Genomic DNA, 576,716 nt, shown 5'->3' with positions numbered 1-576,716 from the left:
AACCACTAGTGCATTGGCCGACACAAGAGGCCCATATCCGGCCTGCTTTTTGACACAAAGCATCCATTGCTTCAGTGGAACCGTTGAAAAGGAGCAGAATGGGGGGAAAACCGTCGACTTTAGCGCCGCTACGTGCGCTCGCTGTCCCATTCATGCTGAGAGCATCTCATCTATGAAATCACCTGTTATAAGAGGGCATTGGGTCGTGAAGGTGTGTTTCATCAAAACTGCAAGGTTTGAGCCGTGGTGTTCGCACTTCACACACTGCTGTTGGGTCTTCAGAGGAGAATCCCAGGATAACCAGACCTGCACGGATGTTTTTATGTCCTGGTTGGCAAGGCCTCATTGACATTACTAGCCTTTCTATGATACCAGAATTTTACTAGAGTCTCATTTATTGCCCTTTTTGAAACTTGTGACGAAATACGTAAGATTTTCTGAAATTTGGCCCTCTCTAGCGCCACCACATTCATATTCATATTTTCATTCTGTTTCCCGTCGACCAACTCTTTAATGTGTTTTATTCCAAGATCTAATACCGAAAGTGTCCAGCTATTTAAAATGCTATTTTTCATGATATAAATTAGAGCTCAAGGATCAGTATGCATAAAACGTACAAATTTGAAACACAGTGGGAGGAAGTTATTAAATCCCACTTGATCAGTTATTGAAAAATTGTGATGCTTACTTTGGTCTTCAGATAAGAAACAGCAAATTCTGTGAACTGACTGTTTCATTCATGCAATTTGTGGGGTGTTTGATCCAATCCCAACTGACTGAACTGGATAACAGGGTATAGATGCTGGATGGATGTTTATCACTTGATCTTGATACGATTTGAAGAGTTTTGATGAGCTGCTTGGATGAGTGAAACCAAACTCTTATTTGCAAGTTATTTCATTGGAGCTCTTTTTTTGTTGTTGTTTTTTTTTTTTTTAATTCTGTCGGCCCTGAAAGGAGCCGTTTCTCTTTAGGTCTTCTCATCCCATATACACACACACTTGCACACACACACACACGGTTAGAAAGAGACCATTTAACCATCTTGTGTGTCACATACAGATTGTTTTGTCTGAACGTGTCATCCAGTTCAGAGGGCGCATTCTTACAGGAAGACACAGTGGGGCTTCACACGGCCGCCTCCTCCTCCTCCTCCTCCTCCTCCTCCTCTTCACACATCAGTCCTTTCTTTCTTGTCATTGGTCTATGATTCTTCTTCTATCGCATTTTTTTTTTTTTTTTTTTTTTTGGTTCAAGTTTCTCAAATCTGGACCTTGATTCACACTTGGCAGCTGTTTCGGTGAGCTTACACCAACATGAACTGTCGTCAGTATCTTATTTGGATGCCAGTTGAACAACTACAAGAAAAAATAGATAAAACTAAGAGTGCATGTTTCACTGCTCAAAGGCAGGGAAAAACTGGGCAAAAGAAGCCAGAGTGTAATTGAGTTTTTCATCTTTCCCTGGATTCGAGGGCTCAGAAGCAATCATTTACCCCATCCTGCCTCTGGATGCCCAGACTTCACCCACAAGAGGTCAGCAATTAATTTTGGCTTTTAAAGTCTGTTGTAAAATTTTAGAATCAGTGCCTAGCAGGGAGCCGGGGCAAGGTGGTTGATGCTGACAGGTTTATGTTCACGTCTTTGATCTCGGTAATAATTAGTCCAGCAGAGCCTTGCACCAGTCAGAGACGCTGCAGTAGCTCTGATTAATTCCTCAGGGATGGATTCTAGTGGTTAATATACTCAAATCCACATGTAAGCACACATTTCTCATTGGTAAGTGCACCAATCACGATAAAGAAAAGTCACATTTAGTGCTTTCTCATAACCATATTGTGTGTTTTTGTGAGTATGTGCCACAAGAAAAAGCCTTGGAATAGGAAAAGAAAGGGAATACTGTGTGGATATCTGGGAGAACAGAGTTTGACCAAGTGGTTGCTTGAAATCCTCCATATCTTTTCTTTTTTGAGGGTCAGACACCAATAGTATTGATTCCCGCCTTGAAAGGGTTATTTGATTTCTGAAGCTGTGAATAAATCACTGACAGGGCTTTGACGGGAATTTTTTGAGGGCGAAAAGATTCTGAAAACATCATCAACAGTGGAAATGCATGATAAATGAAATTCTACCTGTACAGCACATTTTAACTGTCTTAAAGTGCTTCACACTGCTACTACACGAAAGGTGGTCGACCTCCAATAGAAGTTTCAGCCCTGATTTACGGAGATCCTCCATAAAATGTGATGAATTGCATGCTCCTGTGAATAGATTGCACTTTCACTTTTTTGCACTTTGCAGGTGATTTACTGGAATTTTTGCATGAACTGTGTGAAATGAGTGATATTCCATATTCATGATGGGAAACACGCGAAACCATTAGTGTGTGTAAATTTGTGCACTTGTCAGATGCAGACCTATGTGTGTAGTTGTTGGGCTTCCTCAGCGTCCGCCCTAATATCACATTCCTGCACCCGTTTGTAGCGCGCAAAGTGGTGAAGGGAGAGCCAAGCTCTGTCCGTTTCGTGGTCAGTATACATCCGAACTCTCACCTATGAACTTTCAGTCATGAACTTGATTCATCTTGAACACGGTTCAGCTGAATGTCGAGCTGCTACTCCTCCACACTGACAGGAGCCAGTTGAGGTGGATCATCTGATTGGGATGACCCCTGGTTGCCTCCTTTTTAAGGTTTAGCAGACACGTCCAGCTGGGAGAAGGCCCCGAGGATGACCCAGCAGTCACTGGAGGTGTTACAGCTCTGGCTTGGTCTGTGAGTGGTTTCAGGGTCCAGCTGGAAGAGCTGGAAGAAGTTGTGGGGGACGGAGACAGAGATGAGCTTCTCTACTCTCAATATGGACTAAAAGGGCACAAAGATGGAAGAATGTACTAAAGATGACCAAATTTTTCTCTTTTTTGCAATTTTTTTTTTTCACCAGCATCACTCCATCGGCTCTCTTATATCAATAATTATTTAGAAACTATATCTCTTAGCTTTTTGATCTCATTATTAAGTCATTATTTCAGATTAAGTTTCTTTTTCTAACCCTGCATTGCTCATCCAGCGTCCATGACGGTCGCCTGTTGTTCATGTTGTATAACACAGGATCATCTAATAAGCCTCCTGTGTATGAGCAGCAGCATCTCCAATTTTACTTGCAGCGTGTCAGAAGTGATGATTTCGTATCTAATTTAACCACGAAGTCTGTCATCGTCTGAAATACACCAGCACAGACATTTAAATGACTTCCATTTTCTATCTTGGAACATATCTGACACATGACACAAGCATTTCATTCACGCCTCATCGCTCCCATCCACATTGCATCCCTTTGTCGGTAGAAGCAGTCAGACTGTGGGACTATTGTATCCCCCCCTATTTTCCCTAAAAGGGCCTGTACAATTTCAGGCAGTGCCTGCAGAAGAATGCCCCCACCGTCCTAAATGAAATCATTCTTTCTCCTCCAGTCTGTGATCCAGTTAACAACTCAGCTCTGCCAGGAAAAGAGATAAGAGAGACAGAAAGGACGGGAGAGGGGAATAAAAGCATGAGATGCCCTTCACCCCTCCTCGAGCTGTCACAGGTCCTCCCCCCTTTAAAGATCTGCAACCATGTTGTGAATCAGTAACAATCAGAACATTCACAAACGTGCTGCCATTTCTTTCCACTAAGATCTATGATTTGCCAAGCGCTCCCTCTGAGAGCCACCAGTAGCCAAGCAAAAAAAAAAAAAAAAAAAATCCCCCCCGCCACTTCTTCCCCAAGCAGTGAGAACACCCCTGGAGTGCTGAGAAATTGCTGCTGCCATGTCCCCTTCAACTGCGTGTGAATTCCAAATAATGTTCCACAGCCAAATGGGAGCTGGCAATGAGCCGCGGTGAAGGGCTCAAGAAGGCCCTCGCTCCCACGGAGAGCGGGGGGGGGGAGGGAGGACATAGTTAGGAGGGCGACGTGGAGAGTTCAGTGAGAAAAGCTGAACTTTCAAGAGAGGGGAGAGAAAAAAGTCTGCTGAAGCTTTGCTGGATAGTTTTCTGCACTAGAATGTTCTGAATTCCCCCTTTAAAAGTGGTGCAACGTTCAGTTCACTCACCCTTAGTGGAAGAAAGGAGGTTTAACCGAAAATAAATGTGGTTTCGTTCTTGTTGATTGCCGTGAAAGTGATAACAACGAACTGGAGAGAAGGAAAGCCACCCACAATATCTTCGTGGGAACAGAGACTCGGGTCGGTATAGATCATGAAACTGGCGACAACTGAAAATCGAGCTCTTTAAACAAAGATGCACCTTTGGCGGACAAGACATGGAGGTCGTGTGATCACTGTACTGGGTCCAGAGTTTGAAACAGAACTATTTACCTTCTTCTAATCTCTAATCTATCTGTGCATTGCTCTTTCATTTGATTTGATTTCGTTTTGTTTTCATGACATATTGCACACCGATCATGCCAAAACACATTCTGCCAAAAAAACAAAAAACAGAAGTGCTTTACACTCTGAGGTGAGCGTGCATCATTTGACTTTGTTTCCTGGAAGCTTCCACAAGCTGAGAAGTTTTCAGGGCAACAAAGAGTTCAGAGAAGAAATCCCTCGAGGAGAAATGTGAAAGTCGTGTTAGATACAGAGTTAGAGTGGGTTACTCCTGTTAAGAGGAAGCATTGTAACTGAATGTCAAAATCCAGTCTCCAAAAACAGCAGTGAGCAAACTATCTGCCAAGGGTAAGCCGCTTTCTCTCTGCTTTTTTTCTCCTTTTTTTTTTTTTTGTCCATCCATGCTTGTTTGGTTTTCCGCTGCTCCAAAGCGGCACGAAGCAGCAGGACCGGTAAACATGAGCCTGTTGTGTGCAGTTTGCTGATGTAATGTAACAGGATTTCAGTGACCTCTCTGCCTGGCAGCAGGAGCTGTCAGCGCGTGAACACGCAGAGTGCTGCTTTCAGGGATGGTGGAGACGTTTGCTGGAAGACAAGGAAGCGCAGCGAGCGGATCTCCAGACTCAGAGCCGAGATGATTGATCTATTGATCGCCTGTCATGTGTCATCCACTGTCTATGTCAATTAAATATGTTGATTGACCATTGATTGGACACCACCGACTCAAAACAGTCTGGATTGATAAAAATATTGGAGTATATATTAATATTTTTCAAAATTTACCAAATACAGAGATGGGAAAGTGATTAGAACTGTCACCTCACAGTGAGAATATCCCTGGTTAAAGTCCAGGCTTTGAGACGAAGGACTCAAGATGCTCGACGAGCAAGAAAAACCAAAAATCCAAAAACACCAAATCCTCGGGATCACAGGAGACTAACACTGAGACACTCCTGAACCCATGCAGAACAAAGACGAATCGGCCTCCAGATCACATAGAAGATGAGTGTTTTACACTGCAGCCACCAGGCGAAGATGATCACACACTGAGGCTCAGGTGAAACACATCAGGGCAGCGATCAGACATGAGGAGGTGGAGTCAGAGACCGTGGCCAAATAACACAAGAAACAAAATGTGGACCATGACAAGGTCTGGCCTCTAGAGGCTCTTACAAATAAGATTTATATGTTTATAATTTATGACAACGTAAGCTGTGGTTTTCATGAACTTAGGCATGACGGTAACTGGACAATATTGCTTCCTTTTGCTTTAGTGGTGAAAACCGTATGCTAGATTAAGAATAACAACATTTGCCTGTATGTCATCTATGTAAGCCACCAGAGCCTTAAAATAAACCTGGCAGACCAATGGAATGAGAGAATTTATGGCTAAGGCTACAGACTATGGGTTAGATTTATTAAGATCCTGTATGAAAGATGTCGAAAGTTAAACGTGTTTCCATGTGACTTACATATGTGTTGCGGGTGATTCACTAAGACGAAAAACACAGTGCAAATACAAGTGTTTAAATGACAGTTTGACTGCATTTTACCCTGTTTACATGTGGTGATTCACCTGCATTCTCAGTGAAGTCAATGGATGGAGCCCCCGCCTGCACATTCACGTGTACTGTGCCAGTGGAGGAAGTTAATTAAGATATCAGAGCAATTTAGAAGTAAATAGAAATTTAGGGGGGGGGGGGGTGTACAATTCAATTATAGGAAAAGATCCATCACCAAATCGCAGTTTGAGGAATAAGATAGAAATAAATATTATGTTAAGGTCTGCAAAAAAAAGTCGAAATGAGCCAGCTGAGGAAATACCTCCATCCACCAAAACAGCAACGTTTCTGCTCAAAGCAGAATTTTCATCACCTTTTCAAAAGTATAAAGGACACAAATTAAATAAATGTAGCATTTTTTGAAAATTGTGTATCATATTGTGCACCTTTGTGCCCATTTTTAACTTGCGAAACTTCAGTGTATCAGACGCTGAGAATGGACCAGAGTTCCAGTGTTGTTCCTTTGTGGGATTCTACAAACTATTGTTTGGGTGCTGGTGTCACTTCGATTGTCGCCTCACTTCCTGCTGGGTCTCCTGCTGGCTTATGTAGTCTGCAGCAAGCCATCCCACTGTGCGGGATATTGGGGGGGCGGTCATAACACTGACGCTGTCAGAAGGATATCTAAAGCTGTTTGTGTCCACAAGATCTTGACCGTTCTCGAACCTTTCTCACCTTACTTCATGAGACCATGGATTAGAATCCCATGATCAAAAATATTGATTCGATTGAACATTTTTTGTTTGAAATGATCAAAATTGCAGTGTCAAAATAAAAATGGACGTGGATCAATAGTGGATGATAGGATCTTATTTAAACAGAGTTTAAAAGGCATAATTTTTTTTTATTATGTTGATACAAATGTCACCATCTGTCAGTGCCTAAATATTTTCTAATCCATCTGTGAGTCAAAACCACTGAGTACGAGTCTTAAACTATCTGAATACACAACAAAAGCTTTGTAAATCATCATTCAAGGTCTCACTGTTCATCAAAATATGACCACAATTGCAGGTTTTGCAAAATGTAAACCTTTTGTTTGACTTTGGCTCAGCTTTGGTCTTACATTTCAGTGGCTTTAATTTGACTCGGAGGATTTAGTTGTGTTTGAATGCTCTCCCTCCTGAAGGCAGTGTGCATGAAACAAGATACAACTGTTTTGGGAATTCAATAAACATGGCATAATAAATGACTCATTGTATCCTTTCGTCTTCTTCGGGGTACTGTGAACTCTGCCACAAAAGTTCCACTGTGCAAAAAACAGCCCATGTGATATTTAGGAAAGAATCCTGCCAGAAGCACTTCGACTGGCACTAAAAAAGTTAACTCAAGTGCAAAAAGCAACCAAGCTTTTAATATGACTGAACAGTCAATCTTGAAAGGAAGTGGGCATGTGTGTGATGTTTGAGGTTTAAAAGGAAAACAAGTGGATCAGTCCAGTGTAACTTGTACTTGCCAGACTTATCATTTAAAGCAGAACTATGCAACTTTTTTTACCTCAATAAATGTTTTTCAGAACTCCTGTAGGGGTGACTTGTCACGATGTTTCGCCGGTCCCTCCACTCCCCCCGGGGTCTGTGTCCTGAAAACAGCACTTGCAACTTTCAGAGGAGCTGACCCGACTACATCCCGCCAGAACAAACCTGCTTTACGGCACTCATACGGGAGCACAAGAATTAAAGCTTGTAAAACAAACATGAAACCCTCACTAGCGTAAGCAAAGCCACTTTTAGGTGCTCACAGATGGCAGAATCAAAAAGACAAAGACAAGAAAAAAACTTCGTCTGACGAGCGGAAAAAAAAGGAAACGGGAGTGGGACGCTCTCTTCACGCGAGGGCGGGGGTGGGGAAGGGGGGGTGATGCGGAGAATGTTTACGACAGTGAGCTTTCACAGGAGACCAGTAGGGGGAGCGCTAAAGCAAATCTTGCATAGTTCTCCTTTAAAGCAGTGGAGTCAGACTCATTTTGGTTCAGGAGCAACATAAAGCTCAGTGCCATCCTGAGTGGAAGTGTGAAATTGTGCCACACTGAAACTTTAAAGTTTTTCTTCGTTGTGGTGCAGAGTAGACTTGTTGAAAATGTCAACTTTTTTTTTTGCAAAACCAATCTCAACATAAAGCCCATTTTAATGATACCTTCTGGTGTAAAATACAGCAAAACATCCAAAAAGCTTCAAGTTTTTATTTGTTACATTATGCATGTTTTTACAAACTCACCCTGACAGCATGGCTTTGAGGCTGATGCTAGTTTGCATTTTTGCAGTGAGGTTGTGCGCTTTCATAGCAGAAACACTGACATCTCAGATCAGTGATGTGTTGTGCACGTTACGCTTAAGTTTTTTTTTTTCTTTCATTTTTGAAATTCTTCCAATTTCCTTATCAGATTACTGGGCAATTTTGGCCAAGTGGCCTTATGCTGGACATGTAGTCCCATGATCTTCTAATAGAGCAGCTCAAAATGACCACACAAACTCCACTCATGACAGAAAAGACTCAAACATTCACTGTGATCTTATGCAGTGCTAAGTTAAAAGAAATGATCATAGATATTCTTTAATAAGCTCAGCAGGGGAGACAAATTTCTCTCAGATCTTTAGGGCCGTTAGATTGAGTTGTTATTAAGCCTTAGTACTTTTTTTTTTTCCATCGGTAGAAAAAAAACATTTTTCTAGACCTAAAAAAAAAGTAAAAAAAAAAAAACTCTTTTTCCCATTGGAGCTTTGCCATCATTAAGCACTTTGGAAAATTTGTTTTTCTGATTTTTGTTGGCATGTATTGCATAAGAAACCGACATCTACGTTCATACATAGCGTGAGCTGTAGAAATCATTTTGATCACAGCAGATCTTTATCAAGAGAGACTAAGAGCAAAGCTCACATCCCGGTTGTGTTTAGATCTTTAATTTCTCAGTTGGTCGTGTCATTTATCATGTTCGAATCTTCCGAATGAGATCTGCATTTATTAGTGTCGCAGGGATGACCTAATTCTGTTAGCTAAAATGAAAGTTAGCTGGTTCATTCGCTGAGATGAAGGCAGGATTTCTACGTTGGTGTTTGGGTTGCAGCAGATAAGCTAGGAGAAACACTCCTGATAACCACACCTATTCGTATGATAACCACGGTACGATAAACAGCACAATTGTTTTACTATTTTTTCCATTTTCTGGTTTATTTGCTATAATGCTGTGATATAGTCAATAACTTCCTCCAGCAACATGTCCAACTCAACTTTTTTGTGCTTGTGGAAACCCAGCACTCCTTCCCATCGCTCCGATTAGGCAAGCAAACATGGAAATGATTGTATGTCATGTAAACAATGTTTAATGCGCCTAAAATCCTCATTTAAATTCACTGATTGCATTATTCTTAGTTAATCACTTGGATCACTGTGTCCTGATGTGACTTTAGATTTATTTTAAAGAAGCAAAAAAAAAAAAAAAAAAAAGACCCAATATGCAGTCTAGGCCTGGAGTTAGGATGTTCGGGGTAAATCTACTTAAACAATTGAATGGGGGATAAAATTGAGACCAGCTGCATAACTACCACCGTTAAAGCTCAAAATTTAGGTGGTTTCCTAATTGACAATTTATCCGTGCACCTCCCAGTCATGTTGGTATTGTACAGCGCTAAGCGGTTGCTAATGACTTTCGATGGTCTGGTTCTTTGAACAGGCAGGATGGATCCAAATCCTTGTGTGATGACAAAGCTTCTCCTGGCTACCCACACATTCTGCCTTTTGTCAGACGAGTATGTTTCCTCAAATTGATAAAGCGACTGGTGCACACTGTTACGCAACCATAACAACCATGAAATCCTCAGACCAGACCGTAGCTAACTGGCTTTAGTTGCCTGATCATTGCCATTCCTTTTTATATGGACATATTACTGTGTTTGAGTAGTATCATTGCCTTTTGTAATCTGTTTTTCAAAGCTTAAAGTAATTTTTTTTTCTCATCTGGTGAAAAAAATCTGCCATAAGATTGTATTGATATTACAGAGCAATAACCATTCTCAGCTAGAATTCACTTTGTAGGTTTGTTGCTGCATAATTAGCTCACAATCAGATCTACAGCATTACAGCATGTTGCTTTTTGCATCACGTTACAGTATCCTAAAGCGAGCCAAGTTGGCCAGTGGACCGTAACAAAGATGGATGGGAAAAAACAACTAGGAGGGGATATAAGTGGGTCAAGTTGAGCCTGCTGGGAGGGCGTTCAGCAGGATTCCAGATGCGAATGGGGGGCAGCGGGAGGTTCTGCTTACGGGCAGGGGTCGACCCTGCAGCATGTCGCCCCAATGAAAACCACGTGTGGCCTGGGGAGGGGGTTCACTCCCGAAAACCAGATGTGAACCAACCGCTTCAGGTGTCACTGAGTTTGTGATCCATTTGCCCATCGTAGTGAGTCACAGCCAAGTGTTCATTCAGTTTCATCCTATGTCGTGGAAGCTGTGAGAGAACTTTGAGTGAAAATTCTTGACTTTACAAATTCAATAATTAATGAACATGTAATATTTTCACATACTTTTGTGGTAAAATACATCTTGGTACCACTCCACTTATATTATCTTATTGTATCAAAACATGCATTTTGACTGATTTTATTCATTTAAATGAGTCTGATTGCCATTCAGTGAATTTATTTCTTTAATTTTTCATCATAAAGTGTAACCTCCATACACAAGCACGAGTGCAGTTACCCCTTTGAACACATTTCGGTATCAATTACACATGGCAGAAAGTAGAAATCAGAGATAGAGTTCGGTGCTGTACATGAGGAAATTAGATTCACTATGAAAGGCGGTCAGTTCTTATAAAAGTCAAAGCCAAAAATGATACTACAGATCTGTGAAGACCTAAACCTGACCGGTAACTGATCTTCAAAAGGAATATCTAGCAGCAAAGCATGAGGGACTATTACTGCGTGGGCCCGGGTCATTAGTCCTGTAATTTGACTATGTGATGGATATGGAGCGTGTTTATTACCAGAGCTGCTGCAAGCCTGGAAATCTTATGTAACTTTGAGTCAAATGACTCTCTCTTCTCCCCTATCTTTTGGGTTTATTTAACAGCCATTGAAGATGTTTCAAGTCATTACCTCTGGAGTCCCATAACCCTTTAAATCAGACTCGTAAACCCCACAGTCATCAGCGTAAGAGGTTAAGAGGAGTGGTTGAGGTAGAGCGAACTTGAAAAACAATCACAAACAATCCCTTTTTTGCATCATTTATAAGCTGTGCCCGAGTTTTAATAGCACAATAAAAACAAAGTGATGTCACAGCAGATGTTTTCTATTCTCTATCAAATCATAACCCGTCCACACACAAAGACTTGGGTGTGGCTAAAACTAAACCGTATCTGAAAGTATAAACCAATAGAAAACAGATTTTATGATGGGAGAAAAACAAAATAATATTCCCACGTGCTTGGGATGTGCCAAAGTGTTATTGGCAAATGTTTCTCATGTCAAAATGCAAAAAGTAAGGTGACGCATATGGAAAATATCACATATTAGATTACATCAATTATGAAGAATATATGAAACAAATGGTAAACCTGAAGCTCAGTTTTCTTTTAATGATAAACACCAAAGCACAATAGAAGTGGCTTTGCATTATCCTCTTAAACATATGGAAAATGAAAAGTTTGTTCATTTCACTGTATTTTGCACCAGAAGGTATCATTATTATTATTATTATTATTTTTATTTATTTATTTATTTATTTTGGTATAACATGTATTGGCTTCAAATCAGATTGTTAACACTTGTTATATGTGGAGAACCAAAACAGAACATTCAAGAAATGTCCTTGTTCATTCAATAGATTTACTGCGTAATGATAAGACATGTTTTAATAAAAACATGCTGACGGCCTTTTAAATGAGTTTTGGGCAGTGGAGTTCTTGAGGCTGCAGTGTGGCTCTTTGCCATATATTGTTTGCCAGCCAGGTTATTTCAACATCACAACAGATAACATAATCTGATCTGCTTCGAGAGGCCACAACCAGGCAATTACAGAGCCCTCACGTCTCTTTTACCTTCCCTTAGGTTTCACCTTCTCTGTTTTTCCTTTTTTTTTTTCCTTCCTCTGCCCAATTGCACAGGCAGATTGTTTCCCTCTCTAAGCTCTCCCCCCGAAGACCCAAGTCATAAATTGAGTGGAAATTTTCTTTCAGACAGCCGGGTGATGTGGGTCAGGTAAACAGCTACGTGTGTGTGTGTGTGTGTGTGTATCCCTCCGAGTGTATATGCTGTGTTACATAATCCACCTCTAGCAGGTTAGAACAGATCAGGGATGTGACACCTTTTGGCCGAGCTCCAATTGAACACATATGTAGACACACGAGTGATTCTCTCTCTTTTTTCTTTTTTTTTTAAACCCTGTCTTCTTTGTTGCCACAAACGCTCAGAAGCGGTTGTCATGGGGGTAAAAACACAGACAAAAATACCAACAAGCTACAGAAAGCTCAAAATCGGCTCAGCTATGGTTCTTTCATGTTGTTTCCATCAATATTCACAACACTTTAAGCATGCTTTAATTGCTGTTTTGTATTCATTAAAGCGGTTTGCCTTGGATAACTGCAACACTGTGTGACCCGAGCTTCGCTCATGCATCGGGTATGTTTTTTTGGACTGGGGCTGTTTTTATATTTTGCTTTAGGCATCTTAAGTACAAAATTAGTTTGGGAACTTTTTTTTAATGTGACCACACACATTTAGAACATCGGAGTGCAAACTTTATGCCAGCTGTAAGTAAAGAACTTGACAATTAACATGAGTGTTGACCTTGATGCAATCCAACATCTCTGACATGAGACGGCGGAGCGAAAGTGAGCCGGCCCTCGTCGACCATCACAAGTGTCAGAACTCATTAACTCTCCTGAACGTGTCAGTGAATAACAAATAATATAAATGAAAAGTTGAGAGTTGGAGCAGGAAGTGTGTTGTGATCTGAAATGAACAGACTGGGAAGAGGTTGGAGTGCTGCATGAGGCAAGAGTCATTTGCAAAGCTTTGGATTGCAGGGGACATCTTATTAATTTAGCACTTTTGCCAGCCTGAATCCAAGCTTTTCTTCTTTGCATGTTCTCCCTCTGTCTGTAGGGGTTCCTCTGGTGTTCTCCACAGTCCAAAAATATGCACTTGTGGTTCATTTGTGTGTCTAACCTGACCTAATGAGTCCGCGTGACTAAAGACAACTGATCTGTCGACTCAAGAGAGCATGAACCAACACACGTCTGGAGGAGCTCTGGTGCGTAAAGCAAAAGATTACAGAATGTTTAAATTAATCAGAAAATGAACTTTAAACCAGTGAAGTGGTGTGAAAAATGGGGTAATGTGGTTAATTTAGTTTTTTTTTTTTTCTCGTCGGTTAAAAGTTGGACGGCAGCAGTTGAACCAGCGCGTTGCACCAGCGTGAGTGAGTCGTAATAAAAGCGGCAATAGACAGTTTACTGCGTGAGAATGAAATGTGCATCAAATCAAAGAACTTCGGAATGAAAAACTGGAAAAAAGGGTGGATAAGTGAGATTGTTTTAGTCGCATTGATTCAAACGGCAGTATTTCTGTACCAGTGCTTTGAGATCAGGTGCTACACACTGGTATGAAAGTGTGTTTGAATGCACACATCAATGAAACGAAACAGCTTTATGAGGGCACATTTACATTAAAGAGCACATTTACATTATGGCAAGATGAAAAAATCTCTTCATAACAGCGATACAATAAAAATGTATGTTTTTGTTTTTCTTCTCCCTGATGAGAATGTATTCCACGCCAGTATTCAATGCAGGAATCCTTGAGGGACCATCTAACTTTCACCCAGTTATTGCATAAGTGATGCCGAGTCTTCTTACAGTATGTGGAATGTCAGACATGTGAAAGCCGGTTGTATTTTTCTAAGACGTGAGTGGAGGCCGCGGTTGGTTCGTAGCCCATTTTTCATCAGCAGTAGCACATTCTTTTTATCCTCAGCGTGCGGCGCTTGTTGCATAATGCGGCTGCCTCAAACGAAAACACAATTCGCCTCGCGGTGTTGACTTTAAGCACGAACGCGGAAAACATATGGCGCCATTGAAATTCAGCGTACCGTCAGTCTTGTTTATTTGGTCGCATCTTCAGTGAAGGATGCGCAGATGGGACTCGCCGTTCGCGGCGAACCGGCTCCTCCAGCTGCCGGTGCGGGCAATTTACATGCAGGGCGGAGAGGAGAAAAGTAGGGAAGGCTTGGCTTCAGAAGTGGGCCGCAGCTGAGGAACCGGTGGAGACAAATGCCACTGTCAGGCTGTCTGCTAACAAGGCACAGAAATTTATGTCAGAGGTGTTTAGCTGACAGTGTTATCCGACGAGACGCTCCGGGAGGAGCGCACTGTCTCGCTTGGAGACACTTCATGGCTGTTAATGGACAGATTGGCTGTTGTAGGAGTTTGAACTCGTGACCTCAGACATGCAGGGAAAGCCTCTCTTAACCTCTAAACCGTCCTGTCTGCTCGGTTTGCACCGAGGCCTCCGCTGACCTAAGTATTTCTGAGCGATTGCCAGTTTGAGGAAAACATCTTAGAAAAGATGTGAGCGACGTGGAAAGAGATTAGATGGTGCTAGTTCAGCCCAAAAGCGGTGACTGCAACTAAGAAAGTATGAGCTCATTGTTTTTCCCCAACATTTCGCAGTTCATTCATTCATGTCGGTTGAGGGCCATGAAAAGTTCATGAACTTGGATTTAAGATTCAAGAATGCTGTTTCTGTCTCACCTCATTGCTAAGGAAAATATAAATAATGTACAGGTGAAAAATATGTACTCTCCATCAAAGAGGTTTAGAAGAGCAGCTTCGCAGCAGCTCCTCGGTGTTCAAGATAAAAATGACTTTCGTCACGTTTTACCACCAACATGACGGATGCCATGCAGTGTGTTTACTCAACTCACTGGGACTGAGTGTTTTGCTCAGGGACACTGTGGCTGAGACGGGGATTGAACCGGCTAACCTGGTACTGGGAGACCATGGGCAGGTACTGTGACTGTATGGGGTGTCGGATACGGTAGGTGATGGAAACCACCCCCGATGAAGACGCCATCAGTCTTGTGGAACTGGTCCAGAGGCTCCGATAAGGTTTCCTTAATTCTGATTGAGCATTTTTTTTTCTCACTGGTCTTACTTCTTAAAGATATAAGTAGTATAAAAATTCCATTACTTTTTCCTTTTCAACTTTTTCCCTTTGTCTTTTGCCTCAGACTTTGTGTTTTTTTTTTTTTTTGTTCTTTCTCTCGAAAATATTGAAAGCTCTGAGAAGCGCAGGTATGGGAAAAAAAAAAAGAGCAAAATAAATAAATAAATAAAACCAGGTTTTCCCCATGTGTGCATTACATCTCAAAGCATTGGCGTAATATTTGAACAAGTTCTGACCCTCCCGGCTGACCAGCAGCGCTGGCTCTTTGAAATGCCAGCTTCAAAGCCGATCTCTGTCTGCTGAGGTGTGAATTATGTGGCCCAACACCACCACCACCCACCAGCCTCGCCTCCCCTCCCCAAACAGGCCGCAGCGGCGGAGGGATGCCTCCAACCAGATGTTGGCTCGCCCGAACGCTGCATGTCAAAGGTCGCGCGGCGATATTGGGTGGGGGAGGGGGGGGATTTTGGTTGGCGAGGAACACGGCAGCCGCTGAACCAGACCATGTAGCACTTCATCAGATGGAGATAAACAGACGGCGTCCCCCTACGACCTTGTGTGGTTTGAATTAGAGCTGCCATGATGGAGGTCCGGTAATTGAATTCTGCCACCGCTAATAAACAACAGGTGATTGATATTTTTAGGAGGTAATTTGTTGACTGGTAATGTTTCATGAATTGTGATTACATTACCCGTTTCTTTGCTTTGATGGCATTATCTTTTTATATTTTCAAAGATGTTAGCTCAGTCAGTTAAGGTCACACTTCAATATGTAGTATCGCTGAAGAAATGCATGAAGCTATGAAAACATAATAAGCACAAAGTTGCAGTTATAAATCACCGAAATTACCCCAAACAGAATGACGGGTTGTTTTATTTATTTTTCTTTTCCTCTTAATTTTGTTATATTAACAAAACAAATGTGAATCCAGGATGTGAGAATGCAGCTCTATTTATTGACATTTTTTAACAGCCATCTTCAAAGAATCACTGAATACATTCTTATAAAGCAGTGAAATAACTGTATATGATACGTTTTCACTTTATTTTCATTTACGTTTATTTCAATCAAAGCAGATTAGCAAAAACAGAGTCACTACATAAAAGAAGCTAAACTAATCTCATGTGGAAAAACCTGTCCTCATGTTGCTTCAGTTCTGTTTTTCTCTTTATTATGTTGAATTCTGATTTAATATATTAATCCAACTTGGTTTGTTTAGCAGTTTTAAGGTTTTCATAAATAAACAAAATAGTATTCAGGCAATCTATTATAGCCTCGAAATGAATGTTAAAAAAATAAAGGAATTTAATTAGATACCTAAAATCATCAATTATTTCTAATCGGATATCAAATATTTGATTTAAATTGTGCACTTTGAAAAGTGCAATATGTTTCTATTAACAAGATGCCATAATCAAGTGAACTAAATCACACGTTTCTCTGAGGCTGCAGTGTTCAGAAGTTGTTTTATAGGATAGTTCGGCATTAACACACATACAGGCTTTTATTAGATGTTTGTGTAAAAAATGACCTTAAAACTAGATGACACAACCGATTTCTTTATGAACTAAAGCGGAGTCTTTTACCCAAAATCCAACTCAGTGTTTTGATTGCCAAAATCAGAAACAGCTTCAAAGTTATCAAATACATTCGATGCTCCCTGACTGAGTTCAACACGTTTAAATCTTTATTCAAATTGTACAGGTGCATGAAAATTACAGAGGAAAGTTACTGAAGCCTTGATGTGTCACAGCAGGAAGAGTGTGGGCCAAACAAAAATCTGGAAGGTTTTCACTCCACGGGAAATCTTTTTGATCTCATTTTCTTCGTGTACGACTCACAGCTTTTCTCTGAATCTGTTATTGCTCAGTGCTTGCAGATGTGTGGAGGATATATGAGCGATATAATCCCGTCTGCTCGACACACCCCTCCTCTGCTTAATCATTTTTTACTCCGGGGTGGAGGTAATTGATCTCCGCAGCGATAAAATAGATTTCATCAGCAGAATGAGCTAAAACAATCAAATGATTGTCTTTTAAGTCTGAAAGTAAAGCGGAGCTGTCACCTCTCATGCTACACTCACAAATCAAATCAAGTCGGAAATGTTGGTCAAATCCAAGATTTTCACCGTTTCTAAAAGAAAACATGTCAACAGCAGCAATTATGTTGGGAAAGTGCAACTTTCTGAAAATGCTCACGCTATGGAGAAAATTCTGCGACTGCGCACCACGACTGTACTAAATAGTTCTGCACTTGTGTGAGTAGATAGACAACAACAACAACGTGAAAACTACATTGTTTTCAGCGTTTTTGCCATAAACGGACATCATTTTCAAAATACTGCCCTGTGAACATGAAACTCAAAAAGTTTTCTCTAGAAATGTTGTCATGTAAACGAGGTTTAAAGCGTTAGTTTTGGTAGAAACATGAAGTTATAAAGCTCTGTGATAACATCAGAGTTAGGGATAGCAGATAGATTAAAACATGAACCGTTATGTATACAGTATGAACCACATACAGGAGCTCATGCACACGGTGTGTGTAGGTTCGCCTTTCCACGTCGGCCCCTGGATTTGCTGGAATGTGAGTGAGCTTTACCCATTTTGCTTGACGATCCATGTCAGCGTCAGTGTTTACATTTTTCCACATTGTGAGTGACGTGTAAAACGGCACATATCTCAGCCACAGACATCCATTCGCCATTTATTTTGCCATTCACGCCAGATAAGACCTCATAAGCTCTCACAAGGATGGCGAAGCCATCTGCAGTCATCATAATCAAAAGCCAGTGCTCACTCCATCCATCTTCGCACTCCATTCAGGCTAACAACATTACTATTCATCATCAGTATTCACACCTGTCCAAATCCATAACCTCATTGCCTGGAGGGAGGACGGGAGAAAGAGGGGTGGGGGGGGAGTCATCGCCATCTCGCTGAGAAAGGAAGAATCCAATTCCCCTCTGCCTGCATCTCCTACATGCATTTGTCATACATCAACCAGACAAGTGAACTCCCTCTTCTGCTTGCACGCAGCTCCTCTCTGACCGGCTGGCTTTGTCCTGACTCATAAAGAGGGCTAAATGAAAACCATCCCGGCTCGCAGCTCCCCCACCTCTGTCGTTCCTATTTCTCTGCAACCAAAACTCATTTCCTCTGCACAGAGCATCAGTGGAGGAAAAAAAAAAAAAAAAAGAAAGAAAAGAAAAAACATACACACAATATTGAATACAAAGTCTGCCTGACCGCCTCAACCCCCCCCCCACCACCACCACCATCGCCGCCGCCTTCGATCAGCCCAGACAAATAGTGTGTATTTCTCAAGGAATTCCCTGAATGTGGGAGTGGGCCCGCAGACGCTGGAGAGCCGTCACCCCTTCCAAACCTTCATCCCATTCCCAAACGCCCCCCCCTCCGCCCCATCCGTGGTTCCAATTTGTCTTTCAGTGTTGTGTTGTGAGTGCTCAAACAGATGCACAAAGGCACTCAGGCAGCTGGGTATGTACACTTCTGTGAGGAAATACACAGGCGGTGTGTCTGCACACGTGTACCTATGAAAACACACACGGTTAGAGACACCGACCACTGATTAGCCATTGATTCTCTCTCTGTTTGTCTGTCTGAACACACACGCACACACACACACACACACACACACACACCCAAATACCACTGCAACAATTCTCCACAGTGTGTGCATACGCCCCCACACATGCTGACACATGCACACAAACCCCTCCCTTCTTGTACTTGCTGACACACATGATGATATGTTCATACACACACACACACACACACACACACACACACACACACACACACACACACTTGGAGATCCCAGGGCCTGGACCCTCTGTTTTTCCATTACGGAGTTTGGCAGCAGAATATTTCAGCGCAGGCAGAAACATTTGCAGCAGTGTGAGACAGAACTGATGGCTGAGCTCATGAAAGCCCAATCCATAAACTCTCCAAAACACTCACAGGTTACAAACTAAAACTTGATGTGATTCCACCAAAAAAATGGAGCCCATATTTTAAGGAACTTTCGTAAAAATTTTGGCTTGTTGAACGTCCGGTACTTTCTGTGAAGCAAATGTGTCGATAATTCGAAACATGACGACTTTCCTTTGTTACCTAATGTTTGATAAACACATTTATATCTTCTGATTCACACCGGGGATCACTCATTCTTTCATATAGAGAATGACTGAACACAGTTTAAACAAGCGACTACTCACATATTCTACAAATCAAATTAAAAATCTCGAACTACGATCATTCGTGCTCTCTGTTTGCTTCCAGGGAATCTCCAGCTGCAATGGCAGGTCTAATGGCTGTGAGGCTGCCAGGGGATGGACTGGTGATCTGTTCATGATAGTATTTTACCTGGTGTTGGCCGGGATGAACTGTCCTCCTATTTGGTATTCTCCTCTTCTGAAAGTGGATGAACAGATGGACGCATTTTGATGAGCCTCGTCCTCAAGGCCAGTGGTCACTAACCTTGGGATTAGGCCTCCCTTGGGGAGAATTGGGGAATCCAGAGATCAAATGGGGGCCATAAGGTTGACAAAATTAAATTTGCACATCAAATATAATCCATGATGAGTCCAACATGAAGACATTAAATACAACCCTGCATAAATCAGAGACTGAAGAATGAGAGCCTCTCTTCGTGGCAATCTGCTGAGTTCTTTGAAAATGATTCCGAACTCCCTTCTACCAAAACTGTATTTGATCTTCTTTACAATTAACCCATCCTATTCATTGCCTGCCTTAACTATAAATACAAGTAGCAGTGGGCTGCTGTAGTGCAACACCTTGAGAAGCTGCCAGGAGTCACAGGCCTGGCTCAAGGACTCAGCGGTGGTAGCTGAACCTGTGAACCCAACCCAGCTTCCCTGAGCTCAAGGACACCAGTGCTTCTTTAAGGGATTTCAAGCCAACCAGGAGTCGAACCTAACTGTGTTGTTATCCATTGTGCAACGGGAACAGTTTCCTTTTAACACATCCTGTTATTTTGAAAACCTATTGCATACGTGCTGTCTATAGAGTAACACGATGTGCCAATGGGCAAAGCTAAATTTAAAGGGTCTCACCTAGACATTCACTCAAGATGTGATCCCTCACCACCTCCAAAATCACTGAAAAATGACTGATTAGATGAAAATAAACCCAACCCAAGTGACTTTGCAGCAGCTGCGCACATCATTGAGTTCATTCAGTCTCAAATATCTTTGAACCACGAGCGTGTAACGAAAAATCTTTAGATGCATTAGACTGTTCAGAGTTTTTGTCTTTTGTTCCAGATTAATTTAGATTTCACATTACTATTTCTGTGCTGAATTCTTGTGTTGTGCTCATCAGTCACTGGGAAAAATTTCAATGGCACAATAGTAAGACTGAGCTTCGGCGCTTCGCTTTTTTTCTTTCTTGCAGAGCAGTTGAAGTGTTACCCAAGTGCATCCAATTACCAGGCATTTCACTGCAGGTAATTCGAGTGTTTCAACTAAGTACTGAGGGGGATTTAATTGTTTTGTGTCTCCATAATGAATGAGGATATCAAGTTTGCGTTAACAAAGCTTTCCGCGTAAGAGGTTTTAACAACCAGGTTTATGAATATGATTTACGCACGTGAACTTAGGAGTTAAAGTATTGTGCATAAATAACGTCAGAACACAATATCTTCCTGAAAGCATCTTTAAATTAGAGACACATTAGCATGCAAAATGCCGAGACGCTCACAGCCACCGGAGATGTATGCATTAACACGAAAGAAAATAATTAACTTCTGATGTTTTCTTTGTGTTCAGCTCAAGTTCAGCCGAAGTGGGATTTCAACACCACATGTAAGTGTTTTCTTAACCGGCTGCTTTGAATCCAGAGCACATTTATATTAGACAAAACAACAAAACAAAGGCAATCTCAGAAGTGATTTATTTTGTTATTACATAACCAGTCGTTGATTATCCTCCTAAAAGCGTGATTTATAGGAGCGGGGCCCGGCTCCAGCAGGCCAGCTGTCTGTCTAATCCCCTCTCCCAGTTTGGCTTTCGAGCCGACCAGAAACTTTTAAGTACTCCTGCAGAGAGTAAAAAATACAGAACAGCGTCAGACTGCATTCGTGCACTGCAGGCAACAAAAGTCAATAAGCCTATTTCTGCACACATTTTCAAGGCAGTCATTAGCTGAGATGTGGAGTCAGTTACACCGCTTGGTGAATCGTTAAATCTAATTTTTTCATATGTTGCTGCTTATTATTACACAAGTCTGCTATGGGCTTTAGACAATAACCAATTACATGAAATGGGATTCCCAGTCTCTGTGGCTTATTTTTCTTGCTCCAGTGTTCCCTGTCACACACCAATACACGGATCATTCATCAACATCCCAACAATGTAGATATGTTTATTGTTGTCGTTGCTCCTGTCACCTCTGCTTGTGCTTTAATTTTTAATAGTGTCGGCTCGATGCATGAATCCACTGAAAAATTCAACATGGTTACTTTTTTTTAGTTTTCTGATCTCATATCAATTAAAATCAAAGCTGAGGAAGAACCTCTTTAATCAGGGAGACTCTGAGCAGTAGCTACTCCTCCACACTGCTGGAATACGTCAGGTTCTGCGTTGGAAAGCAGTGCCTGGTTCACTAGAAGTGCTCACACTCCGCTGAAATAAAGGAATGTAGTCCGGTGGTGCGGGAATGAAGAAGCCTACAGGAGATCCAGACCAGACCTCATGAAGGAGTCCACTTGCAGCCAAAATGGTTTTAAAATTCAAATGGAACAGCACAATAGCAACCTTTGCATACCGAGAATGAGAACAACTATGAATAATCCCCTGCCCATCCTCTGCAGTTGACCCCTCTCTCTCTCTCTGATCAACTGAACACTTTCTTCTTTTGTAAAAGAAATCCAAGTCAGTGCACCACACGTATACCATCAAATCCACCAAAACAGACAACCAATGGCTCTGCACCAGTGTCAAGTAAAATGCACCCTGCATCAAAATCAACTGCAGAAGAGGCATCTGGTCTAAACACGGTCTTAAAAAGACACACACCAAGTTGAATTACAGCTGTCCTCACTGGCACCTTCAATAGTACACTTAAGGTTTCCAACGTCTGAATGTACATAGTTGGTAAAAAAAGGAGTCAGAATTCAGCTCTGACAATTTTTCCCCCCACTGCATCCCGATAGGTTAAAGGTCATATAAACACGGTCAAAAAGACTGAAAAACAGATTCTTCCCCACGGGCGATCGAAGCTCTCTTTGAAGCTGCAGTTGGAACAGGAAACATCTCAGACGACGCACATTTCCATGTGTATTCTGTCTTTTTATGTATAAACCGAAATGTATATCGTCCATTCTTCATGCTGCTTTCTTTCTTTTTTTTTTCTTCTTGTACTTAAATGTTATTTCTATTGCTCACTCATTCATCAGAGTTTCAAAATGGGAATTCATTGAGTAGAAATGTACAATGACAACAAAAAGGATATTCTGATATTAAACTGATACTTCCAAAAGCTTGATGCGTGTGCAATTATATAGATTTAAAAGACACAAACACACAGGGGATTCTTTATTTCTATTATTTCACGATGCTGCTTGAAGGATGGAAAAGCTCCACACATTACTGATTTTACGGCCTGCCACCATCAACATGCAGTGTTGTACTCGATCATCTTAGTGCAGCTCTATGGCACATTAATTCAACTACATTTCACATTATTGTTAAAAAGTAGCTCCTACCAGCCCTTTAAGAAAATGTCTTGTTGTAATTTTTCTTCAGTAAGGAAAAAGACATGTTTATTGGAACTTTATGTATCGAGTGTAACTATTGATCTTTTAACAGTAAAATCCATTTTAAAACAGGCCAATTTGGTATTGGAAAAATCAATCTGATCTATATATTTTGCAGTAAATATACTTAGTGGCAGCTTTAATGTTGAGTATGAACACATTTAAAACACAAATGTTTTCCTTCAAATAATGTTTAAATCATCTTGTTCCAGTTATCTCTGCATATTAGACATGTTTGGAGAAACTCACACCTTTATGCTACTAAATTAACTGCGATATCCTTTGAGCAGAGCGTCTAGTCCAAATCGCCATCTTCAGTCTGTTCCTGCGTCTTACTGTTGTTTCCTCATTAGCCGATAGCTATTTCAAATATACTGTCTCTGCGTCAGTCCCCGGAATATATGCTGCTCCATATGCGCGTACCATGGCATCCGGCGCTGCCTCCGCGGACGGGGTCTCCATGGTGACCCGAGGTAATGAGTAAGCGTGCCACGGCACAATCAGCCGCTAGCTCATTAGCGCATTTTTATAAACCCGACCCGGTGGCAGAACAGTGCGAGAAACCACCCGGGCTGGCAGAACCTCGGCGGTGGCAGGAGCTGAAAGAAAGGGTGGCCGAGAGAGGGAGGTATGAAAGAGTTACAGACCCGGTCCAAACCAGCATCCAATAACCAACAACAGATTGCTATGGGAACAAGGTCATTCCTGTTATTACCTCGCTGGACAAACAGCAAGCAAGTGGTGGGATGAAGAAAAAAAAAAAAAAAAAGCATGGCAGAACATATGTGATTTTTTTTTGTTTTCTGTTTTTTTAACCCTGGCCTTCATCCACTTTCTCTAGTTTTATTCTCAAACTTTAATAACAGGTTTTTTATTATCGTTGTACATTATACAAAGAGATATAAGTTTGTGCGAAATACAAAGAGCTGATATAGGCTATATTTGTGCTTCGGTCTCTTGAGAGCAAACCCTCTTTCTCTCCTGCACAAAATGTACCTGGAAACAACAAAAGATGAGATTTGAGCCGCCTGTGTTGAGATACACTGAAGAGGGCGACGCTGTAGATTAGATTGTTTGTGGGAATTTTGCAGCGGTGGAAAGTAACTGAGTACATTCAGATACTGATCTTTTTTTTTTCTTAGATTTTCTGCAGGTTGGGCTTGGTTTATCATTAAATGCATTGCATGTACCGTATTTTCATGATTATCAGAAAAGCATCATGAACAGGGAAAAGCGTGCACGGGACACTGGTGTATAAGATGCGTTTATTTTTCCATGCCCAGATAAAACACCCTCATTGATAATCCCTGGCCCCACTGTTCAAAAACCATCTGTGAATTTGTTTCTCCAGCTTCTTTTAGTCATCACAATGACAGTTTCTCTGCTTTTCTCGGCTCCTCACAAGTTTCCTCGATGCTCAGCACTCTCTGCTCCTGTTTCCAGCAAATAACCACCGTAAACAAAAAATCTCGACTTAAAAAAATTCTGAAAAATATGGTCATCTCAAATATTCTCCAGGTTAATTCTTGATCTTGAATTTTAGGGACACAGGTTAAAGTCTTTGTACAACATGACGAAATATAAGGCACCTTTTTGCATTTAAGGTCTTTGTTTTAAACAATGGTGCTCGGAGCCACTGAAGATGCAACAGCTTGAAAGCGTTTATTAGCCAAATAGTCTAATATAACCTGCAATACTAAAAAAAAAGTGGTAGAAAACAATTACCTCAATCTCAATGACAGTTTTGTGATGTGTCCCTATTAAACCTAAAAAAGATAAGTTTTCCCAACTTTCTCAACTCCGTCCATTTAGTCCAGCAATACAACTTTTGGTGTATCGAGTCACTCAAAGAGGCAACTGAAGCAAAATTTATCCCAACAATGATCAAATCTTTATTGATGATGGTGAGCGGGTTCACAACAGTTACCCACTGCACCAAATCACCAACCAACAGGAAGAACCAAAGAGGTCCAAAGACAAGGAGTCATGGTTCCCCAATAAATCCAGGAATCAAACATGGCGTGTAAATTACATAACCCAGGGTGGGCAGGTATTGCTGGTGAAATAAAATCTCTCACCTCCTGTGCTATAACTTTATGATAATGGAAATTGTCACAGGTTTGTAAATGGGGACGACAAAGCAATCTGATACCATGTGTCCCTCCATTCCCAACTAAACCCCCACCACCACCACCACCACCACCACCACCTCTAAACAATCAGCCGGGGTAATGAAAGTGATAATGGTAATCTTTACGGCCCACCATGCCAGCCCAAGACACCAGCGACCCCCCGACACTGATTTAATTAGCTTTCTTCTCCTCCTTCTCCTCCTGCCTGTCTTTCATCAGCCTCGGCCCTATAAACTATTAATGGCCTCTTAGGCAATTTAGCTTGATCACTCAAACCAGTCTGCATTCAGCTCGCCTGAAATGTTTGAAGAGATTAGCAGGAGGGGAAATGCTTGCCTGCAAAAATATTGGAATGAACCACGCTGGGGAAAAGGGCGGGGGGTGAGGGAGGGGGGGGGGGGGGGGCGGTGATTAATCTCAATCAAAACAGCTTGATCATGGTCTGGGCACCCACTATGAGGAGAGGATCATATGTGACAGTTCAACTAGTGTTTGGCAGTAAGACTGGCCTCCTGAACCGTGTAAGTGAAACTTTTGTTTAGTAATGAGGTTTCACTCAAACCTATAACCACAGAATAGTCGGGGGAAATTTATGATTTATGAAATATTATCAGTACATTGGAAAGACAAGCACATTTACAAATTTGGTGACCTAACATTTACTTTAAATCTTCACAGCTAATGAATATTACAGTTCCACTGATTATTCAATATGAAGTTTGAGGAACTCTGCGACCCTTGATTTGAAGCCGCAGTTACTCTCACGAATTGTTTCAACTTGTTTTCTTTCCTGTCGAGGGAAAGTGGCACAAGTTGGAAAGACGGAAAACACTGGATAATTAGTTTTGCGGAACAGAATCTTTTTCTTCAAGCAACATGATAAATGGACCTTTTCCCACACATTTCCATCACTTCAGTGATGTGAAATAACTTCACACGGTTAGTTAGAATTATCCACACACTTACACACCAATGGCTCCCAAGCAAGGAGCTCAACCACAATTGGTTCAGTGTACTACTGTGGCAAGAACAGGGGCAAGAGGAGGGTTCAAGCCTGCAAAATCAGGTTTGTATACTAATAAGTGTGACACTATTGTTAGGTCATCACAGTCAGCACCACCACCATCATTAAGCGACGTCCATTAGCCAGGCTGAGTTCTACCCAACATTTGCAATGGAAGTTTCCACTTCTGACAGCTTTCACAAGTATTTCTCCCGACTTTACAGTCAGATAATTCCCTCTTCCTCCATCTCACAGTCACACCATTTATTGCCTCTGGTTTAATCTGATTCTCTTGTCTGAAATGTTGTTTAAAAATATATCATGCAGGCCATTCATAAATGATGTATGGGAGAACAGTCCCTTCAAAAACAAGAAATGTTCTCATCCTATTCATTACTACCCAAAAGTGTGTTTCAGCACATCTTTTCTTTTCCCTTTGAAACACAAGCAAAAGTTCCCACTATTGTGCCTTAATCAGCAAATAATGAATGGTTGTGGTTTCTGTGACTTGTTCAAGGAAACATCAACAGTCAATCGGCCGTGAACCGAAGGGAATATTTCTTTCTACAAGACGTTCCAGGAAACTTAGCAGACAGTCTTCCAGTCACAAACCAACCCTACTGCCCCTTAGAAAAAAAAGGATTTGACACCATATATCCTCCATGTCATGCCAATGCCTTGGGGATACTTCCAAAGAATGAATGAATGAGTGAGTCAGTCAATCCCGTCTTCGGGTCATAAACGCAGCGTATTGGCGTCATCGCCTTTGCCCAGACATGCAAGGCCCCCATACTCCCTGCTCGTCATTGCACAACATAAACACTGTGAAGTAATTCTGGGTTATCTGAACTTATCGTAAGCCTTTTGTTTTTCTTTTCCAAGTCTGGCGACTCATGAACTAAATCTTTCACCAGTGACGGGAAAAGTCCAAATAAATGTCAGTGCAGGGCGCTGTCTGAAACGCTTGAAATGTGACTGAATACAATGCAGCTAAAGCTGGTTGATAAAACAGATCAATGAAAAGTGAGAGCTTTAGAATTAAATTCAAGATACTGAGGTTCAACTTAATTAAGATCCTATGTGAGGAATTTTAAATTGCATGCTCGTGCAAAAAGATTGCGATTTTAGTTTGCATTTTGTTTTTTCATGTACAAACAGGAGCATTAAACGGAGAGTTTTTTATGCATTAGATCCTGTTTATATGACAACAATCTGCTGGAAACAGTGTCGTTTCCATGAGTGTTTGTGCTCATAATGAAGCAATCATGTGAAGTGGTATGTCCCTACACGCATAAAATTTAGTGTGTTGCCATAAAGTTGTAACCTTGACGGCAAGCTGAATTCTCGCGGTATTTGTTCTCACACACCACGAGAATCCATCTTGTACCGCTCGAGCCTATGTGCTCGGGATCGGACTTTTTTCGGTCGGACCAATCACGCTCGGATTTTTTTCGGTCGGACCAATCACGCGTCGTTTAGGGCGGGACATGAAGCTTTGACGGAAGCAGGAAGCGACGGACTGCTAATAATATTAGCATGGCTAGCGAAAACAATGGATATCCCGACAGCGATTCAATCTGTTTTGGATGAATCCTCTATTGCGTCTTTGAAAAACGATCAGCAAGAGGTTTTTTCTTTGCAGTGATTGGCTGAAACCAAACATGGTTAGGCGGGTGCACTGTGTCCTTTCGTCCAATGAACGCAAAGAGTTCTACAGCAAGTCCCTCCTTCCCCGAACGGATTTGCCGAGTGAAATCCCAGATTGACATGTGAAGCAATTTGTTGCTGCACATGTCAATATGGCTTTTGCCAGGTTAATAAAGTTTAGTGCCGTCAGTTTTAATCGCATTTATCACAATTAATCGTGATTAATTCATGGACAGCTGTCAACAATTAACTTTTTAAAGTTGAGACTAATCGCAATGAAGAATCTAATCCTCATAAATCAGTCCCATTATCAGGAAAAAGACTATTATCCTCTAGTTCTTTTCTTTGACCCAATTGGCAGACCTCAATGGATTAATCGCGATTAAAACTGACAGCACTAATAAAGTTGAAAGGATTGAAAAACTACAGCAAATAAATCTGAATTTGGCAAAAAGAAGAAAACTTGGGAGACAATCAGTTACAAAGTTGAATCTGTGGGAAAATGAAACAGAAATACTCCAAGTATGGCTTCATGTAAACAGGTTAAAATACAACTTTTGAGAAATGCCGCCAATGCATACATAACGGTCCTTCTGCACATGCCTGAGCTTTATGCAGGTAAGAGTCGTCGTGATAACAATCCAAGCTTGTCGTCTGTCCATATGAATGTCTGTTGTTAATGTTTATAGTGTTTTGTTTCCTGAATGCAGGTGTGTCTGGTGTCATTACAACGGCGCCAAGTCAGAGCTTGTCTTGAAACTGTATCGTTTTCAGCGTTTCCACTGTAAACAGGCAAATGATCTTTTCCATATGCGCAAGCCCAAAATTGGCTTTTTTTTTTTTTTTTTTTTTTAGAAAGTGCACTGACAGGAAGATATCTTGGCAAAAAATCCAAATACTACGCAACCACAGTTTGAAAATCCAATCCTGGCCTTTGAGGACCTTGAGCCTGCATATTTTTTGATGTCTCATTCTTTCTTCATTGCTTGATTATTACACAACATCTGGCGTTGGGGCTGTTAGGGCAAAGGGACGCTTAAAAGACAATCGCCTGTTAAAACTGACTGTAGCACAGGACAGAGGAGTTAACTTAAAAAAATGAAATACCTGCAGCCATGGTACTACAACGCTGTGACAATATCTTCCCCTGCAGAGGTTTTTTTTTTTTTTTTTTCCTTTTCCAGTATACGATCAATGTGATGAAATCAACTCGTATTCGTCATATACGGGGCTGATAAACTGTTCCATTGAAAACTGATTTTTTTTTTTTTTTTTTTTTTTTTTTTTTTTCCAGTAACATGCCGTTTGAGCCAGAGGGCATGCATATACATGCACACCCAGTAATGGATGACCAGTTTTTCCAATAATGGAGTGTGCCCGACTTCCTGTTGCAAAATCAACCATTAAATACACGCATGATGGAAAGCAAGTCATCTGTATGTCAACACGGTTGAAGCAGCTACCTCCTCTGAGCGCCCGTCTCCCAAATGGAAAAAAGGGTTTGCAGTAAGCAAAAGTGCGCTTCATGCTTATTCAGCAATTACTGTTGTAAAAATGAGTGATTCCCTCATGAAAATTTTAATAGTTTTGTTATTTTTTTAGTAACGGACTTCTGTCTGTGTCGGCCTCAGCCTCAACAGAAAATGTATCCCGACTGTTTCTCTTTATCACCTGGGGCAGATTCCAGTAATTCAATCAATACCATCAATTTCATTGTTTACCCTCCTGCGCTTAGCTCTGGTTTCAATCCAATATGTTCAAAATTAGGCCAATATGTCCATTTGTTACTGAGGTAACATTTATGGATGCCACAGTCTTTTTTTTTTTTTTTTTTTTGCCCTTAACCTAAAGGTGTCCTTGAAATTTGTGCAAAAAGGGAACAGACTGCGAACATGCATCGGTGGTGAAACGTCTCAGGTTTTACCTTCGTATTCAGGAAACAAGTGGCTATTTTCCTCCAAACATCTCCTCATCCATGAGCGCCAGAAGGAAGTCTGTTCCCTTTAAATGACCAAATTACCTCGCATGAGATGCTTCAAAGATTATTTAGTGGACAGTTATATTCTTGCAGCAATGGATGCATAACTAGTTACATAAAATAAATTATTTCCTCAAGTATTTACAATCAAATCTGCTCTGATACTAAAAAAAAAAAAAAAAAAAAAAACCCTCCTTCACTACGTTTGAAAGCTCTCACTCACACAGCATGCACGCAAAATGCTAATGGACAAATTTTACATCCATTAACATGGTGACCTCCACGGAGCAATGTGCCCGGGGATATTAACAGCGGGCCATTTGACAATAATGGGACCTTTAATCTGAGCCTGAGCCAAACACATGAATGACATTTCCCAGCCAGCGTTCCCATTCACAAACAGCGGGGAACCAATCACAGCCAGGCAAAGTTCAATTAGATGGAAACGAAGCACATCTGTCGTGGGTGAGGGGTTTTTACATTAACTCCATAGCTTGAGCAAGACCCCCTCTTTTCCTTAACAGTTGTGTTGAGCTGACAGGTTACACATGGCCTCAGGCGGATGAGACAATTATAACGCAAGTAAACACCAATATATTGAATTTTAAAGTAGTTGTAATGGCAGAATTTAGTCATGCTTTAACACTGTTTTTTTTTTTTTTTTCCCCCACAGTTGCATTTAACATGATTTAATCTAGAGGGAAAAGCAGACCGTCTGAGTAGACAGACATCCACTTTTCTTGTATGTGGAGTTTATTTTACTTTAAAACAATATCCAAACAGCCAGCAGTTCAAAACAAGCTGAAGATTAGTTCCGTCAGTTCTGCTCGCGCAACATGTCGATCCGAGTCATTCAAAAGCCTGATGTGGTTATTCACCACAGCAACATTGTTTTTACCCAGAAGATCTAAACCTCCTGACCAGATAAGTGATGAACCAGCTCAAATCCGTCAGGGTTGGGACAGTTTTTCCGTATCTCCTGCTGCTCTGACCCAAAGATGTTCTTGGAAGTGTGGATGGAAGTTTTTTTTTTTTCCCCCAGCTTTGGTTTTGAACTCCAGCCGCTCCGCTAAAGCCACGTCTGAAAAGGTAGAAGCATGCTAAGCTGTCTTCTCCTGGAAGGTCAAGACATTTAACCTCCTGGAAAACAGAGATTCTCAATGGTTTTTTGCCGATATTTTACATGAATACAACTTAAGCAAAAATACCAAAACTTTGAGACAATCCATGCAGTAGATTACTTTCTGTCAGAAACACGATTTATTTTAATGCACTTTGATAATAACTGACAACCTCAAACAAACCATAATAATGTAAGTGAACATATGACTTCTAATTATGTGATTTAACTTAATCTAAAGTGCAGAGTCCTCACAGCTCATAGCAGAACTGCAACACAGCAGAATATTTGTAATTCCAAAAGACAATTCAGAAACTGCTGTTTATCTCTCCTCAGATTAAACACCAGGACTCATTTACAAAGTGAGTAGATCCATGATTCTCCAGTCAGTAGGATTTATGTTTATGAGAAAAAGAAATCTAAATCACAACTTCCAATACTTTTTGGACAGTTTAGGTTGATTTGCAACCGACTCATCACCAAGGACTTTTCATCTAAAGTTGCAGACGGAAACGAATGAGTATCTAAATTTCCCAAATGTCCCAAACGAGCCAAATCAAGCTGAAGATTTTCAAACAGGGGTAGATTTCTTTAAGAAATTGCTCAACACATAAACAAGAACAAATACAAACCAATAGAAGTGGCACCAACCAACCTGAAACCGAAAATACATATTGGCTGTGTTATTTCTCTTTATGATGGTATTTGCTTCACATGCTGCCTCTTGGCTAAAATATTATGATAAACGAGGACTGGTTCTCAACAGGCCAGTCTCTTTAAATAAAGGTATTATTAAGGTAACCTATAGGAGGAGTAGTGAAGCAGGTAATAAAGGTAATTCATAGTTTACCTGAGGGAAATTTATGAGCGAACCACCAACGGCCTGAAAGGTTTTGGAAGTAAGCCAAAGATTTCATGCAAAAAAGGTTTGGAAAAAAAAAAAAAAAAAATTGGCAGAGACAAAGATCACCAGCTGAGCAGAAATATGTGTCATGTGGGTTCAAGCACGGAACGAAAACATCAGCAAGATGCTTCCAGAGCTCGGTATCATTTGATAATGAGCTGTAACTACAATCATGGGATCTTATCATAACAAACAGCCCGATCTCATGATGCCCTCCTCGCTCGGCTTGTGAGGGAAAATAAACGGCTGCGTGTCAGCGCTGCGCGCGATCGCCTCATTTATATGACAGAGCTCTGCTCCCTGACTGACACGCTGCTCAATTTCCAAATGTCACCCTCAAACATATTACACACAGCGGAAAATAACTTCTGTTTTTTATTCTGTCAGTAAATTGTGGACCGCAGAAATACAAATGCCACAATGTGTTTGGCTTTTATGTGTCAAACTAAATGGTTGGAATACATTTGCGTGGGTTGAGAAGACCTTCATGGGCACAGACGAATCAAAGATAACTCCGAACTATATACTGGGGGGGTGTTTGTTGTGAAAAGAGTCCATCTTAAAAGTCGAACGGTATATTTTATGTCCTGTTTAAGGCTCTGGGGCGCCGGAGTCGATCCCAGCTGACATTCAGGTCCCAGCATGTACAGGTCGCCTGTCCATCACAGTGCAAACACACAGTCACACACACTCTCATTCACACCTCAGGGAAACTTTCAGAATAACAGTATCTGACATATGAAGTTTATTTATTTGTCATTTTCTGTTTTGGCCATGATTCAGATACATTTATTGATGATGATTTCCTCCATCAACACTCAGCTCCTTAATGTCACATCTTGTGGTGACAGTCATTTCTTAATGCCATCAAACCAAAAACACAATTTTGTGCAATGTTGCACGCTTCATCTTCATAAATTGAGATCTCTGTTTCTCAGGTTTAAACTTTTTTTTTTTTGAGAACCGTTTCCCACTTTGTTTGGATTTAAAACCGCTGACCTGGAGTCATGCCTGATGTGTTCTCGGGGGCGAGACCCGACATCCCTCCCTCCGTCCAAACAGGCCGTTCGGCCATTTATTTAAAACACATTCGATACTGCGGCCATCGAGTCACCACGCACCCCAGTCTGAAAAATACACGGCGGTCGGCATGTAGAGGCTGTTGCTTATTGCAAAATCCATGAGGAAGAACATTTCTCTCGCCTGTGTCTGAACACGTATTGATCGAACTGGAGACTATTTGTATGAAATGATCGAGATGATTACATCCCGCCAATCATGCGGCGGTATTGCATATGGTGCGACGTATGGATAATCCATCAGTCCTGCATGCTCTCCTGCAAGACGGCACTAGATTTGGGAAGCCCCCTTTAATTCCCCGCGGTGGGGGTGGGGCCGCGAGAGGCGGAGGCCGAGGGAGAGCGGGTTTACAGTGGAAATTTATGTGTTGTACAATGATTGCATTTTCAAACAGCGGTTTCATTCGGCCATTGATGATGGCGACAAATACCCCAGTTGATTTCTCATAACCGCCGGACTCTTGTATGCATTATGTTGACCATAAATAAAGTAAATGCCCCATAGTGTGCTTTGCTAAATGAGGTGAATTACCATTAGGAAATAGCCTTCTGGATAGTATTGAGTGGTATCATAGAGTGAATGTGGTAATAGATCGTGAAAGCATAAAAAGACACCTTCTTTTCGCGCAGATAGTTCTCACACTTTCTTTCTTTTTGCTGTTAGATTACAATGTAAATTCTGAATTACCTTGAAGCTGCGCTGGGGTCGAAGCTCTAATTCAAAATATGAATTAAGAACTTGAAGTATAAAAACACATATGTTCTGCAAATATGTTTTTCTCTCTGCACGGGATTTCTGAGTCTGAGAACACCCAGTTGCACACAAATACCTTCCAAATACCAAAAATAAAGACATATTCATGTATATATTTCTAAAAATATGCCGTGTAAGAAGATTTGCAGACATATCTGGGGAATTACTTTAATGAGGCAGCAGAAAGCCGTGTCGGTCCGCCACTGGAAACCAGTTGTTCTGCTAATGCTTTTTAAAACTGAAAAAGACAGAACCACTTCCGCTGGTAAACTCCTGAGTGGCGATGATGACGGACCAATTAGCCTGACTCATTAGCTTTCGAAGAGCATTAGAAAATAAAGCTGTGGCAGGATGGACTGCGCTCTGAGTGTTTTTGCATTATTGATTGAGAATTAATGGCGGAAGCAGCTGTCATTAAAAGGGTAAGGGATGGCTCCAGAAAACCTTAGTAATGGCAATCTGGGCCATTTAAGAGTCAGCTAGATGGCTGTTAACCACTTAAGGGTCAGAGCTAGCTTTTGGGAGAAGGTGGAGGGTGGGGGTGGGGGGTGGGGGGTCTTTGGAAAGAGCTGCGGATGACAGATTGCAAGTTGGATTAGCTGTTAGCGCAGACATTTCATTAATGCTCATGTTCAATCACTTCCAGTTTACAATTGCATCAAACACTTTCTCATGCGTTGTATATGTGTGTGGAAGCAATATTAGGCAAGGATTTTTATGGTTAGATTAACTCTGGATTTGGATGTGGTGGATCCACAGACACCTGAAACATATGCTGCCGACCACTTGGCCTTGTCCTCAGGGTCAAAGCAGCCATTATTCACCAGTTCAAGGCCAGATTGTGTGTTTTGTCATGTTTTTTTTTTGTCTCCTCAGACTCAGATGATATTTATTTTATGTGAATAAGTGCAGGATTGTTCCCAACTTTTTTCGCTCAGGGTGCGATTTGCTCGGGGTACGCGGCTGATAAATCTCCGGTCCTCATATCTGCTCTTCCGCTGAATTATTTCTCACAGTAGGGCGGTGAGACGTATCGCCCATGCATAGAGATGAAAGACAGCCCAGGATGCTGCAAATAAATTTATTCTAAAATTCGAGCAAGGCGTAGACGTCTTTTCTTACACGTTGAGAGAAACTTGAATGTAATGTGTTTGATTAACTCCAAGCTCTCACTTGGTCCACACTGCTTTATGCAGCAGTCTAGAAAGTTTTTTTTTTAATCTTTAACGTTTTATATTTAAAACCACAGAATATTTGGATAATCACTGAAAAAAACAGTTGCCCAATAGTTACATTATTCCTCCTGTGCAGCTCTTCCACATGAACCAACCATCGACCGAATTTGTTTGAAACACAATTCAGTCACCTTTAAACCCCGAAACACTCCGTTTTTGACTCCCACCAGAAGATCAAAGCTGAAAACACAACAAGACGATGTGCGCCGAGTGTAACTTATTAACCAGCTACACTCCAAATAGGTTTAAGTAGCCTTTCTCCAGTTTCATTGGGCTTTAAGGGTATTAAACCCAGACGTGTTTTTGTCTCGGCGAATGCCTCGGTTTGCCACCGTACCACCCACGCATTGCTGTAACATAAAAATTGCTCAACAAGTTCAAAGGCGGGACTGTGGGCGGGCAATTTGCATTACAGGTGTGTGTGTGTGTGTGTGTGCGTGTGTGTGTGTGTGTGTGTGTGTGTGTGTGTGTGTGTGTGTTGCTTCAAACTGCATGTCAGCATGGTGCAGCGGGGTATAAAGGTGGCATTGAGTAAGCCACTGAGTAACACGCAGAAGACAGAGCAGGCAGATACTTGCAGGGGGAGAAGAGATCTGCAGGAGGAGCTTTGTTTTTCAGAGGCGGCCGCCTGTACAGGCATGCTGTGCGCACACACACACGTAAGCGCACATCAACACTATATACCCCCTGGCTCACCCCTTTTGCACATGACACACACGCACACACACACACACACAACATCTCGGATAAACAAACGTCTGGCTTTTAGAACACCTGCATTGCTGAGATGTTCTTGCGCATACCAGCGGCACGGCTATCATTTACTTCTCCATAATTACACAGCTGGCTGCAGATGCAAAGCTGTCATCTTCATTTTTTTTTTTTTTAAGAATACTATGAGGCACCTGAGTGGGACAAAAACAAACTGCGGAATTAAGAGCGATCGCAGTGCGTATTTTAACAAAGTATCTGCCACTTGAGCCATTTGTTTACCAATTAACTCATTTGTCAGGGCTTTAAAAACAAAGCCATTAGTAAGTAATAATGCACGACACTTTGCTGTAAACAAAGGTTTTATTGAAGCCCGTCCCAAAAAAAAAAAACTAATGCGAAAGCAGACATGTCAGGAGTTATGGTTCATTTTCTCCTTTTTCTTTGCCACTTTATCAGTTTAATTCTCCTGTTTTTCAAAGTCAACAATAAAGCACAATGATAAGATAGGATTTTAATGTGCTGTTAAGATTTTGGGACTTATTTGTGGACTGCTGGAGTGAATAATTGAAGCACAGACATTACACTAAATAAGGCATCAAACATCGAGACAAAACAGTGAGGGGGGGAAAAAAAAAGAAACAAAGGCCCTGCAGATTAACATTTTAATTTACACAGGCAGGAGAAACATAAATAACCATCATTAGTATTCTCTCTGTCCGATGCTCTTTAGTGCTCTGTCGAATGTTTGATTGGCCTTGATTTACTTGGACCTGCTCCCACCTGCACACACACACACACACACACACACACACACACACACACACATATACATACACACACACATTAATCCTCAGATATTCTAAGTACTCCGGGTTCTGTCATTGACATTAGACTACAAACAGTGACGTGCATCATTCAGAGCACACATCCATCGATGACTCACGGCGAATTCCTTGTTGGTGCGCCGACGCCCAGTCAACAGCGTGAGGACTAATGCGGCGGTACGCCATGGCTTCCCGACTTGAGTAATGGCCGATGAGTAACGGCCTCACTCCTCACTCCCACATGACAAACACACACGTCTCTTATGTGCTTCTCCCCTACTCTTTCACCTCTTCTTCTATTATTTACCCCAACCCCCACCCTCCATCCATCCCATGTCCCTCTCTGTCCAAAAAAAAACACAAGTGTAGGTGCACCTTCAAATCTATTAGTTTGGATGCTGTAATGACAGCAGCAGTGGCCTGGTGAGGTGTTTTAATGCTCACACACACACACACACACACCCAAGGAGGGGGAGGTGGAAGCATTCATATGTCCTTACATGTCTGTGCTTATATTTTCACAGCATTCGCTCTGAGGCAGCGCTGACTGGTCACACGAGCCAAATGAAAGAGGAGAGGATGAATGGGAGATGGTCATGTTTACTTTCACCGCTTGCACACACTCCGAGTGCTTTGCATTGTTAATCAAATTCACCCATTTGAACACACACAGGGCTAGATGCTGGACCTCCACTGGATATGGCGCAGCGTAGCCTACATATTACGCTATAGGGGATTAAAAAATGCACCGTGCAGTGTGGAGACAACCAGGGAATTGGAAGTTTTGTGTCTTCGTTTTACCTTGCAAAGTTACACGAAACATCACTGCTTCAGAGAAGTGGGAGCTGATCTCAGCTGACATCCAGGGACGATCAGGATACAGTCTGTTCAGAGCTCCAGTCCATCACAAGCCGGGCAAAGAAAAACAGATAAGACTCCGCTTTCCATTTTACACTTCAGGGCCTAAACTGCATGTTCTCACGATGCAGTTATGGTTTTTCAAATGCATGTGAGAACAAAAAGAAGATGTACAGTCTGCATGTTCTGCCACACCATCTAAACCCACGAAAACAACACAAAATCTAAAAGACAAGTGACATTTTTTCTCTCTCTGTTAGGTTCAAAAGCATCTTAGTCTGCAGCAGATAAGGAAGAGTTCAGGTCATCCATCACATTTTGGGGCTCAGAAGACTTTTTGATTTGCCTTTCATCACTAATGCGTCATTTTCTGAGTCCTGAACACCAACGGCCTTCAAGCTTTCCTTGTTAAATGACACACACCCTCAAACTTTGAAGTAATCTGGCACTTCATGATTTAAATGGTGACATTTTCTTTTTCAATTCGTCACTTTCGAAATGGACTTTCCATGATTTGCTGAACCAAATTCAACATTTTCTGTCCTTACCATACATTCTATATGAAATGTTTAGTCCCCCCCCCCCCCAACCTTACACACACCTGTCAGAGGGAAGTGTGGCTATCCATCTGAGTTGTCCTCTCAGAGTGTTTATTTTTGTGTCTGCTCTCCTATTTCAGGACCAGAGGAACTCTGGTCACAGCAGCAGAACATTCCCCCATTTTCACCGTCTTCAGCTCCTCTCTGTCATCCTGCCTGTGTGTGGAGAGGTTGCTCCATCATGCACGCTCATGCACACGCACACACACACGCACACACACACACACACACACACACACACACACACACACACACACACACACACACACACACACACACACACACACACACACACACACACACACCGCCATGCATGCACTCTACTCGGACATACACACACAGACGCAGTCAGACTCGCCCACAAGAATGTCATTCCAGGGATAGCTTGATCCATCACAGATGCGCCTCCACATACGGACAGGCACGCTCACACATGGCGCTCCGGCGGAGCACGCACACGCCAACGTATACACACACACATACTTCCACACATGTATGTCATTCCTGCAGCTTTATCCATCACTCACGGCCTCACTCTACGACTCTCCCTCTCTCTCTCTCTCACACACACACACACACACACACACACACACACACACACTCAGGTACCGTGGATATTACCGGGTAATTGGACATTGTGTCTGCGGGAGGTTATGAGTCCTGAATGATTGTCGGGTTTGTCACAGTGCCGAAAGATTTGTCTTGAAGACGGAATCTGCCCATCAGCTGTCGAGAGGACTCACTTAAGTGTGATCAACTCTCTGGAATAATGGGACTCCAGCACTGAGGGGGGAAAAGCTGCGCTCCAGCATTCACATGCATTTTTTTTTAGCCCATTAGTGCCCAATTTCATGAATTGTTTGCTCTGATAGTTTTATATAGGTTATTATAATCAGCTGTATTGTTCTGTAGAACCACACAGAATAAATATTACGTCTCTGCAAACAGTGCACCTGTGTAACAGTTATCATGGGTGTTATTTCAAACATTTTTGTGACTTTTTTCTACTTTAACAAAGTCAAAAATAACTTTAAAAAAACACATTTTCCATAAACTCTCCCTTTTTTATTTGACTATGACAAAAAACAGAGACATGAAAGGAAAAAGGGAATTAAAATACATGAAGCAAACGGATTTTCACGTTCTCAATATGCTGATATCTTGACATAATATTGTTCAACATCACATATAATTGCAAAAAAAAGCCTTTCCTTTTGAAAACAGCAGGCGATCCATTTAACAGACAGATGGATGATAGATGTTATATCAAAAACTGAATCGTTCTAATGAAAAAAAAAACCTTTCATCTGGATGCAACGATAAATCAGACTGAAAAATACTGAATATTTAATGACAATTGACAGACTGCTTGACTGAAGAGCAGAAACAACAGTTTTAATTCATCACAATCTGATACGCAAAGCTGAAGATTGGGACATCACACAAATCTACTGAGATTAAGGGTGCGATCAAGTTTATTCTAATTTTCTGGTGTGATCCAGTTGCAGAGATGAGCGGTACATTCCAAACCCCGGTAAAGCAAGAGGGCTGAGCCCATTCGGAGAGTTCTTCACTTCATTTGAGGTTTGATTGAAACCTGAGCGGAGCAGAGAAGAGCCTCTCTCAGCTCAGTCTCTGGACGTGACGGCCTTTATGGGTCGCTTCATCTTGCTGCAGGTCTTCCTCATTAATGTGCAGCAGAAGGATTTCTGCTTTTTCCTCCTGGATTCATTTAATCTGTTGTGTTGGTATTTCTCACTTCGAATGGTCCATGCATCCTGCACTCTGCTGATTATTTCCATCTTCACTGAGTTGTCGTTCTTCATCGGAGGATGATGCAAAGCGCATAAAACAGGTGAAGTGAACACTTTGTCCACAACAACGGGTAAGGCAGCGGTGTCAAACATCAGGCTTGTGGGCCGAAGCAAGCCTGCCGAACCACCAAGCCGGCTTTAAAGTTTAAATTTGACGGTTATTCTGGCACTATTGTACCAGTCCGGCCCACTCAGGAGGAAATTGAGCTGTATGTGGCCCCTGAAGTGAAATGTGTTTGACAGCATGAGGATCTGAACAAGTTGGACAAGAGGCCGGATTGTGATGGACGACTGAATCAGACTCAAGTACTTTCACACTTTCACCGTCAGATCATCTCCAGAGGACAGGAGAGGCTCGCTGATGGCCGGCAGATGAGGAGCTGCACCTCAGGTTAGGCGTCGGGAACGTCTTGCTCTGGGTTGACATTCAAACAGATCGTCACATGTGAGGGCTGTGGAACGAAGAAAGAACATCTAATCCAATCTACTCTAGTGTAATATCTTTCTTTTATCATGGGTAGCAAGATGGTCATTATTCAATTGATGTCTTGAACAAACTGTGCAAAGCGGTAATACCAGAAGGTTACAGTGTATTCACTGGAAATGACTCAGTGTGACTTCAATACAGATTCCAGTTACAAAGAAAGACCCTGCAGCTTAAATACATCTTAGAAGCCTTGTCATCAGAATAATTACGGCCCAAAGTCCAAAGGGAGCGTCAGGACTGTTTGTATTTAATCTTCTTTTTTTTTCCCCTCTACATCTGGGCGTGCGGAGGTATTTTCTCAAGGAGAAGCAGGCGGCCGGCACACAGGACGGGGAAGCTGCACGGGCTGCTGCTTCCTGAAGGCTCGATCCACCCCACCTTCCCCGTTCCCACGGCACTGCTCACCCACTCTTTAAACGCTCCCCACACACATACAAAAACCCACCTATTTCATTTTTCATTTTCAGCAATTTTCTGTGGCTTTGCAGCAATATTGATATAAAAAGACTGCGGGCTCCCGAGCTCAGGCTGGGATGGAAGGCACCCATCCGTAGTCCACTGGGGAGCTCAACCTCAAAAAAAAAAAGAGGGAAAGAAAAAGATATTACAAGGTCCTTTTACCATGCCAGTATAGCGGGGAAGGGACACAGTGGCAGACGTGCTGTTTAAATGTCTGTTCAAGCGTTACAACCGTGTGTGAAAAAAAATAAGAAATTCAGTCTGGCGGGTTTGACTTCATGCGGAGTTGTTTTGACTGGCTGTCTAAACTGACGCCCCCGCCATGGTCAATCACAATTTGTTTATGTAATTTCAAGAATATAGCATTTTGAGGGAGGACACCCACCGAGCATATTGATGTGGAGCCGCTGGTTTATCCAGCACTTCAGTGCAGCGTGAGGTCTGTGTGATAGGCAGATTTTTATGGCCCTGGAAATTATTATGACACTAAAACCTATAGTATCTGTTGGGTTTGATAGGGTACTTTAATGCCATCGGGGCTTCATTAGGTTGCACACAGTGAGCAGGGAGGAAGGAGTGAGAGGCAGATCGAGGGAGGGGTGAGCCAAGAAAGTTGTGAGGAGAGAGCAGGCTTCCTCATCAAACAAAAAGAAGCACATGGATACAAATGAAGAGAATTAGTATTTTTTGATTCTTTATTCGAGTTCATCAGCACAGGTTTGTGCTGGTCAATGGTCAATACACTGTTTGCATGGTTGAAGCATGTGTAAAACACATTTTTGTTTAAAATATTAATTTAAATTTAAATTTGAACCTCAAACTTTTCTTTGTCATAGTGCAGAGTACATGTGAAGGAAATGTCTATATTTTTGCAAAAACCAGCAATTGCAACCAAAAATTTACTGCAATCTGAACACAAAATGATCTCAGTGATACCTTCTGCAGCATAACTTTGGCAGACGTTTCAGAATTTATAAAAATGATAATGGGTTCCAGTCTAAACCTCACACAACTTCTTTTGCATTTTGTCCCTTTGGTTTGAAGAATTGCTTTGAAAAAGAAAACATGTGCATTACCATCACAAAACATTTGATTTCATGCATTGTTATGCTAGCCAGATATATTAAAAAAAAAAAAAAAAAACTTCACTTTTTAACCAGCAAAGCACAAATAGAAAATCCTAATGATTGCAACGGTATTAAGTAGCATTATGGCAATCTTCAAAAAATTTCAAGAGTGAAATAAAACCTATTTATAACTCCATGAAACTCAAGGTTTTTGAATAAGTTCCCAGTAAAGGGTTAATACCCCAAACTAAATCAAACTACTCTATAAGCATGAAAACCAAGGTCAAAAATGTAATATAAGAACAGAGTTCCACAAGAATGTGGTCTATTGTTTTTATTCTCCCCTGACCAAGCAATTATATTCTCACCTACTGGTTGTAAAGTTTTATTCTAACCAGTGTGAAACTAGACGGTGTGGAAACCAGCCTACTTTTCATCCAACAAGAGGCTGCAGAAACTCTCACTGTGGATTTAGGACAGCATTCAAATGGTCCTCATACATAAACAAACTGGATTTTTTTTTTAGGGGGAAACTTCCAATAATTTGGAGGAAATTATGAATATACTTTCAAGGATAACACACTCTGTAGCCTCAAGGCCAAGAAAATCCAGAAGCATTAAAAACCTGAGAGGCTAACACCTAAGACTGTCTGTCTGCCATTAAAACTCCAGCAGTAAAACACTGTGAGGAATGTGATACTGTTTTTTTTTCTCCTTGGGAAATTTTTTTTTACCTAAAAACAGTTAAACACCTTGTTTGTGGGCTGTAAAATTTAATTCCGGCGTGGCCCGATGCCAGCTCCTCACATTTGTGGGTTTCTGCAGTCTCGTCTCCGTGCCAGAATCCCACCGCTGAAAGTCAGCGGCGCTTTGATCAAAACAGATTAACCTTCAATATGGGGACATATAGACATACTGTGCAACGTATCGGATTCCAAAAATAATGGGCACATTAGTATTGCAGGAACAGATCAGCGCAAGTGGATTACAGCAGTTTGCATGGCTAATCAGATGAAACAGATGCACCGCAGAAAGCCTCCTCTCGCGCACGGACAAAGCAACGCAATTTACTTCTACAAAGAGTCAGATTTTAGTTTCCACTTTGAAGTTAGTGCACTGCCAAGTAATTCTTGTGTCTTTATAGTTTTGTCTAACTTCATTACATCAGACCGCTTTGCTGATAAGATTAGACAAATTAGTTCTGTAGATTTCCCGATGAGATTTTTTTTTTTTTTTTCCGAACGGAGATAATTGTCTGCATCAGATGTGAAGTTGCTCTATTTGCAACGAATAAGAATATGTAAGTTTGATGGGAGGGTGTTTAAACAATTACAGATCTGTGTGAACTTCTCGCGCAGAAAGCAAACACGCAGTTCAGTGGGGACTTTGACTTTGTAGCATGGCATTAAAGAAAAAAAATAAAAGTTAATTCAGCCCTTCATCCTCGCTCTCTTCCAGTGAAAGCTGCTGCTATGATGACCCTTTCATGCTGTTTCTATAGCATTTTGTTCTATTTCCTCAGTGGCTGGAGTCAGCAGAAAGAATGTCCTATTTCCCCCGCGCTGAAGGGGCGGCGGAAGGTGGAAGGGCTCCGGGTCAATTGTTCCAGCTTCAAACGAAATGAGCCGTGGGGTCGCGGATGTGAAATGAAATCCCCGCGTGTCACAAACGCTTAACCAGATCAGGTGAACACATCGGGAAATAAGAGGGTAAGGCACTGAAATGAGTGCTCATGTCCACAGCAGTCACTTTGACAGCATGTGGAGGCGCTGCTGTATTCAGCATGTGAGCACAGAAGTGCTGAAGTGAATGACAATGGGAGGTTTGCGTTGCATTGAAATTAAACACACAATTCGTGCATTATTGTTTTCTTAAATGTGTCCTCGAGTCCAGGCAGGGCAGGTTTGCATGTTCTCCGTGTGTGCATGGCTGTTGGCAAGTATGGACGCATGGTTTGTGCATTTTGTGATCATCATTTGGAAGTTTCATGAGAAATTACATTATATCAGAATTTTAAAAGGGATAAAGGAGAAAAAAAAGACTTTTCTAAACCCATTTTCTTGCCTTCCTGGGCTTCTGTGGCTCAGTTAACAGAATAGATCATCGTCCAATTGTAAGAATAGTGATTTGATTTGATCCAACCAACAGTGCCAACAGGTGGCCCAGCATGTTAACTGCATCGTTTTAAGAATTTCAGTCATTTTCTGTAGAAACGGACATCTTTTTCAAAACTTTGCAGTGTAAGGAAGAACCGAGCCTGAAATGGAAACTCGATATGTTTTGATTTGTAATCGGGGCCTAAATGTCATGTAGCTCTCAAATAAAGTCAACACAGCTTGGTTGGGTGAATCTAGCTGCAGTGAAATAGCGCCATTCCTGCAGATTCCATTTATTATTTCTCACCTTCCCTCCCAGTGCAGATGCCAGCATTCAAGAAAAGCAATTATATATGAATGGGTTAAATTGTAGCTGTACTACACACGGAAAAAGAAGAAGAAAAAAAAACATAGCGATGTATAAGCACCTGAAAAAAAGGTTCAGAAGGTTAGTAAAAGACTAAGAGATGTGTTTAAATGAAATGCTTTTCTTTCTTTTCTTTATTCTTTTTTTTGCCCAGTTTGTGCAGAGAATGCGAAGCCATGGGGGGGCGTGGGTGAAAACCGTGCATACATTCTGCAGACTCTGTCACTCGGGGCCCGGATCGTCTCATCACAGCTGTTCCACGCCCACATGCGGACGCAGAGCAAGGAATATAAAGTATTCAAGCCAGCTACAGCAAGACTTTGGCAAACTTTTTAACCATGTGTTGCTGAAACGAGGGAGGAGCATTTTCAGACACTCTCAGTTCAGATAATGTTGAAGTGTGGAGGTTCGAGGGAGCGTTTCAAATACTACACGTTCACAAAGTTCTTGTTATCTAATGATTCAGCTGATCCAGCTGGGTGAGGGCAGGTTACACCCTGGACACATCGCAAGTCCATCACAGGGTCAGCAAAAAAGTCATACAGATTATAATTCACGTTAGGAGTGGTGGGCCAATGTCGACATTGGTGTGTATCCAAGCAAAACAAGCTCGATACAACACATGGAGTTCATGAAGAAAGGGGAGAGTTCTGATTCCCACCCGAATGCAATCAATCTCTTTCACTGTGATACATTCACACTTTAATGACAGAAATTGTATTTTTTTTAATTCTGAACATTTGTTTTAACTGCAATGAAGTTTAATTTAAACTTTATTTGCCTCTTCCAAATCTCGTCAAACAATATGTACAAAGAATATCAAGCTCAACCGACAGGTTTCACCCTCATGTATTCCTCATTTCGTTTTCTTGTCATTCATCCATCTTTTATACTGTTTTATTCATGCTGGAGTCCCGTGTGCTTGGAGCCATTCCTCACTGCCTGTAGGCAAAGTCAGATTACACCCGGAACAGGTTGCGAGTTCGTCTCAGGACAGGCGGCAGAGACTCACACTCAGTTCGACGCGGAAGCGAAAAAGAGATGAGACGGACAGATTCACATATGGAGTCGCTTCCCACTAACACGCCCATCAATTCACATGCACAGCTACAGCTTCAGCTCCACTAAGCTGCAACTGTTATCTTTCAATCGATCTATTCTTGAAATCCTTCTGCCTGAGTGAAAAATATTCGGAGATAGGCACTTTTCCATTTCCAGCAGGTCTACAACATCACTGACCGCAACAACAACAGTCGCTGAGCTAATAACTGAATGGAAAACTGAGAGACAGGATGAAATATGTCTCTTTGTCCATCCATTAACAAAGTTGTCATCAGTCTTTATCGTGTCGCCAGTCTGTCCTGTTCCAGTCCAACTGCTCTGTGTACATAGAAGTAGATCAACCATCAATAGCATTATGCTGATTACGCTGAAGCGTATATGCTTGCATGCACAAGTTTAAGTTGGAGTCAGGCAGTAGTTTGTTGTTTTATATGTAGTGAATGAATGACATTTACATTAGCAGCCAACAAACTTTCCGTGTCTGGTTTTTGACTGTAAGAGAAAACCAATGGAAAACGCATAAATAACGGCCCGAAGACGAGAATCAAACCAGAGGTTTTTCCACCGTGAGGCGGGAGCGCCAAGCAATACTGCACCGTGCCACATCGTCTATTCTTCATGTCATGCAAACCCAGAAATCTAACTTTCTAACCAGAAACCTTCAGATTTCCAGGCTGCATGAATGCATCATGAACACAACTCTTCAGTATAAACACTATAGGTCCCACAGTCCTGTCACGCCAGTGTGTGTGTGTGTGTGTGTGTGTGTGTGTATGTGTCTGTGCATGTGTGTGTGTGTAGATGTCACAATAACTGTCCAAACCACAATACCTGCGGGTGATTTGTGCCTTCGTCAAACTGTACAGCTGGCTAAGTGGCCAACTAATTCTCATTTTATCATCGTAGCCACTTTGCACAGACTCTCCATATTCATCTCAAAGTACTGAGTCAGTAAGTACAACTAATCTGCTGGCATTGTGTTCCCCGTGCACCCGACGGCCCACTGAGCACACTCATTTGTGGGAGAGAGTGGGGTCAGTGCTAGTTCAGAATTAGTCCCCGTTCTGTTGCCAGTGGACCAGCATGTCTCTCCAAAGACAGCAGCCTCCTTAAATACACTTCGAGAAAATATCTGAAACCGCTTCTTTTTTTCCCCTCTTACAAAAATAAAAAATTCCTCTCTCAGATATTAAGGTTGCATATTTTATTTTTTTACTCCGCAGTATTTTAGAGGGATTACCACGAGGGCTGACGTCTAGTTTGTTGTGGCCTAGAGTTGCCAACCGTTCCTTGAAAAACGGAATCGTTCCGTATTTGGATGTAAAAGTGTGCGTTCTGTATTGAGCTGAAAAGGAACGCACTTTGTTCCGTATTTTTGTGAGAGTCAAAACGTGAGCAATGGAACTTGCGCTTTTTTTTTGAAAACTTACGGTAAATTGTTCACCGGCTCTCTGACGTTCTGTGACCAATGAGCTGACAGAGATGGCTTGACAACACAGAATCACTCTTATCTCATTGGTCAAAAAAGGCCGTTCCGAGCAGGCTATGGCAGCTCATTGGCCAGTAGTCAGTTTGGTCACAGAGCGCGTGGGAAGAAGTAAATCAAAACATTACAGCAGCGCGCAGCATGGCTTCCAGAGACATGTAAGTTTGTGCCGTTTCCATATCAGATATATCATGTTTAGTTCATTGATTTGTGTCTGCTGCTGCAGACTGTGGAGTGTTTTCAGTTTAGAAACGGAACCTTGTTGGTTTTTCTGTTCAGAAGGTTTTTCAGTTTTGATTTTGCACTTTTTTAGTTGAAAATTTAAAAAAAAAAACATGTTAAAATCCAGAAGAGACAGCAGCTGTTTGTTATTTTGCACATTTAGCAATAAATATAGAATAGAATAGGAATAGAAGACTTTATTAATCTCACAGTGGAGAAATTTACAGGTGTATAGTTTTATAGAACACACAGCAGGGTGCAAAAGTAATGCATGGTGCAATAATTAACAAGTTATAGTGCAAATCATACGAGGATGGACAATAGAAGCTAAAGACAATGAAGATTTAACTGTATGTACAACCTGAATCTTAAAAATGTAACAGGATATATATATATATATATATATATATATATATATATATATATATATATATATATATATATATATATATATATAATATACAATATATACAATACAATATGCAATATATGATGCAGTATGATATAATACGTACAATATGTTTTAGCAGAGTGAATGGATGATAAAGCGTCGCTGAATTTCTGAAAGGGTGGGTGCAGGATATTATAATGTCCAGGATTAGGTTATATTCTGCACAGTAGAACTGTACAGTCTGACAGCGGCGGGGATGAGAGACCTGTGGTAGCTCCTTCCTGCTCTGAGGGTCTCAGTCTCCTCTGAAGGAGCTGCTGAGCTGCTCTACCGTCCGCTGCAGTGGCTGAGAGCTGCTGTCCATGATGATGATACTTGAATGATAACTGTCTCACTGTAGGCCTCAAATACAAACAGATCAAGCTGATCATGAGTTATTGTAGGTGTGATGCAGTAGCCTAATGTGTTTTTATAGTCTGTAATAGGTATAACTGTGGTAAAATGCTGTTATATATGCGTTTTTCACCCCCCAAAAACCTTGTTTTTTTCAGCTGCCCGCGAGAGGCGTTCCTTATTTCAATCTCTGGGAGTTGGCAACCCTATTGTGGCCTGAGGAAGGAATCGAAACACTTGAGACAGCAACTAGAGGAGGCAGACCAAGTCACTGTCAGCCAAATATAACATCAACATCCAGATTAAAATGCTCACACACTGAAGCAATGCATTCACTGTGAATTCTCTCCAACTTGAGTCCTTAAATGTAAATGCTTGGAATCATGTGTGGTGTTTCCCACAAAAAATAAACTTGAAGGCTGTGGCTGCATTAAAAGACAATATACTCAGTTATGCTGAAAAGCAAACTGAATGCCTCACAAGTGTCTTCTGTTGTCTTCTGTAGTCATGTATCAAATGAAGCTGTGGATATTGTGTATCCTAATGTAGCTCAGGCTAAGAAAACAGTGGGATATAAATGCAGAATTATTGATATATGTAAAAATCCATACTGCTCATTTGCTTGAGTGGAACATATTTGAACTATTTGGATTTCTTGTATGTGTGAAAGTTACTTATTGCGACCAATCAGAAATCTGTGTGTCTTCTTTTCAGCGTGTTTCTCCTACAATACGGTTCATCATGTTTGAAATCACCAAAGTTCTCAGAGACTTAAACATCCTACGAAGATCAGAAGCTTCAGCTCACTGGATGGAGAGCCACTTCAGAGTGTCAGTAGACTTCTACATCTCCAGTTTGGATTTCATTCTTTACTCCGCAGAGCATTAAACACACACTAACACACACTTCAAACGATCTGCTCACAAACAACAAAGACTTGGCAAACACCACTTTTGTTTAGTGTGTGCACTTTATTATTGTAGAGGGATGGAATTTTGTTTTCAGATTTCATTCCCCACTGTAGAGAGAGACGTATGTGTTTCACATCAATTAGCACCTCAAGCTTGTTTTTCGTACAGTGGGAAGAAATCAAATTACCCAGAGAAAACCTTTTTATACACAGGGAAAACATGCAAACCCGTATAAAGAAAGGCCCTCGGAGCCTGGACTCAAACCAAGAGTGTTTGTACTGCAAGAGAAAATCAAACAATCATCCTTACTGAAACTTGTTTTGTTTGTTGTTTTGACCCAACAAGGGCGACAAGTCCCCATAATATCAGTTTATGAAACACACACACACATAAACACACCCCTATTCCAGACTCCCTGGTGTCAGCGCCGCCTCGATGAGTCTCCCAGACTTTCAGTCACACCATGGAGGTTAAGTGGAGCTCAGGGAGAGAGCCCAGCTGTGATGAGGGACCGCAAATCCCATAAGCCACCAGTCTCAGGGCAGGGTGGCACCGCAGGAAGCTTTGATGGGAGATGTGGCGAGAGTGGCTCTGCGCACCGACCGCCAGGGAATATTGGATGTGCGAGAGAGAGAGATTGGAGCGAGAGAGAGAGAGAGAGGAATGTCTCAGTTGTCCTTGTTGACGTGAGAAGAATGCTGCATTGTCTTGTTTGGAACAATCTGAGCAGTGTGTACGCTCGCGAGTGCACGCAGTGACATTTTCCTCTGAATCATGAAAATGTCTCACATTTTACAGTGCTGAGCTAATTCTGAGCAATATTCTCCACCTTGGGAATTCATATGGACTGCTTCTTTCCAGCATGGAAGATACAGTATAATCAAACACAACAGTACAAATCTTCACGTAGCTCTTTTTCAATGCCAAATCAGAGCGATTCCAACAGCGAAATGTTGCATTTTCTCACATTTCTGTTTCCAATTCACCGACTGATAACATAGAAATATAGTTAATATATTGAGAAACATAAAATTGTTGTCTGGTGTTATGATCAGCTCCTTCTAACCTGGTTGTAGATCTGATTTGCAGCACAGTTTTTTTTTATTTTTTTCTGCAGTGAGGAATTAATATAGCAACTGATAAGAAACATATGGTGTGTAGGAGTCAGTTTCATTATGGTCCACTTGAGAAAATCTGCTCTTTTCTTCAGGTCATGCCCACTGCACATCAATCAACATTAAACATTGTGTTTCTGAAACTATTGATAATGCTGATAGGCTCCAACTCTTGGCAATAAAATGCATTTAAAGTGCCAATTTCATCTAAATAATGCTTCCATTGAGTTTATTCTTTCTTTCCACTTCGTTACGATGTTTCTAATGCCGTGGGTCCGTCAGCCATCGCTCTCATTGTGAAACAGCTTGCGACATTCAGGCAGCGTTACGGCTGAATAGATGGCAGAAACCAACCTTTCCTCTGTCAACCGCTCCCGACTAAGTCTGTCTCTCTGTATACAAATGCGGCATTATCCAGTTAATTCATGCTGCTCTGGATCAAGATTCATCTCCCTGCAAACTGATAGAGCAAAGAATGAGTTCAGAGCGGAGCTGAGAGGCATGACTGTCTGCGCTTTGTATTCGAACAGCAAACAGCACAGCAGGGGACCCAATTTCCAGCCTGCAGGCAAAGAGGCTAATCTCCCAATTACCTATTAAATGTGCTCATTAAAAACAGCAAAGGCAAATGTCCTGGAATAATATGCAAAAACAAAAACAAAAGATGTCATTCTCGTAGGTTCTTTGAAGCGAGCGGCATGAATCGAGCGACATTACTTCTGTATATGCAATCAGAGAGCCTTTGAAGTCGTTGTTTGCCGGCGAAGCGAGCGCTCCATCACAGTTGCGTGTTGTTTTACAGGCCTCGCTTGGTTCCTGTGGTGCAGCACATTATACTTGAGTGGGTAGTTTGAGTCTGGAGATTTAAGCAAAATGACTCCTGCTCACCTCAGCATGCTGAACCCATCCATTAAAAGGAAAAAAAAAAAAAAAGAAAAAGAAAGAAACTGAGTGCTGCGATTAGAGCTCTCTCAAGAATGTAGAGAAAGCAGACTTTATTTCTCTAATTGGTAAATTTATTGTTACTCAGGGGAACCTCGAATGGGTAATGATGTAGCTCAGGAAACCCTCAGTCTCGTATGTTAATCCTTGTAGTAATCACCGAAAACACACAATATTCTCCGTCGCTGTTCATTTACTTGAACTGAATCAGTGTATTTTATGGTCGTGGTGTTTTAGTTTGGCAATTTGCTTCGGTTTTGTTCAGTCTGTAACCTCTCGCGTTTCCCAATGTTGGTTCTGGTTTTACACGATCGTTCATGTCTGGTTGAACTCCCAAAACACAACAAAAGTTTTCTATTTTCATCTAAAAATGTTGTCATGCAAACATTGACCACAAACTTCTGCTGTGCAGTTTGGGATTTTTTGACAAAAACAGCACACCAACCTGGGTTTACTTTTATTTTCAATGCGACTTTATACCTTTTCCATGACAATGTTGTCTCCATACTGACTGTATTGTTTTTACATCCCGTGTGGATGAGCAGACAGTCTCTATGGCAATGAAAGGAAATAAGGTCACAGGCACTGACCCGTGCTTCATCATGTCTGTGAGACGTATTCTGCATTTACCCAAAGAATCATTCATATTTATTTGTTTTATGTTGAAGATTATCGGTAAAGTAAGATCCCATTAGGCCAAACATTGCAAAATGTGATATTATCTGTCGTTCCCGATTTGATCTCTGTAATATATTGCACAAGTCTAAGCCTGCATCTACATTCTGTGCCATCAGATTATCAGAGGAGCCAGTCCTACTCATTATTTTGACAAGCCTGCCATAAAGCACGCTGTAAAGTGGGGAGAAAGTCGGAAGAAACTGGATCCATCACGAATCACGGGGCAGCTGAGGGCATTTAAAAAAAAAAAAAAAAAAAAAAAACAGGCGGAAACCAACATCAAGATATGAGGCAGGACGCTCGTAAATCTTGCACCAGATTTGATTATTAGGAAGAAGACAAATGCAATTCTGCTCAACTTTTGTGTCTGTTTTGAATGCTACTTGTCCTTGTTTGTTCAAATCGTGTTTCTGTTTTATGTATAAGTAATTCGCTTAAATCGAAAGGGCAAGTCGCTCTGTATTGCTGAATCAAGGTGGAATGCATTTGCAGCTTGTATTTACATAAAGGTTAAAATGTTAGGATGACATGAATAAAAGTGAATACATTAATGTGCAGCAAAAGCCTACAGAATCCATCCATCTTTTGTACCATCTGATACATTTGCGGGTCAGCTGGGGCTGGAGATGAGATGGAGAATGGCTGAAGGTGGCTAACTCCAGACAGCTCACCAGAGAGTCAGGAATTAACCTCAGGTTTGTTGTTGGACGGTGGCACTGGACTCAAACCAAGGACATTATGAAGCGAGAGCGCTGACATGGACAGGCAGCGTCCTGCCTCGCTCCCAGGCTGCTGTTTGCTGTTGACTGACACGTCCCCTCCTGCTTAAATAGTTTCATTGACGGGAGAATAAAAATCTGTTACCCTCTATAATCTCTCTATTCCAACAGCTGACAGGAAAACTCATCAAACATCTGTGGATTAAATTGCAAGTAAAGCAGGGCTGCCAACTCCAATGCGTAATGAGTCAAAGTGAGACTCCGAACCCTGCAGGTACAGTCACACTGAGCGGCAAGTTCTGGCTGACGTCGGTTCCCAGGCAATTTTAAAATAGGATTGTGTTGCAAGCAACTGTCGTTTCCTCCATTGGTGAAAAATGTCCCCTATAATGGCGTCTAACAGGGTTTGTCCGCCGTTAGCCGGGACCGGCTCCAGCACTCTCAGCCTGATTAAGTGACAGAAAGAGGCGTTCGATGCTGCTCCTGGTCTGACAGCCACTGTTCTGGATGTTTTAGATGCTGTTTAAGACCTGAATGAAATGTTTATATCATCACTAAAAGGTCTGATAAGGAGCTTCCCGTTGCAGCCAGATGTGACCTGAAACGTGGGCCGTCCCGGACACATCGGATTTGGATCGCTTGCAGGAGATGGATGGATGCAAGTCAAAGGCTGATGTGAAGTCTGCCTGACAAAAAGCGAGGCAGGCGTTTTCAGCATGGCGCTCTGCAGCACCAACAAATCAGACCAAGTTTGGAATCTTAGGATTGAATGTGAAATGCAGAGCTCTCAGCGCGTTTCAGAAACCTGGAAGCCGACCAAGGGATTGAAGCAGAAGTTGCAGGTGTTAATTAGCAAGAGCCCGAGGAGCGTCCTGCAGATTTACTGGCTGAGAAGAGTCTGTGATGAGGAGCTCTGGAGACAGGGCAGCTGTCGATAGAAGAGGAGATAAAACAACAGACATGGGCTTGGACTGGCCACAGAGAGGCCTGATGTGGCGCGAGGAAAAAGATGCAGCACAACAGCGTGTCAGATGGCGAGCGCTACGTTCCATCAGGAACCAAGAGGAACGATTGATGAGTTTATTAAAGAACAGGAAAGTGTTGTCGACGCGCACGCTCCAGCACCACTCCTGCTCTAGCTGTGCCTTTGCTGGCAATCGCCACGCCATGTTTATTTCTTTTTTTTAGGAACAGTTTGTAGCACAATACTACTGTTTAACTTCTTGAGGTTGAGCATTTGCAAAACACGAGCAGCAGTTACCGAAACGAGCAGAGTGACAAATAAACATGCTGATTGGTGTCTGTGGCTCGGAGCAGAAACAGCGCGATGATCGCGGCTGAACGGTGGTCACATCTGTAAATGCTCACTGTCTGATTCTTTATGGGACAAATGAGGCTAAAGTTGATTACTTCACAGCTGTTGGGTTTCATAAAACTGCCTTCCAGATGTCATAAATCTCCGATAGAACTCACATGCGTATCGCCGTGGGTCGCCTTTCTGTAACTGAGTGTTCACACAACGAAGAAAATGAGAGTACTTTTCCTTTTTCCTGAAGCATTATAAGTTTATATTACATTGGACACCCTGTTAGCTTGTGAGTGAATCAGTGAACTGGACAAGTCTTTTGGCAAAAGAAAGAAATTTGGAATTTTAGGTCACATGATACCGTGGGACCCAGCTCTTTTTTTTTTTTCTGTCCGGGATCCTCTCCTGCTGGCCGCAGACAGGAAAGAAATGCCTCGATTTATCCGAAAGGCTTCCTCCGGTCTATCCTCCAGGAATCTGCAGCATCTCCAGCTGCCCTTCGCTCAGCTCTGATACGGACGGGACCAGGAGGTCCTCACGACAGGATGCAGCTGCAGAGCCGCGTGTCGGCCGTTTTTCTGAATTCTCACCTTTCTGCTCTCCGCAGCTTCATAAAGACATTACTGCTCTGAATGGCAGACACCTTTTGGGCACATTTGCTCCACAATACACATGAATCCATCAAATGTGTTGATTGAATGTTACTCAGGTTGGAAATGGCGAGATATTAACCCACTATGGTTCAGTACGGTTCACCGCCAGACTGGACAAAACACTTCAAATAAATATGAATGTTAATTGATATTTTCATAGCTAAAGATTGAGTGAACTGACTCTAAATACCACACACCAAGGAGAATTTTAAATCCTGGACTTCCTGTAGTGTCAAAATAAAAGTTTTAATAAAAGCCATTTTCAGTGGCTCTGAGCACCATTGGCGAGTAAATAGTACTGATTTTGGCAGCCTGTTTTGATTCAAGTTTTAGTCTAGTGTTTGTGTCAAACTGTCATTTTAGTTTCTAGTATTTTTAGTCACGTTCATATTCTTTTTCGTCTAGTCAAGTCGACTACTTTTAGTCGACTAAAAGTCTGAGCATTTTAGTCTAATTTTAGTCAGAATAACCCAGGTCTATTTTTGTTTTTTTAGTCGATGAAAAATGATGATATTTTAGTCTAGCTTTAGTCAATGAAAATGGTATTTTCCTCTCTTTTTAGCAATGTTCGTCTGTTTAACCAGTATATAGTATCATTTCCTAGCATAGTATAGAAAAAGTCCAATTTTTCTTTTAGTCAAACCCATTTCACAAATCAAACATTTTTATCTTGTTGCTACTAAAAAACTCGAGTTGTCATTGTCATTGTTGTTTATTTGTTGGAACATTCAAATACAAAGTTCCTTTTTTTTCCTTTTTCAGGTTTTGCATTAAAAAAAATATTTAAAAAAAAATCTCATATACTTGTATTTTTTAATGGAAGAAAAACATTTAGTAATGAGGTTGTTGATCATCATGCTGTCATTTTACTGGTCTATGCAGCTCCTGAACTGACATATTTTGAGCTGATCTCCTCCAGCTTTTGTCCAAACCGCACTGTGATTACACTGCTGATTGTTGAATGCAAACAAAACACGCACTTCAAAAATAGAAGAAGAAAACCTTTCATTCAAAAACAACAAACTACTCAGTATTGTCATTTTTCTATGCCAGCGTCGACCTTCCCAATCAGCTCAAATTACATTCGACAATTGAATTATTAGCTGGATGATACGAGTCCTTTTGTGAGAGTCAGTGGAGATGCGAGCTGTAAATGTAGGTTAATCAACCCAAGAGGTGACGTGACACGGCGAACAACGCAAGACAGGAGAGGAAGAAAGGAGCGAGGGTGTCATGGAGGAGGAAAGAAAAAAAAAAAAACACACCCTGAAAATAAAAGCTGTCCTGACTCTTTAATTTAAGGGCGTTCGCCCGTGCGTCGTGACCCTGCCTCAGGCAGTCCGGGTTCAACCCCCAGTCAGGGTCAGGGAGGTTGCCGCTGGCCCGCGGGCCTGTGGGATGAGGTGACCCTGCAGGCGACGCTAACCAGGTGAAAGAAAAGGAAGGAAAAAAAAAAAAAAAACGAGAGACAGAGGAAGAGAAACACACTGAAAATGACAAGGTGATTCAGTCCCTCCTTTTGTTGCCGTCACCTCGCGCAGCTTTCAAAGCCGGATTGACAGCAGTTTACCTTCCTGTGCCTGACATGTCTATCATTCTGCGCTGAATTCCGAGAAGCTAATTGTGCCACGAGTCGCCTTCCACCCGTCTCCCGTCTCCGTGCGGTCGGTGACGGCGAGCCCCACACCTCGCCTCTGCATCCGCCCTGTAATAAGTGCTCCTGACAGACACTTTGTGCTGCTGAATGGCCCTTCTGACTAATTCTACAGCACTCGCTGCGTAAAAGCAGCTGTCGGCACCCTGTTTTTTCTCAAATTACATATCTGTGAGGTAACTGATAAGAGCACTGTAATGTTGTGGTTTGTGTTTGCTCAGGTGTGTGTGAGTGTGTGTGTGTGTGTGTGTGTGTGTGTGTGTGTGTGTGTGTGTGAGGAGGTCATTATTAACATTTCTAAGCTTGCACAACAATGCACCTCTGTGTGCGTTCGTGGAAGAAATCACAAGCGCCACTTCAGTGGTGGAAAAGTTTGAACCATGTTCATTTCTCACTGAATTTGCAAAATTAATGCGACAATGCGATATTCTTCAAATAGACATTTCCATTTTGAGGTGACAGAAAAACAAAGAATACATCAGCGGTGGCTTTTCAGTATCATTAGGATACAGTGTTTTGGCATTAATTTGAAATTCAGCATGCAAATGAAGTAGCATTAGCATTTGTTTGAAACTGTTTGCTTGCCTGCCACAGAGTGTGATATCTCCGGACAAGGATTTTTATTTTTTTTTTTTTTAAACAGGATGCCCCAGGTGATGAGTATAAATAAGATTTAGATATGATCTGCTTTAACCAACAAATCCAGCAAAAAAGATGAGCAGTTATTACACTTTAATTAAGCCTTTAAGCTCCTGTCTCACAACAAAGGGCACAAGCTTTCTACAAAGGAGTTGTCAAACTATGTTCATCAAGTTTGAAATTTTCTTGTGTGAGGTATGTCCAAGTGAATTTTGACCCAAAATTGCTGTAATTATTTGTAAGAAATTTAAACAAAAATAGCTTTGTCAATAATGAGGTATTAAAGGTCTCTTCCCTTGGAAATTTTACCTCAGCTAACACCAATGAATTACTGTCCAGAAGACGTATTTGTTCAGGCTTTTTTTGCTGGAAGGGATATCCTGGCGGTCAATATATTTCTTCTTAAAACACCTTTTTGCTTCAGGTGAAGAGCTTTGCAATCTTACTTTTTCCCTAAATTATTTCCAGGAATAGAGCAGTTCCGTTGACACTTGGATGAAAAAAGGCACAGCGGAGTATAAAAACTACCAATAAATGTGTCTATAAAAGCAGAAAATGTTCACATAATCTTTGTTTTGGCGATTATTGCTGTACTTGCAATCCAGGGAAGCTATGACCGGCCATTGCTGGACGGAAATATTGATACTGAAAACTGTCCCTGTGGAATCTAAACTGAAAAACAGTCAAAGATAACTGAAAGTTCGTGCATTTGTACCTGACGTAAGTTTTACTTTCTTCAATCAGCAAAGAATTGCACCCAGGGTACAACTTGCCAGTAGGAAAATGAGAAGATTTCCAGCTTATGGTGATTGAAATTTACAAGACTCAGAAGAATATGAACCTGTAGCGATGCCACTCTGCAGACCTCAATTGTTATCCATGTGCAGAAGAACTGTTTACTATGACTGTGGTGTGCATGTGTGCTGGAAAAGTTTTGCTTTGTCTCAGTAGAATGGAGACATTTTCAACAGTTACGATTGCGTTTTTAAAATGCAGACCCAAAATGCTATAATAGAAAATGGGGCCTAAAGTTGTTTTACCAGCAATCCACTCAAAATACTTCAAACAATCGTATTTTTAAAATCAAGTGAAGCATCTCTTTACCCAACTCCAACATCACACATATAATCTTAGTTTGAGTAACAAATTCTCATTGATGTCAACCATAAAGAAGTTCAGAGCAGAAGATTTTGTTGGTAGTAGCTAATATTTGGATCCATTGAAAAAAAAGTCGTGCTTTTACTTTGAAAGTCAGATAGGTTGGTCTTTTTATGTAGACTTGCAACCATGGTGGCAGTTACACTGATTTCGTTTCACTATGACTTGAATTCATTATTCAAACCAAATTCAGTCCCTAAAAATACACAAAAAATACACAAATAAGTTTTGAACTCATTATTCATGAAATTTATATGACAAACTTCTCCTCAACCCGACCAAACTTCACACTGATCATCAGAAAAATTCTATTTGAACAAAACCGCTGTATGAAAAACTGTTGGCAGTTCCATAACAGATGAATCAAGTCGAAGAATTTCGCCCTCCGCCTGAGTTCACACTGCACTGGGAATGTCACAAAGAAGATAATCTCTCTCTTTCAGTTATCAGCTGAACAATTGACAAAAAAGTCCCGCGAGCCAAACCGCAGGCTGGACGTTCAGTATGTACCCACATAGTTTCCACTTCCAGACGTTGTCACTAAGCCTATCATCAACACGCTGCAAAGGTCACACGTTCAAGAACTGAATCGACGAGTGAAATGGATGTGGTCGCTTGTTCAAATTCCACAACAGTGTCGAATATGAAAAAAAAAAAAAAAAAAAAAGCGAGACTGAGGAATTTTCGCTCTTGGGATTATGTGCTTTTATAAATTCTTTGCGGTACTTTTAATCTGATTTCCACCAACTTGAACTTGTGGCGCCTGCATGTGTTCATTCACTCATACCGACGAGCCGCACTGTACGCCGCACGCATCTGTGCGAAGTATTTACGGCTGTGCTTATGCATACTGTGTGTCACAGTGTGCATAGCGATGCACACACACACCCACACACACACACACACGCCTGAGGACTCTTCAGCGACACTCGTCTAAACTGTTGAGGAGTTGGACGTGACCGTTGACCCCCGTCTGACAGCCGGTTCAGCTGGCTGCGAATCGCTGACCCCGTCAGGTAAAAACCTGCGACTGAGACCTGTCAGCAGCTGCGATCCGAGAGCGTCAGGCAGAAAAAACACAGACAAGAGCCAGAAACCAGCCGAGCACTTGTTGTTTTAAACTTTATGACCATTACAATAAATTGTTGCAACAAATTCCTGTATTTATGATCGATACATAGAATATCTGCCAAATACAGGACGGTTTCTGCATGTTTTTCTTACTTATCTCTGAAATAAACAGATGTATCTTTAATACTACAAAGTCACTCACAATGTCTGCACTTGTTTATGGAGATATTCAGTGCTTTTATTTTGCCTCTATCCACAATGTCACTGCCTTGAGAGAAAAAGCAGCTGACCTACGACCTGAAACCTGGAGCCTCCGACAAATACCAGCGCTGGGCTGTCAAGTATCTTCAAATGATCTGCTAGAAGAGGTCACTACTGACCTAAATACAATACCTACTGCCTACCTACCATTACTGAAACCAACACCCAGTGTGGCAACAGTACAATATCCTCCATGGAAAGGTTAGAAGGGAGGATAAAGGCCAGATAAACACCAGCTACTGGTTGACACACACCACTTGCCAGAAACTGCAAGAACAGACAGACCAACCTGTCTATTGCCTGGATCGATTACAAGAATGTCTACCACCCAGTGCCACACACACGAAATGGAATGTCTGGAAGTGTATTCGATCAACAGGACTCTAAAAATCTTCATGGGATCGCAGAAGACGACCCTCGAAGTCAACTCAACAAATTCCAAGGCGTCAACATGTAGACACTGCCAGGCATCAGATACCCAGCTGGGATCAAGAGGAGGAGGAGACAGAAACCACAGACATCAAAACGAGAGAGCTTCTCAACATACATGCGCCTCCTCTGCTCTGATCGCAGTTTCCATGGCTGTGGAGGACGCTGTGAAACCGACCACATTGGACGAACAACTCACAACATCACCTGCTGCACGTCTGGGACAGTGACTGCAGAACGACACGTGCTTTTTACGTCAGAGTCTCCAGAGAGACAGTATATTCTCCCAACAGCACCGGGAAAAGTCACTAAGAGGATTAGGAAAGTTGAAGACTTAGCAAGAAGGTTGCCAAGTTGGCACCGCCGCGCCCTGGACGAGCCAGCGGCCCGCCACAGTGTTGACACAGAGACACATGATCACACCTACTGTCGACTTCAGAGTCACATATTCATGTAACCCAGCGTGTAAGGATTATGGGAGGAAGTCAGACCACATGAAGAAAACCCATTCAAATGGAGGAAGAACATGCAAACTCCGTAAGGAGCTTTTTCTGATAGAAATGCCAATATTTCCACTCATTTTTACAATCTCACACCCGGAACTCCCTGCCCCCTCTTTGGGACTCACTGATAGAGAACAATCTGGAATTGAACCAGGATCTGCTTGCTGTGAGGTGAAAGTGCCAACTCACCCATTCTGCATTTTAAATAATCAAAAACCCTCTGACAATGGTGAACCCTCCTTCTACTTCTTCCTTTTTGAGGCATTTTCACTTTGGACTAACATTTTTTTTTTCTGGTGCAGGCTACAACTGCAATATCTCATCAGAAAATATTACACTTTTAACTCAAACTCTAAAACTTAAACGAACGTATAATTCTTCCTCCCCTCCTAAAGCAGCTGCGATAATAAATCTGCTGTGTAAAATTATATAATCCTTCTGTGGGCCCATTTTTTTCCCTTAGCTATCTTGGCTTTTGTCATTTAAACAGTATATTGTTGAGGATACCTATGAACTTGTCCTGTGCCTCTCGTACATCTATACTCTTGTCTCGGTTTTAGTGTCTGGATTGAAGTGTGGCATTACTTACAATATACAGGATCTTGGTTTTCCACCACTGAGCACTGCTGTTTTCTTTAAAGTTTTCCATAAATCTGCCTCTTCATGCCTGTAAAAAAAAAAAAAAAAAAATTGTTCCTCCTCCTAGTCTCAAGTGTTTACTTTGTTTCTGGATTTATTGGAGAGAATAAAGATCGCATATCTTTCTCATTCCTCCCAGCGTCGCCACAAATCGTGAAAAGTTTGGCTGTAATTTGCTGATGAGAATCAAAGCCATCTATATCATTATGTTGAACATCGGCACACTGTGGGAATCCAAGTGCTGAGAGTCAAGTTCAATCTACATGAATTTATTTAGAGACCTTATTTCGCATAAAGCGAAATTTGATTGCTTTTCGTGACAAACTGACAATGCTAATTTGAATGAAATACTGCAGCAGAGAAAAAGATACATGCTGTGTGTACATTTTGTATATGAAATGTCTTTTTTTTCCCCCATGCATCCATCTGGATCACATCTGGACAAAAAGCCTTTATTGTTTGTGAAAAGTCTGTTTGCGTGTTTGGTTTCACTACAAAGGCAAACAACAGCACCCACTAGTGGACACATATGCTAAGTACATTATTTTCAACATCTCACTGGGGCCTCTGGGTAATTTGACATAATTTTTCCCAGAGACACGAATCCAGCCTGTCTGATGAAGCTAAAAGGAGCTTGAATGTTTACCTCACTCTGGTCTCTGCACATGATTTTATTATAAAACAACACAGCGCCAACCGGTGGCCTGGCAGGACAACTACAGTGTTTTCAGCGTTAATTTGCACAATCACAATGTTGTCGTTTCAGCCTGAAGCTTTTCTGAAATGAAAATCAAAAGATGAAGTCATTAACAGGACCTTAACTCTATCAAAATGCACTGATTTTTTGGGGGGACTGTAGGAGAAAACCTGTGACCACCCACGTACACACAGGGAGAACATGCAAACTAATTATAGGAAAAAGTTCAGATTCAAAGATTTTTGAGACTGGAGTGGTTAGAGTAGCAGAAGCATCGGTATTCAGCCCAGCAGAGATTCTCCATTTCTCATTTAATGCACGTACATGTACACAGAAAGCTACTCGAAGTGACCATATCCATTTAAAAGCATATCCCGTAAACTTCTTTTTGTAAATAAAACTGGTATTCTGAAATTAAAATCATATATATGTCATTAAAGATCCATTTTGAGATTCTTTAGTGTGAAAATGTATGAACTTTTTCCTGTTTAAGCTACTTTGCAAGAGATCTGATCGTCTAATCGGCACATGATGGTGTATCTGAGCTTTTGGCGAAAATGTTCCAAACATGGCGTGTGAAGGGTTAAGTCACAAGAGCAAAATGAAGACGCAAGTCAGTTGCAAAGCATATTTTATGATTCAGCCATTTTTTTTTTTTTTTTTTTTTTTTAAAGATCAAAAATACCCTTACACAACACTCTGGTGTCTGCGTCTCTTTCTGGTTGTAGCTATTGATTGGTTGAATATGTGCGGGCAGGAGAACAGCTGGTTCATGTTGTGCTCTGGCGGCGGGCCTACTCTCTCAGGATTGCGTATGTGGGTGTAAATCTTGGAGGAGATGTACTTTCCAAGCCGTGTATGACCCTGTCACGGTGGTGGTGGGCCGGGCCCGGAGCTTTCCGTCCAACAGTTGGGAGACTGAAAACAGATGGAAGGAAGAGCCAGGATTCAGTCTGGAGGGAAGGGGCTTTTATTTTATTTTTCTCTTTTCTACGATCAGCTCTCCTCTTCGTCCTCTCCTCGTTTTGCACCGTAACATATCATCTCTTAACATCCCTCCTGGTTCTCTCAGCACCTTTCTTCCTGATAGCTTCTCTCTCTCTCTTCCATCTCTTCTGCCATTCTTTCATCAGCTGTCCTCTCATCACGGCTGTTCTTCATCTCCCCTCTCTCTCCTCCCTTCCTCACCCACTCCATCCTCTCATAACATAACAACTCATGGAATGACAGGATAACATATGAAGCCAATCATCCCTGGGAGCGGCTCTCAAATCTTCTCTATTTTTCTGGCCCCACCAGGATTCTTTGTCAGCATCTGAAATGCAGCTTTTCCTGAAGCAATTTTGTTTGTCTTGAGTATTTAATGCATTAGAATACCGGTTATTAAATCCAAGCGATATATATATATATATTAAAAAAAAAAAAAAAAAAAAAAAAAAAAAAAAGCAGGAAAGCTTTGATGTTCAATAATTGCATTCAGTAAAACAGGATCTCATCAGACAGGAAGAAAGCAGGTTTTTTTTACTTCTTCCTTCACAAACATGGAATCTTAAGAAGGCACGTAGTTTCATTCATGATGTGCAGTCAGTGTCGGCTTTCCTTTGTGCTCCCGGCCATTTGTTTGTGCCGCCATTGTTGACACTGACATCACTGACAAGCTGCTGCTTTTAATTACTTGGACCGTGCTGCGTTTAAGGCCTGCTGTGCAATAATTTGTTCAGTTTTGTTATTACGTGAACTCGGCGAATATCCTGCAGGCTACTGTTCTCAAAAGATAGAAGAAAAGTGCTGAAATCCTTTAAAAAAAAATGGGGTTTTCAAAACAGCCCAAGGTAAAGAACTAGTTTCTATCTTTACATCTGAATTTATCAGCATTCAAACAAACAGCTCTCACAAATAAAATAGATGATCCTATTTTCTTTTCGCCACACAAGCTTCGAAAACCACAGCTTCGCCCTTGTGCGACATGTTCCTCCGTTATTGTGAATGCGGACCTTATAGTTTACTCACCTCGGCTTCCTGCTGCTTTAAGTAGTCACTAACAGACCCTGTGCGCTCTTTAATTTTGCTACGACGCAGCTCAGCTGTGCAGGGAAATATTAACTGCTCGGCAGACGGTCCAGCTTTAAACATATTGCTGATTTCGGTGGTTTTTGTGGAAAGCGTTGATAAAAAAAAAAAAAAAAAAAAAAAAAAAGGTGCGAGCTTTTACCCAGTCAGTCAGTTTCAGGAAGTCAATCAAAATGTCAAAATTTATCACAGGGAGTTTAATGGTGCACGCAAATCATTCAGGTCCAAGGAATTAACAATTGTAATTTTTTGCAATTAAATACTCAAGGCAAGCTCAGCTTATTATTTTTTAATACAGATTCATTAGATTTAACTAACCTCTAGTGGCAGATAAAGGCACATGTTTACGGTGGTAGTTTGTGTTATCTGGACCAGAGGGGTGTGGGTGTATATGCGTGTGTGTGTGTGTGTGTGTGTGTTGTAGTACCTCTTTAATGAGAGACTTGGGTTGTTGCACATTCAGCTTCCATATGCAGCCCCGTCCACCCCCCCGCCCTCCGCCCCCGCCCCCGCCCGCTCTCGCTCTTCCTCTCCTGACATGTGTCTGGATAGCAGGTCTTAACAGGGGTCCCTGTTGCCCGGCGATGCAGGCGCTTCATATCGGCACTGTCTTTTCAAATTCATATCTCCCTCGGGTCCCGTGGGTGGCAGCTTTGGATGCAGCCTAATCAGAATTCACCTCCTTGTGAGTCCATGTTGTGCATAAGTAGCCGTGTGTGTGTGGGTGCGTGTGTGTGTGTGTGTGTGTGTATGCACGCGTGCTTGTAAAGGATAAGTGTAAGAGGATAGAGCTATCTTAAAGGTCTCACATGTGGGAGCCGAGACTCCGTTCGGAGATAATTCTTGCTGTGTCGTGCAAGATTTGGTTTTGACAGAAAAGGCTGGGATCATACGTCTGAGAGTGTGTGTGTGATAAGCAGGGGTGTGGCGGAGCAGTTTGGAAGGGGCGCTGGCCAAAGCCGAGCCTCGTGGAACATGTTTCGAATCGTTTATTATAACCTCAAGTGTTTCCCTTTCAAAACTCACCAATCAATATCGATGCAATTACTGGAAGTTAAAGTCCGCGTCTTCTTTCACATGAACTGGAAGAAGTGAGGATGTAATCCAACCCTTTACACAGTGGATGACCCTGGAGATGACGTCTTTCAGCCGGTCGTGCAGCTGTTTCTTCAGCTGATACCGATCAGACACAGAGGTGACGAAGAGTGCAATCAGTTCAGACATTGACTACGTTCGTGTAGAGAAGTATTAAACATGAGCATAAGATACATCATGTTACATGTAAATCATGAGCATTGCAGACACCCTTGTTTGAGTTCATGAAATTGAAGATAGGGCCATTGGATTTATGGAATTTACAACTTACATTGCATTTATCACATTTTTTAACCTGAGCAACCTCTATATGCAATCAAAAGAATTTCATAATAACCAAACATCTTAGAACATCTCATTTTATCCACAATAACGCCAAAAAAAACCTGAATTTTTATGTGTGTCAACTGGAAAGTTATGTGTGAAATCTTTTCCGAACTGGATATTGTGATATATTTGCAGTTCAAATCAAATTTCATCCATCTTCTCCAGTGTGTGAAGCCACAAAGGCGCTGCGATGGTCACAGTGAGACAGTCAAACCTCGATCTTTATTGCACGAGCCTTCAGATTTAATCTGTCTTCTGAATATAACTTGTGCGAACTTGATTGCTGCAATTGTGTTTCAGCACACTGCTGCAAAATCAATACATTTACAATTCTTAATGACACCTTCCAAAGCAATCGAGGGCCATCATCACACTTTCTGCAGCAATTTGGAAACCAACCTGGAGTCGCATCTGAAATTACAGCAGAGAGAAAGTGCCTGAATTGAGCAGCCGCGTCCCGCTCTCCCTCCTCGGCGGCTAATCGATGGGCGAGCAGCATTAAAGGAGATGTGTAAATGAGTGCAAACGACTGGGCATTCACAGGCCTCATTTCCTCAGTAATTAGATCAGGATCTCCTCCCATACAATGATGTTTTCATTATCCTTCACTTCTCTCCCCGTCCTCCTCCCAGTTTCCTCTCCTTCTGCCCGTTCGGCGAGGCAGCGGGAGCCCGGCGGCGTGAGACGATAATCTGTGAAACGATAAAGCGCCGCTCCAGACTGAAAGATGTTGGCCAACTGATCATGTGATGAATGCAAAGAAGATGTTAGGCATCAAACATAAGGCCCATGGACCAAAGCTGGGCTGCCAGATGGGTCGATCCGATCCGTGACATGAAAATACGAATGATGAAAAAAGACAATTCCCCAGTAGGATGAATCACATTAGTTCACTGCGGTTGTACCGTTTCAGTCAGCCAGCACATATTACACAGAAACATTTTAGATTTTAAGAAAAAAAGTGTAATAAACGCCTTTAATGTGTACACTTTGCGCTGAAGCATCAGTAAAAATTGGAGTTTTCATTATTTAAAAGGTCTTTTTATTCACTGCATGCGGCTCCTGAAGTATAAACAGTTTGACATCTCGCTCTTGAGGCTGGTCACCATATTCAATATCAACAAAACAGTGCTTTAGTGAGAGCTGTTATTTAGCTCTTAATAATGTGACATCTTAAAAAAAAAAAAAAAAAAAAAAAAAAACTCCAGCCCTGATATACTTCATTCCGAGCCAGAAATTCTGTTCATTTTGATTTGAGTTCACACACTTAACATTCTGTCAAGCCTATTTTAATTCAGGACCCCCCACACAGACTCACTCTGACCTGTCACTGGATCAGTCACTCTGAATGCATCACTTTTTTTAAATGACAATGAAGATATTTGACTACATTAGGAAAAACGTTTCACTTGATTCAAAACATTTACATAAAATCTCGCAGGTGGCGAGACACGAGCTCTTCTACTGAGAAACCAGGACAACACAGCAGAGATCAGGAACTGAAAACCAGGAACAGAACACAAACAAAGCGACAGGCAAACTGGAAACACAACATCGAACTGGACCCTGGCATGTAGTGCAGCGACCAGGTGAAGACAATCACACACTCAGGCAAGTGAAACACACCAGACAGCAATCAGACAGCAGGACGGGACGTCAAGGAGGCTGAAACCAGAGACAGCACAAACAGGAAGCAGACGGGGCAGAAAGCATGACAGTTTTCATTCAGCTCGTCATTATCAGACACACAAATGTGGATCCACTTCACAAGTTATTGTTCCGGGATGAATCACAAGAAGGAAGAATTGCGTGGCTTCGAAATGAACTGCACTTGGCAAAGTCAGACAAATTTATTTATTTCACAATATTCAGACACAAGACAGTTCACAGGGCTTCACAGGGAAATAATGCAAATCCATAAAAACAAAGCGATCAGGAAAGATTCAAAAAGGAGAATAAATTTTATCAAGGGAAACGTAATAAAATAAGTTAAAAAATTGGGTTTAACGGAAAGACGTGAGTTAATAGTATTTCATAGCATGATTTAGAATAAGTGAGCATGAATGAGAGGCGAGGAGTGTAACTAAAATCTGCTTCACCTTGTTTTCTGATTCTGAAACAGTAAAGGTCTTCGTCAGGACTTCAGGGATCTGAATGTTTCATATTCTACGACTAAATCTCAGATGTGTTCATAGGTGCCAGGCAATAAGCAGAAGTTTGATTCTTTGACGCAGTCGGTGCAGAGAATGAGGCTCAGGTGTGACGGTCTCCACCCTCCTTGTGTCGGAGAGGACTCTGGATGAGCTGCAGCTGTCCCACTGAGTCTTGTTCAGTCAGATTCTTCAATTTTTGCAATATTTCTCAGATGGTATGAAGCTGATTTTGTAAATATGTTCAATTTGTTGATGCATTTCAGATCTGAGTCCATGATTAGTTCCAGATTTCTGGCTTGATTTGCCCTGAGTGACTTTTAACCTTTTCTGGTTGGAGCCAAAAACCAGAAACTCTGTTTTGTTTTGTTTTGTTTTTTTTTTGCCTTTTTTTTTCTTCTTTTTCAGGGTTTCAAAGTTCTGCCACGACCTCTCACTAGCAAAATAAGTTGCGATCATAACTTATGCTGCGCTGAGCAGGAGCCAGTCGTATGAATGGTTTGCACTCCTCCAACTCTTCTGCATGTTTTATCTCATGCCAAATTGTAAGTTTTGGCTAAATGCCATATTTCATATTCTTTCTCACATTATAACAAAAAGCATAACTTTTCTGGGAGGTTTTTATCTACAGACCGCAACAGCTGTTATGGTCATTGCTTTGAAGTAATATAAATGTTTGCTTTAATAAAATATGTAATACCCTTTGCCTATTTCATTTTAGCTTTGTTTTTTTTTCACAGAAATCATAATAACAAACCAGACTGACAGGGCATTCTCCCGAGCCCCTGATTCTGCCTGTTGCTAAACGCTTCCCCTCTGAAGTTATGTGGCGCCGCCCAGTGAGGTCTGTCCATCTAATTTGTGCTTTTCTTTGGATTACCTGCTTGACTCAGAGCTCAGCCCATATTTCACACCGTCGCTTTCTGTCACCCACAACAGACTGAATTCTCAGTAACAATGTCGAACCATTTATCCGCAGCCGCAAGACAGATTCGTGCAAATTGAAAGGAAATGAAAGGAAGTGTCACAGGTGTAATCTACAGCCGCGGTTCAGCTCATTGTGTGAGACTCTTTATTACAAATGTCTTTTACTTCCATCTCCATCTTTGACTTTTGCCCATGTTTGACTCAATCGCCTACAACAAAACCTCCTACACACAATATAATATCCTTTATTCTCATGGATGTTGATGTATAAACGGTCGTTCTGATCGTTCCCAAACAGAATCAGTTCACGATACTGACTTTTGACACTAATCGATGACTTTGACGATTCAATTTTATGTCTTCGTCTGCAATCCCAGTGGAAGTCAATGAAAAAGGTATTTTTTGCATAAATTAATAAATGAATAAAACTCATTTGCATATTGTGGAGTAATGTTTGTCAAACAAAGTAGTTTTACCACATGGAGGTGTTTTTACATACACACAACACATACTTTTGGGGATAATAGAACCAAAAAAGGTCATTCTTAAAGTGTCTCAATGAAAAAAAAATCAGAAGCAAAACCCCTGCTGTTATCAGTCTTTCAGTTTTTCATGTAACAGGGAAAATAAAGAAAATAAAGGAAAAAAAACATAATTTTCACATTTGGGATTAATAAAGTAACTCTCTACTTTTATTTACCCCTCTTTCATTGTATCACCTCTTCAAACTTAGTCCGAAGGTTTCAAGTGAAAACATCATTTTTGCATTTTTGTTTCAGAAAAGTTTCTCTTTCACACAGCAACGTTTTGAAAACGATGTCCATTTACCAGGAAACAGCAGAGATGTTGAAAATGATGTAGCTTGCATGCCAGACCTCTAGTGGACAGTGTTTGTTGCTTTTGCCAATATGGAATAAGCATTAACGACGGGGAGTAAACGGACATTCGCATGGAGAGACGACAAAGCCGGACGCCTATTCCAGATGATTCTCAAAAAGTTCCACTTTGACCGCCGTTTTCAAAAAGTTGCATTTTTAGTGAGTCCAAACAGTTGTTCTGCAAACGGACACCCGAAACACAATACAAGTTTCATGTTTTCACTTGAAATCGTTGTCATTCAAAAGGCAATTTAAAGAAAACCCAGACACAAAAACAACATCTTGAGGCCGATCCAGACTCAAGCCAGACGCCATCTTGAGGCAAAACCAACACAATCCAACACGGCCCCGTTTACTTTCCTGCTTGACATCCATACTTCTCCTGTATCTTCAGTGGCTTGTTATAATGCTCCCTATTGCACTGATCTGAAACTATATTTAGAAGCCAGCTGTGTACAAAACATTTATCAGGATCTGCAGGCAGCTTTGTCTCGAAATAATCCCAAGTCTCACTGTTGGTTTTTACCAGACATTGCCTTTTTTTTTTTCAACCTCTCTTTATATAATTTATCCCCAAGTTACATGGTTGATTTTGTGTTTACTGGCTGCCTGTTGTTCCAGGATTGAACCCAGTGGCTGTGGGAAAATGGACAAACTCCAATTAGCTGGTCAGTGCCTGAGAGTGGAAGGGGGGGCTTTGGAAGCTGTTAAAGAGACGGACGGAGGCTGAGAGACCGTTATCAAGAATCAGCCATCGTGGCTGATCTAATGATTTTTTTATGTATTTGATTTCTGCTTTTTGGCCACAGTGGCCAGTGTGGACATTCTGCTGCTCGGTGAGGAAAAATAACTGTTTTTCTGTGGGGCTCACATGATACGAGGTTCTCTTTGTTTACTTCATCATGAAAGTAACAAGTCTTAGGGAAAATGCTCCAGAACTTGAACACACACACGAACACACAGCTGCTGGCACTGAAATGCACGGCGAAGCTGGACAGACATCCCCATTCACATGCAGATAGATGCTGATCTTACACAGAAGATTAAGACGGTGATTCTCGTCAGTGAGCTTTACATTTAGCATCAGTAAGTTAATCTCATTCTCACCGCAGCGGACTCGTTTGGACGAGGACGTCGGTTCACATCTGAAACCGCGAGCGTCTGCGTTGCTGCCTGGATCTGTGTCAGAGCTCCATTTCCACATCTTTATTTTCAACCGCCCTCAGCTTCAGTCATTAAAAATAAATGAATGGAGAAAACAAACCATGTACTGCTGCTGGTGAGACGTGTTAGGATTTCCAGATTAATCAGAAAAATCTAGTTTAGAAACAATGAGAGTCGTCTGTCAGGGATCAGCGTCTGTCCTGATTCTGGAGCGTGTTTCTAGTTCATGTTGATCATCTTGGTTTATTTTGAACTGGTCATGTTCTGTGTGACTTTCTGTTCTGGTTCTTTGCTCCTGTCCAGTGATTTGCTTCCTAATCCATGATTGTTATCAAGTGTGTCTTGCCAATTCCTCCCTCCTCATTGTGTGTAGATGTTGAGGAGGTGACAACCATGAAAATTAGACATGGCAATCCAGAGAAAGATCAGAATTTCATGTTAAAGGTGCTGTAGGCAGGATTCGGCATCTCCGCCATTTGACCGATCTAAGATGGCGATTTGAAACCCAGCACAGCCAATCCTGTTCTGTTTTCTCTGACATCACGCCCTTACGCAAGTTAAGCCCCTCCCACAAGAACGTGCAACAAACGCCCCTTGACCAATCACAGTTAGAGCCTCAGGGGCTCTTCTGATTGGTCAAAGATACCTGGAGCTGTCGAGATTCCTTTTCAGCTCAGAACACAGACAGATGGAAACGCTGCGCCCTCGCGGTAGTGCAATTATGCTCCACCCCTAAAGGATTATCAATGGATACTCTAACATTTAATCCAAAGAAAACACAGAAAAATTAGCACTGACTAGCAAAATCCTGCCTACAGCACCTTTAAAAAGACAAACAGAGGACAAGACCAAGTTTTAGCATTGAGAAAAATAAGACAGGATCAATTTTGAGAACATGGGATATGATGTTCCCAAGTGGAGGTAGTTTTATCAGAACTGCCAGAAAAGAGGAAAAGGAAACAAAGAAACACATAAAATGAGTGAACATTGCAAAATTCGCAGAAAACCTAGAGAGCAGAAGGACAGAGGATATCCAGGAGTAAATCAAAATAAATTTGAAGCATACCATAGTAACTGTCAGTTGGTATCTTCTGTTACAGAAATGACCTGCTGTTCTTAGAATTAAAACACATTTTAATGAAACCTGGTGCAAAATACAGAGAAATGTCAACACTTCAAAAAAAAAAAAAAAAAAAAAACGGTTTGAAGCCTCGAACAATACCTGTTTTGGCCCACGGGCCTTATGTTTAACAACCCTGTTTTAGAGGTGTGTGAAGCTGTTTGAGTGCTTTCATTTAATACATAATAAAGATAAAAGCAAGTCATTTTTTGAAAAGGACAGGTTGGCAAATCCAGCTTGAATATGTTGAAAGGTTTGAAAAGACCTTCATATGAATGCAGCGTCTCTCTCTCTCACACACACACACACACACACACACACACACACACCGATATGACTTGTACAATGTCTTTTAGATGAGTTCCATTGACAATGCATTATTTTCATGACTCTTCACTATATAAAATGCATATCTGTGTAAATCCAGCTCGATACTTCATTTTCCAAGATATTTCCCCATTACAAGCGCACGGCTTCAGAAATTCGACCTTGCACTCATCACCACATTCACGGCATTTGCACACGCTCGCTGAGGCACAGAACGCTCGCGCAGGCAAGGTGAGTGAAATTTTTCAGATTTTCTCCTTGTATGAAACAAGAGGCGGCGCGCCGCCCTTGGGGAGCGGAGAGGAGTTGAGTTACACGCAGTTTAAGAGTCTCCCTGCTGCATGGTGTGTTCCATAATGTTACTCCTGCCAACAATAAAGAGCACAGAGACCTGGTATGCTGAGCTAGCACTTCTTGTTCCCCATTTTCCCTGTCTTAAGGAAGAAAGTTCAAACCCAGACAGGCACTCAAATGCCAGCGAACATCATAGAGGGGGGGGAAAAAAAAATGGAGCAGCAGAAAAGGAGTTGTGTCTCAACACACAGCACGAAATGTTAATTCAAACCATTTTTTTTTTTTAACTGGTTGATTGCAGAGCTTTTAGGACTCAATAAAAATACACATTGACGGGATGTACTTGCAACCAGACGATAAAATAAGATCTAGCAATAAGTACCTTGTTAATTTTGCACATGGACTCCCACGGCCGCTGTGCTGTTTATGACATTTGCAGGGATTAACAGAGAGCAGATATAAAGAAGTATATTCAATAGACACCGGAACCAACCATCTCATGTTATTTCCTATAAACGCAGTCACGATGCATGCTTTTCAAAACGAGTCGACTAGAGGGTGCTACTCCAAAAGAACAATTGCAACAGAGCAATAAATATTAACAATGGCGTTTGTTATTGCTCTTCAGAGTGGCTGTCAATGACAAAACTGCTGCAACTGCGTGACCTTTACTCCTCGGTGTCCTCTGCTTGGCGATTGGTGAAAACGCTCCGCCATCATCGCTGCGTCACTTTCAGCTCCTTGAAAACTGTTGTTGACAAATTAAGTTAAAATGTAAAATGTCCCCCAAGCGAGCGGCTAAATTACTTTTGTAAACTGCATGATTTATGACCCGTCCATCAGCGGGTCCGCCGAACGCTCGGCTCATTCAATTAGTCAGTCTGTGCTGCCGTTAAACTGCTGCAAGCTCAGAAGTGTTAAAAGTAAGAAATGTGAAACACGCAAGTTGATTTGACGAAAAAAAAAGGATTGCAGTTTTTTTTTTTTTTTTTTTTCCAGTTCTCAGCTTGTTCCACACTGAGACAACACCGACAACGTCAGTCCTTGAGCAAGATGAATGCAGATACCTTGGATACTCTGCAGTGAAATATCGGAGCGACACGCCGTTGCTATGGAAACCGGCAAATGTTTCTGCCCCGCACACACAGCATTGTAGTTAATGAACCTGACTCGACAGAATAGATCTGCCCATTATTAAACACTGATGCCAGCTGCTGAGGAGACTTTAATAATGTCATGGAAATTAGTGCGGGGCTGCGACTCTGGACTTTGCACCTTTTTAATGTCGGACGCCGGCGATACAATACGACGTAGCGATGTGACATACTTCACAGTCCCCCTGCGTTACGCTCCCTGCACTGCTGATTTTGCTGTAATTACACAGCACCATGAATACTGCTGGGATAAAACAAGAAAAATTCAATCTGAACAGTCTGTCCGTGAAAACATACATTTTTGAGACACATAATTCGGAAAATTCTCATCTCTGATGTAAATATTAAGGTTAGCCAAAGACATAAAGGATATTTCTTCAGTGATGAAGATTTGAATAAATCAAATCACTAAAGCTGATGTTTGTTACAGCTGCTAAAAGGCTTCTCAAGATGAAGTATCTTGAGAATCCATTACCCGCTGCACCGTGCATGGTGAATTTCTCAAACTTGGGGACGACACTAAAGTTGAGTAAACAATGTCGACAAGAATAACACTTTCCCGTGCGTCATCTGCGTGTGCTGCCAGTTCCAGGTGATAATTAAATGAAATGATGCAAATGAGAAGCAAGCCATTTTCTTGTAGCGTAAGGGAAAAAGTTAAGTTTAGCAGAACAATGTGAACATCCTTGGCAATCTGAAAACTATTGTTTGGTTCCTGCAGCAGCCATCACGCTTTGTTCTGTTGCCAGAGTCCAGCAGCAAATGTTCTGAAGCTCTTATAAGATTATCACTGTCTTTGGTTGCACAACCATTCAAGCTAACTATTGACTCACAACCATTAGCAGCGCAGGGTCCCTAAATGACCTTGCCCGGACTCTAACCCACAACCTTGTCGCTATGAAGCCAGAATGCTAACATGCAGCCCAAAGTAATTATCCAATCCAGAAGAACCCCAGGGACGGCTGTCTTGTTTTGGATTTTCTTCAGTGGAATTGGATGCACTTCTAATTAATTTAAGCTCAGCAGGAAGTCGATGACGAGCCAGTCGTTGATACAAACACAAAATACTTTAAAACTGTGATTTCGAGGGCAGGTTCACCCAATAACCAACCCCAGGCAACACCTGGAAGTTTGATGTGATGGTTCAACATATTGAAGATGAAATCGAGTTGTACTCGTACATGGCCCCAGAACTAAAATGTGTTTTGACACCCCTGATAGCAAACATGCCTCCTTGAGAGATATCATGCTACAGATATTATACGTCCATGGTTAGATTTATCCAGATTCCAGCACAGCTTTAAGGATTTATTGTGTTTTAACTGTCAAACATGCCTTATGATCTCTATAAAATCAATGTACAAGATCTTAAAACACTCATGAAGACCAGAGTTTATCCTCTCAGACATTATAAGATTTATATGCGGTTGACCTGACTCAATGTGTCTTGAAGATCGGTGACTTGCCAAGCTCATAAGTCCAAATTTTCCAGCTGAACACATCAAAGAAGTTTCAGAGCAGAAAGACACAAACCTCATGCTTCTGTCTTTCATTGCTTCAAAAAAAAAAAAAAAAAGAAGAACCTGAAGCCTTTATTCAACCACGAAGCGTCCTTTTAATTTACAGTGCAGGAAAAATTGTGATCTCGCTGCTTCAGCGCTTTCAGACACACAGCAGCAGGATGCGTGAGTCTCCTCAGGACTGGAGAACGGTGCCCCCCAGTGTGCAAACGCTCCGACTGGAAGCACATGGCCACGCAGCCCGGCCGCAGATTATGCAACGCGCACAGACAGGGTGACATTTGAATGGGAACTCGGCGTGTTGAAGTGAAACCCTTGTTTCAGGGAGAACATGGGGAGCTGCGGGGCTTCCTGTTGGACTCTGGCAGGTCCATGTACGCTACATCCATTACTGTGAGTTTACATGCAGAGGGCCTGTGAGAAGGGGATTAAAACATCCATCCAGTCCTCGTCTCATGACCTCGGTCTTACTCCGTGTACCAGGTCTCTTTTTAGTGGTTTTCAGTAACAGATCATACAAGTTGATATTTACTCTAAACTTTAAATGAGTCTTTACGGACCGCAATAAATCTCTTTTGCAGTTCACCTCAGCTTCTGAAAGCTGAACTAGAACTTTGGTCCTCGCAGCGATAGAAACGCCACAGCCCCGACACACTCTTTCTCGTTCTTTCCATCTCTTGCCAACTCCAACCAACGCTGGCGTGCGCGGCGCTCGGCTCATTCACGCTTAGTCAGCGAAAAGTGCGGATGCGTCGTCTGAACCGAGAAAGCCTCTCTGCATGCCTGTGGCAGCATCTAAAGGAACATTTCAGTAAAAAAAAAAAAAAATCAGCAGTGCCGTCCTAATGAGATCAAGATGGATTATAAGCTGCACTCTGCAGCGAGCTGCCAGCTCCTGACACGGCCCGCCATGTGCTGGGCTGCTGTTCCCTAAGATGTAAAAGGGCAACTTTTAATCCCATTTCCCCCCTCATAGAAAGGCATAATGAGTAATCGTGTTACCTATCAGCCCAGACTCTGTGCTCGAGTTATGTGCATTACTGACAGTGAGAAATGGTCTGCCTGAAATTTAACCCAGCACTTACTCTTAAAATGTACTCTGTGTGTGTGAACGTGTGTGTGTGTGTGTGTGTGTGTGTGTGTGTGTGTGTGTGTGTGTGTGTGTGTGTGTGTGTGTGAAAGAGGAAAGTGGGAGGATATTCCACTGAGACCAAAAAAAAGTGAAGTTTAAAGGGCATCCATCTGAGGTGTCAAGACGCATCTCCTCCAAACTGTGGAGTGGAACAACATTTACCCAAACACGTATTGATCTGCTGCTGCAAAAAAAAAAATCCAAACTGCATGCAAATCAGATCTGTTTGTACTGTCAGCTCACTTCTGAAACTTTCCAACACTTCTGATTTGCAGAACAGGGCCTTTAAAAAGCTACGCTTCATTACATTTTTTTGACGGAGGGCTTAAACCTACTCTGTGAACTTTTACATGCCCTGGAAAATCAAAACGGGACGCCCAGCTCGGATTAATTAAACCAGGAAGTGGTTCTGTAGAAATGTATTCATGGAATTCAAACCGGAATAACAAGTCATCAAGCATTCCAGGGACTTTTATGGCTTTTTCCATTCTCGGAAGTAACTGATGTTATGTCAGCATCTTCCTCCCTCTAACTGACGTTACTGCAGTGAACATCCAGATTATAGAGCATCTTCCTCCCACTAACTGAGTCAGAAAGCTTCTCGAGCCACACAACAAATAATCCAGCAGTTTTTCAAGGTGGTATTTCTCACATCAAGTGAAATGTCACTACACTGAATAGTGATAGTTCAGCTCTTAAAATAGCAAAAGGAAAAAATATATAGGGAAAAGTGGTAGCACTGAAAATAGTCAGAGAACTCTGGTTACTATGGAAATTTCACACATCTCATTGCATGAATTTGTGTCTCACGTTTTTTTAAAGGATTTTTCTCAGGATCCAGTTTCATTCACATTAGTTTTGTCAATTTATAAAACCGAAAGAGATGTTTGATAATAGTTTTTGAACCAATCATCAAGTTAAAAAGACAATATTTTATTTTTTATAGTGTAACTTGTGTAAAACTATATTTCAACCTTCCAGTTCAAACCTACTAATTATTTTTTTTTCTAACATTTTATAACTTAATTTGAGGAGCGATTTCAGAAAGAAAGAAAGAAAGAAATATTCTAGAATTAATTAGCAACTGTAATTAACTTGTATGGAGACATCTGTTCCTCTTGATTTCTCTAATTGACTCTGACTCTATTATCGGACTTGGATCTTAGTTTTTTTGACGGAAAGCTTTTTTTCTTTTTTTGTTTCACTACGACAGACACAAAGTGATGCTGAACAATTCGGAAATATGTGTTTTTCAGTTTCAGTTTTGAATGAAATCATCCCATTCTGACCGATGGAGTTAAAATCAAGCGCACCTCGGGCCTGCGAAGGCCATCAGATGAGTCAGGAACAGATCATCAGCGGCGCTGGTTTTCCATCCCTCCCTCTTCCTGCAGTCCAGTCATCCCTTCCACATGCAGCACAACTTCCCTGGCACACTCATAAAGCACAATTAACTTCTTTCCCTTTGTCTTATAAATATTCATTAGCTTAAGCATGTTGTCACTTCGCTGAAAATGATTGCAATCGAATTAGCATAATTAAACATTATCTATGGTAATGCTGGTGGACGAGCCGTCCCGGCGAGACTCTCTCAGCCGTGTTTCGATGTGTGTCAGAGCCACAGAGACGCATGATGGATAATATAATTATGCTTGGGAGACAATGGAAGCCCTGCGGTATTGTTATTAATGTGCTCTGTTAATAATGACGCCCCCTACATGAATAGGCACGTCTGCGAGAGGGTTCCTGTGTGTGACAGAGGGGATGAAAAAGAGAAGGAGAGGGAGCAGGACTGTCCATTTGTGCGATAGATCTCATGTACTTGTGTTATTTAAACATTTATGTGCGTGCAGGCTTTAGCACAGTGTGTGTTGGGAAATGCGATCCGCGGAGAAGAGGAAGCGAAAGCCGTGCATGCGCAAGTTTTTGGGGGTTTCAACTTGAGTCGATATTCTTCTTTTACTCGTTTCTACAGCAGGATCCATTCATGCCACATGCAGCTCAATTTCACCAGCAGTGGGCCGGACCGGTAAAAACATCGCCATGATAGAATCATCAACTAGAGAAAATAAAGAACATTTTAAGCCACTCATTCATGTTGAAAAAGCAGAGAAAAAGAAGTAGAAACCCATAAAATCTCAGCCCAGGCTGTTTTTGGTCATACTGCACATCTGTTGGAGAGGAGGTGTACAAATCCATGTCTATTTATAGTTACAACTTTGTTTCACTCTTATTCAATTCCTGGGTTTTAGTTTCATCCTTCTTACGAAACACGAGCTGGTTTGCTTTTTTTTTTTTTTTCCTTTCTTTCTGGTTTGCAACAGGTGGGGATTTTAAGATTATTTAGTAAGATTTCTGTTGTGTGAAGATGTGGTTTGCAATTGTACTCAAGTACAACATGATTTGACTTTTAAGCATTACAAGCAAGTTTGTGTAATTTATTTTTTCTAATAGTTTGAAAGCCCCATTGTGTTTGGTTTGGAACCCTTTGAGATTTAATATGCTTGTCTTTTGGATGAAGACAGTTTTCCCACTCGAAACATGAAGTGGCTGATCTTAAAAAGGAGATTAACAAATGTTTTGATGTCTCAAAATGTTGGTGAAGACAGAGTCTTGGGAGGATTTTCCTTATTCCCGGGAGGATTGCCAATTTGTGTTTTATTTTGTCCATCCAACTATTCTTCTTTGGAAAACAAAGAAGCCCAGACTGAAACACTGAAACAAAGTGCTGGAATAAAACACAATAAAAATAATAAGATAACAGAATAATTGTCATACTAGGTCAACACAGAGGTAAAGAGTAGGAGCAAAGAGGTAAATCAGCTCAGAGAAAAAAACGTAAGGGCCCTGAGACAGAGCCCTGTGGAACACCGGAGGATGATCACACATAAAGATCTCTGTGCCAGGAGCTAAAACAGGCCAGACAAACACCACAAAGATAGATACGAAAGCCTCATTTGCATTTTTTAAAGTGAAAATCCAAACCATTTGTTGCATTTTCGATGTCTGTTTGTATGACTACATTGAACAGCGCCACTGAAAAATAAACTTTTTGAAATGGCTCCCAGGGAGGGACTTTTTGAAATTCCTCCGACTCCGTCTCCATATGGATGACAGAAATGCTGCTGCTGCACACGTGCGCCATGGCCATAGGGAATAGTTCTTCTGCACATGCTCAGTAGATGGATAATAACAATAATGTTTGCCTCCAGAGTGCCGTGCCATATGAATGAACTTGCTACAGTAATGTGCAGAGCGTAGTGTTCTATGCCTGCATGTTTGTATGGTTTTATCACAAATGCAAACAACGGCACCCACTAGTGGCCCTGCATGGAAACCCGATTTTCAGGATTCCTGCCATTTCTTTTTAAACAGACTTTGATTTCAAGAGGTTGCTGTGTAAATGTGAAACTTTCAATGAAACAACACAAAAAATTGAGAATTTCCATTCATTTTTCATGTTCTAAAAATGTCATGATCCACTTTTTTCAACTTGTTAATTAAGTGACTTTCTGTAGTTTTACACAAATGCTAACCACTCCTTCAAACAGTGTGTGTGTGTGTGTGTGTGTGTGTGTGTGTGTGTGTGTGTATGGGTATTTCTATGCTTGTGGGGACATTTGGTCCCCGCAAGGATAGGAAAACCTGGCACAATGTGCCTCGTGGGGACATTTTTTGGGTCCCCATGAGGGGAGACAGTGTTTTCTTGGCCATGTTGTTGTTACTGAAAAAAGTAAAAGTGCAAAAACATTTCTTTAGGGCTACGCTTTGTTTTGGTGTGGGTTAGGGTTAGGGTAAGGGTCAGGGTTAGGAGTTAGACATGAATGGGAGTCAATGGAAGGTCCCCACGAGGATATAAATACAAACGTGTGTGTGTGTTTGTGTGTGTGTGTGTGTGTGTGTGTGTGTGTGTGTGTGATAATTTTGCAGGTGGCACAGCTTTCTTTGGCCCTCCTGCTGTGGATAATGCTACAATCGAAGCCATTTTCTCAGTGTTTAGTTCTGTCTTTTCTTATATGATTTTCTCAGTTTTGCAGTTTGCTGATCTGTCCAGGATATAAACACACATCGGTGTTTATGCCATTATTGTGCGTTCTAAATATTTTATTGTGACTAAATTCATTCATGTGCCCTCATTAAAATTGATTGACTGGATTGTTCTTGAATTTTTGTCTGTATCATTACCATAAAATGTGCAGTGAGCGAGGGCTTCTGAACTTTTTTCCAAGATAACTCCAAGCTCATGTTATGTGCACAGCTCCAATGAAAAATGTGGTCATACTCAGGAATTTAAGCCCCTTTAATGTATCCTGCTGCAAAGCTGTATTTCCTTTCTTTCAAGGTATCATAAACGGTCAAGAAGTTATGTTTATGAGAAATATGAAGCGCTAAACTCAACCGGGACAGGATGTGAGAAAAAGTTAAATACCAGCTATTAAAGTGCATTAAAAACATGTGGTGTAGAAAATGCCTTACGGCTGGCAAAACGTAACGCTTTGTCCTTAAAATCCCTCCAAACTCTTTTTTTGTGAACTGTTGCTTCACATGTGTTTGTACTTGCCCCCAAATGTGCCATCCGCAGCTAAAATTATGCCTCCTGTTGCAACTGGGTGAGTCCTCAGATGAACCCGCGCAAGAATCCTCGTGCTCGGCCACGTGAGTTTGGGCGTGTCTCTCAGACGAGAACACTCCCTGTACGACTGGAAGCCAAAAAAACCCCAAACGGGGACACTGGATGAGTCATGAGGGCGTGTGTGTTTGAGCGTGTTCCCATCCATTCACCACAATAACACGGCGCTCGCAGGCCTGCGTGGCACCGTGCCCGAACCCGTCCGTCCCGACCAGACCCGGTGTTTACATAGCGACGGCCGCTTGCAGACAGACACGCTCACTGTGAAGTTTGATCTGTGTTCTGTACCGAGCAGCAGCGAGAGCTGCCGCCGTCCACAGCGGCGAGGCTGGTGACCCGGCGGCCAGAGCTAATCTCTTGATCTACTGTTGAGTCTTGTTTCTTTCATCACTCTTATTGCGAGCTGGGGAAGGAAGAAAAAAAAAAAAATCTGCCAGCGGAATGAGAAGATTTGTCACTGAACAGTTTTAAGAGTTGTCATAAAGTCGTAAAATAAGTGAGAGGATTTACCTTTGACCTGCAAGAGCCGCTTAAAGCTTCAACACTTGCAGAGTGATGCCAAATGCAGTACAGAATTATACTATTGTGCATGATTTAAGAGCTGTTTCTGCAAAAGTCTACCTGGAATTACAATAAAGGCAGCACTGGAACTGTTAACGTCGAAATTTGTTTATTTACATTTAAATCTATTTGCGTTTTATTCAAGTGTGAGGTCAGTTAATGAGTGCTAGCAAACTAGTGTTACTACCAACTATGTTGGGAGGGTGAGTCTGTGAAAACATGCATCATGCAGCAGCTATAGGAGGATTTTTATTTTGAGAATTTCACTGTTTTTTGCACCAGGAGGTATCATTAAAATTGACTTTATGTTGAGATTGTGGTGATTTTCTGCAGTAATTGTTTGGTTTTATAAAAAAAAATATAGATTTTCTTATCACATACACTTTACAAAAAAAAAAAAAAACTTGAAAGTTTCAATTTAAAGGATATAATAGCAATACTTTACTGTAGTAACTGCACTTCCACCCCCCCACTGATTTTTTATTTTTTTTTAATAGGCATTACTGTGAGCTACTGCTAGCGGTACCAGCTAAGCACAGTTAGATATAATTTACCCAAAGACTAATCCCACTCACTGTGAAAATATCACTATCTTTTATGACTTCATCACAACAATGACTTTGCAAGATATTTGTCCATTTCTCCCTTTTTAAATGTTCCTCACGCTGAACGAAATGTACACACAGAGAAATTAGTCACCCATACTATTCACTGAGGATCGGTTACGAAATGAATGGTCTTGACAGTCATTGGGCAACAGTACAGCTACAACTACCAATTTGACTGTCACACGGCGTGCGGGATACGGTGTACATACCTCCCTAAACACAGAAACCCGGTGACACAACAATAGCAGCTATTTAGTTACAGGACATGTTTGTTTGTCACCAGGTGTCACCGAAACTACATTCACAGACATGCTTTAACCTAAATAACCGTATCTTCTTTCTTCCTGAGGAACCTGGATCTCTGTGCACTAATCAGAATACAGATTCCTGTTCATCAACACTGAAATGACTTTTACCTCTCTCTGCCTTTGCTCCACTCAGATGTCTTCATTTCCTCCGCTGATGGAAGAACGCACCAAGGCCGCATGTCAGCCGCTGCAGCGGAAGGTCTGCCGAGAATGCAAGCTCCTTTGTGCTGCTTGCATGTTATCAGACTGTTTCAAAGGTGGGAATACAATGTCGCTGTTGAAAAGGAACAATCAGGCATACTGTTGTAAAACAAATGCATTGAACTCTGTGCACTGGAGGAAGAGTGGAAGTGTGGGAGGACTTGGAATATCTGGTTTATCTGTGTGTTACAGTTTCACTCCGCTTGTTTTATCACTTGAATTCATCTGCATCGCGCTGACAATAAATCCACCCCTAAATATGTATTTTATTAAGATAATAAACAATTTTACCCTACTCTCATTTATTTCTTTTCTTCATGAATCCTCAAAAATGACAGTAAAACACGCTGGTAAAAGGCATATGATTCTGATGGATGGATGAATTAATGATAACATACTTAACTTTATTATTTCATTTTCAACTTTCTAATGTCAAATGTATAATGGACACAAACTTTATTTTTAACCTTGCTTCTGTGAGGCAGTTTATTTTACAAAGAAAATTTACATTCAGTACACTCGCATCTGTTTTGTTATCGCGTCCATTAGCATGAAACTGTTCATCGCCACTTTCGGAACAGGGACTTATTGTCTGATGCATCTGGTTTATCATTAATACTGTCGCTCCTGTCAGGGCATGCCGGAGAGAAAGACAATGCAAGACTTGCAAACTGCCACTTCACTCAGATTAACGGTTTTTGTAACAGAACAACATCGGAACAAAACAGTAAGAATGGCGAGCTGCTAAATCCCAGCAGGCTCTGCCTCTCTGCCAGAGTCCGGCTCCACCCAACCCACTTCCTCTATGCTCCGCCCTCTTGGCCCAGAACAGCCAATGAAAACAATTTCATTCAAATTTGAATTTTAATTCATAACAGGATATGATACAATGCATGACAGTGTTTAGTAGGTTGAAAACTGCATCTGCTGCAATTCTTTCACACGAGCCAAATTTAAGAGAAATAAATGTCTTTCAGATTCAGGCCACGACAAGTGAAAATAAAGACCTTTGATTGTGTTTTTTGTCGTCTGTTTACACCAAACGGTGCCCAGAGTCACTGAAGACTCAACTTTTTGAAAGCGGCTCCCAAGGTTTTGGAGGAAAACGAAGCTTATAAAGACTCTGTCTCCATGCAAACGGAGGGAAACACAATTTTTCTGAAATGCTGCTACTGCACATGTGCACCACAGCCGTAGTAAATAGTTCTCCTGCACAGGCACAAGTCGATAGACAACAACAGCCTCGGCCTCCAGAGTGTCATGACTCCCAGTCCAGATTCTTCCAGGACGAAATAACAATCCAACTTTGTCGTCCGTCCGTATGAATGTCGGTGTCGTTATGAAACCAACCAGCGGTGCCAGCTCTTGGCCTTGGCAGTCTCACTGCATCAAGTTAATAGTTTTCTGAAACAAAAATGGCAAAACATCGTGTTTTCACTTGAAACATTGTGTAAACGGAGCCCAGCATTTGACGTCAATTCAAGCTCGTCAGCGACAAACACACAAGAACATTTTTATCTTTTTAAAAGTATCTCAGCCTTGAATTATTGCTGGAATCCACTGCAGCGCTTTCAGGGATAGTTTTAGCTTTGTTCCAGTTCAACTTCAAACTTATTTGAGGAACATTTGGGGAAAGAAAATCCAAATTTCTAATTATATTGCTGTGGAGGTAGATATTTTCATTTGTGTGTACAAAAGGAAGTGCTTGCCTTTTTCCCCCCCTTCACTGTGCAGGAACATCAGGTACAGAACATATTGATTTGATATTATTACTTCTCATCAGAGAGCTTATCGTACTCGGCAAGCTGTGACAGACTGGCAGCGAGATATAAGGAAGAGAATAGATAGAACCATGCTGTCATTTCTAATCATGTAATTGTCACAGTTAAACGGTCCTGGCAGCCGTGACACTTCCAAATCACAGGTCAGGACTTTAAAACTCGGCAGTGAGACGTAGGAGACAGCCCCGGCTTGTGGCTCGCGGCGCCCGCCTCAGAGTTCATGGAGGGCGTAATAAAGGAAATTATACCAATAAGTGGTGGTGGTGGGGGGGGGTATGCATAGCAGGTTATGTAATTGTACTCTATATCAATCAATAAAGTCTTGACCTGGGAAATGAGGCCGGCATTAAGCTGGGAGTCGGTTCTCTGGCACCTGCTGTGTGCGCCGAAATGAAAATCAGCGTGTAGCGAAGGAGGTGGGGGTGGGAAAGGGGAGAACGACGGCAGTGCAGACGGTCTATATATACTTGACTGACAGGACCGCGGAGTGTGCAATGCATGTTGGGGGAGGGCACGAATCACGCGAACATAATAAAAGCACCTGTTTTATGATCAGATGCGTGCACTAATTTTGCTCTCCGGCAGCCCCGAGTGACACCAGATTATTATACATCAGCAGCAGCTGGATACTTCATTACTACACTAATTCTATTTGCACCTCCAAGGAACGTTACACACTGGAGGACGGATCAGTTGCCAAATTGAAATACAGAAAATCCGTTCAGAAAATAGGAAACACTGAGAATGGCTGCACGGCGGTGAGTTCCCTGCTTCCCGAGCTCTCTCTGTGGTCTGCATGTTCTCCCTGTGCAGGCGTGGATTTTCATCCGTCCAGTTTTGGGCCCTCGGCCCTATGTTTGACGCATTTGGTCGATAAGATTTCCTGTTGTACGCCAACTTCATGATGTCTACAATTAAAACTACGCAGCAGTTTGAGACAAATGTGTTGAAATGAAATAAACAGCACTAAAACAAAGTGAAAGAGCCATATTTTCACGTCAGTAACTGTTTGTTTGGCTTCTCTCTCAAGTTCATGGAGATTTTTTACATTTATTGTTTGCTCTTTAAAATGTTTTTATGGTCCTCTTTAGATTTTATTGTTGTACTTGTACATATTTTTGCACCTTCATTAGCGCCCTGCTGTTTTACTGCTCAAAGTTGTGCAGTCTCTGTTTGTCATTCAACTAAACTAACGCTGCGGAGGCTTTGTTTCTGTGCAGGTTTTGACCAGGAGACGTACTGCGGGACTAAGATTTTGGGAGGAAAGAGCTCCTAGGATCAACGCAGATTGATAGAAAAAGTTTGATTTGTTCCAAAAATGATAAACACTTGCTACGAAGTTATGAATGTATCGTAAATGCAAATTAAAATCACAATTTAAACTACAATATATCTATATTAAGTCAAATTCAGAGAGCATCATAAAAGAAAAAAATACACCCTCAGTTTATTAAAACAGTTATTACTATTAACTTTTAAAATGGAAACACTGACATTGAATTAGCTGTAAAGCAGTGCCCAATTAATATTACTTTGAATCATAATACCAAATAAGACCTTTTGTATATCAATATTTTGATTATTTATTGTATATCATTAGTAGAGTAGTTTTTGTGTTTAAATTTTTAACGTTGGTTCTTATATTTATGATTTATTGCTGTTGTTATCACTTGATTTTTTTCCCGTGCGGATGTTATGACCAGTTCTGCGCCGCTGGTTATTACAAGCTACTTTTCCAGCTCAAAGCAGAAATATGACAGAGACGGCAGCAGGTATAAAAACCGAAACCCGGGGCTTCAAAACAAACTTAATGTCAGCAGTGTCGGCGGCTACTCCCCAAATTTCCCCGGGCCACAGCTTCCAGTTGGACTGACAGTTCACGGGAGCGGGATCCGTAACCTTTAGGGTCCGGCGCAGCCGCTCTCTTTAACCGCAAGGCCGACTGGTTTTCAGCTAACAATCAGAAACTCAGCCAGAAAGGTTGAAAAAGGTCAAAGCTGAAAGGGCCGGCCCAAAATGATTGTCATGGGTTCGCGGAGAAGGAATCTTTTGCTTCTTTATAGGTCAGCCAAGTGTTTCTTTAAAAGGTCAGAAATATACGTCTTTTCTCCACTTCTCCCCTTTTCCGAGGCCGAGCTCTCATTTCTTGATCTCCGTGACACACGGGGCGGCGCTCGGCCTTCCAGCGTCATGACCCCGCGAGACAGTTTGAACTGGAGCCTCAAAAAAGCCACCGAACTATTTCAATCGCTTCATCAAATTGAAAAGGGGGGGGGGGGGAATCTAATAAGCATATTAACATGAGAGAAGAGTGAATTTTAATCACAGATAAGGATTTTATCAGCCGTCTGTGGGCATGAATCTCTTCCACACTTTAGCCTGTCTGAAAGATATTACAAACTGGATTGTGTTGGAATGAGACGGCGACGGGAAGAGAAAAAGCGCGTGTTCATTATGGAAACATTAACTCCAAATCCATTTGTTTTCCACGCTAAAATGAGTCCGGAGCAGAATATTAATCCAGTGCGCTCTGCATAATGAAACCATTAATATAAATTTAATAAAACAAGTGTTTCTGGGCCTTTTTCTTCCTGTATCGGGACACTTTTTTTCTCCCCCGCCACACAGGGAAGGCCCTGCGAGTCAATTCTGTAATTAAGACACATTAACACATAACACCTAACAGACTTGCTCAATTACCACAATGGCTATTAAATTATATTGGAGCTCGAGGCGGTGGAAAACGGTAACGGCTCTCCATATATTTCCATCGTTGTGTGGACTTATGAACTTAGAGGGAAAAAAAAAAAGCTGCCAGGAAAGAAAAACTTGATTTTCACGCGAGAACGTGTTTGAGAGTAATAGATCGATTGATCGATTGAAGGACCAGAGGCGTCACAATGGATCAGGCAAGGCAGGCGGCTGCTCATTACCCCGAGCTGGAAAGACCCCAGAGAGGGCTGACGTCGGTCCATTTTAATGACGATATGCTGAAACTCCTTTCACTGTTTGAAATGACCAAAAGATGTTGGGAATTTAAGGAGGGTGAGACCAAAAACAACCAGACTTCTCAGACTGCAGCAGCAGGTTGATGCAGTGCTGTCAAACACATTTTACATCACTTGGTTCATCTTGAGTGGGCCAGTCAGGTACAACGATGGCATAATAATCTTTAAATTAAATCATTAATGTTTGTTCTTTGTTATATGTGAGGAAAATGTCGATATTTTTTCCAAAAAAACAAACAATTGCTCCTGAAAATGACCATAGTCTCAACATAAAGCCAAATTTAATGATGCGAAACGCGGAAATACGGTCCCAAAAGCAGATGTAACTTTTGCATTTAACAATCTTTTGTATGCACCGTATTTTTTCAGGCTTCTTCGCTTGCATTGAAGCAGCATCACTGAAATGTCCGTTCGGGTCTCAGTGTTGTGATGTGTCTGTTAAAGGGACACAAAGAAAAAAAAGTTGTCAAATAGCTTGATGGTTTGACCGGCTGGATTGGAGCCTCTTGTTGGCTGCTTTTGGCCCACGGTCCTTATGTTTGACACACCTGGTCTATAATCTTCCCTGCCCTTGACAGGCCAGACCAGTCCCCTCTCAACAAATTTGAGTCACTTCAACACACGCACAGGAAGAACATTTAAACAACCAAAAAAAAAAAGAAAAAAAAAACTCAAAACGGGTGTATTTTGACTGACTTCAGTTTTCTGTGTTCAATTCCACCTCTTTTCAACACGGTAGACTCCAATAGTGTTCATGTGAAGAGATTTTCCTCAGTGAGTAAACTTCACTGACAGTTTATAAAACCACCACAGAGACGACTGAAGCTCTCATTGAGGGAACGACTGTCGAAATCTCCTCATAAACAATCCGAACAGGCAGCCTCCTCCTTCAGTCTGGACCCAGACTGCACACACAGTTTGAGGCTGTGTGAGGAGGACAGTGCACGGTCCAGCAGAACTTCGCAGCTGTGCATTTAAAATCTAATGTGTGTGACTTGAATTTTCCCTGAAACACTCACACTGCTGCAGTTTGTTCACGTTTAAAAGCTTCAGACTGTGGATATGTTCAGCTCATTACTGCATGAGTGTCGAAAAAAGATTTAAAAAACAGTCTCACGTTCAGAGAGAGTAAAATATTTAATGTTGCACCGCCCCCTGGTGGACAGTGTACAGACTAGGAGGAGCTCTTTGCACCCTGAAATTGTTGTCTTGAGGTAGATGCTTCTGTTAACTGTCTGTACATTAAAAGGCAGTAGACACTTAAATATAAATTGTTTGGCACCATTGATTTAAACTATAGTCTGTTTTAACCACAAGCATCAGGATTCGAACCCTGATCCCACTGCTGTGAAGAGATAACCACTGCACCACCGTACTGCAGCTAATTCAACCCATATCACTGGAAAACATCACATTTGTTGACACAATTACCATGAAGAATAAATACCCAAACATTCCGATGTGAAATGTTTCATTATTGTGCGGATATTAAGCTTTTATGATACAAGGAATAAGACCGACAGTACGTATTGCAGAATCACAAAAACAGAAAATACAACTAGACAAAAAACAATAGCACTGCATTAAAATAAAGTTGTTATTGTTTTAATGTGACTTACTTCCTGTGACAAAAACAAAGCTATCACGCCCTTGTTGACAGTGTTCTTCTTTTTCTTCATCCCATGGGGACATTTGTTCTGAAACTCAATTCCACTGCAGCTCAGGTTGCATACAAATTTTCAGTTTGCCTTTCTGTAGTTATCATATATGCTTTTATATTTTTGTTTTATTTATGTCTCGCTCTGCAGCAATCTTTAAACATGCTGCACTTGTATTTTTCCAAGCACTTCTGTCACCCAAAGACCCACATGATTTCTGAAGTAGGAAATATTTTACACTAATGATGAGTTTTAAACCCCTGGGAGCCTCAACACATAGATCAACTGAGCATGGCTCTACAGCAGAGTAAATCAACTGCTGTCTTCAAATCCTTACAGGTATTTTATGCTGGATTTTGTCCCTAAGTACATATTTCAGATCAAGAGTGTCAAACACTTTTCAGTTCAGGGGCCACATTTCATCTTGACTGGGTCGGACAGGTAAAGCAGTGCCTTGATAACTTTTAAATTAAAAATTACAATATGTTTGCTGTCTGTCATAGCAGCGTCCAAAATACCTCAGCTCGGTGCTCAGTGTTGCATGGTGTCCACAACTCTTCATAAATGTCTCTGTTTTGTTGAGCTGGATGGGAGCCTGTTGCAAGATGTTTTGGGGTTTTTTTCCATGAAACATATGCTTGACTCCACTGCTTTAAGCCTCCCAAACACATTCAGATTAAATCTAAGAACATGCGAGGTGATCTAAAAAGTCAAAGTTGTAGTGTATTATAAAATGAATTCGTCATTATTATCATTTGCATGATTGAATATCTTCAGTTTATGTGTAATTAATACAAATACAAACAAAGAAAACCTTCTGGGATTGTTGCTGTGAAAGGAATCTTCAAAATGTTTCAAGTTTTGTGACAATTGAAAAATAAAGGAAACAAAATCATCTGATGTGATGAAATAGTGTCACATTTTTGAGGTACTTTATTTTTAATTTTAGAATAAATAAATGCATATATATATATATATATTTTTTTTTTTTTTTTTTTTTTTTAATTGATATTTGTAAGTTTTACTATGAATTGAAGTACAGGTCAAAAATGTCCCATCTTATTAGTAGTAGGAGTAGTGGGGCTTTAAGCTCATTATTCACATTACCACCATAAGAGGGCAGCACTGAACCATGTTAAGAACTTTCTCTGAGTAAATAAGATGCTGCATCTATTACTTTGTGTTCGAACAGTTCTTTGGGATGTTCTATTAATTTTGACCACAGTGGATAAAATATATCACAGGCAATAACTACATGGTCTGACTTAAAGAAAACTGAATTAATGTGTGAAATATTATTGTGGAAATTTACCGGGATGGAAGCGCATACTTCATAGGATTAAGACAAAAAACAAAACACTTTTATCCAAACCACTGTGTTCTCTCCACTTTGTAATGTGTCTTTTTCTTTTTGCTGTCATTCTGAGAGACGTTGAAGGCAAGAGATGAGACTCCATTTCCAAGTTCAAGTAAATCAAGATTTTTCCCCCCCTTTGGATTAATATAATATGAAGAGATTTCACCAGGGTTGCATCACAATATGAGGGGCTGCTTCTGGGAGTGTGACGGCTCATCATCCCACCTTGCTGGGTGAGAGGGAGGGAGAAAAAAGAGACGTGGAGATCAGTTCCAGAATAAATCACCTGCTGTGACAGAGAGAGAGAGAGAGAGAGAGAGAGAGAGAGAGAGAGAGAGAGAGAGAGAGAGAGAGAGAGAGAGAGAGAGAGAGAGAGAGCTGCTGGTCAGATGATGGACTCCTAAAATTCCCAGTCAAACTGCAAAATCACTCACAGACCATAAAGTCTGCACACAAAACACTAAAGTTTAAATGCTAAAAAAAAAAAAAAAAAAAAGCACCAGCTCTCAGGTTTCTCATACCTACTTGCACTAAACACTACACGCAATGTGATCGCCACTATTGTTGAAGCAGATGTGCATTATTTCATTCCCTTTTGGCATAACGTACAAAGAAATACCGGTGCTCTTAAAGAAGTCCTGCAGTGGAGTTAGCATTGCTGTATGTTAAATCTATGCATTTCATAAAGAAAACTTTGCTGCTTTGAGCAAATAATTATGGCAGAATGGCCGGTAATTAAATCATTTCAAAAAATGTTATGACAATAACGACTCAAATCTTTTCTTACACTACACTATGACGCTATTAGCTTCTTTTGTATTTAAGATAAGTAAAACTATAACATTACTGTACATTATTGTGTTGTTAGTTATTTATTGGTTGTTCAAATAATAATAATCTCTAATTTGCACATTGATGTATAAGAGAAATTAAGATCTGATGTCTAAAGCTAGTATCTCCCTCCAGTTGATCACCTGATTTAAATATGTTGAATTCAAACCATTTGGCTCAAAATCGAGTTCAAACATATGCAACAGCAACTCCAGATAGAAACTTCAGAGTGCAGAAAAACAACCAAACACCTCATAAAAGCAAGACCCATTAATGCTGAGAGAACGATATTGATTGTGATGAGAGGAAATTTGAGAGCATTAAGAACCAGTGAGGCGCTATAAGATGCAAAGTAACTCAATTTGACACCTGTGTTGATACATTTGTAATTCTAATGAAGGAAGAAAACTGGAAAATGTATGAGAAAGTGTGTTGAGTTAATATGGAACTACCTTAAAAAAAAAAAATAAAAAGGAAGAAAACCATGATAAAGAAAGATAAAAGTGAAAAATCATAAATGAAATGGAACAAAAGACAGAAACTGGCAGATAAAAAAAAAGTATGGAAAGAAAAGAGACAAAGAAAGAGAAAGTAGACGGAGAAAAACAGAAAAACAGACAGAAACAAAACAGAACGTGACAAAATGAAGAGAAAAAGGAACGAAGGGGCAGACAGCCAGCCTTGTGCTGTGTCTATCAGCTCCTGTTTGAAAGGTGGATCGACGCGGCGGCTAAATGGCTCTAATTTACGAGCCCGGGGTCTCAGGTGGGTCGTATGTTAACAACAGGCCGGGAGAGCGTGGCGAGCGCACAGCGGCTGTCCGGCCTGGGCGCCCGCCAAACGCCATTCATCACTCGCTCCCACCGAGAAGCACGCGCTCTCACTCCATCCGACCTCCGGCTCAACCTCCCAGACGCCCAAGACATCCGCAGGCTGTGTGGGCGTTCAAACCCGCTTTTATTTATGTTCCTTTGACCAGTGATGCGTTTGATGTGTTTGTTACAACCTGTAGGATTTAAAGGCTCAGTGTAAAAGACACAAAATAAATCGTCCAGAGTTACCGGATGTTGCTGTGTTCAATTAGCAGTCGTCCTCAGCCCTCCTCTTTGATGCCCGCTCAGGACAGCAGGGTGTTTGGAAAACTGGGCAAACGCACAAACCAAAAACTATGAGCAGTTTAGCAGACATAAACTGAAGTTACAATTTACTCACTCATTTTGAGCATTCCACAGAATTAGCTCAGATTTGAAAATAGAAATCAATTCATTTGTACTCAAAAAGAAGCGGGACGAAGAAAAACTGATTTCTTGCCACCTCATTGATAACTTGACATGATTAAATTTTAAGATGCTCACTCCTGACTGATAGATCTCAGAACCAGGACAACGAGAAATGTGGCCCATAACCAGATAATCTTCTATAGATAAGATGTTTGTCTACAGAATATTCAGCTGCTCTGAGCAGCGAGAAAATGGACACCGATAACACAATTTTCCTTTTACATTAGAAAATGTCATATAAACAGGGCTTCGGTGATTAAATCTAGTGCTTTCACTCCCATTTTAATATTCCTCTAGTGTTAGATTTGGCACTGACCCCTTTTAGAGTTTCTGCTTTTGTCAGGAACTTCAATATATTCAGAATTCTATTTATATAATTTGTATTACAAGTTATATTTATATGTTAAAAACATTTTTTTAAAGGACAATTTTCCTAAATGCTAAAATGATGAAATGATGAAGTGAAAATGATGGCCTTTGTGTTGTTAGGGTCATTTCCAACCCTGTTTTAATAAAAGTTCATAAACTATTAATAAGAGCTAAACTGAAATCATAAACACACGATGAGCCAGCAGCCCAGAAACAGCTCTTCCTCAGAGTCCACGTCTCCAGTTTACAGCATGCACCAATAGCCAAGCTAACAATAACCTTACCCTAATAACTCTCATACTAAAATAAACATAATCAAAACAAAGGGTATGTTGTCAAAAGAAAGGCCCAGAGGGGCATCAAATAATATTAAAACCAATATTTTCATGAGTTAGGAAACCTGCCAAAAGGAAAGAAACTAAGTGGAAGGTAAATAATTGCTTTCAGTCTTTTTGATGTGATTTTTTTAATGCTGTAATGATAACAAGCCTATTGAGAAAGAAAAACAGTATAAATATCTGTTTTCCTCAAAAACTTCTTCTTGTATCACAGTTTTTAGGCGCAACAAATTACCTTGGTTTCCTCAAGAATGTTGCTCCTTTGAGCACAGGGCCGTAGTTGGCAATAGAACCTGCAGTTGTGGTATCAGCAAGCATGCAGAGAGCCGTTACCAGATTAAAGGGCGCCGCTGAGGGGTTTTTAATTGGTGCAAATAGAAGGAAGCCCCGGAGGTGCTGTTGTGCCTGGCGCTGAGCTGGCGAGGTTCCCCCTGACTACTCTGTATTTCTGGTTTCAGTCCATTTTCCTCCAGAGTCTTTTTGTTAATTGCTGCATTTCTCAGATGGCAAAAGGTCAAAGCAGATCGGTTTTCTGGAAGTCTGGTTGAGCGGTGGAGATGCTCTGAGCAGCCACAAGGTCAGAAGAGCTGCTGATAAAACACTATTGGATCGATGACTTGAAGACGTCTGAAAAGTGTACACTAAGAAGAGAAACAGCGATGTGATGCTGGAAATGAGAGAGAGTGATCTCCAGCAGGGAAAAATTGGAATTGTTTCATTCATTTACAATAAGATGAGGATATCGAGGGCCAAGAGAACACGCAGAGAACAATACGCTTTATAAATTGGCAGTGGAAGTATATGGACAGTCGTATCGACAGACAGCAAAGGCGCCTTATTGCCGATCTACTTGTGCATGTGTAGAAAAGCTACTTGCCATGGCCGTGGAAGTCATGTATGGCCTGCATGTTCTCCCTGTGCAGCACTGATTTTCATTATGTACACCAGAAATGATTGCGGTCCCTGTGATGATGCGTCCGCCCATCCCTGTATAGAGCATCTGTCCACAGCATTTTCAACAAAAAACTAAAATTGGCTACAAGTAAGTCCTTTATGAGTCAAGTGAGACCCTGTTTACACAACCTTTCAACTGAAAACATGTTTTTTCATTTTATGTTTCAGACTTCTGAAAGCCATGTTTTTTTGGTTTTTTTTGTACATGAGAACCTCGGAAATACTTTGAGTACTCCAGCTTTATTGCAATGTGAGATGATAAAATTAACAGAAGGTCTGAGTATGTTAGAAAAGCAGGTATGAAAGCTGGATGGATGGATATCAGTTGAGATGGTGAACCTTCAGTTCATGTTGTCAGTCCATCTTTCTTGGAGCCGTGTCAGACTTCAGATCTGTCCTTGGTCAGCCGGGATTGGATCTAGCCTTGTATAACCCCGGCCTGAATGGATGGATGGTGTGTCGGAGGTTAAACCTCTCAGCAGGTTATTTTCATCGTGGTACTTGAATAAAACGCTCTCTGACCAAATGACCCAAGTTTAAACCCTGCAAACATCTGTTCCTCTGAAGGCACGTCACACAGTCCTCAGAAAGCGACTTCAAGTTGCCTGAAAACCTCGATATTTTCACGCTTTTGCCAGTTTTTGGTTTGTAAGTTCAACAGGTTTAATTAAAATGAGTACTTGTGGTATAAACAAACATTTAACTGGAATTTCTGGTCACACAATGGCCAAGAAAGAAGAAAAAAAAAATTGTTTTCCAAAGTGGGATTCAACTTGGAACCCACCGGCCACAATTAGGAAGTTATAATTACGTTGACAGTTGCATCCTCTAATTGCTAAAAAAAACAACACGGCTTCAAACTCGAGCCAAACACGAGGAAAATTTGTACTTTCCTTGATTTTGTTTAGAAGCTCGCTGCACGTATGCCCTGCCCACTTCACACAGTGTTTACTCGTCTAACCAGGCCTGACTGAAAAGCCATCCAGAGCACAGCAGCTCCTGCCAGCCTGCAATCTCCTGCATCTCATGTGGTTTCGAGCGTGCAGCGAGCCGCCGGCTAGCGGGGCATGCTAGGCTACAAACGGCGCAAGCGGCGAGTGTGTGTGCCTGCGAGCGCTTATAATTAGACAATGTTCCACTCTCTTGCAATTACAAGGCCCTCCGCAGAGTGTTATTAAAGACTCATTTTGTTTGGTTTTGCCCCCGAAATGGCTCCCATGTGGTGTTTGTTTGTCTTTTGCAACATGGCGGCGTCTGCTGCTGCTAGCGGGAGGAAGACTCTGACAAAACGTTAGCCTGAGGAGAAGGGTCACTGAGGGTCCAGAGGTTGTCATGGAAAATTAAATATGCATACAGTTTGCTTACACATGCTCGTGAAGGCAAGTTCTGCTTCACTGATTTTGTTTAGTCTTTTCGTCTCCTGCTTGCGAAGCGTGAACGCAAACCGACCCAGGTGGATTAATTACTCGCTTTACATCTTCGAACCTTCACAAACAGTCTTCCTGAAACAAATCAGTTCGAGATGTTTGTCCTTGGTCTGGTTGGGGATGCGATCGCATTGCACCGTTTAAGACCTTTGTCTCACGGCCATGTAAAAATAATCTGAGTGCAGTAATTATGCAGAGAATAATTACAGGAGGTTGGGATGACCTTGTCCTAAAGAAGGAGGCCCGTCCAGTCAGTGGCCTTGCAGGAAAAATAAAAAATGTAGTCTTCCTGTCTGTATACTGCCGTCAAGAGTTTATGGTGAAGACTGAAATGAAAATACAAGCGTCTCACTTCGATTTTTATAAATTTTTGCAAGAGAGTGGATTGATCTTCTCGAACTTGACCACAGTGAGCAGAATTTATTTTTCTTTGGTACAAGGTGTAATTGCTTTCACAAGGTAATTAGCAGGTGGACTACAGATTAGGGAACTTTGTTGGGCAGATGTTCGACCCAGAAGGAGAATCAGTTTTTGATTGCTTTATCCTGTACAGTTGTACAGCACTGTTGTGGACGTTAATAAAATAGTTTGGGACTTACAATTGGGTCCGTGGCAGGACACAGCAGGGGAAGGCCACTTTTGTGCTGAGGGCTGTCCAGCTCCTCAATGCAAACCTGAGGACTTGAACACTTTTAAATACTTTGCAAAAGAACCACTTTAAGTATGCTGTGCTCCTGATGTTCTGTTTTTTTCATTTTTATTGATTTGTTGTTGTGTTGTTATACTCTAAGTCACTGTAAGCACCTTTAAATTGCTTGCCTTCTGGGGACAAAGTGTTTTTACATACTTACTTTACTGGACACTGCCATTCATAGAGTTAATTGACAACGTTTATAGTTTATAGAGTAAAATGTGCGAAGAAACATTTACCAGGATTTTTTTTTTAAAGCAACTGATGTTTGGAATTAATTTGATGTAACATAAATAAGATATCAAAGCCAAACAGTGAGGCTGAATATGTAAGAGCTGATGAATTACTTTTTCATGTGACAGGATTTCACCAAAAACAGAAATTTGACCACTTTATTCTTTATTTGCACAGGATGTAGCGCGATGTCATTGCTGGCTGTGATCCTGGTGTGAGTTACTGTGAGGTTGAGTTCAGAGATCCTCCGGGACAATTACCTGGATTAAAAATCTCTGTTTCACATAACTCCCTAAATGATGGCTGTCAGCAGAAATTACATGCTATCCAAATATTCCACATGGAAGATGACGGTTTCACAGTCGAAGCCGAAGGTGTCGTGTAAATCTCACGGTGCAAGCAGAAGGAGTTACACAATAAAAATACCCACTCATTTCAGCGATGGCCGCCACCGATTGCCGCGCGGCAACGTGAGCTGCAATTTGTGTTCCTCTTTCGAGGCGCCTGCTCATAAATCTGTCGCTCCTTTCTTGGCATTTTGCGACGTCTGCCCCTCGGAGCAGCCAGGCACGCTGACATTTATTCACCCCGTGTGCCTGTCAGCAGCCACAGCTTAATCCAGGGAGGTGATAATGGAGCCTCCAGCTCTCGGCCTGCGAAAGGCATCACCGGCGAGCGTTTCCCCTCTGGGGGCCGAGGAAATTCATGGGTACAGATCCTATCATTTCCCCTCCTGTTTAATGTGTTCAGCAGAGCAATCTGTCTTTCATTAACTCGTGCACAGTTGTTTATGGTGGAATAAATCCAGAGTTTAGACACCAGCCTGGATACAGCATTACCTTGAAGACGGGATCTCTTACCGTTTACGTGGGAGTAAAATGAACTTATAAACTAATTCATGATATGTATCACGGCTAATCAGGCATGGAATCATTCTCTGATTTCAGCTCTGGATAAAGGGTGGTCTGTGAGTAGGACCCTCAGCCCTGAGCTTCATACATTCACTATGCGACCACCAGAGGACGCTGTATGACAGCACCGTGCACAATATGGCTTTTTAATTCCACCTCTGGTCCTGTGCTTGTTTCTCCATCAGTGTGCAGTCGGTTGTTGATGCTTTCCTTGGCAGGATGCTGCCTTTCGGTTGTAGACGTCCCACTTACTGTTGACCGCCGTGACCCTCCTCCTTAAGGGACCAATCATTTTGGATAATAGTAATCTAACATCGCTGTCCTCAGAGTTCGCCGCGCCGCCTCCCGGAGCAGCAGCAGCTGTTTTTCTTCCTCCTCACTGTCCACTGAGGGTCACAGTCTGTGCACTGTGAGGTTGTTGTCTCCAACTGTGGACTGGAGTCAGTTTAGTGGACACGGAGGAAACAGCTGGAGCCCCCCGACTTTCTATTTGTTATAAAGTCTTCCCATATGTCACCCCGGTCTGGTTCTTTTCCTGATTTAACCTCTAATGTCAGTTGTTTTATCATCAAAATGTCTCACGAAGGGATATTTTTTTCATCATACTTTGGAGTAACTCGCAGAATTGTGTCAAAGTATTCAAACATGACCAGCTATGAACGCCTGTATAGACAATGTTAAAGGGCAGTATGATCAAATAAATAGAGAAAGATGAAAGAAGTCAGAGGTGTGTGATCCTAATGGCTAAAACAGCTATTTCTATTTTCTTCTTCCATGAAACTAAATTCTTCTGCAGCTATAAAAAGGATTTATTGTTGAAAGTGTAAATGTGTTACCAACTTAGTGTTTGTAATTCTCAATTTTGCTGAATTGAGACTTCTTTATTAATGTTTTAGTTGTTCTGAAAAGCTTTAAAAAATTATATTTGTAGTTTTTGTTTGCTATGTTCTCTGAACCAGAATCACCAATAGTGAGGGTAAATAATCTTTTTCACATTTATGTATTAATGGTTTTCCAAGAAGTGGATTTGGAGAAACAGGTCACACGTCAAAACAGGACTGCTGAGTCTCAGGCACTGATAGAATTACTCATTCGACAAACATTAGTCTCTTTATTTTTAGCCACTTTTGGGATTCAGAAGAAAGGAATGAACTGGAAGTCAACAGAAAGATGGCAATGTATTTATAAGGAGACCTGCAACTGTTGGAGCTCCATAAAACTATAGTTTTGTGGTGGACCTTATTTTATAATCTGATACATTTATTTAATATTAATTGACATGATTATGGAATACATTTTTAAACTCTATGTTTTTCCACATGATTTCTTCACAAATTGTAAGTTACACTCGGTATGTTCACTTGTTTTCGACTTCATTTGTCATAATTAGTCTTCTATTAGTCTGCAGTGGATTGTCTTGCTGTGTGAATTACTCTCTTTCTCCTGTAACCTCAACCATTGGAAGCAGAAAGTCTCCACCTCTGAGTTTGCTTCTGCAGGCTTCTTCCTGCACCGTGCCCTGTGCCTCCTCATGTAGAAGTGTTGGGTATTAGTGCCATGTGATGGCGAAATTCTAATTGGTTCTATATAAACACAACTGAAATTATGACGTCTCCTCTCTTCAATTCTAATCTCTCAGCACGGGAGCCAAATTAGCCCATTGAAACCTCCATAATACCCGGAAGAAAAACCCCTCAATTTGGTTTCTTCAGCCCACTGCAGGATTTGTCTCGGTCATGCTCCTCACGAAGCGCCCAGGAGAAGCAAATCAATCAGCCTGGAGCTGCAGGACCTGTTACAGTCAGAAACCAACCAGGTCGGCAAGGAAACTTTGGTTTCGTGCTACAGGGGGGGGAAGCACAGGGAGCTGTAAGGTGGGATGGAAGCTGCTTTCACTTGGATTTGTTCCTGCTGGGCACCTCAGGTCTCATGTTGGGTCTAAATAAGACACGCTGTGAAATATACCATCAAGAAAATGTAAGTTCAAAGGGGGAAAAAAAAAATACAAAATGTGATTTTGGAGGAATGCACCAAAAGCAGATTTGCAGTATCTAGAATCTTGCTATATCCCAGAGGGATGCAGCTTAATTTAAATTTATCCACAAACACCATGAATCAGTGTGAAGGTTGGTAGCATGACAAACCGGTTTGATAAAATGAGAGCTTGGAATGATACGCCTTCAAAGCCGTTTGGAGTAATTACAAATCAAATTATAGACAAACCTGGAATCTGTAAGCTGAATAAATAATACAGTCCAACAGATCAAATGCAATGCCCCTGCTCTTTTTGAAATTACATCCTACAGGAGAGTTTATTACCCACAGAGTGCGGTTTACAATTGATGCTTAGAGAAGCCTTTATATCCATTTATTCGTCGTTATTCACAGCTTGCTTTAAACCCGTTGGAGCGGCAGGAAGTTGACTGTGGATGAAAAGCAGACCACATCCTGGACAGGCCACAGTCCATCACACAGCTAATACAGACAGATGTATATAAACACAGTCACACCTCTGTGCCATGCTTTTGCACTGTGGGAGGAAGTCTGGTGTCTTGGAGAAAACACATGAATACAGAGAGAACATGCAAGCTCAACACAAAATATGTGAGACTAGCGAGAGTGAGAGTCAATAAACTTCACTTTTACAGCACAAGTCTTTTGAATTACTGTTATATAGTAATAAAGTGTCTTGTATATACAATCGATTCCACCATTCGAGCCACAACTACTTATAAATATAATAAAGAAAGTGGCAGGTGTAGCAGAACAAACACCTGTCTGTGTTTTCGGTCGTCCTCGACTTCATGGCAGGTCCTCCTTCAGTGACAGCTGGAGATCAAGTGAACTGTTCGTTAATCACCTTGTTCCGAGGAGATCAATTATCCATTTGGCCCCGTGACCAGATTACTCCCTGCAGTGTCGCTTAAAACCTGTAATTAGCGGCCTCGCCTGTCCAGTACAATACAGGTTTCACTCTGCGGGGATTTACACTTCTGGCAGGCATAAATAAAAGAAGGAGAAAGGCTTTTCCTTATGTAAACCGTGCAGTTTAGTGTTTCACAATTGGAATCATCTGGTTTTATGATTAATAAATTCAATTCCAACACGGTCTTGGACTGTTGAAGGAAATCAAAGTGTCTTGAGAAAACAGACACAAGTACAAAATTAAACTTCACAGAGAGTTTTGCAATAGCCCAGAATCAAACCAGGGACTTTGTAGCAGTGAGGTGTGAATGCTAACCACTGTAGTATGATGACTCAGGCTCAGTATCATACAGTATGTGGTTTTAGAGAAATATCTGATTTGATTTCATACAAAAAAAAAACATCTTGAAAGACCACTGATTTATTAAAATATGTCAAAATGTAATATAACAATCAAGATACATTTTTCTATATTCTCATTTTTTTTAATTTAATTTCAATATCACTGATTAGAGATTTTAGATTTTAGAATTATTTCTACTTATTTTCTAGATAGCTGGATTTACTGATATTTAATGTGAGTCTGATAATCAAAAAAAGAAAAAAAAAAACCCAAAGCATTATTGGTGTTTCTTATATGAGAAATGAAGTCATAGTAATATGACAAAGGTGGTGTCATCCGCAAACAAGTACATGCTGATTGATTTGTGGACAACACTCACTGGGTTTTGCAACGTGGAAAAATGTTTGCTCTGTAACATGTTTTCAATTTCATTTGATGATTCTTAAGCCGATAAAGGAAAACAATTTCCAGCAGGTCGCTCTAATGTAAACAGGATCTAAACCTAATTTTAATACAGGATCCCCTAAAAAATGCATGCAAACTGAGAGTGTGATCGATTTGCATGGGCTTGAAAGTCAATAGATTTTATGGAGAACTTCCATTGCATTTGAAGCTGCTAAGTCTGTTATTCTGATTCATATCTGGACTTGTCCAAAGATCCCTTGTGAGAAAATTCAGTTTTTGCTGCCTCTACCAACCGTGACATTTAATTTCCGCCCTTGATGAGAGACTTCAGTAATCACGGTCGGTAGCCGTTTGGGAATCCGCCACGTTCGCACCTCACAGATTCAGACACAGCCCGTGACATGTGCTACAGTGTCGGGCCCGGGCATGCCGTGCGCTAAGTGACCAGCTGACAGACGCGCGCGACACGTAGACACGGACGCCAGACGGACCGGGCCCCGTAGAGTCGGTCCCTGGCGCCGTCGCGCTCGCAGAGATGGATCCTGGAGTCACGCGCCATTTGTTCAAAGAGGGCTATGATTTGGCAGCCTGCGCGGACAGCGAGAGGACCACTGGCACCACAGGCCGGGCTCGCTCACCGCAGCGCTGCCAGCACCAGGCCAACACTGTCATTCAGTTAGTTATTATCCTGCTCCTGCTGTTGCAGTGCCAACAGGACAGGAGACATATTAGGTCTCCTAAAAGTGTTTATGTAGATGGTAGGCAGTGATTAAAAAAAAAAAAAAAAAAACACTGTACTTTTCTTGTTACGTTCCTTATTTTTGGCACGCAGATGCAACATGGCAATAATAAAAGCTCTTTGGTGCTTTAAAAAAAAGAGCAAAGATATCTTGGCAGTCAGTGCATAGAACATACAGTAGCGGATGGTTTTTGAAGTCTGCACGGCACAGCGGCACTTTCATTTTTGGTTCAGGCGTCTTCAGGAGTAGATCTGTGTTTACGAGAATCAGAGGCTCACGACTGAATGTCAGAGAGGAGCAACAACATCATCTTCAATATGGATCATTCAAAATAACCTGATGGAAAAAGACGAATGCAGAGAGCTCGTCTTATGGATTCACCCCCTAATTACGCTGTGTTGGATGTTCTGTCATGATAGACAGCTATCAAGAATCCATCAAGACAGGAGTATAATGAACATCAGAGTGTGTGTGTGTGTGTGTGTGTGTAAATCTGTTGATGTGGATATGCACCCTGAATATTAAAAAAAAGCAGGCATACATTTGAACACTACTGTATTACTACTGTATTGAACTATTGCACTGTGTAATATCATAGTCATGTTTGCTTTTACATTTAATTAATTTTAACTTTGTGTTGTTTGTTTCTTCCTCTTTTTCCTTGAAATTGTGAATTGTAATTGAGCAGCGAGCTCACGACTGGAACTGTTGGATTAAATTGCAGTTCCACCGAATCACACACCTCAGGAAACGCATCCAGTATAAATCCAGCTTTCATCAATCAGTTAGAAGCCCAATCTGTTCTATGTGACGTCTTCAATGGTCACTTTCGTTTGTTATGTATCCGCATACTTTGGTGAGGAGGACTAGTGACCTGCTAGTTGGTAATAACCAAGTGCTGCACTGCAGTAGCCCACTGCTCTCAGTGTGTGTGCATAAGGTGAACTAATAGAGAGGAATAAGACATCAATCAAATGTGTTAAGTAATCTGAGTCACCAGCATAGTGGTGAAGTGGTTAATACTCACCTCACAGAGAGAATATTCCTGGTTTTTATCTGTTTTTATCACCTTCTCCCTGTGTTTGGGACAAAGTGGGACGTCGAGAACTTTCTATATTGGATACCATACTGTGGTGTTGTTTCTATAACGAGCTACACAATAAAGAGCGACTCTCAGCTATTGAATTACGAAGTCCCGGGAGAATACAGACTATGAGTCAGGCATCTCTGGAGGCTGCCATTATTATTACTGTCCATCTATTCGTTCATATGCAGAAGAGCTGTTTACTGTTGCAGTGATGCGCAGTAGCGGCGCTTCAGAAAAGTCGCATGCATTTCTATGGAGGTGTAGTCGGTGTCCTGGTTTACGTCTCTGGTTTCAGGCTCTGTGGCTCCCCCTCCTCATGTTTGATCGCTGCTCCCTTCCCTGATGTCTTTCACCTGTGCCTGTGTGTGTGATTGCAGTCACCTGGTGCCTCGGGTTTGTAAGGGTTGTCCTGCGCTCTGATTGTTGGTTTGTGTGTTCCCTGCTGTGTTCAGTCTGCTGAACCCAGGAACCCAGGTTCATGGAAGTATTAAAGTGAGAATCCTGTAAACTCTCTTTGCCTCCAGAAGTTGGCATAGAGGCAAGAGAAACCTTGTATTTTCAAAGTCCTCGTTTCCATCACGCTCCTCTGCTTCTGCCACGGCTGTTTGTTTTAGACTAAGAAGCGGAAAACGTCGCTGTTCCACCGCTCGACACTTGATGGTTGGCTGAGTTCACGAATGTGTCTTCGGATGGCAGGAGACACTTGAGATAAACCCGGCCCGAGCGAGGTTCCTGTGCCATCAGAGGTTACTTGAGGTGCACAGGAAGTAGCCTGCTTTATGTCCCTCTCAATGAGCGCGGAGTTTAGCAATGGCATCACGGAGGAAACGCTTGGTTGTGTTTACATACCCAGGTGACTAATGGCCAAGAGGAGGCAAACAAAACAAGGTTAGACTGAAGAGAGAGAAGCGATGTGTCTTCCTGTGCCAGCGAGTGTGTGCCAGGTTGAGCTTCAGTAAGTCAAAGAGCAAATGATGGCTGGAATGAGACTTCTGCAGGAAACCATGAAGAATCCTCAAGTGAACTATCTTTGAGTTTTCAGGATTTAAAATGCTGCAGAACTTCTTGGTAACTCAGTTTTTGGTTTTTGATTGACTCAAGATGTTGTAGTTTTGTTCTGGTTCACTTCTTGTGTAAAGATACACCAAAAACACAATTTTCTATTTTCACAATATTTTTCTAGACGATTTTGTCATTCTGAATTTTTTCATCGTGTGTGATTAAAAAAAAGTTCTGCTCCAAAAAATGTAGTTGGAGATGAAACCCATGCATTAAGAAACAGCCATGAAAACTACTTCCACTCATCATGTAAATATACACTCACCATTTACTGAGCGGGTTATTGTTTTCTTGGAGTGAAACAGTGGGTGGCGGATCGAGAAACCTTCCATGAAGCCATAAGGCGAAGAAGCTGCTGAAACACTCCATTATCTGTGTGTAATCCATCACACAGTGCCATCCAACTGCAGCTGAACGCTCGGCGCTGACAGTCATGAATTCACTGGTAATCAAATCACCCCGAGCGAATAGGGAAAAAAAAAAAAAAAAAAAAGTGACAATGAGGTCAAAGGGGGAATTCTCACTACATGGCTGGCCCACACAGGGAGCATCGCTGAGAACCACAGACCACATGCCCTCATGTGCAGGAGGCTGCCATACTGTCATACGTCTTGATAGAAGCATGTCCGTGCACACAAACAGGGGGCACGCTCGGCAGTAAATATCTCCACGCGCTGGTTTCTTGAGCAGCAGTGGCAGCTGCTGGAGGGATGGGGCGTGTATATGTGTGTGTGTGTGTGTCCACAGTGTTCTCCGCATTTCTCCCATTTCCCAATATTAGAGCGGAGCGGGAAGTCCATCTGTTAATAATGCACTCAGCAAATGAGCAATAGCCGCCGCTCGACATCCAATACGCAGGAAATGCGAACAGCTGCCGTACGCTGAAGAGCTGCTTTCACCACTCGGACGTGTTCGGGGGGCTCCTCCTTCCTCTCAGCCTGTTCTTGTAATATAAGTCCGTCTGTTGCTGTGCGCGCGCACCGGACAGCAAATGCAGGAATCCAAGCATACGGCGACATATGGAACATGCAGAAACAGGCATGTACTGATAAGATCACATTTCTCAAATCTGCGGTCAGTTTCACATGCATCACTTGGAATTAAGCTCCTCCGAGGAAAGATTTGTGGGAATGCTGAAGGACTTTTGTCTGATCGAGAAGTTGAAGACATCACTGAATCTACCACAGTGAAAATCAATCCAGCAAACTTCTACGCTGCTGAATGAGTTGAAACCAGTGAATCCAGAGAAAAAGCATGAAAACACTCCAGTAAAGCCCCCACATGGTCACTCCCAAGCCTGAGATACAACCACTGCATCACGTCGCTGTCCGTAGACCGTAAACATCTGAGCTTTCACCATCATGACCTCCAATCACAGAGGTGCTAAACTGAAAAAAAACAAAACAAAATTCAGGCCCCGTTTACATGACTTCAAGTGAAAACACATTTTGTTTTTGTTTCATAAAAGTTTGACTTTGACACAACTTTTTCAGAATGATGTCTGTTTACACGGAAACTGCAAAAACCACACACACAAGCAGGCAAAGAACAATATGCTATCAACATTAACAATAATGAGTCCACAGATGACCAAGCTGGATTGTTATTACAGGTGGCTCTCAACTATTAAACTGTGCAAAAAAAAGAAACAATGTTGTATAATTGGGGCCTTATTTACCCACTTTGTTCAGAGTATGTCAGAATAATTGTAGCTGTCATTGGGCAAAACCAAACTAAAATGTATGTCTTAATAAGCTTGCACTACCTGCAATATCAGGTATTCTTTCGTGGAGGAGATATGGGGAATGTTTTTAGTTGGAGTTATGATAAAAATTGAAAGATTTCAACTCTCTCTCCCCATGACTTCAGCTTTTTTTGAGCTACTGGCTTTCAAATATTTATATGTGGACATTGCCTAAATATAACACGTTTTGCTGCTTCACCAGTGTCAGTTCCTTTTGCATGATAATCCTCATCCACCAACTCACTCAATGATGACTGTTAAAAAAAAAACTGCTATTGCTAGCTCTGATTTGCTTTTCTACTATTTGTTATTATTGGATTTTCTTTAAATACGTTGCATGTTTGATATGATTCTGTTATAAAAGGCTGAAGAATTTAACAACATGGAGTAAAACGAGTAATAAAATTCTTCTCATTTCTCAAATTGTAACTTTAAGCCGTCAGGCTGACTGATCTTCTTGTTGTGATGTCCATGTGTCAATCCTTTTCTCACTGTGCACTCTGCTGACGACTCTGCTGCCACTCTGCTGCCAGTTAAATGCATAAAACAATCATGCAGTAGGAGTTTCATGAATAGGACTGAACTGAACATGCACAATTTATACACGTTGTGCAGAGAGTTTTGTCTGCAGCTCAAATGAAAACAGCTCCCAGACCTTAAAGCCACATTATCTCCTGAAAACTCTTGATTGTGATCTGCGATTGATTCACATGCACAGAGCCGCTGCACACACACACACACACACACACACACACACACACGAGCACAGCAGTTTGTAGCCGGGAAAGCTTCTCCACATTTTGATTGACTGGCCAGGTTGGTAAACACCAGTGGGTTGTGTTGAGTTTACTGACGCTGCATGACAGGATTTCCTCAGCCGTCGTATACACACACACACACACACACACACACACACACACAAACACACACCCACTCCGTCGTGAAAAGTGCAGCATAAATTCTGCATCTGATGTCATGCGCCCCCCACTCCTACAACACACACACACACACACACATACACACATTCCACAGTTGAAGAGAATTTCCTCTTATGCTGTCAACTCGGGCGAATCCACAGCTGCTCCTTCTCTGATGAATAACCCCCTCTTAGGCCTTTCCAGAGCCGAGTGGCTTCTCACTCCAGCTCAGGCTAAATACTCCTGAGTGTTTGGGCCCGTCGCATGCAGATCTCCTCACCGTCCCCTCCCGCCGCGGCCCGGAGATCGATGGCTGTTTGGTTGGTGGTCACACATCAGCGGGATCTGTCATCGCCGTGGATGATAAACTAATCCCTTCATCCTGCTCCCCCGGGGGTTCCCCTCCAGCCGTGCGTGTGAATGCGCGGACATGCATGAGCTGAATCCCTGCATGTTTCGGGCTCCGATGACCGCGTGTTGTGTCTTTGCGTGTCCCGTCTCTCTGCATGAGCTGCAAGTTATGGTAATCATTACATTAGCGTGTGTGTGTGCGCGAGTCTCTATGTGTTCCGCGTTACCTCCCACCAACCTGGCAACCCTCTTTGCAAACCTGCCCCGTGGCGAATGAACCGGCAAGCCTGTAATATTCAGGAAGGAAACGATACTGGAGCCAAACGTGTTGATGGAGCACTTGTCTCGATCAGGTCTCATAAGCTGTAAGTGTGTGTGAGTGTGTATCTAGTCATTTGGGCTTAAGTGTTTCCAGTTTGCGTGAATGCTTCTCTTGTCCTCAGCGTTTTCCTCCACATGTTTGTGCATGTGTGTAAATATATATATCAGTCGTTGTGTAGGTATTTGTGGTCTAGTGTTTCCTGTACGTGTGAATATGCGCGTTGTGCGTCAAGTGTTAGTCCCGTGTGTATACACAGCTCGGTGTGTGTGCCTGAGCGTGGTGTGAGTGTGTGTGTGTGTGTGTATATGGGTGTATTTTATCCCCCTAATTCCCCTGCTGATATCCTTAGCTTCCTGAATCAAACAGCCCACTGGATTCCTCACATAAATCTGCCGGGTGCGTTTAAGCGAGCCCAAATAAAACAGTCATTTTTTTTTTTTTTTTTTGGGTGGAAGAGGAGATCGGCTGGCGTTAAGAGATGGAGACGTCGCACACAGGAAGACGAACACAGACAGGAAAGGGAGGGGTGGACATATAGGGATGTATTCATTCACTCCCTGACTCAGGATTTTTTTTTTTTTTTTCTGGGCAGGGAAATTTAGTAAAATGAAGAGAGAGCATGTTCCTTGTGCGAGTGCATAGTTTCAGATGTGCAATTATCCTGGAAGTACTGGCTGAATGCAAAGACACTGTGTCTCCTGAAGAAAGCTTTGGAAGGGAAACATTACAGAAACTATAGTTCTGAGAACATACATTAGAAGAGTTTTTGTTTTCTATTATCACTGAGAGTTTGAAAAACGCTGAAAAAAGCTTCTATTTGCCTTAATAAATAGTTCTTCTCGATGCACAATAACAGCAGTGGCGGCCTAAACAGTAGTTTCATTACAAAAAGACCCAACAGCATGAACTCGTGGCACGGCATGCAAACTAGTTTTCAGAGTTTCTGACGTTTCCATGCAAACAGACATTGTTTTGAAAATCTTGAAATACTCTCACGTAAACAGGGCCTTGTTATGGTCATCTCTTTCACCTTGAAATCACAAAATATGTGTATTAAAAACTTGAAGTTGTCAGATTTGTCTTGCAATAAAGCCGATATTGCAAATCACACCTTGCGTGCTGCAATCATTTCCTTTGTTGTCATATCAAGCGAGATGTTAACTCGACATAAGCTCGAAGCATCGTCCCACCTTCGTCTCCTTTCTCGCTGAAACATCTGATGCAGGCGGCGAGGCAAACAATAACACACTAAGCACAATACAGCGCACAAAAACAGATATAGAGCCCCAACAGTAGCCGCTCTGTCTTCCCCTCTGTTTATGTGCCGGCTTCCTGTGTCCCACTTAATCGGCGGGATCTGTGCGCCTGCCTGTCGTAACACTGCCGAGACGGAATAGACTAAACTCCTGCTGGAGCGAGTCTTTGTGTTATTCATAATCACAGTCGTGCAATAACAAACTACCAGCCTGAATTATACAAAAGGGCAAGACAAGCTGCTCATTATCCCGTTCGCTGTGAGAAGGGACGTTACCGCACGCAGGAAAAATGCATCGCGCTAAGCCCACGTTCCTCCAAAACAGTGATTTCCTTTCTGTGAAACTTCTAAACAAGTGACATGCTGCATGTGATCTTCCTGTCTTCTCACGCCTCTGAGTGCCCAATTTCAAGCTAATCTCTGGAATCTCAGCGACTGCCGGCACCTATTTTCATTTCCAGTGTTGAATACTTTCTGACTGTGTTGATTTATCGAGCAGATTGAAAAAAAAGAAAAAAAATAGTCATAATGGTTCTCGCTGATCCCGACTTCCAGAGGAGCTGAGATCTGTCTTTCAGATTCCAGTGTTGATTATTTAGGGGAGGAGGAGGAGGAGGTCAGGGCGTGTGTCAGCTCGCTGGCCTTTGCTAAACTGTGTGGCATTTTAATGTTTGCGTCTGTGTCTTCCTTGTGTACGAATATGTGCATCTTGATAAGGATCTCCCATCATTCCTCGCTTTGTTTATTTGAGGTGAAGGCTTCCTGTGCTCGCTGGGTGGGGGTGGGGGAAGGGTGGGGGAAAGGGAGGGGAGCACCGCGGTCTCACTCCTCCATATAGATTCAGCCAGCTGATGATATAGGCAATCTTCAATATGATTTTTTTTTTTTTGATGAAAACAAAATGCCATAATCAAAAATATGTTCGTTATTTTTACACAAATAATTGCAATTAAACACAAATCTTGTAAAATCCACAGTAATGTAGTTAAAATGTCCCTCCTCCCAGGTCATCCTGCATTTAGAATTGGCTGTTGGCTGCTTTTCACACATACATTTGTGATGTTTGAATGAGATTTGTTTAATCCCAGCTTGTTTCATCCAATAGATGGAGCTGCACAGGCTGAGTCCTCGCTGGTTTTACTTGTGGCTCAGATATAGTTCTACACTCCAGACTCTTGAAGAGGGTTTTAGTCTTAGTGGAGTTGTTGTCCCACTGAGAAGAGCACTGTGATTATGGGAGAAACTAACATGAGTGGAGGAGCGGAGGTCCAGCTCTATTATGATTATCAAACCAGACACTTGGCCTGATCCTCCAAACACACAGACAATGAATGTGTTTCAAGTTTTTCTCCCATGTTTCACATTGGGCACGTTTACATGGACCACGTATAAGCGGATTGTACGTGGAGCGGATTGTAAAATGTGTCATGTAAACGACCGAGTGGATCCGCTTCACTCGGAGCGGATTGTATTTTGGAGCCGATTGTATGAGGTGGTCTACGCCGATCGACAATCCGCTCCGTGTCCCTTATAAACGAGTCTGACAGCGGAGCGGATTGAACTGGGGGAGTGTTTGTTCTGCGCATGCGTGTAGTGACGTGTGACGTGCCAGTAAACGGGAAGCAGCACAGTCAAAAAACCAGCAGAGAACGCCACGGTGGTTGAAAAACACTTTTTTAGTAAAAAACCTCGACAGAAAAAACATTGGAGAGGCGAGATGGAACCAAATCGCGCAGTAGCGAGTTGTATAAAGAGCTCTATAGCAGAATACAAGCGATCGCCGGCTGGTGTTATGGATTAACTGGTTCCCGTGTTAACGAATGACGGCGGAGGTCTGTGTAAACACATTTTGATTACAGCAGTTGTTAAAGTAAGACTCACAAATGACTTTAAACGTATACACTCACTGTAACTGTCGATAACTGACGTTCGCCAGAACGAGTACATTTTTCAATCATGTATTGGTCACAAGTAAACACTGGCACCAGTTAATTCGAAACATCGACACGCGGAGCAGAGGCAGAGCTCACAACGAGACGTGCCGCTCGGCGCAGCGGTGCAGCAGCCAGTGGAGCAGCCGCTCCTTCAGCAGCGTATCATGGACTTTTGGGACATTATTTGAGCAGATATTAGCAGATAAAAACTCTCTGCTCGGCGCTGAGGACTGCTGCTGCGGAGCTAAAGACCTGCAAGTTCCTCGTGAGACTTTGTGCGCATGTCACAGGACGCTGTATAATCCGCTTCACCAAGGGTCCTTGTAAAGGAGGATTCATCGTGGATCACTTCATGAATACACTCCGTTTAATACGATTGTTTACAATCGGATTGAAAAAAACACCCATGTAAACTGGGCCATTGTGTGTTTTTCATGCTAATGCTAACGCTAGTTTGCTAGCTTCCATATCTCAGTTCGGGTCTAAGTGTTGTGGTCTGTCTGCTACTCTTAAAAACTGTGTTGAAAAATGTTGAAAAAAAGTTTTCTTCAAATAAATTTGCCTTTTATTTTGGATTTCTCCTCCCATAAACAGGAGTTCAGTGAAATAGTAACAGAGCTGCTCTTCGCTAGAAGACAGCAGCTCTGAAACTGTTTTCTCATACGAGAAAAGTAGGCAGTAACAAACCAAGTGAGACATGTTTTTAAACTGTTACTAATTAGATGAAGGAATCGATTTCGAAGTAACGCTTCAGTTTTTGGCAGCACCACACTCACAACGCTGGGTGAAGAATGTCCTTCTGATCGGTCCGCGCTGCTGGGATTGTATATTTCAGCACACTTGGCGAGCACGTCTTCATGTTTGTGAGCTGAGGCTTGCTCCTCGCTCGCCGAGCCGCCGTGCGCCCGCCCTCGGCTCTCCTCGCGTTCCTGTTTATCTTCCAGCACAACCTGTTGCGGGCGGTCCTCTAATTGCCATGGGACAGCGCCAAGCACTCCAGCGACAGATGTTTCGGCTGGATGGCGGCTAATGAAGATCGGTTTGGAAAGCGTCCATCGGACTATTCTCCCGAGGACTCGCGCGATTCATTATGCCTGCATTTATGCCAGAGGCCACTGGATCCACATTATCAGCCAACACAGATCCCAGTAAATTTGAAGGCTTAGCCATGCAATGAGCTGAGGGCTCCTTATTTAGATGATTAGTGTGTTATTGACACATTTTGTATTCAGAGGAAGCAATATTGTCTCTTAATTAGCCGCTCATTGTTGCTACTGGTTTTCTGGTTAATACCCTTTGGCAGTTTAGCATTTAATGACATTCATCCACAGCCCCGGGAAAGAAGAGTGGTTTCATTAGCAAACTGTGTTTAAAAACAATGAGAAACTCCCATTTCCCCCCCACCAAATGTTATTATCTCTACGGTTCTCTTAATTAATGCATAATTACTGTGTTGATTGTGAGTGTAAATTGTGGAGACACACTTAAAGAGGAGTTGTTTATTGCAAGCGGAGACAAGAACTGTGACTGAGAAAAACCTGAGACGGACATTACACTTAATTTAAAATGTGTACGTTCGCATTGCTGAGCCAAAAACAACTTCAGCTGTGAGAAATACACAGCTCTGGACAAGTTTTTGTGGATTCAGGTGGGCAGATGTTTTCCTTTTTTGAATAGGAAATCAGTATGTTATACTTAAAAAATTAGTCAGTTGTTTTTGCAGTTCTCTTGATTCTTTTTAATTAAAGTTTCACTTTAATTTTAATTTCTCAATACCTTAATGCCCTCGAAAAGCAAGTGAAATGACATTTCTGGAAGATATGGAGTATTTATCACTTTAGGAGTTTTTGTATGTAAGTGCAAAAATAACTTAGATATTTGGAAAAAATGAGGATATGTAGCAATAAGAAATTATTTTTCATTATGATTTTGTCTTTAAACCCTCAGAATTTATACTACTAGATTATTTTTTCTTTATAGTATTGAGACCAAACTGCTTATTCCTTTACAAAACACTCATTAAAATATTTAGAAATGAAAAAATTCATAGTCATTTTTAAATTTGTGACTTTTTATAGTCAGTCCAAGTAAATTCAGTTATACAATGTTGATATTGTAGATCCTAATCAACACATGTTAGTGATGTCCTGCAAAACACATGATTTCTTTTTTTTTTTTAAATCATAAAAATAAAGTGTTCCGGAATAGTTTTAAAGAAAGAAGTCTCTACATATAAGGTGAAATTCTTATTGTCAAGGATTTGACCAATAGATCAAGGCAAACACTCAAACTCTTTTTGACACATATCTTTAGAAATCATAACAAAATGCACATTTACGATGCACCAACACTCATTTTCCCATTCTTAAGTTTCCCATTTCAAACCAGCTCATTAGTCCTCATTATTACCGCTGGCGATTCGAGGGGTGACGAGGCAGACGTGCAGACGGCACTCGAACCGGACAGCTTCAATAACCGCCCGAGCCCCACGAGTGGAGCATGTATGCTAATCACCCCAGAGAGCACAGCCAATTGATTCTAATTGGTTTGCCTCCAATGGAAGAGGGGCGGCCAAGGGGTTACTCTCAAGGTTCGGCTGAATGGATTCAGGTCTAATCCAGCTCACAATGAGGCATATGGGACTGTGTCTTTTTGCAAATCTGCGGGGCTACAATAAGCGCTGCAGCCCGGGGGTTTTCGTCTCCAAAGGGGCTCGCGCTGAATGACTGGGAGTGGTCCGCCAGCGCGGACGCATAATGGACGTGCTACCTTTCTGTCTGAGTGAGAATGAATTAATTATGAGACGGTCAAAAACAGAGTGTTCGGCAGATGTGAGTGAAGGGAGGCATTAATTTCGGTGTTCACTTAGCAGAAGTGTCTGAAAATGTACGTGGACATTCAGCTGTTAGAAAAGTGAAATTTTCAGGCGTTTTTTTAATGTTTTGATTGGAATTTTTTCCTCTCATTGATTAAACAAAAATCTTAATCTCATAAGAATAACATGTTTAATGTTTTATTGGATAGCTCAGGGAACATTTCCTATATGCTAATTATAGTTTTGAAACTAAACTAAACTAATCATACTTTATTTATCCCCTTTGGGAAATCGGTTTGTTTTTTCAAGCCTGTTTTTGATGCAGAACATTCATTCTCTCCGGGGAGATGATGGGGGTCAAAGGTCGAGCTCAGGGATTCACAGTGGTGAAAAATAGCTGTGGGATTCAAACCTGCAAGCGTCCGCTTCTCTCGCTGCAGGGTCACCACTGCTATCAACTGAGGCAGCGGCCATTCAAGGGGCACCGTCCGTCCAATGGAAGTAGTTTGGTGTTCAGTGTCTTGCTCAAGGACACTTTGGCAAGCGCACAGGGGGAGATGGGGAACTGAACCGGCAATCCTCCAGTTAACAGACGTCCTCTCTACCAATCAAGCCACAGCTGCCGTCGAAATACTTCCGTTTTTTAGCAATAAAATCTAAATATATGGAAGTTTCACTGTCTTTCTGAAACATATCGTATTGTAAACTTTTTTCAGATGATATGAAAACTTTGCAGTTGAAATTCTGACTTGTGAACAGAGAGATCCGTGATTGTGTGTTAATTTTCAGTCCTTTTAACAGTGATTGCTAACAGGTAGCGTCTTTAGTCAGCCGTTTCCTCACATGTTTATTTCAAACTGTTTATTTACAGAATGAAAGAAGAAGTCTTCATCATTCCAGCTGTCAGCCTGCTGATGTCCTGAGCTGCTTCGAGATGGGCATTTGTTATCTGAGCCATCAATATTCTGATGGGACAAAAGAAAGGGTGAGGAGTTGGTTTGTAAACTACGGGAGGAAAATAAGACTGCAGAGCCGCTACCCTCGAGCACTTTCTCTGCCTCTGGTGACACTCCGGCTCCCTCAAACACAACTCTCTGAGCAAGTCACACTACGGGCCCAGTCCAGTTCAATTCGATGATATTTCTTTAGTGCCAAATACAACACGGCCATTTCAAGGTAGAGACGTTTCAATTGTCTCATTACTGTTGGTCGGTTGAAAGAAAGTGACAAAAATTCAGTTTCCTCAAACAAATGCTTTGAGAATCTTAAACGAGTATTGAGTGAAAGAGGAGAAACATTCGTGCGACAAATATAAAGCAGCAATTCAGAGTGATCGAATGTGAAATTGGTGCTAATTCTTGTATTTTCTTGTATTTTCGTGCCTCCGACTAGTGTCAGCCCAGCGAGATGGGAGCGGTAAACAAAGCCACCGTGAAAATAAATGGATGTTCCACAAACTGAGTGTTGTCCCCTAAAAAATTAATTAAAATTTAATTAATCATTGGGTCTTTTTGCTTGGAAAGAACCATTGAAATGAGATTCATTTTGACTTGAAACTCAAAAATTTTAATTGGTATTAGAAGATTACACTTTTTTTTTTTTTCCTGCCAGTGCAGCTTAAAATATTCATCGAGCTCATTCAGGCTGAGCCCATACAGATGTTGTCCTTCCTTTACACTCAAATTCATAATGATCTCATTCATCCTGAGTGAGAGAGAGAGGGAGAGAGAGAGAGAGAGAGAGAGAGAGAGAGAGAGAGAGAGAGAGAGAGAGAGAGAGAGAGAGAGAGAGCGAAAGCGAGAGAGAGAGAAGCCAAGCCAATCTTGCCCAGTTTGTCCATTGTCAAGGGGCTATTAGTCCTCTGGTTTCCTGGTCGCATTTGAAGAGCTGGTATTGGTTTTCACTAGAAGCCTGGCCTCTGCGGCGCAGGTGCCCCACAGATTTAGTTTCATGGCCTTTATGCAGAGCACTTGCCATCTGCTTGATCTGACTGTGTAGGCAAGGTCTGAGGGTTGTGAAAGAAATCTTACGCTCAACTTTCAGATTTGTGCGAGTGTTATTTGGCAGCTCGGAGAGCTTGAGGAAAACAGCGAGCGCCGAAAGACGGTGGGGGGAAAAAAAAGTCATGAATTGTGAGGATTTTTGCTGCAGGAAAGAACAGACCTTCATTCTTGTATAAAAAATTCTGATAGTGGAGTCGTTTTGTTCAACTACTTTGACCCAAAAATGGTCTGCGGAAACAAAGTCACAGGCAAACTATTTCAGACGTACACTTTTCTGAACGGTATCCTTGCACACCCTTCCTTTCACCTACTTGAAAACATCCCCCAGCTGACAAAAAAACTCAGCACTCCAACAGTATTCCACTCAGAAGACAGAACGAGCTTTTGGAAGAAGATCACGCAAGACAGTTCTTCTAGGGCGAGGAATTTAAAGCATCCAGCGATGTGTACAGCGTCAAGCGGAGTGCCTGGGGGGGCGAGATGGATGCCAATCTCCCTGCTGTTTTGTCACGCTGTTCCTCCTGTCAGCAGACAAAGCTGCCACAGATCCAGCTTGTATATGGAGACTGACACCTCTCGCTGTGGGACTTGGGTAAACACAACACGCACCTGTGTGATTGACGCCGAGACTCTTTTGCCCGGTTTGCATCTTGCAAACCACAGAAATGTGGCACAGACTCGCACCGCGCAGACACCTCCGACGTCCCGCGGGGGATCACCGGCTTCTGTGCGTGCTGCACAGACAACCGACGGTGAAGACGAGAGACGGCCGGCTCCAGTGACCGCCGCTCAGAGCTGCTCGTCGCATAGAAGTCCACGACGCTGGATTCCCACGTGATTATAAATAAACACCGGTGACGCCAGAATACAGGCAGACTGAATCCCACAAAATCTCCTGTTACTGACAGGCCAAGACTGCAGCTGCTGGAAATAGTCGGCAGGTTTTTACCAGGTCAGCTGACGCGCTTTGAACTTGTGACATTCTGGGTTTGACTCTGGTCAAACACTTTTCCTCTGTTGGTCCTCAGATAAAAAGAAAAAAATTACTTTAAAAGGCAGTTTGGAAGTACTTTATTAACATCAATGTAATGTCATGTAGTTGCACCTATAGGGGACAGTTCACCTTTTTAACAACGGTCACTGTAATGACTGTTCTGCTATTCTTTCAGTTTGAAAATAAAGTTCAAGTACAGGCAGAAATCTGAAAAATTGGACATTTGGAATAGAAGCAGCACATTTAAATTGGACTGGTCAGCACAAACAATAGTTTGAGGATTTCAGAAAAATCCCCAGTGTTGTATTTAGCACCCGATAAGATTATCCGTTACTGTAACACCACCGCTTTTTTTCTGAGTGCCACGTCTGATTGCAACTTTGAAAGTGATAATTACTGATGATTCAGTTGGATAATTACTTGTTACTGTTTCGGTTCTTGAAAACAGCTGCAGAGGCGTCTCTTTACATCCAATTCGCTGGGCAAAAAGTAGAAGTTTTTCTCTTGTTGGTTACTATTTTACTAACCTCTTGTCAGTTAGCTGTTCAAACTATCTCAGCCCTGTGTAAATATCAATTTATTTTTAGAATGATTTCACAAACAGTCATGTTGAAAAAAGGCATCCCCTCTAATATTCAGAGCTGTTTTTTGTTTTTATAATTAAATCATATGCAGAGAGTTGAGAATCACATTATAGAAAGTTACATTTTCTCCCATTTACACGATGTTTCAAAAAGAAGCATTTTCAGTTCCTCAAACACCAAAGATTGATGAATTTACCTAAGTAAAAAAGTATTTACCCATACAAAATAATCAAACACACTTCCCCGGTACAGGAGAGAGGAGGTAAAATCTTGCAAATTACTCCAGTGAATTGTAATCTGCCTTGACGTGCTTCACCTGAAAAAGCAAGGCGGGAGCAGCCGTCACGTCTGGATGTCTAAGCACCTGCAAATTTAGATTCAATAAATTCTGTTGTGAATTACGACTTTCTGACAGTCGTCACATTCTGCCGTCACATCTTGTTCCATTCCAAGAAAATCTAGGTCAGGAAAGGTGGAAAGATTTGTAAACCAAGCACAAATAAAGCACAACAAGTGAAGCGTATCCTGCGCGTAAAATGAAATTCCACATTTATTATGCTGCTTCTTTAATTCATGTCTTGGACTTTTTTTTTTTTTTTCTCCCTTCGCTCAGTATGTCTTCATTTGTGCAGAGAAAGAAATTACCAGCTGAGGCGTGAGCGCCTGGGCAGTACGCAGACAGTTTGCAATTGTGTGCCACATTTCAGAACATGTTACCGAGTCAGAAAACGCAAAGCTGATACTTCACCGCGCTGCAGCCCGGCGCGTAGCAACCATGTGTTTTTCACTCGGTATCCATTTGGAGATGACACAAACTGTTGAACATATGTGAGAAAGGTGCGTGCATTGATAGATTTTAAAGGTTGCAGGCAACTGCGAAAGCAAAGGTAGCGTGGGAAACGGCAGGGCAAACACACATGGCTATCGCATCTTCGGTTCGAGGGAAACAACTTGTCAACTTTGGAATGTTGATGCAAAAACAAATGTCAACACTAATTGCTTCTACTGTTGGACAAAAACACTGAGATTGTGGCCAATGTGAGACACATAAATCTGGCATGTTTGCCCTGTCAGACAGTGCAGGAATGGCTCGTAGTTTGTGGCTTTCTCTGCCCTTTATTGTTTGTGATTTGCTGGTTTCCTCTCATCGCTCGGCGTGTTTCGGATTCACAGTTTAAAGACGTTTTAAAGTAAACACATACTATAGCTTGGAATCTGGTGGGGTTCCTGTGTGGCATCCAACAAAAACAGAGACAGAATTTATTCCAGTCGCACCAGGGGAAAGCTTCTCGTAATGACTTTGTCTCAACGGCTCGCCGTGAGCCAAAAAGCCGGGGTGGTTTACATACCTGATAACCTCACAGTGTAAACCACATGATGAATGTGCCTTGAAAATACCAAGACGCTGTCCTGCAATTTAACAGTTTAATACAACATCAGCATGAATGAAAACTTAGCTTTTGACAGAAAGGTCTGTGGCGGCTGTGATCCTCCGGTTAAGGGCCCTCAGAGTCAATGCAAAGTGCAGTGTGAGTGTCCCTGCTCGACTCGGATGGATGCACTTGTTATTTTTTTTTTTTTTGTGGGTGCTTCAGAACTTGCACACAATTTTTGAACTGACAAGGTGATGTTAAAAATTCAATATATTCTGATCTATTTTTATCAATGCAGTAAGAATATGCATTTTCAATGGATCTTTGTACATTTTGTGTTTACATGAATGCATTTATGAACAATAACATTCACTTATGTAAACAGAATTAGTTCATTATTAACAACACTGAGCACCCTTCAGGTCACACAGAGAAGTCACAAAGCAGATAATCCACAATGACAGGAGGAACGGACGCACCTGTGTCCCATTGCCCCATAAGATTGGGGCAATTTTCTAATTTTCATTATATTCAGAACATATTCATGAATGAAGGAAAGAATATGTTCAAACCTTGCACTGGAGTTTGTATGTTCTCCCCGTGCGTGCATGGGTTTACCTCTGCAGTTTTCTTGCAGTCTAATATCTTGCTTGTGAGGTTAATTGATGACCCAAAATTGCCCCAGGAGCGAATGAAAATGTGGTTGTCTGCCTCTCTGTGATGGACTGGAGACCTGTCCAGAGTGTATCTTCATCACCGTGAGTTTGGTTCTGCAAAAGTTTCTTCCATTTAAAAGGGAGTTTTTCTTTTCCACAGTGGCTTATGCTCATGTGAAACTTTTGGATTTTTCTCTGGACGAGTTCCTTGAAATGACAGCGTTGTACCTGCCGCTGAATAAATTAAGCTGAATTGAATTGACTCCACTGGATGGATGGATGGATGGATGGATGAATGGATGAATGGACATTTCATACTGCTGGTGTGCACGACTAAGCAAACACGTATTTCGACAGTAATCGCCAGTGGACAGCTGGCCGTAAGTGGTTCTTTCAGTTAAGTAGTTAATACTCGGAACTGCTGAGTCATCAGCTAACAGGCCAACTGAAAACACAGACACTAACTAACCTCTGGTATTGATCCTGCTGGGAGGTTCTGGGATATTCTTGGTTGGTCGGCATTACAGGATTTAGCGGTGAGGTTTACCACAGTATCATCTGAACTTGGAAAGTGCCAGAGGCAGCAGTTGTGAACAAATTTAGAATTGCAGATGTTGGAGTTTATGTTTCAGATGGCTTTAGGTTCTCTCATATTCGTATGAGCAACACATTAACAGAAGCAAATCCCGCAGGTCCGGTATCAGGTGGTGAAGCATTCGATGCCCGACAGGAATTTTCCAGGTATTTTTAAGAATCACAACGGTTATGCTCATTCTTGGCAGTTCGGGTTCGGTTCGAGTCTTTCTGTCTCTGCTTTAGAGTTTGAGAGGTGTGAACGCTGCCATCCAAACCGCAGTGCGTACCAAAAGCAGCTGGCTCAGATCTTACAAGGTCAAGTTTCAGTTGACTTCGAATTGAACTCAAGCGTAGTTTGAATAAACAAGTGCAGAACAAACCATTTGCTTCAGTTGTTTGCTTTCCCGTCTAGTTGCTGGTTTTGTTACGGTATTTTCTAATCTGTGCAGTTTGCTCTGGATTTTCAAGAAAATTTCCCTTTTCTCGCTCTCATGATTTCTTCCATTAAAACTGATTGATCTCCTCAAGTCTCACCTCCGTCTCGTTCTCCTTCCTTTCCCTGCTGTGCTTATTAGCCAGACCACCAATTTTTCCAGCTTCGTCTCATTTCCATGATCTGGAGTATAAAGGTCAGTTTTATAACACCAGTTTTTTTGTCTGTTTCTTGCTAGACTGTCCCATTTCTGCATCTTGTTTTTGCTTGATTTTTGAGCCTGATTCTGTCATTTTTTTCATTTCTTCCTGAATTGAATTGCGTTTTGTTTTAATCTGGATTTTGGTTTTACTTCCATGCAATTATGTTTTAATGTATGAAAACTGAGAGAAGTCGTTACAAATAAATCAACTTTAATAATGAATTAAACTTTCAACTGATGCCATGAATCAGTGCAACAACCTGCTGTGACACGCGTAACCCTTCCTCTCTCTTCACATCCTCCCCACCACATGTCCACTGCAAACCTGACTTCATCTGTTCCACACTGCACAAAACATGCTGACCTAACAAGGAGGGGCCTCGAAGTTTATAGCACCAGTCAAATTCTGTTTCCAAGTTAATCCATCCTCGGCAAATGAATAACGGATTTCAACAGGAGCGACTACTGGCTGCCTGACCCGGGCCGTCCCAGCTGTTTTACCGCTGACAAAGAAAAGATTGTTAATTGTTTCTCTATGAAATTAATCCTCTACATGTGCAACTATGAGAAAATGAGGGGAAAGCACAAACAGCTGGGAAAACATTATGCCTCACGCTCTGGTTGGCCAGGAGTCTGCGGATTAAACAAGTTCATGAAGATGGATGGAGCTGAATGAACATTTGTGGGCTTCATCATTCTCAATGTGCTCAAAGTTTACAAAACTACACTAAGTGGGATTGAAGTCAAGTCAGTCATGTTGGCAAACGAAGTGCACTTTGGAAGTAATATTTATTTATTACTCATTTAATAGCTGGCTTTCATGATTTCTGTGAATGTTAGAATAATAACATTAGTTAGAGAAACGTTTGTTCGACCCCATGAGAAGTGAATTTGACATTCCTCATTGCAAACACTCGTGCTTTAACACCGGTCAGCCATAATATTATGACTGCCTGCCCAGAGCGGTGTGGACCCCTTTTAGTTACCAAAACATCCCTGAATCATCGAGGCGCGGACTCGACCAGCTCACCGGAGATGAGCCGTAGTGTCATCTTAAGTCCTGGACATTAGGACTTAGTCTATGGCATAATCTGTATTAATGAGTGTCATGACCCTGTTGCCAGGTCATCTCTTTTCTTTGACTATGTTTGATCGATCTGACCACTGCAGACCGATCAGAGTAGAATGTCTGACTTCCCTGGCCTCATCTTGTTGCTATGTAGAATTTTAAATGCACTAATCTTGTTTTTTTCCGGTTAAAATTTTGAACTCATGTAATTTGTTATTAAATTATTACCGCAAATAGAGAAGGGTCGATCCGTTACTGAAACTCTGGCAGGCCAAACCCCACCCACCAGATGAAACTATCCGACTGAGGCAGAACCTGTTTTCTCTCCGCTTTAGTTCAGATTATTTGGTGAATCAGTTCTGGTGATCAGGATAAGTACATGTTCTACATGATTTCTATCATTTGACCAATTATTCTTACCATAATATGATCTAGCCTACTACATTATTGAGTTATATGTGACTAAATGTTTTATACCTTTGAAGATGGTTATATCCTGAAAATTCCATTAACAACACTGAATAAAAATGCTGCTGAGGTCAGAGTTGGAACCGAATTGTGTTGTCTGTCTCGGTGCTGACAGCCGAGTAACAGCTGCAGCCCGTCAGGATGAAATGCACATCATGTCAGCAGTTGTGGATAAAAGTGTCCAGAGCATGTATGAAAATGTGTTGGATTAAGAAGAAAAGTCACATGACTCATTGGACCTGCGTTCCGTCTCGAATGTTATCGTTCGGCCGGCCTGTCTCCGGTCAATCAAAACAACTCCGTGCAGGAGTCGCTTTCTCCCGCGCTCCAGTGTTTCGCGGCCTGTGACGTGCAGCATCTTGAAGCCGACGTGCGCGCCAGCTAATGGAAGCAAGACAAAACATTTCGCACGGCTGATAGCGTCTGTTTGCAGAAGCAGACTCAGATGTCCATCAAGAGGCCAGGAGAGAACGCGGCTCAGACGGTATTTGAAAGGCTAAAAAGGGTACATGTGTGCAGAGTTAAAAGCATCGGAGGCGAACTGCGAGACGACTCTGATAAAAGAAAAGATTCATATAAAGGCTCGGATTAGGGTAATGCATGGTTGCCAAAACTTAATACGGCAGGATTTCTTGGATCAACTGTGAAAGATAAGCAGAACCATGAGAGTGAGCATGGAGGTATCAGTGTTTTGTTTTCTCTGCAGCTTGAGAAATCAGATCGGTGGAAGCAGCTTGGAATATTGTTTGTTCACAAAAACACTGGTCTTTCAAAGTTTAGTTCTTAGGAAATGATTAATTCGAGCAGTGATTTATAATGTAAAGATGAACTCTCCGTTACAAACTGCTCTGAGTAACTATAAAAGATGAGTGGATGATAAAAGTTAAAGGTTTTTTTTATGCAAGGTCGCACAGTGGTATGGTCAGCACTCTCGCCTCACAGCGAGAAGGTTGTGGGTTTGGATCCTGGCCTTCATATGGGAGGTTTGCATATTTCCCAAAAACCATGCAGGTGAGGTTAATTTAAAAAGCCCCAAAACAAATAATACATCTTGCAGTGAGAATCAAAATCCCTTTGAATGGAATTAAACACAGAGCTTAAAGTATCAACAGCTGCTAAATGCTTTAAATGTAATTGTTTACAATCTTAATGAAATTTTTTCTTCAGTCAAACAAACTCAGTCTCCCTTTATTTTTATATTTCACTACATTTTAAACAACAAACACCCTGTTAAGTGGTCCTTAAATACACTCTATGCTGTTTTGGCTTATCACGTGCGATCGCTTCCTGACTCTGACGAACGAGGCAGTGAAGCCGACTGTGTGTGACCTCTCTTTAAGGATCCCTGAATAAGTTTTGAGTAATGATTAGTGAGTGAGATTCAGAGACAAGGGGGGCAAAAAAATGAACCACTATAAGCCCAAACAGGCAAATTTTTATCCATTGATCTTATCCAGTTCTTCGAAATGGGGATAAATTTATAATATTTTCAAATTGGCAACGCTTTGCATTTATCATAACATCAGTAGTGAAACTCTCTAAACCACAATTTTCACTATGATAAGTGTTTGCTGTTAAAATTTAGAAGAAAAAAAAAAACAAGAACAATCAAGATTCCCATTCGCATTCTAACCGATACCACCCACACTGATCCGCTCCCCTGCAGCTGACCTCCTGACCTTTAGAGACCTCTGATTTGTCAGGTCACGAACCAGCTGGGCCAGTAGGGGCAGAAGGAGCAGAGATCTTCACTCCATCACTGAGAGTGATGAGAGACCTGTTTCCTGCTTTACAAGGCTTCCACTCTGCTGGGGGAAAAAAAAAAAATGTCTTCAAGGATGCACATTTCAGCGAGTTTGACATGTTCTAAAACATTTGTCTGTTTGATAGTCATCCAAATATGACAATGACAGCACAACGGCTCACTCATCAACAGGTTAGAATTATATAAAAAGTAGTATCGAACAGAAAAAAGGAGAAAATTTGATTAAATGCAGCTGTATTTTGTCAGTCCTCTCCTCGAGTCTCTCAGGCTAAATTTGGATGAGTTTCTGCTGCTCTCAGCCTGTGAAATAACCCAGGTGGCCCTTAAATTGACCTCACTCTGTCAGGAGCTTCTGCTAATTACATGCCTTACCCTGGGTGGACCTGCAGTGGACACTGCGGTGAGGCCTGCCATTCCTCACGGCCTGTGGCAAGGCTTCGCCATCTCAAGTTAAAAGTCTGGCATTTAACGCCACAGCTCTGCAACCCCGAAAATGAAGTGAGAGCCTCCCGACGGTTCCAGTTTTACAGAGGATTGGTTTGATCGTCTCAAATCTCAAAAGATTTAATGGGTTTCAGCAGTGTTTTTACAGTGGCGGGCACGTTAAAATCATAAAAAGATAACTTAGCGGATGAATTGAAGCTGACAGGTTTGGAACGGTACGATGTATTGTTATAGGTTCACTTTCACAGACATCGCAACTCCTGCGGACTCAACCTGACCTGAAACACCCAAATCCAAGTCCAAGCGTGATTACACACATCGGAGCAAATCTTAGGCTCAAGGCGAGCTGTAATTTTGAGATTTGCAGGTCAGAAGTTAGTGTTTCTTGACAAAAACCAGACCGAAGTTGGTCAGAGCGTGATAACTGTTTTAATGTCTGAGTTCCATCGTCCAGTAGATTTAACAACATACACAGGCAGTTTCTAGTTTTAGTCTGTGTTTTAAAGCACACAGACCCACGTTTTCATTGTAGTTTATCCCAAAAATATTGCCACTAGTTGCATATATGTTATATTTGATGATTTTATGATGTTTAAGTAAACGTGATTAAGCCTCTTCGCCCTCTTTACAGGAGTTGTTTTCCACCATGTTCACATTTAGGGTATTTTGGTTTCTGCGATTCTCACATCCCACAGTTGGAGCCCCATAACTTCATTCCTGGTGGCGCTCCGGGGGGACTCATCGCTGGCTTGACCAGGACCTCATGTATTCACTTAAAACCAATCAAAGCTGCATTCATTCCTCCAGCCCATAATGCTCAATTCATTTCCATCCAATAATAGGCAATCTGTTGTAGTTTTAATGGAAACGACCACCTTTTTTTTCTCCCCCTTTAGTCACAGCAGTCAAATTTAAAAAAAAAAAAGAAAAGTTGCTGTGTGAAGAAAAAAAAGGAAAAAAAAACTCGAGGTAACGTTCCAATGAAAAATCGGGTCCTGTTTACTTTGGATGTGTCAAGAACGCAGATATTACACACTGCAAATTAACCATGCGGCTTTCTAAATTAACAGGCTGCGACTGTTCTGCCCTCCGTCCTCACGGCATCGCTGCTCTGACATTTATTGGCAGAGAGAGGAAGGAGTCGATATATTGAATTTTCTCATATTTCCAACCTTGGAACAAACGTCTGGGCTCTGCACAGGCTGCAGATCCAGCAAACAGCCGATGTGGGGCTGCAACAAATACCTGCTTCTCTAACTCTCCAGAAGATCTGAACACATGTTCGCGAATACTTGATGTTTGAATAGGTTTTCCTTTGTTTCAGGTTTCTGTTTATCTTCTTCCAAATATGAGACATACATGTTTTGACTTAAATGATTGCAGCACCATTATTTTGACAAGGCCTGAAGCTAACAAGAGAGAGACAGCAGCTTAGCAGCACAGGCCATTAAACTAACACCCTAAAAAACAATTCCAATCATGATAATAAAGTTTGAATCTTTTTTTTTTTTTGTGCTAAACACAAATATCAATGTTTACTGCTCCAAAATCCCCTCAAAATCAAGCTTTGTAACTTTATTTATTGCTGGAAGCCAGGGAAAAATATCCCCCCACAGAAGAGACTGCCAGAGGGGACCACAGAGACAGGTTTATGGGTAAAAGCTGCAACACGGAGACTTGGTGCAGTGCCAAGCTCCACAATGTAAAAAAAAAAAAAAAAAAAAAAAAAAAAAAAAAAAGGTTTCATTTTCCTTAAACATTACAACACGTCAGGTACAATAAACAGACAGGAATACATGTTCTGATTAAAGGTCGTATGGGCAGGGGTTCCATGCCAGCCTCATAACGAGACCTCACACACACACAGACCGAAGCCGTCACACACTCTGTGTTTTCCTACAATGTCCATTTATCCAGTTCAAGTTAAAATACCAGCTCTGTCCTCACCCGGTGTTTGGCATCGTTTCATCCCTCCGTGGGGTTTATTTTTTTTCCTCTGTGTGACGAAAGCTACAGCGAGCTGAAACTGTGTTTCTCGCACTGGCACAAATGCACAAAGAGTGGAAAGAAAAAAAAAAGGAGAAACACCCCCGAAGACACGCTAACCTTGACTCTTTGACGCCATTGATCTGAAACGAGCGTCCGGTTGAAGTCTTTTGTGGAGACAACATGTAATCGATACGAAGCAAGTTGAAAGTGAACATGTGAAACGCAGACTTCTAATTCAGCGCTCAGCGTTATTTGAAGCGCACAAGCATTCATGGCAAACTTTATTTTACTCAGCGAAATTCCAAACAAGACTGTTTACACCAATAAAAGTTATTCAACTGAGACTAATGTCCATGAAATACCAAAACACAAAAGAAAAATTGCCATTTCAGAACTGAAAAAAAAAAAATCCATAAAACTAAACAGTTGTGTGAAAGCATGGAGAGAAATGTTTGAAAATGAAACAAACTTCATCTTTTTCTTGGTGAGCCTTTCACTGTTTCGAACACGCTGTACAGTCCTTGCTACACCCCTGTTAAACAATTCTCCCAGTGTTCCCCGCTCTTCAAACTGCGGACCTTCCAAAATACACCAAGGTCATTCACAAAATCATAGCATTCATTCTCAGCCTTGAGGCGTGCACGGGCTCGCCCCCTCAGACAATAACAGCAGTTCCTGTAACCCGCCCGGCAATTCATCACATGTCGATATGGAGTAGAATTCAAGGCGGAAATATGGAAAGAGAGCAGTGGAGGCTTGGTGGAAAGAGACAGACTTTTCAACCATTACAATCAAACAACTCTGTTACGATTCATCATATCAGACATGTTACCGTTTAAGCTAGCAAACTAGCATTAGCCTCAAAGACATGCTGTCAGGACCAGTTTGTGAAAAAATGTATAATTCAACAGCTTTGGGGCCAGTTAGGTGCCACTTTCAGCTCAATTTGATCTGGTCGGATAGCTCAGACGAGAGAAAAACTGTACCAAAACAAACCCCAATATTTCCTTTTCTTTAATGACATCAAAAAAAAAAAAACTTTTTGACAAACCCTGAAGAAGTTGATTTTTTTAAAGTGGAATTTTTACATAAAGCTGTTTTTGATGTTTCATCTGTTGATTATAAAGAAAAGTGAGTCACCAAATTATCAGGGTTTGTCAAACATTGATAGGTCATCCTGAGGACCTCAACTGACCCACTGATGGGCCCGTTTTGGCCCGCAGGCTGTATGTTTGTCACCACTGACCTAAGAACTTAAATATAGAACTAGCCAACCTTAGCCTCACTCTTATTTTATCTTTTTCATCATAATTAACACTGTCACTCATTTGTACTCTGAAAAATCAATTAACACTATTAGTGTAACTCACAGGACAAACAGTTTCAGTTTTAAAAGGAGATCTCCTGTTCTCACTTCTCTTCTGTTCTCACGGACTATTTTTCTTCGGTCTGTGCAGTAAACGTCAAATGGTGCTATATTCCTGCAGGATTATGTCACTGACTGAATGAAAAAAAAACATCATGAAACCTCTTGGTAACCTCCTTTCATATTTGGGGAAGAAAAAAGAAGAAGTTATTTTCATGTTGAAATGCTACCAAACAAGGAAGAAAGCAGTGTGTGGAAGCTGCCACTTTGACAAGAGCGAGCTGATGGACAATGATGAATGTCTGGGAAGCGTCCTGCTCCCGGGGGACCGTCTAACCTCAGCAATCACAATTAGACCATCCAACACTCCATCACGCCGCCGAATGACTCCCAAATGGCTGAAAATTTGCTGCAGCAGACACAGCAGCCCTGCATCCAGGGGAAAATTAGAGCTGTTTTCAGGGAAAGGAATGTGCTTCGACCAGTTTCTTTTGGTTATTTATTTTAGTCCAGAGAGAGCGGGAGGCAGAAAGAAGGCACTACTGTTCTTCTGGATAGCTCTGGGAAGATTCTGTCTCTTGACTTTGTGTGTTGACACCATGATATGTGTGCTGGAAGCGAAAACTTCGAAGCCTCTGTCAGCACTTTGCTCGTGTCTCTTCCCAGCAGTGGTCGCTGATGATTATTACAGACACGTCCACATAAAGAAATCCATGTTTTCTGTCAAAGTTTTCGGGTTTGAAAAGTGTGACGAGTCTTCAAACGATTGCTTAAAAAAGTGCTGAAATGTCTCTTTAAAGCTTCTCGTTACCGTCTGATAATTGTTCATATCCTCACGTTTCGTATCCTGCACAACCGAACCGAATACATATTGTATAAGCAGTCAGGAATGAATAAAACATCCTCTTCTCCACTTATCCTGGAAGTGACAGCAGCCAAGCTGTGTGTGAGGTGTGAGTGGAAAAGGAAACCAATGACTGGATGCACTTCCTCTCACGGAAAGCTGAAGTGTGCCCAAAGAGGTTCGTTCACTCACGCGGCCGCCCATTTCCAACAATATGTCAAAAGTGGCTAAAATGCAGACGCTTGCATAAGGAGATCCCAAACCGTTCCACTTTCCCAGGCAAGATGTTATGCTTAAGAATTACCGGCACATTTTTTATATTTACATTTAAGGCAATAAATATGACAATCTGATCCCGAGTGATTTACAATCACTGCTGCCATCTGGAGCCAAGAGGCAATGAAACAAAGTGAAACTTCAACAGAAATTAATGTTGCACTGAAAATGAACTTGTTGTAACGGTTACCTTTCACAACAACAACAAACTGTTATAGGCTTCAGTTGATTCTGTTCCAAACTATAAACCTGAAACATGTCATTCAGTCAGATTCATGCCTTGATTGACCTACTTGTCGTGTCGTACTAGGCTGAGGAATGAAGCCGACGACACTTTGGATCTGACTAATCATAGTTTTGGCATCTTTCGTGAGCGCTGTTTGGGTGGTCGCGCCTCCAAAATGACAGAAGTTTTCGAAAATGCTCCCTCTTCTTTGCCGTGTAAATGGGGGAAAACGTGACGTCCTGAAAAATGCTCTACATTTAGATGCAGAAACCCTGCCTCCAGAGCGTCATGGCTTCCATCCCTATTCTCCTGGGACTAGATTTTAGATTCGAGAGTTACCCGGAGCAGTGATCCAACTTGGTCGTCTGTCCATATTAGCATCAGTGGCCTTGCTATTGTTAATGTTTACAGTGTATTTTCCTCTATGCATCTGTGTGTGGTTGCATTATAAAGAGCAAAAAATGGCACCCACTAGTGGTCCAACATGCTAACTACATTGTTTTCAGCTTTTATGCTGTCATGTGAACAGGCAGTGTTTTTAAAAACAAAAAATGCTTTTTCACTTCAAATGTTGAGCAAGTGGAGCATAAAAGACATTTTACTGCTGAAGTAATATAAAATATCCACATAGGAGATGAAGTTATTACTTTAATAAGGGGCCAAGCATCAGATGTTTCCCCTTAATCCTCAGATTAAACACTAACCTACATTTTCATATACGTTCATGGATCTGGTTCCAGGACTGTGTTAAAGAACATCCCGGTAAAGAAACATCCATTTAAGGTATGTTTGTGAGTTTCCTCAAAGAGAGGTGACTGAACAAAGAAAAATTTTGCTTTAGATTCTCACGCTCCGTGCGTGGGACGTGGCAGCCCCACTAATTTATAGTTAGGAGGAACATCAAAAATGTAGATATAACAGCAGTTTTCACACTAAATTAGATTATATAACATAAACATGAATCTGTTACAGGGCGACAACAATGAGCATGTGGTCATAAAAGCCCAGGGAGATGTTATAAATCTCTATATCTTCCTCAGTTATTTAAAAGAATGGGAGTTCATATGTTGCAGCATTTTAATTTAATAAAAACATGAATTTTATATTTCATAGCACTATTAACAATCATTATTAATGTCCATAACTTTAGAAATCATGTCTAGACGCTGTGCTAGCAATGTCTCAAGCACGAACAACTCTGTCATGGTACAAATATCTACTTGACTGCTTTACTGATGTGAGTTTATGCAACTTGTTGTTACAGTTGAGCACCGCAGAACTTGAATTGATATTAGTAGACCACAGATAGATCTGTAGAATAAACTTATGTAAGACGCATTCACTGTAGTTGACGTATCAGCGTGGTCACCATACTGGATGAGGACTCTATTCCAGTTCAGTGCAGTGAGGAAGGAGGTCTTTCTGTTTGGTTTGCTGCAAATAGCAGATATGTAGTTGATCCGGGAGAGTAACTAATTCACTTATTTTTGTGTGTTTTCAAGCACAATTTTATCACACGTTGCCGTGGTTACAGTTATATATAAAAATCTCTCAACTACATCAACATTACAGTCACTCTGATGATATAACAGTTTCATTTGGCAGTTTGGAGCATCACAGCTTGGCCGTTACCATGATACAAGCAAAACAAGGAATTCCATGTAAAAAAAAAAAACATGGTGTGAATTATACTTGAGCTTTCACCTGACATTAACATTCATTCGACACCGGATTTGAACCTGCTTCAAAACTCTTTAATAACAACTCTGGGCAATTCCACCATTTCCCCCCAAAAAAATCATGCACAAATTAAATTGAGTTCCATGTAGGAAATACTTTTATGCCATTAAAACAATCTCTGAAGAAAAATATTTCTAAAGCCATGAATTTTGATGAAGAGAGGGGTTAACAGCTTAATTTCCATGCAAATGTTATTGGAGGGCTTTCATTGTGATGAAGCTTTTCCAGGCGGTTGCCAAGGCGGTGGTACGAATACTCAAACTGTCAGGCGATTATTATGTTTAGGTTAAGAGAGTGGCTGGACTGGGAGGTGGTCCACTTTGGTCTGACTTACAGCCGAGCGGGGAAACGGGGGAGCAGGGAGAACCAGAGGAGCCAGAAACATTATTTAAACTCTCACTTCTTTACAGTTAAAACCTGCCAAAAAATGTCTCCCTCATTGCCCCGGTGACTCCAAGTCTTTCCTCGCCGCCTGACAAAAAACCCTCAGTGTATCCGAAGCGCGCCGCTTCTATCGGGCCTGGGATACGCTTCCAGATTGGCCATTATGCAATCTGCCAACAATTCACAACATAATCAAAAGTGCGCAGGAACAATGTGTGTACATTTTCCCTCCGAGTCCAGCAATCCAGTTACCACCTTTACACTGCGAGAGGCAATTTCCTGTGCGGCTCAGCTGATGAGGTTTCGGGGTAGAAACGGGCCAGTAATTGAATCTCGGCGCTCTTGTTAAAAGCGCAGCTGTCGATGGCAAAGCTCGGTGGGAGCCGAGTGTGAATTCTTGTGTCATGGTGCAAGCGGGGATCTCGGACCACATATGCCAGCCATCAGCGGCGGTGTGCGCGGTGTGTTTTACTGAGCGGTCGGCAGGAAAAGCCCTGCGGAGCCTTCTCACGCACATGTGTGAACAAACGCAAGCGCTCTGTGACATTAATGCATTGTGTGAAAGGTTTTTTTTTCTTTTACTTCTATTATGCTTCAACTGCAGGTGGGAAAAAAAAAACGCATTAAAAGTTCAAGCTACGATTTAAGAGGTGTACAGGGAAAAAAGAAAAAAAAATACATGCACATGGAGAACATGCAAACCTTGCATGAAAAGGCTCCCAAGCACAGGTTCAAACTGGGGACATCACATCAGGCATAACATTTCCGATGCATGCACTTCATCGGCTTATAGTTGCCGGGTCGATTCCAGCTGACTGTGGGCCAGTGGAGGTGTTCCCATCACAGGGTGAACACACAAAGACACAACCTCCACACACAGAAAGAACATGCAAACTCCCTGCAAGTGAAGCTCCCAGGACCAGACTCCAACAAGTGGATGTTCTCACTCTGAGGTGGGCACGTTAAGCGCTGAGGTTGGAAACATCCTGGCAGACACACACAGACGACCACACAAAGCCAAATTCACAGTCTGTCATTTAATCTCATTCATGTTTCAGACTGTGAGGAAACCTAGAGACACACACATGCAAATTCCAGAGAGGTACGCCCGGATTCAAACCCACAACATTTTTCCTCCGCGAGGAGACAGTGCTAACCAGATTAATTTTAGATTATGAAAGTAATCCATCTCAATTAACAAATAGCAAAGAGACACGGGGAGGATTTTCCGTATTTTAAATGTGATTGTTTCAGGAAAGAAGCTCATGCAATTAATCCTCACTGAAATGCAAATAGCAAAAGATTCTAAATCGCCCTCAAAATGTTTCCACTCTGCGACTTTACGGCTTCCAGACGTGCATCCTGCAGCTTCTGTCTGCCAGGATGCTGACTTGGATTCCTGCAGTCCCGGGTTGCTGCGGAGCGACATAACCCAGAGGAGCAGCCTGTGAAAGTGACATGAGTCAATCACTTCCCCCCCAGTGCAGTGAATTCCTGTCACATCTCCAGCTCTCGGGGCGCTTTGTAGCAGTGCATGTGAAGTTCAGCACATAAATTACGCCCCCTAAGAATTGGAGATGTCCAGAAAGTTAAGAGGAGGGGGAAAAAAAAAAGTTTCAGACAAGTGAGACGTACAGTAGATTCATGAACATGTTGTGTGCAGGGACTTTACTGGGCTTCTAATGCTGCCGAGCAGAACTTCATCATTTCTGCCAGATTCAAATAAATTCGTCCTGCCGTTGCCAGTGTGGCCAGTGAGCCTTGGATGTAGACTTCTTTTTTCCAGCAGTGCTTTGAAGGCAACAGTATGGAGTAAAATATGCATTTGGTGACTACTTCATTTCTTCTGAAACAGTAAATGTAAAGCTGCTGCAAATTTTTACATAAATATATTGAGAGATTTGTCCAGTTGAGACAATTTTGTAGGTGGAGATGGTGAATTGCGGCATATTTTTCATATTAGTTGAGATATTTTCTGTTATCAAATTTTTTATTTGCAAAAAAGAACAGATTATGCATGTCGCTCACAATTTTGTGCTAGTGTCACTCGTCTTTAACCCTAAACCCGAATGAGATATTAGGAAAACACAAATAACTCCATTCAATGAATAAATTAAATTCAAAATTAAAGAAAATAACTACAAATTTTCCATCTTTCTGTCATTGAGATGTTTTCCCCTAAATATCTACGCTTACTGTCATAATGAAATCAATCAGAAGTTAATCACCTCACACTCTAAAACGCATTTCTTCAATTTATTGTTTCCCTGATCAAGGAGTTGATTGATTTCTTGAGGTGATTTGGAGAATGAACGCTCGGCTGTGGACCGGCCGGCGCTCCGAGCCACACAGGGAGCCTGGGAATGACTGCTCGGGGTCAGAGGTTGATGAACAGGAAATACCCAATATGGTGAACATCATTACGCCGTTCTGCTCAGTTATAAAACTGTTTGTCATTGTTACTCGCCGAATCAATCACGTTTCCGTGGTTTGATGGGCGTTAGTCACGGCTGGCGAGAAACAACAGAAAAGCCCTCTGAATGAAGCGCAGGCCGACGCTGCGTGCACGTGTGTCTGCGTTTGGATCGGAGCATCGTACAGGTAGCAGCACCGACTGGCATCGGAGGCTTCATTCTCAGTTGCGTGTGTGTTTGGTTTTGTGGGAGCCTTCTGTTTAAAATGGGGAGCCAGGAAACAATCAACAGGATTCAATAATCACCCCGGCTGTTTAAACCCGACCGGGAGGCCCTTCCCTCTGTTTATTTTTCTTGTATCGTGTTGCATTTTCTTTTTAATTTCATGGCCAAATGGACCTCCCTGATATCCTGCCCTGCCCCCACGCCGTCCCCGTGTGTCCCGCCCAGCCCGCCGCTCATCGCCTCCCCTTCCTCCGCAGCTCAGAAACCCTTCTTCACACCAATGGGAAGCGCTCCAGATTCCACAAAGGTCATATTGCTCTCACACATTGATCTGGCAGATGAGACCAGACTTCTTCACCCTCGGATGGAAATCTCATACCTAATAGGCTCAACCCACTTATACAAACACACCTTGCAGAACCTACCCAGTTTCTTTTTGTTCGTCACAGCAATCAGTAAAATGTGGATAACTATTATTTATTGAACACAAAACACCTGCTAAATACAATTTTAACTCTATCTTCCTCACATTGAACAGATTCTCCCCTCATTCTGATTATTGTTTTGACTTCAAAGTCATTATTTGTACTTTATAATCCCCCCTTAATTAGATTTTTCAGGGATCTGGACTTCTCTTCATTTATTTGTCTCTGCTTCATTCACTTAAAATAAACTGCCAAGAGGAATGAGAGTTACAGGGAAAGATGAAAAGAAGGTTAAAGCTACAAATGGTGACGGTTTCAAGGTTGTTTAAGGCCGAGACAAAGTCATCAAGTGAAGATGGAGAACTCATGTTGCACTCTGGGTTTACATGACCACAGCGCTTGGAGCCCTGCAACTTCTGAAACACTGCAACACCACAAACAGATATAATTCCTCTGCACATGCAGGAACACATGGAAAATAACAATAATGTACTTAATAACAGTATAAAAGAAGTTAGATCTGCTTGTTTACTTGCATCATAACGTCTGCTTCAGGAAATAATGTAGTGTTGCTGCTCTGCACCGTTTGGCCAGCCGGGCATCAGTATTTGGTTTCATACTGAGAAGCAGCTCCAAGCTGTTTGAATTCAGAAACTCACTTAAACCCTTAGAACCCGAATTAACAAGTGCAAAAATACTTTTACATAACCAGTGACAAGCTGATAAACATGCCGCATTCAGCAGAAGTTTCTTGAGTCTATAACAGAGCTAAAAGAAGGGTGCAAATTAATGAGAAGTAGGATACTGTAAATGAAGGGACATGCTGACGCCACTGATGGCTTTTCTCACATGAAAGCTGCTGCTTGAATTTCCTGTTTCCCACCGAAACATCAAACATTTGATTTTTGACTTTTAATGTATCCTCATTTCTAACATTGTCTATTTTTATAATCATATTATCATTCAGTTGTAAATTGTTATCATTAATCAATGAAGATAAATCGTTCTACCCTGCATTTGTCACTTTCCCATGATTTGTTTTCACACTTTGTTTATTTAGTCGGTCTTTGCAATGTTCAGATTTCATCCAGAAGTAACACAGACAGGCAGACACACAAATACACACACACTCAATTAACTCTTTATTGGGAAAGTAACCATATCCTGCCATGAACTTGTTCCTCTTTTTTTTTTTTTTTTTTTTTTTTAACGAATTAACAAGTTAAGAAAAGTCACAGAGCCTTTTTTGAGTCTTATTTGACTGCAGTTAAAGAAATTAAAATTCTTGCTGTTTGCCTTGTGTAAATTAAAACAGAACATAATACTCATGTTTTAAATGTTAATAATTAATGCCTAAATTTAGAAGATATGAAAATATATTTAAAAAATGTGACAACACATTTAATCACAGTTCAAAATAGACATGAAAACAGGCATTTCTTTGGCTTAAGCTGGAAAAAAAAAACATCACTTCGTAGGACATTCATGTTGAACAGTGTTAAAAAGAGTTTATTGCTTTTTAACAGAAATCTAGTCCGAATCATTTCCTCTTAAAAAAAAAAACATCTGAGTGATAATTCATGAAATCTGTTGGATTTCGGTTTTGTTCTTTTTGCTAAAGACTCCCTCCTAAATAAATGACACAGAACTGAGTTGATTTTCCACTCATGTGACTTCAAAAAGTCCCTAAAATATCACTTTTAAGTATTTAATGATGAGTTAAAGGCTTAATGTTTCCTCTCTGTCAGAGTTCTCTTCCTGACTGTAATCTGGATGGCATTAGAGTGTGTGTGTCTGTGTCTGTGTATGTGTGTGTTGTATTCCACCACATTAAAACATCTTAATCTTAACTTGAAGTGGAAGTCAAACGCTTTCACCCCTGCAATCGACTTCTGTATTTACCTTATCTCACGCATGCCTACTCAGGAACTTTTAGAATTAAATCTGAAACTTGAGTTTTGTTTCACGGACGATTTGCTTCCAGCCTTCAGTCATCTGCCAATTTTGTGAGTCAACAGCTGTGAATTGACCACAGTGTGTTAGGACATGCAGTGTATTGGAAACGACAGAGGACTCCCTCCCAGCGCACAACTGCACACACTGTGTGTCACACCGGCAAAAAAAAAAGAAAAATGCCCGGAGGAATGACTGCTGACAGCAATACAATCGCTGTACAATTTGGCAGATCGGGCTTGAAAACATGACACGGGCGGCTAAGATGCATGCAGAAACAGAGAGTCTGTACAGTACACGCCTCGCCGTGTGTGTTTTCTCACTGTGACGTCTCCAGAAGGGAAGTGAATATGGCCGAGCCTCCCAGCCGATTCTCTGCAACGCATTAAGGCGTCCACAGACAGGCGCAGTCAGCGATTCAGGATATGCGGTTTCATTCGAACATCAGCAAACGAAGCCACTTCAGGAGCTGAACCGTCACTGCACAATTACCCCACATGACAGATTCATCACGCTTTATTTAGACATCAAGTTTCATCAACTGGAGCTTTGAGTAGAGAAAAACTGGCGAAAACTTGATATTGTGTGATCTGATCCAGAGAATGTTCAGGATCCAGTAGGCATCATGTCTGAATGGCACATACAATCCATTTAGGCTGTGTGTTCCTGATCCAGACGTGTTCAACATGCAATGTGACTCATGTCTGAAAGCAAGATTTTATCTGCTGTTACTTTATTGACTCAACTTTAAGTATTGGTGTTGAGAGACATTTCCTCACCTGGCTACCCACGACCTTTCTTTGCAAACTTCCTGAGAAGATATTTTCTGTGTTTCACCTCAAACTTTGTGACAAAACATCTCCAAGTTGCACATTTACTTTATTTTTTTTTTCATATTCTGATTTATTTTGCAGAACATTTCGATATTTCCTTATAACTTCTTTGACCAACACACCCAACTCCATGATGTTAGGAGTCATGATCGCATGGCCTCACCGCTCCATGCAGTGGTGAAACGGCAAACGGAAGAGAAAAAAACAACATATCGCTGTCCTGTTAACAGCTCTTGTTGAATGCACAGCTCTAATTTCAACACTATTCTTTCCATATGATTTAATTCATGTTCATCTTTAATCATCAGCTGCAAACCGAAAACAGTTTAAGCCCATTTTACAGGAACCATGAGCCTGTTTACACAATGATGTTTCAGCAAAGCAGTTGTGTTTTCAGCGGCTCTGACCACCAGCGTTGCATAAATGCACACCCGTTTTCAGAAACTTGTCCTCAGTGAATCACACATTCAGTTCCATGCTCTGAAGTAAAACAGACTCGGTACACCGGTTGACCTCAACAGGCTCCTGGCTGTCACGACCACATATCGTATGATTGATACAGCTTGTCTTTCCATTTCTTTCAGCCAAATTCCCCAACATCAAATAATGCCACAGCAAACCGTGCACACAAAGCTTAAGTCAGCGAAGAATAGAAAAAAAAAAGAGAGAGTAAGAAAATCTTAAAGAGACGTCTTAAGTGTCAACCCGAGCCGTGACAGCTATCAATCACTCATCCGCGTCGTCTCCGCAGGGTGCAGCCCACAGCAACCCAGCAGTAGATATTTGTAGAATCACAAACACACTCAGTCTCTCTAACAGGTGCTTTTTTACACACCGTCAGCGAGGACGTGCCGCCGAGCCGCGGAGGAGGGACCGGAGCTCCCGGTGTCCGACCCTGTCTGTGTGTGAACGCACTGCGGGTCCGTGCAGGAAGTGTTAAGACGACATCGGCTCGAGGCCTGGACCACCGGAGTCGAGCTTCCAGCTCTTTTTTTTTTTTTTTTTTTTTTTTTTTCCATGTTTGAAATGTAAAGTTTTCACATGTCAGAACTTTTCAAGCACTTTTAGCACAGTTTGGATAAAAGTTTACAGCTTATAGTGTGAAGTTTTCTCTCTCTCGAGCATATGTACAATTGTAAATCAGATGACTGTTTTATCAATATGGATGTAAATTTCAATTTAATAATAGAAGTTAATAAGGATTTCCATGTATTGCGCCCTCTAATGGTGACTGCAATTAAGACAAAAACAAAGGAGAACACCAGACAATGAGTTCAGCGACGAAGGTAAAAATAAGGGGAGAAAAATATTGACTGCATTCTAATTGCACGTTTGATTTGTGTGTTCCTGACTCTCCCCAGCGGTCACCATCATGTTTAAGTTATAAAGCGAAACATAGTCTGTATTTCATCCATTAGCATTTCATCGATTTTACATTTTTCAGTCAAACGGAATTCAAATTTGCTCACAAATCATACATCTTAAATCATTCTTCTTCAGTGATACGACACAAAGGGAACATCCCTGTCACCACTGTATGTCTGCTTTTTCTATACTTTGCTGCTGTGAGTCAGAAATCCACCCTCACTCCCAAACCCGGAGTGTATAGGATGGCGAGTCATTCATTCCTCCTTCAAACGGCCTACAACATACCACTAGTTCCTCTCTAATCATCCCTCCCCTTCATTTGCCTTCTCCCTGGGTGTCCAACAGAGTTTTGTTGGTTGACTGGCCTGGCGAAGGTCAGTTCTGTTGAAGTGGAGCCGCGGCCCGAGCCAACGTAAGCACAGACGCTTCCGCCAACCCCCCCCCCACCCACCGAACGCCCTCCTCGGCAAATCGGTCCTCGGCAGAGGGCGGTTCAGCGCTGGCTGCGAGCTGCCCTCCTGCTAGCTGCCCTCCTGCTAGCATGCGTAGCCGCGTTGCGCGGCGGCCAAGAGAAACTGTCGCCATTTAGGTCTAAGGGTGGCGTGGAGAAAGACATATGTGAAGTTGAAATGGGTTGATTTCCTGTGCAAACACACACACAGAGTCCATTATTTGGGTTTCAAGCTGTAAGGTTGCCAGGTTGTGTGCCGGTCCAATAGAAAACAGAAGAGCTATGTGGAGCACAGATGGCGCGGCATATGGGGGAGTTTAAGTATGAAATGAGTCAAGAAATTATATTTCATTTGCCCAAAACCCATTATCTTAAAAAAAGGGACAAATACACAGCTTCAGAAACAATTTTAAGCACATCTGTGCGATTTCTTTTGATAACTTTTAGAGTAATTTAAGTTATTTTTCATCAAAGTCATTTAGCTTGTTTGATTTCTTGTCTCTTTTTGGTGGATTTCGTTGTGTGAATGTTGAAATTCACAACATAAAGTTTCAGCGGTAACTGTTGTCACACCTTGGAGAATTAAAACCATATAATACCCCTCCAAAATAAAAGTAACACGCAATTTATGGCCTCCAACTGGTGACATTAAGTTACGGCGCGAAGCGGAACGCAGGAGTGAACATTTCAACCAATTGAAAACATGAGCCCGATTCAAAGACGCCTTTGAGTTCTTTAGGCGTCAGAAAATGTAAAAGCGGTAATGTATGTACACAGACAGTGAGACCACAGACTGAACAAGCAAATGCCAGAAAGACAGCGTGAGGCTGAGCAGGGATGGGAGCTTTCTTATCTCCATGCGTGAAGCCATTTGATCTCACCTCAAAGCTCCCCAAACCACTTCAAGTCGAAACACTTCAGATTACATGAAAAAGACATTCGACCATGTTCCCGCGCTGAATGGAAATTGCCTTATTGATGTCCCAGAGTCAGACGGTCGTGTCTCAGGCATTCCCGGAATTAAGCACGCGATCTTAAACGTTTTTTTGCGAGTTTGCTCATCCGTCCGTCCGTCCGTCTTCTGTAATCACTTCATTCAAGAAGCACAATAAGTGCAGTTAAAAACACATTTAAAAAGACGCAATAATCTAGCCGTCAGTTTCCATCCACAACACAAAAACTGCAGCTAAACTCAGAGATGTAAATCGTTCGACTCCAGCGAGAGTTTTTCATCCTGACGACCCTCTGAACTTCATCCCCTCGCTGTCACTGCAGGAACCAGCTGTGCTCTTGATGGCTCCAAAAGGCTGGCACCATGCTGCTCAAAAACACTCAAAACGCTCCGCATCTCAGCCAAATGCATATTTACCACTCAGGTTTCTGGTATACGGAGATAAAAACAGATTAGATTTAAAGAGCATTAATGATTGGTTCTGCTCCAGGGTGAGGTTTCAGCAAAGAAAGCTTTGCGTGAACTATGGCTGCACAATATGCTACACAAATTCAAAATTCCTGCAAGAGAAGTGAAGATTAATTTTCAATAATTCACAAAAACTGTCCAGTTAACTTATTAAAAAAATGTCAATTTTTTCCCCCCGTTTTAAACCCATATTTACAACTTGTGATTTAGTTGCTCTTTTTTAAACATGTTTCCAAAAATCTGTACTGTAAGCCTTCATTTGTCTTTTAGTACATGAATAAATGATTTAAAAACATGGAATTGCTTCATATCTGCCAATCAAGTGCTTTTATACACTTTATACTGTTAATATAGATGTTTTGTAGTTGTAAAATGAACTGAATGCCTCTTGATGCAGCACTGTGCAATACTGTGTTTTGTATAATAATCTTTTGTACATTTTGTACATTTTTTTTTAAACAGCAGTTTTACAATTTGGCAAAGTAAAAGTATTTATTTCCCTCTGTATTTTCAACTTTTACATTCAATGCATGAAAACACATGTCTGTATTTTCTCATCCTTCTAGTCTGGAGACTTGGTTTGTTCTTGTTTTCATCTTAGTGAAGAGAATTCCAGACTTCTTAGATTTTATATTAAATCAAGCAACACCAACCTTCATTTTCAATGAGAAATAAATTTAGTTCCTGACTCAGAGATGTGATACTCCTTGAGTCATGGTCTGTGTGACTGTTCAATATGAAGCTGCTGTGTCTCTAAGAACAAACATGGTTTGAATAATTTATCGTCTGTCTGTGAAATGAAGAAGACCTGAATCTTCAGGTTCGGTTTTGACTGAAAATTTGAATTGGTGTTACAATTTCTGTTATATTGTTTTATTTGTATATAACTACAGAAACCGTATTTGGAAAAATACTCAAGTAATTTTTTTCAAAATACTGCAAGCATTCTTTTCCCCTGACTTCTGCACTCATTTTTACACTTCACAGGTGAACAGCTTACAGTCGGTTTGACTGTGCTGAGCTAATTTATTCTATTTGAACATTAAGTATTTTTGGATTATTTGTTTCATTTACACTCAAAACCTTTGTTGAACAATAACAATGTTGTCATTACTGTCAAAAAAAATTTAGATATTTAACAGCGTTTTGCCTGCATTGCTGTTAATATAACATAGTATGTTTAAACTGCAAAGAATCTTTCAGTTTGAGGCAAATTCTCAAGCACATGAAGTGCATGATATATGTAAATATATTTTGTTGTGTTTATAAATGTAGCTGTAAATCAGGAATCGTCTCTGGTCACTCAATGATTGGCTGCAAACAGATCAAAAGGTTTTATTTCTTAAAACTGTGATCATACTCAGTACTTACTGATAATATGGTAAGTGCCACTAAAATGATATACTATTAAAATGGGCAACACACATATAAGTTACTGATAACAATCAGGATCATCATCGAAGGAAGCCTTCAAAATAACAAATTGCACATATGCTTTCTTTCTTTCTTCTTTGGAATGGACTTCCCATCAGCCTCCCTGCCTCAGCTCACCCCTCAGACTCCAGATTATTTCTTTTCTCTATTTACACACCCAAGCAGATGGCTTCAAACACCAGGTATCCCCCCTCGGGAGCCTCACAAGGAGGTCCTGGACACTCCAGACTCGCCTGAACCGCAGGGTGTGTGTGTGTGTGTGTGTGTGTGTGTGTGTGTCTGACAGAGAGCGGACCAAATATATTTATGCATTACTCAGATTCCAGCCCTAATGCACAGAGTGGCTCAAAGCAAATGGAACGCAGCACGAGGGGGATCGCTGGGGGAGCGAGGGACAGAGTGGGCGAAGGAGAGGAGGGAACAGGGAGAGGGGCAGATACCAGGAGAGATGATTTCTCACAGATCTCGCTGCATTCGTGTGATAAGAAAGGAAATCAGCGCTTCAGATGAGGGGAAATTGCAAAGGGACACGTATCACCTTCCTTTACATTGTGAGAGGCAGATCACAAGGCGCGCAGAGGAAAAGGAATGAGAGGCGGCTCATGCGAGGATGTGAGCAGATGTCTTGAAATTGTACTCAGGATAACCCATTTCAGACACATCAAGTCCCACTGAACAGTCACACTTTCATTCTGTAAGAGGGAAGAAGAGAAAGTTTGTATCAACACTTGTTTTACTGCATTTTGAATGAAATGTTATTTAGCAGTGAAGCTGCTGTGTGTTGATGACTCTGACACGGGAGGGGAAGCGGCAGTTTACAGAGTTTTGGAAGTACACTCTGACATGCACGCTTACAGGAGACGGCCCCGGGCAAAGAGAGTGTGTAGGAAGATCGCCCTGCGACGCCGAGCTCACACACCAACATCCCTGTTTTCCCCATGTCGGCTCATCATCATTAGACTTGCATATTTTAACCTGTTGCTTTCTGGGTTTGTTTATTTTTTGTTATTTGGAAATTTGTTGGGAACACAAAACATTAAGATGTGATGTTGAATTTAAAAATAAGGTAAAATGGAAGAACGTGCGACTTATTTCGATTCTGTGAAGCATTAAGCAGGGCTGCACGATGGTGTGGTGGTTAACAGTCTCATCTGCAAATCCACACTTTGAGTTCAGGGGTTTTTTTTTAATTTATTTATAAATTGACATTGAGTTTACATGTTCTTCCTCATTGGATTTCATGTAAAACTTAAATCATATTGCGGGTTGTATTTCGCAAACACCATGTTATATATTGTGAGGCAGCGCTACTCCACTGAGTATTGGCCTTTTTTACAGAACTCCACTGATAAATATTATTTGTGGTGTTTTTAAGGCTGAAAATGTTTAATTTAGATGATTTTACACTTTTAAACAGATTTGATCAGTTATTTTGGGTTTAATATGTATTCTTTTTTATTGTTATTTACATCACATCAAGCTTTCTACTCTATTCTCATCTATTTGATCATTCCAAATTGCTTTTCATCATTCATGGTGAAAAACTGAAATAATATGATGTCTTCAGGAATCACAATTGGTCGCCCTACAGCCGATCTCTTTGTCACTACACCGCCATTAGCCAGGATGAACCAACTCAGTTCAACCTGGTCCTTTGTAGAGAATCATTAGTTTCATCATAGTGAAGGATTCAGTCAAAACTGAGGGACGTGTGTCAACAAGAGCTTGGTCAAAAACTTAAACATCCTTAAGTCACGTGACTTTTCCCCCAAAATCTGCAGAATCTGATGTCTCATTGTATCGTCGGCGTGTACATGCTTACTTAGCAACCTTTCAAACATCAAACACATGTGCAGTGCAGGATGCCTTTTAATGGATGGATCAGGTATTTTCTTCATTCCTGAATGGAGCTCAGATCATGTTTCTGTGAATCATTTTTGGACCAGCTGAGAGCCTTAAAAAAAAACCTTAAAAAAAAAAAAGAGTCAAGCCCAGTATCTTTGGCATAGTTTATAAATATTTTTGATTGATTTATATTAATCTGTGTTTTAGTTGACTTCATACACTTTCCTTTGTCTGCTGTGTTTTCCTCTCAGGGATCATCTGCTTCCATCTCTGCTCATCTACTGTTACACCAACCATCTCAGGCTCTATCCTCAGCATCCTTTGTCTAATGCGTCCACTATCTCTCCTGAGCACATCTCCGAACCATCTTAATCTGGAAACTCGTCCCAGCATCTTCATTTCTGCCAGAAATCGTCTTCGCGCAGCGTGAAAGTTTTCAGTCTCATAAAGTCATTCTGGGAAAACTGTAGAGAGGAAAGTCAACGAGAAGTTCAAGAACTCCAACTCGGTCCATAAATATCTAAATACTGACACAATTTTCACTGGATTCATAATGAAACCATCAAGATGTGGTTGAAGTTCAGATTTACAGCTTTAATTTAAAATAGCTGACTTGTGAATGGGGCGGCCGGTGTGGGAATTACAAAACATTTTAAAGAGACCAAAAGGGCCTGACTTTTAACTCCAGCAGGCCTCCAAACCCAACCTCATGACTTGTCGTTGATTTTATATTAAATTAAACAGTGATTCTCCTCCATATGCCACTTTATTTGTGCATGGCGGTGATGAATTTCACTCTCCACCTTCGCCGCCGCCGCCGCCGTTTGAACAATCGCTCCCTCTGTATGAAACGTGGGACCAGCCCCGGTCGCCTGGTATAGATTTGTCTCCTCCGGCTCTCGCCTCCGCCCCGGTGCCTCTGAGCTCGTTTCACAGCCACAGCTGTGCAAAAGCAAATTTATTATCAGCCTTAGAATTTCTGACAGGCTATCCAGCAGACGCTCGGGGTCCTTGAAGTGCAGAAAGGCCTTCCCATCGCCGCGCTCCCCTGCCTCCCAGCAGGTCTGCAAAGTGAATTTACTGCCACTGTCAAAACTTCTGTCAGTTCTCAAAGGGAGAGAGCGAGAGAGAGAGCGAGAAAGAGAGAGAGAGAGCGAGAGGGAGCAATATGGGACTTTTTTTCTCTCTCTCTCTCTCGCTTCCACAGATGCCCGGACATGCAGTCTCTGCAACCCAGAGGGCCTTTGAAATCAGCTCGCTCGTTAATAGTTGTCTCATGGAAGCTCGCAGAGAGAAACGCTTGACAGAGTCTGAATGGAGACACCAAAGCGCAGTTTTGTCGAGTACCGAGATTCTCATTTTCACCTTCTTACTGCAGTGTTGGGGGGAAAAAAAAAGGAGAAAAAAAAAAGAAGAGTTTCCTGCTGCAGTGTTTTGTATTTTTGTGTTGCTAAGTCAAGTTGCAGAGCGTTTCTTCAGCTGCTGATGAGAAACGCAGCCTCATTTCCACTGGAAATTAAAAACACCGCAATTGATTTATAGTGTGTGTGTTGGGGGGGAGAGTGTAGATTTACACTCACCTGGAACTATGTGATTTAGATTGAACATTTCTTTTTTAAAAAGGAGTCATTAATCTGGTGCTTTCAATGTAATTTAAGCAGATCGTAGGTGTTAGGTTAGAAATGTTGCAGCATTGCTTCATCAATAACTTGGTAAATTTCAAAACTGAGCTTGATTTCAGTGTCAAATTTGATATTTTCCTGTGATTTGTTTTCCGTGACTGTTGCACTGCATGCATCCTTTTAATTGACTCTTGGGGACAAAGTAAGTTTAGTTCTCAAGGGACAATGAAAAGGCACATGGGGACAAATAAAGTATGAATTATTTAGCCGACTTGAAAAATGATCCTTCAGACCGAAGCATGTTGATGGTATTACGTTGTGTTGTGTTGTGTTTTGTCTTGTTTATAGTTTTCTTTTTCATGAGCCTGGAAAGAAATGTTTTTGCTCAAATATAAATCTTTTATGTAATTAAAGGAAACATGCAAAGCGTGAATCCATCAAGGGAAACTATGAAGGAGGCTTCATTTTCATCAAATACAGGTCATTTTCTATTCCAGTAATGCCTTAAATAGAACAGACACAGTCCAAGTAAATCAAATAAGTCATGAAAACATGAAAGGAAAGTTGAAATAACAAAAAAACTGTGTCAGAAAAGGACAGAAACTTGTATATTTGTAGCAATATGAGGATGTGATACAAGTTTATTTGCCTGTTGTCTGACATCGTCTTGTATTTTGTTTTTGGGTTAAAATATTCTGCTTTACGCTGACAGTGAATCTATAGAAGTGAAAAAAAATGAGTCACTGAAGCCTATTTTGGATAATACCTATTTCTTTTTAAAAATTATAGACAAAATATATGAATATAAAGCATCTAGGCTGATAACTGATTGGATGAAGACAAACCTGCACGACTCAAAAAGTGCAGTCGTTCACCCCTGAGCTCGCTCGCCCGACCGCTCGCCCTCTTCCAGCCGCATACCTTCACGTTCTTCTCTCAAAGGCATCCGGACATAAAGGCGGAGACAGAGAGACGGGGCAGCGCTCACAAAGAGTCCCCACGCAGACCTCCTCCGCCCACCCCCCACCCCCCACCCCCCTTTCACACAGGCCAATATAAAGACACCAGGTTTGAGGTTCGAGGAGAAAAAAAAAACAAAACAAAAAAAAAAAAAAAAGAACCCCTCTCCACCTTCACCTCACCTTAGCCCTTATTTTTGTTCCTGTAGCTTTTATTTACATAATCATTCCAGGGTGACAGCATTATTTCACTGCGATCGTCTGCAATTAGGGACAAAGAGGGCTTTTGTAGTCTCTTAAAGTGAACATTTACGTTGGCTTTCATATGTGAATGGGCCTGCCTGCATAAAAAGAGGAGAAAAAAAAAATCATTACTCCATGCTGGAAATAAGGACGTGTGCATAATGATTCAGGAATGTGCTTTTACTCGGCTGCAGAACTGTGCAGGTTATGTGTCTTTTAAATACCATAAGTTGAAGAGTAACAAAGGATGCTGGGAATTGAAGGGAAGTGGGGGGGGTGGGGGGGGGGTGCTTTAAGACGACTGACAACTCAACTACCACAACAACCGGAGGCCATTCACAGTCAATAACACTCCAGCGACCCTGCTCACAATGTCAAGGCCAGTAATAAAAGTCTTGATATTAAAAGCGCAGACAAAGGAGGATTTTTACTGGGGTTGTAATTTATGGGTGTTTTTAAAGGGAGCTCTCAGACGCCGTTGTTTCTGCTGAAGGATGGGTGTTTTCTTCACATGGAGTTAAAAATAAAGAGAGACGTGGCAACGACGTGTTATCATTCAGCGAGTTTCAATGGCGGGGTAAAGGGAACGCTACATGCTATTTGGTAAACAAGTGATAAATGCTGGCGATGGAAGGTCTTGGGTTCACACGCTTTCTGTGTGAAGTTTTTCCTCCGGGTTTTCTGGTGTGCTCCCACAGGCTAGAAACTTATATGTGAAGTTAATTAGTGACATGAAATTGGATGGATGGATAGATTCAAACCTCAGACCTGTGGCTGTAAGCCCCCTAACCCCTATGTCATCAGGAAATGGGGCTGTTGCCCCCTCTTTTGGGGTTCAGTTGGGGGTTAAATCCTTCTTCACGAGGTGGGATTCAAACCACTAGACTTCTAGTAACCAGTGTCCTTAATCTCAAGGTAACCGCTGCCAACTGGCCATAAAATAAAGCGCCACCGTGTTAATCCGTCCTCACTCCGTTCAGTAAGTCACATTTTCAAGCTCTCCACAGGAATCATTTCGTCTTTCCCTGGAATCCGACATCAGCAGTTTCCTGGTTTGAAGAGGTGAAGGACAGATGCCTGGAGGACGCAGATAATAATTCCTTAATGTGAGGTTTCAAGTGTGGCATCCTCATTTGTTTCCAAAATGCATTCGACAGCAATTCCACCATATTTTTCCAGCGTCGGCCGACTCGTTACTGCGTCTCGGCGCTAATTTTAATAACACATGCTCGACTTCTTCTATCCAGAGAGGGAGAATTTTTGGGGAAGTACTGTCATATAATAATCTGTCTTGACTATGAAACAGGAGGCAAGAATGCTGCAGCTAGCAGACAGCTTACTTTATATTTTATGCCTCCTGCTGAGGCAACGGAGCATTTTTCTTTCCTGCATCATAAAGAATATTGTAACAAATCGCTGATCCTCAGATGTATCTCGAGTGCATATTCACAGGACTCATCTTTGAAGAAGATCAATGACGTTTATTTGATGTATGGTAGAAATTATGTTATATATGCAAGTATTGTAATTGTAAAATGCTGCAAATGTCAGTGTTAAATGTCTGCAGTGTGTAAGCAATTCGATATTGGAGAATCTGCCAACATCCTGACTCATTAAGATCAATCTATCGTCAAAATCGCTTGATCCAGTTCAAGGTCGCAGAGGATCTTTTATCGGGGACTAACAGAGAGACTAAGGTCATTGCTCACTCAGAGTCTCTGATCACCTGAAAAGTTTGTTTTTGGACTGTGAGGGAACTTCAGGAAGGTCAATCCAAGCCCTGCAAGAACATGCAAATTCCAAACAAAAGAGATCAGAATCAGATTTTTTTTTTTTTTTTTTTTTTTTTTATGCCATCCATGCAAGGAATTTGTATCACTGGCAAGACGCCAAGGCAGTCGTCTGCAGCGCTGTATGAACCAACAGGACTCCAGGTGGAGACACACGCATCGCATCCATCACATTACATAACCTGCCTCCTGATACTGTTGATTTCGTTGTGTTATTTTGAAATTGAAAGGTTAAAAAATAGTAAACAATTGTCAATCAATCAGCATTATGAAATAAACCACCAGTATGAGTAAACTTAGAGAGAGTTCTGCTGATTTATTTAACAGTGTGAGAGGTAAAATAATAAAAAACATGTTGCAGTGGAACTAAAAGTTATATCAGAGGGTCTTAGTTTCTTGGTTTACTGGTTACTCCAGTTGGTACCTTAGCATGAGTTTGTATCAATTTAGGTGTAGTTGATGCTTATGATGAAGGATAAATTCACTATTCTACAAAAAATTCAAATAATTTTGTTTCTGGATAGAATTTTGTTCAATTAAGTCAAAAAAGTGAAAAAAAAAAAAACCAACATGTCCTGCCTTTTATCCAGTTTTAATGTGGTTCATTAAATAATTGCCAGCGTTGCTCTTATTGGTGTGACGACTTCAAAGGCGTGAAGCTTAAACAGGCCTCATTCACGCTCTCTGATGGCTGAAGTCATGAAAACCTGCTGCGTGCAAAACAATCAAACAAACAAACAAGCTGTTGGGGCAGGGGGCGGGGGCGCGCACACCTTCACGTCTCCTCCCCCGACCCCTCCCCCCACTGACCGGGCCCCTCCTGCAGGAACAAAGCCCCCGCTTTGCGCCCGAGAGGAGGCCGACCGAGGCTTTTCCAGCGCGGCTGCGATGGAGGCCGTCCGGGCAGGCTGAGGTTAGAGGAGGAGGGAGGCCGGTGGAGGGTGGAGTGGGAGGGGGCGGGGTGGGGGGGGGCTTTTTCGCAGAGGGGTGGGATGACGGATGGGGTGTGTGTGGGAACCGTGCCCCGGCCCGCCCGGCCACTTGTGAAAAGGGGCCGGTGCGCGGCCGATTTGCAATGCAGATCTCGCCCCTCGCAGGCTCACTTTGGGGAAAAGGCGCATCAATGGCTGGCACAAAGCAGCCCTCCGCTGATGGCAAATGTCATTCCCATTTTGATTCTTGACCTTTTTTTTTCACCCCCCCCTGCAAACTCAGCCTACACAACTGAAGAAGAAGAAAAAAAAAGCCCACCCCCTCCCTTATTGTGTGCTTCAGTGGCTACCAGCTCCCTGTTTCTGGATTGCCACATTAGACCCTATTGAGGGGGTAAAAAAAAAAAAAAAAGACGAAGAAAACAAAGTTCAGGGCTTTCTTTCACGTCGGGGGCAGTAATTGTCATTCACATTGAGCCCGGTGTGAAATACGTCAGGATAAGAATGAGGGAGAAAGAGCATTGGAAATTCCCTCCTCTGTTCGGATGAGAAGCCGGAGTTGTTAACTATCGCGGTCATTATCGTTACACTCTAATTTGTCACTAAGCCATTTAACTCCGGCAGCTAAATAAATAGATAAATAACAAAGCCGGGGCTGGCACCGATGCAACTGGTGGCCGTGCCACCGAGGAGGGAGGGAGGGAGGGGGAAATTAAAAAGAGAGAGAGAGAGAGAAAGTGGGCCTTTCAGATAACTGCAGGATAAACCAGGACCAAGTGGGAAGGAAGAAAAACTCAGTGTTTCTGCGCCGTGGAATTCTAAATCCTTTCAGGTTCTCAGGGATGCAAAGAAATGACTGCAAACACAGATGAATAAATTATTTCGTGTCCACCAGCTGGCAGTGGAAGAGGGCAGACTGTAAGGTGATGGAGGGTGGAAAACATAGGAAAGTCAGAGTTTATCCAGCGTAGAACAACTGTTGTGAGTAGATCACAATGAACTATTTTCTTATAACAAAACCATGCAAATAAATAAAAACATGATTCAAACTCAGCTGTACTTCTGTTCTTCCAGTCATCAACAAATGTGAAGTTCCCCTCCCAGATAGGCTACGTTCAATTCTCACTCCGTATCGTTTTTTTAAACTGATTTCAATCTGATGTTTTTCTGTGTGCTTGTTCTTTTTTTTTTTTTTTTGACGTCTTTCTATATTAATTTTTCCATCTCTGATGTTTTTCTAGTGCTGTTAAACTCCCTCTCCCACTGTATCGTCCACATGTTCAAAGTATTTTGTAACCTGTGCTGTGCTCTCTATCTAAATTTGACCTAAATACTCACTGGATTTATTTTCACAGCCATATTAAGACCTGTGTCAACACTCTCTCAGAGCGTTTTAATTTGAATGTGCCTGTTAGCCTTGGAAAGCCCAGTTTTCCCAAGGATCCGTTACAGTGGAAGGCTGGAGCCCCGTTTGTTTTCACTGCAGAGTTTGGATGAATTCCTCCCTGAGCCCCCCCAGGATGAGGTCAGTGTACAATATAATCAATGAAAAACAAGATGTCGGAGCAGTTAGCGGCCTTTGCACACAGAGATACTGCAATATTAAGGGCTTGTTTTTCCTCGGGGACGCATACGTGCGATCGCGATTGTGCGGCGGGGTCGGATCTCACGGTCAGCGGCACGCCGGGTTGGACGTGACGCCGCGGACACAGCCCGATTTCATCTTGAACGGGCCGAACCTGTGAAATAGCGCAAAATTACCATTTAAATCTCAAAGTTAAAAGTTTTTCTTTGTTGTAGCGTGGAATTTATGTGAGGAAAATATCGATATTTTTGTAAAACCAAACAAATACAATGGAAAATAACTATATTCTCAAACTAAATCCAATTTTAATGAAATCCTCTGGCGCAAAATATAGTGAAATATCCTAAAAAAGTTCTCCTATCGCTGTTGCATTATGCATGTTTTTAAAAACTCCCCCTGACAGCATGGCTTTGAGGCTACTGCTAGTTCACTGTTTAACACGGTAGCGTCCCTGACATCTCAGCTCAGATCTTAGTTTTGTGTTCGCTACTCTTAAGAAACGTGTTTGAAAGTTAATTTTTTTTCTTTGTAATGTTTACAATTTACTTGGTGGTTTGGCGGCCTGGATTGGGACCTCTTGCGTCCCGGTTTTGGCCCACGGGCCTTATGTTTAACATCCCTGGTCTGCATGATTGATCAAAGTATTTTATTCATTTCTGTCAGTGTATATGGGTTAAATCTCAACGTTTTAATGTGTCGCATCAGTGAAAGTGGCACCTCGTAACTGTAAGCACAGATCCGCTGAATGGATTCTGCTCATTTCGCCTCAACTAGGTCAGATAAAGTTTGTACCATTCCACATTCAAACTAACAAATGAATTTGGCCATGAAATATCACCTTTTCGCTTGAGTAAACATCCAATAAAAAGAATTCTGCAAACTATTTTTTTTTTTTTTTAGAGCAAGCATTATTATAACTTTTAACTGAGTTTTAATGAGCTGAGGGAAGGTTTTGTTATCAAGCCGAAACGACGCTCATAGCTCCAAAAAGACCTTTTTTCATGGTTCGGTTTGCAGAAATAAAGTGTCTCTGAACTCTGCGAGAAGGCAGGAGGATCTATTTTCACCTCTCAGAAGTGCCATCATTTGGAAGGTGGAAGTACACGCTCTAAATCGCATCCCGGTGAGCTGTGTCGCGGCTCGAATGTCACCACCGCCAACAGCCCAGCATGGCTCTTCAAAACTCCCCTCGCCGCCTCCTGTTACAGGCGCTGCTCGGCACCATTTGGCTTCTGCAGCATCACGCTCTTTTCAAGTGTTTGTATTTGGCTCGGTTTGTCTATGTTACACTTTGGGTGCTTTGAAGCACTTAGGGAATAGATGAATATGTTTCCTCCCTCCCCGCCCCTCAACATTTGGCATCTTCGGCAGAAGTGAAAAATATGGGAAGTATGCAGGAAGTCAATAATTTAGCAGACCCTTTGCTAACCGCAATCATCCAGACCTGTCTCTCACTGAGGAGGAAGGATTTTTTTTTTTTTTTTTTTTTTTTAAATCGTGCTGTCAGAGGAAGTTATGACCTGTTTTCATCTTGTTGACATGCATTCTGTGAGTTAAACTGCGTTATTGAGATATTAACCGCAGCTAATTTGTGAGTTGTGGCCATGTCAGAAATGCTTTAGCATTAAATAACTCCGGACTGCAGATAATAGGTCCTAAGTTCCTCTCTTACAGCGACACCACTGTCTGAGCCGCGTAACTCGATTATTGCAACATATTTCTGCGCCCCCGCCCCCACCCCATCCATCCCCATCCATCTCCGCCATCCAGGGCTTGACGTTCACTGACATGCATGTAATCTACAACTTGTGCAAAGGGGATCATGTGAGTGTTTGAATATGAGGCGGAACGAATCAAACTTGTGGTGGTGGTGGTGGTGATGGGGTGGGGGGGTGTTGAGAGGGATCAGGGTTTGAGGTCGACGACTTCTTATTTTCTTCTTGTGATAATTTTTAATCTTGGTTCCAGACCACAATAGAACAGGGACTGACTTTGTCTGAATCTGTTTTTTTTAGAGAAAAAAAAAAAAGAGTCAGAGGGACGCTGTCAAGACCCGGCAGGAGTTGGGGGGGAGCTCGAGTAATGGACCTCCGTGACCTCTGTAATAGGCGAATCACTCCAGAGTCAGTAGGACACCAATAAAAACATCAGTCACAGACGAGAGGTCAGGACCGCTGAGAGGAACCGCAACAGGATGGATCAGCTTCACCAGAACAGATGAGCTAAAGAAGGGAAACTCAGAAGGGACAAAACAACAACTTAAGCTGGGGATAGTGTGTGGTTATGTCGTTTTTTTCACAAGGATCAGTAAAGACTCAACACATTTCAACAACAGAAGTATGTTAATCTCTATTTCCTGTATATGAAGGTTTTAACTGTATGGCTGTGGCCTAAAGTTTTCAACTTCAAGTTCCATCAAAACTCATCTAATTAAAATAAGCCATAAAGCAGCAGCTGAAATCCACTATTCAGGTAGTTAAAGTTACAAACTTTTATTTAGTGTGTGTGATTTGATGCTTTTTATTGCACACTGGCAAGAAAATTTGTTACATAATCAGTTTTTTTCAGTTTGTGGTAGGTTCCCCCTGAGCAGACACTTGAACAGCGCTGGCTGTATCGCATTTCTTTCCATAAATAAATGGACAGAAAACACCTTCGGTTTTCACCTGTGGACAATTATGAAACTGAAAACTTGTTGTCAGTGGTTCATGGTGTAAAACTCAATTCGCACTCGTGTCCAAAACAAGTGTTGTGTCACAGGTTTGGAATTGTCGTCAAGGCACATCACTTTTCACTTCAGCATTTATCCAGCAGAGCAGAATTTAATTGTGACTCTGTTGCACAACAGTTGCTTTGTAGCAGAAGAAAGACTTTGGAAAGCTTTTGCATTTCCCCTTTTACTATTTACATTCAATGAATACCTTACAATGTAATGTTAAAGGGGGAAATGTTTCCATTCCATCCTTAGTGTTAGACGAAATGAAAACTTTTTGGTAAAGGTTCAAAACCATCATATTTGCGGTTAAAAAAAATATAATAAAATGTCAATGTTGAAGTTAAGAGACAGGACGTGAACCTGTGACACCAGAATGGAAGCTGCTGGGTTATGGATTCATTCACCACGTTGACCTCCGCACCCTCACTTCAGAGCTGGACAAAGAGCTTCACACTGTTTCCTGCTCCGCCACTAAATTTTACCGTTCCTCGCTAATCCAGAATAGCTGCACATAAACGTAATCCTTGGGAGACGCGGCCGGAGCGAGGAGGGCGGGGCCCACGGGCACAGTCCTGCGTGTGGACGTGACTGGTGCGAACGGTGCGTGTTCACAGGAAACGAGGAGTACCCCTGGGCTCCGTTCTTGGCCCGGTTCAGACTGCTGCATGAGGGGAGAAAAAGAGGAGGAGGAGGAGGAGGAGGAGGAGGGGAACTCGCTCCCCAAGTCTGGAAAAACAATTCCCCGAGACCTGCAAACAGCCAAAAGCAATACAGCCACAAGGAAACTTTGGCCACTCTCCAGTACTAACAATTAAAATGAGCAATGTGCAAGAAAGCATTCAAAAGGTGGCAAAGGCTCATTAATTTATGACGGTGGTCTCGACAGTCGAGGGGAGTGAGTGATTGTATTAAAAACACTTCATATTTCAGTTAGAAAACTCAGCTTGTGCAGATGTAAGTAATATAATACACACAACTTTACTCCCCTGTGTTCACACCGCAGGTTGTTTTTTTTGTTTTCTTCTTTTTTTTATCATATATTTCCACAGGAGGAATCTAATTATCAAAGCAACACAGCATCAACTCCGACACTTGTGCTCTTTCTGAGAGTCTCAGAAGGAGTTGAACAGTATCGATTGTGCAGAAAGGTCTGCTTTCTGCTGAGCGCTGCGAAACAAATGGACTCACTGAACTGTAAATGACATTAAACAATGTCCATGCATGATGCATGAGACGTAAAAGCAGGAGGCGCGGGCGCTGGGTTTGAAGAAAAGGTAAAAGCGCCGTCAAGGGAAATAAACGGATGTTTACAATTGATCATTTATCTGCAAACGACAGCGCCATTCAAAGAAGAAAATCCCTCCTTTGGCTCACGTCGCATCATTCCGTCTGCCATCTTCCTTTCTTTCTGTTTCAATGTCATCAGGACAACACAAACAAACCACCTTCATGGTTTTGAGTCCTGGAGGGTTACAGGGTTCACCTGCAGCAACACACCTGATTACAATTCATCTGGAGAGCAGGAAAAGATATATTAATTACATCTGGAGTGTCCATTTTTATTTCTGCTTAGAGCCAGGTTCAGAAAAGCTACATGAGTACAGCTTATAGTACAGAGGTAGAAATAGTTGTGTTTTCCCCTCATTTACACGATGATGGAGTTGAAGTATTTTCAAAAAGTTCCACTTTAGGAGCTGTTATCAAAATGATTTTCCATGACTCTGCACTGTTGTCGCGTAAAAGAGCCCTAAATTGCACTGAATGTGGATCCTGTACAGAAGATATGAAAAGGCACAAAGTAGTCGGTTTAAATACACTCATAAAGGTTATTAAAAAAAAACACACACAATTCAACATTTTCATGGACTCCTCCTACATGCTGGAATCTTTGGTCACTCTGATCGAGCCACTTTCACATCAGACTGAAAGAATTTTGACTTCAGCTCGAAATCAGGCTCTGGCAGCAGTAAATAGGCTGATGTGACGTGAAGACAGGAGTCATTCTTAGGCTGAGAGATGAATGCGAGTCACCTTGACACCAACCTGTCTCCCAGAAATTGATGTGAAAAAACACACAGGCTGTGCACTGACAGGCTCTTAGAAAAGTTGGCTGATAGAAAACAAAAGTGGTGTCAATCAGTTGATGCGAAAGTGACTTTAAGTGCCAAATCAAACCAGTGCTGCACGGGGGGGGAAAAAAAAGGAAAAAAAAAACTTCAACATGTGGCAGATTTTACTGAAACTCTTGTTTGAACTCAGAGGGGGTTAACCCTGGCGAGGCGAGTGTTTACCCTTGCATTAAATGATAGAAAGTGGGAGAAAAAAAACGGGTAGGAACAAGCCCGCTGTGCAGAAAAATGGTGTAATAATGGAAAATTGGTGGCAGAATTGCAGCGAGAAAGCAAAAGCACAACTTGTCAGAGATAATTAAACCTTTGCACAAATATGAAATGATGTGCTGGCCTGAAAACTATCCCTCACGCACACTTTTCACCCACACAGACAGGTTTTGGATCAGTCCTCAACCTCGCAGGTACACACACACACACACACACACACACACACACACACACACACACACACACACACACACACGCTGTTTTAGTATGCTTTATTTGTTTCCAGCAAATCCACATACACACCCGTGCAACATCTGTCTGGCTCCCTAGGCAAGCAGCAGCCCAACCAGACATGCTCAATGAAATATGCATGACACTCTAGCATGTGATATGTCAAACACACACACACACACACACACACACACACACACACACACACACACACACACACGCACCATCTACTCCATCTCATCCTCCAGCAGCTCAGCTGTTCATTCATTATACATGGATGCTCCATGCACCTCCACTTTGTGCATATTCCTGTATCTACCTATACCGCATCGGCCCTGTAGACACATCACAGTGTATTAAAAAGAAAAAAAAAACACTTTTATGTTACTTTAATACTCTATAAAAGACATTGCAGAATTAGACAGTGTTTTATTATGTTAGTGGAAACATTACATTGCACAACTGAAACTAAGCCTGGTGTAAATTGCAGACGGCAATTTCCACAAGTTGCTTCCTGCGCGCAATAAATTCAAGCTTTTAAACGGCCTCACGCTCCACCAGGAGACGTGCGGGATGAGAGCTGACGACAACCTCCTCCACCAGGTGATTCCTAATTTAGGCAGGCGTGAAAGATGGATTGATGATGAATATATTTGGCTGATTTAATTAGCGATGGGTGAAGGGATCGCCAAGGTTGCATGGGTGGGCATATGGATTGATGGGTGAATAATGAATGACGGATGGATAAATGATGGATGGATGAATGTTTGGCCATGCATGGATGGATGGATGATAGATAGATTATGCCTTAATGAGAAGATCTGTCAGATGGGGGTTTAGGAAGCAAAGAATGTCACAGGTTTTTTTTTTTTGTTTGTTTGTTTTACTGAAAAAAAAAAGACAAATTAACAACTGAAGCCACATTTTGGTTTTTTGAAAGAAAACAGCAACTGACAGACCAAATCTTGACAAAGCATGTCTGGAATGGTAGAGAGATAAATATGGAATCTAATGTTGTTGAGTATATCATTACAATGTGATAAAAACAAATAAGTTAAGTATATATTGCGATTTTTTCTTGCAAATACCAGAGCTACAGTTACAGAGGGATGGCTGATGTAACTGTCAGAAGTAATTATTTCTCCATTAAACAAAACCAGACCAGCTATTTCTGACTTATTTGGTTTTTGCAAAAAGCTTCTTTAAGGGCATATAAAAGGCAGCACTTGAGTTTTCATTCAAATATTTGCAAATCAGCATGTATCCTGACCAGGAGGATGACGGGTGATGAGATGAAGGAGCCGGGCTGCAGAGCGAGACAAAGGAAAGCGCTGAGCTTACAGAGACTTCATCAATAGAGAATCTAAGGAAGACATCACAATACAGCAACACTAAATAACTCACAAGTCACCCTGAGGAAGCGCAGCGCACAAATCCCACTGCAGTCCACACTCACACACACACACACACACACACACACACACACACACACACACTCAAAAGATCTGACAGGTTTGCCCATAGTGGAAAAAGTCAAAGTCCACTCCTCACAGTGGTTTTTTTTTCTTCTTCTTCTGAGTCTCCAGGAGAAGAGAGTATGGAGACAGTCTGAGATATGAAAGCATTTCTTCCCAGGCCTCATTTGTTTGCTGCTCGTGCGAACATCAGCTGGTGCAGCGGATAATTTGACATGGAGCCAAAAGGCTCAGCGGCTCACTCAAGCTGAGTTAACCTCCCTCCGTTTCCTGTGTTTAGTCTTCAAATTAGACCTCGAATGGATGAAGTTTAAAGTCTTGCAGGGTTACTTTGCATCCGTGCTCCTGGTTTATTGAGAAAATAACAATATGTGTCAGTCATTTATCCTCAAAACTCTCCAACCTACCAGAGAGGGTTTACATTTCAACTCAGAGCTGCAACTGTTGCATCACATTGTTACAATTATCATGTTTTCTTTTTCTTTATGTCTTCTTGTTATTTGAAGGTGAATATCTACCATGTCAGTCCAGCTTTGAGTGAGCTTTAGTGAACATGTCTGCACCTTTTATTGTCATCCTGTGTGTGTGTGTGCGTGTGTGATAAAGAGAGGGAATATATTTCATGCAACTCAGGTGAGTGCGTTCGATTTTCTGCCTGTTTGAATACTCACTTGTTTGACGGATTACACAAGCTCAGACCATACAAGACAATCAGCAGCTGACTTTTAACCCTCGTACCACTTTTTTGATTTCATTTACTTTGCTGCAGCCTGCTTTTTTTTCTCTCTCTCTCAATATCTTGCAGCCGTTCAACGTTGTTGCATGTCTGAGAGAGAACGTGAGACACGTTGATGAATTTTGTTCACCTGCTGCAGAAATCCAGGTAATGATTAGTAATTGAAAGGAAAGAATTATGTCTCAACTTTCTGGTAAATGTTTAATTCTCCTATCTTAAACAGTGTGGAAGTTATTGTGTTGTGAAATACATATGCTAACAACAGGACGGGAATAAGAATGATTGCACATTAATGCACCGATTTCCTGTATAAACCTCAAAAAGTGAATAACTGAAATATGTTACACTCTCTCTTCACAAACCTATGATGTGCATACATGCTGTGCACATAATCATCACTCCATCATTTGTTTCCAATGAAGAGAAAAACTATTGTCAAAAGTTTTCAGAGTCTAACCGCAGAGCTCATAACTCGCACCTCAGTCCGGACTTCTGAAGCAGTCACAGATAAAAATGTGATCATGGTAAAGTCAGGTTTTGAAAAAAAAAAAAAAAAAAAAGCATCTGTGACGGCAGCAAAATGTTGCAAACTCACAATTATCCTTCTTTTTTCACATTTTTCATAAAATCTATAATATATTTTTCTTAGTGGTCTGTACCGGCTCAGGATACACCTGTGCATTGGAAAAAAAAAATTTTTAGTTGTGAAAATTGGAGGAACTCAAAAGAACCAGTTCAACATTCTATTAAGAAAAATCATTCTGAATATCTTTTAAGTTTCAAAAATACTATAATAGGACTTCATTGATGGAGTGAGTGAGATGTGTTTTTAACCACTGAAAAATGTCAGCAAGTTTTAAAAAAAACTAAACACACATCTTCACTGAAAAATTAAAAAGCAAATCTAACTACGACCCTGGCTGAAAACTGAAAATGTATGAGTTAACAGACCCAAGACTTTATAAACCGAGACAAAAAAATCTATCAGGTTAACAGATCTGGAAACAAGGTCAGAAAACAAAAGACTGGCAAAGGGGAAAAAGTCTCACAAGTGAGCTGGTTCACACAGTGCATGGTGAAATGGTGAAAGTTCATTGCGAAGTTTGTTAATTTTTATTGAAATGTAATAAAATTCAATGATTTATAGAAAAGAAAAAACATAATTAAAGGAGGAAATCCCTAAAAACTCCACAGTGCAGTATCCTGAGCAGTAACTCTACTGGAAATAATAAAATATAAATATGTCCTCATAGCAGGACACCAATACTTAATTAAAACATGAGTTGAGTCTTTCGCCACCCGGCTGGAGTGTGAAAGTCGCTGCTGTGTGCCAGCTCGGCCCTCCGGCCTGTCCGCACCCTCGTCCCTCATCTTATCATGTGCCGACTGTGGATAGAGCGGCTTTTTTGGGGCAAAGCTGCGCCTGTCATCGCCACGGCGACGGGGTCCAAGATAACCACGGTGTGGTCCAGCTGTTCCGAGCACTCAGCCTGCCCACAATGGCCTGCTTGTGTTGGGACGCTGCTGCTGCTGCTGCTGCTGCTGCTGCTGGCAAACGCCTGAGCCCTTCCTCCAGACCTGCAGTTGCGTCACTGCCGCGCAGCTGTGGAGAGCTGACGGACTCTCGCAGCAGGAATCGAACCGGGGTTTTTACAGTCAGAGCTGAATCATTTGAATATTTACTACAACAATGTTTCGTGTTTCTTCCCTCCCAGCTTCACAGCGACACTCATAATCCCATTCTCAGGTTAAAGCTACAGCGCATGATGGTTAACACGCTGCATGATATTTGCATATTTGATCTCTGAGGGCTGACAGAATGACAGCGAAGTGAAGGCAGCACGCCTCGTTCTCTGCTGCGCAGGGAAAGTTTGGCTCGAGAGACTCATCAGGTGACGGAGAGAAAAAGCCGCTGCCCTCAAACAACCTGGCGAGCAAAATGGCAACGGGACTGCAGATCAATACAACAAGAGGAAAACATTCGGAGATCTTAATGTGTGTGTGTGTGTATAAAATAATCAGCCCTGCTGCAACCCAGCCAGTATAAGATGAAATCTTTCTCTCTTTTTTGTCAGAACAGGAGGCTGCAGTGTGATTCCAGACTAATTCACCATCATTCTGTGTAAATTGCACGTTTGAATTTACAAAAAAAAAAATTCCACTTTCAATTTTCGTGCATTTTGCATCTGATGAATTAAAAGAAAAGACACAAATAACAGAAACAGTGTCGTTTCCATGTTTGTTTACTTGCATTTGCCATAGAGTGAGTGGATGAAGCCTCGCAAGTCCCAAAGTAGGACAAGAAAAGTTGGACAAGTCACTGGAATGAATATGAACATATATCTGACTGTTACAGCAAATAATTTTGAATTTAGCAAAAAAAAGAACAGTAAAGAACAATACATAATGAAAAATCAATGCAAATGATACAATATGCAGCGTGACTGATCTCAAAGTCGAAGCTGTGGAAAACAATAACACCAGCTTTGAAAAGATTTAAAGAGGCAGGACCCAAGGAGTGTCTGAAGGAGAGTCTAAAGTCCCGTTTTGACGACAATGATGTTTGTGTTTTCATTGCAGAAAGGTTTCACGCTTACATGGTATTGAAAATAATGTAGTTTTAGTGCAGGGCCACTAGTCAGTGCTGTTTTTTTGTTTTTCCATTGAAACCACACATCTAAATCTAAAAAAAAAAGGTGTCAGCATTAACGATGGTGGACATTGGCATGGACAGACGACAGAGTTAGAAACTAATGATAAAACTGCCAAGTCGCTGGAGAATATGGACTGAGGGCCACGACACTCTGGAGGCCGCCGGCTTTGCTATTGTCCATCTACTTGTGAGTGCTCATTAAAACTATTTCCTATGACTGTGGCGTGCACGTGCACGTGCACCTGGACGTGCAGTACCGCCATTTTCAAAAGGTTGCATATTCCCCCACTTCCACTGAAACAGAGTTTGAGCATTTTGCAAATTTTTTCAAATGTTTTCAGAAAAGTTCTTCCGAATCTGTCGTTGTCAGAAAGCTGCATTTTCAGTAGTTTCAAGCACCACTGCCGTGTAAACGGACACCCAAAATGCAATGAAAGTTTTCCATTTTTGCTTGGAAACGTCCTTGAGCGTGTCTTTCACACACCACCTTCAGGAGTCCCATCAGCCGGTCACAATAAGCTCTGAGCTGCATGCACGGGTAGATAGGATCCATAGTTTAGAAAGGAAGAACTTTACACTCTTTAGAATGATCGGAGAAAAGAGGTGGAAAAAAGTAGCAAAAAATACTTTTTCTCTTCTTCTTTTTTTTTTTTATTGATTGCAAAGCACAGACCAACAGATTCCATGAAACAACAGAAGAATCGGGAACCTTGTGCAATCCTGCCAGGAGCGCAGTCAGTTTACAATGTTCCAGAGTATTATCCTGTTGGGTTAATGTGTGTGATCGCTCCTCATTATTAATAGTTCTTTCAGAAGAGCTCATTGTAAAATAGCCTTCTGTCTTATGAAATCCAGTTTGAACTCCAAACACTTGGTACAGTTAAGTTCTTGGGGAATTCGTGGCTCGTCCACAGCGGTTAAAACGAGCCGGACTTGGATGATTTGACTAAAAGGAATCTGCATTTGATTTTCCCCTGAACGCAGACTTTAAGAGGCAGTTTCACAGTTTGGGTTTTTTTTAAAGCGAGCATGAAGACGACAGGACTCAAACACAAACCAAATCTTCACGACTCTGCCTGTTTAAGTGATCAGAATCTGTGTGGCGAACGCTGATCACAGTGTTCAGACGTATCAGATTCCATTTGGGAAGGTTTCAGCTGCAGTCAGATCGCAGCCGGATGGCTGCAGGCACGCACTTTTGTATTATTTTCTTCTAAGAAACAAACAATTAGCGTGAAAGCACGCTGTAAAAAGTGAATACATGGGGGGAACAAAATGACAAGTTACAACAGCCAACATATAAATTAGGTGTCAAGCGGGGACAATTTGATTAGCGAGCCGGAGAGATGCCAGGTGCTGATTGAACTCATTTCCAAATAGGAGCGGCCAAGTTAAACAAATCCCTCTCTCTCTCTCTCTCTCTCTGACGTTAACTTTCTGATTTCACACCCTCCAATCTCGCCGAAGAAATAGGAATTTGCCTCCGGACATCGTGGCGAGATGAAATGGACAGATATTCTTAAGTGGATAACAAACCGGCGCCATGTCTAATCAAACCTTCGCTTGGTGTCGGGAGGGAGGGAAAAAAAAAAAAACCCACGAACCGTGACATTCGAACAAATGGGTTAATTACTTTTTAAAAAGCTCGCACTTAAACACATTTGTTTCTTTTTAACCGCGTGTCGTAAAGTTCCTGTCAAGGGTTGCCGGGGCCATAAGATTCACTCTAAATGTAAATAAGCGGTGTTTTAAACGGCTGTTAGCGCGCACGCTTGTTAGAGTGGGAGATAAACCGGGGGAGCCTGTTCTCCACGGGGGTCAAGTCCCTAATTAACCCAAAAGTCTTTGTCATTTTCTCCTTGGTTTATGGGGAAGAATTCGGCGCGGCAACACGGGGAGATAAATGCGAGTTGCTTCAGACTCTGCCTCTTCCTCCTCCTGCTCTCATGGCTGATGAGTGACAGATAGCGCTGAATGTAGGCATCGTGGAGATAAAACTGCTCATTAAGAGTTGAAAGTGAAACAAAACAAACCGATGAGAGATTGGAGGTCGCTCTCCCTCCTTCGGCAGAATTTCGGAGAACGCACTCGTCCCCTGGTTATCGAATTCTCGTCGATATTTCTCCCACACTCGAAGCATTTCAGATGGATCGGATATGAAGGGAGTTGAAGGCCGTGGACCAAAGATTGGAAGAGAACGATGTGGAAAAGAGAGCGGAAATGAATTTGGAGAAAGGGAGGATTCATGGCAGTTTGGGTTTGGGCTTTAACCTGCTGAGAAGTCATTCCCCAACCTCGGGGGAACAATCTAAATTGCATCAGCGACGCGGTCGACACTCAGATCGACGGCTGAGATAAGACAAATGGGGAAGATTAACATGGTGGAGTAGATTATGCAATGCCCTGTTACGCCTCAAAACTCAGATAAAGTGCCTGCATTTAACCTTCATTCGAGAGAAAACGTGGACGGCGGGAAATGGAGAGCGGCGGCGGTACGGAGGGATGGCAGGAACCCTGAAACCACAGACTTATTAAAAAGAGCAAAACTCATTCTTTAGTATTTCTTTCCTTTTTTGTTCCTCACCCACCTGCTTCTATTATTCACATTGTTGGATAGTTATTACTGACTACAAGGTGACTACAGTATGTGGCTGAGTTCCTAAATCTCTACATCCCACAAAAAAAAAACATTTATTAATGAATGCACCTGCATCTTTTTGAAAAATCTCTGATGTCTGTGCACGTTTGTATTTTCTGAAATGTTTCCTATTCAGCTGTTTACTTGGTAAGCACTGTATCACTGAGATTTAATATAAAACAGAAAAAAAAGTGCTAAATATCTTTAAATTACTCAAAAAATAAATAAATATCAGTCACAATTGTAATCAGTTCTGGGACATATCGTTCAAAATGCTTGTTTTTTTTATGTGCAGTCTTTGATTTTATAAATAGCGCCTTTGTGTTTGCTGTATTTTTACTGTAATTTTGAAGAACTGCAAGATTTTGAAAGCATCTATGTAATATTTCACATAAACACCATTATATTGGATATATTTGAATTTGACCACTGTGGAAGTGTTAAAACATACAATCAGTCCATAAGTGAAGGGCTAAAAGTCGATTCATTGTGTCATTAGTCAAGGATCGACATTGTATTCCTGTTGTTTAGGCTCACTGAGGTTTGAATCTGAGATCAAGATGTGTACGTCATGCAAACACCCTTACACTGACACCTCTGGGGAAAGAAAGACGATTCCAAGGGAAAATGAAGTTTTGGTTTTTTGAATTTTGGGTGTTTACACAATAACAGTGTTTGGAGCGACTGAAAATGCAACTTTTTTTAAATACTGCTCATGCCTGCCACGGTCGAAATAAACGGCTCCCCTGCACATGTGAGAAGAGATGGAAAATAACAACTTCCAGAGTGTTCTGACTTCCAGTCCACATCCTCCTGGGTCTCGGTACTTTTATAGTTGAGAGTCTCTGGGAATAACAATCCAGCCTGATCGTCTATTGCTCTCTGCATGCATTTGTGTGGTTTCATTAACAGCACCCACTAGTGACCCGGCATGTTTATTGCATCGTTTTCCACACTGTTGCCGAAATGGACATCATTTTCAAAATGATACTGTGTAAACAGGAAGATTCTGCAAAACAGAAGTGCCACAGTAATGCATTTTCACCTGAAACCTGTTTGTGTAATCGGGGCCTCGGAGTGACAAAGAGGGATGAAAAATAGCAAACTTCACACGGGAAGTCTGCCAAAGCCCAACCTGAACTTGAAATGAGGACACTGTCACGTTTAGGCAGGAGTGGATTTTTCACAGTGGCTGACAAACAAGGAAATCAGGAATTCGCCCTCCACACACTGATTTGTGAACAAGTTCATCTCCACCTCAATTCTTCATGTGTGCATGTGGCGCATGTGTGTAGGAGTACATGAAGAGGAGCTGTGGTGTAATTGCCCCTCTCTCTCTCTCTCTCACACACACACACACACACACACACAGAGGTGTGTGATGAGCTGTTGGGTGGACTTTCCTCTCAGCGGGGTTCCCCCTCTCCCTCGGCACCGAGCCGACACACGCCGCAGAGCGCTGACAGCAACACGCTGACGTCTGTGTCACGGCTTTCCTCCCTCTCTGCCTGCAGACTGCCGCAGACCTGCCACACATTATTAGCATGTGTTCTCCCGCTTTTGTTCCGCCGTCGTTTAGCTCGTAATAAGCCGACGCGAGATCCCACAACGGTGGCAAGGGCTGGCTTGACCACCTGCGTGCAAGGTCAGAAAACACATCTTACAGCCGTTTTTGGCTAATTTGCACTGAAAATAGATCAACAGTTTTGTGCTTACTGAAATAAAATTGAGGAAAAAAAAGTGTCAGCGTCCTGAGTTTGCGCAGCACAAAAAGCTCAGCAGGAGACAGTGCAGCATGTGCAGACTTGATCAACCTTGGAAACCTGCAACAAAAAAAAAAAAACAAGCAATTATTTATTAAATCCATTGCAATATTTTTGAAACCCCTCTGAAACCCCACAGTTTGTGAAACTGATGCAAACATTTTTGGCCTCAACTGGGTAAAAATCGTAAACGATCAAGAAAATTTCATGTCTTTTCTGTTTTTTTCCAAGGAATTCAAGTTCTATTTGTTTTTAAAACATGTAAATTTGTAACTCTGAAGTGGTGCGTGTTTCATTAATCCAGGAATCAGATGAGAGCGCTGTGATATTTTCCAGGTGGACACTATCCCCTATCTGTGCAACACAAAGCAAACAAAAACAGACAGACGAGCCTTCAGGTGATCATACATCCAGGTGGCTGTGATTCTAACATCTGTTTAAATACGGATATCCTCCAAGAGAGACTGGGATTTCATGCTCTGCTGCTCTAAGCCCTTTTAAAGATGCTGCAGCTCCGGCTGGCTCCCCCAAAAGAGATAACATGGCTCTGGCGGCGGATGGCGGCGGGAGAGAAGGTCGTTCCTCTGTTCTGACAGGACAAACGCGGCGCCGCCAGCGGCTCATTAGGCCGACGGTGCCCCGAGGGCCTGGCTCCACCTCTCCTCCGAAATGAGGGGATCTCTGAGAAAGACAGACGAAAAAAAAAAAAATACATTCATGAGGCTTAGCTGCTAAAAAATCAGGGCAGAGCATGCATACAAAACACACAAAATGCAATGTGACGCATTTATTATTTTAGGTCCCCATAGCATTAGCAGAGCCTGGAATAACACACTCTCTCTCTCACACACACACACACACACTCAGTTCTCCGAGGAGTTTCTCACTAAACCCTCTTGCAGGACAGGATGCAGGAAAGATGTATGACTGTGGGGACACGCGAGTGTAAAACTGAATGCCTATAACAGTAAGTGGATGAGAAGTGTGCTTTCTGTTGCAGAGTGTCTGCAGGTTTGCACGCCGTGGTTTAGACTTCAACAGCGATGCTGAAGTCCACGTGCACCGAGGCAACTGGAGCATGTCGAAGGTCACTTGTGCTGTTTTTACCTGCAGATACTTGAAGTGCAGCATTTTTGATGAGTAGAACAAGTAAAGCTTCTAAATAATGAATAAACAGATAAATCTGATTCCTTCAACCCGTATTGATTTCAGCCCCGTAAATGCAAAAGCCGATAAACCGAAAAACAACAACGAACAACCAGGATACAAACACACGCGTCCTTTGATTGAATTATGCATGTTTGTGTGTGTGTTTAAACTGATTACCTCAGGAAAAGTGTAATGACATCCATAACATGCTGAGCGCACAGAGTTATCCACATCCCAAGACAATAAATTTAATTCCTCTCCAAAGCCGACGTAGCCCGAAGAGGGAAAACTCCCCAGAATTCAATTTAACACCCGAACTTTAAAAGAAGCCAGCCCTCAGCTGGATTTATTCACACAACACAGAAAAAGTGATGAAACACAAACATGCTTTGCTGACATTATATTTTATATTTTGATCGGAGGGCAAATTTGGTTTTCGGATGATGCTGAACAAAAGAAACAACAAGCTGCTGACACTTTTCTTTTGTGTGTGTGTGTGTGTGGGGGGGGGGGGGGGGGGGGGGGCACATCGTTTTGGCGGTAATATTAGTTTTGTTGCAGAATGAAGACTACAGGCTCTTATGTGCCGTATTTACAAAGCAAACACAAAAAAGTCGGATCCAGACGAGTGTGACTTCTGCAGCGAGGCTTCAGAAGCTTTTTGGTGCATCAGATTAGCACAGTCAGGCCTGAACTGCACTGGAGGAAATAATCCTGCAGAAACAGAGTTTACCCCCCCCCCCCCCCCCCCCCCCCCCCCTTTTTTTTTTTTTTTTTTCTATCTGCTGCAGCTTTGTAACATTCAGACCAGACTTGACTCTTCTGGTACATCTGCTTCTTTAATCCCCCTGACAATCTTATAAATCTGAAACATGTTATACTGTGTGAAATGAATCTTACATTTTGGGTTCAGACACAGAAACTGATTTCCTGAAGCTTTTTTTTTTTTTTTTCTTTAAGAATTCAAATAATGGGTGGAAAGGTGATATTTTCAAATGCATTGAAGCTGATTCACTCATGGAATACATTAACAAAACACACATACAATAACAGACGTGCCTCCAAATTCATGCAAAATACGGGCGCTAATCCATCCAATGTGATTTTTTTTTTTCTACTTGCATTTGTTTTGCCCTGTTTGCAGAGAAACAGTCCTCTGGATTTGCCTTTAGAAGAGATATCATTTTGGTGAGAGGTAGCTGTTTTGTTCTGTTCTGCCTTTCCTTGACTTTTATTGTCAAAGTCCATATCTTCTTGCATAAACATGCCATTTTTTTTTACTTTCTTTTCATTGATTTTTCCAAGGATAAAAAAGGAAAAACACAAACTTGAACATATAAAAATACACACAGATCAGGCACACCACGCATGGTCATCTTGCATGAGCCTGCAAATTAATAGGTTTTATGCAGGATCACAGTAAATACAGGTGCAAAGCTAAAGTGCAGAATGTCACCTACATTCAACAATAGAAAAGAGATGATCAGGAAAGAGACGAATCCGAAAATATTCTCTCTGGTCACCTTTGGGTTGCTGTAAATCGCTTCATAGATCAGTGCTGATTGATTGATTGATTGATTGATTATGTGATATTAAACAGGATATAAAAGATGTACCAAATACACCTCCAGTTCTGACACACACACACACACACACACACACACACACACACACACACTATGACAGATAAAAATAGCGACTCTAACAATCAGGAGGCTATTTACTGTGTTTCATCACTTTTGAGTTGATTCTGAGCAAAATTGTTTGGGACTGCCCAGAGCTGCATCGGTGCACGACTGACTGTCTCTGTGATGAATGTGAGTTTCCCCTCTCTGTTTCTGTTGTCTGCAAGTTTGGCTCATCTCACATTAATTTGTGCAAAAAAAAAAAAAAAGAAAAGAAAAATTAATAAATAAAAAAAAATCCCCATTTGGTGAGAGAAGTGGAAACTTCCCTCAGATTAGAGAGAATGTCTGCCAGCTCAGTGATGTCTGTTTAAAAATACCATGCAAGGTGGACACGATCATTATCGCTTCTCCAGGCTTCATGAGTCAATCCATCAGCAGACATTACTCTGTTTTTCTAAACCTTTCTCCACCTTCTCCCTTGTTCATCTTTTTGGTCCTTCATCCCGACTTTACAACCAGATCTCTTCAAACATTCTTAATTCCACTTGTAAAGTGCATCTTCAATACTTTTTCTTTATCTTTTACCATCTCGTCTTCCCCTCGCAACCCTGTTCTTTCCCCTCCTCCTTCATTTTCCTCCTCTCTCTCTCTCTCCTCTTGGTGCTCGGTCACTGGCTCCTCTGTCGGATTTCCCATCACACACTCGGAGCGTGGCTGGTAGTCGGAGCGCCACAGGTCCTGATTGGTTCCCCCTGACCTTTTGGTGTTGCAGCCTATTCCCCCTCCACCCCTTCTCTCATCTCCAGGTTCCATCACCGCTCCGCTGCCTTCCTTTTCTCCTCCTCCCCACAGCTGCTCTTCCTTCAGTTCCTATTCGATTTTTCGATCATGTCTTCGTGTCCCGTCTTGTTTCTACTTCATCTCTCCTCCCTTTGCGCTCCCTTCCTCCTCAATCTCCTCCGCTGCCAGAGGAGTGCGTCGTAACTGAATTTGATTCCTGCACGCTCTCTCACTTGAACCAACTATTTCATTATTGCTGCTTCGGTTGCAGCTGTGGTTTATTTTTGACATGTAAAATGGTGATCTGTGACTGCCGTGGTTTTGTACTGCGGTGAAATTGGGATTTTTTTTTTTTTTTTTTTTTTTTGTTACTGGGTGGTCCAGAAGTGAGTCTTGGCTTGAAGCACAGTTTTCCAGACAGTGACGTAGAGAAAAAAACAGGAACACGCAGAAATAAAGACAATTATATTCTACTTTCATGACATTCACAGTGTTTTGTGTGTATTTGAGAAATAATGATAAAGCAGAGCAACCTGAGATGATTAGCCATCAGTGCACTTTTACTTTTAGACAATCAAGCAACAACCAAATAAATATTTTTCTGCACATTAATTCATCCAACATACATGTATGAAGAGTTATTATTGGACTAGTGCAACGGAATACGACTCATTTTAATGTTATTCGAAATGGTTTGTGGCCATAAATTCTTTACTCACTTTTTTAAAATAAATCAGCGGATGAATGAATAAATGGACTACACTTAAATGGACTTTATTACTTTTATTTTCACAAATACATTGCAGCAAACCTAAATTAACCCAAAAAGACACAATATGTGAAAATGTGATTTAAAAACTTGCATGCAGAATCTCAGGAGAATGACTGGAAAAAAGACCAGGGTGTCATTTACACGACAACGGTTCTAGTAAAAATGAGTAGGTTTTATTCATTTCGGTTTCAGAAAAGTTTAACATTGAACATAATGAAGTTTGATAATGATTTCTGTTTTTACAGGAACAGCAGTAAAGCTGAAAACCATGTAGTTTTCATGAAGGGCCGCTAGAGGCTGTAGTTTGTTTCTGTAATGAATTCAAACTTGTACAGAGAAGAAATAATGAGTGCATGGACAGACGAAAGTCTGATTATCAGTATGGTGGGTCTCTCTTAGTATTATGTGAGAATCTGAACTGGGAATCACGACACTCTTGAGGTAAACGTTGTTATTGGCCATCTATTTACACATGAGAGCAGAATTCCGTAGATGTCAGAGTTTTTTCTAAAAAATTTCCCCTTGGGAGCTATTTTCCAAAAAGTTGTGATTTCAGAGGCTCTCAGCTCTGTTGTTGTGTAAACAGACACCCAAAACAGCAACAAAAGCTTCACTCAAAAACTGCATCTGATACTTTTCCACCCGTTCCTGCCTTTTCTCAGTTCGATGCACGAGACTAGTTTTATTTTACAGTCTTAACTCCGCCTGAGAAATTGCTGCCTATAAGCTTAAAGCGTCCAGATAAATTGTCGACTGTGAGCTGGATCCTCACCTGTCTGGATGTGGCGGCTCAGGAGTCTCACTGACCGTGTGATTTGGCTCCCAGATATTTTTTGCAAGCAGAGCGTCTGCGAGGAGAGAAATTGCATCTCTGTTTATCTTTCCAGCTTTGGCCAAAAAGATGTATAATTACTCAGGTGAACCACACACCTTGAATTTATCGTTGCGGTCGAACCATCTTCAGTTTAAACACATAATTTACTTCCACGCAGCACGGGAGAGAGTGAAGGTAACTGTTAGTCAGCAGGGAATGAACGGCCTCCGAAATCGGCTTTTTTATCACGTACAGTCAGTGGCGGTGTTTAACGTGTCGAATAAGGACACTTTAGATAAAACCTTGCTTGATGAAACATTGACTGTGAATTGCTGTGTCTACTGTAGCAGTTATGCTCATTTTGATTTTTAAAAAAACGTGATTATTATGCATTTATAAAAATTCTTTTGGAAATTCAGGAGGAGTAATCAGATATATGGTCACTGACTTGATAAAGGGTTTGAAAAATACCAGCATGACGTGCAGAAGATCTGTACTTGTGATATAAATACCATGTTGTCAAAGGATATATTTAGGTAAAAAGAAAAAAAAAAAGCACTAAGAGGAATGCAAAGTCATCAAACACCTCAAACGTCCATTAGACTAAAACCACATCTGCAGTCTGGTTCATCCAGGTCTCCTTCATATCATCCCAAACCCTCATATTTACGCACATTCCTTTAAATATGTGGTGCCTAGATGGAGTCTGTCTCCAGCCCAGCAGAGAAACTTGTTTCATCACAACTGAGAACAGATGATTAAAAGCTTTCAGGGATGATTTGTAGTTTAATTGTTTACCAATAACCTGCACTCTGACGGAAAAAAAAAATTCACAAACTGTTTTCAGCTCACCAATGTGTCTGCTGGAGTCTGCAAGGTCAGGTCCTCATCCAAGATGGCGGCCACGCTGAAACATTGGCTCAATAAGTCAATAAGACGTCGACAAAAACATCTGCAGGGTTACAGGTTTGAACCCCTTTTGACGCCCACTGGATGGTTTGCATTGCACTGGTGTGAGTGTGTGAACAGTGTAAACAGTGTGTAAATAGGTCAGTGTGAGTCTGTTACAGTTCCTCTTGCTCTGTGTCTTCGTGTTTCCATTCCCTAACGTTTCCTGATGTCTGGTGCCATTCTCCCCGGCTGTTCAGTGTCGTTTTGCTCGCTTCCCTCCCCTGATCAGCCTTGATTGTTGTCTGGTGTGTCTTGTGAGCCCAGTCTGTCTATTTAAGCCCTCAGTCTCCTCATGTGAGTGTTTGTCTGTCTGTGTCTCTGGCTCATCCTGGAGGTTTCATTTCCTGAGTTTACCTGTATTTTCCTTTGCTTCAACTTGAGATGGTCATATATTTAAGTTCTCTTTTCCATGTTTTTCATGTGAAAACAGAAAACTTTCATTGCATTTTCAGCATCTGTTTACACCAAAAACATTTTTTTTTACTCCAAAGGGGGAACTTTTTGAAATGTAAATGGGAAAAAAAGAAACTTTTCTAAAATGCTGCTCGTGTGCATGTACGCCACAGCAAATAGATTTTGCACACATGACAAAGTAACGTCATTTATTTCAGTGTCAATGGAAATCATTTTCAAAATGTTGCCGTGTAAACGCAAAACTGTTTTCACTTGTAACGCTGGTGTCAGTGTGGACAGTAAGTCAGCCCAGACATCCTGTAACCCTGCAGCTTCTGTCTGCGCTTCTGGGGGAACCCTGAGCTGCTCCAAGTCTGAACCGAAGACATAATCTCTCCAGTGGGTCCTGCTACGACCTCGGGGCTTCGCTCCAGTTGGACGTCCCCGGTAAACCTCTAATGGGAGCAAGCCAGGGGGGAACCCCTCATCTGGCTCCTCTCAGCTCCACTCCCAAGAAAAAAAACGATAATTTTGAGTCTCTGGTGCAATAATTCCACATTTTCCACCTAACCACACATTGCAAATGAGCTTTCAGGGTAGAAAAATGTGGCAAGTGTGGACCAATGCTTTTTGGTGCTGATTTGACAGGAAGTCCATCACTGAACCGCGAGCGACCATCTCTAAACGTCAAATCTCTGTTTTCGGTCCAACTCCTCGTTGCAGCTGTGCAGGTTTCACCCTGACGGGAGTGTTTTGAATCACGCTGTCGTGCCACGGAGCTCAATGCCAGGGCCGGCAAGTGATGTTTGTTGGCAGGCGGGGAGCAGCAGACAGCTTTCTGACAGTGGCACTCCGAGACGTTAACCTGCCCAGACACTTCTCCTCACCTCCAGGCTCAGAACAACCACCGAGCCCCGCCACGGGCCAAGGCTCACTCGCACAGCGGAATATTGAGTGAATATTTGAAAACAAACTCAGAGGCAGATCAGAGATGGTGTGTTTTACACTCGCAGTGTGACAGCTCCTTCCTATCTGATGAATGTGTGTCGACTTGACTCTCGGTTGCATGAAAGGAGTTTTCTCTTTCAGTGAAGCATAAAAGTGCTTCCAGACCATCATCCTGTTTTGATAAAGTTGTGTTTTGTCTTCTTGTGGATTCAAACTAGCTCTGATTTCAGTCACTATATCTCACCCAGCATCACTCAGGATGAGTGTCAGCGAGCCGCCGCCAACGTAATGTAAAACACTGACGCCTCTGACAGGGAGCTATTGAAGGAGCTTGTAAGACTTCAGCTCCAGACTTGCATCCATTTATGTGCCATTAATTAATGACAGCCTGTGACAGACGTGCAGACAGACCCAGCCAGGCAGGCGTCCAGGTAGACAAGCAGGAACACAGGCAGGCAGGCAGGCAGGCAGGCAGTCCAACACACAGGCGTCTGCTTCTCTGCGCTGTTTAACAAGTTTTAGTGCTCAAATGTAAAAGCTTCATGGATTTTCGTCAAATTCGTCTGTTTTACACCTCTGTTACGTGATGTTTTCAACTGAAAATGGCAAACTTTGGTGGCATTGTGTGTACGTTTACATGACAACGATGCTCAGAGCCACTGGAAACGCAACTTTCTGAGAATGGCTCACAAGGTGGAACATTTTTGAAAACTCTCCATGTAGAAGGAGACACGCTGCTACTGTAAAAGTGAACAGTTCTCAGTAATGGCAGCTTCCAGTCCGTATTCTCCTGGGACTTGGTAGTTTCAGGGCAGTTTCACATCAGCCCTGTAAAATCCAGACGTTAGACCAAATCAGGACTTTCTGGGAAAATCCTCATCATTTATGCATGTGTGAAAGCTCCCCTGCTCTTTCAGGTGAATTCTGGTTTCCAACAGCTGCAGTGAGAGGACATTATGTGGAGCACAATGTATTTGAATTACAACATAAGCAAAGCCAATGGTGCGAGTTAGAAGAAGCAGACGCACAAAGAAAGAGTTAGAAACTGTCTCGTGGGCAGACATGGAGTGATGAGGAAGTGCAGACACTCATTGCTTGATGGTCAAAGGACTATAAATCATGGTTGTTTGTGGTTAGCCATTAGCTGCTAACCGTTAGCTGGTTCTGGAGGTGGGACGTCCAGTTTCAGTCCGCACCAATCAAATGAGCCGGATTTCTTCTTCAGCCTTGTCTGGTCAGTGAGCGAGCGCCCCAAAATGCCGATTTTCAGAAAGCAAATAAATATATAAGACGCCCGGTTTCAGAACGTGTTCTGGTCTCTCTCACTAGTTTCTGCAGTCGTGTCGGCTCGACCAGACTCTGATTTTCACATAAATTGATAAAATGATTTTATTTTACCAGTTAAATTTTTGCATTAATCGCCTCCTCTGTCCACGTGATGCGGTCACATGACAGGCTGGACCAATCACATATGGAGACGTCCTACTGAAATCAACACGGGATTTCAGAATGCTACGGGTGACGTCACGTAAGTTTCTTCCATCTTTATAGACAGTCATTGTATGAAAGCAGCTTTAGAGCTGACAGTCACCCCTGACAGCAAAACAGATTTGTTTTCTGTCCATGCAAATATCTGCGTGCTCAGCATTGTCACTGTTCATAGTGTATTTTTCTCTACATACGTGTGTCTTGCATATGAAAAAAATTGTATTTTACATTAGTGTGCTCTTCAAATAAAACAAAAACAAGACAAAAAATTTCATCTAATTGTAATAGAAGCTTCAGGGAGTTGAAAAATACCTCTGGATCTTTAACAGTTGCTTTGTAAGCCACTATGTTCCACATGTCCTTCACGCAATAACAAACCAGTTGACTGTTGGGTAACTGGGTAAACAGATACCTGACAGTACAAACCCCGAGACCGTCATGTCACCAAACATGAATGTTGGTTCTTGGTTCTGATCCTGCTGAAACCAGCTTTGTGCTGATGAAGGACTGTGATACATCAGATGGTTGAGAACTGCCAGTTCTAGAAATAGTTCAAATGTAGCATTTTTCCAAAATACCAAAGAAATGCTACAAAGATCTGCTCACTGCACAGTCCCTCTGCTCACATTATAATGTGTCTCAATCTCCGATATGGAGCCAGAAATGTGAAGAAAACAGTGGTGCTTGCTGACAAACAGTGACTCTACTTTTTGTGTTCAACTATGAATAAGAACTATTTGTGAATTTGCACAAATTTCCCTCAAAAAAAAAAAAAAAAAAAAAAAAGAACTGAGGAGGAAAAAGTTGTACTAAGGCCCACTTTACGACGCTATTGCTTCAAAAGCCACTCTGGAGGCTACTATCATGTTATTTTTCCCTGTTTCCATGGAAACAGTCATAGCATTTTCAAAAAGTTCCACCTTGGGAGCTCCTTTTTAAGTGTTGGGTTTTCAGTGACTCCGACGTGTCTGTCGTGTAAACACATTTCCAAGACGCAATGAAAGTTTTGTGTTTTCACTTCAAAACGTTGCCGTGTAAACAGGACCTTAGATTATTCTATGCACTGACGCAGTGACTGACAGTTTCACACACGCATTGGTTTACTGAGCTTTAAAGGCCCAATTGACTATTCACTCATGATTTATGCTTTTTTTTGTTTTTTTGAGCCAGATTAGAAGCTGTGCTGCCCCTGGTGTTTGTGGGAGTAACAGCAGTGTATAAATTGACCTACTGGGGATTACACAATAAAAAATATATATATTGATTCACAACTCACATCACTCTGCCTCACAGGCAGATGGTCAATTGGAAACTCGCTCATTACCACAAAAAAAAGAAAGAAATGACTTTCCTCACATCTGTTTTACAGCTGAGCTCACTCCTCCACAGCCACCAAACCGTTAGTCACTGGAAAATGTCTGAATTGATACCTTTGCACCGGAGACTGGGTTTGTTTTGCAGCCGTGCCAGTGAACCGATCCCTCTGAGGTCAAGCGTCTTTGGAAAAAACGGCCCATGTCAAAACCTGAACTTTGGAATTCTGGGAAAGGCACTGAGCCCCGCGTCCAGCGTAAGGAGAGTGACTTCTCCAGTCAGTCAGCGACTCCCCTCTGCGCACAGGAGACCGTCATTTCCCCTGTAATTACATTACGCGCAGAATCTCCCAGAATATTAGCTCAAATGGAGAGGAATGCGCGCCACTTTCGCCCGGCCACCCCTGAATTGTCTGCTTTTCTCAATGCCTTGTTTGTTTTCAATTGTTTCCCATAAACTAAAAAACAGGGGAGCTCCTCCGAGCGGAAGAGGGATGGTCGCGGCGCGCTGTGGGATCTGCGCCGCTGCAGATGCAGATGTTTATCCGATCACCCAAACACAGATATAAGGTTTCGTGGAAAGGAAGACGACACGTCACCAGCGCTGATGAGCACAGGAGAGTGGTTCATGTGCTGAGAGAGCAGAGAGAAGTGTCACCAGACACCATCGAACGCCACAACTGCTGCAGTTCACTGGGCTTACAACTAAAATCACATCAATGTTTGTTTTTACTGTTTAGTTCAATTGAAGCTTTGGCTGAACTTTCACTGATGTAGCTTTACTCAAATAGTCATAAATCAGTTTGTAAAATTCAGTTTCAGTGTCCAGACTCCTCTCTCATGCCAAATATACTTGCTGTACCTGTTTTCTGGCCCTTCCTGGATTAATGCATCTCTTCCACCTGCAAATTTGCAGTTTTCTTCCACTCACACCTTCACTCCAAAAACAAATCAACACAGGTTGCAGATTGGCTTTGCAAATATTTTTCAGTGGCTTCATCACACTCTGTATTTGTAACCATTTACTACTACCTGTACAACTTTCCCTGGCGGCTTGTGTTTTGTCATTAAGTTTGATAGGAAATCCGCAGTAAATGAATATTTGATAACTGGGTCCAGTAATCTGTCATCTTCAGATAATGTGTAGAACAATTCATCACACATTATATGCACTTGGCTGGAAGATATTCCATATTTTCTATTTATATCTTACTGAAAGAGACGGAAACACGTCTGTCTATAAATTATAAGAAGATCACGATAAGCTTTTGGAATTGCCCCCTCAATCTGCTGTTTTTAAGCTTGACTCATTTGGTGGATGTGTGCGGCGATATTTTTTGAACATAATCTGCAAAAATGTTGGATGTAACGCTCAAGCAGAGTATTGACGATGGAAATGATGACATTAAGTGTGACATGTTGCACTGGCAAGTAAATTGCCTGCAGGGGCCAGTGTGAGAATAAAAGCCCGCTGCGACTGAGAGTTCTCGGCACGTGTCCATCAGACGCTCGGATCAGGTCACACAGTTTGGGGTAGTGTGAATGTCTGATGAGTGTGGAAAAAAGAGGATTTTCAGGTCATTTTGAACTGAAAATGTTCAGAGCAAACACAGAAATGACTGAGTCACTTAAACGTTACGACATTGGTTTGAACTGGATTCAGGAAGTATTTATTTGACAGAATCAGGAAACCACATTCACCTGAATTCTGCTGCAGTGTTGAGCTTTCTGTGTGCGGAGTGTGAAGTGATTCGCCTCACTGTGAGAGTGTTCCTGGTTTGAGTCTGTGCTTGATTGGCCTTTCTTGGTGGAGTTTGCACGTTCTCTCTGTCCATGTCTGGGACTCCTCCCACAGTTCCAAAACAGTTTTAGTTTACTGATTGTACTTTACCTCTCTGAGTTTGCTTGAAGAGCGTTTGTTCTGAAGACTGACCCACTTTGCTTTTTAACGCAAGCATTTTCAGAGGTAATGAATCACATTGATTGTACATAAATCAATTAACAGTGTTTTGTACACTAAATGGATAACGTGCAAAATAATGCACATTACACTCCACACGTCTGTGCATGCAAGATCCTCTTAATCACCCATTTCAAACACTACCTTGGTATGCTGTACTGACTTATAAAATGATTTAGGATCTCCTTTCTTATTTAACTGTCAGCTCTGAATCCTGCTGATGAGATGTGAAACATACATATATCAAATCATAATATGTAGGTTTGGCCTATTATCCAAATATTTCCCATGAATTTAAAAGTGATGACAGTGTGATTTTAGGAACACAAACTGGACATGCGGTGCCAGGCGGCTGAAGCTTTGTGCTGACTTATCACTCCAGCTCAGCACCCGGCTCAGAGTCCGAGAACAGAGACGCTCAAACCAATCAAAAAGACACGAGTTGCGGTCGTGACGATGCTTCTGCCAACTGATGCGTGATGCCTGCTGCAATGCGAGCAAAAAAAGAACAGCTAACCTGTTTTTACTCCTGTGAAGCTCAGATGGCCAGCAATAGCTACAGGAAAGCCCCTATCCTCGGTGCCAAAACAGCACCCACTAGAGGTTAAACTGCATCGTTTTAATGGAAGCAGACATCGTTTTCAAAATGTTGGCTTGTCAATGTGAAACCTGAAACAAAATTGAATAAACAATGCATTTTCACTTGAAACACTGCCCTTGTAACGGGGCCTCGATGTGAGTTATTTAACTTTCTAGTTTAGTTGGTTTTTGCTTGTTACTTTGACACCTTTGCATCTTTGCACTACATGACTGAGGTCATTTTTTGTTTTGGTTATGGGGTTCTTAAAGCACAACTCGATGCATCAACTTGGCCATAACACAGAATATCTGGGAATCCTGAGAAACATCTTAGCATGTATCCAAAAGCCAGTTACAGATTTAGCTACAAATTATTTCAAAAGTCATCCGTGAAGACTCCGAATGATCCTACAAATAAGGGATAACATATACCTGAGACCAAAGTGGATTGCATCGTCGTGCCTGCGCGCCTTCTCCCGCTTTGCTTTCATGTAACTTCAGGTGCCGATGAAAGGAAAGTAAGATGTGGTGCTTTGGAAATGAACGCCGCCGCCTGGGACCTAATCCATATTTGCACAGAGCGCTTTTTTCACGTCACTCCCATATAATTACACTAAGTGTTTCAGAGGCAAGACGGGTGGAATTGTGGGTGGTCTCCTGACTTCCTCACTCCCTCCAGCGCTTCACCCAGAGACACGTGTGTGTGTGTGTGTGTGTGTGTGTGTGTGTGTGTGTGTATGTGTGTGTGTGTGTGTGTGAGAGAGTGAGAGAGAGAGATTCACCATCATTAGCATTCCACCGCACCGATGTCCCAGGATGGGAGTGAGCAGCAGCCACACCGTCTCCACGTCTGATTCACGGCCGGAGAGATTAATTCTTGACAGTTTAATATTTCTTTGGTCAGAAGGGGAGTGTTCACTTTGTAATCTCTTTTTTTTTTTTTTTGCCAAACCATAACAGTTGCTAATCCCTCGTGGTGTAATTGACCATATTTGGTAACCTCCACTTGACTTCCTGTAATCTTAAAACATACGGTGGGAAATTAACTGCAGTGGTGCAAGACATGAAGAAAGGTTATAGTGCAGCTGCTGCAGGACTATTGGGATTGGTTAGGTACACTAAAATCTCATAATGTAGACATTAACTGCTTTTATCATCTTAGTTAAAGATGTGTGCTGAAACAAGAGAAAGCTACAGAAAGCTATTAACATAGGCACAATCCATCCAGAAAGTTATACTTTATGGAAAATAAGACTTTATATGGTTGGACACCAGCACTCAGCAGTGCGTCAAACTCAGAAAGAGTAACATAGGTGTTTTGAAATTATATTGAACTGAAATTTTTAAAACATGAAATTTTCCAATTTTCATGTATAATTATTTCAAGCATAGAAAGCTGGAAAGTTTGCCTCAATAAGACTGTTTATTTGCACGCTAACATCCAAACTGTTTTGCTACTTTCTTCTTCTCTTGTTAGTTGATAATTTTTTGAGATCATGCAGTGTTTAAAACCACATGATGGAGCATCTTCCTCCCAGGAACTGATGTAACATCTGGTTGACTTAATCAATGAATCAGGCTTGCGAATAACCCGACACAAGTCGAGTTGCAAATTATTAAAACAGCCGGATCTAGAGAAAAGCCAGATTAAAGCAAAGCTACCTTGCCGAGTTACTGGATTGCCTGGTAACTAGTAACTATAATTTAGCATTTCTACATTTAAATGACATTAATTTGCACATAACTTATTACATATGTAACTAATATTCATGCTTGTTGATCATGATCTGCATGACATTGTTGGACACCTGTTGGAATTTCTGAATTATTTTTTCCCGATTCTGCAAATCTAATCTTGTGTCAGACGTCTATTAAATCTGCATTTTTCCTGAAAAGGTTCCATTTTAAACTCATTACGGCTGTAATGTAATCACTTCACTGGGGGTTTAGAGACTTGTCTGACTCGACTTGAGAAATAGACTGAAGTTTAGGTGGAATTGCAATCCTTTCTTTTTGTTTTGACAGACTTTACATTAAAAACACTTAATCTGGGGTGGAGCTGGGGGGCACCCCGGACGGTTTACAAATGAATAAAATAGTTTTTAACAATGTGCGATCAAACAAAAGTGTCCATCAAGCGGCTGTGCGGCCCGGATCAAGATGACCTACTTGGCTAAATCAATGTGAAGTAAGTTTTCCAAAGAGTTTAAAGCTAATGACATTTAGACTATTGAAGATTTGGTCTCCAATAGCTCAACTGTTCCAGTTGGCTCATGTGATGAAGCGCTTCAGCCTAACATCAGCCTGCAGCTATGCAGAACTAGATTAGTGGATAAAATTGGGTGCGTCATAGTTACTGAGAGTATTTAGGGAGTTTAAATCAACTCAAGTCTGTTAGAGCTCAAAATAAATTGTAATAATTCCCAAAATATGAACTCAGTGTCCTTGAAGGTTGATGCCAAGTTAGTAATCAGCCTCCATGGTCAAAATCTGGTTTTCTAGAAGACACAAGTTGGGTTTTTGTAAAGGAATGAACAAAAAAGACAAGTGAGACATTTGCATATGTTTTTGGATTCTTTTAAAAGAATTTCCCACCCTCTGGTGAGCTCTCTCATAAAAGTCTAGTTCCTCAGACAAATTGCCAAAAAGTGTCCACAATTAAAAACCGATATAACAGATTATTTTTGTGTGTAATTTCTAAACCAGAATATGTTCAAATAAATGTAGTCCTGCATGCCAAGCGACTTTCACTCCCTTGTTGAGTTTGTCAAGTAGGTGAAGCCAAGTCCGGTCATGAAAAATGAATGCTGGTTTCATGCAAATGGCTTTGCCTCAGCTCTCGGTACCAGTTGTGACACTTGTCTGTCATCTACCATCATTTATAGTTTGGCGCTTTTTTTTTTTTTTTTTTTCTTTCTGTGTACCAAGTGAATGTTCGGTGGGTTTAAGTTTTGTGCCACTCATTATTAGCCTTCACCAGAAGAGCTTGGGTCTAATTCCTCGCGTGTTGATGCAAAATGCAGGCCCTGCTACCTTGCTAGCTGTGAGCCCAGATGCTTTAGCCTGGAGCCATATTGACTCCTGCCTGACTGGCGGTCAGCATGGCCGGAGGCGCTGCTCGCTCCGGCTCGTCCTCCGGCTTGCACAGAGACGTCAGTCTGCAAAGTCGGCCGCACTTCTGATTGGATGAGGCCAGGGCCAAAAACTCAGACGAGGCCCCCGGGGAGCCCCACAAGGCCATGTTGTGGTTCCCCACTCGTGCTCTCAATAACCCGATTTGCTGCTTCTTCTGAATACTGATTTCATATTGATTGATTCAAATCCACAGCTGCAGCCCGAGATGACTGTGGCACAGATTTTATTTCTGTCATAGAACAGTGTGGATGCAGTATATGGAAAGACATTATGAAGCGCAGAGTTTAGTTGGGTGGAAAATAAGAACATACTGTATATAATAGGCATGTTTTAAGTTGTTTCTAGATTGTGTTTAGTGTTTCTGCAATGAACTTAAAGTAGCAATTAGAAAGCCGTTAGAGAAGGTCTGTTAATAATGCGACATGCGCCTGTATGGGGGAAAATACATACGTTTAGCCACTTTTTTGAAGGAATTATTTGTTGTGGTCATGAATGAAGTCAGCTAAATGTGGTCATACGTCTACAACCTTTTGTCCCTCAGCTCAGAAGGAAAAATCAGCGATAAATGAAAGAGGTCATTGGAGTAAAACTGAAGCAGGTCCATTCTTTCCTAAAATTAAAAAAAAAATCTGTACAATGTGAAGATTTAAGTTGCTCACTGTTTTGTTTTGCGTGTTTTTGTGCGCCTTGAGAAACTGGAGGGCCGCTCCAGTGCTCTCCACCCGTGTCCTTTGCCCTCGCCTCGCAGCCCTCTGAGCGAAACCACCTTGTCTTGACTTGACTTGACTTACCCTCCAAATGAATCGTGGCCCAGCTGTTGACTAATAGTCCACATTCACCGCTAAAAAAAACATCATGTCACCACTCCTTGTGTCCAGAGTGTGGGTGGTGGGAGAGGGGAGGGGCCCACTGAGTAAATAGGATGGGGGGTTGGGGGCAAAGCGGGAGTTGTAGCATTGTATTGTGTGAGTGACAGTGGGACAGCGAGGGGGAGCGGGTGGTCCTGGCCTTTAGACAATGCCTGAGAACATGCAGCCTCTCCGCTAAGCCTCCTTTGTGCGGACGGGTGGGAAACCCCTGACAAATAGCCATCGCCAGCGCGACTCACGCCTTTATCGTGACTTGGGAATCTGCTCGCTGGAAACACGGCACGGTCTGAGACGTCATATTGTTGTGCACCGTCAGAAATGCACGTGAAGTTTTATGAGATTACCTCAGGGGGATGTTGCAGAGGAAATAAATAGAAGAAGAGGTTTTGTGTTGTAACACTGAAATGGTGAATTCCGCCAAAAGGGCTCCTGGAAAACAAGTTAAACAATTGAAACAAATGAGTGTGACCATGTTTCTGTCACATTTAAGTTGTTAGGTTAGGGATTTACATGTAAATGTTGACTTAATCTGCGTCAATAAAGGAATGTAATGATATATTATTGTGCAAATATTCCGAAAAAAACAAACAAAAAACAGTGTACTCCCTGTTTTACTGAATTTTAACAACTTTCTTCAATAAACATTCATCCAGTTTATCCCTGAGTCACCAAAGTCATGTAAAACAGCGGCTCCAGCATTAAATGAATAGAGAACAAACTGTTCATTGGTTTTCGGTTAACTTCACTAAACCGGGCGAACAATGTGAAACTTTATCCAGGCTATAGGAAGAACACCTCGTGAAGTTGAAGCTGTTTATTCTGGAGCTTAGGATTGTATTCAGCGAGGAGCTGTGAGGAAGGAGGGGGGGCACGTCAGAGTATCTGCTTACATTCAGCCCAATTAACAATACAATGGTGCAGGGATTTGCAAAGCATCAAGCCGGGCCTATTTGTCAGCATACATCTGTTAATTATTTGTTTAAATTAGGTCCTAAACAATAATTATCACCTACAATTAGGTCAAGAGAAAGAGGAGAAGGAACTGTCGTTAATTGTGTTTAAAATGCTGACAACACCAATTAGCCGCGAGGTTCATCCCGGCCGCTGCCACCCAGTTACCCCTCTCTCTTTCTCCCTCTCTCTCTCTCTCTCTCTGTTAGGAAGAAACTCATTATGCTTCCTCTAAACACACGGCGAGCCAAACCGTACTGGTTGAGCTAGTCAAGCCTTTCGGCTCCGGCACACAGGACGACTCAAAACTGTAACGTAATCTGCCATGAAGTGGGGAAATTATGTGGGCAGATCGTTCTCAGAGCAGAAAATGATACAGCGGGGCCGGCGCTGATAGCCAGCCCATGAGACGCCGCGGCCCGGCCGCTGAGCGTGCAGGAGAAGTAGCGTTCGGAAGGTCTGCGCCTGTTGCCAAATGTGCAAAGCGAAGCGTCCTTGAAGGCCGTCTTTGTGAAGATAACACAAAGACACACAACAGGTGCAGATTAAATATTGAAACCCAGAAATGAGCACGTAGACGCGGGCGATGCTTTTACTGCACCGCTACAAATGAATGTGCACAGATTAGAAACAGATAACAGGGCAAACATGTGGCCCGTGGGCCAAAAGTGGTCAGGCAGAAGGTCCTTCATGCCCCACAGGATGAAAAACAAAACATTAAACTATAATTCATTCACACTGTTCACCATTTCAAGTGAGATCGTATTGTTTTGCATTCTCATTTCAGGAAAAGTTTTCAAAATTACGTATGTCCAGCACAGAAACAATAGAAAAGCTGAAAACAATGCAGTTAGCATTCCAGGCCACAAGTCAGCACTGTTGCTTGTTTCTGTAATGAAACCACACACAGAACGATTCACGATAAACATTAACATTGGCGAGTGTACGGATATTCACATGGACAGACAATGAAGTTGGATTGCTTTACAGGTGGTTGTCAACTATAAAGTTAAGCTCCAGGAGATTATGGTCTGGAAGACGTGTTATGTTTTCATGAAGTCCTCCATCGACATCGACTCTGCCGTCCCCGTCTCAACTTTGATCTAATACTGACATAAACGTCTGGTTACATCAGGTCAGTCTGCTCAGCCAGTCATGTTCAATTCCAAAGAGAAGATTATGGTAGAACCGAGCGCCTCTCACCATCATGCTGCAGTATTGATATTTTTAAGTAGGGCGACCCGGAGGCGAGCATCAGCCTGCACGCATTCACAAAACACCAATATGATTTTTGCATTAGGTAATGAACCCAACATTTCAAAGCTCTGTGAAAAGCAAATATTATAGTTTATTGGTTATGTTTCTGAACCAAAATAACACTGAAATTTGATTTTTTTTTTTTTTGTACTTTAACACTAAGCAGACTGTGGTTCTTTTAAGCAGAATACAAGCTGTTGCATGATTTGGTCATTCATGCAAAGCTTCCAACCTAATTAGACTGCGGTTTTCCTCTTTTCTTGAGAACCACTTGAGAAAGCGCGAGTATAAAAACATGAAAACGTGCCCTCCTCTTTCTGAATGTGAAAACTTAACGTGCTTGACAGCGCTGGTCTCTCATTTAGCCACTTGTTTGCAGACACCTTTAATAAGCCCACATGCAGGGTTATATATTGGCATATTTTATGATCTGGAACGGAGTGAAAATCTATTGAGCACGTGCAAAAACCACTGCACTTATTTTAGTAATATGCCAAGAAAAAAAAAAACATTGGAAACCACCCTGGAAGTGACACATTTCTCACGTATCCCCAGGTTATTGGAGTCACTCCTGAAGCTATTTATTAACTCTGTCTTCCTTGTGATTTTGGCTCGACCTGCAGAGGGAAACGCTTCTTTTATCTCTCATTTTCTTCATCTATGGGAGCTTAAACTCTCTTAAATTTCTGATGAGTTGATACATTGTCGTGAGTCCTTGATGCATGTGTGTCGAACTTATTCCAGCTTGTTGCTTGGCCATGGAATGGAATGCCTCCAAACCGAAGGACAATGCAACTGTGTTTCCTGTTGACTTTTCACACCCAGATTTTCCCAACCAGCAATGCAGGTTTCAGCTTGTGATTCCAACATGCAACATTTATCTTTCGGGATTGTGTGGTTTTCATTGAAACCCGCCTCCCAAATTCGAACGACCTCAAACTTGCAACATCAGCATTCAGCATCGCAAAGAGCAGGCTACTTTATATTTGTTGCTTTGAGTTCAGAGAAAAACAGGCGTATTGGTGAGTTCCAGCGAAGGACCACATGAATCATCCCTGTAATTGTTCCTGACTGCATCATTTCAGATGACTCACTTTTATGAATGAAACCCTTGATGAAAGTGTGGCCACGTCATGTTAAATGTATCCCCACCCAATAGTTTCAGTACATTTCTATTAGGCTTCTTTTTTTTTTTTTTTTTTTTTTTAATTCAAGCTTGTCAAACCAGGTATGACTTGCTACACTCATACATAATTATAGCTTACATCATTGTAGAGTACGCCTATTAAATGCTGATATGTAGCAATTTTAAAGTTGGTAAAAACTCACTGAGCTTATGTAAGCTATATAGCAGTCAACAGGATGCCTGCAAATCAATAAATCAAGACTATCTGGGGTGTTCAAAATTTCAAGGTCGCCTGCAAAAGTAGAGCTACAAATGTAATTTGCATATGCAGAATATAAGATGGAATAATGATGTGTGACTTTCCTCTGCTTCAAAGTAGGCCTGGATCTTGACTGTATGCTGGTTTTATTTTCTTTCCCAGATTCTCCCATTAGATTACGCATTAACACCTAAATGAAACACGAAAAAGCCATTTACACGAAGTGACATTGCCCAGAATGAATACTTCTTATAATCAGAACTCCTGTTAATGGTTCGGAGGAAATACAAAAAGTACCATGATGGAGAGAAACTGATCTTTGTGCACATATGTTTCATTATGTGGACATCAGAGGACTTCTTTAGTGCATCCGTCCAGTCACAGACAAGTGTCTCGGCACCATCAAAACATAGTAATATTGACAACATGCCAAATATCATTTGTTGAAGCTATTTTAGGAGAAAAAAGGCTTGTGGTATAAATATCAGAAATACTATAATTTTTCCGATTTTGTTCATCATTGGGTTTTAGCACAATTTTAAAAAAATCCCCCTCAATTCCAGCCAGGACTAAATCAGAAAATTTCAAGAACATTTTGACATTATTCATCAAAACAATGAAGACAATTAAAGAAATTTCAAGTTTGAAAGTCAAACTGCAAACTAGAGCATCATCTGCATAGAAGTTTGTTTCTGCATTTTTGCACAGGATTCTCTTTTACTATAACTTGTACAAATTTACAAAATTGGGTTGGACTGAATTATGTGAAATAACGTTAACGTAAAGTCCATACTTTGAGAATATGTTTGTGAAAACATGCACACTGCTCAAAGCCTTAAAACTTAAAATATATCAGGATATCCAAAAACAAACAAAAACAAAGATTTCTGATTGTACTTCAATAACAAATAACAGATCTGTTTTAAAAACAGGAGCCCATTAAATGTTTAGCTGCTCTTACAGAGTATCATGCACTGCTATGGTGGAAGATATATATTTTTTGTTGTTTATTAAAGGTGGATCAACCAATCAGTTGATTCCTCTGAGTTAAAGCAGAAAAAATAAAATTAAAATGAGAAATCTAAAAAGAGAGTAGAATCACAATGTATTGTGTTTGTGTGTGTTTTTCATTCGAACACCCTCATGTTTCGACATTTACGACCATGACTTGTGCAGTTCTGTGACCACCACAAACAGTAAAATGAGGATTATTTCACGGCAAGCAACAATTCAGCAGAGAAACGTTCCTCCATGCGATAACAGCTCACATAATTATCCATGTGTAGCACCTACAGCCATATCAGTGATTAAGCTTTGCAGAAATGCCTCAAAAATAATTGAAACAATGGGCTAAATTGAATATCACTTTTTTCTTTTTTTTTCTTTTTTTTTTTTTACAGATGCAGCTAATTCAACAAATTAACAAATTAACCCAAACACAGCAGTCGAGTTAATTTCCATTAAATGATAACAACATTACAGCCAATTCAGGGCTCGTCTTTTTATAAAATTTATATATATATATATACATATATATTTGCGTATTCATAAATTCTGGGCACGGGCGCATGAACCTCAACCTTTGTTAATATGAATATATTGTGAGACATTTGCATAATCCACTTCATAATCCACTGCAGCACTCGGCAGTAACAAAGATAAGGAGGGGTAGCCACTGTTTCTCCTGGGAACGCTACACAGATAAACGGAGGAAAAGAGACCCACTTTCTGCTCCTATTATGAGATAAAAAAGAGGGAAGGCTTTGCAAAGTTTTCACTTTCCAATGCATTTCCCCTTTAGAGACAGATGGTAGTGGAATATCATTATTTGTATGTTTTTTTTTTTTTCCTGCCTCCTCGCAGACGTTAAAATGTACAGAATTTCCACAGAGACGAGGTTATTTATGTATCCACGGCAGACGCGGCGCGCCGATTTCATTACCCCGCCGCTGCTTCACGGAGACTCCGAAATGTGTTTCTGCTGGAAAATGTTCCTTACACACACGTGTACACACAAAAAAAAAAAAAAAAAAATCAGGAGAAATTGAAGAAGTCGGGCGTGCCGGCGAGAGGAATCACAGGGTGACAAATGAGCAAACAGAAAGCAAACTCCCGGCTCGTCCTGAACATCGCTAATGAGACCCCCTTTTAGCTCCGGCGTGGATGGAGAAGACTGCCACTGCACCTGCGTGCGTGTGTGTGTGTGTGTGTGTGTGTGTGTGTGTGCATTAGCGTGTGTGTGTGGTGGCTCAGGCAGTGAAAAAGCTCTCTTAAGTCCCCCAATCTTTCCAAATTGGCCTGTAGGATGGCGCCACTACACAACTACATCCATCCCCACTGTGCTGCAAGCATTCCCGGTGCGTGTGTCTTTGCGTGTGTGTGTGTGTGTGTGTGTGCCTGTGTGTGTTTGGACAATGGCAACACTTCCTTTTTGCCCTAATAGGCAGGGAGCCTCAGCCATTGTGGTCTGATTAGGGTTCCCATTCAAGCTCTCTGGGATTTCTAATTGTGAGGCCTTGTGCGGCGAACTACCCCCACCCCCCCCACCCCCTCCTCACTTCCCACCCCGCTTCACTCCCCTCACGACTACTGTAAGACTTAATGAGACACAATTACTGCCCCCTAGGAGTCCTAGAGCGAGCCAATCACAAAGAGCGACATAGACCCCCAGTGAATGGCCACTCAGCAGAGAAAAGACCCAAAGCGGGAGCAGGAGGGAAAGAAGAATCACAAGCACTCATTGTCCAGAGAAGGCACAGAGAGGTGGCTTTTTTTTTTTTTTTTGGTGGGGTGGGGGGGGAGAAATATAAATGTTTTTATTTAATGCCTGCTCATAATTAGGCCCCTGAGAGGGAAAAGGAGAGCCAAAGGAGTGGAGAGGGCGGGCAGTTCAATGGGGAAAAAGGCCCGTAGGTACAAAAGACGAAGAATGACATGTTAGACTTGCAGAAGAGAGGAGGGGAGAGCGCGGGAGGGGAGGGGAGGCGGGAGGCGACGGGAGAAAAGAAAAGGGGGACAAATAGATACCGAGGTGAAAAAACACAGACGGAGGAAAACAGAACAAAACCGAGTGGAAAAACTTGACAGGACTTTCTTCTTTTCTTCCCTCTTAGCTTTCTAAGCCTATTTGGCGTGGGAAATGGCCTGACGTTGAATGATGCGTGCCAGCCGCAGTGAAAAGCCGAAGCAGTCGATGTGTGTCTGTATTTTTTTTTTTTTTTTCTTTTTTGCAGGTTTTGGCACTTTGCGTTTGGCTCAAGAGGTGAAATATTCCTCGATTTGATGAATCCTTTCTGCCAAAACTGTGGGAAGCAATATAACGGGCTTCACAAGTTTGCATTATTCAAAAGAGCTGCAATAAAAAGACAAGAAAGGCACAATTTGCAGACAGCTCTTGGCTGTAGGGGAACATTTGCTGTATTATTTCTTTAGAATAGTGCAGATATTGTTTGGAGCTGAGGTGTCTGGGGGATTCTGAAGTGTTCTCGTGGAAAACGGAGTTTATTGCGAAAGCTTCTGTGTGATGTTCACAGAGGAGAGACGTACGGCCCAACGGATATCATTGGCCAAACCGAGGACTTCACGTCAATCAGTCCTCTCCAGAGCGTTTTCAGCGCGCAGCGCAGCGCTCACCCAGCAGGAGGGGAGGCAGGTGTGACTCCACCGAGACAAAAACGCACAACGCTTTTTTTTTTTAACAAAAACACGTTTTCTCAAGATGCACTTGAGCAGAGAAAGCGCCGCATAACTTTCTCAGGCGGCTTCCAGAAACCGCAGCGGACAATCGTGGCCTTTCAGCGGGATTTTTAACCGGGGAGGATCTCAGTCACACTTCTTGCTGGGAGCCAAAACAAGCAGACAGTGGTGTCGGTGTGGGGTTCGGCTGAGACTCACACACACACACACACACACACACACACATACACTGAGCACATGTCCACCAAAAGTATTTCACTTTAAAAACTGTGTTCCTATAAAGAAGCACTTATTAAGTGCATTACTATTTTTTTATTGGCCACATTTGATCATAATGATAATAACTCCCTGAAATTGGTGTTAAAGATCAATGTTATGTTACTTGCATTTACAGTTAATGAGCACTTTGTCGTGCAAGAGGTTCTGTGACATTGGTGATTCTTAAGATGCACGACCAGCGAAACAGTTGCAAAAGTACGACTGATGGTCTGGAAAACACGGTAGTCTTGTGATTTTTAGCAAGCTGTGAGGGAACAATTTCAGTCTCTCTTCCCAAAATTAAAGATCAGAACAGGAATTTTAACCTGTTCTCCCTCAATATTGTTGAATATTGTCCATTAGAACGGTTGGAAACTGGGGGACGTAGGAAGCTTCACTTTGTCTTTGTAACTTTTCCAGTTGGAAGACTTATAAAATCTGAAAGATTTAACAGAAACATTCAGTACAAATGAAACACTTATTTATCCCATAAAATTCTTCCACACTCTGTATCCCACCCACACACACACACACACACACACACACACACACACACACACACACACACACACACACACACACACACACACACACACACACACACACACACACTCGGCCCCATGCTCCTCTCAGTGTGTGCAGCCTCTCGGCTCCTGACTGAACCCCCTTTGTTCGGCGGTGACCCTCTTAAGCGCAGGTTGAAGCCTGCAGCCATTCCACTTTGGATTTGGACCCTATCGCGTGTCACACGGCTAAGTCGACCAGCACCGGGCCTCTTCACTCAGACGCACGGCAACAAGTATCCATTCACGTCAGCCGGGTTCAAACTGAAATAAGGACAGAAGAGCGGCCGCGGCAGCCTCCCTCAGAGGAGCAGTAACCTTCATCTGTGTGTTTTCTGTCATATCATTCTAATCCGACCTTCTCTTTTCTTCTTTATTAAATTCTACCAAAGAAGTTTAACGGGGCCAGAGTTTTTATTACTTTTTATAAATTATCTCATTTTCATATCTAATTTTTTTAACTTACGCATCTAGTTTGTCTGTGTTCAGAATCCTGATTAAAGACAAATCGCTGAGTTCGTACTAGATTAATCTGATCACAGATGCGACATTTCATACAAGCACAATTCATCCATCTTCTGCACTAATGAGGATTACAGTTAGGTGGATCTCATCCCAGGCACAGGGAGAACATGCAAACTGCAACAACACCTTTGATTTACATCAAATAATGAATATAATTTCCTCTGTATGGATCACACTTTTGTCTCATAATCTTTCTTACAATAAAAAGATCCTGTGCTGGGAAACTGTGGAGAACATGAGCCGTTTTGAACTTCTTTTAGGTTCAAAGGATCAAGTGACATGATTGCAGTTCAGGAGAAATGTACTTCTGAGCTTTTTTAACCAGGGAGAGCAAGAAGACAAGCCAAAAGTGCAAAATGTTGTGGGAACACCCAGTGGGCGTGGCACAGAGCAGGTGCACTGCGGTTGTGCCTGGACAACCAAAATAGAGCCCAAAGTGTTCAATATATGATCTTATTTGATTGGTAATTGTTACTTTTATGATGGAATTCATGTCAACTGAGTCCACGTAAATGCGCGCATTATTCAATGAGTAGGTATTGTAATCCAATGAGATTTATTAGTTGATTTTCTTTTGGAAAATTGGTTACAATATGATTTAAGCAGAATGATGTTGATATTATAACCAGAAATTAATGATTTGATCGTTCCAATGCAAACCAAAGTTGTAACAAAAATCATAAATTTGCCTGGATTCAGTTCAAACGATTACTGTTGATTGAATTGTTTAAGTTAATAAAATTGAACAAACAGAATTTGTCATAAAATGGTCAGAACAAAACTAACCGTTGAGGATTTAGTGCCGCAACAGAAAACACACACAACAAAAATTCCTTCAGTAATAATAACTTAATCAAACTGATTCAGATTTTTTTTTCCACAAGAATGAAATGAAAATGAGTTTGAAAAGTCCTATTCCCGACTCCCCGCTGATATCCGCCGTCACTGTCGTGCAGCTCGCTGCTCAGGTGTCAAAATGACGCCACATGATGCAACCGATTCAAGTTCATTTGCACTGGGAGCGAGTGAACCCGTCTCACCTATTTGGCAGATTTTTTTGTCACGAGCGCGAGTATCAAAGGCCCGTTGAGGTGGTTTATTTCGGGAGCTTCCTTTAACATTTTCCCCCCCCCACTTCATACGACTGTCAGCCTGTTGCTGCCGGAACAACAGCGTCTGACGAGCGCGTGCTCAAAGCGCAGTGCGTCTCTGTCAGTTTCAAGTGGCTCTCTGTTGGTTTCATCAGCTTAATCAGGTCCAACTGTGACTTAGATTGACAGGTCATATGTCAGACGCGGATGTGTCACAAAGCGTCGCGCGTTTTCCTCGAGTCGCTTTTTCCAACCGTTCCTCATTTATCCAGGAAATGTTTGCTAATCCCGCCACGCTTTTTTTTTTTTTCTATTCCTCCATTGCTCTGATTTCACTCATTCAGATTCTCAGTTTATTAGATGTGAGACTGGTAGTGCTACAAGAACAACAACGAAAAAAATGTTAAAATGTAACAGATAATATTAATATATTCCCTAATTTTACCCATTGTAGGTAGCAGAGATTTCAGTGCAGTGGACATATCATAACTCTGAGGCCTCATTTACACTACAATGTTTCAAGTGAAAATGCAAACCGCATCAAAAAAGTTTTGCATTTACTCGGCAACTTTTTAAAAACGATGTTCATTTACTCGCAGAAACTTCAGTTCTGAGTCAAGAAAACACAAAAACAATACTTTATCACTTTAAAAATGATGCAAACTGGGCATTTTAACACCCTGTGACAGCCAAAAGTTGAATAATTTTGGTATTTTTTCATTGTAATAAAGCCCCCAAAATAACAGTTTGCCAGTAATGTAAAAAGATATTTTATCCATCATTGTCATAGCAGTTTGAAATTAATATAATAAGTTATTACATGATCAAAGTACCATTTTTTAAAATAAATCCATTCCAAACATAATAACTGCAAACAAATCTTTTCTGCAGCTTGCTTATCAAAAATAGATATTATATAGATATACTCAGGATACAAACACTGCAACAGTTTCAATTGTTTTACAACAATGTTTTATCATTTGGAAAGTTGGTACATTATTAGCTTTATTACATTAACAATGACCTATCCCATTTATTGTTATTCACCTCCTAATCTATTTTTCTAACCTGAGCTGTTGTACACTGTTAAACTGAATTGTCCTGATTAGAAGAGATAAACATGAGTTTACGTAAGCACTTTTTTTCTAAATCAAATCTGTACGCAATAGGTTGTTGGTGTAATCAAATCTCTCGAATATGGAAGATTTTTTTGCTGTTTCTTTTGAAACTGAAAAAAAATCTATCGTACATGACATTTACCTGCAGACGTGCACACAAAGTTCCAGCAGCGGGAAGTAATCTGAAGAACGTGGACTCTGATCTGATCATAAACATGGTGACACTGTTACAATGTTAAAGAGAATCTAATCATACAGGTGGAATTACATGACTGGACTTTAATTGGTTTTATAAAGGCAGTTTAGAACCGTTTATGGTTCAAATACAAGCTGCTGTTATTGAGAACACATGACTGGAGTTTTTACTGCTGATTTGGAGGTGATTGGAAAAATCTGAGCCCCGTTCCAAAAATATGAAACTTTTTTTTGTCAAAAATTTACTTATTTTCAAGAGTTTTCCGTGTTTGGCGTCACGCTGATGCAAAGGTTGTGATGTGACAGCAGTGAAAAGGGCCTGGAGTCAGTCTGAGGATCAACCTTCGCCGCCACTGAGAGTGACGTCCTTTCAGACGGAGGCGGGGGGTCTGCGCCTGGCGGAGCGTCACTGTCACATGTCACTCTCCCGCTCGCTCTGGCTCCAGGAGTGTGACTGACAAATTCCCTCACACAGGAAAGTCAAATACTGTTCTGTTATTGTTTTTTTTTTTAAAGGACAAGTGTGGAGGATTTAGGAGAATATTTCAACAGAAAAGACATTCAATGGCAGTTCCCCCTCTTCCTTTAGATTTAATTATCTTAAAGTGATGTTGATTGCAAAAACACTCTTTAATATTTAAAATTATTCAATAAACTTTTTAATTTGAAACATAGTTTTGCTTTATTTTCCACAATTGTAGCTCATGCCGCATTCATAAACTTTTAAAACTATAAAAAGGGACTGTTGACATGTTGTCCCAATTTAGTAGATTTACATATTGTGATAGTTTTAGCAGTTTTTAGAAATTTCAGATGTTATGCCCCATTTGATCACTTTTGAATATTAAAGTGTTATCCATTTTAGCTGTATTTCTAAAATTTATTTTCAAGTTTAGTAGTTTTAGCCAGTTAGACAGTGTCAGTGGTTTTACTTTATCACTTTTTTTAATTTGTGACCATATTAGCTGTTTTCAGTTTGTGTAAAGAGGTCCTGGGAGTGATATTTGAAAAAGACACATTAAAAAAAAAAAAAAACTTCAACGGGTCTAAAATAACTACAAGAGACGTTAATAAATCTCAGAGTGTTTCCCCAACAGATCAAAACACTTCACATAGTGTTCCATTAACATGTCTTTAGGTAAATGTTTTCTCGGCCTGTCTTGAGGAAACAAACTCCCCCTTTAAAGCCAGAATCACAGAGTCAAGTGGTTCAGTTTGTCAATCATTACATGAGGCTTGAATCTTTTAAATCCCTGACTCTGGGCCAATTAGATGAAATTCTTTCTGGGTGTTGCAAGTTAACCATTTACTAGTCTAACCCGAGTTTCCTGTACTACGGACACTTTATTACATGCTGGTGTTGCTTTTGCCGCCTCCAGCTCAATAACGCAGATAAGAAAACTGCTCCTTGTACTTTGCTTCACTCCTATAAATGTCTGAAGAATAAATCATTCTAAATAGCAGCATTGACTGTGGAATATTTTAAAGAATAATGGGTCACCTTGTTAGCCGCAGACACCTTCACTGGCTCATTGCAATACTCTAAAGGTCCCTGTACTTTCAAACTGGCTTTCACATCAACCATAGGACCCACAATATGATGAAATCTTCAAGCACAAAGGTCAACAGACTATTGCTCCATTCTGCCAGGTTCAGAGGTGTGTCCATTAATCATCTTCTTACCACAGAGTTATACTGCAACTGCAAGGATTGTTTGCAGGGCCGTGCTGCGTAATGCAGTCCAAAGTCAGCCAACAGCAGTTAAAAGGCTTTTTTCTTTCGACATTTTACAGTGTTCAAAACTCATCCAAGTCCTCGTCTGCTACCTTAGTGTCGGATAATCCAAGTGTGAAAAAATGGCAGAAGGTTGAGAAGGATTATGAGTTATTTATTCATGTTCCTTTAAGCACCAGATGTTCGAGCACTTCGGTGCATTACTACCCTGATGATACATTTACCAAGCAGTAAAAAAAATAAAAAAAAAATGCAAGTGACTGCTGGGATGGAAATCAAACCTCATGACTGCCTCTGTGTCATAAATACAGTGAGTGAAAGGATGCCTGTTATGACTGGAGAATAGTCCACAACCACATGGCCTCGCCTCACCAAACGAGCTTTGCTTTGTAAATGACAGCAAATAGTCAATATGGTGGATGATTGGGTGGATGATTGGTCACAGAGTCAACGATGAAGAGAAAAAACAACTAATGGTGCTCAAAAAAAAAATTGACTGAGGAAGAGTTTTAAAAAAGCAAGTATCTTCAATTAAAGTCCACGAATAAAAGCTATTTGGAGCCAGGTGAGGAAAAACTTCACCCCACTATATCAGTTGGAGGCTGAGCTGATTTAAACCAACTTTTAAAACGAGTGAAGAACAGAAGCAAATAAAACCAAAGTAAATGTTTTCAGAGGCTCTCAGACATGATAGCAGTGCTAACTACAGTACGTCATTCTCAGAGTTTCTGCTGTCTCTTTGTCATCGTTTTCAAAACGTTGCTGTGAAAATGCAAAACGTTAAAACTTTGTGTTTTCACTTGAAACATAGTCATTGGTAGTTTTTACATTCAGGAACAGATATAAGGCAAATATAATGTTTATCGCTTCACTTGTGAGAGATGAAGTCCTCAGTATGTCCCAGTTAAAAAGCTCCTACATGTGTTTGTGCACAATATCACGTTTTAATTCTGTCCAGTCCAAAGTGGCCGCAGCATCACCTCAACCTCATCACATCTTCCACTTCTCCAGTTGCTCGCCTTGCTTCCTCACCTGTCCCCCCCCCCCATCCTTTTATATCGCCCCCTCTTCCCTCTTTCTCTGTCCTCCCTCATCCTCCTCTCTCTCTCTCCCCCCCATCCTTCATTTGGCTGCAGCTAAATGTCTTGAGTGAGATAACATCACGGTAGGAAATTCCGCCTGTGTTGCCAGACTGCTCAGTTTTCTCCCCAGGGCTGGCAACAATGTGCGTCCTTCATAAGTGGCTGTGCAGCGCTCAGGATCTCCACTCATCCCCTGTGAGCCCGGTCAAAAGACCCGCCGGCGAAACCCAACGCCCCCAGCTCCACGCCAGAGCTCCAGCAGGTAGCCAGCGGGATTACTGCGAAAACACTGAAATCGGCCCCCTCCCTCCTTACGTTCTCACATTTTACAGGAACCCCACTAATCTTCAGGAGACATTAGCATAAGTTCCAGTTCTGCCTTAAATATATGCAAACAGTGTAAATGAAGCAGTCTGTAACAAGTACCTGAGCGTGTGTTTTTGTCATGTAGTCAATCGAATTATTTTGATGTTTTCATCCTTATAGGTCAAATCTTCAATCCTAAAACCCGGTGTGCTGTCTGAGGCTATTTTATTATGACTTTAAAGTTGGTGTGAAAAACTTTTATATGACATTTGTACATGATAAAACATGCTCAAAATGCTACTTATTGACCAAAATCATACATATTCAAGAATTTAACTCTGGTATCCAATTTTCTACCATTTAGTCATATAATTGCAACAAAGAATACCCTAAATATGACTTTATTATGATCATCCTCATTATACAATCATTAAATTGAAAATAAACTAAGAAATGCCAAAGTTAACTAGTATGGTCACTTGCCTCCTTTTTTCTGTTTTTCTTCTTTAAAATGTGTGAAAGTCATGAGTAACTTGTTGAAACTACTTTGTGTTATTGAACATGATCATCCTTTCTAAATGTTTCTGGCCAGCGAAGCTAAAACATTCGGGTCGGGGAATCAGAGCTTCACAGAAATAAGAAGTTCCTTGCGAAGCTTTGTGTCATTTATTCGTTCGATAAATAGCGAGTAAGAAGTAAAAAACCTTTAAAAACAAAAACCAAAAAAAAAAAAACGTTTGCCTGCAGAAGTGAAATCCCCAAAGACAAATGTACGTGTTTGTTTTGGAAGACACCCCTGAGAATTAAAGCCCTGAGCAGTTCTGGCAAATGCTCACTCAGAAGCTTGCAGATGCTCAAAGACTTGGAAGAGCTCTCCTGTAAGCCTTCGATTGTGTTTCTCAAAAACAGAGGCTAAAGCTGGCGCTCAGTGAGCTCAGTCAGTTAAAAAAAAAAAAGAGAGAGAGAGAGAGAGATTTATCCTTTAGGCCGAAGCTATGTGGCGTAACGTCAGAGCGCACGGGACATCGGTCAGTTTATCTCCCGGATGGCTTCTGCGGCGTCTGTCAGCCACGAAGGGTCAGCGCAGCGCCCCAGAATAGATCATTTTAACAGGCCGTGTCAGAGAGTATTTATCTATTTCCTGCGACATAAACACCAATTTAAGTCCCGAAAAGTTTGCGCGCAAGCCTGACGGTGAGGCGCCACAACACAGAGCGTTACCACAGAAACTAAACGGTTACCTTCAGCTCGCGGAGATTAGTGGGTTGTTGTCTGGACAGGACGAGATGTTTGCGCGCCATATGGTATAAAGGGCTTTATGTATTTAGGGCTGTGTCTCTAAATTTGGAGCGTCTGTGCTATAAGCGCTCGGCGGTCTTTGGCAGAAAGGAAAGGAGTGTCTCTCTGTGTGTCAGCGTCTGTGACCTCCGGAGCAGAGTTCAGGGAGAAAACTGCGGTTTTCCCTGCAGGAGGAAGCTGACAATAATGCCTTGTTTTCTGTAAAGCGGTGCAAAAAAAAAAAAAATCGAAATGGGCCAAATTAAATACGTCTTTTATGTGTCGTAGTTGCAAACAAGTCCCGATACGGGCTGCAATCGGGACTCGTTTGCAGAGTAAATGCCATTAGACAGCCATGCAGATTGACATTTTTATGGGTGTCTGAACATTTTGCGGCCGTCCCCCGTCGGGCCGGCCGGCCTTTGACGGCACTATCTCACAAATGAGGACTGTTGCAGCCGCAATCGTTGTCGACCGCGGCACTAAATGCACCTGTTGTCAGACTTATTTGAGGCGAGATAAGGTTAATTACGCTCCGGTGCGTGCTTTATCATTGCCGAGCGACACGGCCGGGGTTTGAACAGGGGGCTGCACGTCCAGAGCTTCAGGAATGTCATTCAGCAGAGCAAATGCACTCTAAGAGATAACCAGGGTCTGGAAAAACATGCCTCACGTTCGCCAGGTCTGCAACCTGCGGCTCTGGAAACATGTGGCTCCTCGCCCCTCTGTACAGGCCTCATGAATCATGAATCATCTTCACTTTTAGAGCACAGCAGACTCTGAAAATGAATCTTATTTTACAGTTTGAAGTGACAAATGTGATACTTAAATGAAAGAATTGTTCAACAGTGAACCAGAAATAAATCAGAACATCCTCACATGTTGCAAGACATATTGCTTCGTACAGCATGAATAAAACAGAATAATGAAAAGTTTTGCAGGATGAATGAAAGTTTCAATCTCAAACCTTTCAGTTCTAATAAAGGTGCTATGGTTATTTGTTTAAGCTATAATGGATTAAACCTCTAAAAAAAAAAAGCTGAAACAGGTAGATTTGCAAAATTTCGCAAGCATTTTTGCACGACAATGTTTTGAAAACGATTTCCATCCACACTGAAACTGCAGAAAAGCTCTGCGGAAGAGCTTTTTACTGCGGCCGCTGTGCACGTGCACCATAACGGCATTTCATGAAAGTTTTCGCCCGTTTCAACGGAGATGGTGTTGCAGCATTTTCGAAACGCTCCATCTTTTCAAAACCTTGGGTTTCCAGTGACTCTGGACATCGCTGTCGCATAAATCGATTCCTAAACCCAACGGAAGTTTTCCATTTTCACTTGAAAATGTTGTAAATGGATCCTCAAACCAGTATAACTTCAAAATACAGAAATACGGTACATGCTAAATTTTCCCCAACACACTAATTCTTGTAAAACCAGCAGTGTTTATAGTTTCAACTCATGTATTTTTAGGTAAATAGATGACTGATTAGTATTTATGCTGAACTGTCTAAACTTTGCAATTTCCGACTTGGCTGCCTGTGTCCTGATCCCTGTCTTCACCCTCGTCTTCACACCATTGGATTTCCTCCTCCTCCTCCTCCTCGTCGACTCCCACACTGACCTACGTTTACCCCAATCACTCACTCCTGTCTGTTCGGGGGAGGCAGGGTCACTCTCAGTTTACTGTGAGGCTGTGTGTGTGTGTGGATGTGTGTGTGTGTGTGAGAGAGTGTATTATACTGTGGGGACACATTTGTTTAAACACAGTGACATTGCTTTGGCACAGTCCCCAAAATGTCAATTATTAAATCTTTAGATAAGGATTTGGTTTAGAGTCAGGGTGATATCTGGGGTCGATTTAGTGAGGTCCTGCATGAAGTCTGTTAAAATGCATTGTGCGTAGAGTTTGCATGCATTTAGCAGGTCATCAAGTAGGAATGAGACCACGACAGACATCACATGCCATCATGAGTATTCAAACGAGGGTGTAACATGCGTTAAAGCCAACCTGACAAAGATTTAGACACAAAGGGTTTACATAAATGAACATCAATTTGGTTACTCCTAAAACCTATTCAAGTTTTTCCTTTTTAACATGGAAGCGTCTCGTTGGCAGCTGTCAGCCCTGTTTCAAATGAAAAAGTTTCACAAAAAAGCAACGTCCATTTACACAGAAATGGCAGAAATGTTGAAAACAATGCAGCTTTCACGTTGGGCCACTGGTGGATCTTGTTTTTCAGTGGCTTGGAGTACCGTTGCATAAGCAGGGCCTAAACCATTGCAAACTCCTTTTGATGATTTCGAAACAGGAGTTACCTGGATTTTAAAAGATTGATTTTTTTGGAGGGATTTTTTTTTTTTTTTAACTCTTCTTTTGGACCATTTTTGCTCCCACATGCTACATGTTTCCCACCCCCATCCCATACTACATCCAGTATTCAGTGGAGGGAGCACCCTGCACAGTACTAAACACCACTCGACTCCTTCTTCCTTGGTGACTGCAGAGCATTGGAGACGCAGTTATCTGTTAGCTTTTCTGCAGCGTGGGCTCGGCTTTCACTCAACTGTAAATCAACCTGATGCTTTCGGGAAGAGGATATAAATCAGTGGAAACAGCGCGGATTAGGTCGACAATGGGCATGGGTGAACGGGCCGAGTGGGTGGCAGCTCCTGCCGGGGTTTGTCTGGGTCAAAGTTGACTCATCACCTTCCTGTGGAATGTGTCGATCCTCCAGGTACAAACACACGTGTGTGCGCTGCCCTCGGAAAGCAGCCAACACCCTCTGTTTTGTCTGTATCCTGAAGGTGGAAAAGAAATTCACCAGTTGATACGAGCACACCTACGACCTCGTTTCATCAAACCACATGCAAATGATTCCAGTTCGGGATGAACGTACATGAGCTGAACTCAAACAGACAAAACAAGTGGAAAAGTAGCATTATAATCTATAAATAAAGACAGGTACACATTTTATAGCTATCGTAGTTTATAGAGGAGATGAACATTCATTACTAAAGGTTGAATATTTTGGTGTTTTTAAGTAAAACTGAATGTTTTTTTAATGCAATCTTCTTAAAAACACACTCAACTCCATTTACAATGGAATGTCTAAAAACATCTGTTTCCTATACCTTTATGGTAATGATTTTTTTTTTCAGTTTGTGTTTTTTTATTCAAATTTGCAATATATTTAGCCGCCCTGGTTTCACTTTGTTTACCGCTGGTAAAGTTAGCTCCAGCTGGAGGCGGCGCGGAGTGATATGACGGGAGAGAAAATAGTGCCAAGCGTTTAACGAGGCCTGACTTTTTCGCCGACAACGGTTTGTGATGCAAATGCATCACTCTTTCGAACACATATTGCTTTGAGAAGAAAAACGCTTTATTTTGGTGACCCCAGCAAACTTGCCGGACTACTTTCGTCTGGACCAAAACCGGACAGGATCTCCGCTCACTGGACGCTGTCAGGGGTCAGTCTGTACAACACCGCTGACGGGGATGCCATACAGATTCAAGGCCGCTACCGAAGCATCCTGGGCCTCCAGAACACCTCAGCAGTGCCACGGGCTGATTGCTTCCATGCCACGCCGCACTGAAGCAGTCATTTCTGCAAAAGGATTCCCGACCAAGTATTGAGTGCATAAGTGAACATACATATTTGAAGGTTGACTTTTTTTGTAAGAAAAACACTTTTCTTTTATTGGTCGGAAGGAATATGCTAATTTTTTTGAGATAGGGATTTTTGGTTTTTGTTTACTTTTTGGCCAAAATCATCAATATTTAAACAATAAAAGGCTTGAACTACTCCAGCTGTGTGTGATGAATCTAACATATATGAAAGTCTAATGTTTATCAGTACATTACAGAAAATAATGCACTTTGTCACAACATGCTAAGTTTCTGAGAAGGACCTGTGTATTCATGCAAATATGGTCTATCTGTTAATTGGTAATTGATCAACTTGTTGTTTTTCAATGTGTATTCCAACAATATGTATCAGCAGTGTGTTCACAGCTGTTGCTTAATGTGTTCCTTGTATTTGTGAGTTTCCATTAAAAAATGTGGAATGGAGGTTTCGCTTGTGCTTCTGTCTGCACTTCATGGAGTCGGTGTTCTCATTTTTCAGGTTTGTGTGTTTCAAACTGTTCAAAATCAATTCAACCTGAACGTTAGTGCAAAATAAAGATTCTTGGTTTTTCATCATTGATTTTAAGAAAAAAGTGCTTTTCTCAATAAATAAGTCAGAAACAACGGCTGTTTTTATTGAGATATTAAAGCAACACTAAGGAACTTTCAGTTTTCGTTAATTTTGGCGGCACCAGTGGACAAAAGTGGTAGTGTTTTGCCTGAACGAATACTACAGTTCCCATGAGGACTAGCGTGTGGCATCAAATTGCTGCTCCCGGTGGCATGCTGTCAGACTGAACTCGCCTTCATTTGTTTCCAGTGGCTGTGTGAAGGACGGATAGCGACGAGGTAATGAATCTAAATGAATCTAATGGTAGCTAAACAATGTTATATCATGATGTGAGTATGCCGTAAAGCAGTCCGCACATTTGTAGTTTTTTAGTGTGCAGGGTTCCTACCACCCTCCTCACAGCTGCTTAGTCCAAGTGAAAGCAATACTGACGCCCTCAGCCCGTGATTGAGGGGTCATTCAACTAGTTGTAAGTCGAAGTATCATCACAAAAGATATTAAAATGTTTTATTAAGGTTGAAAAGTTCCTTAGTGTAGGTTTAAGTTGATGATTTCTTATCTGTATTTCACACTGTGGAAGGTTAGACTGGATCGTCCAGGTGGCCGGTTTTGGCCCACAGGCCTTATGTTTACCACCCCTGCTTTAACTGATCGTGTTTTTATACATTAGACTGAAACTACAGATGCAGAAATTCAGCAAAGGCCAACATGTAAATATTATGGAGGAGCACTCATATGCACGGTGTAGGTGAACGTGTGTGTGTTTGGCCCTCTGTTTAGACTTCGCAGTCTTCCGAGTGTGTGTGGCGGACTGTTTACGAACCTGTCCGTAACAGATGTGTGTGTTAGTTGGATTTTTTTTTTTTTTTTTTTTTAACTAAATGAGTAAAACGAGGCCACTGAAACCCCGCAGGAAATAAGCTCACACGTTGCCTACATGTTATTTTAAGCCCAAGTTACACATCATCTGATATCCGCTCTAAATGGCTTTTCCAGCCTCGCCGCTCCAGGTACTCCGAGGCAGAAGGACAGCGGTAAAAAGGGGCCAGCGGTGGAAAGAAAGAAAGAAAGAGACGGGCCGCCTTCAACTGAGAGGATGGAAAGCGGCCAAATCCCCAATTCCCCGAGCAGGAGAGGGCACGGCCCAGGCGCTGCAGAGATGCTGGGCTACTTATCTCTTTTTCAAACATTTACACTCACGGCTTCAGTGCTTCAGGCATGTTGATCTTCCCCCAACGTTGAAAGCTCCATTTGATGAAGTGCATCCAGGATAAATTCAACGTTCAGACGAGCCCCAGTCAAGTTCTCCTAAGTCGTGAGTCATATTTGCAGTAGTTGTAGGAGCGCAGACGTCTTCATTTTTCACACACGGCTCCGGTTCATTATGAAAAACACGATCCGCTGCACGCTGAAGGAGAAAGGAGCGTGGAAATTCCATTTAAGACCAACACGTTTAACAGGTTTTCTCTCTGAGGGCCCGTTAACTTTTTGAAAATGGATCTCCAGGTGGAACTTTTCGAAAAAGCTCGGGTCAGATCTCGGTGGAAATGAGCAGAAAATGCAACTTTTTGAAAACACTCAGACTCCTTCTCTGTGGAAAACACAACTTTTGTGAAGCTGCAACCGTGCATACACAGCAAGGCCGTAGTGAATTCTTCTTTCGCACATTAGGATGGACGATAGCAACATCGGCGGACTACAGGGTGCGATGACTCCCAGTCTTGTTTTATTGAGAAACACCGTTAAAGTGAACCAGCTTTGTTGTCTAACTACGTCATTTTCAGAATTTCTGATATTTCCATGTTGACGTGAACGTTGTGAAAACATGTTTTTCCATCTTTCTATCAAATCGAACTTTCTTTCTAGAGCACTTTTCAGATTAATAAAAACAACAAAGTGCATTTAAAACATAAAACAGCATAAAAAAAAATGAACCCCATCCCTCCCACTATCAAAATATAATACACTACTGCAACACACACCTTCAACACAATACGCTTGCACACACACACACTCTAGGAGGGAAACTGTGCCCGAGTCCTGTTTCACTTTCTCTTGATCAGCTGCTTGAAAGCAGTCATTAATATAATTTCATCTACAATCTGATAATAGTTTGAAATTATCTGATAAATCTGCAGCTTTACTTGGATTTATGAAGTTCTTAAGCGAGTTTAAGCTCCTCTTTTCCCCTCCCTCTCTGTTGTTTCAAAGTGTTTTTTACAGCTGCAGCCAGCAGGTTTTTCTTTTTTTTTTTTGGCAACTCCACCAAAACACAGTCAAACCACCATCAGTCCATCCATCTTTCTTTTTCCAGGTTAGGAGGTGACCCCAGCTTGTGCCATGTTCAGGTCAACAGAGATCCTTCCAGGGTTAAAACAGAGTTACTCATTCACACAGTTGCTAACCCTACATGTGTTTGAGTGGTGGGAAGAATCCAGAGTCATGAGGGAGAAAAAAAAACAAAAAAATACCAAAAACACAACAAAAGTTTCCGTTTTCACTTTAAATGTCATGTAAGCGGGGCTTCAGTCTCCATCGGGAACAACTGGAGGTTCAGACTCTTGACGGACCGCTTCATTTGGGCGATCGGTCCCACAACTTAACAAAGACGAACCGCTCTGACAAATAAAGCAGCTGCGCTGTGTGCTCGGGAGTCTTGAGAGCTTCCTGGATCAGCTCGCTGTGTGACCGTGAAGCGCTCGCTGCAGAACAGAGCCGTCCTGTTGAAGCATGTCGCAGCTTCCTCGCGTGAAAGCTGCAGTGTGGCACCTCTGCCCGCCGCCGCTCACTCCTGAAGGCCAAACGCTTAATGGAACACTAATGGCTTTCACCATGCTTACATTTCTCACCTCTTCACGCCTCCTGCGCGCCGCCGCCGGGATCCCTTCCGAGACCAAAGCCGCTCGTAAAGAAACTCGGCCCGCGAGGCCGAGCCGGCTGTCGTCACGGCTCTTAATGAATCCTCGGTCCTGTGCAGCGTCCTCGAACGCGGGCAAGACGTCATCGCCGCCCGAGAAAGATCGTAATTATAAACGCTGTTTCCAGTGGTAGCAGTTTAAGAGCAGGCCCCTGTTGCTCCGGGGTCTTAATGACGCCGGGAGAACAAGTGGCGATTTAGAAGGGCTCCGGGTAACACCCTCAGCGCCAGGCTGCCAGCTTCCAGTGTGGAGGGATCTCTGGAGGTCAGACCACGGCGGACACATCACCGGATCAATATTAGTGGGAAACGAAACGCGCTACTGTCAACTCTCAGTTTCGACCAGACGATTCAATCCTCCGTTCTTCGGATGTAGACACGAAGCTCATGAATATCATTCAGAATTGCTTAGTTTGGAATAAGACAGTTCCGAATTACAAAACACCCATGTAGGGTCAGTGTTTATAATCAAAACACGAATGAAAACGCTTCAAAACCAGTAAGATAAGCTCTTGAAATGGAACAAACTGAAATTCGATCTACTCACACATGTGCGAGTGCGCCACCTTTAACAAAAGCTGTGTTTTCTCTGTGTATACAAAAAGTTACACACTGTGTGCAATTTTAAAAAAAAAAATACAGTTTTCAAGGTTTTCCTGCTGCACGCCAAAAGACTCAGGGTTTGTGGAGGTGTGGGTAAAATACAAAGACTCAATTGTTCATGACATAAATGCAAGTTTGGACAAGCTGGACTCAGATGGATCAAGCTATCGCAACTGATGGTTGCCCAAATGTAATTAGACTGCAAAAACATTACAGGACTAATATAAGACTTTAATCGCGGTGAGCTTTTCGTTCTGACGTGGCCTGCCTAAACTTTTTCTGCTTGAATTGCAACGGCTTTGTCAGTAAAGACCTGGTTAAAACCCCATTGTTGGGGCTCAAGGGTTTTAATTCACATCAATAACAGGTTTGTGTGGATGTGATTTGGATGATGATTGACGTGTGGAGCTTTAAACTGGGAGGCTCTGGAAAAAAAAAAAAAAAGAAATGAACGTAATCAGTTCATTGATGGCTTCCCAGTGCAGGTTACCGCCACAAGGTATCGATGGTTAAAGCTGCTGCAACCCGATATAGTGCAGTGGTTTCATTGAGTTAAAATTAGTGGGGGTTTTTTTGTTTTTTTTATGTTTTATTTGCAGTGGGTTTTTTTCCCATGGCAGCAGAAAACCACACATTAAAATCATCCAGTGAGATAAAGCTCAACAAATGTTTGCGCAACTGACTGTCAGGGATACCCGGTACGTTTAAGCCTGTATTATACCAATTTACCCTCCTTCATGTGAGTGTGTGTTTATGTGTGTGTCCTTGTTCTTGAGGAGTCCTCTCACTGTGTGAATAAAAGTGACATTCCCTACTCTGGATTTCATACATTTTAAGGTAAACACATGTCTCAGAGTCAAGTTATGGTTAAAGTTGGAGGTAAATTGGTAAATATCTGCAGGAAATGCTTCTTTTATGCTTCTCCTTAAAAAAATATCGAGATTTTTATCATGTTGATTTTGGCACTATTGTGCTGGTCCGTCCCAGGCCAGAGGAAACTGTGCTTAATGTGGCTCTTCAACTAAAATTAGTTTAACACCGTCTGTGGGAGATTTATGTCTTGTTTTCTTTTGTTTTTTTTTGTTTTTTTTTTTTGTTGTTTTTTTTTACATCGAACATAAAGTCTGCAGGTAATTAATATAAGTAACTGTATCATCCCGGAAGGCAGAGAAACTGTGTGCTTTCGTGTTTGTGTGTGCCTGTGTGCGTGTGTGTGTGTGTGTGTGTGTGTGTGTGTGTGTGTGTGTGTGTGTGTGTGTGTGTGTGTGTGTGTGTGTGTGCATGCTGGGAGCTGGTTAACAGACCTGGCTGTCACAGTCCTGCCCAGCAGCAGACTGATTGGATGGGAGAGAATTGTGTGTCAGTGTTTGCTCTGGTTAATGAGCGGAAGGAAGGTGAGCCAGTACAATACACACACGCTCAGTCAACGAGGGACCCTGTCGGGGCGTGTATGTGTGTGTGTGTGTGTGTGTGTGTGTGTGTGTAAGGGTGACTGCCTTCAGGCTCACAACCCTCCTCGGGTTGATTAGTAGTTTGTCTTTAAGTAAACATGCAGCAGAAGAACTGAGGAATCTAACCTGTGGAAGGAAGGAAGGAAGGAAGAAAGAGAGGAAGGGAGGGAGGGAGGGAGGAAGGAATCCTCCATCCATCACTGACTTGGAGATGCAAAATGGACACACATGACCGGGAACTCAGATTTCACCAAGGTCAGACAAGAGAATGTAAAGCTCCCGCTGCACGATGAGTCTGCTCAGAATTTAGGTTTCAGGCTTCATTTAGAATAAATCCTTTAACTTCGGAGTAGTGGAGACAAATAACTGAAAAACTAAGACTACTTTAGAAGCTGAACCATAAGTTGAAAGCAGTTCCACAAGCATTCTGTTTATGTTTTGATCGACGACTGTTCCTGCTCCGCATCTAATTCCTTTATTTCTTTTTCAGTGTTTGTCTGGCGCTGACGATTGAAACTCAAAATTATAATCTGCTCTCGTCAAACTAACCACACTGTTTTACTTTCAGGTCACAGCTTCGCACTGAGATGTGCATGTCAAGGCAACACTTTACTGTCTGCCTCAGCCTGTTTTTCTGCCATTATGGAGGTTTAGCAGAAGTTTTAGCTCTACCAGTCGACACATTAAACCCACACAGCTGAGTTTTGTAATAATAATGTAGTTTTCCCCTCATCATTTCTCACAGAAGAAATAACTGACCATAAGATTTCACTGGAAGGAAGCCGTCTTACCAGAGAAAAAGGTATTGAGCATGAATCGTGTATTCAATTTTCATCAGTTTTTCATTGAAAGTTTGGGAAAAAAGAGGAATCAAGTGAAATGTTTTGATTTTACAGAATCAACAGTTGGAAAAATTTCCAAATGATATAGTTTTCCCTCAATTTGACGAGTTAAATTCAATTTACAAGCAGATTAAATCCCACAAAACAGCATTTCTAACATCTAAATCATCTCAGCTGTAGATTTATGGCATATTTTCCCCTCCAACATGAATGTTTAGATATTTCTGAAACTCTTCTTACAGTTATTTATACGCTGATTATTTATCCAGCCAGTGAGAACTTGGTGACAGCGAGATTCCCTCTGAGATCAAGGATGGCGTCTGGAAGACTGCGTCCAAACTTAAAGAAAGTAAACATCTTCAGAAGTCAGGGGGGCCTCCACGTCTTATCTCGGAGTCATACATCAGATCTAATTACAGCCGGGCCTCTTCTCCCATACACACATGAAGTTTTAAATCAACCAAATTACCCATGGGACCCAGGCGACACTTTATTGAAATATTTATTCAATTTGCCGATGTTCTGGAGGAGCTGCAGGTTCCAGTGAAACTGGGTCAGGCTGGTGATTAACGCCTTCTCAAAGTGTCAGAAATCAATGTTTTGATTTGTCAAGCGAAGGCGATCGTTTTAAGGCGCAATGTCATTTCTGCCGTTAGCGCCCTTCAGACGCGTATATCATTCTGAAACACACCTGCTAATAAATCTCCCGGGGCTTTCGCTCTCGTCTGTTTTGAAGAAGAAGTGGGAAACAAGCGGAGCGACGCTGGATTTGCGTGAGATGATTTTTAATTGGTCAATATGTAGGAGCAACAAACAGCTGAAGCACCTTAAGTACAGGTAATTAAAGATATTTTGAGCAATAGGACAGCGCTGTATGTGGTGGTTTGATTTCAATCTGGCAGAATATTTCAATTTGAAGGCTTTTTCGATGCTCCGACTATCTCTCTGGAAACAGGTAAATGCAACTTTTCTGCACATGGAAGACTCTCCATTCATTCATTCATTTTTTTGAATTTTGCGTTAAATGTACACCTTCAAAACACATTTGGATTATGTTTATGTTAAGTATTAAGTGCTGTTTTAATGCCGTCATTTTATTATTTTGATCCTCTTGACGACAGATTGGGCTAAAGTGAGTTTGACCATTGATCTCGATTAGCAGGGTCAAATATATTTCACTTCTGGGGTCACATGCAGCCCAATTTCATCTTGAGCGGACCGAACCAGTAAAATAGTGCTATAATAACCTTTAAATTTAAGCCTTAAAGTTTTTATTTGTTGTGGCGCAAAGTATATAAAATATATAAAGTGATGAAATTGGCTATATTTTCACACAAAAAAAACTACTGAAAATGACTACAATCTCAATCACGAATTTAGTGAAACCTTCTAGTGCAAAAAAAAAAAAGAGTTAAATTTAAAGTTAAATTCTCCTGTAGCTGTTTGTTGTTGAATTCTACATGTTTTTATAAAGTCACCCTGACAACATGGCGTTCAGGCTAACGCTAGTTCGCTAGCTTTCATGCTAGAAAATGTCTTCAACAAATCAATATTTTCTTTGAAATTTTCACCATGTGATTGGTGGTTCTGGCGGACCAGATTAGAGCCTCTTGCAGACCACTTTTGGCCCACGGGCTTTATGTTTGAACCTCTGGTTCAAACTCAGACGTACTTCTAACTCTCAGTTTTAGCTTAAATCCTCTTTTCTGTGAGCATTATACTGATTGCTCCTTATTAAACCATTCAAATGTGGATTAATTTAAATAAAGTCCCCCCCGGAGACGCTCACAGTTGGCACAAGACAACCTTACGGAGCGCGCTGGAGCTCAACTCAACATCGAAGAAATAACGCCGCAGGTTTAAGGTATCACAAGGCCAAGCTTCCCATGAGGAGGTTACCAAGACAAACATTTCAGAGTTTCACAGCACGCCTCAGTAACTCTGTGAGAACCCCCCCTCCCCGCCACCACCTCCACCCCTGCGCCCACCCGCCTTTCTCTTTGGCGTCATGAACTTTGAGAGGCCTGGGAGAATCGGAGGGAAAGATCGGAGAGGAAAAACAAGAGAGAGGCAAGGAGAGGGCTTCGACGGAGGAGTGGCGGAGCGGGCAAGCCCAGAGAATGCAGAAATTGACTTCTAAACAGATGCAGTAATTCCATTTCCACCCTTTTAAATGTGGTATGCAGGGGGCCAAGCTGTAACCCAAAACCCGCTATCGCGGTCGCACACAGAAGGCGGGAGGCGTAGTCGACAGTTGGTGGCTGGGGCCGCGGAGTCTATCAGCCTTGTTAATCAATACGGGTTCCACTCTGATAGACAGCGATCGGTGTAACCGATGCTCCGTCCTCTCGGGTGGGAGGAGGAGGCACCTGTTTCCCTGCAACTTTCACCTGCGGTTCGCGGCTCGGCTGGAGACGGCTGGTCCAGCGTGAGGCTGCTGGAACAGCCCCAGGAAAAGGGCTCGCACGTACACGGGACTGCCGGGGCAGGCTCGGTCCTCCAGGAGAAAACGCTCCATCTGTTCTAACGAAATAAATCCTGCCTAGGAAATCGAGCTAACTCCGGAGAAGTTGTGAGCTATTAAGACCCTGAGAGCTGCAGTGTGTAAACTCTATAATTTTCCATTTTATCAACGTATTCTTCATAAAAATGTAAACAAAAAAGTGTTTGATTTCATTCTGGTCTCAGATTCAATCACTAAAAATTTACTTGAAAGTTATTCTGGAGGTCGGACTGAATCTGTTGCAAAAATAATCTGTTATTAATTTTTTGCCGAGGCACTCCAAAAGTGGCAGTTTAGGTTTTTCTTGTAAACCATTTTTCTACCCTTAACAAATGCTGCTCTGTCCTGAAACAGTGAAGCAGCCTTAAGTCCTGATGCTGCCTCTGCCATGCTTCACTGTTATGGAGATATTATTTACATTTTTATGCGACAGGCAACTCAACCTAATTTTTATTGGTCCATAAAACTTTTTTTTTTTCATTTTGAGTGTCTAGATGGGAGGGAAAAACTTCATATACATTTGTGGTTATGGAGACACACGATAGAGGTCAGCCTTCTCGCCTCACAGCAAAAATATAAGAGTCCGAGTCATTTCTGTGTGATGTTTTCATGTTCTGCTGCTGTGTGTGTGTGTGTGTGTGTGTGTGTGAGTATACTTTCCTCAAATATTTGAGGTTGCCTGTGTGTGATGGACTCCCGCCCTGGACTCTGTATTGACCCATATCTGCGATCAGCTCCAGCCCACCTCACCCTCTGGAGACCCTGAATCTTATTCGGTTACATAGAAGATGGATGGATAAAGTGTGCTGCATGCTGTGTAGAGTTTCACCCCCTTCAGCTTACTTTTGATTCTAATCTTCAGTTCATTAGTAAAAATAAAATAATAAAGACACAGAGGCAAGAAAGTGTCATAGTTTGTTGTGGATCTTCATCTATTGTTTGTTCCAGCTGCCTCTATGAATAAAAAAGTGTCGTGAACATGTTTGAGTTTGAAAAGACCCAACTCAGCCCCGCCCATCCGAGACCCCAGGCCACAGCAGAACAAGCATCTCTTGAGCAAACGCTGGAGTTCGGGGCTATTTCGCTGGGTTAAAAACCTGTGGATTGGAAAGCCGCTGCCCGCCTGCCAAGGCGTCTCGGCTCCATTTGAAGCCGATGAATCCAATAAGAAGTGTGAATGACTTTAATTAGTGCTATCACAGTGCTGGATCTGCCCATGTTAGCTTATTTCTTTTTGGGCTGAGCTCTGAAACTGTTTGCACACACGCACACACACACACACGCACACACACACACACACACACACACACACACACACACACACACACACACAGTCCTGTTTGTCAGGCTGCTGGTGTGTCGCAGTAATCGCTGGCCCAGCATGCTCTGATTGAAACATTGGCACTGGCGTTAAGACAAACAGCCCCCTCCCTTTCGACCAAGACGACCCCCCGCTGAGGGCTAACAAGCCCATAGTAACCTCCCTTACCACACACACACACACACACACACACACACACATATCCCCCCTCTGTTTTCCAGCGTGCAAGCAGACTTCCACCATCGGCATGTAGACACATTTTTCATTCTTTCACATCCAGCTCTGCAGCCACATTCACATTTTCACATTGTCAGGCTCCCGATGAAGACATAAATCCTCTCGCCTCGGCAGACGACTGAGTGACGGAGGCATCAGACCCGCGCTCCCTCGTTGCTTTCAGTCCCATTTGCTGACAGGCTCTGAATAAAGCGCCGTTCCTCAATGATACCATGAAGCTCATGTTGGAAAAGCGGCATGAAGGATTGATTTGAGTTGGTTCGACATTCAAAGGAGCTGATTCATCCACCTGCTTTTAAAACATGACTGGAACGTGTAATGGTGTATTTAAACCCGTGGTGTCAAACTCATTTCAGTTCAGGGGTCACATGCAGCGCGATTGCATCTTGACTGAGCCCAACTACTAAAATAGTGTAATAATAATCGTTATATTTAGACTTAAAGGGCTTTTCTTTGAGTATATGTGCTGGAATTGCCAATATTTTTGCAAAAAAAACAAATAGTTACTGCAGAAAATGACTACATAAAGACATTGACACCCCTGATTAAAACCTTCACAACAATTATTGAAAAGGTTTGAATGTATGTTTCTATATGTGAGACTGTAAATGCCTCGTGTTTGATGTTATTGAATTAAAAAAAGAAAATTATGTTAATTAAATTGATTTGTGCTCACTGATCAATGAAGAAATCATGTATTGGAGTCTGCTCAGGCTCACTCTGGATATTAAAGCGGCACTCCCTTGAACCTCAAGTAAATATGAATCACCCTGCGGCTACAAGCTGTAGTATTTTCATTACAAATTAAAAAGTCAACCTTGTGGCTGGATGACTTGCTGGGAGTCTGTAGAGATTCAGTGTTTCCCTCAGGGGCGTTTTGGTGATGACAGACATTACAAATGTGACAGGAAATGTCTTGTTGTGCTGTCAGTGGAGCAATAGATGCTGCAGTGACACACCGAGGAGGCAAACGAATGCATATTTTACAGCTGATTTCTCCCACTATTGATTTAATAATGCATGAGTGGGGGGGGGGGGGGGGGGGGGGGGGGGAGGAGCATTCAAATCATGAAATCAAAGTTGCAAATGTAAATACCATGCGTGCCAAATTGTGCATTTTAGGAACACGTGTAAGTTTATTGACTCGTAGTTAAAGCTTTGCTAAAAAGCATTCCTTCATATAATGTATGTATTGTATTAAAAGCCCACCACACCACCGCCGGTCCCTGTTTGCAAAAGGGGGAGTGTGTGAAATTATGTGTTTAGAGGGGGGGGAGGGTGTGTGCAGCAAACAAAGACAAAGTGATTATAACCCTCCCTCCAGGGTGAACATTTTAAACAAACACCTATAGAAGGAACTCCTGATTGACTTGACTTGGTCTCCCTCCCTCGGCCGGGCCGGGGGGGGGGAGTGTCCTCGTCCCAGCAGTATAAAGCACAGCGCACCCGTCTGCTGCACAGTATGCGAAGCCGCACTGACACAAAGGCGAGAGAGAGAGAGAGAGAGAGAGGGAGAGAGACTGGCTGTGCGCGCACACTGAAGGAAGCGCTTGTTTTTTTGAGGAGGGATATTCCACGTGCCAAAAGCCGTCCCAAACTGTGTGCGCAGTAGCATGAGTCCAGCAGCAGACCTGGATTAATCTGGACTTGCAGCCTGCTTTGCAGAGCGCAAGTTCGCTGTCACTTTTTTTTTTTTTTTTCCGCTCACGGAACGCAACGATGGAGAGAAGCATCCCGGGATGGTGCCTGCTGTTCGCGCTCGTCCTGCACGGCTCGCGCAGCTGGGCTGCCAAGGAGCTCCAGTGCCAGGAGATCTCCGTGCCTCTGTGCAAAGGCATCGGCTACAACTACACCTACATGCCCAACCAGTTCAACCACGACACGCAGGACGAGGCCGGCCTGGAGGTGCACCAGTTCTGGCCGCTGGTGGAGATCAAGTGCTCCACGGACCTGCGCTTCTTCCTCTGCAGCATGTACACGCCGATCTGCCTGGAGGACTACAAGAAGCCGCTGCCGCCGTGCAGGAGCGTGTGCGAGCGGGCCAAAGCCGGCTGCGCGCCGCTCATGAGGCAGTACGGCTTCCCGTGGCCGGACCGGATGAGGTGCGACCTGCTGCCCGAGCAGGGCAACCAGGACACGCTGTGCATGGACTACAACCGGAGCCAGACCACCACCGTGTCCCCCGTGGTGGCCAAGCCCACCAACCGGCCGCTGAAGCCGTACAACCCCAAGAAGAAGAGCGGCTACGGCCGCGGCATCCCCGGGAAGCACAAACCGGCGGCGTCCCAGTGCGAGCCGGGCTGCTTCTGCAGGGGCCCCATGGTGCCGGTGACCAGCGACGGACACCCGCTGCACAACCGCGTCAAAACCGGGCAGATCTTGAACTGTGCCATACCGTGCCACAATCCTTACTTTACGCAGGAGGAGAGGACTTTCACCGCCTTCTGGATCGGCCTGTGGTCCGTCCTGTGCTTCATCTCCACTTTCGCGACCGTGGCGACTTTCCTGATCGACATGGAGCGGTTCAAGTACCCGGAGCGCCCCATCATCTTCCTCTCCGCCTGCTACATGTTCGTGTCGGTTGGATATATCGTCAGGCTGATCGCGGGACATGAGGAGGTGGCCTGCAGCAGGGAGCACGGCGCGGAGCACATCCACTACGAGACCACGGGTCCCGCGCTGTGCACCATCGTGTTCCTGCTCATCTACTTCTTCGGCATGGCCAGCTCCATTTGGTGGGTGATCCTGTCCCTCACCTGGTTCCTCGCGGCGGGCATGAAGTGGGGAAACGAGGCCATCGCCAGTTACGCACAGTACTTTCATTTGGCCGCCTGGCTCATCCCCAGCATGAAGTCCATCGCGGTTTTGGCTCTGAGCTCCGTGGACGGGGACTCCGTGGCTGGGATCTGTTACGTCGGCAACCAGAACTTGGATAACCTGCGGGGCTTCGTGCTGGCGCCGCTGGTCATCTACCTGTTCATCGGGACCATGTTTCTGCTGGCCGGGTTCGTGTCGCTGTTCCGGATCAGGAGCGTCATCAAGCAAGGTGGCACCAAAACTGACAAACTGGAGAGGCTGATGATCCGGATCGGAGTTTTCACAGTTTTATACACCGTCCCGGCCACTGTCATAGTGGCGTGCTACTTTTACGAGCAGCACAACAGACAGACGTGGGAAATTACGCACAACTGTTCGTGCATGACGGACCCAAACAGGCAGAGGCCGGACTATGCTGTGTTCATGCTGAAGTATTTCATGTGCCTCTTGGTGGGGATCACGTCCGGGGCCTGGATCTGGTCCGGGAAAACCCTGGACTCCTGGAGGACTTTTTGCACGCGGTGCTGCTGGGGGAGCAAAGCCTCCGCAGGGTCCATGTACAGCGACGTGAGCACGGGACTGACCTGGAGGTCCGGGACGGCCAGTTCTGTCTCCTGCCCCAAACAGATGCCACTGTCCCGGGTCTGATCACTCTAAATGTCATTTGACACTAAAAGACTAATGACATCAGCCTTGTTTTGAAGATCACATGGCGTGCAGATTCATATAAATGTGTTTTTATTTGGTAAATTATTTCAAGAAAGGCAACAGACTGCCAGTTTAAAATGAAACTTCCTCCCAACAGCACCCCCGATGCGAACGATTTGTTAAATTTGTGCTCATTTATTATTCTTATAAAAGTTTTAAGAGCAGTTTGAAAGTAACTTCTCACAGAAAGTGCTCCTTTCTTTGCCTTATCCAAATGACGTGTGTTTGAATGGAGGGGGGAGGTTGCCAGCCAAGGGGAGGGGGTGACTAATTGTGTTGGGATTGTCCGTCAGCGTGTTGTAATTAGCACATTAATGAGCGCCTAATGGCTTCTCTTTAAATAATGAGGCCGTCAGCAGCAGAACAATGTACCTGGCACCAAGAACGCAGAGCCTTATCTGCGCTTAATTGAATGCGTACAGCTGACAAGATCCCTCTTGTCGATAGGTTACATGGTATAGCTGAGGCTCTCCCTCTATTTTTTACTGTAAAGAACCGCTGTGTCTTAAACACAAGATTTCACAATGAGACCGTTCTGCTGAAAAACGAGGCCATCGCCGGGCTGTTTTGTCTCCAAGGTGGATTTATAAGTACATTCATCAATGCCTTAATTCTGTCTCATACGGGTCGCATCAGCGCGTAAAGTGTATTTATATAATTATTGGTGTACATATATTGTATATTTGTATATTGAATTTTACAAGACTGTAAATATGTATAATTTTCACTTTGATAGAAGATTTTATTTTGAGAATAAAACAATTTTTATTGAATGCTTACTCCTGCGTCTTTGGTCCTTCATGCCAAATTTCTTATTTATTTTTATATATCTAGATTTCACAGCTTAATACATGGCAATAGTGTTTCAAATATAGGCATCTTTTCACTTATCCTAATAGATTTGACAGTTAAAGGTTAATTTATGTTGGATTTGAATGTGTAAATCGCCTCTAAGATGTGTGGGATGCACCATGGTGTTGCAGGACTTCATGCTGAGAGGACTACAGGTGGTCTTCTTAGTTTAATGCCCACTGAGCTTCAGATGGCTTATGACCTCCTGCTTTCCGTCATGTGTTACAACCCCCCAACAAGATAACCCCCTCTTTTTGGAAATTTCATTCGTAGAAGTTAATTTATTTTCAAGAAATGTGTCTTAAGGTTGCATAAAAAAGTCAATCTGAAGCTGAATGATGAACAAAAGTTATTCTGTTGTTGTGATAAACTGTTATTCACATACATTTCAAGTCAGACGCTTTTGGAAATGGCCATAATTGAGAAATCAGACAGAAAGGCAGGCGTGTAACTGCATACTGACAACCTGAGTGACCTCTGAAAAGGTCACTACAAGCTGAGTATTGAGCTGTCAGTTCATCCCATGACAGTTTGGGACTTTTATATAAAAACACACACACACACACACACTCACACACTGGATTGAAGTATAAGCGTGAGTGCGCATTAGTGGCTATTAGAGTGTGCTTTGTTTTGACTGCAGCTTATTAAATGTTATTTTACCCCTGCGGTGTTTTTTCGATTTAGATAACATGACCGATAAATCCAAATGACAGAGAAGGTTTGAAGACATTAAAGTTGTGGTATGCTGCCACCTTCTGGTAGAAGTAAGAACTGAAGATTAACGCAAGCTCAAACAAGCACAAAACCAGAGGTTTCATAAATAAATCTAACTAGGATGTCACTCCATCACAGGGACAGAAAACCACACATTTTCAGATTCTCGAGAAATTTAGAGACAGTGTCTCACCTAACATGGATATGTTGTTACATTGATGAACAATTCCTGTCAGCTTTTCGTTCTAGATTCCAAATTCATTGAAGAAGTGAACAAATACAGAAGCCTATTTGTGTTAAATTCAAAATACATCAAACTTCCGTCCATCAATTTTTTTTTTCTTTTAATCAGATATAACGAGAAAATGAGCCGTTTCCTCACTCCAGTGAGAACAAATTGCTCCTGTTAAACCTGCTGTCTTCCTCTTTCGTGGCTGATGTATGTATTTGTGGTATAGCAGGGGGTGGGGGGCTGGGAATGTCCCATCAAGCCCACAAGGAAAAACAAAATCAGAACAGGAAATGGGTTGAGAGGTTGTACCTGATCCATCTCCTTCTAACATAAACAAGACTCTGACTCTCGGGGTTCAGGAAAACCTCGGCGCGGCTGAAATGCAGAGAATCCAAACTCCTCCACATCGGCTCCAACTGGGACGTGTATGAATGCAGTCTTTGTCTAATGATCTAATTAGATGTCTGACTGTGATTGGTTGGGATGGAATCATGTTAAGATGCCTGAATGGCTCAAATGGGCTGTTAAAGGTCACATCCAAAGCAGGGGGGTGGGGGGGAGCCCATAATTTCACAATGTATACAAAGCTGGGTGGGAAGCATTTTGCTTTCAATAACAGCTATTGTCATGCCATGGCTGATTTACAATGCAGTCTAAAACAAACAGGCCTGACTGGCGTGTCTTGTGATGGACGGATGACCTCACTTTCTTTGGCCCCAGAGCATGCTGGGAACAAGCGCCATGAAAAGAAAACCAGTGACGAAGGGAAAACTTCGTGCACAAAACAGTGACCAGAAATCTGGGTTATGAAAGATCTGATGGCTTCACATGATCACATTTGGGCTATCAGACTTTAAATCATTATCATCAGTGAGTTTTATATTTATTCTGGATCATTGGAATCTCTGGGAGCTTCTTCCACCATCAAGTTTAATTATGTTTATCAATAGCCGTGTTTTTCAAATGATGAGAGAGTTGTGCTAACTTTGCGATTTTGAATCTGTAAGAAAGAACACTGTTGTCTTTTTGCACACACTGCATTGTTTTATTTCTCTATTGCTTCATAATACTTAGAGTTATATTTCTCTGACCAGATGAAGCTGAAAAGTTGAACTGAATTGAACAGATGCTGCATTTATAAGACTGGGCAGTGGGAAGGTTAGAACTAGCTGATCACCAACAACACATTGAAATGGTAGGAGGAAAATCATGACTGTGTTCTTCTTCTGCCTCTTTCTTTAAAGTTCTGGATTACATGACACGCTGCGCCTTTACAGCAGGTGCATCAGTCTTGTGACTGATTTGCATAAATCACATTCTCTACTGTTAACTCAGAAATGCATTTTTGCAACTGAATCCCTGAATTCAGATTTAAATCTCAATCTGACTCTTACAGGATTAAAAAAGACTTTTGAAAAATTACTGTCCTTATGTGGAAGATGGGTTTTATTTGTCTGGTATTCTCTGCTTTTTCAAAAAGACATGTCAGGACGGACTGGAATAATTTGATCAATTCTGAATTCCACGATCATGATCCTTTTCTATCATAATTTCAAGTTGAAGCATTTCAGCTGCACTCTGATTAGATGGAAGAGGTGCTTTCCAAAGCAATGGGATATATCAGTGTGCACCTGTTTATATCATCATCTATTGTTTGATTTTCATCCATTTCTTAAAGAAATTTGACAGAACCAACAAGAAATTTAGTGTCTTGCTCAGAGTATTTAACCAGCATCTCAGTTCAAACGGACTCAGTTGTTTTGCATTTTCTAAAGTCGGAGTATCAGGACTGCAGCAGCTCACACAGTCAAAATAACACCGACAGGAAGTGAAGAGTGAAGAATCCAAATAAAAAAAAAACACTCAGTCTTCATTCACACAACACTCCTGGATCATCTATCGACGTCCTCCATCATTAAACTTCAAAGACAGACGGGATGGATTTTGTCTTCTGAGCCGTGGCCATCAGGGACCTCTCAACCACCCCCTCCACCCCTCCACCCTCCCCTCCACTCATGTTCATCTCAGCTACCACCTCACAGGTGAAGGGGGCTCCGAGTGCTCGATATCTTTCATGCCTCGAACATCTTCTCTGATGTTCTGCCGCAGTCAATGTTTAGTTTTCCCCCCGAATTCTCAATCTCCTCCTCCCGCCTCCCGGGAGACTGAAGTGTGTTGCTGGAGCTGAAGGGGGGCACAGGTTGCTGCGTTAACTTCAGGCCGGGAGGCGATCGATGGGGAGTGAAGACATCAGCAGCTCATGATATTGACGTTCAGCACATGAGTCACTTTGTCTCTGAATAAGACGTCTACCAGCTAGCAGACTTTTTTTTTTTTAACAGGCTGGATCCTTACTCTTCTATTAAACAGTGGATTAAACAAACTAGAAAAAGAAATACACTTTAACTCTTATATAAGTTGGAATATTCCTCATTATTACCATGAAGTTGGAAAAACTGAATCAGATTTGTGGGTAAAACTTTAAAGGGACGTGATGTAGAAATGGAGTTATACCGCAGTTACTCATTGGGGGGCAGCATTGAGTCACTTTAATCTCAGTTTGGTTAAACCAGTTGGTATTTTGACTTGTTAGTTGCAGTAGCTCAGATTAAAGCCACAGGCCACCACTGTAGACCTCAACACTGCAACACAGGGGTGGAAATTTCTTTCTTGATGAGCCACATGAAAAAGTAGCTCTTCTATCAAGAGCCGAGACTCGGGCTTTGCTCAAAAAAAGTCATCTCTTGATGAATCTTTTTTTATGTGATTTTTAAGAGCTACTGTTGCTCTGCATCACTTTTCTTGCCCGGTCATTGTTTGGAAATCATGATTACAGTTTTCTAAATATCAAATTGAGTAAATAAATAAATAACAATAGTTTTTCATTCGTCATCGTTATTTCTCACTGTGAAAGGATCATTTTTTGGGGTAACAGTTGCTAATTCTTTGGCCAAGGCGCTAGACCCAACTAATGATGGCGAGAAAAATGTGACTATTTCAGATATAAGTAGAATTTGGCACTCAGATACCCCTTTCACACTGGCCAAAAAACCCATTTAAACCCGCTAATCAATCGGGTCCTCATGGCAGTGTGAAAGTGTTCACTCGGCATTAGACCCGGGTTTTTCAACCCTGCAATCGACGCGGGATTTTAGCGGGTCGCTACTATCGGCTTTTTAGTGGGAGGGGCGAAAGGGAGTGTGAAAGGCAGACACGAGTCGACGCGGTAACTTACGTGATGGCGTCGACACAGCGCGGCTACGTTAGCGCACTAGTTTCTGGACACAGCGTGAGATTTCCTTCGTCAAGATGACCCAGTATTGGCAAGATAGCGAGACCAAAGAGCTCCTCTGGATCCGTGGGGAAGAGGAGATTCATCTAAAGGTAACGGGGACTGAGCTCTAGTCCGTTGTTTACTTTCGCTTTGCTCCGTCGCGCTGATGATGTCATCAACGCGTGACACTATCGGCGCAGGAAAACGCAGCAACTCGGCTCGCCAGCAGGCGGGTCTGCAGGCAGTGTGAAAGGACTCAAAGGGCGATTATTAGTGGGTCGAGAACACGGGTCGACCCGCTTGGTGCAGTGTGAAAGGGGTAAGAGAGCGCAGACCTCCGCCACAGCTCAAATCAGTCACCAACAACAATAAGAACACCATATATACTAAAAACCATTTTATTTCTCCCCAACACAAACAATGTATGGGAGAAAGCTGTTTGTTGCATGTTCATATCTCAATGTGTTGCCTCACAGTGACTGACACTCCGGAATCCCACTATTTTTGTCTGTTCTGGATCCTGGTATCTGGAATACTTCCGTGATCTGGATCATCAGCTGTTATCTTTTAGAGTCATTGAAGAACTTTGTAATTTTTTGCTAAGCCCCCTTGTCATCTATTGTTGAGTTATGCCCAACTATGTGAAAGACTGCCCTATCTCTCAATGATAAAGAATCCTTTAATAAATTCCTGGATCCAGACAGTGATCCGGATCATCACCAAAATTTAATGGATTCTAAGTTAGCCCAAGACCCACCTTTCCACAAAGTTTCATTGCAATCCGTCCATTACTTTTTCCGTAATGTTGCTAACAAACCAACCAACCAACCAACCAACAAACCAACGTGATTACATAACCTCCTTGGCGGAGGTAATGAAGCCAATAATAACAGTAAATTTAGTTTGATTCAGGATTTTCCAGTGACACCCTGAGAGGCCGGTCAAACTGAAACTAAAGCGCCACACATGACTGGAAGAGCCTCATGATGCCACAGTGTCACAGTGGCCCTCAGCTGTTTGTGGTTCTTCCAGTGACCCATTGCACCCTCTAATGGTGTGAACAAGCATGACAAGATTAAAAGGTTTGAGCCAAGCTGATGAATCTGATGTGAGCTTTCCAGCTGTCTTTGAAATAACATCGGGACTGTGGTTTTTGTTTTATTGTGTTCATTAGTTCAGATCATATTCATTTTGAATTATAAAAAATATATATATGTTGTACGTTTAAGCTCTAACACTGTGTGCATATATTTCAAGGCTGGTCGAACCTTATATTTTGTTTTATACTCTGTTAAAACATTTTTATTCTTGCTCAACAGAAGCAGACTTCACTCCCTAAAAAACGAGTTTAATATTCAGCTTTAAGTTCAAGATGTAGATTTGTCCTTTCACAAAAGGAAAAAAAAATATCCACCTGATAGTTTCAAGTGATTTTGAAAATACATGAATAAAATCATAAAATGTCTTTTTTCTTCTCTGTTCCTTTTCCACATGTTGGCTGTCTTTCATATTTTCACCACTAGATGGTGGTAAAAGTGCCAATATAATAACTATGGGGAAGATGCTGTTTCAGAATTTTAGGACTTTTTCATGCAAAATCACATTACCAAACAAAACTCATTCATGATTTCTGTCATGATAAATCCAAAACCTGATGTATTTTCTCTTCTAACTGGATATAAGCTTGTATTCATATGTCCTCTTTGTGTTGCTTTGGTTTTATGGTGTCGTGGTGAGAGGTGTAACTTTTCTGGGATCATTTCCAGTGTTAATGATCCTGAACTAGATGAAGCAGTTTAGACAGATGTTCTTATTCCATCCCAAAGCAAAGTGAGAAATGTAAGAGCAAATGGATCCAGTACTCTTTAAAATCAATAAAACATTTAAGTCTGTTTAAAGGACTAATGGAAGCTAAGAGTACATGGTTGATAACGTGTTCACAGCATTTATTGAAATAGACATGGTGGCGGGGATTTAGTCAAGGGCACATAGCGAACATTATAGTTGCAGTGTGTGTCCGTGAGTGCCACTTTGACAGGAGTGTGTGAAGGTCAGCGGAGACAGACACACCTCCTGCTGTGACGTGTGCGCAGGGTCACAGAGTTTCCTGCTCCGACCTTTTCACCTCAGGGAGTGACAGTACAGACTTTCCCCCTGAGCGCTCAGCTGATGGCTGCCGGTGCTCTGTTAATGTTTTCGCATGTCTGCCCCAAATTCCAAGAATATCATGAATGTGAAGCGTACGAGGGGTCACGGAGGGGATGTGGAGGAGGAAATATCTTACTGAGAGTGAACTATTCATTTAATTCCACTAATTTTAGCTCTAAACAACCAAATCTTTAAAATTATAGCACAACATATGCATACTGACCACCATAAAGTTTTATTGTGGATCCACTTTTAACAACTCTGGATTTATGGAACATCTAGCTTCCATGTTTTCATAAGTGTGTACTGATGACATGATTCAATGCTAGCTTAGTTTGCAAGAAATAAGCCAGCTATGTGCTGTTTATCCCTCAGCGATGGGCGCTGATGACACCTGTTGCTTAGTTTTTGGTATTGAATTAATCATGGCGTTCCACAGGGTTCAGTCTTAGGACCCTTACGCTTCACATTATACATGTTTCCTGTAGAAACTATGATTAAACACACCATTAGATTCAGTTGCTAAACAGATACACAATTCTATTTTTTCTATGAATCCAGATGAAGCTGATGAACTTGTTGAAACTGTCTTAAAGACATAAAACCTTGGATGAGTAATTTTCTGCTCCTGGTCTCAGATAAAACAGAAGGTATTGCATTTGCCTCAAAACATCTGAGAGACAAATGATCCAAACACATAACAATACTGGATGGAAATACTTTGACCTCCAGTACCACAGTGAGGAACCTGGGAGTTATTTTTGACCAGGACTTATCTTTTGAATCCCAAATTAAACAAGTCTGCAGGACTGCTTTTTTTTTTTCCTCTTCTTTTAACCAGCTAAGATCATTTAAACCATCTTCCCAGCCGATTTTGGCCAATTGTATTGCTTCAGCAATCTCTACATATTTCACATATCAGTCACATTTACCCATTTATACTCACACGCACCAGTGGGGATGTTTGCAATTCAAGGTGGTCACACACTATTAGGAGCACTTTTGGGCTTCTGTATCCCGGCCTTGGACAGATAAAATGAATTCTTTAGGTGTTTTTCAGTGAGGCATCCCCAGCATTAAGACGTTTTGCAGGCCTGAAGTCATCCAAGTCGGGTCGTCAGGCGTCGGTGCCAGAGGTCAGCGGTGGGGTCAGTGTGTCTGTTGTGGCTGCCAGCGGCACTCAGTCATATCCAGACAACAGCTGAGCAATGTGACGGCCGCCACCTCAAGGTCAGCCTCTGTTTGTTTTTGGAGCGGCTCATTTCCCTAATAACAACGTCCAAACAGTTGGAGGTGTTAAACAAACACACCCGGGACAGGGGAGATATCAGAAGAATGTGCATCCGTTGTGTTTCTCTCAACAAGAGATTTCTAGTGCAGTCATTGTCTTCTTGATAAATCCAACAGAGAAATAAAGGAATTTCAGATAGAAATATCTTTTACATCAACTTTCCAAGATTGGTTTACCAGCTAAACCAACAGAGAAATTATCATGTTGAACTATGTCTCTTCCGTGTCAAATAAACCATAATAAAAGAAAACTAGAAGCCGAGATTGATCTGAAATAATCTTTTAAATTAAACTAAGCTACAAACATAATTTAAGCTCCAAAACAATGACAGCTTGGAATTGCTCACCCTGAATGCACTTTTTACAGCATCTGTAATGAACAACTGAAATCTGCACAGATGCTTTTCTCCAGAAAAAGCAAAAAGCACGTCACTTTCTGCAACTTTATACATGCATATTGTCAATTCAGCCTTGTAGCATGAAAGTGAATCACGGAGTGTCTGTGTTGGGTTACAATCTCCATATTTTGGCCCCGTTTACATGAGAACATTTTCAATTAAGAACAAAAAAACTTATGCTGGGTTTTGTGTGTCCGTGTACATGACAACGGTGCTCGGAGCCATTGCAAGCGCAACTTTTTGAAAACGAATAAATGGAAAATAACATTTGCCTCCAGAGTGCCGTGACTCGCAGTCCATACTCTCCTGGGACTTCACGTTCATCTAGAGGAGCAATCCAACTTCGCTGTCTGTCCATGCAAATGTCTGTGATCTTTTTGTCAATTTTTATTGTGTATTCCTGTCTGTGCGCATGTGTGTGTGGTTTCATTACAAACACACCAACCCCATGCCAACAACATTGTTTTGAAAACGTTGCCGTCTAAACGCTAAACTTTCCTGAAACAGTAATATCAAAACAAAGCTTTTTCACTTGAAACGTTGTTGTTTAAAGAGGTCTTGGTGAAACAGCGCAACCCCGCTACACAAATCAGCAGCAGTAACTTTTAATTACAAAAACACAGATAATGTCACCTTTGTAATTTAAGAGTTTTGCCCACAGGCTGAATTTTTGACACCTTTGTTTCGTGGAATCCAGAACAGACTTGGAAAACCATTTCCTTGGTGGAGAAGTCTCCAATGTTTTGTATTTTGTGTATGTTTCTGGCAGAGCGTGAGGACAAAAAAACTCCTCTATAAAAGGTGGTAGTGACCAAAATCCAGCTATTCCATCAAATACACTGTGATGAAGTGGTGTCAAAAATCAAAAGTTACTGCTTACTCAAGTAAAATTAATGGAAACTTATATGACGCAGTGTATTTACACCCACGCTCTCTTATCTTGACATTCGCTGCTATCAGTCTGTCCGCCGTTTGTCCCGGCCGGAGCGTCCTGGTCCGGCTTTGTAACACCTAAGAGTGTTGTCGCCTTCGGGTTCGGTGATGTTCCCCCGTCATAACGCCACGATAAAGGAGCTCTCGAGTGGCTGTGAGGGACGAAGTGTGCTGGCGCCGGAGCGCTCGCCGCCGCGGGCGATCGAAACGTGTCCGCTTTGCCATCGTTGCTTTCTGGGTTCCTCTCACCGAGCGTGGCTCCGCCGTTCGTCTTCTCACCGTTTGGTTTCTCATCTCTGAGGCCGTTCATCTTGGAGCTTCCTGTCGGGCTCATCCTCTTGGTCAGCTGAACGTCGGTGTCGTCGGTCGCTGCCGTGAACACGCTGCTCTGCTCTCCTTTGCTCATCTCCTCCATGAGCAGCTCCTTCTTGCGCCGACACCTCGCGATCGCCTTCAAGCAGCCGACCAGGTCGACCAGACTCAGCAGGATGGAGAGGCAGGCCACGCCCAGCATGAAATTGATCATGAAGGTCTTCTCCGTGGGTCTGGAGACGTAGCATTCCACTCCAGATGTGCAGGGAGCCTCGTAGCAGAAGAAACTCTTAGGAACAGAGGAACCGATGAGGAAGAACTGGCCAGCGGTAAAAATGGCCTCCAGAAGGATCCGAAGAATCACAACTAAGAAGTAAGCGCAGTAGAAGCGCGGCAGTCCCCAATCCCGAGGCAGGGACACTTCCCTGGAGGAGCTGCAGTTCTCCAGGGTGAAAGGCAAACCTCCTCGACCGCAGATCCCTTCAAAACACGGATGGGACAAAACTTTATGCACCACGTAGGTGGCGAACACGAAATGTGGAAGACTGAGGAAAACGAGCTGGAAGAACCAGAGGCGGAGGACGGAGACGGGGGCGAAGACGTCGAAGCACACGTTGGAGCAGCCCGGCTGGATGGTGTTACAGACAAATCGCTGCTGCTCGTCACTGAAGAGGGTGAATCCGGCCAGCAGGAGCAGCAGCGAGCGCAGAGCCAGCATCAACACCCACCAGGCCTTTCCTGCAACGGAGGACAGATGACCAGTCAGATTCAAGAAAGAGAAAAAGCAGCAGACTGTTGTTGTGAAAAGTCTAAATCTCTCAACACAGACAAAGACAAGACACTGACAACATGTTTAAACATTTCCAAATGACTTCTGTCATTGAAAGGATTTCACCCAGAGGTCAAAATCAGTTAGGTTCAGGGGTCACAGAAAGTCCAATAATCTGTCAACAACCCCTTTGCAGCGCAAAATTGAGTAAATGAAAATTGAATTCCATATTCTTAAGCAAGACATGGAGAAAAATAAAATATGCAAAAACAGAGAAGTCAAATTTTTTACATTTTTCCTGTTTTCATTTTTGTGCTGGTGCAAAGTACAGTCTCCTTGAACCTTGTTACAACTAAAAGTGAAATCGACGACTCCACTGCCTTCCTTTGACTAAAGGTTACATTACCTTTTCACATTTTACACTTTGTAAGGTCACATTTCAAGACAGATTGAACTCTCTTTTGGCTCAAAGCCATAAATTTTACACCTCTCAGTGAAATTTGTTTTTTTTTAGTCAATATTTCATTAATTCCATTTGGCATTGCTTTGTCTTTGTTTTTATATATTACACTTTTTCTTTACATCATTTTACTTTAAATAATAAAAAAAAAAAAGAAACAATTCCAAAATTTGCCACTTATGTATTTCAACTTATGGATTGCATGATTTTCAGTTATTTACCCCTCTGTCTGCTATAGATAGCATGCCATTAATTTCACCCACCTCACTTAAATGTCCTCTGTTGACAGATTGAGCATAAGAATTTGTTCTTAATGACTTTGATGGTTCAGTGATATCAAGCTAAACCTCATTTGTTCACTTCTGTGATTTCATAAATACTTTGCATTAATTTCAACTAAAGAGAAAACAAATATTTTAGTAAGGTATAGTTGGATGAAAAACACGTTATTCTGTCTGAAAAACAGAAGAAAAATATAATCTGAGAATTATAATGGTTAATAAAAAGGTTGGGGATCGAAAAATTTGCCATTTTGAGCTATTATTTCTCCAAAACACAATTGCAAGTATTTTAAAAGGTTGATTTATAATTCTGGGAAATGTGCTGAGATTCAGCAATATATACTATATAGAGAGAAGAATTATTTTCATGCACCACAAGAGAGTTTTTAGATACATTATTTACCAAACACCCACATCCAAATGTACAACTTGTCTGCCAGCTTGGCTTTTATCCTTCAAGATAACATAAACCAGGGACTCACCAATGAATGTCACATTATGACTGATAGCGATGATCAACAAATCCGTCATCATCCTCACAGTTTTTTCGGAAATTCCTGACTGAGAGCGACCGCTCAGCTCGGTCTGCAGGGGTTTCTGACTGGTGTTCTCCAGGCGGTGACCCTCACAGCTCCACGCTGAGCACGCCGTGCTGCTGTTGTCTGCAGAGGCCAGGACCTGCGGAGGGGGCTATTCTTACCAGCCTGCCATCAAAGCATTGTTGGGATGTCTAGGTACAAGTCAACCTCAGTCCTGAGCTCTCAATCATGGAGCGAAGCCCAGCGACACAGATCGCAACAACAAACACCATCCACGGCGCCTTTATTAAACAAGAGCTTTTCTCTTTATTAAAAACACAAATCTGCACATCCATAAATAATTTACAACAAATCAGTTTGTCAATTCTTTATACACTGTACAAAGTTAATTTGAAAAATAAGCATATTTCACTGGTTTAGATGAGTGAAACATCATCATTGTGCTGAATGGACAAGGTACCCAAACTGTTAGTTTGCTCTATAATACATTAATACCTGGAATATCTGAGGATCCTAAATGAGAGTTGAGGCTTTAGGAGATCTAAAAAAGAAGGTGTGGCCATAATTATAGTTTTCTTTGGTACATATTTGAATATCTATCTTGGCATGACAAATTGTGATACAGCTATAAAATTGAAACTTAGAAAAGTAGAGGGGGTTTAAATCAGTGTGGTCTTCACATGATGGAGAATCTTATCTGAACACCAAACTCGTTTTCCAAAGGACTCCAATATCCTGGATAAATCAAGATTAAAAAAAAGTAAAACAACCGCTGGTCTGAGGTCCCCTTTACACGACAACATCTTCAGTGAAAATCCATTTTTTCAGAAAAGTTCTGAATTATGCAGAAACATTTCGAAAACGATATCCGTTTACATGGAAATGCAGAAACGTTAAACAGTTAGCATGTCGGGCCACTAGTTGGTGCTGTTGATTGGTTTTTTTTTTGTTTAGATTAAATCACACACGTATGCATGCAGAGGACAGTATGAAATAAACGTTAACAGTGGGAGAACACAGACGTTCATGTAGACAGACGATGAAGTTGAATTGCTGTAACGGTGATTCTCAACGATGAAACTATCAAGTCTCAGGAGAACATGGACTGAGGTTCATGACACTCTGGAGGCGGCCATTGCTATTGTCCATCTATGCATGTCCAGATGAAGTATTTATTGAGGCCGGGGGCCAAGCAGCAGCGTTTCAGAAAAGTTTTTGTTTCCCCTGAAAATACAGAGATCGAGTCGGAGCGTCGTTTTCAGCGGCTCTCAGCACGGTTGTTGTGTAAACGGATCCCGGAAACGCAACCAAAGTTTCCTGTTTTCACTGGAAAACGTTGTCGTGTAAACGGGGCGGTAAAGTGTGAAAAGTTGGTGTGGAACTCTGGGGAACAAGTGGACTGTCCAACATTTTACCTATACGAGACACCAGGTTCCAGACAACAACCGAAAGGCGTTGCCTAAAGCGCTCGTTTTGTCTGGGATGGCCCAAATCGCACAGCGTATCCCCAACTTTAGTCAAAGAATGTAAGAAGGGTATAAAAGTCTTGTGTTTTGTTATCTGTGGGATTGATTCCAGCCCCCCCTGCAGCCATAAAACAGCTATAAAAATGCATGTTTTAGTGAAAAGTTAAATTCCATTAAACTGCACATACACGTGGATGAGCGGCGTCACATTTCCAATACATGTCAACAGAGATGTGCTTCAATCTACAATAAAGTTTTAAGAAAAAAAAAAACAAACTCATTTATAAAAGTTATGTTAAGTAAACACTTGACATAGTCAAGCTGATTAATACTAAAGTGATTAATACATTTTATCTTGTACAGCCGGGGTGCCGAACTCCTTTTAGTTCATCTCCACTGAGACAAATTTCAACAATTCAGATTATTTTCATCAGTTTTAGTCCTAACAATACAATTAAACTTTAAAACCGTTCACTTTTAATGAAGTTTCTTCATGACATTGCTAAAACGTAGGCCATGTAATAATGTACAGCGTACACTCGGTGCAAATCCTTGTTGTCAAATTAAAAAAAAGAACAGCTATTTTTACTCAAAAATCACAGCTCATTTTTCCACTTCACAAGCGGATTCATGGCCAGATCCATTGTTTTAGCACCCCAGCTGTACACTTTAGGGAATAAACATGTTTTGATTGTACATGTTGAAAATCACAACATCATAGAATCATTTATTTCTCTCATGTGAGTCTAATTGTCATATTTTTAATATCATCTGGTGCTTTTTCCATCAGTGGCGTTTGTCACTTCCAAGCGAATGTTTCAGTCCTCACGTTAAACGAGGAGCATCACAGTAAATGAACAAACCTGAGCATTAAGAGGTACGCTAGAGATCCTGTAAACCTTGGAGATTCCCAAAGAAGAAAAACTTGCTAACACTTTTTAATCGTCTAAATTCTACCGAAGGAAATAAATATTCAGTGGAAAGTCCAGTGCTACGCGACGAGCCGTGGTCACAACGAAAGAGACAGAACATCCAGGAAGTGTTTCCTCTCGTGTGATGCTGAGGCACTGCGAAGGCATCAAGTTGAGACCAATCCGGAGATTATGTTCTCGTTGCAGTTTATCCAGTCTGAAGGTTCATGTGCTCCATCATCTGTGCTGATTTCCTCCCAGACTCAGCACGTCTTGGTCCTGTCCCGTCCCCGTCCTCATCCCCGCCCCCGGGTCGCCCCACGAGGCCCGTGGTTAGGAGAGAATCGCAGGAACCCACCGGATCCCGCACAGATTGTCCGTGCTGGCTGAACGCTTCCTTGCGGCTTTCCGCACGTCTTTGTACTTGTCGTCACATAACCTGGAAATAGCCTGTAGAGAGAATGTAAAGCTTTTATAAGCCAAACGAATACAAGAAATAGATCATCTACATTTAATAAATCAGGCATTACCAAAAGACACCAATGATCAAGTGTTGCGGTGATTTTCAATAATAAATCAAAAACAGTTTTTTGACTTCACCTCTAGTTTCTGGGCCTTGTCCCGGCTGAGCGGCTCCAGGGGGAAGCTGAGGTTATTGGACTCTGAGAGCGATCGCAGGTCAAAGTAATACTTGGCGTAGACGCTCGACGGCACGTTGATGTTGAATTGTAGCAGCTCCAGAAACTGCCGCTCCAACTCGTTCCTGTAAACAAGACATTTGTATAATTTTCGCATCGACAGGTTGTCTTAAAACCATAAGAGTGCCGGGGGCCTCCGACTCACATGTCCTCCACGGTGATGTCTTTGAGAATCTGGCAGTAGTCGACGTTCCAGACCGCCTGGTCGTCCCAGACCTTGGAGGCCAGCAGAATCGCTCCCAGAACGATTCTCTTCCAGTTCCCCGGACAGATGTCAATCTCTGCATACGTCAAGAGCCTCTCCAGGTAAACCTGTGATAGAGATAGAGAGAGAGGACATCGTCACACAAGACAGCAGCTTCATATGAAAGACAAAAATCTCAGTAGGAACAATACAATTATTCCTTTTTCTAATATAACACAACATCATCAGCATAGAGAGGAACATGGGCTTATTTGATGTTGCACGCTTTCTCCACATGGTGACGTAGAAAAGTCATTTTCGATCGGAGGTTAAAAAGTCTCACCAGCGTGACGATGGCACACTCGGACGTGAGCTGCGCAGCACTGAACAAAGTCCTGACAAAACGGTAGATCTGCTTCTGTTCCGGTTCATGCTGGTCGTAGTCCGGGGGAACCTCTGACTTCTGGACAAAAGGAGAAGAAGAAGAAGAAGAAGAAACAGGCGGATTGAGGCAGGATATAGAGGGAAAGAACATTTCAAGAGGCAGAAAGTGTGATATAAGGCGGAACTGTATTTGTGGAAGATCGATGGTCAGTGAGCACATGAAAGGCATCTCACCTGGGCATGGGTGTAAAGTTTTGGCTGCGTGTACTAAAAACAAGATCTCATTTTACGTTTATCAAGTTTCACAATGAAATTATGAATGGTTGACAAAGAAAAAAAATTTGAGCTTTTTTCCCTCTTTAGCTGTTTTTAGTAATTTTTACTTTTCGCCATTTTGATTTTTCGTTCCATCTTTTGTAGAGAATTAAGCTGTTTTAGCATTTTTTTGCAGCTTGACTCACTTAAGATGTGTTTTTGCTTTTTGAGCAATCTTTCCAAATATTAGCCACTTAAGTCATTTAAAGGTATTTTGGGTATTTCAACAATTTCTGACATTTTAACAGTTTTATTTTTAATGCTCTGAGCTAAACAAAGTATAATTTTTCATTTACGTCACCCGGTTCTTCGTGTTCCATTCAAACAAATAATGTAATTTTTCCCAGTTCATACTTGGAGGGTTTAATGAATGCTTTTTTAAAGAATCTGGTGACTTATCTGTTTTCGTCTCTTGTTCTTCTTTATTTTAGCCATTTTTTAAAATTTATTTCTTATCTTCTTGTCTTTGTTTTCTTCATTTCAACATCACACGTTTCACACATTGTTGTTAATTTTGTGTCAAAATACAGAATGAGAAACACCACATTTAATAGAAATGCAGGAATAAACCGAGAGGTGAAAACTGCTGTGACTTACTGAAAGAGGGTGAAGCTTCTCATCAAAGATGTCCAGTAACATTCCTCCATCTATGTCTCTGAAACAAAAGAATCACAAAGTATTAGATATTTACAGTATGAAATTAGCACAATTATGTCACATATGTCTAAATTCACTAATCGGATAGAGAGTTTAGAGTTATTTTTTTAACTGCACCTGTAAACCTGGTACTCCACCTCCTTCCTCTGTGGTCTGCAGCCAGATGTGGCTCTTTATCTCCCTCTAGTGGCTCTCTGAAGCTCTCCCAAATTATGTAGCAATAAACATTTCATCTTGCCTTTTTTAAATTTCTACATCTGACTCATTTTAGTACAAATAAATAAATAAATACATAAATAGATACACCTTTACTGCAGCTTAAAATTAGTAACTTTTTTCATGTGTATGTTGAAAAAACCTGCAATACTTTACCTTAAATTTTATTACATTTACTGCACTTGAATAGAATGTTGAGTAAACTGATCAACAAGAATATGAAGAAACACTTCACTTCGGACTGGAATTCACTGGTTTCAACAGAGAACACTGAGAGATGATCGGAAATAAGTGGAACCCTCACCTGTTCTTGATGTGGTAGTAAATGGCCAGAGCGACACTGGAAAAAAAGAAAAACAACGAAAACATAATGTTTATTTGGATGACAGAGAGATGCGGCGACTGTAAATACGTGTGTGTGTGTGTGTGTGTGTGTGTGTGTTTGTGTGTGTGTGTGTGTATGTGTGTGTGTCTTTTGTCACCATTTGATGGTGTATTTGAGGTTGGGCTGGCTGACGGTGTTGTCATCTAGGAAGATGGTGGAGCAGGAGCTGTACTTCCGCCTGGACGCCCCATGCTGCGCGCACACACACACACACACACACACACACACACACACACACACACACACACACACACACACACACACACACACACAAAGAGTGAGTGTTATTAGAGTGTACATGTGTTGGTCTGACCCACATAAAGCATCCCAGGGTGGAGGGGTGATGATGGGAATCAGCAGCCAAACATTCTTCAATATTCAGTAAATTAATAGTAATATTATGAACGGACTGTGTAATTAATTCTTCATCAAGGATTGTGACCGTATTTGACATTGTGCACATTTCTTCATGTTTCTAAACTGATGACAGCCTTGGTTAATTGGACAGTTTTTAACATTCCTCATCATGATATGTGATAAAATTGAATAAAATCTTTAAATATTTCAATATTTCAAAGTCAGCGTTGAACACCCTGATAGAAAATGTTGAAAAGCATTACACTGACTGAAAATCACTTCACCCCAAACGCCTTGATATAGTATTTCAATGACTTTGATTATGAATCACATTAAAGAGTTATTCAATTACAGGGAAAGAAACCTGGTGTTAAATTTACAGGAAAAAAAAAATAAGTGACTCACATTGTTGATGAAGAGGCTCTTTCGTTTCTCACGCACTGGAAAGTTAAAACACAGCCTGGTTAAAGAGTGTAACTTCTACAAATCCATCAGCTACGTATTAAGTCATGAAGCATCACAAGACGACACAACACAGCGCTGAGCGAGACGAACAACCAGCCGACTGTTTCATGTGGCGAGTCAAGGCGAGCAGACAAGCGTTAGATCAGTGGTGTCAAACTGGGAATAGTCCACATGAAGCACAATGTGGTCAGAACTGAATCCAACCAGCAAAATTAGAGCAAAATTTTATATATATGTAAATAAAACTATCAACAACTGTCAATGGGTACAAAATCTTTATATATTTTCCCAAAAAGTGAACAAATCTGAAATTGCAGAGATAAATAACATTTCAGAGTCTGATTAAAAACTAATGGTGGACTTGTTTTGACACCTCTGTGTTAGATTGAGAATAAAACAGAAAAAGCTTCAGCAGGGACAAGAAAATGCGCAGTTCAGCCACTAGAGGGAGACAAAGTCGCATTACTCACCATTCCTGTAAGGCACCTCTGAAAAAAGAGCGACAGCCTCATTTCTCTCATTTTTCAACAGCAGAATTCCTCAGATGTGTCATTCCAGGTTTTACCACATCAGTGTTATATATGTACAGTCAGGAAATGATCTAGAAAGACGGACTTTTACCCTTCTTTTACTCATTTTCTTCATTTCTATGCCAAAGTTTGTGATGTTTTGATAATTTCAGCACCTTAACTGTTTAATAATTAATATTTAGGAATGCGATGAATGGACAGACTGTTCTGTTTTGGTCTTTTGCTTTAGGAAGTGCAACAGATTGAAGCTTTTTGTCTCAAAATATGAAGAAAAAAGGTAACACAATCAGTTATGTTATTTTTAAAGTGAATTCTTTGCTAATTAATCAATGTGATGTGGAGAAATGATTGCATTATATTTGGCAAAGCTCCATTACAGATTTTTCAACCTATGAATTGTGAAAAAAAGTGTAATTTTTACATGGTAAAACACATGCAAAGTCACAACATGCAGCATCCTAGAAAAGATTGAGTAAATTTCGTCACACAGCCAGGATGTGAAGAGATTTTGCAGCAATTTCTCATGGAATTTTGTAGTAAATCACTCAATGTTAATGTCAAGTCAGTGAAAAATGACTTCAACCGTAAAATCAAAGCAAATGGCAGCTTTAAAGCCACAGATTGTTTGCATGGATGTGCTTATTTTCAACAAATACTGTAACTGGAATCCAAAAAACATGATGTTTGCAACGTCATTTGATTCCACAGAAGCCAAATCATCAATCCACATCTTCATCATGCAGCAAACCGAGCTTTTAAAAAATGAAAAGCTGCAGAGGATTTGACCTGATTTGACGTCACAAAGGCACGTTTGTGTTTGTGTTTGTAGCTGATCTCAGGCTGGAGGGGGTTCATATCTGTGACACTATGTCCAGATCCCCCTCCCCCTCCTCCTCCCGCTCCTCCTCCTCCTCCTCCTCTTCCTCACAGGACTCATCCTGCCTCGAGGCAACAGCATGAATAAGCAGACCTCAGCTGGCTACAAGGCGCTCGGGAGATCCGGCCCCCTGCACACTCCTGATCCTGATCCTGTTTGACTTGTGGTCACATTTAGGTAAAAATATGGAATTCTGCACTGAAGCAGCAGTTTTTGGTTTGGATTTCTTATCAGCAAGACAAAAGAAAAAAGTAATTTGATTTTTACTCACCGTCATTCTGTGATTTGCTGAGGAAAATGGTGCTGGCCCGCGGGTGGTCCGACGGATTGAAGTCCATATTCAGCTCTGTTAAAGCACAGAATGAATAAATCAGTTTTTCATTCAGACGTTACGAAATATCAGGGATAGAAATAGAATCTATTTTCATTGTACAGTGGAGATGGAGCGATGCTTCTCTCACAGTGCAAATGAAGAAAAGAACCGTGCGACATGGCAATAGGTTCAGAGTTTTTTGTGATTGATGAGTTCATTATCAAGTCTTAGGAATAAATGTGGAAACTGAAAACCTCTGATGAAAAATCCACTGATGAAATTCATTCAAATACACTCGAATAATAAATTTACTTTTGAAAAATACAACTTAAATTAATTCTGATAATGTCATAAAGCTCATCAACTCTCAAAACTGTATCAAGTTAACGTGATAGACAATGGAATTAAATTAACTGAAATTTTTGGAATGAAATAAATCATATAGCTATAATCTACCTTCACAAAATACCCATTAAAGAGATTAGAATTCTGTGTTCATCACTAAAATGTAACATGATTATATGGTCAACTGACATGCTGAAGTAAAATTAAATACACACTTTTAATGGCTCAAAAAATATATATCAAAAAATGAGTAAAATGTTGAACATGCTGAAATTTAATAGAAGAAAAAAGGAAAATTATATAAAGTCAGACATTAATTTACTAATTGAATTATTAATTAATTAATTAAAAACTAAATTCATGTTATTACTTTTTAAAAAACATTTTAAGAATAATGTGTGCATGATCTTTTCTTTGTTTCATGGAAAACATTAAATGACTAAACGAATGATAATTGAATGAATAAAAGCCTCCATCAGGTCTTATGCTTTTGTCCGCCTGCACTCAGACTGCATGATTCACCACTGATCCGGACTCCGTCGGGCCCGGGCGGCCGGAGGGTGTGAGCGCGTTTCTATGGCTGCATCCTGTAAAACACTGCAGCAGTGTGTTCCTGAACACACGTCCTCCCCACACATGATGAGAAACCCTCAGCTTATACAGCGCTGTCTCTGAGAAACACACGCTACCGATTATGAATACGCCGAAAGATCATATCGCAGCCTTCATATTGAGCTCCTTTCCTTCCATCAGCATTTAAAAATGCCTGGCATGCAGCCCGCTCCGCCAAATGTTCAGACTCCTACAGGATGGCAGAAAGAAATCCCAAATATTCGATTGCAGTGCAGACATTTGGGGGACGGCCGGTCTCGATCGCGGCAGCTGCAGTAAGACGAGCCGCCGAGACGGAGTTCAGGAATAATATCGATCACAACGAGCAGAAGCATCACGGAGAGGCCGTTTATGGCGGTCACTCGGTAATCCACCGCCACGGCGCCAAGTGCAAACTGGAAAGTGACTGTTTACCTGACGTCAGCATGAAACCCACAGAGGGGAGCTCTGCTAATGAAGGACCATGATCAATCACAAATGAGAAACGAGCTTATTTCAGCACTGTGACAAAGACACGCTCGCTCTCCCGCCCAGCAGTTCCCCACTGGCGTGTCAAATACTCGATGCATGTGACGAGCTGGAGCCAGTCACACACAGCAAACTCAGCTTTTCCCAGTTGTCTGAGAAGCAACTCAGCTTTGAAGATGAATGGATGAAAGGGAAGGCCCGCAAAGGCCTGTGGATCATTCACAACATTCCGCTTGAATCCGTCAGTCGCGAGTCAAACGAATACACTGTCGAAATGGTTTCTAATTGTGAAAACATATTTTACAAATACATGTTTTCATCACGCCACATGCGCTTTAAAGCATTTTGGATTAAGTCGAGCACTTTTGAGAGGATCCCAAGTGGAATTCGCAGCACGGCAGCTGGTGTCAAGTGCTGTTACGCGATATTCGCCCCCACATGGAAGGTTTAGCGAAGACTTCTGCACGCTGAAACAGGAGCGGCTCAGCCGAGCGATCAGCTGGCAGGCCTGCCTCTCTGGCCTGCTGCTCCTTCATAATGAATTAACAACAGACGCACCCTGATGCCATTACCGCCTTTCCAACCATTATCTTTTATGTTCATCGTGTTGAACTTGTCACTGTATTCATTATATTAGAATCAAATCATCAGTTAATGATTTCTGATCCTTCTCAGTTCCTCACTAACCAATTTTAAACATTGGTTGTAAACACAGTATCTGCAGCTAAACACCACAAACTGAGAACATTTCAGATTTTTCTTCTGCCAGGAGTAAACATCTAGAATATATAGTGTTGAAATGCATTTATTTTTATTTCAATAGTTTAAATGTAATCACTGAAATAGTTAAAAATAGACTCTTTAGGGCCAGATGTGGCCCTATTGTGGATTATTCTATGTAAATCATTTCTAAAAATGGATGAATTGTTATGGATTTGATGGGAGAGGATTTCATTTCATCCACAATTGGTTGCAGTTTAAGACATGAAATACATTTTTCTCTTTTGCGTAAGTTATGTTTCCCTACAGGAAGTGTTCAGTCACTATTTGGCCCCCAGAGGATTTTTGTTTCTCCCACAATGATCAAAGTTTCCCACACCTGATCGACAGTTATGAACCAGATCCCGTTGTTATTGCTGGAGTCTGTTTGAACATTCGCTCCCATGGAGTGAGCGAACATGCTCACTGTTCAGTCATGCGTGTTAATGTTTGGAAGTTTTCATTCAAGAGAGGCGAGTTAGTTGTAAATGATCAGCAGCAGTGCAGACGAAGCACCTTCCAAATCTGATGGACCGGCAGACTCTCAACTTCAGATCCATCTTCATTATGACGCCGCATGTCAAATAGCAAGAGGACGTTATTCTAACCCCCTTATACTGTTTCAACACACACACACACACACACACACAGAGCCCCACATTCCTGGGATGGAGAGAGAGAGTTCCCTGGGAAAGCACTGATAATACAGTATAAGCTTACACACACACACACACACACACCCACACACACACACACGCACACACACACTCAGTCCGGGCCTATAAAGTCCAGTCTGCCTGAAGCACTGCTAGCATCAACACTCCTCGTGGTTGAATGAAACTCCAAGTTTAAGTGGATTAAAATGTCCGTTTGGAATCCAGACGTTTAAATGATCACAGAACTTTACTCAAAGGTGCTTTAAAAATTCCTCGGATGTCCGAATGCTGCTTGCTGTTTGTGAGTGAAGCACAACCGTCGAACACATCAAATTCATGAAGGAAATTTGAGGATCCACAGGATCAGAGACGCATCGGCAGCCTGGAATACATTTAACTCGATGTCGCTGCTCCTTAAGCGGGTCATGAGAAACGCAAACGTCCAGATTATAGAGCATTTTCCTCCCTCGACCTGAATCAACCTGGGTGAACCAGCTGACCCACATGTGTCACAACACCAGAACGTCACAGCTGGATGAGCAGCGAGTCGTCTGCAAACACATGATGGAAACATAGATCTGCTGCAAACGGCGTGAATCCAGAACATCGTCAGATCAGACAAGAACACCTCAGATACAAGAATATTTACAACGTTTGTCCATGCAACTCTGAAAGAATCCAAATCCTGCTGCTTCATGCCGCTTACACGAAAGATACTAGAAACCAGGGGTGTCAAACGTACGGTCCTGGGGCCAAAAGTGGCCTGAGAGCGGGTCAAATGCGGCCCTTCATAGTGTAAAAATGACAGTCCTATTGGAAACGTTTCAATAAAAGTAACTTTTAATTGCAGTTTTTTATTCAGACACAGAACAATACTGGCAAACCCATGATGCAACAGTAAAAACTAGCAATCATACTGCTAGCAAAGTAGCATTAGCATCTAAGCTGAAGTGTGACCATTAATGTGTTAAAAGTGTATTGTTTTATGTGTGTCTGATTTCATTCCAAAAACAAACAGCAGCGCCCACTAGTGGCCCTACAGGAAACCTACACAGCTCTAAGCTTTTGCGACATTTCGTGGAAAACGATGTCGTTTTCATAGCGTTGCCGTGTAAACGCAAAATGGTTTCACTTCGTGTAAACGGGGCCTTGGAAACAATGATCTTTTTTCAAGACTAGTCTGGTTAGAAACACAGTCACAGAGGAGTTAATATGTTTCAGCTAATTTTAGCACGAAAAAAAAAAAAGAAAAACATGTTGCAATTTTCAAAACAGCAAAACTTTAAGAAAATAATTTGCCTCAAAGCATGATTTTTTTTTTAAACAATTTAGCAGCAAAAATGCATCTTTAATTTTTTTCACATTACAGTCAGAATATCAGAGCAGAGATGTTTTAAATAGTAATTTGCTTTTGGTCCACTGAAATCCTGAAAAAAGGCCGAACCGTCTCTGTTCAGAGGATAATATGTTGCAGTTTCACTGGTCTGGCCTCCTTGAGCTTCGTTTGTGCCGTATGTGAGCGAACCAGTTTGAACTGTGAGCTCTGAACCGCTGGCCATTCACCCCACGTTTGACCCCGGCTGGAAACCGTCGCTCTGACTTCATTTGGTCACCAGGACGGACGGTTTCCCTCGGAACATCCAGCCCCCGTTCATCAGAACCAGACTCGTCTTTTCAGTGTTTTTCCGCCTCCGCGGCTCAAAGCGCGACACGCCTGTCTGAAGTGATAATGAGCCAGATGAGGCTGGCGTGTTCTCCGGGTAAATTACTCTCTCATTGCTAGTCAATAAATCAAAGAAGGGACGCTCACCGGTGAACAGACCCTGAGTGGGATAATTTACCTCGGGCAGAAGGAGGCGGGAGAACACGAGTCTCCAGTTTGTGGTTCCTGGTAATCAACTTCTTTGTTTTCGTGCAATATTTTTGCATATTTTAGCCTTGAGCTCATCTCGTCTTCAGTCCCTGCTGCTGCTGCTGATGGTACAATACTAACAAGATTGAGTTGTCTTTCCTTTTTTCACACAAGTGAATATCATTTAATAATATAAGTGTATTTACTGGATAGAATTACAACAAAATGCTCTTAAAAGTACTTTTTTTCTCCCAGAAATGCTTCATTCTGCATTTTACACATAAATCCTCTGTATTTCTTAGGTCACTGGTGCTGCACTCGTGTCTCATTCAGTGCAAAAACTGTTTATTTTCTTCCTGCTTCGAGCATGTCTGATTTTTTAACAGTAAACATAGAGGATGACTGTCAGAGTGACACAGACACTGAATGTTCTCAGCCTGTCAGTATGAAGCACCAACATGAACAGACGCCCTGTTTTCTGTCAGTCTGGTTGATGTTAAGCTTCAAGCTGCATGTTATGAGACATGCAATAATGTTGCATTTTGTGATTTATGGAAATACAAACACTTACGCAGCTGATGTTAATGTCTTCGTGCATTGAGATTTGCTATTCCAAATATTCTTTCTGGGTTGTTTGAATCCATATAAAATCATTTGCAGAGCTTAAAAAACATCTTGATAACAAAACATTGTGACATATTGTGCAGCCTTCGTTGACATTCCACGCTGTTCTCATTTCATGTTGTCCTTCGCCTGCTCATGATCAGCCCTGCATGTTTCCTTCAACCGTCTCCCACCAGACCAACGCGTCTCCTCTCTGCGTTCCATTGAAGTCTCCAACTGACCTGACCCTCCATGCATCCTGGGAGCTCAGGGGTCGCTTCCATCCATATCTTTCTTCAGCATGTTCCACGTATGTTGGTTTGGATGACCTTGAGATCAGTTCCCACAAGACCGGTTTGCCAGCAGGAAGCTCATGACGTCTGCGTCAAACACCAGCCAGCCTGACTATTTTCACTCACTGGATTGAAAACCTAAAGATACACTCCATTAATTCATGTCAATGCTATGAGGATCCAGATTTTGATTCTTGCCAAATTCTTCAATCCTCAGGGGAAAAAAAAGTTGCAAATCGGCTGCAAATTCATATTTTTTAAAGCAACAATCACTTAAACTGTGTGTGGAAGCCAGAATTTAAAAAAACACAAAAAAAAGCTAATGCTCAGGAAGAACATGAAAACTTCACACAAAAAGGCCCACAATGCAAACAGTACTACAATCAATGAGATGCATCCACACACACAAGTTAAGAGATAAAATGTGAACTGCGCGACCCGACTGACCTCCGCTCTGCACCAACAGAGAAGCCACTAAATATGAGCGGATCAGCTGATGGGTGATGCCTCGCAGACACAACACTTACTGAAGTGAGAAACACAGGAGGCTTTGTGAAGGAAAAGCTCATCATATGACGGCTTTGTCTCCGCGTCCTCGCAGCTTTCGGGGCGCGTGCACGTCGCTCCACACGCAGAACGAAGGGCGACATGATATCTACTGTTTCCACAAACTTGAACCTTCGCCTTGTGAAAGGACAACTGAGATTTCGCTTCAACACTTATCTATTAACACGTTGCATCGGTGTGTGTGTGTGTGTGTGTGTGTGTGTGTGTGTGTGTGTGTGGACTGGGTATTTCATAAAATATTTAACTGGAGAGCTTCCGAGGAAAAATGCTTAACTCTGTAGGTTCTTCAACTCAACTCAACTCTCAGCGGCTCCAAACGAAAAAAATATGCAGTCCTGAATTAAACATGAGAAACTCTGAAAACTGCAAGATTTTTCCCCAAACTAAGCTTTTTTTTTTTTGGGAAAACTTATCCTGCAGTTTAAGTGTGGATCGGATTCCTGAGGTCACTGAGAGGATATTAGAGGAGGGAAGTTTGGCATGAGGACACTTTAGGAAACAAATCTCCCCCAAAAAAAGGCATTACAGAGCCCAGTGGAAGAGTGTGAGAATGTAGACGCTGTCTAAAGTTCTATAAGATTCAACTAATCAGTTATATTTAATTCAAGACTTTTATGGACCGCATGGACACTTTTTGTTATCCATCTACTTTCTACAACTGAAGTTTCTAACTAGGATCGTGGAGTCAGGTTGAGAGAAACTCACATTCACACAAATTCAGATTTCAAACGAGCTTCACGGGTTTGTTTGAATTGAACGAGTGAAGAAAAACTCACTCATGCAGACAGTTGGGAAAGTAATATCTTACTGGCAAGTGAGATATTTCAGTCAATGGTTGCACAGCAGTGAAATATTTTACTTTCTCAACACTGCATGTTGGGAAAAACATGCACATTCCACGAAGAAAAACCTGGAATGCTTTCTACGTCGTTTTCTGATGTTTCCGTGTAAACTGGCATCGTTTTTGAAATGGCTATTTAAACTCTAATTAAACCCATAATAGTGCTTTGGCTGCTGGATGCCCTTCACGCTACATTCGTATTTTCTTTCAAATTCTCCAAATGATTTAAATCCACGGACTTATTCATTGGAAGCTGTATTGTTATTGGGACATGTGCTCATTGTTCTGGTGCTGAAACGGACTGAAAGCAGCGGACCAATGCAGGGATGCATTCGAGATCCTAATGGGCTCAAAATCTAATTCCACTTTATCACAGTGCACTCCAGCTGAAGTGGCACCAACTTTTAGGTTTTTAAAAGCTGGCTGATTCAATAAAACACAGGCGTGGCGTCTTGAACGTGGCGTGTCGCGCTCCCAAATCGAGGCGTTAATTCTTGGCGATCAGCCGTCCCTGAAGGCCTCGTCTATCTGCTCCGACAGCTGCCTCTCCGAGGAGGGGGTGGGGCTTTTTCTTTTCTGATATTTCAGATTGTAATTAAGCCCACTAATCTCCATCATACTGTCTGTGAATTCACGCATTAGGCACGCTCCGGTTTCAGTCAGCGCCGCCGCTCAGTGCGAGTCGTCTCTATCCCCGTCGAAGAAGAGTCGCTTCGACCTCCCTCGAGTCGCTTCTTCAACTCTGATCGATACGGAGCAGAACTCCCAGCCAGAGCAGTGTGTTTCAGAGGACCGGCAGGACGCCTTGTGAAGAAACTATAGACGTGATGAACAGCATGATCAACATCCTGTCATGATCAACATGACAGGAGTTTTATGTTCCTGATGGCATAACGACACATTACAACACTGTACAATGTGATCAATCCTAGACCGTATACGGCATGAGAGCTACAAGATACCGTGATTCAGAATAAAACCACGCAATATGATCTGACGTGATGCATCATGATGCTAGATGGCACAATAAGTAGATCAAGTAGATTGTTCTGATGCAACAAAACTGTTAAAATCAATTAAAATATCCCCAATTTACTCCCAAACAACAGTTCCCAGCTATAAAAAAAGAACATTTTCACAGCACTTTCTGTGATCGTGTCATAATGGAAGTTAGTGTACATTCTGAAGTGCCAAATACATATTTAAGTAGCAAAATATGTGAGCGATTATGTAAAATAGGTTTGAAATTGATCTGGACAGTGAGAGTCTGCCTGTTTCCTCATGAAGCGGGCGTCTTGTGCAAGTCTCGAAGGGGAAAAAAAAAAAAAAAAACATTAATATGAAACGAATGGCTGCTGGCGGAGCATAAGCAATCCATTTAGGAGACACTTTCTAGTGTGAATGGGTCAATTGTGATGCATATCAGCATGTGTCAGTGGCGGTGCTGATGGTGGTGAGTGTGTGTGTGTGTGTGTGAGGGGTGAGCTGTATCCCATAGCTGCACTTTCCTTTCACGCACAGACCAAAAACAAAGGCCAGCACAAAGGAGTCTGCCCCGGTGAGCAGGACGCGGTCTCCCTCCACGAGGGCCAGAGCGCACATGCACGTGCTCCGGTCGACATATCTCTGCTCTCTAGTTCAATAAGACCGAGACGCGAGGAGTGTGAGCAGAGCTCTGCTCTTCTCTGTGACGTGGGAACGACGCAGATCAGGGGAGGTCAACAGTTCAAATAGCAGATTTCACACGGAGGCAGTGTTTTAATCTATTGATCACTCCATCAAAAGGCACTTTGGAATTATTGGACGAAGTATACCTGAGATTTATGCAGTTCTATAATACGCTTTAGTGAAAAACTGCAAGTGCTACTTTGAATTTCAGCGCCTCCACACAACAATGCTGATGGAGCACATCTGGAAACCAAAAATCACAGTTTTTCCAATTTAGCTTTGAAAAAAAACCCTAAAAATTGAATATAATCACACAATAGTTTTGCCAAAGTTACTGAGAACTGAGGCTCCATTTACATGACAACCTTTTCAAGTTAAAGCATAAAACTTTCGCTGCATTTTAAGCATCGGAAGCCACTGAAAATATACTTTTTGGATTTTATTAATGGCTAACTAGCGGCCTGGTTGGCTACTGCTACAATGCTTTCAGCATTTTCAGCACTTTGCTGGGTAAAATGATGTTAATGGAAAACTTTTCTTACTTTAAACGTCATGTAAACGGGACCTGGATGTGTGACTGCGTGGAAGTGAACAGCGCCAGCTTGATTTGTTTTGCTTCCATATTGAAAATGAGTAAAACTGAGTAAAACTCTTATAAACACTTGTGCTCATAAGTCATGATGAGAAGCAAACAGCAGGGGTGTCATGGTTTGAAATACTTCAATTTGATCTTTTTGATGGAAATGCGCTGAAACTTTAGGCCTTTTTCACTTTATTAGCCTGTAGTTACTCTTCATTCATCCATCCAGACCAGATGTGTCAAAGATAAGGTCTGTGGGCCAAAGCAGACCAGTCAAATACCACCAAGCAAATAGTGAACATTTCAAAGCAAACTTTGATTTTTCAACATATTTTCCAAGAGTAGGACACAAAACAACACAGAGACCCAAAGCCATGTTGAGTTTGTAAAGACAAAAAACATCATTTAACAACTATTTGAGAAGTTTCCTTGGACATTTTGTTGTATTTTGCCCTGAGATTGTAGTAATTTGTTAGGTTTGATGAAAATATAGACATTTCCATCATGTAAAGACAAACTTAAAGGTTATTATTAAGGCATTACTTTACTCACTCCAGATGAAATTGAGCTGAATGAGCCTCCTGATGTGTTTGACACCCCTGTTATAGACCTTAAACTGCATTCTTGTGATATTTTCTCGGAATTAACCTTCAAGCATTTTGTATAATCCTTCATAAAGTTGAGAATTTTAATCTGTCAAAGTGAGATCAGTGCAGTTTCCTGTTGTATTTCCATTCTTGTGCCAACTGATGTCTAACTTTCGGGGGTCACCCCGTGTTTGACTGAATTTGTTTACCGTCGACGTTTTCCCGGTCGCTGATGTGCTGGAGGTTGCATCCCGTCTCCTCCCTGCTCAGATCCGACTCCTGCTGGTACGACTCCAGCCTGGAGTGCGCATTTCTGCGCAGCTTGGGGCTCGCGGAGACGCAGCAAGAGGTCGTGCTCCCCATCTTTCCCCCCTTTCCCGACCCCTCAGGGCAGATCGGGGGAGCGAGGTCGTTTTTTTCTTTTTCTTTTTTTTTTTGTTATTCTGGAGCCCGAATCGAGCAGCGATCAGAGCGCGTCCGGAGCATCCGCCGCCGCAGCGTCCATAGATCCCGGGAGCAGCGCGTCGGTGGGCGGCCGGGAAGCCGCCACAGAGGCCGGGGTGGGGGGGATGGAGGTGTCACTTCCAGGACGAGCGGCCGATCCGTGCGACGGGCTGTTCCGACACCGCCGCGCCGGACATGGTGGAGGGAGGAGGACGCGTTAAAATGGAAATAATGAAGGAAAAAAAAAAAAGGAGGGGAGGCGGGAGCGCGCTGCGCGCTGCGCGTCGGGCGAGCGGAGCTGTCAGCGGAGCAGAGGAGCCCGACAGGGAGGGCTGCAGATCCGCAAAAAAAAAAAAAAAAGGTTCCGGTTCAAGGGGGTGGTTACAACTGAGAGAGCACGGCGTGTGACAGGCACCGTCCAATCAGCACAACAAGGCTTTTCCTCAATGTGAACTGAATTCAATGTGCCGTGATCAACTGCTGAGAGGATGAAACGAAACGCATAAACATCCAGGAAGGTTTGGTTCAGAAAGTATTCATCCTATTTCAAAAATGCTTTCAATCACTCCTTTATAACATGATTCAATGATATATGGCTAAAAAAAAATCTATTCGCGTATAAGCATATCTTTTAAATGGCAGAAATTTTAAGGGAAATGCTTGAATTTTTCTGTCAAAACATGAAATTCAATGATAAGAAATGTAGCTTCTCAAAATGTGAAAATGTTTCATACTGTGAAGTTGATCATCCATACATCCATCTGTCTTCATTCACCTGGACAGGCCACCGGTCCATCACAGAGCAAACAGAGACTCACAACCTCACACACTTATCAAAGTGAACTGGGTCACCAGTTGACCTCACGTGCATGTTTTTGAAATGTGGGAAGAAACTGGGGCGCCTGGAGGAATCGCACGCGCACACAGCGAGAACATGCAGAATCCACACAGAAAGGCCACAACCGGTATTTCAACCTTCGACCTTCTCATTGTGAGGCGAGAGCCCTAACCGAATGTAATAATCATGAAATACTACTCATTAATGTATTAACTCATACAAGATTTTGCAGCATGATCAAGACAAAGAATTCAAAGGTACAGATCAGAACTGGATGAAAGCAGGTTGAAGTCATTCAGAGGGTCAGCTGAGAGACAAGGCACTTTATAAAAACTCATTCAGACATGTTTCATGTGAAAAAGAAGATCATCAGGACTCATCATTGCTCCAGTCGTGCATGGGGATGCTGGCACGATTCCCTTTCTGACACCAAAGAGCTCAACTGAGGAAAACAAACAGAAGACACCAAAAGAGTGCAACACATCAGGGAGAAATCCTCCATCATCAATTTACAGGACAAGGTTCACATGAGGGTCAGTAAACGTCTCAGATCAAGGGTCTGCAAGGTTTGATCATCTTGACTGTGACAGTGCCATAAATACAAGGAACCTGCTGACCCCTGTCCCAGATGTGGTTTCAGGTGTAGCTGTCTAAACAAAAAGTGCAGATCTGTCACTATTGAAGGTCATGTTGAAGATGCCGGTGTTCCAGGACATCAACATGTCAAGTGTTTTCAGTATGTTACGTCTCAAGTGTCAAAGGGAGCAGGAGACGCAGTGATCTGAACAAACATTCGAAAACCATCAGTGTTTATAGTTATCACGGCCCATCGTCAATGAAATGAGCATCGTCCTTTCAAGCACAAGGCTTCAGGATTTGTGAGCTGATGGTTTCTGCCATTGTTGACCAACTATGCACAAACTGACTTTTCAAATCACATACGATGCATCAAACATCTGAACAAGGAATTACCTCAGACTTGACAAGCTTCATCCAACTTCTTTAAATTCTACATTTTATGGAGCCAAAATAAAAACTTGTAACAACTGATTGCATGATGAGGAAACCTTTTGCATTTGAATCTGTACTGTTCAGACATTTGCTGACTCTGTCCTCTGGGGCAGTGGTTTCCTAAAGGTTAAGCAAGACCCCTGACCCCCGGGTGCTGCACCATGACTGGCCACTCCTGTGGGATTTCTGTAATTAACATATTCTATTGATCACCTTGGTTAAACCTGTTGTCTGCATTTAACCAATTCGGTGGAAAAAGGGGGTAGAAATGTTTTTTTTAAGGCGTAAAATTTGCCTGACTGCTAAAACCATACCCAACTGAAACAGTGCTCTCTGCTGGCCAAACACTGCTAATGCAGTTTTCTTCATTTATCAGAGGGTTTAACAGAAAACCACTAATGTCAACCATCTTTGATGTTTTAAAAATCTGAAATTACATAAAAAGAGCTGATCTCTTTTGAAAGGACTTTGATTGAAATGTATCAGAAATCTAATTTACAAAACCAATGTGTTCATAGAGCTTTCACAAACATCACACGTGATGAGCAGTCCTGCTGCACAGCAAGACGACCCCCAGTTCAAATCCAGAATGACAAAATTACAGAGACTGCATGTTCTACCTGTGTGTGTGTGACTTAACAGCTTCCTCCCACAATTCACAATGGACTGGCGATCTGTCCAGAGTCAGCAAGGACAAGTAATCTTTTCATGAAGATCTGTTTTCATGGAGAATACAAATTTCTTCTCACCAAAACATGAGAGAGTAGTGATTTTATAAGGTGGAATCTGGAGGAAAGTTTAAATTCTTAAAATCTTATTTTTGTGTATTCTTCACAGACCTGGGCTGCAGTTGCGCGTGATGAACACTAGAGGTCCTCCTCACCACAGCCTGCTGCGGTTTGTGTTGTCAAGGCAGTGGGCTTCGACTCGCTTCGTATGCCTCTGGGCTCAAGGTGGAAATTTCCACTCCAATTAGGCTGGACCAAAGGTCATGCAGATCTTTAAAAAAAAAAAAGAGGCATGGAGATAAAATGGTAAACAGACTCTGAGTGTTTGAATGTTTCTGCGCAAGAAGAATGAAGGGGAAAAAAAAGAAAAAGAAAATGCAGAGTGAGTTCAACCTGCAGATAATGGGATGCTGGTGGCATGAAAAACAAAAGGTCTTTAGAGTTTTCCTTCTGGCTTGAATCAAGGACATCTGAAGTGAAATAATCCCACTTTTACTCATTTATTTTTTTCGACACGGGTTAACCTTCATTATTGAATTCAAACCTGCCTCGTGGCAGCTGATGTTTTGAAGCAGCGCAGGCAGTTTGAGAATTAATTCTTCTGCTTCATTTTCCAGGAGCTGCAAGGTCTTTCTGTGAACAGCAGACTGAAGGTTTTCATCTGTTGTGTGTTGGAGAGAGAAATTGTATGAAAAGAAGGAAGAACTTCAGGAGGTGGAGAGAGACTGAAAGGGAGGATTTTTTTTTTTTTTTTTTTTTGCTGCATGTGAGGACCGGTTATTAGAAATGTTGCCTGTGTTTGATGTGTGTTTTCCGATCAATAAGCGAGGTTGAAACACTTATAGTGAAGCAAAAGAGCTTCTCGTCTCACAGAATATTACCTTTTCTTTTATCACCGGCGAACCCCCGGAGGTCACTGTTATATTCAGGCGTTGCCATGGAAACCACTCACTTTCAATTGCTTTCACTTTTCAGAGGTAATTTCATGTTGTTAGCTCTGGACATTTTCAGCTGGCTTGATTTCAACATTTCAATTATGTGTGTGTTTTTTTTAAGAGTTTGCCTCCATGTTAAGTCTTCTATAGACTACTAGAGTGAACAAAAAAGCAAACCACAATGGATGCCAAATTTTTAATATTTTATTATTTAAAGAACAAAAAGTTGTTCAGAACAAGGAAGTACACCGAGAAGAGAACACCTGGTCAAAGACGAAGCCACCGAAAAACAACTAAAGAGCAGAAGAAGTCAAATCTAATTTTTACACCGTGATTTTTTTTTTTTTGCAGATTTCACCATAACGGGAGGCGACTCTCCGAGCACAAACCAGCTGGTGAACATGAAGACGCCCCAGGATGACTCTCTGACTGGATAAATACCCGGTCTGGAGGAGAAACGGTTGGTTCAAGAGCTTTGGCAGCCTGAGAGCGATGCCTTCAGGGTCTGTCACTCCAGGGAGTGTGTGTGTGAGTGTGTGTGTGTGTGTGTGTGTGAGAGAGAGAGAGAGAGAGAGTGAGTGTGTGTGCTTTTCTTGAATTTCCCAACAGAAGAGAAAAATTTAAGCAGAAAAAAATAACTCAACATCAACAGAGAAAGCCAGCAGTTTCCAAATATCAAGAGAAAGATTAACACCAGATGATAAATTATTTAAAACAAAATGTCTTTACAAAAAAAAAATAAAATAAAGATTGGCATCACCCTTTAAACAGAGCATGTTAATATCAAGCCATAATCAAATACAGTTTCATTCCAAAAAAAACACAAAAAACATCCATCATTTCAAGAACAAAATGACGCCTGCAGTTTTTTTTTCTGCATCAATGTAAAATATCTGTCAACATACAAATTTTAGGGTTTTACATAATAGCTTTGAGCACATTCAACAAGTTAATAGTAACATTTGCTTTGTATAATATATATTTGTCACTTATTGTAATAAAATAGAAAGGTTGGTAATAACCAGGCCGACATTCTGTGCTTTGACATCAAACAGTTTTTCATTCATTTCACACACTTGATCTCATAAATTATTAAGATTCTCTTTGACTTTGGGTTGAGATAAAGCCTCTCGAAGGTCCCCCGTTTACATGACCACGCTTTCAGCGATTTAACGTGAAAAAAATCGTCGTGTAAAACAGAGCTTAAGTCTACGTGAACAACCAAACAAAACTTTCCTTTAAAAAAAAAAAAAAAAAAAAAAAAGAAAAAAAGAAAGTAAGAGAGAAAGAAAGATTTTGGACCAGACAGAGATTTACTAAAAATGATGAAAACGCAAAAAGCTCTGCGGTGACTCTTCTTACTGTCAGGTGAAGGAATGCGGCGACCAAAAACAGAAGCATAGGGTGCACAGAAGACGTGACGAAGACATCTCTCGGCTGGTGGAGGATCTGCGGAGCTTCGACTGACCTCGGGGGGGGGGGGGGGGGGGGGGACCTGCTGGTGGCGAGACCCTGCCGAACCCTTCCTCGCACGCCGTGTCAATGAAGCAGCGCGTTTTGGTGGCAAGCGGCCCCCTCGTTCAACCGCTTCCTCTTCCTCTTTCCTGGGACGGCTCCCATTGGCCGGCCTCGCCTGGCCTCGCCTTGCCTCGTGCACGGCTGCAGCGGCAGACAACACTTTTGAGTCTTCACATGCAAAGAGCGCAAGAAAAGGACGAGAGCGAAACCGGCAAGCTCAAGCTACGACGATCCCCCCCACAACACTTCTGGGTTTGGTGCACATCGGGCCTGAGTGAGCAGAGAAACAGAGACAGTCCCAGCAGTTTTTTTGTTCCAGAGTAGGTTTTTTCTTCTTCTTCTTTTTTTTTTTTTTTTCTCCAAATTTCTTCTTTTTTTAACGTCTTTAGTTTGTAAACTGTCTGGAGCCCGTGACCACAGGCGGCCGCCGCTACTCGGCTTTGTGGCAGTAAATGTCCTTCAGTGCCTTCAGCTCTTCAATCAGGGTCTTGTTTTGGTTTTCCAGCACGGCCACGCGGTTTTCCAGACATTTGACGTACTCTTTCTTTTTCCTGCGGCACTCGCGAGCCGCTTCCCTGGAGAGGAAGAGGAGAGGCGGAAAAAAAACGCTCTTAATGAAAATGACATTTCGAAAAGGCCGTGCACAATCCTGCAGCGACAGATCATGTTTTCCAGGCTGCTTGGATTCACTTTATTCAATCTGAACTCGCAGATAAACGCAGCTTCACTGATTTCTATGTCAGTGCAGAAAACTGGGCAGTCCTTTCAAATGTAGGCCTTTCACGAAAAGCTGCGACGGCACATGTGCGCCACGGTCGAAGTAAATAATGCGTCAGTAGATGAACCACAGTGTTTGCCTCCAGAGTCTGTTGTCTGTCCATGTTGTTGTCATTGTTTACAGTGCATTGTTTCATGCGTGTGTGTGGTTTTATTACAAGAACACACAAAAGTATCCACTTGAGGCCCTACAGGAAAATGATTTTCCAACCAAGTCAAGGCTTCATGGATTTCTTAGATTTTCCCTCCTCCCGTTCTCTCTGGGTGAACTCACCTGTTCTTCATGAGCCGGACCTCCCTCTTGCGGGTGATCTCCTCGGCGTGCTGCGACGACGGGCTCTCCATGCTGCTGGGGGACGCCGCCATCACGATGCTCTGAGCCAGGCCGGAGTTGGGCGATCGCAGCTGGTAGGCGGGGATGTCTCCGGTGGCAGCTGGAGGGAGAAAAAGCTCCAGATTCAACAACGCCTGTTCAACCCCTTTTACATCTTCTAAATTCTTAACAGCGTTCAAACCTGAAACATAGACAAAAAAAAACAACAACAACAAATGCATGTGTTTCACTAGAGGATGTCAGGCTTCAGCCAAGAATGCTTATCCGCTCCGCTTCCTGCTTTGAAGAAACCATTTCCTCTGACCATTACTGTCCTCAGGAGTCAGGTATTTCCACTTGGTCATACCAACTTTTAGGGGGGGGGGGGTGGGGGGGGGGGTGCATGAAACAACACCATATCTGTCTTGAAAATTCCCTAATTGATATGGATTTGTCACTGGATCACTGTAAAATATTGCCTGCACACAACAGATTTCCAGTGTTCCACAATATAATGCATTATTTGTCCCCAAGGAATCCAAATCTGTGAAAATAACCATAAAGTCACATGCTCTTGACTGGAAGAAAAGCAGGAGTTAACAAATATAATCCCTGGATTTGTGTCAAATGGCTTTAATCATCTCTATATTTGCAGGTCTAGGCAGACACAGTGTGTGTGTGTTTCAGTCCTGAATCTGTCCAGTCATATCAATACTTACATTAAAGTCATGACATTTCACAGATTGCTCGTTTAACGCTCCAGCAGCTCCGCTGTGGCTGCCATCTGTTCCACTCATGTACGAAACTTTGTGTTTGAAGCAGAAAATAAACAGCTACTTATCGGAGCCGAGCGGAGCTAATCTGAACAACCTGCTCGCAGCTCGGTTTGAACAGATGGACAGCTGGATTATATCTCACATGCAGAAAACATATGGCTGATTTGTTGTTACTGAACAATACATAGACTTGATTTGTGCAATTATCATTTAAAAAAGAAAAATTATGTTGTTTTTTTTTTTTTTTCCCCTGCCGACACTCGCCACAGGTCGTGTTTGTTGCTGAACCCGGCAGGTGGTTATTATTTCACCTTAGGGGAAAATTGCACGTTCGGTGTTGAAAAAACACAAATTGTTTTTCCTCAGAATGCAGCTGATGAGCTGTTTGGGTTGAGTCACGGAGCCGATGACTCAAACGGTGACCTGTGTGCTCGTTCGCTCGCACCGAGTCAGCTTCCCTTTTTTTTTCACTTGTGTTCCCGAGAAGTTTCAGTCCTCCCTCCCTCCCTCTCGCACTCTCCCCCCATAAAACACACACATACACACACACACACACACACGCGCACGCAGCGTGTCTCTGGCTGTGATAACAGAATGACTCGGGCTGTGCTGACGTCAGTGTGTGCGTCTCACTCGCCCGTTTTGCATTCTCTCTTCCCTGCTTGGCTTCTGTTCCAGGAAACTGGAGTGACGTCAAAGCGGCAACTATCTTACCCCACACCCCTCCGCTGCCACCCGCTCTTTTACTTCTTACCCCCCCCCCCCCCCCCCACCCTCCTCCTCCTCCCCTCCCCTCCTGCCTGACAACCGCTGAAGTGGTTCAGAGAGCACACTGTGTGTGTGTGTGTGTGTGTGTAGAGGACTGTGTGTATTGAACAGTCTGCTTTGTACACAGTGTTGTTCCCTCTTCTGTATCAAACGGGCTTTCTGCCTCGTTACAAACACGAATCTGCACCATGTTTCAGCTCAATTTCACAAAGTAAAAGTGAGAATAATCACGTTTGAGCTGCCGTTCTAACAGTCCAATGAATGAAAAATCAGCTTTTGCTGTTCGAAAAATAATCCTCAAATACCAGACATAATTCAGTTTTGTTCAATATCTATCAAGATTTGCAAAGCATGCATTAACGTCTCAAAAATTAACTTTTTTGTTTTTGACATGCATGAGAGAAACTCTACCTGACTCGGTCTCATCCCCGGTTACAGCCATCTCTCCTTTCCAATAATCCAGCACCACGGCAGAGAAACACCTCAGCGCGAGAAACAATCTTCCTCTCTATCTCTCTATCTCTCCCTCTTTCTGCCTGGCGTTACTTTCTCCTGCTGCCTGTTCACTCCCGGCTCTCTCCGTGCCCGAGTGGTCACTCGCCAACTTTGCGGCCGGATTACAATTACAGGCATTGACATCACCGTGACATCACCGCCGCCGCGCTGAAGTCAGTAAAACACACTGGATTAGAGATCCTCCTCCTCCCTCCCTCCCTCCCTCCCTCCTCCCCACTGCAGTGGATCAGCATGCTGGAGCACAGAGAAACACAATGTGAGCTGTGCAGGCAGGGAGGGAGGGAGAGGTGGTAGCGGAGGGTGTGTATTTTTAGCCCCAGTGACGCAACTAGAGAGAGACGCTCAACAAACAAGAGGATATTGTGTCCCAAGTGGCTGCCATGCAAACTTGTTGAGCTCCCTCGTCCGAGTTAGCTCACGTCGCGTTGGAAACTGTTCTCAACAGCGAAAACTGCTCCGCTGACATAAGTTCTGGAAGAGTATTTCATCTCATACGCGAACTGACGCCTGGGTGCACGGCGTTTGCAGTTTGAGAGGGGAAACGGTGACGTCTGCAGTGATAACCAGGCCCGAGCATCTCGTCATGTCTTCGTGTTGCTGATTGGTACTTCGCACCTCGCTCTGTGGTTAACACCACAGTGAGCAACCATTTCTGCAGCTGAGGTACTTGCAAAGCTCTCCAGCTGGAAGGAGCACTGTGTGTACCAGACAGATCGCACGGCGGTTAGTGTGAAAGAAAAAAAAGACGACGGGGAGCAAACTGCTGTGAAAGATGTCAGTGATGACAATGCAGAGCCGTGTCAGGACGACAGCGAACCGAGACGGTTTGTCAACTGAGCCCACATGTACGTCCAAGGCAGGGATGGCAAAAAACATGTAGTTCCTGAAACAGCGCCCGAACAACCTTTACAATTCAACTTGAAAGTTTTTCTCTGTTGTGGTGCAGAGTATATGTGATGAAAATGGGAATTTATTAAAATAAAAAAAATAAAAAAATGCAGTTTGTCCTTGGTGGCTTAGCAGGCCGGACTGGAGCCTCTTGAAGACCAGTTCAGGCCCACGGGCCTTATGTTTGATGCCCCTGGTTAAATGTGTGTTTTTTGAAACCAATTTATTTGTACATTTTCATGCAAGAGATGTAATTTCTGATTTCCCCTCAAAAAGACAATCTTCTTTCACTGTAAATGCATTGTACCATGTCTAAAATCCTGGTATGCAACTCTCTGACTCAAAACTGAACCATAATTCTAATTCACAGTAACTTAAATTCTATAAATCTTTATTTTAACTCCACCTTCAGGCTATCCTCCATTCATTTATTTAATTTTTATTATTTCTTCTCCATCGCCATGCTGGAAAAAGTCATTCTCATGAAGTGCAGATTTTCTCTGCAGGTACTTTCATGCAATTCAATGAAATAAAAACCGATTTCTGATGTAGAAATAGGATATGATAAGAGAAATAAAGTGCATCAAGATGGAATTTCAAATATTTGCATTGCTATAATGATGGCCTTCATTCTAATTAATCAAGATCATGGGTGTACCCTGCTTCTTTTTTTTTTTTTTTTTTTTTTTTTTAAACACAGCATCCATCTCGTAAGGCAACCTGTCAGTCAGGTATTTGGGGCACAAAGAGAAATGACGTAGGCACTGAAGGAGAAACTCCCCATTATATCACCAATCCAACGGGACTTTAAGTGCATTTTTAACCTATGAAGACATTAACAGTACAAATTCAGTGGCTCCAATTGATTCACTCTGTTTTCCGAGTAAGGATTTCTGATTTTTTTTTCTTTTTTTAGTGATTTTGCTTTTGTTTCATTTGCTCCCCACCTTGGATCAGCACTTGTCTTCCCTGGATGAAGAGCTGCTGCGGGGAGCTGATGGCGGCTCCAGGCTGTGGGACGCCGGCCCCCTGCAGGGTTTCTGGACCGGCCAGCTGGATGGTTCCTCCCTGGCTGATTGTAACTGTGTGGAATCAGAGTGAAAAGTGTTAAAAACTCAAACTTTTCAGGCTTCACAGTGAAAGTGAACATAAAGGAAGCACTGTTTTCCTGACAGGAATTATGGAAGTTTCTTTTTTTTTTCTTTTTTTTTTTTTTTTGGGGGGGAAGCATCATGTTAGTATGAGCTGAAAGCTTCCCAACATAAATCCGTGACATCTTGTTAAGTATTAAAATGTTTCCCGGAAGCGTGAGTGCAGCTCCTGAAGTCCCATTTCGAGTGTTGACACTGACTGTATTGTCCCGCGCTGGTCTGGTAGATGGATGTTGGCACAGACGCCGGCGCTGTGCTGGAAACCTGCACCTCATCCTCCGCCTTTTCCTCTTCGATCTTGGGGACCGCCGGCGAATCTGATGAAAGTTCATTAAGAATTTTTCTGCCAAAGAACAGAAATCCATAAAGTGATTCCACACAGACCCTTAAAGACTTTGCAACAGCACCACTTTGCCTCCTGCTGACGTCTCCTCACCGATAAGACGGGCGCCTGGAGAGAATCTCTCGTCGTTTCTGTGCGTCGGCAGCCGGCTCCTCGTCATCCAGCTCTGCTACGGCGGCGATCTGGACAAAGCAGCCGGTGTCACAGCCTGGTGAGTAATCCACGTCGTTGCCTTCTTGAATTTTGGCAACATCCCCTGTGTTGAGCGTTATCGCTGAGGGGCTTTCATCTGCATGCGCACACTTTTTTTATGGTGCGCTCGGGTGTGTTTGGAAAAGGCAGGTGTGGCGTCAAACCTCCTGGTCCGTGTCTCATAAACACACAGTTCATACACACACTTCTTTACCCAAGCATAACTTTCAGGCTGTATGATTGTAAATCGTGACGAGAAAATAACGTGAGCATTTTAAAATCTGAATGAATCGTTCGCAAACTAATTGACTTGTGTTTATTGAACACAACCATTAAATTTCACAGTACTTCCATTGAACCGTTTGAAAACGTGGGTTTGAGGAGATTCACATACATCTATAATAACAGTCATTGCCAGCTATCTTCTACCGACCCACTAACCTTAAATTATACGATACAAATGATGTTTGCGGATGACGTAGTGATATGAAGTGACGGTGGGAAGCAGGTTGAAGAGGATCTGGAGTACTACATGTTTACAGCCTGGAGGAAAGAAGGTGAGAATGAATAAAGTAGAGAGTGTGAATAGAAAGGAGGACAGTGAAAAGACTGGATGAGATGGTACGAGTGATGAGAGGATAAAAAAAAGGGGAAGGTCTTGTTATGGTAAAATGAAATATTAGTGTTTTTGTGTTCTTTCTGGTAATAGTTAAACCACATGAGTGAATGTTCCTTTTCTACTAACTTCATGATACATTTTTTTTTTAATAACTCACAAGACTCATATTGCTTTGAGATTCAGGACTGGGAAATCTTCTGATAAGATGTCCACTTTCTAAAGAGTTGTGGATCTCAATAATGACTGCATTGTCTTCCAAGGATGTTTTCCTCTAAACTGCCCAGCACCTGCTCGGACTCCTCCGACTTGGGGGTTGTATAAGTTTTATTCTTCTGCGTCTGTGTGTCGACGTGATTTGGTCATGCAGGCAGGCCGACTGTCTGTATGACTCCTGTACTCCAAATAAAACTTTCAAAAGCCCATTCGTTGAGGATTCTTTTTACCCAAGGGTGTCAGTGGTACATCATCGAATTTCCACAAACAGTCATCAAAGACATGATGGTTCAGGGCTCACATACAGCCCAAATTCATCTCGAGTGTTCCGGAGCGGTAAAACAATTTACAGTTTGCTAACTTACCTTTCCCAGTCGCTCTATAAATATTTATGTCTTCAATAAAGATGGGATCGCGTCACATTTTATGACCAATTTGTGCTGAAAATGAGGGCATTCCCAAGCGCTCACACACTTTGCCGCCACTTTGTGTGCGTATTTTGTCATTCAAAGGGCTGCATTGTAAATTCAGTGTTGACCTGGTTATGTGTCATCAATGGGGAATATATTCATGACTCATATTGATGCACAATGGTTGAGCGCTACCAACAGAAAGGACACTTTTACACAGCAGTAGGAGGATATCAGCACCACTCAAAGGCCCCAGGTTAAACAGAGGAGTGTCCTCGTCCATTCATCGATGATAAAGGTTGGAGGTTAAAGTTTCAGGCTTCATGCAACATAAAAGCAAGAAATATTTCAGCTTCAACAATAGGCTGTGTGTCTGGGGTCAGTTTAAAACAGACAAAGAGTGGGGAGTGAAGTATGCTGGGTCTTTACAATAGATGGCAAAGTTATTCTTATCACTATATCAATATGTGCACATTGCGAAAAACCAGATGAAACTGTGATGAGTTGTGTTGCGATGCATACATGATCGGCAAATTCAAAAGGAGTTTTAGGTCCTGTTTACACGAAAACGATTTTAGCTTTTTGAAAATACTGTGACTCTGTTTCCATGGAAACGGCAGGAAACACGACTTTGAAACGCTGCTACTGCGCATGTGGTAAACAGTTCTTCTGCGCATGTGAATAGATGGACTGGAACTCATGAGCTTAAAGCTCGGGTCCGGTTTGCTCGCATCAATCCGATTAACAGACCATGAGGTCTTCGGCAAACGGCGTCGACGCAGCAGCGAGACATTCATTCACAGAGACGCTCGGTCTGACAACAGAGCCGGTGAATTATTGAACAGAACACGGTGTGTGACGCTCTCAGTGTTCTATCCCTGTTTTCTCTGAGGTGACACAAGAGATGGACGCTTGATACTCTGGTTTATATTTTAGTTACACCACAAAATCACTGAAACTTTAACCTGGAGCTGCCTCAGCTTACATAAATCCTCACCTGAACTGTCTGGACTTGTGGCGACTGTATGACCGAGGGCTGAGGGGCCTGGATGACCCCTTGGACCTGGACCGTTTGGCCATTGGGTAGCTGAACAACAGTCACATCGGAAGACTCAGCGGTCACAGACTCCTGCGGACACAAATCACTGCATTAATGCCAGTAAACACAGTAAAATCTAGTCATATTTTAACAAGTGTACACTGTGTGTGTGTGTGTGTGTGTACCTGAGTGGAAGCAGGCGGACTCGTGTCGCTGAGGTCTTCCTCTGCGTCCGTCACAGACTCGTTTAAGCTGCTGTCTAGCTGAGACGCATCCATCACCAGTCACCTGGAAACACCAAACAAAGGCTTCAGTCAGGTTCATCACATCATCAGACATCTCCAATCCGTGAGCCGACGACGGGATATTGCAACCTTTAAAGGATAACACCATTCAAATTGGCCTGGTATATATAGTTTATGTAACTCCTGATTTCTCTTTCCTCCAGTTTGACTTTGCACTGCAAGAATGCACAGAACATAGGAAGAATTTATCACAGTTCAGTCAGTCTTTTGTGTTATTGCATGTGCTGATATTGTTAAATTTGACATACTCTGTGCAACCCATTCTCTACTTTATCTATTTTTTCTTTTTTTGTCACAAACAATGTACAATTACGTAATTAAACAGCCTTAATATATTGACAGCTGTAATCACTATATACCGCAGTATCAGAGCGCAAACTCAAGCACAAAATCAAGAAAAAAACCCTTAATCCCAGATACTGGTCTTAAAGGAACCAATGTCCCTTTTATTCAACAATTGTGCTCGGAGCCACTGGAAATGCAACTTTTTGAAAATGCTTCCCAAAATGGAACTTTTTGAAAGTCCTAACAGCGATCCAACTTCTTAGTTAATAGTGTTTTGTTCTCTGTGTGGTTTTATTTCAAAAACAACCAACAGCACCCACTAGTGGCCAAACATACTAACGATAGCCTTTTCAATGTTTCTGCCATTTGCGTGGTAATGAATATTGTTTCAAAAATGTTGCTTTCCTGAACCAAAAAAAGAAAAAAACATGTTTTCACTTGAGATGATGCGGTGTAAACAGGGCCTATAAAACTCAACCTCAGTCCTGGGCATTAGTAAAAGAAATTAATGTAAATTAACTGTACCAAGACAAAGACAGTATGCCGTGAACCTTTTAAAAGACCCATGAATTGCATTTCTGCACTGGTTCCTCATATTTAAAGGTGGGAATTATTTGCAAAGAGAAATAATTCAAGTAATGTGAGTAAATATGACACCAAACAAACTTCGTATACTTTAGTTTTGGGTGCCCTCTTGAAAGTCCTCCTCCTGCTACAAACTGTCAGGACCCGCCCCTGCTCGTTTTGCTCTTTGAGTTGAAGTTAATGGCCTTTATTCCTGAAGCACTTGAGAAAAGACTCCTCCCAACCCAAACCAACCATGTTCTGACACTGGACGTGTTGGCAGAATGTTGCTTCTTGTGTTTATTATTTCACGTCGTCTCCGCTCCCACGGACCTGAAATGTGACGGCTTTGCAGCGACTTACCGGAGCTTTACGTCGCGGGACTCGTCACTAATGACAGCGAGGGTGGACGGCGGTGCCTCGCGCTCACGTAGTTTCCACGTCAGCGCTGATGACGCTGTGCCGAAAATGTCCGACCGACGAGTCCGTTGGTTTAACGTCGAAGAGTGTCGACGCGCGAGCGAGAGCGAGAGCGTTCACTCCCCCGTCGCTCTGTGTTCGCACCGAGACGCCGGCACGCAGCACAAACGACCGATTTTGACGTCTTAAACTCTTAAAAACACAAACTCTAAAAACTCAAAAAAAAAAAAAAAATACACCAACGTGGGGAAATAAATCAACATTTCGTGTTTCATCAGTCGATTTTTACCGTGTTGCATCAGTTTGGACCAAGTGGTAAGAAAACGAAAACAAAAGTGTTTTCTTTTAGATCACAACAAACATAAATATGACCCCAAAGCCAACAGCATTTTTTTGTCATGAATGAGTCCCGATTTTAACTCCTCTCTACTCTAGATCGATCAATCCGATGCCCAGCCACACTTTACCACACATGTAAATAGGTCACCTCTGACTATCTTGTCGTTTTGCATGTCCATTAATTTTGGAAAACTGATATGTCTTCAGTTCATGTAAATGCTGAAGAAACAGTATTTGCATGTAAATGTAGTCTCGTTTTTAATTAATGCTGCTCCAAAAACCAAACAGAAACTAATTCCTTGTATGCTAAACATACCTGACAATATCTGTCTATCTATCTCTCTATCTATTATAAAAAACGATAATATGCAGTATTCTTTGGTGAGTCTTTATATTTGTAGAGCAGAGGATTGTGTTGCCATCTAGTGTTGGAAAGAAGCTACAACATCTGAAAATATCTGCATTAAAGTGCATTTTCTACCTTGTAATGTTGTAATTTTTATTTTATTTTTTTATCTTTTTTGCAGTCTTAAGGGTTGAGAATCCTCACTATCCTTTGATTTTTTGATTTTACATCACTGAACGTAGTATTTCTGAATAGTTCTGGAGACGGTCACGATTGAACTAAATCGACACCAGAGCTAAAGCTAAGCTGTATTTTCCCATTTTAATCCACAGGATTTGTTTGCAAGCACTGTGAATCTCACAGGCTTTTGAGTTATCGTTTCTTCCGATATAACCGCGTGTTACAGAGTCTCTGCTGTATTTAGATGTGACCCCAGCTGACCCCGGAGCCACCATCTGTCCTCCTGCGTGCCAGGAGAGGTCACACTGTTCAAACACTGCCCCTGCTGTTATCAAAGAGCTCCACGCTGCAGGACCAGCCTGTCTTAATCTGCAACAGTCCAGGAAACAAGAAAGAGAGAGAAAAAAAAAGAAAAGAATTGAATTGGAATAAATGCATTTCTCAATATAGCAAGAATACAGACAGTGTAAAAAAGTATTTTAGATTTCTATAAAGTGATGTCAATAAAAGATGATTATGCAATATAATTTCTATATTCCAGAGACTGAAATGGAAGTTATGATTTTAAGCTTTCTGAAAGAATATTTTCCTCTCAGTCAGTTCATCTACTAATATATTAAAAATAATTAAATTCAGACTATTTTTTTTTAGCTCGAAATGGTATAATTTATGTAATTCCAGTCAATTTTATCCAATTTTATCAGTTTAAATCATATTATTTGCCATATAAGGGACACAAATTAAAACTTGCTCACATATTTACTCTATTATGACATTCTTGGATTGAAATTTTCAGTTTATAATTAAATGTGTGTCCAATGAAAGGTTGCACTGCTGTGTCCAACAGTGTTAAAGTGTGTGTGCATGCATTGAAAACCACCAGGCAAACTGTAAAAAATCTCAAAGAAGACATAGATTTTCGAACAAATTTCCTATGAGTAGTGGACACGACTTGTCACTGAGATTCGAGCTGAGATTTCAGTGATGCCGCCATGAAAGCTAACCGGCTAGCTCAAATCCAAGCTATCAGGATGAGTCTGTAAAAAAATGCACAACACAGCAGCTGTAGTAGACAGTTTTTCAACATTTCACTGTATTTTGCACTTGAATGCTTTGTTAAAATTGGATTTGTCTAAAAATTTCAATAATCTTTGGTAGTAATTGTTAATACTGACACTTTCATCACGTGCTACAATAAAAAAAATATTCAAGAGTTACCACATCTCTATATTTAACTGGTCTGACTGACTCAAGATGAAACTGGACTGTATGTGGCCCCTGAAGTAAAACATGTTTGACACCCCAGCATTGTTGAGCTGTGGTAATAACTCCCCTGGCCTTCCTCCTCCTCCTCCTCCTCCTCCAGATGGTAGAATCCCAGCAGCAGAAGGGGGACCCTCGGGTGGCACAAAGGCCTGCCAGCGGGGGTCCGTGTGTGACCTGGTCCAGACAGCTCTTTAGCACGAAATTAGCCCGAGATGAAGGCGGGAAAACAATCACACGCTGGTAATACCATCAAAGAGCTGCGATGTGGCATTTGCAGCTTAAAACTGTAACATTTCACAGTCAATTTAATCCAAGTAGTAAAGGGTAAAACCTCTTCCCTGGTATTACTTCAGCTCTGAGTTGGACAGGCATCACACTCATTACAAATTCACAAATTTAATCTTTTCTAATGTAAAAAGTCTCTATATTAGACAAATATTTCATTTGATCTTGATGAACAATTTACCAATGAGCACTACTGTCTAATTATAAAATGCATTTAAAATATGACTTATTGACAGTTTGTTGCTCAGGTGCAGATTTAAACACTTTTTTATAATTTCAAGTGAAATGCAACAATCAACAGATTGAGCAGCAGCAGTGTTCTCGTGTGTATTATATCAATTTAATCACATATTTTTTGACTGGCATCAGTGTCAAAGTATTCATTTCACGGAAATGTAATGTCGGAGTGTGTGTGTGTGATTTATTTCATATTTGATGTTTGCCTTTTTTTTTAAACACACACACAAACACACAATGGAACCATGATTATGTAATTATTTTCTACTGTGATCACACCTTTACTGGGTATCTGTTAGGCAAGGCACATTTATTCATGCAGCTGCATTCAGGAACAAGGGAATTTACAGTACTTTACAAAGAAACAGAGGAAGTACTTTCAAACAAGTCAATTAAGAATCTTGAAAATAAAGCCATAAAGATTATGAAAAAAAAAAGCTATTGAGAAAGGCACAAAAAACGAGAATGAATAAAGTAAAACTTTATTAAGATACTCAGGAGTCTGGATGAGATGCAGCTGTTGAACACTTGTTTATTTCTTACTGAACATAAATACATGAACAAGTCTGAATCTTCTGACGGTCCATAAATAAGTGTGCTGGTATGAAGGTGATGAGTCTTAATGTGCTGCTGCAGCTGCTGAGGTTGCAGCTGCTGGTTTGATCCAGCTGTGCTCCAGAGTTAAAACAGGCTCCCGGCTGCAGGCCAGCGCTGGTCACCGAGCGGCTATTTCAAACCACACGCACGCTTACCACACACTTTAAACCCAGAAATTCTCCTCTCTTTTCTTGTTCTCACTAAAAAAGAAACTTAGACAGCAGACTTTCTGGGCTTTTTTTTTTTTTCCACCCATGCACATTTTGTGCCTTTTCTGCATTCAGGCAACAAGCGCTGCAAAGTGTCATTGTGAAGGTTTTTTTTTTTAAAATGAAACAAAAAACAATCAGTCTCTAATAAGCGTACTTGTTTAGCTTTATATCTGCACTTGTGAGGTCTTTAATTACTTATTAGGTGATTTTCCATCAGCGAACCTAATCTGACCTAATCCTAAATCTGTCTTCAAAGCCAAACACAAGTCTTAACTTTAATTCAGCCCAAAGAAGGAATAAAGTCTTCACAACTTTCCATCCTTGTAAAAACAGAGTGTTTGAATAATCTGTCGCTCCAGTTTGATATATTTACAATCAATGTGCCTTTAATTAAAAATCTATTCTGATCTGCATCTAGAACACTGAGAAATTCCCCAAACTGACCACAGTGTGGAGACAGACTGAAAACACAAGCATCCAATTTCCCAATGATGCGTTCAGGTGTTGCTGGGAAACTCTAGCGCCCTTAAAATTGCATCAAACTTCGTTTTAAAAAAAGTGGGAGTATTAATATGTAACAATTAAAAACACACAAATGCTGGAATTGTAGTTTCACATTTTCAAGATGTAGTAGAAATATCCTGTTTATGTATTTATTTTTTCAGGTAGAAACAGAGTTTGTACTCAAGTACAAGTAGTGTTGGCTAAATTAAAGTAATTTACAAGTAAACACACTGTTGTTTAATCACAATTAATTAAAAGTACAAAATACCTCAATTTCAGTTAATTTGGCATAAATTACATATTAGAAAAAAGGCATTGGTTTAAAAAAACTTATTCAGGATCAGACTGATGTGATCAACCACTCTCCATTTCCCTCTGTCTTTAGAGTTTAGTCATACCAATACTTTAGTCCAGTTGTCACATGTCATTATGTTATAAAAAAGACAGAAAACTCAAAACTTCAATAAATTATCCATTCTATCACAGGACAAAGACAGAAACACTCACTTTCAGACCAATCTCAGTATCATCCATTCACCACAAACATGCACCTGTGTGACGAAAAACTTCCAGATGACAAGCCTGGAGTCAAACCAAGGGACCTTCTCACTGTGAGACTACGCTACTTATCACTACACAACCATCACACAAGTCATATGCAGCCTGCTTCGAAAGACAAATAAACTCACTTACAAAACTTTTAAAAAGTTTATCACCACTCGTTGGTCTAAATATCAAAGATAAAAGTTTCTCACAACTTTGATTTTTATGAGTTTTACTTTTCAATGTGCTTTTATCCTCTGGATCCGCTCCTGGCCCTCACTCTCATGATTTATGTTTATGAGTATGATTTATGTTCACTTCATACATAATCATACGTTATTCATCCCCTTGGGGAGAAATTCATTTTTCCACATTTACCCATCTTTTTCAATGATGCAGCAGGCAGCCACATTAGGTTGCTCCAGGGAGCTGCTGGAGGTCAAGGGTCATGCTCAGGGAGGCACAGTGGTGACCCATCTGCTGTGGGAATTGAACCTGTGTGGTCTCAATAGCAAATCTGCTTCTCTAACCAGTCATTATGTGAGTTAAATTCAAATCACATCTTCTTTAGATTTAAAACTTAGATATAGAGGTAGTATATTACCATGGTAAAGAGACGGAGGAAATAAAATCTATTCATTAAGGACAATAAAAAAAAAGAATTTGAAAGTGGAGCAATGATTCAGTGATGTGGTTATTTCCGACACTCCCTGTGGCAAGCGAACGCAGCATGTGACCGAGCTGGAGGGAGAGAGAGAGAGGGAGAGAGAGAGAGAGAGAGGGAGAGAGAGAGAGAGAGAGAGGAGCAGCTAAACAGGTGGTCTGGAAACACAGAAAACAATGTCGTCCGGCGGGGAGAAGCGGAAAGAGCTCCAGTCGTGTCTTCTCTGAAGGAATAGCAGAACCGGCTCAAACCCATGCGCCTGTCGGGCTCCCACCAGGATTTTCCCTCTTCCTCCTCCTCCTCTTCCTCCTGTCGGTTTTGCCCCGAATCCGGGGAAGATCTGGGATCCTGAACCATGAAAGTCACGGTGTGTTTTGGCCGGACCCGGGTGGTGGTTCCGTGCGGGGATGGGAATATTAAAGTGCACGCGCTCATCCAGCAGGCTGTCATGAGATACAAGAAAGCGATCGCCAAGGTGAGTGACGGCGGACACTTTTTTTTTTCTTTTCTTTTCTTTTTTTCCTGTGTTGTTTCCCTTTGCAGCTTTTGTTTTCCTGGTGGAGGCTCCTCAACATGGCGCAAACTTACGCACGGATGCGCGGAGGAGCGGGGGAATCGTGCAGAAGTGCCGGGTTTTGTGCGCCGCTTCTCCGTCTGCCCTGTTTTCCTGCGCGAGGCGCGCGCGCTGCGTGTGCGTAATCGCCGTGTGTGTGTTGCTGCTTTCAAAGAAAGGCGCACCGCCATTGTGGCTCTTGTGTTTGTAAACCCACAAAAAAAAAAAAAAAAACCTTCCTCCGGGATAACGGCAGCCTCAAAGTTGAGAGGGTAAATGGAGAGTTTCCAGCGCGTGAAGCGCGCACACGCACTCTGTTTTTTTTTTGGATTGCAAACTGTTGGAAGTCCTCCTCTGGAAAGTTGCACAGCAGAGATTAGCCTACTAGCCAGTTAGCCGGCAGCCTGCAGAAGAAGTGGGGCTGCAGTCAGATGCTTCTGTGCAAAAACGCCGCAAAAGCAAGTTTTTAATGTGTGTTTTTTTTTTCAGGAGCAAAGCCTGGAATTCAGTTTGGATGAGTTCCTCGTGGTGGCTTGATTTGTGCAAGCACATGAGAGAAAAGAGCAATCAGACAGGGAGGGGGGAGGGGGGGGGGGGGCAGTCAGGACCCAAGCTTTTACGTTTCAGATGATGGATCTGATGTTAAATGTGGATTTAGGGGAGCATTTTGCAGTTTGCATGGCTGAGCGTGCAGGCAAGGCATCAGGCAGGCCCTGCAAGAAGAGAGGGAGGGAAACTGGAGCTCCAGCTGACTGCTGGATAGGCAGGAACCTGGCACATAAATCTCTGAGATGAAAGAAAAGTCTGTTGCAGTGGCGGTGTTGGGAGCCGCAGACAGCCTTTGAACCGATGCAGAGTTCCCGTTAGATCAGGTGAGACCGTACAAGGCGGCGGATTAACCCGGTGTCTCCAATAATCTGATGCTTTGTCACTCTAATCTTGATCAGGACTGTAAATTTGGACACTTTGAGGAGCTTTTGAGGTTTGTGGATTCTTTTGGGTACAAATATTTTTAAGCAGCCCTTCAGATTGGATGAATTATTAAAGCCTTGCCCCCCCCTTAACTTTGTGCTGGTTCCTCTTTGCTGTGATGAAACTGACCTAGAAGTCATACCGTATCCTCCTCTGGTTTGAATAATTCAGTGTGAGCAGACAGAAGAGTGGAGGATCTACTCCCTCCTGCTGCTGCTGCTGCTGGCAGGTTGACTGAGAAACTCTCCCTCCACTCTGTAAAACTTCAGTCCTTACCGTAGCCTTTGGAAAAGACTTGGGAGCCCGGTTCGAATCCCGGGGTGCAGCGATAACACAGCATTTACAAAATGTTTCAAGTGAATAAGTACGGTATCCCTTTTGCGTTTGTTTCAGAAGAAAAAGCAACTTTACTCATTGTATGTAAAAACAAGCATGGAAAGGGTCGAAACGGTTTTAAGTTAAACTTTTTGCTTAAGATCATATTTCTTTTCAATATATGGAAGGAATGATGTTGGAGGGAAGTTTTCCCGCTGCTCCTTCCTGGAGCTTTCCGGCGACAGCCAGAGGAAGCCCACCTGATGTTAGAACATGTTGACAACCTTCCAGCCTGCTGTCATTGTCAAAACAAAATCAGCCCCGTTTTGTTAATATCTGCAAATTCAGTGACTGATTCCGACAGAGAAATTCAAGCAGCTCTTACAACCTTTGAAGCTCTGTAACAGCTTGTCACTCTGTGATTGTTGCAGTTGTAAAAGACCTATAAAGCTGAAATTCACTGCTTGTATTTAGAGTGGGATGAGCTGTGAAAACGAGGCCACTGAGAGTCTGTAAAATAATATTTAAAAAAAACAGCTGGTAAGAAACTACTCGCCCACCATAAAATAAAAGTGCTTCACAAACACCGTTAGTCAGCTCATCTGAGCTGACGGCTCCCGACTCTGGATGCGTGTTGTGTTGAAGATCACACTCCTGCTTTAATAAGAGGACCAAATTTAGGTTGGGTGTTCTCCGACTTCGCTGTTTGTGCGGACCTTCCTCTGTCATTACAGAGGAATGCTTCCTGTCTGAAGAACAGTCCACTTCTGAAGGCTCGGAGCCGGCTCCCCACCATGGCATTAGGAGGATGGAGCTGTGAGGATGAGAACTTCAAGATTTTTGACTATTAGAAGAAAACGGGGGCCTGATTATCCTCCACTGCTCTTTTTCCTTCCATAGATGTGTCACATATCTTCACCTATTTAACTGTGACTGTTGCGAGCACTGTAAATGGCACCCTTGACTGGAAAACTGTCTGGATGTTCACTGCTCCGAAACCCTCAAGATGTTGTAAAACTGGAGATTTAACTCCTTTCTGAGCCTTCCCTGAGGGGGAATTGGAGTCTGAACCATTTGTTCAGTTTCACAAAGATATAGTTTTCCTGTTGAGCACCTCAGCCTATTGTATTCACAGCGAACGGCTGCGGCAGATAGATTCAACACGACCTTGGCCGGTGTCAGGCAATAGCAGCAGGTGCTTGCTGTTGGTCTGGAGAGACAGTGGTGAGCTGTGGATTGAGGCTCAGATCAGGAAGATGCAGAGAGAGCAGGCACACTGCATGTGAGAGACATAACTCCAACCGTGAGCTTTATGAAATAGGAGCGTTTCAGACCGGACTTCAAAAGAAGCAAACTGGAAGCTGGTTCCACATGAAAGGAGCCTGATCAGTGTAAACCCTCGTTCTACTTTTAGAAATCCTGGGAACCTCCGCTAAACGGCACTCCAAGAACAAATCGTTCTGATGGGATAATATAAGACCGACAGCTTTTTGAATGATGCTGGAGCCTGGTTTGTTTTAGCTTCATCTGCTGAAAGACGCATTTGAATTGTATTCTGGCTTTTTAGGAATCTCTCGGTGCTCTTGTTGCAGGTTCCTTTCATCACCGGCAGATGTCAAAGGAAAACGTGTTTGATCAAGTATGATTCCTGTATAAATATCTCGGATCGTGACTGCTTTAATGGAGGGTGAACCTCAGAAATGTTCATGCATCACTGTCACCAACTTGGCTCAATACGTCGGTCTGTTTTTAAACGTATCCCGTTATGCCTGTGGGCTGCACGCTGCTCAAGAATATTACACAACCCATTACACAAATGACCGTTTTTAATTAGTGTGCAGCGGGCTTTGATGGCCGGCGGAGCCCGGAGATATGCACGAGTGGCTGCTGTGGGAGAGTTAAAGTGCAGCTCTTCTGGTCATTCCCCAACTGATTAGACTGTTTGCCACTTGAAATGTCTTCAAAGAAAAAACTGGAGCTCCTGAAGCTGGACCCGTTTTGTTTCTGTGGAAATACAATGCCGCGCACTTTTAAGGGCACAAAGTGTTGGTCCATGTGGAAATGTTTACAGAAAAACAATGTTATGCAATCGAATGTTGTTTCAGTTCCACCTTTGGCAGCTAGGTGGCAGTGCTGTGACCTTTCTTTCACTTATTGTTAGATTTATTTGTGTATTTAACTGCCGTTGAATTATTTAGCTTATGCTATTCGTCAGTTAAGCTTATTACAATATTTCAGAATTAGCTTTTCACAGTCCCTTTGACCAAAATGGCCTTAGCATCTACTGCTAATTTTTCATGTTATCACAAATTGATGCTATTTTCTGCACTATGGCTGCTGGACCTGAATATTTGGCTGTTGTGGTGGTGTCTGGATATTAATTTTGAGATGCGAATATTACAAAAATTTTCACTTTCTGTGGCTCTGAGCACCGTTGCTGTGTAAAAGAACACTCAAAATCTGATGAGAGTTTGGTTTTCAGGAGACTGATGCAAACTTTATGGGGATGGCTAGTAGCTACGTCATCGAAGCTGAATACGTCACTTCCGTGTCCAAAGGTGCGATGGTGCAGTGCTGTGTCCCGTGTTGTAACAACAGGAACGATGTCAACAAAACCATTTCCTACTACTGCTTTCCTCCGATATTACATCATTATATTATTTTTACTGATATTACAAATAATGAGGCGGAGTCACGTTATATAGATCAGATTTTTATTGTTTCATTTATTGATGTCACAGAGCCAGACAGCAGCAGCACCGTAGCCAGGTCTCCTCCCCACAGCGGGACGGTCCCACCGAGACACACACACTCAGCACCGGACCCGGTTCTGAATAGGACCCCGGACCGAGCAGGACACAGGACGGAGCGGACCGGGACTCAGTCCACGAGGGCGGTGCGTGCCCCCCGCTCCCGGTGCTGCTTAAATTAATTAAAGACAATTTATAGAAGTCTAAATAAAATTTTTGGCTAAACGTCCTCTGTCTGTATTTAATCTCCCTTTAGCTAATATTATTTTCGAGGCTGCTGGCTTCACATCACTGATTAAATAAATAATTTGCTAAACTTTAGAGTTTATTTACGTGTCAGTCGCGGTTCTTCAGGTCCTGCTGGTTCCCACATCAGCTCCTCTCGTGGCGCCGGCGCATCAAAAGTAACTCTATCGGCCAGTACAATATTGTGTAAAACAGCACAGGACAAAATAAAGTCCCACATCTTTTCAGGGCTGAACAGCAGCGTTTCCCCCGCTGGATCTGAAGCTGCTCTGCAGCAGCTGTGTGTCTTCTCTCACTGTTAAAACTGCCTCCTCTCCGTGGCAGGATGGACCAGCGGAGTTATCCAAAGTTAATAATCCTTTATTAATCCCACAAGGGGGGATATTATTAGATATTCTGTAAGGGCTTTATTATTATTATTATTATTATTGTTGTTGTTATTATTTTACTTTTTAACCTGTACTGAATGTGTGCTGCTTCTGCTTTATGGCGTGTTTGAGGTTTGGTTTAAAATTATTTCCCTGGATGACACTTCTAGAATAAACTGTAAATTGTCCACAAACCGCAGACAGACAGAACCCAATTCTAACATAGCTAATTAATTAATAGTTAAGTTACACAGCATGATGCGACAACTGACACCCTCTTGTTAATGCTAGCTAGCCCCTTAATCACTCACCTCAACCTCGTAAATGTTGTTTTTCATTGAAGCCTGTACTTTCCATTTCAGACTTCCACCTGTCACCACAGAAACAATTACAACTCGGTTTGAGTTGTAAGGATTTAAACCTCTCTTCACTAACTTTGGAAAGTCAGCAAAATTCACCGTTACCATGAAAAAAGTGACCTGTTCTTTGGCAACAGCCATTGTGTTTACATTGCGCGCTGGAAGCCTTGGACCCGGAAGTGACTTGTGACGTCACACTAGCCATTCCCATAGAGTTTTGAGGATATTTATTCATGTTTTTTTTTCCCTCAAATTCTGCGTTTGGATTGTTAGAATCTTTAAAGTTTAATTGTTAAAGTCTTAAACATTTTATTGCAAGTGTACAAAGTTAACAAGTTTAATTCCTGGTTCTTTACTATGGTGTTGTTACACACCACATTTTTAATGACTAATCCCATTTGTCAATGTTTCTTCGGGGTTTTCTGGTCGACCAGTCTTTCGTGGTGGTTTGATTCTGTGGCATGTGTCAATTTAAATACTTGTTTCTGCTTGAGCATCCCAGCAGGAAACCGATAGCATTGCAGCAAAGCCATTTAAAACTAAGCAGACTGAACTTTTATGTGGTTTGCATGCACGTACATTAGAATAAAATTGTTTTTCCCAGTGGTTTCTCATGTGAGAATCGCGTTAACGATGTTGCCATGAGGGAATTTCCAAAGCGCTTGCATGTTTTCGAATGATCCAAACATTTCTTTATTATTTTGTTCATAGGGTGTGTTCATGCCAGACTTACTTTGAGCACTTTATTTTAATAATAGCGTGTTTTTGCAATATCTCTGCCCATTATAAGCAATTCCATTTAAGTTTTTCCTGGTACTGAATCATGTGAAATGACTCAAGGTAGCAATCTCAGGTCGTTTAAGTGCAACCAGCAGAGCTGAGCCCATGAAAGAAGTCAGTGTTGGACTTATTTTAGCCATTTTCAATTCCATTCTAATTAGAGCCAGAGAAACCTTAAGGCATGAGCGCGCCGTCAGAATAGGTGCCGTCGATCTACCTCACGTCGGGTCATAAGCCCTAATAATTTTACAGTTCATCTGTTTGATCCTCGTGTCACCCGGCTGTACCAGCCAGGGGTTCCTGCTTCCAAAACGAGCACAGTGCAGGATTAAAAGCTTGGCTGATGATCCCCGGGCCGCTGACTTTGCCCTTGACCAAGCTACTGTGAAAAATGTCCTAAAACATGACCTGGCACAGCGTTTTCATTTCCTAAAGGAGTCTATGGAAGGCACAGTGGATTGAGCCATTGTGAGGATTCCTGAGAGAATCATCAAGACGGGGAAGGTTCTCCATGAACGCTTTGGACTAATCAGGTGATGTTGATGTCTTTGTGCTTCAAGATTTGTCCTTCCGAAGAGCAGTGCTCTTTCTCTTGGCCCCATTCAGAGCAGCTGTGACGGGACAGCGTTCCTCCTGTTGGTTTTTTTCCATTACACATACATCAAAGCAGTCTGTTGATTCCAGTTTGTCATTTCTTGTTAAGGATTCCTCCTTGAATTAACTGTGATTAATCAAAATTTTCATTCACATTTAAAATTCTGTCAATTTTAATTTTCAGAGTGTGAATGCAACATAATTTCTTGAGATATAGTCATTGTGAAAGGTAACATTACAATAACAGAAACTTTATAATACATTGTAATGTTTCTTTTTCAAGGAATATGCAAGTAAATGTAATGTTGAGCATCTTGATTCACAACATTCATCCATTCCTATGACAGCCAGACGGGTCTCTCCACCCAGAAGATATGCAAACCAGCCCAATCAACCAGTGCGACATTGAAGGAAGCTACAGCTTCCTGAGAGAATACATACCAGCACAGCGGGAACATGCAAACATCACGCAGGAAAGCTCCAGGACAGATTCATACTCAAAGCTCTTCAGTAACACCACAGTTTGATCCACTGCATCAGTGGCTCTTTGCTCATTTTCTAGCACAGAATTTTCTTTCCTGAACTCTGAGTGCTTCACACAAGTGACTTGTTATCCTTATCTGGGTTTGGCATCACAATGCTGATGAAATAATAATGAAAAATGCCACTTTTGTCATTTGCCAGTGGGGTTTTCCCAAGAGGACAGTGAACGTGGCATCGAGCTATTACCAGAGGAGAGCAGCTGTTTCAGGCTAAAAGAGACAGAAAGGGAGCAACGTGAAGTGGGAGGCTGTAAAAAAAAAAAAAACGGAGAGCAGAGTTCTACCATGGTGGGAAAGCTGCTGCCCCCCTTTTGAAGTTCATTTACATTACAGAAGTTAAGCTTGTGCTGTTATCCAGGAGTGTTTACTGTAATGGTTAACAATGCCCAAATTCCTCAAATGGTCTGTAATGCAAAAAGTCTGCGTAAGAAGCACAAGTACCCAAAGCAGAGGAATCCTGACAGAAAGCTAAACAATATTTCTGCAAGTTCAGACCGTTACTTAACAAAGAAACTTTCAAACTGTAGAATCGAATGTACTGTGGTGAGATTTATGGGGAACTCTACCTTCTGGGAGGTATGCACTCTTACGCAGAGATGATCAGAACAAGACTTGAGTTCGCTGATCCAAGCATCTATTTTACATTTCACAACCTCCCAGCGCATAAACGAGAAGCTTATCCTCCCTGGAAGGGTATGCGACTGTGCACATGTGTGGTCATTTACATCCACTGCTAGGCCGAAGTGTCTTAGCAGTGAAGCCGTGGAATGAATGTCATCCTCATGGATCTCTAAGACCCTTTTAGGACTGAATACCAAAGCTGGAGCAATAGTGTGTACTTAGAAAATGATCTGATAATAGGTCCAATTAATAAATTCTGTTTATTTTTTATTCAGTTTTGCTGGAGTCACTCCAAGTATGTCTGATATAAAAAGGACAGAAACAAAATTGAGGAAAGAAAATCTTATTTGATCTACTGACTTTTTAATTTGACCAGTAGCATCAACCCTAATAAGGAATTCTGGTCATGACTTAAACCACTTACAAGGACATTCAAGAAATGCTGATTTGAGCTGTTGTATATCAGTATTATACTGTTAAATAAGATAATTGTCAAATTCCAGGATGCTAACCGCCTTCACTGGACGAAGGTAATCGGTGTTGCTGCATAAAGTGTCGGAGAATTTCTCTTGACTCCAGATCTGACACAACTCATCGGAATACTTCAGATGCAAATCTTTTCTATGTGTCATTATTCTTCAGAAAAATGACTTCTCTCTGTGTTGAACAATAATAGTCACCTCATATAACCCATGGCAATTGGTGCCGGTGTCCAGTTGCGTTGCAACTTTTCCAAGCCGAGTAACTCGGCAGTCGCACCCTCTCATGAGTCTTTTGTTTGCACACTTAACACATTTATTTATAAATCTCATATTTTTGCTGCTCGCAACCAAATGCTTCCACGAATGCCCTTGACGAGAGGCCGTCCAAAAATGTGTGAGTAATCCTCGTCCCAACTGGACGCGGATTATCACATTATGCTCCTCTCTGTGACGTCAGGCTCTTGGGGGACGCCTTCGAATAACGTGGCTGTTTGCAGCTGCTTGTGAGCACTTTGTCAGCGGACGTGTTCGGGTGACATTAGCGCACAAGTGGCCCCACTGGACACGACGGCTTAAAGAAGTGGTCTGAAAGCTGAATTGCTCGTGTCCTCCGGGGATCGACCATTAAATTCCTGGAGTTATTTTCGAGGAGCCGAACAGGCACAGGTATTGTTAGGATGGCTGAATAATCTGAATGATGAATCTTTGGTTTTAGGCTCACATTAAGATTCATTTGGCTGTTTTTGAAAGGAAAATATTGGAAAAAAAATGCTGAATCATTTGACTTTTTACCATTTGGGATGTCAATCCGTTGATATTTCAGCTCTGGCTTCATAACATGAACCTCCACAAAATACCAAATACAGGCCAGTCTAATAGCTGTATATTAATATGACTAGATGCTGAAACATATGTTGTTTGGACAATCTGGATAATCCCAATCTGCCCTCACAAATCTGTTTCTGGGTCCATGGGAGAAAGTGACCATTTGAAGATCTTATCTCGAATGTGACGCGTTGCGAGTTGAACTCTTGACCAGGACGGGGGAGGGCCGAGTTAATAGGATCCAGACTTACTGACACAGAGAGCTCGATGATTACACACTTCCATGGAAACGGATTTACTCGAACTCTGGCTCGGGTTCAGCCCGACGAGCGCCGGCCGCCGCCGCACCACGTCGACCGAAGTCGTGTGTCGTGTGCATCCCCCGGCGGGCCGGGGGAAAAAAAACTAGGCCAGGCGCAGACTGACAGCGGCCAATTATGGGTTATGGATGCTTCAGAAATTATCACCAGCACTTGAAGTTCCCCTTAATGGCCGCTTGCATCACAGGGTGGTGTTTTGAGGTCAAGTCACTTTTTCCTCCCGTTCGGTTCAGCTGGAGAATTTCTTCCATAAACAGACAAAGCGGCTGATGTAAACTCGTGTGGGGAAGAAGGACCAGGAAGCTTGTGAGAAAGAGAGGGAAAAAAAAAAGAACGTTTGGGGATTGTTGTTTTTGCACATCTCTGGGACGGGGCTTCCAGTTGGATCAGCAGACTGTTCATTTGAGGAAGATTTGAAGTCTTTGCAGAAGAGTGGCCAAGAAAGCCTGTGTGTTTTCAGGAGAATACACCCATTGTAGAAACTGAGTCACTGCAGTTAACGGTGCAATTCCAGGTAATTTGTCCTCAATGAAGCTTAAACGATTCCAAACTTAGATCTTTTTTTTTTTTTTTTTTTTTTTTTAAGCGGTCCTGCAATACTTTATTTTGGAGAAACTTCCCTTGTGTTCCAGTTTCATGAAACCATAAAACACCTGGCATGAAATGGAAACTCAACAGTCCGTGTTATTGGAGTTATTAGCGATTTGAGTGATTGCCTCCTGAACAGTCTCATTGCCTGTCTTGAGAACACTGAGGAGCATTCACCTTTGTGCTTCTTTTTTTTGTTTTTTTTGAAAGTCCATTCAGGTCGTCTCACGTTGGATTTACTCCGGAGTTTTGTGGCTTGAGCCTCAGCAACACTTAAACAGTGTCAACTGATAGTTATACTAAGCTGGCCAAGCATAACTGGGTAGTCATCAGCTTTCTCCCATAATAAACAGGGAGGTCACACAGCCGAGACAATGTCTGCAGGAGCAGAACAATGTTCTCTTTGGGTTCTAAAGTCATGATGGCCTCGTTTTTTTTCTCTCTCTCTCATCACAAGTATGGAAAACTGAATTTTTTTTTTTTCATTTTGATTGAGTTAAAACTCACAATCTGACCTTCTTTTAAAGTGAACTTTATAGACTTTGCCTTGTATTACTTTTCAAAAGGTGGTTGAGCTGCTCTAAAAATCACATACTGTATGTCTGTTCGTACTGTGAGAAAAGGCCACTTCCTGACTGACTGTTTTAACTTTTTGTGAATCAGTTGGGACAGAAATTCTTTTTGGTTAGATATTGTGCACGCTGACTCTTCTAACCACTAAACCACAGCTTTGTTTTGAGTGGAATACTGACACGTCTGTCAGGTAGTACTCGGCTGCTTGTCTCCACTGATCTCCTCAGCTCAGACCTGTTCGGCTAAATGAATGTGTGAGAACCACTGTAGTTTTCCTCTGCCTCACGTCTCGCTCTCCTCTTTACGCACTGGGTCTGAACTGGTCTGGACCAGAGTGTCGGGTTGATGAAAAATGAATGTTGCGCTTGTTTCCAGCAGGCCCGAGTGTCTCTTGTCTATCCTGCGGACAGACAGCGATTGAAATGTCAAGGATCCGCTGTGCCGTCGAGTGCCTCGCACAGGGAGACGATTGTCTGGGAGGAATGTCAGCGCTGTGAACCAACAGCGGCTCAGATGTGCTGTATCCGTCAGTGGCGGCTGACACCAGCTCAGATTTGAATGAAATGGCTGGAGCAACGATTACTGGCCAATAGCGTAATCGTTTGGGCCATTTGAAATGCAAACTAGGAAAAGTGTTTGTCGTTTTTCAAAGGTTTCTTTTAGCTACTTCAGCGATGTAACAATATATTATCAAGTTATTGTGTCATATTACAGTTCAAATCAGCCGAATTCTCACAAATGTCTTCATAGTGGACTCGACACTGAGCCTGAAAGGACATGCTGTTAATAAAAACAAGCACAACGCAACAGCTGTAGAACTTTTTTTTGGACATTTCACTGTATTTTGCACCACAAGGTTTCATTAAATTTGCTTTATGTTCAGTTTGTGATAATTTTCAGTAGTAATTGTTTGGCTTTTTGAACATGTAGACCTTTTCCTTATGTATACCCTGCACCACAACAAAGAAAAACTATAAAGTCTGAATTTAAAATGTATTATTGCACTATTTTACTGATGAAGACCACTGAAGATTAAGCTGGAGCGTATGATGTGTGTTTGACACCTCTGCATTTCAAACGACGCTTCAGATTCTTGAGGACTGGGAAACATCTTTTATTTTCCAGATCTCCACTCTTGGGCAAATTCGCTTTACCAGGCTCTTAAAGTTTAATGCTCTTTCCCCCTCCTGACGAAGCCTATTGTTCTCATCCAGCTGTTAATTACCAGCGGCTGAGCGAGAAACCTGCTGGTATTGTGATGCAAAAGACCGACCAAAGAGGGGGTGGGAGGGGGCCACAAAATAAAGTGCAGAGCTGAATATCACCGTGCATGCTCTCCATGGAAACCTGGGCACATTTCAAAGGGCTGCAGGTTCGACGCCGGCGCCGTCCGAATTTTGGGGACGCGATGTTAATAAAGTGCGAGGGCTTAGCCGGGACGCGGAAAAACCACATGCTGCTCAGAGGAACGAAGCGGCCACATTAGCATAGCCCGAATGATTTATGAGTGTAGATTAATGATGTCCCTTGAAATTGAATTCAGTACTTAGGCTGATGAGGCTTTGTCTGCTAAATATAGGACAGGCCAAGTGAGAGCGCTGCCTCTGACGGATCGTTATTGGCCTTTGGGCAGCGTGGAGGGGGGGGGGGGCGAGGGGCCGTGAACTTCCCTCTGTATCCGCTCTGTCCACCACGGCGCCGTGGTCGGTGTAAACGGGGAAGATGGACCCGATCAGTCCGTTCGATGATTTATAAACACATTTTGACCAGTTAGCTCTGTAACGGCAGACCCGCTGATGGTGACCGACCTGACATTTCAGTTCGCTTTGGGGGGGGGGTTTTCACTGCTCGTCAGACGTGACAAACGTTTTCACGCTTCTCCCGTGTTGCAGTTTCAGTCCTACGGCAATCTACCACTGCTTTGCTACTACGCGACTCATATTTGCACGACAGCACGTGGCCCCAGATGCGTTCCTGCACCGTTTTTCACCAGTTTCACTGACATGACATAATGAACACTCATCGGGAGTACATTGTTTTTGTGTAACGTTTGAGTTTGTGTCAGTAATGATGAAATGTTTCACTCCTTCGTCAAACCTTTAGTATGTTGACACCAACACCGATGTGCTTCCTCACTTTACTGTTGAAACCCAATGTGAAGTATTTTACTATTTAATGCCATTTTGCAGCTGTAAATTATGAAATATGTGCATTTTTAATCAGTTTTACAGATCCACCCATTGGTTTTACTCAAACTACAATACATTTGTGACTTGAAATGAGTTCGGTTTAAATTTTCCTCTTACTGAGAATTTTATTCCATTTGGAAGTTTTTTTTTTTTTTTTTTTTTTTTAAACTATATTTCTGGTGTGTATCATTTTTCATTGTTTTGACCCATCTTGTGTTATGTGTGAGTGAATTTTGATTTCTTTGCTGTTTCTATAAACCGTCCTTCATGCGTTCGGCAACGTTAAACAAAAACCTTCACAGGCGTTCTTCTGTCCGCTGACATTTTATCCTTTAATGTGGAAAAATGTTTTAACATGCCTGAATTCCATTGAATTGCAGTTAAAATTATTGCATTCAAAGCAGGAAAGAATAAGCCTCTTTATTTTCTGATAGATGAAAGAAGAAATGTGATTTATTGCCGCTCCCGCCGTGATTCCAACCTTTAATTTCTCCTGGGTGTTTTTCACTTGTCTAGTCTGCTTGTTCCGGCTGTCTGCAGCCTGCAGAGTGATTTAAGATCCATAATTCACACAGATATCATTGATATAATCAGCTTTTGCACTGGGGGATATGCCATAAAGGAACAGCAGTTCATTAGGCACAATGTACAAACTGGATAACTGTTTTAATATAACTTGAATGGTTCAAAATCTGAAGTTTGAGCGCAAGGAAGTCATTTAATTTTATTATCTGTTTTCAGCTGCCTGCTCCAATTTCTAAAATCAATAAATTTGAACTTCATATTGATTGAATTACTCCAAAGCTGTTAAATTAAGGTATTTTACAATTTTAATAGCTGAATAAGCCATGCAGAAATGTGACAATATCGAGAAATTGAGCTTACTTCTGATTACATTTTGAATTTTCATTCATTATAGTAGAAGGTTTTCAGTATTACCGTGAAGCGCCTGGGTGGGAATATTAACAAGATCCTCATCACTGCTGATTGAAGTGCAGCGAAGCACCACTGCAGAGCTGAATTCCTCCTTTTGCAGAGCAGTTTTTTTTGTTTTTTTTTTGTAGTTTAGGTCTGTGGGAAGAACTTGACGGCGTGTTCAACAGGATCAGCTGCTTTCTGAGTGACCGGCTGATGATTCCAGACGGTGCGGATTTCCCGTGCGGGCCTCATCCCGTCAAATGTTCTGCAATATTTCTGATCCCTCCCCCCGTCGCCACCACTTATTTATGCCGTTTTCAGCGTGTTTATCCTACTTTGTTTGAATATAAACGACTTTCGGACATCTCCTGTAAATTTACCACCTTGTGGAGTAAATGCAGCAGAGGTAATAGAGTAAACAGTTTTATTCTGGAGGTTATGTCTGCGAAGATTTCCCGTCTTCTACCATTAGTGTGCGGGGAGTCGTTGATGTGGTAGCGCGTTGTGTCGACCGTTTGGCCCGTCACAGGACAGCAACGTCGTTGGCGAGTTGGAATACAAGTAATTACAGTGTAGGTGACCTAAGTCCAACAAATACAAGCGTTATATAGAACAGAACAGGAGCCATAAATCCCACATGACCACTGATGTGTCCCAGTGAACCTTGTTACCTTAGCATTTAGGAAACTTTGGCCTCGAATTGACTGTAAAGCACAATAAACATGCAGGAATGGTCTAGTTTTGGTTTGCTCTGATCGTGGGGGGGGGGAGGGGAGAGAAGATGAAAAGTGGCAGCTCTAATGTGGTGAAGCCAGAAGTGGTGACGACTCCAACGAGGAGGAGGACTGCAGTGGGGAAAAGAACAAAAGCCGGATAATTGGGATCCAGTGAAGAAAAAAAAAAAAAGGCCTAAACAAATTCACAAAAGGGAAAACGGCTAACATGGTAAACAAAGCACCAAAGACATGGCAGCTTGAGAGACGCTAAGTGTCATGTGTAGTGTTTTTTAGTAATAATGTATTTAATAAATGAGAAATAAGATTAAAACCCTATAAATCAGGCAAACCAGACATATTGAATCCATCCTGTAAACACTTGATTTGACTCATCACTGCTCGTCCAGCTCTGATGTCGCCTCATGGGCGGGGAGTGGACGGATCTGTTTTAGACTGAAGTCAGCACGACACTTTGGGAGCTTGCAGCTAAATGTGATGTTGCAGTTGCTTCACAGATTCTGCAAGCAAATATAACATGTTAAGACTAATTCTACCTCTGAGCTTCTCCAGTCCTCAAAAGACCTAAACGGAGACCGTGGAGGAAATGAATTGAATATATTAAATGTCGGTGCATGAATGTGTTGCTGTTTGTGCAAATCCTCCTCTTCAGCTTTTCTTCCATCCTATATTAATGAGTTAAGCTGAATAAAATAGACTCTCCTTACAAACACTGATGCTTTCTGAAAGTTTCTTGAATGTAGTTTATCTGCCCAGTGACGGCTGAGGCAGAAAAGAGTCCGAGCGGGATAAAAAGCTTACTGTGTGAAAGAACTGTGTCAGATTCGGCCTGGGACTGCTGCCTTCTTTGACATGATCAGACAAGATTGTGTGTGTGTGTGTGTGTGTGTGTGTTTGTCACTGTTTGTGTGTGTGTGTGCGGCGCTCTCAAGTTTGCCCTCTCGCACACATGAATTAGGACACCAAATCCAACACGCCTGGCATCTCAAAGAGGAGGCCATTTGTTGGAAACAAGCGCCCCTTTTAGACCGTCCTGATCCACGTATTGAACTGTGCCCAGAATCTCAACAGCGTCGGACGCACGTTTCAATTCTCTGTTGTATTCACGTTGAAAGAAGCGTGAATGCGGGTCTTTCATTCCAAAAAGAGTTTGGACCATGTTCAAATGTAGATACAAACGATTGAAAACTCATATTGACAATGGAACAAAAGCTGCACAGAGATGTTGACTTTAAGATTTCAGAGGAGTTTTTGCAGTGGAAGGCATTGTAGCCTTCGTCTGACAGTGTCTTATCTTTTGGTTGTATACTTTCTGGTTTTTTTAAATTCGGGCTTTTTCTTTGTTGATTTAGGGCTGCACAGTATATTGCGGTTTTATTGTTATGGCTCCAGCAGCATGCACAGTTGAGGAAAAAATGTGCTAAAGAAGAGCAAACTTCATACTTTGCGTCAACCCAGACTTTTGGATGGATTCAACCTGGCTGCTCGCTGTATTTCAGGCCAGTTTGATAATTAAAGCTCTTATCGCGACCAATCTGAGACGACGCTAAGAGCACTGCTCAGTGCAAAGATGTTACATAAGAAGTTGATACAGCAATACACAGCATTAAGGCGTAATGATGGATGTTGCTGCGAGTTTCCTCGAGTTATTCCATATAAACCTTCTCTCTGTGTGAGTTGATTAGAATATAATTAGTTCAGCGCACACTCCTGTGACCTAATTGAATTTTATTTCATATTTAATTTATTTGAGCTTGCGGAGTGCGAATGCACAGTGAATATGATTATTCCTTTATTAACATAACGTATTGTAATTCACCCAGTCTTCTGCAGTGTTTGTGTTGCACATGCTGATTGCAATATACTGTGTAGGTGTGAAGTCCCTTTACCTTCAGAAGTACGGATATCCAGTCTGTTTGTTGGAACTTGTGATTATATGATTATGTAGGTTTTATATCTGTACTTGCAGATGTTTGTACGCAGCTGGTATTAGCTGATTCTCATGGAAAACAACTGCAGTTTTAGTCACTCACTCTTTTAATTCCCAATAACGTCGTCCGCTGCAGTCTCCTTTCCTGCTGTGTCACGATAGGAAAAACCCTCTGGGGCTGTTTCCGGACCTCAGTTTTCTTAATTACCCTCTTCATTATGCCGATGACTTCTCAATGCTCGACATCAGTGACGGACGCAGTTCTGAGTTCTGTTGATCGACAAATGGTCGGCGCTCACTGTGAACGTGGAAGATGCAATGAAGTCCATGCACAAAAAAAAAGGTGCTTCTCACCTATTTTTCCAAAAAAATCAATTTTTTCCTTTACATTCCCACTGTTCCAAGATTCAGTGTGGGTTCAGATTCAGTTCATGGAAGATTGGGACACAGAAAAAGCGCTGCAGCAAATACCGCTTATCATCACCGTTTAGCCTGGGAAAAATCCTCGCTCCAGCCAAAGATCGTGACGGTTTGTGCTTTTGCCAGCGGGTTTTTCTGTAAACGGCGCATAAATCATTGTTGTTTTGCAGCACGTCTTTGCTTTTCTGTTGGTTTTAGCCCAGGATTATTCATACATTAGAGACACTGAAAGATGTGGTTGTCGTTTTTTTTTTTTTTTTTTTTTTACAAGTCCTTTCAGATGTCTTGCTTCTGGCTACAGTGGAATTATTAATGAGTGTAAAAGTAATAGTATATTTAATCTAAATTGTATCTTTTGGTGACATACTGAGGCGAGATCGTCAAAATTATCCACTCAGCTACTCACGGCTGTGCCATCAAAGCTTTTCGGCGACAAGAAAAAAAAAAAAAATGCATTAGCGAGCTGGAAATCTCTTGGTGACTGCTGCCACTTTGGGTCCATCAGCTGCTCTGGATGCAGAAAAGTTTTTTCTCGACCGTATCCATGACCGCTGCCTCATTGGACCAGACGACTGTCCCGACCCTGCGGTTGATCCTCTTACATCACCAGCGTCAGCCTCGCCGGGGCTAAATGAGTGCAGTTAGTGCTGCATCCTGTGTGCCTCAGGTTGGATGTTTTACCACTTTGCCTGCAGGAATCTGAGGTTTTTCCTCTTCTGCATCAGAGTCGGATTAGGAATTTTTAGCTTTTAAGCTTTCGCATGGTTGTAGATGTATATTTTTTTTTGCGGATTGCACGCATGCATTCAGAAAACTTACAAACAAGTTATCATTTAAGAAGAAAAGACTGTTTTTTTTTTTACTTTTCGGTGGTTCTAGCTACCTTCATCAAAACGAATCTTAACCGCTCACGTAACGCTTCCACAAGCCAGCTGGATCTTACATACTTCTAAGATTATGCCAGATTTCCTCACATCTTTCAGAGAGCCGAGGGAAATTATCTCATCCCCTCTGTTGCTGTAACTAACACCCTCCCTCCCACCTCCCTCCCGCATCGCTCCAGCCTCCAGAGGAGGAAACGGCTGCGATCTGCATCTCCGTCTCCCAGCGCTCCAACCTCTCTTCTGCCCACATCCATTTTTATTAAGATCCAGTACCTCCCCCACCACCATCACTACCCACTTCTTCAAATGAGCGTCTCTCTCTTTTTCGCTCCCTTCTCTCTGGCTTTCAGCTTTGATCCACATGGGCCTGTGCTGCAGCTCAGCTCCTCTTCAGTTTCTTCACACTGAAGCGCTGAAATACACCTCATGAGGCTTTCAGGAGTTTTGCGCGATTCAAGAAGTGTTCAGGCTTTAAATCTAACTCGCCGTACCATCTAGTGGAAGAAAAGGGTTTTACGTAATAGACATAGGTTAGATTCTATTGATTATATGCGATTGTTGGTGAATTTTTGAAGTTGAATTGCACAAGCAGTTTGTTTGGTAGCATGTTGTTCTTTATCTTTTCGCAGTGAAAGAATATGGACAATCCTGTATCTTTGTGTGGGACAACTGTTGACTTGCCATTCCACTTATAAGCTTTTCCTCTTTCAGACTCTCCTCATTATCGTTTTTAATTAACTTACGTCTGTTTGTGCCCATGATCATTACGCAATAGCATCTGTAAGCCATCAGTGAATGTGCTGCTGCCTGTCTGGGCTTGTTTGTTCCACTTTTCTGTTCGTACAGGCCGTCTGCTGCCGTCCCCACAGATGTACACTCATGGGCACTGGTGCCACACCTTGGTTGCACCGGTTTGCACATAAGAATTACAATTTTAAGATAGGAAATTGAGTAGTTGGATGTTGGCGTGAACACACACGAAGCATCTCCAACATCTCTTTTCTATCTTGAGAAAATGACGTAATAATGGTGATAATGGTTTAACTGGCAGAGTGGATTGTCTTCTAATAGTTGGTTTGATCTCCCATCTCGCCCTGTCAAGTCGTCCTTGAACAAGTCAGGGTTGCTCCCGTTTGAACGCCTCGCCCGGCATCTGTCACCATTCCTATCAGCGTGTGAACACGACAGTGTAAAGTGCTTCCAAAGTGCTGAAGCAGGGAAAATGCTCTATGCAGGTGAAATCTATTCGCCCTTTACAAGCGTACTGAATTGATGCTACAGAATCATACACGTCAATAAATGTGGTCATGCTTTCTAGCCACAATTTACTAGTGAAAGATGCAGAACAACACAGCTCTGAGACTTGAGAAGTGGGCTGGGAGGTCAGGGGTGCAGCAGTGGAATCTGGCTACCGATTTAAATGGATGTTTTCTTTAGTGAGTTTGGGAAAACGTGCGCATAAGGCCGCATGTATCATGCAGTATGAAGACACAATGGCAGATATTTCGGATCTTTCATCAGATTTCTGGACGCAAACAAAATTAATACGTGTACATTGATCGACATGTATTGATGGAGCATCAATAAAATGTATTAATTTTGAAATTGAATTTATTTGACTTAATAAATGTCAGCTCATGCTGGTATCATGCTGAATGGAAATGTAATGTACTGTAAAAAAAGATAAGAGGATTTCCAGTTATTCATAGATTACTATGCCATTTCCCCGAGGTGAGATAAAACTCAACTCTGGATCTAAATTGATTTCGACACCTCTGGTGTCAAAAGTATTGACCCAACAGACTTGCAATCAGGTTTTCAGTCTGCGTCAGAGCAGAATGGAATTGAATTTCTCATTTCTCGTGTCAAGCAGCTCAAACCTTGTAAAGTTTCGCCTCCCCTTGGCGTCTTGGTTTGTCACTGAGCTGTTTTCCTTAAACCAGTATTTCCCCCTCAGGCGGAGGTAACTAGCAGCCATGCCCCACAGCCACGGCAGCTGTGAAAGCAGCAGCAGATGGCGAAAAGATCCCGCCTGTCGAAAAAAAACAGGATAATGGTCGAACAATACTTCTGTTTTCTGTCTTTTCTGCTTTATTTGCTGCTGTTTTTCAGTTTTTGCAGCTTGTGTTACTGCTGTAGATTTCTGTTCTGTTGAATGTGTTAGTTCTCGTTATTTGAGTCGCTCATAAGAGGGATGATTTAGGATTATTTCAATGTCAAAAAGTCCTTATGTATTCCAATTAAGGATGTGTTGAGTCTTGAGATTGTATCTGAGCTCGTCTGGCGTCCTCTTCGTCCAGCACAGCGATGCATGATGGGACTTTAAATCAGCCCCCTTATTTTTTTTTTACTTTTTCCATTTGCTGAGCTGTAACCTGATACTCCTGAGGCCGCTGGCAGTTCCTCCTCGGCCCTGTCAAACTGTCGCATGACGCCGCCGAACGTCGCCGCCGCGTTTTTACCAAATAATCCCGTGCGCCGCTGTCTGCCTGTTGACCAACTGTTCCCGCTACTTCTACCCCCGCAAATCCTCTTGTACAACATCTCCCAATCCCTTGGATAACGTTCAGCATCATAACTGGATCAGGACCCGGCGTGTGCGTAAGTGGTTTTCATTCAGAGAGCGGCGACGTTTGAGGTTTGCGCGTCACGAGATGCTTTCCTGGAGGAGGCCGGCCGATTTGAATGGGACTCGCTGAAAGTGTGTGCAGCTTTGGTCCTGTTTGATTCAGATGGATTGCGGATCTGGTGGGGATTATGGCACAGACGAGTTCACGTTTCCTTTCAAGAAAGTGTAAAAAGTGAAAGTGGTGTTAGCTTTAACCTGAATGTGAAACCCGATACAGACAAGTATGGTACTTTGAGTTCGCACTGAAATCCATACCTGGAGATAAGATGAGATTAAAAGTTAATGTGTACTCTTTAAAAAATTGATTCTTGCTCGAGTTTTCGGTCACTTTTGTTCAACGCAAATAATTTGAGCTTCCCTCTATGCTGTATGCTGTAGAGGAAGGGGTGTCTGTCGAGGCCTGCTGGGCTGAAACCACGGCTTTGTCTTTGCACCATGAATTCACATCAGCATATTTGGTCAGATAGAGCCGTCCTGCCCGAGACGCCGGCACACGAGCTCGATGTGCGGAGCGCAAGCAGATGAGTGAGGAAAATCTCCACAAACAAGAACTTGCGGTTAACCTTGAAGTCAAAAACAATATGTCTTTGATTCACCAAAGTTGTGCAAAGAAGATCGAGGCATGAATGCGAATCTATTCATTTTTCAAAATAAATCATCTTGTGTTGAAAACAGATCATATTTCGCTTCATTACTTCAACAATGTTGCGTCCCCGGTGGCGACACGGCCACAGTCAGAAGCACAAATGAACAAAATTCAATAAAAAAAAAAAAAAAAAAACGGACCCAAAACAGCAAAGTCAACAAACTGCAGTGCTTCTGAAACGCTGCTGGTGGAAACTACAGATGAAAAAAACAAAACAAATCAATAAAAACCAGGGCTCAGGAACAGCTGTTATAAATTATTGGCTCCAGAAAGGCAGAGAGAGCAAAGACATTGGCATCGTCCACTTCTCAGGGTTTGTATTTCATGCAAGTCATATTATCACAGTAATCGGTGTAATTGCTGCTTGCTTGTTAACATATTAGGTAAAACATTCGGTTTCTGACTGGTGCCACTGTTAATAAGCGATGCCGTACACGTGGGCAGAATATTAATTTTTTCTTATATTAAAAGAAGCATTCAAATGGGAAACGGCACATCCCAAAAAAAAAGGTGTAGAACCACATGATACAGCACTTTCCCTCCAATATGAAATTAATAATTCATATCCTTCCAGTTCCTCCATCTCCTGCTCATCTCCGCCGGTGTGCCACCTCCTCTTCCTCAGCAGCTCTGATGGGATGGAGAACTCCCGGGAACACATGGCGGGGGTGTCGGTTTGTTGCCATGGTTGTGGGTTTGTGTTTGTCCTCCGGAGGATCAACCTGGGATGTGTTACCGCTGAAGAGGAGCAAAGCTCCTCTTGGCCGCGCTTCTGTCGGTGCTGCTGAGAGCAAGGCCACGTTTTAGAGCTAATGAGGATTCAGAAGGCTTGAATGTTGTTCTCTGAAAGTGCTGAAACAATGAGGCTGTTGCGATTTGTCGTCGTTTTCAAAATGTCGCCATGAAAATGGCGAAACTTCTTTGCTAAAACGATGCGTTTTTCACTGGAAACGTTTAAACTGAAATTGAGAAAATTGTTTTGTGGCCACTTGCATGTCTTTCGTTCTTCTCTTCATGCGTGTTTTTCAGTTACAGGGTTTTTTTTTTTTTTTTTCCTTTGCAGTTTAGTACCTTCAAAATTCTACAAGCCTCATATTTAGCGCTGGGAATGCAACCTGAAGACCTGCAATCAACTTTGCAAAGTACTGCTGTCAATGGCATCCTTCTTTTCCCATCGGATTACTGTTATAGAGAGGTCCAGCTGTCTCTGAGCTTCTAATTTCTTACCAAGAATAACACGACTTCTTGGAAAATGTATGTTATTGTCTTCCCGCTAATCATTGCAAACATTAGGCCATATTGAGATTCACACAGTTGGAGAGCTGCGTGTACAAGCTACCGAAATGGGCCAAGAAGTGCTGCTAAATAACTGAAAAACACTTTCCTGATACGGCACATTGTGCTCAGCCTTATTAAAAATTGAACAACTCTAAATGTCCCAGTTGTCAACAGGCTGAAAATTGAGTTTTGGGTCAACTGGAGTGCACTAATTCCCGCCACGTCATGTTTAAAGAACTTAATTTACATTTTTTCATTGAAATAGCTGTTCAGATGCCCGTCAAGTCAGAAAACTATTCAACTGTGAATGAAATACTTATGACATTTATTAAAGAGACATTCCAAAGTTGCACACTGTTCTCAGTAAAGATGAAGCTGATGTTTTCCGTAGCTACAGCTGCACATTGGAGTGAAGTGGAAGGACGGTGAGTCGTCTTGTCCATGGGTAACATATCGGTTTAGTCAAGTGCTGAAATCTGTTGACTTCGGCATTTATTAGAGTCATATTAGCAAAACAAACGTAAACCGACTGGTTGTTCCAGACGGTGAAGACGGAGGCTCTTCGTCAAACTGGTTTCTTGTGGTCTGTCAGACTTCCACGGCTGACAGACAGGATATCCTCCTGTCACATTCTGCCAGCAGCCAGACGAGGTGAACCACCAGATCGCCTCCTGATAGCGGCCCGTCATTGTGTCATTGTATACCGCCTCTGGTCGCGGGGTCTTGTAAGATGATCCAGTGTTGACCAGAGATCCTCCATGTGATTGAAACAGCTTGGGGCCAGGTTTGAAAAAAAAAAAAAAATCAGTCTTGAGAAATCAGGGGCTGTTTTACATCTTTTATTGCTTGACTTGTTTCTATATTAGGAGCACCTGGATGCAGAATGGCTCGTGGATCTTACTTTCATTATGTTTTCACACCTCAATTCACTTAAGCCTGCTTTTTTTAGGCCTACCGAATAAAACTGTACTGTTTTCAGAACGTCCACGCTCATGAAGGAAGAACATGCAAACTGTACAGAAATGCCGAATTGGAAGAGTTCAGGCTTTCAAGCGACAGCAGAGAACTTTTGTTGCATTTTGGGCATCTGAGAGGATGACAGCTGTGCTTTGAGCTGTTAAAATGCAACTTTTTGAAAATACTCTGACCGCTCCACATAGATGGAGGAAAATTTAACTTTTGTTGAAAAAAAATTTCTGCACATGCGCAAGTAGATGGACGATAACGTTTGCTTCTCCCAGTCCATATTCTGTATGTCTGGGGCATATGGGGCAAGAAAAGGAATAGTTGTTAATTGTAGCATCGGTCTGAATGCTTTCTATTCGCATTACAGTTAAACTGATATGTCAGAGTCCTCGTGTCTGCCTCAGACGGCCCTCACACTGATCCGTGACTGTTGAGATTCATGCTTGGTGGTAATGTTCCTCACATCCCCACACAGCTGTCAAAACAGGGCCTACGAGCGCAAACTAATTCATGCAGCTGGAACTGTAGCACCGACTTGATTTCTCACACCGTTCACTCCGCGCAGAGGATATATAACCGACCGACAGCCCTGGTGGCAATCCGATACACGCCGTGTCTGAAGTAGGAGAACAGGTTATTGTGTTGCACCGTGTGTCCGCTTTCACATCCCTTGCATAAGTGGAAGTGCAGAAACGCAGACGCGGCTCCACGCACCTATACCTGCACATGCAGGTCGAGGCTGGAGCTGTGCAGACGCTCGGCGGAGCTGCCTGCAGGGGAGGAGGATCGGTCGAGTTGTGAAATGTTGAAACACCGTTGCGCTTTGAAGAGGGGATGTAGAGTGGACTCAAGCCAAGTCGGCCAGGTTCGGGTATGTCTTGATTGGAACTTTTGATTCTTTCAAGATTATTCCGGAATTGAATTTGACAGCAGTTGCTGTGCTACAGGAGAGACGTAAATATGGCACTGTAGACTTGGCGAATGTCTAATGAATCAAATGTTCTTTTGAAGGTTTTGGCAATGGAAACTAACTCAGAAATATTTGCAGTTGTTGATTTATTGTCATGGTAATTGAAACGTCAAGGCAATAAATAATACGTCAGTACGAACTAGTAGTTTTAAATTGAGCATAATTGTGATTGAGACAGACAGTGGAAACGGCTTGGATATATCATGTCTTTAAAATGCTCCTTTTTTGCTGAAACTAGGAGTTTGAGTCTATGAAAACCAAACACTGTAAACCTCTTTATTCTTTAAGTTTGCCATGTATGCAGATGATCTTTTTCTCTTCGTTATGGATTCCCTCCCAAGTATTGAACACATGTCTAAAAGGGAGAAATCCTCCTCTGAATCGCCTTTTGTGTGTTTTTTTTAAATTTTTTCTTATAGTCATGCCTATTAGTAACAGCAGCCTGTCTCCCCATGAGGCTTTCAATGACCTTTTATCATCATCCACGCTTGAGAAATGCCACAACGACACACGACCTCAGCATGTAGCCTTTAGTGTTTGAATCTGGAAATAAAACAAAGAAGTTCAACACTGAAAGATAAAGCCGAAGCAGGAACAACCTCTGAAACAGTGCTGGAAGTAAATAAAAATTCAACTGCATCAACTTCTCTGTGCACGTCAGATGAAGCCCGAGAATTTTATTTGTTGATCACATTCAGTAAAATAGGAACAACCCTCAGATATTGTAATATTGTTTGAGGAGCATGATTCTCCACTGCCTGTATCAATCTAACGGTTAGAAGAGCGATAAGTCTCCTTGAGACGGTAAAGATGCAGAGTGAGACATTTCATTGGGTTAGATTCTAACCCAATGAAATGTGTCATTCTACATCTTTAACATCTCAGGGAGAGTTGTCGCTCTTTTCTTGCTTCAGCTTCGCTAGAATCAGATAAATCTGCATCATTCCTGCTGCATGAGGGCTAAGCTGGAAAAGTATCTCAGCACAAAATAGGAATTTTTTTTTCTTTTATGTAAGACAGAACATCCTGTGGAGGTTCAGCACTGTGGACGAAGTGAGCACGATTTATTTCACATTTATGCAGCATTTTGAAATGACAAAAAAAAAAAAAGAAAAAAAAAAACTGAAAACAGTAGTTTTCATGTAGGGCCACGAGTGGGTGCTTTTGCTGGTGGTGTGCATGCACAGCAGCATACATTTTAAAAAAATGTTTTCAGTCGTTTCCATAAAGGGGAGCATTTTTGAAATGTTGCACCTGGGAAGTATCGTTTTCAAAAAACCAAGGTTTCGCATTTCTACTTGAAAATGTTGTATAACGGCGTCATTGATTGTTTTCCACATGACGTTCCGTAAAAGTGAAAGCTACATTTTCTAGTGAAAAGCCCCAAAGCGATGCTGTGAAAAGATAGTTGGTAAAAAATGAGCCAAAATACAATATACTGAAGTTGGAAAATCTGAACTTTCGACGTGTTGCGTTTTTTTGCGGCAAACCAATCAGAGAGCGTTTCTATGGTGACGTAGGACGGAGAGCGGGGACTGGTGGAAGCGACACTCATCCTGGCGCAGCTCCTGGAGCGAACGGTGAAACTCGCCAGACTCCGACCGTCTGTGGATGATATCGTGCACCCAGGCACGGCGTACTGTTCGCCGACGGCGTCGTTGTCTGGCTTTGTTAAGCATATACCACTCGCTCAACAGGGTCAGCCATGATGCTAAGCTAACACAGTAAAAGGCCGGAAGCCCTGCCTTTCGACCACAGACACGCCACGTCAAAACGCGCCGCTTGTCCTCGGGGGGGGCCCGGCGTTGTTCAGCGTCGGACCTCAACATTGCAGCGCGTTCAACTTCTTGCGTTTTTTGACGCAAAAACGCGTTCGGTGTGAACGCGGCTTTATGAGTATGAGATCAGGTTAATTTGGAAATTAGACACAGCCAATCAGAGCATGATGTGCTGCTAAAGTCTTGGTGTCGGGAGTCAGATTAACAGAACTCAGTGTAACTGTGCTCGACCTTCATGATCTTTTCTCTTTTCATTCACTTTCGCTCGTAGTCTTCCATATTTACTGAATTCTATGTGGAAATAAACAAAGTCTTGTGTCGTCAGAAGGTTTTTCTGAGATCTGTACATCTTGTTCTTGCAGTGCGATTGGCGGAGGGGTACTTTAATCTTCCCGCATCCATGCTGTGCCACAACGTGTCTGCTCGTCCTCACCTGGGGAATAGGGGCCAGAGATACGGCCGTGAAACAGTATCGCAGGATTTAGATCGTTTCGTCATGTTCACTTTGCGGTGCGGGGAAACAAAGTCTCCTTCACTTTCATCAGTCGTCGGTAACCATGGAAACTATCTTGTAAACAAGGTGAGCATTACGGCAGTAACTCGATAGCCCGACACGTTAACTCCATCTTGTCACGAGAAATGTTTCAAGTGAAAAGTTCTGCGTTTACCGGACAACGCCTTGAAAGCGACGCCCGTTTACTTGGAAACGGCAGAAAACACTGAAGGCGACGGCGCCGGCGTTCCAGGCCGTGAGTTGTTTTTGTAATGAACACAGAGAACAAAACGCTATCAGCATATACAATCAAACGGAACCCAGCGAAATCTTTCTTATTAACTTCCGATCCGGCTCTTTGTTCACTTTGATTGATCGTGGCCCCTGGAGGGTGTTTGATGTTCAGAGGTTTCTTCCAGGTGTTGCAGCGTCTCCGTTCAGGAGGATCTTCTAGTTTTCTTCCCCCTCTTTGAATTGATTTCAGTTCTCCTTGTTTGAGGATTAGGAGCAGTTTGGCCCGGGGGGGGGGGGCCGCTGAGCGCTGGCAGCCGGTGTAACCCAAGATGCCACAGCGACGTGTGTCTTCAATTTACTTCCCCCGTTTTCTTAGAGAACCGTCCCTTTTAAAAGGAACCCAACTTGAAAGTGATTTCCTGGAGCGTCGTGCTCTAACCCTCAGACCTTTCCACCGCAGATCGTCTGAACTCCGTGACCCTCCTTCCTGATCATTTGGAGGATTGACCTTCTTTTCTCAAACTGCGATCGCGGAGCTGGAGTTATGCCAGCAGAATAAGTAACCACAAGACTGTCGGCTGATTCTCATTTCTTTATGTGATTTTGAGAAATTCACTTCCATTATTTAGGAGGAATCTTGAAAAGTATGTCTTCATGTTTGACTTCGAATAAGATACAGGAAAAAAGACTACAACATTTATTAAATAATTTATGAGAAAAAATGACCGTCAGCAATGAGATGAAAATGGGTCAGCTAAAATGTATAATAAGACATAAAATATATTAAAAAAATACATTTAAAGCCAAAATTCTTTAAGCAGACCGGGGAATCATGGGGGCCAGATGTGGCCTTTTAGCTCTACTTTACTGGCCTTCAGGTCATCGCTGGAAAATCCTCAATCAAAGGAAAATTATTCATAATTGGCTTAATTGCATCTATAGTTGTCACATTTTTCTGTATTATTGGCCATTATTGCATTGTTGGTTGTCCAGAAACTTGGCTCGGTACCTCACAAAATTAATGTTTCACTGTGGGGGAAAAAAACCTGATCAGATAATAAAGAAAAAACACATTAATGATAAAGCAAACCAAAGTGACTGTATCCTCATGTTGTTGAATACGTGATATTGCTTGAAATGAGATTTTTTGAAATTAGGCAAAAAGGGCTGATAAATTAAGATTACACTTGTTTCTTCACTCGTTGATACAAAGAAAATCTATACATACACAGCAAAAAGTGCAGTTAAATACTGCATAGCTGTCGTATTTGCTGACACAATCTGTGGATTTCTGTGGTGCAGAAGTGTTTTACCAGCATCTATTATTCATTTGGTGCCTAAATAGATTATCTATATTCTATATATTCTGTTTTATGTGAAGTGTCCTGGATTTGACCGCATGGTTCAAAACCCAAAAGGAAATGAAAACTGACTCAATGGTTTCCTGGTTAAAAAAAATGTCAACAGAAAGCCGATTCGGTTTCCCTTCACCTGCTATCACCTTTTTCCCACCGCAGTTCAGTGAGAAAACATGTGCTCTCTGCATCTCTGTTGCTTCCTTGCCAGTTAATGAACGACCTGCAGTGAGGTGTGCGGGGAGACAATGTGTTCGACTGTTGAGCCCGAAGGTCAGCGCTCTGCTTTCGCCCCACTAAGCCGCTTATTGCTGAAAGTGAATGAAATTGATGAAGGAATGTGAGAGATACAGGTGGCGGATGTGACCCGGCGGCGAGGCTCGGTAAGAAGCATTTCACAGTTCATTTACTGCAAAGAGCATCTCCCATAAAGCCACATCTCCCCGTTCCTCATAGTGATCAGGGCTACATCATCTTTTTTCATTTTGAATTTAAGAAAAGCAGAGCTGGAAAATCTCATGCAACCTTTTTTTTTCTTTTTAATAGTTTCTGGACTTCCTGTCAAAATAGTGTCATGTTTGCACTGTTTCTCATCAACATGTGGAAAACCCTCAGGAGTCATCTGGATTTTACATAATCCTTATTTCAAATAACGCATAACGTCAGAATTTAAAGAGAAATAAGGGAAAACACATCAGGAATAAAACGTTTGAAGCTTTAAACTCTAAACTAATTTCTGCCAAAGGTGGAACTATTTTAGCTTATTTCAGTTTGAGGCACACAGAGCAACGTTCAAAGAATAAAGAATGCAGACGAGTCTGTTTTAAAGCAGGGATGTTCAGGTATGTGGTTACTGATCCAGTGGTTGGACGTTGGTGTGGTGGCATTTTCCCATTAAGTCAACTGAAAATAGAGTCCGAATTCTAATTTTCTTACACTATTTGCTTGCTGTGTCTTCATTTCACAATATCTTAATAAATATTTATTTTCATTCAAATGCAATCGTGCATTTTCCAAATCTTGATTTCCTTTTCAAACATCACGGAGGGATTGATGATGGGAACAGTGTTGTTCTCCGTGCTGAAGACCATTGTGTGCGTTTGCATTCGTTTGGACCGTATCGTGGGTTACATAACTGTTAGGATGCAAAGCAGTGCGGGCCTCCCTAATCAATCTGCACCTGATTTGCATTATTATGTAATCATAACATTGACACAAAAGGAACACACGCACGGAGAATCGCACTGTTCATGTTGTGTGTCGGTGGCTGGACACGTGCGAGAAGGAGAGGAGTCCGTGCTGCTACATGATTGTAAACTACCTTGATGGAAACAAAATCAGCGGAAATATGTGTCTGATGACTCAGTTTTTTTGGAAGCCGAGCTGACTTCCCGACTTCCTGTCCCTGCGGACGAACCCCCGTCCATCTCGCCGTCCAGTCTTCCTTCCTCTCGGGCAGCTTTGGGTTTCACCACGCAGGAGGTACGAGTTAAAGGAACGCGGCTCCTGTGCGACCGTTCATTATTCATCATGTTAATGAGGCTGCGGGCCTGAATCTTCCTGCCCCCGTCGCCGCCGCCGTCGCCGCCGCTGAAGCTCCTCTTGTTCTTATGCATTTTGCACAGGTTGCTTTTTGTTTGATTCAGCTGTTAAGTAATTCATGTGACATGAAGCTCACAGCGCTGAACGCAGACTCCGCTTCTCTCACGATGTAATTAAGAAGCTCTCGTTTAAATAAAGATTCTTGACGAGTTTCACTATATTTGAAAGATGGACACATGTAGGGACGACACTTGGACCTTTCGCCGCTGACCTCCATGCATTCGTCTTCTGCGTATTTCCCTCATCTCAGGCCCATTTTTGAACTGGAAACATGCAAAATGTTTCGAGTATATTTGGGTAAAAGGGTGCATCGATCAGTGTTGCCAGGTGTAGGATAATTATCGTACTTCTACGATTGGAATGGTGTCACTTCGGTCCCAGAATGACTCTAAACATTACTTCCTTCAGTCCCCGAGCAGAAAGCAGCTCCTTGAGGCCCGACACATCTGTTTTTCTACAGAAATCTGTCTTCGCTTTCATGCCTCACGTAGCACTTGAATGGCGTTTTCCAATGTTCCAGTGTCAGCCTCTGTGCTCGCTGGCTTCATCGTTCCTTGAGTGAAAGGGTCTTTTGTTACTCCAATCAACCTCGCTTCGACCCCGCGGCGCAGGTCACATGTCGTGTGCAGCCTCAACGACCCCGTGTACGCGTCCAAACATCAAACACGACTTACAGGGGGATTTGTCAGGCCTGATGCAGAGAGAATTAGGATGTTTGAGTTTGATGATGGGGCTCTGTACAGAGAGAGGCGAGTTCTCGGAGAAAGAAGTTCTGAAGATCTGAGTGATTGAAACTGACTTAATGGAGCCCCGAGGGAGTAAAACAGAAAGAAAATTAAAAGGGTTCGAGGTAAAGGCTCATCTCGTCACGTCTTTAGATTGACATCATCTGCTGCCACAATACTTATTCGCTCTCAGCCTCAAGACACCTGAGGTCAGGAACTTCCCTCCATTCTGTCTGCCTTTCCTGACAGCAGTAAGCCAGCATACAGCCTTCAGTTGAATCACAACTGAATATGAACATCATTTTTGCATTTTTATTTCAGGAAAGCGTTGAGTGTATACGTTTCAACGCTCTGAAAACGATGTCCATTCACATGGAAATAGCAGAAACACTCTTAGTCTGGCCATTTTCAAAGTGCTAAACATGAGTGGAGATTTTCCAGTGTAACTGAAGTGTGACTCCTGTAGCCATCATTTACCCCCCCCCGGTATTGTCAGTGGTGCGTTCAGGAGCATTCTCCTCTGCGTGGGTGTGAATGCCGCAAAATTATCCAGTTAGCGCCATTGTTATCTCGGCAATGGAGGGCGCATTGGTGGGCGCATTGGTGGGCTTGTTGTCGGCTGATTTCAGCTGTCTTCACTCGCGGCCTTCAAAGGACGCAGCCGCTCGGCGGAGACGCAGCCGTGGTGTCATGTGACCAGCGGCCTGAATCGTTGCCAGTGGTTCTGTCTGCCTGCATAGGTTTGCTCTCCGTACTGTTTTCTTTCCGCAGTCCATAAACAAGCATTTCAGGCTAATTGATGACTCTAATAAAGCGGCGACCTGTTCAGGGCGTAGCCTTCCTTCACTCATATTCAGCTGGACGTATATTTTAGGAACGAGTCGTGTAAAAATGACAGACGAGAAGAAGCTGGTTAAGTTCTTCACTTCAGAACTCCAGGATCCACTTCTCTTTTCTTTGGCAGTGTGTTAGTTGACCTGTCATCCAGATTTAAGCTGCTGACCCCCCCCCCCCTTCTGATTCCGACTGAATATTTATAAGTGAGCGCCACAGCGGGACGAGGCAGTTGTTAATTATACTGACAGTATACGGCGAGCGGTGGGTCTGGCAGACCTCGCGGGCCCTTGAATTCCTCTTGCCACATACACGGGAGGAATTTTTGGCACTTGAACCGGGCGGGAGTCGCGGCTCTGTGCAGTCAGCAAGATGATGAAGAGGCTGACATGTGATGCTTAACATGTAAATGTGCAGCGAATTCATCCTGGCAACTGCCACTTCGTGGCGGAACGGCCTGATCAGTGGCGATCGCTGTGCAAACAAGCAGAATAAACAAACAAGGCAATGTGGGGGTTTTCTCCCAGAACTCGTGAAACAAATGATTAAGTTTTGGAATTCACGCCTGAAATGGATTGGGAAATCTGTCCTTGTGCATTTTTTTTCCCCCCACTGTTAGATTCAGATAGTCGGATAGCAGATCCAGGAAGGGATGCACACAAATGTTGGTCTAGGATATTCCGTGTAACCCAGGTTTGTTTCTTTGTGGCTTCTTGCTTCTTGAACGGCAGTGAAGTAAAGAGTCGCAGACTAACGGTGCATGGGAATCGGCCATATTGCATCCGGATACAGATGCTGTGTGATTTCAATGAAACTACAAGGAGCAGCAGGGTCTTCATAAAATCTCATCAAGCTCTTCTTCCTGCGTGATGTTATTTGATGGTATTGATCTCTAGAGCGATTACAGACAATGACGCTTTTAGTTCTGCAAGAATAACCGTGGGAGTAGATTTCCCAGAGCCAGTTATTGCTGCTCTTGTTATACTTTAAATTAAATTGGGATCAAAGAAGGACGGAAAAGGAAATGATGGGAAAATTCAACATCAAAGGTTGAAGTTTAAACTCAGTGTCTTGATTGATTTGACTGAGAGAGAGAGACTATGACTTCTATGAGACATGGTGTCAGCAAATTATTTTTTTCTTGAGTTTCAGACAGTCCAGACGTACAGATTTATTTACACATAACTGTAGCAGCAGAAAGCAGTTCCTCGGTCACCTGAACGATCCGTCTCTGTATTGACTTCTGCCCGGCGCTATTACACATCAGCTGGCACTCCAATGGCTTTTTCCAATTTCAGCCCTCTTCTCAGTGGCGTCATTGTACTGGAATGAAAGGGTCTTTTGTTCCTCCAATCAGCCTTACGTTGACCCAGTGCGGGTCCCGTGCAGCACGACCCGGGCTGTACACAGAGTAAAGAAAAAGGCGTATTCCAGCGATGTTGGGGGATCATTATGCAGGTATAAACATGTTTTTGAAAAGTTTTTTTTCTTTTTTGACATTGAAAAGGTTTCTTGGAAAACTTAATTTGTCCGACGAGCGGGGGTTATTTTTTTTCCTGAGAAACAGCAGCTTCACATTTTTCCCCACCACTCCTGAGCAACCAGATATTTCAGCAGTCCTCCAGAACATTGGTTTTCAGTTCCCACTCACAAGTGTCAATGGACGGAATCCGTCGCTTAGCTCTTCGAATAGGAAAGAAAAGAAAATATTTTTGAGAGATTTCAGCAGTGGGAATGCCGTTGCATAGTGTTGACACTTCCACAGTGCAAAGTAAACCCCAAACAGTTCGTGCACGTCCATGTGCACGTAGCAGAGGAGGTCTGTGGACCGAGTGTTCGCTCCGAGTCACTGAAACCTTCAGCAGGCCGCTGGTGAGTGTGTGGATGTGTCTTTCAATATATGTCCACATCTGTACTGCATGGGCGTTTAAATTGATTCATGAACATACAATCTCAGACGCTGATGATTCCTTGGACTCTTATGAAATTAATCCCATGCGTTTTTTTTCATAATTCTCCCGAAAATATCCACTTTCCATTTAATTGCTTCCTTTCAGGAGATTATCTCGCACAGGGACGGGCAGCTTTGATCATTGTCAAAGCCTCAAACATTTTATCCAGAGGTTCGAGTTATGGCTGGGCACGTCCAACCCAGAGGACAAAGCAGAATAAAGCAGCTAATTTAATGAAAGAGATTTCAGTCGACATGCATGTACTTGATACATTTTACCCTGAAATAGACCAGATAAACTTGAATAATATAATTTGACACCTGGTTCAAATGTGATTAGGAAAGATTTGTGTTTCCTTGATTTTATAGCACCACTTGTTTTTCTGCTTTTCACAAAACTGCACAAAAGTCATTTTATGTCTTTTTTTTTTCCCTTCACCACATGATAAAAGTCGTATCGTCTCATATATAACAGTATTTTTTTTCCCCACAACTCCCTCTCCAGCTGGCCTAAATTTAAAATAAATCTCTCCTTGTTCTGAATCTTAAATCTACAATCACTTAGTTATTCTGTCAGATCCTCTGCGTTGCACTGGAGTGTCCCTAGCTTTCAGGAATCAAAACAAAACAAGACAAGGGACGGCTAGAGCAGAATGCTTTTTTTTTTTTTTTGGTGATCCGAATCACTCTGGAGAATATATTACTGTCTGTCATTTTGCAGAAAGAAAGTCACACAAATAAAAACAGTAAGTATGAAGGAGACAGAAATGTTTGAGAAATAGAATGAGCAGTGATGAGGGATGAAAAATGCATTTTTAGTGGTTCCAAGCACCGTGACCGTTGTTGTGTAAATTTTCACCCAAAAAGCAACGAAAGTTTTGCCTCTATCAACCGGAGGCTCGGCCGCAGAGCGTCAGACTGGCACACGTTGAATCCCAGCCGCTGGCCTCTTGGTGGATCCTTCTTTTTATGGTGCCGTCGCGGAGCGGCGAGCGGCCCGAGTGCTTCTTGTTTGCCTGAAATGAAGTGCAGGGCTTTCCCCGCAGGCGTCCTGTTGGTCTTGGCCTCTTTCCAGGTTTGCTGTCGGGTTGATGAAGGCGGCTGCAGGCACGGCCCTCTCCCATCTGACTCCTTCATCTTTATGCAGCTCTCGACATGAGGGGTACTGTCATGGGAATCTCGGCGAGGCCTTCTGCGTGTGGGAGCTGGAACGTCTACACAAAGTTCAAGATGATCTGTGGTGATTTGATTCTTCAGACGCAGTTGTTTTGAGCGGTGCTACCCACATCAGAGGCCCCTGTCGTGTGTGTGTGTGTGTCGCAGTGTTGTCCCGTCTTTGTTGTGTCGTAACCTTGTTTACGATGGAACTATGTGACCCCGTGTGAAGTTTGGCGCGCTGACATTTGCTCACAGCTATTTTTAACCAGGTGAACTCGGGCCTGCGGGATGACACACTAACACACTCGCGGCGCTCGACGCACTCTCCGACGCGCCTTGCGCAGTTCCGAACAGGCATTCCCCGCAGGCAGCCGACACACTCAGATCCCACCCAGATCGAAGACGGGGGGGCCTCAAGACTCGCTCTCTCAATCATTTCTCCTTTCTGCCACCTGCACCGACACCACCTTCTTAAAAGACGAGCAGTAACCTACTTGCTGATGCCGAGTATCAATTCAAGTACTCAATAAACACCATTCGCCTTAATTCATACGCTATATGCAAATGATACGTGATGACTGTTCCCCCGCTGTAATTTTTAAGTGCTCTTTTAACCCATACAGATCAGATCCGTTGCAATTACACTGATTAACACGTCGACTCGTTCAATTAAAATGTATTAGAATTGAAATGCCTTTGGGTTCATGTTATGTCGTTCTCTTGAAGAAAAGCAGTATGTTTGTGGCGAAGCAAACAAAATTCAGTTCCAGTTGATGTGCAGCGTGCTTGCTAATTGCTTCGAGTGCTCATCAAACAGTTTCTCGTCGTCATCTTGCCGTAAAGCAGCGTGTTTAGGTTTTATTTGTTTAGCTTTGAGAGCTGCCGCAATAAAAGCACTGAAATGTGTCCTTGACTCCTCTGGATTATAGGTGCTGGTGGTGGCTTCCTTTCTCACAAAAATCTGAGGGGGAGAAAAAGCATTAGGACATTAAATAAAGGAAAGAAAAACCTCTTGAACACACAGAGACCTTCAGCCAGATGTTTGCGTTGCCTTGTGGACAGATATGGATCTGCGGAGTGCAAACCGTTTCCTGCTTCTCTCTGTCCGATAAGAGCTTTACAGCCGAGATTTGATTTTCAGAAACTGTTTCAGCTCCATTTGAGTCACACGTTAAACACAATTATAGTTAAACTGGGTGCTTTAACTTGGTTGCATTTACTCGTCTTTTTTTTTTTCCCAGAAGCTCGTGATCCTGTGGAGGTGACTTTAAAATGGGGCATTGTTTTGTTGTGGCTGTATTTACACTGACGTTGCATTGACCTGCTCAACTTCCTGCCTCACCACAATACCATATCTCTGATCCACGTCTTCTTTTCTAACTCAAATGCAACAATATGTGAGCATTTTTAGATGTAAATCCCATCATGCATTGGTAATCCTTCATGTATACAATATAGAACGCACACCTGATATTCCATACATAATAATGCAGATCAATCAGCATTTGTGTGTGTGTGTGTGTGTGTGCGCGCACACAATATCAAGTCTGGACTCCTTTTCATCCAGGCAGACCTTCAGTCAATCCGTGTGTTTGTGTTTGTGCATTTCCGATTCTCACACTGAGCTCCATCAGCTGGAATCCACAGGGTCTCTGTGTGGAGGGTCACACAAAGTGACACGGCTGTCACACACCCGGACGGCTGTCACCACAGTCTGACAGGTTGTGTGTGTGTGTGTGTGTGAGAGAGAGACAGGGAACAACACACACTACATACCAATATCTTACACTTTTGCCATTCATGATATCGATATCGGCTCGTCCCTCATTTTCTTTTCTTTTAATTTCTTTAGATTTATGATGTATTTACAGGCACAACTCCAAGACAGTATTACCTTGGAATTTCTGTCATCGGTTAATGATTATCAAACACATGATTTATTGCAGTACAGTACAGTCTTTTCAATTACTTTATTGCAAGCTTTGATAACGTGATGTTGATGTGCCTGAACCTGCATGTGAGATTTCCTGCCAGCTGAGCAGCTTTGGATCAATAGTTAATGGTGATATTTTTAACAACTGCAAGAGGATGCATGATATGTATTGGAAAAATGTTTGCCATGGTGATATCGGCATGCAGAATATTTGTTGAGAATAATGTAGTGACCACGTTGGGCCAGTAGTAGGTGCTGTTGTCTGTTTCTGTAAGGGTATCGTCGCAATACAACAGGTACCTGGACACAGGGGAAGTCCAGATGGCGTCATTTTTTCGTGGTTTGCTTTATTTCCCTCCGGTTGTCGGTCTTCCAGCTGAACTTTGTGTGAATGTCGTCACGCCCCCGTTAACGGGCGCCGCTCCCCGCTGCCGCGGACTGGAACTGTAGAAGTGGGTAATGAGGCTGCGGCCCCTCGGGGCCGATCTGTGTGCGGGATGAAACTAAATAAGTCACGTCAAGACTCGTAAGTGTTATCGCACGCTGCTGCTGATGATGATGATGGTGATGGTGGTGGCGTGACACTTATGCACTTTGATTTGGAATGTGTGCAGCTTAGGTTTTATCTCTACCTCCACTGAGATGAAGAGCTTGTGGTTTCTTGTGGTTTTACTGTGTGTCAATCAAAGCCAGCCGCCTGTCAGCCGCCCTTCATCTCATTTTATCAAATAGTCTGATTTAATAAGTTCCTGTTTCTGACGTTTCCAAGTGAAGATTCAAAACTTTCATCGCATTTTGGGGTTATGTTTGAATGACAAAAACAAACAGCACCCACTAATTTCCCCACATGAAAACTTCAGTCTTTTTCAAAGCGTCGCCATGTAAATGCAGAAGTTTTGTGAAACGAAACCGCAAAAAAATGATGCGTTTCCATTTGAAACATTGCGTGAACGGGGCTTAAAACATGCATTTCACTCAAGACTGCCCGATCAAAGAGCTAAGCCCAACTTTATCCTCCTTTTAGCTTCACATCTGCAACTTTTCTGTCCCTATTTGTACTTCTGATAATCCGCGGTGACCTTTGGATGTGATTTCCCTGTCAAAACACATGACGAGGCGGCGTAGTGGATGGAGCAGAGGCAAGGATTTCCCCTGCCGGCCAGATAATTATGTTCTGACTGAAGGAAAACCGTGGAGAAATGAAAGTAGTGTTTGAAGTGTGTTTGTATTGGATCTGATGCTTTATTTATAGTTTTTTTTCCCCCCTCTCCTGTGCTACTTTTCAAAGTGTCTTGCAATCGGCTGTCATCCTGACAGCTCCTCGTGCTGCGAGGTTTTCCTCCTCAAAGGTTTTACGCTGCATGTTTTTCTCTGATTCCTTTTTGTTGTGTGGTGGAAAGTTATTGATGCCTCCGTGCTCCGTTTCCTTTGATCACTGTGCTTCAGTTTGGTCTTACATGGCTTCCGTCTTCCTCTTCCAGGACGCCACTTACTGGCTGCAGGTCCACCGGCTGGAGCACGGCGACGGAGGGATCCTCGACCTGGACGACGTGCTCTGCGACGTGGCCGACGACAAAGACAGGGTGAGTTCGCAGGCTGGGTTCACAGAAACGTATGTGTGTGTGTGTGTGTGTGTGTTTGGTCTGAAACACGAGAGCGTGCTCGACTTGATCGCCGGACCCCACAATGCCGGACTGTATCGGGCCGTAATTAATTCAGGTTACGGTTCGGTTGAGGTTGTGGACCTGGAGTAATATTTGAAACAGTAGAAATCACACACACACTCAAGCCTCTTGTCTATGAATCTACATATTATTAATATATACACATATTTACTCATAACACCGATATCTACGTAGCTTATGTCTGAAAAGAGGTTGGAAAAAGTAGAACTTTTTTTTTGTTTTACTGTAATCCCACAAAAAATACTTGGATATTGAAATTGTTCTGTGTTACCTCGATGATATTTATGACTGTATTTAAGTTGTACATGATAACTGACACGAGGGAGATCACATTTTTAGATTTACCCTTTTTAAACTGTGAATCGAGCATGATATTAACCACCTTCACCTCACTCTGTTTCTTAATAATGAGCTCAGTTCATCATGACCAAGTTGACTTGACTTTATGGAGATTTTGTTGTAGAATTATGAGAAAGTTTGCCATGTGAGTGTTTCTGCCTTTTTTTTTTTTTTTTTTTTTACAAGAGAACTTCAACTTTCCAAATCTGGCAGCTTCTTGATATCACAGTGGTTTTTTTCACGAGGTTCAGTTATGACCTTAAAATGTTTTGGGGTTTGGGGTTCGGATCCTGGTTGCAGCTTGAAAAGCACAAAACCTTCAGTTCAGGTTGCGGTGACCTGCTGTCCTTGTGAAAACGACCAAACCGGATGAAATGTTTCTGACGGTTCTGAGGAGCTCGTCTTACCAGTGACTGACATGCTGGGAATCTGCTCTGTCATGGCGGAAGTCCTGGAGGCGACGCTGGTGATGAGTATCTGTAGCAAAGCTGGATTTCCTTTTCTTTCTGGTGGTTTTTGACTCTTTGTTTGGATTTTCTAAGCGCTCTACGTGTTACTCTCACAAAATATTACCTTCTGTCTCTTTTCCAAGTCTTTACCCGTGTTTGTTTTCATATGCAGTCAGTCACGCCGTCGGCATTTAGTGACGTTTAATGTCATTATGCCAAATTTAACGCAATTAAAACTTTGAGTGTTGAGTATCTACTTCAAGAGTGGAACAAGTAATGTTGCGGTGCAGTAATTACACACAGTGGGTGGCAGATCTTTCCTCCCGCTGCTTTTCTACCTCAGGTTTAAGTACGTGTGTGTGTGAGTGCGTGTCGGTTAGCGCGAGCTGTCGTCCTCCCATCTTTTCCCGTCCCCGTCTTTCTCCAGCCCGCCCTCTGACCCGCTCCCCTTCGTCCCTGCAGGCGTCTCTGTATGTATTTCAGCCGTGATGGGCTGTCAGCCTGCGGAACACACTCTCACTGCTTTGACAGGAAAGCCTTTTGGGGCGGGGGAGTAGCATCGCTTTGAGGCTAATGCTAGCTCCCCAGCAGTGAGATAGCTTTCTTTCATGGCAGAATCACTGATTTCTCAGCTCGGGTCTTGGTGTTTTGTTGTGTCTGCTACTCGTAGGAAATTTGTTAAAAAAATAATGTGTTTTCTTTGAAACTTTCCCAAATTCCTTGGCGGTTTCACGGCCCCGGGTTGGAGCCTCTTGCGGGCCGGTTTGGCCCATGGATCTTATGTTTGACAGCCCTGCTCCAGATCACGATCGTTGCAGGTCACAAATAACCAGCTCGACATGCAGAGACCCTGTTTGGCATTATTTTTGCAGCTGAATTGTGGGAATATTCAACAGACTGTGGGACTTGGTCTTGACATCGTTTCTTCGACTTTCCGCTGGTTGACTTTGTACATAAATACAAAAAAAAAAACCCTGCACGAGCAAAATGGCGAACTGAGAAGAGAAATACTCCTACCGTCAGTAGATATGCATGATGGGAAGTGAGTTTTTGATTTTTGTGCGATCAGGTCTGTTTTTCTCAACTCAGTGTTAACCTTTCCTCAGTGTAATTTCATGCTAGAAATCCTTCAATGTTTCCGTTTAATCCCCCAAAGTAAAGAAGTTTGCAGTGCTAAGAGGAGATGAGTGTGATAAAGACCAGTCTAAACCTATAGCAGCTTTACTAGGAAATGGTCTAAAGTGATCAGATCCAACCCAAACTAAAGATTTTACTGAAAAGGAAAGTTTTAAATGTGATCTTAAAAATAGAGACTGCGTTAGCCTCCCTGCCTGGAACTGTTAGCTGGTTCCACATGAGAGCACGAGTGGAAGCTCTGCCTCCCATTCTACTTTTAGAAACTCCATGGAGCTGCGATAAGCCGGCATGCTGGGAACAAAAACTATCTTGTATCTGTGATCTAATGCGTTACACAGTGGCAGTGACCTTAGTCAACAGACCTCCAAACACCGCTCGGCTCTCTCTTCACCACCACAGTCCAGCAGCCCATCTCCTGATCCGCGGTCACTCACGCATGCGACCCCGGGACACTTGACCTCCTCCACCTGGGGCAGGATCTCTTGGAGGTTAAAAAAACAAATAAAATATGCTTTGCTTTTTTTTTTTTTTTTTTTTTTGCATCTTCAACACCCCCTCAGGACATGCTTTGTCTAGGTCCAGAGAGCCGTTTTAGACCCGCATAAGATCGTGGCTACAATCCGCGGCCGGACTCCTTTTTAAACCCCGCTGCTGTAACACGGGACTGAGCGTTTGCAGCACGGCGGAGGAAGAGGACCACGGAGTAGAAAGTGAGACTCTGAGCCGCAGTTCATAGCCTCTCCTGACCCACAATCCTCCTCTGTGCGTGTGTGACTGCGTCTGTTCACAGCTGTGCAACTGTCCCTGTGCCTCAAACACAAACGCGGTTGTCTGTGCAGATCCGACGCTTGACCTCTGACCCGAAGGGGACACGATTACTACAGGCCGACGCTGTTATTTGCTTATCTTAAGCTCAGATGTTCCTGCAGGAAAATTGCGTCTCTGAAGGCTTTTCTCTCGCTGAAGACAGCTCGATGAGTCAAACTAATGGGATGTTTGGCACCAGCAGCTAATGGAGGAGAATGTTTAGAAGAAGGAAACAGATGACTCCACATGTTGTAGAATTCAGTCAGGCAGAATGAAACGAGTTTCTAGTCTTATTCGCGTTTGTTCTGAAAGCGGAGCTTTTCGAAAATACTTTCTATTATTAAAAAAAAAAACAGCACCGACTTGTGTCCCTACAGTAAAACTGCAGTTTTTTAATGTTTCCATGTCAAAATAAAAAACAAAAAACATTGTTTTAAAAAGATTAATGTGTGAACGCAAAATTTTTCTGAAACAGAATCCCAGAAATTATGCGTTTGTACTTGAAACATTTAAAATGAACCAAAAAAAAAAAGCCCCAAAAAGTTTTCACATGACCCAAAATCAAAAAGTCTAAATAGTCTCTAATATTTAGCAAACATAAAATAAAATACTTGTTAAAATGTGATTATTATTTAGTTGTATTTTCCATATTAATATAATTTACAGTCCATCCTTGCTCTGCTTGTTTTACTTATTTTTTTCAGCATTGCAGCCATACCTGGTGGCAAGAGGTCAAAGGTCAGAAGCAGAAATGTCCATAAATAATGTCTGAAAACAGCTAAATCACTGCCGGCTGACCTGGAAAAGTAGTTTGGTTCTCATTGTGTCTTTTCGTCAGCTCATATCTGAAAGCGCCCAGACGTCGATATCGTACCGAGTCGCATCGCGACCGCGGTTCTCCACATGTCCGTCCGGCAGAGCGGCCCACTGACCCTGCCTCGTGGCCTCCTGACAGCTGTGACTCAACGCCGCCGTTCCACCGGAGCTTTTTAAAGACTGGAAGGAATGTCTGCCCCGTCGCACAAGCACACTTTTATTAGCTTCCTCTGGAGTGAAACGTACGGGGAGGCGTGTAGCGGCCGTCCGGGGGAATCGTACCAACAAAGCGAGTGCTTCTGATGACAAATCGTGGCACCGTGTGTGTTCTGACACACACACGCATTTTTGCCATCTTCTGTCATCTACCCTTATTTGACACATGCTCCGTGTTTCCAGCAGTTAATATGCCGCAGAGCCTGACGGGCTCGTCCCATACACACCCCTTTTTTTCTTTTTTTTTTCTTATCCAAACCTGTGTGTGTGTGTTGTTGCTGGAATCATCTGTGTGTTATTTGAATAGTGAAATGGGATGAATCACACGCGACAAACCGCTGCTCATTGTCATTTTCCTCTCGGCGCCCGCCTCCTAATCCGGACACGCCGCTCCGGTTTTGAGTTTGCAGGTGGTATCTTGGGGCCGACCTCAATATAGACGCGTCTCCCAGCGCAGGAGACGAGCAGACGGACGAGCGAGGCCACCGGGTTAAAAAAACTCCCAGTGAGTGTTTTTTTTTTTAAAGCCACTCCTCTGGTGTCCCGTTGATCCTGCTGCAGACGTGCAGTCGATGGTTTTGCGTGTAGAATCAGACCAGCGTGGACTTGTTGAGCCAGACAAGTGCCGTCTTTTAGTCCGGCCGCTCAACAAAAACAGCATTTGAAGAGTGGCTTTCTTTCAGGCTCAATCTTGTTTGGTAATAGAAGTTATTTCAATGGAGAAATTGGTTAAAATTCTACTCGGTGGAATATATACATGCATAATAAAGAAGGAATTGTTTTTAAATTGGCCCTTCTGCAAGAGTAACTGCAGTAAATACGAGCTGAAAGCGGGCCAGACTCCTGTAAAAACACACAAGTGTTTACATGTATTGATCCCATGTCTGGGTGTTTGGCCCTGGCGTTGTGTCTGTGGTCCATATTGATTTTCTAAGTGCCTGTGCGAGGTTTGAAACTGAGCCCCGCTGGGGCCGCTTCGCTGCGCGTGCTGAGCCACGCTGGACGTGGAGAACCTTCTCGGATTGAACAGCAGCAGCTCCAGGAGGGAAGACGTTTGAACGTGCACTGTGGTGGGAGGTAGTTTGGTTAAATCTGTTCTGGAGAACGTGATTTGAAGAGAAGTGCTTTGGTAATATGTTGATTAGGGTTTATGGTTGCAGAGCTGCTGTCTCTCTTTGGCTTGCTCTCTTGTTAACATTACCATTATCCAAAGTACACCACTGTCTAATAACGTTGAAAATTGCTGTAGTTCTGATTTGATAAACTTTTATAAAGCTGATGTGAACGTCTTGGTGCCCTTCGATTTCTTTTCCATCAGTCAATATTGTAATAATGGTAAATTTGCTTTATATTGCGCCGCCTGAGTTTTGTAAGTATTGAGCGCTGACATAAGGATCCTCATCCCATTTCTGCACCTGGTGTGTTTGATTTGATCCGTGCTGCTCATGCACGACTGTCTTAGTTACTACATAGTGAAACAAAACAAACTAAAGAAAGAAGCGTGACCCTGACCTCCATTTTTTTCTTGCTGCCATGTAGGGAGACGGATACCGTAGATGTTAGTGAGTTGGTTTGGATCTGTGCCTGCATGAGTGGAGCTCCTCCAACAACAACAAGGTTTGGATGGGTAGGAGGTCAACGACAGCTCGAGAGGAGGACTGAAAAACCTTCCCAGGAATCTGTTCTGTGGGTTCGGACTGAGACGGTACCGCTGATGGATCGGAAAGCTGTCCAGGCTCTGACCTCCCGAGGTGTCGGCTGGAAAGATTCGAGATTCCAGCAACTCAATCCTGGATGAAGTGTTGATATGGAGTGAACAGAAAGGTGGATGGGCAGTTCATCACAGATATTAAAATGTGTGGTATATGTATGACTGGACACTGTTTGAACTGCGATGTGTTATATATTTCCATTAGCTGGTCATCCATAGTCTGCATTTTGACATATATTTGGCGTCCAATTGCTTTAAAGTGTCACATCTTCATGACCTAAAGAGATGCTTTTAACTATTTCCACATAAATCTCATGTTAATCTTACAGGATTGATCTCTTTCAGCTGTTTTTAACCTGTGTTTCCATGACAACTTTTTCAAGCAAAATTGGAAATTTTGGTTGTGTTTTGGGTGTCAGTGATGCTCTGAGAACACACCCTCTGAAAAACGGCTCGCAAAGTAGAGCTTTCTGAAAACACTCAGCATCCATCTCATCCAGGAAAAAAAAAAAAAAAACAGCTTTTCTGAAATGCATCTTCTCCACCTCTGTAGTAAATCCTTCTGCGAGTAGAAGGACTGCAGTGGCGTCCCTTCCAGTCCATATTGTCCTGGGAACTGCAACTATGTAAACCGAACCTTAATATGCCTTTTTGACTTTTTAGGACATTTTCTGAGTAGATTGCTGTCCTTTTAGACTTCATTTATATCAAAAGTGTGGTGGAGCTTGTTTTATATATTTTCTGCAAGTCATATCACAGTTCTGAACAACATGATTGCGTGTTTCCATACTGTACTTCATACCTCAAGTACCCTCAGAACCTGATCGAAAGCTGGTGTGCGATCAGCAGCATGCATGACAACCTCTGGCTCTGTCTTTATCCTCTCTGTTGATAATATTCATGGTTTTATGAACATGATTATTTCCTGTACCAAGATGAAAAAAAAAAAAAAAAAAATCCTCCCCAGACGTAACGCGAATGCAGCAGAATATGATCTGCACGGGCGACATAGCTGCCTCACCCACAAAGTCGCTGTCGTCCTTTTATATCTCCAGCAGTTCAACACTTTGGAGGGTGGGGTGGGGTGGGGGGGGGGGGGGGGGGGGGGGGGGGGTGGGGGGGGGGTGGGGCATCTCTGTTTTCATTAAACCCCACCCGGCTGACCCCCCCCACCCCCTCCTCCTTCGGCCCTCGCTCATCTTCCCGAGGGAGCGTTGGTGATGACCTCATTTATTCCAGGCCAGCCCTCTTTCTATTCCCCTCCTCCTCCTCCTCCTCCTCCTCCTCCTCCTCCTCCTCCTCCTCCTCCTCCCCCCTCGTTCGCCTTCCCTCTTTCGAGCCTCCAAATGAGAACAAGATGACAACTTTGTACCATGCTCGGCTGAGTGACACAGAAAGTTCTGCGATCGACCGACAAACACCAGGAGATGTCCTGCTAATGCAGATTGAGATTATGAGTTAAGCGCCTCCCAATAAATCAGTCTGAAACTTTAGATCAAGGAACAGTAAAGCAAAGCTCACAGATTACAAAGTTGACTGAGTCATTAGTGGCGTATTAAAAGTACAAAGTACTTGTCATTCTGCAGGAATGCTCTACCCTGTTTAATCTTTAAACAAAGCCTGTAATCTAATAATGATAGGCTTTGTATTTGATTCTCTTTTAACTGCATCTCAGACTTACACATTTCCACATCTTGGCCGTCCATCCATGCTCATGGCTTTGGTACAGGATTGAATAGAGTTTCAGAAGATCGTTGCAGAAACCTTCCACACCAGGAAGCGTCAGGAGTTCTGTTCTTGGTCAAGGTTCTCATGAATAAATGATTGATTGTCTTATTTGTGTTGAGCAGACATTCCTCACACAGTTTGTCTGAGTGCAGCACTGGTATTCGGCCGTCTGTCAACAAACCCTGTCGCCTTATCAATAAATCTGCTTCATGAGGCAGCATATAGCTCCTCCAGGCTCCGCTGTTCTTCTCCTTTATGAATCACTTAAGCTTCGTGTCATATATCTGAGGAAGCCGGTTCGTGTTTTAACTCGCGAAGCGATGTTCAAACTGGCGAGGTGCGTTTCCGCCGCTGCGCCGGCGGCTCGGGTTCGAACAGCCCGCCTCTTGTGTTCTGCGAACAGCGGCTCCACTCAACCCGGCGATGAATGCACGTTCTCACGGGAGCGTCCGGCGAGGCGAGGGGCGGCGCGTGGGCGAAACGCGCGTTTGACGGAGTCCTCTGTGGGTGTTGGACTCAGCGATGACTGGTCCACTGTGGAGGAAGTTAAATGACCGGCTTACTGGGCATCAGGCGGTGGATAGATGATGCAATTCTGAATCAATGAGAAGAGAGAAAGTTCAGACTAGCGCTTGACCACAATAAAAACCTGCTATAAGTCAAGAAGCTGCCTGTGAAGCGTTGCCTATCTACCCCATGGTGCGTAGCTTGAGTCTAGCCAGGTCGATCCTCTGAGTGTCTTTTCCAGGGTGCCACGGGGAGCTGATGGTATTTTTCCAGAGATCACAACACGATGAGAGCAGAGCTATAATCAAAGAAGGATGCCACTAGTTTGAGGTGCTGCCAGGCATGCTTAATGTTGTCAGGACCTCAGGGTTGGTCCAGGACTGTGTATTACCGCAGTTAGAAGCCCACATGGTGTTAGAGTTAAAGATAGATGGCCGGAATTCCTGTAAAATTGCCTACAGATTTAGAATTGTGCGCGCTGGCAAGTTAGTTACTGTTGTGTACTCATGAGAGCTTCAATTTATTTACTTATGTAAGAATAATTTAATTTATCGCCTTCTGACAAGGTGTTTTAATGATGATCGAGCTTGTAAATAAGTCATCGGCGCAGCGATTGGCTTCAGGAAGCATTAAAGAATGAATTAGCACTAGTAATTGGTAAGCTCCTTACTGTATTCCCTGACAGTTTCTCCTGCCCGAGTGGCGCGGCTTTAGCTGCTGATCACACCGACAACCCGAGCTGGGTTCAAATCAGGAAAGCAGGATCTGTCCTCAGAGCTGGCCAAGTGGGCCGGGGTCAGCCCGGGACAGCCCGGGACTGGGGGATGTATGTCATACTTGACCTTCGCAGCAGGCTGCACCCAGACCGTCTCTTTGAACTTTGAGCTGCAGCGATAAGTTGCTGCACAAGCAGCGGGGCCTGTGTGCAATGTCCATCCAGCTACTGGAGGAGAGGGAGCATTACCAATGGATGGAATGAATGAATGAATGAATGAATGGAATGAATAGGAGTGTGATCAGTGAATACAGGGTTTTAAATAGATACTACCTTGGAGCTGTGTTCAAAAAGTTGCGTTTTCAGTGTCTCCGAGCATCAGTGTGGTATCAACAGACATCCAAAACACAAAAAAAACAACTTTTCTTTTTTCACTTGAAAACTCTTCCCTTGTGAACAGCGGGCTTAATTCTCCCTATAATTTTCACCGGTTGCACTTTCCCAGAACTTTTTCCCCCCAAAAAAGTCACACATCAGATTGTTGAGATTACCTGGAAAATTATGGGACTCATGAAAGATTGCACACTGGAGCAGCCTCAGCGTTTCTCCGCGGGTAATTGTCACCCACACACACACCCTGACTCATGATTACTCAGCCTGCGCCGCTTCCATGCGCGTTGAGGTTTTTATTTAGGCGCGTATTGAGGAGGTTAATGGTGAAATAACAGACCCCGGGCCGTCGTCTCCTTCTGCGGTCACGGAGTGGGGCGTCCTGACCTCCCTTTCCCTGGAGCCGGCGCTCGTCCTGTCAGGGCTCAGGGACCAGAAAACCCACAACATCTCTTCGGCTTCGCAGCGCCTTACATGGACACGGAGAAAGGATTCAATGCGACTTCAACACTTTATAACAGTTGATACCAATAACTTATGGAAAGAATATGCTCACCTTCCTGTAATAATACATTGGGCCCCCCCTCCCGCATTGCATCACCTCGTTTTAGCTTCAGGCCGGCATGTCGTACCGGTATTAGCTCAATGCCACTGACCAGCAGTGGCGGCTAAATACGGACGGAGCTAAAATAACAGCGAGAACCACAACGGAGCCCGAGTGCAGACGCACATCCATCAGCGTGTCGCCAAAAACTTGGAGAAGGCAATTACCCCCCCACATTAATCTCCGGGGATTTATGGAAGATGCCTGTGCGCCGTGTTTTCTCACCCCATCTATAAGAGAGAAAAATAGATATTAGATACCAGAGGGGCTTTAAATCCAGCAGGCTGTGACCCACAGATGGAACAAAAGCCGGGATTCTGTTGACTTTGAGGATTTTGTCTTGATCGGAGGGAGAAAATTGTCAGGATGTGACAAAAGAACGTTTGAGGAGTCAAGCCAAGTGCCAAGGTTACAGCTGGAGCAGATGTGTGTGTTGGTGGTAATAAGATTACCCCCCCCCCCTCCTCTTCCCTCCCATCAATCTCTCCTCCCCTACAATAGAAGCTGTTCCCCAGATTTCGCCAACTCTTAAATACCGGCCCGGTTCGTGTTGTTCTTGTATGAAACCGAAATCGTGTCATTTTAAATTTGGGCTTCGCCAGATAACTTGAAACCAGCTGTAATGGAGGAGTCTGCTGAGATTCCTACCAGGAGTGTTCCGTCATGCTTTTGGCTCCAAAGTCGTTCTCATTCAGACAGCTTCAGATCAATCAGTGCAGAGGAGTTTGTCCGCCCTCTGGTGGTGGCTTGTGTGTCATTGCGGCTGCTCTCTGGAGTTTGAACCATGGATTCCTTTAAATGTTTGTTTCCTGAAATTTCAGCCCCTTTACTGCATTCATGTCACAAACTCTTTTTCCTGCTTTTTTTTTTTTTCAAAATGTTTCTCAAATAGTACTGAAAAGGACTCAAATCTCAACATAAAGCCAGTTATAATTACACGTTCTGTTGCGAAATACAATGAAATGTCAAAAAAAAAAAAAAAAAAAAAAAAAAAAAAAAAAAAAAACTTCTGGAATTGTTGTATTTTGCACCGTTTTTAAAAACTCACCCTGACAAACTGTGTTTAAAAAAAAAAATGTCATGTTTGCTTTGCCATTGTCAAAATATGCTCAGTGGGTTAACGGGCCAGATAGGCGCCTGTTGCGGACTGGTTTTGGCACTTGGGCCTTATGTTTGACACCCTTGTTTTAGGACAGTGAAGTCTAGTTGCATCCCTGTTTGCTACGCTTTCATGTAAAATGTAATAAAATACTTAGATTTTGAAGTTTTAACACTATTAGATACTATTTGAAGTCTTTTTTTAAGTCAAAGCAAACAAAACTGAACAGAAATACCAGATCTTCCTTCCGATTTGTAAACGGTTGTAGATTCAATTTCTGACTTTTTAAAGTGAGTATGTATATATGATATATTTCCATTAACACAAAAGCTTGCTTCAATATAATGATGAAAATGGTCAAACTGGAACTTAAAAATGTTAATGTGCACAATACATCTCATTCAACTTTGCCAAAACACTTTGATATTTATGATTGTAAAATATAACTTCTCATATTTTCGGAAATCCTGCAGTGGAGGAAAAAATGATTTTTGTGTCTCACAAGCTCAAAGGTCAGTCACCTGAAGGTGTGAGGTTCAGAGAGCGGACTGTGATCCTCCAGCTCCAGTTTGTTTTGCTGCTCAGGATCCGGGTGCCGGGGGTCAGGGGTCGGGGCGGCGGCGGCCGGCCGGTCGGGGTCACGCACGCGGAGCTCAGCGGATCAGCTGTGATCTTTAGGGAAGTCTCTGCGGGCGCAGCCCTGCTGACTTCTGGGGAAAACATTTGCTTTTTCAAAGTCGATGCAAAGCAGCCTCGCGTGTGACGGGAATAAATATCCCAGTTCACCGCTCCCGTTGTGCACAGTTACGGTTTGCTGTTGAATTTTTAACAGACTGCACTTCTTTGCCAGCACTTCCTCTGCACATAAAGATATTGCTGCGTGATTTACGACCTGTGGATCCGTGAACGCAGCTGGTAAATAAACTCTTAGTGAGCAGATGAGTCAGTGGATATAAACAGCTGGAAACATTTTATTGAAAGTGAGTAGACACTTATGGGTAACATTAAATAATAAACACGATGATCTTCTAGCAACAGTTTCATCAGAAGCTTTTTAAAATCTTTCACAAAAGGCATTTTTTTAATCTTATATCATATAATATCTATATGTAATAATAGCTAAAATAACACAAAGTTCCTCTGTGTCTTTGTGGAAGAAATAGAGACATTCCTGTGTGTTTGGTGAATGCGTGCTGTGCAGACTGATTCCCGCTAACCGAAGCTCCTCTTGCTCTTTCTCTCTGCGCTCTGACGTTGTTTTCTCTGGCGCTCGCTCACGTCCACGCTCCGTGCCCGAGGGGTTCTCACCACAGTGACTCAGCCAGCCCAGCGGTGGTCTGTGGGAACCGGCCGCACGGGCAGGAAGCGTCTATTCCTGTGTGGATCTGTGTTTTGTCTGCTCCGTCGACATGTTAGAGGACGCTGCTGACGCAGATCTCAGACTGGCAGGCTTCATGAAACTGAACGCAGGGAGCTGAGTCTGGTGCATTTCTGAATTTGTTAGACACTGGAGAATACTTTAAAATGGCTTTAGTTGCTTGCAGTGCAAACATTTGTGATAAATTTACCGAAAAGAGAAGAAAATAAGCATATTATTGTGGATAATCCATCCATCCATCCATATTTAATATCACTTATTTAACTCTTATTCTGTCTTATTCATATTTTAAATTTCTATTAAATTAGTTCTGTTCTGTGTCGAGCATTGCTGTAAATCATATGAATATTATTCTGTTCTAATCCAAATGATTGTATTCACTGCAGTTCTGAAACCCTAATTTCAGTTCCATTATAGGGATCTTATTATTATAAGCCTGTAAACTCTTATACCCTCAATTACTGCTCTGCAGTTTTTCTCCAGTGTTTTGAGTCTGCCTCAGTCACTTCCCCGCGGTGCCACTAGGGGTCAGTGTGGCTTCAGGTTTCAGAGCAGCTCCTCAGGTCTGCTCAGGGGCAGAGGGGGCAGAAAAAGAGTCCGTTTGTCTGAATCCTTACATCAGGCTCCCCCCGGGCGTTTCCCTGTCTGCTGGGACTGTAATGATGGTTACGCTGCAGCTTGTAGAGCGTGTGTACACAGTGTGTGTACGGGAGTGAAACCATGCACACGCTCTTCCATTTTTCACTGTGACCATGAAAAAAACAAAAAAAAAAAAAACAAAAAAACAGCCTAGTGTTGTTTCTTGGCTGTAAAACTTGACACGAAAGTTTTAAATCCTAACCTTCTGATGATGCAACCTGAACTTCGCCGCCGCCTTCCACGCCGACGGCTGGCAGTGATTTTTTAATTGCCGCTGCAGGAAGTGGCGCGGAAACGTGCAGGAAGTGAGTGTTGGAGGGGGAATAAACAGGATGTTGTGATGTGATCAGCGCTCTTTTGTGCGGTCGCTTCCTTCCAGCATCCAGGCTTTGATGGCCCGTGAAGGCGTCGGGATTAGACGAGAAGCGGAAAAGACCTTGTTTTCTCTCATCTGCAGTCAGATTGAGTTTGAGGAGGAAAAAAAAAAAAAAAAAAAAAAGACTTGTTGAAGAGCTGGCATTGATCTTTGGTTAAGAGCTGGAACGCTCTGTGAGAACAACATGCAGTGTCGCTGGTGGCTGTGTTTCAGGTATTAAAAAGCAATGTGGTTTAGTAAAGGTAAATTAAAAACAGCTCAGACCAGTAAGGGTTAAAAATGAAGTCCCTTCTCTGTTTGTTGTTTTGCAGCCTTCCCCGGCTTCTCTTGGTAATACACAGACCTAAAAACACAAACATTGATGCCTCACCATTTAAATGATTCAAGTCGAGAGCCAATCGATGGATCTGTTTACACTTTTATGTTGTAAAAAAAAAAAAACGATTTTTGTTTGTGAAATGATTCTTTTAAACAAACCTAATAGAATATTTACATGTAAATCCTTGATCATTCTATTCACCTGAACCATATTAAAGAAAAAGTGACTTTTGGGCTTTTCGGCAGCATGTTGTTGGAAACAGGCTTTTCCAGTGGGTTTGTCTCTGAGGCCGTTATGCCTTTAATCCTCCCTGCTGTCTGTGTAAGCGGCACGGAGGGGAAATCTGAGGGCAGTAACTGAGAAGACGGGAGGTTAAAAGGGTGAGTTGGCACGGCGGCTCTGCCCACACACACTAATGACTTGCACCTCTTTCGCGGCTCGCCGACTCGCAGCGGTAAATCCCACACTGGAACCGCTTCATGCCACCTTCGCTCGCGTCTGTGTAAATTCAACAAGCCAGCGCAGGTGGGGGGGGGCCTCATTACACGGCTGCTGGGGAGTTTTGTCAAAAGGCGTCCAAGTTTTACAACTTCTGGACTCAGGTTTCCATCTACTGAAGGCTTCCTTGAATAAGAACTTTTTTAAAAAGCACACACACACACACACACACACACACACACACACACACACACACACACACACACACACAGAAACTGAGTTATTAATGGGATGCACTGAGGATTTTGTCTAAATCACATGTAAAAATAACACTGAATCTGAATTTTGCATGTTTGCGTTCATGTATATGAAATATTTTACTTCTTTTCCAGGAAATGGTGAGAAAAGTTTATCCTAAAACAACATGCAGTGTTATTGACTGCGAGGTTCTGCTTTCATTTAGGTGAGAAACATTTCTTTAGCTGGCTCCCCATGGCTTTTATCTGTAGACTTTATCCAAAGATATTTAATGTGCTGGATCTTTAAGTCTCTTAGGCTCCATTTACACTATAAAGTTTTAAAGTGAAAATGGAAAACTCTTGTCTGCATTTTGGGTGTCTGTTTACATGACTATGGTTCCAAAGAAAGCGGTTCTTGCCTGCAGTAATGAACACTCAAACTGAATACCATCTCCAGCTGGTGGAGGTGGTTCTTGTGTAAACCTTTCCTAATTCATCCATAACCCTCAAATGAATAGTCTCATTGGGCATGATGCTTCTCCTGGTGTAACTCTAGGATGCATGGCATGGTATTCTATAGCATGCTTGGTAGAGTTTGTCCGTAAATCAGGACCAGAGATGACTCGACACATGTGCACCGATTACATTTACTGGCAAATCCTCCACTCATACCAAACTCCCTGACCTTTGAGAATAGACGTCCTTTGCTAAAAATCTCAGCACTTTGCCATGTTGTTGTGTCACACGTCGATACCCCTTCCTTCTATTGTTACAGCGAAGGCAACCCAAACACTGACAAGTGCACCTTTCCTCCTGGAGAGGACTGTTATGGTTGCAGGACAGTATCAGCTGTTCGCAGCCGTGTCTCCTGGAAGCTGAGATCAAATGGCCTGCGAGTCATTTGGTAGTTGATAAGAATTATAGCAAGCACTAACACTTTATTCTTCATGAGAAACCTTTTATTGTGTCCAATAAACAGAAATGCATGACTGTTTTCTGGATTTATTTTACATCTCAGCCTTCTCTGCGTGTGTTTTTATGCAGATGATATATTGTTATAAGATATACAGTAGGAACTGACATACATTATTCTTTATTATTTTCGAGTCATGTACATCCTCATTCCCTCTTGAGCACTTCGCAAGGATTTCTTCAGAATTTGTGTCACACTATCTTTCAAGGTCAAACACATGTGCGTTTGGACATCAAAGGTCAAAATCTCATTGACCTCCGGAGTTCTTGTCAACACAATATCCTAGAAACGCTGTCATGGAATTTCCTGAAATTTGGCTGTCGTATTAACTGTCAGTCAAGGATGACCTTAGTGGATTTTGTTCAAACAAGGTCAAAGTCTTTGTCATCAGGAAATGCAGTTTATTACATCCTTGACCATCTGTGACTCCATGAGAAAAATAAACTGCTTGGTGCAGATATTCAAGCCATTTTCTGTTGTTGTTCTAATTACTTCCCTTTTAAACACTGTTTCTTTTTAAAATTATTTTATAATAAGCATAGCAGCACTCCTACATCCCAAACTGATTGTTTAATAATGAGAATCTAAATAAGCGAAGTGTGAAACTTGAGAATGGAAATCATTTCAGATGCTAAAATACTGGATTCTTCAGTTTGGTGCGCTCACTTCTGAATCCTTTCATGGTAGTATTGTTGCATTTTAGAGATTGAAAGGCAAGAAGTGAAATAAAATAGACAGCAGATTAATTGTACTCACATTTATTCATTGTAGATGCGCAAGAGTGGCCTCGACAAGGATCTGTTTTGAAACATTTGAGGGGAAATTAAAGTGTTTAAGTCATTGGAAGTCATTGAAAAACTTGATGGCCTTTGTTCTGGAGATCACTCAACGATGAAACGCGATGAAATGTTTGCCACCAAAATTGCACTGAGGCTTTTATCAATAGGCTCCTCATTCAGACTCCACTGAAAATGCTGCTATGGGCGCATGGCACATCAAATCCAGTGCAATTGAGTGGATCTCCTGCTGTCTTTTCACATATTCACTGCTGTCAATAGAAACACAAAAGACTTTTCTCAGAACAGTGCGAGCGGGATTGTGTCTGATAGGCAGGGTAAACAGATAGCGGCGCTATCTGGAGCAGCAGGTTGAGGACCTGCCGGATGTGATGGAGCGCGCCGATATCCTGCCATTCATTCACTCATTCATTCTTCTACTGATGCCGACAATCAGGGATAAAGGCGAGCACCTCTGGGCTCCCGGCGCATGTTAAATCCATTAGAGCTAATCAAGTGCCAAGTTGGCAGAGGCCAGCGAGGAGCACTATATATGTGTGTGTGTGTGTGTGTGTGTGTGTGTGTGTGTGTGTCTTTGTATCCTGCTTTAAATCTCAGGAACTCAGCATGAGTGTTAAATAAGCAGATTCTTGACTTGCAGCCAGTTGTTCTACTTCTGAGATCTGAACACAAGCTCCGAGTCCTCCAAGCAGCCGCTGACCCAAGTGGGAAGACATCCTGCTACCGTGTGCCATCAGAAGGGGATGAAAGGCATAAAGGGCTTGAAGTCCATGTTTTTAGATGAATCAAAAGCATTTTTACTCCTTTTCTTGTGAGTTGATTGAAGACGCTCTAAGAGTTTTCTTCACTTCAGTTACTAAAACACTGAAAACAAAAGTCATGATGCTGTTTTGTCATTATATTTGGATTTTTATTTATTGTCCCAAATAGCTACTGAAGTGAGCAAGTGAAACAATTATCTCCACTTTCTTGGAATAGTACTTTTTTCCACAAGACGGTGAGATTAGCTTGATCTACCAAAAGGTTAAAAAAAAAAACTCATCCTCCCAGTTTCTCCATATACCAGCAACTTGTGGACAAAAAGTTGAAATTATCACCTGCTGATGGCGAGGAACCATCTTCAACATACTTTTTTCTAGACAGGTCTTCCGTTAATGCCAACAGTGTTTATTGGATACACACTGTGTTAATCACAATTCTCCATAAGCTGTTATTCTATGAAATACTGTTGAAAGTTATTACAAGATTCATGAAAATTATTGAAATAGTTGCTTAAAGAAAAAAAAAACTTGTAGGAAAAAAAGTTGTAGGAAAAAAAAAGCTAGCATGACTAAAATCAAAAACTGTGAAATTTGTTAACATTGCTGACATACATATAACTCTTCTAACCATTAATTAGAAACACAGAATGACTCTAAATAGCTAAAACAGCTAAAATAATAAGAATGGAAAAGGAAATTGCTTAAAAATTTGCTACAAAAGCAAAAAAAAAAGGAATAAAATATTTCTAAATTGCAGCTTGTGCATAAATGTTTCTTTTTTTCTTCATTTCGGATAATTAACTTGTTTCGCAGCTTCGGACAAATTTTTTTTGACTGATAATTTTTAAAAAGACTCTTATGATCATAAAACTTGCAGCCCTCTTATGTAGACCCTCATAAACCATGTATATTTCTTAATTAACACCGAACAGACTGAGGGTGGCAGACGTTCTTATGGATACGTGGTTTGTCGTGCCGATTCCTTTTCTCTTTTTCAAGTGTTTGTATCAGTTTCAACATGCAGAACTGTGACCTTCCAGGATCAGGAGCCCAACACTGATATTCAGTCTGGAAAAATCTGCTGCATGCCTGATGGTTTATACCAGCTGGTTTCAACATGACGGACCAAAAAATGCGTTGAAAGAAATATCTGCACATTTGGTTGTATTTATAGATGGTTATTAAGATGCAAAGCGTGCAGGATTTGTTGTTAAATCACGCTCACACACAGCGGTCTGATCCCTTGAACTGAATGTCGGCGGAGCTGCAGTCTGTGGCAAACCTCCAGGCTACAGTAGCGGGGCGAGAGGCGCTTGCATAATTACATAAAAAAATAGTTTACTATAAGCAGAATCACGAGGGGCTGCGGTTTTTATTGGAGCCAACAGAATCCCAGATGTATTTCAGAAAGGAGCGCTTGGCCTTGTGCTGGATCCTTGGCTGGCACGTTGAGTCAAATATCTCAGGAAATCCTTTGTGCTTCAGTTCCTAACGAAGACTTTCAACTCATCTCCAACTGAACCACAAAAGTTCAATCCTTTAGTCTCTGCTTGTATTTTGAGTACATGCCGACCCCCCCCCCCCATCTGACCGACACACACTTTGAAAAGTCCGGTTGCCACAACAGAGCGACTGATGAAGACAATGCAAACACACAAACGGAGACACAAACGTGGTTGTCATAACAGAGTCGCTGCTAAGTCCGATGCGAACAGACTCCACTAACCCTTAATCTCACATCCACTCTGGAGTCTTCTGAGAGCCGAACCCTCCTGATCAAACACTTCTCACTCTGCCAGATCTTCACACCATACAACATGGCAACTCCAGCATCTAATGGACGGAAGGGACTGTTTTTGAAAAAGTGGCAGAAGATAGGTGATGATGGACAAAGATGGAAACGACCTGTTAAATTTACACCCGTAGGCTGTTTAAAAATCACAATTTAACCTCAAATACATGCTTTTGGACTGTGGAAACCCGACCGGCGGTATTTGTTAGGGCTGCATGGTATGGGTTCAGTCAGATCGCACCATAAGGAAATGTTGGCAGGTATTGTGAAACCGGTACGATTTTTGATGAGTCAGGTCAAAGTGAGCTTTATTGTCAATTCTAATGTACACACAAGACAAAGAGTACAACTGAAAATATCACCTGAAATAATAATAATAAAAGAGAATACAGACAAAATATATCTTCAAAAATAAAGTAAAAATAAGAAAGTAGAACATAGGTAATAAAAAGTGTGCGTTAAACTTAAATCTAGAAGTAAGAAAAAAAGTGCAATAATGACAGTGTAGCCTCAGAATAAGCTGTGGTCCTCCATGGACATGGAATGTGCATAAACTCTCACTGCGGTCAGATACAGACGCTTGCGTACATGGTAGTGTTTCACGTCGTGTGAGGCTGGGCTGCTTAGCTCTCATTTGGTTTGACTCGCTGGCGAACGCTTCATCCCTAAAGAGCGACTTCTGGATCTCACATCCAAGCAATTGTTCGTCAAAGCTACACTGAAAAGTATAAACATACACCGGCATTCATTGATTAAAAACGTCCCGGGAAAGAAAGCACCATCAGATGATATTCAGATTTAGCTCTGCCCAAATGTAATGCTACATTTTGATGACTATTTCTGTAATGGGGGTGGCAGCGTCTCCCCCCCCTCCGGCTACCATGTTCCTGCTGCTTAACTGAGCCTCGCTGCAGGCAGCTGCAGCACCGCCTCGGCAGCAGAAATGGCCGCAGTGTCCCCAGGGCTCGCTGTAAATGAGATTTGCTGGGGGGGATGATTGGGTCTGAGGCAGGCCTGGAGATGGACCTTTATGAAATAACCTCGGCAATCTGTGACAGAACAGCAGGGGAGAGAGCAGACACACATGAGCCCACTGATGCACTGAAATGAAAAAAAAAAAAAAAAAAAAAAAAAGATGTGTGACAGAAAGTACACCCAACTATATTTGGCGCACAGTCACACAAATGCACACAGACAGTCAAGTCGGCCTCCTCTTAATGCGACGGGAGTTAGCTTTGATTCGAGCTAACTTCACAAACAACAGGAAGAGGATGTTTATATCCTGATTAGACCAGATCTGAAACTGCCTTCGTTAATGCTTGTTTTACCTTCGGGGGAATTCGGAGAGATGGGAAAACAGTTTGGCTACATTCACAGAGCAACGTGCGAGGCCGCGTGAGCCGCTGAGGTTGTGTTAGCATGGCGACTGCCGTCGTGATGTTCTGAAGCTGAAACTGCTCTTAAGCATTGCAGGCTCCAGGTCCGTTTTCTCCAGGTCACCTGGCTTCCTTTCACAACTGAAGGACGTGTTTTTTTTAGGTTAATTGAGGAATCTAAATCACCCTCAAGCTCCGAGTGTGATCGTCTGTCTACATGTGTGTTGCGTGTTAGCCATAACATGAACCGGCGTCCTGCTGCCAGTCGCCCACAGTCAGCAGGAAACGGACTCCAGCTCGCCGTGACCATGTCCCGAACAAAGCAGGTAGAGAAAATCAATTGATGGAAAATATGGTAATGAGAGCGCGTGGGTTTCCAGTTGCCGATCAGGTCCAGAAAACACAGTTATTGACTCTAAAGCTGGTTCGTTGATTGCAGCGTGCTGCCATTGCACATGACCTTCACACATTTAAAAACAAGCGTGATTATATTACGCTGACATGATTTCTTACAGCTCTAATTGCCAATTACGTTACAGAATATATATAATTGATTGACAGCTGTAGTTATGGGAGGATCGAGACCAGGTTTAATGTATGTTTATGTGTGTGTTCATGTATTAGTTACTCTCACCGAGCAGTTGCTGAATGAACAGCCATGTAGGTCCAAATATTAACAGAAAAAAAAACAAACCTGTGGATCATAAAAAAATGGAATTCCAGTCAGACCCAGAGCTCTGGGGACACGTCTCTAGACCCGGTCTTCCTCCGTGTTGTTTCTGCTTCGGCCGTCACAATCGGTTGGAGCTGACTGTGGCAACTTGCTAACGACCTCGGGTTTCCTGCGCTGGTTTTTGGGAACGCGCTGGTAATTGCGGCCGCCAAAGAAAGCATCGGATACGGCCAGGAGCCCGCCTTCTTTTCTGAGGATGTGTTTTCATAAGGCTTGGATCGCCCGCTTGAAACACCTCTGTTGATATTAGAGCATTTCCTCAGGAAGTTAAAATATATTCTCCTGTTCCCCACAATGAGGCTGCTTCTTTATTAAAAAAGAAAAAAGAGACTGTTCTCCTAGTACTTTTCCAGAAAAGGAGGGGGAAACCATCTCGTCGTGTGAGCCTCCTAAAAACGTGTTTATACTGCCGTTAGCGACGTCGTTTAACATCCGCAGCTTCCATAACAACGGTGATCTGTCAGTGTAACTACATTACTCACAGCTGAGCTTTGTGTGGCACCAGAAACACGTCTTTGTCTTGTGAATCGCCGCGCTTCACTTTTTTCTCCAGGCTCGTGGTGTTCTCATGATATTTTGACTCCGATTTGGCATTTTGTGAAATGCGTCTCAGGTTTACCGCTGTTGAACTGAGCTGAGTTTGGTTTTGATGCATTTTGTGCGTTCATACTCTGCACATGCAGAATGAAGGGAAAGCGCAATAAATTGTACGTTTTGTAAATGAAAACATGTTCAACTATTAATTCTTATACTTTGAAATCAAAACCATGGAACAAAATCAGCTTGCAAGTGCAAACTTGCATGTGATTTAAATTAACAGGACAGGGTCAAAGGTCATGTGAACTGGTGTAAGAGAAGGAGGGCTGATATTTTGAAAGACGTGTTTAGCTAATATCCTGCAGCCCCTTTCGTCAGCACGTGTTCGCATCAATTCTTTTGGTTCACATTATCTACTTTTTTACATTCTAATCCAAAACACTTTCTGGCGACGTCCCTTTTACCGCAGCAGTTTTTCTTCCATCTGCTCATTTGTGTTTCCAGATGCCTTCTTTTCCCTAACCTCCTCCGTCGTTCCCGTTCTGTCCGACCATCTTTCCCACCTTCCACCCCCTCTCTCTTCCTCCCTCCTCCTCCTCCTCTTCTTGTCACGGTAATTGGCTCAGAAAAAAAATTATGCAGACTTATTTAGCCCTCTCTCAAATCTCTCTCTGCTCGGCTCACGCAAGATTAATTGCTCAGAGAAGCGGAGCGGCACTTGTTGTCCGTTTGCTCGAATTAACATTAAATCTGGAGCGGCGCTCGGCTGTGTTTGAACCCAATGTTTTTTTTTTGTTTTTTTTTTTCCTCCCTCTCCTCTCTCTGTCCCTCCGTTTCACTTGCTGGTCTGTCTTGAACTGTTTGTGCGCCACCCACGCCCGCGAATTCTCCCCCCGACACTCTGCTCGCTGGGAATGTGGCGATCTTTTGCTCTGACGGGGCTGATCAAGACCGATCTCGACCAAATCTGTCCGCGATCAAGTGAAGAGAGAGAGAGAGAGAGAGAGACTTTTATGGGGCGATGGAAGTGATGCAATCGTTTCATAATGGCGGTGATGGGAGGGAGGGGTTTTCTGCGAGCGCTCTCTCAGTCATGGGAACTTGTTTTTTCAGGGCGTTAAGATAAGACTGCGGGATGTAGTGTCACAGCTCAGCCCAAACAGGGAGATTTGGGGGATGTGACCGGGCATGCCTGTAAATGGATGTGTTTACATATCCGCAAATACACACCATGCTCTCTCTGCGCTCGCCGACTGGGAATCGCACTTTCTCACACAAACTTGGGGGGGGGGGGGGTGGGGGGGGAGAGCATGTGTTTCAAGTGGAGCTGTGAAATGTTCTGTTCCCGTGTCCACTCGGGGCGTACCTTCTGCTCCCGGGGTTTGTGATGGCTCGCGCAGACGCATCTGACATGCTTGGCTAGTGCAGCGAGCCGCCGGAATACAAAGCAGATCAACAAACGCATCCTCGGAATATTCACGAGCTCGGAGAGAAAGGCACGCCAGTCACCGAGAAGTTTGCGTCGAGTGAAACTTTTCACCCCGACGCCGTTCAGAACTCGTCAACAGTTGCTGCACATGCAATCATTTCCGTCTCTTGCTTCAGTGTTTTAAATAGGTTAATTCACAACAAAGTCCAGCTTGGTTTCTCTCCGTTTGGCTGCACTACAGTGGAGTCTGTATGCAAAATTCATTTAGTCTCTCCGCACATCTTTGAAGAATCATTTGCTACTGGGGCTGCAATAAAAGGAGGATAAATACATAATTCATGCATATCTTTAATACTTAAGAGTTTAGGGAAAAGACTCAAATGAAGCCTCAGGGTATTTTATTCACAGTTTAGAGTTTCCCAGAAACGCAAAGTGCTTCCCAAGCCACGGAGCCTTCCGCTTTTACTTTGCATTGTACATCATTTATCCACCTGGGACCTGGTGGCGGGGTCATCAGGCTCTGTCAAGGTCTCGGACTAATCCCAACTGATGCTGTTACCTCACAAAAATGAAAAAATATATCTTGCCACTGTTACTTCCTGCCACAGTAATATTACCTACTTACTTGCCGTATATGAATTTTTCAACTATCAGCATGTAAAAGCAAAACAATACAGTTTTGAAAAGGTCAAAACATCAGTGCAGCCTTTGTGGCGGCAGTCCCCACAGTACAAACGAAATCCAAAGAGTGCATCAGATCTCCCAGTGTGTGTGTTAAGTCCCGTTGACATGACATTTTTTATTGATCCACTGAAAATGCTGCTGCTGCACATGCACACCACGGTCTGAGTAACTAATTCTTCTGCACATGTGCAAGTATATATACAATAACATTTTCTCCAGAGTGTCATGACTCCTGTGTTCTCCTGGGACTTGGTGGTTTTATACTTGAGTCACCCGTAATAACAATCCAACTTCAATATCTGTCCAAACAAATATCCGTGTGTTCACCATTGAGAGCGTATTGTCTGTGCGCCCGAGGTGTGGTTTCATCATGACAAACAGCACCCACTAGTGGCTGTTCATATCTTATACAGCATTTTCACATATTCTGCCCTTTTCTGGAACAAAAACACAAAAAGGGATTCGTTTTCACTTGACTTGAAGACTTGAAGAGAAAAGTTACTCAGATTACCGAGTCCAGCACACACGAAACCGGCTAAACAGTCCTCCATAGTAACAATTTATCCTTACTATTGGGAGTACGGCGGATGATGCAGGCCACCTTTTACCTTCTCATTCCTTTGGTTTGGTTTGTGAACCTGTTTAAATGAACTAACCTTTTTGATTATTTGCGAATAATCGTGCTCAGCAGAGTCTCTTGCAGCAAGTATTTTTACCTTGCAATCACATTTTATATAGGGTGCATTCTCCTTTTCAGTAAATTCTCACCAAAACCAAGAATTTGATCAAGAAAACCATTTTCACCTGAAAAATGTTATATAAATAAAGAATTATCATGCAACAGATCTTTTCACTGGTATGCTTCAGTTTCTATTTAGCTGTAAAACAACACAGAAATATCCTTGTTGTCGAGCAGTTCTAACTAATAAACAGATCACACCTTCACTGGCTGCCTCTGCTGGAAACGCATCTGAGCAACACAGCGTAATTGTTGAGGGTGAATTCTCCAATGACGGCCTTTGTTCGGAGGATGGATAAGAGGTAAATGCGGTGAGGGGAGAGGCTTGTGTCGTCGCGCCCATTATTTTGTTTTCTGTAGACATTTCTCCGTCAGCCGCGCCGCGTCTTTTCAACAGAGATCACAGTCAGACAAGACGGGATCGCACGCCTGACTCTAATCCCGTCTCCATCCCTAATGCCGCAGAAGTGTGTCGCTGTCACAAACATCCTTTTTGTTCACGCTGCAAATTAGTCCGTTTGCTCGTCTTTCCCTCACGGCTTCGCCTCCGACAATGGCCATTGTGTAAAGTATCGTTGTCAGATTTCTGCTGTCTGCGCGAGAGTAAAAGTGCTTATTTCAACAACAAGGCTGGCTCAGCCGGCCCCACTCTCCTATTCCCCTGATATTCACCCAAGTATTGATGTCTCTTAGGATAAGCACTGCTCTGCAGAGGGTGGGATAATGGACTTTAGTTTGCTCAAATGATAGAGGAAAGTGTGTGGCACTGCTCAAAAGAAAATGCTAAATTAAACGGGCGTCTGTTTCAGAACACTTCGATTGTGCAAGTCGAGAGATTTGCTTTCAGATGGACACTTAACCTCCTGTACCTGGAATCGCACCACCTTTTCTCTGTTTCTAGATGCAACTGAATGAAATCAAAACCTACTTAAAACTCCCATTTATGGTGCAACCTGTCGGATCTCGTGTCAGAAGTTGTTGTAATTCATTTCTGTCGAAAGGGGGGGGAAAAAAACCAAAAAAAAAAAAAACAAATGTCTGCTTCCCAAAAGCAAGGAGCACACAAAACGAGTTAGGGCACGATCAGATTTCAATCCAAACTGATAGTTTCAACCGTCGACGTGCAGCTAAAAATAATCCAACGACAGAAGCGAATATGGTAATAGTACCTCACTGGTGGTTGTGTGGAAACGTCACGAAAACAACGCATTAGCTGTCTGGAGTTGGAACATTGTTGATGCATTATTGAGTTTGAAGCCTGCGGGGAGGATTAGTTCACACAGCATGGAATGAATTTCTGGACATTGCAAGGCAGCGTTGGGGAAAATATCTTCAGGCCATCGCTAATTGAACATATATTTCCGATTTTTACTTGAAGACAATTGTCTGTTCATCAAACAGCACAGTTATCAGTCCAGAAAAGGATCCAATTTCATCTCTAAAGGGCCAAACCAGGAACCTATACATCCAACAACCTGCATAAACATCAATAATTCAAACATTTTTTTTCTTAGTTTCAGTGCAAAAAATATCCTGAAGCTGTTCAGGTTTAACCAGAAGAGATCTGACCTGCAGTGTTTCTATTCACCGAAAGTTGAGTGAATGTCTTCTCTCATAGATTGACAGAGTTTAGTTCTCCTGCTTCATGAAGTTCGAGCCACATCTGGGTGAAAACGCAGGCTAAATGCTAAATCTGCCATCATATGATGAGATCTATTCAATTGACTTCATATTAGTGCCTTCAAAGACAGATCAAACAAAGAAACTGTATTCCTTTTGAAGGAGAGTCGGCTTTATTTCATCAGGAGGCTCCTGTGAAGTCTGACTCCTTTGTTCCAGTGGCTAATGTGAAATAATTACCAAATCCTAATTTCTAACAGTCTCTTTCTTTTCCTCTTTCCCTTCTCTTCGTGATCTGCCTGCTGACCTGACGTCCTCGTTCGTCCTTATAGGTGAGTTTCCTCTCCATTCCTCCAGCTGCTGCTGATCTTTCCATCCCCTGCATCTTCCCACTGGAGTCCAGTGAGAACCCGCTTCATTATGCAGACCGGATTTCACACTGCATTTCCACCGCTCCTCGCAGGATTGAGCTCACTTTAAACTTGTATCCGAGCTTGAAAGTGAAAATCCTGGATGGCTTTCTTAATACCTTTCATCTTAATACTCTGCACTGATTTTTCTGCCGGTTCGAGTCGTGTTACGCAGAGGGAGAGTGTGGAAGTGCGAGCGCAGACCAAACTTACTTAACGAACAGCACCCAGAGCAGCGAGTCGCGGATTCACGCTATATTAAAAAGTAATACGTTTATTTGGCAAGCTGGTAGAACAGTAATAACTTACTTGATGCACAAGATTCAAAGCTTCTTGCTCTCAAAACTATGTCAACAAAGTAAAGAGAAAAAAAAAAGACAGACAGACAGACTGAGATTACAAATGACAAAAAAAATGCAGGTGCAGCACATGTCAACACCTAAAAATGACATCAATTTTCTAAATCCAGGCTTCAGACATATAACCCCACCTACTGGTCTGGAAAACAATAACATGCTACCGTATCTCCACCATTGAGATTGAGAAAGACTACGTTCTGAAATCGGTTTTGCTGGGCTGTTTTTAGAGTAAACCAGATATTTATTTCAATAATTCTTAGCATGTAAATTAATATGACTAGAGTGTTAAATGTTTTTCAGCAGAGACCCATTTCTACAAATCATGAAATATTTGCGTTTCTTTGTCTCACAGTTATATAATTTTCTACTCATGTGACATTAAAAAGTCTTTGGTTTGAGCAGTTACTCCTTAGATCCCCTTCAAAATGTTCTTAGGTTGTAAATTTCCCAAATAGGAGTATTTTTATGAACCTTTGAAAGGTTAAACTCTCGGCGTTGCGACTGAAGGATATTCCCACATGCTGGGTGTGTTTCCCGTACGGAGTCATAACAGTCAAACTCACTCTAATCAAATCCAAATTTTGTTAGGCAGACGCAGAAGTTGATGCTCAGACACAGAGGCACCATCAGGTCCCCCCTCCATCAGCGACCGCAGCCTTTTGTCTTCCCACCTCCAGTCGGAGTGCTGTCTGTCTGCTCCCATCCCGGCGGGCGGGGGCGGGGTGAGGTGGAGGAGTTCACGGTTGGGGAGGCCGCATGGGGGATCTGCCGAAGCCCCGTCTTATTGATCCGTGTCATTCTGTCCCAGCTGCGACTTTGATGTGACAGTTTCATTGGAGCTCTGCTTATGGAGCCTTTAATTAGATTTCAGCGGCGGGGCTCCTCTCCTGGGGACGGCGGTGGCGAACGGAGGGGAACGAGATCTGATGATGGGTTCGGAGAGATATGTGAGAGAGAGAGAGAGAGCGAGAGAGTGAACTTGAGGTAGTTCTCAGGTGCGAGTCAACTTCTGCACCGGCGTATGTGTCAGTTCCAACTTCTAAATTGCAGAGCTTGTGCCCAGGTGTGGGTTTGGAGGAGACGGAGCCGGCGTGGGCGTGAGAGCTCGACTCAGACGGCAGAAATCTCCACGTCTGCTCTGCCTCGGCCGGGATTTAAGCCTCCGCTCGCAGGGCTAATACCTCTGCACTTCAAATCCAGCGGCTCTTACCTCTGACTTAGCAGAGCCACTTTTAATCTCAAGTGCAATATCTGCAGTAATGAGAAAGACGCGGCGGCCTGAGATATTATCTATGCCAACCTCAGCTCCCTTATTAACACCACTGGTCTTTAGAAGCAGCTTGCTCGAGTCAGAAATGGCTCCTTAGTGAAATAAAGATTAGGGCAGTTGCTTCGTTTGGGCTTGTGGGTCATTTTAATGTCCTTAAAAGCTTTTCCGACAGTATGTGAGTGAAGCGCGGACATGGTGCAGCTCTCAAGATTCAACATGATCGACAAACACTCAGGAGTGGACTTCAACACCTAAACTTTCCTTGTTTTAAAAGAAGGCTTCTTGTTCTCTCCTCATCCGAACTAAGAGAACTGAATTAAATAGCTGATTCACTGATCGATCCACACAGGATGAGAACACAGGATTGTTTACTTTAATTCTCTTCAGAACAAGTGACCGTAGTTATTAACTTTCACATGTATTCCAGTTTCTTTCCAAACTAACAACAGAAATGATACAGGCTGGATGTGCTTTTAACTTGATGAAAATAACAGAATTCTCAACAGCATCAAACAAATACAATCAGTAAATACTGAAAGTACTCAGAGTCCTTCTTTATATCAAACATTTATCGTGATAGTGATATTAAATGCACAGAACGCGGATCACAAAAGGCTGACTGTACATTAAAGAAAATGTGCACATACGTTCTGCATTCACGCCCTTCAAATCAGCATGTTTGGCCTTTTGGATTGAAGCCTGCTGTTATGGACTGTGTTGATAGATCATCTGTCTGTTACGATATTAATAAAACAAGAATAGATATCGCACTTTAAGAACAAAGATAACCGCATCATCTGCATACGTGTTCATACGCCACATTACTGTTGAAACACTCCACCACATTATAACATGTTTGAGCAATATTGTACATCTCTGTTCTGAAACCATTTGAACCAATTAAATAATATATACCTTCACTGGATAAACCACTCCGATGTGATCTCCCATTGGCTGAAAAGTTAAGACAAGAAGTGATTGTTGCTTAATAAGTTCCCTGAAATGATTCATGCTTTCACAGCCCCTATTGGCCGCTCTTCTCGGGCCCATTTGCTAAAACCTCCTCCGTTTATCTCACTCGGTTCGTGCACGCCAGTGTATTTGTGGGGGTCTCAAATGGGGGTTAATCCCGGCAGAGTTGATCCTCTCCCATTTCAGTCGTAATATTTCCTAATCCAAATAAGGAGCTTGCGTAATGAAACCATATGAGATGTAATTACTATCAAATGGAGTCCTGTTTTCTGAAAGCATCAGCACAACTATAATTTCTCATTAAGCGGCCGTCACTCCTGAGGTGCTCCCTCGGCCCTCAATTACGGCGGGGCTTATGAGACCTCCGGCCGGCTGGAGAAACCGCTGCATATGTAGGTCAGGATCACGTTTTTTTTTTGAGCTTTCCAATTCTCGGCCGGGCATGAACTCACAGATGCCTCCTAATGACACCGAAGTGCAGTTTTGCGAATGCCCTTAAAGCCCCCCCCCCATCCATCGCGCAGAGCGTTTCGGGGCAGACGCCGCTAACGCGGACTCCCACAGCTGCTGCTCTCTCGCCCGCCCGCGCCGTATTTATAGCTCGCTCGCGTCCGCGTGGCTCGGTGATAATAGCTGTTCTGCAAATATACTTTAATTAAGTCTTCAGAGGAACAAGTCGTCGTGGCGTAGCGTTGAAAATCCACCCAGCTGTACTTGGAGGCATCCAGTGGCGACTCGTGGCTTATTTTTGGTTGCATTTTGGGTAACAGCATGAATTTGATGCAATGGTAAGCTGGCTTTCCCCCATCCCTCCACCAACGTGTATTATCCAGAGCTGAGTGCAAAAGAGTCTCTTCCCCAGGGACTGTCAAAACAGGTTTAGGGGGAAAGCAGCAGGGCTCCGGGAAAGTTCGATGGAAAATAGCAAAAAAAAAAGCTCATCTCTTGACAATACCTGCCAGAAAGAGCTTCAGGTTGTTTTACTTCTCTTATTTTTAATGGTTTAGCGGGTTATTTCCTAGTAAACGTGAGCCAGTCATGATTATTGTTGATTTTACTGGTAAAAACATTTGTATATTGTGAACAATTTTCTTGAGGCTGTATGGAGACACAGTAAACGTTTGAGCTGAGCTGAGCTTTCATGGTGAACCGATTTCACTGAAATGCCATTACATAAAATAAACTACTTTTTTTTAATTTTAATTTCTATCATGTTGAATATTAATTCATTGCTACAAATCTGCAACCTGTGGTGACTTCTGAAGCCATGTTTTAGAGATCACATGAAAATAAACTTCTTTTTAATCCAATTTTAGACAGGATTTTACTTTTAACATTGATTGAAGGAAAACCGACCACCGAGAGTTTCCCTTCCGGGAAGGCAACAGTCGACCTGGTCTGACTTCATGTTATTCATCTTTATTTTTAACAAAATCCCACATAAATAAGGTTTTATCTTTAACTTGGAATTGTGAAAAACTAGTAACTAATTGAAGCTACTTCTTGTTCCTTTAAGAAGCAGTAGGATTTCTTTTTTTTTTTTTTTTTTTTGCAGATGTGTCGCTCTTGTGAATCGATGCTGAAACCGTCAGCTTGAAAAAAATGTTCTTCCCCCGTCACTCGTCACTTAAGCCGTGTTGAAACATTTTTGCTTTATGGGTGATATCGAGAAATATGGAAGTTGTGACGCGAGGGCTGCGTTGACTCTGCAGTAAGAAGGGAGGATCCACTCACTGCGTCTTTTCTGCTGAATTAGTTTCAGTCCAGTGGTGGTTAAAAAAAAGAAACCTGTTTCCCTCTCCGAGTGGTGAAATCTAATCCACCGAAACATCGAACAAAACCGATTTTGAAACTAAATGAGTGAGCTGGCAACTCCCACTGATGGAAACTCCCATTAAAAGTATGTATTTTTCAGTGATGTTGGACTTCGTGAGGATTTTCCACATTGAAATACTGACTTGTTACGTTGTGTTGTAAGAAATCCTTCCCTGGGAGGTGTGCTAGTTGGAGGTTTGAACTCCAAAACCCTCCAACTGTCGCACAAAATCACTTCTGAATCACTTCGCTTTAAGTTTTCAACAAGAAATAGGAGCAATAGAATCATGCTGATGTGGGAAATCCGTCTATCGAGCGTTCAAAATGAATTTTCTTTCGAGAATGCTCTAGCACATTTAGCTATTGGAAGAGCTTCAACGTAGCCACAAGAGGAAAGAATTTCCTCGCTGAATGTTTTGGAGTGAAAGCCTGACCTTTCAAAGCCGTAATGACAAATACAGACAGTTTGCACCACAAAATGTCGAGCTCGATTTTACTGTCCCCCATGTAACTTAAGCCATCATTCTGCCCCTTTACCCCATCGTCCATCAGCCATTTCTCCTTTTAAATCTCCCCCTCGCTTCCCACTTTCTTAAATTCAGCTGATTTATGGCTTAAAGAGAGAGAGAAAAGAGCGGCTTCCTTTGGGCTTATGGTGGTTTCATTGTGCAACAGAAACTGCCCCGGCGCTCCAGCCAGGGCGAGCGTTGCCAGTTGTGTTGCTCCACTCACACATGCACAAATACTCCAATAACACTTCCCCCCCCCCCCAGCACCGTTTGTCCAGGCCAAGGCAGTGACAGAATAATTCCCGGCAAAGAGAAAAGGGACGGCGGCCCAGTTCGCCGCGTTCTGAGCGTCGCAGCCAGACTCCGCGAAGAAACGACTCCGTTTCAGCCTCGATCCCAACAACTCGCTCCTTTCCCATTGGTCTCGCCTGTATTTCCTCCCGTATTTACCCGTCTCTCCGCCCATTCCTCCTTTAACCACAGCTCTCCCTCGCTTCTGAATAGTTTCTCATCTTCCCCTTCAGATTTTTTCCACTCATTTCACTGCTCTCCAGCGTCTTCCGTCCCAAATTCATCCCGATTTCTTCTTCTGCTCTCACTCTCGACCTCATGCTTTTCATTTGTCTGCCGTCCCAAACCTCGTCCTCCATGTCTTTCCTTCTCCTTCCTCCCTTTTCACTCTTGAGTTGACATTTCGAACTCCTTAAAGGACAGTCATACATCCACCGAATGTTCGGTCTGCTTCCTCTGTCTTATCGCACGGAGGAGATGAATAACTTGTCCTGAAATAGGCTGAGGCCTGCAGTGCATTGTGGGGTCGCTCTGAGACACCGTGTCATGTTTGGGTGACAAGTCGTCCAGCTTGTGCTGCAAACCTAGACGTTGTGTAATGATGGCTTTTGAGCGTGATGCTTTTTTAAGATAACAAAATCATAGATCACGAAAAGGCTGAAACATCGATATGGATGCAAAAGAGGAAAAAAATGTAACTTTTCTAACACATGTTGCAGGGTCGAGGTTATGCTGTGGATCCTACACTTAGATCTACCCATTTATTTATGTTGTTCTGTTTCATAGATAACTTTTTTCTGTAATTAAACATTGGATTTTATGTAGTGGATTTAATCTTAAACCAGAATTAAGATTTTTCTTTCGGTATTCATGAAGAAAACAACCCTGTGAACCTGTGAAAGGTTGTAATCATACTTATGATAATTTCTTTTAAGCAGCCGAGCTTCAAAAGTTTTACCGACCTGACCTGGATGTTCAGTGATCAGGGCAGCTAGTTGTACTTAATTAAACAAGTACTATGCTTCTATACATATACATACATTCAAAACCACAGTACACACACCCACGCACACACACGGCCACATTGCGGCAGTGTGTCCTGCTAAGTGTTGATTAGTCGCACGGAAAACAGGTAATTTAAGCTAAATGGCTAAATATAGCCCTAAGTGTGATTAGCTCTGATAGCATGTGATATATGGTGCTCATTAGTGCGCGAGCTAACAGCCCCCTCACCCCTTCTATCCCCAGCCAATTCACCCACACACACACACTCACACACTCCTGCAGGGACACGTCTTGGTGGCTGTTCGTCTGAAGGAATACTCAGGTGTTGGTGTTTGTCAGCCTGAGCTCTGAAATGTTAAAAGCTGATTGATGATCAATGAAAAGTGTAAATTGTGTGAGTGCTTCCTCCCTCAAATCAACTCCCTGTCAAAAGGATATATTGGACCGGTGTGCAGGCAGTTCCACCTCCGATTGGCTCCTAGTTTATATTATGCAGAGAAAGGGAGTCAATATTAAAGAATTTAAAAGAGGTGCTGTTCTGGATCAAAATGACTGACAAAAAGACCGCTGAGCCTACCTACCCATCAGTCATCTGACTTACCACAAGCTCAACCTCTACCAAATGATGCGGCAAAACTCCCCACCCACCAGTCCACTCACTAACTGACCGACTAACCAAGTCAACCGCCAATTCGCCCAGCCATCACTCACTCCCCGACAACTGAACACCTGATTGACCGACCCATCCACCTTCTCATCCATTGACCGACTGACTGACCCTCCCTACCACCTACTCGCTGACTGACCGAGTCAGCCATGAACCAACCCACCCCATCGATTGACTGACCAAGTGACTCGCCACAAATTCATCTACGCTGTGAACCCACCCACTCTCCGAAAACCGACGCACTCTTTCACCCCTCTGACTGGATTACCTCCAACACTGTGCCTCTCTGTTGGTCCCTTCTTGAGTGATGACTTGCAAATCAGAAAGGGGTGTAACGCAAAGCTGTCATTTTTAAGTGAAATACACCAGACCCGTCTCCTCTTTCCCCGCTGCACCTTTATTTATTTATTTACTGAGCTTGTTTGTTTCTTTGGCCACCAGCAACGCCTTCCCTGGCTCAGTTGTCAGCACTTGTAGCTGGAGTGATGGAGGCTGATCCCCGTGCAGCTCGGGCCCCGCAGCCTGCCGCACAAAAAAAAAAGCAGTTCTCCCATCCAGCAGATCTTCCACGGTGTGTTCTGCTGTCGAAAACAGCCGAGCCGGGAGAGCAGTGTGCGCTTTTCACACCGCAAAAAAAAAAAAAAAAACATCATCGCCAGGTCCAAAAACCCTTTAGTCCTCGACAGAAACGAGGAAAAACCTGTGTTGTTTGAATCACAGGCCTTTTGGGACGGGATAATTAGTTGGAAGCCTTTAGCTGGTAACAGTAACAACAGATTTTTGTCGGTTTACAAATTATTTTGTGTTGTTCTGCCAATTTGTGTCACTTCCAACAATAATAAAACAAAAATTATCTGTTCCTGATGTCTGATGCCAAAATCTGTACTTTCTGAGTGTTAATTCTAAACATCGGCAATGTTTGTTGTCTGGACTGTAAATGGTCCTCAGCTATTTCTGCTCTCTGTAACTTTTTCAACACGTTTTAGAATTTATAGAAAGACTTGTTTTTGAATACTTTGTTAAAGCTGAGTGTATAAAACAGTCAATTTACCAGGAAAAAAAAAAAAACACCACCGACACCAACAACACACATTTAGGGTAAGAGAAATGCCTTGGAGAAGTTTCCCAAAGAAGTTTTATTTGACTGTGGTCAGACCCAATCTGACGGATGTTTTGTTCATATAAATGCACTCAAGTTGCTGTGGGTGTTTTGTAGTTTGGACAGCCTCAGTGGGAAATGAACCTGTTCTCATGGCAGCAGAAGTGCCTTGCTCTGCCTCTCAGAGCGGAGGACAGGCTCTCCATACAGAGGTCTCAACAACAGCTTCACTGTACTAAATCAGGTTTTTGTTTTTTTGTTTTTTTTGCCATAGAAGATAGTATTTCCATGTGTGTGTCAGTCTGACTTTCTGGTTGAATGTGTTGCGCAGTCCTTTTTGTGCTGTACGGACATCTATCAGCTCCTGGCAGCTCGAATTGAGCACACATTTCACCCAGCCGACTGGAAGACTGTCAGCGCTCTTCTTCTGTGGGTTATTTTCTTCCCAAGCTCAAACATAAAGAGTTGTCATTTTTGATGAGGAAAGGTGAGGAGAAGCTAAAATTTCAATCTGAAACTGTAATAAATCTCTCTTGCGGGGGGGGGGGGGGGGGGGGGGGGGGGAAGATGAACTATATCTGTTTTTTTTTAAGCACTACTGCTTTTTTCATGAATTGAACCATTTTAAAACATATTATTTCTCTTAAATGCAGCAGATGCACTTGCTTGAAATTATTCCAACACAGTGGTTTAGCAGTGTTCATAGGGACTGCCACAGCAAGTTGCTGCAACTTGTATTGTAAATTTGTCAAATTTGGCAAATATGAGGACGATGGAAATGGACATGGAAAGTAAAATTTTTTTCTGTATGAATATGCGCAGAATGAATATTGCAAAAGACTGACTGAGCTGCGATTGTGTTTCCATGCACTATGCAATTTTAAATATGAAAGGAAATTGTGATTAATTGCGTTTCACGGAAATTGTGTTTAAGTAATTAGCCGAGTTAAATGGATTGACGGACTCAATCATTTCATAACTGAAGGCCGGAGGGCACTAAGGCAGAAAAATCAAGTATGAATGACCGAAAAAAAGTCAAGCGAAGTCAACTGATGAAACACGTGAGGCTTTTAAGACACAGAACAAGGAAATCAAAGCTAATCAAAAAGTTTAAAACATGTCTAAAGTCACCTTTTATATCAGGCTTCATTCAGTCCAGCTTTACTGGACTGTAAGGAGTTTATCCCAGGCTTCCAGCCAAAGTCCTGAAGTAAAACTTGAGAGAGAAAAAAAAGTGTTGTAACCAGAAGAACATCTTTCAGGGAATAGGAGTCACAGCCCAGCGCTCCTCTCATTTTGGAGAATGAATCACCTTCAGCGGCTCACTCCCTTGCTCCCCGGCTCCCTCCTCGCCCCGTCTGATTGCCGTTTTCATTTCGTCAGTTTGGCCCGGACTCCGGCTGCGCCACATGTTTTCTATTGTCTGGATTAAAGTGAAATGGATCGCAGGTCGTTATGCTGAGTGGAACAGCTCCACGCCGCTCTCCATTGTCCTCAGGTCCATTACTGTGTAATCCCAGAATCTGTGTTTGCCTGGACGTGACGGCTCTGTGTGTCCGATTGTGTTTTGAGGGGGGAAAAAACGGAGTGAATTGAGGGGAAGAAGGTGCGAGTGTTTGACGGCGTGCGTGGGTGAGCTCACACCTGAGCAATGTCATGTCTCATTCTCCTGGATGCGATACGTCTCCTCCTCCTCCTCCTCCTCCTCCTCCTCCTCCTTCCTCTTTTGTCTTGTTTTTTTGGTGTAAACTCGCCGAGGTCAAGGTCGCTGTGTGTTCTGCCTTTGCTCACTCGGTAACGGTCTCTGTGGGAGTTTGAGGTTGCGCTCCTCGTCTACCAGCCTCAGCTAATCTTAGCCGCATCTGTCACACATCCAAACCGCCGCCCCGTTCGGCCGGGGGCTTCTCACATTAACGCTTTTCCATGAAGGCTCACGGAACAGTCCGGTCGAATCAGGCAGACAAAGAAAGTTTGAACCAATCAGACAACTTTAAATTTCCACTATTTCACACACGCTTAAAGTATTGGAGCGAGACAGAGCAAATAATGCTATGTTTTCTTGAAAATAAACGTAGACCCATTGTATTTTTTTCTGCATTACACACTCCAAATCTGTTCTTACAACCTCCGTCTTTCTATTTTGGATGTCTGCGAGTCCTTAAATAATCCCCTAGTTTGCCAAAAAAAAAAAAAAAAGTTTGTCTTTGTGAAACTTGCAGATATGACCGTGTGAGTGGATTAAAGTGATATGTGGAGACTGTGAGGGAAAGTGACAAAATAACTTCAGAGCGCCGCTGCAAGAACTTGTCCTCGCTGTGCTTAAATTGCATTGTGCGTCCGAATGTAGAAATGGGCCAGAATACGCCTGAATGCTCAGGGGAGTGTGATAGAGGAGGAGGGAGGGGAAAACAGTCGACTCACATGTCACTTGTGATTGCATTAGAATTTAAACTTTAAGGACAATGTTTTTTTTTTTTTGGTTAGACTGTCACTATAGCAGCTCCCAGACAGTTTTCCTTCAAAAGAATCCTGACTATACAGACCTGCTGGCCTGAATATGTGATAAGAATCTTCCCCTGTTTAGCATATGGTTATAAAAAAATAAGACATATTTGAATATTCAAGAAATCGTTTATTTTTAGGATATTCTGCAATTCTAGTAAGGAGTATATACGCTGTATACCGAGTGCTGCTTTTAACCCCAGATGACCCAGAACTCACTGTTCCTACCCTCCCACAAGTCTTGAATCTGTCCGCTCCGGAGCACGTATCCCACCAGAGATAGAACGCCGAACTCCGACATGTTTGTGTGGAAACTTCACAGAGGTAACATCGCAGAGCCGCCGCTCTTCGCTCTGAATTCTAACCTTGTGAAGCGAACGTTCTTGATGGAGTGGGTGATCTGGAGCCGCCGTTATTCCTTCCAGTGTGTCTCTGTGCACGTTTGCGGCTCAGCTGTCTGCGTGGAAAACGGCCGGGAACCTCTCACCCAACAAATCAAAACGCCGCTGATGGATCGCTCCCGCCGGGGCCTCGTGTATTCGTGAATACGTAACTCTTGAAGCGCCTTTTACTTGCAAAGAAAGACGTTACACACGGCTTCTGCTTTACCGGACGGTGTCTGCAAGGGTCCGAGGTGTAAACCTCAGATTCCCTGAAATAAAGTCATGGATGTGCAGAACTGAGTTTTGAAGTACTAATTAGTTTCGTCTGCAAAAGTAGTGAAAAAAAACACTTTAAAAATAGTGATTTTTCTTTCATGGTCCATGAGTCTTGCGAGTCGCCTCACTCTGGAACGAACCTCGTCTGTGGGAGCCTGCGGTCCGCCGACCCGGTGGTAACCCTGGTCACCGCCTGTCTGCACTCTGTGGTTTCTGTTGCTTTTGGGGAGAAGCTTGTTGCAACTTTGCACTTTTGACATAGTTCTCCAAGCCTGTAACCGAGGGAAAACGTTGCGGGCTGCAGTTTTCTTGACCTTAGAGGAGAGTCGCGTCGACAAGCTCTGGATTACACAGCTGTGTCGGCGAAAGTGTAGCGGTTACATCCCCCGATTTGCTGACAGCTCTGCTTTTAGCCCTCTCGCTCCTCCGGTGTAGACCGAACTCTGTTCACGCCAAACCCAGAGACTTCTCATTTCCTCACCCATTTGTTCGTGTTCTAAAATAAAAGGAGGGGGTTTCTTGGAGATATCGGCGCAGGGACAGAGCAGTTTCTGGAAAAGGCAGTTAAAACATGCTCAGTCCCAGTGACTGATATCCAAAAAGGGGCTTTCCAACTTTAGATCCAGTGAACAGACTCAGAACCCAAGAAAAAAAGCAGAGATTGTTCAGACCGTCTTGCCAAATTCATTATTTCTCCTTCATTTATCATTTCCAGTGTTTGAGCTCAGTGTTGTATTGGTATTGGCGGATAGCGGGTACAAATTGGATTTCAGCGCCTTTTTTTTTTTTTGTGCTTTTCCAGTAAAAACAGTTCTGCAGTGCCTGGAAATGATTGAGATCATCCGTCTCTGCGTGAAATAATGAGAAACTCTTAGCCGGACATGACATTAATGTGAGACGTTCATGTGTGACACTGACTGTCTTTGGGTGCTTTCATCTGTTTTGTTCCACCAGTTTCCTAATGAACCCAACCAGGATTTATAGTTCTCATAATGAGATAAATACTGTTGTGCTTTCTCCCAGTGTTTCCACTGCCAGCTGATTGCTGTATTTAACCTACAGTTTGCTCATTCACTTCTTGGGGAACCACACCGATGGGCACCTTCGAGGAAGGTGCCAAATATGGCCGTAGCTTCAGTCTTGCAAGTGGGATAACTTTGCAAAGTGTAAAAACTACAAATAAAAGTTAACTTTGAACATTAAAGAAAGAAAGTTTAGTAATTTCTTGCTCTGGCAAATGCAAGACAATTGAAGCAGACACCATATTTGGACAGTCAACTGTAATTCTTGAATTTTACAGTTTTGGACAAGCAGGCCCCTTTTAAAGATAATGAGAAACTATAAACATCTTGTGACTCAGGCTAATGGAAAATAAGCTTGAAATCGGTTTACAGATAAATATATAAATCCAGTTTGAGTTCAACTTTGATTTTTTTTTTTTCATTATTATTATTATCGAGGAAACATTTGCTGTCTGGTTTGGCTCCAGTTTCTGTCATCTTGCAACTGATTGACAGATCCTGCCTTTTCCAATCATCCCCCTTGCTTTTCTTGTCTACCTGTATTGATTTATATTCACCTGAGATTTAATAAATCTCACGGAACCACACAAACTGCAGCCAGCCTGACTCGAGACGAAGCTCGGTCTGTCGATGTAAAATGACTCTATGTGAAATTCTAACGACTTGCGGTAATTGTATGTGACGTGGGAACGAGTCCAGCTGGTCGATAGATGGACTCTCGGCTTCCAAAAGATTTATGTTTTTGGAAGCTGAAAACGAAGGCGAGCGTAATTTTTTCTTCCCCCCCCCCCCCCCAAGCGTGGCAGTGCGAGCTCGGGGAGTCGTGATGAAATAAAACTTGGCTGATTGCTGATGTGGTGCAAGCAGGGAATGTGTGTCCTGTTGTAGCCTCCTCCTCTACACCCAGCACACATCCGTGAGGATTAATTCCCCTCTGAGAGACCTCCGGTTTCCTCTCTCCGGCCCGGCTGCCCGGGTATTGTTCTGGCCGGAGTTATGATGATGATTTATGGGCTGCAATTGACTGCTGAAAAGTGGACCCAGTCACACTTTCCATGGTAATTTACTGTTCAATTATTGTTCTTTTTTTTTGTGAAGTTTGGAGGTTGAGTGTGTAAGACAGTGGAGGTTCGCACATAGGAAGTACCATGAGTACAACATTGGGTTTAATTCATTGTAAAGCGACAGGATGCGGCTCTTTCATTTGAAATCGTTGCAATCGAAAACCACTTCAGATGCTTGTTTCCTCATTGACACAGTTTCGCCGGCCAATCAACACCCGTCCCTCGGTGCGTCTCCTCCGGGGTTCGCCCGCTCTGCTGATTGGACGCCACCTTTCCCTCTGTGCGGCTCTCCTGTGGCGGGGTCAGGGCCCAGCTTGTCAACAAACCCCGGCAATTAGCTTCGACTCGGGGCCGTTTCGTAGCCGGCAGACAAGAGTTCAGTCAACAAAACAACACCGAGTCCTGTGGGAGTGCGTGTCGGTCACCGTGCCGCTCAGCGCCGCTGTCACTCCGCCGTCATTCGCTGACACCAGCGAAAAAGGCTTTCCACGTCTGGATTTGTCAACTTGTCATTCATGCTTTTGTTTGCTAATTGTTTCCATTTGACCTCAATGGGATAAAGAAAATGTAATTTTGAGATTTGCTGAGGAAATCTGAGGTATTTCTGTTTACTGTGTTTGGCCTCTGGTGGGAAAAATGCTCAGCGCTATACTGCAGTGGTGAAATGACACGATAATGATTTACTTATGCTGTTGATTCATACCAGCTGACATATTCACTGAAACGTGTTCCTCGTTTTCTCTGTTTACATGATGTTTTCAATTGAAAACTCTAAACACTTTTTCTGCGATTCTAAAATTTGGTCGATATGAGTATTACATATTTTTGCTTTGTGTCCACCTTGACTGTTTTTCTGAGCTACGTTCATGGAGAGGAGTTGAATGAACACGAACCGACTGCAGTGCAGTTCAAGTCAGTTTTCGAAACAGAATTTAAAAGGATGCAAATCAATGCCTTGAAGTGAAATTCAGTCCAATGCCGGACTTTTTTAGTTCGTGCAATGCAGTCAATGAGTTCACAGTTACTCTTTGTACTGCAAATTTGTCATTATTGCAGAATCAGCATGTGCAATATAGACATCGTAAATGAGTGGCTGAACTGCCATGCACTGTACGTATATGCTCTGCAAAATGAAAAGGAGTATTAAACAAAGAAATGATATACTGTTAAATGCAATCTTCATTTTACTGAGCATGAAAATGCACATCTATCACAGAATATATATTTTCATGACATTTATCATGATGCTGACTGCTGGGTGTGGAAAAAAGTGAGGATGTTTTTTTTCATGGCACGACTACCAGAACTCTGGGGTTTTTGATTGTTGCGATCGCACAAATAAACTCCCCAAACACACGGCGGATTTAGTTTATTTCAGTGAAACCAAACACGCCCAGTATGAACAGACGGTAAAAAGCTTTCGTCGTGTTTACTGTTTCAAAACTCTGAGCCGTTTCAAATATTTTCTATTACAAATTACCATGTTTACAAAATTTGTCTTATCAGCCTTTTCTTTTTGCAAAGAAAAAAGACCAATGATTGTCATGCGTTCATCTGCATGTGGCAGTATGTATTGTATGCAAATTATCTCATAGAAACACAGTTTGTAAACAGCTTGGAAAGCAAATGATTTCAGAGACTGCTGGAAATAATTGGATTACACAGAAACTTTCAAGTTCCCTTGGGGCTTTTTTTTCAGTCGTCAAGTAATAAGAACAGTATGTTGCCGAAACGCGGCAGTCTTTGGAAATCGACTCTCAGATGTCCTGGGAGAAAGTGGAAATAGGAAATTAATATGGGAGAAATGGCCATTGGCATTGGCAGCAGGCAGTTTGTGTGGTTCATCATTTCAATCGCCACTAAATATCAAATAAATGAGGCAGCTCAGGCCATTTTTAGGAGAGCTGATCCCAGCTGAGAAGGCAGGACGCAGCTCAAACTGGGAGGGCACAGGCTCATTTAGAAGTAGCGATGAATCACATTAGTTAAACGTGATGATCTGGAGTATCTGTGACAAACACTTACGCAGATGATGTTGATGTATTCGTACTTTGTCCTTCCGTGGAACAGTGCTTGTTCTCTGCTTTGACCCAGTTTTAACCAGAAACAACTACACTGCTTTTCTTCACCTGTTGGTCTTTAGTTTCCACGTTTGATGTGATGTTGAAATAATTACACTGAAATCCAGTAGGGCTCCCTCTGATTGGCCAGATAAGTTCACATTGTGATGTGTATGTAAACATAAATGGACGCAGTAGAATTAAGACACTCCTGATACACTGGACAGGTCATTCACATGGCAAAAAAAAAAGCAAAAAAACATATGGATGCACAGGTAGAACATGCAATCGTGACACAAAAAATCCTAAATTCAATTTTACAGCACGTATGTGCTCACTACTACTTTGTGGCCATGCCACACTTGTCGGTGTCTTTTTTTTTTTTTTTTTTTTCTCGGATTGATGGGCATTGTTGGCGATGACTGCCCTGCCACGCTGAAGGATGGGATCAGCCTTTTAACGGAGCTGCTTACTGAACTGATTACCATGTAATAACAACCACATGGGCTCAGCGCCGCTTCTTTGGTGGTTGTCCTCAGGGGGAAGGCTCATTGAGGGCAGGTAGTTAGCTGACTCAGCGTTTTTGGCCTTCACTGAGCTTTAATGAGGTAAGAGTGCAGGACTTTCTGTCGCTCACACACACACACACACACACACACACACACACACACACACACACACACACACAAAGGAGCAATCGGAGACAGACACAGGCTGCTTGTGTTTCTTCCCGGTGACTTACTGACGCAACGACCGACTTTTACTTTGATTCACTGTTTGTGACGTTAAAACACTCGCTTCAACACTCTCAAACACACACACACAACTTTGCCCTTCAACCTTTTTTCCCCCTCCATTATTGTGTGTACACATTAGCCCGAGGCCGCTGCAGCAAGCTCTAATTTGAAGTAAATGTGTTCACATTTATGTAAGGGGCCTAATGGGAAAAATGAGTCTGGAGGTCTGTAAGTGTGTGTGTGTGTATGTATGTATGTGTGTGTGTGTGTGTGTGTACGCACTTGCCCTGGAGAGCCTGCTCCTCTCACCAGGGAGCCTGTCCAGCATGCTATAAAACGCCACCGCTCTCAGGGTAAATGTGGCTGAAATGAAGGTTTAATGTGCTGGAAAAGTGGTAGTTGGATTTGAAGTGTGTGTGTGTGTGTGTGTGTGTGTGTGTGTGTGTGTGTGTGTGTGTGTGTGTGTGTGTGTGTGTGTGTGTGTGTGTGTGTGTGTGTGTGTGTGTGTGTGTGTGTGTGTGTGTGTGTGTGTGTGTGTGTGTGTGTGTGTGTGTGTGTGTGTGTGTGTTTAATTGATTCTGTGGGTGTCTCTGTGTCTCGACATTGAACTGTGTGTGCACATGTGACTACATTTCATTTTCTTATGTAAGCTGTTGGTATATGGTATCAGTTAGGGGTTTTTTTTTTATTTTCCATGGAGCTTGTTGCAGCCTTACCATGGAGAGTTCAGACATTTACATGAACAGATGGAATTGGTTTGCTATTATAGGCGACTCTCGGCTATAAACCTACTAATTACCAGTAGAATATGAACTGGAAGTCATGCCACTCTGTAGGCCGCGATTGTTATCGTCCATCTACTCATGCATGTGTTCATCATGAAGTCTGTTCAGAACTTGAGTGTCTTTCTTACAGGTCGCTGTGTTCTGACAGGAATTAAGCAATCGTTTTGTCACTTTCGTAACTTTTTCACAGCCGTCTTTCTGAAATTGCTTTGCGGCACACCATTATCGAAGTTCTATAGAGCCAAACTTTACCTTCTTGAGCAGACAGCTTGAAGCATAAAATGGGTTTTTCTTTTAATCCCTTCATCTTTGGAGTGTAACACAGGAGGCTTCAATTGAAGAAACAGTTCACAGTGCTGAATTTCTATATCTCTCAAGCAAAATGAAACTGATAAACCTTGACTTTAAATTTCTTTTTTTTCTGCTCTGTTCAAAGGAGACTTCAAAACACTTTCTGTTTTCCACTGACTGGGCAGCATATCACTTTCTTTACGTACATTTTCCTGAAGTGAAACTATCATATCTCCAGTCTGTTTTTGATCAGCTGCTTTTATTTTGCCACAGGGTGTTTGGTCAGTTTCTCTTCAAAGTTGAGGCTTTTTTTCTTTGGTCTGGATCATGTAAATAAACCCAGATGAACCGCAGCGATATCTTGAAGACGTCTGAATCGTCCAGGGTTCCCTGTTAGTTTTGAGCGAGGGTAATATTTCGTGGAAGAGCGGTGAACCGTCTGCATTTATCCCGGCCCTGCCTTCCCTTCAGATCTCACCACAAGGGACTTTTACATCACATACTCTGAATTGGCAATTGTTGGATGGATTATTCATTTTCTTCCGGGCTAAGTGAAGCCAGCTGAACACATACCGGGCCTACCGGGAGAGTCGGAGGGACGGCACCGATCTCATCTTTAATCTAATAAAGGGACTCGGCAGAGGCTGGAATTCAATCAGATCTGTGAGAGAGGAGAGCTTTGAACCTGTGAGGAAGCGTTTTGAGCGAGGAGAGAATATGATTGGACGTAATGAGCTTCTCAGTGTCATAACATAAAACACTGAGTCCGGATCGCCGTCGTTTTCCTTTGAGCTGCACATGCGGTCCCGGTGCGTTGGAGCTGTGAGGGCCCTCCGTGTCCCTCCTGTGGAAACGGAGCGACCTCCTATGTTTTATTCAGCAGCAGCTTTCATTCAGGTTCCCTGTTCAGGAAGCCTGTATTTATTCTGATTTAAGTGTGATCTGGTTCAAAGTGTGTGAAACGTCTTCGCCCAGCAGAGTGGAGGAGGGTGTGTGTGTGTGTGTGCCAGGCTCCGGTGCTCCGATGGGAATAATCAACAAATCAGAGTTAAAATCAAAGATCTCCACACACACACACCTCGACCTTCCTCCTCCTGCTCTGGAACACATTTACTCAACATTTTATGTTAATCCAAGTTTAACCAGTGGAAAACCATAGAACACGTGGAAAATACTGAACTGTAGATGGTTGATGGCTTGAATGCAATGAAACGTTGGCCGGTTCACTTAAGTTGAAACACTTTCAGACCAGAAGCTTGAGGGCTTGGAGTTGGAGTTGTCATAAAATTGTGTAGACTAAGGATGAGTTGCCTTGTTTTGATGTTTTGAGTGAAAATACTGGAAAATTAACGAACAAACACCCAGAAGCTTAAAAACTATCAGAAAAAGAGAAGGACTGACAATTTATTACTTTCCTCCATCTGTATACGTTTCATTTTTGAGAATATACTGAATATTTTATACATATACAACAAACACAATGAGACAAAGAGGCATTGAGTCTGTTATTTTTCATTTTCCCATACAGTCATTTTTTTTTTTGTGTTTCTTTCTATTTGGAATTCTCTCATGATTCTGAATTATTCAAATATGATTATCCAGAAAACAACATTTTGTTTGGATTTCATCTGCGGCCTTTATTATTATTTGTGCAACACGTCTTCCCCCTGCGCCACCTTTTCCTCGGCGCTCTGCCTCCGGCTGTTGACTTACCGTGACGCGCCGTTGTTTCTGTCACGAAGCTGAATATTTTCCTGACCTGTTCTCCTGTTTCCTCTCCAGTTGATCGCCGTATACGACGAGCAGGAGCCCCATCATGGCGGCGACGGCACCAGCGCCAGCTCCACGGGGACGCAGAGCCCCGACCTGTTCGCCGCAGACCTCAGCGCCGGGAGCGGCGCCTCGGCCTTTCAGCCCTACCAGGCGGCCAGCGAGATCGAGGTCACGCCGTCGGCGCTACGTACCAGTAAGTCTCCGCAGATTGGGCGCATTATGCAGAGTGCGTGCGCTTCTGTGTCGTCGCTCTCGTTGTCATCCTCGCTGGAGTCGTATGTCGGCAAACTACAGCAGTTTACAGAAAACCCTAACAAATCACCGTATCACAGCCCAGTACCTTCGTCCCTGTTCATAAATTCTGTTAATTGGACAGGAGGCGCCTTTTTTTTTTTTCGGGCACAGATAGCCGTTTGATCCCCGGCCAAAGTGGCTAATTGGTTCTACTCGCTGCCTCCTAAATCAAAAGTGACGTCGAGCCGGTTCACCTCTGCAGCTCTGCCGGCCAAGTCGCTTCTTCCACTGTAATTACTGCGAGGTTCGGACGGGAAGCTGACTCGTGTAGGTGATTTGTCAATTCGGATCACGCAAACCCATCGGCACACAACCTCAGGCATACACAAACATAGATTTATATATAGATATACACACACACACACACACGCACACACAGCCTCTGCTTCCAGAACTCCAGTTTCTCCCCTCGTGGCTCAGTATTTATCAAAGTGTTTCAAGTGAAATTCCAGACCTGTGTTGCAAAAACCAAGTTCGAGCTTGTTAATCAAGTGAATTGCTGAAAAATGATGGCTCAAACCAGAAAAGAAAAATCATGTGCGTTAAACTCCCAGTTATTAATGCGCTAACTGTTCTTCGTGTTTACCCAGCAGCTCGTGTTACGTGGTGAAAGAGGGGAGTATTATAAGTCATCATTAGGGGATAAATCAAACTGGATTATTCTGTTGCTGAGATGTCTCCGGAGTCCAGGATCCACTTCTTTGGAACATCCTGTCTTTATTTTCTGGACTTTCTTTTAACCTGCCACTCACTGTTTTTAGAACACCTCTCTATCTAGTTCTGTTTCTGTTTTAAAGTCTGTTGTTTTTCCTGCACATGCACAAGAAACGGGGTCTTATAGAAAATATAAGATCCAGAAAATATGGTCCTCTGCATTCAGGTGGACTCCAATAACGCCGTTTGTTGCTAAAGCTGTGCATTGTCTTCACTTCGATTTTCTGCTTTCAGGTTTTTAGTTTGCAGTTCACGGCTGAATTTCAAGTCGTTGGTTCACAGATCAGCACCTCCGATTCCGAGGGAGGGGGAGTCAGAGCAGAGCTGGTTCTCTTCCAAATGGTTCGGTCATCTGATTAGAAGGCTCCATTTTCAGTTCCTGTTGAAGGTGTACAGGAAATGGCCAATGGGCAGAGCTCCACAGGTTGACCCAAAGTTGTGGGGAAAGTGGACGGATCGATGGATGTTTTTCTCTAAACCCGACGTCCAGATTCGTCCAGTCCTCACACAGCGAAGCGCTTCCTGCTGCTCCTGCTCTTCAAACTGTAACTCAAGGCAGCCTCAAAAAAGGAATCTTTTATCGGATCACAGTTGCATTTGTGGGGATTTCAAGAGGCATTCGGTGTGTGAATTTGCCACAGTTGCTTTTGTAGAAAAATATGAGACTATTGGGAGACATTTTTGTTTCAGTATGGATTTTAGAACTGGATGTGGGGTATGTACCGATGCCACTTTTTTCAAACGTGCAAGTACTTCTGTCATTCTCATAATGTTAAAGAATCTCCAAACAGTCGTTGATTTCATCGGAGCAACCCAAGAAAATGGAATAATATTAAGAAATGATATGCAAAGATTAAAATGAAAATCATATAATTAGCATTGTCTTTTAATCGTAGCCTCAATTAATATCTCATAATATGAAAAACATTAGAAATCTGACTTTAAAACCCCTGCTCTCAAGCGAGCACAGATGATTTTTTTTTTTTAAACTTCACATTGCAAAATAGTCCCAAAAAAGCACCACTTTCTAAGATTAGCCACTTTAATTAGCGTTGAAAGTCCCCCGCTGGTTCGCTTATCCATTAATGACCTGTGAAATGGCAGTGATTGACGCTGCAGACCCCAAATTTACCTTTTCCTGTCTGTCTCCCTCCCTCTTCTGACACACAAACACAGTGTGCGAGTGTGCGGGAGGTCATTCCAGCCCTAATTGGATTTCTGGATGAGATGCTGAATTTTCAGTAAGAAATGGAAATTGCAGCCATAATCACACCTGCCAGTTACGTCCAATTTAACCGTCTTCCTAATAAATTCTCACCCCGCCTAATTGACGACTCGGAATCTCATCAGCTGAATTTTAATGGCTTTTAAGAGAAATGTCTGACATGGAATGGAACGAGTTTGATTAATATTTTCTTTTTTTCTTCATTTCATGAGCGCCTAATGAGAATAGCTTTCAATCAGTGATTTATGTTGGGGGGGGGGGAGACGAGATGAGAGGCTTCTGGACTTTGTGGGCGTTTGCCGGTTTTCTTGTCCGGAACCACAAACTGTAAAGAACCGTGATGAAGCTTATTAGACCGGAGAGCGCGGTTTGAAATTCACTAATGGATTGATGGTACTTTCCTGACTTTGGTTAACACACACACACACACACACACACACACACACACACACACACACACACACACACACACAAATGCTGATGTGAACTTGTGAGGATCATTTTTTTTATACATATATAATGAAAATAGCATAAAAAATTCATTGTTACCCAAAGCAGATATCCACTTTGGTCCTTTAGCACACAGCAGCTTTTTAATTTTGTCTATCTAATGTTCGGCTGTCACTTTGCACTGTTTTCGATTTCATTTTAAAAAAACCTTTAATTGTATGTTACCACTTTTTTTTTTTTTTTTTTTTTGAGAGCCTCTCTTTATCTTGTACTTCCCCTCATTAAAAAAAAGTGTTTTGCCTTCAAAAGAAAGCGGTGTGAAAATTCCATTAAAAATTAGGCCTGTCTGCCATCAGAAACTCTGGTTACATGTTGCTAACTATCTGCGCCATGCTGATTTTTTTTTTTTTTTTTTTTGCCAAATAGACTGGCATTCCCTTTTATTTCCCCTTCTCTGTTTTTTTATCACACCGCCGTTTTACCTACAAATTATATCTCCAACAAGTGAGCATCATTGTTCCCCTTTCTTTCAGCAAAAGTGACAATTATGTGTGAAAACGCCGGCGAGGACGGAGGACAAAGACAGTGCAGGGTGCAAAAACAATATCTGCGCTCGCTCAACGAGACAGAAAAAAACAAAACACTCTAATGGTGCGAGTGGAGACCCGCCGATACCCATTCGCTGCCGATAAGAGGAGGGACGGGGGTGCGGATGGGACGAGGCCGAGGAAGAAGAGGCAGGGCGGCTGTTGTGTTGACCCTCAGCCTTCATCACCGACTGAGAGATAGGCGATCGCTTTCTAGATACGTCCAGGAGAAATGGCGCACACTGCGAGCGCCGGTCGAGTCGAGGGTCAGCAGAGTGGATCAGTGGAGATTGACCTGTTGACAGGATTAACATAATAAGAGATGTGGGGGCCAAAGACGATGATTCAGTGTGGGAGGGGCTTAACTGTCCCCCTCGATGAGATCCGACGAGGACAGCTGAGAGAGATGTTGCTGATGTAACCTTTTCCGACCCACCTAACATCACCAACATTCAGAACTTAAACGCCCTCACTGGCTTCGATAAGATATCACTGCAGTTCGTCTGTGTTTTGATTCCGACCTGCTTTGAAGAGGAATTGACCAAACACCCGGCGGCCAGAGAGGAGCCGATCAAAACCAGGCTGAAGACGTGACCGTTAGACTTAAGGAAAGTATATATATGTGAAGAAAATGATGTGCAGTACAGCTGTTTATTCGTTTATTTTTAAGTATTGGGGAGTTTTTACTTTAGATGGACCGTTTATTGAACAGATTGAGGCTTTCAGAAGTAATGGCCGTGGGCTCAAGTGGAATACCACAGCCCTCTTGAACACAGCAGCAACACAGTGTTTGTCCTTTCCTGAGCTCCCATTTCTCAAAGATAACTGCCGACACTCTGAACGACCCGTATGGACCATGCGTTTCCACATTTCCGGAAACGGTTGGAGCTGTTTTGCTGGAATATCTCCAAGCACACTGCCACTGGTTTGTGTCCTCACAGAAATAGAAGCCACTCCGAGGGGATCCAAGACGCTGGTTTACAAAGTTATTTAGAAAGCACAGAAGCATAAACACACACACACGCGTGTTTACACAAACACGCAGACGGACGTGGTCAATCTCGTCTTGCCCTTAGAGTGTTGGCTCAGACTCCTTGGCCAGATCTCAGCCTTTCCTGTATGAGAGCACATGGCCGTCCAGAACATCTGACGGCAGTGTAAACAGCGGAAGGTTCTGGAGAAGGACGTGAGAACTTGACACGGCCTCGCCGCGCAAAGGACGCACTAAAGCTTGTCAAACAAACTGCGCTTTTCCGTTTCTAATCCGTCTCTCTTGTGTGGCCTGCGTCTGCAGCCTCGAGGATTTTAAAGACGTGCGTTCCTGCTGTCGCAACGCCTCATGTCGGGTCGCAGTGTGTTGTCAGCAGGATTGGGATCTGGATTTGGACTTTTGGACCTTTCTAGAAGAAAGATCATAATATCTTAACCATATTCGGCCATCATTTTGTCGGACAACTCGTATGTTCGTTTGTCAAAGTTTCCTCATGATGAAGCTGAACACGCGGCTCTGATCCTTCCCGTTCCCAGACATGCCCCTCCATGTGCGGCGCAGCAGCGATCCCGCCCTGACCACCATCAACGGGCCGTTCGGCGGCGGCGGCGGCGAATCACGGGTCCAAACGGAAGACGCGCCGTCGAGGAAGAACCCGACGCGCTGGTCCACCACCGCCGGCTTTCTGAAGGTTCGCCACGCCACCGGTACCAACAGCCTGGAGAGAAAGGTGGGCAGCCAAACGCTCAGACATATCAATTTGCAAACAGAACCCTAACCGATGCATCTGTCTGCAGGGTAAAAACACGGACACGTACCGCAGCCTGCCTCGAGACGCCGGGGGCTGGGCCAATCAGAGGGAGTTTCAGAGGGAGACGGCCCGCTCGTCCCTCAGCGCCAACCATCCAATGGTGGACCGCTGGCTGGAGAGACAGGAGCAGGTAGGACCGCGCTCTCCACTCCACGAATCAGGAAGTTGTAAGAACGTAACCAAGGTGAAATATTGGCCCAGGTCCAGTTCTGCCACTCCCCTCAGCCCTCGTCGAAGAGGTTGAGAACAGTGAACGGCTTCAATCATAAATCCTTCTTGACACACGCATGACAGAAGGAAAATAACATAATATTGATAAAGTGGAAAGTACGAGCCGCACACTGAACATGTGGTTGTGTTTAAGTGAATCGCCTCCGTCGGGAGATCTTTTCCCACTGAGAGCTTCTTCCTGCCAAAGTTGTGTTGGAATACAGTGATAAACTATAATAAGACATTTTGAACGACAAAGTTGACGTTCTTCCCAACACAAAGCAGCTGCGGGGATGAAGGCGGACGGCCCGATCGATCAGGCCTGGACGTCGGAGTCGGTCGGAGCCGGGATGAACTAATGCGGAGCGCGAAGCTAATGTGTTTAGCGAGTGATTGATCTGTCTTGGCATTCGCGAAGAAGTGCGGCACTTTTCATTTTCTTTTATCTTGATCTGTGTCCCTTGCTCTTAAAAGCTAACTTTCGATTGTTTTTAATTAAATAGCATTCACACTGACTGCGCCGATGATTGCTTGTGTCGTTTGTGTTTATATCTGTTTTTCTAGACAACCGTTTAGCAAACAGCGCTCGTCCCAAAGGCTTGTCCCATATGTCTCCTGGCGCAGTAAATAGCTCTTTTTTTTTTCTTTTTCAGTTAATTACTCCACTCTTGTCATTCACAATTAGTTCATTCTTTACCATGCACAAAACAAACCAAAGCTTTATTTCACCGTTTGGAATTATTTTTAAAAAGATTTGTCTTTACATCTGGAAACCTGTGTAAAAGGATTCTGGCTGAATTATAAAAGTTTTTTTTTTTTTTTTTTTTCTGGGTACCAAATGAACTAACTACACATGCATACACCAGTCATTTTTCACTAGTATAAAAATAGTGTGTGTCGGTTTTAAAGGGTGTGAGTTGAACCAAATGTTTTCATGATTCATGGTTCATGTTATGTCATGAGTAAATTCATTCACAGCAGTTTAAAGCCTGATTTTAAGTGCATTTAAAACGCCGTGTGGCTCGTGCATTACCACCAAGATGTCGCTTTCAGACTGTTTTTGTAAACAGGAGATTCCACGGACGGCTTAATTTCAATAAGCGGTATCAGTCCCGTCGGTGTCGCTCGGTTTTCCTCATCCGTCTTAAAACGGGCTTCAGTATGACGGGGGCTAAGTGGTGGAAGTCACCGCAGGATGGTGGAGTCAATATTAATGACCTGCTGAAGGCCATCTGCCTTCCTACACACACACACACACACACACAAATACACACACACACGTCCCCAGCCATCCACTCATCCGTCTAACAGCCCTCACAAACAGCTACATTAGTGTGTGTGTGGTGGTGAGAGACGGCTCGCTGGCAGGTTGTCATCCTGTCTGAGTCTGTCGCTGAGCTCAGAAAGGTCCCGATCAGACGGACTGGATCCCCGACATGCTAATCTGTGAAGTCGTTTGTTTCTTTCCCTCCTCAGTGTTTCTGTCTCTAACGCACACCGACGTGAGCTGGAGGTTTCGTGAGGTGTTTGTTGTCGTTGGCCCGTCTCCGACGCACCGTCCCTGCTCTCCGTCGCTGTTTCATGTCACTTTTATTTAAGGTCTGCTCGGATCGGTCTGTTCCAGGAACGATGTCGTAACTCTGCTCCGTGATGAGAAAAGCTTTTTTTTTTTTTTTTTTTTTTCTTTTTTCTTCAGGCTTAATAATCAGATGAAGGAAGACATGAGAGTCACCAGACTTCTGTTAGGAGCAAGACTGAATGGGCTGGAAGTGGACACTGCTGTTTTATTGCATTTTGAATGCCCTCCTCTGTCTTATTCCCTCCAAATAAAGTACCTCATCACTGTCGCTCGTCTTGTTGGCATGAAAAGGAATACAGGAAGTACATGAAGGACACCCTCTGTGTTAACTTGCTAAAAAATATCAATAATTCCATCAATTCTGCAAGATGAATTAAAAACATTCATCATATAATATATAATATAGCAAAGCTAAATTCTGCAGTCATGACGATTCCAAAGTGAGCGGCACCTTTTGTATTTTATTTAAATTTTATGATTAGTATTATGAGGCAGTTATGAATAGACGTGAATCACTCAGTATTGGGAGGAGAAGTTCGAATTTAAATCAAAGCAGCCACATTTACACAATCTAGGAGTTCAGCCTCTATCAACAATGAGAAATGAGAAAGCTGCCAAATACAGTCACTCGATGGATAAAAGGTGAAACACACTTCTTTCAGTTTCACATGGGTTTTAATGACCATGCAGCCCCTGTATGCCTCCTGAACTTCCTCGATCCATTTGCAACAACAGAAAGAGTCTCTTTGTGGCACAATGAGCCCAGAAAAGCCATTTTTCTGACGGCGTATTAAACCTTTGTTAAGAGCATAATATGAGATGGTATGGAAAAAAAAAAAAAAAGAGAATAGCAAGAATAGAATATGCAGCGATTTAATTAGAATAGAGCAGCTTGGATTGATGAATGAAGCAAAGCAATTTCCTCAACTTAGTCTCATCTTATCTCCCCTGAATGAGTAACATGGAACAGACGAGCATGAGACCAAAAGCAGAATTAGAACGGAGCGCGGTATAATGAAGCAGGGCCCCGCTTTACCCGCGCCGGAGAATCCAGCCTCTCTCATAACGGAGCGCGCAGAACGGAGGGAGCGTCGCCTTGTTGCACTGAAGTGAGCCAGATTGAATTGCACTGAAATGAATGAAGCCATTCTCCGTTCCGAAGTGGGTAATTGTGCGTGCGGCGCTGCCTGCAGCGGCGGCACCGGTGGCTCCCGAACTCACGGCGAAAACTCAACCGTCTCGCAGTCTCCTCAGCTACCGGGGACGCTTTTTTTTTTCTTTTTTTTTTTCTTTTTTTTTTTTTTGACAACAGGTAAAGGGGGTTGCCGTGGCAACAGCGGGCCGTCAGTGGAGTGAGTATTAATGAGAGCGGGTTGGAGGTGCTGGAGCTGCAGCGCTGCACGGCTGTCTGTCTGTACCTATGTATCTATGCACGCATGCATATGTGTGTGTGTGTGTGTGTGTGTGTGTGTGAGATCTGGAGTGCGCGTGCCATCTATTTTTTTTTTCTTTTTTTTTTTTTTTTTGAGGATGCGTCAAACCTCTCAGCAGCTGTAGATCAGTTTCCATATCAACCAATTACAATGCAAGCTGCCGAGACACCTGCGGTATTAAAGAAGATGAATAGGAATGCACAACTCGTACACACACGATGCATTGTTTTCATGGGAATATTGCACTGATTGACATTTATTTGCTTTTTTTTAATTTCCCGTTGAACAAAGTGCTGGAGGCTTATGCAAATCTCATAACTTTCCACTTAACCGGAACCGTAATGAAGAACCAAAAACTAGCAGCTTTTTCTCTGAGGTTCTCCATTGATCCTATAACCCACCCAGCGCCGACGTGGCTGTGTGTTTGAATGCCAGCTTTCCGAATCTTCATCACCTTACAAGATGATCAGCTATTTGGATCCATGAGCCTTATTTTGCGTTTGACGCATGTTTTATCATTCCAATCGATCTGCTTTATAAATATTGCAAATTCAAGAATAAAAATGTGTTTTGGTGAGATTTTTCTTTGTTTACCCTCCAATTATTTATTTTTGTTTTGTTTTTTGCTTAATTTACAGCTGGAAAAAGAGAAAAGACAGTCTAATGGCCAAATTTCTCTTACTGCTGCAGCCTAATAATTCTTTCAGAGAACCGTCGCTCAATGGAGAGTTCAGTTTTATCCCTCTTTTTTCCCATTCCTCCATCTATCATCTATACTGGTTTACCCAGCTTTGGCCCCATTTACACAACATTTCAAGTGAATAACCTGCTCATTTCTACCACCAAGCAACATGATTTCATATAAAGGGAGTACCAATGCACAGCAAGACTCGAGCCCAGAATCAAACCAGTGATATCATCCTGTGAGATGCCAGTGCTTCCCACTACACAACCCTCCGCAGTCTCCTGAAGTTGTTTTTTAAACACATGTCCAGATACACTATCTTGATGTTTACTCTCCGTTACAGACAGGAAAAAAAAAAAAAAAAACCGACCAAACACATAAAGACTAAAATTCAGTCTTTTATTTTTCACATGAATATTTGATGAGCTGCAGAAGCCTGATTTTCAGAGGACAGCTGTGGGCTTGTTTCTGGATGTGTGTATTTTTGCCCGGGGGCCTTCCCCCGAGGGCCTGACAACACCTCCATTCCTGATACCTGAATCTGCAGTCGGAGAGCATTAACTCGGGGAAGCTGAAGCTGACTCCCCCCCCCCCCCCCCCCCCCGACTGCGCTTCGCACTCGCGGCACGTAGCGCGCAGGATGGCGTTCGAGTCCAAACAAAGGCGAAACCCGACTCCACCTTCCTCCATCTTTTCAACCGTAATTAACTATCCGGCTTTGGATTTAGCCGTTTGCCGTCGACAGTCTACTGTCACGTTTAAAGGAGTAGAGGAGATGATGCAGGAATATCGAGGGCCGCTGTGGGTTTTCGCAGCTTCTTCCTGTCAGCCTACCAGGACGATGAGCTCCGCCGGGACCCTCGGTTCTCATCACAGGCCAAAGCAGACTAATGTATGTGTGCCGGCAAGCTGTGCCTTTCTGGACTCGTGTTTGCACTGCGGGGGTGTTTCCCCCGAGGGACGGCCGCGCTGCCAGCTTCTCCCTCAGCTTCGCTCGCGCTTTGCCGTTTGCTGCTTCTCATCATTTGTTTTCATTTTGCATAGATTTTGACAAGTTCTTCTAAAAAGATGAGTGCTTTTTGATTCATAAAAGATGGATTGCGTTGAAATGTTGCACTTTCATGAACTGGATGTGCTGGGAACGATTTGAATCATGGGAGAAGTTTGGATTCAACACCTAAAGAAGAGCCATCAGTGAGGAGTTGCTTCCAATATTAAATGTGTTTGGAAAGATCATCAAAAAGTTCTGCCTATCAAACATTTATTTGTTTACCAGCAGCCGCCTCCGTGAGTTGAGCTCTCCGTAAGAAGACATTACTACCTCAGCCGACATGAAAGTGAGCCAACATCACCATTAACGCTCAATCAACCCTCTTCGTTTCTTTTGCCTGAAGACCTAAAGAACACATCAGGAGTGAAAATAATGAATGTTTGTAAAGTGAGAGTTGATAGATAGGAACGGTGGAAATCTAAGAAAATGTCAGATATTAGTCTCAAACAATCAGATCATTTTCACTTACGCAACAATTGCAAGAAAAGCCTCGTGAGAATTTATTTTTGCCTCTGAGCAAAGTTCAACAAACATTCTGATCGCTGAATTTAATAATAAAATAAAGTTTTACCTCAACAGGCGCCTTTCAAACATGTGATATTTGTACTCCAGGTTATTGGAACTGACAGGAAGTTGCACTGTTATGTTTTTTTATTTTATTTTATTTTTTCACTTGGAAGGATCCAGCATTGAGCCCAGTCAGTGTGTGTGTTGTGTGTGTTTGCCACTCCGCTGCTGTGTGTCCTCGGCCATTAGGCTGCTGGGAAGCGGGGGGAGGGAGGGGTCATCTTTCATGGTGGGACGGAGGCTCGCTGGGGACATCGTTACCCAGACATCCTGACGGCGGCTCCGTCCACCTGTGAAGGAATGTTAATGTTGGACTGTGCAGGTGTGCAATCCCAGTCAGTCACACACAAGTAACGTGCTACACACACTCCTGGACACACTGACGTGCAGCAAAGGGGGGGGGGGGGATTTTAATAAAAATACACCAAGTAAAAAACACGTTCTGTGCATGCAGACACGAATCCATGCATAAAAAAAAAAACAAAAAAAACAATCTAATTGCAAACTTTTGCAGCGAACAAATCTCTGTAAGCACACGCACACACGCATTTCTCACATTCCCCGCTAACAAGCCTTCGTGGACTGTGTGTGTGTGTGTACATGTGTGTAAGTGGAGGTTTGAGTCCCTCAGGTGCACGGTGCAGCTTTAGCAGGATAAATCATGCAAACCTGAGCCACGCTCTCATAAATCACCTCAGACTGGATGAACGCAGGTCCGACTGTGTGTTCCTATGTGCATGCATAATGTGCATGGAAAGTTTCTTGGTATAAATCTGTGTTGTTTTTGTTTTGCGCAGCCGTGTTGCACACACACAATCGTCTCTTTTGGTGTGTGAATGTGAGTTTTTTTTTTTTTTTTTTTTTTTCTTGTCATAATGAATATGAAGTGGTGAATGTGACTCTGGAAGCTGCAGGATCAGAGCAGATGGCCAGTAGGTGCTGCTGTGGAGCTGAGAGTGAAGGACAGGTGTGTGTGCGCGTGTGTGTGTGTGTGTGCGCACGCGCGCTTCCATGTGCACGCTCGTGTGTTTTTGTCCTTCTGTTTTTGTACCAGACGTGAGTGCAGTGTGAATGGCTCTGCAGATAAACGCTGTAGGTGTTGGTGTCTGCAGATATGTGAACAGATCAGCGTTAATCTGCAGTCACCTTGTTATTATGAGCCTTTAGTCTGACACCTTCTCCCTTCCTCTCACTTCCTCAGCTGCACTATTTTTGTGTGAACCTTATTAGTCCGCCTCTCACTTCCTCACCCTTCCTGTCTCTTCCCACCTATTGTAATTAATATTATATATGCTTCATTCTGCCGGTGAAGTGCTCTCTTTCAGCTCTGGTGGTGTTTTTAAATCGGCTTTGCTTCTGTTTATTATATCATCGTTAAAGATTCACAATAACATTTTATTCTAATTAACACACTTTGCAATTACCAAAACTGAAAATTACCTTGAATATACCTCATGTATTATTAACTTTTCTCATGCACAGAATTGTTTAATTGTATAATAAGGAAATGCATTTACATTCACATTATAAACTTACAAAACAAACACACAAACACATTTTAGTCCTGCCTCCCACAACCTTTAATTTTAAACCTACAAAAGTTTTCTTTGTTTTGACATGGAGTATACGGGATGGAAATGTCTATATATTCATAGAAAAAGCAAACATGCTAATAAAAAATGGCTACAATCGCAACATAAAGCCAATTTTAATGATAGCTTCTGGTGCAAAATACAGTGAAATGTCCAAAAAAAACATCTATAGCTGTTGCATTATTGGTGTTTTGACAAACACCTTGATAATGGCTTCAAAGAAGCACCAGCAGTTGCAATAGTTACATAGGGTTGCAGGTTGGCGCTGGTGTCAGTCCTTTCGTGATCACTTTCAGTTATCATGGCTTCTTTTGTTGAGTATGTAATGATCCAGCAGATCTCAGATTCGCCCGTATAAACATTTTATGCTACAATGACTCAAAATGTTCTCTGATCGCTTGAGAGGACTAAAAGAACCCATTATTGTGCTCTGCTCATCTTTCGTTTATCGTTACTCTCCTCGGCGCTCCTACCGTATGCCTTTTTTTTTTTATTATTACGAATGTGTAATGCTTTTAGTCATTTTATAGCAAAAATAAACCTTCAGCAATCATAAAACTCCCGTTCATTTTATATCAAATCAAATACACAGAAATGAAAATCTGTAATACGGAGCTTCTTACAGACTGTGTTTAAATGGTGTGTGTGGATATCTGGACAGGCCAGTGTTTTTCCACAGTGTTTCTCTGTTTGTGCTGATAAGTCGCCGTTTTCATGTCTCGGTACCAGCACTTCCTCCATGTTTTTATGAACCTCTCACAAGCCTGCAGGCGCATCGCCGACTGCTTGACAATATTTATCTTCCCAAATTTGAACTGGTTCATCTAACCTTTAGAACATTTAGCGCCGTTAGCCGTTAAACCAACAGAGTAGTAATACTTTACCCAATCAGCTGCTTTACCCTGACATTTGTCTTATTATAATGAATAGAGGATGTATTTTTTTTTCTCCAAGGATTAATATTATTGTAATTAATATGAAGGTTACAGCCGCTGTTACTTTCACACATGGCTGAAGGGCGAGAGCGTAACGTAAACCTTCATCACCCCGAAGCCCCGCGTGGAATAATTAATAAAAGTGCGGTCTTTGCATGCCTGGCTGGAGGTTTGTCGGACTTATCAGCCTCTGTTGCTCACGAATGTCCCCACATGTGACGTCCTATCTGACATATTCATCATCATTTGCTTGACGTGTTTTTCTGTCACCGTTAATTGAACGTATTTGCATAAAAAAACCCATTTTCCACATCCAGATCTTCAGCACCAACGGGAACACTTGCGTTTTTTTTTTTTTTTAAATCGATTTCCCTCCTCTTCACCCCTTTCACATCGACCGCCTTTATTTTTTCATTCCCCTCGTTTCTCGGCGTCTCCGTCCATCCTGTGGTCGACCGCTGCTCGTCGCCTTTGATCTGCCCGTCTCGACATGACGGAGAACTGCGGGAGCCCGCACGGCCTCCAGCTGGGAGGAAGGAGGTGAGGGAGCAGGAACAGAGAGATGGAAGCAGGATGAAAGACGCCTCTTCCCCCCTCTGGAGGGTGGGCAGGTTCCCCAGGGGGATCTCCAGCTCTGGGTGCAACCTGCTGTCACACACACACACACACACACACACACACACACACACACACACACACATGCTGGCAGATAATTTGATGTTCGTCACCTGCCACCGGAATCTAATTACGCCTAGAACAGAGCCGCTCGGGCCGGACAGATGGCGCCGCTTTCCCAACACTCCATCCACCTGTTGAGGACGGGGAAAGGTCGCACAGTGAAATCAAAGATAAGCGTCTCTGTTTTTCTTAACCCGCTGCGATCTGTAAGGTGTCTGAACCAGAGAGTTTATCCCCGGTCTATGAAACGATGGAAGGCGGGTGAGGAGGACGGCAGCGGCGGCAGGTGTCATCTGAGGAGAACCGGAGATCTGACAGCAGAAGGATGGAGCTGATTATTGAGGGCTTGTGTGCTAACGGAGAACCGTCAACCTGGTAATAGAACTACCAAAGCCCTCAACTAACCCTCATCAGACCAAATCGCTCCGTCCACGTTCAGTCTGAGAGCTTTCACTTGTAACTTGGAGCACATCCAGTTTGAATGCGCTGCCAAAAATCTCCACAGACTAGAACTTACCGTGTTTGTCTTCTTTAGAAAAGTTTTCCTCTTCAGCACACATTTCCGGCTGCAGCTCAGCTCTCGAGTCATTAACTTTGCCGTTAGATCTGCAGCCGAGCACCGGTTCTGCTGGAGGTGTAGCACACACTGCTGCACAGCGCTGCAGCAGCAGGCAGCCAGCAAAAAAAAAAAAAAAAAAAAAAGTCAGAATGAGAGGATAAAGAGAGCGAGTGTGAGATTTTGTGGAGTTCCTTTTTTTTTTCTTTATCCCTCTTCCTTCCTTCGACTTGTTTATATAGATATGCTCTTCTTCTCAGCAGCAGCCATTACATTGGAGTCGGTCAGAATAATGGCCTCCAATCTGACAACTCTACCTGTGTGTGTGTGTGTGTGTGTGTGTGTGTGAGTCTTGTCACCATTATCCACAGCTCCCTTCCTCTCAGAGGAGCAGTTTGACGGGCTTTACCTGTTATTTTGCTCTATAGCAGAAGCTCCATCAGGAGTCTCATCTTGGTAAATGGTGCATCGCATAACAAGCTTTGTGACCTGCTGCAGGCCGCCCTGGTCACCTCTGCTGGAATGGCATCTGCTGAGTGCTCCGCTGGGATCGTGGCCCGTCGTAAACCCTTTCGCAGTGCATGGATGTAGCCGGGCGTAGCACGTGATGCTAGGATTACGTTTTGATTTCACTCCAACGAGAAGACAAGTCCTGCTCATTGATCTATGAAAGCATTCATCTTTGTTTGACATATACCTATCTTCTGGAGGGTTGAGTTAATCACAAACACATCCCGTTTTTCTTTTATGATTCTCTTTTCCAATCACGCGCTCAACACCCACTCTCCCTGCACCGCTGCCATGTGTGAGAATGTGTAGCGAGCCAGGCGGGTTCTGTCGGGGCGTCTCGGCGTGCGTTGGATTCAGGCCTACGTCAACGCGCGGCCCGCCTGTACGGCTGATTACTGTCTAAATAATCCTTCCTCGCCGCTGGAATTCCAGACTGGAAGGGAATTTGGTGCAGTGAGAGAACGACATGTAAAGTGGATATCGCAGAACCTGCTTCTGTTTAAAAACGTCTCTTCAGCCCAAGAGTTTAAATACATCGCTCTGTTGAATTTTCCTGAGCTGAACAGCACTGTGGTTGCTGGCAATTCTAATTGGTTTCCATAAATTCAATCAGCCAAGTAAATCTGCCCACCTGAAAAACATCAGGGATGGAAGTGTCTGATTCAATATGTAGGAAAAACTTTTGTGAATTCTGACCACCGAACACTGAAAGATGACGCACAAACATAAAAACCACGAAAATGTCAAACAGGTTCCTTTTTCTTTTTAGAAAATCTTGCATACTTGGTCTGAATGATGGACACTTCAGCGGAGAAGCTCAAACTTTCTGCTCCGGTTTTGCTCCACCAACCAAAACCCCAAAGTGTGAAATGTCAGAACGTCCCAGAATCCCCTCAGGTCTCCAGTCGGGAGTTTTCAAAGTGCCGTTTGTCATCCTTTGAGCAAGCTTCGTCATGGCTTGCTGTTCCTCTGTGTAATGTTTCTTTGTCAGTCTCGCTATCTGCCTCTGCCATTCTCTTCAAGTCGGTCTCCCTCTACCTGTTTCTCCTCCTTTATTCTCTGGACTTTATTGCGCTCTGCCGTCACTCGCGTCACCCGGCCTCCGCTCTCAGGAGGAACGATTTCCCGCCGCACTTCTCGGTAATCAGGACGTGGATCTCTTCTCGCAAAAATCTAAAGGAATCGAGTCCGCTTAAAGCGTCCTTCTCCGCACTCAGTCAGATGCGCCAGTTTAAGAAAACTTCCTGTCGTCTTTACAATCAACAGTTTCCATTTCAGGCGGCGCCGACGGCGCTCTTGGGGGAACGCGAGCTCCGAAAACGTGCGTTTTTGAAATTGCTCCGCTTCCTGATGAGGCCTCCATTGTCTATTATGTTTGAGAAAATTGCGGCGTCACATTTCGGCGCGGCGATACCCCTCCGCCAACCCCGGCCGCCTCTGATTGAATTGGATGGCAGAAATTGCAGTTGAATTAAGTGGATCACTACAGCAGCGGCGCGGTGGTAATTTAGGAAGTGCTGGAAGTCTCATTTTACCCACGCTGACGCGGCGGCGGCGGCTGCTCCTGGTGGCTCGTCGACGCGAGGAGCAGATGCAGTTGGCATGGAGATAAGCTGGAAGAGCTTCTCATAGTTTTAGATCATTTCATTTAAAAACTGCCATCATTCCTTCGAGTTATGGCGGTTTTTTTTCCGAGGCCTGATATTCAAAACCGTTGGATCTGGACTTGCTTTTTATCTTTGAAAACACTTAGACGTTTAAGTTTTTAAGATGTTAGGCCCTGTGGGTGATTTTACAAAGGTTTAAATTTAAAAGAGGTTGTGCACGTCAACACTGCCACACCAACACACAGGAAATATCTGCCCAATCCATTTTCCCCGAACACAGTTTCTGCTTCCACGTCCGCCTCACACCTTATGTGCAAAGCCGAACCCGCACGCGCCGTTCCCGTCTCCTTGTGTAGCAGGCCGCCAGGCTGATATAAACTCCTGATAGCATCCCCTCGGCTCAGTGAATCCTCAAATTATTGACGACGCCACCCGCCCGTCTGGATCCCATTATCAAAGCGTCTTCAAAGGAGCCTAATTGAATTAGTGCAGGGATCTGTAATTGAAAGCCTGCTTTTAATGATGCATTGTGGTCTCGGCACCGAGTCGAGCGTCGGCATCCATCAAACGTCTCTCCGTCAGCGCGGATCGGAGTGTGTTGCGCGGTGCAATATCAAGCTTGATTTGATCCTGCGATGCCATTTCTCATCAAAGCCCTCCGTCCCTCAGACCCCGCTCCTCCAAATACCGACTGCAGATGGCTCATATTTTCTTTTTCTCTGCAAAGTGGAGCGTATCCCTGCCACCGGGCTGACAGCCTACACCATCATCAGCGCGGCGGCGTGCCAGACCCCAGTGACTTATCCAATGAATAAGACATCAGAGGTCGTGCGCGGCGATGTTTGATCACTCACTGACACAATGAAATGTGTCTGGAGTCTCTTCAGGTGGCCTGTGATGAACCTTCCGAGTGCGTTCGGTGGAAATGTGAGGATGAGCACTCCGCACACCTGGGAGCGCCGTGTGTGTGTGTGTGTTTCTGTGCGTGTGTGTTTCTGTGTTTGTGTTGTCTCACCCCTGCAGAAATTGAACCGATTTTTTTTGTTGCCTCTTCCTGAAAGGGTCACAGTCTCACTGACCCAGAAGCTATTAGTGGCTTGTTGTTTGGTTTGTTGTTGTTGTTTTTTCTTCTCTTTTCAGTGTTTTTTTTTTTCTTAAAATCTGTGTGATTTTGTGGTTTGGTGTTTTCAGAGTGTTTTTGGTTGAAGGTCTGGCAGTAGTCCGTCTCATACTCTGGTTTTTTCTTTGGGAACTTCAGTGTATTACCAGATCCATCACCTTGAAAGTTTGAAGAGTCTATTCATGAAAGAGTAAATGTGAAACATATCTAACACTTGGGAGCCATTGACCCTCTTCCCACAGTGATTTTTTTATTTTTTCATGGCTTCATACATTCTTTTTTTTTTTTTTTTTTTTTTTAACTTGCATCTGTCTCTCTCAGGCACAGATGGTGTTTAGTAGTTTTCAGGTTAGAAGTCAGAGGTTAAGGCTCATTTATAGTCTCTGGTTCAGTGTTTCATCCGGTGGCGGACATATGGAGCTGTGCTGGGGAGGACACGGATACCAGTTAACAATGACGGATGTGTGCACGGCCGTTCAGATGAGGCCGGTGTTATTTTGTCGTGGTGAGGGTGGTCTTTACGGAAAGGAAGTCACTTTAAATGCTAAATATCTTTAACTGACAGCCTTGTTTCTTTGACTTTTACAGATGTCCATGTATTAGTTTGAAAATACCCCATACAAAATCAATAAAACTAATGCAACTTAAAAATGGTCAACTCTTTCTTTAAAATTCTCAGAAGGTTTTAACAATGCTTTGAAATTGTTAATCATTTCTGGTTGCAGGAATAAAAGTGCACTCTGCAGCTTAACTGAACATAATACAGTCCCCATATCTAAATCAATAACTCTGAATTAAAGGGCTGCAGGTGAAAGCATTTTTTTTCCCATAAACACATGGTTATACAAAGCTTAAAACTATAAATGTAAACTCAGACTATTGTACACACTGATCTGAGCTCGAACCGGTGACGCTCTTGTTGATGATGTGCAAACAAACTCAACAAAAGCACAGAATTCCTTTCAAGTCCAAGAGAGAGAGAGAGAGAGAAAAAAAAAAAGAAATCCTACATCCTACAGATCCATAATGAGCTCTTTCTCTTCTTGGACCCAGATTTTCACCGGACGCTGTTTGCTTTTCGTTCATCTTTTTCATCACGTGCGTCTCCAGTTTCCCAAGCAGCATCTCAGAAGCAGGACAGATTTTACACTGTTGTTTTCAGTGATGTTTCATTGATCCGGAAATAATTTATTACGTTTTGTTCTTCCATGATATGTATGTTGCAAACGTTGATCTGATGATGACGATAAAATTAAAGTTTATCGTGAAACATGCGTTTTAACATGATCTCTATGTAATCAGTCTATGTCTAGTCCATTTAACCACAGCTAGTGTCAATGAAATTACTTTGATATAAATGTAATATTTAAAAGTTTGAATCATTCAGTAACAGACATGAGGATCCAAATCATACCTCTAGATTATTTAATACCCTTAAAGTGTAGTTTAGTCATTTTCTTTTGTTAAATTCTGCTCAAGAGATCCAGCCTGGATTTTTTTTCCCCCCCTAACGCAGCGATAATAGTGTCTCTCAAGTCTTTCTCGCCGCTGTATTGGTTAAAATCTCTCCCTATCGACTCTCTCACTGGGGCTGTCACTCTGAGGGGCAGCTCTTCAACATCAAACCTCCAACTTTTCAAAGCCCATCGTACAGATCATCCATATTTAAACAGATCTGGATTTTAAAATTTTAACACCATTTCAGAGAGACGACGGGAGCAGCGTGCCGCGCCGCAAATGGCTGTAAATACCGTTGTTGCTGTCTTTGAACAGCATCTCTTATTGTCACATTTAAGATTCACTCTACTCTGCATCAAGACATTTGGAGATAGTCTGGATTTTTTTTTTTTTTTTTCCTGTCCTTATCAGAAAGCGGCGCTGCTTTCTTCCACACCTTCCTGTCTGCATGCAGGAGTCTGCCGGTCACAGTGTGGTCAGAGTGGCAGGAAAGGGAAGCAGGCAACACTTCATTAAAGTGCAGCATTACTTCACTCAGCCTCCCTCCTTCGCATGCACACACATACACACCGGGCGCAGACCACTTCATTTAGGCTGAGAGATAGAAAGGACAGGCCCCGATGGATTCTTCTATTAATCTTTAATGAGCCCCCGGGCCTGAAAACTGCCCGCCTGCCTCCGCCTCTCCGCATCCAGGAAACAAACAATGACTCGGCTGGAAAGCAGGCCGGCCGCCCGTCCCGGTACCTGCTAGCATGCCCGCCTGTCTGCCTGCGAGCCATTAACCCCCCAACTCGGCTCTGAATTATTAATGCGGCCATCCATCTTTCTTCTCGCTTCTGCCCACACCCAGGAACGGGAATGGGCGACGCCTTGGTGGTGCGGTTGGAAAAGCGTGCCGATCCGTTAGTTATTTATTTATTTGTAAAGTGTTTTTGGATCGTCCCCCGAGGAAGAAGTAAAGAATGATTGTTCTGTTGGTAAATCTGGCTGCTGGAGTCGTTATTTGCTCATATTTGTACAGAAGTAAGCTGGCATTTGTTTCCACGGGCTTGAAGTTAAAGCTGGTTTGGAATAATCTTCTGTATCTGGAATGTAGGACTTGTGTGACAGCTGCTCAATAACCAATCGAGCTCTTACAAAAATTGACTCGGGGATCAATGAGATGCTGGCGCAGCATCCCAAACAATGGTTTTCAGATTGGAACTGGAGACAAACCCCAGGATGGGGCAGGATAAGTTGGCTAAATATATGTCTTCCTAGAAGCAATCACCTCGCGAGATATGATCCCACATGAGTTTATTAAATATACAAGCTGTGTTGCGAATGTGGATTTGCAAGACATTAGTCGCTGGGAGTATTCTTAGAGGCATCCTGTAAGTTCTCCTGAATTATTTCCAAGCATAATTGCTGCACAGCCACCAGCTCCGTTCCTGGTTATCCTCATTTATTTATCTTCTCATGGCGCCGGCAGCTATGTGGCTGACATCCACTGTCGCCTTTATTATGATGCATGCTGTAGCGTTGGTCCCCCGTTTAGTGGAGACGCACTTTGTGTGGTTAAACCCGATGTTCCATCTAAATTTGACACGGGTAGGATGTAATCAATGAAAATAAAATCATACAGGTTGTGAGACCCTCAAACTTTGATTTACTTCTGTTCTGAAGCTTTTTTTTAATTGTCTCATATCAAAGTCATCATTAATGTCATCTATTTTGACCACACTTCCACATGTCTCACCTTTATTTTAGCATTTGTCTTCCTGCGACGACAGTCATGCACATTGTCTCTGTCCTTGTTGAGAAGAGAATTGTCAGCTTGCAGCTGCGGTCCTCCGAGATGGAGCTTTCAGAAGTCGGCGCTACAGTACGATGGATGCAGATCTGCTTTGGTCGTCCTCAGATAGCGCGTCGTCTCGCTCTCTGATGCCCATCATGCCTCACTTCCTCTTCCCCTGATGAATCCTGAGCGTCGTCAGATGGAGTTTCTGACGCTCTTTGAGTTGTTATTGTTTCCCTGTCCGCCGGACTCCCTCTTTCTGCAGCTTCTGTGGGCAACATATATTCAGCAGAAGCATTTCGTACTCCTGAATAAATCATCGGCTTCCAGCATCTTTCACAACACATTCATATCCGTGAGGAAAATTCTCTTTAAAAGTTTTTCCTGAATTTTCACCAAGTCTCCAATGGTGCTATTAAAAAAAAAAAAAAACATAAAAAATAAAAAATGGTTTTCACTCATTCAAAAATGGTCCCAAAAGAGCCAGGATGCTTTCTTAAGCACATGCTTTTATAATCAAGCCTGTTGTTGGGAAATCAAGGCAGAAGAATTCAAGGTTTTCAGGAGGACTAAAGATCCAATGGCCTCATTTGAAGATTGAAAAAGTACCGAGCTTAAGATCCAAATGCTGCACATGTGCTGGACCATCCGACAAGCAACAAATTCTGACTTTGTCCGCTGTCATCACTGACGCCAGTCTGTATGCTAATGGGACTGCTATCGTTCAGAGATGAGGCTTTTTCCCTCCATTCTGCCATTCTCTCAGTACAAGAACAACGAGAATGCGAACAATCGTTCATCTGTGTGCTCGCCCTTCTACATCCTTCTTTTAAAAAAAGCCACTTTAAAAAGGCTTCAGCCTACATGCTTTGAATGTAAACCAAGAACATCCTCCCAGAAATCATCCTGAAGCTTTAAGTCTCCAGATTCTCTAGGGTGAAGCGCCAAAACTTTTGGAGATCACGTTGCAAAAGTAGGTGTAGTGTTTCCAAGTCCATTGAAAAACATCCTTAATCCACATCAACTAAAGAGAGGAATGCTGAGTGGCTTCATTGAGGAGGGTTTAAGTTCAGATTGGATCCCAAGACAGTTTCCCAGCCTGCATGTTGTTAATACTTTGAGTTCATTAACATATGTAATCCCACTTTCCATCACTAGATGGTGCAGTGAGTTGATTGAGTATTTAGTAACAGGCGGAAAAACTGGTAAATAAAACGACTGAATACATTAAAAAGCAACGCTGAAATCTACAGAATGTAGCCTTGAGGTTTGGATTCCGCAGCTCCACAAGTGACACAAATAACTACCTTTCTTCACATCGCCCTTCTGGAAAGCGCCGGCAGTCAGATTTGTTGTCTTCCCCTCCTGGTTGCGACACTCGGCGCTCGGCGCCAGCAGGAGACGCTGCCTAAATTAAAAAGACGGCAGTCAGAAGTCCTTGCACACTCTTTCACGCACACATGCTCGCACTGCCCTGAAGCCGCATGTCCTCCAGGCACCCGAAGTGTCATGGCAACCGCACGGCAGCCACGGTAACGGCGGGCTCATTTTCATACTGATGAGACCAGTTGCTGGGGAGGCCTGCGTCTCCGCCGCCGCCGCCGCTGCTGCTGCTGCTGCTCGCTCGTGCTCGTGTCTCCTCTCCGGTGTCGTTCTGAAATTTTAATGACCTTCTTTCTCAGCTTCTCATTTTTCTCCGCTTTGCTCAATGTGTGTGTGTGTTTGTGTGTGTGTGTGTGTACATGCCACTGCTGCTGCTGCACCTTTCAAACTGACTCACACCAAGTCTCCACTGTCAATACACGAAGAGACAATGATGGTCTGGGTGACTCCTGCTCCATGAAGGGCCATGTATTTCTATAGCTCTGGAAGGCCGCCTCCTCCTCCTCCTCTTCCTCCTCCTCCTCCTCCGATCTGCTCCTCTTGGCTTCTCCAGGTTTGCGTCTCGGCCAACTTTTCAGCTCGTGATCGGTGCTCGTTTTGAACGTGTGAACAGGAAGCCAAGGAACAAAGAGTCTCAGAAACCATCCTCAGCTCTGCGGGTTGGACTCATCCTCAGTATGGCAGCGATCGAGAAGATAGAAAGACATCCTCACTTGGGATTTTCTAATCTGACTTGTGTTCTTGGTTCAACCTTGCCACATTTCCCAACCCTGAAATCTGTGAGGAAGGCTGTGAAAAACGAGTTGGGTGTGAATCTCGGCCGTCGAACGGCACGGGGTGAAAACTGTTGCTAATCTCAAGGTCGCTGCAGCTGCTGGTGGGAGAATCTGGACAGCGGCTTCAACGCCAACATATGATATAGACGGACCGGGCTTTGTCTTTGTCTTGATCTTCAGGTAATCTTCTGCCCAGAATTCTGAATGTGCCTCACCTTCTGTTTCCAGGATGACGACACCAGAGAGGAGGAGAACGGGAGGATCGAGCCTGTCGGGCGAGCCGACTCCTGCCTGGACCACGCTCCCGTGAAATCCCTGGAGTAAGTCACAGACCGACTCCACCGAAATCCACAAAACCTCTTACCTTTAACCCATACGCAGACCTATGCACAGCTGCTCTCGCCTCTTGTTTCCCTCCACATAATAAGCTGTTAAAATATCCGGCACAAAAGCCAGGGTCTGCGCTGGAGTCGAGGTTTGTTTGTGGCAAATCTCATTTTCAAGCCCCGCTCTCTGTTTTACATAATTCTCCTTTGTGCGAGCGAAATGATCCTCGCCTCTCCATCAGAGCTCTCCCACGCGCTAACCCGTTCGGCTCCTCTTATTAACAGCTGTGTTTTTGTTTTGTTATTTTGCTCTGTTGCATGCTTCCAGTTTAATATGCAGGTATGGTATTATTATTATTCCTATGATTTCCCCGAGACTCGAGCTTCTCCCGCCTCTTACTTGTCAACAAGGGGCCCATTTTCCCCGAGCTAATCATAGCCATTGTGTCAAAGCTGCGAGTGGATTAGATGTGGCATCTTGTAAAATGGGCCGTTGCATAGGTGTTTTACAGCCCGGCGGACGGCCCCGGAAAGGCAAATAGCTGCAGCCGCTTTCTGCTTTTAAAGGGTCAAAAGACGCCGTTGACAATATTTACCCACATGTAGATGCTGCTTTCCGCCTCGAGCGCCGCCAGAAATGAATACATCAGTGTTGAAGTTCCATTTTGTGTCTTTGATATTGAGTCTGTTTCCCAGCTGTGATGTGCAGGGATCAGTCTGGGGTGTCTTGATGCAACACTTTTGTGTCTGGGTTTGTGGTGCTTTTCTGCTTTTTTTTTTTCTAAATCCACACAGGTGTGATGTGTTTAATGACGCTACAGATAAGCTGGAATAATGCTTCTACACACACTTTCAGTGAAGTTAACAATAATAATAATAATAATAATGTATAATGATTATGATTTTGCCACAGAATTCCATCTGGTTCTTTCTAAAGCCTAAAACTCGGGTGTTGAACGTATTTTAATTCAACCAAATTTTTCAAACTTGAGTGGGCTGGATGGGTAAAATAGTGCCATAATAACTTTTCAAGTTGCATTTTTACGGTTTTTCCCTAGTGTACCTGATGAAAATGTCTATATTTCCGTAAAACCAAACGGTCGGTGCCAGAACGTGGCATGATGGTGTATCTCACTGGCCAGGCGGAGACATGGTGGCGAATCCAGTCTCCACCGGTTCCGGTGATGAGCTCGGTCTCCACGGAGTCGCGGGAAATTCATGATTTTGTGGCTTTCAGGCAAATTATTTTTGAGACGTCTACAACACATTGCCCTGGCGTCACCTCAGTGAGAGCCCTGGACAGTGAGATCAGCCTTCTGCTTCAAAATGCGTCTGCAGCCGCAGCATCATTCCAGCTTCACAGGGACTCTTCTTCAGACACAATGTTTTATTTTTTTACACTTTTCCTTCACTGGATCCCGGTTGAATCCTGATGTTATCATAAGTCAATGTTTTCTGTGCTATTCAAAGCTTTTTTTCCCTTTAACCATTGTATTCTTTTGCTGCGAACAGGATGTTCTTATGTGATTATTTCTATCAGAAAAATGTCTAAAGCTCTCCCAAAATTGTGCCTTGTAGCCGTAAAGTAGTTATTTCACGACTTCCCACGACCAATAAGCACACAGTAGAAAGGATGAAGTTATCTGAAGAAATCAAAAATCTGGATAAATGCAAAAGATTAGTTTAAAATGTTCAGTTTAGCGAGAACCTTCTGTCTTATCCCTCACGTGTTAATTTTTCTTTCTGGATTGCTTAATTTTCTTGTGTTTTCTTCTTCTCCTTGCATGCTATTTTATTTAATTTAAGCTTTTTTCACCGTTGTATTCCTTTATTTTACTGTCTTATTTCCTGTTTTTGTTCTTTGCCCACATGGTGTCACCCCCCTCTCCTCTTCGCCCCCCCCCCCCCCCCCCCCCCCATCACCCACTCCCTCCCCCCTCCATCACCCCCCTCCATCACCCCGTCCTCCCGCCGCCCCGGCCGTCCATCGCCGGCTCTCAGAGATATTGTCAAACTGGTGGAGGTGTCAAACGACGGCGGGCCCCTGGGAATCCACGTGGTGCCTTTCAGTGGCAGGGACCGCAGGTAAAAGGAAGAATCTCCTGAGGCGAGCAGCGAGGGCTGGCAGAGTGTCAGCGGGGATCGGACTTATCTCCAAAATAGTCCAGTGAATTGGTTTTACATTTCTGTTCTGTTTTCTTGAGGGTCAACATTTTTAAAATGACCTGGAGGCTCAGCTTAACTTTGATCATTCCAGGAGCTATTAGAATATGGAACAACTAGTTGTGCCTCTAATGAACAATCCATGGACAAAAATCGTTTTAAACTACTTCAGATTGGATCATTTCAAACTGCACGACACTTTAACTCTATTGATATCTGAAAAACTGACAATAAACAACTGAATAACAATAATAATTATTTAATTTATTTGTATTTTTCATTTTTTTCTGATCATTTCTTAAGTCAGTTGGTTATTTAATGTGGCAATTTAAAATCTAAGTTGTAAGAATTATTAGAATATCAATATACCATTTATTTATTTATTTGTTGATTGATTATTTTTCCACTTTATTTAAATGTCACATTTCTTTCATATAGCAATTCAAATATGTTTATTTTGTTTTTCTAGTAATTATCGATCAAGAAATTGAAAAATCTATATTATACATAATTGAAAGATGATTTTAAAAAGGGGGGAATGTATCCCCAAATCCCTGCACACGTGGTATCTTTTAAATTTTTTGGAGTGCCGTTACTACACACATCATTCTTTAGCTAATTACATGTCTAATTTGTTTTAACAGTTTTTTTAAAGTTGTTAAATTTGTTTGTTTTGACCTGTTTTTGCTCTGGAAAAGTTCCCCTCGCCCTGAACACACACACACTCGATGCATACCACACATTCCTCTTTAGTGTGTGTTGAAGCCGAGTGACACACACACACACACACACACACACACGTTTGAGTGCCAGCATCATGAAGCCATTTGCCAGTTTACAGTAATCAATCACGGTTGTTTGGGGTTCGCAGGTGACCGTCATATTTCTCCCCGCCGCTGCTGTCACGTCACATTTCAGATGTACAAAGGACACACTGAGCAGTGCGCCCGGCACTCACATCCACACACACACACACACACACACACACACACACACACACACACACACACACACACCACCCCGCACATGTGGAACAAAGCTGTGAAGGATTTAGAGGAATTTCACATCTGCTTTGAATCCGCCCAGAGAGGCCGGCTTTCTGGAACTTTTGTTGCAGATGAAGCAAAAGATCCAGTGAAAAGAAGCTGAAATGGCGTTTTAAGCTCAGATGAAAGTTAAAATCATGGTAAAAAAATTAAAAAAAACGTGCTGCAGATATGATTCTGTGAGTTGATTTCGTACTTTCTTCCAAACATCATCTCTAACTTCAAACTCTTCTCTGAACTTTATTCTAAATGTAAATCATATCACTTCTCTCTCTCTCTCTCTCTCTCTTTCTCTCTCTCTGCCCGACTCAATCAACCTAAAAGCACATTTACACTGCGCCTTTCTCTTATCGAGGAAATGTCAGTTTGGGCGTTACACCCAAGATTAAGATGCGGGGCTTTCATCAGAGAAGTGGCCCGTCCACAGCAAATCACATTGTGTTCTCCGTCAAATTCAATCAGCAGAATTGTCTCTGAACTTCCTCAACTCCTGAACTTCCCTGCCCCGGGCTGTAATCACATTCCCATTCATATCGAATTAGAAGCTCCGGGCGAGGGCGAGTATTAAAGCCCAAAATCAAACCGATTCACCTCGGCGACAGTGGCTCCGGCTCCCTCCGAGAAAGCCTTTATACACACACCGATCCGCGCTCCACGCCGGAGCCGACTCGATTAGGCTCGTGCCGTCGCTTGATTTTCCTCCGGGGTCTAATCCGCGGAAGGCGCCCTTTCAGGTGAGGTTCGCCCCTCGCCGCGGCGGCACGGCGGAGGCCTAAGCCAGTTGGCCACACCAGATTACAGGGCGACAAACCGTCGCGGCTCAGCGTGGCTCAGGGGCCGTGGGGCGATAGAGCAGAGCGGCTCCGCTCCAGCTCAGCTCCTCTTGGCGCTTAATGCAGATTCTTTTTTTTTTTTTTTTTTGTCGCCCTCTAAACCCATTTTTTTGTGTTTTGCACTCACAAAGAAAAGACGGCAGGCCTTCGAGGGGCGTGTGAAGCAGCAGCGCCGACCGAACTGCTCTGGAGTTTCTGAACGTGGTGATTGAATTGGCTTTTCCCACAGATATCCCAGACCCCGTTTACACCGTCAAGTGTAAATGGAAAACTTCCATCGTGTTTTGAATGTCCGTCTATACGACAACGATGCTGGAGTGTTTGTTGCTCCTCAAAGCGTCAAATACAGACATACGTTGGCCCAAATACAACAAATACTAAACCTTTCTGGAGATTCAACATCAGCGAAATTCATTATTATTTAAAAACAAAGAAGCAAAACGATTTGAGGTAGATGGCAAAGGTTCAGATGAACAGAATAAGGATAACATTTATGTAAATTGCACTATCATAAGCCCTAATTCTGATTGTTGAGCAGACGAGTGGCAGCGGGAAATGAACCAACAACCTGACAGTAACATACTAAACTCTGAAATGAGAGGATGGCTTTGGTCAGTTAAGGTTACCTGGTCACTTTACAGTGAACTTAATCCTTCATGAAGATAAAAAAACACAATCAGTCATGTCAGTTTTGATTCCTCCACATCAAACCTCTCTGGCACAAACATCGGATTGGGTCACGAAGCCTCAGCATTAGCAGATGTCGTCTCTCACCCCAAACCTGTGAACGTTTTATCGAATGGCTAAATCCCAAAAAATCCAAATATGACTCACGTGCACGCTTGCAATCATTCGGACGACATGGACTTTAGCCAGGGATAATCTCCCTGACAGCTACACCAGGTCCCTGAGTGGATTCAAACGGGGTCAAACCCAACTTGTTCTTAAAGCTGTTTGGAAAGAGTTCTTTTTATAGCACAGTTTGTGGACTGAAAAATCCCAAATGAATACCGAGAGTCAGCCTCGTCCTGCAGCCAGGCCCTTTGTTTTTCATCTCATCTTCTTGACATGACCTTCTAAACATTTCAGGACTCTTGGCTTGTTGGTCAAGCGTCTGGAGCGGGGAGGGAAGGCCGAGCAGCAGGGCCTGTTCCAGGAGAACGACTGCATCGTCCGTATTAATAACGGAGACCTGCGAAACATCCGATTCGAACAGTAAGGCTGGCCGGGAGCCACCACGGCCGAGCTCTGGTGGTCCCTGGGTTTCCTGTGTGCTTCCCTTTCGCCCCGCCCCCTTCGGTGTCTCTTGCTTTTCCTTCCCTCCCGCCCTCCTCCCTGCTCCACTGCGCTAAGCTAACCTTTCCCTATTTAACTCCTGTAGGTCGCAGCCTCAATTGCTGAAGCGGCGTCTGCAATCCTCTCGGCTTTTTACTCCCCCGAGTTTCAGTAACACCTCCACAGGACTCCTGCTCTCTCGCGCCTTTCTCTTCCCCTCCCCTGGAAGCGATGGGAACGAGGCGCCGAACACTCACAGCCCCTGCGTGTCGGTGCCGCTCACGTCTCACGCTTCCGTTCCCCGCCTAACCAGCGTCCACCCACTTTCCCTTTCTCCGGATCCCGTGTTGACGCATGCCTGCTTTGTTTGTCTTATGTTACTGTGTCACATGCAGTATTAAAAGCTGCAGAGGCAGAGATACGTGTGTCTTGTGATCTTCCCATGACGGTATAAATGTATACTAAATCCATGCGTGCTCTGATCCGCAATTCCAAAGAGGTGTGCATTATGCAAGGTGGCTGTCACTGCAGAGAACCACCCACACACGACGGCGCTCAGGTGCATGTCGGCGCTTTAGTTGGATTTGAAGCGTCTGCTCTCTGCCACGGTGTTTCTCTGCACAGAATCCTGTCTTGTTTGACTCCTATACACAATTAAAACTGAGGATGTTATATGTTCTGGACTATAAGTGACATTTTTTTTTCCCCCGTTGGTTGGCTGCTCATGTCACTTGTAATAAGATATGGCTTCATCCCACCTGGACGGCACTGTACGATCATGGAATGCTGCTAAAATACAGAAGAAAAACCTTCATTATTACCTTTGAACAAGAAAAAAGGAGGAGGTCATGCAGCCAATTTAATCTTATAGTAATTATATGTAGCTTCAAATGGACACAGAGCAAATTACTGGCGAAAAGTGACAAAACGACAACAGATATAACCAATAAGGCCGTTTGTTAAAGTAGAAAAGTTTACATCAGGAAACACCATGAGAGGCTGAAACCTCAGAGAGGTTTTTGATGAATTCTGTTATTTTGGTGCTCTGGTCCTTTTGATTCCTGTCTTGTTGTGTTTTCTGGAACCAGAAGTTTAATGGCGTGTTGAAAGCCTTCCATGCACAGCGTTGCTCTGAAAGCGTCGCCGCCGCAGTTGCTCCTGTTATTTTTGTAAGGCGGCAGATTAAATCCCGTCTGGAGCTCGATCCGGCCTGAAATCGTAACGATGCGGTGACCAGACCGTCTTCCTCAGGGGAGGGTCGTTAGCGGCTGGGAAAAAAACCGGGCGCCGGAATTTCACGACGGAATCCTTCGGCTGTCCAAGTTTCAGTTGTTAATCAGGGGTGGGGGGAGGGGGAGGGGGTGGGGGGAGTGTTCAGAAGGGAAGCAATAGAAATTCTGGGGCCCCAAACGTCCGCTCAGCTGTCAGGAGGGAGGCCTCGGCTGGAGCCGCGCTGGAAAATCTGCTTTATTGAAACAGGTGGTGCTAACAAGGCTGGGCTTTTACAGGGTGCTGACAGCCAACATGAGATTCATTCACACCTACTGTACATGAGCTCACTCCGAAGGGGCTTTAAGAGAGGATTTTCTGCAAACTATCCGACGGATAGAGGTCTCCTTCATCTGCAGCCAAATGAGGGGATTATGAGATGGAGCTGTCGGGGAGGGTTGAGTCTCTTTTTAGAGCCGCTCACACTGGCAATAAGTATTAATTAACATGTCACAATGTTCAGGTGGGCGAAGATGGATTTTTATAAATAGTCTGGATGCGTTTGCGTCATTGAGACACTGTGGGGGGGAGGTGGAGGGCGCAGGCAGGGTTCTGTATATCAGCGTCGGTAGATTCAGTGGTGTAGCTGAGCTTGTCTCTGTGTCGACTCTCCTCAGAGCTCAGAACATGTTCCGCCAAGCCATGCGCTCCCCGGTCATCATGTTCCACGTGGTGCCGTCCTCCATGAAGGCCCACTACGAGCAGCTGTCGCAGGCCGAGAGGAACCCGGCGTACTCCTCCGGCCGCTTCAGCCCCGACTCCCTGGGCGGCGGCAGCGTGTCGGGCGTCGACCACACGCCGCAGAGGATGTCCAGGCACGGGTCTCAGTCGCACCCGCACTCCCACCCGCACCCCCACGCCCACCCCCACGCCCACCCGGACCAGACGGACGGCTACCCGCCCATGACCCACCCGGCCGTGTCGGCCGCCAAGCCTCCCACCGGCCACGCCCACTCCCCGCAGAGGGCGCTCAACTCCACGCCCACGGCGGGCTACACCAAGAAGATCGGGAGGAGGCTCAACATCCAGCTGAAGAAAGGTGAGGCGCACGTTCCCTCCTCAGTGGTTCCGAACGAACCAAAACTCAACCAAGGTTTTACTTGGAAATGTCATTTAAATGGAGCCTAAATGAAAATTCTTGAGTTCTGTGGGAAAAGTAGCCTCAATCAACACGAACATGACCCAACAGCCATTTGACTCTGGAAATAAATGTTTTCTTCACCCGAAACTGCGGATCGTCAGAAAAATAACTTTCTTCCTGGGAAAAAGTTTCCTCAGTCCCGGGATGATTTATTATCTCATTTTGTTTTTTTGAAGTATCATCTGTTTATTTCTGGAAGGTCTGTGAAAGTCTCTCCTCGCGCTCCGCATTCCTCCTGAAGAGCGACGCCGGCGTTGTGTATTTTCCTCGCCTTTGGATTTCGACTGTGAAAACAGGCCGTTTCCTCATTCCTGGCACATCAGAAGCCAAAGCGCTGGAACAGTTTGTTGAGAAGCGGTCCGAACGCAGGGGCGTGCAAAAAAAAAATGATGTAACGGGTTCAGACGAACATCCCGGGTTCGCCATGACCTGAGGAAGCCAGCAGGACCCCGGCGGACGCCGACGTCGGGCCCAGGACTCTGGGCAGGTCTTCCTCGGTGGAGGCTTTGACTGACGGCTGGCGCAGGAAGTGCAAACCCCTGCCAGCAGGACTCCAGGTTGTCGGCGCCAGGTTTCGGCGCCCGGAGAGCTTTTTAGCTCCCCTTCGTGTCAAACGCCACGGCGTGAAAAGTCTGACGGGGCCGCAGCATATGCCCGCCGACGTTTTTTACCCAAAACCTGTCTTCTCTTTGCGGGACTGGAATGGAGCCAGAGCGGCCCAGCTGCTGGATGCTCCCTCCATCTCCGCTCTGAACCGCTTCCACTCACTCATTTTTGTTTTGTTTCACGGTTCCATTCCAGATTCGCGCCCCATCTCCGCTCATTCCCACCTTTTTGTTTGCCGTCGCCGGAGCCGACACTTGCGGGGATTCACAGCGACTCCCGAGAGACCCTTTTGGCTCGCCTGTTTTGTTTTTGAGTGTCGACTTAAGCCCGTGGCTCCGAGCGTAGATTAAACCCCCCGTATTGTTTATGTGCTCGAATCAGACGCCGGCCTCCTCGCAAATCCCGGGGAGTATCAGAATCAATCAGGGCGTCCTATTCCACGCAGGAAATTGCTTAGGTATGTCTTAATCAAGCTAATGGGACTTTTAAAGATCCTCCTCCCTGTTTAAAGCCAGGAACTCTACAGGCATTTACCGGCGAGCGTAATGCCGCACCTCGCCTGCCTGTGGGAAGTTGATTGGCTCATCAATGCAGGGGATTAGGAAGAGGATGTGAAACAAGGATGGCTAAGTGTTCTGCTATTCTTTCGCATCAGCTCAGTCAGACAGGCAGGGAGGATTAAGGCCAGAGCTCCGATACAGCATGGAGGCTCATTATTGTCCCCCATATTAACCTTTTTTTCTTTGTGAGCATTCTGAAAACAATGCCGTTTGAAGCTGCTCCTGCAAAGCATGCTGGAGGAAATATAAAAACAAAAATCAATTAGTCACCTGATTCAAACTTTGGAGCACAACATCTGGCAGTTTTATAGCGTAAGATCAAAGAATGCTTGTTTTTTCAGTTTCTAGCTTTCAGTTAAATCTAAAGATGGCATATTATAAGTTATAAGTCATAATTGCTTGCAGTTATTCCATGGTTCAACTTCAATTTTTGAATTGACTTATCATATGTAACACTTACAGTAATAATAATAATGGTACTTTATGAGTGTACATAGAGTCTGAGCTCTTCATCCTTTATCTTTACGAGGACTGTTTCCGGTGATTTAAACTCATAATGGGTTGCGTGCAGGATTACACACACACACACACACGCGTTAACAGAGATTAATACGTGCACAAAGATCAGCAACATTTAGTTAAGGTGTGCAGTAAAGGTCAGATCACCAGGAAAAGAAGAGTGATGACTGTGTTTACTCCCAGCAGGTGGAAAAGGGGCCCGCCGGTTACTTCCATGTGAATATGAGGTTACGGAGTCTTAATCCCCATTTATACCGCAGTGTTACAGGAGAAAATGTAATGCATTTGCATTGTCCTTTCAGAAATGTGCCACATTTTGAAAATGCTGTCTGCATACATGAAAACAAAAAGAAACTTATAGCCTTCCAGCTGCATATTGGACACTCTTATTCTACGTGAAGCATTTTTTCACTGTTGCAAGTTTTCGCTGGATTAATAAAAAAATGTAAAAAAAATAATTTCTGCTGTCATCCATAAATAGAAGCTAACTTTTTCCAGCATAAAAACTCAACTTTTCTCATCTTTCCCAATGTGCCACGATGCTGATTAGTTCCTGATCTGCTAATGTCTGTAATCAGTCACGCATGCTGGGCTCAGACAGATCCTGCTGCATCTAATCTCGTTATTAGAGCCGAGCGTCGACGCTGGCTTTGGGCTGTTTGTGTCGAAATGCGAGAGCCAGAAGTCCTTCATGAGATCCTCTCCCATCCCGCAGGCCCGGAGGGACTCGGCTTCAGCATCACGTCGCGGGACGTCCCCATCGGGGGCTCGGCGCCCATCTACGTGAAGAACATCCTTCCCCGGGGGGCCGCCATCCAAGATGGCCGCCTCAAGGCGGGAGACAGGCTGCTGGAGGTGAGAAATGCAAGGGAACGGGATCATTCCAGACAAAATAAGAAAGCATTCTGGGAGAAAGTCTGGAGAAATCCCCACAATAGCGCAAGCATGCTAACATGCAGGAAGACATGTCCCTCAAATCAAACACGTGTTCCTGTTGTGACTTTCTGCTGCTGATTGTTTGACCTACATCAGAGACGAAACACGGAAGAGACACGTTTTTGTTTGTGGACACTCAACAAGTACAGAACACCTTAAATCTGCTGCAGCGTTCCCGCCTTCTGCCGCGCTTTAAAGTGCAGCTAATGGATTATGACTGAGTGCGTTTTCATGGAAGTTGCACATCTCTTAATGAAATCAGAGGACGTGTTTTCGTGCTCCGTCTGCGCCGACGGAGCGGCTCGGGAAGTTTCGTCATGTCGCGCTGCGAGGCCATTTGCATAAAGGATTACACCGTGCAGCTTCCCGCAGAACGGCGAATCCTTTCATGCCCCCGTCGGTTTGGCGCCGCGGTGGTGCTGGATCGGGCTAATCGAACGTTTAGTCAGTTGAACTAACGTAGTTTTTTAAGACGTATAAAAAAATGATGTGTGTTTATTTCCTCCAGGTGAACGGCGTCGACCTGAACGGCCGCACCCAGGAGGAGGTGGTGGCGTTGCTCCGGGCAACGCCGATGGGCGGGGCCGTGTTCCTGCTGGTGCTGCGCCAGGAGGACGCCTTCTTACCCCGTGAAGTGGTACGTCTGTCACTCTCCCCCCTACTCAGCATCATGCATCCCATACCATGACACACACACACACACACACACACACACACACACACACACAACACACCCCATCCCAAGCATGCGTGTGCGTGTGCTGTCACGTCGCGCTGTTAATCCCGCCGTGTTGTCTCCTCATTTCCCGGGCTAACACAACGCCGCTAGCCGAGCATGCAGATTGATGGTCCCGCTCCGCCGCCGCACTCCTCTCCATTATCAGGCCGCGGCGAGCAAACCTGTGGAGCTCCGGCCCCTCCTCTCTATCTCCTTTCGCCCTCTCCTCCCCCTCCGCTCCATCTCCAGTCTTTTCTTTATCTGTCAGCCCTCGCTTACCGCTCCTTTCATTCTCATTCCGCGGCGCTCCCCCCCCCCCCCTCTCCGTTAGGTAACCTTCGCCGTCTCTGCCCGTTTCCATCTCGCCGCGCCGTGTTTTGCCTCCGAGCTGACTCGGTGGATTGATGGATGCGGGGATGAGCCGACGCGGGGCAGGTAGCAGGCAGAGAGTGAGGAACGCACTCGGCTTGAATATCAATCAGGCGGCGGCGCTCCGGCACATTACGCGTTACAAACGGCCCAACAAATCGCCGCTGGTGTCGCTCCGTCTGCGAGGACGAACGCCGCTCACGGCCTGGAACTTCTCCATTCCTTCAAACACTGAACATTTGGTCACTTCAGCATTAATACGATGGATGTAGTTGACTTTTTGCACAAATCTATAATAAATAACAGAGAAGATGCATTAAAAAGTGTCTAGCTAGTATTTCACCCAAATCCTTGACAAATTTGAAAATCTTAGAGGTAGAAATTGTCATATTTTGCCAGTTTAATGCTGTTTAATCGTCTTTATTCGATTAAATCTTGATTTTCATTGACCGTGAAGTGTCGAAGTGCAGAAATAACCTTTAGTTTCCTGAGTTTCAGGGACTTAAAGAGTCTAAAGACTTGTTCTTATAGGGATTTTTATAGTTGAAGTAGAAAATTCATGAAAGTTGTGGCGATTGTTGCCTTAAACAACATAATGCCATGAAAACTGCTGTGTTCCCTTTATTCAATGACTAAATCTGTCTTCTTTGCTTTAGAAAATGAGAAAATGTTGAAAAAGTAGTTTTACATAACACATTTCATTTTAAATCATCCATATGGTGAAGCCTTAATAGGCTATTTTGCAATCAACACAATAAATTACTGGATTTCACTTTAATGCCTCCTTTTTCTGTGAATTTTAGCGATAAATGCACCGAAACTGTATTTATTAACTGTAAATGCTGAATGTTTCATCTGTCAATGCTAATTCTGTTGCATTGTGGGCCATGAATAGCACTCATCCATGACCCTGGAAGGGTTTGCCATTTCCTGGTTAGTGACCATATTGGCAGCTTCCTGTAAACTCCAACCTTAAAATGATAGATTAAATGCCGACACAGGAGGAAAAAAAAGAAAATATCAAATCGGAATTGATCATTGATGGTCAGTTCGAAGACATTATTTTGTACGAATGAACTGGCACATCAGCTCCGAGGGTTCTAAGTGAAGTTCCAGTGGACGACAGCCGAGGCTGCACACACCCCTCTGCTCTGGGAGGAGTGAAGAGTGCAGGCCGAGTTTTAAATCACGTTGGTGATTTCTCCTCGGCAGCAGTCGATGACTCCCTGCTATCTCCCCGGCGCTGCCAGCCGGCCCCAACGCGCACCGCGTCGAGCACTAACGTGAGTTATGGCGCTCAGCAGCCTTGAATGCGCCGCTCTCCCGCGCCCGGGAAGCCATTCGTTGGACAACTGTGTCAATCAAGCGGCCGGCCGGCCGGCCGGTCGCCGACGAGGATGCAGATGAGGCCGTCGGCCGCTTGTCGCCGAAGGGCGAAGCCGGATGAGACGGAGCGCCTCGCCGGTCGATACTCATCTTCAGATTAAAGCGCGGGCTTTAAGTCCGGCCGACTCTGCGCACTCAGTCGTTAGGCGGCGGGATTTATTTGATCTGTGGTTATCGGCTGCGGAGGGCGGAGAGCGTGATGCTGAGCGGCTTGGAGATGGCGCTCCGGGGAGACGAGGTCTGCAGAGCAGCTCCGGTCTCCGGCCAAACCTCTCAGCAAACTGAACAAGAATCTAAACCAAAAATCTGACGGGATCAGATCTTCTGTAGCATTAAAAACACACTTTACATGAGAAATTCAGCCATTGATTGACACAGACTGCAACTGCAACAATTATTAAAACATAAAATTACCTGTTAAATTAACCAATAGGAATCACCTGAACTGGAATTTAAACCCTAAATTACTGAATCTTACATTTAAACTCATCAATGTTTAAGATCTCCAGATCTAAATATCCCACTATTTGTGAAAAAAAACATGAAGATAACGTGTTCTGTATTATTAAAAAGACAAACTCAACGATAAAATCCTCCATCCTGATGTTATCATGACCTTCAGAGGTCTGTAATCATTAAAAATAAGCATTACACAAATCATCAAACCTAAAACATCACGGCAACTGGATTTATAGACTAAATTATGCTTTTTGACGCATAAAGACATATTAAAAATGGCAGTTACTCAGCCTAATATATTAAACTTAATGCAGTGTAATGAGGAAACACACTCGGCAGATGTTGCAATAATGCTAAACCCGCCACAGCAGAAGCAGCACAAATATTTGTTTTTGTTTTTTGTTTTTTTTTTTCAATTTAGTTGAAGTTAAATCAATATGTTAGGAGTTTCATGACATCTGCAGAGTAATTACACCGTTTTTATGAATTCTGTAATGAAAAGTTACTGTGAAGCATTTGATTGAGTGCTGCGGAGGGACTGTTAACGGCTCGACGGTTTGCTTGCTTGGTTTCTCTGTCTCTTCTGCTCCTTCACTCATCCAGGTTCATGCGATCACCTTGCCGCTCTGGCGGTTTGTTAACTCTTGTGTGTGTTTTTCCGTCCTGCAGAACGCTGAGGCCCAGATGCAGTCCTCCAGAGATTCGGTAAGACTCCGCCCCGACACCAGCCTGCTTCCCAAAGCTGCCCCCGGCTCCTTCCTCCTCCTCCTCCTCCTCCTCCTCCTCCTCCTCCTCCTCCTCCTCTTCCTCCTCTGCCAGTAAACTAGCTGGTTAATCAAAGTGCAGCTCATTACCCGTGCATTTAGTCCGTAGCACTAATTTTAATCTCCATCCGGAGTTGCTCTGACAAATCACAATTTCATGGTTGATCAGCGTGGGCCGCCGCCGCTGCCGCCGCTGTATACTGCTCCGTCACTCCCTTCAGAGCGGCGCCGGCCGGTCGAGGTGGAAACGCCGGAGAGTTCGCCTTTATTTCCCCGTCAGTCTGAAGTGTGGGCCGAATAAGAAGCGAGCCCCGCTCTGTTAAAGACTCTCCGCACACGGTCCGTCGTCTTAACGTATAGCATCCAGCGGACGCCTCTCATCCCGTGATTGCTCCCTGCTGAAGTTTTACCTTCTGCGAAGAATCGGCGCTCATCAGAGGGTTACCGCGTTTCCAGCCGCTCCCGTCGCGGAGCCGCCCTCCTCTGCGGCAGCTGTTAAAAGCTCATCCGCTTTTTACGGCCCGTATTAAAAAGCCATTCGCATTTCCATAACTCTGCCGTCGCACACATTCAGCAGCCGCAGACTCGGCGTCTTCACATCTGGCCCGCCTGCCTCCAGGTTACATCTGGCCAGATAATCAGGTGCATTTTTTTTTTTTTTTTTAAGTTTTATTTTTTTTAATGTGTGTGCGTGTGTGGCGCATTAGGGGCGTAATTGGGCAGTTAATTTGATTGGCGGCAGTGTGGATGATCTTCATCGTGAGGGAAAAGTCATGCTGATGGTTATGGCGGGCGCCGCCGGCGAAGACGCGCCACACTCCTTCATCTCATAAGTACAGAGGAAGGCTTCCCGGGCGGGTTCGGCGCGGAATTCACGTCAGATTCTCCTCAGCTCCGTCAGCTCTCGTGTTGTACTTCAGCTTCGATTGAAATCTGCATTTTTCTCCATATTTCAGGTGTGAAATGCTTTAACAAAGTCAACAGCTGAAAGCATTGTAAGTTAAGTTAAAAAAAAGAGGAGTAATAATAATGTTAAATAAGATTTCAAAGAATAGAATTAGAAGTTGTTTGCGTACATTGAAGTTAATATACTAAAGACAATAAGAAAACGTGATAAAACAAAAGTAACTAAAATGAGAAAAACAATGATGGCCAAGACGACACGAGCAAGAAACAACGGCAATAAAAACAGCGACGAATGACTGTAAGTAATGATAAGAGCTGACAAACTTTCAAAATTAGAAGCAAAATTAAAAAAGAAAACATGCCAAAGAAGTAAGGAAATGAATTATTGTCTCATATTGTCTCTTTATGTGTCCTTTTACCTAAATATTGGCCGTTTTGCCTCCGCCCGCCCTCGTTCTGCCTCCGCCCACCTCCCCCCTGTCCCCTCGCCCCTCTCACCTCCTTGGCCCGTTTCCTGGAACATCAGCCGCCATAATGGCTCCAGCGCCTTTCAGATGTTATCTGCTGTCAGGCGCCTCATTTTAAACATCTGAGATCAACAGCAGCAGAGAGCTTTCCAAACCAGCTTCTAATGGAGCGCCATTTTTAGGAGTACATTTCCTGGATTATGAGCGACTAATGATCAGCGCTGCAGACTGATCACTTTCTCCATCTTATAGTTAAAAATACGTTCAAAAAATAAGCTCTGCAGCCATTTGTTGATCAGTTATGTGCCTTTCACGGTTTTGCGTGATGAGATGAGTAACGTGAGACTGAACATAATCGGCTAAAATGTTTCTCTTTTTTTTTTATAATAAACTCATCTTGTCCAGGGTTACACTGCAGACTGGAGTGGGAAAAATCACTCCTCTTGAAATCAGTCCAATGAATCAAACATTTCTGAAAATGTATCATCGTGTGAGGGAAGCCATCTGCAGCGGGTTAATACTTCAGTCAAACTTTGTAGGTAAAGTTATATTTGTCTGTATTTTTATGATAAGATTGATTTTCCACCGTATTTCTATTTTTTTTTATTTTCACTAATTTTGAAAAAATGGACCACATAAAAAAACAATGGTGAGTTCAGACGAGTCCAGTCCAGGTGATCAAGCTGGATCTCTCTTCTGGGTGACTATAAACACACCAGCACTTCTGGCCGGGACTCGACCCCTCGCTCGACCTTCTCACTGTGGTGTGAAACTGCAGCCACTGCTTCACCACGCGGTCCAATTCCTCCCATTCAGCCCAATAAAATCAAAGTGATTGATCACGTGTATTGAATTTCAGTGAGAGCGTCCAGGCTGTGTGTGTGTGTGTGTGTTCGCCCCTCAGCCAGCCTCTCGCCCCCGCCCGCTCTCTCTCCCCCTCACATCCTGCATTGACGATGGCTGTTGGTTATTGGTGAACCTAACCTGTTGACTTTGACTGCCCCCTCCTCTCCTCCTCCACCCCCCCTCTCCAGCTTCCGAGGCAGCCCGTGGCCGTCGGGAAACCCCATTGGCTCGGCGAGGTAACTGCTTGCGTGACGCCGGCGGCGGCAAATGAGACACTTTGGGCGGCTGCACAGATAGACTGGGAGTCATTTAAGCAATTCATTGCTCTGCCAACGGCCTGTAAAAACCAAACGCTTGCCTGGAGATTCCTCTCTCTCTCTCTCTCTCTCTCTTTCTCTCTCTCTCTCTCTCTCTCTCTCTCTCTCTCTCTCTCTCTCTCTCTCTCTCTCTCTCTCTCTCTCTCTCTCTCTCTCTCTCTCTCTCTGCATCTTCCTCCACTCTCCTCCTTTTGTCACATCTCCTCATCTCTTTATTTCGCTCCCATTCTTCCTCCCTCTTTTCCCCTCTCGCACGCACTTAAGACACACTTTAAGATCCAAATCCTCCCGCCTTGCACCTGGCCCCCACAATGGCGCGCTGATCAAAGGCATCCGTCTTTACATGCCTCCCCTCTGATAGTTCCATAATGGGCCCATAACGTGAACATTCAGCTCTATTGTTTACGCCATTAGTCACACGGGCTTATGGAAAATTACTGCGATGCTATATTGAAAAGCCATCAGCGGGAGCGGCGGTAATGCGGCAGCAGCGCCGTGCCAAGATGCTATCTATCACACACACACACACACGCAGAGCTGTTCCGAAACAGTAATCCGCCGGCACGTTTCGCTGTAATGATGAAGGATTTCTTGATGGCGTGATGTGGCGTCGCTCCATGTTCATGACGAATCAGAAAATGCAAAAATTGACACTGCCGCTAATCACCGGTCTGGAGACGTGCTGCCATTGTGCAGCGCGTTTTCAGCGACAGATCGCACTCGTGACGCATCAAAGCTGTTTCGCAACATAAATTCGCTGGCTTTGGAGCGGCGTAGCAAGGTCAGCCTGTGAAAATGATCAGAAATGTGCAAAATAGTGGAAATCCTGGATATTTTCCTTTGAATTTCATTCTTCATTGTCTTTGATATTTGAATTATATTCACATTGTTTCAAGATTTCATCGTTATATAGTTTATTATTGATGAAGTATTTTCAGCCTGGTGCTTCACCAATGTCACAATCAATTAGTTTCTGTATTTTCGGCAGCCAAACATTCTTAAATTAGTAATATTTTTTTAGCAAGAGAGTCGGTTTTGAAGTTTTTGAAATTTTACAGCAAATTTCTTCATATCTCACATGGAGAAATGGAAAGCATTCACTCTGAAGCTCGATTTGTATTTCAAACATGTGCGCTTTGATTGCCGTGCTCATAGATCATGTTTCAGCGATGTTAAGAGAACATTCAGCATCTTCAGCTTTAATCCTCAGGTTAGTCCCGCTCTGTAGTGGGAACAGTCAGCAAGTTCTTTTTACAGAAAGTATAACCCCAGACATTATTGTTATTATTATTCATGGTTTGCTTTCATTTTGACACAAAAATGTGTATTTTGACACAAACTCGTGTAGCCATCGCCTCACGTCTGCAGATCAAATTGAGAAAAGGATTCCGGGGGATGTTTGCGGCTCATGCAGTGTGAAGCGCAGCATTTTTCCCATTACGGGGCTCCTCATTGGTGCCGTCCGCCTGACGGCCGACGTCAACATAAATCTGCCGTCTGGCTGTCAGGCAAGGACACGAGGAGGTTGCCATTAACGCGGCCGTCGTGAAACTCAGCCTGACGCGCGAGAGAGGAGGAGAAGTTTCTTATTTATGTGCAAAATCCAGATAATGGAGCGTCTTCCTCCCATCAACTGATCCAACTTCAATCCGCATAAAACTGTTAACTTGTAAAGAAAGTAGTAAGAATATGTAAGTATTGCAGTTTAGGAGTGATACTATAAAAATGAACATAAAAACTGAAACATTTCGAAGGTTCTTCAGTTCCTACGAGTAATTTCACTAACTTCCTTATTGAGATTAAACAATGAGTGTTTGTAAAATCTAAGTAGGAGGTGTTGCTGCCTCGGGTGTGTCCAAGCTTCAGCGGCGTTACATAACCCCGGATCGTTATTAGCACGGCGGAGCGGCCGCTGTGATTAATGATTGCGGCTGTGCGGCGGCGGGCTCGGCGCCGTTTTCGGCGTCGTGTCGCGGCCCCGGCGGCGGCACGTACGAGTCAATCAGAGAGGGGCCGTTCCACCGCCGAAACGGGCTTTCCGGCTTAATTAAAGTGATGTTTCAAGCTGCCACCTGGCCCGCATAGACACACACTCTGACACACACACATTCTATCAAACTTGCAATTTACAGCAACACAGACTTCACCAGGGGAGAATTCCATGTTGCAAATTCCCCCCCTCAAAAAAACAAAAAAAACAAAACAAAAGCAAACGAGCCATATGGCACACTTCACACGAGCGCGCGACGCCTCAGATGCGCGTATAAGTGCACGGGCACGCCGGCGTGCACATACGTGGAGTGACTGGGAGCAGCTGCTGGGGTAATTGCTCGGGTTGGACGGGGTTATAAACGCTTTCCAAAGAGGGTGCATGATGAGTTCTGGACGGCACGGGAGAACTCTGCCTCTTTAATGGCTTCTTCCTCTAAACACGGCGGCTGTCATGTGTCAGTTGGCGGCGACATACCGTGTGTGACACACACACACACACACACACACACACCTGACGTCCTCTCTTCCTCCACGCTGTGCCAGCCGCAGCACCGCCGATCGCACAGGTATTTGATATTCATGGTCTATCTGCAGCGAGACGCATCGGGAAGGGGTGAGAGCAGCAGAGAGGTGGAGGAGGAGCAGTGAATAAAGGGAGGGAGCAGAGGAGGTGGAGAGCGAGCGAGGGAAAGACGAAGAGTTCTCTTGATCAAACAGGTTCGCGTTGAAAGCAGGAGGGGAAAGTGCGTCCACATACTTCTGGGGATATGGTGAGCGAGGGATGATGTCGAGGGTAATGGGAGCGGTAAATGTAGTGATAGAAGGTAAGGGAGGAATGGAGCGAGGGAGAGAGAGAGAGTATGAATAAGCAGAGATAGATTGTGCTACAGTGGGCAGCCAACAATGGTCTCCACGCCCGACTTCTCTCGGCCAATTACACCCTTCACTGCCTCCTTTTCACCTCCCTCTCTCTCTCTCCATCATCACCTCTCTGCTTCTTTCCATCCTTTTTTTTTTTTTTTTTTTCCTTTTCTCCTCCTCCGGGCCACTTTTCCAGATGCCATCAAATCGACCGGTTCGTATGAAGTTGGGATACAGAGCTAATCGTTTCAGACACGAGCGTGAGGAGGAGGAAGGGGTGAGGGGGGAGAGAGATAGACGGCTATTGTGCGGAAACAGGTGCATTGACGATCCACGGCGGCGTTTTAGCGTTTTGCGGCTCGTAAATTGCTCACATGTAACCGGCGCCGGGTTTGCCTGCCGGCCTAAGTTCACTCAAGGTTCAGGCCTTCCAGAAGTTTTGGGAATCAAACTGTGAGAAACTCATGTTTAGAATGAAAGCGACCCGTTAAACCTCCTTTATGCTCACATGAGGCCTTCTGTTGATACTCAGTGTTCATTTCATCTGCGCTTCTGTCCGTCTCCCTGAAGCTTTGCAGGTATGACTCAGCAGTGCAGTACCAGAGGCAGCCGTGGGGGGGGCAGTATTGGTCCAGGTAGACATCACATGGAAGAAAAAAGCCGAAGCACACATACCCATTTTCATAGAGCCTATAAAGTGCGATGCGTTCGAATTTGACAAATTTCTGTGACTTCACCATTGTAACAAAACACAACTAGTTAAAGAAACGTCACAGTCACGATACCCGAAGCTAATCTCCTCCCAGCGGATCCACAAGCTTCCTCGTCTCTGTACATTTTTGCCGAATTTTCAATACTCGTTCTTTCATAGTGGCCGTGTTGCTATTGACAGTGGTTTTATGCATTAACCTTCGGTGATACGATTATTCCAGGGTCAAGGATTACAGCTTCTGCTGTTCAAGCAGCTCATAACAGTCCGGGTCAGCTGACCTTTAAACAGAGTCTCACTGACCCCAAACCCACTAAGTAGGGCGAAGAGTACCGCATTGGTGGATCAGTGGGGGAATGACTGTCTTCTTTCGCTCCATCGCCACCTTGGCGCTAATCACCAGGAGAAAGAAACCCTAGCTGTGGTCACGTGGGCCAAAAGTAATCAGATTAAAATGCCGGTTCAATTGAAATCCTGTCGCGCACATGTTGACACCTCTGATTAGATCAGCCGCTCTCGATTGAAATTCTGATCAGATTGGAGGAGGCGGTTGACTTTGATTCGATCAGTTTCTATATTCCCATTGGAGAGATGTCTGAATGTCAACGTGGTGACAAACAATATATCATGTAGAAGCTTTTTTTTTTCCATAAAAGAAACCTATCAGATTCAATTAGTCTCAAAATAAAATCCATTTTTAGTTCTGGTGGCCTTCCAGGTAAAGCTGGATGATCATTGTGGGAATGGTTCACTAACCAGATGATACTCTTGGTGCAGATAAGCCTGACGAATCAATCTGATCATCAATGATCAAAACCCGATCCGACAATCAGAACGCATTCAGCCGTCTCAAAAAACAGTTTGATCAGATAATGGCTTCAATGGTGACAGGAAGATGGTGACTGGAAGGAAAAGGAGGAAATGGTTCAGGCAAGAGAGGGAAGCTGTGAGGGGAAAGGAGGAGGTGGACAAATGGAGATGGTTTTGAAAAAACCTATAAAGAGGCCCTTTGAAGAAAAGGTGGAAGGCAGAGAAAGTGTAAGAGGAGAGGGGAAGTGAGCGAGCGATGCAGCCGTACAGTGAGAGAGGTGGCAGTGCCCGTCTCCTTTTGTGTTCCACATGGATTCCTCCCTTTCTGTCGGCCTTTCATTCACACTCCCGCGCTCGCTCCACTCCGTCATTGTCACGCTCGCGCTCCCTCTCATTCTTTTCGCCCCTTTCTTTTTCCGCTCCTCGCCTTTTCACCCTCGCTCCATTCGTCTCCGTCCCTCCTCTGGAGACCGCGGCTCCTCTCGCCTCTCATTCGCCTTCATTCAGCTTCTCTTTACTCCTCGCTCCCTCCTTCCTGCACCTGCATTTTATTTATTTTCTCCCCCATTTCCTGTCTTTAAGACCCTTCCAAACATCTGACAATAGGCTGAAGACGTGATATCTAAAAGCAGGGTTGAGAAATTTGAGATGACTTCCTCTATTTGGAGTTTTCCCATTGAGATCACTCTCCATACATGAACTCTCTGGATTATTCTTCATGCATGACATGTCCAAGTATAGCACTCGGACATTACTGCACACGGTGGACCAGTAAATGAACTCTGAGGATTTGTCTCACACGATAAAGGCAGGTCCAAGTGCAACAGAAAATGCCTTTTCTTGTTGAGTTTGTTTTTGTTGTTTTCTTTTAAGAGGTAAAAAAACGGATTCTGCAGATGTAACAAGACCTGAGATCTGGCACTTTTTTCCATTAGAGCTTGTTAAGCCGTCATATAATAACGGCACAGCGGTTTTACTCCTGTCTGAGCTTTAGATGTCACTTTAACTACTGCTTGGCTAATTCGCCCCGATCTTTGACTGGTTCAAATGTTCTCATCCTGATTTCATATCAAACTGAGCATTAAGTCACAGAAAAGCTTTCACAGTTTAAATGTCTATTCTACAGCTTTTTTTTTAAACTTTGTTAATCTTGGTGCACAAATATGTCTCCAGGTACCGTGGTCTTCCAGGCCTCCAATAATAAACTGTTCTTAATTGGAAATATCCCTTAGCTAAATGTAAATTTGACAGATAGCGCTAAATAATGCTGCATGCTGTAGTCAAAGCAAATTAAATCCCATCGTGTCAGCCTTTCAGATAATAAACCTTGAACAGCAGTAGGATAACTGCTGGCAGTCTGAAGAGCTTCACCTCTGACCTCAGCAGTATTGTGAAGGGTTCAGCAAACCATTGATTATAATTATTTAGCATGACGAACAACTAAACCGATGACTGCAGCAATTAGGGTTTCAGCAAACCACCAACTCCTGACCGGAGGCGCGATACAGCTAGCTAACCCTTGACTAGCATTAGCTAGCATTAGGTATAGCTAAACAAAGCAAGACTTCAGGAAGCTGAGGGACGTTTAAAGACCAGATGTGAGAACTAAACTCCTACAAAAATGCTAAAAACTATTAGTTATCAATGTGAAGAGTTAAAATTGTCACAGAGTCCAGTGAAGTGTCTTATAATTAGCAAGTTAGCCTTTAGAATATTTAACCCCTTCAGTTTTCGGGTGTTTTTTTTAGGGCAAATTGGATTGATGGCTAATAAATGTACGTACAATTCTTTCAGTCTGTCTTTTTATACAGTTTTAATCCTTTCTGCATTCAACTAAAGAATAAAAATTAAGAGATTACTGTATTTCTCCCCTTGAAACGAGGTCTCGTCCACTTCATAGATGTTTTGTAACTGTTTTCTCATTCTGACCATCAGCAGTTAAAGAGGATTAAGCCGTTCACAGTCACTTTTTAATTAGCCTTAAATTTAATTTGGCGGAGTGAATTGGACTTGACTCCTCAAAATAATTGAAATCCTGTTGCCTTTATTGTTCCCAAGCGCCTCCAATAAGTTGTTGCTGATATAAAAATTGGCTGAAGGCCTCGTCGCAAATTTATTCCAGGTAGCGTTCTTTTGTCTTTTTGAGACACGTCGACATCCTGACAGTGCTCCTCGCGCTCGCTCGTCCTTTATCTTCCTCCTTCCTTCCTCCTGTTTCCTCCCTTCTCCATCCTCCTGCTCTCCTTCCATCCCTCTTTCTCTCCCCTCCGTCGCTCCACCCAGAGTAATTCCATCTCTCTCCCGGCAAACAAAGGGAGCTAATGACATGCTGACACCGAGCCCGATGATTGAATTCATTAGGCGTGCGCAATAATTGCCAGGCGCGAGCGTGCACGCACCCATCTATTCAGAGGACAGCTGTCAAATAACAAGCGCGAGAGAATAGCTTTTTATTGTTGAGCTGGAGGAGAGAGGGAGAATGAATATGGAGAAAGAGGGAGAGAAGCACCTGTTGTGGAGGAGAAGAGAGAGAGAGAGAGAGAGCGAGAGCGCTCGGCATATCAATTAGGCTGCTGCGTTGGTGCAGGGTTACTGTGAAGTTCACCGTGTGTTCGACGCACTTCGCATCACAATTCAGGTGTGTTTTAAGTCTCTAAGACTGTTTTGGATCAGTGTGATGTACGTAATTTAAGGCTGCACAATATATCGCACTAACACCCTCGATATGAATATTACAGGAGACTGACGGAGCTGAGGTGGGTTGTTTTTCTGTGAACTTTTCGTTCATTCAACTTAAAAAAAAAAAAAAAAAAGAGCATAACAACATCTCTTCATTTCTTCGTCTGAAGCAACTGTAGCTCCGACGAGTGGCGGGCGAGTGCATGACAATCAAGCAACACCTTGTACAAGGATAAAACCCCAAACAACAGATATTTCTTTTACCGACTTGCAAGTGATCAGGAGTTTAACTGTTTAGCCGACAAAAACATGCTTCCCACTAGTCTAGTTCTTCCCCCTCCTGCTGAGCTGTTTTAACCACTGTGGATTCAAGTGTACGATCAGAACTACTTCACCAGCAGACCAGACAAAATGCATCAAACCAAGAACTCAGAAATGTTAAGAGTCAAGCTAAAACTGGGATGCGTCTGAACTCAGACCAGTTCACATGTATTGGTTGGTTGCTGGACTTCCTGTATGTTTTTAATGCATATTGTGAAGAGAAAAGCTAAAGTAAGTCTGCAAACTGCACACATTCACTTAGATTGACAGTTTTTTTTTTGTCTGCATTACATAATTACTAAATGTCTATTTAATGCTTTTAGCCAATGTTCCTCCAATGGCTTATGAATTCTTCACCATTTTGCCTTTCTGAGGCTGCTTTACCGATCCATTCCACCTCCGATTCAGGAAATCTTTAGCTAAGCTCCTGTTTAAAATCCAATCTCAGTTTGACTGTTTCTCCAAAGTCTGGAAGTTGTGCCTTCTCTCTGAGTATTGACGGGGGAAGGCGAGGCCCTCGGCTTGATAAGACAACACCAGTCCCTGCCCGTGTATGCTAAGTACCCGATTTAGCACTTATGAGCACAAACCTGTTTTAAAACTAATACATCTGACGCCGTTAATGAGCTTGCACTCTGATTTATCTCCCTGCTATCTGCCCGGCTGCAATTTATACGCAAGCACTTTTCATTAACCTCAAGTGGGCAAATGAATGTCCTTTTTAACTTTTCGTCCTTTGGGTAACACAAAGGAGCACCGTGAGAGCACAGCGAGGCTGAAGTGGCTTTTCCCGATATTGCTTTAGGCTGGAGTAATTGCCCCAATGTTTTTTTGCTTTGTCTTATCAAATGCTAATTATGGTATAGGCGTATTTAACTGCATTAAAAAGCACGTCCATCTCTGTGGACGCTGCAGATCTTTAGATAGAGCACGGTTGCAGGATGTGGAATGAGGTTCCGTGTCTGTCGGCTCTCTTGCAGAAGGCGGAGGAGGACGAGTTGGTCTTGACTCCAGACGGTACCAGAGAGTTCCTGACCTTCGAGATCCCCCTCAGTGACTCCGGCTCGGCGGGTTTGGGTGTCAGCGTCAAAGGCAACCGCTCCAAGGAAAACCATGCGGATCTGGGCATCTTTGTGAAATCCATCATCAATGGTGGAGCGGCCTGTAAGGTACGACACCCTCCGTGTGTTTAATGAACGAGTCGAAATATGAAAGACAAGTGAGGAATTTTCAGTAAAAAGGTACTTCAGTTAGATCAATTTATTTTGAAAATCCTAAATATCTTTTTCACGAGACTTCAAGGCTTTAAAAACGGATCGAACAGCAGCTTAAAGTCACGCTCGGTGGCTGCTTCCTGCACTTGTTTGACCTTAAAACAGACAAAGAGACGGAAAATGGCTCTTCTCGGTGATAAAGCTTAAGCTGTCACCGGAGCAGAGTGCCCTCGTTTCTGTGGCTGTCTCCACAACTGTAGTCAATTTCCATAGTCCTTCAACTTGATTGTTTTTTTTTTTCGTACAAACAAGCGTGTGTTGACAGCAGATAATAACAGACTTAAAAAGCACTCCTCTCTGCCAGACATCAGATCATGACTAGAAACAAGATATGCTCTTTCAGAGCCCGTTTGATCGGATCAAGGTCACTGTAAAGTTGGAAGAAAGGCTGTTCTTATTTGTCGTATAGTTTGGTAATTGGCTGGAGAATGTCTAAACACACAACAACAACAACGGTTGTCTCCTGAACCTAAAGGACGGACGCCTGCGGGTAAACGACCAGCTAATTGCTGTCAACGGCGAGTCGCTGCTGGGCAAAACCAACCAAGACGCCATGGAGACGCTTCGCAAGTCGATGTCAACGGAGGGTAACAAGCGTGGGATGATCCAGCTCATCGTGGCCAGACGAGTGGCTAAAAGGAGTGAGGTGAGAAAAAAAAAAACCACAAACACAAACTGGATGCAACAATCAAACACGAACTGAGTCTAGTTCTTTTCTATTTCCTGTTTTAGTTTTACCCAAACGAGAGCTGGAGTCACACTCAGATGATCAGTAATTAACCTATAAAAGGATTTCAAGGGGGGGAAAAAGCTTAAAATAACAGGAGTTTTCCCACAGGCCACCGAGACATATTAGGCAATTTTGAGTCAACAATTAACCTCTAAAGCATGTTTTTAGGCCGTGAGAGAAACCAGGTGTGTCCAGAGAAAAAAACCCATGGAGGAGAATAATCTGGCAGTGAGAAAGGAGCGCTGAGCACTTTATCAACGTACAGCCCTAAAAAGACCCGCTTGTTTAAAAAAACATCAGCGGAGCCAAAGCAAACCACTGGGGGACGTCGTTATGAGCATCAAATAATTCTTTCACAGCATATAAGTAAGAAGTCGGGTCACGGTGGTTTCGGGCCACTCCCACTCTCTGCTCTCCGACGGCCGCCTGAGGGAAACAGAAACACTTCCATGAACCGAACGACACCATCCCCCCCCCCCCCCCCCCCCCCCCCCCCCCCCCCCTCCCCTCCTCCCCTCCCCTCGATGCCATGTTTTTACATTCTCTATACACCTTGGCCTGTCGCCGGCTTCAGCACCGAGTCTGGATCCGTGCACACATGCGCGGGCACGCACGTCTTCCCCCGTCCACGTGTCCGCCTCTGGCACTGCCTTGCCTTCTCTGCACTGCTCTCTTTCCAACCTGGTGTGTCAGAGTTTTGATTTCCCCTCGGCCCGTGTGGTAATTGAAAGCAGAGGCTAAGCCTGGAGGTGTGTTTCGTGCGCACGCGCCTGCACGAGGGAGCCTGTGCCCGAGCGCGCGTGTGTGTCTTTGCGCACGTGCGTGTGCGTAGTTTGTGCTTCTGCACGTCCGAGTTATGCATGTATGCATTTATTTTCAAGGAGAGATATCGGTGTTCGCCTGTTGAGGTGGCGTGTGTGCGTGCATGTGAGTGCGTGCATGTGCACGCTCCAGCTTATTGCAGGCATGTCAAGGCAGTGGGACTTCACAGCGAGCATGTTGGATGAATAAAATTCGAGCTCTGGGACTTTTGTCAATCTTTGCTTCACATGCAGAGCCGGAGGCTTCGCCTCAGGCTTTTCCAAGGGTCTGGCTATTTGGAGTAAACAGCGTCCACGACGACTCTGGGAAAACAAGGGGAGGAAAACAACACTCAAGCTCAAAGAGACCACTTACAGCCGGTTTCAGAAGTCTGAATCAGGTGACGGATAGTTGTTACAGCCTCATAACTGGCTGTCAGTTAAATATTAGTTAAAATGGACAACAGCATTGAAGACATGGCTTATTTGACATTTACTGGCTTGCTTTATAATCCCGTACTCACTTTCCTCCACATGTCACTGTCCCATGACAGCCAATCTCGAATCAATCTCATGTTTCCGGTCCAATAAATTACAAATCCAACTGCTTTCGGATCATTCTTCCCTTTGTCCTCGCCGGAACACAACACACCCGGAGCCGCCGACTTCCTCCACATCACCACCGGCGCTCGATGAGATCGAGACCTTCCCGGAGCTTCGTTATCGGCCTGAATATGCAATGAGCCGCGGCGCGCCTTGTTGACGTCCCCCCAAACCCTTTCTTGGTATTGTAAATCCCATCGGCCGATACCGAGGCGTTTCACCTCGGCCCCTCGGCCGACCGATTCATTATCTTCCTCATTTAAAGTCAGGAGCGGGAGCGTGCCAGCAGTCACGGTGCCATGTGTCGACCTCGGAATTGAGTTTGTTTCCTGGGTGGATTTGTCGTGGCTGTGTGAAGTTTTAGATTAGCTCTTCCAGCCATGACTCTGTAGGCAGTTTCAACTGACTCGATTTCTTCTTCACTTGTGGTGTAAAAACCCCAATAAATGAAATGACCCAAGTGTTTATCTGGTCCATATGGGCTGTTTGGTCATTTATCGCCTCATCTGTATCTGATGTAAAAAAAAAAAAAAAAAAAAAAGAAGAAGAAGAAGCTACAAGTCTTTCTCTTTCTGTAAAATACTGTCAAATGTCTGTTTTCTCATCATGCACTTGAGGGAGTTTCATTCTTCTGTGTTCAGCATCGTGGAGGATCTTCTCCACATCAACAACACACAATCACTTACTGCTACCGTCCGTCAGATCTGAAATACCTCACGAATTTCTACTAGAAACTGTTTAAAATAAATAGGTAGATAGACTCTAACCCAAAGTAACCATGTACAGTCCAAAGAACATCAAAAATATAACAACAGTTACAATCATCCCTGTAAGTAGTTAGGGTAAAGTAATTATTTTTCAGGGTGTGTGAATTCTCCATGTTCTAAAATCAAGTTTCACCCTTAAATAAATGTAACGCCTTCTTTCTGCTGATACATCCTGTTTTACCTTGTGCATAACGTGAGCAATTTAACCATTTCTGTCAATTTGAACAGATGCAACTCTAAAAAATGAGGTTATATGCTGATGATGGTCAATATTAAGAATAAAATTAATTAACTCATGGTTCTGAAGGACGATGAGTAAATACAGTGAAATCAGGAGGTTGTTGCCACAGATCTCAGCACAGTGGGTTTTTTTTTTTTTAAAGAAGATTTACTTCAACACATTGTGTTCAGGATATTTTATGTGGATCCTTCTTCTTTTCCCATGAGGAAACCTGTGATGTGAAAATGTTTGTTGCCATGGCGTCTGAACAAGCAGCCCTTCAGTCTGACATCCACTTTATTACACTTTACGTTCCTGCCAGGCCTTTTATCACCCACATGTGCATTTTCTCATGAACTGAACTTGTTTGTTTACATCCGTATCTCTCCGGCAGTGGATATTACAACACCTCAACCGTTTAGTGAGCTGAAAGGATCATTGGGCAAAGACCTTCTGCCAGAATCGAATCCCAGCCTTGCTAGTTATAGTCATTGATTGGGGTAATTTGGCTCTGGTATTGACTGGAGTGTGATAGTGTTATCGCTTGTTATGTGATGCCGGCGATGATGGTTATCTTCATGGCAAGAGCTGTCATCACCTTCAGCAAGAAATGGAAAAGCCATAGCGAATCGATATAGTCAACGATCCAATGGACAGACACTGAGAGCAGGCTCACACACATACACACACACACACACAGTCACACACCCTCCCTGCTAGGCCGGAGATGTGTGCTTATGGGTGACAGGGCCAGCAAATCGTCTGTTTGTCCAGCAAACAAGAGAGTATCATCATGTGTCCTGAGGGTAATGTCAGGATGCTAGCAGGCTAACCTTCCCCTGCGGGGCGACCGTGAGCTCGCCAACAGCCCGTGGCTCAGCAGCCTATTGGAAATCCATGCTCATTTATCCTTGTTATCGCAGTGGTAGCATTAGCATGGATAGCTGCCCCTGTGTCATCCATTACTCTTTAGCAAATGTTAGCATGGCCAGTTCACTTCAACCGCATTCGGTCGGACTTTTCTTCTTTTTACTCGTGTGCGAAGGATTTTCTTGTCCTTCATCAAGCAGTGCCGTTTTAACTTTGAATCGCATATTAAAAAAGAGAAATGATGAGGTGAAGCTAATTCCTGCTCTGTCTTTCATCAGGAGACGCCAGGGAGCCCGATGGGACCCCAGCAGACTCTGAACACCTCCCTGGACGACCACGAACGGAGAATCTCACACTCTCTCTACGGCGGCCTCGAGGGGCTCGACGACAACCTGATGCCACGACAAGGAATGATGCCACGCACAATAGGTCCGACGATCTCTTCTTTTCTTTATTCAACTCATTTGTCACTCTTTCACATTGGCGTTGCGTGATATACTGGAGGATGGCAGAATTTTGGGGGGAACCGTGAAGCCCATCTATCCGGCTCTGATAAGGTTAATATTATGACAGTCAGACAGCTGGGTCAGAGCTTCTCCGGGACGCTCGCGCCTGCGGGATGTCCTCAGTCTTGTAGCGGTCACGACCTTCCCGCAGTGATTTGAAGCAGGAAAACTGGCGAACCAGCGATCGGGTCACAAGTGGTCTCAGCTCACTGATGCACAGAGAAAATGGAAGCGAACCACTGGGGTCAAAAGTCACTGGAACTCCTGCTGGAGAAGCTGATATTACAACTGGATTCAGTGCTGTACAATGTTACTACAGTGGTCCTCTGCATCGGGTCTCGATCTTCCTGATTTCATTATATTTATTTAGCATTGCATCATAGTTTTATAGCTGGTCAATGAGTAGTTTGCAGTAGATACTCAAATAAAACTGGAAGAAATGTGAATGTCTGTTGCCGGATGACCTGTCCGTCATTGCTCAAACAGGCTCGGAGTTGGTTTGGGAGTGTGTGTGTTTGTTGGCCAAAGTGCAGGAGATTAGCGGGCTTGTTTGAGTCGGCGTGCGGGAGCTTTGCCGCCCGCATGTGCGGGATTGCACCCTCGTGACATCCGAACGGCGGACGGGACGGGCGGTTTGGCGAAAGCAGGCGCTTTTTCACAGCAGATGGTGCGACCATGCAGAAGTGCAGGATTACCCAAACTGTTTCTTCGCTTTTAATAATCTACGTGTATTGAGGTGCATGAAAATACTTTTTCTTTTTTTCCTGCTGAGTCGGCAAATACCTTTTAAATTAGCTTAGCAGAGAAACAGTTGAGCCGATACACCAACTTTTAATCACTTTTCTTTCTTCGCAGCCACTACAGACGCTGCCTCATTAATCAACGCACATTAAGGTGAAGGCTTGAGGTCTGTTTTTCCTCACGCGGAGCGGCTGGCATTGATCACTGAAAGAAGTTATGAGTGACAGAGAGCGCCAATAGACGAAGCAGCAGTCGCTGTATTCATTCCATATTCCGAGCTTCTAATGAATGTACAGCACAGGGTTCAGAGTCAAGGCAGATGCATATAGAGGAGATGAAATGCTTCTCAGCTTGAATATTGCTGTTTATCTGAACAGACAGTGACGCTTCGAAACTCTTCTGAAAGTTGATGTGTCCGATCACCCCGGACATCCACAGAGTCGGGAAATAAAAGAGAATTTTAAACCGAGACTCGGTGAAGTCACGGTCTTCACATGTTTCGGAGAGAAGTAGAGTATTTACTGCTTTTCAGATCTCTGAGACACTTTCGCTCTGCCAACGAGAAACTTAGAACAAGGCAGAAGAAACAGCATGGAGGAGTTTTCACTCCAAACAAGGGCACTTTTTTTTTTTTTTTTTTTTTTTTTTTTTTGACAAATTCAAGCAACTGATAAATAATCCAGAGGGTAATAACAGAAAGACAGTTCAGCTCTCTTCCAGGACTCAGTAATGAACATCAATCAATTAATCTGATCAGTTTCTCCTGCTTGGTTCATCTGTTGATAAATTGGTTAACAGAATTAAAAAAAAAAAAAAAAAAAAAAAAGAATGAAAGAAAACAATTCATGAGACGAAATAGGTGGGAAAATAATGGGACGAATTCCCATCTGAAGCCGTTTGATCTCTGATCTAAATCTTCCGCTCAGATTAAATGACTCTCAGGATGCAGAGTAGCTTCCAACCGTCGGCGTCAGCGGGAAGGATTACACCAAAGATGTTGGTGCTTAAATTGAATATCCCCACCTCACTCTGCAGTGTGCTGACTTTGTGAGGATTATTAAAAAAACACACACACACACACACACACGATGTGTGTTTCCCGACTCTTTGAGACTCCACGCCGCGAACGCTACACCTGCGCTCTGATCCTCCGTCACGTGCGCCTTGTTTTCGTGTCCCCGCTCTGAATCAGCTGAGCTGAAGCGGGGAAATGTGAGTTTTCTCCGCAGATTAGAGCAGATGCTGGAATCCTCGGCCTTCTTATAATCGCTATCACAGACACGTGAGACCTTTTCCCTGCTTATTAAACACTTAATCAGCCCAGTGGAGTGTTTTCCTTTCTTCTTTTTCCCCGACCACTTTAAGGATAAATTTCAACCCCACTTTATCATGACAAATCTTTTGGATGTACTTTTTACACGTGTTTTCCAAATCTGTTAAAATCGAGTGAGTAGTAAAAACCGAGAAATGTCGGTCGTTTTTTTTTTTTTTTTTTTTTTCCCAAGCGCTCAGAGATATTAAAGGCAGGACTTTTTTTTTTTTCTCGAGTTTTGAATCAAAGTGAGATTGGAGAGGTGGGGAAAGGATTAAAGCCTTATTTGAAATGTTGTTTAATTTGCCACTGTGGGCCGAAAGCAAAGAGGATAAAGGCCAGGAGGCTGTGGCTCTAAGCTGCTATTCTCCTCCTGTTGATTTTCTTAGCAGTGACCTCAAGCGAACTTTAAAAGATGGTTTCATTTCACAAATAGGAATAGAATAATTGCCTGTGGGCGACATTGGGTCGTCTTCTTTGGCTCCAGCAACAAGTAGTGTGAAAAAATTGCACAAAAATGAGCCACAAACTCCCAAGTTTTAGGCCTAGTTGTTGAAATGTTTTGTTTTTAATGAAGGAAACGGTGAAAACGATGTAGTTAACAGACCATTCCATGAGTTGGTGCTGTTGGTTGTTGTTTGAACAGAGGAACAACGGGCAGCAGCGCTCCCGTGCGCGCTGATGCCTGTAATGACAGAGTGGCTGGAGGCAGTGTACCGCTCTCCCATGTGTGGTCTGGAGTTAGAATCCCAGCTGAAGATCGCGGCGTGCGCCGTTTTATCTTTTTTTCTCGTGAGTCAGCAGAAAAGTGGCGATCTGGAAAAAGCTCCACGCTCAGCTGCTGCATCGCTGAGACCCGAAGAAGAAGAAGAAGAAGAGGAGCGGAGCTGCAGCTCCCAGAAGTGTGTGAAACACCAAGGCGGGCTTTGCATGCTCAGCAAGCCTCCCTTGAATAAATAAAACTATCGTGTGAGTGTGTGTGTGTGTGAGCCGGAGGGAGGCGGGAGTGTCTTTTCACAGAAAAAAAAAAAAAGAAGAAGCCAGTTCTGTAGTTGTGAGTCGGTGCCACCAGACATAAATCATGCATTAGGGCTTTCTTAGAAGACAACATCATCCCCATTCAGCACATATCGGCTCTGGTCTCGGCCAGCGCACGCTCTCAGATCACTCGCCGGTTTTGTGCACTCTGAAAGATGCCAATGGATAAGAGAGCGACTTAATTATTCCTTCAGGCCAATCGCTTTCAAGGCCCGGCACCCCTGGCAATAACCTCCTTACTAATTATGCAAATAGATGGAGACAAGACAAAATTAAAATCGAGGGAGGGAGGGAGGGAGGGGGGAAAACTCCTTCTCTTGTCTTTCACTCCCTGTTATTCTCACATTTAGTTTCTTTTCTCCTCTTTGCGTTTAAGTATTCAATAGTTTCAGACAGAACACATTGGATGTTACCCTTGAAACGCCACGTGAGCAGAATGTGAACGGGGGGGTGTTAACAGAAATTATTTAAAGATAATGTTAAATGGCGTTCAAAACTTTGACATTTTACATGTTTATCGTGTATTGTTCTCTGTGCACGTGTGTGCTTATGTGTTTTCATTCCAAAAGCAGTCAGCAGCACCAACTCGTGGCCTGGCGTGTTAACCACATGTAAACTAACATCTGTCTTTTACTTGGACTTTAAAAAAAAAAAATCCATTCTTTATGGTGATGTCGATGTGATCTGTGTGTGAAGCTGCTTCCGTTTCTCCCTCTGCAGACGATGCGGAGTGTTTATTAGTTCGATTCTCAGGTGGCGCTGGCCGATCCGTCCGCCTGGCAGCGGCATTGTCGCTGGCCGACGGCTGCCCTCGGGCGCTGGCACTGAAACAAAGCCTCCTTCTTCTCCTTTCCTTTTACCAACGCGGCGAGTTGACAGATTCATTGGTTTTCTACTCACTCGCTGCCAGTTGATTGTGCTGCAGTGATTCATTCTCTGACATTGATGGGATTCTCAGTGTTGCGCATTGGACTGCTTAGGGAAATGGGATTAAGTGGTTTTGTGAGAGCACATGTGTGCAGACATTTGTACACAGTGTGTGTGTGTGTGTGTGTGTGGGGCTGTGTTGGGGTAGAGGACTCACCCGGACTCCTAAATTTGCAGTGACTAACAAACATACGCAGCAGGAAGGGGCCGAAGCGAGGGCGAATTCCTGGATGCCGTTACTGAATTTGTAACTTTTTGTAATTAGTGTCATTATGTTGATGTTTCTTCAATCAACCCTCCATTTCTCATTAACTAATCAAGCATTACTAGTCATGTTTAAAGAGTTCATGTCAACCCTTTGACCTGAGTTCATCCATCTTCTGAACGCTTTCATGTTACACGTTTGGATTTACCAGTAAGAAATCATGGAAATTATCTATTTAAGTTGAAAGATAGTGTTAATGCTCCTGCATCACGTCATTTCTTTTGATTATTATTGTCCTGAACGTTTCTGTTGCGTTGGAGGAGGGAGACGTCTTGGGTGACGAGGACCAGGCCTGGGAAACACTGAGCTGTTACCAGCCGGGGTCGTGCCAGGATAAAGTGCCTTAATGAGTTAATTTGAATAAAAGTTCACTCAAGAAGTTCCTTGACGACTGTTTAATTGACCCCCGCACACGCACATCCGCACCCTCCCTCGCTCACACTCGTCCCCGTCACCTCTTTGTTCTCCTGCAGTCTGTTGATTTACACGAGACCATTCAGTCCGGCTGGCTGGACGCCCCCGGCAGCCCAGGGTCTCAGCACCCCGGGGCCCTTTCACCTGATTATCTAGCCCCCAGAGGCCCGAGCGCAGGACGGTTCCAGCACCCCGTGGTCCCGGCATGTGATTGGACGCAGCGCCTGAACCCGGAGGCCTCGGCACCCGGCCGGCAGGCCTGGCTCAGAGCCGCAGGTCCACGGCTTTAAAACCCGGAGTTCTTTGAAAAGACAAACAGCCCTCCTCCCTGAGCTCAGCGCACAGAGCCGCTCCCGCCCCCCCCCCCCCCCCCCCCCCCCCCCACCGCCCTCCCCTTCGTTTTTGATGCCAATTTCAAAATAGAGATTAAAGACAGAGCCATGCACTGCATATCAATGGGAGTTTTTAAGCCGCTGCTTTTCAGCAGCAGAGAAAGAGGACGGTGTGATTCCCTCCACGGCGCAGGGAACTTTTTATCTTTTATTTGTGAGGTCAAAGCCTGAAATAATCACGTTGTCTCGACACGGAAACATTATTCTGGCTGCTACCGAACTCTTCTGTGTTAACTGATTAAACAAGAGGTTTGATTCTGCTTTAAAACTCCAAAAAACGATGAGCGTGTTGAGAAGTTACCCTGATCGGTTTTCACTTCTCCAGTCAGGATTAAAAATAAACTGTAGTCACATTTACTGAGTTTTCAATCTGCTTGCGAACAGACTGGCGGGCGAGTTGTGAACTGTGCGAACAAAACTGTTCACTCTGACAATAAACTCATAATTTATGCGAGAGATAAAACACCCAGAAAAAAAAAAACGAAAAGACAAAAAAAAACTGTTGTGAAGCTGTGAGAAGTTTTAGGTGTGCAGACACACACATTCACACACACACACACTCATGCACATAATCTGTGAGTTTTAGTCATATGAATAAAATAGTAACTGCAGCATTAGGATTTATTGATTTGGATTTTCAAACCGTTAGATGACAAAGAATCAACCTTTTTTTTGTCTCTTTCAGGGAACTACCAGCTGTCGCCGACCGTCAACATGCCGCAGGACGACACCGTGATCATCGAGGACGACCGGCCGCCGCTGCTCCCGCCTCACCTCTCCGACCAGTCGTCGTCCAGCTCTCACGACGACGTGGCCTTCGCCGCGGACGTGACGCCGTCGTGGGCCAAAGAGCCGCCCGTTCAGAACGACAGGTGGGCCGAGAAACCGGACTCTCCATCCCTCCACCCTCCTCCCCTGTAAACTCTGAATGTGGTGTTTGAACTGTAGCATGTCCTCAAGGCCAGTGTGGGTCTTCTGTTGTTGGTAGCCGTGTGTGTGTGTGTGTGTGTGTGTTCTTTCCATTGATTGCTCTTTGATTGGAAGCGGTGTTGGCAGCGCCTGTACTGGCCTGATGTCAAGGACCTGTGTCGTGACACAGTGCTGATGAAAAGCTGTTTGAGGAAGTTAAATAAATCAATATAACGTCAGGCTGCTGCTGTAACACGCGTCCATTTCATCACCTCATATTATTATCAAATATCGCAAAGAGAGAAATTTTATTTACGTCATTCTACGTTTGTTTTTGCTCTGTCCTTTCCAGTTTTTTTTTTTTTGTTTTTTTTTTATTATTATCCTCTGACAAATCCATTTTGGTGTCAAACGCATTTTAATTCAGGAGCCACATGCAGCCACATTTTATCTTCAGTGAACCACACTGGTAAAATAGCTCCATAATAACCTTAAAATTTGATCTTTACAGTCTTTTTTTGTTGCATATTTGATGAAAATATCAATATTTTCTCAAACTCAAACAATTACTGGTGGAAAATTACTACAGTTTCAACATAAATTCAGTTTTAATGAAACCCTCTGGTGTTAAGGTCCAGGGAAATGTCAGAAAAAAACTCCTGCAGCTGTTCGCATTATGCATGTTTTAACAAACTCGCCCTGACAGCGTGGCTTTGAGACTAATGCTAGTTAGCGTTTCGCATTGCGATCGTTGAAGTTTCCTTCATGGCAGCATCACTGACATCTGAGCTGTGGTTTCAGTGTCGTGTTGTTTCCACAGCTCGGAAGAAATTAGTTGAAATTGAATAATGTCACCGTTTCCTTGGTGGGTTTTGTGGACCAGACTGGAGCCTCTTGCAGGCCGATTTTGGCCCGCAGCCCTTATGTTTGACAGCCCTGGCCTAAGCCCTTTCTGTCTGACCTCTGCGTCGTTCCAGCTCCCTGAATCCAGACGAGAATCAGGCCGACGGCGCCTTCCAGAGGGAAGGCTTTGGACGCCAGAGCATGTCGGAGAAGCGCACCAAGCAGTTCGGAGACGCCGCTCAGCTGGAGATCATCAAGACACGCAAGTCCAAGAGCATGGATCTAGGTACAACAGTGCAGACTGCTTTCCACAGTTTGGGTTAAATGATTGAAACTTGGGTGCATTGCCTTTTTCTGTCTCTGGTATTTTTTCAACTAAATTAGCAAGGTTGTGTTCATTAAATACAGGTTTCGGCTGAGAATCAGTCCTGTCAGGTGTTTCCGTCTCATATTCAAACAGTGGGGTGGAAAATGTATTTTGATGAGCCTTCATTTCCTGTTTCTCAGTCATCTGATGAAGCACTGAGCGCTAAAAACCCGGCGAATAAACAGTCTAGCCTTGAGTCCACATCCCTGCACACACTCCCGTGTTTCCGACGCGCTCCTTCTATTTAAATGCGTCCCTCCCTCTTTGCCTCTTTGTGTGAAAACAGACTTCCACTCCTCTCCTCAAAGTCGAGAACTTCGCCGCCGTTGATTCACCTTGAAATGGCTCCGAACAGCCGCTGATTGCTTTGGCTGCAGCCGTCTCCGCTCGCTCCCTCTATAATCATATCTAATCTTCCCCACCAGATTGCTGCTGTGCGCCATGTTGATATCACAACAAGTCTGATTGCTATCCTCGAAAACCTCTTTCCACTCCCCCCACCTCCCCCACTCCCCCCCCCCCCCCACCCCCACCCCCCTCGTGTCTCGCATGGTGTCCGACCCTAATTGAGACCGAGCCCCCTTCCGATGTTTGCCGTTGCTACCTGGATGTTGCATGTGGAATGCAGTGAGCACTAACTGAAACCCCAAATGTTTGTATCCCCCCCCCCTCCCCTCTCTCTCTTTTTTTTCCCCTCCTTCTTCCTTTAACAGTAGCCGACGAGATTAACCTCAGCCCTCGTCCCGAGGCCAACGCAGGTAAGACCGGTGCGCTCAAGGTAGACGGAAAACTCACTCAGCTGTCAACACGAGTCAGGAGACAATAGAACTGCGATCTGTCAGCGCAGCATTTTGACATAAAGCTGATCAGTGACTCTTCCACCGTGCTTTATGAGCTGCATTGGTGACATTTTCGATGCATTTTTATCAAAACGGTCCTCACTCCGCGCGGCGTTCCTCGTGTTTGACGTCCGTCCGCCGTCTCTCTTGACGAGACCCGATTTGTCGACGAAGCCTTGAGGTCGCCGCCGAACACGGTGGCGAAAACAGCCGGGCGACCGCAGATTTGATTTTCTCCGGTTTGCCGGAGTCGCGGCTCTGGCGCTAATTACGTTGCGCGTACGTCGAGGGTGAGAAAGCGCGGCGTCCTTGGTTGAAGCGGCGAGCTGATGGAGAGTCATCCGTCACTGTCGGCTCTCGTCTGTTTTCACCGTCTCCTCCGAACGAGAACGAGGGAGTCGGACATCAGGACGGAGAGAGAGGCGGAAAGTGAGCCTTGCACGATAAGAGAGAAAACGTCTCAGCAGTTTTTAGATCAGTCAAACTTGATTTCTTTCACTTTTCTTGAAGTTTGACTCAATTCAAAGTTCTTCATAAGAAAATGGTCAAAAATGGAGGATCAGTAAATCCAAGACTGGAATTCAAGAAATGTGAATAATATGTGAAGATGGAGGAAGGCTGAGTGAAAGAGACAGAAGATGACATTTTAATCTTGATTTATTTGCATTGGGCCGCAATGAGACGTTCTTAACTTCCGATCGGGTTATGATCCATGAGTCAGCGTGGATGAGGCTGCTGCATATTCGATGACGTGTGTCTGCCGGACGGCGGCAGCAGATGAGTCAGCTGGACCGTTACGTAATCCCATAAAAAAAGAAGAAGAAGAAAAAAAAACATAGGGACCAGGCATGCAATTACAGCTTTAAGCACAGTCACTTCATGCAACTGTGAAGAGGAAATAACAGTGGTTAATTCAATTGATCGATCATGATTAGAACTTTTTTTTTTTCCTTTGTTAAATAGTTTTTAACATGTCAAGTAGTTTTTGCTGAAAAACACTTCAGAATGACTTGCTCAGTGGAAAAAATGCCTTTTGTTTCCTGTGAGAAAGTCATAAATTTTCATTAAAATGCATTGCAGTCGGGTTATGTTAACATCATGAGAGAAGTTTTTACATTTTTCTCATTTTGTCACATATTTCTTATATTTGTCCTCTGCAGGAGGCAGAACTTAACTGACTCACGTTTTTTGTGGTTATTTTGAGCCTCCAGCAGATTTCTATCGCCTCCCTGGTTTTATGGTTTTTATTAAACGGCCTTGTTACGCTGAGTCACACCATGACTCAACTTTTCATGTTTTTCAGTTATAAAAAAAAACAAAAAAAAAAAAACAGCTGAACTATTTTATTGTTCTGCTAAAACAAAACAAAAAAAGTCTCCAAATCTCATGTGAAATGGTCTTTTGAAAATATAATTTATTGGAGGTCAAACTCACTAACGTTATGTTTCAGAAGCAGGAAATAATTACTTCCAAAAACATTTAAGAGGAGTTTTATGGGGTTGGTGGGATCGCCCAGAGGACGGCTTTCTCACAGGGATTTATGAAGCGGAGGGAAAGTTATGGATGCAGTTCTGGAGGCCGACAACAGTCGGAGGATTGTCCGGGGGCAGTGAGGTGTCCTGGTCCGACATGTGGCGGGAACCTGTGTCAATAAACCCATCGCGGCTCGGAGTTTCCCTCTCGGAGCGTCGCAGTCGCCGCTTCCCGCAGGACGGTTGTGTTTTGGCTCTGGTAAATGGAGCATGGGTCGTTTGTGCTTAGTGGAGAGTACACGTTGTTTAAAAATAAAAAAATAAAAAAAAAAATTCTGGTGAAGTGACACCAGGGGCCCACAAAGAGAAAATAAACCTGGGGGCACTTAAGTAAAACAGGAGGAATTCAATTAGCCCAAAATACAAGAGGGAGTGGAGACGCAGTCGTCTCTCTGAACACTGAGACGGAAAATCAAGCTGAAATATTTCAATCTTGCATCGACTTGAACACTGACAGCTCCAGTTTAGACCTTTTCTAGGTTTGGCCCAGTGAAAGGTGAAGATTTAAACCAGCTGGTCTGTTCTGCGGCTCTTTCCTCTTCCTGCTCTCTTTTCTCAGCGAAGCTGCTCGGCTAAAATGAGAAAGTATCTCCAGACGTGGTATTCGAGATTATTCTCCAGCTCTGGCAGGTCATTTGAATAAATTTCAATATATTTCACTCAAATTGATTTTATGAGCATTCCCCTTTTGTTTGAAGGAAGCCAATAACATTATGTTCAGAATAATAATTTAAATCACAACATCGCTGAAGTGGGTCTCTGGATCTCTTGAACCTCGATCAATATGCAAATGCAATCACAAATCTACTTTTTTTTGGGGACTTTTTTTGAGAAGAATCTACGGTGTTTTATTAATGAGATTTGCATACTTGAGATTTAGGACCAGTCACACTTTTCATTGTCCTGGATGAAAATATCCTGTTATGAACTAAACATACAGAAAGTTTGAGGAGTTTATTATCATCGTGTTCCATGTTTATGTCCTTTTTTAGAACAGAGGGTTCAACGCCGAACACTTTTCAAGGGAATAAGACAAAATCAGCTCGCAAGCACAAATACATTGTAACACATTGATGACATTGAGCTTAATTACAAGTTAAATAGGCAATTAGAAAGTATTATTCTTTGCAAAAACAACATAAAAGTGTGACTTTGTCCATGTAAAAGGACTAATTTTACTAACGAAGGAAGGAGATGCCAAATTCATGCTCCTAAAAGTTCAGGTAAATCTGCAAACGTCAAAATACAGTGTAAAAGATCCCATTAATTCATGAAAACAGTGTAATAGTGCAAGCCTTTTGTGTTATTCTCAGTCATTTTACTTTAAATCAGTCAAGAAAATCTCGTGATATTATATCTTTTCATCTGATATCTTCAACAAGCAAACTAAAAATAAAGCTCCTATTAGTAAAGTCCCTCTGCTGAAACCCGGACGCACCTCCGTATGAGGAGCACCTGTTTCACCTCCTCCTCTTCCTCCTCCTCATCCTCTTCCTCCCGAGGCGAAAGGAGCAATAATCTCCGACAACATTGTGCGATAATCAAACCTGGACGCTGTTTGTTTCGGCGGGAAAGGAAACGGATCGATGGCGCGTGTGTGACATTCCTCCTGACTGGCTACAAATTTCATTACAAGCCGCGGCTCCCAATGAAAATAACCATCAGCAAAATTGGAGAAACATGACAGTTTAATTAAAGTAAGACTATTCGTACGGCGGCGCGGGCATAATTTTAGCTCCCATATGGCACCTTTCAGCGGCTGGGAGCGGATAATGAACGGGGAGGTTGGGTGGGGGGGGAGATAAGGTGAGGAGCTACGGAGGTAAATGAAAGAGTCACTAATCTCCTGGGCGGTGTCACTGCGGGGCCGGCGTGGGAGGAGGAGGAGGAGGAGGAGGAGGAGGAAGAGGAGGAGGAGCCGCCATGGACAGGAGGCCTGACCGGCGGGAAACAGGAGACGGGACGGAAAGGAAGAGTGAAAGAATTGATATTTAATGTAATATAAGATGAACTTGCCTGTGTGAAGACATAAGCTGAACTGGACTGAAATGTGTTTTTATGATTTCAAGTTAGAAATGTGGCACCACCCCTCGTCTTTACTGTGAAGTTACGAGTTCTAAACTCGCCGTCCCGATTCTCTTTTGTCTGTTTCACGAAGTTGCAGCATCTTGCGAGACCTAATTGGACAAACGCTCGTCGTCACATATTCCCAGTGAACTGAAATAAACCTCCAGTGAGGCTGAACTCTGGAATTATCATCCCTCTGTGGATCTGCTTCTCTTTCTGCCTCTATATCGTGCTATTAGGACGTGTGTGTGTGTGCGTGCGTGCGTGTGTGTGTGCGTGGGGATGTTCGCTCTCAAGGTCAGGGTGAGGTTGGTTGGAACAAATCCCAGAATCCATCCCAAATAAAAAAGCCCTTCAGTCCTGTACAGAATCGTCCTGCAGCCAGAGAAAATCACAGCAGACGCAGGGGGAGGTCGCCGGGGTCTCGTTTGGACAGATTTACTCGTTGCTTATTGGGAACTGACAGGAAGTGACTTGTTGTCAGATAAATGTCGCGTTGCCGAGTCACTGTTTGTTGTGGAGAAAGCCCGTCCTCTAAAATCATCTCACAGCTTCCCTTTAATTCACTTTGCATCGCTTCTTCAGCCTTTATTCCTCGTTGTAAACGACGTTTCTCTTCATCTGTTAGTTCCGTGATCCTGTAGTCAATTCAACTTCAGTTGAATTCAAGTCCTCAAAAAAGTTTGAAGTCGACCTTTCGCTCCATTTCATAATGAACAGACTCTGAACAAATTGACTTGAACTACCTCGGGAAAATTATATTTACATTCCTTTGCGAGTTGTTTGAAGTGAATGAAAGTGGCTGGATAAGTAGACGTGGAGTAGGTGATGAGACGGACACTGCAAACTGATTAGATCTGGTCGTGTTTGTCCATTTCCCACGATGCACCTCTGTCTGTCCGCTCAGGTTCCTCCACGAAGGACGTGGGCCCGTCGCTGGGCCTGAAGAAGTCCAGCAGCCTGGAGAGCCTGCAGACCGCCGTGGCCGAGGTGACCCTCAACGGGGACCTGCCCTTCCACAGGCCCCGCCCCCGCATCATCAGGGGGCGGGGCTGCAACGAGAGCTTCAGGGCCGCCATCGACAAGTCGTACGACCGGCCGGCGCCCGCCGAGGAGGACGACGAGGGCATGGAGACATGTAAGGGAGGGTTCCCGGGGGGACTCCTGGCTCGTCGCGGATCTGCCTGAAATGTGAAATCTGCACCGTTTGCACATCCCTCTAACGCTGATTGATCGCCTGAGCCACTAAAACTCCTGAAATCATGCATGGCAGCGACCAACGCGGCTGATTTAGCTCCTGCTTGTGGCCACAGCATATTAAAGACTCGGGGATGTAACTGCCGCCATGTTTTTTTGGGTTGAAAAAAAAAAAAGATTTTTTTTTCTCCGCTGTATCCGGCTCATCTACTCCAGGAATTACAATTGAAACGAAGCCAAAAGGAGAAGCTTATTAAAAATAACCATTTCCACTGATATTACCATACAAAAGGCATATTGTCCAAAAAGCGCTCGGTCACCCATGAGCTCCCTCCACAGCAGCCGCTGACAGTTATGTAATTGTGCGATAAGAGGAGCAAAAATCCCCTCGCCGCCCTGCCTTAGTCCTAATTCTTTTATTTCCTCTGATTTAAAACATTGTAGGCGCAGATGGGCTTTAAAATTTACCAACCACAGATGCGCGCGTAAAAATCAGTGAGAGTTAGTGGCGGGGACGACGGCGCGAGGAAATCTTTAATCTGCGTTAAGTATTATTTCCCCTCAAGACTCATTAAGAATTCTATAACAAAATCCAGAATGTTTCTAAACGCGGGACGTTTTAGCCGGCTAACAGGCCACGGCTCTGTGAAATGGTAGCTAATTCATTGATGTTCGGCAGCTAATTTTTTCCTAATGGTTCCCGTCTCGTCGGAGAACAGGGCTCTTAAATCACGTGTAATGTGGAGTGAAATTGGATTAAGGAAGAGTAATCTCACTCTCCTGATAGATCGACTAGTATGAACCTATTCTTAAACCATCTGTTGATTAAAAAAAATGCATGATTCTCCTGGATGGTTTCTATTTTCTGTTTTTTTGTTGTTGTTTTTTTCGTCTGTAGTGGAGGAGGACACGGAGGAGAGCTCCAGGTCGGGCCGGGACTCGGTGTCCACGGTGGCGGACCAGACGCCGCTGTCCGGCACCGAGAAGCCCCTGGTCAACGGCACCAGCCGCGCCAAAGAGGAGAAGAAGAAGGACAAGGACAAGGGAGGGAAGGAGAAGAAGAAGCAGCAGGAGGGAGGAAAAGACAAGGACAAGGACAAAGACAAGGGAAAAGCCAAGAAAGGGATGCTGAAGGGACTGGGAGACATGTTCAGGTAACGCGGCTCAGCTCTGTTCAGTGAAGAAAGACGTGGTTTAACTCCGAGTGGCGTCAGGCTCCGTCGTCATGGAAACATGATGCTGTGCCAGCGTTTGGACCAACAATGCATCTTTGTATATTTGGGTTGTGCGCTGGTGGAAGAACACCATGAGCTGCTTGTTCAGGGATTTCGTGTTTTTCATCTTTCAAAGACACGAAAACCGATTCCTTCAGTTCCGCTGCGGAGACGGGAGAAAAGCATCATGGGGATGAATATGAGAGGACAATCATTGTCAAAGAGTGAGCGAGAGAGAGGAGGAGAGAGCGAACGTCTCATCTCGCTGTCGGGGGCTGGAATTGCTATTTGGCTCTGCGGGCTGGCGGCCGACAGGGCGCCGTGTCAAACAGGTGCGATCGCTTCTAATGACACCGGTTTACGTTTGGAGGCGCTGAGAGAATCGTGGAAAAGGCGCTCATGATGCTATCTTTGTGGCATTTCTTATATCACCCGAACCTCGACCTTCATCTAACCTCAGCCCAGCTGTGAACCTTCATCTGCTCACATGGAAACGAGTGCGAGGCTCCACATGTTGGGCCACAACAGACAGTTTGAGCCCCAAATGTGTAGTTTGCTTAGTTAGAAAGCGAGCAAAACATGAGACGGGGTTACCACAGGGACACACGCTGCGTTGTACACTGGAGGGTGTCCGAATTCAAGCTGTCTGCCCCCGTTTGAGCCGCTCTGCGTTTACTGGCAGCTCAGAAACGATGTGACTTCGAGTCGATCCGTCTCTGCGCCAAGTCTGGATCTGGTAATTAATTTAAAGGACAAATCCATCAGTAGATGCAGCAAAGTTGAGGAGCGGAGCCAGCTCCTGCAGTATTTCAGAGCGGGGAAGGCTGCAGGATGTACAGTCATCCGTCCCGTACAGTCAGGCCAAAGCAGGTTACACGGGGTCAGCAGAACAAGCCTGGAAAGACACACACACACACACACACACACACACACACACACACACACACACACACACACACAATTGAAAAGCACTAATTACCTTAAATACATGTTACCCAGAGAAAGCCCACACACGAGGGGGAGACGAGGAAAACTCCAGTCAGAAGACCCCCGACCGGACTGGAACCTTCAACCTGCTTCTTCATGCAAACAAACAAGTCTTTCCCTTTGTAATAACTTACAATTTATATCCAAACTCCATTCCGATTCACTTGCAGAACTTTTAATTTTTCTTGCATTGCAATACTTTTTCTGACCGCGCCATGTTTTTGTGCAGCTTCTTAACATGATGGTTTTTAATTGGCAAAACTTTGGCCTGACCTTGCAGAACTATAGCGAGGTCTATATCTATCTCTCCATCTGCTCCAGTTAAGTCTTCACTACCACCTGTGATGCATTTACATTTAATTTAAAGGACTGACCAGCATCCATCGCTTTGACGTCACCTCGGACACACACGTTTACCCAAGCGTTTTGCACTGCACAGCTCCAGATGACAGTGGGTTCTGTTTCATTTCTATTCTAGTCTTTTTGCTTCGTCTTCCTTCTGATCCCGATGAACAGTTGGTTCGGCGCCTCGTTCTGGTAAAAACATGCTGCTTTCTGAGGAAACACGCTCTGCAGGCACTCGGTTACTGTTTCAACCTGCAGTGCTTTTATGACAGATGCGTTTGCTGCTTACTGCAGGTGCGCGCACGCACACACACACACACACACACACACACACACACTCAGACACACACCCAGCTGCTGCTTAGTCATTTAAAACCTTTCAAAATGCGCGTTACAGCCGGACTCAAAGTGCAGCAGCTGTTCATACGGGTGAGAGGAAGCATGTGGCATTCTGCTCGGTAAAGCTAAACTTATTGTGAGCTTGTTTTTCTTAGATGATTCGTGTTTAGTCAGAGATTGCAACACGGAACCAAAGTAACTTCATCGCTTCCCATAACTTTCTTCAATTTATGATAAAAAAGAAACTCACAACTTTTCGATAATTCCGTAGCCTTCGTAGCCTTTTCCTGTTTCCCGCTGCGTTCGATTTCGCCAACCTCCTATATTCAGATGCTCCAAACTGAAAATTCCCACTAACACCTCTGTGAAGTGGCTGACAGGTGATATGTACAGTTTATCAAACACCGCCGCCGCGAGCACTTAGCAACAAATATGTTGCTAAAGAGGAGGGAAAAAAGAGAAGAAAAAAAGAAAAGTGGTTGCAGTTATTTGCATGTTGCTTTTTTAAAGTGCGTGAGAGTGCGAAGCTGTCACTCTACCGACCGCGACGTGAGCCGGCGCCGTCCCCGAGTGGCTCTACAGCGCCAGGAGAGCGGCGCTCGAGTGTCGCCTGAGTGAAGGCTCTCGGAGCGGGAGTGTCGGGCCGGGTGTGGAGGGGGGGGGGGGGGGGGGGGAGGTCTGTTCGAGTCTCTGATGTGCGTCCGTCGTGTCAGGAGGGGCGGACGACGAGTGTGTGAGGCCCGTGTGTGTGTGTCTGTGTGTGTGTGTGATCAACAGAGTTGCCACCGCCTGACCCTCTCATGTCTGGAAGGCCTCACACTCAGTCCCAATCAAAGCATCATTACCATCAACTCCTGCCAACAGCGCGGCCTGCCAGCCCCCCCCCCCCCCCCCCCCCCCCCCCCCCCCCCCCCCGCCCCTCCCCTCCCCCCCCTCCCCACGTCGTCCGCTCCCTCACCGTCTCACTCTGATCATCGCTTGGACTCCCAGGCAGCGCCCGGTCTGTTAGCTTGGCATGTGCGGCGGTGGTCGATGCCCAGAAATTTGAGGGCTGCACTAATTTTGCGTTTGCTCTGCCGTGTGTTTGCGTGTGTGTGTGTGTGTGTGTGTGTGTGTGTGTGTGTGTGTGTGTGTGTGTGTGTGTGTGTTTGCTTGTGTGTGTGTTCTTCCTGTCAGGGATGAAGTGAACAAGCCTGAACTCCAGAATTACAGAGCTATATGCAAACTGTACAGCGTGTCGCAGAAGCCCAACCTGCGATCCGTTTCACGACGCACGCACCCAAATTCCCTGCAAAATGTATTTATTTTCTAATTTTCTGCATAAAATTAGGACAACTGCACGTCTGCGGCCGCTCGCCGTAATAGTAAACATGTTGCATATTACAAAAATGGCCGCAAATGTGAGTGCTGACGCTCTCAAATCGACCATTTCACTGCAGCCGATCATATAAGCTGCAGTTTCTGTAAACAGAACACAGAGGAGCTTTGGAAATGTTCCTTGTTTGAGGCAGTGAGAGCATTTTGTGGCGTCAAAGTGGCTGAACCACAGCTTGATTTTCACTAATGTGACACATGTTGCGGTAAACCAGTAATCCCTGAGTTGAATGCAAAACTTAAAGACTTTCATCAAGTTTTTTTTTTAATTTTTGTTGCCTGACGAGGCTGTAATCTCATTTTGTGCCACACGGTGACGTTCTGAACGACTGGAAACTGTGTCAGCGTGCCGTCCTGTTGGTTGGATTAAAGTCTGGCTCGCTTTGCACAGCATACATCGGGGGTCCTCATAAGCAGGATTAACCGTCCCCCCCCCCCGACCCTCCTCAGAGAGCTGCTCACATATCGTCCTCCATACCTTCCAACATGCTTCATCTCTCGCCAAGCGCTCCTTTATGATCCGATGCCAGCTCGTATCATTAAGAACAGCTGCTGCGATGCTCAGACAATAGAAGAAGCACGAAACACTCAAACATGTGGTGAATCTTTATATTTAATCTGCAACAATCACAACTGTTTGTACTGAAGATTATTTCACATTAATTAGCCTGAATCACCCAAACGTTAAATTTTCTTCTAAAAATGTGCTTTATTCAGATATTTTAAGAGTTTCAATCCGGCTTGGTTTGAAAGCCAGTGAGTTTCACCTCGCAAGTCTGCGACTGTTGTGACTGTTTGCTGAATTCGAGCCGTTTTCGTATTTCTGTCTGCTCTGCATCGAAATATCGTCGCTCTTGTTTCCCTCTCGTTCGTCTCTCTCTCCTCTTCTTGCTTTGCCGCCTTCGAGCTTCGTCGCCGCTCTCCGTTAATGGAGTTGTCGCGCAAAATCCGGCACGCCGTCAGAAGGCGCCCGCAGCTCCGTCGCATACCTGCGTTTTTAAATTCATTAGCGGCGACGCCGGGGAGGTCTCCCGAATTGAATCAGCCGGATCCCCGACGTTTCCTCGGCGGCCCGTCACAGCCTCTTTATCGATGGCGTCCGGGCCAACTGTGCCTGGAATGTGGGATTATTAAACGCCCCAGTGTCACGCTTAATACTCCGTCTCCTCTTCAAAGTTTTCCCGATTCGGTCATAAATCACGACACGTGCGTGTGTGTGTGTGTGTGTGTGTGTGTGTGTGTGTGTGTGTTTGTGTGCGTGAGACACGGGTGTTTTTTATTTAAAAGGCTGTTAATGAAAGTTAGTGGCGTGGAGACGCAAAGTGTCAACCGTCTCTCGTGGTGATAGATCACTCCTGCTCCCGGCGCGAGCGGCGAGCTGTCACTCCCGGCGCTTCAGACGGGCCGCGGTTAGATTAATCAGGTAATGGACCTCAGTTCCAGCCCGGCACACCCCCCCCCCCCCTCTCCCCGCCTCGATCCCATCTTCAGCCTTTTCCTGTTTATCTTTCACACTCTGTGGGATTAGCATGTGTCGTCGGTGCGTTCCTCTCTGAATGAAAAGGATGACTTGTCACCGCGGTTGACAGCCACCGCAGTAGCAATCCACCTTGGTCATTTGTCCGTCTGGCCTGGAAAACGCTAACGACATCGTTTTCGAAATGTTGCTGCGTAAACTCCCAACTTTTCTGAAGCGAAAATGCAAAAACGAAACACCTGTTGCATAAAAGGGGGCCTGATTTCTCTGTTCACTCAATGAATATTTAAAAATCGCGTCCAAAAACCATCAAAATTTGCATTCAGGTTCAATAAAGTCCTCCCTTCCAACAAAGGTAAGTAGAAGCAGGACTGTTTTAAAGTCAAGATCTTCTCAGATCAGGTGGAATTCCAGCGTCTCTGCTTAAAGGATGTCAAATCGGCTTTTCCCATTCCATGCATATTATCCAAATCCTTAAATTGAACACAGTTATACATTATAAGGAATTCATTCCAGCTTTATTCTGACTTGTCTTACATCCTACCTCTTTTTTTTCCTTCTTCAGTATGCGGGATAAAGCACTGAAAACTGCACTGCTTTTGCGAGGGAGCTTCTCATTTCTTGTACAGTTAGACACAATTTGGAAGAAATTCAGATTCATGGGCATTTTCTTTGTTTGCCTCTTGATTAAACAAAAGGAGAAATTACACATATTTTTGCTCGACCACATCAGATGATTGGACGTCGCGTTCCTCAGTAGCCGTGTTTACTCTCCCTTGCTTATTTTGCTTCGATCCACACAAACCAGTGCAAACAGAAGGAGCAGATGCTGAACATGTGCTCTCTGCGCACGTTATTTTCGGTATTTTGGAACTTTATTCCACTATTCCATCAGTAATCGATCCTTATGCTCTGCATTTGGGCCACTGAGTTATGAATTTTCCATATATTTTTATAATTACATTCCTTTGACATTTTTTTTTTTTTAATTTCCTCTTGCCTACCTTTAATCTATCATGCCGTGTTTCTTGTTTCTACACACAAAGTGAAGATCAGATGGTAATTTGCTTCTTTCGAACGTGTCTCATGGATTTGCTTTGTTTTCACTCGGCTTCTGTCTCCATTGATTTCCATGTAAACACGCTCACCTGCCTCACATCTCACCTGCTTTCGTCTCTTCTCTGTTTTTCTCTCCTGAACCTCATCCCAGCAATTCACGCAGTTTCTCTGTAATCCTTTTAAAAACACTCCACTTTGAGGCTTTGATTCCCGCTCTCGCACATTCCTCCGAAGCCCATCTCTGCAGTTCACTTTTGGCTCTTAAAGCTTCATTCAGTGAGTTTCTCCTGCGCCCGTTCATTTCTTTTTTTTTTTTTTCCCCTCTCGTCTTCAACTGTCTTCTGCCTCGTTCATTAACGCGCACACACCTCTTTAGTTTCTCTCGGCGTTGTCTCCTTCGAAGTCGTAAGATACTCTCGGCGGACCAATTTCCCCGTGAATAATCACAGCGGTTCATTGTGGAAGCGAGCGCCGTGCCAAAGTCATTTCTTCAACAGGCTGCAGCTTTATACCGAGTCGATCAAGCTGAAATATCTCTGCAATGGCTCCTATTTCGCCAAGCGTCACTCCCTCCCTATGAATATAATTACCACGATGGGCCGCGTCTACACCGACCCCCCCCCCCCCCCAACCCCCCCAGCTTTAAACGAACCGAATTGGGTTTGAAGTTGTGAGAAGTACTTTTCGAAAGCCTCATCTGTGGGGTTTGATCAACTGTTAAGTCCTTGTCGGCCGTTTCCATTTTCAGCCCGAGCCGTGGAGTCGGGGCTTTCTTTGAGAATCCTGCGAGACGCCTAACAAAGGCGCCCTGGGGAAGCGCTGCCAAACGTGTGGTCCGCTGACCAAAACGGGCCCTTTGAATGAGGCTGTTGAGCATCGCAAATAATCCTTTATTACTAAAGTCACGACTGGAATTGGAAGTTCAATTTGTCATGTTAAATTCAAGCTCGGTCGACATGAGTCCGAAGTAAACTATTGTACTTTGTATTTGTTTGTTTTTTGCGCCTCAGGTTCGGGAAGCACCGCAAAGACGAGCGGCCCGGAGAGAAGATGGACCGCAAAGGCTCCAGCAAGTGGAGGCCGGAGGAGACGCAGGCGTCGGACGAGGAGACGATGAAGATGAGGATGGAGCAGGAGAGGTGAGTCGCGGCTCCAGCAGCGAGATTTTAACGGGACAGATTTGTTTTTTTTTTTTTGTGTTACGACTTTAAAACTGTTGCAGATCGGCGACATGATCTGCAACAGTAATAAGCAGCTCTAATCATTGTCAGGCTATTTGTGTGAGAAATAAGCCTTATTTGGTATTTCCAGCCTTTTTTTTTTTAATAGAAACATGTTTTAATTGCACTGATTATGGTTTCTAAAGATGAAATTAAGTATCCCGCTGGATCAGGAGAGGATGGTTGATCAAATAAAGCAAAGAGAAAACATGCTGACTCGGGCATCTGTTCTCACCTGAATGCGGGATTTATTCCTCGCGCTCGTCTGATCACGGTTAGAGAGTGTTTTTGATCCGGCGTCTGATAATTAAAAGGAAGGCTTCCTTTCATAAACTGCGCGTTTGAAGCTTTGTGAATAAACTCTCTCATGCAGTGACGCCGTCGTCGGATGGCGGGCCAGAACCAAACGGCTCCAAGACGGCGGCTCTGGTTCTCGCGGCGCTCCCTCTCCCTCAGTTCACCAAACTAAATGTCACATGGCACTGTGCCAGGGTTCTTTTTTTTTTTTTTTTTTTTTTTTTTTTTTTGGGAGGGGGGCGGCAGTTTATAAATGCCAAGGCCATTACAGCCTCTGCCAGCTAATTAATTCCCATGCTCTGGGTGTAGGGCAGGAGTCATTACTCCCCACGGTCGCTCGTTATGAAAATTCAGTTTGTATTCTTTCTTCACGCCCGCGGAGCAGATAGTCCAATAATACGATAATGGCGGAGCCTTTATTTTAATTGGCGTAAGGTTAACGCAAATGCCACGTCAGACAGCTCCGTTTGTCGGCTCCAGATACGGTTAAAAGTTCACGCTGGTCCCTCTTTGTGTTAATCCGGCGGCGTTTGGTAGTTTATCAGGTCTGACTTTCGCACGGTTTGACGTCTGAACATCGATTCAGGATTACTGGAGGACAGTAGAGCTAACGAGGACTTTTCCGCTGCAAGTCTTGGTGCCCGGTTCAGATTTCCTGCTTCAGTCCCTTTATTGTTTTGCACTTATTTCATCAAGTGACCCATATCTGATTCTCCAGATTACACCTGCCGACAACGTCAGCAACATCGTGCGTGCACACTTTGTGTTTTAATCCTTAGCGTCACAGTCGAGATGACACACCGATTGGGAGTGAACTATTACAAAAACTAATCAATAGAAAAGCTTCTATGAGCTTATTGAGCAAATATTGACACCGTGCATCAATAAATTTGTGTAATTTTCACAAGTGTGCTTTAAAATCAGTTCGGCATCAGCTATTGAAAACATTTAAAACTTGCTCTCTGAAGGAAAAGACTGGATTCACTGAAGCTGCAAATGCACAGATTTAGGCTGCAGGTCAGAGGTCATCGGTGAAGGCAAGAGCTGTTCGTCATAGATCAACATCAGGTGTCTTTCTCCTTGAAATATTGTATTTGGACTTTGATTATTCCTCTGTGCCAGAACACGCTCTAGTTGTTTGCTGTTTCGATGTGTGTTTTTCTTGACTGTAAGCTGGACAGACTCCTGAAGAGGTTTGCAATAATAATCAGTTAGTTTGAGTGATAATAGGCCACTGACACCTTCAGTGCTCTCTGATGCATGAGGTTCATACTGCGGCAGGTGGTCTTAATGTTATGGCCGGTTGCTGGTCGTGTTGAATTCCAAGTGATCGTATCTGTTTCTTCAGATTCAGGATGAAACCTAAGCAGTCGGCGGTTGTTTCCTTTGTTTATTTGCTTGTTAGTGTTTTCCCTCGTGGAGTTCTGAGGGCCTGGAGCACCGGAGAGGATCGTGGCGAAACTGCAGGCGTGGAACCAGATTAAGCGAAGGTGGTTTCTCACTTCCACCGAGCCTGAAACACCTCCAGACTGCCAGGCCGTCCTCTTTAAGTCCGTGCATTCATTATTCTGTTCAGCCCGGGGTGTTTGACTCACTCCAGCCGAGCGCGGCCCCGGAGCGCGAGCGCTCCTCTCCTCTGTGCTGAACCGGCGGCTGAGATGCAGCGACGCCGAGCGGCCGGGACCCCCGCCGAGCGGCCGGGAAGACTTTTGGCTGCTCTGGTGTTAAACAAGAATCCAGTTAGCTGTTTCGCTGGGCCGCCCTCCCAAGGAGAGCCGGGAGCTTCGGCACCTCGCCGCAGAGCGGATCGATCGGCCGCTGCCAGAGGCAACGCTTAATCCAGCTGTGATTGACTAGATAGATGGATTTCCTCACAGGTTTAAGGCTCGGGTCTCGCTGGAGTCCGAGCTCAAGCCAGACGGATGAATCCAGGCAGGCAGTTCAGAGTCGGAGGATACGGTGTTCAGTGATTTAAACAAAAAGAAATCACTTGAGAGCGTAGCTTTCTACTGTCTCTCAGTGATTTTCTGAAGCTCCGCATCAGTCGTGTTGTATCTTAGAAGAACCTGCTGTTTCATAGTCATTACAAATATAAAAAGCTTTTATTTGTGCCTGTTTTTAACTGAATTTAAAAATATTCCTTTTTAGTCATTAAGTTGTTGTTGTGTGTGCATATCTGTAGAGGTGTGTGTATATTAGTGTCTATTAGTGGATATATATTTTTAAACATTTAATTTTATTCAATTTTATTTCAAATTTTTGTTTCAAATCCACCTGATTCCAAATTACATAACCATAAAAATTCTTTTTAATGAATTAAACAAACATGTTGTCCTGCGGTGGACACATAAATAAATGGCCCTAATGCCCGTTTTCATGCTTTCCTGGAGAGTTTTTCGTGAAGTGCCTCCAGTCACTGCTCTCCACACTGAGCCTGTCTCAGGACTGGCTTCTCCTCTGTTGAGCGATCGCAGTTTTTCTTGAGCGAATCACGGAGCTTTGGCTTCGGCGACTGTTTGAAGAAGCGGCCGCCGCTTTCTTTTTGCACGGGAGGCGGCGCCGTGTTGCACTTGTTGTGCGCCGGCATTGCGAGGAGCGTGCCTGAATCCATTTGTCTCGGTGAACTTTCCCTGACCCCGAAACCGGCTCAGCGCCGCCGCTGCTCTTGGAGGAGAATCGCTGCATCGGCTCCAGAGCACAATGCATTCTTGGACGATACCATCTGAAAGATAACTTCTTGTGTTTTTTCTGCGCTGCTTGGCGTGACTGTGCAGATAATCAATACTGTCCTGCGCTCCACATCCCAGAACAGAAGAAGCGGCCGGAGACCCTCGGCGCCAGTTCATTAAACATTTTCTCCGGCCGTGTTATCAGAGGGGAGAGACTCTGAGCGGCCACCTTATCCTGCTCGGACCTTCTCCCTTCATGTACTTCCTGCCTTTCACTGCGGGCTGACAGTTGTGTCAGCGCCGCCGCCGACTACAGTCGCACATAATGGACCATTGTTCTGGCTCCGTGTGGCAGAAAGGTCACTCGTCCAATCCATTTCTTCTGCCTGTAACGTCCCGTCCCGCCATTCCTGGACCCTTTTATCGGCCGTCTCCCCCTCTCATTCTGCGGCGCTCTCTTCCTGTTCGACCTCCGACCCCCGTCCTCCCTCGCACTGTTTGTCTTGGTCGTGCTGAACATATTGTCTCTCATCAAGGTTAATGGTTGGAAAGAAAACACCGTTTCACTGGCATAAGTATTTTGGGATTGGGGGGGGGGGGTAATGAGCCCCCGGTGCGATTGTGAGGCAGATTTAGCAGCGCTGCCTTTTAAGGGCTTGTCGATGGAGAATTTTTCTAAGTTTTTTCCTTCATCTGATGCGTAATCGAGCCTTTTCTGTTTGCGACTCCACAAAATGTGTCCGATCGGCCCCGTTCTCGTCGAGCGGTGGATGGAGAGCCGCATCCTTCCTCACTCGGCGCCCCGCTGACCCGATCCGCCGAGCAGGGAGGCGGGGGGGGGAAGGCCAGGTGCTGGATTGGGATGTCTGGCCTTATCTTATCAGCCGCTGCGCCTTGTGTCTTACAATCAGCAGCCGCCGCTGCTCCTGCCGCTGCAGCTCTCTGATGGAAAACACTGCTTTTCCTCCGGGTGTAAAGATAGATTCCTCAAGGGCCCCCTGCTTCCTTCTGCACTGTTAGATAATTGCTGAGTCCACAAATAGCAGAGACACACCGCGCACATTTGCAAACGTGTGCTGTTGCTCCAGTAGGCGTAGTTTCACTTTAAACATAGTGCAGGTGTGGCGGGGAGCTGTTAAAGTCATCAATGATTACATTTTTTTAATAATAAACCATCCTGGCCCCAGACTTTACTTCTTTTTTTTTTTTTTCTTCTTCTTATTTCTTTAAGATACATTTTATGCTCTCCGATGGGGAGCCTTCCCTTCCAGACTCATTGTTTCATTATGCACAGCATGCAAATTTCTCAGGAAGAGAGGCTTTTCAGATTTGAGCCACGCTGAGTTTTTCCAGCGAAGTCGCACCCCCTGCCTTCGCCTCCGCCGCCCGCCGCTGTCCCATTCGCTTTCCCGCCGCCATTAAGGAGGGGGGGGGGGGGGCGCATAAAAGAGAGCGGTGCGATAATTGGTAGTTGTAAAGCTCTGATAATTGGCAAGGCAGTAATTACAGGCCCGCGCGATAGGTAGTCCCCCCGCTGTAGAAAATGGTGTTGCCAGTTATTCAAAAGATAATGGCTTGAAGAGAAAGAGGGAGTGTGTGTGTGTTTGAGTTGTCGTGCATGTGACAGGAAGATGTCAGAGGTGTGTGTGGGGAGAAGACAGAAGGGCGAAAGCATGTTAGCTTTAGATTAGCTGCACCCGGTGAATACAAAGTGCTTCCGTAGTGTCGGATATTATGGCAGCCAGAGACGACGGTACGTTGTTTATGGTTTTATTCAGTGGGGATATAGAAGGATAAATAATGGACTCCACACCGCTGCTTCTTAGAAAGGGACAATAAACAGTCCGGTGGTTTGTCTGGGGTGTCTTTTATGCGCCGGCTGAGGTTTGCAGCGTCTCTCAGCTCGAGTGCGTGTTTATACAGACCTGCTCCGCGAGATGCTGCAGATTTATCGTCACCGTATAAACGTTTGACGCATCGCAGAAGGCTGCGTTATTAGCGATAAATGATATTTTTCATGCATTATGCATTCACTGCCTGCATGTCAACACATTTGGCCAAACGGATGGGGCCCTTCCGACCCGGGCTCGGATGAAGCCGGGTCGTATTTTTCTTCATTATTACACCGTTACATCATGCCGGGTCAAGAAGGAAGCATAAAAATGTCGAGACGGCGACTGAAACACTGAACTACAGACACGCCTGTGATTTAAAAAAAAAAAAAAGCTTCCCAGCTCTGGATGTGTGTTAGCGTTTGGTCTAAGGAGAGAAAGAGCACTGTTATTTGTGACCGTCGTCTCCGTCTTCGCCAGGATTCAAGCCAAGACCCGGGAGCTGCGGGAGCGCCAGGCGCGGGAACGCGACTACGCCGAGATCCTGGACATGAGCCGCTCGCCGGAGCGCTCCTCCGAGGAGGACCACCCGTACGCCGGCGTCAACAACAACGCCCTCAACAGCTCGGTGGACAGCGGCCACAGCCGGCCCCACAGCCCCCGGGACGACCAGCAGCAGCTGCACCACCCGCACCACCAGCACCAGCACTCCGACACGCTCTACGCGCCAGTCGGCAAGGCGCGCGGCGACCGGCCTCCGTCTGCAGACAGGTAGGGAGGGAGCCCCGACACGAACCCTGACATGCTGTTCAATGCCATCAGACTCGTATTCCGGAGCGGTGTACCTGTAGGCTGCCAATCACGTTCCGTCCTGATTTTCCAGAAGGCGGGCGGTAAATGTCAGCGAGCCGCCGCGCACGCAGCGCCGTGCGCGCCCCTTTTGAATATCCGTCTACATCCTGCTGTTTCTCCCCTGACCTTTCTGCCTCTCATCCCGTCTTTGGGTCTTCGCTCTGTCTCGTGGATTTGAGCCTTTCGGTTTCATTGCGTTTCTGTTGTCTTCAAGTTAAAGCAGGGGTGTCAAACATAAGGCCCGGGGGCGAAAACCAACCCTCAAAAACCGCATTCACTGGACGTTTCACTGTATTTTGCCTCTAAAGTTGGGCTTTATGTTGAATTTGCAGTAATTTTTGGTTTTAATTATCCAGATTTGAAAGGTACAGTTGTTTTCATCATATATTCTCTACACCACAGCAAAGAAACACTATAAAAATGAAGGTGATTAGGGTTGGTATTATTTTTGTCATGACTACACAGATTTTAATTCGCTCTGATTGAGTTAATATGAACACGCAGAGGAGTGATCTCCACCTGGTCCTCAGTCTAATGACCGAGCTCCTCCAAAAGCCCAATAAAGAGCCTCTCATTGATTTTTACTGCTCCTTCAGGGACATTCCCAAAATATGAAGCCAGGCCCCACCTCCCCCGACCGGCATTTGCGACCCTCAGAGTGATGTTTTAATCCCTTTAATTTTAATGTTTCGACCCGCGTCCCCAAAAAGGCGGGCGCAATCTGTAAAGTGTGACTAAAAATGGCCGCCGCCGTCGTTCTTCCCCGGAGTGATTCACGCAGCAGACAGCTGTCAGTCGTCTCTCCTCCTGAAACGGCCTCTGTGGCGTTCAGACACTCTGAGATCTACTGCATGACCGGAAACGAAGCTCACTGCATCGAGAGCCGGATCGCTCTGAGCTCCCGCGCTGCCGCGATCAATGAACTCCGAGATGGATTTGGGAAACTTGAAGCCAATGGAGAAAATGTGCAGCGCAGCAGAAACGCTGCCTGTGCAGCGCGAGTGTGTTTCGCGCCTCCCCAGATGGCCCGGGCAGCCTGCCCGGCTCCTCCGACGGCGCCGTCGCTCCCATCGATTCAGAATTCGCCGCGCTGCTGTTGTCACTTCCTCTTTTTTTAGATATGTTGCCGAGTTAAAACCACCGAAGATAACATATGAGCCCTGGAGATGTGGATTTAACTGTCTAGTTAGCTTGTAAGCTATCATATTTTTCTTATTTCCCAGATTATTACTTCTCAGGGGTGGATGAGTTTTCTATAAATGCTGCCACCTTATTAACCCACAACAAGCAAACGGCGTTGCACCAAAACCACTTTCATGAGATTTTATTTATTTATTGCTCATTATTTGTCACTCAATTTATTCAGCAAGGAAAAAATCCAAGTATTCAACACTTCCAGTTTATTAAAGTGTCTCACACACAGGCAGAACATGCAAACTCCACATCAAAAGGCCCGCGAATCAGACTCATCCTGTTCCTCAGTTATGATTCCGCTCGGCCGTTATGAAGTCCTCTGATGAGACGAGCGGCTCGTTCTCTGACTCCGGTTTCATTTAATTTTAATGGAATTCCAAGAAAACAACATAATGAGGAAGACATTTCCGTTTTCTGACAGTTTGAATAAATAAAGGAGCGTTTAGTTAGAGATGGACTGTTGCAGCTCGACTGTGCTAAATTTGGAATTTCCCCGCTGTGAGGCTAATAAAAGAAGATGTGATCTGATCTGAAAGTTTTTAATATGTCGCATCAATCAGGACTTTCAGACCTGTTTCAATCTTTTTACTGTATTTGGTTTCTTTTTGTTAGAGCTCTGTGTCTCAATAAGACTGAATGAGATTTATATAGGTGAGATTCACTTGTGGCGATTATTAGATTCACCTAAAAATAAATACTGATGAAGACTTTTTAAATCTTCACATCTTTCTTTAACCTCTCCATTCATTAAACCACAGGACATTTAACTCTTTAGGATGAAAACAAACACCACGTTAAGCCATTTTTAGATGATGAAATGTTATAAAGAATTTTAAAAAATAAAAGCCCCAAAATTGTATGTATTTCATCATTTTTGCAGCAAATCTGAAAAAAAGTTTCACTGGATTTCAATTAAAGATGATTGAGTATTATTATTCTGCAAAAGAATTCCTTTTTTTTTTTTTCTTTTTTTTTTTTTTTTTTTTTTTTTTTGCAAAAACTTTTTTTCATTTTGGGAAAAATCTGTCAGAACAGTCCAGTGTATTTTCAGGCAGGTTCCATTGTCATTAATATATTCAGGATAAATGCAATCTGTAAATTTAGGCACTGCTGACGCAGCGTTGTAGGTGAAAGTGCATCATTTTGGAGCTTTGGACAAAGTTTTGAAAATGGACCATTTTTGGATTAAAACAAGCGTGGTCTCGCTGCGTCAGAGGCAGAAGACTCGCTGTGATTCCAGGATTTCTTCATCCAGATACTACGTTACATTCCCAAATGCCCCCAAACAGAAGAAAAATATCCCCCCTGAGAGAGTCAGCAGGCGTACTTCCTGTTTCCTGTCTGCCTCCTACTGAACAGGAAGTGAATTAGACTGGGCCGGAGGCGGGGGGGGGGGTCCTCTCACCCCACGCCGGGAGTGTTTGTTTTTGCGGGAGTCGAATGGCAGCGAGGAGAGATATCAGAGCTGAAGGACTGCAGAGATCGGATCAAAGCAATAACATGTCCATAGAAAGTGAGAACCGAAGGAAAATGTTATTTTTCTCCCACACCAACACTTTGCTTTTGGAACGACGGGCGAGCCACGATAAGTTCAAAATGGAAAGGGTTTTGGATTTCCTTCCAGGCCGGCTGGGGGAATCTCCGCGCCGGCCCTGTTTCTGGAATTGCCTCGGGTTTCGCTCGACAGTAGCAGAATTATCTGCGATCATCTGCGCTGCGCTGCGTTTCTGCCTGGTGCGGTTTCCTCTGTGTCACAGCCGGCATTAAAGCCTGTGAGCTCCCCTTGTTGCCGACGCCACGTTGTGACCGTCACAAGACCATGATTCACAACAAACCGAAGGAGGAGAAGCTTTTACGGCGACCTCGCTGCAGAACCAACTTTCTGTTTAAAAAAAAAAACTCTCTGAAATCAGGTGGTTTACTGGCTGATTTTACAGAGAAAGAAGACAAATATCAGTGTCACGTTCTACCAAATAACACTCATCTTGAGCAACTAAACTTGTTTTTAACCTTTAAAATGAAAACAAAACAGTTCAGAAAGTTTGTTACAAAAACTAAACAAACTTAAATATATTCCACAAGAAATAAAACTTCAATATTAACTAAATGTGTAGAAATCTGCAAATATGCTATAATTATTATAATAGTGGTAATAATGGGTCCTGTTGACATACATTTTTATTCTTTTATTATCATTTGATTAATTAAAAACTAATAAAAAGGAAAATTTGAACTTTCTCAGCTGGTCTATTGCTGGTAACAATTAGAATTTTAGAACACTGAACACCAAAACCTCTGCAGAACGAACAAAAGTAAAGCAAAATAAACCAAATATGAGCTGACACTACAAAAAAAAAAAAAAGAAATTGCTGAGAATAAAACTAGAGAACGGGGTGTAAAAGAGTAACAGTCAGTGACGCTGATGCAGAAGCCACAGTCGATCCTTCCATGTTCCAGTTTGTATTATTTCATGACTTTTTTAACCTTTTGAAGCAACGCGATCATTAATATGACAGAAGCGGGGCTGAAACAGACACAAGACACGGTTTGAGAGCAGAACGCCACACGTGAAGAGCCGCCCGCCTTCATAAATCCTGCTCCCGCAGCTGCTGCCGCTAATGATACAACTCATCAGCGTCGTCACATTAAGCTCTCCAGACTTGTGTCGGCCGAACAGCAGATGAGAACCGCAGATCCCCGTTTCCCCCCGGAGTCTCTCGGTTCCTCCCGGGACTCTGAAGCGGACAGTTGCCCTTCTGAGCGCCGCTGTTTTTGGCTGTCCGAAGGGAAACAAAAAGAAAAGGGACGCAACATGCAGCTGCATAAATATCCAGCGGAGTTCATTTTTAATTGCCTGCCTTTCCCTCAAGCGGAGTTGAAAAAGAAGCTGGAAGAAGCTCCGTGAGCCGTTGGAGGGAAAGTCTTCGCTTTGACCATGTGACCATGTGGACGGCGCCCGGCCTGAAAAAAAAAAAAGAGTGGAAAAGATCACACGTGTCTCCTAGTTTGGTCCCATTTCTGCTCTGGGCTGCAAATTTTAACGAGACAGTAAATTGGGGTGATGTTTTTTTGAAAACATTCAGGATTTTTTTTTCTGTTTTGACTCGCAACCAAAATTGCATAACGTTCCTGCAGGACGCTGCTGCTCTTTCTCTTCTCCTGCTCCACCGGCCAAGCTAAATATTTTGTCCGAAGCGCGGCATGTTTTCTCACTCTCGCAGCTAAGAAAACACTCCTGGACGAGGGTCTGCAATGTGTAGAATCTGGTAACCGGAGAGCTGTGAGTTAGGAACGGGGAACGGTTTCCGTTCGGGCCGCGCAACGTGTGGCGTCTCTGCTTATGCAGATGACGACGTGGTAAATTTACACGATCGCCACCGCCTCAAAATCACAACATCCGATCACCGTCGCTCCGGCTCGGCGTGTTTTCTCCTGTGTTTACGACTGATTAGCAGAATCCTCTAAAAGCATATTGTCGTCGGCGTGTTTATTGAATGGCTTTATTAGCGCTCCGCGTTTCCCTGCACCACGCTTGGAGGCGCCAGCTGAATTAGCCACCATTGTTTTATTCCTCCCCTGACTGCGAGGCAGCGCGGAACGCCGGGAAGGCTCCGGGGGATTTCGGCGTGATTTGATTTCCCCGCCTTTCCCGGGGAGCCAGCGCTCCTTATTGAATCGGCTCCATTACATTTCATCTCCGCCGGGGGAATCGGGGGGGCCCCCGGAGGTGGAGCGGGAGCCGCCGTGTTGTAGCACAAACCGCCGCGCAAACAAACAAACAAACAAACAAACAAACAGACCGATGGCGCCGTCTGATGAGGTGCAGGGATGCGCGCTCGTGTGCGTGCATTGACTCTTTGACATCATGCACGCCGCGTGCGCACGTCGTTTGATTGTGTGCCGGTGGTGCTGCTTGCTATGTTTGGATGCAGGCGCCTCTTCATGTCCGTGTGTGTGTGTGTTTGTGTGTGTTGGGGGTGTTTTTTTGCTTGAAATTCAGAAGAGTGAAGGTGACAAGTCAAAGGTGTGTGTGTCACACGCGGTGAGTGGTGGCAGGTGTGCAGCGGCACGTAGTGAATACAAAGCTCCAGCCTCGTCTTCGGCGGTATTCCTGTTGACGGTGAAGCGAAACCGGGGACTTAAAATAAGCAGAGACTTGGCCTCGGTGTGGATGAATACCTGAGCGTACACGGCAGCTTCGCTAGATTTCACCTGCAGCTCCTAACGGCTGCCTGCACTGGGTTCTCCTGCTGCATTTCGCATAGATTCAACTATTAATATGCAACAACCAGGCAGAAAACTTCCTGAAAATGTATGATTTTGGCAGAGAGCCCTCAATCTCAGAGCCTCGTCATTTAGGTAGAGACCAAAACAAACTGAAAAAGGAAAAAAAAAAAAAAAAATACACTCATAAAAGGATTAGTGGGGCGTTCATACACTCCAGGATTAATATCCTGACTCTTATCCATTAAATATATTTAGGTGCTGCGTATGTTGTGAGACATTGATGTAAACGGATCACATGTTGACTGTTTTTAATTCTTTAATCTTTTAAACTGGGCAGATTTCAATCCATTCCGACTTTTGTTTAATCAGAAATGTCTGCTTCTGTAAACAGTCTGATTCCATACGTCATGTTGGATTTTGATGGAAAGGATCTTTTATAAGACTTGATTTGAAAAAGAAAGTCTCCTAATGCTTCATAACAAAATGAAATCAATCAGAGTACAGCGGTGAAAACACTCATGAATAATGATTCCGCAGAATAACTTTAAATTCGAGTAAACCATCAGCTCCTCCTGTCTCTTCATGGAGGGTTTCAGAGTATCTGCTCACAACTCATACACAACAACATGCTTTTAAAATCCCAAAATTGAATTTGCCTACATTTCCAAACTTGTTGCGGAACAGTCGGTGCCCGTGTTTCACGCCGTGTGATGAAACCAACAAGGGGAGGAAAAAAAAGCCTTTCTTTCTCATTATCCCCCATAATCCACTTACCAACAGACACAGAGCATGTTGTTTATTTCACTCGCGTTTGTGTAATCCCACACATCTGACCTTAAAGCGTTTCTCAATCTGTTTATCTCTTCTGTTTTCACAGGAACAGGCGTCTGCCTTGTTCGACTGTTTAACATTATCGCATCATGTTTCATCCTCGTATGACGGATGGTATTTTGCAAAATCGCGTCGATTGACACAATGAGCTGTAGAGTTTTTTTTGTTTTTTTTTGGGTGTGTGTTTTACAAGCATGTGAAAGCTGAGTGTTGTGTAAAAAACGAGCTGTTAAGCCGGAGGAGTTTCTCTCTGCTGCCAGATCAACCTGGAGCTGTGAGGAAGTTGCAGCTGTGACTTTTTCCCCTCTTCATACTCATTGAGAAAAAAAAAAAAGGAAAAAACAGACTCGGTCACATCTTTCGGCGCCTCAGCTGCTGTACTTTCTGCCTCGCGATGTTGCCAATAGACGAAATGTTGGCGTTCGCCGCCGTGCAGAAGCGTAGACTGCGTGAGGAGAACAGGATGTCTCGCCACAGCTTCGAGGGAGGAGGGGAGGGGGGGGGGGGGGGGGGGGGCGCAGATCTGCTGGGGGGGTCATCGCCACCGCGTGAAATTGTCACTGCGGATGCTAATCCGACGCCTGGCGACGGGGACGGAGGCTGCGTCTTGATCAGCTTGGTCTCCAGTTAGCGGATGTCTCCAGAACGCAGATACGCTTCAACTTTTGTACCTGAGAAAACTCGCCTGGCACGGCGCGGGATTTTATCTGAAATGTAATGTGATATAGTAAAATTATTGTACGGAAATCTTGCAGTTGAGTGTTTCAAAGCGTTTGAAGCCTCTTCTGTTCAGTCCCATTTTCACTCTTCATTCCGTGCTCCTCTACATATTCAGGACGGTCATGGCTGTAGGCTGATCTGACTCGATGTCTCCTGAGCAGGATAACTTCTTTCAAAAATTCTAAAACAAGTAAAATCATTAAACTGCTTCAAACTTTTCTGCAAAAACTGCAACCACACGCTCAATGTCTGTGATTTTAAAACCTTAGAATTCATTGAATTAGCCAATATTATTGTAATTTTCCGCTTCAGAGTTCATAAACGTCACCACCAGACATTTGTCTTCATGTATGAAAGTAAAAAAGTGCTGCAATCAGAACCAATTCCTGAAAAACCTACTTTAATACGAATTCACCTGCAATTCTGCTGCGATCGGACTTAAAATTCAACGCGGTTATAAAATGTCTGTAACATCCAGTGTAAGGTCAAATGTTTTTTTGCTGGAATTGATATTATATGCATCTTATTTTTCTCTGAAAATGTTTTACACAGACTTTAAAAATCCCGGAATGTGACGTTTCCACTCTTTAATATCTGGGGAAGATGAACCGTTAATGACACCGGATGTGGTTTTATTGATATTGTGCTTTGGGGAGTTAATCCCTCTAACAAAGCTGCAGTTGATGAAAGAACCACAAATCAATTTACAGTTACGACGTGGGGGCGGCGCAATGTTTCCCCCGTCCAGCTCTACATGCCACTGTGGTGATCCTTATGGCGACCGATGAAACGTCCAGATGTGGTACAGATGCAGATGTTCATTCCTCGTTTAAATTAAAGCGTTTGGCTCCATATAGCTTAAAGAAGAGTCTCAGCTTTACAGCTGTTTTAGCTCTAATCGTGTTTAATTTCATCAAATGCACGACTTCCACAATTGCATTGTTGTTTTACAGCTTCACAAATCTTTCAATATTCCGGCAGAAGGGGTCCGAACTCTGAAAACCAGTGATGACAGGTGGGGTTTTTCTGCTGTTTTGTCGGGCAGACGTACATTAAACGCCACGTCAGTGAGATCCCGTGTTATCAGCGTTCCATTAGAGCTCAACTCTAAGCTGCGTTTCGTCCGAGTGTGTTCTGGGAGAGACTCCTGATGGTTGGACGGACGCCAAGATCCACGCCAGAGAGGAACGTTGTGACCCCAGGGAATCCTTTATGCATGTGGGGGGGAGCGAGCGGCTCGCTGGGTTTCAGAGGTCATTCCAGTGTTGTTGGATTCCAACAGGAGCGGCTGGGTGAACACTTTATTTCTATCCGAGTCTGTTTTGGAAAAAAAAAAAAAAACAGAATTCACTTAAAACATGTCTTTTCAGTAGATAGAAGGGAACAAACTGAGACAGTCTTTCTCTTATTCTCACATTAAGGCGCTGAGCCAAAAAGCTTTTTTCCACAAATCTCCCAGGCCTTGTTAACTTCTCCCGTAAAAAAATAAGAAGTTCTTCTGATATAAGGAGCTGTAAAAAACAAGGCGGGTTTGACCCTGTTTGAATCCACTGAGGGCCTATAAGTTAAAAATTATTATGTATAGTTACTGTAAAAGTTGTCTGCGTCGTTGTTCCGTTGGCTCACTGGTGTGATTCTGCTCGGGTTTCTGTCGGCGTGACGCCTCTGGGCGGAGTTTAGACAATGGATGTTGGTGCTTTCATGTTGGATACAGCGTCACGTGTCGCGCAGAAACGTGCGACAGTGAAGAGTTTGAAGCCTACAATTCTGAGAATAATGAGACGACTGTCCTCTACGGCGCCGACGTGCGTTATTTAGCGCCACAAAAAGTCAAAACAAATGAATTGAAGCAGATATTCTCTCCAATGTAAATACGAATTTTTTTGCTTCCTTTTCCCACACGCTCCTCCTCCTCCTCCTCCTCCTCCTCCTCCTCCTCCTCCTCCTCCTCCTCCTCCTCCTCTTCCTCCTGCAGCCGTCAGCCTGTGAAGCATGTTATTGCTTTCCGTGCATTGTTCAGACGGATTAGTTCTCATGTTTATACAGCAAACTGAATGAAAGCTCGAGAAAGTGGAGAAATTTTCCTCCACAATTGAGCCTTTTTGTCGCATAATTTCAACTTCTCGTTTCAAAGAGGAAAGGAGAAAAACAGCACGTTTTTGTCTTTTTTGCTAAAAATGAGCGGCAGTTTCAGCTGTCGAGAAAATTAACAGAATTTCCCGTTTGCATTGTTTGTTTGATGCAGCGAGGAGGATTATGTTTATGTGATGGGGAGGGAATGGGGGGGCGCTCCAAACATTTTAATAGCAGGCGACCTGCTGCGATGGCGCTAAACGTTGCCACCCTCTGAGTCTTAATCATAGGCCGAATTAAGTGTTTGATCTGAGCTGCATGAATATGTGCGTTAATCCAAGATTACGCTCTTGTCAAAATAATTACGGCAGTGAGCTTTTGAAACTCATATTATCAGAGTCAGAGGGAAATATTCTGAAGCTGGGCTTTTAAAACCTAACTTCACTCGATCTTTTGATGCGCTACCTTTTTACCTTTGAGCTTCTTTGACTTCCTGTTTTATACGCGCTTCCTTTAAAACACATGCAAATGCTGGTTTTGGTGACAAAGGGTTACAAATTACTTGTTGCGCTTCGTTCTCTTCCACCTTGCTGTTATTTTTGATGAAAGAATCAAAGCAGGAATGCTAGACTGGTAAAATATTTCCACTTCTATTTTCGCAATTAAGACCAAAAACGAAATAAACCTCTCCTGCAGCTGTTGCATCATGCAGGTTTTTACAAACTTTACAAAGGTAGCTGGCGTTCGTGCCAAAATCTCAGCTCATATAGCAGTTTGCTTTGAATTGTTGTTTGGTGGCTGAAGTGGAGCCTCTTGTGTTCAGTTTTTTTTCCCACGGGCCTTATGTTTGACAACGCTGCACGAAAGACATGACTGTATAAAGGCCTTTTTCACAATGCTTTTTGTACTTGTGACTATTAATGTATTTACTTTGGAAGATGCATTCTACAAATTAATGAGCTATTTGAAAACGGCTGCTTCTCATTGCTTTTTTTTTTTTTTTTTTTTCTGGATCTTTTTTGGAGTCTGTAACTTTATCCGATTCCTCTCCATTTGTGAGTAATGTCTCTGGCAAGGCCGCAGACAGAGGGTAAAGCCCTTTGGGATGCTGGAAGGTATTAGACTGAACAGCAGAACGCAAGCAGTGATTAGTGTGGAAACTGTAGCACACACACACACACACACACGCAAACACACACACGCAAAGCGGGAGATTAGAGAACAGCAGGTCAGCAGCTTCCAAATGACGGCTGCAGAAATGCATTGTTAGTATGTTTGACTTGAAACTTTCTGCAGTGGTGCTTCGATGTTTCTTATTCTGTGTGTGTGTGTGTGTGTGTGTGTGTGTGTGTGTGTGCGTGTGTGTGTGTGTTCAGGGACAGTCTTGAGAGGCATTTCCAGCCCGTATTGACCACGTCTGATAGCCTCATGATGTCATTCTCTCCTATTAGGAGCCAGACTGACTGTCGGTTCACCTCCAGACCCTCGGTTTGCTCATTTTTTTTAAGCATCGCATGCAGGAAATACAGCAACTCTGCATTCAAACACTTATTCCGGTTTCCTCTCCGCTGTCGCTCATGCTCAACCACGTTCCCGTTCAGATTCCTTTATAAGCAAATCCAAAGCCTTTAAAAACACAGATTTGCTTTTCCGAAATGTGTTTGTTTTGGGGTCAAAAGTGGAAACGTCAAAGCTTACCGCGGGTCACAAAAGACCTGGAAACAGTGGAGCCATCAACGCCACAAAAGTCTCCGTGAAATCCACTTAAGGTATTTAATATTCATCAGATCAAAGGAATTTGCCAACATTCCTAATAGCACTGGGAGCGAGCTTAACGGCATCTGGGACGAGCGCTGACAGTATGTTGCACATTAGCGGGGCGGTAATGGCGAGATGCATTCTGCTTTATCTCCTGCTGGGAGGGGGATGCAGCCTGTCGCAGTGGGAGGAGGAGGAGGAGGAGGAGGAGGGAATCAGGGGTGTAAGTGGGGGGGGGACTTTAAGCAGGAGAGCGGTGTGTGGGGCTAAGAGCTCGCTCTGACCCTAAAAGGCTGTTGACCCACATTCGGTGTCATGGATGGCACTCTGCATCACTCAGCTGTCCCACTGCAATCCTCTGACCGTGTGTGTGTGTGTGTTTGACTCACATGTATTATGTATGTAGCATATTGTGCATTAATGTCTCTTTACTTAAGTGCAGTTTCGGCCTTTGTGTGTTTTGTTGTTGTGCAGAAACAACAGTTCATTACATATCTCTCCCAAATCTGCATCAGTTGAACAGAAAACAGCTATTTTTCGTCTCTTTGGTTCATTTATCGAAGGGAATGAAAGAAAACACTGGATCAAACTTTGGATTCCGAACAGTGTTTGTAGATAAACGTTGAAAAAAAGTAATTCTGTGTGATGCTTCTTGATTACAAGACCGCAGGACAGATTCTTCATTTTCAAGTCCGCATTCTGTCTGGCACGACTTCCTTTTTTTTTTTTTTTCCTTTCTGTTCAAACTAAATTGCAACCAGACAAGCACGAGTAACATATCTGAAGTTAACGCTCTCCGGTGAAAAGCTCAGATTGTCTTTTTGAGATCCGAGGACAAAAGCTCCATCCGTCAGGTGGCCGTTTCACACGGCAGGCTGGCTCCGGGGCCGCTGAAGCCCACATTTCGTCCTGCTGTCTGCGTAAATGGCGCGGGATCGATTGGTTTCCCCTCCGTTGCGTCCCCGTGACGGTTTCAGGGGCAGTGACGGAGGTGAGACACAGTCCGTGAGAACACACTCGCGCTGATGAGTTACAGGAAGCCGCTAACAGCTAAGAACCGACACAATGGGTGGTCTTTATCTGTAAACGGCTGGAACCCATAAATGGGGGGGGGGGGGGGGGGGGGGGGGACTCAATACGGCACTGTTGCGGAATCTGTGTGAAAGGTACAAAAAAAAAAAACAGAAAAGCAGGATGTCACAGAACTGAAGAATTGTAAAGTATATAGATAACAGTGTGTTTTATCAATAGTATAACAGACCAGAAACACAACATATTAGATATTGAAGATATTCACAATGACGCACAGGAAGGATTGTGGGCGTCTGTTGATGCATCCTTGAGATCTGACTTCTTGGTTGATCCATTAAGCTCAAGAAAAATCTATATTCCTTTGCTTCCAGCCAATAGCCAGAGAAATCTGTCATGATTAGCTGAATAATTCTTAGTCTACAGCTCTACGATGGGGGAGATTACCTTAACTCCTTCTGCATTAACTCATCCAGCACGGGGAAGGTTCTGACAGAGAGGAAAAGGGTCACATATAATCTAATGAGTGTATTTTGAAACCTCAGCTTCGAAAAAAGACATCAAGGGACGAGCGTGCTGAGCGGAGAGGTCTGGCTCCGATAAAAATGTAGACGGATAGTGTGTAGATCAGGGCCATAAAGATCCCGTCAGGAGGAGCTACTGAAGTGCAGAAGAAGAGGTATAGCTTTACCTGGGATCCGCTGTGTTTTATGTTCTGAATCGTCACTCGATGACCGGCGGACCTCCACAACAGCCTGCTGGTTTTTATTATCGCAGCCTGTTCCCTGTTAACCCCCCTCACTTCCCTCCCGAGGAAACCATGAATGGCTCTTGTCAGTCAGTCGCTCCTCAAAGCGCACCAAGCTCGCCGTCGTCCCAGCTGTGGGAAGAAATACGGCCGGGGTCGACTTTCAAGGAGCCCTGTATGGTTTTTACATCTTCCCTTTCATAACTCCGGCTGACAGCGAGACCAGACCTGATGACCTTATTACCACAATCAAACATTCAGAGAGCATCAAGGAGATGAGAGGAGTGGAAGGATGGAAAGAGGAGAGAGAAAGACGCTGGATCAAGCAGCTGAATGGGCAGGATCATCTGGGATGTGGCGCAGGAGTTACAGCATGTTGCAGCATCCTTTCAGAAATTTTCGCGCTCCCGCTCCCCCCCCCCCTTCCTGCCCCCGCCGCTGCCCTCCTCACCCTCCTCATCACTTATTCCTCTGCTTACTTCCCCGAACGCGGTGAAACATTCAGTATTGATGCCCGTCCGCACCTCGTGCTCCTGGCCTTCGCTCTCCCGTCACCGTCTGGCTCTTTCCTGCTCTCCGGACCGGCGGGGCGTGAAAACATGACGATCGGCCGAAGATGCTGAAACCGAATGATCGGGCCGCGATCGGCCTCTGAAGCCGGAGTGTTTGCCTTGTACACACACACACACACACACACACACACACACACACTCAGGTGAGATTCCGGGGTCGTGGTCCTCGGCTCTCGTTATCGGATCACAGTCTGCATGCGGGATATAAGGGAAACGACAAGACACACTCGCGGCGGAGGGAACTTTCTCATCCAGTGGCTTCCGCTTTGAAACAAAGATAATTTACGATTGTCTTCAACTTAGGGGGGGGGGGGGGCGAAAAAAAAAGGAACTAAGGCGACTGGGTTTTGAAGAGCCACGATCAGACTCTCCACCTCGTCTGCCGCCGCAGCTCATTACCCGAAAACACACACTCGCTTCCCTTCGATCTCCCTCACATCTCTCCCGGCACGTCCGCGGCTCTCACACCCCCCCCGCGACCCCCCTGCTTCGCTTTTCTCCAGAAAGACGTGTTCTTACAGCACATAAAAATTACATCAGAGCCCCCGTCTTTAAACTGTCTATGACGTTTATTGACGGGTTGCGGCGCCGCGCTTCGGGCCCCGGGCCTATTAAAGCAATTGAGTCTTTCTTGCGTTGCGTCTTTGAAGTGCTGGCAGGATCGCGGTGCTCGTCGGAGCTCTGGTTAATCATTAGCGATGGCGGCGCGCTCCGTGTGAAAAACCGCTGCTTTCATGGCGGCGCCGGGCGCAGCGTGGGATCTGTGCGATGCGGCTTGTTGATAATTTTTTGTCTCTTGTACGTGAGCGGAGGAGCAGGAGGTTCTGACGCTCTCGTGGTGTGTTGTGTGTGTGTGTGCGTGTGTGCGTACTCTTCAGTCCCCCGGGGTATTAAACATAACTTGTGGTGATAAGAGACCCTCTTTTGAGAGATGACGTGCGACGCTGCAGCCATTAGAGCCCAGTGTCGTGTTTCTCTCTCATTATGCTGTTCGGGATGTGATCTTTCTACAAAGGCTTTCTAACGCTCGTGCGTTGCAGCTAGCCGGTCAAACAGTGAAGCGACAGAGCCGTGTCCCGTGCTCGGACTCGCCCGCCGTGTGAACCGGTGGATTACTGTGCTTCGCCTCGGGGGATGTTGAGCTTTCATATTTGATGATTGTTTGACCGCAGCGATCGGGAAGCGGTGCAGCGCCGCTCGTTGCAGCGCCACGTCATTTCATTCACAGCGCTGCGTTATTCACAGAGTTTGTGTTGATGTACGAAGGCAGGATGTTTTTTCTTCCGGGATGTTGAGGATCATGTAAATACATTTTATTTTTCTGTTCTCTGAGATTCGGGGCAGATTATTTGTGTAATCGTTACAACTGTTTGTTTTCGGACCATAAAAAGGCCCCGTTTACACAACAACACTTCAAGTAGTTGTGTTTTCAGTGACTCTGCATCGTCGTGTAAACGGACATCAAAAACACAACAAAATTTTCCTTTTTGCACGTGAAAACGCGGCTTTAATAATAAATACTCCAAAGATGTGCTTCATCCCTGCTTTTTATTCTGCAGTTGTGTATTTTTTGTGTGGGGTATTGTCTGCTTTTCACTCTCGGCTCGGTGATGGACTGATGGCCTGCCCGTCCGTAACCCGTATCCTTCACTCAATGTCAGCCGGAATCGACTTCAGCCCCTCTGACCCCGTTGTGGATTAAGCTGATATAGTCGATGGATGGTTAAACGCCGGGATTGATGGACGGGCAGGATCTGGATAACTTGATTTGAAAGATTTGGCTTTAACACACGAGAGAAACGTGGATACTGGCATGGGATCTATATTAAAAGCCATTGTATCTGAAATCCCAGCAAACACACTCAATCACAGTAAACACCAATAGAAATCTGATGATTCAGAAGACGATTGATTGATGCCCCGGCGGTCCAGCTCATTTTCTTCATACGTTTGCCAAAAGCTGCTTTTCTCACAAGTGTTTTCCTGTATTTCACACGCAGTATGTTCTCTTTATAGAGACAAGTATAAGATTTTAGGTCAATGGTTCATGTGAACTGGAGTATTCCCATGATTAAGGTTAGTTTTTCCAGCGAGTCAGATCTTGCCTACATGTCCTTCACATCCTTTTTTTTAATGGGTATTGTAATTTTATTGTCAGATTTTGATTTGTTCATTGTGTCTCCGGACGTACGAAGCTTGGGATTCAGGGAGGCGAGCGCCGGGCCTCCCGGGCTCGTCCTGCTTCCCGCATCGCCGATGCGGCAGGTTCCCCACATGGCGGGTGGAGAATAAAAGGAGTTCCTCTAAAGCTGTCAGCAGAGCTCAAGCAGCAGGAGCTGCAGCAGGAATCACAACCGCTGGTTTTTATTTAGCTCTGGGAGGCAGAACTCCTGAGAGGAGGAGGAGGACGGGAAGGGATGGTGTCTGGAGTGGGAAGAGGGGAAAATGGAAACACTTTGGTTTCTAAACCTGCAGTTTTATAGAAATCTTCTTGTGGAGTTTCTCGAGATTTGACCCGATGAATCTATATATTTGTGTTAATTGTTAATGGAAATTACTCATAGACTCCGTCTATGTGGAAATGTGGGGAAAATCTCACTTCAGCTTTTCTGCCGTTTCCTTACCTCACCCACCTTACCTTGTAAAAAAGAAGCTTTTTCTTCTTCACTTGGAACTTTGTGTAAGCTGAGCCTCGACATAACTTCCTGGCAGTCTGGAGACAAATGTAAAGCATTGTTATTGGTTCTCTAAAGTAAACCCAGCTGTGTTTCAGCAGAACCGTTCTGTCTGTCCCCACTAAAGCCTTTTTTTTTTCTTTAATTCAGTGGGATTGTGTGCAGAACAGGATGATCGGTTGCCAATGAGTTGAATCACAAGTTTCTTTTCTTTTTTTTTTTCCTCTGAGTTGAATTGGGCCCCTGTTGTTTTGGACCCCCCCCCCCACCCCAACTCCACCCCATCCTTTCTCTCCCCACTTTAATAAGTGTAACAGCGTTTGGGATTAAGAGACCCCCTGTTTCAATGACTTGAGTGTAATTATCTCCATCCCCCTTACACACACACACGCACACACACACACACAAAGTTGTTTTCTTTATTTAATTAAATGCAATAATTTCACTGTGGTTGAAAAAAGAAGGGAAGAGAAAAAAAAGTCATTAAACTAATTAGGATTGCCACAGAAGACTCTCCAAGCTTCTTTTTTTTTTTTTTTTTTTGGAGGGGGGACTGTTCTGGTTTGGATCTTTTATTTCAATCCACTGCAGTTCAATGGCAATATCGACGATCCATCGCCCTCTTTATGGCGGCAGTGAAATGACTTTGCGGCGCAGTGAATGAGGCCGACAGCTGCTGGGCGGAGATTCGCCGCAGCAATCACCGTCGGAACAAAACGCAATCATTCCTTTTGGCCCCCGTTTGCATATGCAGATCTGCCATTGTGAAGGCAGCGTATTAATAGTGCAGCACAGCGACACAAGAGGCTTTTTTTTTTCTTTCTTTTTTTTTTGTTCATCACGCAGTTGGCGCCGCTTCGAGACGAGGCATGGAGAAAGTATGTGAGCTGTGAACTCTGGGCTTCTGTGCTGCGATGCCGTCAACCGCTTCCAAAAATCAAGTTTACCGGCTGTTTAAGCTTTGAATACAGACTGTTATCTTGGATTTGAAGAAGCGTCGCGTTGCTCACTTTTTCTCATCTCGCTCTGAGTGGCCATTGATGGATTTGCATGTTGAGAATTACAGAATAGGGTTAAAGTCAGGCGGAAGTTTGCTCTTGAAATGTACAATAATTTTACCTGAACACTGTAAAAATTGACTTTTTAGTAAAATATTGTCTTTATTTCCATATAAATAAAATGATAAATTGGCCTGCCAGATTAAAGCCTCATGCAGGCCAGTTTTGGCCCACGCACCTTATGTTTGACACCCCTGCTGTATCTCATCTGTTGGAAGTTAAGAACCAAAGTCGGTTTCATCGAGCTGCACACAGTAAAACTCCTCCTCACCGGTCCATCCTTGGCGGAGGTGCCTGGTAACGACCTCCTGTAGCCCTGGAAACATCTCGATCACGTGGACAGATGGGCAGATTATTAGAACCACCAGAACCCAGTTCATTCGTCTTCACACAAACAAACACCCCCCCCCCCCCCCCCCCCCCCACAGTGACATTACCCGATTTGTCAACATGTAACGGCTGCTTGATGCAACAGAGGCTCGCGCCAAGTCTCCTCTTCTTTGATGGGTAATTGGCCTCCTAAATCACACGGAAACACTCCAGATTAAAGGGATCTCAATTAGTCCTTATTACCTGCTATTTTCTCCACATCAAGCCGCTGCCTTGCCCCCCCCCCCCACACCCCCCTCCCCTTCTCGCTTTACATCCCCGACCCTGTCCTCTCCGAGGCTTCTGACCGGACCCAGGCCTCTGAGAGCCGCCGCGCCCTCCACCCTTGACCGACCACCGGTGTCAAACCTGCCAGTCGGCTCTCCTCCTGGGAGGAGGATGAAGGAGAGGAGAACATGTGGACAAAGGAGATGGAGGAGAACCCCCCACCCCCCCACCTCCACCTCAATTCCCAGCAGTCTCTGGAGACGCCGGCGCAGGAAGGCAGCGATAGTTTAGAGAAGGAAGAAGCTATGAAGTGTTGACAGCTCGGCGGTGAGGGAGGGAAACTTCTTTTCCAGCCTCTTTTGATGAGTCGGGTCATTTTTCTTCTTAATTTATTTTCCTCTTGCGTGCGTGTGTGTTTGTGTTTTAAATGGGTTTTTCCATTTTCTTTCCGCCAAGTTTGAACTTTTTTTCTAATTTCTCCTTAAAGGTTTTTCCAGCATGGAAGCGCTAGGCAGATGAAAACCTGTCATCGTGGGTTCATTGTTCATTGGAAGGGTCAGGCCCTGAGATCGCCGGGCGCCGATACTCTCTTGGTCACTCTGCTATAGATCTCCCCCCCCCCGGTCTCTTGTTGTGTCTTGGTGGAATGTGAAAGAAGAGCAGCTGTGGACCAACCAGACCTGTGCGAGACCTATCGATCCCTGCCAGTGTCTTTTTCTAGCCCCTTTAGATAATAGATTGCCGGCACATCCACTCCTAACCCCACCCCCTCCCTCCCTTAGGCCCGTTAGTACAAATAATGACTAATCAATATGCGCTGGAGTCCCCGCGAATGTCCTTTTAACACTTGATTTATGTCACGGCGCTGCACGGCGCTCGCTCTCTTACTCACTTTGTTTAGCGGCTAATCAATTTAACCAGTCGCAGCGAAGACCCTCCTCATTACTATTACTATTTTATTTTTAAGAAGTGGATCCGTGTTTGCTCGGCGTCACGTCTCGATCGGGTGGGAAAGTGAATCCGCAGCGCGTTATGCAGATGGGCATCGACCGGCCGTTCCAGTCCATCACTCAGCGTCGGCCCGCGGCGGCGTGAGGACACGCCGTAATGACGGGTCGCTGCATCAAAATGGGATTTTTCTCCGTCGCTGCGATCGCGGCAGGTTTGAGGTTTCATCCATACGTGTGTCTGCGCTGAGGACGCTTTAGCGACGGGGAAAGTCCAGCGTTTTCCAAGGAATGCAGATAATGATTATCTTGTTTTCTCAATGATTATCTGTCGTTTTTCCTTCGATCGACGCTCCGAGGTCCCATTTCCAACATTTTGACGGCATTTTCGACTGAAAGCGTGAAACTGTTGTGTGAAGTCTGAGAGGCCTGACTGTGTTTTTCTACTTTCTAACAATCCGACTTCCTCTTTCTTATTGAGAGCAACCCATCTGCAGCCTGTCTGCTTTTTTTTTTTTTTTTTTTTTTTTATTCCTCTCTCTCTCGGTGCAAGTGTAGCTGATTGTGAGGGGAAACGATCCGTCTCATGAGGAGCCCTCAAACGGCAGAAAAACCCAGCGTGGACGCTGTGAGGATCCGGGGAGGGCTCGGCCTGACCTCCCCTCCTCTCGGCGGGTCTGATTTCCTCCGCCGTATTCAGGAAGCCGTGATGACAACCACATGCACGGAGGCCATCGCTCTCTTTCCCCCCTTCCTCTCCGTTGCCCGTTTCATCCCCGTCGGTCTCGACACTTCTCCGCCTTTTCAGTTTCCAGGGTTACATCCCAGCCTTTGTAATCAATGCTCCGCCGCAGGAGCGGTTTGTACTTGTCAGGGAAATGCAGGTATGACTGTTAGACGACAGATGCTGGTGGTCTGGAAAATAACATTTATGCCATTTTTCTACTCGAATGTCAACAGTGGTCATTTCTGGCCTCGGTGGGCTTTCGAGCCTCAGAGCTGGTGTGTCATTTTGAAACCGGCGGTGATTTGAACCTGAGTGCACGCCTCTTCAGATCTCTCCTCTTTAAGCTTAAACACTCCACTGCATTGTTATCGGAGTGCTCGGGACCAAGAAAGGCTGCAAATGAGCTGAGAGCGAACCCCTGCTGGGATTTCCATATTTCCGACCAGAATGTGCGACACGAGTTTTTGGCTTTTTCCTCTTGTTTTTTTTTTTTTTTTACCTGCTGAGACCCATTTGCCTCCCTCACATCCCGTTATAGGTCTCTCGCTCACAGTCCGCATTGTCTCAGTAATCCGCAACAAAAGGAAGCTTATGCATTTTTAAGCACGATTTGTCTATATTAACACTTAATGTCAGATGTATTACAGCCAGATTTGTTGCTGCTAATCCTCCCCACCCCAAAAAAAAACTAGATTTAGCTGTAAATGTGCCATCAGGAACACTAATCCTGAGACGATCCCCGTCGTGTTCTTTAGGCTTTTTTTCCTTTTTAGGAGGGAATATGCTGTTTGTCAGAATTTACTAACCCCTGTATCCTGACAAACTTTGTGGCTTTTCACGCTCCGTGGACCCTGAAATTTGCAGTGACCGCACGCTGACGGAGGAAGGTAATGACAAGCGGCGTCTATATGTTCATAGATTTAGATAGCTTTGCTCTTCTTCTGTCTTGTTTGTTTTGGAAAACCAGCTCTGGATCATGGTGGATATTTTCATACGATGTGCGAGTGGTCTGTCTGTCTTTGCCCGGGAGAAGCGGAAAGGGTGGAGTTGAACTCCTAAAAGCAACGCAGATCAATGAGTGACACGCTTAATCACAGAGAAGCGTAGCGAACGGGCGTGCACGTTCACGAGAGACTGCAATTATTTAACGAGCTCCACCCACCTGACCCCTGGAAAAAGATGCACCGCCCGCCGCCGCATCAGTAAATACAGCTTTGATCCAGCATCCCTGGACTCTTCACTTCATGGAAATGGCAAATACACTCAGTATTTGATTGGAGTTTCCCATGAAAATCAATGAAAGTCTCCCGGATAGCGTTTTAAGTAGCGCATCTTTCCATCTTGCAGGATGGAACACCTTGCAGGAAGTGGTCTCCTCCATTACAGCTGATCAGAAATGCCGTGAATCTCTTACATGGTTCATTGATGATGGACACTGACCCGCAAAGAAAGAAACGGTTTTAATGGAAGGTAAAGCTTAGAGAGGAATCGTACTTTCTGTTGTCGGTGTGTAACATGTGAAAGAATTATCTCATCACCGGAACGCCGTCCAGATGAAGGATTAAAGTGTTCTTGAACGTACAATCAGCTCCGCGGCCGCCGGCCTCCACAACATGATGTGAAATATGGGAGAAGTGATTGAAGGGCTTTGTTCCGTGATGAGACGGCCGTCATTAGGCGCCATTATACAGCGGCGTGATTAACGACACGACGGACGCCGCTGATCCCAAGACGGGCGGATCCCTCAAGGCCCCCCGCCCCCCCCGACTCGCGTCTCGCCCGGCCACTTGAAATACGCCGCCGCCTCGGCGAGGTCACGACACACGCACACACACACTCGCAGGAGCGTTGGTCTATCACTTCAAGCAGCCTGGACACTCAACTAATGGCAAAAGCGCCTTTTTTAAAGTGGCACACTTAAGCCCAGCGCACCCCCCTCCCTCCCCTTTACCCATAATGCCTTATTTATGGCCCCCTGGCTCGCTATAAAACCAGCCTGTGTCAGCAGCTGGCTGCGGGACCTCCAGGGATTAATTCACTTCATGCCAGAACGTAGACTGCACCCTCGCCCGCCCGCCTGCCCTCTTATTCAATTCCTCAAGCGCCGGCGGCTCAGTCGTCTCCGGCGCCGTGACACGCGCCACGTCCGAACCGGGCCCGGCTAAAATATGTCTCTTTGTGCGGAGAGAAAGATGTTTTCAAAATGTAGCCGGCTCGGTTTTGACACAGTAGTTAATCTGGAGTTCCCGCTCGCTTCGTCTTTATGTCCACAGCGCGCCGCGTTTCCGCGGGTCTGTTTTAAGTCCTTACTGAGGGCCTTCATCACCGCGCTGCTCTACTCTGCGCCCGGACGTAGTCATAACTCTGCCGTCCTCGGGGTCATCTTTTCATCGGTCCCCTTCAGCTCACCCTCTTCTTCCACTTAAATACAAGCAAATTATCAAAGTGAAACTCTGAACGTTGGTTCGTATGGTTTCAGTGTTTTTAGTTGATGTCCTAACGTCCAGAAACAAAACGTCTTCCTCCTTGCTTCAGCTAAATTTTAGGGCTTTATTCATCTCAGACTGAACCACGCAGTGACGTCACAGCGATTCTACAATAATACAGTGATGGAAGTCAACTGTTGTAACTATGAAACAAACTCTTCTTCTCCAGTCAATAATCCAAAGCTGCCGCGCGTTTCCCCCGTTTGTATGTTCTGAATCCTCCAGTCGCAAACGGGAGGAGAGTCTTATCTGAACGCACTTCAAACTGCACAGGAAACCCAATTACTCGCCGTGGTTCTGCTCAGTTCTCTTCACACGTTGTCATTTTTTGGAGATTTTCTCGTCACGTGATCACAGCTGAAGCTTCACGGCTGTGTGTGTGTGTGTGTGTGTGTGCGTGCGTGTGTGCGTGCGTGTGTGTGTGTCTGCAGTAAACAGAAAGAAATATGGTGGCTTTTCTGTTTACTTTCTGTCACACCTTTAATGTCGTCTTCCTCTGTCTCACCTCGACTCCTTTGTTCCCACCTCCCCTTCCCTTCACTCCCACCAAGGCCTTTCTAACTCCCCACCCCCCACCCCCGCTCCTTCCTTCCTCCCTTCATCGTCTTCCTCCTTCCCTCATCTCACCTCGACCTCGCTCATCTTCCTCACAGCGCCGCTCAGAAAGAATTCCCATCTTGGGATCTTGACAGGGTTCCCCAGACAGACGGCAGGCAGCGCACCCGCCCCCCCCACCGCCCCCCCGGGGGGATTTGAACCGTGGCGAGCTGTGTGACGGGTGTCTGCCAGAAAACATGTGACAACCTTTGAGTTTTTCCGCGGCCGCCTCTTTGACGGGCTGCGCTCGGATGTCTTTCATGTGGGCGCATGTGTGTGTTTTTGGTTGCATCAGGTCGAGCAGAGCGATCTGTGTGGGACTCAAGACACCTTGACATTTATTTTTTTTATTTTATTTTAAGACTTGGATAAAATTAAAATGTCTTCATCTATTAGTGCAGATTTATTTTCCAACAAGAAAATGTCAGATGTGATTTTCAGATTATTTTATCTTGCAGAAATTGAAGCTATTCAGGGAAAAATACAATGAAGATAAAATCATTAAACCACGAAAGTAACTATTTTGACAACTTTCCCCTGCCTGTACATGTGATTTATGATAATATACAATGTTTTGTGTCCTCGTAACAATGTTACTGCGGTATCATTCACTGATTAAGCAATTCAAAGAAACATTACAGATCCACACAAAGAACTTCATTTTGCAAAACAAAACAAAAAACTCTTATATTTGCATCAGAAAAAGAAAAAAATCTGAACTATAGAAAGACAGACAATAAAAGCAACAGAGTTGTAATTAATGAATATGCAAGCAATAATTCACCTGGCTAAATAAGATACAAATGACAGATATTATATAATAAGCTATGGTGCAAAAACGTGAATGTAACAGGTGAAATAATATCAAGCTATAAATCAAGACATCTGAATAAAAGCATCTGTAGATGCATCTCCAGAAATCCAATGCAATGAGTGACTTATTTAAAGTTAATCGATTTATTTCCAGCTTTACTGCTTCAAAAGTTTTACATCTATTCCACTCAGACAGAAATATTTAAATCTGTTTTCTTCATGATTATCACAGTTCAAATATAAACAATTGGATTAAAGTCTTAAAAAATCTATTGATTTTCAATGATTTTCTAGATTCAAGAGGAATGGGGTGAAATCAGCCGGAGTCAAAAGGCCAAAAGATTTCATTTGATTACAGAACAGCATCAAGACTTAGTTGTCTAGTTGACCCAGTGTTCATTTTTCTTGTTTGGATTTCCAGCTTTAACTCTTCTTGGACATAAAAGCCTCTAGCCCCTCAGACTTGGTGACTATTTACCCGTTACTGTGCAAAAGTGGTGAGAAATTGCAAAAATCTGTTTTCAAAATTAGTTGAAATGTTGAAACCCTTAGAATATTTGGATATTTTCTCAATTTCAATCAATGAAGATCCAAAAGTAAATTGGTGATGCATGTATTGTGTTGGAACTGTACATCCGAAATGCAGCGGTGAGTTAATTTACACACAGAAAATAAACAAAAGCAATTTGCACATGAACTGTATATAAATCCAGCCAGACAGCCTGAGTGTGTTCACCCTGTCAGTTCTCCCAGAGCACGCCTGTGCAGTCAGGTCTCCGTCGGGTGGGGTTTGGTGGGGGAGACGGCTGCAGCCACCGCTCCCTAGTTAGAAGATGTTTTGACAGGAGTCGGGAGCTTTTGTCTGCCAGGAGGCAGACAGTAGTCTGGGTGGGGACCAGACCAGACGGTGAGAAAATAGAAATATATATGTATGTATATTTTCCCCGGCTTTTCTCGTTTGCACCATCTTTGGTCCTCACTGCTCTGTTCGCTCTGCCGCGGGTTTGATGAGGATTTCAGATGTGGAATTCTTCAAGCGGCTTGTATGGGCGTGGCTCCTTTGTTGGCGAACGTGTGACACCGGGGTGTAAATATGAAACGATACATGGAGATACATTTGAAAATACAACTTTAACGCTCAGACAGCAACACTTTTCTTAATTCCCCTGTTTCCTGATTTAGAGAGATGAGCTGACAGCACGGCAGGAGGAAGTGTGTGTCCGCCGCGGATGCTGTGGGTATTTCATGGTGGGCCTCCTTTGAAGCGTTTGCAGGAAGGTCTTTATGTGCGCGGGGTCGGGCAGCGGTGGTCGAGGGTTTCACAGCCGCTGCAGCTGGATCTGTTGGATCCTTTGCAGGAAGGCGGACGGGAGGTCACCCAGGATTTCCTCTGAGACGAACGCTCCAGTCTGGAGATCCCAGAGAACAGATGCAACGTGAAACAACTCTAACATCTGTTCCACTCGGAGGGGTTAACGCTCGTTTCATTTTGACAAATATGAGAGTCGCTGCAGATGCATAAAGGTCTTTGTTGCCGAGGAAGCTCTCGGTAGCAGAAGCAGCGCTGTTTCCCCCGTTAAAGCTTAAAAAGAATCCGTCTCTGAAGATTAGCGCTGCTCCTAATGGGGAAAGAAAAGGCAGCAGAGACATTAGAGCCTCTTGTGGGTGTCTGCGCTGGCTTTAGGTGTTTATAGAAGCTAATTTAATGGTCTACTGACCTTCAAACCAAAATAGTGAAAGGTAATCAGTGAAGGAAATAGAAACTAAAGGAAGGTCCAAAGTTGCCTTTTTAGTTCCCACAGTGCAGCTCTGAAAATCCACTCGGTGACCTTCAGCTCAGTCAGGCTGCGTCTCGCTCTGAGCTTCCCCCGAGAACTGCAGATCTGCATATTTGAGAAGGGTAATGTTTGAGAGTAGAAAAGAAGCTGAAGTTTCCTTTCAGGACAAAAATCCCCAGCTAAATGGAAAACTAGCAGCTGCGAATAGGAATGTCTTAACCAATCCTGTGAGCCAGTCGAACAACTCAAAGCATTTTGACATGATCAAAATCTGCTGAAGGTTTTGCTGGACGAGCTGGTCTCACTATTCCAGGTTTCTATGATAAAATAGTTTTGTACAATAGTCTCAAGTCCACTGGTCATGTCAGTGAAGCCCCATTATTGCCAGTTTCGAAGGCTAAATGAGGTCTAACCTGGTAGTAACCAGGTGTACTGTGACAAAAAAGTGACAGAAACCTTACCCTTTACCCTGAAATTCATATCCATAAACCAAATCTTGGGTATTTTGAGCTCATTTTCAGAGTAGAGTGTTGAGCTCAGGGAGCTTACAAACACAAATTTGATTTGGCGGGTTTTTTTTTTTTTAATGCTCAAAATCACATTTATTTTGGTGGTGTGGAAAAGGCATCCTCCAAAAAGCTACTGTATATTGAATATTTCATGAGGCTGTTGTGTAGAGTCCCAGTTTTTAATGAATGCCTCTCTGAACCAGTGCTGCACTTAAGCTTCATTCCCGAGAGGATCAACATGGAAAAAAAAAAAAAGCAAATGTTACTCTGTTTGCTGCTAATGTGAGATACGTGTGATGATTTGGTAACAAAATACTGATATCACTTCATTTTTTTTTTTTTTTTCAGATCTTTCATAAACCAAAAACAAACACGTGTAATGATCTTGCAAGATGCACCGTCTTGAGACGTAATGATCCAATCCTGTCGTCCTGTAATCTGTTTTTATGAGAATGAAACTGCATTTTGTTGAATTCAGTGTCAGGATGGTGGCTTTACAGAATCTCGGGTCTGTCGGAGCATTCTCCCTGGCATCTAGGACACACATTATCACGGCAATCATGCATCACATACTCGATCTTTCTCCGGCAAAAATTGCCTGCTGTCACAAGATGCCTCCAGTCTCATTTTCCTACAGTGCAGCCCCGAAACAGGAGGAAAAGGGCCCCCTGCCTCCTGATGATAATGGATCCTAATTTGACTTAGATTATGATTTATCAGATGCTGCTCGAGCCTCAGTCGGAAGTATTATGCAGCGCTCTGAAAATGGGAACCATTACAAGTGAGACATCCATCCGTCACCCGCCGCTCGCCATAAGGGAGGGAGAAGCCATGCGAGCTGGACGGCGATGCCTGCCCCAGAAATTACACTGTTACAATTCGATTTCCTTTATTATACCGCCATCATGTCAGGAAACCCCCTCAACTCAGTCCAGGTCAGACCACAATGATCAGCTGCCATTGGAGATCAGGAAAATCTCTCACCTGGCGTCATCATCTGGCCTCGCTCTGCTTACTTCCTCGAGTCGCAGTTGCCTCAGCCGAGGCCCAAATGGCTCCCGTCTCCGAATTTCCTCCTCTGTTCCTGTACCTCATTTCCTTTTCCTGCCTTTTAAAGCTGGCTCTGCTGCCGTAGAAGAAATGAATCCTTTCAGAACTTCCTGTGAATGATGTCGCCCTCTGCTTCCCAATGTACAAATCAGACATTCACTGCGTGATTCAGTCTTTGATTCATATATAAATAAGGGTTTCTGATTGCTTCGACCTCATTCAGTAGTTTCAGAATCACATTCTCATTCTGGTGGTCTGGTCTTGTCTCAGACAGTTTCTGAGTGGTATTGAAACCTGGTAAAACAAGCTGGGTTGATAAAATATAACCTAACAAGCTAGCATCCATGCCAACTTTGGGATAACATGCAAACTCCACGCAGAAACAGTCAGTGACATGAAACTGACCTGAGGAGACGGTACAACCCGCTGCTTCGCCTCAACTCAACTCCAGTCATTTCATCATTAAATAATAACCTTTACATCCTGCCTGAAAAAAAAAAAAGAAAAAAAGTGAGCTGAACCTGAAATTCTCCCGTCTTACCTCAGCCGTTCAAAACAAAGAAATAATCCCCATGTGAAACTCTGTGATGCTCTGCCAGCGCCAAAGGACAGGAGCCAAAGAAGTTGTGCAAATGTACTTTCCGATTCAGACTGAACTTTATTCATGAGTATGAAAAAGTCGGCCCTTGTTATCAATGTTTAGTTTAGCTGAGACCTCATAAAAATGTAAAAAAGCAAGTTAATGCCTCCCTAATCCACTGCTGATAAGACGCCGCACTCACCCCGCCGCTTCCGAAATCCTCTCTCCTCTTCCCCACACACTTCTCCAAACCCTGCCGGTAATTTGCTCAACCTGTAGGAAAACAGGGCTCTCGTGGGCACCGGCAGGTTGAAGCTAGTTTTTCGCTCCTCGCCGGAGTTGTTAAAGCACCACTACAAGTTAATGGCCTAGAAGAGCCTACTTTACGGCCGTGTTGACACAGAAAGGAATAATTAGTAGGAATGCGATGCCGTCTGTGGTGAAGCCATTAACTCAGAAGACCCCCTTTCTCCAAACCTTGTTGCCTGGTTACAGTTTCCCCAGGTGACCCGATGTGCTGAATCACGGCGATCGGCTGTGAATCACAAAGACGAGCGAGCCCGCGAGCGCCGGTTATGATTGGTGGGATCATAACGGCATCCTGAAACTCAGATATATTACAGTAAGTGGCTTATCTGACAGCGCAGATCTGTCCATTGACTGATCGAATGGAGCCTCTTGATGGATGCCTTCTCCTGTTAACCCTCGAGTCAGTGTCAGTCTGCGCCGGGGAGAGAGGCAGCGCAACACGGCGGCGTACAATGAAGACGGCGCGGGAGGGGATGCGAATTTACACACGAGACGAATAGACTGAGACGCGCATTAAGCCAAGGAGCAATGGGGAAGCGTTTGCATTTGCGAGCAAGGACGGTGCTTAAGAGAGTTCATTTTCACCCGCTTGTCTTTATCATGCCTCCCGACAACAAAGGAAATCATCATCTGTAACTGATAGATGAGATTAGGCCCTGTTTTGTCATTGCTACATCAAAGCACTACAACTCTGATGGTATGTTAGATTAGGAGCCGATGGTAATGTGACTAAGATCAGATATCCTTTTCCCTATTTAGCGTGTCTTTGTTAGGCGAGGAGGTGGAATTGAACCTTGGGTGGCTGAGACAGGGAGTCGGCGGAATCCGATTAGGTTAGCTCAAAAGAATGTAGCATTTATACAAACAGTGGAGATGAATGAGTCCTTTGCTTATCTTTTTTCTTCCTAAGTTCATAGTGTGATTATCTTCACATTAACGGTGGTAATATAGATAGATTTGGAGATTATATCGGCAAAATGTCCAATCCTCTGCAAGCCGTGACAGGAATAGGTGTTTTCATCATGCAGGAGGCTCCTGAAATGTTATGCAGGTCCCAGCCACTAGTTGGAGCCGTAGCACCTTCAGTCTAAATGTCACCAACACCTCGTTTCATTTTGAACCCAGTAAATGGGCATAATGCTTTCCCAACCTGTAATTTCAGTCTGTCGCAATTCAAATTGGCATTCATCCCAGGATTATGGTAAAGAATGCAGATTGGTAAATTCACAGTTCTATTCTCATGGAGCAGAAAATACAGTGGTCTTCATCGCGTGTGTGATCTTTTTCTCGTTTCACACCTCCAAACTAAGCCCTGGTTTCATGATTTAATAACGTGTCCTACTCTATGTACAGCGTTGAATCAAACCACTTTGTAGTTCCAATAATGAGACCATAAAACAATGAGGCGTGGCACCCTGTTGTTCTCACATAGATCTGATTCCCTCGTGTGAGAGGGCACCCTGGAGATTACATCCGATGCAATCTCGCCTCACTTTGATCCTAACGCGAAGTTGAGTCATTGGACGCATTATAAGGGAAAATATTGGCGGCATGTGAGAGGAAATGGAACTGGAACTGCCGCTAAACCTCATGTGAAATGCCCTTGCAGATATAATGGTGACATATTCAAATGTGGCTCCACCGTACAATCCAACGGGGATTTGAGTAATGAAACCTAAATGGCCCACATAGGTCTGCGCGCTCCCCACCTTCGTTAAAAGTAGGGCAGTATTACAGATATCGAGGATGCAGTCCAATTTATTTGCGTGTAAGTGGAAGGGCCGGCATCGATACGCTGATGTATGCAAGCATGAAATTGGCCCATGAATTAAAAGGATGCATATTGCGGTGTGCCCCGCCATTATTGCCTCCGGTGGCGCCACAGCTTGGAATCGATGAGCAGTTACCCATCTTACTTCGTGCGAGCCTGCGCTCGCATATCAGTCACATGTGATATTGCCATCGCCGACATTTCTGACCGGCAGTGCCCCTGGAAAAATAGAGATGTCCTATAAAAACTGAAAACCAATTAAACTCAATCCGTTCCGTCGATGGATTCCAGTGTTTACTGTTGGCTTCGCCCCGCCGCTGACACGCGGCGAGATTGCTAAAGCCCAGGATGAATGCTGCCGCCGGATGTAGGACGGGATCTGCACGACTGTCCGTTTGCTGCGGGAAACTAATCACTCGGTGAAAGTGGTCTTCGGTCTGATTGAGGAAAACAAATTAAGCTTTTCTTCCCATATTACGGAATATTATTCCTCAGGCCAGATGCATTAGGTTTATTTGGTACAGTTAGAAACTGAATGAAAAGCACCAAAGCAAACTTCTGAAAATCTGTCTTTGCAGTCAAGAAAGATCAACACGTTATTTTGATGTATTCACGGTCCGTCCATCATTTATGGCAGTTTTATCCATCTTAGAGTTAAGTGAGATGCCAGTTGAGCATTGGGTGAAAAGCATCACCCTGCTGCGGACAGAAAAGTCCAGAATCGAACCGAGGATGTTTTTTGTTGTGACTTGAGAGTGCCATCCACTACACACTGTTAATGCGTCATTCCAGTACTAATCCCTCTTTACCTCCGACGTGACTAATGTCGACGTTTTCAGTTCCACCTACACACTCCTCCTAAGTTTGTTCCTAAACTTCTTCCTCCACAGCGGAGAGGGACTAAAATGCCACACTCCTTCACTGATGAACACACACACACACACACACACGATACAACGTCACCCTCTGAGCTTGGCGCGGCACGCCATGCCCTCTGAGAAGAGAACGGTTTGATCCGATCTGGGCACAGATGGTGTCTGATCCAGCCGGGGTTGCAGGACGTGTTAGCTCCATTCATTAGCCTCTTAGCTTCCCTGTCAGCTAAGTTCTGCTCAGGCTTTTTATCCTCCGCTTCCACGCTAAGCCCTTCGTAGACACGCAGTCGTGCTTCGGTCCCGATCGGTCCGATGAGGCAAACACCCGCCGTTTGATAATGGGTCGCTAAGTGTGGCGATATTGTATTGATTAGCCTCTAATTGCCATGTTTGGTGCATCAGTTTGGCTGTGTGTGTGTCTCAGGGTTAAGACCATGTAATCCAGACTAAAGAGCCTAAATGTCAGACACGATGACTTTTTGGACCTTTAAATCTGTCCACTGCATCTATATACTCAAGTGACAGTGTTAGTAGTTGTGCATCTTTTTTCTTTTACCTTTGTGTGTCCGGCAGAAATGATCCAGACCTAGATATCAAATGAAGATCAGTCTCGTTTCGCTCCTTTGTTGTTGTTCTAATTGTTAAAATTGAATATCGGCTTCAGACGACAGACATCTTACACATCATCCGTGTCTGAAAAGAACATTCCTCATTACGCTACACAGCAAACGGCAACTTTTGTCTCCTCTGAAGCCCGACAAAGAAGAAAAACTGCCACATGAAAGGCTCCCTTGATAAAACACAGCTCCAATCTCTTATGAGCACCCAACCAGAGGGAGCCAGACGATTTATTTAAAAAGTCCAGCCATTAAATCATAACACAAAAGCATGTTAAATTTCAAACTCTGTTTTTACAACCCAAAAAAAAAAAAAAAACTAACAAGATAAGCACACCTGGTGTCTGCAGGGAGAACATTTCCACCTATTTTCATGGCTAATGGTTGTCTTTGTGAATGTAACTTTAATGGCCCTTTTTACACCAGGCACCGCTGTGTGTGTGTGTGTGCGTACCTTTGTGTGTCATTAATATTTTTAAAGCTTTTGTTTGTTTTGTTCTCTACTGGAACATGAATATTTTGCAGTCAAAGTGTTCCAGAAATAAGCCATACTTAAAATTTCCATATATTGATCTCGTGCTTTTTGTTTCACTTGCCGATCGGCTGCAGCAGCGTCTTCCTCTGTTTTACACAGGAGTGCAAACGGGGCCAATCCTGGTGGCTCTTCTGCATTAGCGAGCAGGGACACGGCCAAGCGAGAGCTTCACAGATGGAGCGTTAGCCGCTAGCGCCAGTTAGCGAGGGCATCCGTCTCCCCTCCTGGCTGTCTGCGAGCCTTCGATCAATAGACCTGGATTATCATCTTCGGCATCTCAGTTCATTTTTCACAGCAGAGAGAGACTCCGCCAGCTGCTCTCTCTTTGTCACAGGATGTAGAGCCTAGTTCACCCATCTGATAAGATTACGGGAACTAACCGCCGCAGCTGCCGCGTTTCGGGAGGCGGCGCGTATTCACGACACGCGCTGTTTTCTGACTCGGTGTATCGGTACATCAGTGGATGTTTATTTAACAGGCTGGCGAGCTCGTCGGTACAACAGTCACATAAAAGATGGGAATCCCATGACTAGCCATCCCTGATTTAAGGTTTAATTAAAACAGTGGATTTTAATTAAAAAGCTGATTATTATGAAGTAAAGGGTTATTGGCAAATCAAACAGATAGGATGCAATCCACGTATTATTAAGAGTGAGGGAGGATTTTATTGAATCAGCAAGTATTCATTTGCTTAAAGGGCAAAAAAAACAAAAAAAATGCTGTTTGGAATAAAGGAGGAGGTTTGATTTGAGGCCCTGAGACTTCGGGGGCTGGAACGTCTTTGTTCGAAGTCAGCGCGGTGCGGCGATACTTTCATCCAAGACTTTGAAGTGTGAACTAACAACGCCGCTCTTGTATCCTTCAAGGTCAGCCCCACTTGTAGCCTCTCGCCACGAGGGTCCTCAGCTCCAGACACGAGAGCCACTCGGGCCTCGCCGCTGCGCCCCGCCGTACGTGCTCAGATGGTCTTTGGTGGGCCAGCTGGTGGCTCGCGGGCTCTCCAGCTGTTTCCGTGGACACCACCCCCACACACACACACACACACATACACACTGCTTCACTAAAAGTTGCCAAGCCCTCCAAACAAGTGGCTGTAAAATTTCTGCCCGTGTACAGTTGGCGGCGGGTCTGAAGGATGCTGCTGCTGGCATGGGAATAGCGGCCTCCGTGAATGAGGCCATTCATTTCTAATCTTGCAGGATTAGCGCTCCGTCCATCAGCTGCCTCCGTCACTTACTGTACGCCACACCGCCGAGGCCTCGCCGTGTCCCGGTTGGCTCGCTTTGATTGGGATCCGTGAAAGCTTTGCCGGTGTCACAGGGGATTTGGAAGTGACAGGCCAGATCTGATAAATCCTATTATGTTGGCGCTCTTCTTCAAGCAGCCACTTTCGATGGCTTCCTTTAATTGCTTCGACCTTTCTCACAGGGGTTTGTTTTCCTGAAATCTGACAGTTTTCGACATGCATATTGGAGGTTTGGGGATCAAAGCGCGGCCACAACTCAAATTTCTCGAATCTTAAACAAAGCAAACATTCAATCGGCTTAAAGAAGAATTCAAGTTTGTTGCACTTTTTGATATTGGAACAGATTCAGTTTTACCCATTCACCCGTTTAACTTGAGTTTTTTAATCTTCCTTTTACACATCTTTCTTTTCCCTTAAAAGTTTCTATAGTTCTAAGTTCTAATACAGGTTTAAAAAAAAACCAGCTAATGCTGCAGTTGAACAGATTTTATTCACAAATAAAGCCTTTTATTTTCAGCTTATTGTTGATGCATTTGAATATGAAAAGGAAATGTTGTGCCTTAAACTGTGTGAAAAGACAGCAGTATGAAAAAGTACTTGTTTGCGACCAGTTGTTCCGTTTTGTGTGTCACTTTTATCTCGTTCTGTGTTGTGTTTTGCACACTTTCATTCACACCTACGGCCAATTCAGAGTCGCCAATTAACTTCAAACGCACGTTTTAGGACTGCTGTGCAGAGACTGGAGTAGCACACTGGCACATTTTCTCGCTGCTGAACCGCCGCTGCACCAGGCGTTGTTTTGCCAAACCGGCGGTCATTACAGAATCACTAATCCAGGTGCAGAAAATGGGATTCATATCAAAACCCCCCTCCAGGTTGCTGAAGTAAATACTCCTTTACCTCGTTAAGTCTGGACGCTAATGAAGCTCTTATCAAACGTTCCTGATCGTTTCTTTAGAGATGAATGTTCTCATTTGTTCCGACTCTGTCCGCAGCTACAACGGACAACATCTCCGGAGGTAGATTTTTATCAGCGGCGGATAATGAAGGATAATTCTGGAACAGATACGCCGGAGCTTTAAGTCTGTTGTTTAATGAGATGTTTTTCCAGCCGCGGACCGTTAGTGGAATGACTCTTTTTCACTAGTTGTCAACCACTGCCGATCTCGATATTTGCAAATCAAGAGGTCCGAGGTTGTGAAAAGTTAACCACTTATTCCCCAATTTTTTCCAAAGTATAAGTCACTGAATTGTAGCCAAACGTTGAGATTTTCTCGGCGAGTGTCTTCCTCTGAAAGCCTCCTTTCTCTCTTTGCCGCTGGCGATCCGTCTGGCGGCGGCGGCGTGAAGCCGGTGTGAGCCCACACTGCAGACGTTACATCTTCCCCGGCTCCCGGTCCAGACAGACAGGCCTTTCAGGAGGCACGCCCGGCCGTGAAAGGCAGGGCGCATCGCAGCGTAAACAGCTTTTGCTGGCAGCCCCGTCAGCACGCCACAGTCCTGTTATTGAGTCCCGCAGACTCTCCACTCAACAAAGCCACACAGTGACCTTTCAGCCCGGCGCAGCAGTGCCAGATATTGAGTGAGTCTGTCCAGGCGATGAAGCTCATCTCAGACTAAATTTCAACCCCCCCCCCCCCCCGTCTCTGGGGCTTCTTTGGCACTGCGCTTGTATTGCAGTGTTGCTCTTTCTTTGATTGATTCGCAGCGTTTTTGTCGGGAGCGGAGGATAGAAGATCTCTGATCCTTTTATTTAACTTCCTCCTCTCTTTGGTCTCCTGGGCAGGATCCTACAGTAACGGCCGGGTCTATAGGTTGGCTTAATGACGATATTCTTTTGATTGCACGTTTGAGCTGCTGTCTCCAGGGGAGGGAACATCTTTCATCAGATGAACACTGTACCAAAAATTCACACTGACTCACCGCGCTTCCTCACACCGCTTCAGGTCAAACTCCGCTTTTGTCCTCTTTCTTCTCCATCCTCTTGTTCCTCTCTGGCACAGACATCTGTTAAACGTTACCCGCTGTTCGATATTTGCCTTTCTGTCGAAGCTGGCATTGAGGAATTGACCCACAGTCAGAGGGTCACACATGTAGCGCCTACCGGGTCAGCTGAGCTCCGAAGAGGCCGAGCGGCTGTGTTACATGTCACGGAGATTAGTGGGATTGCATATGACAGGTTCCTGCTCTTTAACAAGGCTGTCTGGCTTTTCCATTGTGTGTGTCTGGAGTTAATAGCTGGCTGAGTCAGTGCTGCTGCGGCTGTGTTTTAGGTTATGTCACTGTAACTCATCTATCTGGTTGTTTCGCGATGAGGGAAATGCATTGGGCTCTTTTTTTATAATGTAGTTTGATATATAGTTTCATTTTGGCCTAATAAAGAGTTTAAAATCTCTTTGAACTGAGCAGCATTTGTCAAAACCAAGATAACACAGAAGATTGAGATGTTCTGCCTTTTGAAAACATCCTTATTTATTGCATTTATTTTATTATGTTTTTTATTATTTTCTTACTTTCTTTCGATTTAATAAATTTCAATTTATTGCATTTTGGAAAAATATTTTTCATTTTTATATTTTTATACTTTTTTATTAAATTTTTAAATGTTATTTTGTTACGTATTTATTCATTTCTGTAATTCACTTCTCGTTTATTTTATTGCATTTTTCAGCCGTATTTAGTTCTCTTATCACGTCATATTTTTTAATGTCCTCCTTGCAACTTCAAAAAACAGAGTTGTCGGTTTGACCTTCCTCGATTTCAAAGCTTCGACCGTCTCCAGGAAATTCCTGGCAAGACTTAGAAAGTTGAAAAGTCAAGTTGAGTCGTGGTTCCTCCCCCCGCTGCTCCTTCATTCTCGCTCTCTGACACTTCGCACTCATTCGAAAAACCCGTTAATTACTTTCCTCGGCTGGAGTCCGTATAAATTTAGCCTCCGTTGTGTTTTACATTCATGTCGTGAGTCTCTGTCTCTCTTTTCTCTCCCTTCCTTTAACTATCTGAAGGCTGGAACTTGTTTGAACTATAATAGAGAAAATTCTGTTGATTTGTCTTTTATTCATTTCTAATCTAGATTCTTTCATTTCCCGTCATCGTGCTTCATTTTTAGTTCTGCTATGTGGGCAAAGAAAAACAACAGAAGATTTTTCTTTGATGAATTTGACTGAAACTAGAGAATATCTGAATTTTCATTTCAGAAAAGTTTTGCGTTTGCACAGCGAATGTGTCAAAACGATGTCTGTTTACATGGAAACGATGTGAAACTGATGTAGTTAGCATGCCGGGGCATGAGATGGCGCTGTTGAGTGCACACACACACACACACATGCTCTCAAAGAACAACACGCGGGATCCTCGTCAACACAACCTAAAAATCAAGTTCTGATCGGTAATCAGTTTGTTGATGCATGAACAGACACACCGTCAATGTGTTTGGGTTGAAGAGAACGACAATCAATGAAAACAGTGGGAAAAAAAAAACCTGCATGTTTCCGGAGGTAAACTTTAAATATTTAGCAGCGGAACGTTTCGGGCGCGGCAGCTGGAGCTGTGGAGCATGTCGGAGTGACCTGCTGCAGTGTGTTTGCTCGTTGTACCATGAGCGAGTTACAGTGGAGGCAGCGTTGTTTGATGTCGGCACCGCGGGCCTGTTACACACAATAGCAGTGTAGTGGCTGAATGATACGAGGCTGAGGGGGGGGTAGAACGGTGGTACCGCTCACCGTTCACCGCTCGTCTTTGTTGGTTGATATGAATAATACATCAGAGGTGTGTTAGTTTGATTCACGCTGCTGTTGGCTCCGCTGTGAGGCCGCTCTTGGCTCCGTCCTCACTTATCACTTGTTTTTTTTTGTTTTGTTTTGTTTTTTTTCTGGGTTGAGAGCATCTGGGTTCCTTCGCCGGTGTCAACAGAACCAGGTCACTGTGTTCACCATGGAGCGCTCACGCTCATCCCTCTTCCCGCTCTCTGTCCAGTAACCGCCTGACCCCGAGCAACCACGACCGGATACAGAGGCTGCGGCAGGAGTTCCAGCAGGCCCAGACCGTCCCGGAGGACCCGGACGACCGCAGGAGGACGTACAGCTTCGAGCAGCCCTGGGTGAGTGTCTGAACCCGGCGGGAACCGTGGCGCCCCCACCTCAGCCTCTGTCCGTGCGGCCGGAGGCCGCCGTTAACCTGGAGACGTGACCGTGATCGGAGTATGGTGCTAACCGCCACTAACCCCACTACTACTACCAGCGAACAAGCCGACGACCCCCCCCACCCCCACCTCTGGATCACCATTAACCTCCACGGGCTCATGCTAACCCCCGCCCCCCACCCCCCCACCGCCTCTGCATGCCGGAGCCTTCCCATCACTAACTCCACCCACCTGTCTCAACCCACTCCACTCATCCATCGCACCCTGTCTGTCTGTCCGTCGTCCACATGGACCCGCCCACCACCTCTCGGACACTCTGGGTCGTCAGTTTTAAACCCTTTGTTTTTAATTTTTTTTTTTTTTTGTTGTTGTTTTTTTACAGTGTAAATTAAGGGTTTTCTGTATTTTTAACTGACATATATTTAATTGGAAGCTTCCTCGGAGGCGAGGAGGAATAATGAGTGCATTCTGAAGCAACGCGGGGTAATTACAAGCGAACAAAATGTGAACGCCTTCAAAGTTTTCAGCAGGTGATGAAATCACTTGTCATCTTTTTTTAGTATTTATTGGAGTCCCCCTCGCTTTGATGCGCCGCACCTCAAGTGTTCTTGTTTTACATGCTTTTTCAGTAGCAATCGTGACGACATAAATTTTAAAGAACTGCTTTGTGGTTGTTGTTGTTTTTTTTTTTTCCTAAATGCTAATATATATCTGTAATGTGCATCATGTTCTTGTTTTCCACTGAATCTTGTGTCACAGCGTGTTGCAATACAAACGTATTACGACTGCACAGGTATTATTTTCATGTTGTCGGCTGTGGTGGCAGGTGTGGGTTCTCCCAAATCATATTGTCTCAGTGTATATTCATTTTACGCACACAGGTGAGTTTTTGTACTTTTTTTTGTACTGCTGACGTCCACACAAACCATTTCTCACTGTAACTTTACTCATTCTTCTGTGTGCAATGGGAACATTTCCTCCTGTGATTTATAATGATAAAGTGAGAATTCATGAACCCGATGATCTACACTGGAATTTCATTTCTACGCAAGAAGCCCCGACGTGAGCCAGATCTGTGTGTTTTTCATGTGATCGGAGGACTCTGCTCACATTCCAGCGACTATTTGTAGAGAAAAAGCAGGAAAAGACAGTGTGGGAAAGCAGAACATAGGTCACCTCTCCCTTTGTTTCCAAACAAGCGAGCGTGCTCTCAATTAAAGCGCCGGGCCGCGCCGCGGCATTGTTTGTTTACAGCATTTGCAGCATGCTTGTTAACTGTCGGCCGATCCATTTTCCCAGGAAAACACCGCATTAGTTACTCACATGATGGAAAAGGAAAACATTCCTCCAGCTTCAGAGAATTCCTGCTGAATGTTGCAGATCTCTGTGACAGATTCACTAATGAGGTTCCGCAGCTCAAATATATAGGTTTTAAAATGGAATGAATTCATGTCGACGGAATGATTAAGGCCCCACTTAGACAGCAAGGGTTTGAAGTGAAAACGGAAAACTTATGTCGCGTTTACATGACAACTGACTCACGACACCATCTTGCGGCACAAAGTTGTATTACAGGAAGAGATAAGCGGAAGGCAGATGATTGATTTGATCAAAACTTTTTTTTATTTTCTCCCTAATAGTGTTAAAAGGAGCAGCCTTATACCGGTGTTGGCTTCAGTGTCTTGCTCACCTTGACATCTGGGCAGATGAGGGATTTGAACACGCCACCGATTCTATCCCAACAGAGAGACAATACACTCAAATTTTACAAATTGATTAAAAAGATACACATTTGAACAGGCAAACAGCAGGCTTTACAAGTCCAACCAAGAGATCCTTGGTGGATCAGGTTGTCTTAGACTCCAGTGAATCGGATTCAAATCCAAGTTGCAGCAGGAAGGATGTGTTCATGAAAAAAAATGTACAAAGTCTACTGTGCAAGCTGCCTCGGTGACCTGTGTTATAGATTACTTCTGCTGTCATTCATCCAGAGCCTGTGTGAGGGACCATAGGGACTCTGTAAACCAGTTTAATATCAATTTGGCATGTGGAACTATACCAAAATGATTTCTGAAAGGATTATCTCATTACACTTTTACTTAAAAAAAAAAATCAACCTACAAAGAAAAACAAGTTATAAATCCTCATAATAATAAAAAAACTGAAAGTATTGTGCACTGGTCCTTCAACTCATGTAAAAAAGATATTTTTCCTTCTTCTGGTGGCCTCCTTCTGTTCCACAGAACAGAAAGAGGTCTTGGTGGATCTCTCTCCCTTTGTCAGAGTGCAGCTCGCTCTCAGGCTCTCTACAGTAATTGCCTGTTATTAGAGCCGTGCCCTGGCCACACTGCTGGCCCATATGGAAAACAGGGGAATGTGTCTTTGAAATTCAGTTACCTCCCCCGTGCATATATTACGTTCTGTTGCTTCATCTGAGTGATGTGCCGCGAAGCTCAAGGAGGCAGTGTCCTTTTTCTAATTCACCTACAACTGCCCCACTTACAGTCGCTGCCAGAGCAGCGCCGCATTATCAGCCGCTGCCATTTGTTGTTCTTTTCACCATGATGAAACGCTCGCGCCGCGCGATACAAACAAGCGTCAGATGGAGTTTCGTCTGATATAAATCAGTTTGGGCGCCGTGACAGCCGAGTGATGGTAAGGTTTAATCCATACTGAAATGACAGGCCGCGTTTCAGGTGGATTTCCCAACAAACGTGTCAAGACTTCGCATGCATTTGGAAATATATTGTTTTTCTGTTTTCTGTTGTAATTTCTTGGATGCAAGAAATCCTGATTTGTTTTTCAGCTGTAATATTTTATTCTTTTCTTCTGCTGTATGTTAACTTGTGTTCTCCCAGCAGTCCTGGGAACTCATAGCAGTGTCCTGTTCTCATCGCGCCGTCGCCGTCAGACTCGTCTCTTTAACAGTCGACCTTCCTCACAGTCAGACGTCGTTTCCACAGCCATCGACTGGTTTTCTTTTCCATTAGCCCAATTACTGCTTGTTTTCCACACCTTCCATAATTAGCCGCATGACTGGAGTCGACGCGATGGAAGCCTCTTCTTCTTTTTCAGCAGACTTTGGAGGAACAGGGGAGGATTGTGGGTAGCTCGGTCTAATTCCATCAAGGATGACTGATGCCCGCTCTCCAGGCAGCAGCGCGCCGAGCTTTATTGCACTCATTTATACCACTGCGGGAATAGGGGAGTTCATTCAGTAGATGTTGGGGGTTTAGAAAAGGGCATAATATTGCCTCTTGTATTTTACTGTAACATTTTAATACTGCTATTATCTGCCTGGCTTTGGGGTACTTTCCAGTCCCCTCTACGATCACCGTGTTTAGGCAGATGAGCCAACATCTCAGGGAATATTCAACACTCCTAAAAGCCTGAAGGGATTTTTTTTTTCTTTCTTTTCTTTCTTATTCTCAAGGGAAAAATACTGAGATGGTAATTCACCCACGGGTGATTTTCAATTCACAAACGGAATAAGGAGAGCGCAGGCCTTCTCCTTCGGCAGCCGAGCGTCCAGGTAACGCCAGTCAGCCCCGTTCGGTTTGAAGGGGAGTTTCCTCTCGCGCTGGTAATCGTTTTACGGCCTTCCCACCAGCCGACGTCCGCAGCGTTCCCACCAGGCTCCCGATGCCTTGCACAGCCATAAAAGTAATTAGATTGGCTTTGTGTTGCAACTAATCTGCACACAATTACTGCACCCACGCTGCTAATGAACATCGGAGGAGTGGAAGGAGTCAAAGTACATGTGTGGGCCGAACCTCGACGTGTGCGTGTGTAGATATCTCTCTGAGGACCTGTTTTTATTTTATTTTGTTTTGCTTTTTTTGGCGTCTGAAATCTTCCCGCCTCTACACTCTATAATGCAGGGGTGCCAAACATAAAGAACATGGGCCCAAAAGTGGCCCGTAAGAGACTCCAGCCTGAACCACCTAGCAAAATGTAAAGAGTTCTAAGAAGATGTATGTATATTTTGTTTTTAAATCCAATAGCATAAGACTAGCAGACAAAAGACAATACAGAGTTCCAGTGATGCTGCCAGGAAAGCTAGCGATCTCATTGTGAGCTTGCTAGCATGCTAACATTAGCCTCAAATCCGTGATAGCAGGGTGGGTTTGTAAAAATATACATAAAACAACAGCGACAGGAAAAAAAAAAAATATTTAGAGTTTATTATGCCACAGTCTGACCCACTCAAGATGAAACTGGGCCGTCTGTGCCCTCTGACCTGAAACCAGTTTGACCCCTGCCCTCCTGGCTGATGCAGTTACTACTGGAGATGGCGTTTGGATGTAGTGCCGGAGTTGTTCATTTGGAGGCTGATGTGCTTCAACCAACCGACTTGTCGCGTGTGAAAATCCATCAATCACGCCGTCTTGACGAAGCAGGTGTAATAAACCACCAGCAAGCAGGAGAAAGCAGGCGACTTCCATCTCTCTCGATGAGCGCTGTTGGAGTGACGGAGGATCAAAGTGGCGCCATTATCCACTTCTGGACTCCACAGTGTGAGATTGTAGTGACCTCGGGACCAGAGGTCTTCAAAAAGCATCACAGTCTGGCGATTGGGAACAGTTATTGATGCTTTACTGCTGGATTTGGCTCGAGGAAGCTGTTAAAAGCAGCACCCTGTGCGTCTGGAGATCTGAACTCCGTTCTTTACTCAGTCAGCAGGTCACGTCGTGGCTCATCTTCAGTATTAAAATGATGAATTTCAAGCGTTTTATTCTCTTTTAACACTGCTGTTTGCATAACGTTGCATCTCGATCTGTACAGAGGTACCAGGTGGGTGTTGTCAACACGTTTGAGTGGTTCAGTGTCATTAACACCGACTAACCTCCATCACATGTCTGAACCCTCCTCTGAGTCTCCAGCATGCCTTCCCCTTCACCCCCCCTCGTCTGTCTGTGTCTCACCTTCATTCTGACCCGAGAGGAGACCATGTCCGGGTGTGTCTGCCCGGCTCGCTGCTGGTAAGTGTGTGTGGTTTGTGGGGGGTGGAGGGATGGTTAGTGAGCTGGAGTGGAAATGTTCTCTTCATTTGTGCCTTTATGATAAAACTCATTGGAAATTAAACTTTTTTATGTGTGTGTGTGTGTTTAACCTTTCTTTTTTATTGACTTTATTACATTTTAAATGGCCAAAGTTAATGTGATTGGTCTTCAAGCTACAAGAAAACCATATGGGAAGTATTTAGAATTTACCGAATTGAATGAATGAATCCTGACCGGCCTGCCTTCCTTCTGCCTCCAGCCGAGCGCCAGCAGCAACGGCCCTGGAGGCTACAGCCAGCCGGGCCGCCACTCGGTGTCGGTGGAGGTGCAGATGCAGAGGCAGAGGCAGGAGGAGAGGGACTCGTTCGCCCAGGCTCAGCGACAGTACAGCTCCCTGCCGCGGTAAGACCGACGGACACCCATCTGTGTCTCCGTCTCGCCCTCGATGGCGGCCGTGGATGATCCGACGAGTGGGTGGTTCCCTGTGTGAATGCGTGTTCCGTGCACGGCTGTCTGATTGTGTCAGCCTCACTGAAAGAGCTTCGTGTACATGTAAGACATGTGAGTAGGACTCGGAGGTCGTCGCTGGTCGGTTTTAAACCACAACCCTACACACTCGGCGTCAGACTGGACGGATCGAGTTACCGTCTCACACACATCTGACATGATTGCTTTCCTCTTCCTTAATGTGATTTCCTTTGATCAGCGCGATACGCCCCGCTCGTGTTCCAGGAAGTGCTGGGGCGTGGGTGTCTGCTTTGTTTGTTTGTTTGTTTGTCAAGTTTGGAGTATTACTCTGACATTTTAGGGATGGTTTTTCCACATTAGTAGTCGCCTTCAGGCTGAATGTTTTAAAACTGACTGGTATCGTGCAGTTCTACGCAAAGGTTGGGCTACCCTGGGGCTAATTACATATTTTCCTTATTTTTTGAAAAGAAACCTTGGCATTTAAATATTAATCTCACCTCAAAACGTTACAGCATGGTTGCTTTTTGGATTTCATCAGTCCACCACTCTGTTAAGTCCATTCTCCTGGAGTTGTTTTTTTTTTTTTTTTTTTTTGGTCAATGGGGAACAATGTCCACAGGTGGTGAACAAAAAACAATATTTTCTTGTTTCTTAAATGTCTAATGACTTAGTTTCTCATTTTTTCCAGCACAGCATCTTGTTTAAACAAGTAGCTATTTACATAAAGTCCCTGTAGATAGCTTCAGCATTCATTAACGGGAAATAAGGACAGACTTATGGAGGCTTTATTTTCATTTTAATTAAAATATCACAACAATATTGAATATATTTACTCTATGCCATCGCGTACAGCTAATAAGGCTGTATAAGTACAGTATGTATCAACATTTCATCACAGGGTATTAATTTTATGCTAATGAAGCCATTCTGATTCTTATTTTGTGTAAATTTAATTAACAAATTGAAATTATGCGATAAGTTACAAGATCTTTATTGTCAGTGCACATTAAGTTTAGTTTGGAAATGTTCCTGCTCAAAATCTAAATTTAAAACACTTGTTTAATCATAAATATAAAATTAATCATCATGGTAACAAAGTACACATCGATCCATTAACAAAAATCCCTTTTTGCTCTGTATGTGTGACCACAAAGTATCTGAAATAAACAGTAATGAATAGATATATGACTGGAAACACAAACCTAGACACTGGAATGAATGTATTAAATATACATTTTAAAATATTTAGTTTCGGCATGAAGGGTCTGGGAGGAAACGTACATTTTCCCAGAGCAGTTTATGTGATTACTGATTCATCCTGGACCAGACCAAACGGAGCGGACACGTCCCGCTGCGCCTCTTCTCGCACTTCTCATGCATGCACAACGTTAAATACAGTTTCTCCTGTTGCTACGCCGTGGCGCTCTAATCCACAGTTATCGACACGAATCTCTTACTTGATAAATATTGCAGGCGGCTCTGCTGAAAGATTAATGAGCTGGCGTCACGCTCCGGCGGTCAGAGACAACATCCCGTGGCCGCATCCCCTCGCTTTTCCACTAATTCCATTAATAAAGTGCTTTGTTTGGAGAAACCCAGCTGGGGTTCCTTGAGAACACAAAGTATTGTTTGACTCGGATGCATAGCGGTCATGTGACGTCGCAGGCTGAGGTGGAGTCCACGTCGCGTTGTGATGGGATCCGTGTGCCGCTGCGTCTTTCATGGAAGATGGGCTTGGTCATGAGAGCGTGAATGGAGAGTTCAGTTGTGATTTTGAAGGCAGCGTTCCCTGAAAAATACTTTATATTTCATAAGACAAGAGGTCAGAGGGCTTCTTCTCACTCTTACCGACATGAAAAATAATTCTCATTTACCTTTTCAAGATGAATTCTGTAGGTTTTTCAAGAAATGTGCAATACATAAGTGCTTCTGCCCTTTCCCATAAAGAATAATATCTGTCAATTCTTCATTTTTGACTGATGGTCAGCTAACGTCCAGATTATGAAGCGTCTTCTACTCATGAACCATCGTCATCTGAGCTTAATGAGTGAATCAGTTATTTGCCTGATCTACACACACATTTCGTCCGTTCATCTTTGAGGCTGTGTCTCTCTGAAAAGCTCCTTCGATACCGTTTCTCTTCCCTGTCCAATTAGCCGATCGTTCCATCATTCAAACATGTTTTTGTCAAATTCAAAATTAGCGGATATTCTCAAAGAAATCATCAAAAGTTTCACTTTCGCCGTCTGATCTGAATGTGGTTTCATGAGATCCTTGAATTCTGTTTTAGATTACATTCAACTCATCTTAACATTGTTTACACCTCTATGTGCACATTATCAAGAAAGTCCTCGTTACTATTTCAGCAACAAGTGAACTGAGTTGACTTGTAACTCGCACAACCCTGATCTGGTCCGCCATTCACCCTCTGTCACATTCCCCCCCCCGTTTCTTTTCTCAGATGTCATGCTCAATGTGTGCCTGAGCAGAATACAGAGCAGCGCACGTCTGTCTGTATTTACCACACATGTACATGCCCCCTCCGCCTCCCTCCCCTTGGCGCGGTATCAGACGGAGGCAGTGATCTGGTTTGCATTTCTCAGCAGGGAGGCAGACCAGCAGCTCTGGCCTCTTTGTCAACATATGAAATGAAATCAGATGCCGGGGACGCCTGTCTCTGAAAATTGGAATCGCTCAACCGTGCACAAGAATAAACCTGGGCTATATTCTCCTATCTCGCCGATCAAGCAGCGTATCCATTCCCGGCTGCATTCGATCTCTGTTGAATAAAAACAAAGGTCTTTTCTGTTCTCATTAAGGATTTTTTTTTTTCTCTCTTTCTCCTTCCCACTCAAATCCAAACACAGGAATAATACGATTTCTTCACAGCTGGCTGATAAACCTGCTAATTATGCATGGCTCACAGTCAAAAGCCCATTGATGTTTTTCTGCATCTTCGTCTTCAGTGTCTGTGCTCTGGTTCTGCCGTGCCCTCGAGATAAACGGGTGGAGCTGCTGGGCCGGGATGCTCATGCATATCATATAGGGACACACGCGCACACACACACACACACACACACACACACACACACACACGAGCTTGGCCTGCTGCTAAGAGGCAATCCGAGCAGAGAGGTGCTGTCCCACATCTGGATTTTTTTTTTTTTTTCCCAGGGCAGTGCAGAACCACCACCCCCCCTCCAAAGAATCATGGCAAACAAGACACTGGTGTCAGGTGTCACATATCAACCTGAGTGAATCCATACGGGACAAGATGGTCGCCTCATTTTTCTAGCAGCAAAAAGGTCTGCTGTCGCTGTCTGTCAGATCCACTGCCTGCTTCGGTCTGTCTGGAAAGAGGCCTAATGGGCTGGAAGGGGACTTTGACGTGGTTAGGTATCCCTGTACGTTGTTGCTATGGGTTGGTAGTTGCCTGGAGGCGGTTTGTATCCCTGTAATGGCGCCTCGATTTCATTGGATCTGATGTCTGAGATACAGTGCGCCACTGACAGCAACATCTCTGTCATGTCCAATCGTGTATTCCGCTGATGTATTACACTCATAGTACAAACAAGATCAGCGACTCACTAATGCAGTCTGATCGTTAGGGTGCAGATTTGTGCGTCAAACAGAAGTGGGTTACAGACACACAAACAAAACAAAGTATACAGGTCAAGAAAGATTGTTGTTTAGGTTTTTCAGTTCTACTAACACTCAATGTTTACATTATTATCTCCATTGTAGGTTTGTAGCAATGCGATTTCACAAGCGAGTCAAGGTATTCTGGAAAGTCTGAAAGTCTTTGATTATACTGCTGGTGGACGTATGAACATGTAGCGTCATTGCAGTGTTGTTTTTGGCAGCCTATTTTGATTTAGTTTTAGTCTTAGTCTTTTGGACGAAATGCTCATTAGTTTTAGTCACATTTTAGTCGTTTCTACACTTCATAGTTTTAGTCTAGTTTTAGTCGACGAAAACCAAATGGGTTTTAGTCCAGTTTTAGTCATTAAAAAAAAAGACTTAAACAACACATGAGGAAAACGACAGACAAAGAAAATTGTAAACCAAACAAACATAATAAAGTATACTTCAATGGCACAAAACCAACAGAACACATTGATGCCTTTGAAGATCAAATAACAACCTGGAGTAGTTTGATACTTTGCAAACTCAATGCAGTGCTTATATGCGCTCTGCAGACAGAATGAGAGGACTAATAGGGGTTTTGATGATAATTTCAGGTTATTTTTATAATGTCCATACTGATATAAAGGCTGATGTCTTTTATTAAAACTGGTCTGTTGTGTTTCTATGTTACTGATTTGAACTGGTAAGAGTAACTGCCTGTTATTACTTTTGGAGGAGCGATAAAACCAATATTAAGATGGTTATTAGGAAAATACTACCATTAAAACAACTGAAATAAACAAAATTAATTCCTTGGTTACCCTTGATGGTATGAAACTCTTGAAGTCTTCAAAACTGAAATGACAAACAGAACTTGAGTTTGATAAACTTTGTGAGTATTCCTCACCTGAATTTTCTCCATACAAATTTTCTTCAAACTAAGACAACACCTGAATTATTTGTTTAAAAAAAGAAAAAATAGTACAGATTTATTAGGGGGGGGGGGGGGGGGGGGAGACTTCACTGATAGATGGTGGGCTCCTATAGCAGTTTCACAGTCAGAACAAACAGTCAAACAGTTGGATCAGATCCTCCGTCTTCCACTACCAGGCATTCTGTGTTATTTTCTGCTGAATTATGATTAAAGTACATCCATAAATCACTGCGTCTCTTCCTCCCCTGAGCCCCTGTTCGGAAGTTGCTGCCACGCTCTCTGGTGCGCCGGTGCATGCAGCGCAGGTGTGCTCAAACAGGAAGCAGCTCGTGAATTGCTGATATTTTCACAGTGAAGCAGCCGATCTGTGTGGACAAGCTGGGAGAATCGCATTTGTTTAAATTTATTTTGAAAGTCGAAATACTAACATTTTCATGTCGTCTCGTTAACGAAAACAACAGATGCGTCTTGTCACATTTCTGTCTTTAAAGAGATATTTTTAGCTCGTCACGTCTGGTTTTAGTCACGGAAAAAAGGGGCGTTGACGAAATATTTGCGTTTTCGTCATCATTAACGAAAAGAACACTGCGTCATTGTTAACTTCTCTTTTCTTTATGTGTCTCTTCTCATCAGCCAACCGAGGAAGAACCCCAGCTCCGTCTCCCAGGACTCCTGGGACAAGGCGTACCCGCCTGGCGAGGTCTTCCAGACAGCCAAGGACAACCCCAGGTACTCCAGCTACCAGGGCACGAGGAACGGCTACCCAGGCGGCGGCAGCGTCAACGCCAGAGTCCTCCTGGAGGCCCAGGAGCTCCTGAGGCAGGAGCAGCGCCGGCGAGAGCAGGAAGCCAAAGGAAAGCTAATGCAGGAGAGCACAAGCAACAGCAGCTACGAGGGGTACACAGCACACCTGAAGGACCCAGCCTCGCCCAAGGGTCCGTACCGCCACGACGTGCCGCCTTCGCCTTCGCAGCTGGCGAGGCTCAATAGGTTAGGGTCGGAGAAAGGAAGACTCTTTTACTCTTGAGGAGTGTCGTTGGACTGGTGGACAAGGAGACGAACAAAGAACATCCAGTGTCGGAGCTGAAGGGAATACCTTGAAGGAACGGCAACTGTGGACGCGACAAAGGACAAAGCTAGAGGTCTTAGAGCTTAGCGGTGACCTTAGAGGTAAACAGTTGTGAAGTGTACTCGGTATGTGGGTGTTTGTGTTCGATCCCCCACGGTGCTGATGACCTATAGCCGTCGTCAGTCAGTCAGTCACTCGCCCTCCTACAGAACATGAGACACTCAGTGCCTTCTCCGCGTTCACCAACACGCCGCTTGTTCACAGTCGTCCAGGACTCTGATTCATCCAGATCTGGCATCGTCACGTACTGACAATCAAATGGGCAGACAGGCGAGTGAGTGGGCGCTTTTTTTTTTCTTCTTTTTTGGGCTCACGGGGAGGCGTAAGTTTCTGTGTGGGTCTGTGTGTGGGCATGTGACAAGGTACATGTTCCGCCACCGAGTACGCGTGTCCCACGGATGACTCTCCCCACCTGTCACAAATGGCCCTTCGGTGAGCATCCGGCCCCCTGACCGGTCGCTGCCTCGCCGTTGCTTTTTTCGCCGTTCTCATCTTCTCTCCACAAGCGATGGAGCTCGCAGAACTCCCCCGGGAGCGGGGAAAACAAGGCAAAGTATGTGAAAGAAAGCAGGGCACAGTGTGTGTTATTAACAAGAAAGCCCCCCCTTCCCCCCCCTCCAACGCCCCCACCACTCATAAATGATTCATACTGTGTGTTATCTCCATGGAGGAGACTGAGGCGGAGAGGGGAGACAGCTCTGATCCTCTGCCTGGCCCCGCTGCACGGCTCTGGGCTCAAGTCGTAGAGCTTGCCGTCCTCTCCTCTCCGCCCTCATCACCTCTCCCGTTCATTACGCTCATCCTCTTCTACCTCATCCCCCCCCCCCCCCCCCCCCCTGCTCGATCCTCTCCACACCTTTCTCTCATTTCAACACCCCCAACTCTCTCTGTTGAATCTTCCTCCAGCTTCCACCCTCCTCCTCCTCCTCCTCTTACTCCTCGTCTCCCAAGTCAGGCTCTGCACTGAATTTTTCATCACAAGCCACCTGCTGCCTGCCAGAGCCAAAGAACGCCGCCACCAGAGGCCCCGACAGAGGGCCCAGCTTCTGACATCAAGAATGGAAGAGAAGCAAAAAAAAAAAATAGAAAAAGAGCAGAGAGAGATGGGTAAAATAGACAATGAACCTCCCAGTGTGAGATTAACTGAAGCTTTTCTCCCATTTTTAACAAAAGGAGAAAAAAAAAATCGTCCTCAGGAGTTAATTGCTTTCAATTGCTCTAATTGCTTTGTCTTTTTAATTTTTTTCAAGCATTTAGCTGGCACTCTCCTCTTCAGGCAGGGGGTTATCTCACATTAAAAAAAAGCAGCAATCAATGGATAAACTCGGTGCTTTTGGCTTTAAAAAAAAAAAGTAGATTTGACAACATTATTTAAAAAAAAAAAAACATTTTACTACCTTGTGAAATTCTACGTTTGATGTTGTTTGCCCAGGTTTTGAGATGTGTGCTCCCAATTTAAACTGTTCCCAGTGTTTAGAAGCATAAAAGAAAAAGTGCTTGTGGATTTTTTTTCCCCCCCTCTCTGCCTAAGAAGTCTGCGCTCTACAGCACTGCATTTGTGTTCAGAGCTTGTCACACCAGAGATAATTATGTTTTTAACTACCTAGCCAAATTTGATTGATTGAAGAATTTTAGCAATTTACATAAATTTCAGTCAAACTCATGAACGAAGCTGCGGCGTTCGGGAGCGTTCGCCAAATACGAACAACGGAGGTGCGGCATCTCGAACATCGACAATGGATTATCAACCTGCATGAGCGAACGTTGTCACACGGAGTAACTTGTAGTTACTGGCGATCATTCGCTGGCCGTCATGGAGCCAGATGTTGGCAGATGAAGACTTTGGAAGGGAGACAGTTGCTGCGTTCAGCGCTGGTGTTGTGTTACTCCGATTAAAGTTAATGAAACTGGAAGACAGCGTTCCTCAGCAATCAATCAATTCAACCCTTTTACTAAATTAACCCATTTATTCACTGATGATTTTGAGGGAGTCGGTGTAAATAAGCAGACAAAGCCGCTCTGCAGGATTTGGCTTGAAAGGACGATCTGTTTGGAGGAGGAAGCAGTTAAAGGAGGAAAGTAGGCATGACCACCCACAACAAGGAAGTTTTATAAACAATACAATAAAAATAGTCAAATTGGGAGCCTACACAACTTTTAGCATTTGCAGTGGAAATCTTTCAATCCCATAAATAAAACTATCCGAGACAAAACTTCAATATCAGTAGTTATGGAACATTTGCGTTATGTTTGGTTCAGTTTCTTTAAAATCCCATGAAGATGAACTTTTCAATCCCTTTGAAAACAAGCCCATTTATACATTTTTGAAATACCAGGACTGTATTAAACAATTTGACTTCTTGTCTTGGCTTCCAAAAAAAGAATCCTGTTCTTCTAAAGGATTTGATCAATTTTTATCTATAATATAATCTCATCTTCACACAGACTTTAGTTCCACCAACTAAACTTCAATAAAATTGGGTTGTTGTCGAGGCTCGGGGTGAACGATAACAGGGGGCATCTATTCGGCTCCTTCCTGTCACAAGGCTCACCACAGAAAGTCATTTCATCGCTGACGCGGATATTTTTTCACATCAGACTTCATGCATTATAGGGACATGGGGAAAAACAGAGTGAATCTGGGTTTTCCATGACGCCTCACGTTGAGAGAAAGCAGACATTTTTATATCTCAAAGCTTTCCGAAGATACCCTTTTTCTTCCAAATTGAAAGAACCACTGATTCTGTTGGGTTAATCCTCACAGTTTGAGGGTAGAAATCTCACAGCCTGGGCAATTCAATCAGACCTAACCACTGACAGCGACTTGTTCACTGCTAATAAATCTCCAAACCGGAGTATAGCAGGCTGTCCTGGAGGTGTGCCAATCAATCTGTAGAGGAAACGAGGAGGGAATCAAGAAAACCAGCTGCCCTCAGTTTTAAAGAAAATTTTCAAGCATTAAATGACACTAAACAAAAATAAAACACTGCCATCAACCCACCACTGTAATTATTAGTGTCAATTTACCCTTTAACTTTTAAACTCTCTTTGATAACCACAATGTTTGTGCCGTCTTTGTGTCTGCCTGCAAGCAAACAAATGAGACGAAGCACGGGGCCAACTTGAAACAAAAGGGAAATGGAAATATATATATTTATAAAACTAAAAAAAAAGAAAAAAAAAATCTGTGGAAAACAAACAGGTGGCGCATAATTGCCCTTCACTCCTACACGCGCTCCATATGCAGAGCGAAGCGGCGTGACATACATTATCTCCTGTTGGTTAATGAAGATGCTTGCTGGGAGAGACGCAGGCCTTGCAGGGGTAGAAGATGACAAATGCCAGAGTGGAAGAAGATGAAGAAGAACAGAGGAAACTTTCAGTGGTATTTCTCCATTTTAGAAACTCCTGTTTTTAACCCCAGAGTTCATTCTATTCGTCAGCTTGAGGCTAATTTTAACTTTTTCTTTTTTTTTTAATAATTCCCTTTTTATCTCTGTACGCCGGTCGAACGACAGAAATGTGTTTTAAAGCCACATTCGAATGAAGCTGGTGAAAACGGTTAACCAAATAAAGCTCGAGCTGAATCTGTGGAGCGAGAAACTAAACAGTGCAGGAGAAGTTAGGACGAGTGTGTTTGGTGTTTTCCACAAAGCCTGTTTATTTCCCTTCTAACTGCTGAAATATTTTTATGAGGAACACATTCAGAGAGAATGTTCCGGTGTGGAGTTTGCACGTTAGCAGCAATGGGAGAAAAATGGCAACCAAACAGCAGGAAGGGAAGCTGATGCTCAAGCTAACGCTAAAGCTAACCAGTACTGGGATGTGTGTCACTGTTTTGTAATAGTTATCGGTTATTGCTGCATTACTGCCAAAAGTAGTGGTGTTAAAATAACCCCTCATTCCCAACGCCACGCTCAGCGCACCAGGCCAATCGTACGGGCTAGCTGCTGCTAGCATAGCATCCACACCAGAATTCCGAAATACAAGACAAAATGCTAAACTCATCCCACAAATTAATTTTTAATTCACCCACGGCAGCAAATTAAAATGGAAATAAACAGACTTTGTTGTAACAAGTATCACCAAATCTACCAGCTAAACTCTTTCTTTCTTGTTGAACCATGTTTAGATTCGTTCCGATTGTCTTTTTTGCTTTCGGTTCCTGCTGTGAACGTTAGTGCGAGTCAAACTGCAGACCAGCACATTTCGAAGGATGTATTTTACTCTCAACGTCTTTGCTGTTACGGGGTCTGAAAGCAATATAAGTGCCTGGAATAATATCATTAACACAAAGACAGACACAATGTGATGATGTTTTTGGTTTTTTGTTTGTTTTTTTTTTTTGTGCACATGAACTACAGCGTTTTGGATTGTGTCATTTTTAGGGTACTCCCTTTGTCGGTGTATTTGTATCCCATCTGACATTGCCTTCAACCATGCTGTAACCGTGATGTGTTTTAAAGTATAAGAAAACATATGAAATGGAAGTTAATGGAAGCAGATGTGCAATTGTTTTGGTTTTTTTTTTCAGAAAACTTTTACATGGTATATCAAGAAAATGTATGCAGCCACTTTTTTTTTGTTTTTTTGTTTTGTTTTTTTCCCTGTACATATCAAATTTAGAATAAAATGGAAGGCTGTTCCATCCTGTTTACAACCCGCCTCTGCCCGTTCCTACCTTTGTTGTTTCTTTTCTTTCTTTCCTCGACTCCGGGGCTTTTGAAACGAGGATCAGAAACGAATCTTCAATTAGGCATGAGGGGATTCTGCCGTCAGATGTCAGACCTGTCAGGTCCTGGCGCTGATCTCTTCTTCACAGACAAACCCGGAGCTTGATGGAAACAAAAGAGATAACGCTGCGACGTCTTGAATTCCTGCAGCGCGGCTGCCGATGCGCCGCCGCCGCCAGCGGGAGCAGCGCTTGGACCCGTTGGAGGTAACGGCTCTGTTTCCTGTTATCATGGCCGCGCTCGGGCTCATTGTCGATCACTGGGGAACCGTTGAAGCTACTGTTTTTGTTCCAAAGGTTCAAAGGTGACGTCCTCAGCCAAATATAACCACTGCTGGCCACGGCAAGAGAGATGAGCTCATCCTGCGCTTTCTTTACCTCGTGGCATTTTCCATGATAATCTGAGTAGTAAATCACAAGGAGACCATCGATTCCACAACAAAACAACTTCAGTCAAGGTATGGCGTCCTCAGTCACTCCTGGCGAATCACACCCAGCTCACAAAAATTCAGCTGCAACACTCAGTTTGAGTGAAGACGATACAAAACAGATTGATTACGTTGTTGCTGTTCCTTCTTTAAATCAATAATCAGCTTTTTGCTCTCATGTTGAGCATAGCGATGATCCGAGAAACAATCAGCACGCTGTTTGCTGTTGGCACAATGTTGGGGACGTGCATGGGGAACTTCCAATAATTAAAGACTTGTTTCCACTGGTGTTGCGACACACCACAGTCGCCGTGAAGAGGAGCTCCACTGGAGAGGGAGGGAGTTCCAGCATGTCACTGAAAATCCTTATTTTAAAAGAAATATATATATATATATTCTCATGTTTTTTCGTCCCAAAAAAAAAAAAAAACCCTCGAAAAGGTGATCCTCAACACGTATCCTCCATCTGGTCGAGTTCTCTGCCAAAAGCTGCACAATGAGATTCAGAATGAAGCGTGGAAGTTGGGGAAATGGCAGCTCTCCACTGCAAGAATTAACCGCAATTAAATCATATCTCTATTAACAGTAAACATCAGGCTAATGTGTTTCGGCGTAAAAGCTTTCATCACAACATCCTGCTTGTGATGCTTGCCAGGGTTTTTTTTTTTTTTCTTCTTCTTCTTTAAATGTGCCTGTGGGGAACTAGAAATAGTCTGCTTGAGAGTTGGCTTCGCTTGAACGCCACTAAATATTAGAAGTTGGATTATTTGCTTTGAGAAAGCTGCGCGAATGCAGTCCAAACCAAAACCATTGTCAAAGATTTTAATGTGTCTATTAAAAAAAAAATCATTTAAATATTGACGTCTCAAAAAAAAAAGAAAGCGATGAACGGCAATTAATAGATTTTAATTCAAGCTTTTAGTTTGATTCACTTATGTGTCTGCATAGTGAATCACAAAATTAATTTGTTTTTTTGCTTTTACCATTTCCTGATTGTCTTAGTTTAATTGAACGGCATTCAAAACCAAATAGAAAGATCTGTTCAAAGCGAATGTAATGCGACGGTGAAAGCTTAAAATGACCATTTGTGCGTCATTCAGATGCAAATGTCAATAAAAGGTAGATGGACAAAGTCAACTCGGGCTGACGCTGCGTGGGTGAAAGGCGGGTTCGCAGTCAGAAGGTCAGGATGAAGCCCTGCTTTCTGGATGTTCCTCATTCGGTTTTAGCATCTCGGCATTTTAATGCGCTCCATGTCGGCCCCGCAGCAGCGTCACGGATCATTTCAGGCCGAGCCCTTTCTGTCAACACGGAGCCACAACAAGAGGCTTCTAAAGCCTTTATTTTACAGCCGCCCGGCGCACCGTGTCGCCATTAACAACGCCTGTTATTGTGTTTAATGTCATGCTCACCTTGCGCCGGGCAGGGGTGGGTGGGGCGGGGCTGCCTGGGGAGTAGGATGAGGGCCCCGTTCAGAGCTTGACACCTGTTTCTGCCGGCATGGCGGTCTTTTCCTTCTCGTGTTGAGGAAGACGAGCTCGGCGGTGACAACATGCCGCTGGAATCTGGAGAGGAAGCAGGTGAAGCTGCAAAAAGCTGGAAGGAGACGTAAATCAAGGCAGGGTATGGGGGGGGGGGAGAACAAGCTGAGGAAGTTCTCCACATTTCCACATGTTTAACATCTGGAGAGAGAGCCTTGTGTTTGTCTCTAAAACACACACACACACTCATGACAAATCCCAGACTTGCATGTTGTTGACATGAAGTCTTTGTGAACGTGCAGGTTTAGGACTCGTTCGCTTCATTAAGTGAATGAAAGCCTCGTCCCAGCAGGCCGGGAGGTTATTTGATGAAAATCCTGCTGTCTTTGCACCTTGTATCATCGTGCCTCCCAGACAAATTGCTCAACATTTATCATCTCCGGCGCAAGTCTATTGCTTTCTGCAAACTCTTATTATTCCACTTTGGCTTCCTTGGATTTCCTTTTATCGGTTTCATGATGGTGTTAAAACAAAACTGCATCATCGCAGTTCGCTGGAGTTTGTAGAGTCAAACATAAAACAGGGCTCTCTTGCTGATTGCATTTGCAGGGAAAGAAAAGTAATTACTGAGCTTCAATCTTTTCCTGATAATTCAAGAGTTGTTGTTTTTTTTGTTTTGTTTTATTTTTTTGCATTTTTTGCACGAGAAGAAATATTGATGAACTGGTAAATAAGAGGTGCTGAGGATGATGATCCTGCACTAACACATTCAAAATGGCCCAAAAGTAACACTGCAATATTGCATAACTGTGTAGATCAGCGAGTCCAGACACAAACCTCCTCTCTGCACGTAATGTCACCGGCACAGAGCAGGAAAAAACTACCTCTACGAATCCGACAAGCATCGACTCCGACAGGATTCTGTCCAGCCTTCCTCCTTGAAATGCTCCATGAAATGAGTGTAACACGCCCGGCTCTCCTCTGCTTAGCCCCACTTAGCCATGAAGCCCCCCTTCCTGGATTTCATGCCTCTCTAGCCGGACACTGAGCTGTCTGATGCTGGCAGCCTCCCAAGCCGGCCTTCGGAGGGGATGAGCGGCTCATGTCTGCAGGATCCTGCAGGAAAGTCCCATCTGATGGGAGTGAGTCACAAACGGTGGCAGCCAGACAAGCCTCAGACGAGTTATCGATGTCAACTGTCAAACTGAAGCCCTCGGTGATGGGAAAAGGCTTATTTCACTGGCAGAATACCCTGGAAGCTGTTATCCAGAAACGCTTTGTTTTCACTGCATATTTTCATTTCAAATGGTTCTTTGGGGTGTTTTTGGCTCGCCGTAAGTAAACACTACATGTTCTCTGTCTGTGGCGAGCTCACCAGAGAAGTTTCTCTGCACTGAAGATTGAAGGTCGTACTGATGTTTTTTCAATTATTAATGGAGGGAGGTGGAGATCATTATTAAATAAAACATGAGGAAAATGTCTTTTACACTTCAGATTTGTGTTCAACTGTTAGACTTTCGCATTAAACACACTGAACCTATTGTGAAAATTAGTAGAATACCTGAACTGCTTAATTCTGCTACAGTAATCTCCATTTTAATGTTTCAAAAATGTTTTCTGGTTCCGGATCAGTTTTATTTGGAGACTCTTTTCTTCTTAAAGTTGCAGAATTTGGTTTTCCACTGTCCTCCAGTTTCCTCCCATGGTCCAAAAACACGTGATGAAAATTTGTTGTGCAACACTGTGCTAGATGAATCAATAAATCAATAATAAAAGTGCTGTGAAAACATCTGCATTTCCCTCACAAACCTGAAGAAAATTAACAGAAAATAAGTTAAATTCCTCCAATATTTCCCTCTTCAGTTTGGAGAAGCGGCGTCTGTGTCACACATTTCCTGTGATATGTTAAAGTTCTCTCTCTCTCTGGCTTCAGGCTCGGTGCTTCCCCTCCTCCTGTCTGATCGCTGCCCTCATGTCTTTCACCTGGGCCTCGGAGTGTGATCGTCTTCACCTGCTGACTGCTTTATTCACCGGGCTTCTGCTGTGTGTTCCGTTTGTCGGTTTGTTTCCGCGTCCCGTGAGTCAGACCTTCCCTGTGCTTCTCCGTTCCTATGATCGCCGCTTTCCTCAACATCCAGGTTTGTGTTTTCAGAATTTTGGAGCTTTGGGTTTCTCTGACTCTTTGATCTGACTGATGCTAAACAGTCCATTCATGAACTGTTGATTCTTATTAAAACTCATACCTAGAGTTGCACCACAGAGCTTTCCCGGGGACTGAAGTGGAGATAAATCTGCTAATTTGTACACTCGGGCTCTCCGTTCACGTTGTGTGCAGCTCTTAACTAATATCAAGACATTGCCGTGGTTGTGTGGTCGCTTGACATTTCCCATCCTCGCCGCCCGGCCGGCCTCCTGGTCCGGTGTGCTTCGGCTCTGACCCGGTGCTGCTCCGCTGCCTTTAGCTCTCCTGCCGATTCCTGTCCTAATTTTCACGGCGCAGAAAAATATATGGCAAATAAAGTGAAGGACCTCCGGGTTCAGGCCACGGTTTTTTTTTTATTAGACGGAGACAAGTATACGGTGCGCGGTGGAAGCAGATGTTGTGTGATCATAGGCCAGAGGAGACAGGTGAACGGAGGGGGGAAAGTACCGCCACCTGTGGAGGGAGGCGCCGCCGTTTGTGACCATCTGGTGGAGGAGCGGCGAGTAACGATCAGAAGCACATCAGGCCTGCGTGCATCAAAATACGCAATGAGCTAATCTTTTTTTTTTTTTTTTTCAATCCATTCATATAAAGCTCAGATTGTTTTTACTCTCATTGTTTCATTTCCTGGAGCAGGTGTTTTAATATGTAACACACACACACACACAGGAAGTTCATGTGTGCAAGACTGTTTTCAGATGTGTGAGTGGAACAGTGAGAATTGAATGACTGTAAATTAAGCTCATAAAATCCATTTAGTTTACAACACTGAAGGAATAATTGCAGTTGACTCTGGGTTCAAACCTGAATGGTCTTTTTCCTCGCAGCACTAAGTGATGAAGATTCAGTGCTGGGTTGTAAAGAAAACATCTGTCCTGCCAGTTGTTTTGACGTCAGGTGTGTGATTTACTGGAGGGACACACTTTACACTTTTTTTTTCATCATTTCTAGGCAGCGATGGGAAAAATACTTCAGAGAAAGTTCATACTTTGTGATCTGTACAAACTGAACGAACAAAAGGAACGTGTGTTTGTTGCTTGTTGATAGCTTCTTGTCTTCTCAGTATATTTCTACAGTTTTTTGGAGTAAAGCCTGCAGGGAGGCTGTTCCTAACATCTTATTAGCTTGTTGGACTTCCTGCTCTCAGGACCAGTTTTACAAGACATTTCCAGTGAGGCACATGCTCTGTGTTCACATTGCAATGCTTTCCAAAATGATGGAAACGGTAAAAAAAAAAAAAAAAAAGGTTGAAAATGACGCAGTTAGCATGCCGGGCCACGAGTTGGCGCTCTTGGTTGACTTTTACCTGTACTGACTGGAAGTCATGGCACTTTGGAGACAAACACTGGCCCTCTGCTTCCGCAGTATGAAGGTTAATCCTACAACATGAGTGTTATAATGGTATCAGTATTTTAGAATACTAAAAGTAACAGCTATTTTGTCTATTAGGGTCATGTAATTTCTGAATAGAAATAAGAGGGAGGTTGAGTTTGAAAAGGGAAAAGTTGATTTTTGCTGAGAGGAAGTTTGAGGTAGATCACAAAAAGAGTATTTCAGCTTTTTTTCCCCTTGTTTTTAAAGAGTGAAAGTTTGAAGCAGTTCATTGTGTTTGCTGGATTTGGACGTGAGTCATAAAGTCAAATGAGTTTGACACCTCTGCTTTAAAAGCTCCTTCTGTTTGTCAACATAAAGCAGCCACATGTTTGAATGCATAGTTCTCAGCTAAATCCCTTTCTGTTGACAACGTGTGGGAGTTTATTTTTTGATGAGAGAGAGCGAGAGCGAGCGAGCGAGCATGTAAATATGTCTGGGAGAAATGACTTGACTGTACTCACAGGTCGCTTTGTGTGTGTGTCGGTGACGATACAACACTCCGCAGCCGCTGGAGTGTCTCTTTGAGTTTGCACAGATCCTATTATTTCCTCTCTTCCTCCCACCTGCTGATTTGAGGTGCTGATAAAAGAGGGACTGCCTGATGATTCATCATTTTTTCCCTGCCAGCCTTTTTATTTCCAGGTGTGGAGCGACCAGACAGGGAATGTCTTTATTCCCCCCCACCCCACTTTTTTTTTTTTTTTTTTTTAAGTGTAATGTCAGAAGCCGCAGTGCGACACTCACTGTCAGCAAGCGTCTTTTCACAGGTTCACATTCCTCTATTTCAGAGCTTGCTCGTTCGCTACAATAGACTCAGGGTGTGATTAATTCAGAGCCGCTGGACAAGGTGTCATTTTCTCTCTTTGTCCCATCACTCATGTGTTCAGACTGGATGTTAATCACTCCCTGCGTCTCGCTGTGACCCCGCAGATGGTCCGGCTTGGGCTCAAGGAGCCCGTCTGAATGCGGGAGGATCGGTTCTGCTTCCTTTGTGCCGCTGACACAACGGGGATGCGTGGATGTGGCGGGCGGACGAGGAGTGAGTTCTGTGATGGTGCCAGTAAGGATGAAGATTAATGACACCGCCGGGCCTGTGTCTCCTGTTTAATAATGCTTATTCATCACTGTCACTGCACACCGATGGCCCTGCAGCGAGCAACACATGCGCACCGAAATGAGCTAAACACGCACATAATTCCTCACACAGATATACCCTAAGCAGAGTGAGACTTTATACTGTGTGTGTGAGTGTGTGTGTGTGTGTGTAACCCGACATGTAAAGTCGTCAGCTGCACACGCTCTCATCAAAGTACTTCCCCTCGTCGCTGTGATCTGGCTTTATGTAGATTTGCATACAATCCCACAAAACAAGCCAATCACGGGGACTTGTGGAGCATGTGTAAACATCTTTTATGTGATTTGAAAGCGCCACACACAATATGCCTCGCAGAGGAGATGAAAGGAGGCGAGAAATGAAGAGAAAGAAGCGAAAGAGGGAGGAAAAAAATGGGGGACCTCTGGCCTTCCACTGCTGTGAGAATGAAAGCTATTTTGTCTTCTGTGTTTCTGCTCTCTCCTTTTTTTTTTCTTTTTTTCCTCCTCCCGCTCGCTCTGTGTATGTGTGTTGTTCCCACTGTCGCTCGCGCGCTCTCTCTCTCTCTCTCACTGCTTCCACTTTTCTTGCACAGGCATTTCTCTTCCTAATGGAAAATAAAGACTGGAGAGTGACCAAGATAGGGGCTCCAAATGAAAAACATGGAGTCACTGACCTCGGGCCAAGGCCTGTCCATCCAGGCCCCAGAGCTCGGATCAGACCGCCTCTTCTGCTGCTCCTCACTGCCGCCATTCACAGTTTACAACACGGATGTCATAAGTCTGTTTGCATATTTAGTTTGTAGAAACATCCTGTCTTTATAGGAGACTCCTGAAGAAGGAGTCCTATCGAGTCTTGTTGACTCGTCTGGGGGGAGTTCAGGGAGGCCATGGAGGACGACGACTGGGCAACCTCGAAGAAATTCTGGCAAAACGTCCGGCGTCTCAGGAGGGGAAAGCAGGTCCCCGTCCGTCTACAGTTGGAGGTAGGGAGCTGCTGACCTGAACTGGGGATATTATAGGATGGTGGAAGGAAAACTTCGAGGACCTCCTCAAGCCCGTCGCCACGTCTTCCGTGGAGGAAGCAGAGGCTGAGGTCTCAGAGGTGGACTCGTCCATCGCCCAAGCTGAAGTCACCGAGGTGGTTGGTGAGCTCCTCAGGCGCCAGGGGTGGATGAGATTTGCCCTGAGTACCTTAAAGAGTTTTGAAAGAATGAGAGGTTTTTTTAATCCAACATCTCGAGGTTCCGCCCTCCCTCTGCTTTCTGAGCAACCAAGCCACGCCCCTTTAATTGTGCACGCGCATTATCAGTGGGGTCAAAATGAGTGCCTCCGAGTCCTACACGGTGGATGTTCAGCAGACAGTGGATATATCCGAGGTAAACAGGGCGGCTGCTGCGTAGCTAACTCACCTCTGCCTGGGCGAGTGCGCGTGCTCTCTGGCTGCACCACACGTTGATTGACAGCATGACAAAGCAGAAGCTCCAAATCTATTGGCTGAAGCTGACCGGCGCTTTTTCGGATAAAATGGGGGTCTATGAGACGAAGGCGGAGCTCATAAATAAATTTTTATGTTGCTTTATGCTAATATTATAGTATCAAACCAGACTAACACATTTAAGCTCTGTTAAAAAATGATACATACATTGGAAACGAACGGACACGAGCATTAAGTCTGTGGATGTGCAGGGACTGTCTTGGTTGACATGGTGCTTTGGGAATAAGGAGTCCAGGGCCCCTTGTTAAGGTCCGTCCGGTCTCTGTATGACCGGAGTCGGAGTCTGGTCTGCATTTCCGGCAGTAAGTCGGACCTGTTCCCAGTGCATGTTGGACTCCAGCAGGGCTGCCCTTTGTCACCGGTTTTGTTCATAATCTTTATGGGCAGAATTTCTAGGTGCAGCCAGGAGCCGGAGGGGGTCTGGTTCGGGGATCACAGGATTTTATCTTTGATTTTTGCAGATGATGTTGTCCTGTTTGCTCCATCGAACCCGGACCTGCAGCATGCACTGGGGTGGTTTGCAGCTGAGCGTGAAGCAAAAGGGATGAGGATCAGATTCTCCAAATCTGAGGCCATGGTCCTTGACCAGAAGAAGGTGGTCTACCCATGGGCGGTGCAGAGACCCTGGCCCAAGTGGAGGAGTTTAAGTATCTTGGGGTTTTGTTCATGAGTGGGGGAAGAATGGAGCGTGAGATTGACAGGCGGATCGGTGCAGCGGCTGCAGTGATGCGGTCGTTGTATCGGTCCGTTGTGGTGAAGAGGGAGCTGAATGGCGAAGCTCTTGATTTACTGATCAGTCTACATCCCCACCCTCACGTATGGTCATGAGCTTGGGTCAAGACCTAGGACACGCTAGAGAGACTATGTCTCTCGGCTGGTCTGGAAATGCCTCAGGATCCTTCCGGAAGGGCTGGAGGACGTGTCTGAGAACAGGGAAGTCTGGGCATCCCTACTTAGACTGCTGCTCCCGCGAACCAATCCCAGATAAGTGGTAGAAGATTGATAGATGGATGGATGGATGGATGGATCCTGTCTTTATTTTTCATCTTTATACATACACTTATATACACTGGTATTTTATTTTGAAACATTTATGCAATTTTTCAAAAGAATATACATTGTTTTGACATTTTCATTTCAGAAAAAAAGTCACATTTGCATGATTTGATGGCAATCTGTTTCCATGGAAACGGCAGAAAACAGGAGTTTCCTGTCCTGCAGAGATCAAAATGCTATTAACATAAATAGTGAATAGAGACAAGACAATCCAACTTCATGTAGACAAAGTTGGACTGCTGTTTTGGCTTAGTCATCCTGTTTACTCCTGCATGTGCACAACAAATATTTACAATGGCGTTACTGCATAGTAGCAGCATAGCAAAATTGGAGCACTTGAGAAAACTTGCACCCAAGCAGACACCCAAATGCTACAGAGGTTTTTGCATTTTCCCTTTAAAGCATTGTTGTATTAAACCAGTATTCTCCTCTCGATTTAGTTTTCTGTGGAGTCACTAAGATTTCCCAGTGTTCACCACAGAAAATATGCGAACAGGAGATGATCCTCCAGTATGGCCTTGGTTTGAGCTACAGTGTCTTTCTTTTCCAGTGAGTCGCTGAGTTTATCGCACCCAGGGAGGGCAAAAAGCCTAAACTGCAGCTCACACACTCTCAGATAAGATGCTCTCGGTTTATACGTGGAAACGTCACCTTGATTGGATTACGGTCACACTCTCCTCGTATCCTCTCCCCTATCCTCTTCGCATCTCGGTCCATCCAGCCTGCGGTTCCCTTCGAGCACGGCGGGCTCGCCCACCACCCCGCCATTGTCCAGATTTGGCCACTAAGTCACGGCATGTAATGGCTGAGAGGGTTAGTCTGTGTTTAGCCCACACATCCAGCTTATCTGGGACTGCAGAGGGCGAGTGAAACAAAAGGCTAAATAAAGGATTTGGCGCTATCAATACTGCAGCTAGCAGCTCTCCCCTCATGAGAGACGCAGCTTCGGTTTAAGGTTGTCATGTAGCTTGGATGGGAATCGTCTGTCAGACCGAAATTGAGTTTGTATTTTCAAGGCAATTTGGCAGAGTTAAAGAAAAATTGCGACTTGGGATCAAAGGATAGCCCTTCAAATGCACAGACAGGAGCAAGAAGGGAAGAAAACTCTAGATTTTGAGAAGATTCTCTCACCTCAGAGTCCAGTAACTGTGTTTCCTCTTCAAGTCACAGCTGTGTTATTGAGTCATAAAGCTCTGGCCCAGCTGTCTACAGGTAGCTTCCATGTGGAAGTATCCGCTGACTCCCGGTCAATTACCCCGACCCCCCTCAGGCCGGCGCCCTGACGGCTTGCTGATAACGTCTGCCGTTGTTCAGCCGTTGTCTGGCCTGTTCCGCCGTTCCTGTCACGAGCGGCGGAATGCTTTGCAGCGTCAGCGCCGGAGCTCGGCGTGCGAGTTTTGAAACTCCGGCTGGATCGCGAGGAAGTCCCACCGGGATGATTCGGGTGAGCCTCGCTCCATCTTCCTCCCCACTAACGAGACGCTGTCCTCTCTGCAGGAGCTTTACTCACCGCTGACCAGTTAAACCCGCTGCCGTCATGCAGCCATGCGCAGCGGAGCTGGAAGTCTGGCAAGAAATGCAGGTAAAGGAAAATTTGATGCCTTTTGTTCATTATGGTACTAGAATATAAGAATAATACTGACTACATACCTGCACCTCCCCCTAAAAAAAAAAAAAAAAAACACAAAAAAAAAAAAACTTGGAAATGTAGGGTAAAATTTTGAGGGGGTGTTGTTTTCAACCGTTTCCATGGAGACAGTTTTAAAGTTCCATCTTTTAGCAGTGGTCAAAAAGCTTCTTTCTCCTTTATCTTAGTGTTTTCCAAAAAAACAGGCAACCAAAACGCATTGAAAGTTTTGCATTTTCACTTGAAAACATGCTAATTGGATCTCAACACATCGACCACGAGGACTTTTTTTTCTAAATCATGGAAGCTAATTTGATTTAAGAACCCATTCTCCATCACTAATTTCAATCAAAATCATTTGACATCCTTTAACTGAGCTCACTGGAAGCCAAATGATTTATTACCTGGTTAAAATATGCTCCAAATGACTAATTCCACCATTACCTGGGAGAATGATGATTTGCTAGTCTTATAAAGCGTGGAGGCAGAGGCCGCACGCCTCTGATCTGCCCTCCACTGATTAAAACGATGATATGTTACACAGACGTTTTGTAGTGCATGCAACAATACCTTTAAAACAGAAAAGCTCCAGCTGGGTGAAGAAATTATTGCTGTTAAACAATAATAATCTGGGGACTTCAACCAGAATCACCAAAGAGATGCAGCATCATCTTTATTTACTGTATTGCATCTATTTCTGGTTTGGCTATGGACTGTTCTCAAGTGGAAGTACCTAATTTAAACATAAAATACGTTAAGTTTCAATCTGTCTTGTGAGCAGTCTGGTGGTGGTAATGCAATAGGAAGATACATAGACCAGACGGAGGAAAAGAAAAAAGAAAAACACATCCCCCCCCCGCTCCCCCTCGGGCAAATCTCAGCACAATAACATATCATAAATCTCAGTAGGCATAAACATGCCAAAGCAAGGAGAAGGAGCAGCATCGTTCACTGACATAAAGGCAAATAAAGAGTTTATATGGGTTATGGGGTGTTCAGAATGTTCATTTCCCACAGGTGAAGTAAAATAAGCTCGAACGTTAGAAACAAAGAAGCCAAGCTAATGAGACAAACCACTTCTACATTCTTGAGGTAATGATACAGGAGGCGCAAAAAGCACTACTTGGCTTTTTAGGCCTCTCACCGAATCGCCCGTGTTTTAATGTGAAGATCTGAATGAGGTGGGCAATAATTGCATCAGATTGCGGCTCTCTGCATGTGATACAAAGGTGAGGCGCCTGTCTCCAATCGGCAAACGACCCCTGCTAAACGTACCCCTCGTCATGCTCGTCTCATTATCACCGCCATTATTTTTAAGGCTAAATTGCCTCCCCCCACCCCCACCCACCCCCGACCGCACCTCTTCTGTTTTGCATGTAAAGTAAATCATATGGATTTTTTTTTAATTCCAGGGGGACTACTTCATTTTTTTCTTCTTCTTCATTTAACCCCATGTTAATGAAGTGTTGACATCCTGCCGTCAACCTGCTGCCTCAGATGTCAGTGGAAACAATTAGGCTCGTTTGGGACAACGGCGAATAGCGACGTCGTCTCCCGCCACAGTTCAGTCGTCAGACGACGAAATTACCAGGTTGACAGAGGGCCGTTAACGCCATGCAGTTCCAAGTGAAAGTGCTAAAAACAGACATCATTTTGCATGAACTGTGAAAATGTTCAGAATTGAAAAAGCAAAAGCAACACTAAAAATGGAGTTTTCATGTAGGATTGTCTCATGAACGCGTTTTTCAGAGACCAATACACTAGAAACATAAACAATAGTGTAAAAATTCATCCAAAATGCAATGAAAGTTTTATGTTTTCACTTGAAAATGTCACATTTACATTACTGTTTTCATCTTGAGGAGATCTCTGCATCCTGAGCTGTTAAGCTTTTATAATCAGAAATAGAAACATCTCAGGTTTTTTTTCTTTTCTTTGAATTCCAGTCCGTTCCATTCTCTTCACCAACCCCCCTCTTTTTCCTCTCTCTCTCTCTCTTATACTGAATTTATGAGATACATTTGCCAAGAAGGGAATTCCTCACAGTGGATTGTGGGAAGCAGACTTCAAATGTGTTTTAAGTACAGACTGTGCTGCGGTGGTCTCTTTGGGCTTTCTTTTCTCTCATGTCTATCCCGATAAACAAAGCTGCCAAACACCCGGCGTCGTGCAAAGTCTTGTGTATTTTCCTTTTATGTAACAAGCGTGCTTTTAGATATCTTTTTTTTAAAAGTCCTGCTATGCTGTGTATCTAATAGAGAAAATTCTATAAAACAACACACACACACACACACACAAAAGGCTGGAATCATATTTGTTTCAGAGAATAATAGCATTACAGGCAGCAGATTAAACTTCTGCTTCTTTGGAATTTGTATCCAATAAAGTATAAATGAAGAAAAAAAATTTAAAGAATTAGGAGATTTGTATTTTTATTTTTGGTGCAATTTTTTAGCCCTGTTTATGCTCCGTTTTCATGTGGAAATGAAAAACTTTCCTTGTGTTTTGAATTTTTGTTGACACAGCAGCGATACTCTGAGCCACTGAAGATGCAGCTTTATGAAAACGGCTCCCAAGGTGGAGCTTTTGGAAAATGCTCTGTCCCTTTCTCTGTGGAAATGTCACTTTTCTGAAACGCTGCTGCTCATGTGCGCCACAGCCGTGGGAAATAGTTCTTCTGCACATGTGCGACTTGCTGGATAATAAGAACAATGTTTTCCTGCAGCAAGTCATGACTCCCGGTCCAGATCCTCCTGGAACTTGGAAGCTTTTTCATTTACAGTCACTAGAACAGCAAACCAACTTCTTTCAAAGAGTTTCGAGCTCCTCGGACATGAAATCCTGACAAAAACAACAAACTAGGAGCTAAAACTTAAACAAATTTGTTGTCGTTTTAACAGAGAATTGTTGAAATCATAATATACTGTTTAGAAACAGCAACTTGTGGCGTAGTTGGAAGATCTAATGATGGGGCAGCTGAGGCTCAGTTGGCACAGTGCTCATCAGGAGGTTGTTAGTTCATGTGCCATCTCCCCTGTCTGCATGTCGAAGTGCCCTTGAGCAACACACTGAACCCGTGTTTGTGTGTGTGTGTGGGTGAATGTGATTGAATGTGTAAAGCTCTTTAAGCTCTGCTCCAGCAGTGTAAAAAGCCCAATTTAACTGTAGGTTTACCATTTATCTCATAAGTAAATTCTGTTGAACCGCCTCATAAAGTGGAATCGCTCACTTTAAAAACAAAAACTGATTGGAACAAAAACAATCCCTCAATTTCTACAGTGAACGGAGTATTGAAAGGAATGGTTACAAAAAATGTTCCTGATTTGAGTTTACACTTTTCCCACATGAAATGGCACCATTACTTATTAAAATGGCTTACAAATATAGGCACCCTCAAAATGCCCAAATCAACATTTTGACATTTTTCACCGTTTTACTGAGACTATGAACTTAAAAGATCAATCTATAGACTGTAAATCTTCCTTCAGATTACCTGTTAAATGTTGTTTCATTGATGAAATACTTCAAAAACTAGTGTAAAATTAGTGTAACAGAAGCAGGTAATATAGAAAGGAAAATTACCATATATTTAAAATATAAAAAAACCCGGCATGTTCCTAAAAGTTGAGGAAAACAAACATGAAGATAAAGTTTGCTTGGAATATTCTGCATTTGCCGTTCATCATTCCCTCTTACAACTCTCGATTTCATGTAAATCTTAACACCTGGAGAGTCAGCTGTTCTCTAAACTCTTTGACCGATTGATGACTTCCTCAAAAACAGGAAATAGTCCTGAATTGCATACGACACACCTGAACAGTCATCACTTACTTCCTCGTGGCAGCCGTTACCGGGCGGATTTTCACCGGCGGTGAAGACACACTCGATGCACTTTCCCAAGCTGCACTGTGGCTCCAATCTGCACAGATCGTGAGTCCAGGTTTCCTTCTGACCTTTCCGTAATGGCATCAGGCCTGCGCCCCGCCGCAGATGGATCTTCGTCAGCGAGGAAATGTTTTGCAGTGCTTTGACACTTAACCTTTGTTCACATCTGCTCCGGTCTATCGGCTGCCAAATTCTGCTGATCCCATTGATTTTTGTGTCACGTGCGCGCTCGGCTCCGGTTGGATCCTGGTCATTTAGAGAATCCCTCGCAGGAGATTTTCCAAAACTTCACGTCTTTTGGTTCTGCCGTAGTTTGGTTCAGAGTGAAAGACTGGCGTCAGCATTGATTGGAAAAAAAGTTCTTCCAAAAGAAAATCCCTTCCCAGTTCAGCCAGGTTCTGCTATTGTGAAGGATACATCTCTATAAAGGCATGTCCTAATAAACCTGCTTTTAGTTGTGGAAGCGAGCAGATGAAATGTGTATTACTTTGAAGCGTGCAGAATCACATCAAATTGCAGGCTTACACACTTTTGGTTAAAACCCATGTTCAGTTGTGCTCGTATCATCACAGCCAATTCCACTTTGGTTATCACGTTTTGGAAGGGAAGGCTGTTTGACATGCATTAGATGGTCCTGTCCATTTACACTCTATCCAAATAAAAGCCTGCACCCATCTATCCACAAACGCTGCGGTTATGGATATAATATAGATAAATCTGTCTGCCCGGGTTCCTGTGAATTGAAGCAATTTTCTGATCCTGCCGAGCCAAAAGCCTGCGGCATACAGAAGTCTTTCTTTTCTCTTCTACAGATTCCTGCCACACAGTTTTGTAAGACATGGAGTATTTGGTCATGTAACATAAAAGAAAAAGAATCAATGTTTTCATTTTCTGTTCTACCGAAATGTCTGACAACTTCTGTTTCTCGCCTGGCATCTATTTGTTTCTTAAAAATGTGATGCTGACCTCCCCGGCCTCCTAAAAGCTGGCCCACGCTTTCATTTAATTTCGCCACGCCAAGGAAAGGCCGAAGCATAACATGAAAAGACACATTTTGGGAAGATGGACAGAAAAGGAATCGGTCAGGTCATTTGAAATAGTCAAAAAAGATGATGGTACACCGTCAAGCCCACTCGTCTCATTGTAAGAATAACCTCCCTTCAATGCCGTTTGCAGCCGTCTTTCTGCAATGAGTTCTTTTATATGTTTTATTTTTTACTCCAATTTGTCCCTATAGTCCAAAAAATCGAATGGTGCAAACCAAGACATTAGAATGTGGCACAAGGAATGACTGGTTAGGTTATATCTTGAACCACAATCGCTTTTTGGATTTTATATCATTAGACTTTCCCAGGTTTGAACCAATCAGCAGTCCTGAGGAAAAAAATACATATTGCATGTAACTGTAATGCATTCATGCATTAATATTAGAATAAATACCTCTAATGACATATTTTATTCAGGGTGACTTCTTTGACTGCTGCAGATTGTGTGTTGGAAATCCCAATCTGGATGGTTTTCAGATCCATGTATTCATGAGGTATATTTGTTTGGTATAATGAGATCCAGTCCAAACCATTGTAAAAATCTGTTTCATGCATTAAATATCATCTCTGACCACATTAGTATGACCTAAAGGAAGCACTGGGTATGAGCAGGTTGTTTAAATGAATGAACCAACCGCTGATCAGCCTTTGTGGGGCATTTTAATTGAATTTCTGCTATTATCAAGGGCAATCATTAGAGATCAGATTTCATATTTTATGATAATCTTATCTCCCTCTGGTCTTCATTGGCTATAAAGATGTAACAGTTTATAAATACAACATGAACGCTCTTAACTGAGGCTCTTACCATGGCAGCACTATCCCCCCCACCCCCCCTCCACATCCACATGGCCCCCCAAGATCCGTCACCCCCCCCTCGTCCTCCGACTCATCCCTTTGTTGAGCCTTCTCCTTTTTCTATTAAATGCTCGGATGGGAGTTACAAGCCACTCCATCATTTCCTCCCGCTTTGATGGGAGCTGATGGCGGGGAGGGGGAGGCCTCATTGCGGAAGGTCTCCGGGGTGAAGAGACGGGACCCATGGGGGGGCTCGCAGAGATATTACATCATGTTTATCTGGCCGGGGGTGCCGGCTCATCCCCGGCCACATGTGCCAGCGGTCCTGCAGGAGAGCTTTGATGTTGACTGCCTCCGGCCCCGCCGCCTCCCCCGGGGTCACGCCGCAGCCGGGGCCATAACTTCTCTTAGATTACAGCCGCTAAATCCGCTTAACAAGGGCTGGGAGATGCTATTGCTCGCCCTCTGACCTTTCACCTGTTCCGTGAGCGGCGAAGAAACAGAAAAGACACAATCATAAATGTGGTAGTCGGGGGACGAGCCGCAGCGTGGGTCTGAATCAAAGGGTGGTACAGATGTACCGGCTCGGCAGGAGGCCTGTTCCTGTTTGTGTCCTTCTCTTTTCCTCCATTTCTCTCCCTCCGTGACCATTTCCTGCCGTCAAAGTGATGTTGCCGGGCAACAACCAGAGGGATAAAGGATTAGGCATGGCAAGGTCAAGACTTAAATGCCTCGCGCATCTCTGGCTTCCTCACACCTTGCATGCGCACACACACACACACACACACACACACACACACACACACGACTCCGGCTCGGGAACCTTGACTCAGCCGCTTCAAATCCCCTGAAATCCTTCTCGACTTTTTATTTTCATCTGATTCGGAGCCACCTGCCTCTTTGCCCTGCTTTCATCCCCTCCGGTAATGAAGAGCGGGGGTGGAAGGTGTGTGTATGTATGTGTGTGTGTGTGCCTGTGTGTGTGTGTGTGTGTGTGTGTGTGGGTGGGGTGCGGTCGCCCCAGTTCACTTCTTCTCGATTGCGGAGACGCTGCCTTTCTCTCACGTTCATTTTCAAGCCCCGGCTGGTGGAGGTGGAACCAAAAAGCTGAGCTGTAAATGAAGTGAGAGCCGGGAATCCCAGTCGTTCCAGCTGTGATGCGAGTCGCTCCCAGCTGCTGTGGATTTTATATAAAACAGAGGTTTCCTGATGCTGCTGCACATATTTAGCTTGTTAGCATTTTTGCTGATCGTAGTTTTCCTGAGTCATTGATCAGGAGTCTGGATGAGTGTAGGATAGTGAAATGCTTTACAGCTGCTAAAGGATGCGGAGAGGACTGAAGAAATGGTGCTCTCCAGTTTTTTTTTTTTTTCTCGGGGAACTTCATGTTCCAGGAGTTACATGGTGGTGACACCCACTGGATTAGTGTTCCTGTCTTTTTTTCCTTTAGTTCAATTTGAGGAAACGTGTTGGTTTTTCTGTTGGTTTTCATTTCACAGTAGAAAAGAAAGGACTTTTTCCCATATTTATTTGGAAGTCTATGGTCTGAGCCTCCATCATGTCTACAGTGGACGGATTTACATGTTTGCTTGTCGCTCTCTGCCACTGTCTGAGCTCTTTCTACCCCTTCACCCCAGCCAGACCAACAGAAAGCCTCCACTTCTGCAGGTTTAAAAGGGAGTTTATTTATTTCTACTATCTCCTCTGCTTTCTCATGTGAAATTGTCTTTTCTCTGTAAAAGTGCCTTGAAAGGACTGTTGTATTGGGCTCTATAGAAATTGAAAAGTTTGTGAATGTGTGTGACTGATTTCTGTCAAACACAGCTGGCTGCTGAAGGACAGCTGACTTATCACTGATTAGAACACGACTGAACAACCTGAGAGCAGCATTCGATTTGTCAAAGTCGCCAAATTCCCCATGTTCTGGGTGTTCTTTATTATTTTACACAATTGTCAAAGCGAGAAAATGATTCCAATGATTTGTACCTGCGTAGAGGGCATTTATGGATCGTTTGTCCATCTGTCGTTTAAATCGGCTTCATCCACATGAGATATTTATAGGCTGGTGCCTCTTGCTGATCAGTGAGGACAAATGTGAATGGGTGAATGTGACTTCGGCCTCGGTCCCGCAACGTTTTGTTGTGAAAACGCAAAATTTATTTGGTGATCTGCAAAAAACTTTGTTGCATGTCATGCTCTCATCTAAGTCTCACCTTTTCAACTTAAATCGATACGTAAAGTGCCTCTTTATTAAAGTAAATAAATGGTCTTTCAAAACAAACACTACATTTAAATTATTAACAGGGATGCAACACTGAATCCATTAAACAGTGCTGGCTCTCTGCAGTATGATCACTAAGCTGGGAACCGAAAGAAAATTCATCAAATGTACTGGGAAGTGTGGAAAATAAAGCATGACTGAAAACATAATTGATTTCATTTTTCTCTAGTTAAAAATTCACAAGTTAAAGTCTTAAATCACACATGCACAATAACAACAAAAGTTAATTTAGAGTCAATAATTAGTCAAGCGAGCATGTTAATTAAATGAATTATGGATGAAGCTTAATTAGGAAAGAGTGGGGGGGAAAAAAAAACTGCGGAGAACATGCAAACTGCGCCCGGAGAGCTCAGACTCGAACTGGGGTCCTCTCAGTTTAGGGTGAAAGTACTAACCACTACACGGTGGGGTCCCAATGTATCTGTATGTAAAAAACTGATAAAATCATTAATTAACCAAAGTCACTTGTACAAATAAAGACATCAGGTATGCACAGATGTTGATGCTGTTGTGATTTTTTTTTTTTCTTTCTTCTCCACCCGGAGCAGGTATTTAATTTGTCTGTGAGGTTTTGCAGGGAGCAGAGCGGGGAGAGCACGGGGGCCTCATGGGTATCAGGCAGCCGGGTAAACAAGCTTCAAAGCCCCCTCAGAAGCCTCAGACTTGACCTTGGGTGAAGCTCGACTCATTAGTTACTTGCCAGGCAGCATCTGGAGTAATCTCACCCACTACCGCGGACTTTATCTCCATGAACTCGGAGCACTGCGAGTGAAAGCAAGAGGGTGGAACGGTCGGGGAGGGGAGGGGTTAATGCTCTTTATAAAAACCACTTCCAAAATGTATTTGATCTGATTAGTAATTCATCAAACTAGAGAGTTCGAGATTCGACCCTCCAAGCCTCAGACAAAAAAAAAAAAAAATAATCAAAAGATCTACAGCAGTTTGAGTTAACTGGGCAAGATTCACAACCCAAAGCAGTGCGTCGACCCTTCAGATTCATGGTTTCATTGTTTTTAATGAAATTTTCATCTGAGGCTGCAGTTGGTTTTCACTTTATTGAAGAGGTTCGCTTCCCCAGCTCAACCTCTGCGCTCCACATACATCAGATAAACACAGTTGTACAGTACACCCGAGGCATTGTCCACAGAAATCCACCCGCTGACCCTCTTATCGTTGGAGGAAATCGCTGATTTATTACAGGCGGCGAATACTGTCCTTGTCGAAGCTCGCTAACCCCGTCCCGCTATCGCTTTGATCTTGTAATGACAAAGTAGGCGATGAGAACCTCAAAAGGTGTCGCGGCATGTCCGCCTCCCGCCGCAGACCTCACGGCGGAGCCCGCCGCTCCCTCCGTCGGCTTCCCCCGGTCAGCCGGTGATGGATAACCGCGCGGCAGATGTTTGAGGAAGTAGCCCATTGATAACAGTCCCAGAGGAGCCCTCTGATTGGAGCTCGTCGCACCCCCTCCTCCGCCGTCCCGCCAGCGTATCCATCACAGGCTGAAATTGGAAGCTGCCCTTGAGTGTCGGCGACCGGGCGTTGATGGAATAGGTGCTGATGAGATGCGCTGATTTGAGCGCCGCGTCATGAGACGATCGTTTATGGGTTTTACAGACTCTTCCAGCAGTCGGGGACGAACCGGCGGCAAATGAGATCCACCTGTAAATCGAGGAATTAAGACTTTCTGTCGGAATGGAAGCAACACATGTTCTCTGGATGCCGTGGTGTTTTTGTGTAGCTCCATTAAAAGTGGGTCAGAATCAAGTGGGAGCTTTTCCCGGAGCTCAGAAAACAATGGAGTCAAAGGATCGGTTGTCCAGTGTCAGCAGTGACGCTCACGCTCCTGGCAGAGTGGTAGCTTAGCTGCCAATGCAGTTTCCAGTCATTGCTTCCAATAATTAGTGTAGGATAATGTGGCTTTAATCCCGGGAAAAATAGGATCGCACGTGCAAAGGCTGTAAGTTGAAACAAGCGAGACTTGAGGTGCTGTCAGGAGCTGATAAGCGGAGCCGGCTGGATGATTCATGACGTGAGCTCCACGGACACGTTCGGGGGACGGAGGGGAACGGAGAACACGCAAGACAAATGCTATGCAGATGATTTACTAGACTTCCTTGTTGTCTGAGAATTTTGATTTTACCAAGTCATCACAGAAGATCTGTCATCTGTGAACCGTCCTGTCAAAATGATGGAGCTTTTAAATCATTCTGCCATCGATACGCAGTAGAAAATATTCATCTAGCACAAACTCTGGATCTCTCCTGTCTTAACGTCCTGTGACATCTGTTGATTTGTTGTGACTGGCAACAACTGCAGCACCTGTTTGTTACTGCAGAGTTTTGAAGCCACGCAGGCAGTGGTCCGAAGCACTGAAATTCAGACCAGACCGGCACACAGTGACAACTTAAAAATCAATTCTTATGTTAATCTGGACTCAAAAAGTGTAAAAATGTTCACTTACACATTTTTGCTTGATTGAAGTGAAAGTAGTCAGATGGTCTGAAACACTGAAACAAAATCTATTCCTTTGTTATACAAAACATTAAAAATAAAATGTTCTACTTCTAAACAAGTTTAGGAGTGTGACCATCAGCCAAAACAGTCTTCAGTACAGTATTCAGTTGCTTTTGATAATTATTTAAATTTTATCCTAAAATTAGAAGGAAAAAAAAGACACATATTCTTGATGTTTCACTTTTATTTAATCGTCTAATAGTAGGTATGGCCCAAACGGCGGGGTACCGATGTGGTTTTTACAGGTCAAAAAGGCAGATATAAACCCAGCCATGACCAAAACGCTGTGGTGGGTGATGCTTCTCTTTTTTTTTTAGTTTTCTTACTTTCCCCCATGAGTGTTTTACCACACCGCTGCACTGAATTATGGTTTTATTAGGTAGAGCGGTTGCCAAACTCTGAGTTTTTGACCCTTTTATAGGGGAGCGAAACCGTAACCACTCAGATGGCATATGTGTGTTCGAGCGGCTGAACGCAGGAGCGAAGCTCCTAAATAAGACGCTGGAACATTTCTGAGGCTTTAATAAGCCGTTTCTTGGAACATTGTTTGCTTTTCTTGCCAGAGAAACGCTAAATTAACTGTATTGACCTTAACTGTCTCACGCTCAGGATTAAGTTACACGATCTACTCTCAAGTTGTGTCTTTCATCAACAATATCGTTAAATGTAAAGCAATAGCTTCAATTTCACCGGCGCAAAAGCCTCCTGCCAGGTGGATAATGCTGCCTTTTCTAAGCAGACGGAGCGATCTGCCGCCGTCGGTATTTTCTGCCGCGGCGAGCCTGTTTGTTGGGGTGCGAAAAAGCATTCACCTCTGAAGGATTTGAGAAACGGCGCAATCGTGGTGAATTTAAATGGGTTCAGGGCCCGGCGTGCAGATGGCTGGCTACACAGCCAGATACCAGAGCCCGCTCCCTTCTCCCTCTAATCACGCCCTCTCTTTTTCTCATTGCTGTCTTTGAGGCCTCTTTATCACCGTGCTTCTTTACACACACACACACACACCCAGACGCTCAGTGTGTTTCTATTCCTTCTCCATTCCCCTCCTGCCCCTCTTACCTTTTGTCCACCATTTCAACCCTCCGCTTCTCATTCCCCGCTACAGAGAATCGAGATAAAGAAATCTTTTTTTTTTTTTTTTTCCCACCGTTGATCAATTTAACACAGTCACACACTCCGGCAAACACTCCTAACTCTTGTTTCCCTCTCACATGTTCAGTTTTACCCATTCTTTTTTCTCCAAATTTCCAAACACTGAGAATTAGGATAAAGATATCTGTTGTTTTTTTTTGTTTTGTTTTTTTCTGAGTGGAATAGGTGGCCTCAGGATTTGATTTGTTTGTTGACATGCACACACAGCCTTCAACATTTATTTTCTCTGCTTAGCCTTACAGAACAAACTGTGCAGATGAAGCAACCCAGAACGTCACGTTCCAGCTGAGAGAGCTGAGAGGAGGACGTTTCTGATAGCTCCAGACCAACGCGCTGGATTAAAGCGCAGTGAGACCAGTGAAGGCTTCCAGACCTCCTCGCTCCCGTCTGATGTAGCAGACCACCCCGGGAACCAGATGCTGGGAATATGAAATGTTCTGGGGAAGGTGCTTCATGTTGCACCAGCTTTGTGTTTGATGCGGAAAACCTGCCCCGGTCTCCGATGACTGTGGTGAAATTAAGATGAACAAAACTGAATTTATGACAGTCTATTTGCGTCTTGCTGCTCATGTATTGATGGAAGAGTAATATATACATCCAAACGCAGCTTATAGAGGAGCTTCCATAGCCTCCCTATTCTCAATCCACAGGAATTAACATAAAGTTGATCCCTTTTCAAGCTTTAACAGCTTCCACTCTCCTGGGAAGAGATTCAAAAAAGATTTATTGGGTGAATTCTGAGGGAATTTTTGTCCGTAAACCCAGAAAAAGAGCCAGAGATGTTGGGAGCGATGCCTCGGCTGCTTCTGGTTTCGCTTAGCTTCGACGCTGCATCACTGATTTACATATTGTGGTGTTATATAAAACATTTATACTTTGCAATTTCAGTCCCACACACCAAATTAGACCCTCCGGTGGGCTGGTTCTGGCCTGCGGGCCATGTTTTTTTTTTTTTTTTTTTTTTTTTTTTTCCCACCCCTGCAATGAGACATCCCATCAGATTTCAATGGTGAAATTCAACAAGCTGTTTTCAGCCGCCCACACGTTTTTTTTTTTTTTCAGTGTTTGTTTTCAAATGACACATCAGTAGATATGATGATTAATCCATAATTAATCCATATTGTTTACCTTAAACTAGGATATTTATGCTCCCTCTCCTTCAGATAGACATATAATACGCACATTACCAGATGTGTGAACAATTTCCTCCAGTAAACTCTGTCTGGACACTCGATGTTTATTATGTCCAATCAAAACCAAAGACGGAGTGAACCATTTAATTTCATACTTTACTTCGTTCCCTTTTGTAGCAGTAGTCACGGTGGTCCGCGCGTTTGTTTGTTTCTCGCCTGGCATGAAGTCGGAGACATTAAATCCAAACAAGTTAATTAGCGAGGAGATAGCATCGGCGCAAACGAGGCTAATGAAATAAACACTGTCCTAAAAGAAGAGATTAGCAATTAAGCTATTGGAGCGTGGAGTCATTTATGTTCCATTGTGCTGTCTTTTAATGTGGCACAATAATGAACGCCGCTTTCACGTTTTACCCCCATTGGTGTGTGCGCGGGGTGTGTAGCTTGCAAATGTGTGCTCTTGGGTAATAATAACTCTGTCTTGACGATTTGTTTACCGGTCCTTTGTTTACTGAAGGACAGTACGGCGATTTTCAGTCTCAACGAGCTGCGTTTTCTTTGAAGGAGGAGATATGTGTTTACACGATAATCTCACTGAATGTAATGTCCCACTCTGACTGATTTAAACAATGAGGTGTGTGTGTGTGTGTGTGTGTGTGTGTGCGTGTGTTGTATTTGTGTGTGTTGATCTACTCTGGCCCTGTTCTATCTGATGAATGGAGACCAGAGGGCTCTACAGCAACCAGGACACACGGTAACTCCCCCTCCACTTTATCAGCACCAACACCATTCATCCCGTCCAGCAGTCATTAACCCGCGGGCCCTCCAGGTTCCTCAGCACCACTGACCAGACGGAGAGCCGGGCAAAGAGAAAAATCACCTTTATGCAGCCGTACGACGTATGAGTCCCTGTTTTCTTTGCATTTGTAATTTTGATGTATGTTTGTACTGGAAAGGATTGGAAAATCGAACACTAAACACGTTGTTACTTCATCCAAATCCACACACACACACACACACACACACACACACACACACACACACACACACACACACACACACACACACGCTCGCTCGTTCACACCTAGTCAACGTTTAGTTAAAAGTTAATCTCAAATTCATGACTTAAAATGCATCAAATCAATCCAGAGTAATAGGAAAAAGCTCATGCACACAGGGAGAACATGCAAACTCCACACAGGCGGCTTCTTAGCTCTCGTTTGACTACGACTGCAATATAAAGCCTTTTTTTTTAATTATTTTTATTGATACCTTCTGGTATGAAATACAATGAAATTTCCATAAAAATAACTTGTTTTACTGTTGCGTTATGCATGTTTTTACAAAAACCCAAAACCTTCATCTTCACCATTGTCATTAAACATGTTTTAGAGTCAACATGAGGGACTTCAATGTTCATTTAAATTAGCGTTCTATATGAAGAAACCCCTGCAGACAGATTTGAAAACTTGAGTAGTGGTTTTATTTAAATTGAAAGTCGAATCTCCCGATGACAGATGTGTTTGAATGAACCATTTAGAAATAATCCTGTAAGTTAGACGTACCAGCAGAGTTCTGTTGGACCATCACAGCCAATCATTCTGAATGTTGCTGCAGGCTTCAAGACCGGGTCCATGAGAAGTTTTCACTGTATGAAAATCGTTCATCCCTGCTCACATTATAGAATTTCAGTTAATTCGATTTGATTATTGTGATTGCAGAATCATGATTTCCCAGAGGGAGCATGTACCATTTCTATCAAGAGGACACTTTCATATATCTTCTTTTTTTAAAAAGGCAGTACTTTTATCTTTTTTTTTTTTTCACTTTCAGATAAGTTCAATACTGACACTCCATTAATTTAAAGATAAAACGGCAATAATCCGACCTGATACCACAGACCGGAGAAAAAAAAAAAAAGCCCAGCTGGTGATTCACATTAGCTGTGAAGCTGTGCAATTTGTAGAAAACATATTTTTGGTTCTGAATTCACCCCATGTACCGGTGTGTGTGTGTGTGTGTGTGTGTGTGTGTGTGTGTGCTGCATGCTTGGATGTAAGGCAGTATATGCTTTCACGCCGGCTGTCTGTGCACACTCTTATCTAATCTTCTGCCGGCTTATTTTAGAGCGGTGGTGCCTGCGCCTGTGAGTCCGTGTCTGGATCCATGCTGCGTGCGAGCATGCATACAGAGCGGCTGTCTCCACCTGCTTATCGCAGATTTAAGGTGTATTTCACGCTATCGTATGGAGGAGAGCGTGTGAATCTGAATTATCTGTCTTGTGGTTTACATACTTTGTCGCTCAGTTTGAAACAAGAAGCACAACATTTTTTTTTTTCCAAACTTCACACGCACATTTTATTCATAGGGCGCCAGGAAAATTGTAGATATGATTAACGCCAACTCCAGGAATGGTGTAGCAACGACATCGTTTTCAACATTTTTGTTGTAAGTGGACATTGTTTTTAAAACGTTATCGTTTAAATGCAAAACTTTTCTGAAATGAAAACATAAAAACATGTTTTCACTTGAAACGATGTTGTGTAAACAGGGCCCAAGACCATCCAGAACACATACTCATACTCAGAGTCGATCATACTTTGGACTTTTATACATTTTGAGGGTGGTTTATAATGAATAACATCAACAATGACATTACAGAAGCAGAGAAATAAGGTTTGTTAGAGCTTTACAGCTTGTTTAAACAGGAATAATCTGTCGGAATTGGTACTCTTGTGAATTGAAATTTAATCTGGGAGATGATCTGTCGCAAAGTCAAAATTCAATGCACAGCACAGAAAATGTCTTTTAATTAAGTATGCAAACAAAAGTTGTGGTGAGCCAGTTGAGGAAATGCATCTCGGCAAAAATGAGAACAGCATGAACGTCGACTTACATCTTCAAACACATCATAAACGGACAGAATGTCCAGTTAGATCAACTTCCACATGTGTGAACAATAACACGTTTCAGGCGCATGTCAGTCATTTGTAATGGAGATTCATGAATGCATGGAGAGTGAAGAGCGAAGCGATAAAGCATAAACCTACAGCAGCTCAATTAGAAAACGGTGTAAGTCTGAACTGTCAGCTCTATGCAACAGGAAAGCTTCAGCCCTGATTGTCAAAGTAGAGAGTAAGTTATCCGCCATAAATGAAACTTAGTTGTATCTTGTAACAACACAAGACATTGCGATGCAGTTAGACTGCTTTTTTACATATCATGTGCATGTGTACATATATATAACTGAGTCAGTGTATCTGTATACACCCTTCTGTGTGTGTGTGTGTGTGTCTGCTCAGGTGTAAGCTTACATCACCGCGTTGCCCCAGCAGACGCCATCCCTCACGCCCCCCCCACCCTGAACAATAGACCATTGTGGCACACGGGCAGACTGACAGATTCAATATAGCCTCCCGCAATAGAAGGCAGATTAAGTCACTGCATCATTGCTTTCGGCTCCTTTTAGACACCATTAATTGCCTTCATCATTGGCAGCCATTCTTTAGCTTGAAGTAAAGAGGTTTAAGAAAAATGAACGCTCGCGCGAGAATGGATATCACCATTCCAGAAGAGCTGGCTAAGCTCATTTGCTGTCAGCTGGGCAGGACTCTGTATTGTTCACTTTTTCTATTACCAAGGTGAATAAGACAACACAAAAACAAAAGGATCACGTATAATGAAATAAAAATGACACCTATTGTTACATCTTTGTAGGTTTTCGTCATCTCCAGACATTGATAACATAATCTGACACAGTTTGAGTGAACTTCATCTCTTCTTTTTGGCCATTGCTTCAAAAAAGCAATCTTTATTGATATGAAATGGTACATGGCCTTTGTGTTCATGTCAGAAGAAACATCTCTGGGGGAATTCGGGATGGAATTCTTACTTGGCAGACTGTAGCGGTCCCTGGCTATCGGCCTCTTCATCGGGTTTCAGTTTCATTCTTGGAGAGTTTCTCGACTTTATTTGAAATCCAAAAACACATGGGGGACTATCATCCTCTCTCATCCAACACTAAAAACCTTATAAGATGCCATTTAAAGCGAGCTCTGAGTCTGCAATCACACAAGTGCATCTGATTAGCAGCGATTGAACAGAGACGCTCTCCTTGAAACATGGGCCAGCTCCTCCAAACGGCGGAATTCCTCTGAGATCCTGTTAAAGTCACTTGACCCCAATCCAAGAGAAGCACGTGTTTCCAGTAGGTCATTTGGTTTTTTCCAGCAGGATGGCTGGGTGGCCCACTGGGAGCCGTTACCAGCACTGATGCCCCAACAGAAGCATTCATCAATACTGTGTAATTTAGCAACGCACGGCGCAGATGGACGACTAATATCTCAGAGCCACGGCCGGGGACGTAGATTACAACTTGCTGAGACCTCTGTCATCTAGAGAATCAATGAATCAAGAGGAGTGGATTAATATGCTTAAATAAACAGCCTCTCCCGCCCTGGCACTCCGGTTCGGGGGCGATAGAGACGGTCAGTGATTTTACCCTCCAACCCACAACAGGCCGCCTCATGCATGTTTCATTTATTGACGAGCAGCTGCGGGGCGACGGCCCCAAAACAATCAGGATGTGATGTGGAATAACATTCACGCTCATCTGATATTCATGTAAACACCTGGAGGAAAAGATCAGCGCTCTCCAACCGAAGTCATAAACCAAATCGATATTGATTCAAACAGACAGTTCTGACTCGATTCAGTGTCAGAAAAAAAAAAGCACAGTGAGGCTGAAACCCACCAACGGCGAGGAATCCAGACCACAAGGCTCCGATCTGTGGCTCTGCTCAGTGCTAGATTTTGAGAGTGAAATCATCGCATAGCTCTTTCTCGATACAATTCTGAGTTCTCAGTTTAATTCCCTTCTATAGTTTTTGATTGTTGCAGGACACAAAGCCGTGTGTCAATTCCAGAGGTTACAAAAGTTAGATGGCGGTTCAAAACTGATATCAGTTCCTTGTAGCTAAATGTATCTTGCATGCACACAAACACACACACACACAGGACAAGTATGAGTTTGAAAGGCAGTGTATCAGGGGAAATTCCCAGCATGCACAGAGAGAACATGCAAAATGCACATGGAAAATCTAAAAATCTGACATTTATCTGTTGATCTTTTTGGATGAAGTGCAGAAACCAAAAGTCACCAAAAAAAATTCTTGTCACCAGTCTTGATCATGGTCACGCAAAACATTAAATCAGAGCACAAAGCTATGTCAATTCTAAATGTATAAGATTAACATTTTAGTGATACCAAAGTCTGTTTTTCTATATTGCACTTTTGTGATTGAAACTGCTTCACGCAGCAAATAACCACAGCAGTAAAGATAAGAACTCAAAAGTCTCTAAAGTGTCAAACAAAGGATCGTTAGCCAGAGGTGGATGGAAAACTGAAGATGTTAGCTGATGATCAAAATGTAATTAATTACAACTAAAGGAATTCTTTCATGAAAAAGCCAAAAGCATCTGTCTGAAAAATCAGTTATTCCTAAACTGTTGGATGCTTTATTGCATCCACAATAAGTCATTCTATCTTTAGTATTAATTATACTTTAAAAAAAATCCAAGACACCATGAATACAAATTATAGCGATAAAAAGGTATTTTCTCATGAACGTATACATTTAAAAAATACATTCAGAATAAAAGGTTTGAAGCCATTGTTTGAGAATGGACACAGACTTCAGAATCTGACCTGCGAGGTGCCGGAGAGGCTTCTCCTCTCTCCACTGGCCCCCAATAAACTCATTTGGATTCCATTCCTTCAGCTCCATTTAATTTACTTGGCAAAGATTTGTTTTGTTCCAAAGGCTTCCACCAAATTTCTTTTTCCTTCCCGGCTGCATGAGTGCCTGCGCAGTTCATTCAAATATTTAATTCACATTTGCCACATCAGGGCAATTCCAGAGGTTGAGAAGCAGCGGGGGTGGGGGCGGGGGCGCTTTCTTCCTCCTAACAAAGTGTAAACCTCTTGAACATTTCATTTAAACACTGAGCTCACCAGAGTGCAAAATTAACAAGAGCAGCTTCATGGTTTCCCACTTCTGCTTTCTTGAAATTTGCCTTTGTTAGCAAAGTGACTCGCTTTAATCTTTCTCGTTTTTAACTTTCTATCCTGTTGTTGAATAAATCCCTGGATGTTGTTTTTTCTCTGGATTTTCTCAGGTCTGTTTAGGAGCTTATGCATCGGACTGGTCGTGGTTTTAAATTGGCTTTTCATCCACAGTGATTCCACGTGGATTCTGGCTGCAGTCATCAGTGTGGATAAAATCAGTTCAATATTTTGAGAATCAGTTCAGTGATTCTCATATTTTTCATTGGAAAGCTCCTTGTACTACATTGCTTTTAGTTACTTTAAGATTACTTCACCTGAAAACATAAAAAAATGTGTCATCCTCTGTGTATTGACAACTCGGCAAACACAAAATTATGAACACATGCCGAACTCTGTGTGCTCAGCTCCAATTAATGCCACCAACACTGCAAAAAGCTGAATATATTACAGCTTTCATCAGATGTTTCTGAGTTCTGTGGTTCTCAATAGGCAGGTTATTGACACTAAGCAAGCAAATCAAAATTTGGCTGGCAGGGTTCAGGTGTGTGTCTCACCTGCAGATGTTTCTTCAGGTTTGACGTTGAGTCCCTGGATGTTGAGAGCACTTTCACAGCTGGAAGGCGTAGTTTGGATTGTACAGAGAAGTGATGGGCCTTTTTCTGAATAAATACAATGATGTATAAGTTTCCAGCCAGAGAATGAGTTTATCTCTCTGGGAGCGGTCATGACTCCAGCAGCAGAGATGTGAGATTACATGTTTATTTACATATAATCTGTTTCTCCCCGATGGATAAATCCTGAAGGCGAGATTGGGGAAAAAAAGAGAATTGAGCTTCCAACCTTGGGATTGGAAGCTGACCGATTAGTACCAATTGAGTTACAGTTTTGATTTTCTCTATAATTACTGAAATAATGGTCTTATCAAAATGAATCTCCGGCTTGTAAATCTTTGTCATAAAGATGTGAAGGTTAGAAATCTGATGATCTGTTTTCTCGCCGGTTTCAGTCCGTCGTGCTCGTTGTCTCCCTGCACACCATCTCCATTTAATCCAGAGCTCACAGCCGGTGAGGACTAATAATCAGCTGATCCTAATCTTGCGCGGACCACTTTATTGGTAGTTCAAAATCCATTTGGCAGTGACATTAATGACTTTGAAAGTCGCGCTGCCGACTGGAAAGCGAGCCAAGATGCTCCTGAAACCATCTCTGAAACCAAGTGAAGGATGTCGAGGCTCTTAAAACCAGTCATCTCCCCTCACTCCTCAAACATGTCTGCTGAATCACAATGAAGCCATTTTGGCTGCGGACGAGCCGAAAACACAGTGCAGAGTGCTGTTGAGTAAAGTGAGAACCAGCGGGCAGCTATTCGCTTATTCCTTTTCCCATCCATAGAAAATGAAATGCGAGTGGAGAAACCACTGTAAGAGGGGGATGGATTTTCTTGCCACCTGCGGCACAGAACATCTCCACTGCAGAAAATGAGTATTTACAAAAAGCCATTTGGATTCAGCCTCGGACTCGGGCTATTTGATGAGACACTAAACCCCCGGTGACATCGGAGCGTTATTTTATGCTGCTTCTCTCATTTGAGCCTCTTTACTGCAGAAAACACAGTCTGTGGTCTGATAGAATTTTTAATGCACTGTCGAATGGATCCATGTCAGTTTGTTGTTCTTTAAATGTTCCTGCGTTTCGAAGTTTTATTGGTAACTTTTGCTTTTTAAAGCTTGGAATGACCTCTTAGTATTGGGTTTTGTTTACACGGCAACATTTTCAAGTGAAAATGCAAAACAGATCTTTTCTGTTTCACATAAGTATTCCATAAATTACATTTTGATTCATGCTTGTTGTGTATTTGTTGAACCAAAATGTACTGGTATTAAATTTTCTTGACAAATAATGAATTTATAGGAAGAGTCAGAGGATTGCAGAGATTGCATTTTATATCTGAGAGAAGACCAGATGCTGTAAAGGCTTCTCGAAATGCCATTTATAGGAGGAGATTGTGTTTAAAATTCAGTGAAATCGTTCCTAGCGGCTCTCTGAAGAGCTGTAGTTGGTAGTTTGTGCCACTGGAGCATCACTGGACATCAACAGGCTTCAAAACCATTCCTTTATGTAAATACTACAATTGGAAGGCCATACTGGAGTGTGTGTCTGTGTGTGTGCATGTGTGCGTGCGTGCGTGTGTCTTTCTCCATCTTCGGTGAAATAACAGCTAATAAAAGGATGATGTTAAAACACTGTGAAGTAGCTCGGTCTCCAGCGCGGCAGGCTGCGCCTGGTAATATGAAAGCCTGGTGATTTCATCCACTTTGATTAAATTTAGTTGCAGATCACATATGCGAACAAACATGTGTTACCTTGGTAACAGCTGATCACACTTCAGCCCCCTTCATTATTCGCTTGGAAGGCCCGCCATATGTTAAAGGCGCATCATCCTCAGCGTTCGGCTTTGGAGTTGAAAACATTTTTTTTTTTTTTTTTTTTTTTTTTTTACAGTAGAGGATTGTTTATTCTGTTTCGGTGAAAGCGAGCCTGTTTTTCTCACACCTCTCTGTATGGAGAGACGAAGGTTCTTCGAAAAAAAAAAAAAAGCCAACAAAAAAAAGGTGTACATCCTAAAATGGAGCGTGCATTCGCTCCATATGGTCTGTGCATTCACACCGAGGCTCTTTCTCCCCGAAGGTGTTTAGTTTGATAAATTATTGGCCAAAGGCCTCAAACTGGCAAACATTACAACAATAATGTAAACAGTATTTACTTCGTATCGTCTTTATTTCTGTTGCGTTTTTATGTTTTACAGGAAATAAGAATGAAGTGGAGTTTGAATTTGATAGTTATTTCATCAGAAGACATGTTTACAGCAGTAGTTTAATGTAAATGAAGACAACTAAAGACGCACCAGATCAGGGATTAAAACATATTATAGTTCAAGATCCACATACAGCTGAATTTCATCATGAGTTTACCAGACCGGTGAAATAGTGCCATAGATTTTCTTTCTTGTGTATGTGACGAAAACGTCTATAATTTCACAAAACCACGCAATTACTACTAGGAATGAATGCAATCTCAATAGAAAGTCAATTTTAATAAGCAATAACAATAAAGGTCTTTTAAATGGAGATTCCACAGAAAGCATTACGTAATGTTATGACTTGCTGGAAGGTTGACTCAAGATGCCAGACGCCGCCGTTAGTGGAACATGAGCTCATTTTATTAGAGCATGGAAAAAAAAAATTACAAAACCCACAAATCCAGACAAGCAAATTTCTAAAATACACTGAATCCTTGATTTCACAGTCGACAAATGCATAGACACTGGAACACGACCCACACAGAACACAGGAATACCCAACAACCACAACAGACGGAAGACGACCAATAAAAGCCACACACACTCAGGCTCAGGTGAAACACATCAAGACAAGGAAAAGCAATCAGACACTGACGTTAAGAGACGGAGTCAGAATTAAAGGAATATGTTGCATGTCAAATCAAAGTTTGCAGCTTAGCGAGAGAGAATACATGCTGCATGTGATCTGAGAGTTAATAGCGCAACTCGATGCATTAGAATTACCAGCTTTGCATTTATTAAGTGTGTGTATATCTGTCTGCGTGTGTTTAGTAAATCTCATAATCTGAGTTTAGCTTTGAAGAATCCCATAATTTTAATTCAGTATTCGATTGAATGGTATTAACGTTGCGGTATAACGTCCCCTGATATCACATCAGTCAAGATTGAGGAATATTCAAATAAAAGCGAATGGCACTGAGTTGAATGGGATTGTTGGATCCCAGTTGAGCCTCTGCTGTAATGAACTTCTGTTGCTTTTTGCTAGACGGTGCAGTTGTGCTTTATGAGACAGGATCAAAAGTCCGCTAATTGACGCTCCTCTTCCCCATCTCAGCATATGGCGAGCTGATGTGCTGCTTAATGTTGATTCCCTGGCGGGGAATGCCTGCTGAATTGCATGCAACACACACACACACACACACACACACACACACACACACACACACACACACACACACACACACACACACACACACACACACGGGCTAATGAACATGTCCAATGATAGATTAAAGAGGGCAGCATCTCAGGGGACACATGAGAAGAAAGTCTCTTAAACCGAACGCAGCACACATGCATCTGCTCTCAAGCACACTTGTTTCTTTTCCTTTTTTTTCTTTCCCCCTATTCATGCACAAATACACTTGCGTGCCCACACACAAGCTCAAACACACCTATATACATATACACACTGATATCAACAACCTATCTCGTCTTGGACAAGTGTGCTCTGCTTTGTTCTGCCTGGTATTTGTTCCCATCGAGAGCCGAGGTAAACTCGCCACTAAAGCGCCGTGTGTTCAGGAATTAGCATAAAAGACAGAAGCGGCAGCAGGGATGAGGCAGACAGAAGAGAGATGCGCACGGCTTTCTGCTGTTTAAATGAGGTATTTGATGGTTCAGCAAGGGAGACGCTGCTGCCAAATCAAAGCATGTGCGAGCATTTAAGCAACAAGTGCACGGGCGCACGAGTGGAAGATGTTTACCATGCGGCACGACGGGGGATCTTGGTCTGCTCGTCTGTGAAGTTCAGTCTGTTCTGAGATTTCTGCTTCTGTTTTTTCTTTCTTTTTTTTTTTTTTTTTTTGATCAAAAACTTTTGAAGCGCCGTTCTGTGTTTCATTTCTCTGTAGGATGTCTGAATCTTCTGAGACGGGATTGGAGCGAGGCCTCTTCTTCTTCTCTGAACACTCTTTTGCTATTGTCGAGCGAGAAAGGTGCCACCGTCCAAAGTTGTGGAAGCGAGGCTGACTCACAGAGACAAGCTGCTTGATTTTTCTTTCAACTCCCCACACAAAACCCGGTGACTTACTGTATCGTGCTGTGGACCATATGGCGAGATGACGAGCCAGAACACAAATGACAAGAAGCCCGGTTCCCTCTCGGACTGACCTGATGAGAGGTGAGCGTGGGAGCCGAGCGGCAGCTTTTGGAGCTGGTTTTTTTAGCAATGAAGGGATGCCTGGGGAGGACAACAGACAGTTAACAAGTGGTAATTGGTGGTTTTTGGTCAATCGCCCGTGCTGGCACTCCTCGGCTGAGCCAAATGGGCATTCAGTCACGGAGGGGGGTGGGGGTTCATACGAGCCTGGAACAACATGCAGTGAAGTTGGCCTGAACTGGTCTTCCTGTAAAATCTATGGCATCAGTGGCCACGTTTAAATGGGCCAAAAAACCCTCCGTATAATCAGATTGTAAGGTGAAGCGGATTGTAAATGTGTCATGTAAACACCTGAGTGGATTGTATTTCTGATCCGATTGTACTAGGTGGTGTACGCCGATCGATAATCTTCTCCGTGTCTTGGGGGATTATTTGTTTCGCGCATGCGTTTCCTCGTACGTAGTGACGTGATGACGTGATGACGTGCGCAGCAAACGGGAAGCAGGACAGTCAAAAACAAACAGATGCACTCAACGGTAGTCGAGAAACACTTTTTTAAGAAAAACCCTAAGAGAAGAAACACTGGAGAGGCGAGATGGCCGCAAATCGCGCAACAGCGAGTTGTTCAAAGAGCACCGTAGCAGACGACTAGCGACCGCCCGGCCGGTGTTTTGGATGAACTGGTTCCCATGTTAACGAGTGACAGATTTCTGTGAACACATGCTGGGAACAGCAGGTGTTAAAATAAGGCTCACAAAAAGCTCCAAACTTATAAATTTACTGTAACTGTAGATAACCGACGTTCCTTTCACCCGGGGTCCTTGTAAACGAGGATTGACCGTGGATCGCTTTGTATGCCGTCCATGTATACAAATTCGTTTAAAACGATTGTTTTCAATCAGATTGAAAAAAACCACCCATGTACTCTGGGGCAACGAACGACAATTCAATCAGTCATTCCTGCCTGGTCCACATTGTGTTGTGATGGTTACAACAGTCAAGAGAACCAGACTTCTTGGTCTCTTTCCACCTATTCTACATCTACCTGGAGGGACACTGAGCCAATCTGAGGCCAACCAATAGATTTAATTAGCTGCCCACAAGGCTTTATGACAGACAGAGCTTTGAGAGTGACCATCTATTTATACCACTTTATCCAACCTCAGGACACATGGCTGAAGCTTGTCCCCGCTGACTATGAGCAAAATCAGGGAACAGCCTTCACTGATCACCAGTTCACCTCTGGGCAAACACAGAGAGACAGATAATTACACACTTAAAGATTTTATTTATGAATGCGGTTGTCCATGCAGCTGCCATTGTTAATGTTTCTAGCATATTGTTCTCACACCAATGTGTTTGGTTTTATTACAAAAATAACCAACAGCAATGATTCAGTGTAGATGGAGCCTGCTTTCAAAACATTTCCATGGAAACGCTCGAGTTTTCTGAAATGAAAATGCAAAAACAATGCTTTTTTCTTTTTTTTTTTTACTTGAAAACCTGTCATAAAAACAAGACCTTAATCATCATGATGGATAAATGCCAATAAGGCCAAGGAGGTGTCACGCAATCTCCTCAGGAACTTCCACCATGTGCTTTTTGCTTCTCACGCAACACTGGCCCTATGGATATTGATAATGCTGCTCCACGCTGTCAGGAGGTGGAAATGAAACAACAGCAAATTAAGGACTGGGGGGCTTTCTGCTCATCCTGATGTCAAGCCGATCCGGACCTTATGAGGAAATTAGAGGCAGCAGCTGGGGCAGTGATGGCTTAGAGGTAAGACTACAGCTAGGGTTCAGAGGTTCGCAGGTTAGAATCCCACTCCCAGCAGATTACAGATTACCACCGTGGGTATCTGTGCCAGGCCGTTGACCCCCCGGTTGCCCTGCCGGTAATGAAACTGACCAGCTCGCTCCTACTAGCACGTGTAGGTAAGGTTATCATCGATGGCAAAACGATTTCCTCAAGGAAGAATTCTTTCTTCTTCTGTTGGGGGAAACAATTTAGAAACTGGATAAAACCAAAAAAGCGTAAGAGCATCCAAACTTCACAGCTCAGCTCCGGTGACACTACCCCAGTCCAGTCCAGTCCAGTGATCCCATCCCTGCTGCTGCTTCAGCCGGAGTCGTACTTAAAGCCTCCACTCGCTTTGTTGACGGAGTGATCAATTTCATTACCGCTCGTGTCCGGGGTTGGGATTTTCTTAGCTCACGTTAATCTTGGTCAGGGGTCTGCAACCTTTGTGACCAACAGAGACGTTTTTGTGACTTTCCGCCAAATCAATTTGAACTCCACCCGCAAAGCACATTTCAGCTTTGAAATGAGGCTCATGCAGCTTATGAAGTTTCATATATAGTTGAGATGCACATGAAAAAAATCTATATCTTATGATACATTTATGAGGCTTTAACTACAGTTCAGATTGTCAATATTTTATTAAATATAACCTAATTTTATACATAATTTCAACATCTTTTTCCGTCTTTTCAAGTATTTTCCGCAGACAGTTTTGAAATTTTAGCTATTTTAACCATTACACCTCTTTTTGAGCATTTTTGAGCATTCACCATCATTTCTTGTGGTTTTAGATATTTTTACCAGTTTTACTTGAGCCTTTTTTAAACCCCTTTGCATTATGGGTGTTTCAGACTCACCCTGACAGCAGGACTTTGAGGCTAGTGCTAGTTCCTAGCTTTCATGATAGCATCACAGATATCTCAGCTCGATCTCAGTGCTGTGTCTGCTACTCTTACGAAATTTGTTTAAAAAAAAAAAACAGTTTTCTTTGAAATTGTCAGGCCAGATTGGAGCCTCTCGTGGGCCGGTTTTGGCCCACGGACCTCATGTTTGACACCCCTGATGTGAGTGAAACTGGGCGATTATTAATGACTCACGCAGCAGTTGAATTGGACACAGAGGACTGCGGGTGTTACCCTGAACACGTTTTCCCCCTTTAATCGATCAGACCTGACATCCATTAAAATTCACGGTGACTTACCGTGCTTTCAATGCAATATCGTAAATCCCATTCTTTGTGCAATGTTGCCAGTTTGCAGTGGCGTGCGGGCGAGGCCACACGTATCGCTATCTAATCAGCACTTTGTACGGCCACCAAAATAAAAATCATCACTAAATTAAATCATCAATCAATAGCTCTCAAACAGTATCAACGTCATTACACTGACAAGTACATATCGGAAAAAAGCTCTCTCATTCATTCTGTGGTATTGATTTTAACTCAGCCCTAAAATATAATCAAAACACAGTCTTCCCTTGTTTGCCGCTGTTTCAGGTGTTATTCACGGCACTCACTCTGTTCACAAAAACATATTTTTGGGAAGAAAAAAAAAAAAACAAAACAGCAGCAACGATACTTGTGGGCACTCATCAGCCCCACTACAGATGCTAAAATCACACACTGCAGCTCCACTGACCTTTACGCAGCGACACAAAGAGCGCCCGAGAGCCGAGACAATCACGTGGAAATGTTTAAAAGCCGCACAAACGGCAGGTTCATTTGACACTCAGACCACTTTAGTGAGTTTCCTGCCAGTCAGATTGTTCCGGATAACCAACCCAGGCAGCTGTGAATGGGTAAAGGACTGTATTCTGTGGATTTTGCTGAGCTCCATAAGCCGATACCATTTAAAATGTCATGATACCCATTTGGCTTCAATGGGATTTAACTCGCAGACACAAATCTGTCATCTTTTTAATAACCATTAATATGTTTCTGATCACTTTTTAGCTGTAGTTTGACTGTTTTGCAGGATATTGGGGGAAAAAATTGCAATATGCTGACTTCATAAATTCTGCTTGAAATTTGATTTTTTACTGAAAAATATTACTTTTTTTGGCTGTTAGATACAGCTGCTGCAGAGTATTCTATCTTAAACAATAGCTTCTTTCCTGCTAATGCATAGCGCCAGTTATTTTGATCAAACACAATCTGCCACACTCTAGTTTTGACATTGAGCATGAAACAGGTTTGATGCCGCTTTTTTGCTCCAGGCCAAAGGGCTTCATCCTTCATCACTGTTTCATGCCACTCAGAAAGTTGTATTTTCAGTGGCTCTGGGCACATTTGTAGTGTAAACAAAACCCAAAATGCAGAAGTTTTCCATTTTCACTTGAAAACATTGTCGTGTTCAATACAATAAACTGTAATCAAATTATGAGAAAACTGCAGGGAGGAACTGCCAAAGAGCTGCGGGTTGCAGAGCCTTTCTGCTATTGCTTCTTTGCCATTCTTTCCCCCATGAGTGACACTTGACTAGCTATGGATCAGCAATGCAATTAATTGATGCAGGGCTATGATATTGTGTATTAGAGTGTATTTGCCTTCCCGACTGAGATCAAATTGTTTTTTTATAACTTTATATCACACTGAAAATGGAATTAGAAGTAATGCTTTTAGCCACCTCAGTCACAAGTGGCACTATGGTAACGTCTGCGAACATACAGCACATTCAGTGTCAAGGATATTTGAGCAGACGTTGAATTAAAGCGGACGCACTCTTTACAGCTCGCTCTTCACACATATGTTATTGTGCCGTGCGGCCGATAGTGACGTATTGACTCATATCTGGCAGCTCTGAATACATGTGCATTAACCTCTGTGGGCTGGTTCGGAGTTGCTTCCCATGTTGCCCTGCCGTGTGATCAATAGGATGACATACACATGACATTTGATGTTTCTCCCATTATGTGTGTAGATACAGTCTCTTCCATCATTCCCTCTAAAAGGAAGTGCTCCGCGCCCGCCGTGCAGCCGCTCGACTCGGCAGCTTTATGGAAATGCGCTGTAACTTAAAAGCGGCGAGCAAAATGAGCCTCTGTTGTTTCAAGGTCAGAGAGCACAAAGCTTTAATTTCCACAGCAATAGGGAGGCTCATTTCTTTTTAACAAGCACTGTCTGCAAGTGAGAGTGCGTCTGCCTTTCTCTTACATGATGTAATGATTTGTTGTAATGCAAATTTCATTGTGTGATGTGACAGAGCAGGGACGATCTGAGAGGCGGAGGCAAGCCGGAGACTGGGTCCGGGGGAGGAAATGTTTGTTTCTATTAGAAATAGTCATGAACAGAAATCACGGCTTCATGCAGCTGTTTGACATACATCTGGGACGTGAATCTTTTCAGCCCACAAACAGCCGACGATATGATCCAGAAACGGGTGAGACGGAGCTAATGGGTCGCTCCGGGCGGCGTGGAGCCTCTTCCTCAACGTGACTAATCCGAATGACTAATCCGGTTGTAAGTGATAGACCTGTCACTCTCTCCTTCACAATGTGTCTTGCAAGGCCTATTTCTGTACGGTGACGCTCACTCAGCTGCTTGTGTGAGATATCAGAGGGTTTGTTTTTTGTTTTTTAAATAAACTGTTCAGAATAGAAACAGGTTGTGCTGGATGGATTTACATCGGTACAGATTTGATTTGTAGTAGGAGGATATTGTTGTCAGTCGGTCTCCATTGTGAGGTGGGAGGAGCAGGACTGAGGGAGATGATGCAACAAAGATGCTGCATTGAATTAAATAACTGAATGATTTTCCATATTTATGATAAATATCTTCTAAATATTTGTGCGCATATTTCGTGTGCATTAAAATCCGTGCCACACTGTCAGGTTAACCTGTGTATCTATTTAGATATTTATATACTTCGACATGCAGCAGTAAATGTCACTGCTGTACTTTCTTCTTAGTTTCTTTTTTTGATTCAGTTTTTGACATCTTTGCAAACTTCGGCTTGATGGAGTCCAAAAAAATGTTTTTGCCACAGAGACAATAAAATTCTATCTTATCTCATCTAAATTGCTTCAACTCAACACCAGAAAACTCAGATCTCATATTGGTGCAGTGACATGAGAAGACATGCTTGTTATCCCGCTGATTGAAAGGAGTAATGAGTTTAATAACTTGAGTCCCCGCTTCCCCACCCACCCCTCCATTTCCTGCTGGAAAGCCAGTGTTAATGAAGGTTTATGTGACGTGCTAAATTCCATAAATCCTCTCATTATGGAGAAGTCACACACGGACGTCTTAAAAGACAGTTTGAGAAAAGTCAGTTTGACTCTGATTGATTTTTCATGAGAAAAAATTCCTTTTGTTTGATGATGACGATGGTTTATAATTGCCTCATAGCCAGTATATCCCCCAGTTTGAGCTTTCTGTGTGCAGTTTGCATGTTTTCTCTGTGCATGCATTGGTAAAAACACACGTTTCTGAAAGTAACCCCAACTTGGTCTCCGTGGAAACGAGGGAGAACGCAACTCTCTGGAAACACTCGGGCTCCATTTTGACAACGGAAATTTTACTTCTGCACATGCATGCAATGCAGAGAAGATTGATGCATTCTAGTTTATATTTTTTATTTTGGTTGTCTTTTCTTCTATCTTGCATGTTAACAATAATCCACAGTATGCTTTGAGCAGTGTAGATGGATGGAAAAAATGTAAATCTCTCTGTATTTCTCCCAGATGTGTGCGCGCCTTTGATAGATACACCGGACCGGGAAGGTGTGGAGTGATAATGTCATCTCCGCGCATCCGGTGACATCAAAGTGCATTTCAGATCTATTTTCGATCACTCTCATATTGCATGTGATGTTTGCTCCTCCTTTAATATCACCGCCGGGTTTATGGCGAGAAGCAATTTCAGGGTGGGGGCTGCCGGGGCTCTATTGGGTCTGAGGATGAACGTTGCGTTTGTCAGCGGCTCGGGCGAGCGGGCAGACGCTCCGGGCGGCGCCGCACCGCCGCTCCCTCCGAGCACACGACAGGAGCCGAGTCGATCGGCGCGGCGGACGCTCGACGTCCACTCCTGGGCCATTTCAGGCCTTTCCTCGCCAGATTGCATTTCTGCAATTTCAGCCCGTTCCTCTCGACTGAAGTGGCGTGCAATAACAAACTCTTCATCTCTTTGGAGAAAATATCAGAATTTCACATTAAAAGGGATTTTTTTTTTTTTTTTTTTTAAGAGGAGGATTTGAGCATGAAGGGGAAATCAAATTTGAATAAGACGTAGAGAAAAAGCTTTCCTCTGGCTCTTTGAATTGCGTGAATGTCGAAGGGCTGCTGAAGGGACAGCGCGCATTTCGGTACCAAGTTCTGAATGTTAATACTTTTTTTTCATCCTTGTGTCATGACTCACTTTATATTGAGCGAGCAGATTCGCTCAAGGACTCGGTGAAATAATAACACATGACTGAACCTCGGATGATTTTTAGTCTAAGCGAGAGCAGGAACGGCGATGTTACATCACCCGCTTGCCAGAAGGGAAACTATTAAAAATGTTTGCAAATTACGGCGAGCGTGACATTTCAGGTTCAGAACCTCTGCATTTAACTCAGGCTCAGTGGAGATGTGCAATAATCCCTGACTTCAAAGTAAACACAAATACACAAATAGACACAAAAGCAGAACCATCTGCTTTTTTAAATGGGAAGACAACTGGAATTTCTGTTGCCATGTCATTTTTTTTTTTTTTTTTTTTTTTGAAAAAGTAGGTCTCCCTTTGTGTGATCATTTATTCATTCTTTGTCCAGCGGATGAAAACCAAAACATAAAAAAAAGAACGACTTAGTGAAATCACTGGGGTGGCGGAGTGACCACAACCCCTCCACCCACCCCGCCTGCCGACCCACTTTCGCTTCCCTCTTCCACCCTGCGAGTTCCGAGGAGGCGCAGGCACACTCTATTACCTCTGGAATGGCGGAGGAATTGAATTAGCCCAAGGTGGCTTAAGCATGTGGGCTTGTGTGAACCTGTTAGCGGGGTGCGAGTGCATCATCTTTCACAATCAGCCGCCTGTGCGATGTACCCGGGAAAATGAGGCTGTGCAGATGGAGCGGCGCCTCGCCGGCGAAAATGAATTCACGTTTTTTTTTTTTTCCGGTGAGAGACCCTTGAAATGTGAAGGTGCTGCCGAGCCGAGAGGCGGAGGACCCGTCTGCCGCGGCTCAAAAGTCACAACTTTACTTTAATTACAGAGATAATTAAACATCACAGCATCTGGGTCTCTGTTAGATTTTGTCACATCACGATTTGCACTTTCTTTTTATGGCTCATTGGTGAAAATCCAATATTCTGTATTAATGCTCAAATCACAAGTGCGGAAGAAATAGCATCGCTGAATTTAAAAAAAAAAAAAAAGATTGCATTTGAACAGTTTGACTTGACAGATTTACAAAACAACATTTTAAATCATTCAGGATCCAAAGTCTTTGCTACTTTGACACCGTTTCGCCAACTAAGGAAGTGTTTATCAGCTCCTTTGACTCTTGTCACGAATTTTCAGTGAGTCAGTGGTGAAGGATTTATCTTATCACCTGCATGTGACTTTTATTTTCCTCTGCTTCCTGTCTGCGGGGTTTCAGAGAATCGCAGGCCTCTTTGAAAGCGGCTCCTCAAGGAAGGAAACGTTGCAGTCATTGTCCCGGGGCGGCCGAGTCCTTGTTTTCTGCCCTCTCACCTTTGTTTTTTTACGTTGGTCTATTGTGTCTAACCTGGGTGACACACAGCCTTGAGAAGCCATTCAGCAACATGCATCTCCGCGTGTTTTCTTTGCTAAATTTACCGCGGAGTTTTAAGGCGGCCCTTTGAGAGCTGAGCAATTCATGCTGCTCGGTGACAATGTTATCACATGGCACTCCAGGAAATGGGACCCTTCAGTTTCTTCTGTAAACAGCTCTGCGACTGCTCTATCTCTCAAGTTCCCAGGCACCAAACCTGGGGTTCTGTCCCAAGGTCTGAGGAAATTTCAAGCTAAAAGACTTGCGCATAAATATCAGATTTTTACATCATACGCTTTATTTCTTGACGGAGAAAATTTATCCTGATAACAGAATGGGGATAAAAAAAATTAAGATTTAAAAGGGATTATTCTTATTTTTGCTCCCCACTCTTAACTTTTAACCTTCTCTGTAACGTTCTGGTTCAGAAAACACAAAACATTTTCTTGGTCTGGCTGCGTCGGAGTCTAAACAAAAACAATACGCCAGACTTCAGTCACAAGAACGCCGTAACTTTATATCCAGCGTGATGTGTATGTTGTGCAGTAATGAAATATGCATAAGAGTGTTTGTGGATCACAGAAAGAATAACTTAGTTTTCTCGGTCTAATGGGGATCCAAATAAACAGTGAAACCTGAGGCAAGACGACGGCGGAGCTGGAAGAACGAGTCCTTGAATTGGTGAAAACAACTTCTTAGTATTACTGAAACAACATTAAAATAGCGCCTGTAGTCAGACTGTGCAGGATTATTGGAATTTCAGCTCAGTCTTTAAAGAGTTCTGGGTCAGACTAACAAGTTCAACCTGATACTTTTATAAAGTCAAGAGTTTGTTTTCGGTTTTGTCTTGAAAATTTGAATAATCAGCTCACTCTGATTCTGCTTCTTCCTCTGTATCAATATTCGGACTACGTCCTGCTGTGAGCATCCTTCGCTCTATTCTTGAAAAAAAAAAAAAACCTCTTAATTTCATCTCATTCATTCAGGTTTCCTACATGGATGAGATTCAATCCAAACTGGTGGAGTTTTCTCATTGACCCGTGTGTAAATAAAGCATGGATTCAGAATGAGGGAAGCTCCATGCATGGCTGCCCTGTCAAACCAACAGGAGCTGCTCTGGAGAGCAATCAGCGCTGACTAAAGCCGTCATATTGATGGATCTATCAGCCGCTGGCTGAGGTCCCAGAAGCCCCTGGCTTTGTGGTTGGAGCATATTGTCAGCTCGGTTTGAGATCCGGCACCAGGAATTCTAATCCCCCCCTCTTACTGAAACACCTACTGACAACTTTAATTACTGCCCCGAGAGGGAAAGAGGTTTCCGCTGCTCTTTTATAACAAGGTGACTCGGGTCAACAGAAGCTCGGGTTATTCTTCGCCGAGGAACGTTTCATTAAAGCGCCGGCTTATTTTTTTTTCTGGTATTTGCTGAAGTCATTTTAATTTCTTTATTTCTCAAACCAAAAACTTTCTCCACCCAACCTTTCAGGTGCATCTTTTTTCTTTTTTTTTCAAATCGGAAAATGAGGTCTGCTCCGCCATTGTAAAGTGGCGATCAGCTTGATCATGAGGCGATAAGCTGTATATGGAGGCTGATTTTAACTCTGTGAAAACATGAAAAGAAGATTATTATTGAAAGGACTGCTGTTTCCAGACTTTCTCACACGGAAAAACTTTGAACAGATGAAGACCGGAGATAAAATATTCAGCTGAATTGAATCATTCAGGAGGAAGAATCTCAGCAAATCGACACATTAATGGACAAAAGGCTCCAGCTTCACAAAAAGGGAGAAAAACTAGTTCAGGGCATGTTATAGTATCTTTTCATACAGCTTTGATAGACAGACAGACATAGAGAACAGTTTTGTTTTTTTTATTTATTTTCACTATTGGAATCAGGAGTTTCAAACATAAGGCCCGTGGGTGAAAACCGGCCTGTGAGAGACTCCGATCCGGCCCGCCGGGCCACCGAGCAAAATAAGATCAGCTTACAGTGTGACGTTATTATTAATTTTACCAACTTTAGATTATGGACATAATGGAGAAGTAGGAGAAGAAACTGGGGTTACTGCCATTTTCTGAAAACAGAATCCTCTTGAAGGTGCCTCAGAACACACAATTCATTCATGTTTTAGCCGAAAGTCATTATGTTCACAGCTTAAGTGGCGCTTCAGCTCCATTTCTCAAACATCTGAGAATTAAAAAAAAAGGAAAGCTAAAAACATCCACGGTCCTGGAGAAGACTCCACAGTGTGAAGAATAATTGATCACCAGCTCTGGAACCTTGATCCAGGAAACCGTGTGTTTCGCTCGAATTAAGACTGATCGGTTCACCGCTTTCTGCCTCACCTCCAGTCAGATGATAAGACGGACAGGTGACAGAATAACACTAATCCCAATGATTTAAAGGCTCTGGACTGCTTTTACTGCCGTTTCCATGTGTTTCTTCAGAGTTTTGATAAGAGATGAGCGCGGCGCTTTGATCTCGGGGGCCAGACCTCTTTCCTGTTCCATGAAGGCAAACACAGGAAGTGTTGGATTTGAGGTTTTTGTTGCACAGCGTCAACACAGAGGACGGGGAAAATCAGCTCCTGGTGTCAGAAGCTGCGACCAGGGACCGACGGAGCGTACTGACGACTGAATGTGCTCCTGCAGCTCCTTGCTGCATCATGATCAATCAGATTTGACCAGATTCGTGTTCTCGAGCATGTTCGCCGATCTGCCACAGCTCTGGTGTGGATTTCGCCGCTTGCCGTGCCTCCATGTAATCTCAGACTGACTCCATGTTGTTGAGACCAGCTCTCCGTGGGGGCCACGCCATCTGCTGCAGGACTCCCTGTTCTTGTTTTGACTCGAGCTCTGTGTGTTTGGGCTCGTTGTCGGGCCTTAAAACTTCTCCCCGATGTTGCTGCGCGACAGATAAGCGCTTGAATCTGTTACACAGTGTACGTGGAGAAACTACCTGATGACTACAGTTCCAACAAAGTCAGTCTAAAACCCTCCGACTGTGCTAAACTAAACTTCCCAATGTGCTTAAAGCCATCAGAATCCGTTGGAGGAGCGTCTGCTCGCCGAGGCATTTTCCTCCTTCAACATGTGTGTTTTGGCTTCCTTCCACCAGTCGTGTCAGTCTGCAATTGATTCCTTGCCTCGCAACAGCTGATAATTGGGATTATTATTGTTATTATTATCATTATTACAGCGCATGATGAGATAAGCTCCAAATCCTGAGGATGAAGCCTTAAATCCTCGCTTCGTATAGCAAGTATTTTCCCAGCTGTTGCAGCATACCCACTCATTAACAGCTCAACTGATGTCTCGGTGTAATGTGGGAGCACACCTGGTCTATGTAATGTGTACAGTGCATTGATTCAACATCTGTTTCCTTCCCTGGGAAAATTCAATTCAGACAGACACATGGAGCTCCGAGCAGATTTACACATTGGTGCGAAGTGTTATTTTCCCTTTATCGCCCGAGCTATATCACATTTAACAAACAAACTAGTCAAATTATCACTCCATTTGTTGTGTAATTAATTTCACTTATATTGCATTTTAGGAATGAGCGATAGCAACAATAAAATCTGTTTGCGATGAAAGCTTGAGAGACAATCATCATCTTGCTGAGAAAACTGGATGAAAAACAAGAAATAGCTGGGCAAAGTTGTAAATTGGATATTCAGCTTAAGAAAGAAACATTGTTCAATGCAGATGATATAGAATTCTCTACTATAACATAATAGCACGCAGGCACCTGTTGCTGAAAGTTAACAAAGTTGGAAATCTAAATTTGACCTCTTTATCACCTGTATTGAACCAACACTGATTACATGGTGAGAAGCAAATGAGTTTAGAGTTGATCGAGAAACATTTGTTCGTTGTATTTTGCCTTCTGCACTGACTTTATCACTATGAGAATGGTAAAATTTTACCCCCCTCGGTGCTTTTAATGCCTCGGTGCTGTGACTTAAATCGGTCACATACACTTACCACTCGTATCTGCTGTCTCATTCTTGGATCCATGACCAGAGGTGACAGAAGACCTAGAAAACCATTTAAAAAAAGAGATCAAATAAACAGTCAAACCCTTACAGATGGTCTGAAAAGGACAAAATCTTCCTCAGAAGCATTATCAGTCCACTCAAAGGTAACTTTAGGCCTCCGGAAGGAAACTAAAATAGATACTAAAAGTCCTTCATTATCTGGCCATTTGGGGATATTATAACCATGAGGACCGCATTAAGCATTATGATCCCTGATTGGTCCATGCACAGAAATGACGTGTTTACGTCTCTGACGCCTTGGCTTTCAGCACACATTTTTATTTCCTCTGGCAAAAATTGTTTTCATCTGATTTCATTCAATTTTTCCTTTGAATGATTGCTGGTTGTAACAGATTTGTCCTTGGAGAATAATACAACACTGACGAACCCTAACTCTTAACCCCGTGGGGGAGTGTGTGTGTGTGTCAGACTACATACGTTTGACTACGTAAGACCAGAGCGATGACCTTTACTGTCGACGTAACCTCCTTCCATTTTCATAAAGACTACGCCGTTAAGTGCAGGCAGGTTATGAAAACAGACGTGTGGGGTCAAGTGCATGAAAACACCCCCTGATCTGAGTCATATACATGTGCAAGATGGTTAAACTGTGAGAGAGAGAAAGAGAGAGAGAGAGCATTGATTTCAGTGATGAAAGATACTGCATGGAACTACACAGAATAGAACCACCATGAATCTTTAATTAAAGGTCACATGTTCAGAGGAGGTCACACATAAATTGAGCTTTCTAGCTTTGGAGTTTGGACTGAAATAACCAGATGATTAAAAAAAAAAGAAAGAAAGAAAGAAACCAGGAAATCAACTTGTACAAGAACCGTCTCGTATCAGATTATGATCAAAGCTGTTAAACACTGGAGTCATTCAAAATAATCGATTAGCATCCGGCCGTCAGCGCCTCCTCTGCGCTCCTCGTGACTCAGACATCTGAAGAGCACACTGCGTTCTTGTTTGCCAGAGCGTCATGACACAACGCCGCCCGGCTTCCCGCGGCAGCCGGGGCGGCAGCTGACGGCGACTAATGACTCTCGACGAGGGTTCCCTCGCAAACGGCCTCATGAATTAGTCATCGGCCCCTCTTGACCCGTGCGTTGATACGATCTCAGTCAGCCTCGGCAGCCTCCTGAGGACCGGAGAGGTTATGTAAGTTGAAGAGATAGCGGACCGAGCGGAGGGCGGAGAGGCGGCGCGTCGCACCGCGTGCTGCAGGAGCTCCTGATTGATGGGGGCAGCGTCTCGCTAATGCGAGTGTCACATCACCAGTTAAATGTCTAAGATGTGATTTCTCCACGCAAGGCTGTCTGCGAGGTGAATTTGCAAGTCAGAAACGATGAATCTTTAATGAACAATTAAGCACTTTGAAACAAACAGATTTGTGAGCCCACATTGTTTGTTTAGTAAGACTCTCTAAATTGGAGATTAGCAGTTGCAGATGGTACCAAAGTATGACAGAAGGATAGGCACATACGATGGGTGACAGTAGCTGTTTCGTTCTGCCAGAGTTTCATTCATTGTTCCTCCCACTGAGATGTAGTGGAGGCTGCAGATCGGTTCCAGCTGACTGTGGGTGAAGGCAGGTTGCACACCGGCCGGGAGAAAAACCCCGAGAAACGAGAAAGATCGAGAACGGGGGATATCCTCACTGTTAATCTACATCTGATTCCCAGCCAATGCAAGATTTTCCTCCCTTTATTGGGTGTTAAGAGAGAAATTTCAACCCTGCTCTTCAGCAAATCTAAAGATTATACTGAAGGCACCATTATTATAGCTGTGCATGTCAATGGAAGACGACGAGGAATCATTACAAGTAGAAGTGTTTTCAACTAAATCCACCTCACAAGTAGAAACTAAAATCACAAAATGTAGTTTTATGGTTGCCAATTTTAACAATCACAATTTTTTACAGGTGTGAAATAAAACCTCTCTAGTTTAGGGAGATTTCCTCCATTGGCTGCAGTGTAAATGCAAAAGCTCTGCTGCGTCTTTAAACTCTGTTGCTAAAACAATATTAGATGTTAATGGGGAAAAATATGTGCTAATTCATTACCCTCTCGTGCTTTATGATGCCCGCGATAATGACTGCATATTAGAACGTTACCAAAGGCTCCTAATGAACAGAATCGAACGTAAAGAGGTCCACGGAGCGCAACATGAAACGCAATTACAGTGTGCTGCGGTGAAAAATGATGCTCATGAAAATAAGAAAAGGCAAACTGGGTCACGCGTTTTTGCCAAACAAAGCATAACGCAATTTCAAATGAATGAACTTATTTCCCCCGTGCTTCTTAAAAGTAATAATCAGATTCTTTTCATAAATGTGAATGCCTCGGTAGCTCTGCAGCATTGTTGGCTGTTTTCACACAATAGTCATTAAAGGTACTTAATCCACAGCCAGAGATGAACACGCTCACGTTAGTTGTTCTAAACATTGTGTGTATTGATGCAGGTGTAACTAGTATTTGGAATTAAGGGAATAAAGAAAGCAGAAATCAGTTATCGCTCCATGAATTCAAACTTTTTATTGATTAAAATGGAAATGTGAGCCAGAGCAGGGTCGCTCACCGAGCCAAACTCAACTCTATCAAGCATAAAGGTCTCTTTTAGCTGATTTAGAGAATTAGCTTAATTTTTGAGGGAACAAAGACAGCAGATGAATCTAATCTCTTGATCTGAGATTTGATGAAGGAGTGACTGGAATTCTGAATTGTCTTCAATCTTTCGTTTGTTATGGCTGCGTCTGCAGAATTTAATCAATTTGTTCTGTTAAATAGATATCTCAGCAATGTTTTCCAATATCACAAGCTGAAGTGTGGGTTGACATAGCGATGAGCGTGGAAGAATGGCGGACTGACACCGCTCGTACCCGAGCCGTGCCTCCGCATGGAGTCCGAGCGAGGAGGGAATAAAATGGTGAGACTTTCATCGCAGATTGTGAGATACCCAACTGAGCAGCCCTATAAAGGGGGTCGTATGGGATGCGGGGCCGCTGGGGCTCCACGGAGCACCGTCGCCCGCTGTGCCTGCGAAGTCACACAAGAGGCACAATCTGCGCCGCTTCTGGTTGGCGAGGCGCCGGCAGTCCGGGGCGAGCGAGAGGGAGGGGGCGAGGTGTCATCTGGTCACGGCGGAGCACGGAGAAACCTTCGGTGTGATGAGAACGACGGTTCCCGGTGGGCTCGCCGCTGAGCCGACAATGAAACCTGTAAGAGGTGACGCTCAGAGCTGAAGGATGCACCTGACAGGTGTTTCACTTGGATTGAATGCCATCACAACCCTCCGCTCTGCCGTCCAGCGTTGATTTGGACCAATGAAAATATACTTTCGACTAAAAAAAAAAAACCCATAATGTCTATACTCTCTTAACACAAGAGTCCAAAAAGTCTGTTAGAAATTTTAAACTTGTATTAACAGCGTCGATAAAGCATTAGCCAATGCAGGGTCGCAGTAGAAGCATCCATTGAGAGTCCAAATAAGAGATTTTTTGCGATTATGTGATTGCTTTTTCTTCAGTCTGGTTAGTTTTAACATTCAAAAAGAACAAAATGTACCAGGAGCCGCCATTCAAGCTGAAGAGGAATAACAAACTCTCAGATTTGCAGACTTGGAGATTATTTCCTGTAGAAGTGAAGGAACATTCTCAGATTACACCCTGAACCGTGTCACCGTTTGCAGGACGGCTTTTTCTCAGTTTCCTTTGGACGTGACAGAGCGTGATGCTTGTTTTTAGTATGATTGTGCAAATTCTTTATGTTCTACTTAATTTCAAATCAAATTAATTCTTAGCAAGTAGAAGAAAAAAGTCTTTACAAAAACTGCTTATCTTTCATTAAAAAAATGATGAAATTTCTGTAAAATGTAGATATAAATCAGATATTTCCCCTGCCTTTCTAATTGTGGTCAAAATTTAAAGCCCTGTTTATGTGACATTTTCAAGTGAAAACAGTAAACTTCCGTAGCATTTTTGGGCGTCCGTTTCCACGACAACGGAGGTCACAGCCACAGCAAATGCAATTTTTTGAAAACGTCTACCAAGTGAAAGTACCCCGACATCCTTCTACATTACAGTTATGTGAATACTGTGCAGCTTTTCCCCCGGATCTCCTGGTGCTGCGTCCATGTCGGACTGGAATACAGTCTGTTCACGTTGCCTCTCTGTTCCAAAAAAAAAAAAAAAAAGAGCTGTGGAGGAGCAGGTGGATGCATTTGTGATTGTATCGCTGGTTTTAATCGCCTGCACCTGCTGCAACGTGCCGTCGGAACACAAGCAGCCCTGTTGTGCTGCGTTCTGGGTGTGCACGTGTGTCTCTTCATCAGAATCCAAAAAAAAAAAAGCTTGTTTTAAGAATCAGTTACCTGCTCTGAGGACACGTTTGCAATAGAATGTAACATGACATAACCGAGTTAAATCAAACCACCAGATGCCCACTGGTAAATAACCGAAGGCTCTTTCGTGGTAATTGCATTGGTTTTTATTACAACCCTCTCTGGCGGGTTCAATTATTTACCAGAGCTCAGTTCTATTTGAAGGTGTTGCATTGGGGGAGGCTTTAATTTCAAAATGAATCCAAATTCATTTCATTTCCATCCTCAGGTTCATTGTGACAAACATGAACGGTCTCCCTCACGCGTCGTTTTCCCCCCCAAAAAACTTCATCTCATTTCCTCCTTCCTTTCAGCCCGACTCTGGGAGTCGGGATAAGGTGGGCTCGAGGTGAGTGAAAAGCCCCCCCCCCCCCATCACCACCTCCACGTCTGACCCCAAATAGATGTGATTAAACCAGATGGGATGAATGACAGGGGGGGAGTGGGCGGGTGAAAAGTGAGAGATGGAGGAAGGGGCGACGGAGAAGACAGCTGAATGAAGGGGGCGGACGAGGGTTATGGCGCTGCATTATGCATCGCCGATCGTGAGCCCGGGTGGCTCGTATTTATGGGTTGGTGTCAAGGGTGCCACTCCTGCTTCACACTCTGTGGTGATCGGCCAGTTGCCATGGCAGCAGCAGAGTAACTCATTAGCAAATATTACCCTCGGTCCGCGGAGAGAGAGAGAGAGAGCGAGAGAGCAAGGCGCTGACTTTGACAGACAGCACACATCAAATAATAGGTCCCCCCCCCCCGACAGAAAGAAGGCACGGACATATAATAAACCTCTGCAACGGCGTGAAGACGACACTGGGCATGTGCATATCAAATAATTGCATTCATTTGGAAGATGTTCTGCTTCCCATCAATCCATATTTATGAGGCGTCCATCCAATCAGACATTCCTTTGAAACTATATTAGATGGCTTTGGTCCTGGGGGAGCGATCGCCCCGCGTGTTCTTGATGTCTTCCTGCTCTGACATGTGGCATTCAATTGATGAGGTTATCTCTGGAAAAGCTCTGATGCATCGCTCAAAGCCCGAAGAAGATCAAAGCAGCAGCAGCTGAAGGAATGAGGTCCGTTTGGCGGACTGGTTCAGATGTGAGTGATTATCAAAAAAAAAAAAAAAAAAACCTGAGCCAGATCATAACCGAGCAGCTTTGAATGCTCTGGTGCAGGAAGTCCTTGGATTATTGTTTCATTGAACAATGACCTTGCAGGTTCAACATAACTCACCGACAACAGAGCACGTGTGAAACGGGCCGCAGCCGTGGTAACGGCAGATTTGTGGGCCGTGCCTCTTTTCCGCCCTGCACTCTTCCGGGACCAAAGAAAAACTTCAAGAACGAGAAGCGTTGAAGGTGTGAGCGTGACAACACCAACCTTGGGAGAGCGCCACGTCCACCGGCAGCAGAAAGTTGCTGGTGCCTTTCTTGGCGACTTCATGGTAGCAGGTGGATGTGGGACTGAGGCAAAACAAACCGCAAGGTGTTTGCTGCTATATTCTTTCTCCGCGGCGTCTTCCTCTGTAGCAGCGTGACCCGCCACAACAATGGAGCTTTTGTTTCGCAGATATATCGGGCTTCGGATGCACATGGAGTAATTGTTTGCTGGTTTAGGCTTTTGTAGACAATTTTAGGGAAAAAATGATTTACTTTCCCTTCAAATGTACGTTTCATTCGTATTTCAAGATGGTAAATGTTTTCGTCTCCACCAATATATTGCATTATTTCAAGTCACTATAAAGATAAAACTCAATATTCTGCCTGGTTCTTTAAAGTCTGTGTTTTTGTTTTTCTCTTCCAGGAGAAGAAAAAAAAAATGTTTTGCTGCTTTCAAGCAGATTTGAAATGTCTCGGGTTCATTGAAGTCAATTCATACTCTAACCTTCCAAACTTTCACTTCAAAGAAGCCAAAAAAAACCCCCACCAAAATTACAGCATTTCTTCTGCCTCCACAGGCGTGATTGACGGCTGGCGCGGCCCTGCAGCAGTGCAGCGTGGGAAACGGCGGAGAGTCTTCAATAACAGGTGATCGCGGCTGAGCAAACAACATCAAGCCATAGCAGGCGGGTGCCAGAGCGCCCAGAACAGCCGTCCTTTCACTGCCGCAATCACACTTCGAGTACGTGCGGCCTGGAAAGCCGCCTCGCCCCGGGTGTGTGATCCCCATAATGGAAAGTGGTGTATAATCGAGAAGAGAGCCGGTGAGCTAATGAACAGGGTGGCGAGGTGACATTTTCAGAGTGATGTCTGAAGTACGATGACATTTACAGAGAAGAAGCCCCAAAGACAGTCTTTCAGAGGAGGGCCTGTATATTTTTACGGGAGCGGCAGAGGAAGAACGTGAAATGTGAAGCTGATTTTAACGTGACTCACGCTCGCTGGTGCAGCCGTCACCTCAGGTAGTCCCAGTTGGCTGGATGGCGCCGCGCAGATGGAAGACGGTGTTCGTGCTCGCTGCCGAATACACAAAAAAAAAAAAAAAAAAAAATCACAGCAACAAACATTATTTAAAAAAAAAATAGGAACTGTAAAATCATCACACAGAATCTAGCACTAAATAAACTGTTACAAATAACTTAACGTTAATCGTCAAACAAAAGATATCCTGAAAAAATATATATTTATACTGGCCACTTTATTAGAAAACCTATTTTTGGAATGAAACATGGTGAGAATAAGATTTTTTTTCCATTCCTTGAAGAAGAAGAAGAAAAAAAAGAATTTCTATGCACTATTTTTTTTGTGTTTGTGTGTAAGGTTATGTAGCATCATGTAAGTTGAACCGGGAAACCTCCTGACATTTTTTTTTTTTGTGTGTCTTTCTGACAGCCCTGACGCATAATTGACAATTTTCACAGCCTGACACTCCTGCCTGTCTGTGCAGCTGAGGATTATTGATAATGAGATGGCGGGAGATGGATGGGGGAGACAGGTGGAAGGAGAGTTTTGTACCTGATGCCGAGACATTAGGTCATGTCAATCAGACGGCTCATTATACGGTTAAATTTAGCAGAAAAAGCCTTGGCTCCCACTGAGATGTCTGTTAAGAAAAAAGAAATAAAAAAATTCAAAACAAAGGGGATTGTGCCCGGAGTGCTGCTCCCCGCTTAATAAATGCATCCACACGAATGCTTTACCGCATTGAAATCAACAAGATCACACTGTAAAGAAGACTGGTGGATGACACCGTGTCAGGTTTAAACAGCTGCACTGTGTTCCTGCCTGGCTGTACACTGAGCCAGACAGTCACACGGCAGCCAATCAGCTAAATTAGCCAATTAAAGTGAAGCATGAATGAAACAGCTGATGCCTGTCTGCTAATAAACTGCTCTTCAGCTCCACTTTCAGAAGCCACTGGAACAACCTCCAACTTTTTATGTGGATTCTCAGACTCGAGTGCTAAAAAGACGAAAACAACAACCCAGAGATGTCATATTTGACACAACACAAGCTTTTCATAGTCGGGTGATCCAGAAATCACTGCTTGATGTTATGGCAATGTTGTGACTGTTGACTGTCCATCTTTTTGACACATGAGATTGCTCGGAGATGAATAGATGGGTAAACTTTATTGTCTCCTGCACAGAGTGCCACATTTCATTACTTTGAAGAGCAAGATGAAACTATCACAGGATCAAAAACACCAAGCAAAATATCAAAAAATCTACATACTTCCAGGGCTTAATATTGATGATCCTTCAATATCTGTTAAAATTTTGAATTATACATAAAAAATAAAAAAAATGTTTTAGGATTCTCTGTTCACAATCAGTTGTATTAAAAGTACAGAAACATCTAAACAGGTGTAAAAGAGCAGAATATAGATACATTTAACCAACCTATCTCACTGTCAAAGTAAAGAAATGCCTGTAATTTTGCTTTTTTGGTAATTCCTCCTATAATTTTTGGATTCTAACAGCTGCTAACACTAAAATCTTTTATTGTAAAACTTTATTTAGAGATCAGGATCGAGCAAATCAAACTCGTCACTGTGGGAATGTGCTTTAATTGCATTTGTGAGAAGAGTTCCACCTCATTTGGATTGCGTTTGATGATTTATTTGAATTCTTTGATTCAGTTTATTACAAACACAGTTCAACCCATATGTGGAACATATTTTCTTTCTTCTTCTAGCAACAGAAAACATGTTAAGACAGAGAACAGACAAATGCTCCAGATGTTCCCAGAGAAAATGGTCGACTGTGTTGGAAGTCTGTCGAGCAGAAGCTCAGTGCGATCCGTCGTCGTCGATCGCGTGGAGATGCAGCTCGTCGTGTCTGTGGACGGTTTCTCACCGACGTTGTGACATGGTCTTGAGGGAACATTAAATATGCTCACAGGTGTGTGAGCGCACGTGGAGGCACAGCCGTGAATCACCCGAAACCGTGACCTTATAAGTGAAAGATATTGAAACACATATACAACCTCCAGGCACATATAAAAAGGTCATACACTTTTATTGTCTCCTTGGAGAGTGTCCTCTGCTCGGAAACCTTTACCGGCGTGTCAGAAGTTTGGCATTTCGTCTTCTTCAAAACGGAATATATCCCAAGTGATCAAACTTTGTCCGAGTCGTAGTTCGTCTAATAAGGTCACGTACTGTAAAAACTTGGAGAAACGGAGGTATTAAAAGTCCGACAGCTCCGGGTCTGGCTCGCCCGACGTCACTAAGCACCATGAAATCCTCAGAGAGGAGCGCCGGACGCTTTCTCACAGAGGACGGGTCCGCTGAGAGACACGGATCAAGGAGGGGAACTTTCCCCGCCGCATGGGGGACTTAATCAGGACAGCTTTCTGAGGATGTGATCCATCTCTGGAGGATGGAGGAGGATAGCCAGGGTCTGAACCTTTGATGTCGCCGCCAGCGGACCGGCCGCATGTTTTCCTTTGGCGATAAAGGCGGTAATAACCGTGTAATGACGCTGGACTAATGGCGGGATGTGTGACAGATGTTTTCTTAATTCTTGATTTGTCTGAGCGGGCTGTTTGGTGGTGCCGGGCAGGAACGTGGAGATTAGCTGCTGAAATGAGTGGAGTTGAATTTCCGATTGAGCGGATGGTCAGGCTAATTGAATTTCGAACTTTGAGATGATTCATACGGTGTGAGCATGACCTAAAAGCAAGACGTATACTCAAGATGCTAACATATCTGAAGACATTTTTCTGTCTTTTAAAGGAGAGAAGTGACATTATGAGCTAGATGTGTGAAGATTGGATTTTCAGTGAAAACAAAGACGTCATCTCTTAAGAACTCAGATTGTGTTGAAGTCTGTAAGAAACGCAGGAATGTCATGAGCTACAAGCTAGCAAGGATGTCAAACTGTTGTGCCAACAGAGGTTCAGTGGCGTCCGAAGGCATTCCACACAGTCGTGATTTCAAGGTCAAAATGGCAAAATCAAGAACAGAAATCTTTGCTCTGAACTCACGAAGCATCAGAGTGAAGTTTTCTGACTGACTGCAGGAAAAGTCCGGAGCGCAGAGCTTCACAATGCCCCGTCTCTCGTATCGATCCGGTCGTCTCGTAGGTGTGATTCGGTATTGGAAGGACAATTTTCTCCTTGCCATTAGTTGTGTAACTGACTTTTTTCTGGGGCTCGTAAAGACTGACCCACTTCTAAAGACAGCGCCCCGTTTGGAAGCATTAATAAACCAGTCCTTTCAGCGCCGTCCATAATTCAGCTCCTTCTGCTGCAATCAAGGCTTTGTTGTATGCCTACCAATCAATAATTTGACAATAAGCTTGTGTTATTGCTTGTGCGAAAAGCTGGCAGCATGACATTTTGCTTTGAATGATGACACTTAATGGCTTATGTCTCTCTGTACTCCCACTATTTTGATGGATGAGACGCACGCCGCTGTCTCCAGCAGTGCGTCTCTTCATCTCAGCGTCTCGTAAGTCACGGAGCTTTTTCCGACGGACTCCGAATCCCCGCCGCACGCCGACGGCTTACCGCCCGGCTCGGCTAATTGAACTAATAAACATTTGTGCTTTTAATCAGTCTAAATAAAGAAACAGTTTGATAGGCGCGGCATTCAGGACTGAGGGACGAGAGCACGGCATTAAATCCTCGATCCGTCTTCCTTTCTCGCAGCTGCGGCTCGATTTGTCTACCTGTCAACCTTCAAACACGTGCAAATGTTAAGAGTCTTTTCACGGCCACATGCGTCCACACACAGGTGGGATCTGCCGCTCCGTCTTCTTTTGGTTTCTGTCTCTCACTCCCTTCTTGACGCTCTCACCCTTCCCTCCGCCGTCACTCACCGGCCGTCGATCTCTCTCTCTCTCCCTCTCTCTCTCTCTCTCTCTCTCTCTGCGTGTTGACAGTGAAGCCATTTCAAGGTCATCTGCTCTCTCAAAACCAGCAGCTGTCATGTCAGGGGAGTGAACAGGAGTCGGTCTTGTTTATTTGCAACTCATAAAAAAAAAAAAAAGCAGACATGGACACGTAAAGTCCTGACAGAGAGGTGATTCTGCAGAGACGCACGTTTTCTGTCCGACTGCAACATATTTCTGCAAGTTGTTGATCGATTCAGCCAAAGTGCATGTTGCTCATGTCTAAGGAGGAAAAACCAGGTTAATTTCAGTTCAGTTTTAAGATGGTTAGCTGATAAAGATTTCAACCATGTTTAATTGGAGGAATGTATTTTTTTTCTTTTGTTCAAATAAGTTCAGTAAAATACTTTCAGAAGCATTTTTTTTTTTGGATGCCGAGTTGGTTTGACCTGCCAAAGTTCCAGCAGCACTTCACAAAACCGTCTTTATACAATTCAGGCTGTGATGAATCAATTCCAGCTGAAGCATTGCGTATTTTTGCTTTTTAAGCCTTTTGAAGGAATTTGTGCGAGTTGGTTTGATAATCTAACCTCCACTGGAGTCAAAACAAGACGATTCAGAGACTCATGCGTCAGACAACAGCGTGAAAAGCCTGAACAGCGAAAAAGAAACCAGCATCTGGACCGATCCACTAGTCAAACCTCGACTGCTTCTTTAGTTCAAACACGCCTTCCAGAGCTCCCTACAGCGGGATATCAGGCGTCGAACACGATGGGTGAGTGGTTGATACTCTCACCTCACAGTGACAATGTTGGATTAAGGACTCAGTGGAAAGTTTGCATGTTCTGCCTGGTGTTGAAAGACATTTCTTGAATTCATGATCAAAATATCCACAGTTCTTCCCATCTTTTATAGACTGTCTGATATCTTTTGCCTCCTAAGGTTAATCATTCATTTTCCATTTTTTACTTGTAATTTCAGTACAATCTAAGTAGTGGTTTTACTTAAGTATTTCCTTTTGTGTCTTTCCTTCTCTGCTGCACGCTTTTTTTTTTCGGGTAGATTTGTTTCCGCCAAATTGCCATGAAGTGTCATCAAAGTGCATTTCCTCCCCAGAGTTACATATTAATATGGAAATCTTATGCTAATTATATTATAATTATTACCCATTTATTTCCCTAATTTTTTTTTTTTTTTTTGCAAAAAAAAAAAAGAAAAAAAAATCATTTCTTGACACGGGAAGTGATAGTTGGCGCCCCAAGGTGCATTTTGTGCACATGATGCACTGTGTGCCATGAAATATACATTTTGTGTTGGGCGGGGAGGATTTCTGTGCTCAGAATGCAGCGTGAGACATTTGGTGCTCCATATTAACGCGATGTGACGGTTTGGAGGAGGGCACGGAGGGTGCTGGGGTTGTCTGCACTCGCCACATGTTCCTACAAAGCATCTTTGTGCGTTACTCTCCGGGGTTTTCCCCCCGTTTTTCTTTTTTTCACCACATTTTGCTTCTTTTTGTTTACGATCAAGAGTTTGGTCATTCCCCAGGACAGAGCTCTCTGTACAGTATGGCCGTGATCAAACATTTTAACTGTCTGCAGAGTCTCGTGATTGTTTTTGAGCCCTCAGCTGATCCCTCAAATGATCCTCTCATTAAATATAGCACATTAAGTGCATTCTGCTTTCTTCCAAAAGGGCAGCTACTGTCATGCACTGAATTACTATGGCAATTTATAGAAAAACTCGATTCCACTCTTTAAATCCAGTAGTTTCCAGAAAGAGAGCATTACTAATGAAGTGCACACCAACATCTTTTTTCAGATCTCTTAGATGAATTCACTCTGGCATTTCAAATCTCTTCTTTAGTACATTTTGATAAAAACGTGTTGAAAAACATGTAGTTTTCTGTAAAGTTTTGATTTTCCCCTGATAGCCTGTCTGTCCGATACTTTCCTCTCTTTCTCTCGTCTCACCTCCAACCAGAACAGCACAAAATCTCCTCCTCTGAGTCCGGTTCTGCAGGTTTCTCCCTGCTTAAAGGCACTTTTTCTTTTCCCACATCTCCTATACATGCTTAAGTGTTTTTTTCTCTGTAGAAGTGCGCTGAGAGGCATTCGGTTTGATAGAGATAAAATGGAATTGTACGTAACAAATACACACTTCTTTCCAAGTTTTTATAAAAGTGGGAGAGTTTCAAATTGAAAATGTCAATTTTTCCCATAATTAGATTCAAATGATGCTCCCAACATGAATTTGAATACGCAGACAATTTACATTTAAATTCACATTTCATATTACGTAATTTTGTTTTTTTTTTTTATTTCACTTTTTAGGTCATGTCATAAAAATCATAAGCATTGTGCAGCCGGTACCATGGCAGGATGTGCCTTGGAGAGATCAAGAGTAGTGAAAATCACCATCAATTGCTTTTTTTTGTTTGTACAGGAAGGACATCACACATTAAACTTCCACATGCACAGGGAGAACATGCAAACGTAAGCCCACTCAAACTGAAAAAAGAGGCAACTTCTCAGCACTATATATCCCTATGCCACGATGATGATATTCAATTTTTTTTTTTTTTTAATGCCAGGAATTTTTGCTGATATTCAATTTCATTTGTTAAATGTACACATTTCTCTCCAATAAATACCAAAATACTTACTGCACGAAGCCAACCTCACTGTCTTTACACTTTATAACAATCCAAAATCCTCAGCCAGGTCTCCAAAATTGTAAAATTTAGGAACCTCCTGAACCTCGTCTGTGCAAAAAAAGAAAAAAAAAAAGTCCACACTTGATAATGAAATCACTTTCTCTCCTTCACATGAATATGGCATCGTACTTTCTTGTCTGTACACGCATTACTGCCTATGTGAAGCTCGAGCCAGAGTTAGTCAGCAGGCGTTTCGGTTGCGTATTTTCACTGGATTTTCAGTTCTCTTTTGTTCACTCCAATAAAATACCCCCACTGATTGCATAAAGCGGCCCAGCTTGCAGGCTATTGTTACACAATGAGAAAGTAGGTGTAAAGCTGCCAAACTTGACGGTGTCCTGTGTTAATTGTTGGATTCATTACCTCTCCGGTGGTCCGTTTTCCACAAAGGGCCTCAGCTCCAGCCAGCTGTGCTGGCGGCTGCGGCGCTGCGAGTGAAGCTCCGCTTTGCACGGCTCCTTCAAGAAACTCTCTGAAACCACACACACGACGTTTAGTCATTCCGGATATGCCCCTCTTCAGATTCACTCCGGTAAATTAGTTACATCCTCTGTTTATCTCAGCGGTTGACGTGCGTTATGTGCGGCAGACGGTTTTTGGCTCGGAGGTGCATTTCTAGACACATTGTGCAGCAGAAGCCACACCGTCAGTGAGGATTACCACATTTCTGGTGGAGGTTGCCCCCTGGGATGTCATTACTTTAAACCCTCCTGCAATACATCAATTTCTAATTAACATTTGCATACTAGATTGTCCAGGGTGCCCATGGTGGGGAAGGCAGGGTGTTGTCGAGGGGAGCGGGTTACTCACGCACGTATATTTATGTTAATTAATTGAAATAAAATGAGCCCGGAGCTTAATATGGGGCGGGGCGATGAAATGCTTCAACACCCGATGGGAGGGGTGGTTTGGATGCTCGAGCGCTGCCGGCGACGCCCGGCGCATTTAAAAGACGAGAGCTCTGCAGAGACTTCGACTCGCCACTGTTAGAGGATGATGGGTAACGCTGAATTCTAAATCTTACATGTGGCATGTTTATTAATGTTCACATTAAAAATTGAACTGCGATAAATGTTTCAATGCATCCATGTCAAAATATTTGGTGTGCCGAGTTGGAGGCTCTTGTGGGCCGGTGTTGACCCACGGGTCTTTTGTTTGACACCCCTGCCCTTGAGCATGTTGATCATATTTCAACATTTGCTGCCTTAAATATTTTCTGTTCTCCTAGTTTATGAAATATTACTGCTAAGTGTTTCCATGCCTTTGTGAACATCATGCAAATTGAGTATTATACCCTCCCCGTGCATTTTTATGACAGACTGGAACATGGTAAAGTTTGTTTTCTTAGATGTTACAGTAGCAAACAAGGTAAAAAGGTGTTTTCGTAGTGAACTTTGCTGCTTCTGCTGCAACTTAAAGTCTGTTGCATGAATAAATGTGGCTGTAAGGTAAAGTGAAATGAATACAATCTGAATAACAAAGAAGGATGTGATGGGGTTCCTTCCACAAAACATCTCAACGAATATGGCGTAGTCGAAGATGACTGTCTATTTCACCGCTCCACAAACTGAAGTGAAAAAGAAATTCTTGCAAATTTGAAAAAAAATCTACATAAAGTGTTTACAATATTCACTGTTGGCTTTGGTTTTTTTCTGTGCTCTTCCATTGCTCCTTAATCACAACCAATAAACACAATATTTTCAGTCAGTTCGATCTCCCTAAGTACCTGCATCTATACTTTCAGCTCACTCAAACATGTGAACCCTGTTTGAGATACAAATAATAAACATCCCATGAGTACAGGACGTCACCTAAGTTCATATAAAACTCTTAAATCACAGAAAATGTAGATAATTGGTCCGAAATTCACAGCAGCTGGTCGGTTGGCCGGTTTCCCGCCCAGTGCTCCTATAAGACTGGGGCGGTCTGAGTGCCTCTGTTTGGCCGACTGCAGTCTGATTGCTGCGCACGAGGAAACAAGATGGCGTCCGGTGAGTGTTTCTCCTCTGAGCAGTAAATGTTTGCGCGGTGACGTGAAGGAGTAGGACTGTTAAGTGTGCCCCCTCAACTGGCCTACAGAACTGTGTAGCAGGAATCGAAATGGGAGTTTTGCAAGTTTTGTAGCAAAAGAGGAAGGAGTGAAGTTTGTTGTGTGTGTGTGTGTGTGTGTGTGTGTGTGTGTGTGTGTGTGTGTGTGTGTGTGTGTGTGTGTACGTGCACTGCCCGCAAACCTTCAAGGAGGCTGCTCCATCACAAAGGATCACACTCAAATAAATATAAATTCATATAATGCATACACACACACACATGGATTAAGGAAAATTAACTGATTATTTGTAACAGCGTTACGGAACTGTATTCTGTTACATTTATGTTGCATGTCTTCTCTGGTGTATTTCTCGCAGAGTTAGTTACACTGCCACCTAAAGGCCTGGCATAGGAACTACATGGTTTTGAGTCGTTTTCATAATGTCCTGTGATGCAGACACACTTAAGCCCCAAATTATTCATATTCCAGGAACATTTAAACTTCTTATACATTGCACAAACCTTGTGCAATGTATAAGAAGCACCACTGTGGAAAAAGAAACTTTTATTTACTCACCTTTTATTTACATTTTAATAAAAAGTGGCTTGTCCAAAATTATACACACCTTTCTCATTAATGAATAGAAAAGCCTTCAATAACTACAGTAAACAAACTCGTGCTAAAATTACCAAGCAGCTTTTTGCATGTCTCCAGTGGGATTTTTGACCGTTCTTTTTCAGCAATGAGCAGCTACTCTTGTTTTAAACATGTCCTCCATTTAGTCCTCATGGCATGTCCCTCTAAAGAGACGCCTATATCCAGTGGACACAGCCACTTGAATTTTAGGATGTCCTTTCGTTAGAGGCTTTACTCTGTACAAATACAGAAAAATGATTAATTTTGCGTTAAAAAAAAGAAAAAAAAATTATAATAAGACCAAATATTTACAGTAGCACAAGTTTCCATTCTGATACAAAATGTTACATTTATAATTTGGAGTTGAGGACAACACTGCAGATGTTTGGCACTGACAGTTCTTTGTGCTTAATCGAGTTTTCTTCAACTCCATTGTAATTTTGTGACATGTCTGGTTTCAGTGTTGTGGTTGCTGCTTTGATGAAGCTTCAATTAATTTTTTCATCCAAGGGAATATGTTACAGATTACATTTTAGGACATGTAATCAGTAATCTGTCAGGGAATATATTTTTTTAAAGTAACTCCCCAAACCCTGCATATATATGAAAATCAAACTTGTTCTGTCTTTTTCAAAACTGAATGTAATGAATAGTTTCAGTGATCAGTGAATTAGCTTCACTTTCCTGTAACACATTGTTGACTGTAAGTTAGCTCGAATGCCAAAAACGCTAACTGAAACACTTTATATTGCATGCTGGGAGCGGAGCAAACTTGCGGCCCCCTTGGGCCAATCACCATAAATTAGAAGACGCCGGAGCTGAGAATTTATGCATCACTCCACAAATTTCCATTAAAATCCAATCAACAACATCCAGCTGATAAACAGACTGACGACGGCAGATTCATAATCCCTCCCCTTAGTTTCATCTGAGGAACGACTGTCCACCAGCGCCGCTCTGCAGTTTGACTGATCCCATCTGAAAATAAACGGCAGGGATGGACGAACTGAACGGCAGAGGTCAGGTGAAGGCGATAACTGTGTGTGTGTGTGTGTGTGTGTGTGTGTGCGTGCATGTGTGCGCGTGCTCGCCATGTTGCTCGGAGGAGACCGGGGTGGTGTCATGACTTTGCTCCGAGCAGATGTTATGTTGAGACACAAGCTGGATCTTCTCGAGACTCTTTGTTTAATCTGAGCGTAAGCTGGAGGGAGGCGTCGACGCATGATGAATTTCTACTTCGTATGCAGATCTGCTAATGTGAACATTTTCGAACTCACTGTTTACACTTGAGGCAAGTACATTCTGAGTCTTTTTTTTTTTTCTTCCAACAAACAACAGTCTGTGATCTGAGCAGTGTGGCTGCATACAGCAGGGTAAACCCAAGATGTATTGTAATATTATTATTTTACCAGTCTGGCCCACTTATAGTGAAATTGTCCCATATGTGGCCTCTGCTTTGCATGATCGGTCACCATTACCCGTTCATACACACACATTCCTGCAAGCTGCATCAGGACTATTGGGAGCAACATGGGTTCAATGTGTTCTCCCAGAGCAAGATGCGGTGGTCAATTCCCGCACTGGCTCCACCGACCGAGCCCTGGCCTCCCACACCTCAGGGCGCGACGCTATTTTACCAACTGTGTAAATGGTCAAGCCTCCCCGATGAGAGAGGTGCTGTCGGAGTGTAATCATGGACTTGTAGCAGAAACTCATACACCTCCGACTGATTGTGAGCACTTCTGTGTAATAGTCCACCCTGCAGTGTTCCAGAAATTGGCATCGAGATGGTACTCGATACACCTCAAGGCTGTGTTGGGTTTTCTGCACGCTGCTTTTCTTTTTTAGGTTTTATACCAGATCGACACATGTTTCTCTGTGTAGGTAGAATTGAAAGCAAACTAAAGTTGATACAAGCTTTTCTGCGTCTCAGTGTTTCACGTTTGGCTTGTGATGGTGTTAAAGGAATACTCTGAAGATTTTGGACCCACGCCCTATCCCGATCATTTACACAGTGAGATAAGCTCATAAATACCGTTTTTGTGTCTGTGCGTCCAGCGGCTGGATCCCAGCTGTTAGCATCGTAGTTAGCTTAGCTCAACTGCGGGAGGTGAAGAGGAGACAGAGCCGGACTGACGAAAGTGTATTTACTTCACGTGCTATTACGCCGTCCTGTGGACCACTGGCAGGAGTATTTTGTCCTCTTTCGTCAGTCCGCCTCCAATAATTTTATGCGTCACTGAGAATTTCTGTTTTTAACTTTTCAGAACAGTTTCTTACAGTAGTCAATGAGCAATGACACTATTCTAACTATTCTTCATTTTAACTAGACAGCTATGTTAGGACTTCAAATATTAACTTTGCTTTCGTGCTGTGATTTTCATGTTTTCAGCTCTCGCCCAGTTACTCTAAATGAGCTCAATAAATCCGAAATGAGAGTCTGGCTGACAGAGTTATACCTGCGTCCTCGTCTTTCACAGTCCTGACACATGTAGTTCAAGGACGGCAAGACCTTCTCATTTTAATGTTCCTAAAAATGATTCACCCCGTCGTCGAGTGACAGATCCAGTCTCCCTTTGGGATGAAATTACATGTTGTGTGTCAAGTCGAGGCAGAGTAATACGCTCTGATTATCAAGCAATGCGCCGAATCTTCAACTATCTCCAAGGAATGCTAATCACTCTTCTATTGGATTTTTTCGGTGACGCCTGCCATTAATCCTCGCCACAGCCTCGCGTGATGAAACGGCGGCACTCTTTTGAACGTAATTAACTCCCATGATCGCTTCTGAACCTCACTGCATTGAGTGCTGTGATCGAGAGAAATTACACGAGGCTATTGCGAGTATTTAATGGACCCACGAGTGTCAATTAATCTAGAGAAGCTTTTCATTGCACTTTCTTTTCATGTCCACTAGCCCAGGTTTTATTAAAAAGCTCTTATCCCAAGCCTCCACTATTTGAATGGAGCAGCTTTCTAAGGCATTACAATAACCCGCGTCCTGTTGTGATTAGCCTGAGTGTGCTCAGACCTCCATCCATGTGACATTTGACCCAGCTGTGCCCCAGGTTTGGAATCAGTCGTTCAGGCAGCGAATGACGACAGAGAGCTCTCTTCAGTTAACTTGGACATCGTTTCATATACACTAGGTGGCAATATGGAAAAGAAAACCTTGATCTGCATCTCAACAAGGTATTTTAAAGACCAAAGGTTATAACCATCAGCACAGTGAAGGGATTGATGGGATCACCTTATACTGGGATGTCCTCAGCTGCTTTTAAAAAAACGTTTGCAAATTTCTCTTACTGAATTCTGACATAAGAGTTAAATAGTCTCGTATTAACAACCTTTACATTTAAACTCTCAACAGAAAACCAATTGCAATGAAACCTTTTGGTGCAAAATATAGAGACAGGCTTAAAAAACCAAGTATCACTGTTACATTGTGCAGATTTTGTGTTGCACACACACTCTAAATCTGCAGTTTTTGTCAATACAATTGCATCTTTTTTAAAGTCATTTTGGTGATTTTTGCCTGGAAGGTTAAAGTTAGATAAGTTCAAAGCTTCACTGTTAGATTATCTTTGGTGAGATGTTTTCCCGGATAAACGGAGCCTTCAGCTGTTCTGATCGCTCGTCCATTCAGTCCAGTTTCTCGAGAGCTGTTGCGGGGTTACAGTCATGTCACATGACTTCCTGCTTCACAGTACAAGCACTTTGTTCAGTGAATCTTAACATGGTGCCCAACTAGTGCTGCTCTTCATCAATTTTGGCGGATTTCTTTTTAGAGTTTGCATGTTTTTTTTCTCCTGGTTTCACTTGGTGTGATCTGTCTGGGTGTGTCCTGCCTTTACTGAAAGTCCGTTGGGATCGGCTCCGGCCTGCCCTGACCCTGCTGGATGAAGCAGTAGTGAAGATGGATGGGTGGATGGATCGATCTAGAAATGGTTCTGCTTTGAGGCTGAAAGAAAGAAGTTGTTTACAAGCCGTCCCCTCTTTTTCTTTTCTCCCAGTGTGAAACTCACCTGTGGTGAGGCGCAGTCAAGGCGATTGAATCAAGCGTGTGTGTCGTGCTCCTGCTTTTATTTATGATCTTGGAGATGAGCTCTGACATCCCAGCATCTGGATGAACAATTATTCTCACAATACCCACGAGAGTTTGAGATTATTCCCCTTCCTCCCCCCTCTGTGAGCCCACAATGCAAATTGCTTTTTAATCCAGTGTTTCAGTGACTGTCCTAAACAGCAGGTTATCGGTGTGTTAAACATTTCCTTTACATCCGAACACCGTTGTGGTGTAAACGAAAACACAACTCAGATTTGGTTTTCACTTGAAAGTGTGGATGTAGTCTCATAAAGCATGTCAGATTGTTTTCATTGAGCTTTATCTTGAATTTATCTCTAATAGTCGCTTGAGTAGTGACAGTCCTTTGTACATCAGTGATTATTATTGATCACGGCGCTCTTCAATGTTGGATTTTCAACCTCGCCTGAAACCAAGGCGGCTCCGTGTTCGACGTCTCTCTGATTGATTTGATTCGCCCGCGCTGCATGTACGTCCTCTCACCTGTGGAACGCTTCCCAAGATAACCACACGGTGGGTCAGCGTGCTTTTCGAGGCACTTAGTGGAGGTTAAAGTGTTAATTAAGGCTTTGCTTAAGAGCTGCTGAAAGGCGGCTGTCGGTTTAGGAGGAGTGAAGTGTTATGGATTCACTTTTCCAGCCTCTCTTTGAGTTGCCTGCAAGAGAAGCTGAACCATTGGGTGGAAAAAAATATGGAAAAAAGTATTAAATACACTTTTTTACTTCAGTAGAAGTAAAAAGAAAGTGCTCAGTTATAAAAGTAAGAGTGCACGTTCAGCTTGACAGATGCTCGGTGTCTTTTTTTCTGGCATCGTTGACACATTCAGTATGTTTAATAGTTCTAAGTCAGAAACTACATCGTTTCCTAAATAGGTTTGATTGAATGTTAAATAAAATCAGACTCAAGGCAACTAAGGAAGCAGTTAGAGCATTTACAGTGTTTAGATATCTGGGTTTAAATGTACAAAAAAAGTCAGACAAGTAAATACTCAAGTACAGATACCCTTTTTTTTATTTACCAATTTCTCCGGTTTCACCTGCTCAGTCTCCAGTTCTGGATTAAAGAAATATGTTCTCAATACACATCAGGGCCACACATGCCACCAAGTCGTGGATTTGCGTTTGCTATTGTGTAATGACATGAAATAAAATCTGGTTCCTCTTAAGTCTGAACAAACATCACTGGATCTAATCAAAGCTGTTTCCAGCTGGAACAAAAGAAAAAAAAAATCACACAAAAACGACTCAAGCGTTGGTTTAAGATTTTTTTAACAAGTTGTGCTACCACTCAGAGAAAACAAGACAATCTGAATTTGCGTTGTATTTTTGTGATTCATCCCAACAGAAGTTATCAGTTATAATTTTTTCACCTTCAGCAAATTAAAAAAAAAAAAAAAAAAATCATTTTGTGGCGCCGCGGCAAAACCCGATAACGTGACTGAAGGCTACCTTTGAGGAATTTGGATTACGGGCTCATCTTTCAGCCGTTTGGGTGGTAATCTTTCTAGTTTGAGGCTGTGGGGGTGTTGGAGGAACAAGACTGGCAAGCGTTCAACAGATAAATTATTAAATATTCACCAAATCAGTCTTCCAGAGTTCGGCCAGCTTCTAATCATAAAGCGTGGTGGGCATCTTGAGTAATTGATGCATAGCTAATGACGCAGTGATTAATAGCCTGGCGCAGACTCGCATAAATGTCTCTGATCCAAACAGGGGGAGGAAGGAGCGAGGGGGAGGAAGGGGAGGGGGAGGCTGCTGGTTGAAGACAAAGACCCCGCAATGTTCTGTGACGCGTTCAAGGCCATCCAGCGTTGTCAAGCCGTCACTCGTTTAAAAGCCGTCTAATTAGTAGAGAAAAGCTCGGCGCTGGTGTGTGTGTGTTAATAAGTGATGGGTGTTAATGAGGTTTGTCCATGCATATGGAGATTTGCTCTCTGGATTAACGTGGCTGGAACTGACGACAGAGGGGGGAGGCACCTTCGCTCTCGCTCACTGGCTGATGTCTAGTTGGTGTTCAGATGAATATCATTCAGTTAAAGGTCCTTCGGGATCGTAAAGGTCACTGTTTTGTTCTCCTTGACGGCGAGGTGTCTGTATCTGACCGGTTTCTCCAAACCACTCCACAAGTGCCAGACGACAGAAGAAAAGGACGCTAATTAGCGGCGTCCTGTTTGCGCTAATACCCTTCTCACTCCAACCGGGGTCAACAGTTTTCCCTCATTAGCATGCGAGCTACAGAACGCCGCTGTTAAATACTGAGAGGCGTCCTCGGCCAGGTCGCCCGGGCTGATGGATGAAATCTGCAGCCGCATCTGAGGATTTCCCCGCGATGTGAGCAACGGCGGTACATGATGCCGTTATCCCATGCTGCGGGCCTCGCTAAGACAGATGGTCCTGGGGGAACGGCGAAGCAGCACCACCATCCCCCCCCCCGACTCTTCCGAGACTCCATTGGTGGATCCAGCTCTGCGCCGGGCTAATATTAGCCTCAGATAAGGACACCTGCAGAGTGAGGACATTTGGCATCAGCTGCAGATATAGAAAAGCCTTCAGTCCAGCTATATATAGCAGGAGAAATGAGAGGAAAAGGGCCGACATGCTGTGATGTTCCGTCACTTGCTCGCCTGCTTTGAAAAATGTCTCGCTGGGAGCAGATTGATTTCTGCGCATTGTATTGGATCTATTGTTTGAGGAAATGTGTGTTTTACTGTGCGGAGCCACGTCGGGGTGTAGCGGTTAGCAGTCTGGCCTCACAGGGGGACAAATCCTGGTTGGAGTCTGGACTTGGGAGTCTGTGTGAGTGACGTTTGTGAGACAGCAGAGTTTAAGGAAGAGGCGTGGAAAAGTCATGCCATCATAACTTTTGAATTTTAACTTTAGCGTATACATTTTAAAAATTTAAAAATATATTTTAGCAAAACGCTTTACAATTAGTACTGATAATGACAACAGTCTCAACATAAAGGCAATTTTAATAATAATTTTTGTCGCAAAATACTGTCTGGACTGTGAAATGTCCAGAAACCTCTATAATGTTGTATTTTACAGGATTTTGAATGCATCTTTCTACAAACTCACCCTGACAGCATGACTTTAAAGCTTATGCATTGCTGGAAATCAAGTAGCTATCTTTCACGGCATTACCACCCGCATCTTAGCTCGGGTCTTAGTGTTGTGTTGTTGTCTGCAACCCTCAAGAACACTGTGTTATTAAAAAGTCAATGGTTCAGTCTTTTCTATGGGCTTAGTTTTTTTCCTGGGCCGGATTGGAGCCACTTGCGGCCCAGTTTTGGCCCATGGGCCTTGTGTTTGATGCCTATGGTTTAAGGGTTTCTGTCAGATGTAAAACTCCTTTCACATTTCTAGTTTCAATCTCATCAGGAGAACAGAAGTAAAATGTCATTAACAGGATAGTCTGCCTCGTTGGAAGTGGGGTTGAAATATATTTCTTTTTGTGTCAACTGTTGAAATCATCCGTCAAGAATTGACTTTGACCAACATTGCATGTTTTTCCCTGTACCGTGGGTTTTTAGCGTCATTTCTCGCGTCTAATCCCAGAAATTGCTTTCTAGACTAGAATACTCAATCAGTTCCAGCCGTGAATGCATGAGTGTGTGTTTTGACGGTTGGTTGTGTTAGAGCCATGATGAACTGGTGACCTTTCCATTCGCTCAATGCTGGCTGGAGCCAGACTCCAGGGACCGCTGTCTGGATGAGGCCAAAATAAAAGATGGCTGATCGGAACATGTCAATACTAAATGTACTGGGAGTTTTTGTGTGTCTTCTGTCCTGGAATGGTCTGATGGCCTGTCCAGAGCCGATCGACTCCAACGCCTCTGTTCACCAGAGTTGATAGGAATGGTCCAGACGATGGATGGATGAGTGTACACGGCCGAATCCGGTCAAAAATATTCAATAGAAATGAGTCTTTCAGGGGGGGCACAACATATACATCGTTCACAAGAAAAGACAAAGACTTCCCTGAAGTTTCTTAATGGCGCTGAGCTCCCCTCACTGAGCGTCCTGGGTGATATAAAACTCAAGCTCTCATTATCTGTTATGAGCAGTTGGTACAAAGTCAATCTGCTGTGGATTAAGATGAAAGATCCGACTCCCCGAGGAGGTCAGCGGCAATAGAAGTGGAAATTTCCCATTAGAGATCCCAGTAAGTATCATATTAATGCGTCCCTCAATTATTTGGACCTCTTTCTTGAAGCTCGGGCTCTTTTCAAATTGGCATTACCCCGCTCGCATTCAAGTTCAGACCTCTGATTCAATGTCGAATCGGTTTATTCATGTTAAAGGTGGCCAAGCGCAAAGCGTGAAGACCCAAACTGTGTTCAGCTGGTAACGTTTCAAGCTGTTTCTGTGATAATTACACTTCTGAAATGCATGATCCTGCATGTTTTATCATCTTAATTAAGGATGAATTGAACATGATAATGACATGTGGGGACGTTTGCACATATTCTGGCTACGTGGAGTCGCAGTGTGCTTAGGATTAAATTCTACACGAACAGAATATCGTTTCATTTGTCGGCAGCTTATTTCAGACAATAAAATAAACCCACAAACTGACTTTATTGACTGACTGTTCAATTACCGTGAGTCGTAGCGCTTATATCACAACTGCTTATCGCCGGCGAAAAGAAATAAAATGTAAAAACATTCCCACTCGTCAGTCGTAATCAGCGGTTTACGATGATATCAAACGCCTCACCGCAATCACGGTGCTTGATATTTCCCTCATCTCGTCTCTCAGCCTGTCTCGTGCTTCTCAGTCTTCCTGCTTTTTCTTTTTTTCTTTCCCCAGTGTGAGGTGTATGTGTGGGCAGGTGCTTCTTACACTTTATCAGTACACCTGAGGCTCTGCATATGTGTGCCGAGGATGTGTTTACCCTCGTCGGCAGTATGATTGGGGAAGTGTGTGGGGGATTGATGTGTGAAGAGGAGGACTTGGGCGTGGGATGAAATTGAATTTTAACCGATTTGCATCGAATTGCAGACGTTACATGTGCATGTAGACAGAGCGCTGGCGAAGTCAAAACAATCCTGTGGGGTTCTGCACACTTCACGAGGCATGATGCATGCATAGCATAAACTAATGAGACACTTCATAGAATCAAAGGCAGGTCTGGGAATCTGCCCGGCAAACACACACTTGAACTGACAGTTTGACTGTAAAGGTAACGTTTTCGTGAATCAACGATCACGTCAGCCTGATATGATCATGAAACTCTTACCGAGATGAAGAAGGTTAATCATGAGCTAAAAACAGAGGAACACAAAGTCACAGAAGGTTCTGGACCAAGATTATTAACGCTGCAGTATCAGGTGGACAAGGACAAATACATGTGTTGTATGTTTTCTGACACGTTTTTAACAAATGAGACTCTGGAGAACAGAATCGGCTGTTTCTACATCTCAGGATTGTTTTTGTCGTTAGATTTCATGGTCCAGAAGAGAGATCAGGTCCTTAATCTGAAAATAAATCAATACTGAATTGTATTTAGAGCGTTAAAGTTTTCATAATCAGTGGGCGGGGTTACTTGATTGGCAGTCTGCTCTGGAATGATTGACACATCCTTTCAGGAGGATTATTCGGCGGCTCTTGGCTCGGATCCACATTTAGATGAAGTTGTCTTCCATTTATTATTTTCCACAGTTGCCCAGTTTGTTGACTTGCTTTAATTATTTGTTGGTTCCCTGTAACCATGGCTGGTGCTTTTATTAACTGCACTTATTGACTCTCAAAGCCACTGTTATCTGTTTTTTTCAGTTAGTAAATATTTGCATTTCATATATAGTTTTAGCTTGTGGTGCAATTTTTCCCAAAAGTTGTTTCCGAGGTGTTGTGGCCCGAATATGACGTTCAACCAACTTTAAGCTAAAAACCTGCTAAAAACATTACGTTTGAAATGTGCAGCTATATTAAAATTTGCGTCATTATAAGACTGCTGCAATCAGGAGTCACACAACTTTATACTCAGTCTGTCAGTAAACTGAGTCAGCAGCTCCCATGATGCCGTAATCTCGCGCATAAGTTACACCCTGACGTGCACGTGAGCGAGTGTGACAGGAGATCTGGTGGTCCCTCAGAAGTGTAATAATGTGAAGTTCTTTATGTCGGTTCACACCACGGTCGCACATTTCGCCCGAGGCCTCCACACGGTCCCGCCTCGTCCAAGTCACACTGACATGAGCACAGAAATGCGCACGCACACACGCCGCACCGTCTGCTCACCGGCTGCTGTCATCTGCTGGCACAAACACACACACACACACACACACGCACACGAGCTGGTACCCTCCGGTGGGGGCGGCCTGGAGGGGTGGGAGGGCAGGCTCCTCACCCACTACACCGGGCTGTCTGTCTCCACTTCCCCTCCTGTCAAGTCAAGGACTCCTCTGTCAGCGCCGCTCTCCGCCGGGCTCTGCGGAGAGCTAACAGATGTCCGAGTCGGAGCCGGTGAGTGACATGGCATCACGGCGACGGGGGCCAGAGGGGGGGGGGGGGGATTATGCTGCGTGTAACAGGATTACATGTGCTTGCTGTAGTGCGAGTGTGTTTACAGTCGGTGAAAGAAAGACGGCGGCTCACTTGGATCGCGCCGACGACGTTTCACAGCTTGTGAGTGAAATCCACAAGGGAGAACGTGCAAACTCTGAGAATTAAAGAGTTTAAACTACCATATCGGTCTGTATCCTCTGTCTGATCCTTGGTTTTTACACTGATACAAAATAGAATGTGAAACTGAGTGGTGGTGGTTTATACTTCCTTCACAATTAATAAAAACACTTTTAAGTCCAAGTAAATTTGGAGAAAGTGGAATTTTTATTTGGGTCAAACCTAACAAACAGAAGCCCATACATTTCTTCAAATGCCAGAGTTATTTATTTTGAGTACTGATACATGATATTGCTGGACCTGACAGGGGGACAGAAAGACGGGTAAAGAGACAGAGAGTGAAAGAAAATAAAGAATGGAGAGAAGGAAGAGAGAGCAAAGACATGACGGTCTTTAATTAACGTCGACTCTCCAGGCGACCGGCTACTGCACCTGCATGAAGATATGACAGAGGGCATCCTACCGACTTTTGTTGGTGGTGAACTGGGACGTGCAAACTGAGAATCAAGGTCAGAGCATCGGGAGAGTCAGTGCAGCTACTTGAAATAAGGACGTAGTGGTGGAGATGGGTTTTTTTTATTTTCTGCAATTCAGTTCAAACCTCAGTTTCCTAAAAACTAAAATATCCGTCTTTTCTTCACCAATGTGTCATATTTATGATTTAAAAAAAAAAAAATAAAAAATCATGATGAAAAAGGAATTTCTAATGTAAATTTTTAAGCTTTTCAGGTGAAAACTTTCCTTGTGTTTTACGGGTCTGTTGATGCCACAACAGTCCTCAGAGACACTGAGAATACAAGTTTTTGAAAGCAACGTCTGAGATGGAACTTTTTGAAAACTCCCCAACTAGATCTCAATGAAAATGCAATTTTTTCAAAAATCTGTCTCCTTGTCGACAGAGGAAAACGTAACATTAAACACACTGCTACTGTGATTGTGCACCGTGTCCTGAGCAAGTAGCAGATATTTCCAGGTTACTGAGCTTCTGTAGAATAGATATGATGAAAAAATAAATACTACATCATTGTTATCCTTCATCTATATTCCTGACAGTACTGTCAGTCTTACTTTTTATGATTACCATTCTGATAATCCTCAAGGAACCTATAATTATTCATCAAATAGATCTTCACTCCTCTGAGGAAATCAACTGAATCTCAAAGGGTTTATTTTTTTGTTTAATTTATGAGCGATGGGATTTTAATTCCACCGGCTAATGAAAACTAATGAAAAGGTGCATTCAGATTTCAGTCGGAGATCAGCATATCAATAGGCCTGACGCACGGCAGTTTAATACGCCACCCAGCCTGGGATGAGGATCCCTTATCAAGCGGTTTGTTCACACACGCGAGCTGAGCCATTATTTACATTTCAGGCATGTAGCTCAGCACACACAAACCTGCACTGTGTGTGTGTGTGTGTGTGTGCAGCTCCAGACCTTTGGAAATAAATTTGATGGACGCGTTTGTGGCCGCGGGGTAGGAACTGTGAGGTCGCGGGGGCGACTCTCCACCCCACAAAGCCAACCTTCAAAGGAGCGCGTTTCAAAGGAGCCGACGATCCTCGACAACAACTCTAATTTATGGGTCAGCGTGGCCAAGTCACGGTATATTAATTTGGAGTCCTGATGCGGGGGCCGTGCCAGCTGACTGAATGAAACGCTGAATGGACTGGGTGCAGGTGGAAGTGAATTCTAATCCGGCCGCCTCGCCGCCCGGCTTACTAATAAAGCACTGAGAGCGCCGGACGGACGCGGCCTGCTACGGCGAGCTTTGAATAAAGACCAGCATCAAGGCCGGAGACCGAAACCACACTCAGAGGTGTCCGACCTTGAGGCTGCGGAGTCTCTCTCGCTGCGCACCGGCTGAGAATAGCAATGATAGTTTGCTTTATGCGTGTGTGGGAGTTCATCTCTTTTTAGTGCTGCACTCATTGTTACCTGTTTAAATATCAGTTGGCTCATGCAGTGAAAAGCTCAGCTATTACATAAAATCAAGGTCGCTGCACTTCATATTAGATAAAAGACTAAAAGCAGGATAAAACTCAGGTTGAGAACGAAGCATTTTGGGGGTTAACACATGAAGTGGGGACATTTAAACAACAAATATACAAGAGGCACAGAGAGCTGGATAAAATCTGTATGGTAGAACATTTAAACTGTAAATCACCTAAATTACAGTAGTTTACAAGTGATTGTCTTAGATGGTGAAATGTAGATGAATTTGCTCACGTTTGTGGTTTCTAACTGATTTTATAGCATGTGAAAACTTGGATTCAAGTGTCAAAGGTAAAGACAAAAGTGTCAAGACGTACAACTCTGGAAACTGTGAGGTCTGGAAAAGGCGTGAAAAATGAAGGATATGGGAAATGTTAACGAAGCTGCTCTTCCCTGCTTTAGAACGCGTTGATCTCATAAAAGCTTTAATCTTCACATGAACTGCTTCGCAGCTCGCAAACATCTTGTTGCAGCTTGTTTTGGACCCTTCAGAAACAAATGAGCCCATCTTGGTGCCGCTGAATACGGGGGTCTATATGTGCGTTCCCGAAAACCTGACGGCATGAACACATTAAACCTGGCAGGCACGTCTCATAAGAAATGTGTTTTTGTAATACCTGTGACATTTGCTTGGCATTTGAAGCCACTTCCACATCGTTGTCATGCAGGACGTACAGGAGCCAGCTTAGCCGTTTATATTGGATTGAAATCCCCGGATTAGAATGTCCCTCTTAAAACACCCTCCAGTTGAATTCCCCGCTGACATTTACATGCCGTGATTGCTATTCCAGATAGGCGTGACACCCGGCGCGTTATTTAGATGTCATTTGGATTGCGGGTGGCGTTTCTCACCAAAAATTACTGTTGAAATGTTCTTTTTTTTTTTTTCCTGTAGAGGCGAAACCTCGGTGGCGAGACTGACATGCTCCTTTGTTCACGGGGTTGTGTGTTCATTCCCCCTGCAAGTGTCTCCTGGCGCTTCCCTAACTGTCATTATAAAGAAAAACGACGTCGACTTCTTAATACCCTCCTTGTGGAAATAAAAGGGCGAATGAAATCAGTCGGTGCACGTGTGCGGATACGGACAGCGTTCACATAGCATGTGTGCGGTTTATGTTTTCCTCTTCCCAGCAGGTGTTCGTGTGTTCGCACACGCCTTTGTGTTGATATCGGCGTGTCACAACAAACGTGAGGCGTGCATGAGCTCCGTCAGCGTTCATACGTCCATCACGGCCCCATAAGTGGAAGTGAGTGACGGCGTGAAACGCCTTCCTTGGTTTACTAAACAGACGCCATGTGCAGCCCTTCGGCTGTTGATACTATAAGGAAACATATTTCTAACGCAGTGATGGTTTCCTCCCCGCATACGATTAGTCAGACTATAAAAATATGCTAATTTAGCTTAAATATGCTAATTTTCCATGTGGAGTTTTCTTGTTCTCCATGGGTGTTTGTGGGTTTATTCCAACTCTATAATACAAGACTTTACACTGCTGTGAACCACCTCAAAACTCTTCAGCATGTAGCACGAAGAGTAAAATCTAATGAACGACATCGAACCAACTCTGCTGCGCCAAACGTCTCCGGTGATTAAGTTGCTGCTGTTGCACCAACCATCCTTCTCCACCTCTTGATTTTTCCAGCAGAACATAGTTTACAGGCTGTCTTACTTTTGTCGCTCTCATTAACATTTAAGAATCTCCAAACCATCGCTCCTGCTCTTTTGTCTTCGTGCTGCTGACGGCTGACGTCACGTGAAGCTCGGTTTCAATTTTTTTGTCATTGCCTCAATGTGCTTCGCGGATTTACTTTTCTCTTTCTGGAACATCAGGAAAGATGTTGAAGTTGACAGGAGAGAGCTGCATTATTATAAACAGCAGCCGGTTTAATCCCCTTGCGCCCTCGGTGTTTGCGACTGTCAAACCCGAACCGGAGCCGGCTCTGAACGTCTGAATCAGTCTCGCCAACCATGATAAATACGGTGAAATTCATCATGCTTGCGCTCGCCACGGAGACTCGCTGACAACTCGGAGAGCTCCGCGTTCCACAGGGGGGGACAACAAGGTGTCACAGGCGGTGTTTACACACACGGCGAGTAATGAAGCCCCCCCCCCCCCCGACGCGAACATCAGGCTTTCCGGTGGAAACCATCCGTTTCTGTGGTGTTTTCTGAGTCCGGCCGGTGATGGACGAGCACCCAGAGGATCAAGCCAATAAATTAGCGGAACGGCGGCCTAATCATGTTAGCGACACCCACAGACATCTGGTAAACACTTCAGCTGGAACCATGCAAATGAACTCTGGCATAATGGACGACCAATTATGGATTTGACTGATTTGAGAGCGAGCAGCGGGGGGTGGGGGGTGGGGGGTGGGGGGGGGGGGGGGGGCTGATAGATTTGGTGTTTGTTTGTGAGTAGAATGGCGCATCTGAATTTTTTACAGAAACAATAGACTAACTGCAAAAACGTGTGTATAGTTTGTGTGCATGCATTCCCAGAGATACACTCGCTGTATATGTAACCTGTGTGTGTGTGCATGTAGACTGAGCAAGTCATGTGCGAATACACGCCACATTTATATTCATATATGTATTTTTCCTGCATTTTCCGTCGCAGAAGGCTTAATTTGTGTTATACAAGCGTTCACATTACATTTCTCGATACTTGTGTGTGTTAACACAAGGGTTCACACTCACTTACATCACATTTTCTCCTCAAATTTGACGTGCTCGAAGCCGAAAAAACAGCAGGCATGAGGATTTGTGCAAGTTTGACAAGGTTCAATTGAATAGACTGCAGAACTGCATTACCTGGGGAGCGCATAACAAGGTGCATTATGGGAAGGAGACAAGCCTGCAAAGAAAGCAATAACTGTAAAGATTTCATTTGACCTCTAAATTGACAAGATCTTTGAGCAGAGGTGTCAACATAAGGCCTGTGGACCAAAACCGACCGGCATGAGGCTCCAATCCAAATGATTAAAAAAAACCAAAGAAGCCATTGACGATTTGACACAGTTTCTGGAACCAGCACAAACCCAAGATCCAAACTGAGATAACAGTGATTCTGCAATGAAAGCCAGCTGCCAAGTGGTTATCGGAGACGTGTTTCTGGACATTTCACTGTATTTTGCACCAGATTTATGATTAAATTTGGCTTTATAATGAGATTGGAACAAGATTTGCTACCAATTCTGTTTAGCTTTGTAAAAACAGGATTTTTTTCTTTTTTCTTTTTTTTACTTATCGTTTGAATTTAAAGGTTATTATGCCAATGGTATGGTGATTCTGCTGTATATCATATATGTTTACCGTGCAGGTCCTCTTTTTCCCTACGAAAGATGGTCATAATCTTATGGCCGATTGCTGTAAATATCCCATTCATTTCATAGTGGGTATATGCGTGTTTTTCTATGCACATGTGCACTCCCCTGCAGATTTCCTCGTCTGTGTGTCACAGCGTGACAAATTTACATTACAGAGCTCACCTGTTGACGTGCAGGGGGGCAAAAAAGATAACTATCGATATTGCCATGGTAACTGTCGCCCTGCCGTTCTCCGAGACGCACAATGCGGAGTGTGTCTGTGCCGGTTTGTGTGTGTTTGTGTGTATGTGTGTGTGTGTGTGTGTGTGTGTGTGTTAGGCTGGGAGGTGCTGCTGTAGCTTGCGGGGGTTGGATGTTCTTTTCCAGAGGTATAGTGTGCGACACAGCGGGTAGGTGACAGGGATTACAGCCCCAGCCAGAGGTAAATAATATGACCACGCTGCTAGTCCTCGTGCAGGGAAGGAGAGGAAAAAAAAAAGCCTGTAGATTTCTGAACGGTTGCCTTGGCAACTAGGAGCAGAGAGTGGCCCTAATTTTGTGTTGGACTCCCTGAGACAGATGAACTGTTCATCGTGTTGAGGAGGGTTGTTCTTGTATGGTCGTTTTCGAAAAGGAAAATGTACCCCGCTGTTGATCTGAACTCATTCTGCCGATAATAATACAGTATGCAGATTTTATTTATTTTTAAATATACTCAATTACGTGCAACCACAGAGAGGTCAGAGGTCGGTGTTCAGCTGATTTAATTCATACATTTGGAATGCAGTGATTCGAAGGGTTGGACTCAAAGTACAGACAGTGAAAGAGTGCCTGGACAGACGCAATGTAATGGACAGTTTAGAATCGAAGCTGATTTTGTTCAATTGTTCAGTTAAATCAGACTTGACAGTGAACAGAGCACGTCTGGAGTCAGAATAAAGATATTTTATTCTCGCGTTTAGGCAGGAAGAACACCTCCGGTGTCAAGCTGCGATTTGTGTTCTGTGGTCTTCATTAGACTGTTTCCTATGTTTGATTCCATCGCGTTTCTGGTGTTGTTGTCGTCGTCTTTGGTCTCGAGACTGGTCTGGAACACAAAGATCTTCTGCTTGTTACGGAAATCTGGAGAAGTCATTACTGAGACATATAAACATCCAACTCGGGTTTATGGTGAAGTCCAACATGTGCACGGGTCTTTAACAGGTGTTCTGAGGTCAGGAAGGAAAGAAAAGATGACCTGCAGGTTGGTCTGAAAGTAAGGTCTAAAAACATGTTCAAGAAGAAGTGAGATAACGGAGACACCATGTGACGATGCTGCAGTCGCAGCGTTCGACCTGTCGATGAATCCGTCTCCTCCTAATCTCCGGTACCCCTCAAATGTTGCCATCTGTGCTCCGGTGATGGAGGGAAAGGGAGATTGAAGCTGACTCCAGTGAAACAACCTTCAGTTTTTAAAGGAAAGGGAAGGATGTTGTCCAGATGTTTCGTAAATGTGGGGTTTTTTATTTTACACCAAGGATATTAACTTTGAGGGGAATGTGAGGAAATCAGTGTGTCTGAGGAAAAACCATGAAGAACATGGTTGAAAATATAGATGGAATAGAGCAGAAATACCAACTAAAAAAGAGGATATACGCTCAGTGTCTTCTCATTGTAGTCAATCTGTGCATATATGACTTTTATGAAGAAACATTAGCCTGTGTAAAGTGCTTCATACTCCTTTCGAAATTTCAGCTTTCTCCGAAAGTGTTTTCCCCGCTCCATCCTATATAGTGTTTATACTCCGTACATGGTCAGTCAACAAATGCGACAGAGTTCTGCTGCTGACAGCCTGACAGGAAAAACAACAAACTGCTCAGTGACATTAATAATATCTTTCACTTTCTGTCGCTCTTCCCCGCCTCAATATCTCTCCGTCCCTCTTTCTGCGTCTTTGGCTCGGTTCCTTCAGTCTTGTGGCGGACAATAAATCAATAGTGTATCATTGAAGGAGACGTCTGTGGGAAAGAGAGGAAATGGGAGACCTCAGGGTTGAGAGAGGAGAGCAAGAGAGAGAGAGAGCGAGGCCAGCCAGTCAGATCATCAAATGCAGCCCGTCTCTGGTCTGCTCCCACCAGGTTACCCTGCGACGTGTGTGTGCGCTGGTTTGAATCTGTGTCGGTGGGTCTGAGCTGTGAACTGGCTCAAAGTGAAATAAGATCAAAATTTTACTGCTGTGTGTGCATGCATGTGACTCTCTGTGGCGCGAACGTGAGCCAGAACTGTCAAACTGAGAGCGGAGTTAAAGATTTTATGGCTCTGTGTGTGTGTTGTGGCTGTCTTTGTGAGGTTGGGTGAAGTCATTAGGAGAAAGTGATTTCATCTTGTAGGCTCCTCACTTATTTTTGTCTATTTTTTTTGGGTTTCTGTTAATCGGAGGAGGGAATCATGGTGGGTGAAGCTTATTTAGACCAGTTTGTCGATCGAGCCCAGTCCTGAGGCATTGAGCGGACACCATTTGAAGAGAAAATGTATTACTGTTGAGCTTTCAGGTCAGAAAAGTTGACATTTGCACGTTTACCACGGCCGTGGCGTGCATGCGCAGCTGCAGCGTTTCACAAAAGTTGCGTTTTGGTCTGTTTACACCAGAGGTGTCAAAAACATCTTGGGGACACAAACGGCCGAATTTCATCTTGAGCAGGCCAGACTGGTAAAGTAATGCCTGAAATAACCTTTAAATTTGAATTTAAAAGATTGTCCTTATTTTTGACAATCCTGGTTTCCATGGCGATGGAGTCAGAGCTTTTTCAAAAATTTCCATCGAAGAATGTTTTAAAAAGTTGGATTTCCAGAGGGTCTGAGCACCACTGTCATGTACTCAGACACCCAAGCCGCAATGAAAGTTTCCTGTTTTCACTTGAAAACGTCTTGTAAACGGCGGCTTAGAGGCTTTTTCGGTTCACCAATTCATCGAATAAACCAAGTTTTCTTTTGAAAAGGAGAAAGTAAGAGGAAACTCTTGCAAACTCCTTTAGAAACAGGTAGAAAGTATAAATTCGCAGAATGATCTGGCTGCACATTCTCACACGTCACCATCTTTTCTGCGCACCACTGAGCTGTTAGAGGACGTAATGTGTAATTTCAAAGTTCTGTTTCAGAAACATTCGGGCTGGCATCAAGCATTTATTTTCCTCTGAAGGGAAACATGCATCTGGCGGAGAGCGAAGAGAAAAACAGGATGATGACTAAAGGAAAAGTCATCTATATACACGTGTGTTTCCATATGTGACTCCGTGTCTGTGCAGCTGATATCTCACTCTGTTATTTTGCGCCGTTTGATGGAAGGTGGGCTTCATTCATAATGTATCACAGAGACGAGTGCATATAAAAACATTACTAGACTCCATCAAATTCCAGACAGTAAACTGTCTGGCATCGGTCCCACTAGCACCGCCCAAGGCAGAGTGGCACACATACACACACACACATAGATGCACACAAACATGTAAACGTACTCACTTGGGAGTAAACCAAAGTACTTCTATTCAAATATTGATCTGCAGGCTTTTGCTTTCAATTCAGCCACACTTACGAAATTCACTCACAAATGCACTTCAAAGGCCGCCGATGGCCGAGGGTGACGGCCTGGAACGACGCCGCTGAACAGAAATGTGTGTGTCTGCACGTGTGCGTGTGTGTGTGTTTGGGTGCTGCATGAACAAGCAGGAGTGCGATCCATCTGCAACCCTTTGTTTATTTGTTCATCGATAGCCAAAAACATGCAGTTTTATTAACAAGGAGGGAAGTTCTTCCACCAAAACTCATGTCTCACAACACTGGTCCAGCTCCACATGTTGACGCAGCGCACATCTGGATCTGATACGCAGAATTCATCTTCAAATGTTTCGTTGTTTATGTTTGCAGTAGTAAAATAATAGTTGCATATCCTATCTCGCAGCTCTGCTCATATTTTCTCAGTCTGATAGTAAAATATATAGAGTTGCATTTGAGGAATGTTTCCCGAGATTCAACTTTCGAACCGCCCAGGCGATGCGTTTTGAATGACTAACAGTCACCGCCGCCAATTCCGTATTTAATCTGAATATCCATGCAGCTGGTGTACAAGCAACAAGGACAACTGTTTAAATAGAAACGTAATAATCCAAAGTCAGACCGCCAACAGCAGCAGCCTTCCACAAAAAGAACTATTGCAAAAAGTCCCGTAATGAAGCTTTAATTTCTCCAAAGGGAATAAAGGAATCAGGCTGGAGAGCTGCTGGCACATCATCCACTTTCAAAGATGCATAAATCCTCCCTGCCAAGATTTGGTATATAAATAAGTAGAACCTGTTCAGTTATAATTGGATCGGAATTATTGGATTATTAAATGTAAATTGCTTGATTTAAACGACTGGGAGAGAAATGTGAGTTCGGCTTGAAGTGATGATAAAGTTTACATGTTTAGACTCACACAGCTCGCACCCTTTAGCAGGGAGGTACTCCGTACATATGTTTCCGTGTTAATGCGAACTCCCACACACAAGCTGACCTGCTTCAGATGTATATGATGCACGGACATAAAGATTCATGCATGTCGCAACACTTCCTAAACTCTCCGTGTTACCGTCTGCTTCCATTTGTGCACGCGCGCGCTCGTGTGTGTGTGTGTGTGAGTTGTGATTACAATTTGCTCTAACTATTGATTGGCCTGTAAACAATCGTCTGGTCTGACTGAATAATCGATGAGATGGAGTGACAGTGTCTCCGCTGACAGACTGTCTACTTTCTAAATGAGTCATTCTCTGCCTGTTTGGGCCTCAAAGATAACGCCAGAGTAAATCGCTTGTGGCCGTGTTTCCCCCGTTAGCGAGCCTTCTCCAGATGGATGGATAGCTCCGATTCACGCTGGTTAAAAGTGGTTACGTCACAGTCGATCTGAGAAAAAAAAAACGTCTGCGTTGGATGATATCTTCATCCAGATGCAATCGATTCATGAAGGTATCACTTTAGAGCTTCAGCTGTTTCCTTATGGGTGGCTTTTCTTTACAAATCCACATCGCAGAACCTCGACGGATGTGAGTTTGTTCCAGTAGAGTTTGGTGACAGTCTGGATCACGGCTGTCAAACAGATTTGAGTTCAGGAGCTGCATGCAGCGTACTGTCATCTTGAGTGGGCCGGACCTGTGAAATAGTCTCACAATAACCTTTAAAGTTCAATTTTCAAGTTTTTCTTTGTTGTGCGTGATGAAAAAAAAAAACAACCTGGACTGGTCTCCACTGTATCATGATGACAAGCACTCAAGTTCGCATTTACAGGCGATTTAAGGTCACTCAGAGAAATCTGTGAAAGACTGTTAAGCCTTTCACTTACAATATTATGAAATTTCTTACATTGGATGCATACTATGTTTTTTTTTACTTCAAGTTTAGGAAAAACTATCAATTCTTTTATGTTTTTTAAGTGAAGTTTTACGCTTTTAACAAACTAACCTGCTTTAAAACGGAGACGTGCTGAGCGCAGAGGCTGTTCTTAATTATTTCACAGAGAAAACTCAGTGGGGATTGTCCAGATTTTAGGTCTGAGATAGTTTCTCAGAGTTGTTTGTTCTTTCTAAGAAAGCCCCTGCTTTGTTCCTCAGATTATTTTCAAACTGTTGAAGGATTTCTGACGCCGTGTGCGTCTCCTCCTGTTACCCACATATCAGTGTGTTTCACCTCTCTCATTCTGCAGGTGATTTAATCCTATTCTCACTCGAAAGTTGACTTAACTGGTAGAGAAAATATCCGTTTTCATAAAAGATGGACTTATCAGACTAATGTCTTATTAACGGTGGGTTTTTTTTTTCTTTCCTAATTCACAACCATTTGTAGAATTTCCTTCATGTAAAAAAAAAAAATGGCTGGATTGCCTGGTGGAGGGATGTGTTTGTTCAAAGTAAATGTACTGAAGAAATCTACATTTGCACACTTTCCCCTGCCCAAGACAAATATAAATGATGCCAGAATAAATGACTTGTTAAGATGGATTTTGCCCCCCCACCCCCCCACCCCTGTTTTTAATTGTGGTGTGCTGGCTAACTGAATCCAGAGCTCGTCTCGGAGAGGAGAACAAATCGGCTCCTTCATGGCCCAGTGAACCATCGACTCGGTAACCAGCGGAGTCCGTCAGATAGAAAAGATGCATGGTGCTTTAAACCATTGCAGGCCTCTGCTCCCTGCCCTCCTCCTCGCCCTCCTCCTCCTCCTCCTCGGTTCCTTTCCATCCCCATTCCTCGCGCTCGGGCTGGAAACCGCTGCTCCATGACACTGGACATTACACGTGGAATAAAAATGAGGTGAGGTGGCTGGAAAATTGAACATGTTGTCAGGGTGCAGTGGCTGTTTTTAGTGATTTAGGAACTGGAGGCCACACTCGATTAGGGTCATTTATTTTGGGTAATGTAAATACAGTGATAGCAGGGGCTGGTCATGTGAAGGAGAGTGTTTGCTGAGTGTATTGGTAATGGGAGTGTTACGCCAAGGTATTTTTTTTTAAAAGCTGTCATCAATAGCTTTCCCCTATATACAGTACACAGCAGATTATTGCAGTGTTGCGTTTTGTGGAATAGCCCACATACAAGTGGTAAATGCTGTTCATATCTGCCATTTTGTTGGATGACTTCAGTTAAAGTGTGCTACAGAAGAGTGCATACAAATCAAACACTCAACCCTGGCAATGTTGGTGTGCGCTCAAGGGAAAAGTTCGGTGAATTATTCACGAAATCGCTCCCATTTCTAAATGGTGCGCCATAGTGTGGATATATATAATCTGTATGTGTTCGCTGGAGTGCACCAAGAGTATCATCCTTCTCATCTTTGGTGCTCCGTTCTCACCTCTGTCAAAGCAAAACAAATATGAATAGATTATCTAAATACAAGCAGCTTAGCTCAATGTTCTATCTCAGTTTCACAAAAGAAAACAAAATGAGCCACCAAAGGAATCCAGATATGACATTTTACATCGATAGCTGTTATTACTGATTTGATCCTGATGTTTTTCTATGAGAGATGTTAAAAATGTTGTCCTTGTTGGCCCGAAATGTCACTCTTCTTCAAATATGTATGAAGTAATGCACGGCACTCCACAGGGTGTGGTATTAGTCCCACTATTTTTTTCTCCTTAGACATTCGTTTACTAGGTCATACCAGATATGAACGTCCTTCCATTCGGGGCTGTTGGGTACTAGAGCCAAAGCCAGCTGACTCTGGACAGGGTACATCAGTCCATAACAGGGCGAAGGCAGCTGTCACACACCTAATCAAATCAAACAATAGGAAAAAGACAGAAAAACATCAAAATACCATCGCCGCCTTCAAAAATGTGCTGCACCAACTTTCTTCCCACTGTAAAGGTCAAAACAAATGGGAAATTGTTGGAGGAGCCTGATGTGTTTGGATTCACTCTGACCTGCAATTTTAAGGAACATAGCTTTGTTATTCTTGGATGACGTGTTTTTTTTTTTTCCTTTTCCTTTCCTTTTAGGCCTCGTTCACGCAGCGTTTTTAAGTGAAAACAGAAAACTTTTCTTGAGTTTTGGGTGTCTGTTTATGACAACGGCACTCAGAGCCACTTTTTGAAAACTGCTCCAACTCTGAAATGGAAGAAAATGCAACTTAATGAAAACAGGACTACAGTATATACACCCCACAGCCACTGTAAACAGTTTTTCTTCCACTTGAAACGTCTTTGCAAAAAAATAACAGAGCGATCCTTTAAATATCAAAAGTGCGAATAGAGAAACAACACGGGGATTTTGTGAGCGTTTAAAACAAGTCTGCTGCTGCATAAATGCCACGTTCCCAGAAACAGGTAAATACCCAAAGCAGAAGTTGACTCTTCTGATCAAAAAACAGCCGGCGGCTCCGACTCTCTCTTCCTTACTAATTAAGTGCTCGGGGTCCTCTGTGTCAACTCAGGCAACCCCGCTGCTCTTTGACCCGGCTGATGGCCGCCGTGCTGTAATTGCCGTGTCGGCCTCCCGGGCCGGCTGGAACATGTTTTCGAGCGGAGGGGTGATAATGTCTTATCTGTCCGGCACATGCAAGCAGACTTTCTCTCACTCTTCCACAACACTCGCTTCTTTTTCCTTGCGCAGTCCCGTCACACATTTTGGACATTGCTCTCATTTAAAGCCAATTTTTGGACCGTTACCACTACTTTCCCAATACTGACCTCAAACTAGGTCTTCAGTCTGAAATTTAACACTGGCGTATGTCCACACAAGTAGAGACAATCACACATCCCCACACATAAGACACTCCTCCTCCTCCCTTACTGGATGAATAACAGGCCCCCTCCTCACAGCTCCAGGTCGCCGATCGCACTCCCCGTGACCTCCGGGCCACAAAACTCTCACTTTTCCATTTACTCCTGTTTGCTGGGCTCGATCCATTTTGGCCGGTTGGGGGTGGGAGTGTCACTTAAATTCCATCGCTCAATTCTTGATTGCTGCGAGCCCGGCTTTCTCAGCATTTAATCGAAGGGCTCCGGCGATGTTGTGCTGAAATTAAATTCCAGGGGTTATTTAGAGTCACACATCAATTTTTACATTCATGTCTTCCAGGAAAAGCTCGCAGAGTCTGAATTTTCAGCAAATCTTAATGAAATATCTTTTTATAAATCTGCTTCTTGAGGTCATTTTGATAAAGAGCCTCTTCCAACCCAGAGGTTGGTGGTTCAATCCTCCTCTTGCCATAGTGCCCTTGGGCTAAACCTCTTAACAGTTTTTGAACATTTTGCATGACAGCCATTGATCTGTGTGTGATTATATTAAAGAATGTGTGTATGTGACTGATCTTGTTAAGAGCCGAGGCAGTAAAATGAGCGATCCATTACTGTTACTGTTTAGGTAAATGATGGAGTTCCTTTGCCAGTTGCTATGAATAGAATCTAACTAGTTACACATTGCTGTGGCCCATTACCTGAACTGTCAGTGTTGTAATGCTCTATAACCTGGAAAAAAAGTTATTTTTGAACAAAACGAAACAAAAGGTTTACTGATGCCTGCTAATGTGATTTCCAGAGTTGTTATGCACAGAAAAAAACAACAACTTTAGGTACAGAAAAGCATCAAATCCACTGAAATTTAATCAACTATAGATTTACTGGTAATCCGTTATGAAGTTACTCCAGTATGTAGAGTTGTAAAAAACTTTGTTTTCACAGCAGTGGATTTGACAGATGTAGTGAACAACGTGAGCAGACAGCTTCACCGCTGTCATGTTATTTAGTCATTCGATTCAGTCCTGATGAATGTGTTTTGTGCAATTGGGGGGAATAAAGTGTTGAAAACAGACTTTTCACTAAAATCGAGTTATGTCAAAGAAACTAGACAGGAATAAATGCAGGTCTCAGTAAGTTTACTTTCGCAAACTAGTTCGGCTTCTGCTGAAATGACCTTGTTGGAAATGAAAAACATCAAGAAAAATTGCCAACAACAGTTGTTCTTCCTGTGAAAGGGGAAGTAAAAAGCTTGTTGTCCTCTTTATTCCCTGCTTTTTTGTTTGTTACTGATTGGCAGTTCGAAAAATGTCGATTTCTGTTGTTTTTTGTTTTTTTTTTAAAGCTCCTCAGTTTTCGATAACAGAGAAATCTGCTTATATAACGTGTTGAATAATTTATTACAAGGTGTCTCTTTTTTTTTGTCTTCGCCGTAACAACACAAACTACTCCTTCGTCTCCCTGCCTCGCTCGCTCTCTCTCTCTCTGTCACAGACACAAACAGAGACGTGGGACAGTGTTTCTGTCTTGACAAGCGGCTCTTCATATCACTTGACGAAGTATCAGGGTGCTGGGAAGTGTCACATTTTGGCACTTACACTTTAAGCCTTCCTGTGCAGCCGCTCGATGCCAAGCGAGGGCTTAGGCTAAATCGATGATGAACGTGCCAAGAAGGAGAAAGAAAAACGGGGGAAATTTCCAGCAGCTGTCCCTAAAAATAAGAGAGGAAAACATTGTTCTGTGTGGAAGAAGACTTGGGTGCACAAGTGGTTTAGTTTCACACAAAGGCCAGATTTGGACGCTGCAAGAAGATGAAAACTACACGAGGCACAAATTTACACCACAGAAAGTGGAATCAAGGAGAATTTCCAAAGAGATATTAAAAAAAAGAAAGATTTGAGAACCTTAAACTGCTAGTGAAAAACAGTGAACAACTGAAACACACTGAAATTGTATTGAACAGTTCTTTTTTTTCAAATTATAGGAGGTTGTCATGTTTTTAGACAGTGTTGAGGGGTGTATTCTTGTAGCTTGGACTTGTATTTATGGGTGACACAGTAAACTGTGTACACTGACAGAAATTTCTGAAATTGTTCCTCAGAGAATCGTACCTGCGTGAGAGCCTGAAGATCCGGTTTTCAACAGTTATGAGTTTCATCCCTGTCTGAATTTATCTGTAAAATCTGCTGAAATTATTTTCAAGTAGGCTAAAGCTAGTTTTAGAGAGGCGAACCTCATCTTCATCTCTGTATTGTATTGTGTCTAGTCTGGAAAAAAAAATGTTTTCTTTGAAATTCTTGGTTTTGGCCGGTTTGGACTCTGTTCCAGGACGGATTTGGTTCATGGGTCTTATGTTTGACACCCCGGATCGAATTCATTGTGAAACTTTCATGTCACTGATTTGTTTGTTTTCAGTCTTTTCTTCCCCCGTTTTCGCTTTTTAAAAGATCTATTGCTGATCTCAAACCCGAAAGGAGCTGAAATGTTCCATGAAATGCTGAAATGTCGGACTTTCAACACCTTAATGTGCTGTTTAGTTTTCTGTTGGGAATACAATGAGGGATTTATGGGAATTTCAAAATAGTGCATTTGTTTTTATTTTCAGCTAAAGTGGCTCAACTCTTGGGAAGTGGAATTCTACATGTTTACAGTCCAAACAAGAAAGTAGAAGTCAAATCCAAAACTTAGATTTAAAACATGTTTGATGTTTTCTCTTGTTTCCAGGTCCATGCTTTCTTTTGGCCTTTGGCTGCATCAAACTGTTGCTTCATGTGTTTGGATTGACTCAGTCTGGTAAATACCGGCTCGCTGTAGCGTTTCCGTTGTTGGATGGAACCGTCGTTCGTGGGGCACAGTGGGTTTACTGAGTAATGGAGCTCAAATCCTCCTGACAGGCACAAAAGGTATGACTTCCAGCCGTCTCCGCCGCCGATGTGCCTCGGCGTCTCATGTCACGGCTCTTTAGATAAGGGACGAGTTGATGGAAATCACATTTGTACAACAGTGCTAAGAATTTCTGATTTGTTCTACGGCGGTGGAAAAAGTTGCCGCCATCTCCTGAACTTGTTGTGAACTTGTCTGGAGTTTTCTGGCAGAGAGGGCTGATATCGCCGAGTTGGAGTTTGAGCTTTTGAGCCTCGTACATGATGGATTTCCAGCAGAGACGACAGGTCAAAGACGTGTATACAAATCACGCTAATAACTACCACATGCCAGAGCCAGCTGTGCTGCCTTTTGGTGGCAGACTGTTGTAGCAACGTCCAAATCAACTCTCTGACAACATTTTAAAAAAGCCTCTGTGGTGGCTTGTGCTGTGAAGTGACATTTATTGAGTCACACTTTTTTTTAAATTGAATTTCACTGTTTGTGTTGCTGCATTTTCTTGATCTGGTATTTTTTTTTTAACGGGGGTCTCTAAGACCCAATTAGAGGTGTGTGAGAATGGATTAAAGATGACAAAGCAGTGTGTGTAGAGAGGGTGTGCAGTGCTTTGTTTTGCTTCAGAAAAAACAAACCTGCATTTGAGTCTTAAGAGGGTTCAGGGATTGAATGTTTCAGATTTTAGGTGGGAGTGAACTCAGACGTGTGGGGCCTTGCAGCTGAAGAAAGAAAAGTAGAGCTGAGTGTCATCTGCATAGCTGTGGAATTATTGTGTCTATAGGAAATATGTCCCCCAAGACGGAGGACACAGACAATCAAGAGGATGGGACCTGAGACAGAGCCCTGAGGGACACCAGAGGGAAGAGAGATGTTTTGAACCAGTCCAGGGATGTGCTGGATATCCCAGTGGATCCTAATCTGTGGAGGACGGACGGACTGAACACCAGCTGCTGTAATGAAACAGCTCTGACGGTCAGGAGTTAACGTTATGACTGATTTCTAATTAGTGATGCAGTTACGATAACTGAGCTTTCAGTGGTAACAGGTGAAGAGCTGCAGCTCACATGTTGCTAAAACACTATAATTATACAATTATGTGCACGTTGTACTGGTGTTCATGATGGTTTGTGTCAAATAACAGTTTTATTTAAATAACTGTAGAATGACAGAAGCTATAAGCCTCATCCTTCCTTCCTGCCGATATGCAACTTAACAATGAAATCTATGTTTTTTATTCGGAGCTGTAAGTCCTGGAAAGAAAGTCCTCCAAGTCCAGCAAATTTATGATGCAAACTAATTTCAGATTGCAATTTGGCCGAGCCGACAACACAATAGCCAGGACAAGTTGGGCTCTCACCACTCTTCTGTTTACAACCGGACGACTGTTTGCATCCTTTTCCAAATCGCCTCCTTTGGTAATGACAGTAATTATCACAATCCGAGCCCTCAAACAAGGCGTGTTTTGGCCAGCGTAGTTTATTTCCCTCCCCGGTCTAGAGTCCCATCATTAGGTCCTTTAGAAAGTGTAACTGGCAAGGGCCACTGGAGTGTATGTGTGTGTGTGTGTGTGTGTGTGTGTGTGTGTGTGTGTGTGTGTGTGTGTGTGTGTGAGAAGACAAAGGCTTGGTGTGGGTCCCACAGTGTTACCCAGAAGCACTTTGGCTCGGTGCCAGGAGGTGAGATCTTATCCCGGGAGCCCTGACCTCATGTTGTGTTGAAATATCTCTTCAGAATGTGGGTGATTTGTGTGTTGCTGTAAGTCTGAGCGTGTGTGTACATATACGTGAGGTAAAAAAAAAAAAAAAAAGTGTGTGTGGTGTGTTGACAAATGTTTAAAGCTGGAGCAAGTGTGTGTGTGTGTGAGAAGGGATACTGAGGGGTGTGTGAGACTGGGATATGCATTTGCACTTAAGTGCCTTAATGCATGTTAGTGTGTTTCCATCTTTTATGTGGTTGTTCTCACATGTGATGCATAATGCAATGTTTACATGTTTGCACTTTCAAGTTAAGCAAAGGAAAATAAAAATAGTTAAATTTCAAGTGGAAACGGAAAGCATTTGTTGGGTTTTCAGTGTCCGTTCACACGACAACGGTGCTCGGAGCCACTGAAAACGCAACCTTTTGAAAACAGCTCTGTAAGTGCAGGTGTGTGGTTTAATTACAAAAACGAGCAACAGCGCCAGTTTGTCAGCTGGTAATTATACCGTTTATAGTTTTTCTGCCATTTCCATGTAAACGGACGTTGTTTTGAAAACATTATCATCTGGAGACAAAATGTTCATGAAAAAATTAAAATGCTAAAATAATGTATTTTCATACAAAACATTGTTACGCTTAGAATAACTTGAGAAAACGTTGACCTTTTTATTGTCTGTTAAAATTTCAGTTGCGTATATAACTGACATTTCTTGTGCTTGTTTATCATAATGTAGAACTTCAGAAAATAATTTAAAAAATAGCCAAAAATGAAGGAAAAGCAGCTTCACGTCCATGCGCTAGTTCATTCTTCAATAAAGTAAACCAGCCACTGGACTGGTGATTTGCATTATACTTTTGTCTGTTAAATCAGAGCTTGCACAATAAATTGGAGTGTGGGTTCAGAAAAGACGTCCAGTCTAAAAGAAACATGCAGATCGTAAACATGACGGCCATACCAGACCGACCTCTGCTCATGTTGATCAGATTATCATTGATTGAAGGGAAATGATTTGATGAAGAATAAAGCTGGGCCCATTAGAGGAGCTCCAACAACTTCCCAATATGAAAGAACTGTAATCCCGCATTGCACATTTCTCATGATTCAACAGACGTTTAAAGTATTTAAAGTGACAAAACATGAGTATAAATACTGACATGTTTTACACCTAGAAATACACCACTGGTTCAAACCATCGCCACAGGATCTCCATGGGTTGGTGTCAGCGTTCCGCTGTGCCAGAAGAATATTAAAGCCAAACAGCAGCTTTCCCAGTGAGCACGGAGGCAAACGCCGGGACTTCTGGGATAATGAGCTCTGGACACAGCGTTGGCCGCAGACACGTGCAGTGGAAAGACGGCTCATCTGAAGAGGAGCTCCAAACCGAGAGCATGAGCAGAATGATGGCGGTTTGAAAAACTAAAAACGGGAGACGTCGCAGGTTGGTTCACTGCCTGGAGACCAGACAGCTTGATTCAGAAATATCAAACCATCACACCCTCTTTCTGAAATTCGAAACTGAAGCGCAAGTTCAATACGGCAAATATCCTTGAAACGGTTTCATATTCACTAAAGAATTAGTTAAAAAGAACAGGAGGAGGATTTTTGGAGTGGAGAACATTTAGAAATAAGACCATCCATCAGGCACCATCGACTTTTCCATACCATCAGTCCAGAAAGGTTTTGAACCCGGGATGTCAAACATCAGACAAAACTGGCCCATAACAGGCTCCAACCCGGGCCGCCAAACCACCAAGCAAATTAAAAAGATTGCAAAGAAATCATCAACTTTTAAACACATTCTTCATGGGCATAGCGAAGCGAGTGAGCAGTGAGACCCGAGACCCAAAGCTAGTGACCTCATATAGCAAACCAGCATTAGCCTAAAACTCATGCTTTGTGAATTTTCTAAATTGTGCATGCAGTAAGCTGCAAAATGTGAGATTTTTGGACATTTCTCTGTATTTTGCACCAGAAAGTCACTAAAATCATTCAAATTAGCTTGGTGTTTAGATTGCAGTAATTTCTGGTATTAATGGTTTTGGAAAAACATACTTTTTCCAAATTTAAACCAAACAGAGAAAAAACAGCAATTAAACTTTAAAGGTTATTGTGGAATTATTTTACCGACCCACTCGAGATGAAACCGGGCTGCATGTGGACCCTGGACTAAAATTTAGTTTGACACCGCTGCTTTAAACTAACTAATGAGCATCAGAACGAGTAAATTAAATCCCCAATCAGTAGAATATAACAAACAAGGGGGGGGTTATGTGAGTAGACATGTTCGAAGACGTTCATCTGTATTTAGCAGTGAAACCATTTCTCAGCAGGCCTTTGTTAATGCAATATGTATGTTTCATTGACTGTGTGGCTGCATAACAATACAAATATGTGGTTTCCTGTGTGTAGCCGTTGGTCGACATGTAGCTGCTGCTGCCGCCGCCGCTCTCAGCCCACCACAGCAGGCTAATGGATCACTGTCAGTGTCTCCTGTAATTACTGAGATATGACTGTGTCATTATAGAAATACCACCCCTCCTCCGTCATTCCACAGCCATTAGATGCGTGTGTGTGTGCGTGCACGTGCGCTGGCGTGCACGCTCACTGCCGCGCACTTTTTGTGCGAGACGCTTTTAAAGTACAGAGAGCTGAGCTGGTATGTGCTCTTAGTTTCTGTGAATCAACAGGTCTTAGAAGCACACACAGGAGCTTCCTGTCATTACATTTTTATCGAAACGGAGGCAAATATGTCCTGTTGTGTGGCAAAGATCGGGTAGAGCAGTATGAAACTACAGCTCGTGAAGCTGCGAACTACAAGAAAAGTAATTACAGCAGCATTTGCTGACAATCACAAGTGATCCTGCAAGCTGCTCGGAAGAAAACAGCCGAACACTCTGAGGTTAAATTGGAGATGCAGGCACCTGCAACACACCGGCTCCCATCGGCAGCCTTCATAATCGGTGAGCCGACCGGCCCGGCCCCTCTGGGGTGCAGAATCAGTACCTGAGCAGAAGATTGCAGGATCCCGCAGAGCCTTTAAAGCTTTGCTTCACCTCGGGAAAACAGAAAAAAAGGCCTGCAAACGGTTGCAAAGTACAAGTAGCACTACTGCCTTTTGGCCCTGTTATCCACTGAAAATATAAACTCCAGTTTCATTTGCATTGCCAAGACTTACTTGTTGACAATATTAATGCTAACAGAGCAGAATAGAGTGGGCGGAAAGCTCAAAATATCTCCATGAATGTTCAAAGAAAATTGGCCTTTGTGAGAATAATCAACCTGCCTGTCCTTAAAAAGCCCCCTGAACACGTTCTGCACTCCCCTCCCGTCTCAAACTCACCTCAAGCAAAAGCACATTCTTTATAATTAACAGACATAAGCTTGCATCAGAGTGATGTATTGGGCCCTTATTGGCCGTTTTTATTAAATCCTGATTAATGGCGCCGCATACTTGGAAGCACCTTGCATGAAAAGGGAGGAAACATTAAGATATCAGAGCTCCTCGTATCAGCTGATGAGCGGTTGTGATCGGCCTTCAAAAGCCTCCAAATCTGTGATCGCCGACACAAACGCCCGCTCTGTTCTCGCTTCACAAAAGTGCGTCACTCGCATGTTCTCCGCCGCTGATGCTATTTCAGTCGCGCTCGGCGGCGTTACCGGTGTGCTGTGCTGCTGAAAAAAAAGTTTTTTTTTATTGTCTGGCACTTTGATGTTTGGGATCGGATCTCGACTGTGTTTCTGCTCCGCTCCATCATATCCTCACACACATCTCTCTCTCTCTCTCTCCCCTTTTCTCCATGATTATTTTCAAGCTGATGCAAGACAGTCTAAATCAGTTTGTGACCCTTTTTTTCTTAAGCTAACAGTCGACTTATTGCGCTCGGCTTCCTGTGTGTCGCTCGGCGCGCTTCTGGTCGGCGGCCTGAAATTCCGGCGGTATTAACTTTTACGGGCCAGCTGCCGGCCCCGCCTGTCAGATATTGCTCCTGTTGCCATTGTTTTTTTTCTGCTGCTGCAGTGAAAGATAGGACGAGTTTTACAATGACTCCCGTCCCTTTGCTCACCACGGAGCCCAGATTGAAGCCAGAATGCTCACACCCCCAAAACTCCCTGCTGAATAAGCATTGATGGTCTCCCACAATTGCTTATAGGGGCGTAAATGTCATGGGAGGTAATGTGTTTTGTGCGTTTGGCTTATGTGTGTGTGTGTTTGTATATTTTCTATCAAGACACTGATGCTACCCTTAGTCTGCGAGACTTCGTCAATAACGGTAATCGACGCTGCGTTGAAGGAAAGCGAACAGCTGCGTCTGGATGTAATGAGGTGTACTGCATTAGTACAGTGCGGCGAGCCATTAGCAGCCCTTATAAGTGTCTGATAATCACTTTTTTTTATCTTTATTTAGCCGGGGAAGCTGTGCTGAACAAGCGCGTTGGCATTAATTACAGGCAGCTACACCTGGGAGATCCAGGCTGGTGCTGTTCACCGCAGTGATGATCCAGCAGGGCCGCAAACCGGCATTAAGAAACACTCAGGTCATCATGGGACAAAAATCCCCAAAGTGTTTTCAGCCCTTTATCGGCAAACTCCGCCATATTTGCTCAACCAACACATTTCTCCTTGTTTTTTTTTTTTAGTTTGTTTTTGGTCGTTCTCCAAACGGTAAAGCGCTAACAGTCCCATTAAGAAGAGAAGTGTTGCTTGTGTTTAATTCCTGCAGCTTTTTGGGCCTTTTTTTTTTCACTCAGTTAATGCAAATACTGAAGCAGTTCTAACTGAAGATATTGCTGAACGCCAAAAAAAAATGTTTGCGATGTACAATATTGAAGGATATAGGGAATGTTTCTGTGAACTGAAACAACCTGATGCACTTGATGAATAACAGGAACTGAGAAGAAGCTAAAAATGGTTTTCTAGTGAAAGGCTGAGCGGGTTGCCCGCTCCTCACTTCCTGTGAGAAACAACACTCAACGGTTTCATAGTATATGTGAGAAACTCACTTCCAGCTTAGGTTGGCGACAGACATCGACTCCAAAATGTCCAATGGCAATGCGAACAGGACCAACCTGCTGTTCAGAGCAGGCCCAGCTCAAGCAGATCAATGTGGATGACTGCAGGAACTTGGGAGCCACTCTGGTCGTTCTCCTGTGTGAGCTACACTCGGTTTGAACCGGCCTGTTGAACCAGTACTTGTGACTGTTGCTTCAGTAAGGTGTCCACGTTTGATGTCACCGCTTCACTGGATTTTGCACCAAAACATTTCATTAAAGTTGGTTTTATCCTGAGATTGTAGGCATTTCCTATAGTAATCGGGTTTCTGAAAATATAGATTTTCATGCATGTGTACTTTGGAGAAAAAAACCCAACTATAAAAACAAGACAGTAAGTGATGCTTGAAATGTTCTTTATCAACAAGGTTGAGTTTTTATTCTCGAGGTCTCTCATGAAGTGGTCTCACGCGGCCCTCCGGCTGTCCCTGACCCACATGAGGTCAATGAGGAATTATGAATCCAATCGGTGTGTGTGTGATGGGGGGATGTGATTAACACTGCTGTGGGGACTGCAGTGGAAAAGTGCTCTATAAATGAAATCCATTTGACATCTTTACTTTTTTAATGAAGCTTGTGGCCAAGTATTGATAGATCTTCTGATAGAAAGAAAGCTACTAGAACTATGCAAACTGTTGGCTCCTAGAAATAAAGATTGTTAGATGATCAGTCAGCCGAGCCTTTCATCGCAGTCCTAGTTTGTACAGTGCATGTTTTTTCATGCAATGTAAGGCTAACTTGTGTTTTCTGTAAATGTCATGCTTCTGAAGTGTGTATTAAAACAAAGCAAAGCTGAAGCTCTATGACATCCCTGAACACACGTCACTCTTTCTTGATCAGCGTCTTTCTAGATCAAAGTTGGGAAACGAATTTTCCTGAAGTGATCAGATGATTAAAAACTGCAACAAACTGCAGGGGGCTGGACTTAGATCTCTACAACTCTGTTCAACGTGAAACTATGTCTTTAGTCAAATATGTTTCATTGATACACTGGTGTGTGAAATTCTTTTTCATTTCTGCATTTTTTTTGTCTGAATATGGTCAAAAAATACTTTCACAGGCAATAAGTACAAAAATATGGAAAAACTTAGGCGTAATTTTTGATGTTTTCAAATGAAAATGGAAAACCCTTGTGTTTTGGGGGTCCGTAGACATGACAACACATTTGTTTATGTGCAGATGTGTGTGGTTTAACACCAGCACCCACTAGTGGCCCAACTACTTTTCAGTGTTTCTGCCATTTCTGCGTAAATGGACGTGATTTCAAGGCACCGCTGTGTAAACGTTAATCTTGTCTGGCTCAAAAGCGATACATTTTCACTTCAAACCTTGTCTTGGAAACAGGTCCTCAATTACCGGAGCTGCCATCTAAAACAAAGCTAAGTTGTATTTCTTGCATTATGCACCATTATTTCATTATTTTTGAGAGTTTTTCCCTCAGACTGCCACTGCTGAGCCAGTCAGACGG

At 43.3% G+C, this 576,716-nt stretch overlaps 5 protein-coding genes across 13 annotated transcripts; 2 read left to right on the top strand and 3 right to left on the bottom strand.

The window, feature by feature from the left end:
* The first annotated feature begins 211,386 nt into the window (after positions 1–211,386).
* On the top strand, positions 211,387–214,186 carry LOC115405673 (frizzled-8-like). The gene has a single exon (XM_030115322.1). It carries the CDS (start codon positions 211,606–211,608, stop codon positions 213,349–213,351), a length of 1,746 nt encoding a protein of 581 aa, XP_029971182.1. The 5' UTR covers positions 211,387–211,605; the 3' UTR covers positions 213,352–214,186.
* Positions 214,187–223,241: 9,055 nt separating this feature from the next.
* Positions 223,242–225,608, bottom strand: LOC115405453 (gap junction delta-4 protein-like). Its single transcript, XM_030115036.1, has 2 exons — positions 225,560–225,608; positions 223,242–224,305 (listed from the first exon to the last, which is right to left on the bottom strand). The coding sequence occupies exons 1-2, from the start codon at positions 225,606–225,608 to the stop codon at positions 223,242–223,244; spliced, it is 1,113 nt and encodes a 370-aa protein (XP_029970896.1).
* Positions 225,609–226,565: 957 nt separating this feature from the next.
* On the bottom strand, positions 226,566–243,861 carry LOC115405674 (cyclin-Y-like). Of its 3 annotated transcripts, none has more exons than XM_030115323.1 (11): positions 243,415–243,861; positions 233,333–233,407; positions 232,125–232,142; positions 231,595–231,629; positions 230,930–231,024; positions 230,752–230,787; positions 230,172–230,229; positions 229,219–229,338; positions 228,837–229,003; positions 228,594–228,756; positions 226,566–228,443 (listed from the first exon to the last, which is right to left on the bottom strand). In XM_030115323.1, exons 1-11 carry the CDS (start codon positions 243,566–243,568, stop codon positions 228,327–228,329), a joined length of 1,038 nt encoding a protein of 345 aa, XP_029971183.1. In that variant the 5' UTR covers positions 243,569–243,861; the 3' UTR covers positions 226,566–228,326. The 3 variants fall into 3 exon arrangements, with proteins under 3 accessions (XP_029971183.1, XP_029971184.1, XP_029971185.1); XM_030115324.1 differs by having other exon boundaries at positions 229,219–229,335; XM_030115325.1 differs by lacking the exon at positions 232,125–232,142.
* A 3,488-nt stretch (positions 243,862–247,349) lies between these two features.
* On the bottom strand, positions 247,350–258,326 carry crema (cAMP responsive element modulator a). 4 transcript variants are annotated; one of them, XM_030115326.1, is made up of 8 exons: positions 258,202–258,326; positions 256,870–256,972; positions 256,643–256,774; positions 254,305–254,393; positions 254,069–254,211; positions 253,665–253,799; positions 249,731–249,890; positions 247,350–249,254 (listed from the first exon to the last, which is right to left on the bottom strand). In XM_030115326.1, the coding sequence occupies exons 2-8, from the start codon at positions 256,960–256,962 to the stop codon at positions 249,110–249,112; spliced, it is 897 nt and encodes a 298-aa protein (XP_029971186.1). In that variant the 5' UTR covers positions 256,963–256,972; positions 258,202–258,326; the 3' UTR covers positions 247,350–249,109. The 4 variants fall into 4 exon arrangements, with proteins under 4 accessions (XP_029971186.1, XP_029971188.1, XP_029971187.1 ...); XM_030115328.1 differs by lacking the exons at positions 256,870–256,972; positions 258,202–258,326 and adding an exon at positions 254,845–254,946 and having other exon boundaries at positions 254,069–254,185; positions 256,643–256,759; XM_030115327.1 differs by lacking the exons at positions 256,870–256,972; positions 258,202–258,326 and having other exon boundaries at positions 254,069–254,185.
* A 5,211-nt stretch (positions 258,327–263,537) lies between these two features.
* pard3ab (par-3 family cell polarity regulator alpha, b) lies at positions 263,538–474,679 on the top strand. 4 transcript variants are annotated; one of them, XM_030115317.1, is made up of 26 exons: positions 263,538–263,906; positions 301,428–301,529; positions 346,279–346,462; positions 351,067–351,260; positions 351,328–351,471; positions 369,490–369,581; positions 371,589–371,672; positions 374,719–374,844; positions 376,791–377,212; positions 379,715–379,854; positions 380,444–380,572; positions 383,537–383,572; positions 386,039–386,086; positions 394,520–394,708; positions 395,289–395,459; positions 399,082–399,232; positions 405,084–405,270; positions 406,285–406,436; positions 407,231–407,275; positions 411,863–412,093; positions 413,051–413,306; positions 419,958–420,086; positions 425,446–425,736; positions 462,115–462,238; positions 467,543–467,685; positions 472,946–474,679. In XM_030115317.1, exons 1-26 carry the CDS (start codon positions 263,787–263,789, stop codon positions 473,337–473,339), a joined length of 4,284 nt encoding a protein of 1,427 aa, XP_029971177.1. In that variant the 5' UTR covers positions 263,538–263,786; the 3' UTR covers positions 473,340–474,679. The 4 variants fall into 4 exon arrangements, with proteins under 4 accessions (XP_029971177.1, XP_029971180.1, XP_029971178.1 ...); XM_030115320.1 differs by lacking the exon at positions 386,039–386,086; XM_030115318.1 differs by lacking the exon at positions 407,231–407,275.
* The last annotated feature ends 102,037 nt before the right edge of the window (positions 474,680–576,716 follow it).

Source organism: Salarias fasciatus, chromosome 18 (assembly GCF_902148845.1).
Source record: "Salarias fasciatus chromosome 18, fSalaFa1.1, whole genome shotgun sequence".
In the NCBI taxonomy this organism is placed as follows: domain Eukaryota; kingdom Metazoa; phylum Chordata; class Actinopteri; order Blenniiformes; family Blenniidae; genus Salarias; species Salarias fasciatus.
The sequence above is the reverse complement of the archived record's forward strand: the minus strand, read 5'-3'. Positions and strand labels throughout refer to the sequence as shown.

Bases quoted from the DNA above. Each gene is read 5' to 3' on its own strand.
- LOC115405673 (XM_030115322.1), top strand. From the start codon at position 211,606: ATGGAGAGAAGCATCCCGGGATGGTGCCTGCTGTTCGCGCTCGTCCTG.
- LOC115405453 (XM_030115036.1), bottom strand. From the start codon at position 225,608: ATGACGGATTTGTTGATCATCGCTATCAGTCATAATGTGACATTCATT. The intron at 224,306-225,559 runs GTGAGTCCCTGG...CCTCCGTTGCAG, and splicing joins TCATAATGTGACATTCATTG to GAAAGGCCTGGTGGGTGTTG.
- LOC115405674 (XM_030115323.1), bottom strand. From the start codon at position 243,568: ATGGGGAGCACGACCTCTTGCTGCGTCTCCGCGAGCCCCAAGCTGCGC. The intron at 229,339-230,171 runs GTAAGTCACAGC...CCTTTTGTCCAG, and splicing joins AGAAGCTTCACCCTCTTTCA to AAGTCAGAGGTTCCCCCGGA. The intron at 228,757-228,836 runs GTGAGTCGGAGG...TCTTGTTTACAG, and splicing joins GACATCACCGTGGAGGACAT to GAACGAGTTGGAGCGGCAGT.
- crema (XM_030115326.1), bottom strand. From the start codon at position 256,962: ATGGATGCGTCTCAGCTAGACAGCAGCTTAAACGAGTCTGTGACGGAC. The intron at 254,394-256,642 runs GTGAGGATTTAT...TGCTTTGTCCAG, and splicing joins CACAAGTCCAGACAGTTCAG to ATCGCCGCCGTAGCAGAGCT. The intron at 249,891-253,664 runs GTGGGGAGCAAA...TTCTCCCTCCAG, and splicing joins AAGACAAGTGCTGATCCAAG to CTGCCACCGGAGACATCCCC.
- pard3ab (XM_030115317.1), top strand. From the start codon at position 263,787: ATGAAAGTCACGGTGTGTTTTGGCCGGACCCGGGTGGTGGTTCCGTGC. The intron at 374,845-376,790 runs GTAAGGCTGGCC...GACTCTCCTCAG, and splicing joins CGAAACATCCGATTCGAACA to AGCTCAGAACATGTTCCGCC. The intron at 462,239-467,542 runs GTGAGTGTCTGA...TTCTGCCTCCAG, and splicing joins ACAGCTTCGAGCAGCCCTGG to CCGAGCGCCAGCAGCAACGG.